The 576716-nt window shown below is 40.6% G+C and overlaps 9 protein-coding genes and 2 long non-coding RNA genes across 25 annotated transcripts; 7 read left to right on the top strand and 4 right to left on the bottom strand.

Moving 5' to 3' along the window:
• Positions 1–10393: 10393 nt before the first annotated feature.
• On the bottom strand, positions 10394–67398 carry cdin1 (CDAN1 interacting nuclease 1). 2 transcript variants are annotated; one of them, XM_042388854.1, is made up of 12 exons: positions 67307–67398; positions 66894–67023; positions 56973–57018; positions 55773–55837; positions 54882–54942; positions 49626–49698; positions 42654–42733; positions 41874–41923; positions 39993–40060; positions 38436–38501; positions 38094–38199; positions 10394–12083 (listed from the first exon to the last, which is right to left on the bottom strand). In XM_042388854.1, exons 2-12 carry the CDS (start codon positions 66992–66994, stop codon positions 11948–11950), a joined length of 852 nt encoding a protein of 283 aa, XP_042244788.1. In that variant the 5' UTR covers positions 66995–67023; positions 67307–67398; the 3' UTR covers positions 10394–11947. The 2 variants fall into 2 exon arrangements, with proteins under 2 accessions (XP_042244788.1, XP_042244789.1); XM_042388855.1 differs by having other exon boundaries at positions 67286–67363.
• A 68-nt stretch (positions 67399–67466) lies between these two features.
• LOC121881191 lies at positions 67467–124402 on the top strand. 3 transcript variants are annotated; one of them, XR_006091715.1, is made up of 5 exons: positions 67467–67529; positions 68325–68474; positions 68891–68919; positions 80021–80146; positions 123943–124402. It is a non-coding gene; the product is annotated as an uncharacterized LOC121881191 (long non-coding RNA). The 3 variants fall into 3 exon arrangements; XR_006091713.1 differs by having other exon boundaries at positions 67484–67561; XR_006091714.1 differs by lacking the exon at positions 123943–124402 and adding an exon at positions 85421–85826 and having other exon boundaries at positions 67484–67561.
• Positions 124403–165236: 40834 nt separating this feature from the next.
• On the top strand, positions 165237–225407 carry dph6 (diphthamine biosynthesis 6). The gene is made up of 15 exons (XM_042389009.1): positions 165237–165435; positions 165923–166014; positions 168142–168326; positions 182879–182952; positions 183897–184015; positions 191929–191990; positions 192327–192421; positions 192562–192655; positions 194581–194731; positions 195191–195316; positions 196910–197039; positions 197190–197364; positions 212896–213144; positions 218106–218496; positions 222479–225407. The coding sequence occupies exons 1-15, from the start codon at positions 165413–165415 to the stop codon at positions 222595–222597; spliced, it is 2085 nt and encodes a 694-aa protein (XP_042244943.1). The 5' UTR covers positions 165237–165412; the 3' UTR covers positions 222598–225407.
• Positions 225408–228638: 3231 nt separating this feature from the next.
• LOC121881523 (zinc finger protein 850-like) lies at positions 228639–234316 on the top strand. 3 transcript variants are annotated; one of them, XM_042389361.1, is made up of 3 exons: positions 228639–228766; positions 229096–232922; positions 232977–234316. In XM_042389361.1, exons 2-3 carry the CDS (start codon positions 229147–229149, stop codon positions 234100–234102), a joined length of 4902 nt encoding a protein of 1633 aa, XP_042245295.1. In that variant the 5' UTR covers positions 228639–228766; positions 229096–229146; the 3' UTR covers positions 234103–234316. The 3 variants fall into 3 exon arrangements, with proteins under 3 accessions (XP_042245295.1, XP_042245293.1, XP_042245294.1); XM_042389359.1 differs by having other exon boundaries at positions 229096–234316; XM_042389360.1 differs by having other exon boundaries at positions 228753–228844; positions 229096–234316.
• Positions 234317–234599: 283 nt separating this feature from the next.
• aqr (aquarius intron-binding spliceosomal factor) lies at positions 234600–286651 on the top strand. Of its 2 annotated transcripts, none has more exons than XM_042388324.1 (36): positions 234600–234703; positions 235145–235249; positions 236022–236078; positions 236288–236328; positions 236424–236459; positions 236566–236686; positions 236776–236916; positions 237959–238027; positions 238698–238798; positions 238923–238999; positions 239907–239971; positions 243008–243124; positions 243245–243358; positions 243635–243738; positions 246601–246703; positions 248709–248829; positions 250459–250600; positions 251066–251244; positions 252768–252935; positions 254944–255113; positions 256135–256376; positions 256561–256710; positions 257506–257575; positions 259185–259295; positions 259857–259966; positions 263444–263579; positions 265450–265659; positions 267650–267787; positions 267886–267957; positions 268880–269067; positions 269226–269397; positions 273596–273766; positions 280427–280512; positions 283899–284073; positions 285428–285538; positions 286183–286651. In XM_042388324.1, the coding sequence occupies exons 2-36, from the start codon at positions 235175–235177 to the stop codon at positions 286450–286452; spliced, it is 4413 nt and encodes a 1470-aa protein (XP_042244258.1). In that variant the 5' UTR covers positions 234600–234703; positions 235145–235174; the 3' UTR covers positions 286453–286651. The 2 variants fall into 2 exon arrangements, with proteins under 2 accessions (XP_042244258.1, XP_042244257.1); XM_042388323.1 differs by having other exon boundaries at positions 234622–234703; positions 235157–235249.
• Positions 286652–286918: 267 nt separating this feature from the next.
• On the top strand, positions 286919–290293 carry LOC121880799. 2 transcript variants are annotated; one of them, XR_006091642.1, is made up of 3 exons: positions 286919–287425; positions 287893–288039; positions 289631–290293. It is a non-coding gene; the product is annotated as an uncharacterized LOC121880799 (long non-coding RNA). The 2 variants fall into 2 exon arrangements; XR_006091643.1 differs by having other exon boundaries at positions 287850–288039.
• An 8026-nt stretch (positions 290294–298319) lies between these two features.
• Positions 298320–302113, top strand: LOC121880795 (actin, alpha cardiac muscle 1). Its single transcript, XM_042388325.1, has 7 exons — positions 298320–298500; positions 298822–298960; positions 299230–299554; positions 299644–299805; positions 300093–300284; positions 301512–301693; positions 301788–302113. The coding sequence occupies exons 2-7, from the start codon at positions 298832–298834 to the stop codon at positions 301929–301931; spliced, it is 1134 nt and encodes a 377-aa protein (XP_042244259.1). The 5' UTR covers positions 298320–298500; positions 298822–298831; the 3' UTR covers positions 301932–302113.
• Positions 300254–460138, bottom strand: stxbp6 (syntaxin binding protein 6 (amisyn)). Of its 4 annotated transcripts, XR_006091641.1 has the most exons (7): positions 459816–460137; positions 451268–451487; positions 409892–410022; positions 409594–409759; positions 399995–400152; positions 307607–307753; positions 300254–300309 (listed from the first exon to the last, which is right to left on the bottom strand). XR_006091641.1 is itself a non-coding variant. In XM_042388329.1 (6 exons), the coding sequence occupies exons 2-6, from the start codon at positions 451419–451421 to the stop codon at positions 307742–307744; spliced, it is 621 nt and encodes a 206-aa protein (XP_042244263.1). In that variant the 5' UTR covers positions 451422–451487; positions 459816–460137; the 3' UTR covers positions 306690–307741. The 4 variants fall into 4 exon arrangements, 3 of the variants coding, with proteins under 3 accessions (XP_042244263.1, XP_042244261.1, XP_042244262.1); XM_042388329.1 differs by lacking the exon at positions 300254–300309 and having other exon boundaries at positions 306690–307753; XM_042388327.1 differs by lacking the exons at positions 300254–300309; positions 307607–307753 and adding an exon at positions 395710–397617 and having other exon boundaries at positions 459816–460134.
• Positions 304121–305744, top strand: LOC121880797 (gap junction delta-2 protein). The gene is made up of 2 exons (XM_042388326.1): positions 304121–304191; positions 304901–305744. The coding sequence occupies exons 1-2, from the start codon at positions 304121–304123 to the stop codon at positions 305742–305744; spliced, it is 915 nt and encodes a 304-aa protein (XP_042244260.1).
• Positions 460139–472270: 12132 nt separating the features above from the next.
• fermt2 (FERM domain containing kindlin 2) lies at positions 472271–514761 on the bottom strand. 4 transcript variants are annotated; one of them, XM_042388175.1, is made up of 17 exons: positions 514521–514761; positions 512673–512830; positions 499076–499309; positions 492113–492241; positions 489596–489628; positions 487650–487875; positions 487388–487490; positions 486884–486991; positions 484097–484231; positions 483535–483584; positions 482816–482940; positions 482572–482678; positions 482255–482473; positions 479454–479474; positions 477940–478064; positions 475472–475613; positions 472271–474977 (listed from the first exon to the last, which is right to left on the bottom strand). In XM_042388175.1, exons 2-17 carry the CDS (start codon positions 512827–512829, stop codon positions 474804–474806), a joined length of 2088 nt encoding a protein of 695 aa, XP_042244109.1. In that variant the 5' UTR covers position 512830; positions 514521–514761; the 3' UTR covers positions 472271–474803. The 4 variants fall into 4 exon arrangements, with proteins under 4 accessions (XP_042244109.1, XP_042244112.1, XP_042244110.1 ...); XM_042388178.1 differs by lacking the exon at positions 489596–489628 and having other exon boundaries at positions 514521–514760; XM_042388176.1 differs by lacking the exon at positions 479454–479474 and having other exon boundaries at positions 514521–514759.
• A 3855-nt stretch (positions 514762–518616) lies between these two features.
• Positions 518617–542567, bottom strand: ddhd1a (DDHD domain containing 1a). Of its 2 annotated transcripts, XM_042388258.1 has the most exons (14): positions 541242–542567; positions 539467–539643; positions 533945–534046; positions 530408–530536; positions 528493–528640; positions 525605–525714; positions 525219–525325; positions 524846–525108; positions 523872–523947; positions 523441–523590; positions 523077–523141; positions 522802–522974; positions 522066–522263; positions 518617–521888 (listed from the first exon to the last, which is right to left on the bottom strand). In XM_042388258.1, the coding sequence occupies exons 1-14, from the start codon at positions 542032–542034 to the stop codon at positions 521701–521703; spliced, it is 2679 nt and encodes an 892-aa protein (XP_042244192.1). In that variant the 5' UTR covers positions 542035–542567; the 3' UTR covers positions 518617–521700. The 2 variants fall into 2 exon arrangements, with proteins under 2 accessions (XP_042244192.1, XP_042244193.1); XM_042388259.1 differs by lacking the exon at positions 533945–534046 and having other exon boundaries at positions 541242–542566.
• Between the last annotated feature and the right edge of the window lie 34149 nt (positions 542568–576716).

Here is a 576716-nt window from a genome sequence, read left to right as displayed (position 1 = left end):
TTTTCCCTTTTCCCCCCCCTCTCTCCCTCCTTCCCTCCCTCCTTCCCTCCCTCCCTCCACCTCCTCCTCCTCCTCCCCCCCTTTCCCGATGAGACAGAAGGTAGATTGCCTCTGCTGCTTTCCTTTTGCCGATTCGGTGTGACAGGGATGATGGATGATCCAGCCGAGCTAAACAACTCCTCCCCTTCATCTCCTCCCTGTCAAAGCCAGTCCGGGCTGCTGCTGCAGGAATAAAATAAGGAATATATTCCCTCTGCACTGCTGCACAATGCAGCCCGGGTCCTCTGGAAGACACTCACTTCGCCCGTGCAACAATATTAAAAGTCCACACAGTTTTTACCCGCCAGAAACACTATGCGTTACGTGTGTGTGCGCGCGCGCGCTACAGAGGCAACATGTTAATAATGCTTATGTTATTGGCTCTCTTTTCTCTGCAGAGCATCTGGTAAAGTGGGGCGTATGATCTGAGAGAGGGCTGCAAATATGTATTTTTAGATACACGAGTGCATCTGCTGGCTGCGAGGGAGAAACACATTTTAAAAAAAAAGTTTTTGCGTCTTTGTTTTTCTTTCAAAACGCTGATTTGGATAGTGGTCATAAAAAAAAAAAAAGGGACGCACACGCAGGGGCTGAGTGTCCTTCGCTTTGCAGCTGGCTCTCCCCAAAATGGCTTGCTATGGGGGACAGTTTTTAGTTTTTTGTGTGTGTGTTTGCGTGTGTGTGTGTGTGTGTGTGTGTGCTGCCCTCCTTTTTTTTAAACATTTCAGCAGTTTTCTCTCCTCTTGCCATAAGGTGTTTCTATGACTACGTTATGTAGGCCTGTGTGAGCGGGTCAGAGGCGGGGGTCCCTGGGAGAAAAGGGCCGCATTTGGCTGATCATTTATCAATGTCAACCGCATAATGATTCTCCCTGCAGTCCCCCTATTGATGAGGATAATTACATTAGCTCAGAGTGACTGATCAATAAAGCCCAGGGAAAATGGTTTATTATAGCACCACCAAAAAGGCTTTCTGGAAGAGGGGGACTGGCTGCTGTTTTTTTTTTTTTTTTTTTCAAAAATAAATAAAAGGCAGGGTTGATCTGCGCAATCCAAACTCCGGAAAGATAACCGAGTGAGAGGGAAAACTTCATCCTGACGCAGATTTTGTGTTGTGATTTTAGTGCAACCTTTAGTTTTTTCCCCCCTTCCCACGACTGTATAGTATTCTCATCTTTTCTTTCTTTTATAGCTGTTTAATGTCTAAAGTGAAGCTAGTTTATTTTTTCAACAGGCGCTGGAATCCAAAATACACTACAATACCCATCTTTATTACATGAGGAAACACTTGATCTTCTTGGGGCTGGAAATCGTTCAGTTTTAAACTCAGCTGGCAAAGTCAGATTGACTAATGCAACATATATTCATGTCTTCATGTGATTTTACCTGATGATCAAAAAAAAAAAAAATACTGGAGGTAACATAGCACCTAAAGGCACCATGTAGCTGGTTAAGGTGCTGATTTCAGAAAATATTGTCTTTATAATCTGCATCTTGATGGCAGTGACGTCTGATGCAGTGACTAACAGATCAAGCCGGCCTTCATGTGGAAAACCTTGAATTAAAAGTAAACAAAAAGTAGTCTTGTTTGGCTGGTCAAGTAGTAGAAATACTACACCGAAATAAACAAAATAATCCATAAAGACGACCAGTAAATTATTTACTGACCGCCCCCCCCCCCCCCCCCTCCCATATCCCCCCACCCCCCCAGTCTTCCTCTGCTCGTGCGTGTGTTCTTTAATTGTCAACAACTTATCCCCTGCAGGAATGTTGCAAACTCTTTCGCCTTAATTCTCCGTGGTGCTCCGCGCCAGCTCCCATTTACCGCTGATGAACGTGTCTGCAGGAGACAGCTCCATTATCTAGTTATCATTTATGATAGTATTTCCTCAGACAATAGAGGAAGAAACGTGCCTACACAGATAGTCCCCACTGATGGCTCTTCGCTGCCCTTTTACAAATAACGCGGAGACGCTTAAAGCCTATTTATTTGATGGCATTTTGATAAAGAGAAAATTATGATTTTATCTAGAAAATATAACCCTGACATATTGAAATAACATGCAATTAAGACCTGATGAGAATTTATTTTATTCTTTTTTTTTTATTTGCAAAAAAAAAAAAAAACCCAAAACAAAAACAAACAAACAAACAAAAAAACCCTCCAGTGTTCCTTTATCCGTTTGATATAAATTCAGCAAATAAAAATATGTGCATTAAACTACATTTCAGACGTCGTGGAGAAACTCTGGTTTTGGGAAGAAATGCTGAAAAAGAAGAAGTGGCTTCTCTGTGGTGGCTAATGGGTGATATTCAAGACTTTTTGCGCGCTTGGCCGCCTGCCTTCTTAAAAATGAGTGACAGTCACCCCCACAGCCCCCCTCCCCTCCTCCTCCTCCTCCTCCCCGACACGCGCACACCACTAAAATAAATCTTAATGATGTAAAAAATTATAATTAGTCAAGTAACATAGCTACAGGGGTTGAGAATGATCAGAAACTGGAAATTGCAGTGGCCAGTTGCGGAGCTGAGAAGCAGAAAAAGAGGGCGTGTGAGTGCAGAATAAATAAAGCGCAATAAAAAGGGAAATAGTCGGAGTTTAGTCAAGCCTTGAGGTACTCAAACCTTTATTTCAATCAGTTAAGATTTAATTAGGCAAGCCCCAGGCCCGAGCGTCTCCTTTTCTCTCTCATTATGTCGCCTTCTCCAGCGCTGTGTTACAATGGCCCCAAGGTTGTCAACATTTGACCGGTTTTTCCAGTGAAATAATCACGGTTTATGGCTTGAGAACCCATAAGATTCGCAAATAAATCTGGCATTATTCCATTATGAGAGGGAAGTCCTAACAGTGAGCGGCGAAAATATCGATTGCCTTAATTTATGGGTTGTTGTTGTTGTTGTCCTCAGTTGATTGTTTTTTTTTTTTTTATCCCAAATTTCCTTCAGTTATTTTGGGAGCTTAAAAAAAGGTTAGAAATATCTTGCGGGTAGCCGAGGGCAGCAAAGTGAGACATTTCACAAGAAGTGTAAATAACAGAGGGGGCTGAGAGAGAGAGAGAGAGGGAGGGAGAGAGACACGCACACAGAACATTTGCTAAAATATTATATTGCTCATGGTTATTGAATTATACGCGCTATCCTATTGGTACGGTTCAAATCAAATAATTGATCATATCCATATAACGTAGATGCTTTTTTACTGGGAGTGAGAAAGCAAGAGAGACCCCCCTCCCCACCACACCCTTGGGCGCACTGTTATTACATGATGGCGACCCCTTCTGGAGGCCAACGTAAATGTGTTTATAGAAAGAGAAGAAGAGGAAGCGGCCTGTCTATCTCTCTGTTGTGACACCGGCTCATGTGAAGCGTTCGTTCACTTTTCTTTTTTTTTTTTTTTTACAACCTCAAAAATTCATGCAAAAGGGCTCCCGCCAATTTTTTTTTATCCTATTCCATCCTCTAAGATGATAAGACCCTGACCTGCTACAGTGAATGTGACCTCCAAAGACGCTCATCTAATATTTACTTACAGGTACATAGCTTCTTATGCATGTATTAGGCGGCCACGTTGATGGTAAAATCAATAAAGATGGATTGTAGGGTCAATATTATGCTTTGCATGGGGACTTGTTGCCTGAGAGAGAGTGTGTGTGTGAGAGAGAGAGACAGAGAGAGAGAGAGAGAGAGAGAGAAATGAGCATTTCATAATAGTATGCGACCGCAACATCTCTGCAAGAGCTGTGCAAGACCGAGTCTGTGTGTGTGTGTATATATATATGTGTGTGTGTGTGTGTGTGTTTAAAGGAGAGAGACTTGAAGAGCAGGGCAGCAGGGCTGAAGTCATCCAGCCAGGGGCCTGAAGGACCCGGCTAACACTGACATCATTAATCACGGCCCACTTGAAGATTATGACTGAAAGTATAGAATCGGTAACCATTATCGTCTCGAATGGCAGTTAAAACCTCTCCTTATTTTTCAAAACAGTGTAATGGCATAGAGGTCTATACAAAAAAAAAAAAAAAAAAAAAAGAAAGAAAGAGAGGAAGAAACCGGTGTTGGGTGGTAGACTGGTGTCACTGGGATGAAGTTACCGACTAACGTTTCCTCTGGAGGAAATACCAAGGAGACACAGAGGTGGTCGACTTCATTATGTAGCAACACTGGTTTAATAATGATTATAATAACAATAATAAACTAATAATTCCATATGCAATCAAAAATAGAAAATAAGCTGCCATTGATTTAAATAACAGTAAAAAATAATGATAATAAAAATAACAACAATAAAAATAATAATAGGAACGCAATGTGTTATTATGATTTTATTATTGTGATTTTAAAAATAATAAAATAACGAAATACAATAAATTCCTTTTCGAAATTAAACTAAACGCGTTTTAAAATCGTCATTAAAGTGCAAAAGAAAAACGTTGTTTCTTACTTTATTTGTGTCTAAAAGTGGAAACGGCTTTCTTAATATTTTCGGAAAATTTTTTAGTCCGGGTGACAAATAATTGAGATCATTTCCATTACATAAAGCAACGTCGAGGAATTATCCATTTAAATTTACTGACTCTAAAGTTAATTCTTCTTTTCTTTTTTTTTTTTTTTCTGTAAGTCTGTCTTTTTTTCCGTGTCATTTTGTAGACATAATGTGTTATCATTATGTGGCAAAATAAATGTGGATGAAACGTTCCAGCTGCGTAACGACTGCAAATTGTGAAACTGTCTTCCTCTTCAGATCACGTTACAAAATATACTATATCAAAGAATGTAAACGCATCCACGCTGCTGTTTGAGGAAATACCTTCCCACAGCATCAACTGCAGCATCAGACTTTCTTTTTTGTTTAGTCTGTCCATTTAGGTTTGTCATCCCTGGTGTTTTATGCCAGTTAATCCAATGACTGATAAAGGACTGCTAAGAAAACGCATCCTCCATCTGACATCTTGTAACATCCCTGAGATCCCTTTGATGTGCATGCTCCTATTTTATATGTGAGAGTTTGGACCAGTGAACAGCATATGAGAGAGAGGCAGGAAAAAAAAAACTAGCAAGGTCCCTGTTAGCAGTCGGAAGCTGCAGTGATGAAAAGGAATAGCTGGTGTCAAGAACTTTTTTAGCACATCGCTACAGCTGGTGGGAATAAATAGTAGCCAACTGAGGAGGAGGAGGAGGAGGAGGAGGAGGGTGGGTGAAAGCTGGGACATAAGGCTATTTGTGTGTGACCACAGGGAACCTGGGTTTTCATATCTCCTCTACACAATAAAAACCCTGTGCAGACTGTCTCACAAGTCCAACTTTGTTTCTCAACAAGGAGTGTAAACTATTGTCAATATTCAGATAGCCTTCATCTGCCAATAATGACAGGCAGCCGGCTTCCTATCTTATCTGTTGGCCAGGTAGCTCCGTACCTGGGGGGAATAACTGCTGCGATAAAGGGTGTCTGGGCCAATAGAAAGACTCTTGTCTGTCTGTGAGGAGTTAATGGAGAACGCCACTGGAGACAGGAAGTCCTCAGAAAGTGAAAAGCACTTTATTGCGCACCTGAATGGTCTGGCATAGGGTTTCTCTCAAACCCAATGGGAAAACCACATTACAGGTCCTTACACAGGGTCATTACAACAGGGCAATGGAGTTCAAGTGATCCATTGCATTTGAATGACAACATCACATCGCTCCATTCATTCTTCCTTCTTGTGTGACCTAAGGAGGATCCCTGTGGGACTGGGATGTTGTCAGCGGAGTGACGGAGCTGAAGTTACAGTAGAGAGAGCGCAAAACTCGGTTCATTCAAGTTTTTCCTCAAAGTATGTGTGAAAATTCACTGCAGCACACGTGTTGCCTCATCTGCTTGTCAGCGACTCTGAGTCAAGACAGTTGTGGTGACTGTTGCTTTCTTGCAGCAACAGGTTCCTGGACCAATAACCCACAGTGCACTGCAACATGACATCATCAGGCCTCTAAAAATGAACTGCAACATCGATCCCTTGCAGGCTGACCTCCCATAAGTCAAATATAGGCTAGATGATGTGGGACATGTGTTTGGATGGAAGTGTATATTTACCTGTCACCAGGAACTCAAGGGCATGGCAGCAGTGATGTTGTATCCAGCCCCAGAGTGGAGTGTTTTGGGGGTGAAAATGAGTTGTAAAAGTGATAAATGGCCCACATTTCTCAGAGCTGAGGAGCACTGGAGCTGGCACCGTGCTTTCAGCCAAACAGTTAATTGCTCAGCACAGTGAAGGCCCAACAAAATACTCGTAAAGCATCACACACACACACACACACACACACACACACACACACACACAAAAAAGGTTGAGTCCAGTCAACCTCTTCTTCTCTTCTCCCTTTCTGCTACTCCTCCGGCTAAACGGCTGCTTCCATCTCTGCCCTTCACAATTTCCCAGCACAAAAATATTATGTTGCTAGTGGCAACAGCTCAAAAAAAAAAACAAAAAAAAAAATATAACCAATCACATCTGCTCTTTCAAATATTTCCAAAATTAAGCTGAGTCTGTACATAATGGAGGAGTCGTCTCATCTGTGCGATTTCAGGCCAGGATTTATTGTGCTGTGATAAATGATCATAAGGCTTGTTTTGACAAATGCAAGGGTACTTCTGAATGAACGTGGCGCTGGCACAGTGTGCAAGGCCAGACCCACTGTTATCAACTGGATTAGTGGCTCTGATTATGCCTGAATTCAAGCTTTGCTCTCAGCACCAAAGCCTGTGGTCGATGCATCCCGTAATAGCCGCAGTCGTCACCATGGCCACCGCCACCCATGTACAGTAGCCCCACCTCCTCCTAAGTGCACTTATTTCATAATAACAAGCTTGCGACAGTTCTCATCAGGCCATCGTGCTCACAAATAGAGGACAAGGGATATGGTGAGCCGGGGTTTGTTTTGACTGAATCAAATTCTGTCTCCAGCCTCTTGCAACTAACCTTTTCCCCCTGACTACCTCCACAGTCATATTTTCCTATCACACAGCTCTAATCTTTTAGAATGTCATTGGTGCTCTTACGTCTACTGCTACCTTTCCACTGTCTCTCCCTCCTCTTCCTCTCCTCCACCCTGCTGTTCTCCTCACCTCGCCCATCCCCACGCTGGCCTGTACCTGTACCTGTGGATGTAACCAGGCCTCCCCTGGACCCTCGCTGTGAACAGGAGATGACACACTTTCTGGGTCACTTCTGTCACAGTCCAAATGCCACTCAGGGGGGCTGACCTTTCCAGTGGCCGACGCTAGAGCGGGCAGCCCCCATGCAGGCTGTCACCCCTGTGGTTCCAACCACAAACGCACGCTCCCTCCATTTCACTGACAGACCTTTTTTTTCCCCTCCAAACTCACCATGCTCCTCTGCGGTATTCCCCTCCTCCTTTTTATCCATGACAATACATGTTAAAACAATGCGCACAAATCAAAGACGACAAGCAAAAATAGCCGCTGTAAAATATGGCTGATGTAAGACATCTTGACTAAACTCAGGACCATCACAGGCCTCAGCGATGGCGGCAGACACATGGTGTATCAGGTCTCACTGGAAGGAACTCCAAATATGCTTCCTGGATTCATTTGAAGGCGTGGGTTACACAGCGAGCGCCTCTGTTTTTACAAATGTGAGCTTGGCTCTAAATGGAATACCTCAATTAGCAAGGAGCCCAGTCAACACCTTTCACTTTAACATAGTCTACCATTTAAGATAGAGAGGTTTCCATTGCCAAGTTGTTCCTTTTAACAGAAAGGGATTCGAGGTTGCTCATTTAGGGCTGTCAAAAATGGGGATATTTCAATGGCCAAGCCCTGGGTGCATGTGATCTGATGTCACATCAGTGTCAGGAGTGATTCATAGCTCTGAATTTTTTGTTTTTCAAAGCTCTTGGCCGTGTCTCTGCTTGTCCTGCACTGCCAGTGACTCATACGCCACTAAACTAAACTAGCCCCCACATCTCCCCCCACCCCTCTGAGTGGATTAATGTGTCATAGTTGTTCAGTTTCCCTCAAACATACCATCTGCCTTCCATCCTGTCAATCAAACATCTACTGCTTTGCCATTTAAAATCCCCCAGACCATTTTTCTCATGATCCATTGTTGTTTTTAAATAACAACGTCTGATTAGCGGGCAGAGCTTCCTAAAAATAAAAATGAAATCTCTTAGTATCTGCTACAGCTCAGTACAGAGAGGCTGCTTTTTTCCCAGTGCTGTTATTCAAGCCCTCTAAAGATCCTTTTTTTTTTTAATTTCAAACTGGCTCCTCTGACTCTTCCAGGAGAACTTTTATTTATTTCCACCCTGTGATGTCTTCCTGAGGCTGAGAGGATCCCTACTAAAAGCACTATGCTGCCTGGGGCAGAAACAGGCCAGAGCTCTCTCCACATAAATAACACAGAAGCGTGGAGGAAGTCTGTTTGGTGGTCTGCTGGAGGGATAGAACCTACCCTTCAGTCTTTCACTGGTTCTGTCCTTCTTTCTCATTCTCTGTGTCTCAGTGGTCTATCTAGCAGCTTGGCTGAAGAGGCATAAAACAGCAGGATCTGGAAGAGATTGGGCCAAGATGTACATTTGAGTCGGTAGTGGACTTCCCATTGCTTGCGGGCCCAGGCCAGACAGAGCGGATGCTGTGAACAGGATCAAACTAATCTGACTCATGGGAGTCACAGATTTAAGAATTGCAACCAATATCACAATAGTGGATAAAATGTGTAACTAAATCGTTTTGCATGTAGTTTCTTGGCAATGTTGTGGCAGGAAAATATTAATATTACACCTTTTTCTTCTCCTTTACACAAAGTGTCAGTAATCCTCATAAATTACTATATGTCAAAAATGTTCTTTAAATGAAAAAATACTGTATCTCAAGTTCTCGCTGGATGCCTCTTGAGGATCAAATTTCTCCAGAACACTGGTGTTCCTGGCCCCAGGAAGTGACCTCTCCAAACTAGCCTTATATGGAGAGCACTTGAGTGCCCCATTGTTGTGACAAGAACAATGAATCTAAAAAGAGGTGGGAGACAAGGGCAAGGAAAACACAAAATAAAGACGTCTAGCTCTTAAAAATCATCAGATGGGAGCTATTTTTCTATATTTGCACTCGCATCATGGAAATCTTGTCAGCTGACACTGATGTCGGCCCTCGCCTTTGAAGTGGGTTTAAAAAAAGCTGTATTTAGTTTGCATTGTGTGCAGAACCTAATTTATAGGAGTTGACCCTGGCTCCTCTTTTGTGCGACAGCCATCTTGGAACACAATGGCAGGAAGGCTTGAAACTTGAGAGGAACTGAATCTGCTGTTTTCCATTTTTTTCTGTTCTTATTCAACAGAGAATTTTCCCTCCCTTAGTAAAATAGCTCTGTTTTTGTGTCCAACAGGAGCCATAAACTGATGTCTAAGCATTCCATGGCCAGGCAATAGGGCTGAGTTTAACTGGACACATGGGGACAGTTGTTTTGTACCACATGGAGCAGGGGGGCCTGATAGAGGAAGCCATGGCCGCCTGGCGACCCCACAGTGACCCAATGGCCTCCTCATGGCGGGATCAAGGCCTAGATGGGAGCCGGCTAAGGGTTAGAGGTTTAAGGGTAACAAATCAAGTAACACTTTAGTGGTATTTAACCCCCCACATACCATATCTTTCTAACTGCATACGTGGTGCATGACTGTGCAGAACAAACATAGAAATGCTTTTATTCTATACGGGGGAGTTCCCCTCCGTAATAGAAGTGGAATGGGTCAGGTTTGGGAGTGATTACACCATAACGAAGCAAGAACAGAACATCTCTTCATTCATATCTCACTGTACTTTTTAACCAAGGTAGATTCAGCTCTCTGCAGGACAACAGGTGAGTGCTGATGGTCAGTTATGAAGCCTCTGTACTGACAGATCTGTGATATTGGGAAACAAATAAAAAATCTCTTTTTTTCACTCAGTTTCAACACTGCCACAGTTAGAAGAAACAATACCTGTGTAAAATGATGCATTTTCTGAGATGGTGGCAGGTTCTTCACCCTTTCACTTTTTTTTCTTCTTATCGTTTTGTGTGTCATAAAGAAGAGGACAGGACAGGGACCCCCTATAGGCAGTGCATATCTGCTTCTAAAAGCATCACTCAACTTTATGTTCACCTCTGGTTCCCGAAGCCGGGCTGTGTTTCTTCCATTAGTATCTGCTCATAAAAGAAAGCTGGGTTGTAAAGATGTGCAACAGACAACTGCTGGATAGTCACACACCTTTACATGGAAATCAGGTGTTACTACGTACCTGTGGGCACAGACATGGCTGAAGTTAAAGAAGTGTATTAGAAGTATATCAAGTTTATGCTGTTGATAGTCATGACAAAAAATACTCTAAACCACTTGTCAGAATTTATTAATAATAAACACGTACAAAAATACACTGTGCAATATACAATACAAAAACGATTACAGCATGAATGTTGGATAGAACATAACAAGAACTGAATGATTTTTTTTATAGTCCCACTCTGCATTCATAGAGGTGACAATGACCTAATTTATTTGCATTTTATTTGACTGTGACCTCAGCTCTCTGGCTCAACAGACACCTCAGTCCCTTCTGTGGAGAACACTGAAACGTTAGCCTTTTTGCTTGTTGAAAATGTTCATATTAAATATTAAATACTGACTTTAGCCCTATAAATAACATTGTGAACTAGTGCTGAAACAATTAGTCACTTTATCAATTGGTCAAACAACAGTTTTTATAATCAATTAATTATTGAAGCATAATGCTAAACATTTATCAATTGCAGTTTTTTTTTTTAATTTTGAAGATTTGCTTCTTTTCTTTGTTTTATATAATTGTTAATTGAATATCTGTGGATTTTGGTATGTTGGTCATGCATAACCAACAATTTTAAGCTTCTGAGAAATTGTGATGGCCATTTTAAATGATTTTCTGACATTTTATAGACTAAATAATGATAATAATTGCTAGTTGCAGCCCAAACCATAAATATGATTTAAAATATGTATATTGTTTAACCATAATGAAAAGTAGCGGACAAGAAAAATCATTGATGGTACTGGATTTATTGTTAAATAATTACTTAATAGTTTCTTAATCATAGTTAAGTTAATTACAAAAATACATAAAGCAGACAGATTGTAGATAATAATTTTGTGATGAAATTTAGTTGAGTTGTGAACTGTACTGAACTGAACTGCGGTCAAATCAAAACAAAAAAAAAAAATCTTCAATACATTTGTGAAGTGAAAAAGGTCACTGTGAGGCCAGCCTTAATCAGAAATGATCCTGTTTACCCCCCTGGAGAGTGACTGAGAGGGCACCGAGTGACGCAGGTGAGAGACAGGCGTCCACCCAGCCCCCGGACCGCACCTCTCTTATCTGCCTATGGAACGGAGGAGGAAGGAGTGACAAAGGCCAGGGCTCTGGGTGTGATAAGGAAGGGCCTTATGTCCTGCTTTGGCCCTGGCTCTCACCCTGGCTGGCCATTACGAGAAGCCATCCAGGGGCCAGGAGTTGACCACAACCAGGAAAGCCTCCAAGATGGTGTTTTCACACACAGGTATGAATCTGACCCTTTGCTGTCAGATATACATAATGTGTTGGTGTGTATTTACATGTGGTAGCTTTGCGGCAGAAAGAGAGGGAGAAAGGTAGAGACAGACAGAGAAAGAGGGTCAGTTGGAGTTCAGGGCAGAGCTCTGCCAGTAGTCTCACACTGCAGGAAAGCCAAATTGCTTCCGGATCTAGGTATCCACCCCTGCACAGTTCAGTGTTACTGTTCCTACCCTTCCCGCCTCCTTGTACTCCTCTCGCTTTCCTCCCATTCATCCACCCATCTTTAGTTGTTTTTTTTTTTTTTCTTCACTCATTATTTCCTCACTCTTTGTCCCTCTTTTGGCTCTTGTGGCAGTCAGTCCTGCTGGGTGGCATGACACAGGGTGACAATGTCTGTAGGGAAGCAGTCTTTAAGTAGGATACCTCTGTCTCTCTGGCAGTCCAGCTCTCCAATGAAACCATACCAGTAGATGACAAGACCTGGACCAAATCTGCAGTGCAAAACAAAAGAAACAAAGCCGGTCTTTTGTTAGTACATCCTTGCTGTCATCTCAGACAGTTCTGCAGTAGCTTTCACTGAGTTATATTAGCTGCTTTAAAATTCAGATCTGTAAAATGCTCATGGCTGTTGATGTTGGATTTGGAAAGCATAACAAAAAAGCAGACAGTAAGTGAAGAGATACAAAGATGGGAGAGTAGCAGGATTGATCTATGGGAGATAAGGTCAATTAGGTATTTTCCTTTGATCACCATCCAGGAAACTTGTGCTGAATCAAACAAAAACGCCGCCAGGAAGATTAAGATCTCTCTGACAGGGTGATACACACTTGATCACATTACAATGGCAGTGAAATAACAATAATCTGTGAAATAACAAAGCACTACCAAGGCCTCCGGAACCTGTCATCGGAAGCCTTTGGTACATAGCAGAGCACACAGAGTTCAACACAAAGTCTGAGACTTAAACACTGCATCTGGTGGTTAATGTTAGCCAGTCCAACAGCGTCCAGCTGTTTCATTCACATTCGCTTTGAAAGCCAAAGCAACTTTGCCTTAGTTGGCGAGCACTGCAGTTCCCAAGAGCTATAAATAATGACTTTTCAAGCAACTGAGAAATCAAGTTCAGACTATTTAAATGTTAGGTGTTTTTATTTTTTTCCTTTGTTCTATCTTTTCTTCTCTCCCTCGCATATTTTTGCTGCTATTGTGTCTCATAGACACTGTAGCTACTGTACACCTGAAGGTCTGCTGAAAGGTGCAGAAACAATTAAAACGGAGGAGTTGTTCAGCGGGAATGTGCAATGTTATTTCACTACGTCTCCTCACAAAGACAATAAATCATCTTTCAAGCTATTTATTATGCCCCAAAGAGCCACCAGTGGCCTCTCTCTGCCTCATATAGATCATACCTTTTCTTTGAACATTAGCTGCCATACATAAAGACATGTCACAGTTGAACTCTGAACGGAGAGCATCTCAGCCCCCACATGCAAAACCAGATTCAGTTGGCTGACAGTGCTCCGGTCCCAGACACTCTATCCTCAGACAGTTAACAATGTTGTGGGGCCTCTGGAGACCTTGACAGGAAGCTAGCAAAGGGCCACGGAGGGCAGCAAAAGTTTAGCTCCAAGGTAAAGTGCATAAAACCTCAACTTGTGACCAATCATTTCATATTAAACTACTGACTCAAGCATCCTATGTGTTTTAACAATAATTATGGGAATATTTAGTCTTTTGTATGGTTATTATTTATGAGCTTATTATAAATACCTAGAAGGTCAACATTACTACTTCACCAAGGTATTTTAACCACATAAATGCTAGAGCAAGAATCAGCTGTTGCGACGTATGTATGTATGTATGTATATGTGTGTACTGTGCTGTGCTGTGTTGTGTTGACAAGGCCTTGAGGCAGTGCATGTTCTACATACAGTACTTGTATGGAGACAGACACATGCACAAAATAATATGTGACTATACACGCACACATCCCTCCCTCCAAGAGGCCCTTGCTGCAGTACATGCTCCTGCACCCCATCCCTGCATTCTACGTTTTACAGTGTGTGATTTACAGTGCTGTATCTATGAGCAAACAGGCCAAAGCTAACAGCCCTGGAGAAAGCCCACAGATGCACACTGCAAGTTCACCACAATGTCACACACATAGCTCAGCCTCTCAGCACTGTACAAAGCTCAAGCCCCCAAACTCTCACTGTTTCCATGGTTGATGGCTGTGCATGGCCGCCAACTCTTAATATGGAAATGTTATGGAAACAAAACCTAAACATTTACATTAGATGACTTTGGAAAAGGGGTTATGCTCTTCTTTTTTATTCTGCCGCCGCACTGTATGTATTTCCTGTGTTCTGGATGGGGAGGTGAGGCTGAAAAGGGGAGAAAAAGGGAGACCAGTCTGCGCAGAGTGGAGAGAGGCAACCTTCTGAAAAGGTTAAAACTGTACATCAACAGATAAGGCAGCGGTGTACGATACATCATGTCCCGGGTCTGTCAGGAGAGGCCGAGCACAAATTGAAACAAGCAAAATTATAAACACAGGGGAGCCATGTCACCAAGGCCTTTCCATACCATAAAGAAAATAAATGGACTTTGAATCCTACTCAGAATTAATACAAGTTAATACTACAGGGACCTTGAGGTAAGAATCAGAGACTGGGAATAGAAACAAAAACACTGAGGGGGAAGGGTGCAGTCAGGAGGCTTAGACTGAGCTTGATGGCTACAGTGTGAGATTCTCGATAAAAAGTTCCAAGCAGCATCAGATACTGTAAAGAGAAATTATAAATATATATACAGAATATGGTGCCTTACATACCGGTCCCTCTGAAGTTATGTGTGTTGTAACACGTGATTAAGTGAATGGAGGCTCGTGTTTAAATTTGTAGGCTAATTATGGTTGATTATATGGGCTGGCTCACCTTAACCTGGCGCGTGCTTATTATATACACCCCGTCAGAGTCAGCCATCTTCCAATAAACACCTAACTATGTAACGAGTTGGTGAAATTGTTTGTGAAATGTAGCTAATTTCAGCAAGGGGGCCACTTGACGAGCCCGGGTGTGGATTGCGGCTGCCAGCTACGCTTTCGTTAGTGTTAATGAGCGGGTGCTGGTCGCATTTAAAGCAGGTGCCAAGCAGCTTACTACGGCAGCTTAATGAGAGCAAGGCACTCAGGAACAAAAAACCCTCGAATGGAGAAGAGGAGAGCGTTATTAGTGCCTTCCTGCGCACACAGCGAGTCATGTAGACAAGCCTCACACAATGAGATCTCTCTGCCTCTGAAATGCACAACCCATACATACATAGAGCATGAGTCAAAAACACAAACTGCAAAAGCTAATAAAAACACAATAAAACACAAACTGTAACCTTCAAAGAATGTGCAAACTTGCTTTCTTGATTTTATTTCTGCCCCTCTCATTTTCTCAGAAGTCTGAGGTTGCTGTAGGTCAGACAGCGTGGCCCCCTGAAAAACTCACATTTAACATTTCTACCGAACACACAGATCAAGGTTAATTTGATCTGCCACGTTTGGTGAGAAAAAGCTTTTCTAAAACTGGAGGCCGAGCACTTCTGCCAAAACACATTATAAGAAATGATGAATTATCAATAAAATAAAGATGAATTTACACTCGACTTAAAAACACCCTCACTTCATTTTACAAACCACACAGACCCATTTTAAACAAACGCCCCGGCAATGATTTAGACAGCATAAGCCTCTACCTGAGGGTGAACTCTACGTCTCTGAGGTCTCCCCACAAAGGCCTCTTTGTTTTCGGCATCCATACATCAGGTCGCAAGGTACGGCCACTAAAGCGCTGCCAAACATTAGCTTTTCTCTGCTGTCTGAAATGCAGGTATGGAACCCGCTCAACTTCTTTTTAAAACAGAGAGCACTGAGAGTGATTGGGGTGATAGGTATAGAGGAATAAAAGTCTCTGCGTGGACAACAGAAGGTGTGTATACATAGCAAAAGACAGAGAGAAAGTGTGTGTATTAGTGACAAATGGCTTGTTCATTCGGGGTCAGTCCATGGCAAAGGCAGCTGCTTATAGGAGTTTATTTACAGGGTCAGATAACAGTTGTGTGATGTGTTTGTATGTGTGGAGTTTCAGAGGGGGGCAGTGACCCAAGGTCTGCATGCCAGGTTATATGGTTCTGCAGCTGATCACTGAACACCCAGCTTGTATATTTTAATTGCCTTGTAGTAGTTTGTTGTAGCAAGTCAGCCAGACTGATGATGAAGACACCCCTGATAACACAAGCTTCTGTGCACACAAATGGGCCGACTCTGCCCAGAGGGGCATCCTTAAACAGGGAGGTAAATAATCCCCTGCAACAAACTATACATCCTAGTGTCCATAAATAACAGGAGTTGAATGGAAGAGTTAACCTCCCACAGACAAGTTATTAACATGACTAGAGCTTAGAATAGAACACCTTCTTTTCTCCCCCGCCTCCCTCTTCCTCTTTATGGGCAAGGAAAATTTCGATTCTGCTCAGGTATGTAAAACACAAATACAAGGCAGCCGTAGCACACAATTGTACATTAAATGAGTCACCCAAACCTACACAAGCACTGTAATTAAGGTGGAATAGAAGGCAATAAAGAATAAAACATCTTCCGCCAGGTGTAACTCTCCTCGACGTTTTTATGTTTTCTGTTGCCGGGTTATGGAAATGGAACGTGACGCGGATGTAGTTCGTCTTTGTCACTGTTGGAGGTGGAGAGAGTGTTTTATGCGCAGGTATGTTTGTGTATTGTGGTGTTGGGTAGGTTAACATGAGGGAGTGGAGGTGTGATGTGTAAGTATGAAGGGAGTGGGAGGTCAGGTCGAGTCAGTGTGTTGTGAGGTCTGTGTTGCACTGGGAGCTAATTTACGCTCACTGATGCAAGATACCAATACCAGAACAGAGATGAGAGGATTACAATGCTTTATCTGGTAACCATAGCAACTACTGTAACCTATGGAGCAGGACTCAATGACCATTACAAAATTAGTCATTATCAACCTGATCTACCTTAATCTTGGAAACACTAAGATATGGTGTATTATCAAACACACCATGATATTTGCATGAGGATGTGGAGACCGTGCTGACTGTCACTTTGAAAATCTTATCATCCAAACTCACACATATTTATTTAAACAAAGATTGACCTGACAAATAGGCCTATGTGGTTTTGACAAAAGCAAATATCATTATATTTTTTGCTGAATACTTTGATATTGATAATATAAAAAATATTTGGGAGATGACTACTGGTGTTTTTAGAAGACATTTTAAGACAGAAAATTTTAAATAGGTATTCAATGTGACACTAACCTAGAATAGTCAAATCAGTTCAGAAGTCTTTATCATTTTACTGTAATGTGAAATAATTTGATGTATTATATTAATTTTAATTAACATGCATAAATAGAATGAGTATTTTTAATTTTTGGTACTCACTGCAATGCCCTACTTGTTTATTGAACATCTTAAAAAAATTTTAAAATTAAAAATTAATTAAATTTTTATGTTATATGTTATATTACCTTGTGCAAGTAAATACAATTTCATATAGATATGACACTTAAGTTATAACTTTTTTCTCAATGAAAAAAATACAACTCAAATATTTCTTTTTATTATTTTATTAATAACCGTTGACTTTACTCTGCATCCATGAGTAAAATCCTGCCCCAAAGCTGCTCTCGCACTCCCCCTACACCACTGTACTCAGGGACTCTCCAGTCTTTATCTTCCAATAACCACTTATCACTTTCTCTGACCTCAGTCCCCCTCACAGCCTCCTATTACCTCAGCCACCTTCTCACATTAACCTAAAATCTTATCACCTTACACACACACAATCTGACAGAGCCTATTTCAATCAGCTGATTGATAACCTGGCTAATACATCATTCTGTGAATGAGCACATGAGCTAATAAGTGTCACATAAAGAGCGGTTTTATTTTTGTTTTGACAATAGCAAGACACAGAGAGCCGTGCTTCGCAACGCCATTTGGTCCTAGTTAGGATCTGCAAACATCCTCCAGCCGAAGGGAGGAGTCTTAATCAGTGTTTGGAACTCGTTAAGTCCCTTAACTGAGCATGTCGCCTACCACATTAGCAACACATATCTGAGGGAACAAGTGTGCGTTGTGTGTGTAATGTGTGCTGGTCCCCTCTCAGATCTATGAAGTCACGGTCCAACGCGCTTTGACACACTCTGGTCTGCTTTGGATGTGGAGCGAAACCAAACAAGGTGTGGTCTGGCCTTGGCTTTGTCTGTTTAGTGTTCAGAAGTTGGTCCAAACAGCACTGAGGACAATGCATACGACAAAACAACCTACTGACGACAGCTCCGCCATGACACCAGAATGACCGACATTACAGTCGGGTTGGAGTTATGGAACAACTTACACTTCAACATCAGTGTTCTCTCCAGCAAAAACCAAACTTACATTTTAGACTTTCTGTGCGTCATTCCTTTGTCTTTTACATTTTGTCTTTGTAATATGATTGCACTGATTAGAATGGTCTGTCTCTGTGTTATTCTCTGACTGTATAAGGGTTAACATTCAGATGGTCAGAGCTCACCTGATCTTTTCTCAGATATCGACTCCCTTTCCTCTATAATGACCCTCTACATCATGAAAATGGCTTGATCGCTTCAGTTATGACACACTGAGTGGGTATTCATTAACACTTGATACTGATATTATTAAATTCTATTATGGCAATGGCTTCAAATGGTGTCTCCTATGCAAGTGCCATAGGTAATAATTGAGTCTTGATGTGTGTAAATGCATTTAAAAAAAATACACTGAACAGGATTGAGATACCCTTGATTATATATTATATGGGAAGTAAAAATAACAGTATAAAAAAATGTCTCTGAGGCTTTCACTGTTTTAAAATGAGGCTTATTAGTCTCCAAAGCCAAACACTGGCCACAGTGCTAATTTGAAGATCTGTCCAGAGAGTCCCTCTGGCCTTTGATGAGTCCCCATGTCTCTAAGTTCTGCATGGAGACAGGAAGTTCCCCGTGGTGGCAGGCAGGCAGGCTGGGGGCTGGGAGGCTACGCAGACACAGAAGACCACAGCGTCAGGGGGATACATGCTCCTTTAACCTGTTATTGTGAACTCCCAGCAGCCCTGGCCGATAATTGCCACCTGTCTCTGGGGAAACACAGTCAAAGGCAGGCAGAGGGTCGGCCATTTTGTCTCTGTTGCTGCTCCTCACCCCACACAGCCCTGGTCCTAATCCTGCCCTTAACCCTAGCGGCTAACGTGTTTTCAATTTAGGATGATCCCCCTCTACACCCACGGCCCTAATCAACAACAGTTTGTACTGTAACCCTATCTGCCCTTGCGAGGGCAGCATCAGCCTGACCGGGCGCCTGCAAACCTGATGGGTCCAGCAGAGGAACAGTGTTGTGTGTGTATATGTATGATATCATGTTTATATGTGAGGTTGTGAGGTCATAGCATGTGTGCCTGATACTTACCTGTTTGTCTTGCTTATCTTGTTAGGGTATGAAAATATACATATAAACATCCACACACACACACACACACGCGCGTTAGTCACACAGAATGCTGCATATAATCAGACACTTAATGATGAATGTATATGTAAAAAGTGAAAGTCAGTACTCTATTTTTAAACATATTTTGAGAACACCTTACTTTGCTGAAAGTAGATTATTTCTAGATTCTTTTTAAATATCCTGTTTCCTGTTTTCAACAACTGTGATAAGTTGTTATGGCTATGTTTACATTTTAGGTGACTTTTTACAAAGTGACAAATACACATTGTATATCCTTTTTTCACTCCTAATTGTTCTTCATTTCGGGTTCAGGAATAAGTCACATATTTGCTGCCACTTCAGTGAGGGCTGAATCAAAAGTTAGGCATGGAAAGGCAGGTGTGAATGTTTGTTGTGTAGGGCCTCCTGGCCTCTGCATCCACGAGTAAAACCCTGTCCCAAAATTAGAGTGTGGCCTCTAATGTCTCCCTAGGAGAAAAAGAGGCCTGGCTTTCATCCAAGTCAGCACCTTTGGAAGTGCAGTCGTGTTACCACCATTAAATCAACATGTCAGCGCCCGGCCCAGTGAACTTCTTCACCCAGACTCCACCGCTTACAGCTACCCCACACACCTAATGAATTGGTGTGAACGTCCATCTGTCTGCTAAAATGAAAAGGGGAAAGGAGATATGAGGAGAAAGAAGAAAACAAGACTCGGTCAAAACCTAGTATATGGCTGGACCGTGTGTGGTCAATGTGCAAAATTGTGGCCAATTTGTTACAGGGATAAGTAGTGGTATTGTGTATAATGTAAATTCCTGGATACTAAAAGTTCATCGGCAATTTTCTGTAGCGGTCCCAGTAATGTTTGTTGTTAAAGTGTACTGAAGTAGCATATCACATGACATGGTTAAGCAATGTTTGAGTCAAAAAAAGGACATAAATGTAGTTGCAAGAACAATACTTTCCACTCATATCTTGGGATGTTTGATTTGAGAGATAACTTATTTTAATTTTAATTATAACTATTCTAATGAACTTTTAACTCCCCCTGCTCTTTCATTTGTTTCTATCTGCCAATGTCTGTAAATTAGTAATACGTAGGATTAGCATGCTAGGCTACCAGTCCATCAGCTTTGTGACTTTATATCCATGCCGTGACATCTTTCAGAGCACACAAACACTGTAAACACACCTGTCACCTGCCCAGCACAGTGCTGTTAAACCAGAAACTACACATTATTTTTATACAGTCTATGGGCTACACACAGCATGGCACAGCTATGCTAATGATGATAGCCATGCTAACTAGCTAATAGCCATCGCGCAAGCTGGTAAAATAGATTTGTCCCATCTCTTTGTATCTGTGGGTTGGTGCTCCCGTCAGTGTTGGAGCCTCTATGTGAGAAGCTTCGGTTGGTAAATGTGTGTTTTTAAAACTTATTTTGGGACTGCACTTACTCTCAGTCCCGCTGAGAGTTCAGGGCACTCAGGGCTCCACTGTAAAAATCCCATGAGGACATAATACAAACTGTTTGCACAAATTCATTTTGAAAGAGCAATGGCCAGTGGGGAAACACTGGGCTGGCCGACCAATGGTGTAACTTCATCACTCAGTGAGTCAGTCAATCAGTCAGTGACGGACAGACATTCAGGGTTATAAGGCTAGTCTGTGGCCAGTCCAGACAAAAAGATATTCTTTTTTGAGCTGTTGCATAGACCATTTGCAGTCCACTCATATGATTATCATCACTAGACACAGAAACACTACTAGTCCTATTGAACGGAGATCTGCTGTGGCAAAACAACCAAAGCCAGGTTATGGTATCCCAGCCGTCAACCTTGGCCTCTGGTTCCAAAATGGAACTGTCCCAGTTTGGGGGGCGAGTTTGGAGACGGACACAGGCGAAGGGCCACAGAAAGCTGTGTGCTTACTCGGCAGTCTGTTTACATTCCTGAGGGTAATTTTAGCCCCCGGGGGGGAGCAGAGCAGGGGGGCCGACATGTCGTTGGGTCTTGTCAGTGGTCGACGGGCCAGCCGGCGCAGTGGCGGCACCTGGACATGTGGGTGGTACATAAAAACACACACACACACACATACACACACACACACACACACACACACACAGACCTCAGGCGGAACTTTTATCTTGTTTGCAACTCCATTATTTACTACTTTTAGTAAATTTAAAAAGAGCTAGCTAGCATCTTCTACATAATATCAATATCTACTTTGTCAGAAGCTGGACTGGACAACTAAATGGAGACACAAGCCGACGAGGAGGCAGAGTGGAAAATCACACAAGCGAGGGTGTAGTCTTGGTAGCAGGCCCACCACAGAGCACCATTAGCTTTGGACAACACAGGATATCCCCAGTGTTTTCACTGATGATCTGGGGTGCAAATCTAATTTCATTGTAGTTTTTAAAAATTTGCTATGCAAACAAAACAATAATCCTAGCTCAAGAATGGCTAACAGCTTCTGTGTGCGTGTTGGGATTTGTCTTTTTATTATTCCCAGCCCAGACTGTCCCTTCAAAGGGCAAGAAAGCAAAATGTCCATGTGTGTTCGCCGTGTTCGTGTGCGAGTGCGTGTGTAAAAGAGAAGGGGAAAGAGAGGGAGGGAGAGAGAGACTCAGAGCTTATCGAAACTAATTAGGCGAGGGATCAGGATGGAAGTTAAATACTGGGCTACATGTAATGAAAGAAGCAGAGTGGGGGACATCTAGGGGTCAGGCCCACACCAAACAGTGGTCCTCAGGCAATCTGGTATTGATTTTCACTCGTTTGGGGATGAAGGTAGACGGGGGGTGGGGGGGTGGGGGGGGCGGTGAGTCATGTAGCGAGAGAGAGAGAGTCAGAAAGAGGCAATAGGGCAGAGTCTAAGGGTCTCATGAGTTGTCAACTTGACAGTTTAACCCCTTTTGGAGTAGAACAAACAAACAGAGGGATCTCCTGGGCTGACAGCGTTGATCTGTCATAGCGATGACACTGCAAAGCCCACACAATGCCCACACAGGAGAGGAAAGTGGTGGTGGTGGGGAGGGGTGGCTTGATACAGATATGCAGAGGCACATTCCTTAAGCCTTAGAAGATAGGACTGTGCTCTGCTTAAGCTGTGGCAACACTGATCTATAAATATTTGCACCTTTGAAAATCTACATTTCCACTGACAGATAAATTTAAAAGCAAATATAGACTGAATAGGAAATCTGCGATATTTCTTGTTATTAGCGTTCTATAAAGACTAAAAGCACATATTTATGCAAAAGAGGGCTGTCCAAAGTGGAACTATCTGTTACATTTTGGTCTTTCCCCAAGTCAAGAACTTTGCGAGTCCCTGATAAAGCTGGATGGGTGACCGTCCACAACCGCACAGACACACAGATGTCAGTGCTCCTCTCCTGTCACTCAATCTGCGAAGGCCGTCACCCCGAGCACCTTCCCTCTCATGTTCTTAAACACTTGAAGGCCCCTTTCACTTTTCCCCTCAGACTGCCTCATCGCTTTGTCAGATTGCCAAGGGGGACTCCATTAGCCTGGCCAAGCACAGAGCCCCCAACTCTCTCCTATACTTAAAACACAAACACACACACACACAGAGGGAGGCTGATACACACAGCTAAGGCTGTCCACATCAAATTAGAGTGGCCCCTATTGTCCCTATTACGGCCTGGGAATGCTCCATCATGACGGATGCTACGGGGTCCCTCACTTGTCAGGAGTTGTCAGACAGATAGGGAGTCTGGGTACACACAGCTGACAGGTAATCTTAATGTCTTCAATTAGCCCAATTAGGCCTGTCATAAACAATTTGATAAGTGCTCGACCAACACAAACAGATAAACGCACGCACAAGCGCACACAGGCGCACACAATCACACACCGAGGTCTGCGGGGTATTAATGAGAAGGGTAATGGGTATATCAGTGGACGGTTGACTTGTCTTTTGTTTCAAGGAGGGGTGTGTTCCCATCCCTTGCTCTCAGCTGTGCACTGCTGGCTGCTACCTGGTCAGTTCAAATTGTACTATCTCCTTTCATTAGTGCATCGCTGGCTGAGAATCTGAAAGGCCGTGACAAAATTCATTTGAGACGAGTGGGAGCAGATTGCCTGAAGCAGGTGCTATAAGGGAGATAAAACAAAAGCAGCACCTTTGTGAAGCTCTCTGTGTGAGTGTATATGTGTGTTTTCAATCTGTGCGTGTGTGAGAGGCTTTTCCCTGGTCTTCACATTCTGTTCTTTTCCTTGCTATGGTAAATGGGTAATGACACAAAAGTGCTTTTGAAAAAAAAAAAAAAAAAAAAAGGAAGAACAGGGACCAGAGAGGAATTGGCCCAGCATACACTCAGAGCGAGCGTTTACAAAGCTGTGGTGAAATCTAAATATTGTTTCTAGCGTGACTAAACAGGCCAACACCTTTCTCTGCCGAGGATGTGCGATAGCTAACATTGTTTGATATGGTCTCTCCTTTATAATATCTTATCGCAGTGCAACGGTGACACCCACACTACATCCTCAGCTTTTGTCCTCTAACCGTTTCTTTAAATTCATCTATTTGCATTCACTATCAATTTCTTTTTGTCCAGGTAAGCAGGACACATTTCAGGAACTGTGAAGCACAAGCTAATGTTTAAAACACAGATTCCACAGTTTGCAAACACAAGACCCGAGCGAAGTTAGCATCAATATTTGAACAAGAACTCCACATCAACACTGCCTTGATCTTATGTACAGAGGCCCTGAAATGCCCCACATCAAGCAACAACACTGACACTTTCAATGCAGCGCTTATACACTTGTCTCTGGGCATTCGGGGCAATGTTGTAACAAAAGCGAGGAAAAAAAAAAAAATGAACAAAATACTATGAATACGGAAGAAGTCAGTTAAATCCAAGATAATGTGCTGAATGGTGAAATCCCAAGGCACATTTTAATTCAAGGAGTCAAACTGGGACGAGAAGACAAACCAACTGCTATCAGCAAGATCTGTGATGGACCTCTAACTCTACTTCTGATCTTTACCTCAAGTGACGGCTGGAATGCCATCTGACGAAAAAAAAAGAAAGACAGAAAGAAAGAGAAAAGCCGTCACCGGGAAGTTGTAATAGGAAATTGCTCTTGGCAACTATTTGTTCAAGCACAAGATTTTTTTTTCGTCTTTATGCCAACCCAGCGAGCCCCCATTGGAAAACAGGGCAGGTCCCCCTAATGAGTAATCTATTTCAAAGCAGTCGTGTCTGGGCATGACAGTTTACTGAGAGGCTTGAAGAACTGGTAATTACCAGTGTTACGGGGCAATTAATGCATATTACACTGCGGCACTCATGGCGGTGACTGTCAGCTCCCCAATAAAAATGAGCACTCTTCAGCTAAAGGGTGACATTAATTGGGCCCTTAATGACTATGCAGAGGAACCAAGCCAAATAGGAACAAAACAGGGGAATCGCTCTGACTCCAGCAGAGGGCTGGAAATTGGACTAAAAATGAGATTAATTGCTGTTTAGAAAAAAAAAGAAGAGAAAAAATGTGGTGAGGGAAAGGGGGAGAAAGAGGTTGGAATTATAGGGTGCAGAGAGCAAGGGCTGCTCATACAGATGACAATTCAATTAATTATTTTATACTGTATTTTCTATACCTTAAGGAGTGCAGACAAGCCTCAGGCCCATTTTGAAGGCTTTGTCTCCATATGTTTCTTATTGCATAAACAGCTATACATATAGTACATTTCCCAAAGCACCCGCATACGGTGTCATAGTGAAAATGTTCAATATTATGAATACTTTGAAAATCTTAATTTCAGAGAAAAGAAGCTTTCCCACACAACATGACAAAGGCAGTATATAGCTGTGATGATCAGGTAGCTGAGTCTTCCATAATTTGCAACAGAATAAAATCATTAAAATACAAGTATTTAGAGTTTCTGGGTTACACCCTTTTCTAAGATGGCCTTAAATACGCCTTTCCACTTAAAACAGTCTATAAAAACATTAAGCAGAACTTTAATTAAAAGTAAATCTGCCAAATTGCAGGCCTTCCACCCCCACAAATGTTTGTTTAGAAGGAGATCAAGGATGGGGTGAAGACGTGAAGTAATTCTGATTAATGTTGCTAAAGCTAGGCACGTACTGAACACCACCTGAATATGCAAGCTCCAAATCATAAAAATATCAGCATGCAAAACATGCCGTCATTTGCATACATTTTTGATTTTGGATTTCCTTGCTATTTAAATATGCAGTTAGAAATAGTCCAGCACTGCCTCTTGCGCTGTCACGCTGCACACTCACACTGTCATTGGTCCTGATAGAACTCTCGCGCTTCAAAGGGAGCTTTGCAATGGAGAAGAGAATGAGCAAATATTTGAATTGCAAAAACACATCATCTTCCGAGGGGAGGAAATTCAAGACAACTTTTTAGAGTTAAAGACACCCCCAACCCCCAGCAAGCTAACCCTCTGCACACAGCACAAAAAAAAGTCAACATATTCATAGCGTAAGCACTCTCCTCACTAATTTACCATATCCAAATTTGCGTAATGGGATATGACACATTTTAGAGGGGATTGGGGAAAAAAACTTTAATTTGAGGAGAGAACCATAAAATGTTTAAGCTGCCCTTGTATTTAACTGAAATCCACCACATAAATCCTGGTTCTCAGACAACCTGACATGGGTTTGATTACAGAATGAAGTGTAATTAGCTACTTAAGTTATCCTTTGCAAGGCTAGAGTGAGCAGCACCGCTATACTTGCTAGGTATTTCAGCATAACTAAAGAGATCTTTAGATTCAACAAGAATACCTTTCCCCTCAGGATTCAGCACAGCCAGTTAACAACCATTTACACGCAATCACTCCAGGAGAATCTCTGACAGCTTCCAACTTTTGCAAAAGTTCGAGAAAAAAGTGCAATAAATAATTTTTATGACAAATCAATATGACTCATAGCATATTTGAAACTATGAGCTCCACAAGTTGATGCCAGGATAAATAGAACATTTAAGCCAAAAGTTACAAGTCTAGCCATGAAGGCCATGAACAACATTAACAGCAATAAATACCCATCTTCAGACATCTGAAAAAATACCCCTGCAAAGGGGAAAACATTCATCTCCTGTGTTTATGATGTGTAAATTTATTTACCACAGGCTGAGACCTACCTTGAATTTTAAATAGGGGAAAATGTGAGCATCTCAAACACATACCAAGAAAATCTCTAGGACACATGGAGAATTAAGTGGTAAAATAAACTGTGGAAAGACAGGCAAATCAGCTACTGGTAAAAAAACAAAACAAAAAAAAAACAGGGCAAATGGTTACAGTTTTTTCAGAAGCATGTTAAACCTTTAAATGTAAGACCAATAGTTTGTGGATTACATACAGTAATTAAAGGATTGAGAAAAGTTTACACTGTTACTTTAATTGTAAATTATACCGCAACATCGTTCAAAAATATGAGTCAACCTGTAATCAGCCTTAAAATGCTTAATTCTAGTCATCTCTTTACAAACAGTTAGTACTACCCAGAGCTCCTAATTGCACCTCCCACCACTCCAACCCCCCCCCGCCCCCCCCCCCGTGGCCTCTACCTATGTGTAGACAACTTGGAGACAGGTCTGAGCAGAAATCAAACCTGAATGATGGATAGCTTTACTGCACAATGACCTCTGTCACTGGGTTCTTGCCCTAAATCAATGCTGGCGATAAGGGCCCTGCGCCAGCGCTTACCTTGGTATGTTCACCAACAGACCTTATCTATGGCAGGAGGAAGTATGAGTAATAACTAAAGACAAGCCACGACAAAACCACTAACCCCACCTTGTCAAACATAATTTACAATGTATATCCCTCTATCCCCCCATTGCTGCTGTTAAAATAGTAATTATGAGACCCAAAGAGATTTGGGACTGTGTGTTTGAAAGATTAACCTGTTATAGGTTGGTGGGAGATCGGTCCAAGTTGGGTTTGTATTTTAACAAGAAGACTGAAAGACGGATTGTAGACTGAGCACTGACATACCCCACTCTCCACACAATGACATGCACATTCATTCACAAAATTATGAATAACCTCCTTAAATTTCAGCACTGTCAGGTCTGTGTGGAGTGGCCCAAGTTTCAGTGATGCATACAAGAAGAGGTTGGAGGTTGAAGTTGAGAGAAGGGCTGACAGGGAGTAGAAGAAAGACATTATGAAGATTACAGCATTGAGAACTCCGAGACCTTTCAGTAGTTTTTCATTTGAGTGTGTGTGATAAACTGTGTGTGTGACATAGACAGAGACACAGAGAGCAGAGAGAGCGAGCGCGCTTCCAGGCAGTCGCGTCAAAATGGAGAGAAAGACCAAACATGACATCAAATGTTGCAATTAGCTGACCCCTTTCTCCTAGAGTCACAGTTTGAAAAACCCTGCCTTTAAAACCCTGATTAAAATGTGTTTGCTTTCTTATTCAAAATGATATTTGACAAGGTTAGCAATATTTCAACTAACTGCAAAAACATTCTTGTGGCCATAATCCTTTTTTTCCATCACTTTGCAGGGGCGCAGGTAACCTCAGAGTGAGTTTCCCATGAACTCAGCGCTACAATTTGAAAACAAAACCGCTGGGGGAGAAAAAAAAAGAAAACGCAGTTCAAAGTTTCACTAAGCGTGTTTTGTTTCACCCGGGCAGCTGAAGCTAAATGTTTTGCGATCATTATTCAGAGAATGTATCCCCATTCTAATTCAAACCACAACGAAGAGCCAGTAGTCTTTTCTTTAACCGCGAGCGCCATCCTAAGCAGAGACTCAGGGGGGCTGAGGACTGTCAGCAGCTCCGAGGATAGAGTTCCTCAAACCATTAAACCCCCTCATCACCAAATTAAGAGAGGTGTAGTCCAAGGGCCAATCCAAGAGAAATAAGATGTAATTTAATGGTGCACAACAATATACATATGTAAATGTATATGAATGTCAAAACTCAAACAACTTGGAATTGATGTTGAGCAAACTTTTTAAAAAAGGGCTACAAAGAGTCCGAAAACTTAAACAAAATGTAAATGGTGTCTGAGATAGTCTTTGTCAGTTTGCAGTTCTGACAAAACAAGATGAAGATAAGCAATGAATAAGGGGAAGAGATCCGAAATGGTCAGGCCAAAACTCTGTCTAAAGTTAATAGTTTTCACATCCATTCCAGCCGCAAGAGAAGAGAATGTGAAGTGTCGGGCTGGACAGTGAGCCAGGCCAGGCTTAGCTGCAGCTGTGCTCAAATTGAAGTGGCACTTTCTATCAGAGGCCTTTCGCCAGACAGCTCTATTCTGCCCTTTCACTTGTAACCTCCATGACACACAGACGGCCATTACAAAAAATAAGAGTGGTCATTTAAAACACACAGCCGTCATTGAAGAGACAGATTTCGGGTTTAACATGGGGGAAGATTCATGGTGTGAACGTGCCAGCTGATGGAGATATCACTCAAAATGAGAAATAGATTTCTCCGACATCTCTGTGGCGGCCATTCAAAGGGGCTGGCTCAAAGCCCCCTAACTCTGCGCAGAGTTTATATTTCACTTGTTCTGAAATGTATGCCTCTGTTATCTTGCATCAGTCCAAAAGGAAAGGATTGGGTATCGCCTGTTTCAACTTCCCGCGTATGATGAAACGTTACATCGACAGCGGACAGAGTTGGAATTTGGATATCATTACCCTGTGAACTCCTTAAGCCTAAATCACTACGGGTTTTGTTATGATGCACATTTAAAAGACATAACAGAGACAAAACATGTTAGCATATTTTACACAAGAGAGGAGAAAGAACTAATACGTTTTATTGGGTTCAGTGGCCAAGTGCATTTTTTAATCATTTATAGGCCTGACAGAGCTTGTGGAGACAAATCTGTTGACCTAATAGATCTTGTACATTAACCTCCAGAATTGATGAGCAAAATCAGAAGGTCAGCACTTGGACACAGGCTCCTCATGTGTCTTTGATTACACACTCCCACTAAGGGATAGGCAGGCAGAGATGTTTAAGCTATCAGGCAATCAGACCGCCGAGAGACGTGAAACTCAAACCAGAGATGGGAGAGGGAGAGGGCTGCCTGGGAACAATGATGGGGGAAGAGGGTCCTGACGAAGCTCTTTAACAAATGCCAGGCCAGTGAGGAAAGACTCAGATGTGCTTGTATCTCTTTCAGCGTTTCTGGCAACAACGCCCTGAAGTGAATTAATACTGAAATATCAAGCAAAGTTCACAAAAACAAATACCTCTTCATCTGGTATTTAAATTCAGTCACTTATGGTACATCAATCAAAATGACTGCCATGAGGTACAATCAGATATAGGTCTTACATACTGAAACAAACAATTCAAACCATATATCAACATTATTTTTCTTGAGTGATGAGGTCATATGATGAATGAAAAAAGTAAAAATCTTTTCTTAACTATAAATTAAGAATGATGGGTGCAAATTCAAAACAGCATCCCTGACGTCATTTATTGTTTTTTGACGTCATTTATTGTGGAGACGACGCTGACTGGTGTTTTGGTGATGCAGGTTTCTACAGCTTTGTTTCAAATTATTTTGTTATTTTTCTTATTGACTGCATTGTCTGAGAACCGTGCCAATAAAAAGGGGGGCAAAAGGAAAAAAGGGGGAGAACCTTGTCTTCTTGGTTCAGCTTTGTTCTAGGTATAAATCATCAAAAGCCTTTTATCAGGATCCTTCTGCGGTCAATACTCACAGGAGCTAACACTGAGCCAGGATTCCACTAAATAACAAAAACTAAAATACTACAAATTCAAGTGTATGCACAGTCACCGTATGTACGTGTCCATCTTTTGTATGAGATTCAATTTCTGCAAGTAACATATTTACTGTTTACATGGAAATTAATTCAGTAACTGCTTGGAAATTGAATGGAAAAAGTTGTGAACACAGTAAGAAGCCTTAACAAGAAGGTGAAATCACTGTAAAAGAAAGAAAATAAGCATGGGTGGGAAAAAAACAAGGTTATGTGAGGGACAGCGGGCCTATAAAAAGAAGCCTACTGTCTAGGTTATCTATAAGGAACCACTTATCACAAGCGGCCAGCTCCACACAGTGACTGATGGGCCTCCACAGACCATGAGTACCAGCACATTATCTGGTACACACAGAGCTGCTCTTTAAACACAAAGGCAGAAATATGAAGCATTGTTTCCTTGGCTGTCAGTTGGTAAAAATATTCTATTTGCTGTATGGTCTGAAATAGAAAGAGTGTTGGTTGTTTTTGTACCCAGGCATTGCTAAATAACATATAAATTAAAGCTAAGATAAATTGGCAACCCTAACTATTCATTTGTAGCATGTAAAACATCACTGATTAAATCCAAGTAGCTCTTAAAAGGTTCAATTAAATCTTGACATATACCATTAAAAATAAGAATAAGTAACCTACACCATACATAAAGCAAGGCTACTCCTCATAGTGAGAGTCAACCAAACAAAATCAATGAATAAAAAATCATGGCAATCACAATCATCCACAAAAAGCTGTTAAACACTTGCCATGTCATGAAGTCGCGCATTCAGAACTAAAATATGCATTCCTTGTCTATCCATCTGAATCATGGAAAAATAAAAGCCCTCTTTCTCTATACCTAATGCCATTCCTTGAAACAAAACGTCAGGACCATATTGGCTAACAGAGAAACAAAAGACATAATGGTTTCCATTGAAGTGGGAATTGTTTTGCAGTAAATCCATGCCATGGCAAAGAATATGTTTTGTTTTGTTTTGGTTTTTTTTTTTTTTTTTTTTACACACTTTTCTTGGTCTCATTCTTTTCCTGTGACAGGCCAAAGAACTCATGGTCCAGCACGCTCCTTAAACCTTGGGAAGACACAGAGAATCATCTGATGACTCCCGGTCTCCTCCATCCCCTCTACAGAGAGGTTAGGATGCAGTTAAGCCCTTAACTTGGGCAGCATTAAGATTCTTTTGAAGCAGCTGTGGAAGTGCATGAAAAGAAATACATAAAAGGCCTCATGAACCAAAGGTCCTCTAAAGCATAAATATTTCTGTTATAGCTTTAAGCCGTTTGAGCTTAAATGTGTGTATACATGAAGATAATGTCGTCTTAAATTTCCTTTAGCCTTTATGATAGATTCAGCAAAATATCCAGCAAGATACAAAAGCTCACCCATTGCACGATAACAAACGTCCCTATAATTATCTTCCTTTTTTCAGTTATCTCTTTTAAACTTTGTAGCAGTAGCAGTAATAACTGTGTGTACACACGGGCTTTTGTGTGATGTGCAACAAACATCTAGCACGCTTTATAAAATCTATTTGTCTCGGCTATCTTTGTGTCAGGAAAATATCACTACAAGTTTCACATCACATTGAGTATAATGTAGGCCTGAATGTCTTTTGGGGGTCAGGCAACCATCGAGATCCTCCTGTTAGACTGAGTTTTACAAAAAGCCATTCTAATCCTTGCCCACTACTTGCTGTGCTTTTGACAAATGTTGCTGACTTCTTCTGGGAATGAAACCCAGAAGGTCACTGTAGAGGAAAAAAGAAGGGGGAAAAGGCAGGGAGACTGAGAAAATAGGGGGAAAAAAAAGTGTGTCTCTGTAGGTCTGATGACATACATCGTGAAAGCTGACAAAAACATGTACGTTCATCTTTTAAAAAGTTCCATAGCAAAACAGGAATTCATGGAGCTGACATGCTTGCACCTCATTTTACTTGAGGCTTTCTTCTCCATCTCACAGTGTCGCAGGCAAGCAGAAAGACAGGAGGAGGGATATATATCGCTGGGGTGCCGCTTTCTGTCCCGCTCCTCGTTTATACACACAGCGGCCGTGTCAAAGCTGCTCTCAGACTCAATGGTAAATGACAAATTTGGATAATGCACACATACAACCCTACTCAAATAAATAGGAGACATGGAGGCTTAACCAAAGCTAAATCCTGAGGCTGCTGGAGACCTGAGAGTGCGGATTACACCCCAGACGCCTTAAACAATGCACCCAAATGTGCATCCTTAAAAGCATGAAATCCTTGAAGCATCAGAGCTGACTTGTCATTTGCCATTAATATTCCAAGTTACTTGTGCTTTGGGGGCCAGCATTGCACTTCTGTGTACTGAGGTGCCCTAAAACAAACACTTGCATGGCCCTAAAGGAACCACCATTGTGGGTAGCTATTTTTCTAGCTGTGGAATATTCTACAAGAGGATGTCATAACAAAGGAAACAATAAAAGAGGCCACGTTCCTGCACTACATGGGGTATCCATAACTATAAATAGGGGGAAGGCAATGTTCTAGGCACTACTGCACAAGCTTTACCAGGAAAACTCATATTTGAGCTTTCAAAAAACAGAGGAAATCAAGCTCTAACTCGATTTGTTTTTCTCGCATATATCAAATAAATAAAAACGTCAAGACATTAAAACCCATTAGAACCACTTGGAATGTGCAGTAATGCAGCTATTAATATACTAAACATTGCATCACTATGATTACAGTGAATATCAGTTATTTTTTAAAAAGGCCACAATCAAGATGGAGAATTGTTTTTGTTTTTTTTTGTTGTGCACACCTATGACAGGAAGGTGAGGTAAGGTATGGCAGGGCACAGGTCTTGGAGGTGTCACATTGTCACCCTACAAGCGCCAGTACCTGTCCTCGGGGACACCCTGTTATGTCCAGCCTCATTGGATTAGCAGCAGCCATGGCCTGTGGGCGCCCTCTCTCAGGTGACATCCCCTATCTGCTCTGGCTCTATGATGGCCCCGCTGCTGCTGAGGCTTGTATGCTACAATAGCATTAAATGGGAACACATAACCTGGCTATTTGCAACACAAAGGCATTCATTCCAATGTAAACAGTCATACACATGGAAGCAAAAACATAAGGATCTAGGAATAAAAGCTTTTTCAGACATAAAGGCCTAATCAGCTGAATAGTAAGTCAGTAAGGATTGTCTACAATATACTACGTCATTACACTCCATTAATTAAGCTTTCATATCACTGCTTTGGAAAAGTTCAACAAAAAATGATGGACATGTCCATTAAAAAAAAGGACCGCAGTATACAATATCTTGAATCAAAAAATTAATTTGATGTCGCAAATGGATTGACAGTTCTCAGACTTTAACAGAATTATCAAGCAATTTCAGCTGTAAAATCTACAGCATACAGTTCCAAGATATAATTGGAAAAAGTTCACAAAGAACTCAAGATGTCTAATTGCAGCTGTGTCAACTAATATAAAACATCACATAAATCAGATTTCTGTCTAGTCATTAGCCAATGTGTCAGCAAGCAGATTAGTAATGTTGTAGAAACAGTCTGGTGAGAGTCTTCAGAATTATGACTTCCTCATTAATTGTAGTTTTGCTTTCATTATGTACATCAAAAAAGCGTTACAACAAAGGACACGCACTAATCTCATTTGCACAAAACAGATTTGAGTGGAGATCGATATGCACTTTTGGAGCATGAGAATCTTCTGCTGGTAATTATGGGAGGACATAAATTATCCACATTACAAGAGCGCATGACTTTCAAAATTGCTAAAACAAAAGAGCCTGATGAAACATAATGCATGTGCATGCATTCAAGTTTCAACAAATTTCCAAGTGGTCAAGACAGATGATGTATAATGGCAAACCCAAAAGTCTTAACCCCCGTTTCATATGAGGGAGAAATGAGGCATACTGTCCCATTATATTGCTATAAATCATTTTTTGTGGACGGCTGACAGCTTTTTATCAGATCTAACCTTTTCAAGCCTCCATTAAGAGAGCTAACATTTTCAACTCTGACACATTTGCAGTTTACGAATCTCACAGCTGATTTACTTTGGGAGGGGGGAAGCTGGCGTCCGTGCTCATTTCCACACAGACTGTCCATTGTGCTGGGTTGGGTGGACTGGGGGAGGGAAAATGGGGAACAGCAAAGAGAAGAACAGGCTCAGAATATATTTATCTGACTCTTTAATCTGCTATACTACAGTGCAAAGTAGCTCTGTTGCCGAAAAGCTATTTTGTGGTAAATGGTACAGTATATTCTGATTTACTCTATTGATTCTTTCATGGTACACAACTGCTGCATGCAGGACAATTAAGTGGCACAAAGATCTCTTATAATCTGACAAATTCATAATGAGAAAAGAGAAAAGATGTCAGACTTTATAACAAGCAAAGCTAGTAAAACAGGATACAAAAGACAAGCATTATATCAATTTAAGAGGAGCCCTTTTAACCATTTTTGTCTCATTTTTTGCTTTATGAATGTACTTTGATATGATAGACTGTAGTGTTTTGACTGAATTCTTTTTTTTGTGCAAGCCATGATACGCTCTCTCCTAACAATGAGGACTTATCATTGATCTGTATACCCATCTATTTATCCATCCATCATGTACCGACACTTCATTTCTGTATTTTGTCCTCTGTTGCAGATACACAGCTTTTAAGAGACTCCACACACATATTCAGTGACTAAATCTCACAGTGACCACTGGCATGGATAACATTTGCCATGAACAATAGCAACAACCAAAATCACTACAACTCACTACATAATTTTGGCAAATGCATTACAATAATTCAAGTGCAAAAATAATAACGAAGTCAGCAAATAACAGTCATTATCTAAATAGATTCTGAATAAAGTAATTGGTAAGCTAAACTAATCAGACAAATACAAGGCCAGAACTTTAGCTGATGCTAGCAGAGTAATGGGGGAACTTTGCCAACCATAATTGATTTAAGTACACCATAATCAAGGAGGGGCAGTTAAGGTGGTACCACACCAGAGTCCATATTTCATTACATGCTGTGTTTAACCTTACCCACTTCTCCTAAAACACACAAGAGGCTCATTATGTGTTTAATATTCACCAGCAGGTGAATAATTTTTATGCAACTCTGATAGTTGGGCGAGATGGATAACTCAATTATCTGAACATCCGTCAGAGCAGAGGGCTCGCTGGCTCTGGAACGCCACCAGCTAAGATTGATGGCTGGAAGACACCAATAGCTGCTGCTTCGCCATCTCATCCAGGCACTGGCCCTGAACACGCCGTTTGATTCTGCAGAAGACCGTTTTTCTCTCCATTTTTTTCCTCTTTTCTCTTTTTTCTTAGGAGCATTGTAGGTGAAGCGCCATTACCCCTCACTCCACTGAAGAGGGGTTCATTATGGGGTTAGTGTTTTGGCAAGACTATTGTTTGGATGATAAATGCAGTTGGTGAGGGCTTTGGAGGGAAAATTAGTTATGTTTTTTCTTTCTGTCTGCAAAAACATGTCCCCATAGCTCACTCTGCAATGCTTGAGGGCAAACCAAGAACAATTAACACAAGCAATGGTTGAAGCAGCTCAGTTAAAGCAAAGAGGGAATTCATGAAAAATAAGCAAATCACTGGAAATGTCAATCAGGGGCAATGAAGTAATTACAAACACTGCTGTGTGATTCCAAGGGCAGTCTAAAAGAAACCCATAAGGTTCAGAGTCAAGCATTGAAATCTGAGTTTGAAGAATGAAGGAATGGACAAACACCCTAAACATCAGCCCTTCAGGGCTCGTCTCATAAACTAAAACCAACTAATGAGAAGTGACAGAAAGATGATGTCACCCCATCACTCTCTTGTCCCCTTGTTCTCTATTGGTTTATGCTTTTGTGACTACAAAGCACTGACCCTAAATTCACTGCTTTTACTTTACACACACACACACAAACATGCACGAACGCACACACACTTGTACCTCAGACAATGATGTATAAGGTCTAACAATAAGAGAAAGATGAGGCACATTTTCAAATGTCAACAGTAAATGTCAATTAAAAATTACAAGGGTGCTGGAAAAGGTAGGGTCTGAAGGGACTGACATTTTTTCATTTTTGACACGACAATGTTTATCTGACCGGGCTGCTGGCTGACATGATGGGATCTACTTTGTCAGTTCCTTAATACACTCGGACAAGGCCGCCCCAGTGAATATCAATGAAAGCCACCCCTGGGCAAATATGTAAGGCTCAGACTAACCCTAACCATCCGATCAGCCTATTAGTATTATGATATTTTGACTTACTGTAAACTAATGCCACTAGTACCAAAGAGACAGACCAAAGACAGATTCATTCCATTTTCTTCAATCCAAACCAAGAAAGCACATTGACAATGAGATATTTATGTAGACATCTGATCTCCCTGTCATGCTGCCTGTAATGGTAATCATATGAGCTCTCTTCACTGTTACGTTATTTTAGATTTGACCGACTGAGACAGCAATCATTTAAGTAAATTCTCATTAAACATGTTAAAAGAATGTTCTGGAGATTAAACAAAGCCTTTTTCAGTCTCCAACTTTCTTAGAGGCATTTAATGAGGCCCAACAAAGATGGTAACCATGAGAAATGGGGCTTTTTAAATTCACACCTCAGTGACTTTTAGTTCCTGACGTCAACAATAGTTAAAAAAAAAAAAAAAAGCTTTTCCTTCTGGAAGCAGGAAGCAGGCCATTTCCAAATAAAACTGAGAAAATTAAACACACCATTGATTATGACCTTGACATCATCTCCCACACTTCAATTGCTCAATGATATTGAATGAGTCATCTTCCCTGAAAATCAAATGACTGTTCTGCTGGCAGCTTCTGAGTGAAATCAGCAGGTCAGTCGTCCATAGACAGGGTAAGATTCGCTAAATGTGGTGCCTCTATTTATTTTTTTCAAATCAACTATAAATCTATTAATTACAACATATTTTGAAAATACCTTGGAAGTTATTGCTACTTAAAATATTGATCTGTTTTACATTGTTTGTGGGATATACAGGAGTGTCTTCAGAACTCATGAGTATGATGGGATTATCAATTTCAAAAGTGTGTGCTCCCACTTAGTTTTCATTGTATGCCAAAGTTGCAAGAGCACAAACATAACAAGCTATTTTGAATGGAAATGTTATCTACAGTATTTAACAAAAACCCTGATATAAATATAGTTTGCTATCTAATCTCTAATAGTCAGATGACGGTAGGATTGTTTCAGGTTTGGGAACTACACATAATAAACTACACATACATTTTAATTGATGGTAAACAGCTCCTCTCTATGCTTGGGTCTTGATAGACCACAACACTGGTACTATACATGAACAAAGAACCCAAAAACAAAGAGACAAAGAAAGAGAGAGCTGGCTGTGCCTAGTTTCTGGACACAGCATCGGGGGTTTGGAACCTCCTGGCGCTCCAGCACCATGTCACAACATGTCAGCTGGCCGTCACGGCTAAGGGGGGCCGAGGCCGTAACGAGGCCGATGGAGGCAGTAGGGGCGACTTTTCAACTTGGTGACTGGAACCCGTGCAAAAAGAAGCAGGGATGTGAAGACCATGTGTGAGTAACCCTGACTTTTCTCTGTATTTGCCCCAACGCGAAAAAAACTCTACCTGATTACTTAAGATTAAAGTTGGCTGAATTTTTGGATAATGGTGAATGTCAGATGCTCACTTTTTTTTTTGCTGGTATGTAATAGGTAAGGATCGACCTACCCAACTTATTCAATGGCAGGGACACTGTAAAATATATGCAGCTTTTAAAGTAAGAATTAACGCTTCAATAGCTAAAAAAAGGGACACAGAAGCATTCTACATACAACTATAAACCATATTTTCAATGCTGTATGATTAAAAAAACAAAACAAAACTTTGTGTTCTCCATGGGAAGACTTTGTAAATATCTAAAGATGCAGGAAAATTATGTTTTCTCAATAGACAATGAAGGTCTGTATGTTTTGCATCTTTTTCAATTCTACCATTGAGACACAAACCCCTAAGCATACACACACACAAACCTCTGTTCCCCAGGGTCCAAATGAAAACAGAATACAAACAATGCAATACAAAGATGTGAGATTATGAATGAAATAGAATACAAGAAGAGAAAACGAAGAGCAAAGAATATGAAGAGAAGATTAACCTGTTCCAGTAGCTCCAGAACTGTTCGTTGAGATAGGTGCGGTGGCTGTGGTCGTCTCCAAACGAGGCTTTGCTCTCAATCCAGTGTACAATGTGTCCCTCCACAGCTTTTCATAAACAGAAACACACAGCAACACTCAGACAACTGTTGACAAGAAAGCCGCACAAACAAGATCCAGAGGGGACAAGTAACATTTTCTTTGTTTTTTACTCCTGTCATTCAAAAAATGAAAGATACTGCATTAACATGACAACATTTTGACAACTACATAATCCTCTTTGAGAAATGGTACCAGGCAGTCATTTTAGATAAAATATTGACATTTGTAATGGGATTACTAACCAATTGGAACCTCCAGGATGATATCGGGTGTTTTGTCATAGCCCATAGCTCTCAGTTGGTTTTCATCTACAGGAGATAAAAGTGCAGAATTGTATAAGTTTTATTCTTAACTGAACAAGCTCTGTTAGTAATAAGCCTACTGTATGTAGGCTACATACTGTACAGCAATCACAGGCTTCTAACCTAACAGCATTCACCAAGGTGCTCGTAACAAAACTCCAAGCAGAGCAAAGCAGAAGAAATAATAATAGAGGACAGCAAGCACAGTAAAACCATTAACTACATCTGACACGTATTCGCTGTCTTTGCACAAAAGCCTGTAAAGCCGAGTTACAGAGCTGCTCTCCAGTTTGCAGTTTGGCAGAGCTTTATAAAATATACAGCAAGGGGACAAGGTTGGCATTATAGCCTCTGTAAGCCTGACCCCTGCCTGCACAGGCTGCAGCCATTGTCCTTGACTTCTGGCGCGCTTCGGCTATTATCCCTACAACACCTGATTTCTCCATTAAATCTCAGGCTGACCAGGTCATTCAGTTCCAAGGGCCTGCCTCTTTGTCTCCAGCCAAGCTCAACTAATGGGGCATGGAAGAGAATTGAGGAGAGATGGAGGGTGGCGGTGTCAGTGCTGGTGAGGAGGCAGCATCAGCCAAGGATGGAGAAAGAGAGCCGAGTGAGGTCAGAGAGGCTGCCAGAAGCCTCTGGTGCAGAGGGGCATCCTGGGTGTGGTAATGTGTGTGGGGTAGGATGGGGACCTCTATTCACACCTAGTGGGCTGTTGACATTGTCATGTGGCTCTGATCGCCTTTTTACATCACCTTTGATTAAAATTAATGGGCCATCCCTGCTGTTGGGTAGCTTATTTCCAATCCATTTATCAGATGGGGTGAGGCTGCCTCAGTGGCCCTTGTGCCCCCCGAACTCTGACAGTTTTAGGACAGTCCTCTGTACAGCCCTGAAGAAAGGTCAGCACTCCAGGTCCAAATAAATGATATGGTCTTAATGACAGAGGGAATGACTTTTATCCTTCATCACTCATCTGACCTAGGGGATGGTGATGAGATGGGGGTGGAAGAGGGAAAGGGGTTCAAAATTCAGTTTCGCAATTTCACACGTGGACACTCTACTTTGATTTACAAGAAATGGTGTTATAAAGGCATTATTATAACAAAAACATAATTGGTTGAAATTATTACCAAAGTGAAGTGTTTTTTCCTGAACATTAAATGATTAAAAAAATATTGCAGGCAAAATGGACATGTTCATGTGAATAGAAATGGGCCTATTTCATCAATTTTGAAGTAAAAAGAAAAGAAAAGAAAAGAAAAAACATTGAAAGGCAACTTGAGAGAGCCAAACCTTCAAGCCAATGACACATTAAGAGCTACCCTTCAAGCTTTCATTCTTTAAATATTCATTGTAGGCTGGTGCATAAACAGGATATTTGATAACAGCTCCTGGTTGTTAGCAAATCAATAAGAGATAGCATCCACTGCATCAGTCATGTCCAGGCCTTTGTGACTTTAGAGATCGTGATGAGAAGGTCAAGAGATGACTTACCTAGAAAGGAAAGGTTTCTCTCCTTCAGTTTGTCACGGAGCAGTACCTCATGTTCTTGGCCAATAGCACTGAGAATAGAGAGTCAAGGATTCCAACATACAGCAACAGCAGCATGTCTCTTTTAAATGTGAACTCATCATCAAATTGGCTCAAAATTCCTAATCAATATTTATGTAAAAAACAAAAAAACCCACTAAAATCCTGCAAGAAAATCTGACATTTTACCTGTAAAATTGGTTACTATGGAAACCACAAAAAACATCTGCTTTTGTAGTTTTCTGTGGTAAGACAGATGAGAGGTGATGTAAGCTTAACGGTGCATTTGTATGTTTGACATCAAGTAAAGAATCTGCTTTTGGTATAGACCTTTTTCACAGCAGACATTTTGACTTGTCATAGTAGGAAAAGAACAGGTGGAGCAAATAACGTTAAAGATGGCTCAGTTCCATTCAAGAGTCTAACAAAGCTATACTGGTGAACCATCATGAACTATACCAGGGTCAAGAATATGGAAAAACTAAATGGAATTCAGCCATTATTAATGTTATTAATCACCCCTCTGCTTTTCCTGCATCGACATTTCGAAATGTCTGTTGTGAAAAAGGTCTATTGGCTTACTATGCAAAGTGAAAGCCACTTCCCTTCATACCGATGTATAGCGAGAGCACAATCAGAGTTTTCAGGTCAAACTTAATCTGCTTTCACAACAAATCTCCAAAGTGCATTATCTAAATTAGGAAGACAGAACAAATGCCAATCTGGTAAAATGCGCCTGGCCTAGCTGCTCCACTCATGCTTCTAAAATCTTTAAAGAAAATGCTTTTAGAATAAATGCCATTTTGCATCAGGGTGCATGCTGCTTGATGTCTCAGAAGGCATCCTGCACTTATGAACTTCTTACAGCATAATACTACTCTCAACACACACTGATTACTCACTAACTGGATTCTAATTAATAGATGCATTGTATTAATTCTCTAGCTCCTAATGCACACATGAACTAAGAGCTATTACGCTCATGTGGTGATGGAGCTCTTCCAAAGCAAATAGTAGTGAGGCGGCTATCATGGACTCTCTGTGGTGGAGTAACTGACTCTAAGTTGACACTTCAGAGAGGACTGCCAAAGAAAGGTAAAAAGTGGGGATGTGGAACGAGGGCAGGATGGGACAGGGTTGACTGGCTATGAACAGATCGATCCAGCCCGACCACACAAGTGAAAGCTTGGACAGAAACAATAACATGCAGACCTACACGTATACACTCATTTAAATAAGTCCCCTCCCCCTGGAAATAGTTGCCCCAAAATAGCCTATAGTCTGTCCCTATAGTCAAGGCCAAGGAGGGGGAAGGAAAACACAAGGAGTCAAACTTAATAAGGATTACAAAAAATGTGCAATAAAATAATTAAATAAAACAGTTCAAGTTGCCCAGAACTCTCCATGGTGCTGAACTACATCAGATTTATCAGAGCTAAATGCAATCAAATTAAAATCACTTTTAAAATGATACTTGACAGTTTTTTTTTCTCAAATCACATAATTTACATAAATACCAAACAAGCTGGGTTGAATAAAATACCAAACAAAAGAACACATTAAACACCAGGCTTATGAATGCCATTTTCCCCCCCTTTGTAGCATAGAACATTGGGTCCGATCCACAGCGTGCACATGGAGATGCATTTAGATCAGCCTATCCTCTCCTCCTCCTCTCCCCTCCATCGCCTTCCAGACCCTGTATCGGTGATAGTGGGATGGCAGGCAGGATGAAACATTTCCTCTGTGAAGCAGAACTTTTATGTCAGGTGAAGCCAGACACATCTCATCCCCTTCAATAGCTTCTCGTCAATTTCAGGCTTAAAATTTTATGGGATAGGATACTGTTTGATGCAGTCTACCAGCGGTCCATAACAGCAGTCATTTATTGTGCACTGAAAAGAGGGGGAAGAAATATTATGGCGTGCAAAAAGGGTGGGTGGGAGGAGGTGAGGGAAGGAAGCCCATACAGTGCTGGGAAAGGAGAAAACACTGGAGATGCTGGCAGATTGGCAGGCATGACCGCCGGCTCTCACGTGACTTCATCAGCAAACATGAGCGGCTGATGCTGTCTGTCAGACAGGTGAATAAAGTAACATTTAAAAGCTCCCTACATGAGCAGTAGATTTGTTACATGGAAACAGGTAGCACAAAAAACTTTATATATAATAGAAAATTCAATAGAAGTAAATTTAGAAACCATTCCATGACACTAAATGATTTATATAATCTCCTAAAATATATAAATTGTGAAAGTTAAAGCTGGAGTGCAGGATTTTTTCATATAAATGAACGTCTGTTACATTTAAGCTCTTGCCTAACGAGTTCACACAATGCTGATAAAGCCTATCACCATCAGATAAATCTCTGTATTTCACAATATACAGAGTCTTTAAATCTGATGGCTATGGTGAGTTTCCCGTGCTGTTACACTGGTAGTGATGTGTTTTATGTCAACCAGCAATGATTGGTGTGCCAAAGCTGAAGGGAGCCCATAGAGGATGCGCACCAGAGACTTCCGCTGGCCGAGCCGGCTAACTTCCGATTTATTTCTCCGCTAACTTGACTATTTAACTATTTACTCTCACTGCCAGAAGGGACTGCACTGCAGTTTAAAACACTTACTTGGTAGACGTTATTGGCCAAAGTCTGGTCTGGAATTAACGATGGCTCCTTAAGCATGCTGTTGAGGACTGTTTTAGAGGCTGAGAACAAGAGAGAAAAGCAAGACACATAAACAGAAATCACATAAACATTCATATGCAAATGGAAACAAACATTGTAGTGTGTGTGTAACATACATATGCTAAAAAAAATTTAATTGCTGCATTGAATGGGAAGCGAACAGTGGAAAAAAATAGACAAGGCAAGCTTGACATACTGTAATTCACTATGCCACTGTTAGTGCAGTATTTCCACACTAGTCCATTAGATGGCTGCTTGGTGTCTATACAGATTTTCTATAGATAAATGTTTCAGTCCAGAGCACAGGAGCCCCATGTAGTTTATCTATGTTATGAACGCTGACTATTCTGCATCTCTCATCCCCATTCTTGCTCTACTAACATTATAAATCAGAAAGGAAAGCCTGCTGGATTGATTCCCTGGCACTGCAACAGCAAAAAATTCCTTAAATCATTTCTTAAAAAGATTTGGATTAAATGGATTGTATCATTGTGTGACGAAATGGTTGAGGCGCGCCATTTTAGTGATATATATACACATGGTCCTGACAGACTTGTAGCATTACAGACAATACAAGGAATGTTTCTATTCACATTTCAGGCATGAATGGTGCCTGTACCAACGCTGCACAGAGATTCCTTAGCTCATCTAAAAAACTGTGCAGTGTAAAACTGTTTAAAGACAAGACAGCTTATTTAGATTTAAGATTTATAAAAATATATTTATAAAAAAAAATCCACCAAAGAAAAAGATTAATTGAAAAAGATCTGGGTCTAGATTTACAAACGCTGACTGGATCATTAAGCGTGTGGTAAATGAATTTCATTAATAGAAAAATACATTTAGAAGAACATTTAAAACCCTTAAAATGCCAGTTTTCTGTCCTTTCATCCCGTCATTGTCGCTATTTCATAGGCATTACTCCTTGAGAAAACAATTACAGGAAGGACAAACAGTGCTGTGATCCCTCATCTACTCTACCCTATGATGAAATAAAGAGGGAGGAGGGTGGAAGAAGAACAAAGCCCATTCAGTACTCCCTCTTCTCCTTCAGTTTCTTCTTCTTTGTCTCCATCTTTCCTTTCTCTGCCACCTCTTTTTTTTTTTTTTTGCTACCTCTTCTCTGTTTCAGTCTCTCCTAGCCACAGTACTCCCCCAGCCCACCCCATAACCCCACACTCCCTCTTAGAGCTGCGAGGCACAGGGCTGTGCTTTATTTCTTTGCTCATTTTTCTCAGAGATTGGTACCTTCACACGCAGATCCATACCATGCTCTTGTGCAGTGCAGACGGCGGTGAAGAAAGAGTGTTATATTTTCCCCTTGAGTTAGGACACCTCATGACAAATGATAATGGATAATCAATAAAGCGGGAAATATGAGGCAGCAAACTTTATGAAGCCAGGAGACATATTACTCCCCAACAACACTGGTTTCCCTTAACAAAGTCACTACTCGACTGTGCCTAATAATCTGAAGGAAAATCAAAGGACCCGCAACCACATCAGCAATATTGGCAACTTATTCCACTTTAATGGCATTTTGATTGATTTTTTCCCTCTTCCTAATGGTCGTTTTATAGATTTGATGCTGCTTCTGCAAAACAGTAGTGTGTAATAAACCTCCCCGAAGGCAAACGGTAGCCATTAAAGCTCTTGTCTTACTAGCGCTCATAATTGGAGGTTGACCACCACCACATTTTGGTCTCTCACATAACACACAAACACACACTTCTAAGACTACATTTCTCTCCCTCTCCTTGCCTCTCAAGCCCTTGGATATTTTTGGTAAATGGTTATAATAAGTGATAGGATCCCTTTCTCCTGCTCTTTTGAGCGATGGGGTTAAAAATAGCCATAAAGACGTGACCTTGGCGCTGACATTGTGGAATTTCAGCCAAGCATTGACCTGATGAAAATGGAAGGCCAGTACGCTAATAAATCAGGATGCTTTTAAAATGAGTTTACCCTAATGCTCATTCATCATGGGCTGTAATGCCATTTGCAGGCCCAGGATTCGCTGCTGTGCACAAACACAGCAGTAAATAACAACAGGGCCCTTGCATCCCTCGCATCGTTGCAGCCTCCAACATCAGCATACATTTATTAAAGACGCCCCCGCCTTGCACGGCAGCACTCCTCTATGACACCCTGAGCTCCTCTCTGCCACACACACACACGCACACACACAATGCTCTTTAAATACACACACTAAAGGCACACAGAGACGCACACATAAAAACACGTGCAGGAAATAAAAAGCATAATCTGAAGAACACCAGACACAGAGAACAAAGCCCTGCAGCACGACTTTGCACCTTGTAAACATTCACCAAATTTACTGTAATTGTCCCATGTTGGTATAAATTCTGACTAAGGCACCGTATCACACCGTCAACATCTGAACAGAAAGAACAGAGAAGAAGAGAATAATAGATGTGAAACGCTACGCCTCCATTGGGATTTGCTAAAGAAAACAGCCAGTGTAAACAAATCACAAGCCTGTTTTCATATGAAACTCCAAAACAAGATACACTACGTAAAGAACAGCATTACCTTGGCTTGATTTCTCATTGCTTACTCATGTCATTTGTAACTACTCTTCCTTTCTCCACCAGGGTGAAAAAGTCATTATCTCAAACACAAAAAAATGTTGAGAAACCTCATTAGATAGCAACATTTGTTGAGGGAGGACCGTAATAAACAATAACGGATGACGATTGTTATTGCCCCTGACACTGATGAGCTCCTCTGCAAGTTTGTTTATTAATTAAAAAACCCACTTTTTTCCATGGGTGGGGGGGCACTTACCCATTTCCTCTATATGCCCACCCCCTACCCACACTCCCCATGCACAAGCCATTGAGCTGTGGAGGGGCACTCGTTCATCAAACTTCATGGAGCAAGGGAGAGACAGGTCCTGATAATGTGCGCCGCTAAAGCTGATTTTCCATGATGAATCTCGGAGCATATAAATTGGCTAATATCTGAAAACATTTACAGATACTAGAGGAATTGACTACTTGTGGGACATGATGGATGAGCCTCTCCGACGCTGGCCGACAGCTCTGCAAATCTCTGCGGCTGCCTAAAGCCCTCATTTGATTTTCCAATTTACTCCTTTTAAATTTATCCTCCCGTATTGAAAAAAAACAGAAGACGGGAAAGAGAGAGAGAGAGAGCGAGAGAGAGTGGGACACAAGAGGAAGGGAAAAAAAAAAAAGTGATTTTTTTTTTTTTGTTTTTTTTTTTTAAGCTATCTGTGGTGGTGTGTAGGTGCTAGTTGATGATATGAGGTGGTATCTCCTGTGCAGGAGGAGCCCAGTCCCTGAAGAGGTTACTGGGGCAGAACTGATCTGCTTCCACCTGATTCTCCCTCATAGCGGTGAGATGAGACTACAGTCTTGTGTGTGTGTGTGTGTGTGTGTGTGTGTGTGTGTGTGTGTGTGTGTTCACGTCTGTGTGTGTAGCAGTAGTAATAGTAGATCTGGGAAAGCTCTGCCATAGACAGAGGCTTCCTAGGTCAGGCCATTAGACTGTGGCAGAGGCTGACTGGAGCTTCTCTTCTGAAAAGGAGTAATTAGTATACTTGTCAACTGAAGTGCCACACTGCTGCTTACCTCCCTTGCACCCACCCCTCGCATGCATACACACACACGCGCGCACGCACGCACAGAAACACTCATCTTGCCTGCACCTCCTTACTCCCTCCCTTCTTGCTAATGAAGTGCCCTTGCTCTCATTATTTGAAAAGAGGCTGCATATACACACCAGCTCTGCCTTAGTAGAGAGGTGAGGGAGAGAAGAGAGGAGCACTTGAAGACAAGAGAGGAAGAACCATAACGATGATACTAGTGGATACTAACTTAAGATTTCACTGGATAGAACATAATACAATATTCAGCTATCAGCACGTCTGATCTGCAAAACACTGAAGCTATTATGAATTCTGTCAAGGAACCAAAGAATCATAGTAGACGCTAACATTCTCACAGTGTTAACATCAAACACAGGACATTTATAACCTTGCATACAAGGCTTCTGTAAAGGAATGTGACAATAAATCTTAAAGGCGGTCGAATCACATAGTTACAAAACATGGAGCAGCAATCTAATCTGGAGCTGGGCCTTGGGAAAATGGAAAAGGTCAAATAGCTAGCAAAATTGCCTCCTCAAAAAAGTATGTCTAAATCTAGAGGCACATCAACTCCTGTCAAAGGCGGAATAGAGAGAAAAGATGAAGAGATAGCAGGAGGAGGGGAAAGAAAGAGCAGGAGCTCCCCCAATGTGCCTGCAAGTGACTTCTTAGAGGTAATGTCTACTGACATAGAGTTGGAATGACAATACGGTTATATATAATGTAATAATTGTTTTCATGGTATTTACTGACATCTCTGTGTTGTTCGACTTTTATTAATCATGGAATTTGTTCTGATAATCACTTCAAGTAGGTCTATTCCCCCCCCTGTTTTTGGATAAATAAAATGATGAAAAAAAAAAAAATTGTAATTAAAATAAAAGTTTTTGCACCTCGAGCGTGTGTGTGCTCTAGTTTTAAAGTCCTATGTAGTACAGCTTCTAATGACCTGCAAATAGTTGATATAAACTGTGTAAAAGTGCTCATGTGACCTTTCCTCCCCTACTGCCTAGTCTGTTTTCATGAGACAAGGAACATTATGGATGTTGATATCATATTCAATACGTGATAAAACTGCTTTGAATGTATTGATTTATTTACAAGCGCCACCAGATAGTCTTTCATTCTGCTTGACTGATGCTCTCTCCAATACTTTTGCTGCAAGGAGAGGGGGAGGCAGCTTGTTGTCATCATGTTGAGGTGTAGTGGTGGTGTTGGTGGTGTATGTAGCTGGAGGAAGGAGGGGAGAGGAGGGGAGGGCAGGACAACAACAAGCGAGCAAAACAAAACAAGGAAGGGAGAGAAAACAATTTAAAACTCTGTATTGATCCAGCAGTAGTGATTGTACATATATTCCACAGTCCCAAAGGCCCCATTCCTATGTCTCTTAAATGCAAAGGGAAAGAGAAGGGGAATAAAAAAAAACGGTGCTAGGCAAAGGCAAGCCACTCACCCGGTTGGGGGTAATGTCCCTTATATAGAAGTCTATTGATCTTTGCAGGGCGCCTGCCCGCCCTCCCTCTGGAGTCTGACAAAAACACACAAAACACACACATGCACACAAGAGCGCAGTCTGGGGCTGGAGGGGGGCATGACGGATATCCCTGCCAATAGCACTGAACCAACCTGTTAGCTAATTGCCAGCAAAGACAATTATCCTTGCATTGTTTTATAATGGAAACACATTACTGGAGTCTAATATACACAGAGGGAGATTGGAAGATTTGACCGTGCGGCCCATGGGGGCAGCGATTCATTTGCAAAGGCCAAGCAGGTCATGGGGAGATAGCAGAGAAGCTCTGTCAAAACAGAAGTCACCCTCACTGCCACTACAGCTGGCAACAGTGGAAAGGTACAATATGATGACATTATCATTTGAAAATACTTCATATTCAAATAGCAGGTAACAGTCAAACAAATAAAATAGTGGATATAAAATAGTGGATATCATAGCTTTTTTTTGTCACAGCACTTATGTTTAGTTAAGAGGATTTGGATATAAGATTATCCTGTAAAAGTCTCTGTGAAATCACTTTCTACAAGAACCATGACCATGACATTACTAGCCCGCAAACACTGAGACGCCGCATGGTTACAACACTGTTTTGAAATTAAACAACGATCATCCAGGAAGTTTCATCTGCTACAAATCTATTCTGAGCAATAATAAAGCATGTTTTCACTGTATGGAGATGGAGGGATGTAGTGTGCTATTATCTGAGACGGAGTGCTTCTCCTGGATGAATGCCCTGTTCTACAAGCTGCTCAGACTAGTATTTTGACAGGCAGTGGATAACGGTGGGTCCAAAGCAATCACATCTTTGACTTTGACAAATGGCTGTGCTGTGGTGAAGTTGAAAATAACACACATCCACTTTAATCTCTTTCTTGATTAAATTGGAAGCACGTCTTTTTGACATCATGCGATTCACTCTCAAAGCACTGACTACTGCACAGACACACACACACACACACACACAGTCTTCGACATGGACCTATTAAAATAATATTGAATCATGTGTGCATGTAATATTGTGAGTTCCAGAGTGAAAGTAAGAGGTGAAGGGAAAGGGGTTTTTTTGTTTTGTTTTTATATAAATTAACAAATGTCACACGCAAAAACTGCAAATTATCCCAGGAATTGTGCCAAAACATTTAGCAGAAGATGATGTAAGTAATTTCAAGCCATAAGAAAGACAAAAAAAGACACTAACCAGAACGTACATGGACAATTATTCACACCATTTCTGGACAATCTCTGACATGTTCAACAAAAATATTTGCATCTGGAATTTAGTTCTCCTGCAGCGTGCCCGTCAGCACTACCTAGGAATGGTTTGCTTTTTCTGCCACACTTTTCTTCAACACAATTTCCTCAGTGGACCCCAGTAGGGTTGGAGTAAGAGACCGGGATGAGGGAAGAGGAGAGGGTATGGTAGATGGAGGCATTGGGGGATGAAGGAGGGTGAGGGAAGAAATCAGGGGTGTTATAAATAACACTGATGAGGTGAGCTAGCATTGATCCACACTGCAGTTGAGAGGTGGGTGGTCCTCCCAGTGCTTAATTGCCAGTCATGTGCCCTGGGATGCCGCTGCTACTAAATGTGGTCTGTCTCTCATTAGGCTTGGACAGGTTGGAAATACAGCAGCTAGCCGTGGCAATACAACTGGAATTGGGACTCAAACAGAAAAGGATTCAAAAGACAAAGTGCTACAATTAAGACTGATGGAGGGAATGATAGAAAGGACAGAGTGGGAAATGGAAAAGTGTTACTCACACATTCCACCCTCCAGGTCCTGAAGGAACCTGTCCAGGATGATACGAGCCATCAGTGCAGGAGACAGATCCACCTTAGCATAGATTGGACACAAAAAAAGAGAATTAGCCTTAATAAAAAACAGGCTAAGGCGTCAATGGGGAGTTAATGCTACTTCAATACATAGGGATAGTGGAATTGTTATTCCTCTCTGGAGAATTACTTCATTTACAAACCTTCAGACTAAATCCAACGTATTCAGTTGGAAGTGCGAACATATTTCAAAGCTGAAACGCTGAAATTACACAGCTAGTCTACCTTTGGCTGATGTCACATTGAAAATAATGATTGTAATGGCTCTAAATGATATTATTGCCTTTCCAAACCTTGACCCAACTTTCGACAATCTGCGCAAATTGGTCTTTGAAAGCCTTGCTTTGCAATAACCTTTCCCAAAGGAACAAGAGATCGACTATTACGCAGCCAGGCTACCCAGCTGAATTGCCTTTGCTTCTGTCAAACGGAAGATAGTGGTCTCTCATCTCATATGAAAAAGCTGCACATACTATGCCCAGCCTAGAGACAAAAGAGAGCTTTAATCATAGGATGATCACCAAGGCAAAAACTGCAGGAACCAACAGGACACACCAGAGGGACTATGGGAATGCAGTCCTTAATAGGAAGGATAGAACCTATGGCTGCAGCACTCTTTGAACACAAAGACACCTTGAGAGATGTGAGATGTTTTTGGTTTGAGTGCAGGCAGAAGCCCTGACAGGTAAGGGAGCACTAATGACTGGTACTGAAGGTGTCTACCAGATCACATTTCAGCACAATGCATTTCCACAAAATATAAATAAATAGAAAGTGTTACAATGGTATGCACTGGAAACCAGCAGCTATTTTCAAGGCCAGCACAATGTGACAATTATTCAGTTCAATTAACAGGCATCGAACATAAAATATCCAAAATGTAGAGGTGCATGTATATGCTCTAAAGGTAAACCAGGCATATGGAATGAAATTATTTTTGAAAATATTGTATTAGACCTTTGTTTAAACAAAATAGATGCTGCAAATAAGAAGACACACCAAGTCATTCATTACTAAATTTCACAGTCTCTTCAGTATAGAGGGAATTAAAACATTGCTTGAAGACTTTGCCATTCCTAGCCAGCTCATTATGAAACACAACGTACTTGCAGCCAAAGATCATTTTTTCTCTTGTTAGCATAATTGGGGACCAAAAGTGAATTTGCCCTCAGCCTGTAGTGAGAATGGTGCGTTTCATCTTTTCTCTGAAGCTTCCTGGTAACGCTGGGAGCAGAGAGGCTTCTGTCTAAACAATGTCTTTTTACCCGCAGTTGTATTTGTTAACATCTCCATAATACTGCATTAAGGAGGAAGCTTGTAAAAAAGGCCAAACATGTCTCTAATAATTAAGGGGTGAGCACAGAGTTTATATCTTCATTAAGACCTCTGATAGCATTTCAGACTTAGCATTTGTAGCCTGCAGCTACAGTAGCTTTCCTCTCCCTAACCCTCCTCATTTTCTCTCCCTTTCTTCACCCTTCTCAATCCTTTCCACCCTGTGCTTATTGGCCTTCTCTCCATTCACACCTTTGGATAACGAGAGAACATCAGATTTCTGGTAACCTGCATCAGGGTTGACACATGAAAAATGGCAACATTACTAACACTGGCTGAGCCTGAATAAGGACCACCTGATTAGTTCAGGTACTTGCATCTCCCTAATTTTCATATTAATCATGAGTCCATCTCGATTCTCAAGTCAGATCGCAGCACTTCATGAGCTTAAGATGTGACTGAGAGTCACAGGACCTTGAAATCCTGCTGAAAATAATCATTGTTCATTAAATTCTGGATCTGATTTTATTATCCCCCAAAGCTAACGAGTGTCACATACAGTACAGCATAACTGTGCCTGTTCTTAAGCCTGTATGTTTCACTGACCTTTAAATAAAAGTCTATATAAAGCATATAACTGCAACTGCTGAGTTTAGAACCAATATTCACAGAACACTTCTGGGGGTAAAAAAAGATTCGATGAGTAGTTTTCATCATTGTTAATCATTTCCCTCTGTTGGAGATATATTGTCTCATAAAGGGATGAAACTACATCAATTAGCGGTGTGGGAGACCATGAGTGCTTGGTTTAAATGTTAAGTAGCATATTAAAATGACAGTTAAATGGTTCATAGACAGTTATCTCTGAGCTGAATTTAATCCTTTAGAGAAAAAAAAAAATCACGTGTCAATTAAATGGAGAATGAATAATGGCAGTTAGCTTTGAGGTGCCACTGATGCATGTGAACTACTCTGATTTTAGATTAAGAAACCTTCAAATCTCATTGACTGCTGTAAGCACCAATAAAAAATAAAATGTGCAATTAAATATTTTAAAAGCTTATACAGCCCATTCTAACAATATATAATACATTTTAGAAGGCGCGGACCTATCAAGTTGCCTCTCCGTTAGCTCTGCTAAATTTACGAAAATTTATGTTGTTTACATTTATTTTTACAATATTATATTCACTTTTTGTGAATATTGGACAATGATAACATATAACTCCAAGTTACTCATCAGGATAAGGAAATGGTCAACTCACCAACTCAAACTCTCCCCCTGCCGACTCTGCCACCTGGCCGGTCCAGGTTTTCAAATGTAAACATCTGAGTAAACATCTTGGAAAAGTTAAAGGGGATGAACACCAGCTACGATCCCGACCACATAGACATCTAAGACCATATCCATCTCAACATTGGGGTAAACATGGAGGGATTAAACACCAGCTGCGATCCCAGCCACATGGATCTTCTCTGCCAAAGCATCCTGCTGGTCAATGTACAGGCGTTGGATAATAAACTGGACAACCTCCATGCCAGCATCAGTTTCCAACAGGATATCAGGGACTGTAATGTCTTTTGTTTAACCGAAACTTGGCTAAATCCTGGAATACCGGACAGCACCATTTAACCAGGTGACTCTTTTTCTGTATACCGTTCTGACAGAAGAGATCGGCAAGGAAAAAGGTGGATGCATGTGCTTTATGGTGAATAAGGACTGGTGTGACGGTGGGAATTAAAATGCTATCCCGTTCCTGCTCACCTGATCAGGAGTTATTGTCTATCAAATGCAGACTGCACTTTCTACCAAGGGTATTTACATCGGTCATTATCACAGCGGTCTAAATCCCACCACAGGTGAGTACTAAGGCTGCCCTGTTGAATCTTGGCAAAGACTTGAACTACTCACAGGCCAGTAATCCTGATGCTGTGCTCATTGTTGCTGGAGACTTCAATCAGGCTGACCTTAAGAAGGTTATACCTAACTTCGGGTCCCCAAACTAACCAACTACAAACTACTCAGCACACCGGACCCACTACCGTCTGTACAGAAGAAGCCATAGCACACATCCTCCACACCTCCCTATCTCACCTGGACAAGAAAGGGAGCTATGTGAGATTACTGTTCATTGACTATAGCTCAGTGTTTAACACCATAGTTCCTTCCAGGCTAATGTGTACCTGGGATTAAACACCTCACTGTGCATGTGGATCCTTGCCTTCCTGACAGGCAGACCCCAAGTGGTGAGGGTAAACGGACACACCTCTTCTACCATCATCCTTAACACCGGAGCACCCCAGGGCTGCGTTTTGAGCCCTCAGCTGTACTCCCTGTACACACAACTGTATAGCCACTTTGGACTCCAACACCATCATCAAGTTTGCTGATGACACGGATGTGGTGGGCCTGATAACAGATGACATTGAAAAAGCCTACCTGAAGAAAGTAAAGGACCTGACCCACTGGTGTTGGGACAACAACCTACTCCCGAATGTCAGCAAGACTAAGGAGCTGATAGTGGACTTTGGGAAGAAGCAGGGAAGGAAGTATGCCCTCCTTAATATCAACAGGTCTAGAGACTGTTTCACCTAGGATGCTTGTGGAAATTCCAGGTATCCCTCAAATACTGAGGAATTTCTACTCCTGCACCATTGAGTGCATCATGGCAGGGAATGCCAATGCCTGGTACGGAAACAGCACTGAACAGGACTTGCCTAAAGTATATTGTCACCAGGCACACCATTTACACCAAAATAAGGCTAGGAGAATCATTAAGGATCCCAACCACTCGGATAACAGCCATTTCTCCCTGCTGCGGTCAGGAGGAAGGTACCGGATACACCACGCCAGCACTGAGGGACTCAGGAAGAGCTTTTACCCTCAGGCCACTAGGATCCTAAATGAGGTCACTGCCTAAGACTACACTCCCCCACCCCTTCTACCTCCAATCATACACATATATTTATTACTATTCCTATTCTATTCAAACTCTTTTTAATGCACAAATTGAAGGAACTGATGGGATTACATTTCACTGTGATTGTACCTTATATTACGACATGTGACAAATAAACTTGATTGATTGATCGATATACAAAATAACTAACAATGTATACAATTGACAAAAGAATAAATGCAAGAATTTCAGTGTCTGGCTTCAATCCGTCTGGTATCAATTAACCATAATATCAATTTACATTTATAATATTTCAGCCACATTAGCTGTTTTTGCTGCATTTTATTCACTGAGTAGGAATTGCTGATTGATTATTTGGTGCTACTCTAATGGAAATGATAATTTACTGACTAGGTACAAAATGTCAGGAACACTAGTGGCCATTGGGAAGATTAATAGTTACTAATGTGAAATCCAGAAACTTGGTGATGTGCATATTTTAAGTGTTTAAATCATCAGTATATTTGATGACAAGCACACAAACACACACCATCCTATATTTGGATTTTGTACTATTGAATAGCTTGGATTTAAGTTAACATATAATTATAGGTATCCATACAACTGCTACTACATCAACCAAAGTACAAATACTACACTGACCTCCTAAAGTAAACAAGTGATGAAGAGAGGAATTAACAAATGACCCTGCCCTCACCTGTCCGCAGTTTGAGGCAACAGTGCCTAAACTGCAATTTGGAAAATTACATAATAAAACACAAAAAGTATTTTCACATCTGCTTAATGGAGGTGAGAGCTAATTACATCAAATAATTGATAATAGAGCAGACCATTTTACCAATTTTACTAATGACTAACAGACGACAGAAAATCAAAAACTGCTGCCAACTTCTATCTATCCAATCTATAGAAAATAGCAGGCATCGATTGATGAGATTTTTTAATGGTAAAAAAAAAAGACAGAAAAAAATAAAGGTTATGCCATTACCTCATTGGCCAACTCCAACAAGACGGGAGCAGTCGGATGTGCCTTGGCTTCACTCAGATACCTTCATTACAACAAAGAACAACAAAAGCAGTGAAAAAACATGGCCCACAAAGGCAGACAGAAGGGTAGAGGGGACTAGACCAGGCTAGCCAAGACATGCTAATGTCCCTGATGACTTTGCCCTGGGTGGCATATGGCAGGCTCTATGCGGTTAAAACAGCACTGCTTGGAGGGCTTCAAATTTCCTTGAAGCCAGACAAGCATATGATAGTTAGTTAACTCCTGCCGCCTAAAAAGCCTTTTTTCCCTCGCCAGCTAAAACTGCAGCCCCCTTCAGATCTTACCCAGATCATCTCTGAGGTTTGTTGTTTAAGTGGATTAGAAGTGCATTATCCAGCCTTGTTTTCCTCAGAACAATGGCTTAATAAGCTAGATAAAGGGTAATTGCAATATGCAAAGAAGATTTTCCCCTTATAGCCTGTGTTTTTTTTATCCATATTCATTGAATTATAGATAATCAGCCCATCATAAGCCAGTGTAAGGCAAATGTCCAATGGCTGGTTATTTCTTTATTTTTTTCTGCTTTCAGTTTGACACGGAGAACAGAGCTTTAACTTAGCAGGTGCAAGTGGAGGTCTGGAATGAATCCTGAGGGTGGTGATTTGTTTGGGGGAGATTATATCTGTCACGGTGGCCCACCTACTCTCATGTGACTTTGGCAAGTCTCTTCCTCAGTCAGAGAAATGGGAAGACAAAGAGAGCATACAAAAGTGGGAGACAGATAAAGAAAATAAAAAAAAAAAAAACAGTGATAGAGATGAGAGGAAGATAAACAGAGTGTGTGAGACAGGGTAGAGAAGAGCAATAAAGAAATACAGAGTAATACAGTACCTCTGGTAGTGGCTTTCAATGACATCTGGCGCATGGTGTCTTGAGATTGTTCTCTTGGTTCGTTTCTGTCGCAAAGAGAACACTGATGTAAGATAAACAACAACAACAACAACAACACTACTACTACTACCACTACTACTACTACTAATAATAACAATAACAACAAAATTATTATTATTATTGTTGTTGTTGTTGTTGTTGTTGTTGTTGTTGTTATTAGCATTATTATTGTTATTATCATTATTATTATTATTAGTAGTAGTACTAGTAGTAGTAGTAGTAGTAGTATAATAAATAATTTTTCATAAAATTCCATTTGTTAAGAAGTAAGGGATTTAAGTTTTAAGTTTACAGTCCACCTGAATAAAATGCAGACCCTTTCAGCCTTGGCTCATATTGTGTATGAATAAGCACCAGAGATCTTGGGTCAAAGTGATTTAATTTCAATAAGTTTGCTAAGGGTCAAAGTGTGCCCAGGCAAGCTTGTTTTACCCCCCATCCTCCTCACTCAAACCTTGTATTAATTTCCCCTTTTTCGATCAAACAATGACCCTATTCCACATTCCACACCCTGACATTTCCATGCAATTCAATTGCCGTCCTTGCCGAGAAGGAGGAGGACAGGGGATAAAAAAGGAAGAGCATTGGTTAAAAAACAACTTATTTAAAAACTACTACACACAAAAAAAATGTAATTCCACAGAGACAGGCAGTGTGACTGACACCTGTCAGGGGGATGATAAATGACTCCATTTTCTGCCTGTGCTGCCTTCTGCCACTGGCGGCAGCGGCCATTTATCATCATCCGCTGTCAGCCGTGGAAAGCAGCAGTGACAGTGCGAGTCAGCAAACATTTAGCACACGCAGCCGCACTACACGGGGAAATTATTATTGTCAGAATAATAATGGTTTAGCATAATTTATTACAGGTCCACCAAATAAGCAGGGGCTAGATGTTATTAGACAGATGGATGGGAAGGCTTGGCAGACATCCACTGAGGCTCAGGCAGGCAAGGGCCCTCAACGTGAACGTGAGGAGGAGGAGGAGAGGGTGGGGGGGCTTGAAATAAACGGGGGTATGGTGGGGGGGCATCCTCCAAACCAATCAGAGAGCTGGCAGTTCAATTACAAAGAAATAAAGGGACATTCATCATTCAATTAGGCACCTGTCAGGGCTCACAAAGGAAGAAAACTTCTAACCTGGTACTCCAGGGAGAAGATGCTCAGAAGAGTGGACTGCGAGTGACTGGAACAAATAAAAGAAGGACAAAGTTAATTACCAGAGTGCATTGCACAGAGACAAAGGGAGAGGGGGAGCTTCAAAGCTGGGGCCAGCTGCCCTGTAATCTAAAAGAACATGAAAACAAGTGTGGCAAAGTTGTTCCAGATGAACACCTCTGACAAAGGATTCCTGCCACGATGGCGTAGGGGTGGGAGAAAGGGGGAGGATGTGTGTGGTATGAGAGATGAGAAAAATATAGCCTGTTTTTTTTCTTTCACTCATTCATACATACCATATTCTTCTACCATATTTAAATTTAGGCTACTGTAGTTAAAGCATTTTTTTAAAAATTGAAGTGCAGTTTATACTGTTGTAAAATGACACAAAGCAAAACAGTAAGTAAGCAAACAGTACAAAATCAGAGGGAATTAAATTCAATTCATGCAAATAATTGGTAGAGTTCAAGTCCAATTACGCCTCTTGATTTGGTAGATGTCTCTTTGCAAAAGCAGTGACCGCTGTGAGTGTCTGTATTTGTTTGTGTGAATGGTGTAGCAATTCACAGATAGAGGAAAGTTTTCCTGCTTCACTGTCAGCGCTGGCATATGGGCCGTTCTGGAGCCCTCCCACTGCAACTGATGGGCTTTGAAAATGGAAACTTTCACTGCAGGAAGCTGGGACTCCCAGGAGTCGGTCAATTCCATGGGTTGCCATAAGCTACATTCATCTCCAGCTCCAGTCAATGTCAAACACCTGGCAGAGAGGCAAACCTGGAAAACAGGCAGCTCCGACAGCCCCTTCGATATATCCCTCCCCAACCCCCACTGCATCCTTTGAGTTGAAGATATTTAAAGCAGTGACAGATATTATTCTAATTGGATGGTACATACCTCCACCCCTCATATCAACAGAAAACATATGAATGCAGCGGAAGCATGCACACGCACATACAAACCGGTCTGTGATCGTCTCCAGTGGTTTTGTGTCTCCATATACTGCTCTCAGTATACTTGATTGTTAAATTTAATGGACTTTTCATTACAAGTTGCCTGAGAATGGTATGTAAATACTGACGAGAAGCTGAAGCTTCCAATCCACATTGAAATATTGAGTCCACATAGGCCTTCAACATCAATCACTATAAACCATGAAATAACCATGTGACTTATAAACAAAGCCAGAGGAATCTCAAACATTTGATTTCCGTCTGTAGTCTCAGTATGTGACCATATCTTAATAAAAGCATTTCACACACTGGAATGGTTTAGCAGTTTATAATGACTCACCCCACCAAAGGCATCATCTTGGAATCTCCAAATGCCAGTTTTAAACAGTTTTACTGCTCTGGCTGAAGAACAGCGAATTCTCAACAATTAGAAACTCTCTGGGGCTCAACCCATCACACAGATGATTCTCGTCAACCACCAAGTACAGTTGCAAAAGAGAATGACCGAATGTTTGAAGTAGGGGAAACTCTCAGAAAAAAACATTGCCACCTCAGCATTAATTTACAATGATGCTTGGGGACGAAGGGGCCACTGCAATTAAGTGGACCATTAAATGGTCAACTGTCAACATGAGGACACTTAAGGGAGGAAAAAAATTTCTTCCACACTTCAACCTTGCACCTGAGCATTTCAACAACATTACAGCCTTATTGCATGGGACCATCGCGATCCCCCTGTTGGAACAGACATCTGTTAGGTTTTAAATGGATTACTCTCTATAATGAGCATGATTACTGCCTAATTGCTAAATCTATACCCTGTTAACTTTAAAGGGACATAAACTGCTCTTAATATCTGGGAAAACATATCCGTTTCAAAAACACTAAGAACTTTGGGGACTTTTGTTTTTCTTTCTTACGTCAATCCATTTTTGCTGACATCAAAACTAGACAAAAGCACCACAACTGCTGAAAGTAAGTACATAAATATGATGTGTTTTTGAATGTGTTTTTGTTAGGTTTGAAGAGGAGAAAAAAAAATGAGAGCAATGTGAAGAGATGAGTGCATATATCTGGAACCAAACCAAGAGTTTGGGTTGGTTTTATAGTCTGTCAAGTTTTACACTGCACTCGTATTGTATAATGCCCCTTTTTCCATTTAAAAGACATTAGTAGTAAGTTATTGCAGGCTTTACATTAATGTATATCCAACCTGTGCTCTCCTGGGCACAGTATGCTCACATCATGCTAAAATATGGAGCCAAGTGCAGTCTTACAATAGGGATCTGATATGCCTGCTGAACAGTAGCATTACATTTTCACAGTAATTCATCCACCTTCTTGCCTCATAATGCCAGTATTTGTAGAATTCTATCTTATCTCAGGGGTTTTGAAAATAAATAAACTGATACAAAAAAATTCTGTTACTATTGCAAAACAAGATTCATTTATTCCTGCTTTTTAGCCTACAAAATGGCTAGTAATTAGAGTTTTATCCATATTTGTGCACATTATGAGTGCAGCAGCTAGATTAGTTAGGTAACAAGATTTTAAACCTTTTCTTATATTTCTACAATTTCCTGCTGATGATGAGGTTACAACTGAAAAATAAGCCACAAAAAAGAAAAAAAAAGGTTTATGTCAATGTCATTAAAATGATTCTAAGATTAGAGAAACTTCTCAGAGTAAATCGAAAACAACCCCTTGGCTATAACAGAGGCGGGGAGGTTGGAGCCCTAAAAACTCGATCTGTGTATAGACAGACCATTGGTAAGACGCCTAAGTAAACAACTGAGGTCATCAATCCCTGTCTTACTTACGTAGCCTACTTAAATGTATTTTATGAATTATGGTGAGGTTTGCCGGTATGGTTTCAAATCAGTGTTCAGTCACTGAAATTTATTAAAGTAAACAATGAACACATTTGAAAATACATTTCAAAAAGAGTCTGTGACACTACAGCGCATCCTCACATTGACCTTTATAAGAAGAAAAAAAAATCCCTCCCTCTTGGATGTAATTTAGAACATGGGGAAACAGAAGGTTGGGTAACAGAAGAGTGGTTAGGGACTCATTCACTCTCAACCTAATTACCCTTCCTTACAACATAAGACAGAGCATTAATATGCACTGGCACCCAAAATAGTAAAGCGGCAGATTAAATTAAAAACAATTAGGGACTTTCACTTTGTCACAGAGCTGGTATGCCTGTCTGGTCAGTGCTTTAGGCTCTATTAAGTTACGCCATCCACCGCTTATGAATCTGACAAATTCAAACTTGAATTTGTCAGATTCATAAGCGGTGTTTGAGTGTTGAATTGCCTGATCTGCTTATGCATTCGGAAAACAGCAGTGAAAAGACTAGAAATTCCCATCAACCTAATTAATAGGAGATGGGGGGAAATCATGCTATCAATTATATTCAGAATCTTCCTATTTACAAATAATTAATTATAAACAATAGCTGTAATTTAGGTAATGAAAGCCACCTGGCTAATGGCATTGGTATCATATGCTGCGACAGTACTTAGCATTTGGTGTATCTGCATGCAGTGAGTGTTGCATGGTGCGACTCTTCAGGGCATGGAACTGGCTAATTGAGGTATAGCACATATTTTTACTAATGGCAATGCAGCTATTTTAAGAGGGGGGTGACATGGATGAAATGATTCACTCTTAGAGAGTGTATGGAGATAATGCTTAGTTTGAACACGTCATTCTATTGCTACCCACACCTCTTTTATTTTTATTATTAGCTAATGCTTTCCTAGCATTGCCAGAATGTATCTTAAGATGTCACTCATGCAAAAGTGCCGACAATAATATATTAAGCATTTACTTTCCTATATATCAATATTTTCTAAAGTGAAAAACAGCTGAATGTGGGTTAAACACTCTGGATATGCAAATGCTGCTAATTACACATGCTGATAGGCAAAATGCTAACATCTGTTTCTCAGCTAAGCCTACCATCATCTGCAGTGAAACAAATGCGTAGAAAAAATGTTCATGCGTTAATGTATAAATGTGATATATTTTGACAAGGGATAGAAGCAAACACAAATCTCAGTGTCATGCAGCTTCAAACAAATACTTGCACAATGAGCACACGTGTTTACAGTTTAAATTAGTTTTACGTGTTTGTTTGCTTTTCTGTAAAACAACTGAATAGCCTTCTTTCAATTTCAATTGTTTAAGTTAGATGCAAAAATGTATTATAATGTTTATAATATGCATTAAAATGTATATTATTTGTATTATTAGGTTCAAGTGACAATGAAAGTTAGAATTTGAAGTAAAATTATATTTCTTTCAGTTTCATTATATTATCACTGTATTCTCAAGCTTGTTACTTACATTACTGTAGGAATATTTACCCAAAGCTTGACTCAAATACATTCCACTACATTTAAAAGATAGTGAACCCCCTCCTCAATGTCTCTCTGGGGAGGCCACAGAAAACCTACCAGCCTGTGGTGTACTGTGGACAGAAATTGCTTTAGCAGAAGCACAACAGGGCATCTCACTGCCTACTGCTGTCCTAATAGACGGAAAATATGACCCTTACCCGGCCCTCTTCACTTTATTACAATCTTTCAAAATTCCTGTCTACTGAGGTGCCCGAAGATGTCAGAACTGTTTTATAATGGTAGCAAAAAAAAAAAGCGGGAAAAGTCCCGCAATCACCATCCTAATTGTGATTCCTCTTGAAAGCTAAGGATCTTCATGACTCTGTCTGTGACAAAACATGTTATGGCTATTATAGTACGTTGCCATTGTTATAGTATAATTATTGTCACTGCTGCTTCTGCAAACTCTCGTGGAAAATTGAAAATGAGGTCCATGTTATCCGTCAAGTGGCGAGCGTCCACTGGTCTGGCAAGGAAACACATTACACTGACCAATTGCCTACTCCCCCAAGCGTGGCTGGGAAACTTGTACCATTCTGCGCAATTTGTTTCATTCTTCTTTTGCAATTGATCCCAGTATGCAAAGAGAACCTGGGGCAATAGACTCTACCATAGCTGCCCAGCAGAACTGTAGTACTCTGCTGTAGGTTTCCCTTTGTGTGTGTATGGCTTGGGGGTTGAGGGACAGCACTGATGCTACTGCCAAGTACAGCACACAATACTTGCTTTTACCATTATCATATTCCTAAGTTGAATATCTGTCTCTACAAATATTTACATCTTATTTTGTCTAGCAACCCAATAACTTTCAAGATAGGGTCCCTATAATTGCTATAAGCTACACCTTACTTGTGCAACGGGCTGCTTACTTCAGTGTTTTTAGCCCAATGAGCCGAAAAGGCAGGGCAATCTATAGAGTGTGCTTGGACAACATCCCTATGATATGAAGAGGAAGTAGTCATTCCTGTGCTTCCTAATCAAGTAATTGATTGCATCTATTATTCATGAACTCCTTAGCCTGACATGAAGTTGTAAACTCAGCACAGCTTCTCTTCTTTCTACATCTCTCCTCCTCTGCTTACACTTCATTCATCCCCTCACCCTTCCAATGCTCATCTAACCACATAAAGCTGTGGAATTAGTTTGCCAGTCTCTCAGCCTTCAAGGGTTGTACCCCTAAGCCCCAACTGCCAGTTTGTGTTTTGTTCAATATGGGCAGCCAGAAGTGTGAGGCCGTGCACTGGAGGCTGCCGGGGCTGCCCTCACAAGCTCTGCACTAGATCAGCCTCTGGGTAATGTCATTGCCACTTCCAGGCTACAAAATAGCTGGGGAATTCTACCTTCACAAGAGCTACAACAGAGCAACTCAGCTGATTCCGCAGAGACAATGATGGAAATCGCAGTTAAAGCTAGAAACAATCCAACTGGGACAATTTAAAATATTTAAAATGTTATTATTTCAGTATGTCATATGTCTTTAGATGCCCTCTCACCTTATATATTTTTTTAAAACATTCAGGTGAGCTTTACTAAAGCTTTTTGAAGTGAAAATAAGACTGTGACTTTTCTGGTGACTAAATCAGGAAATATAATACAGTTTGATGAAAAATACTGATTGAACTGACTATCTAATTAAGCTATGTAACAAGATTCATTAACTTGTGATTAGATCATCTTGCCCAAACAGTACCCTAATGTAATGTTGTGAATTTTTAGGTGTGAAAAAAAACTGTAAAAAGGCTCCTTAAGTCTTAATCAATGTTTGAATTAAACAGTGCCTACACTGCAAATAACACTAAGCTGGTACAGAGAAACAATACAAGGTATACAGATATATCCATTTTGCTAATGAGTCCACAAAAAAAAACAAAAAACTGATCAAGTCTTTTGTCAATTTCTTGAGCTATAAAGTTAAACTAAATGTATAAAGAGCTTGCCAGTTTAATGCATCATGCCCATTACCAAATCTGTGGATTTAACCAGCATGTAAAAAAAGAGATAAACACTACAGCCATAATAAATAATCAATGAGCAAGTCCCTAAGCTTCGTCCTCCTGAGCCTAGATATTACCATCAAAAACACAGTGTCTGGAGCCAAGAAATCACCATATCAATGGCACATGCCACAACAACCCTGCCCTGCGCTTTCCTTCCAAAGATCATGCTAGATAAACCCCAAATAACAGAGAAATTAACAAATGCTTGACATTTGCTCAACATCCATTATTCTGACACTTCTTCAGAATTTCAAAAGGCTGAACGCATGCTTAATCAACATTCATATTCCCAGAGCGAGCCCCAGCACCATATTGCAGCCCGCCTCAGTGCTGATGAAAACGGCACATTAGGGCCCGATTCGAAAAACGTTCAGGGACTCCTCACCAGGGAACTCTGTGTGTCTGTGTGTGTGTGTGAGAGAGAGAGAGAGAGAGAGAGAGAAAGAGAGGCACTGGCTGTGTTTTGATGGGAGGGATGCTTCACACTTTACTTTTAAAACATTTTCCAAAATAGAGGCATCTGCCCCTTTCTGCAAACCCTCCCACTTCTATAACTGTGAAAGCCATATGAGGAGTAAGCTGAATGGCATTTTAAAGAGGGGGGTAATCATTACATCCAAATTCATTCATAATATAGCACAGAAGGACACAGTGGACTCTCACATTCCCTCCCTCTTTTTCTCGCCCTCCTTGCACAGACTCTCTCGGGGGACAAAGGGTTGAAGGACTGGGGTCCCCTCTGGACCCAGGGGAAGCCAGGCCAGGCCTCAGAGAGCAGCCCATCATTTCCAATTCTAATATGTGGCAAGAGAAGGACCTGATGGGACTGATGTCACATTTTTCCCTGCACCAGCCTGCGATGAGCCCCCCCCCCCTCCCCACCACCCCTTACCCCCCTTGCTGCCTAGCCGCGGTCCAGATACTAGGCAGGACACCACGGCTGGCTAAGAGGAGGGCAAGGAAGAGAGGGCAAGAATGGGGGTTGATATTTGCATGTCCCTCCATTGTGAGTGGGGGTAAAAAGTGACAGCACCGTGTCCAATTCTTTTCCCCCCAGAGCAGCTCGGGCCCGGCAAGAGAGGCCAGGCTGACAGATGACTCCCAACATCTGTGTTATGCAGCCGTTACAGATGAGGGACTCCACATCGCAATCTCTCTCTTTCTATCTGTCTATGGGACCCTCCCTCTCTCCTCCCACTATACTCATAGTACAACAGAAAGAATGACAGACCTTCCGTGGAAATTACCTTGAAATTGTCTATAACTATCATATTGTTCAAAGTTTAAATTTTCCTCCCTTTGAGCCCGCAATCAAAAGCAATGATTACGAAATGGTTTTATACACAATACAGCATTCAGAGACTTGAGCATAATGGCTACTGCTATTGATCTACGTCATGACACTCAAATATAATGTTGTTTTCAAATTAATGTTTTAATTCCAAAAAAAACTGGACAATATTGTTTTTGGACAATATATTAAAGTTAATATCAGGATATTAATCAGAATATTTTCTCTGATATTAATATTTATCATGGTTTGGAAAATCACATGTAAAATGTGATGTGTACTACAATGATGTAATACATAAATATGTTCCACTGCTCTGCTTTACACTAGACAGGTCTTTGCACATGTGATACGTACACTTCAATAACTCCTTTTATTACTTTTTAATTACAATTTGCTCAGAAACATTCATTTAGTAATGAGAATTTTGTAAAATGGTAATACAGTACCATCCTATCATCACGATATGACTTCACTTAGTCAATAGCTGACAATATTGAATTATAGCCCGGCGATAATTGCAGCTAAATTTTATCAGCATGTATTTCCATGCATGACCCAGGCAACAATTCCATATATTGATTGGTTTATATGTTTGAATACAAAGGTTAGCGTAAAAATATTAAAAATTTGTATATATGATGAAATAATCACTTAATATAAAAATAAGCATGTCCTGCTCTACCAAAAATATAGCACACCCCCCTGAAAGAACTAGCACAGTTTCCAACATTACACTGGCAGACAATACATGAATCTACAATTCCCTCACCATTGCTTGCATCATTTAGAAATCATCCAGTGCGATGTGAAATGATTTGATATCCAGATACCTGTCTTTTCTATCTCTGACTATTATAACCCAAATAATATTCTGCCCACCCATTCAGTGCAGGCCAGTTCACAACAAACCCCTAACCCCCCTCCAACTCCCCCTGCCAGCCCCAGCCTAGCCAATATTTACGCAGTGGCAGGGCTCCCACACAGTCCGAGGGGACAGGAGGGGTGTGGGGTGGGGGTGGCTGACTGCCGTGCCTGAGCGCATGCTAAGAGATGATGGATGGCCTAGTCGATATGTTATGTCTTAAGAGCCTGATTTCCTGCCAGTCCAATCACTAACCCTCCAGAGCCCAGCTCAGCTGATTGGACAACCAGAATAATTTCGCAGGCTGTGAAAACACTGCTGCCGTGCCTGTCTGTCAGGCCCAGTGACGAGACTCAGGGATTTTAAAGAGCAAGGGCCTCCCCAAGATTGGTTATGGTGAACGAAATAATAACAATAACCAGCAAGACTAAACAAAAGAGCCAGCACCTCCAGGAGGGAGAGATCGTGCAGAATTATTGGAAGGAAAACGGTCCAATGTTTTCCTTTAATTATTACACCCACCAGTACAACTTTTCGAAAAAACTGGCATTTGAACAGTTTGGATTAGGAAACCAAAAGGAGAAAAGGAACTCAAAATAAACATGAGAAGGACCTCCTAGTGTTGGTGCCTAAACATACAGGATATTAGATGCACTTTATACGCATGACATATTCTGTAAAATGCGAACAGTGAGAACAAAGGCAAGCTCAAGCTCAGCTGCATCCCCTTTGGGGACCTGATACCTTCTTCTAGATTGGTGATTAGGTCACAATGGAAGTAGGAAGCTCCAAATACATGCGACTTTGTAAGTGACCTAGACGGGATCTGCCATGGTGTCCTGGTGGCCTTGGGGGATTACACATGTTACGTTCAATAAAGTGAGGGCCCTCAGTGTCAAGGAGAAAGGCAAACACAACCATTAACCTCTCTCTTCGATTTCTGGATGTGCAGGCGCTGCATGGCAAAACATTGGCTAATGCTATGGTGAAAGCCTATACAAGAAGCTGTGTGGAATTAATTAGTGATCATAACAAGTACATTAAATGGGATTATAAATATTTAATAATGGAAGATAAAACAAAGAGAGACAAGAATAAATAATGTTTCTAGGGGAATTGATAGACAGTAATCATTTAATTTAAAGTGTAATTAAGACCAGACATGCCTGCAGAACTACAGATTACTTTCCCATTATCTAAACACATCTTATTTCACACATTACTCGTTGATTCACAGTGCACAAAGTCTGGTTCATGTACAGCAGTTTGGTGTTTTCTCTCTCACACTAAAACACACACGCACCTACAGCAACTATACCATGTGAAAAAGCACACGTAAAAGAGAAAAGAGACTGACAAAATGAATAGAGTCCGGTGAGTAACCACTTACTTTGGAAATCTTTCCTTCAGCATCTTCATACACTGGCGGGTAGGTCTCAGCTGCTCAGTCCATTTCGCTATCTCTTTATATTCAGCTCGGGACAGTCTCATCTTTCTTTTTTATCAGCCACTGTATCTATCTGTACAGACAGGTGAGAGTTTAATTAACTAATGCTACTGTAGAAATCTGGTTTTGAGAAGTAAACAAACGTGTCAGGTGACTTAACAGCTGTCAAAAACAGCTGTACCTTCATTGCTAACCGAACTTAGCTTTATGTTATGGCTAACGCTCCGCACTAAAAGCATGTGGCGACATACAATTCAATGTATCATCTTGGAGGGATAACAACACAGCTAATGTATGTAAAACGTTGTCAAATATGGCCACAGAACAATAAATACCATTCAAATCGGCTTGTTTACCATTGACTCCTGCTGCCTGTGGACAGTTCTTCGATAGCAGCTTCCCGCTAGGAAGTTGAAGAGATGACTTTTATGTGAGCAGCGCGTTGATTGGTCGATACATCCACGAGAGCTGAGTATACTGGCAGATGATTGGTTATTTTGCAGCACGAGGGGCGGTATCTAGCAATGACATGCTGCTCACTCACTGCCGATCTGAAGCATCTCTCAATCCTCGTAAAATGTAAGCGATACTCACAAAGGACAGTTCTTGAAGTAAGTTGACGTTGGCTGTCCTGCGACACTCGTCAAATACTCCTAAAATCTGACAAGGCCAGAAAAAAAACTCTTCAAAAATACATAAACCGTGCAGGGAAGTCGTATTTGAGGGACAGAGTGAAAGAGAGATAGAGGCAACCGGAGAGGGAGAAAGGAGGGAGCGCGTTTCCTAGTGTAAAGGTGTTGCTGTGTCACTGATTTCACAGTTTAATATTGGTCCTGCGCCTGCTTGCATTTTTGATGAGAATGACTAAAACAATACAGGCTGCCTTTGTGCCTATAGTCTATTTAAAAAGATGCTGCTTCCTTCACTGATTCCATGCACGGATAATCTGCTTTGACCATGTTCTCATTTGTGACTTTTTATATTGTAGCCTACCGTCTGATGTAACATAAAACGTACTTTTGGGTATGACAAAGGCTAAATAAACAAACTAAATATTTAATGATTAAAAATTTGATATATTTTTCAGTGCTGAAGCTTGTGACACAGTTTCAGTGGCCTGACTCTTCTGTTTTTTTAAAATTGTAAATCCTAACAGAACAGCCCAGGTAAAACAAAGTGTTACTATTCATCTTCATTTACAGCTTCAAATTCTAGCATCTTAAACGGCTAACTCCACCAATTAAGACAAAGTTAGTTTCATTATGGAGTGAAGTGATTTAAAAAATGTACCAAAAAAGAAGTCAAGGAGTTCACCTAGTTGCACTGCAGTGAGACATCAGTGATGTTTATATACTGAATTCTTTCACCTTGCAGTGGTTGAATCAGGGGCATAGATACTAGGAGTTCTGCTTCCTGAGAGAATATTGGTCCGGGCTTTCCTTAATTAACTTGCAGAAATTTTCGTGGGCCATCTCCAACCGTGGGCCCCCAGAATCATCAACACCTTTCACCTCACCAGTGAAGGTACTGCTTTAAATGCCCCAGGCGCATATATGTAAATGAGACCAAGGATGATAATATGCCATAGAGTACTGCAGTAGAAAAAAACTCTGCAGATTTGTAAAACATACAGCTATAATGTTGACTTTAAAGTAAAGAGGAATTGCCACCTATGCAAACTGATGTTTTAAAAAATAGTCAATAGTTCATTCATGATTAATTCAGTTTCTTTATTTTCATTTGAACCATATGATTGTCTATATCTGGAGTGTTGACTTTAGACAACACTGAAATAGGACTACAATCTTTAAGGCCTAATTTGTCAAATAGAGATCAATATTATTTTACAATGGCATTATTGTGTAATTAGTCTCTGAACAGTGCTAAACCTCCGTCTACCCTAATAGATTTTCTCTGCAACCTTCTCTCTTTACATACAGATGCAGGGAAGTCCTAAAGTCATTTTATGGTGAGTTTTATTTATTTATTTTGTTGTTTGCACAACATAGATTGTCCCATCATTTTGCACAAAAATGGTCACAAATAATTAGCTTTAAAAATGTGAAAGAAGATATCAAACAAATTCTATAGTCATACATTCTTTTGACAACAACATTGCTGGTTTCTCTCATTGTGGGTGAACAATGCATGGATGAGCAGAAAGGATCTATCTGACCTGTGGTGCATCAGAAAATAGAGCTCATTGTTGTTGGGCAGTGTAGTATGATGACTGAGATGAGCTGAGGTCTCGGGCTGTGTGTTCACCGGCACAGTCCCCGCGTCTGAAAGGGCTCAGTGCTCTGTGGTGGCTACAAAAGGGAGCTGTGTAGTGGGATTGGTATGGCCAGATAAGATCAGGGCCTCTGAGGAAGTCTGGTCTGATTGCTACAAAGGGCTGAGGTCAGGGGCAGGAGGAGCAGTTTACTCATCTAGGTATCAGTGGATCAGGGGGTTTGGTGGGGAGCCGCGTGTGTAATAGGTATAAAAGGATCAGTGTAATGTGATGGTATAAAAAGATAAAAATCAGAGAAGGGGTTGGAAGGCAGTGTACTGTAATGGCTCCAAAAGCTGGGGGATCAGAGATTTTGTTATGTGTGTAGGTGTCTACTCGTGTGTGTGTGTGTGTGTGTGTGTGTGTGTATTCCTGTGTGCGCACACACCCTTGCATGAATCAGTTGGTGTCTATGTGCATCTTTGATGGCTATGAGAGCCACAGTGGGATGTGATGAGAGCTGAAGGAGAGAGTGAGGAGATGGAGGGGATACAGGGGAAGGATGCAGGGGGAAAGACGAGTGCTTTGGAGGCTGCGTGTAAACAGGGCAGTGGTACACACAGTGCCGTTAACCAGCTGTGAAGCCTGCTCACAGTGGGAGATGAATTTACAAAGGATGTCTCCCTCTGATATCCAGGAGACGCTGCACTGATCTTTGCTCCACTGCTCTCGGCACACCATTGTAGTGCTAAGCACTGTGCCACTAATGGCACTTATATATACCTTAATGCCTGGAAAACATTTACATTTTGCTTGCAGGAGAGGGAAAGTGTGTGGCTGTGTAGAGGAGAAAATGTGTGTGCTTGAGAATTTTTTTTTTTTTATCGACAGCATCTTCAGTGGATGCATCTTAAGATTTGCGAGGTGTAATTTCCTCATCACACAGTTTAAGGAAATTGCAAGTCCTCCCATGTCTTGCATATTAGTCCCTCCTTACCATATCCAGTGATATTACTCACCATACAAAGAGAGCATTTTGTTACACTAGATCATCAGCATTACTGTCATAATGTTTCGGGTTTTTTTCCATTTGTGAAGTCAGTGACTTCACTCCTCTGTACCACAGAATTGCTCTCCAATCTTCGGGGAGTCTGGGATCTCAGCTTTAAAAATCACAGTTTAAACATGAGGCAAGCCATAACCAGGAAATGCCTGTAGTATTAGCAAGGTATCGGATTCATGCATTCCCCCCTGAACAGCATGACTGGCCCTGAAAATCCCACATCCATATTTTACATCATGGGAGACAAGACACATGTGTTTCACCCTAGCTTTGAAACGTGTTCCTTCCATTTATTTTATTATCCTTTAATGAATTTAATTAGTGGACATGTAATTAAATGCAATTGTGATCAACCCCATAACATACACATACGCGCGCACGTTGTTGATGTCAATTGCTCAAAACAACATGTGCGATGTGAACAAATTTACTGGATTAATAGGGGATTGATAATATTTTGGGATTGTATTTCACTCTAAATGGCTGCACGCCGAAACAAAGGCTGCAGCCCAAGCTCATTAATCATAGTCAACGGGTTGCCCGGGTGCAATTTGCATGACCAAGGTGGCTGCACATGCTGCCGTTCGGCCTAGGTTGCTGGATCTGCCTCGATTTGGCCAGACCGTTAACGCTGCGTCAATCAAGGATAACCCAATAACAGTATGACAGAGTAAGAGAGGAAAAAAAAAAAAAACATTTTCTCCTCATTACCCAACACTCCTTCCCCTCCCTTCCCTTCTCTTGTCTGCCCAACTTCTTATTTTAGTTAGCACTAATTACACTGGCCTGATGAAAAATGAAACCATTCGCTTACGCTTATTACTGACAGTATAATTTAAATATTTTTCAAAATGTTGAAATGCTTGAACATTTAAAATATTTCATTTTCTAGTACATACACATTTAAGGTATATTAATATCATCTAAATGTAATAATATTTTAGCTTGAAGTCTAGCCTTTTTGCTTTTTTTTTTGAAAATTTAGGGAAAATAATCACTTTTATCTATTAAGAAAACTTTTTTGGTTCATCTGGATTTTTGTCAGTCACAGTTTGGAGCCTCAATAAGCCATTTTAACTGCAGATAATTGGGTTGAGGCGTGATGCAGTGAAGTTCAAAATGAAGCACAATTTCACAAAGCTGTAATCTCACTACTGGCTCCATACACTGAATTCTAATTATCTCGTCATGAACTTTAAAAAAGAAGCAATGTTTTAATGGCTTTTTAACTCCATAAGAGGTGAATGTGTGTGTGTGTGTGTGTGTGTGTGTGTGTGTGTCAGTGTGTGTACATACATGCATGTGCATATGTGCATGAGATAGAAGTTAATACGTGTGTGCGTGCATGTCTGGGTTTTTTTTGTGTGTCAGACGCTCACTCACACATACACACACACACACATAGACACACACAGACACCCACCATCACCACACACAGACATGTGAATGCAGCTTGTGTCTGGTCTGGCCTCTCTACCTAGCTCTGCCGCCGCGGCTCACGCTGTGCTCTCCCCCCATCCCCTAATATCCTGGAGGCATTTTTCTCATTATCACATATTGTTTGATGTCTTTGTTTCTTGATGATTAACCATGGTCACCAAACACTGGTCTGGATTGTTTAAAATTTAATTTTGGGGCTCTGAAGTACCTGCAGAGGGGATGACTGGTGGGGACACCCGTATTTTATGTATGCTATTTTTCACGCTGAAATGCAAGAGGACACACATTGAAAAACACAATAAATCCTCGAGGAGAATCATTAGTGGAATAGTAGTGGTTTTTATGACCATTGTTATTCAACGCTGTATTGAGATGCAGTAAATTATTCTGTTTATTATGGGTTTATGGATTCAGTCCCATTTTCAGAATAATTATGTTGTTCTTCATTCTGCATAAATAAAACTACTGTCTATATACTTTTCTGTGTTTAAACATAAATGTAAATGTTACATATGCAGTAAATATTTATTTTTCAACAGTAGCAATTTTTAGCTTTTCAAAATCATTTTTCTTTGTGCATCTTTTGCACATTATTTGTGTTTTGACTGCACTGACCATGTAGCCTATATATTTCCCTGGTAATTTTAACATCATAAAGACAAAAATCTTGCATTAGGAATACAAGATATATCACAGAATCAACACTGTAAGCAAACAAATAGGGAAACAACACTCTCTCCTAATGTCAGCATGTCAAAACTATATTGAATACTTGAAATATCTGTGTATCTAAGGCTGAATAGCAGCCATTGTATCGGTCTAATGATATTATCCTCTGAAATTTGGAGTGAAAGAAAAATGGCAGAAATGAGCAGTACCATTGTCTGCCCCATTTTATTTAAACAAATTGCGAGAGCAGAGAGACACAGACTGCGGGAAAGAACGAGCAAAGGGAGAGGGAGAGACAAAAAGAGAGAGAGTGCTCTGTAAATGAAAGGTTATGCGTCGTCCCATGTGTTTGTATTGTCAATAACTGGCGAAGGCTGTCAAGAAAGTGGGGAGATAAAGGTCAATAACTCAGGCAAATGTGTTTGTATTTGTACACTCCTGCTGATAGCATAGCAAACGTCAGGGCTTGTGTCTGACACCCCACAACAATAACACAAATAGTGGGGCTAGCACTAGAATAGTCATTATTATTGTTGGTGCTGGAAATGAGAGGGAACCTCAGCACATGGCTGTGACAGCCGGCGCAGTGTCACTCAAACGTCACTCCATAATGAAACACGCCGGAGATCAGAAAAGGCGATGATAAAGTGTAAACACAAAGAGATTATGCTGCCGGATGATTTTGATATTTGCCTTATTTTCTTGTCTCTGAATAAACATGATCGTCACTATGTTGTTTTGGAGGTACTTGAGACAAATGTAAATACCTATATTGGAATAATTAGGGCTGTTAGCTTTTTTTAACTTAAAAATAAAGTTCCTAAAATTTAGTTTTACAATTTATTAATCTATGATTTTTCACTCCTGCTCATTATACTAAAGTAAAGTATGGTAATTCGGAGTTTTGCTCTTTTTTTTTAATAAACTAAGTAGTTAAGATATTTACATTTTCCTCTAAAAGATGAAAACTTACATAAATAAAATTTGTAGGATTTATTTTTTGTCACACAAGGTTAAGCTGTAATCTAAAAGCTTAATTTATTTATCATGGTTCCTATATGCATTCAAGTCTTATTTTATTCTGGGGCCATTTAGTATATCTCTCTGTGGCCTTGAGTGTAATAAATGTGCAATTAACAGACTTAACTAATTCATGAGGACCATTGTGAAACTAACGAAGGGCATAACTACTGTACAGACGCCGCTGTCATTGGTGAATATTGTTATTGTTCTGCTTTTAATTGCTGGAGGAGGAGGAGGAGAAGGAGGAGGAGGAGGAGGCAGCATGTTTTGAATATACATACTCGGTTACCATAGCAAAAAAGAAACACTGGCTCCCTCTTGACAGTCATATCTAACGTCAGAGGTACATGGAGGTGTTAACTTCTCTGTTTTAACCAGTTACTAAACAAATGACCCTTTTTAACATACAACACAAAGAGAACAGATATAAATAGTAATGCCTCAAGTAACAGCATCAAATGCTCTGACCATTCATCTTGATCTGTGCCCTGTATTTTTATGTCTCATTAACACACAGGGTTCCTTTTCTATACCAGATATAATTTCTATTTTGTCAGTGTGGAATCAGCATTCTATTGTACGCTTTTTTTTCCTTCAGGAAAATGCAATAATTAAAGCTATAAATCATTTTAAAATACAGTTTATGCCTAAAATTGGTACCTTTCATGCTCTGCTTTAAGTATATTTTGATGTGTACCTGAGAAGCTTATTTTCTGTTGAATCATCAGAACAGAAGCTCACAAAATTTCTGTGGGCAGATGAAGCTAAACGTACTTTTCGTAAGTATATAAAGTCCATAGGGGAAAGTGGATCCCTCTCTCTCTCTCTGTCACCTTCTCCCCACTCAGTTTGTTTGTTGGCTGTGGTGCTTCGTAGTGGTTTACATTACATATGATTATGTAAATCTGGAGCTGTTCCTGTGCATTATGGGCCAATGCATTGTCAAGATCTTTTCTAAAGCAGTCAAGTAGCTATTTCTGAATTCTTTTATTATCTGAGAGTGCAACAAAGAAAGTCTTTTGTTCACTGTTTGCCGCACACACACTCACATGCTTACACAAACACACACACACACACACATACACGCGCACTGCTGCTGCCGTCCATGACTTACTACTGTCCCCTAGTGGTGCTTGACTCCACAGTCTCTCTCAACTCTCCGTTTCCATCAACTTTCCACACTTCCATTCACCTGACTTCCCCCTGTCTTTGTCCCGCACCCTCTCTGTGTGCCTCCTCTCTGCCTTATCATGCTCAAACATTTAAAGGGTTGATTTGTTGTATTGTATGACAGAGAGCTCCAATTATGCATTGCTGTGTCCACAGTGGCTTTGCCTTCAATGGAGGGCTCCAACAGTGTCAACAAAAACAGGAACCCTGATGTTTTGTGGCTATTGTGAGGCCAGAGCTCATGTCAATAAGGTATTGTTTAGTCAGAGTGCCACACCGAAACTGCAGTGAGAATGTTATCAGACCTGTGGAAATAGGGTGTGCGCATAATAGTGCGAAAATGTAAGTATGATTGTTTGGACGAGCCCAACGCAAAGGCACACAGGGAAAAGCCTCGGAGCTTTGTCACTTCTTCACACTCTTTTTTTTTTTTAGTTAAGATACACAGCATCCACTTTTAAAAGAACAAAAAAAAACATTTTGCATCTGTCACTTTTATCATCCGATTCTATAATTATTCCTTGATTATTTGTTCTTTCTAGTATATTTTTAGTGAGGTCAAAAGAGTATTCTCTTATGTTTGCCATGAGTGAGTTGATCCTCCATTCCCTCAGCTAATAGTATGCATTTTTATACTTTCAGTTTTTCCTTTCCTGATCACTGTTATTCCAGCCCTAATTGGTGCGATAACCTGGAACAGCGCTAATAAACAATAGGGTAAAAGGGTCAGCCTCCACTGGCGGTGCACGGACACACACAGTCAAGTCACTCATGTCAAATGACCAATTATACAGGTTATAGAGGATGGCACCTCCGTCTCCAGTGCCCCGTCCCTCCTGGGATAGCTCTCCAACAAGAGGGCTATCACTCAAACCCAAACCACATTCATTCATTAGCCTGTTAAGATGGGCATCAATTATTCATTAAGAAGGTGGCCAGTGGATTATTTCTGTCAGCACTAGGCTTATTGTATCAAAGGTTGATTATGGCTTAGTTGATTTAGTATACACTATTGTCTGTGTGATCAATCAAAAATGAAAAAGAAAACTTCTTTAAATAAATACAAAAGAATGTGAGTTTAATTTTGCATTGCGGGAAAGAACTTTTTATTCCAATTAATCTTGTTTAGAAGTTTAAAACTTCAACATTAGCATGATACATCTTTTATTATATTTATTAATACTGATATGCACAGCAACATTAACTTACTGATAGTGCATTGATCTGATTTGGAGCATAATTTTCTCATTGCTCAGCATGATTCGACCAACTTAAACTCAACTTACTGTATGATACGGTATGCTGTCATCTTGATTTATGAGTAAAATATGCTCATCACCTCCCCTTTATTCTTCCTGTCCCTCACTAACAATCTTGTGCTCACCTCCTTTTCTTTTTTTCAGTGGCATCATCTCCAAAATTCTCACTCACACCACTCTGTAAAATCTTTTTATTAGAATGTTAAAAAGTCCTGTGGGGATTTTTCTAGAGAAACTCTCCAAGAGGGGAACTAGTAAAATAGTCGTGCTAAACTGGAGGACTGACAAAGCCCTTGGCTGAGAATGCTAGTACAGACTAATGCAGTACATTTCTATTGTAAACTGTTAAGTATATTTTAATAATGATATGCATTCATGTGATTAACATTTTTAAAATAAGATAAATATATATATTTTTATTTCCTTTATTCACTTTTTACACTGACATCACGAAAAGGACATTTTGAAGAATAAAATAATGTTAGTCATTATGAGAGCTGTACTAAGTATTCCCATTATTATGTTGTCCCTAATAACACCTGATGGTCCAAATATGTGCAATTGCCTACCTTTTTCTTAACAGTAACCTCATAAAAACTGTTTTTATGCAACTTTTTTTAAAAACACATTGTAAAAGTTTGTGAAAATTGTTATTAGAATAAAGAGTATTATTATTACCGCATTGTGACTGCACATTAACCTACTTTTTTTTCCCTTCCTTTGACCGACAGGACACCTTTTGAAAACTTGACTCAGTAAAGTGCTATTTAAGCAAACAGGTTGTGTGTGAGGCAACGTTTTAGCAAATACAGATGGAGTGTTTAGGAGATTAGCATCCTGTTACAACACATAGCAGCACACTTCAGTTTCATGTTTGCAGGGCTTTCCAATGACAAATTTGACCTCAGACTTCAGAAAAGTTGTTCAAAGAAGCAGATAACATTCACTGGAGCAGATAGACCATGTAAATATACACCGTGTAAGCAATTTTCTCCTCTTTTTTTTATCATAGAACATTTTAGTACACATTTTAGTACATGTGATTAGTTTTACCTTACTTCACATTTTCATTGCATTACGTTTTATGTGAAAGTGTGCATGTGTGTCTGTACTATGTTTATGTCAGCCAGTTTTCTTATAATTAAGGCTTTTTATGTAGACATTTTACTTACATTGCCTTTCATCAAGTAAAAATTCTAGTGGATGTCTACATATCATCCTGCTATTTTTAGAGTGCAATGCTCTTCACAGGCTAGAATTGTGCAGTATGCGCACGTGGCTGCACACACACACACACACACATACACAGAGCTGTAAAAACTTAATATGTTCAGAACACTAGATCACTCCTGTTGGTATATTTTGCCCCCAAACCTTTCCTCCCTTCACCAACCCCTGCAAGTGTTAAAACAATATCCAAGTGTCATGTTGTCGCACAATGTCACCACTTCATAGGTTAGAAAAATTCATTGAGAAAAAAAAAAAAAAAATCATGGGTGTGTCACTGTTTTCAGAGTCGTAATGAAGGATAAACATTGTGACGAGGTGACAGAGCGCAGACCTTGGACTTGGCCCTCAGTTTTGAGCCACAGCAGGCACTTACCCGTGATGCAATGACAGCTCCTTGAGATGGTGGGGAAATTAATTCTTACTCAGTGTAAAGAACTATTCATAACAGCTTTGCTTGAGAAAACATTAACCATTTTTCATATGGATCAAAGTGGCCATCTGGTTAAATTCACGTAGGCTATACCTTATTCATACACCTCCTCTACTACTCTCAGTGGATTAGCTTAATTTTCTGTCTTCCTTTTTCCCTCAGGTTTGTGCAGCACTTGCAGAGTGAGTCTCTCTCAAGAATGTGTCTAATTTAGTGGCTAAGAGGCAGATTTATACCTGTGCTAGTTATGGAGAAGGTTGCTCCCTCGAGAAGCCCAATGACTGTTTACGGGCGGCCTGACAATGCCTTAGCAGATGATGAAGCACCTGCCAGAGTTCCCCCATGTCTGTTCCATCCCTTTCTGTCTGTCTGCTCACCTCCCTTCCTTTAGCTTTCTTTCTTCTTCTTTCACTCTTCCTTCCTCCTCTTTCTCTCTCTCAGCCCTCTCTCCGTCCTGTCTCCCGCCTTTTCTTTCACTTTTTTTTCTTTTCTCAGCAGAGCCACATCTCCTTCAGTTACCATGGAGTTGTGCATTTTACAGCCATTCCCACTGCTCTCCCCAGAGTGAGCCCATCTACTCACTCTGTCTACCGCTGAGAATAAGAGTTTTCGTCTCCATGTCCCTTTTACCATTCTTTCTCTCTCTATCCCCCCGCGCACACAAACTGGATAGACAAATCGACAGCAACACACACACACACACACACCGGCAAACAGAACTGTGGTCAGGTTTTGTTTATGACAGGGAAAGGCAATATCGAGATTGTTTCAGAGTGGTGTCATCACGTGAAATGTATCGCTGTCAGGAGTATGTTTTATATGTCTGGGTCCTTGGCTGAAGCCATTTTGGGAAACAGAAAATATCATATCGTATGACCTCCTCTGGTATAAAAGTAAACTATCAGCTGTAAATCCGATACACAAGTACAGTAGTGTGTGTGAAGACTGAGTTCTCTATAAAGCTCACCAGTAAAATAAATACCAGCTGTCCCTGCAGTAAATTCTAATGAAGTTGTTGGAAATTACATTTTCAGAAATAATTTTATTGATATATGTTGATATGAAACTAGTTATACATTTTCCCAGTATGAGGAAAATGTTTTAAAGAAAGTTAAAGGTCTGCTTCCAATATATACTTTTTTCTTTTTTCTTCTTTTTTTCCCTTTTTTTTTCAAATTTGCTGGCTGAATGAGAAAACGCAGCATTGTGTTTGCATCTGGGTTCAAGCTGAATAGCTGAGCAACTTGGAAGAATGCAGAAATAGTGACTGTGCTTTTCATTTTTATAAGTGTGATGTCAGCTCTTTTGCTGCTGTTATAAGAGTTTTACACAAAAGAAGATTTCATTTTACCTAGGCCACTGATTAAAAGCATGATGAAAAAAGATGCATTTACCATATTTCTGTTTTTTTTTTAAACAAGGAGTCACAAGAGAAACATCTTAATTTCCCTCAAAATAATGGAAATATTGAAAAAAAAAAGTAAATACAAATACTCTGCCAGTTCCTCCATTTCAACTTTCAAAGGTTTAATTTAATTTATTTTCCCAAAAGAAAACATTTCTAATTTCGGTTGACTCAAAATTTATATTTCCTGCTATAAAACACTTTTAAAGGTTTTTATAAATCACCAAACACATAATTTATGTGTCTTTTTTATAACATTTCAGTATTAAATCATCAAGCGTTGACCAATTCTTGTACACAGTGCTGTAATTCTAATGAAGGATCTTTCGCTTAAACATCCAGACTGCATTATACTCAGTGGGCCACAACTCGTTAATGTATGTGGTATGATACTGCACCTGTAATTAAGTGTCAGTTTATAAACACACAAACACTAATAATACCCAGAGCTTTTCTGGGCGAGCCCGGTGGTGGCAATAGCCCATCCATCAATGTCCCTAATGAGGCTCTATATAGACAAGTCAGTGGAGGCTTCCTGGGCCGTTCAGTCTTATTTTTCATGCCTACTATGATAACCACCCAGATCCCCGGTAAGATGATATCAGCCAAGATAGGGAAGATGTTAATATGCATGTTTGTGTGCAAGCCTGCATACTTACAGCATGTGCATTTGTGTGTACTAAAGGTCCTGTTCAAAGTTCCCATTAACCTCACTGTCATTTTAGTGATGGTGATGTTAATCAAAACCAACACCATTAAGTGCGAGGTGGTTAATATGGCTACTGTTTGCAATGTTGCCATTTATAATATGATGCAGAGAGGCCAACTTGAGGAGTTAATGAGGTGTCACAGGTCATTTAGACCAATCAGAAGCCACCACAGGACATTAGCCAAACAAAGGCCTTGGCTCCGCTACCGGGACAACACAGCAAGTACGGGAGGGGAACATAGTACGAGCAACAATAAGATACTTATTAAGTTGGGACAAGCTGACACCAGAACAAGGAGGTCCATCTCTTCTCTTTGTAGAAAACTTGTTTATTTATATTCACAGCAAAAACAACATTCTCTACTGAAGTTCTTCAGGAGCTTATGATTGATAATGCTCTTCCTGTTTATTTGAATTATAGATCTTTCTCCCACTCTCTTTCTCTCTCCCTCTCTCTTAGGCCGCAGAAGCAAACAGCGAAGAATGTTTAGCTGACAGACAGATCTACAGTTTCAGAGGCTGAGGACTTAGCGCTGCGGGACAAATTTCATGGTCTGGATTGTCACCGCATCGGGGTTGAGACAAGGTTTGGACTGGGCCTGGGGTCCTGCATAAACACAACATTTACAGTGCTGATGACACATTTGAGGGACTTACTGTCTGCAGAGGTATGTGCTCTTGCACTGCTTAAGTGCAGCATACTGTATATAGTGTGTCTGACACTTGGAACCAATGCACACGTGAGGGGAAGTCTATTATCTTTGCGTAAAACTTAATTTACCAATCTCTCCTGTGAATATCAATCTGAAAGGGACTATTGAATGAAAGGCACTACACTATTGAATGTGATAGTGTAAACCTCTCCCAAGATGCCAAATGCTTTACATCTGTTTATAGACTTTCCAAATGTTCCAATCTTCCTATTTATTAGTGTGCAATAATTTAAAAATCAGGAGAGACCACTTTTAAAATACTTTCAGACTGCTTATTTTTTCTGTGTTTCTGTGCTTGTCAGTATAAAAGCAGCAGCAATAAGAGTGTCAGTGGGTAATGACAGAGGAAGTGACGTCTGACAACTATGGCCTGCCGCTGTGGCTGGTTCTTTAAGAGCAGAGGAGGTGGCCACATCTCAGCGTTAAGGGAGGAGGAGAAAATGGCCGTGTCACTCCTGTCAACGTATTATGTTTTAAACTTAGACAGTTGTTGTCGCTCTTGCAGGCCCATAATTTTATGCCATTAAAAGTGCCAAGGGGAAAGAGTGAGGGAAGCAGGAAGGGAGGGAGGTGGGTTCTGAAGTGAAGCAGTTGTAGGGTTTTTCTGTCTCTTGTTCCCTTCATGCCTGATTCCCTGCCACTTTTGCGCTGGAAACTTTTGGCATTTCTTGAAAGCATAAAGACCAGTTGGGGCTTTAAAGTGATCATAAAGTCAATCATGTTGGCTTGAATTACCCAGCAATCTCTGTCAGTTAGGCCCCTCTACGCCATGAGATGTGTGTGGGAGTGGGGTGTAGACAAGTGTACTGTATGTGTGTGTGTGTGTGTGTTTTTGCGTGTGCATACATGAATGTGTCATGTGTATATGAATGTGTATACTGTAAATGTGTGTAAATGTGGGAGACAGGAGAAGTAGAAGTCAAATGAAGTCTCAAATGAAGAGTGAAGGCGGAGGAGGTATTGAACTAATTTTCAAGCCTGACTGCTATTTGATCGAAAGCCTAAAGTTCATTAGAATTGTTGACATGTTAGTCACTTGAAAGAAATTAGACAAAGAAAACAATCAAAAATATGAAAGAATAGATATTTTGTTTTTGGAGAAAATTAAATTACTTTTAAAAGCACAGACTTAAAAACAAACTGTGGGGCCAAATTATAATGCCCTGCAGGTCCGAGCAACTCTGACATTCTAAATTGCTACTAATCGAAAAATGTTGGCGGGAATTACTGTCACTTTTTCTGATTTGTATGCATGACAACCTTTTTCATCTCAAAGAATACTAGACCCCACAAGGTCTTTACATTATGGGCAAACATTTGCAATTATGATGAATTCCGCCAGCTTATCTCAAAAGGAACAGGTTCTTACTGATGGACAAGTAGACATTTTAATGAAATAAACTGCTTTAAGCTGATGAAATAAAGATTGCTCCACCTCAGGGCACACTCAAATTAAATTATCAAGATGACTGCATGCATGCCTCTCCCATTAACTCAGGTACGGTAACAGTGTAATCACTGCACTTGTTCTATATAGCATTTGTGAAGCAACTACCGTACATAGTTGCTTGACTGTTTTTTGTCCCCAGTCTGCTCTCTCCTGTGGCGGCTAAAGGCCTCACAGATACACTTTTACTCAATTCAGAGGGATGAACTAATGTTAAAACCATGTGTTGTCCCCAGAGGCTGAGTGAGTAGACACTGTGATGTATGCAGTTTTATGCATGCAGATAAACATGGGTCCGATGGCTTGTCAGAAGCCTTGGGAAGGAGCCCAGGGTGCTCTGTATTAAAACAATGTTGGTGTTGGGGCGAGGGAGACTGTGACTGGCAATGGGAAACACCTGTGCAGGGGTGAGCAGCCGGGCAGTATGTTGGAGGAGGCGTTGGGGGTTGGGGGTTAAAAGACTGTTAAAAGAGGAAGGGGAGGCAAGAGAGAGGTATAAAGCCACTACATCCTCGCCATTTGCTGCTGAGAAGTGGAGGTCTAAGGAAATTAGTTACAGTAATGTCTTGGTAGCCCCTTAAATTTCAACACACATGTGCTGGCAGTAAAGCCTTATGCCACAGGGTCACCCTGAAAGGCAGTATGTGTACAGGCATATACAGATACATTACATTATTGTAGTTGAGATCATCAGAATTATAGCTTTGCGACAGAGAGAGCGCAGTGGAAAACTGAATTCAGAAATATGAGTTCAATATTCAGCTATGTCTCCCAGCGGTATTTTTGTGCTGATACAATCTATCCTCCCAAATTTTTCTGATGTCAGAGATTTAAACAAAGGCATTCTTTTCCCATATCATAATATTTGAGTGAAGATTTGGCTCTGCACATTCATTTTTGGACTTAGCCTTTCTCTGTATGTACGGTATGGAGCTAACTACAGCCAAATAGAAAGGCTACAATGCTTTTGGCATCATCAAGCCTCTGGCAGTATTTCAGACAATCTTTTCTCTGAAGCTAAAATAGCCATTTTATCTTCTTCTTGATATGTATTTTAATTTCTTTGGTTGGCTTTCATTTCTTTAAGATATTTTGCTTAGAAACATTTTAACCCTATAGCAGTCCCCGTAGTTTGTAAAGCTGTTTTTATGTGAAACTGAATTTAAAACCATGCATGTCTTTCATAGCAAAGTTATCATTCATTTTAAGTGTGCTGAAGGCCTTTACTTTTCAGTGATGGTCTTTAGATGTTTACATATATACAGTACATTCAAAATCATCCATTTATTTATTTCTGTATCGTGACAAAAAAGGTAGAAATTCCCTTTTGCGCTGAGGGAATTCATGCAGGCACATCAGCTTTATTGGTTCTTAAATAAACCTGGCTATGAAAAAGTGTGCATACAGTATAAACATGCAAATCCCAAATGCAACAAAGAATACACAACACAGCAACATTTTTACAGCCAAACATCTTACCCCGCTATATATCCATCAGCCTCTCCTCAGCGGCCCAGCGCTCCACCCCCAAGTCAGGTTGATCATTCCATCTCCTGCTTCTCTATCCTGAGGTGCCTGCTGTCAATTTATCAGACTCTTCCTTTTAATTTCATACTTTCCACAGTGTAAGCATCCATCTCCGCTGTCTGCAGCACCGTTAGAGGGTCCAGAGCATAGCGGTGTGAAACAGACTGATGTGTAGCCCACAACTGACAGGCAGAAGCGGGTTGCAATGGAGTAATGATCTCTTGAAAAAAAGCGGTTTACTATACACACAGTTTGTAGTCCTTACTGTACACTTTCTATAGTAAAAAAAAAAACAATGCTTCCTAGTATTTGTGGTTATTAAATGTTGATAATATTTTTCCCTTTGAATCCAAATCCAAAAGAATGCCTTAGTTTAATTTCCATAATGTGTAACGAGCTGCAGTCATTTTCACAACTTGTGCTTTAGAGACTCAGCATATTATGCTGATAAAATGCCCTGATACGACATAATACGCTTTAGTTTAGATAGATACCATGCTACTTACAAGCCAGTTGCATAAAACCCGAAAACATGTGTAAGGGAGCATAATATACAATAATTTAGCGGATATTAGAGTATCTATGGTCTGAATTGACATTTATCAGGGGTTGAATCTGGCAGTCTTACAGTATGATAATCCTGTGCATTCATATTGATAAATGAGAAACGTATTTCAGGAATCATAAGCATGCAATCAGTGGATTATATTCCTGTTAAACTCAATTGGCCTTATTGCTCCTCCTTTGATTTGACACATCCAAAATTTGAAAATGCTCAACTTTTTTACTCGACGTGACACATACAATATCATAAATTCAATCTTAATTTAGAAACTCCCAAACCCTCTCTCCATAAACCTCTCCTCATCTCCTCACCACCCTCTCATCTATCCAACTCCTTCTCTCTCTGTCTCTCTCTCTCTGTCTCTCTCTCTCTCTCTCTCTCTCTCTCTCTCTCTGCGTCTAACAAAATTAATTACTGTATGTTTTATTTTATGAAGGTGTCAGGATGAAATGATGAATGGCTTGTAATATCAAAAGATTAAAGACACAAAGCAATGAAGGACGCGCCTGCTTACATTGTGGTAGCGCTTACATGCAGACACATGTACACACACACACACACACACACACACACCATGCACAAAGTCTCTGGGGCCATTGATATCTGGTTTCATATTTGATATTAACTTACTGGGGGAGCGATTATGGCCACAATGTCATTACCAGTGGTAGAGGGGCATAATAGATGTGAACTTTTCAAAAAGGTCCTTAAATTGCAGTCTGCGCCCTTCTTGATAAAATTCCATATTGATATGTACACTGGTCCCCTCATTATGGCCACAGATGAAAAAGAGCATTTCAGCATACTTTAATGAGCGCTGTACCAGTGAAGGTCATCTTAATGGGACTCAACTTGCTGTTGGGAGCCAGAGGTATATTCTAATGAGAAAGCCGCTAGACCACTCTAGTAATTCTGTAATTGCACCCATGGATGCCGTTTTTTTGTTGTCTGTGCAATTGTATTGAAGTCCTTTGTTGTCATTTGCAACATTGTTTGTCCTCTCTGGTCTGGTTTGGTGGTCCAACCTATGCTCAATACCCCATGCAGACACACGCACTCTCACTGCCATAATTCAAATCCACTTCACACACCATCCAGTGTTTATTGGAAGTTACAGTTTGTTCATTGCTTACTTATGGGTGGATGGACATCAGAAGCACCTAGCAAAAAGAATGAATCTTAACCCTGGTACACAGCAGCATGGCAGAGCAGGGACAGAAGGAATGTTTGTGTGCATTTGCGCATTTATTTGTCCGTGCGTGTGTTGATTTTGAGTTTGCCTCAGTGCATGTGTGTCCCGAAAAAAAAAAAAATGTTATGCCCAAAGGCTGTTTCTCCAACATGTAGTGAAGTCCTATCACTCTGTATGCCAGTTTTTCCGTAGCATAAAATAAACTTTGGTATATTGCTGCTATAACATGCATTGATTTTCTTAAATATTGTCATGGCTAGTCACAATTTGTTGCCCTAAAAATTGTAAATTGAGATTCATATTTATGATCTTAAGCAAATATATTAAACCATAGATATCACAAACAGTACAGAGAAGAAGAAGTGTATCCAATCCTGAATGTCATTTTCCTCTGGTGATGTGGGTTTTTTTTTTAGAGTCCAGTCCCTGAATAACCGTCCCACTAAACCATGCTGACAAGACGAATGAACAGACAGACGGCACGTGGCGACCATCTGCAGTTGCTAGGTGGCCTTTTCCTCCATAACAACCATCACATTTGCTCTAAAGTCAGATGAGAAACAGAGCAGTGTGTACTGTACCACTCATGTTTAGACTCATAGCAGTTTTAACTCCAACGGCTAATAGTCAAGTCTCAGTTTTGTAACTGATTAAGGGCTTGAAACAGTCATAATTTCTGAGTCATTGATCTCACAGGACAGTAAACAGGTTTATTTCAATGGTTTGTAATAGAATCTTTTTTTCTTTTTTTCCTGATCAGTATTGTAAGCAGGAAGCTCCAGATGATACATATGCTGATGGTGTTATTGGTTCAAAGTCAATTCTCTGATTTAATTTTAGAAAAAAAGCAGTGATAAAAGTTTAAACTAAAGCAGGCTTTGAGATTTCTCCCTCCCCCCTTCCTCCCTGCACTATTATTCCCTCTCTGAAGGTCATGTCAGTTTAAACAGGATCCTCAAATATTTTTACCATGACTTGTATGCACATGGGAGATGCACAACAGAACCAAAGTTTAAAGGTCGTGCAGCTTTTTTTCCGTTTTTGGACACAAAAATAATGTTGAAAGTCACGAATCATCAACATTCAACTTCCCATTCAAAACAGTTAGTTTCACTTCAAGACAATGATGAACAAGATGTAACCTAAACATATAGAGTGAGAGCTGAGGGGCATATACTCTTTGGGGAATTGAAATGAGCAATTTGTTCCAATTCCATTCAAAGCACTGTGATGTTTAAAAGTGTAGATGAATTTCAATCTGTCTCCTCTGTCTTTGACTGACTGAAATAGGAGAGTGTAGAAAAGTGAACCTGCTCCATACGTTTCAGGCGGCTGTGTAAAAGTATGAGGGAGTTTTAAAGGTGATAAAAAAAGCAAGGCGGTGAATATCATCTTGTAGATAAGACAGCCACCCCGCTTTCCACAGGCTACATCCATTTTATTGCATCTGGCAGCGAATTAAGGCACGTGTGGAAAAAAAAAAGGACGATTGAAAATGAAACCCCAGGCTAAGACCGCATTCAGCCTGACTGCTTTCTTCCCTCAACACTGACATTAGACTTTGATTCTCACATGAGATCCTCTGATGATGATGATGAACCATAAAAAATGATATAGCTCAATAAAAGTACAAAAAGGCGCAAGTTCATAAAGAGGACCTGAGGGCCATGTTAGGTTTGGTCCGTGCCAATGCATTTCTTCTCCCTCTGCTGGCTTTTAGAGATGATTACCTTGGATATTTATGGATGAAACATTTTTTGATTTGAGGGAGTTAGTGTGGCTTGGATGTTTGTGTCTGCTGGGTCCTGTGAGGCTGCGTATATATAACACAGTGGCTTTGCTCTTGCCATAACTAAAGATCTATGACTTATTATCTGTTAAAAACTGGGATAATATAGTATAGTTGTGACCAAAAATAACACGGCAATATATTATTGGTGACAGAATTGGAAAACTGACTGATATTGACACACCGATTGAAAGGACAAATGAGACAATTGTTGGAGTCTTGGTCACCTTGAAAGTCTACATTGGATTCAGTCACACAAATGGGTCACATGCTTCTATATATCATAATGAGACCATGCCAATACATTGAGTTTTGTGTCATACATTGTGGAAAATCAACTGCTACGTGCAGCCAGTATTGGACCTCTCTTCTCCTCCCTCTCCTCATTGATCCTTTTATCCTCTCCTCCCTATTGAAAGAGCGCAGACTGGAGAAGGCAGGTTCTAGTGAGCACCGGCTCCCTCCTTTTCAGGCAGCGTGTGATGTGACTTGAGCCGTGTGATCTCTATGAGAGAAAACCCTGATGCATACAGGAAATAATCAGGGCAACACAGGCAGGGTTCAGAGGAATGCAAATATTTTCAGAGTGCTTAAAAAACAATACCACACACATGCACACCGCCAAATACAGACCCCCCCCTCCCCACCTCCCACCACCACCACCACCACCACCACACACACACACACATCATACACACGTTTAACCACAATACATACTCACACATACATCACACAACGGAGGAACAAAAAACAACAACCAGCCCCCTGACAAAACTCTCCCCAAGTGCATTTGCATAAAACATTAAGCTTAACAAAATGATTACACCTGACAAGTTGAGTTGGAGGAAGAACATCGCCGGTGGCAGCCGGTTACTTGCAGATCCTGCAATCATTCTCTCGTCAAGCAACTGTTTCATGGCCGCCTTTGTAGGCACTGTCATGCCGCTGCATCGTGATTAATCCTTCCCTTTTGTTTTTCTTTTCTCCCTTCCACCCCTCTCAGTCCCTCCCACAAATCCAATAAGTTGCCCTTAAATCAGGTTACCCTGCACCTTGCAGATAGGAGTATTGTGATGGATATGCCAAAATGCATGCCAGCCAGCATGTTTTTGTGCAAAAGCACTGTGAAATTGTACTGCTGTGATTCTGCATTATGGTGCTAAGTGTTTGTCTTGTAATGCAATTAAATGTGCATGTAAGCCGCCCCCACACTCCCCAAACTATTGTGTGCTGCATTTAATAATTTTATATACGCTCTTTTGTGCCATTGCCATTTAACCCGAGGTAAAATAGAATAATTTAGAGAAGTATTAAAAGAATAACTTTAGAGTGTTTGCCATAGAGAACACAAGCTGGATCATTTTAGAAAAAAAAGATGACAATCAAAACATTAATATCCTTCTCACTCATATAAGCCCGCTGAAAATTCCTAGCGCTGAATTCTTTGCTGAAGGATAGCTCGCAGATAAAGAAAGAGAGAGATTATTGCCTCCTTTCATTTCTGCCCCCCTGGCAGCTGTAGGTATGGTAATATGGTTTTTGAATATTTGCAAGCATAAACTTAAGAAATGAGTGCTGATAAGGAGTGACAGCAACAGAGGCAGCAGAGATCTTCAGCATGACAGGCGATGTCAAAAACCCCGGTGACGCTGTCACTGTGACAAACTTTTCAAAAGAACAATGCACACACACACCGTTATTGAAGTGAGCTGCTGCAAGCCTCTCTGACAGTGTTGTCCCAGCAGTTAAAAAATGGAAACATCACCTAATTATGCACGCCATTTTTTTTTCTCTGAATACTTAAGCCTACAAACTTTCAACGTATGTCAATATACTTTGCAGAGTGCCCGGGTGCATAGGTAAAATAAAAAAAAATGTAGTCATGATTCATGCTGTGTAATAATAGATTAAATTTAGTTAAACAAAATAATTCAAATGCAATATTTAAAGTGTTAATTGAAAAGCATTTTTTAAGGGATGGACAAAAATCATTTTATTTTAACCTCAACCTACACTGTTTGTGCCCTGAAACTGACATTAACCTCCAGAAGAGCAGGTGTCTTTCTGACATGCAAGTTCTGTTACTGAGTTTTACTCTTCTTTTAATCTTAGCTGTACTTTTATTAGTAACTCAGCAGACCCTGTCACGTCTGTGAGAAGCCGTGAGGATCATTACTTTCAAAAAGAACCAGCTGGCCCATTGTTTAGGCTCTGCCAGCTGTGTCTATTTTCATAACCCATTTTCCTTTTGTTCTGCTACACCTCCCTATAAAAGTACAGAGACAGGAAGACAGAGTTGTATTTCACCATTTTCATGAACTCTTACCCTTATGATAGCCTAATGCTCAGTGCTTAGCCGTTGGTGTGTGTGCCTGCATGCATGCGTGAGTCTGCACGTGTGACAATGTGCATGTGTGAGTGACTGTGAGGAGGAAGGCAAGGTTTGTAATCACCTAATCCAAACATACACTCGGGGAATCTCATTACTGGACCTAACAGTTCCATTTGAACCTTATCTGGTTTCAATCAGCCGCCTCTCAGGCGCAGAAACTTGATTCCTTTTGTCTAGAAGTCTGTGCTATCAGGGGTCTCCTGTTTGTCTTGTCTATCACCGTCTTTTACAGCTAACGGTATTTTAAATTCTCCATCAGCAGTAAGGAGAGCGACTTCAGTGGCAGTAAAAGGCTGCTTCTCGTCAACCAGCTTGCAAGTAGCGCTAGGTGACATCAGCGGGTTTGTATGTGCAGAATGGACGGCTGCCATGGGGAACTCCCGCTAACCCCACACCCTTCCACACTAACCCCAGTTCTTCCCCAGCCACCCGCTCCCACAGCCCCCCATCCACATGCAAACGGACATTAAAACGAAACCTGACCCTGGCCCTGGAATCTGTAAGGTACTGTTTTTTTCTCCGTCATTTCTTTTTTTTTCTAAACAGGGAATCCTGCAGCTCATGTGTGTGTATGTGTGTGTGTGTGTATGTGTGTGTGTGTGTGTGTAGTGTTAGAGTAGTCAAGAGGGGGGTCAGACAAAGGTGAGCTGGTTGCGACGTCAGCGGCTACAAGTGAACTGTCTCAGGAATCCCCAGATTAAAAAACTCCAGAAGGTTGAGAGTCGGAGATAATCACAGGATCTGGAATTCACAATAACAAACTGGCCATATATCTACCTGTCTCCGGCCTTCCTCCCCGAGACGGCCACAGGGTCAACCAAATGGCTGCATTCCATCAACAGCTTTTTTTTTTTCCTGCTGCTGGGCTCCCAATGAAGTGTCTGGAAGGATCAAATATGGCCTCGGAAGCAAAACTTTTAACTCTTCTCTATCTGTCTCCTCCTTCCTACCCACCATTTTTTCATCATCGGGCACTGAGCGTAAAAGTTAAAATGACAGTGCCACTTTGTCAAACTGTACTTTCTATTTTGAGACGGGATCGAAGGGCTCCTTCTTGTACTCATGATTAATGTAGGATTTTGAGGTAGATGCTGTTAAGACCTCGACACTACAGCATCACAACTGTGACTTAGGCTCAAGCATAGGGCTTGGGGCTGTAGTGTAGGAGCTGAGGTTAGAGGTCTAGAGCTTTGCGGCTGGGGTTAGAGCGCTTCCTCTGAGATTTAGCTTGGAGCCACAGGCTCTGCGGCTGTAGCGATTTCTGGGTTGAATTAACAGTTGAGCAGGGGAGCTGTGACTAGTGTCTGGAGGGGGCTGTTGGGGTCTGGTGGAGGGTCTAGTAGGGCAGGTATGATTTACATAGCTGTGAGAGAGTCCAGGATCTAAGTCTGCCCAGACCCTTCCCCAGGGAACTGTGTTGAAGGTGGTGCTGCATTGTGATACTTGCGTGATTTATGTTCTCCACGTACTCTTCCTTACATTGCCTGACAACTTCATTAGTTATATCTGTTTGTTGTGATTATTTGCTTTAGCACAGTTACAGATACTGTATATTCCGTAGATTTTGTGTAAACCTTAGGTTGCAGCCTAGAGATTTGACTGTGTGCCTGTCTTTTCTTTAGATCTGCGCTCTGTAGAGGTTAGTCTTTGTTGTTGCCCATGTACCCGTCTAGACACTGAGGATAATTTGTCCCTTTGCTTCCTCCTCTGGTTGCTCAGTTCTCAGCAAGGGAAATTACCTTACAAAGAGGGCAAGGGTTGCTGATTGAAAGTAAGTTATTTCGTCAGTGTAAAGTGTAGTAAATAGCCTGAGGTTAGGAGAAAATAATGATATACAGTCCTGTCCAGAGGGAGATTACAGCATGAGACACAATCAGACCCTTGCAGAAAACTTTCTGAAATGCTTTCAGAGGATGTATTTCATCATGTTAGATTACTACTGTGGATAGCACCACTTCTGAATAGTTATATCATGTTCATATCTTGGTGCAGAGTCTCAGGCATTGTGCACCAACATTCCTAGAGTGTAGACTACAGGGTATATCTAAATTCAGCTATTGATTAACGCTGCAGCAAAAAAAAAAAAAAAAAACGAAAGCCCCTGTAAAGACATCCCCATCTACAGCAAACTGTTTAAAACCCCCCTCACTGCTGCATTCAAATTATTTGCTTTCACAGTCGAAAATCGAAGGGTTGTAAAAATTGACTTCCTGTACAGCCAGAGAGAAATAAATTTCAGCAGTATTGACAGCAGCCAAACAGAGAAGCTATTGCCCAGCATTTAATTATTGAAGACATTGATCAGCAAAGTGATTTATTTGCTGTGGTTCGGTTAAAAGGCCTAATTGAGTCACGGTATTCTGTAAAAGGCTTTTATTTGTTCATTTGGTCTGGATCAGATTGCATGATAACCTACAGTAATACCATGTGAAGCTGAAAGTATAAACACTGTTTAGTTTGAATGAATGCATTTAATGAAGTCTTTTGAGAGCAGAATTTGATTTAGGCACCATATAATAGAAGTTAAGAGACTGGAAGAGAGACAAAGTGAGTGTAAACTTCAGAAATATAATTGAGACAACTGTGGAGATGACAATCCCAATGCAAGCACATACAGTAGCTGTGCCTAAGATGAACATATATCAAGGTATATCCTCCTCTTCAATAGTCCAGAATGCATATACCTACAAGACCATGCAGAGTCAGATATTCCTCTGTCCACCAAAACCTCAGTGATGACAGTCCAGCAAATTTGGCAGTCCATTTCATACGGAGGGGGACCTCCAGGACTACCGCTATTGAGTTGCAGTTTTCCACCTCCCCCTTTAATCATTTGCTCTTCTCATGCTCTCCTCAATTAACAGGGAGTCTGATCAATCAGACATTTGTGCTACAATGTACTGTCCTTGGTCCTCCTGTGGGAGCTGAAGTAATCTGACTGTTTCAGGGTTTTGCTTCGTTCATCTGCACTCACTGTTTCCAACTCTTGTTTGACACAAACTATGGGAGACCATGCAAATTGTGTTGATTTGAACCCTTTTTTATTGATGTTGATGTTGTAATTCTTCTAGCAGTATGTGTGACTTTATGGTTGATCAATTGTGATGCACCAAACAGTGTAATTAATACACCCACAGGGAGTCTAAGACATCTGTATCTTTGCTAAAAGTATTCTTGCACTGCTCTCTTAGTATCCTTTTTCTATCCAATATGCCAACAAAGAAAATCTTAAGAAATGTGCACAGTGCCAAAAAAATACTTCTTTTCAGTTTTCCATTTGTAGTTGGAGCACCTTTTTCTGCAGATATTTGGGGACTAAAAAGAGTGGTGTTAGGCAAACTGCACCTTCTTTCTCCTGCTTCTCTGCCCATACTAAACCTTTGGCTCACATCAGCAGCATATATTGGAAGGAGAGAGGAGGAGCAGGCAGCAGGATGTTTTCATCAGAATATGTCTCTTAACTCCACAGCCAGTGAGCGGTCTAATGATCTCACTTTAGACGGAGATGGGAATGTCGGGATTAATGGCATTCCAAGAGGAAAGGCTGGGGCTCCAGGTTGTGTCCCCGGCACAGTTTGAGACTGGAGGGAAGAGTCAGACAGCAGGACTGGAAGAAATTATGAGATAAAGAGCGAGGGGAGTGAAAAAAAGGAGAGAGAATTGAAAGAGAGGGAGAGAGGTGAAAGAGGGGTGGTGTCAGAGAAAGACACCACGGGAAGAAAAACGAAAAGTGGGTTGTTCATTTTCTGGATAGATAGATCAGATGGAATGGAACCATGCGTCAGAATGAAGGCAGCTGTGCTTTTGGCAAGGACTTTCTTGGCACATGAGCACATGAGCGCACACATGTTCCTCATCCTTCTACACAATACACATGTGCAGTTACACACGCACCCTGCACACATGGAGGTAGGGATCCTCATGGACAGGTGAGGGTTAGCTTTAGTATTAGCCCAGTGCTGCAGGCCTGCATGAGCTCAGGCACTGATTTCTCCTTCATTCTTCCTCTCCGGGGCTTTAGCCAAGGGAGCAGTGTTTAGCAGGGCCTCAAGGCATGGAGCCATCTAAGCAGCACTAAGTCTTGGAACTGCTTCAGATTACCTGCTGTGTTCTTTGCCAGAGAGTGCTGTGTCTGTGTGAGGTTGTGTGCGATCATGTGTTAGTGCATCTGCTGTATGTTTACTGCAGGTTTGCTACAATTGATGTCATTATCAGATTACTTACAACTGCACATGGATGCTGCACATCATGTACTTTATGGGTTTCCATTACATTTAGTAGAGCTATATTTTAGTTTAGAGATGAAGCTTATATATTAGCATTAAGTGCAGGTTATATCATAAGTATATATCAAATATATGTTTATTAAACAGACAGTTCACCCAAATTACAATTAAAAAAAAACATTTTTTTCAATTGCCTCTAGTAGCATGCAGATGTTTCTGGAAAGACACTTTGCTTTTGCAATTTTAAATATATTTTTTCCAATGCTGTGAGCACTACAAACTAAATTTTCTTGACTGTATTGAGGTTTTGGAAAATAGATTGATATCTCAAAACCTGGGTGAATAAAAGCTAAATTATCTGCATGGCTGAACACCAGTAGAGTTTTTGTAATATGGCCCTTTAAATAAAAAGCGTATAAAGAATTGTCCTGAAATGGAAAATGATGCACAAGAACTGGCTTTGTGTTATCTTTTATAAAACACAGGGATTTGTGCATAGTGTTGCAGAGAGCAAAGCACAGTCAGCCAGTGCTGGAACAAAAATAAACTGTTATCCTTGGAAGTGTCTTTATTGTACTCAGTCACACACACATTTATCATGAGGTTATAAATCTTTGTGAGTGAAGGTTGTTAATGACTCTGAGAGACAGTGGTGGAAGTGCTCTGTCTCCTCCGTTAGACGGGTTGTGATTCTAGTTGCAGAAGACAGAACTGTGGCTGGGATAGTACTTTACCTGGCCCAGGACTCCCCTGGGCTCGCTATAGTGGAGCACTCTGCAGACTGGGGGCCCTGGCCTCATGCTGGGCCTGTCTGCATCCAGCAGTTTATGGAGACACAGCATATAAACTGACACTGACAGTTTGATGTAGCTGCTTCTTGTACCATCCTGTTTGAGAGTACGGCCATGTCTGTCTTTATTTGTTTGTCTAACTCTTTCTCTGTGCCTCTCACTCACTTTCTATTTCTGTGTCCAGTCTTTTTAAAAGAAGTTCTTTAGAGATTGGGGGAAGCTGGCTGTGCACCTTTAGGCTCTGTGGTGTGTTTCCTGGGTCTGCAGGATTTCAGTCAGGAAACACTCTAAACAGTGGTGGGCAGAAATATCAAGGCGTGGTGAAGTTGTTTAATATTTCCTTTCCTCTGTAGATATGGACATGAGGGAAATATCCATCTCATGGGATCCTGACCCCATAGGAACTATCTATATTCCACGCTGGAACTCAAACAATGACGTTTGGACAGGGGCAGGGGGGCTATTTGTAGTGTCAGGTCACTTCCAAGGCATCAGCCCCAACCTTTCAGGGCCTCAGACTTCAGTCCATTTTTAGTGGTGAGTGCAGTGAAAATAAGCATCACCAGCAGTTTGTCTTTTTACAGCCTTGCATCATTTCCTGCCTCCCCCTCGCTTTTGATCATACTCTCTCCCGTTCGGCCCAAACACACACTCATACGCAAACAAACTTGCACCATCCTCCGACTCCTCTGTCTTTCCTCTGTCCTTCCAGACCTAATGAGTCTTTCAGCTGAGCGATGATAGACTTGTATTTATTCTCCAGGCTGATAATTTTGGGGAGTGTAACTCCACGCTCAGTGCCTGGGGCCCATGCCAGGGACAGATCAGCCCCAGCCGCAGGCAGTGAGAGGAATGGTGAAATTGTTTTTAGGCATCCACCTCCTCTCTGCCCAATTTTTCTTTACAGTAAATATATACACTATACATAAATATTACTGTACTTCACTCTCCTGCAGGCATGTTCACTGCTTGAATTTTTTCCAAAACAATTTACCCTCAACGTGTAGTTAGCACATGTGCATGCACACACACACATACACACACACACACACACACACACACACACACACACACACACACACACACACACACACACACACACACACACACACACACGGCTAATCCTGTCAGCTTACAACCCACTGATGATGGACAAACTCCAAGCAAAAGCCAGAGGCTAGCACTTCCTACCTCCTAACTCAGTAAACAAAAACAAAAATGATAAGATCATATAAATGTTTCCGGCTGTCATGGAGTCAGGTTCAAGTGCCCGAGCAGTTGTTTGCTTTTGCATATAAACTTCAAAGTTATCAGCAAGTGGCTGTACAGTATGTTGTGGTGAGAGACCCACAGCATAATGGAAAGCGCCAGGCACAGGAGACGGAGCAGCACTGTGAGATAAATCTAACATGCCACACATGAGCTCATTAATTCAACATTTCAGTCCATGTGGATGAGACAGGGAGGGCCTATCCAAACACAGTCCCTCCGCAGCAGGGCTCTGAGCACTCTGAAGCACTCTCTATTTACTGTAGGCCTGTGTTTGGGCTTGTGCCATATAACACTTTGACCCAGTGAGAGGAGATTGTTGAGACTTGTATCCAAGAAGGGAAACAGTGAGCTATTGTAAGTCTCAGCACAGCAGGGTTTGTTTTTGGTGGGCTTTATCATTTTCTCAACTTACTGACACGTGTGATTGGTAGTCTCTCTAAATCTTTATGCTGTTTTCCTGTATGACCTTCCTCCATTATTTAACTTGATACATCATAAGTGAATACATACTTTTTTTTTGTCCATTGATAAAATTTGATATGTAATACAACACCAACAAAAATGTAAATCATCCATCTTTAGAGAAAAATTAAGATGAACTACACCAAGCTTTGTTTGTTAAACTTACAATATCCCATAGAGTACTTTGTTTATTTTTCAGCTGTAGCATCTGGCAGAAAACTTTTTTTTTTACTGCATGGAAAAATGTGTGAAGTACCTTTTCAGTAATTTCAAAGAAAACCTATCCCATCCCAGTGCACCCCCGAGCTGCCGTCTTTTGCACACACGCCCATACCTCTGACTCAATACTCTAGATTCCACCATAGCTCCCAAACATCCCCTTGGTGTTGACATTAGATCCACAGGATCAGTGTCTCCCCGGGGCAGATGGTCGTTGGGGAGGGGTAGCATGGCTCCCTGGATGCCTGGATTTGTGCTGGAACATGCAGGACGAATCAGAGCACCTGTGATTGTTTGGACATAGCTCTGCACATCACATGATCTGTCTGAGGCAGGACATGAAGTAGAGGGGGGGGCGCAGCAAGGGCACATAGATGTCCAGAACTCATCCTGGCAGATCAACACCTCCTCTGACTGTCCAACCCCTTGTCGACCCAGGAAAAGACTAATCTCTGGATGACATCATCTACCATATTTGATTTGTTAATTTCTTTCTCCTCTTTCATTAATTTATTGTATATAATTAATTCTACAGTGCTCAGAAAATCTCTTCTGTATGCATGTCCATCTTTTTATTATTTTACCACTGGAAAAAACATTTGTTTTGAATTGAGTTATTCATAAATTAAATTAATCATAAATTGTTTAGTTTTTTTCTCAAAGGAGACTGGGGCTTCAGTTCATAGAAGGTGAACAGGCGCAACGTCATAGCCCAGACATCTTTGTAATGGTTTCATACGTCCATAGGACAAGCTTCAGGTCACAAGGCTTGATGATATCAGCCTCGCTACTCTTCCATAAGAGTGATACCACATGCTGTAGCTGGTGTTTAGGTCTGGGAAATATTATTTTGAAGCGAGGGCTCGTGTATGCTCCAAAGTAGCACCATACTGTCTCAAAAAAGGAGCATAATGTGGAACAGAAGTGCAGCGTTGCGCTATTGTCCAGTGCATTAACCCCAATCAGCATATGGCCAGTATCCTGGAGAGAGTGAAAAGGATGAGAAAGAGAAGAGGAGAAAACAGTGAGGTGAACACATCTCTTTTTTTCCCCAAAATTTCTCACTTTAGAATAATAAGTACTTGAAGGAGTCAAACCTTTTGTCCAACTTACTTCTCTGACTCTACTTTTTTGTGTTTCCTGTACATTTCCTGACTTTTGTCACCACACTTAAATCATTACTTGTATTCAAGGCATCTGTTCTACTGGAGGGGATCTCACACAGGGGGTGTTTTCTGAGGTGTAAAAAATGTTTATAATAAGTAAAAATAATAATATAATAATAAGTCCTGTGTATGTGTGTGTGCTGCTGTTCTAAAAATCAAAATCTACCACAATAAAAAAAACACATAAAAATAATGTTTAAAAAAACATATAAAATGATTCATGTATGGTTCATTCATGTTAAGTTCAGAAATTCATTTGGAAAATTTTTAATTTTATTAGATCCCTGTAGCCACTCAAAGCCTTTAAAGTCATCCTGTCCAGTAGATGTAATGGGTAGTTGTCATCTGCATCGTTCATCCCAACTGTCACAGAGGATGACAAGGAAATGACCTCTGAAAGTGCAAATACTGTCACTCCACTGTCATAAATGCCCCTGTATAGCACGAAGCAGCATGCATATTTATGATATTGCATAAACACTGCCCTTACGTCACACCAGCAGGCATGTGTGTACCTCACCATGCCACTCATCTCCCACCCTCAAGAGCCCCGATGGCACAGAGCACCAAATGAAGAGACGTCAAAGAGAATGCCAGCCTTTGTCAAACTCTACATGTGAATTCCATCAAGGCACAAACCAGAAAGAATACTCATTAATCTGCCCATGGGGGAATTATTCCCAAACACTCGACGATAGGAGTGTGGCCATTTCATCCTGTTTTGATTTTAAGGCTTCTGATGGGATCTAAAGTGCATGTTGAGGCAGTGGGGCCTGCTGCTGTGAGGTATCAGTCATACTAACCTGTCAAAGGTGAGGAACTTTTGTAAACTCTGATGATTAGTGGATGATGAGTCCAGACATGTCACTGACTGACAGCTTCACCGCCTTGCCAAAGCCTTAATCCAGGAGGAATGGCGGGAGGCGAGGCTGGGGTATTAATCTTGTGAGCGTTAGTCTTATGGCAACACAAAACACCATTCAATGTCTTTGCAAAAGCATTTTAGGTAATTACATTTTTAATTTAAGCATAAGCTACAATAATAAACATCATTATAATATCCAGTGTGGGACTGTTGCTCTTTTACTTTCATATTCCTGCCAGTGAGGTGGAGTTCTTAATAATCAGGGATAGTCTAGGATAAGCCTAAACAATTGGCCACAACTGGTGTGAAATCCTTTTTGGTCCCCTGTGAGGTGCTCTGACCACTCCACCACACCTCAGCCCGTCTTTCCTCTCCGCGGGGTTCCCTTGCGACACCACCGGCTTCCCTTGGCAAAGCAGCCAGACTTCCTGTATTTCTCAGCCATGAGACATTGCGTACGTGCAGTTGTTGGCAGGGAAAATACCCAGTTAAAAAAAAAATCTGCCATAAATTTAAACAGACATCTAGCTGTTAATGGGTTTATTGGTCATTTTTGTTTCCCTCTTGGCTACTGTAGTCAGTCTGACTTTACATTCTGTCTATCAATTGGAAACGCTAAAGAAAAGTGCTTTTGAAGTAAACTGATTTAAGCACGTGCAGAAGAAAATGTACGTTTTTTATGGTGTCTTACACACTCATGCATGCACACACACACACGCACACACACCAGAGTTCAACAAAAGCATAAGTGGCACAGGAGTGATTAAAGCTAGTTTTATGAAAGCGAATGCTCTCTGACCTACGCCCTTCCTAAACGCTGCTATCCTACCTTGAACGCTGGGTGAAACTCATTCAACCCCTTCCCACAGGTCAGTTAATAACGGAGACATTTGTGAAAGATGCTTCCCGAAAATTAATGTATTGAAAAATGTGTTTCCTCTCTCCCTCGCATTTCACATAACCTCTGCTGCTCACTTGTTAAGGGCGCTCTCAGAGCAGACAAAGCTTGAACAACAGAACAGACTCGAATGAGGATCCACCTGTACTGTTGGTAATGAAAAGACAGTCTGGTCAGACAGTCTCGTGACGAGGAGACAGCCCTGCCAACATCCGATGCAGCTGGCTGAAGATTCTCAAGGTCCACACTGAGAAAGTGAAGCCCGGTGAGCAGATAGTGTCAGATATTTAATACTTTGTTCCCTCTCAAAATCTGTTAAAGTAAACCATAAACTCAATCCCTGTAGACAACTGTGTGGGTCAATTTGTCGGCCGGCTTTCGCACGCCACAGTGTCAGTTATGTTGCAAGAGCAGAAAACGCAGCCGATAATATATTTCAAAACATATTCCCGATGTAACTAACACAGCCACACAGAACTCATTGTACCAAATCCTTCAAAGAGATGTCATAGCAGATGGATATTTATCCTTGTAGGTGTGAGTTGATTGACAGGTGCTTTGGAATGTTGCGTGAAGCTGTTTCACAGTTCAGTGTCAAGGTTATGGTGCATCACACAAATCCGCGCTAATCGTAGCCCCTAGTAAGCTCCACCTGACAGTGAGAAACTCCACTGACGATGAATTGTTGACATGTTTTCCAAAACCAGCATGCCCAGCACATTATTTTCCCTTAAGCCTATTCACAGTAATGGGGAGTGCTGAAAGGATTTTGATTGTCTGCTAAAGTATTTAATGCACAGCAAATATTTTAGACACTGCTCATGGTGCAGAAACAATACATACAGTTTCCAGCATTCTTGGTTAATCAAGCAGAACAAAACAAACCAAGCCAGTGGGAAGAAAGGAGAAAAAAAAAATTGGCCTTTTGGTGTGTGTGGGTGACCTGATTCTGAGGGAATTGCTGCGATTATTTTACTTTCTCAGAATTTTCATTTAGAAAAGCACACTGTGACTGCTAAGTATATGAATATTCATCTTATTCCATCAGGATTGTAATAAGTGAATGATAAGATCACAATAGGAGTCTTTCTTCAATGAAATTTAACAGCATTACTCTGCAATGAACTGTATGCCTCTGCCCTGCGGTGTTTAAAAGGATTACTGGAAAAATACAATATCTTCTTTGTCAGCACTTAAGGTCTATATAGCCGTGCCTCAGGATATCCTTTTCCCGAAAGGAAGGATTGCCCAATTTTATTATTTTTTTCAACTCTCACGCTGCTCATCACATTAACACCTCAGCTACACTCCAAAGCAAAGACTCTCTCATAATGGGATTAGTCAGAGCAAAGTTGCTATTTTCTAATGTAGTGTAAAGTGCTAAAACCTCGCTTTCCTTGAAGACATGATAAACATTGACGTTTTGTCTTTTTTGAGCATGTGTAATTAGATTAAAAAGAATGTAAAAAGACACATTCTGCTTTTTTATTATTATACACTCTTCTCTGACACAGTTGTTTATTTCAGCAAGATTGTATGTGTTTCGCACTATGAGGACTGGCCTCCTGTATCGTCTGACACCCGAGGCCTTTATACACACCCATCCTCCCTGTCCCCTTCCAGATGTTCCCTTTTGACTTCCTCTCCATCTGCCATTCTCTCTTTCTCTGACAAAATCAATAGCAAGTCCATTTGCCATATCATACAGTAGCGTCTCCGCAAACTCCGGATGGTAATGATGCGATGATAACCCAGGGGTGTGGTGCACAAGGGAGAATTTTAGACTGATCAATACAGCTGGTGTACAGTATGACAAGGTTTCTATAAGGATGCGCCATCCTTTTGCTACTTGCTACCTACAATATTAGTGTGACAAAAGGCAAGTGTATGAATTGTAATAGTTTTGATTGTTCCACTAAAAGGAAATTTTATGGTGTTGGTATTGGTACTATAAGTAAGATATTTAGCTATTCTAATGATGATCTCTGTCCATCCTCATTAGCTGGTTATGGGTCATTTTATGGGTCACAGAGTTGAATTTTCTCTCTGTCCCTGGACAGCAGTAGTGATACAGGCCACCATGACATCATTCCATTAATGTGCTCCTCAGCCAAGGAGAGCCAGAAAGTGGCCCTTCCTTGGGGGAGATTTCAGTGAGGGTCTTTTGCATTATGAACTGCTCTGGCAAACCCCTCTTAAAGCCAGCCTTCTGCTTCCTAAACATGGATTTAATACCCTCATTAATGATATATGACAAGGGAGATCAATGCAGACTGCGAGTTAGAGCCCTGGATCAGTCTGTTTGTGTGTGTGTGCAAGCATCTGAATCCATCCTTGAGTATATACACGTGTGTTTTTGTGTATATGTGTGTGCATCACTCCATGCGCTGTCTTTAATGGGTACATGCTGTTGAACATCATAGAGAGTTGACTGCCTCTGGATACATTACACCTCATGATAGAGAGGCTGGGAATACCAGGCAGGGATGCCTTCAGAGGTCATAGCAGCTAATTCCACACAGAATCAAAGTTGGTTTATCATATAAGCTGAAACCCCTTGGCCCTGCTGCGCCAAGAGGCTGGGAACCTTATCAGCTCCTCTTGTGAATGATGTCTATTTTTTTTTCTTATTACTGGTATTTATAGAAAATTAGAGAGTGTTAGGACTGAGAAGATACCAGGCATCTCATGTTATCCTATCAGGAAGAGAATAAAGGGAGGTAAAATCAGCAATATAGCTTTGAGTGACAAGAGGATTTCATCACAAAATACTTTCTGATATGTCACAGCAAGAAATGCATAGCTGTAAATGATAAGATTAATAATAGCTGAATTCCATTTAGCTGCTTCGTTTTCAAGGTCCTGTAACTGTGCGCACTGTCACACTGGCATGGCATGATCATTCAATACTTTTACTATATTTACCCTGCCATTTTATTTGAGTGTCTGAATTCTGTGTAAAATTTAGGCACCACAGGGCCCTCAAAAATTCCTACAATGGAAAAAAGTAGTGTCCATGGCATGTATATTACTTTCTGCTAACAATCCCACAATGTAGTAACACCTTTTCTTTTCCCTGTAAGTCAAAATGCTGTTAAAAAAACAAAAAAGGCCTGTGGCGATATCATTTGTATCTCTAAAAGTGTTGAATTTTTGTGAGCAAAGAAAAACAGCTGTTTTGTTCGCTTTGTGACCAATTCACATTTAATCCAGTCCAATGGTTTTGATAAACAAGTACATATAACATTTCAGAGCAAAAATTAATATTTACTCCTAAATCACCAAATCTGGAGATACACTGTTTTCATAAGCAAGCCTCAGTAAAATGCCAATGTGGTCTCTGTTGGTGTCGCATTCTTAAATCTATATTTAGTGGAATATACTTAGCATAATACTGTATATCCAGTGTTTACATTGACATATGTGGTTTAGCGATATTGTTGGCACAGCTCCATACCAGTTAGATCTTTTATCCCAGCTCTGTATAGAATATACAGTTCACTGCAGAGGCACACTGCCAGAGACATCCAAATAATGCTCAACGCTGGGATTGAATTCCTGTTTACAGAGCATCAAGGTTAAAGCCCAAGTTTAAAAAGGTAAAACTGAAGTACCATCTACTTGACCCTGTGACACTCTATTTGAAGAGACCCATAGCTGAGGTGATAGTGTGTAATAAAGCCCCAAGATCAAAGTTTGGATTTGATTTCCAGCCAGCATGGCCCGGTGAACAGGGCCCAACAAGCACATCCAACAGCCATGGCAACCATTCAGCGCTTTATTTTCTTATTAGATTGCTCTCCCAGAATTCCATTTTTATCCACATAGATCTGGCCAGTGAATCACCATTAAAGGGCCCATCAAGCTGTCAGGCCATCCGGAGTGCAGTTGCAGGGGGCCCACTCCACTGTAAACAAGCAGCACAGACCCCTGAATAATGGAAGCCCAGACTGTTTTATGTTGTTCAAGGGGACTTAAAGAGATTCATCTCCTGCTGCTTTTCACCAAGTTTGCTTCACAACTCCAGGCTGAGCTGCTGAACGTTACAGTCTCATATGAGGAAAGAGGGAGGGCTGGTGAGAAAAAAGGTTGGATGTGTAGGGGAAAGGAGGGGGCTGAGAAGAAATGGAAATCTTTCCCTACATTCTCAGACAATCACTACCTGTGAGGCTGTGCCAGAAAGCTTTGTTTCTGGAAAAGGGTCTAAATGGAGCATTTTATGCCTGGCTGAGTACTGACACTAAAAAGCTGAGACTTCTTCATATCTGACAGATTTTCTTTCATTATCTTTTCTCCATAATTTCTTCAGTAGTTAGAGGGGCTGCAGTTCTTTGTAGAGCAGCGAAATTTCTGACTTAACTGTTTAAGACACCAGACAATTGCCCGCCGGTCCTTGTTCCCCCAAGGTCAGAGAGAAAGAATGGAAGTGCCGAAGAAAAACAAATGCAGACCATAGTGTAGTTGTCACACGCTCCACTAACACATGTGAAGGCTGGCTCCTCTTTTATTCTCAAATAAATTGCCCCGAAGAAGTGCTCACACATAAATGTGTCCCGCATAAACTGAAGTAAGAGGGGCGTTTTTCATGATTTGAGAAAATGGTCCTCAGAGTTTATCTTATGTCGTTGAGCTTGAGTGACATCACCCCTCCATTAGATTATTACACACCTAAGATGTGCAGTGTTTTCTGGGAATTGTCTGGAAGTTTTTTTTTCAAACCCCAACATGTAAAGTGGTTCATGTTTACTTATAGAAAAAATGGAATCCAAAGTTTTACACATATCCTAAAGTATTTTTTTTCCAAAGCAAGAATCTGATAGCAAAATCCTATAGCATGAGCTTTAACTGCTGTTTAACTGTTGTAAAATGATCTAAGAAAATCTGCCCATTATTCTCCAATTGGAAAATGTGATCTTGCAAATCTGCACTCGATATAGCTCTGTGGGGTAGTTAGCACCTTAGTGTCCTGTCTTTGAGGGTGTCTGGTTGTCATTAGGACTGATGGGCAACAGTACAGGCAGGTGGGGCTCAGTGCTTTAGGTTCGCTGACAGTTTTGCGAAACTGTAAAAGATATTATCCATTGGGAATGAAAACAGCACTCAGCGGGTCTGTCAGGGAAGACAGACAAGTTAAAACAGATGATGCACATCCCTGTGACTACCCCATCATTTTAGTGCCCTGCTACACATGCAGCTGCAAAGAACCCTGGGTCGCCACATCTGGCCGGGCTTACCTTGGGGCTGAAGGCTGGGGCCTGGGGGGACAGAGAGTTGAGACTAAAGGAGACCTGTCAGAACAGACCAAACAAAGGCTTGCTGGCTACCGACAAGCTAAACGCAGACAGGACCTAAGACATGGTTTCTGCTTCTGTTTTGTCCCTATCAGCCCTTTAAAATGACACCTCACAGGGAAGTGGATGGCTTTTATTTCAGTGTTTACAATATGTGGCTAGCTTCTGTTTACAGGAGCTGAGGGCGCTGATGTGATGATGCATCTGAGACACCCAAAGGGGAGCACACAGTATACAGCTTTCACAGTTAGAGATGATGTAATCATTTGAAATATGTACTGTAACAGTAACTTTCTTTCATTGAGATAAGATTTATTTAAATATATGTCAAATTAACATTGTCTGACATCGTCTTGAAATGGAACTGAAACAAACAGCCTACAACAAGATAATAATATATCAAAACATACTCAAAATCTTTTGCATTTCCTCAAGCTCTAATTGCCTGCAAAAACATACAATAAAACTGTGATACTGCAGGGCGTTACACACCATTGGGATTACATAAACAGCAAGTTTGTTAAAGGCTGATGTTTCTAGTCCATCAAACTGCTGGATTTTCCTCTTCACTCTATAGAGGTCCGGGATTGTGGCCTCTGGCGCTGAGGGCTTTAGAGGAGAAGAGGCCCAGGCCAGAGAGGGCGCAGGGCAACATGGGGTGACTGAAGGACACAGTGTGGGGTCACACTGGGGCTCTTCCTGCTCTACATGTTGCATGCCCTAGTGCTCTGGAGGCCAGAGCCTGATTACTGCGCTGGGATCCAGCCGCAGAGCGTTTTCATTAGGGAGAGGGCCAAGATCATCCAGGAAGGTTCCGGCCCATTAATACATTTGAAACGGCGAATGAAAGGGAGGGCTGTCGGGGGCTTTGAAAGGGGGGCTGTGGGTTATTTTGAAAGGGGAGAACCCTGTGGAACGACCATGAGAGCCTTAGTGAATAAATACCCTGTGGATCATCTTAACCTCATTCTATTTTTTTCCTGTCCTCTCTCTAAGATCTGCAGCCAATTTTCCTGCAATTTGGGATAAATTGTTTGTGAAATCCATGTCGATCCTTCCACTGGGAATCCATTCACAAAAGATAGAGAGGGGATGACTTGGCCGGGTGGATAACTACAGTGAGAATGGGAACAATGTATGGAGAATCTGGTTAATGACATCATCTGCTTCCTGTTTCAAACGTATGCTTTTCATACAGACAATCATAACATGCCATAGAAACAGATTTTGCATTCACACTTGAAGTAGCTCGCAGTGATCAAAGTAACTTCATTCATGTGATACCATACAGTATGACACTGACAGATGTTTGGACAAAGCCGTGATACTTTTGATGCGTGTTTCTTGGTCTGGGGCTCGGGGTCAATACAAGCTTACAAATACAGGACCTGAATTTCCCAGGGTTTGTATTACCTCACATGTTCTCTGTTCAGACACCTTCGTCTGCCTGTACTGTACTGACAGAACATACAAGGAAGCATGTTGGTCAAATTATACTGAAGGTTAACTGCTCATCTTCCCTCCCACTTTGGTAAATATGATATTTCCCCATCTAGCCGCACCACTGTAGGTGTTTATTACCAATAACTATATCAAGCCTTCACTGCTGGAGGAAAAGAAATCTCCCGCAGGTCAGTTTCCAAACTAGTTAATATTTTATCCTGTGTAGTGGTGTAATGACTACTATTGATTTTTCATCATCTCTTATTAATGCAGTCTGGTGCCACAGTAAAATGCTAATCATATACGCCTCTACATTTTTCATGTTAACTTCTTCAATTACTGTAACTAAAAGTATGTCTCAATTCAAGGTCTTTGAAACCCGACGGCTGTATTTCAGAAGTCTTCTGTGATGCTTTCCCCAGCTGGGTGTTTAATATGAGCTGGTTTAGCCTTAAGATAAAATGGGAACAGCTCTCACCAGCAAGGGAAATTAGTTAACTATGAGAGTTAACCATGTAATTCAGTCTTTGTATTCATCAGATTTCTGCATTGATTAGACATCTTGATTCACTCAGTATATTAAGAACAATGGAGAACAAATATGATCTTGTATGCTACATTGGCTACACTAGTACACCTCAGACAGTGAGCCTGCCAATAACACAAAAGCCGGACTGGTCCACCAAGCCAGTGCAAAGTGAGCTGTTAAAGCCTGACGTGTGTTTTGTCATTGAAGCACGACAGGGAAGAGGCTGACGGTAAGCACTGAGCAGTGCTCAGGGAGCAGCGGGGGTAAAAAGGCTCTGTGACTTGGCAGCAAGGATTGCAGTCTGTGCCAGCACAGCTGTCCGGCAGGCGTCTCATTCAGTGCTGCTTCCCAACGAGAAAGCGACGACCAATCTATCACTACAGCAGCCGGGCACACAAGGACACAAAGGTGTAAGCCCAGCCTGCAGAGGAGAAGGGCTCAGCAGTATGCTGACAGAGTGCAAGAGCTTTACACATCATAATCTGTCTCGTAAACTTACATGTGCTAAAGTGATTTAATTGGCTTGTCTATCTAGATAGGAAACTGACAGAATATTTTCACATCGTCATTATATTCATGGGTCAGCTTTGCAATTAAACTGTGATTTTTGGAAGGATTCCCAATAGCACACTTATTGTATCCCTTCCATACAAAGTGCTGCTTGTTTACTCAGCCCTTGTATGGACGTCTGAAGTCTACACATACTATCCTACAATGGAAAAGCTAGGGAAAAAACTCAAATCACTTAAAGTTTTGAAGTATGTAATTCAGTCAACTGTTAATAACTCGCAGGGCGCCAGGCCTGTGGAATCTCTTTTGTTAGGAAGACAATGGTGAGAGGGGAGATTTTATGAGCAGGCGCTGCTCTCTTGTGCCAGGTTTTTGTTTACACTTTCATTATATCTCTACTATATTATCTGATGCCTACATCCTGAGTCCAATCTCGCGGTTAGGTTTTAATCTCCTGACGCGCTCAGCTCACTCGCCTCGCTGTCCTGTGCCACACAGGGAATCGGAGAGGGGTTATATTACAGCACATGAATCAAGGCAAAATGAAATGCACTCCAGACGCTTTCAGATGGTTTTAATTTATGGCAGAGGCCTGCGGATACAAAAAAATGCATTAAATGTAATCTGATCACTTTATTTGATGCTGAATTTATGAGCAATCGGACTTTGTCTGGCTGAGTGACTGATTTTAAAAATAGTCCCTGTGATAGATTACAGATCTTTAACCCAAAATTATGTTGATAATAGTATTAGCAATAATAGGTATTATTCCTCTCATTACTCTCTCAAGTAAAAAGTTAAGTATTACAGTAACAACAATTTACATTTGAGTAAGAATAACCTTTACCCACTCGTTACAGTATTAGCGCTGATAAAGTGTTTTGGGATTTAAAGTAGACCAAGATTTATTTAATTTATTAAGCGGATCTGTAACGTCATAAAAATAAGATAAAAGCAGCATGGAGATGCTAGTAACCAGTCACTTGAGTAACATGTTTGATTTTTTCAGTGCCAATTTAGCAGGAATTGACTTTCTCCATCTCCTCTGTTGTGGTGTATGTTCCATTGATGTCTCAATTGTAAAAATCATCTCTCATCCTATGTCCTCAGAGATCAAATCAATTTTTGAGTGCTGGATATCTGTCATTGGACCAAATCCATTACGGTCAATCCAACCCAGCAGGGCATTTGGCTCGCGCATTAAGAGGTCCGCAGGCATTTACAGCAAAGTGAGGAGACGCATCAAGTTTTAATGCTCAAAGCCACAGAAACCAATGAGGGATTAGTCTGACTCATTACTTGACATTAATGCCTTGTGGCATTAAAAGAGAAGTGCAAAATGCTGTCGAACAAATATTTTTTTTCTTCAAAACACAAGTGATCGGAGGTTGTTTTTAATCTTTTGCTCTGTTGAGCAGATAATGCATGGCCACAAGCAAGAACATTAGCATACAATCATACCATTTGTTCCAGCTTGTGTGTGGATGCAAAGACTTAGGAAGTGCATCCATCAGCAGTTTCAGTCCCGTGCTGAAAAACAAAATTGCCTCTTCCTTCCTTCAACTTTGACCCTTGTGCAACCAGTGACACCTGATAAGCGAGGATGTTCCAGTGAATGCAGAGGGATGTGTCTCCTTCAAATGTACTGTATATTTGGAAAACTGCAAGATGTGTGCTATCATATCATGTTCTCAGGCTTGGACAGAGTGTCTTCGTTAAGAGGAGATGCTGATGTTCTTCTGACAGCAGCTTGTGAACATCTGTGAGAGGAAGCTTTTCTCACTTTCCTCCCACCACTGTGAAATGAAGATCAACATCAAACTCGGTGCCTCTACCCATCTGCCTGCTCTCTGACTTCCCTTCATGGAAACATTCCTCCCTCCTCTCATCATCAGTAGAGTTCGTAAAATACCCCTGTCACCAAATTTTTAAGTGCATTGCCGTCTTTTCTCTAAAATCCACTCAAGGTACAAAGTGGCATCACCTTCCTCTGCCCTGAGATCCAATTTGGTGTGAAACTCCATTCAATTCCCAGTCCTCAAGACCTAATCAATCTTATAATTTGTTAACTGACACATAGTTCCCATAGGTAGAATTTGAGTCAGTATGAGCTGCATACTGTAGTCTCTGTTAAGACTGCTGACATTGTCTCAAAGTTGTTGTTTTGTGGGTTGTGTTTATGATTACATCACCAATCAGTGACTATTTATTTCAACAATCTTTTAAAAAAAACCCAAAAAAAACAAAGACCCAGGAGCAAAATGAAAAAATGTAATATTTTTCTTCATCATATTGCATGAATGACACGGTTAACATTTAACAGCCTCCTTCATCTTCACCATAGATTGCAAACTGTCATATTTGGCAAAGCATACAAATAAAAAACATTTCAGTTTTTACAGTTTACATGTGAAACTACAATAGAAGTAGTGCATATCTGCAAATCTTTATTCAAAGATGATACACAAAGACTGAAAATAAAACACAAGAATGAGGCAATAATTGTAAAGGATGCTTGTGATAAATCTTTTCATTCTGTTGTTTCTCCAGCTGCACAGCACCTTTCTCAGAGTAATTGCTACAATTGTTCTCTCAAACTGGAATTATAAAAGGCCTGTCTGAATATAAACAAAATCTTTAGCAAACAGCAGAACCACAGCAGAGCAAAATCACAGGCAGCCATGTTTTGACAAGTGCATGATGAGTGTCCACACACTTGTGTGCTCATTTACAATTAGATAAGCTAACTCCTACCCACAATCCTTTTCAGAGCCTGCCACCCTGACTTTCTTTCTGCCTGACTGCTCACATAAGCTCTTCTTTTAATGTCAAGTTCTGAGCCCAGTTTTGCAAACTTTCTTCAGTTAAACAAAGAGAGACTACTACTGCATTCCATCTCTTTGCTTTCTCCACTGCAAGTGTTGAAATAGTTACAAGGACTTGGTGGTTAGTTCTGTAAAGATAGGGTAAAAAAAAAAGAAAAGAAAGACTTTTGGATCGTGAAGAAATTATTCACGGCTGTAGTTCAGAGGAGTCCTCATATGATGGGCTGTGACAAGTGTACCGCTCTAAGCACGTCCCTGCCAGCCTGGAACTCGGTGCTGCATGCCTTCCACAGACACCATTAGTGCTCTGAACTGGGAGAACGGCTCGTCATCACACTCTCACAGAGGAACAGAGGAACCGTGGTAACATTTCTGAGATTTGGCGGCAGTGAAGTTTGTTTTGAAGGCTCGCCAAAGTGTTACATATGATCTGAAATTTGAGTTTCGCTTTTAGTCTGGAATATCATGTCAAGATCTTCTCAATATTATTCTCCCATTTGTAGTGGAGGGCGCAAATAAACACTTTTCATGTTGGCTGTTTTGTACCAAGATTCAGTTTACCTAAATCCTACCTAAAAATCACAGTTTTGTTTTAATTCTATAGATTGGTAATAAACGTATAGCAATAATAACTGATATAGTGAAACACCCATCGATTCATTTATTCCATGAAGCCATGTAACTCATTTTTGAGACATCTTTTCAAAAGAAACTTAAAAAATGAACAAAAAATTCTTTCAAAACGACTTCAAGAAGCCCTGGTGTTTTGTCTGTAATTGCCCTGTCCTCTGTTTTGAGGTCCAGACAAGAAGGGTTTATGCATTCAGAGACGATAACAAAGGAGCTTCGCTTTAGGCCGAGCATGAGGACAATGACATGTCACCCTTGTACACACACATCAGAGACAGTGATGGGACTGGGGCCATCTCAGACTACCATAACGACCCTGCACTTTCCTCTCATGCATGTATTGAGATATGTGTGCCTTTGTACCTTTGGTCTATTATCTGTCTCCGACTAGGCCTCCAGCTATCCAGATGAGCCAGGGAGTTGAAGTTGTGCGTGGCCGCAGACCTAGTGCTGTCTGATGGGGAGAAAGAGGGTTCAAACAAACCGAGCCTGTGAATTATGGAGTAAAGCTTGCTCAGAGCATTGTGTAAATTAGCCTGGTTACATATGCACAGGCCTCATGCCCAGAGGTCATACACCAACCTAAAGACAATGGTGACATAAATCAGACATTCTGTGCTTTTGCTCGGACAACAGAATTAGCACAGAAATATAACCAAAGAAGACGTATTTTGATTTATTCATGTATTCCTTATCTTTTATTTTTATACCAATTTAATGGAAATTTTCCAACAACATCTGTGTCCAGTAAGTTTTTATTCCCCTCCGCTCCCATCCATCTGCTTGCAACTCGTCACTCAGACACAAACTCACCTTTATCACTAAATGAGAGGGAATGGCTGCCTTCTCTTGACAGGTTATTATTGATCCTTTTCAATGTGCTGTCAAAGTTAGATCCGCCAAATTGTGGGGATGGTCTTAGCATGTTGTCCATCTCGGAGCTGTGAGGCAGGTCACCAGCTGACCAGTCAAACAGTTGTCTTAAAGGGCATTTCAATTTTGACATTGACAGCATTAGAGGAGAGCAGTCAGGGTCAAAAGCAAACAAGTCTGTCTGTCAGAACTCTAACAAGAGTGTGGAATCTTGCCTGCCCCTGATTGCTCTCTCAACAACGCTGAAATTTTATCCCAGAAAAGAAAAAAAAAAATCTCTGAAAACATTTCTGAGAAAATGATTGACTGCACTTGTTTGTAATAGGTGTCAATCGTAAAATGTCAGCAGCGAGTACTGAAAGTTTGAATAGAGGTATCATTAGTGTGGTCTATGAAAAGAAGGACAGAGCCAGGCTAGCAGTTTCCCCCTGCTTCCTGTCTTTATCATGAGAGCGCTGGATACGGCACCACCACTCAGCCTTGCTGCCATTTTTTCCTAGAGGCCACTCGTGGTGTTACAGCAAAAAATATCCCCTGTGGCCCAAAAAGCTTTTTCCCCGTTTCTGCCATTATAATGAGATGTCTATAAAACTGTTTACAGGACACCTCAAACTGCAAATAAGGTCATTTATTACTCTTTGTATTATGAAATTTTGGTCCATGATGGTTTTATACTTGCAAAACTTTCCCAAAGCCCAGACAGACAATTTTAAAATTTGTCACTTCCATGTAAAGTATATGGGTAGAACTTATGCACCAAGTGAGCAATTTTAGTTCGAGTATATTTTCCAACTATTCCTTTAACATATTAGTTTCATAAAGAAGATTTTCTATTGGCCTGTGTCCATGTCATGTGACTGTTAAGTTTCTGTCTATGAAAACATAAAAAAAACAAAAAATAAATAGCTGACATTCCTTTTCTTCACAGTGGAAAATGCAATATTTTAAGATGGTTTCGGTATTAAAATTCACTTTGATAACATTTCTAGCGAGAGATGTGCATTTTATTTTCATAATCATCCTCCAGTTATTACTGAGATTCTTTCAGGCTTTCTATGGTGGCTGCTATGGACGCTGCTATAGCTGAAGCCACGTAGTTGCATATTGTTTGAATCATTGTCTTTGTGTTGTGTAGTTATCTGAGCTCTTATGTTATTTGTGTTATTTTATGTAACTGTTTTGATGATCTTTCAATAAAAAACATAGATTTTAGAACCCTCCAGGGATGAACTGATTTTGAAATCCAGAATTTGAAGCTTTGCGATTAGCTGACCGGAGGACCCACCGCCAAGGAAGTATTTTCCTTACTGTCACCATGTTAAGGTTTTCTTTTAATGATATCTTTAACATTTCTCAACACAAAAACACAAAAGTGTCCTTGATACCTCAACAATATGATAGGTTAATGTTAAGGCCATCAGTTTTAATTATTTCTCCTTGAATTCTGAGAAAGTTTTTTGTCAGTTTTTGATAGCGGTAGGCTATGGAAGAGCATCGTCTCTGAAAAGGTCTTTTATAGCCTGTGATTGTAAAATGTGAAGTTGCTCATTTTATATTGCCAAGAATATGTGGCTGAGGATATTTAATATGAAATCTTCTTTCTTAAAACATAGAGTCTTCCTCAATTAATATTGAGCCACGTCATCCAATAAAGCACTCCAATGTCTGTCTGTGTGTGTGTGTGTGTGTGTGTGTGTGTGTGTGTGTGTGTGTGTGTGTGTGTGTGTGTGTGTGTGTGCGCCTGCATCAAATCTTACCATGGCCATATAAACAGGATGAAGAAGGGGTTATCAATCTGGACTTTACATTTCACATCACATGACTCGTTTAATCCCTGCACTTGTCACTTTCATATATCTCATCAAACTCGACTTAAGGTTGTGCATTGCATTCAACCTCTACTGTTACATAATTCAATTATTAATGCACATGTCACATTTAATTTTTGCTCTTGTCACCTTCATATATTTCATACCTTTCATTTCTTTGTCCATAGTACAGTCCATATTTCCTTTGTACAGTCAATATTTTATTTCAAGTTTTATATCCCGTTTCAAAACTTTATCACTATTCTGTAAATGGACTTTAAAATTTCAATTTGATTTTAATATTACTTTGTTTATATTATTATTATTGTTGTTATTAATATTATTATTATTATTATTACCTTTTGTCTATTTTTATTCTTCTTTGTTGCATTTTTTGGGAGTAAATATCAAGACACATTCTTATATATATTATATTCTATATGCTTGCATTGGCTAATAAAACAGATTCTGATTGTGACTGAATGGGCTATGTCATGCGGATATAAAATCCCAAAACCAAGAATCATATAGATACAATAAATATCTCCAGGTTTGTGTAAATAGTAGCCTATGCATGTGCCGGTATTTGACGACCTGGGAATGAGAAAGGGTTGGTCTTTTCAGCCCTAACCCCAACTCTAACCCTAACCCTAACCCAAGCACTTCAGGTCTTCCTCCAAACCTGTACTAATGCGCTGGAGTGTCAGCAGTATTGTAATCTCTGAAGGTAACTCATTTTGGTCACTATTTTCACTAAAAAGAAGAAACAAAGAAAAAGCTTAATTTTATATATAGGGCCTTCAAAGTGCCCTCTGAAACTAGGCCTGAGATGGCTTTTGTCCATGAAATGAGAAAATTAAAAATTTGTTGTAGAGCTAAACCAAATACATCTTTGGAAAGATCTCGACCTGGAGAGTAACATATGAGAGTACATGGCCTGCTTTGAAATACTGACCTTTGAATCTTGACCTTGGTGCATGTTTGAAGGCTTATAATTCAGCAACAAAAGGGGCTTCAGACATGGGACCAACTGTTATATAGACCTCTTGACCTCTGCTATCATGTGAGTATAGTCAACAACTGGGGCACTGTCAACTATGGGTAAAATATGGTTGAAATTAATTTTCACCCATTTAACAATTAGATAATTAATAACTGATTACACAAATGTGTTAACAATCTCCTTAAACTCCCCAGCGTACTCTCAATTCAATATTTACAACTTCCAATTCTAGGAAAAACACTAAAAAATTTTAAAGCTATAATTTCCTAGAGCCGTGCCATGCAGCCTGATACATATCAGCACCAGTTGTCCATAGCAACCACCATAACAATGATAGTAAGCCTGAAAAAACCTTTGTAATAACTAACAAAATAAACATTATATACATTCAATGAACAGACATTATGAAAATAAAATGCACTTTTCTTGCTAGAAATGTTATCAAAACGCATTTTAATGCTTAAGATATTGCATTTTCCACTGACAATAAAAGGAATGGCAGCCATTTTTGTTAGTCACGTGACGTGGATGCAGACCAAGAAAAAAGAATATGCCAAAAAAACATCTCAAAATTTTAGGGCCGTTATAGTGAAACTAATACGTTTTGTGCTGTGGACAAACATCGCTATTACACATTTTGATGTGAGACTGGGTTAATGTATGACACATTAACAGTCATCAAATCTTCAAAGGGGCAGACTGATGAAGGTAAAAATTTTAACCACAACTCCAACCAACAGTCACTTTCATCTCATGCTGTTAGTTGATGCTCTTACTGTCCTTAAAGACACTCTGTTCTCCTCCCCTCCCTTTGCCTCTGGCTTACCACTCTTTTTGTACTTTTATTGCATCCCTCTGCATAGCCCAAAGCTTTTAAGACAGAGTATATATGAGCAATACTGTATATTTCTTTCAAAATGTGACTCTTAATACATACACTTTCATTATGTTTTATTACTGTTTTGAATATAACATCCATTAATTCCAATTTACTGTGTTTGCACAAGGTCTTGCAACAATACAGTCATCAATAAATGGTGCTGCATGTTCATGATTAATGGATTTAATTATACATTATTATCAATGACATAAAAACTTTAGATAGTATTACTACAACAACAGGATAGTATTGTCTGCAAAGGAAATAATGTAGACAGTGTATTATAAATAATAACCTCATAGCATAGTACTTTGCCTTAAAATAAGGTGACACTAATGTTCCTGAAATGTTACATGTTTTGGCTGCTGCTGTGCATGTATGTGTAACCTATTGTTTATGAGAAGGATTCACCAGAAGATGGGTTTGAGACGCGTTGCCTGTGTTGTCTGCCCAAGCAGAACCTGGTGAACCGGTGAACCTGCAAACCTTGAAATGCAGATCTGAGGCCTGCTGAGGAGTGATGACAGCTGTCATAGCTACGTGATAAAGTCAAACAAAAGAGAGGGAGAGAGAGAGCAGAGAGGGGTGGGGGTGGGGGTGGGGGGGGGGTGGGGGGATGAGGGGGGAGAAAAAGAGAAGAAGCAGCAACTTCAACACTTTTGTGCTGAAGACACAAGAGGATTTTTTTGGGGGGAATAGTGTGCTGTATTCTGCTACTCAGCATAAAATGTGTCGGATTGAGAAATAAATAAAGGCTCTGAGTGACCACTTGAAACACTGCTGCGCTGCGGGGGATTCTGCTTCCTTTGTTTAGATGCTAATATGCTGCTGTGATAGCAATATAGAATGAAGGGGTCCTCCTCTGCCTTTGATACACATTATCCCTCTGCATCTTTTTTACTAGCCTGGCACAACAAGAATAGTATCCCTTGGAGAGTAAATGAAGCCCTTTTGTTGCAGGCTGACCTGCAGGCGCTGAGCAGCCATTAACATAAGCATATGGGTAATATCTAACATTGCTGCCTTCTGCTTTTGTGTACAAGAAATAATGATGCCTCAATAATATGGCTTTGTTGTACATACAGCAGTGTGCACTTCTCCAGGGGATACAAGTATGGCCTTATAGGTGGTCAGAGAATGTTTCCAATTCATGTTTTAATCTCCTCATATATTCATATTTAATGTAATGCCAAGATTATTCTGAGAACTTTATCTGCTGCACTAGCTCCGACTATCTCTTAAGTGACTTGGTCATGTCCCTCAGTGTCCTCAGTCTCTGTGTAAGGTGAGCCTCGCTGCCACACACAGGGTCATTGCGCTGGATCACTTTGTGAGCCACTATGTTGAGGGTGTGTGGGCAAACTTAAGTGAGACCCCGAGGAGGAAATGGACAGGAGGGGATCAAAATGAGTGATGGAGAGACATAGTTCGACTGGGAAAAAAGGAAAACACCAAACTAAGAGCAAGGACCTTCTCAAGTTTCATTTTAATAGCACAGGGCCATTTTTCTCCCTTTACGCTAAGCACAGGCCTGGCCATTAGGGCCTCTCTGTAGAATGTGTAAACCTCCTGCTATTAAAACCACAATTTGCACTGTCAGCTCCTATGAGCCAAATCTATGACCATACTACAAACCATCCCCCCTCTGCACAACTCAGACCCTTTTTTTCCCCTTTTGTAACAACTTTCAGGCCACAATAACCATCATCAGTTAAAGGCGGCGGGTCCATTACACTTCCCCTGTTCACACAGCCCTGCATTAAGCTAATATTATCTATTCCCAGAGTGCCCCAGCCCTTCACACACCCCATCAATTATTAATCTCCCTACTCACAGCTAATGTTTGGTCTGAATTATTTAAACCTATCTTCATTTATCAATAAACATAAATGTTAAACAAAGAATGCTGATGAGCATGAATTACTCTGTAAAAAAGTTTATGAGATTATTTGGATGAGAGGTGATTTATGGAGGTGATATTCACCGGTAATGTTTCAAAGGAAGGACAGAGGATTGTGAAGGCGGGCAGAGAGAGAGAAGGAAAGCATTCTCACACAGAGGCCGGTCATTTTGTTTATGGTCAATACTGTCAGCACTTTAGCAGTCAAAGGGAAAGCACCATTTTCTTGTTTTTCATCTTATCCTTTTTTAATGAATGGATTTTTGCCACGACAAAAATGAATCCAAATCTGTGTCCCAGATATTTGCTGTTGTTGAAAGCTCTTACATATTAGTCCAGTCCTCCCCAGGGTGCCATTATTGGTCAATACCCCTGCAGTGAGAACAACATGAACCAGCGCCTCTGAGATGTCCAACCTGTTAAAAGGAGAAATGAGCAGACATGAACACAACCTCTCTGTTGGGTTTTGCTCTGAAAGAAAGACCTATCCCACCGCAGCCTTTTGACTAATGAGGGAAAACAGGCAAACGTCACAGTTCTCCCTAAGCAAACACATTTGGATATTATGGATGACCTATGGAGGCAGGAATAATATGAGCCCTGAAGGGTGTGAAGGAGCTTTGCTTGGGACTGGCTGCCTGGCAGACAGATGTCACCCAAAAAGGCCATGCCACCTTCACTATGGAATGCTGGGAATTCCTCACCCTTGTGCCCTGCAGCAGAGAGGATGGCTTGGACGATAAAAGAAGGCATAAATACAGATTATACATGTATATAGGTATAGAATTTATGTTAGACAAAGAAAGAAATGTCTGGGTGTACATGTGCTTGGGTAGGATGTCAGTAGAGTGGGTGGGATTGGTTCACCTCCAAAATACCCAAGACTCTCATATCCAATCCACCTGTTATTGTTCAGTCTAAATCGACAGATTATGTTTCACGGAGTACAAAGAATGGTAGTCTGCAATTGCAGAGATATGAAAAAGAGCAGCAACACATTTATAGTGACACCCAGGGGTATATTTCTTCATGTGATTTCAGATCACTCACTGACGTTTTTCCTTCCATACACACAGTCCAAATTTGATGCACCTCTCCACACCACCTAAATCCTCGCACCTCCCCACCTCCACGCCGCTGTCTCCTGTGTTGGGTAAACAAGGCGGAACCCTCGTCAGCATGGTTAAGCTGGCGGCTCGTGACAGAACGCTGAATGAGTGATTTAAGGTTTCAAGTGAGCAGCTTTCACAGTTAATTAACCTGCTGATGGCTGTGCATGTGTGGAGAGGAGCGAGGGATTCAAGGGAGGAAACCCTCTTCAGTTGCTTCGCCATTTCAAGTTAAGACAGCCACGCGCATTACTGTGACACAGGGGCTAAAGTCTTCCAGCGGAACGATCACTCATTTGCTTCTGTGGAAGCTGCTGGTTCTGCGGGTACAGCCTCGTCGTCTCTCTTCACCTTCAAACATAAGAAAAGAACATGGTTCTCAACTTAAGGGTATGGATGGGAGTCATATCAATGAGGGGGAAAACAAATCAAAAGAATTTTCACACCACTGAACATCTGCTGGAATGCTAAAGTTTGAAGATATTTTAAATGCCATGCTTCATGAGCATACAGTGGAGATTTTAGGTTATGGTCTCTATGTGAAGTCTCACAAGTTTTACATTTTAATTATGGGCACTCTTTGCCACTCAATCAGGAAGGCTGGCTGCCACTGGGATGGCTACCAGCGACTACTTCACTCCTGTGAAATTCTCAGGAAGTTGGCTGTTAAGTTGCATTTAAATATGAGCTAATAATTCCTGCTGTAAATTTCCAAAGCACTTGCCATTCACGCTGGGAGGTCAGGGACTTTGGGGGTAGATGTGTGCCTGATTTGTTCTAGGTCGTTGCAATTGCAGAAAAACACACTTGCACGCACACATCCATTTTGAATGTGGAACATTACCAGTCATCAATGCTTTTGCACCCTCCCCAGGTTTCTTCTGAAACTTAATCTCTGGCGTGCTGAAAGCTGGGTCTTCACCTGTTAGCAGAACACCCACCAGTCTCTGGGGTCACTGTGTATTTTTCTCTGGTTTGCCACCCAGGCAGGAATGCATGGCAATGGGAGGATAGTGTGTGTGATTCATGCCCTGATAATTACAGTGTGTGTCCTCTCATTTTTAGCAGCTGACTATTCAAACAGATGCTATGGAGATGTGCCCTGACAGGGATTTGTGTGTTTCTTTAGATGTACTATGCAATTCAGCTAAAGCATGCATTTTCTGGAAGATGAGTATGATATTTTAATTGCATTTTATGAAACAATACTTGTAAAGATAATCTTTATTCCCATCAACAATTCATTTCAAATGTTGCTATAACCAATTAATCTAAGTGTAAATGGGTACTGCACTGACAATGGAGTAATTGTCCTCTAAGATGGAGCTTTCACATATTCATCTGCACGGCAGTAATGTCAAATCTTGGCTAATTTACATCATCCTTGAGGCTGTGCAGCAAAACAATTTCCCAGACAGGGCAAAAGCACTGACAAAATCAAATAAGAACATGTAAGTCATTATTGACTCTTAGCCTTTTTTAACTACTCTCCTAAGGACACTATAATTGTCTATCCATGTATATGAGTAGCTCCAGGTTGTTTCAGATTGCTCTTTGATGTGCTCATGTATATAGTCTGTACAATCATAGTTTGTATTGATATGAACCAAGGGGTAATCAGGAGAGCATTTAATAACTGATTTCTCTTTTGTCTTTCCTTGTTTAAGGGTTTTATGAAGCCATTTAAATATTTTAAGTGATTAAACAAAGTGAAAGTAGAGAAGATACGTTGCTCATTAATAGGAGTATAAAAATATCAACTTGGTACATAAAACTATATCATACTTTATTATGGTTATGTATCCAAGCATGTAAGACTACTCTAAGTGTGCACTTAAAAAGTGTCATGTTTTTATTTCATTGTATAACTGGCTATAATACAAGTTCTTTTATTTGTTTATGATATAGATATAATATTGTAAGTACACTGGAGCCATACAAATACTTGTAAAATTCATTTCTAAACTCAGAATAACATACTTGTTAAAGTGCTGAAATGGTGAATGAATAGTACGTGTACTGTATGCATACGTGTCTTGCTCTTTTTTTTTTTAAAGGGAAATGGGAATGTAGAATAGAATGCTGCGCCACTGATCTATGGGACTCAATGATGCAGCCCTTTCCCAAGGCACTCTGGGATGCATTTAGGACATGCATGGAGAAAACAATGGCGGGTGTATTACCAGAAAAGATAAATCTATCTCATTAATCCCTTATTCTCCCAGGCTGGGAGGCACATCTAAGGGAACATGCAGAAGCAGTATTGTACGCTAGGATCTTTCACACAGATGGGCAGAGAAGAGGGAAGGAAGGGAGGATGGGCCACAGTGTCAATCTGTGCATCATTAGACAGTGCAGCGATGGCAAGAGGAAGAGAGGGATTACCAAGATGTGGCTTTCAGAACAAAATGATCAATGATGTCTTTGTGTTGTCTTATAAAAGATACCCTCTCCCTTTCTCCTTTTCAAGTCATGCATTAAAATATATTTTATTTTTTAGAACACATGGAATCAAAGACGCACAAACTATGCCTATGTTGTGGAATTAAAACTAAAATAACTATTCTTGCAGTTTTCTTCATATTCAATCTTAAGTTTAAACGTTGTATTTATTGACTAGAAATCTCCCTGACTGTAGTTTTTTAGCCTACAGTTCCTTTGTACCCTTATTGTGCTGCATGTTCAAATTACCACCAGTAAATTCGATTGATTTCAGTCAAAAAAAATGACATTGATTTTTGCCCATCTGAAATGGCCAGGGAGTCCATAAAACAGATAAAGAGGTCATAACCATTTTACCAGCCTGTAGAATCCCACAGAAAGATTTAAGGGGTCATGAAACTCTGATGGTTAAAAATGAGGCTTGTAGAGTATCCTGCAAAAGGCCGACGAAATGTACCAAGAATGCTGCATTATAGAAAGCTCCATCTTTAAATTAGTAAGTGTTGATAGCTGATGGTTTTAAAACCAGATGTTCAGGAAAAAAAAAAAATTTTTTTTGTAGAAAGGCTTTGAGTTTAAACAAATAAAGAATTTGGTCATGAAGTATTATTTTTAGATGATCACATCGTTTCATAGTGCCACAAAGAATATAAATGAAAGTAGACTTACCGAGCTGAAACCTTAGTTGATTGCAAATTCAATTAGGTAAATTCCTGAGCTCATTTCAGAGGTTTGTTGATATCTGATACATCTGAAGCTGGAAGATTTTCCTATGGATAAGGGCACTAAATTGTTTTGGGTTTAAATGGTAGTAGGTCTTTTGAATAGTGCACTGTGCAGCTAACTAATGCGTTCCATAGTTACCAGGACCACTGTTCTCTTTCAGATACCACTGCAATACCAGTAACTAAGTTTTGGCTTTGAGAAGTGTCCTGTTACAAAAACACACACACTTACACTTCTGCTAAGACATTTTCCAAAGCATACAGTAGTTTTGTAAATTATAGAATATTTTTTTGTCCCACTTTCCAGGCAGTGATTGGTTTCCATTCACTATGAAAATAAACTTGCAGTCTTGAAATGTGATTGAGGCTACGATTATGTTTTTTTTTTTTTTCATTCTTGTCAAATGGCCAATGACAGAATGACAAATGCTATTGATTGACTTCTAATCCAATTTAATTATTCCCTTCTGGGGATCAAACAATGATTTTGAATCCTTTTTTTAACTTTTAGTATAGGTGAATGTGTTTGAGTTGCATTCTGTGAACGCGCTAGTGGGTCGATAGCCAGGAGTACCTGTGTTGTTGACAGGTAAAGCACTATTACTAATTTATTTCTCACCTTTCCCTGGTCTGGACCAAGAGCTGAGGAGGCCATGTCTGGGGGGCCAAGCTAGATTTCAGTCCTGTCAACGTTTTATTTCACCTGTCAGAACGGTGACGGACGTACAAGTGCTTGTTTGCCCTTCCTGTCGTCTTCAGCCGCATTGGCCGTGACAGGCTGTAGGGAGGAAATAGGCGGAGTTCACATCTCAAGGACCCCCCATGTCTTCATGGTATAGCTGTGCTTCATGTGAGGTGGTGGGAATTCAGTAAGGAAGCGCCTCTTCCTTGTCTTCTTCCTCCTGAGACATCATTTACTTCTATAAAGAATAAGAAGAGAGAAGGTGTGGAGGTGGGTTTTGGGGGTCGGGGGTAGGCGATGTGAGTTTTAATGTCAGACCATGAAAACACCCGTCCATTGACAGAAAGATGAGATGTTCACCCCTAGCAAGCCAAAACAGAAAACCAAATCCAGAAACTGTAACATTATTTTCATCTTCTGAATCAGTAAACGTTTGGTTTTTGGTGAGAATGCTGAGAGCTTCTTGTCAAACCTCCAGATCACCCATATCCTTCAGAAAGTAGCTTTTGCTCTCCTGAAATGTGTGAAATCTAATCCTGTAAGAAAATTTGCGGAATACAAATACAAAAACTGAAATATATGATTATCAATTAAACTTTACAGACGCTCACGTATACATAGGCCTGTTAAAAATAAAATAAAAAATAAAAAAAAGAATATGCGTCTTATTCAGTGCTGATTTCAAAACTATAACCATTCCACTCAGATGTAGACATTTAGCTCAGCCAAATCCACATAATGACATCAGATTATACCTCTCAAAACCATAAAAATAAATATGTCTTTCTGCAGTCTTGGCTTTGAGGTTTGTGAGGTTGGGGGACCGCTGCTTTTTGGACATGCATGAAAGGGTTTTGTCTTTATTTCACTGATTTATCTGGAAGTTGTGAGACTTCCTCTCTGTAAACCACTAAAGTTTTAATGATAGATTTGTAGAACACAGAGAAGACAGCTCAGCTGGACTCACAGCAACAATGTTACATTCCCATGTGATGAGCTCCGAAACGGTTCTAAATTTAAGCTAAATGAATATTAGTAGCATCACCAGATCAGCTTCAAATAAAGACCTTTTCAGATTTATCCAGTCAGTGTCTTCCAGTGGCGAAGAGTACTCACGTACTATACAGTACTGAAGTGCAATTTGAGGTAGTTGTACTTGAGTATTTTTATTTTATGCTACTTCATACTTCTACTCCACAACATTTCAGACAAATATTGTGCTTTGTATTCTACTACATTTATTTGACAGTTTAGTTACAAATTACTCTGCAGGTTCACATTTTTACACACATATGACCAACAAATAAATATAATAATATATAATATAATAATATAGATATTAATAATATATAGAGAGGGATATTAATAATATCTAATATCAAATATAATGCATTTTTATAAATACAACTACCCATCAGTATATAAAGTAGTTAAAAGTAGCCTCATATCAACCAGCTACAACATTAAAATGATGTGTAGACTATATGTTAATACTATCAATTTTAATTTTATTATTGCTAACGATAAGTTATACTTTTGCTTTTGTAACCTAAGCACATTTTTCTGATAACACTTTTCCTTAAATTAAATTTTAAATACAATACTTTCACTTGTAACAGTATTTTTACACTGTGCATTACTGCATTCCCTTAATAAATAAGTAAATTAGCACTTCTTTCACCACTGGTGTCTTCTAAACTGCTGTAAGTGTAATGCAAAAGTTTATATTTTTCATGGAGAGAAGGCACCCAAAAAATACTTAATTAACCTACATTCCATATTTGACAATTACCTGACCTCACAGAACTATGAAATCATCCTCTAGGCACATGCATGCATACTTTGAACCAGATGTTGAATATTCCTTGCATGTAAAATATACAGATGAATTAAATAACAGGGGCTCATTTGTTGCCTGTGATGTGTCCACTGGCAGAAATGAGTGCTGGCTGAGGGGTGGAGTCCATGTCTCTCCCTCTCTATCAGCTGGTATAGAACCCTGCACAAGGGAACTTTAGAATGAGCCTTTTTTGTTGGCCGACTCTCCTCCTCTAGCTCTCCTGTCATCCTTTGATCATGTCAGGCTTCTCGCTCTCTTCCTCACTCTCTTCTCTACCCTCATGGGTCTGACGGCAGAGAAGACGCGCTCAGGACTGCAATGGAAGAGACGAAAGTATCCCATTCACCCTGTCCGCTTTTTCCCCGCAGGGCCATTCCAATACCTCACCTACCCACCTCAAGATCCTCAGTCAGGTGACAGGAGGTAAGAAAACACCCCTGGTCCTTCCCAGATATACCACGAATGACTTCTCCAACAGGAGCCCGTATTGGTTTATTACTCCATGCACTGTCAGTGCTGTTCCTCTAACCAAGACTGGGGTCAGCACCTGTGGATATCACACCATGCGGCTGTAGAAGGATGTCAAAACGTGCCAATCCCCCATCCAGGCTTAGCAATTTTAGGAATTTCTAGGGTGTTATTGTTGCATTAGAGGTCCTTAGCCCATTACTGCTGACAGCTAAACCACCCAGGTGCTTGTATTGTCTTTATTGTTGGAATTATTCACTCAAACAGTGACGAAAACATTGAGGTGAGAGCGAATTTTTAACCGTTGCATTATTGTTTGCAAAGTTGCCTTTTTCATCAAAGTAAATCACACATCCTTGTTTCATCTTTCTGTTTTATTCCTCTTTTTTTATTTTACAAGGTGCATTGATTTTTGTATTTACCCTGGTCATGCCCATACATCTCACCCACTCTCGTCTTTTCCCAGGCTCGCTGTAAAGCTTTGGTCCAAACACACAAGTGTCAGTCCTCTGCTATGCATTTGCTGCTGCTGTCCAGCTTTAAATGCCTCCAAACTCTGTCAATAATATTGATGTAATCCACAGGCATTTTTGAGTGATCCTGCTGTCACTGGGACATAATGACAGGCAGTGGAGGCCTGATTGGATCTGCACTACAGCGAGGTCGGCCGGCGCACAGCCAACACAGCCAGGCATTGATAAAGTGTCACAGACTTCAGTGCTTTGATTAGCCCTTCGACTAATGCCATGCTAAGCAGAAACATTACTCTGCCCCCGCTAGCTATACAGCTAGAAGAGGGGAGGGCCGGCTGAGGGAAAGGGAAAAAATATACTCTACAGGGAAATTAACCAATGCGGATGAAATGGTGTACCAAGGAAATTCTTGGATAAATTAACAACGCAATTACATTACATGACACACTGCAAGATGGATGAGGAAAACTTGGCTGGTATTATGTTCTGTTTTCCAAATTGCAATTTATTTGAGGGCTCTAATGGATGCCGTATTAAAACATCTTGGGCTGCGGTCAGATTTCATTGTGTGTCACCCAGACGTGATTGATGACCCTCTCTTCCACGCCCCTCGACCCCCCCCACCCACGTCCTCTCTTGCAACCCCTTACTTCACCCTCCTACGTTCCCCTCCATGCTGCATTCTCTGCACATTTACTGAGAATTTTAAGCATTAGCAACACTTATATGGATCCAGGAGTATGCGATTGATTTTCTTATCATTTAATTTCCTTGCTTGCTCCTGCAACAAGATGATAAATTCTGTACTGCTTGCATACCGAGAGCCGTAGTCCATCTCTTCCCCCGATCTTTCCCTTTCTCTCACCCCATATAAAATTCTATCAATAATGCCATTTTCTTGGAATCCCATCTTCTCATCATCTCCCTCTGATCTTCTTTTGCCTTTTCATGTGCTTTTGTTCCAGTTGCAATGATAGCTCCAGCTATTCTTGAAATGAAAATATAATCGAAAGTATTTTTATTGCTGTAGCAAATGCATTAGTGCGTAGGGACATCTGGAAATCATCCACAGTGCGCTTGCTCAGTTATGGCAATATCATAGTGACTTTATTTTACCATTCATAATTACTCACAGGACAGTGAAAAACCACATGCTATCTGCTTTGAACTTAGGGGAACAAGGTTTGCCCAGATTGACCCGAACAAACGTGAAGCAACCCAATCCTTGATACACTTTTACCCTTTCAACCCCCCCCCTACCTTTCTCTCTCACTCGGAGGTGAGTGGAGCCTTCCGGGGAGGGAAAGGTTAATAACATTCAGAATAAATCAGCCACAGCACATCCCCTGGATGACATCAGCGAGTGTTCCTCCAACCCATAGGGCCATAAACAGCTTTGTTTTTTTCAGGTTTGTTTCAGATGTGAGCAAACGGATAAATAATGAATGAGCCGCACTGACGGGACACATATTTCACTTAGCGGAAATGGCTTTAATGCAGTCGGCCTGTATTACACTCCCAATCACTGAGAAGCTGAGAAGCTGCATGGGGAAAAGGATGTTCAAACAAAATTCAAAGAGTGTTGAACTCAGGTGTATCTCCAATGTAAATGACCTAGTTTTCAACAAAACTCCTGAACCAGCTCATCTCCTGCTGTATGCTGTGAAAAAGGGTGGGAGGTTTGAAGGGTTAAATTTGAAAATTTAGAGAGATTGGTTGTATTAATGCAAGATAATATTTTAAAAAGAAAACAAAGACATGCAAATTAAACAGTTTTGTGAAATTGTCGACATAATGAGATAATTTAGGCAATTTTTTCATTGTTAAATTTCTCTCAGGCATTACACTTTCTGGCAAATAATTTCCCATACCACAAAATTGCATCGCTTATGTATTCCCAGCATGTAAATTAAATGATTATTTTTACTTTTTTGGAGGATATAATAGGAAACTACTTCATATGCAGCCCCATGAATTTCCACTTTATGGACATTGATTTCTGGTATGCAAAATGTCTGAGACGTAATTGCAGAATCGTATTCTAATTCACTATTTATTTATGTATTCCCAACAGAAGTATTCTCTTTGTGGTTTTGGGGAAATTCAGCGTGACTTTCCCTTTTCCCAGGTCTTGATGGTTAAAAACAAAAGTGAGCCTGAAGTTTTTTTTGGCCATCACATGGCTTTTACAGGGTTTGTCTAAACAAAGTTTGGGGTTTGTAAATAGCTAAGGTTATCTGGCCATCGAGGCCTCCAGATGGCGGCTGAGCCAGACCACCTGCTATGGAAATGCCTTTGCTGTGAGGGCTGGGTGGAAATATTCAGACCCCGATTCTCTCTTTCTCACTCTGCGTGTCTCTCTCCCATACATACACACTCATCTTTGTGGTTAACATGGTCTGAGCAAGGATGAGAAGAAGCCCTCTGCTCATTTTACCCTTTGAGCGTTGCTCTCGACTCCCCCCCTCGTCCCTCCTCTTTCCCCCCATATTGACCCCCCACTTCTCTCCTCAGACTTTAACCCTCAGAACAAAACAGCTGGACTGGGAGGGCTTTCCTGCAGGTCCAGACCTATCATGTAAAAAGATGACACATCTTTTGAAGAAAGTGGGCAAAAGGGAGAAGAGGCGGTTTCAGGAGAGAAAACATAAACAAAGGTGTTTTAATATGATGGTCGCCGGTGGCACACAAAGAAAAGTGGAAGAGGGCAAAAGAAAAATGCTTACAATACAAACCCTTTGAATGACAGCCTGGAGGCTTAGAGCATGAAACATAAACCTTGTTTTTAGAGCCTGAATGCATAAGAATGGATTTTGTGTTTGTGCAATAGTGTCTCTACTAGAGTCGACATCCAACTGAATATATCTGTTGTTTCTTCTATCAGGTCTTTTTTAATACTTCATAATTAAAGACTCATTGTTTCGTAACTGAAACACCTTGATGTGCAAAAAATATCCGTCCGTGAACCCCTTCTCCAGTGTTTTGAGGAAAAAACTCCTCTGATACCATATCACCCAATTGTCTGTTTTGACATTTGACTTTGATCGATAGAGGTTCAGCATTGTGGTTGAACATACGCCCCCTTCCCCACAACCCTTTAAGAGGTCATAAAAAGCACCACTGTACATCAAAACAACCAACACACTCCCTGCCACATCATCCAACATGACACATGTGAGACAACACTGACCACAACAATGGCTCAATCCCTTTGATGGTAAAATGCCTGAGTGTTTATTTACATCGGGCAGCCTCCCCGCCTGTCCATCAGTTGCACGCGGCGCAGCGGGGTCTTTGAAGTCGTCGGGGCGCAGCGGTGATGCAGCGTCCCGCCCGGGGAGCGTGAGGAGTGGCGGCCATATTGGCAGCACTTGTTCGAGACACATGGCCAGAATCAGACACAGAGTGTTTGATCAGGGAGATTTTTTGACCTTAACGGCAGAAGAGGATGAGCATGTGGTTTTTTTTTTTGATTGGTCTGACTGCAAAGTGCAGCGTTGAGATATTTGTGTTTTGGATCGGTGCCTTCCTTGCCTGTCATAAAGATGTGAGGTAATCCACAAACTTGTTGATCGCAAAATGCAAGAAATATGAAGCAAATGTCCCCAGATGCTTGCTTACTGACAACAACTTTCTATAATGAACACAAGAGCACAAAAATCCACTATAACACCCCCCCCCCCACCCAAAAAAAATCACATAAACACACACCTTTCCCATCACCGACACTACCACAGATCTGCATACAGGCGCCAGCACTCACCCTCAACCCAAGCCCCCGCTTTATCCCACAGTGTTAATTAAAGCTGAAAGGTTACAAAAGGTGGGAGTCAATAACAAGGCCACATATTACATTTAAGTTGCTTCTTTTCCTTACACCCTCTCAATAATTCATGCTATCAGAGTGTCTACAAGGAAGTGAGGCTTCTCTTCCTCCCAGGAAGCCTCAGACATGGATCATCTGTCCTCTGGACTCATTGTAAGTAAGTAAGGAAGTGTGGGCAACAATACATACCAGCCCCAGCCTCATAAATAAATATGGTGATTGGTAATGGGGTTTAAAATTACTCATCCTCTGCTCCCCAGCGGACTACTAGTGTGACCACTGTGGCATACAAGCGTATGGAGGCTACATGTCCCTCCAGATAGAATTTCTGGCACCGGTGATACCACAAAATGGCCACAATGCCTCCACTTCCTCGCCCTTGTCATCTCTCTTATCTTCAGGAGCATCGTCTTCCTCACCTTTTGCCTTGTTTCAAGGTGGAGGTTTTTTTCTTCACCTTTTCCTCCTCTTTCAAAGCAGCTGTTTTTCACCGGTGGATAACCACTGGAGGATTTTTTTTTAACCTCCTGTGTTTGTCTGTAGAGCTGCTTTTCATTTTTACGCTCCTGAGTGTTTACTGATTTCTATCAGTGTTTGAATGCCATTACACCTGCGGCCATCAGTGGCATCGTTCTTGAGGTGTATTTTGTTTATCTTCTTTCTGAATTGATTTCACTCTATTCAAGCAGACTGATAGCCCTACTTGACTCATGTAAGGAAATACCACTCAGGCATGTAAAGATATAGAATTATGCAGTGCGTTGACTCTGTGCTTTTTAAAAATACCCGGCTCTTGTACATGCTGTTATGACTTTTATAGAAATGTTTTTTTTATAATTGAAATATAATACAAGCACAGTCCTCCATTTCCACCCACATGTACTTGAAAATATATTTTTCTTCCAATACTGAGAGAGCCCAGAACATGCTCTCTAATAGAAATGTAAACCGTCTGTGGCCCATGTTTATACTAGCATTGATAAACATCATGAATCCAAGCAGCATCTGGTCTTAAGGACGGTGTTTATTTTTCTACTGTATAAGAGAGATGATATATTTTGCCAGATTCCTTTGGTTCTATTGCTATATTTCTGCTTGTTCATTTCCTTTTATAATAAATCATTTTAGACGTACTGTGTAAACTTACTTTAACAGGTCTGAATGGTTACGTTCGTAATTGTATTATTATTGTTATTAGTATTGATATTATCATTATTTACTTTTTGCAAGAGTCTTCACATGCTGTCTTTATTCCACTGAGGTGCACATCATGTCTTTGCTCTTTTTTCCACCATAATGTTGTGTAGTGTTTCTCAGTGCTCCAGCTCGATTGCATGCCTGTATCTCCCCCTCCAGGACAACTTGCATTATGGTTCTATTCTCCCTCAACGTCGAGGCTGGAGAAAGCAGTTGTTTTGGGAGCCTCGCTCAAGCAGCACCAACCACATTTCCATCTCCGTCCTTATATTCTGAAATCTGTCATTCAAATCACCAGAGGAAGAAAAAAAAAAAAAACATCCCAAAATAAAATATCCAACAGCCAAATGATGCTCTGTTCTGTGACAAAATAGTTCTAGGAGGGACCCGGGCAATTTGCCTGAATTCTGTTATTCCCAGCCCCATTCTCATCTCTGTTCCCTACTCCCCAGCACCAGCCTGAGCTGATAACAAGTGAGTGCACTCCCTAGAATGATGGATGGGCTTTAGCCATGGGCTTGTCAGGAGAGGGTGCAGGGCCATATGGAAGTGGCATATGGAAGCTCATAGTAGAAGATGGGGCAAAAGGAGGGGAGTGACAGAGATATACATTAAAGACACTGCTTTGCTCTTAAAAATGCAAGGTTCATCAGTTTAGTGGGGAATATCAGTCAGTGGCGCTTCCTTCTGTGGGACTGGAGGCAGACAAACACAGGCAGATGCAGGAGGGTTTGATTGCAGCGAGTTCCTTTTTGATTCCTTTTTAAGTTTGGCTATGGTTGTTGTTTGCAGTTGTAAGCAGAAAGCTGTGAGGGAAAACTGGCAAAGTTAGGAATTTATTCAACAAAAAGAAAAAAATCATATAGGGCTTCGGCACCGGATAACTAATACGAGACTTCTGTTTTATATTCTGAGCATTTTAGTATTGGTTCAGTGTTGTGTTGTTGTCAGTCACATTTAATTTCCACTTTAATTCAGAGGGATGCCTGCACACAAGTTCACCCATGCAGTCCTGCGAACAAGCATTAATTATGTCTTCAGATCAAGTCATGATCAGTCTATTTTTACCATTCAGTCTTTGTCTATGTGCATGCGTGCATGTGTGTGTGTGTGTGTGCCTGCATGTGTACTACCAGGCATGGATATGTGTCTGTCTGTCTTTCTTAGTGCCCTGTGGAGTGTCTGTGGGCCCTGAGGAACTCTGTTTGATTGTTTAAAGCCCTTCTTAATTGGCGCTTTGTCTGTGCACTCCTAAATGAGGCGGGACACCCACAGTGGGGGTTCCCGTGGAGACCGTGGGCCGTTTGACAGCCCCCACGGTGGGGCCTGTCCCACAACCCCTCAAACTGCCAGCCACATGACAGCGGCCCATGCTGCACCACCCTGGCCAATTAAAACTCAGCTGTCAGGACCAGACACTATACCAACACTGGGTGACTGAGTGTGACTGTGAGATAGCAGAGAGAGCGTGTGTGTATTTGTGTGTGTGTGTGTGTGTGTGTGTGTGTGCTGGGGTTGTTCATGTGCTCTTGCCATCATTAGCTGATGAATAGACCCCCTCTCCTCGGTCTCCTCTGCGTTTGTTTGTGTACCGTATGTATTCATTCCTGTGTCATAAGGTGTACGTGATCCTCATGCCCATGCATGCTTTAAAATATCCACCCGCGGTTAGGGTGTTCAAATTGTCAGTGTTTATGTGTGTGTGTTTAAAAATGTGGACAGTGTGTGTAAGTGTTCTTTGTGAATTGAAGTGCTCAGCAGACAGGCTGTATTGGGTTACATGCAGACAGATTTGTAATTCGGAGTAATCACTTAGGACAAGCCCTTACACCATTTTATCTGGTCATGACTCTAGGCCAAAGTCAATACTCATAGTATAGTAATGAGTAGGGGCTAACTGAGTTCATTTTATTAAAGCTCTGAGGAGTGAATCTGATGCCAACCTGCTTCCCCTTGAAAATATCTTATTCTCTTTCTTTCACACATTTTCTTCTCTCTCTGTTCCTCTATCTTGTTCTCTGTCTACCTGCAACATCTTCAGACCTTAGGCCTCCTGTTCATAGGTGGTAGCAGCACCTCATCCCTCGCTTTTGTTGTCTAACAAACGTAAACAAATCCCTTCCAAACAGGATAAGGGGAATTATCGGCACCAGGTAGGATCTCGCACAAGCCGAACGGTTCTCTCACAAATCCCAAAACATCGAGCAAGTCTCTGCAACGTGTCTGGTAAAAAAAAAAATCTCATGTTTATGTTTAAGACATAAAATCACTGCAAAACAGGTATTATGTGAGGAGATTATTCTGGAATTACAAAGATGAGTTAAACCCCCCTTTGGCAGGATCCAGATTTGTAATCCGAGATTCCAGCATTGGCATAGATTCAGTTTAATCCCCGCTGAAGGCAAAATACCGTTATTGGAAACTTCTCACCTCATCATAACCATGTTCGAGCATCACATAAAAGCTCACCTCAGCAATATAAAATCTTCAGCATTCTTTTCAACAAAGGGGATCGTCTTACCTTATGGTCTCCTTATTGAATCCTCTGCTTCTCTGTGCAAGATATGTTATATGTAGTGAACAATGTAACATTGTTGAGAAGGTGCACTAGCACTCTACCCTTGGGCTAGTCTGTGAAGGAGCATGATTTGATTGACAGACAGTTTCTATGGGGGTAAGTAATAAAGTCAGAACCAATGCTGCTGCATATCCACCTTTCACCTGCTGTGTGGCTGAATGCAATTCAAGATATTCTCTTTCAGTTTACTTGTAAGATAAAAATGCATCTTTCTTGACAAAAAAAAAGGTAGGTATGGTAGGTTGGTATTTAAATAGACAGAACACTTTACAAATTTGTCTCATTCAGCCAAAAGAAATAAAATATGAAGTGGTCAAAGCAAAGAGTAGAGTGGACCAATCATAATGTCCATCTGTAGAAAACCTCCCCTTTCGTACTGCCTTCATTAGAGGTATCGACATAGATTGTGCTTGACTACAAATGTGGTACAGTAATCACATACACATGCCAAACACACACACGCACGCACACACACACACACGCACACACACACACACACACACACACACACACACACACACACACACACAGACAAACACACACAGATGCACTCATCTCATCCTCTGTGTCCTGCATCTGGAAGTTGCTCCATGAAAAGTGGCTTCTTCCTGCTCTTGCTGGAAACATTTTCCAACCAGTGGAAGGCTTCTTCTGGGAGCTGGCCCACATCCAGGAACACTCAGGCCTCACAGCTGTCTTACAGCGTTTAAATGCAGCATATGGTACCCAAGTACCATTGTTTCACCACTAAAGACCCTGTTTTTTCATCAACGAAGAAAGGCCATTTAATGTCAGTTTCACTTGGAGAGAAGAGAGAAGTTTTGAAAATGAAAACTAGGCTTTGAGAAAGGGTGATGCAGTTTTTTTTTTAGTTTTTTTTTTTTTTTTAGGTTATTTTCTCAAACCATCACTAATTTTGGCAGTGATGACATTTTGATTCTCAGCCTGTGAGTTTGTGAAACAACACCATCTGTGTGCTTTCCTCTAATTAGGGTAATAGCCACAAATATTACTGCAACACTTCCTCATGACAAGCTGTTACATGCCAATGTGTGAAGACTTTTCTGCGTTTGATAGGCACAAGTTAGCAATTGCACTGATGTAACTGAAGAGCAATGCTGCATTTTAACAACAATCAGGAAACAATGTATTTATCTGATTTGGCATTCTTCCAGTGTAATAATTCACATCTGCGATGGTTTTTTTTACATGTATTTTTAAACATTATTGTGTATTTTTAATTGTATTTTCTGTGTGCAGTTTTATAAGGTCACATCTTGTGAAATGGAAAAGACAGTACATATTATCATGTTTTCTAAAGACAATAAGACCTTTGTGCTGCATGTGATGAGAGCACGACTGCAATTACCAAGCTTCACCTGCTGTGCAATGCGCTTCACATTACCTCAAAAACAATATCATATTCATCATCAAAACCTGACAAAACATTTCATTTTATGACACACGATGCATCACATTATCTTCTCAATCTCCTTACTTCATTTTCTTTGGTACCATTTGAACCCAAAATCTGACATTAACAAATGGAAGTTAATTTGCCTCCCTCAGAACACGTTATAATCAGTCTAAAGGTTAATGTTTCTGCTAATTTATAAATGCAGGATTGCTGTCAGCATGAGGGGGAAGTGGTTTTGAAAGGCCTGACATTGTAAATTAAGCCTGTCAGATCGTCTCTCTGTGCCGGCGGATCAGAAGATGCCGCAGTCTATGATGTCAGACAGGCAGGCAAACAGCCCTGGGGGACAGACCTTGCTCCCTCACTTCCAAACACCGGAACACCAGGAATTATGTGGCTTAGGAAAGGTAGCTGGGCACACAGGCAGGAGGGCGGGGGGTCTCACCTTTAGGGCCTGCACTCAATGGTCGAAACTCTGTGTGATGTTGATGGCTGATGAGATTTTAGTTGCCTGGGTCCAGACCCTTGAATCCGCCCACTCCACCGAGTTAACGAGTTGAAAATTCTGTCGGATATCAGGCAAAGATTTTAGCTAATTTAGGGAGACTCACAGGGGAGGAACACTGGAATGAAGATGTCATGCTTTGCCAATGCAGTGCATTGTGGGAGCATGGCAGCCAGATTCCCAGACCATGTGTCTGTGATTAAATTTGCACTGTATAGCTGTTTTTCCCTGTGTCCTTTTTACCACTCCAAGACAGAGAGGAAAATAAGCTCCATCTATTGGCATTCTTGATGAACAGATTAACTGTATAGTTAAAGTTCGTAATGAATAACATGTGTGGAGTAATTTAGATTTAAGCAAGTCTCTTTCTGTCTTCAGACATGGCCAATAATTCAGCATTACTTTCCTCCAGATATCCATAAATTCATCACCAAGTTAAAGTCCTTTGTAGGTTTTTAGTACTAGTGTCAAAGTTGTGATTTACTAAATTGGGCTGCACCAATAAAACTTAAGAAAAGTCTTAAATCATAAACACTTTAGTAATGTGTAAATTGGTAAACTGTGTGAATAGGACGTCACTCTGGCATCACAAACTGTCAGAATAGTTTTATGTCTGGAGCATTGGACCAAATGAATTTCTGTGTTTCCCCTGTGTGGAATAATAAAGTTGATCTTGGTCTGAATCTGAAGGTATTACTTTGTTTTATTTATGTATGCATACATGGAGATGTCTTTCAGAGTTTAGTACTCATGCAGTTGAGACTGAGGGGGAAATATGTGGTTAAGCATTTACTGTAGCCTGATGTTATTACCATAACTGTGTTATTCTTGCGGAAAGTAATTTACCCCACCCTCCCACCCCCCCCTTACATCATTACTAAACAGCACTTTTATCAAGCGTCAGGTGGGATATATGTTCTTTATTATTATATTATTACTATATTTCATATTAGGATACCTCTTTTACCCTTCAATCTAAGCTGGTCATATATTAGCAAGCTGATGTTATCTTTGTCAGCTAGCACAGTTACTGTATCTATGTGGCAGTTTACACCTGGCTAAGAAGTAGTTTGTGTGGTACAAATCTCCCCTTAGTAAACACTTACATTATAACAAGGCTAAGTTTGAATTCAGGTAGGTGTTAGGAAGATTAAGATAATCTACCTGATGCTATTACATCTGTAGTCTGACTTTATTACGATAAAGTTTTGGAAATTACCGTTATTCTTATGAAATTTAATTTAAAATCTCCCCCATTTACATCATTATTAATCCGTATTTTCCTCAAGTGTCTGGTAGAAAGTAATTTGTGTGGGGCAAATCTTTGTAAACACTTACATTATAACTAGATTCAAATTAAGTTTGAATTTAGGAACAGATGAGCCTTTCCTCTGTCCTTGCTCTCTTTTATATTGACATGGATGTTGGATAGACACATTTCATTTCAAGAACAAAACCCAGCAATCCCAACTTCAATTCATCTATCTTTTCCTCTGGAATTGCTCCATTCATGCTAAGTGTTACAGAGCCTTGTGGGATGGAAAGAATTACAGCCCTATAGTCGATCCTGTAAGCCAATCAGACATTGGGGGTTGTTAAAGAGGTACTGGCACCAATCTAGTCCCGCTGGTAAGATGATGAGGCCAAAAAGTAAGATAAAGATTATGTCAAACCTGTGGTAGAATCTCACCCCACAAAAAAAGAAATGATCTTCCTTAGTGGGAGGAAATAGCAACCGACAGATTAAACATCATCTTCCGTAATCTCTATAAAGCTTTGAAATATATGTTGGCTGTGGGCCAATTTTTTTTCTTTAGCTCTCTGTCATCCCATCATAACCGCACGCACACACACACACACACACACACACACACACACACATACACACACAAGTAAGATGACCAGAGGAGTTAGCATTGCTGTGGATAGAGAGAGGCCGAGAGAGAACTAACTGGACTCTTGTCTGTCAAGCATCTGTAGCAGTTCCAAAAGTGTGTGTATATGCGTGTGCATGGCTCTTGTGCAAAAAATGTTCGCCTGCTCCTCTATATTGCCCGTCATTACTGCAGCCTGTCAGGACCCAGTCTTCCAGCGTCTCACCTGACAGCCTCACAACCTTGCACCAAACAAGCAGCATAGGAATAGGAGGCAGAGGAGAAGAGTAGAGGAGAATATCAGGATACCTTGTTGGAAAATATGTCACTAGAGGAAAATACAATCAATAGCAAAGTATCAAATTTATTGGTGAGATGCTGCTTATAGAGAGAAATGTCTTCTGTAGCGTGTAGCCCTGTGCAATGTGCTATACAGACCATCCTTGCATATGCAGCAAGTGTGTCTTGAGGAATGGCAATTATGATAAGGAGGTCATTTTCCTGTCTGACTTTTGTAGCAATTTGTTTTATACATCTAGTTCTGCTGGTAGTGTTGTACTCCCTCAAGACTAAAAAGTAGGAGCGCAAGATTCTTTTGATGGGGGGCAAATAGGAATATTGCTCCACTGTGTGAATACGGTGCAATTCCCTGGGGTTTTCCATTGTCCCTGTACACCACTGTACTGTATCTGTCCAGTCTGTACATTCCCCACTTCTCTGCTCTTGTTCAGAGACAGATGAGTAGAAGAATGTGCAGGTGTGTTGGATTTTTTGCCTCATCATTCATTTTTCCACTTTCAGTCTAGAAAAAGGGACATGTTGAGAAATAAGAAATTTGTGTTGTTAGCAGATATATCTATAACAGTCATCAATGTATTCATTATATCACACTTTTTTGTTCTAACAAGGTTCATGTTACAGCAGAAAGATATGTTTCCTTCTTAGTCATCATTAGTGGAGGACAGGGTTTTTTTTTTTGTTTTTTTTCTTTTCTTTTCCTGGAGCCTGTACATGTCTGGTTATGTCTTTGAGTTGACATTCCAGTCTGTCTGTGCATCCCTGGGCTGTGATGACCTCATGCTGGGGCCCCAGGGCCCTGCCAAAAGGGCCTGAGGTGCTTCACCAGGGTGACTTACAGTTGCTCTGATGAGAGACACATTCATACATACACACACACACACACATGCAGATATACACACAAACACTTATTAACGTGAGTTCATCAGACTCATGTATGCAGTCACAATCCTAAATTCTTTCACTCTATCAAATGTTTTAACAGAGTGAAGTAGACTACTTTTAAAAAATGATGAATTAGTTTGTATTCTGTACTGTGAACTACTTTGTCACAGTAAGTCCCCATTTTCTTTCCAAATGAAAAAAGACTTAGATTTCAAAATGTAATCATCACCACCCGAAACAACAGGAGGGATGTAAAGTGGCAAGCTCAGGTACTAATGGCATACTCCCTTAATAAATCACTCTGCACACAATGAAAAGCATACACACGTGCGTACACACACCTGGCCAACCCTTTACTCACTCTATTCTTGCTGCTCCATAGCCCCACCCAGTGTAGAACAAGAAGTGCATGACGGTGCTCTCTTGGACATGAGGATTTAATAGGTGACCCTGGGCTGCATGCTGGGTCCCCCGCTGCCTGGGCTCATCCAGCCGTAAAATGAGGCACAGGCAGGACCCGGCTGGTAATGAGAACTGGCATTTTGCTCAGGATAACCTCGGGAAAATCGCTTCTATAAATACCTTCTATAAATAAAAGTGTACCTTGGCCCAAGACTGCATGAGGGGCTTTCTCTGAAAAGGTCATCTATTGCCCCGACTCCGCCACGACTCACCATGTTCTTGTTTTCCTCCTCTCCCATACCTCTCTGTCTGTGTCCTGGTCCTCTGCCTCTTTTATCTTTCTTCCTCTTATTTTATAAGGTCTTTGTGTTTTAACTGCAGAGAATACGGTGTGTTATCATTCATGTCATGTGACCCATGGAGGGCTCCTTCATCCCTCTAATATGTATCCTCTCTTCTAATGATTCTATGTATCCTTGACCTTGGTCAGGCGTCAGAACATCCATCCTAGAGTGAGATAAAAAGAGAAAGAGGGAGGGAGAGAGAGAAAGACGGATTCAGCATGTAAAAGAAAAAGTGAAATAGCAAAGTAATGGATAAACTCTGCAAATCTGCAAAAACATGTTGTCGATGGAACCGGTTTTGGGGTTAGGTACACTGGCCCTGTGTTAATTACCCGCCTAGAGGTTTGTGTGAGGTGTTTGTGCGTGTGTATGAGTGTGTTTGTGTTTGTGTCTGTGTCCACATGACGGCCATGTCTCCTTGCTCAGTGCTGTGTGTAATCTGTCAGATTTAACAGTAGCCACTGTGTTCTCTGGTACTTACATTAGTCGTACTATTAGAGTCACATCCTTCCATATACAAAGGTGTATGCTAAATAATGTGTATTTTCCAATTCCAAGCAATCTCTTTTGGTACAGGTGAGACTGAAAATGAAACTGCAGTGACAGTCTTGCCGACTGTTGCATAAATCCATTAAATGATCTAACATATTAAATAAAAGCTCCTGTTTTCATTCCTCGCCCCTCCCTCTCCCTCTGTGGGAGCTTTCATGACACAGAAGGAGCCAAAGACTCTCTCTCTGCAGGCCAGGTCACTACTTAAACTTCGCTTAGCCCCCATTTTACTGCCTGTGGGCAACTTAAACTGATTAGCCTCGACCCTACTATGGCTAGCTGACCTCCCAAAGCATCCAATACCACTTATTGATCAATATTCATATTGATTCAAGCCCCCCATGCTGGATCAAGGGCGAATGTTTCTATTGATTTGGCCAGATTAGAGAAGACAAAAGGTTGCCAAATAAGTTTAGATGCAACCTGCCAACGGGATATGACAGTGAGCTGCATGGGGATTTCCAGCCAGGATTAGATTTGATGAGTGTTAACTGTGGAATTGATATAGCTGTAGGACTGTACCGATCGGTAGCTAATCAAGTAACACAGAATGTTAATTCAGTCATGCTTGCCCTTTAAATGCATGAGGTTACACCAATCGATTTACCTGACTAAATCCAGCTTTAGATCAAATGCAGATAGAGTCATTTAAAAGTTATGGCTGTGGTTTGATGATGCATGAAAAGGAGATAACCAGTACATGAAAGATTTTTTTGACTGTCTTTGAAATACACAGATCTATACACGGCTTCATCAATAGCTCAGTAATTTCATTTTTAAAATAATTAAATTAGCAATTTGCCTTTAGCATAATTCCCATCAAAAAAGTTTCCTCTAAAATTTCTTAAAATGTTAAATGTTGGAGTGAAATTCTGACCAAAATATCATGACACTTCAGCAAACAAAAAGAGAAAACCCTAAATTCGACTTTGTGCCAGAAATCAACTGGCTTTTTGGAGAATGTGCCATTAATCTCAAGAGACATCAGTACTAATAATGTGTAAAAAGCTTCACTGAATTGCAGTTAAAATTACGAACATGATTAAAATTTGAATTACTTACAGTACATGTCCTGTCTGCTGACAGCAGGTCTGTTTGGTTCCTCACCACAGGACGAGACAGCAGAGAATACAAGCTGTTATACCACTGTAGACAACAAACTCACATATTCATTCGTGTGTGTGTGTGTGTGTGTGTGTCTGTGTGTGTAGTGCATGCACACCATATCCTTTATTAAGCCATGGGAAAACATACTTCCATCCCTATTAAATATTGATGTCCTGAGTGGGATAAAATGAGTGAATAAGTCATGAAACACTGACAACACAACACTCAAAGAAACAGAGAGCAGGCGGACATTTGCAATGTGTGATGTGTGAATGTTACCACAGAGAGTAGGAGTGCAAAGAAGAGAGAGATACAATGAAAACGAATGAGGGTTCGCATGGTGCCATCAGCGGTGGTCTTTACGAATCAAAAATGTATGTTGGAAGTGGAAAACCAGAAGATGTGGCCATTTCATTCTGGATTTTGAGAACGGTTGACACTGAATAGACCCCACTTTGTTCCTTTAAAGTGGTTCATGAGTAGCAAATGCTAATGGTAAGGCTATTTTACAGGAGTAGAGATGGTTTATCCATACCGTTGCCTTGGCTAGCCTTATGTATAAATTGGCAGCTTCAAGTTGGACACATAATCCCTAGTGGGCTCTTTTCTCTTTGAGAACTAAATGGCAGTAATTGAAAGATCGAGGATCATTGGCTGACATAGGCTCCAACAGCTGAAGAAATGGCTACCTCTCTTCCGCTGTCCCTGGTGGTCTCATTTTGCGGACATCACATTTTTGGGTCATCGAGTTAATCCCAAAAATATGTCCTGCCAGAACCTTGCCATTTATCTGTGTGTGTATTCTGTGTCAAGCTCAGCATGGCTAATTCTCTCCGGGACTCCCCTCTGCTACAGAAGACAGATCTGACTGGCAAACTCACACATTATCGCCACAGTCATCTGATCCACTTCTTCTCCTCTACCTCCGTCATTCTTCTACTGGAGAGGTTTCTCTGTGGAAAGTGCCAAAAACAATGGGTTAGGCATAAATGACAATGACGACTTCATGGGTTGAAAGACTGAAAGTATTATTCTATAAATCACTTTAATGTAAGTAGGAATACTATAAAACTAAAGTTATTGTTGCGTAGGGCCAGACATTTGACAATCAGCAACCTTTATACGGTATCACCACCAAAATCTTTCCAGTCTTCATCAGTTGGACTGATCATATAGTATCCCATAATGTTTTGGTAGCTTCTTACTCGCCCACCACCAGTTCCAATTTAACCTTTTGTTCATGTCTCTTTGACATCCAGAAGAGAACTTACCATCAAGCTGAAAACCATTTAAGTTGTTCATACAAAAGTCTAAACACACTTACAGAATGCTCTCCCACACCCCCTAACGCAATGTGTATTTCTTCACATCAGGCCTTTCAGGAGGAAGAATTCATAGGCTTGTCAAGTGCCATACAGGGTTGAATGTGGTCATTTATAAGGAGCCGACTGGAGCACAAAAAAAGCAAGAGAAGCCATTTTGGTGCTGTCAGAGGGTTTTGTGGCTGTAAAAGGCTGTGGTGATGTGCTCTGACACTCGGGGTCTTGTATGGTGCTTTTAAGAGCTCTGCATGGGCACTCTCTGCATCACACACTGCCAAGGAAGACAAAAACATACCTGTCACCAGCAAACACTACTGCTGCACTTAAAGAGATTCCTAGCTGATTTCATGCCAGCAGAGGTCTTGTGGTGACTTTGTGACATTTATGTTGTACAGTGAAGCTTTTTTATGCCGCTGGACATTAAAGCTGTAGCTGTTGATTTATCCAAAGAAAAACAAAGATATTAACATTGTATTGCATATTACTGCCCCTGGAAAATTAGCACCGAACATTTGATTTAATGTTTTTCACTTGTGTTTCACTCTTATCTGTCTTTCCTTTTACTCGGGTTTATTTGGCCACATTACCAAATTTTTAGTGGCGCTCACTCTCTTCTTGCTGTCCTTCATTTAAATCCATCGCCTTACAGGAAGGTCACAGTGTGCAAAACAAACAAGAGAGAGGACAAAGGAGAGACAATCCTCCATTATGCCCCCCTTACTTACTTCCCTCTGTCGCTTTCTTTTTCCCTTCATCCCCTGCTACCTTTATTTGCTGCCCTATTAACAACTGTTACTGCAGCTTTAATTACGCCCTTGTGATCTCCAAGAGTGGCGGGCACGTGTCATCTCCTTCCCAGGGGAGCCTGGGTAATTACCAGCATCCATCCGAGGGCCGGTGCTCCTGTTCCTCGGTCGCCTTGGCGATAATCGCACTGCCGACGCTAACATCTGTTCCTTGGGCGAGAAGTCCAAGTGGCCTAAGCCTGTCACACCATGCCTTCCTGTGTCAGGCTTGACCTCTGACCCCACCCATGGCTCCACTGGGCTAATTTGTTTACTCTCAGAGACAGGAAGGGACAAACTGAAATCCCACCAGAATGCAAAAGCTTCAAGGTTTGAATATGGCCATTCTGTACCTTTAAATATACTGTATGCGCTGTATGTCTGATCATTGTTTTCATCTCTCTGGGCCTATTTCTACTGAGGTATATAGACTTTTTGTCTGGAGATCACTGCAGGAATTTTTGTGATGTTATTATGCTCACTGTTTTTGCCACTATTTCCGAATGAACTTGAGATCTTGCAGTTCCTCGCTTCCAAACACCTACACCATATGTCATTATTTACAAATGCAGTCCAGTGAATACAGAGTAGAAGTTTTATGATCACCGTTTGTAGAATCACGCACAGAGCATTGGTTTACATCCCTTCACAAACCTTAGGAAAATTTATTTAGACAAAATTATAGCTAAGGACATTACCTGTTTTATATCAGATCATTGAGGTTTCTTTTGCAGCTGAGTCTGCTGAGTCTGGCAGGAAACTATTTCAAACTTTCCAAAATGCACCGTATAATCGGTAAGATCAGACACTTGACAAATAGAACAATATTCGGTTTTTGATTCAGATCTTCAAATTCCACAATTGTGACCACAGAAAAAGCAAAAATGAAAAATACAGTCTCCATCCTGAGCTTTTATGACATTTTCTCCTGTTTGCAGCAGTCTGCAGTCAGTCTACTGTCAATAAGATAAGTACAAACCACCAAACAGTCTGTAGTATTCTCAGCCAGTAAAAAAAACAGTTTAAGATCAAATGTAAACTACAGTATATTTAATCCAAGCCACTATATCCAATATGAAATTGTACTTAAACTCTAATGATTGTCTCTTGTAGGCCTTTGTTTAAGCCCCATAGTTACTGTATAAAGGCCTGACTTAAAGCAAATCAGTCTAATGGGAATCTTTGCCCAAACTAGGACTGCGACTTCACAGCAGAGTAGGAACTTGTCCAGTTCCATACACATCTCCTCAAAACTTTTCCTCTTATGTGCAGAAGTCTGCAATTCTTGGCCAAGTTTTCATGGGAATAGAAAGGCACAGTTATAGGGCGGGAGTCAGAATTAGGGAGTAATCAGCATACAAATCCTCAGAGACTATAAAGCCATTTCCCTCTTTCTCACTGATGAGACCCAGCAGCAAGTTTTGCCCCGATCACAAACTTTTCCCATAATGAGAGCACTTAGACGTCCCTGACCACACTTAGACTCAAGAAAATGAGGGGGGATTAAGTGTGGGTACGCAAGACGAAGGGATAGGTAGCTACTCTAAATAAAGATATATTGCATATTTGCAGCAGATGAGGTGGCAGAATATAAAGAAGCATTGAGGCTTAAATAATGAAAAGCTTTCTGATCAAAGGGACAGGAAAAGCGATGTATTTAAGCAGGTCAGAATCTTTAAAAGCTGTTTTATTTATGCACTTTTTAAAAGAAAGTCATAGTCAATATTTGGCAGCTGTGACATTAACGAGCAACGTATTATAAGGGAGGGGGATTCATAAATATGCATAAAGATATTAGTGGGGTGTTAACAGTAAGCACCTGTCTACTTAACCGTGACAGGAACTCTGTGAGTGACTTTACAGAGACCCCCCCTCCTCCTCCCAGAGCCACATGTGTCCTTCTTTACTTAACGTCGCCTCTCCCTGCCAGTGACAGTACCGCTGACAACCCACACTTGGAAAAAAAAGAACATGTTTTCAGAGATGTCAACCAGCGATGGTGAAAGCTCAAGGTTAGAGTTGCTCGTTCACTTGTTGGCTGGCACATCCGCCAGCCTGCCCGCCTGCCTGTTCTTCCTTTGCACTCTATGAATATTGGCTATCCACATTGTGAAATTAATAATGCATTTTTAGATGTGGGGAATAGCATAGCTGTCAAGCCAGCTACTAAATCCAAACTGTCGAAAGTCAAAGGGTTATGCATCTTTTTTTCTGTTTTGTCAACGAAAAGTGAGAAGCTGTCAGGGGTATTAACTTTGACAGGAGGTGCTTCTTTACAGTTAGCATGTGCATAATTACATTAGAAGTTTTATTAGAGAGGGTTAATCATCATTCTTTGTCCCCTATGAGATGAAATGTACAGGTTGTTAAATATCATTTCTCCCAGTCAGATAAATGCAGAAAAAAGAACAGCTTACATTCATGCACAGTAGTAGTTGTGAAAAACTGAAAAAATGTTTTTAAAGGTCCAAATGTGTAGGAGAACCTACAGTGGCTGCAAAACTCGTGAAAAACATGAAAGTCCATTGTCCGTTCTGGGCTACCGTAGACACATGGCAATGCAATGCAGACTCTGTGGAAGAGGACCCACACTCTATGTAGATATAAAGGGCTCATTCAGAGGTAATGAAAATGCAACACTTCTTATTTTCAGGTGATTATACACTAATGAAAACATGCTTATGAATATTATATTCCATTTCTGCCAAGTCCGTTCCACTAGATGCCACTGAATTCTACACACTGCACCTTTATTTACTGTATCTGTAACACAAAGATAAAGAAAAATTAAATTAAAAAAAGAAAAATATGAATCTCGCCTATTACATTCCATGTAAAGATTTATTGAATTCTTTATTAAGTAAATTGTCAACCCAATTTCATCACATTGCAATGCTGTTACTTATTATGCCTTCCCAACTCTTGTATACTGATTATCAATGTGCCTAAACGGATACAGATTTTAATCTGAACTCTCAATTACGTTATCATTACACTGTTGTGCTCATCATCATTACAACACAGGCCCATTTCATATCAAGAGGCGAAGTGTATAATTAGCTGACTGGATATGCATGCTGGCCACTGTGTAGTCAGCCCAAATTTTTCATTTCCATTCTTCAAAGTCACACCACAGTGGCTCTGTCCTTCAGCTGATGTGAGGTGGCGAAAGCAATGCACAGATAGAGACAGACAGAGTGAAAGAGAGACAGGGACGAGGAGAGGGGAGGAAAAAAAGTCATGGCCATCTGGGATGACTCAACATCTATGTCAGGGAAAGCTGAATGTACCACATGCATCTTTAACTGTCACCCACCGTAGGATGCCAGGCTCAGACAGATGCAGGACAAAAGGTGCTGTTGTTTACCGCTATGTTCCTTCTCTCCTGCCCTCCCTTCATCCTCCCATCCTCTGTTTGCCTCTACGGGAGACAGGCCCCCTCCTGCTTCAAGTCAGGCAGCGCTGTGTGGCTGATCTGAATGTGACGGCAGAGGAAAAAGAGGGCAAGTGGGTTTGTAGAGACTGAGGGCTGTGGTGGGTCAAAACCCAACAAGCTGTGCTGGGAGTCTGTGCTCTCTCTCTCCCTCTCTCTATCCCTCTTTCTCCCAGCACCAGGTGGTGTGTTGCCTGTTTCCACCTGCTCACCTGAAATGCCACTCTGCCTCTCCTGGACAATCACCATGTGCCATGCAGATTACTTACCAACACAAGGCAAAGAGGGAGACATGTGTGGAGGACAAGGAGGTTGGTAAACATGCATCTTAACTGACACCTTCCCCTATCACACCAGACTTCTGCTCCTTCTGTGCCTTTAGAATAACTTTGTGGATTTAAAAATGCAATTACTGACACTGCATATGATAAAAATTGATTTGGTTCTGATTTATTTAGTTTATTTCTTAAATTACTTTTGACCACTTGGTTCATCGAAACACACATCCTTACTGTGAGTACTGTTTTATACTTGTTCTTCCCTTCTGCTGTGTTTTTTCTTCCCTGTGTTTTGTGCTCTTAGAGACAGGGAGAGTTGGGCCTCTCAGCGCCACGTGGGACTGCTGAGAGCCAATCTTCTCAGACTTCTGGCTAACCTTCATGTTCGATCAATAACTCTCTATAGAGGCTTAGTCTTTGGAGTTTGTTTGTTTCTGTTCTCCTGCTTGCTGTGCTGCTTACATCACAGCTAAGATGATGAAATTGATCAAGCTAGATGCTTTTAACCCCTATATGAACTAGAGCATTTTAGATATTGCAGCAACAGAAGAGACTGTGTTGGTTTGAATAAAATAGAGTAAAATCTTACTGCTTTTCTTTAAAACTAGAAAACAGAGTTGACTGCTGACTGCCATTTAAGTGTTATTGTCACAACCGTTGACTCTTAACTGCAACCAATGCCATATTTTCCATCTCATAAAATTATAAATAATGTCTGTTCAGTTTTGCAGCCTGGAGTTCCAATTAACTCTTCCCTATGCAAGTATGTAGGAAGGTTTCCCCCTCTGTGCCAGCTATTTGATACCCAACAAAAACTACCTTTAGCCTGGAAGATGGATGGACTCTGGTTGGTCTGACAGAGGTCAATGATTTCCCTTCCCATGTCAGCTGAGATGTAAACACCAGGACACAGGCAGCTATTTCAGCTCAATGTCTGGACCCATGCGCTCTGCTGTGAAGCTCAAGATCCCTATCTCTGAGAAAAGAAAGAGCGCCAGCCCTCCTCCCACTCTCCTTGCCTCTTCCCCTCTCCTCCATCCCCGCCCCATACCACCCCGTCTTCTGTCCCCTTACCTTCATTACGCATTTTTTGTTTATGCTTGGGCGCAACTGTGGCTGCTCCTGATGGTTTGAGGTCAGGCGTGACTGGCCACGGGTTACTCTAAATAAATACACACGGACTAGCCAGGAAGGAGCGGGTAGGCTGCGCTTGCCGCCGAATCAACCTTGATTAATCAGCCAGCAGATTCAGGGTGACTTTTTGTGTACACTCCCCACCACCACCATTCCTTCCCCCAATCTACCCCCACTCCCACCACCCACAAAACCATGGAAGGTGATGGAATCGGGGCAGCACAGGCAGGGCAATCCAGGCAGCTTGGCAGATGGAGCATTGCCACGCAGTCCTGCCTCTGCAACAAACAAACCTATCTAACAAACACTCACATATACACGCAGAAAGACATGCACAAATGCACAAATATGATTGCAGACAGCATCTTCCCAGTTCCTCTGACCAACTACTCCAACTTGTGGTCTCTAACTAAAGTGACAGAAAGTCCTATTTTCCAGACTGCAGTGGAGGAAGAACACAAGGCCTGTTGTCACACAGTGTGGAGCCAGATAAGTGAATAAAAACAGCATTATTACTGTGTAGATTGTGAAAAGTGGCAGAATGTGAACTACTTGACTTTTCATACACAAGTTTTTGCCGTTCAAATGCATTTTGCTGAAGTTGAATTTGAGATGGATAATTATATGTTGGCTCTGCCACAGTATACTAGCTGCACGGCAAACATAGCTAGACTGAGGCCTCCAACTGAGCTCTGATTTGAAACATCAGTATAAACAAAAGCTTTACACACAGCAGGCTATAACGGTTGATTCCATCACTTTCCACAGCTCTGTGTCCATCTCTTGCTTCCTCTCCTTATACCTCACCTCTTTACTACCCCATCAAACTCACCTCACAGTGCAAGAGTACACACCAACCAGCACCAGCATCTTCCCCAACCCCTAGCTTGGCTGCCATCATTAGGGGTGGTGCAGTTCTCTCACCTGTCAGCTCCACTCGACCATGGATCAGTAGAGCCTCAGCTGGACCGTGCAGACCCCTGTCACTTCCCCTGACCCTTCCCTCTCTTCCTGGCTCCACATCTATGCCCCTCACCCCGCCCCTCCGCCAGCCTCGGCCTTCAGGCTCATGCAGCTGCTGTCCCAGCATCCAGCCCATTTCCCCCTGCTCCTGCTGCAGTTCAACCTCCCAGCTTCGACTCTAGACCTAGCCCCCGGCCTTAGCCCCCCGGCCCCTGTGCCTCTGTTGCCCCCAGCATGGATGGACCTATCCTCGGGCAAGGTGTGCCCCCATGTGGCACGCCTGTCCAGAATACAGGTTATCAGCTCTGATCGCTGCAATAGACTTCTACCTGAACCTGCTGCCCTGAGGGGACGGAGAGAGAGAAACAGAGAGAAGAAAAGAGTGAGTGAGAGTAGATTGAGCAAAATAGGGAGTTGATGAGTGTGGGGAGGAGGAGGGTAGAAAAAGAGAAAGAGAGAGGAGGTAGGGATAGGGATGGAGTTTTGCCTGGAGGCAGGGATGAGGCAATGAGTACCCCTCAAAAACAAGCAGGCAGTTGGAGACCACCACAGGCACTTCTACACAGGGAGAACATGGGGGCTTTCAGGTGTGTGTCAAACACTAAGCAGCATGCTCTCTGTTCTCTGGTTCCTCTCCACAGCAGCATGCTTTAGCCAGCCCATGGACATCCTCTGGAAAACTCAAACCAAACAGCTGAGTTTTTGTTTTGATGAGTGTTTGATTCTTTAAGCTCCTCTTTTCCTTCATTTTCCTATTTTTTCTTTTCATTTCCAAAACACTTTTGTTGTTGTTCATTTTTACTTGTTTTCTATTTGTTTATCCAGTTGCTCTAAATTAACTTGAATGGATATGTTTATGTGATGCCATATCATTCCCTATCCAACAGATTTCATATCTGTTGCTGGACACTGAGTGTAAAACCAAACCATATGCCACCAATTGCAGCAAATTACCCTAGATCTAGATTATCAGCACTAAAAAACCTGTCCGAGTTTGAAGCGTCATTAATTCTCCAGCCGTTTTGTTTTGCAGTGAGATTGCCAAGCACTCAGTGAGGGTTGGTTTGTTATCGTGGTCGCAGACATTGTAATCAGGCCTCAATAATCACACTTCCAGAAGCGGAATGCGCCTGGGGCCCACGCCAACAGGCTGTAATGTGGGGGCGCCGCGGGCCGCTAGCCTGCAGACACACAGGGCTGGCAGATGGAGGCTGCCATTAAATACGGACAATCAAAGAACACAATCACTGAGCAATACATTGTACACAGAGAGGAAGACAGTAGGAGATGTACTGGCTTTGTGTAGATTTAGTGTCATTATAGCAATCTGTTTGATCCTTGATTGTGGTTAATGGTGTATATAAGATCCAACACCTATAGCACCACCCTATAATGACTTGGATATATGGATATAATGTATCCCTTCCCTGTTTGATACACTGTGGGGCCCAGTCTCAGAAAGTTAGGCAGATAAAAAGGACTTTATATAACAAACAAACACTGTGAAATGTGTCTTTTTTCTCAGGCGTGACAAGGAGGAGATCAAAATTTTGCAACATTGTCTCTCTTTGTATGCTGTTGTCAAAATCTAATCTGGGACCAACAACAACAGCTGAAATTAATTTTGTTGCAAAACATTGCACACATTTATTTTAACATGAGCTCATACCATTGTAATACTGACTATATATCATACAAATATCACAATCTCACTGACAGATAAAGGGCGGCATCGTCTGCATAACAATGGAAGGCAGATGGGTTGGCCAGTTGACAGCATTTAGTGACAATTAGCATCTATAATAATCAGAGAGATTTGTTTGATGGAACAGCTCATCCACACTCTTTCTTTTTTTCGCTCTGTTTTCATTTTTCTTTGTCTCTCTATGTCTCCTCTAACTCAGTCCCTCTCTCTATCATGCAGTCTTACATCCTTTCTCTGTGTTACAAGACTTGAGGTTTGTGGAGTCTTGGAACATGACTACAAGTATTTCCTGTTTCCTCAGTGGAGAGACATGCAGAGGTGTGGGTGGGTCTGCTGTTGGGGGTAGTAATCTGAGATACTTTGTACTGAGCCAGCTCTGCCAACATGCCACATATCTAATTGTGACTTATTTATGACATCTGCCTATGTTAATGGCAGAAACATGACAGTGAACACACAAAAAGGAAATGTCAGTCACCACATAAGACCAGTAAGAGTGTGCTCACATGGACCAGGGGGGGATATAATGAGGCCAACAGTTAAGTGACATGACATTGTATGTGCCACATAGTCCTCTGGATACTGGATCAGACCATCAGCACTTTCTAATCAGACTTTCAATTTCAAAAATAGCACCTCTGTAAACTGTAAATCTTTCTCTGGAGAGGTCCAGGCTTTTGTGTTTCCCTTTCTCTAATTGTCCTGTGTCTCTGGATCATAAATCTCTCAGGGAAGAGCCATTAGCAAAAATGGCTGGCAGGGACTCTGCCACAGGGACATTGCTGGTCTATTCACAGTGAGAGGATGTCCAGATACTGAATCAAGACACTGGTGTATGTGGTTGCAGTCCATTCACCAGGGTCAGATGACAGCATGTCTGGCTTGGCAGCCCCGCTTTTCATGTCAGCAACCAGCTAGCCGGAATTTGGGATTTCTGTGATTAGAATGGTTTCCTTCCCAGATCTCAGAGGAATTGAATTGTCGCATAATGTGCGCCCTGAATGTCATTGCGTTTGTGTGCTGTATGCTAACTTCTCCAAATAGTTTACAATTACAATGTGATCTGTTTCCTGAGCTCATTTGCTTGATGCAATGTGTCTCAACACAGTAGGTAAAACACATGACTGATTCAATTCATTGTAGACCAAAACAATGGCATCAAACAAAGCCTGACTAAATTAGTGATGTGGAACACAGCAACCCCAGTCTCTAATGATTAGCAGGTCTTTATTTTTTACCATGTAAGCAGTGCTGTGTGTTTCATGTGTTTAGGGCTTAACCTAGGGTGACGGCCAGCTCTGGGAAAACAACATGGAAAAGACTTCTCACAATCACATATCCTGTCTTAAGTGTTTTGGGGGATTTTGTGTAAATAGGACTCAGTCATTGCAGCAGTAAAATGATTTCCTGTTACAAGCACAGTGGTTTGCTGATGAACATCAAGTGGGACGCGGCAGGAATTGACATCACGTAACACAGACATGGAAGCAACATGGAGGAAATTGCAGGGCATTTTTGCACACGCCACATGCGATAAAAATGCAATATTCCCATGTGGTGGCGATTATTTTTTCTGTGGTGCCTTTCAGTATTTGTCATTTAGCAGAGAGGAAAATGTTGTCCCCTTTTAAGAGATGTCTTTTTTCCAAATTTTCCCATGACTTTAAATAGATGTAAGTAATTCCCAACCATCTCTGAAGTGGACAGTAATATTATCTTTAATATGGTAATCATTGCAGAAAAAACATCTTTGTGTCTTGACTTTAAGACTGTAGAACAAGTGTGGGAAATTTATGACTAATCTATATAAGTGTACCTTATTATTTCTATAAATCATCTAAGAGCCCAGGAACAGAGGTATAAATGACCTTAACCATTTCATTAAATCTAATTAAATTGAATTGACATTAAAAGTCATAATTTCTGGCTCTTTTTTCATAAGTGCAAATTAGATACGAGCCATGCTGGATATCCTCAGTGTTAAACACATACTGCGTACAGTATTACAGAGTTAATGGGACAGATAATTGACAGTGAACCATAGGAGGTTAATAATAGATGCTTAATTGACTCCTATCAATTTGTCACACTGAACATCACTGTCTAAAGAGCTCATTCATACAGAGAGCAGGCATTCCCAGCAATGACCATATTTCCTTTTCAGTGTTCAGCACTTTTGGGATACATGCAAAGTGTAGGAACAAGTACAGAACAAGACCATAAAAAGACAAAACAACAAAAAAAAGACAAACAAAATAAAAACACACAAATACTGTACACACACACAGCTGATTATAGACACACACACACACACACACACATATATATATATATATGTGTGTGTGTGTGTGTGTGTGTGTGTAAATTTAGGAAGTATTTGGATATACAAAATTTCTGTATTTACAACTTTTTTCTAATACAATAATTGCCACTTTTATGAAACATTATACAACATTTTCATATTATATTTATTGCCTCATGTATTATGTGAATTGCAGGAAGTCTACATAATCATATGAGACAAAATGCAAAAAATACATTGTATGTTCACTGATAAAGCTGTAATTATGTCATATAGTAAATGGTTCTTACAGATTTTTTCTTTCACGTGGAACAGCAAAAACAGTGTCTCATATATAGCCATGATCTGAGAAATGGTGTGTGTGGATGCTACAAAACAAGTAGTCCTCTTCCCTGTATTTAAATGTTTTTTATATACCATAAATACGAAAGTACCAGAAGCTGTATTCATATACAAGCAATAATATGAACATCAATCGATTTGGTGAAGCAAAGTAATTTACTGTATACTTCACTGTTCTATTACTGTTTATGCACTCTGGACATCCTGAAAAGTGCTTCCCACTTGAGTATGAATTTGTCCATCAACATTGAGGAAGTGAGAGTTTATTTTTTCTGACGCCACAGGACAGAATATGGCAGACCTGACTCCTCAGTGTGAATGGTGAATATGACAGGTCAGCTACTGTCCCAGGCCCTCTAGGCCTCTCCCGATTCTCTGGGAGACCTCCGCTGTTTATACATATCTGTTTCACCTTTTTCCTCCTAAACAATTAGTGAGCAGGCCAAGAGGAAACCTGTACTGTGAGACCACAACTCACATTCCAGCCAATGCAGCCAGCTGTAGGACATTACCCAACATGGACAGGATAGATGTGGGTAAACACTTTTCTATTAACACAATTCACATGTATTTACTTAATAATTAATAGTGAAAACTGTTTGGAAAAGAAGACAAACACAAAGAGTTTTGATGTCATGATTTCAACTGACTAACAATGTTTATTCTCCTGTGTTGCACAATGAAGTTGGAACAATTAAATAGTAAATACCGGTCCTCTCCCTCTTTCTACCTCTTTAACTCATGGTTATTTTGTGCACTAGAGGCTCATCGACTCATAATTTGAATGAATGTAAATGGTGTGCATTGGAACACAGGGTTGGCAGTGTGCCATGCATCACTCGGAGGACTTAAACAGTTTGAGAGCAGACTGATAGATGAACCTTGGTGGAGATATGTGGCTGGATGGAGAAGGGAAGGTGTTGGAAGGTTGAGAATATTAATCTTAGCAATTATTGAAAGTGTTTTTCGCTGACATCATCGTGCGGACCCATATATCAGCCAGGAGCAGCATGCTTATGACTTAGTGACACATGCTGAGTGGAGGACATTGAGCAGTAAAAATTAGCAAGTTATGCAGAGTGAAAAATGAAGCCATCAGAGAGCCATAAGCAGCCGACATTTGTTATTCCAAAGAATCCATTTGAGGAAGTTGGCTTTTTGTGGATGTTATTGTTTGTGTCGTTGTCTTTGCTGTGAAATACATTCCTTAACAGATTCACATCTATTGTGTTGGTCCACCATGCAATCATAGTTGCTTAGGAAATAAGTGGGCTACAAGTAGAAACAGCAGCGGAATAGTATTTCATTTCAGCAGGAAACAAAAGAAGTACAGATATAAACTGATAATGGCAAGAGATTCACACGCAAGTAATCTAAAAATGTTATGTGTGCGTGGATGTTGGTGTTCTCTTTGTCCTGCTGCAGGAAGCAGCAAATACCAGGCTCTTGAATCAGTGTTCTCAGGGCCAGAACAGACTTTCCTTAAGTAGAAGCGAGCAGAGCATTCAAAGTGCTCTGTGCATTTAGCTCAGTACACAAATTCTAAAGTTATGCACCCTCATTTTGGTGTTTTCTGTACAAATACACCTTGTAATGTTAACTTTTTCTACTCTTTTCTTTATGCTGTCTCCATTTTTATCTCTTTTTCAACCATTTTTCCCCAACTGGCCAGTAGTCATAAAGAAAAGTAACTTCATCTCAGGGTGTTTATGTCCAGAGTAAGATCTTATGACTGGAATGATGACAATGCAATGAAAGTATGTGAACACTTTGTTTCAAATTTGCGGCTTGAGTCACTGCACTACATCAAAAAAAAAACTATGGTGAATGTCATTCTTCTATCTGTCTTCCTTTCAGCTGGTTGACACACAATGAAAGAATCACACACTTCTTTTTATGTGACACTTATTTATACACTGTACTGCTCTTTCGTCATGCTCTGTGTAAGCCTGTGCGTCGCTCCTTCCCTCCCTAAATTTAAGATGTTGTAAACACACTGCGGCCTCTCCCTCTTTGGAAACTCTTGGGAACATCAGAGGGGTCCTTGGGTCTCTTACGTCTCACCGGCTGCTGCTAACGGCTGCATCAGCTCTTCTTGGCAACTACCCAATTGGCTGGAAGTCTGCTGCCCTGACCCTGAACCTAAGTATGAGGGGTTAGCCAAGGGCCAGCTCAGAGGCTGAGGGTGGGTGTGGTGACGGAGGTCAGGATGGGAGAGGAGGAGGGGAGAGACAGCTATTAAATACAACAGAGGAAGACCCATCAGGATGTGTCTTTTATAGCTGGCTGGTACTTGAAGGCATCAAACCCCACTCCCACAGATGAGAGGCAGACAGGCCAGCTAGCAGATGAATCCTGTAAGGGTGGAAATGATGGGGTCAGAGTTTTTACAAGGTCAGGACGAGGTTAGTGGAGGGTCAGCAACTCAGTAATCCCTCCTTTTCAGTCTAGGGCACTTGAAGTCAGTTAACTGTCCCACCAATACAGTAGCGATTAATACGTGTTAAGAACTAGGTCCATACTGGTGGTTTTAGAAATTTTAGCCCATTAGCCCTTTAACATAAAAGTTTTGATTCCTTTGAGGCAGTCATTTGCTTCCCTTTATTTACATGCTATGAAATAGTTCCATATTTGTAATCTCTCAAAAGTGAAACTTTTTTCTTTTTGTTATATTTATTTTAATGGTAAAACAGTTGCAACAAAGGACCATTTTGAAAACCTTCCTTGGTGGTGCATTCCATGTTTGAGAGTTGGCTGTTTAAAAGCACTGCATTCTTGAACTGTGCTGTCAGAAAATCGAACCCAGAAGACAAGCAATAAGCGTACAAGGATGTTGTGAAAAGAAACATGTAATTTGGGTCATTTTTTTAAAAAACATTTCTGTTTTGAAGCTGATGTTGAAAGTTGAAGCTGTCATTGAACACACCATCTGGGAAAGTCTTCAAAACAGGCTACTCACAGTTGCAATCTCAAGGAAATGTTATGTTTGCTATGCCATGTTATGTACCAAAATGTTGGGGATGGATCTAAAACCAGATGGCATGTATTGGAAAATGGTTGGTGCTAATGTTAATTTTAATAATTTGTGGTTCTTTAAGTAAACCTAAATCCATAAACAGGCGTTCTCATGCAGCAGAAAATCTGAATCCATCATCATCATCATCATCATCACCCTCCAGATGACCCCACACCTCCTGCACCTTCGCAAACTTTCGACCCTCCAGCCCTCCAACCTCTCCTCCCTTAACACTGTCTCGTTCCTTGTTTCATTTTCATTACAACCCTCCTGCGGGGACTTGAACTTGTTGCCCCGCCTGAACTCGGGTGACAGCTCACTAAATCACTGCCTTTTAGTGGTGCTGCCCCCTTTTTTATACACTTTAATCACCAGACTCCAGTAACCAGGAATATTGGGCCCAGTGTATGGAATTCTCCCCATAAAAGAAAAGGCAGAGGCCACTGATGTGCTTCTCATGGCAGAATCGCTGCTAGAATTCATCTCGTTCTTGCTGAGACAGTGGTGGGGAATTGATGGAGGCGGGGGCTCTTTCTTATGGATGACAATCAATCGCTTAGGATCAACAGGTTTTAGGCCATAAACTTGAGGTCATCTCCTATCTAGCCGGCAGTTTCTCATCTGGCAATGCCGGTGTTAATGCTGGTGGGAGGCCTTGGATTTTGTTTGTTATTTATGGTTAGTCACAGGTTTAGAAATGGTTCTGAATGATCGGAGGCTATCTTTCACACAGTGCCTGTGACACCTTTAAAATGGTTAACCCACTGTGTGCACACTGTGGCTGTGGAGTGTAGAACAACAGTGGGGATATGATGTGTGTTAACAAACTTTTGTATGTAATATTACTTATATATGTATGAATCTATAAGCTGAGCGCTTATTGAATAGAATCTCCACAAATCCAATGCTGAATGCTTCTTTCTTCTCATTCTTCTCCTCCTCTGCTTCTCATCAGTGCCTGTCTTGATCAGTCCCTTTTCTCAATGCTCATCCTTCCTCTGTACTCCTTCCCGTCCTCCTCCTCTCCCTCCATTTCATCTCCAACCCAGTATTAATCCTTATCCTCCCTGAGGAAGCCCACTTCGTGCAGCAGTGAGGGTATTTAGAGCCAGTGTTGACATTGGACAGCACGTTAGACAAATATCCCCAACTCAAAACCACAAGACAAATGGCAGACCAGAGCTTGCTGTGCTCTGGCAGTCAGTTTGAAGGTCTGGCTTAGCTGTGGCCAGCTATTCAGCACAGGTGACGTCTTACTGCAAGAAAAAAACAGACCACTAAGGAGGGAAGGTGGAGAGATGAAAGAAAATGTGGGGGTATGGTAAAAAGGGGGAGGGATAGATGGATAGAAAATGGAAGGAAATAAAAAAGACATGTGCTTAGACATGTGTTTTAGTGTGGCATCATTAAGTAATAACTGAAAAAGTTATATGTATAGCACAAATTTTGTGGTGATGATGATGTTCAATCTTCAAATGCAAGAAAATAAATCTAAATCATCTCTCTTCAAAGACTATACATGGTGGGTTTTAGAAACCAAACAGCTTTCACAGACAACCTGGTGGTGGCTTATGGGTGCACATTACATCATTTCGAGGTGGAAATAAACACACATACCCACATGCAGACAGCACTCCCATGCAGACAGTGACCTGTGACAAGCTATCTATGCACACTCAACACATAACCACACACATAAATACAGCACACAGACAGCACCACACCACACACACTCTTCAGAGATATGGGGCCCATTTTGACAACCGCCAAGTTGACTTGGCATGGGTCGGACTGGAGTGATCCAAGAAAAGCAAAGCGGACCCACGAGAGGGCTGGGGCTTTTGTGTTTGTGGAGTGTCACACTTCATCACGGGGGAAACCCATAACAGGCCCAGGAAGACCTTTGAAGCTATGGGAGGGGTGTGTGGGAATCGCCTCTGTGGCTACCTCTGATGTCAACTCCAATATTCTGATTGCAGGCTATTTCCTGGATTAGGATTGTGTTTGTCGGCCGAGAGGGAAACTGTCCGAGGATTGTATATCAGAGAGCAGACAAGATAATTACAGCATACTACCAGACAATTTACAGATTAAAAAGTATTTCACCAACACTGGCTATTGTATTAAAAAATACTTACCATTTACTTTCAGCAAAGCAAGAATATATCCTTTTAAAGGTGCAGCGTGTAGAATTTAGTGACATCTAGTGGAACAGACTTGGCAGAAATAGAATATAATATTCATATGCATGTTTTAATTAGTGTATAATCACCTGAAAATAAGAATTGTTGTGTTTTCATTACCTTAGAATGAGCCCTTTATATCTACATAGGGAGTGGGTCCTCCTCCTGCCATGTTGCACTGCCATGTTTCTACAGTAGCCCAGAATGGACAAACCAAACACTGGCTCTAGAGAGGGCCTTTTGAGTTTTTTGCAAGTTTCGCAGCCACCGTAGGTTCTCCTACAGGCTTGGAAGGGGAGGGCGAGGGGAGGTGTATTCATCTGGTTGCAATCTGCAACCTCACCACTAGATGCCACTAAATCTTACACACTGGTCTTTTAAGTAAATAATCGTATATGCTTTATGCTTGTAATAAAGGAGTGAAGGTTTGACCATAAAAACAGGTATGTATGGTTTTCTTTTAAGTACAGTTTTTATGCCTCCATACCGGCGACAGCCGTTGCCAGAGCCATTATGTTTTCAGGTTGTCCGTCCATCCATCCGCTCCATTCTCCTGAATGTGATATCTCAGGAATGCCTTGAGGGAATTTCTTCAAATTTGGCACAAACATCCACTTGGACTCAAGGATGAACTGATTAGAATTTGGTGGTCAGAGGTCAATGTCACCATAACCTCACAAAACACATTTTTGGCCATAACACAAGAATTCATACGCTAATTATGACAAAGTGTCACATAAATGTCTAATAGGATAAAATGATGAAGTGATGACATTTTATATCCAAAAGGTCACAGGTCAACTTCACTGTGATGTCATAACATTGTGCAAAAATCTGGCCATTATTCAACACCATAACTCAGGAACAGAAGGGGAGATTGTGAACATATTTTACATTTGTTCGGATACTGAATTGGTGACACTAATCTTGGGTGCCCACCTTGAAACTGTGGTGATTGTATAGATCTTCTGTGCTGCCAGGTTGAAGATGTGTGTGAAGCCTCCATGTTTTGGAATTTATAGTTTCTTTGCAGCAACATCCATATCTGAAGCATTGTCTACTGTCTTGGCTACAACTTTGTGTTCTATCAGAATCAGCTTTTGTGGCCAAGCATGTGAACACATACAAGGAAAATACACTTAATACCTTTTATTAAATTCCTTCAAAGTATTCACCACAAATATTATATGAGTCTAGACAGACATGGATGTAAACTGCAACTTGACTGGTTGGAGGAGGCACCACTGCAAGCCGGTATTTCTAGTTATTTATAAGATTTGGATTGCACAGCTAAGCTAAATGTCCAGTGGTTTGGATTACTGAGAGGAGAGTGTCTCTGTAAACCATTAGACTAAGGATCTTGTATGTAGAACAGTGTTTGGCAGCATGGTCAGGTGATAGCAGTGCGTGCAGTTTGCTTTGGCAGCTTCATAATTAGTGGAATGGTGGCGTACTTTAATGGACCACATCCTTTTGGCTGGGGCTTCACAGGGCTTAACCACTGAAGCCATAATTTGATTCTAGGATGCTAGAAGCAGGGCAAGACAATTTCAAATCAAGGACAAAAATTCAGGAAATTACATTTGTACTTAGGGATGGTTGGCTGGTTTGTATGCTGGAAAGTTCTTTTTTTCTGCAGGGCTGGATGGCGATGGAAGTGATTTTTTTAAATTAATTTTGAAAATCCCACTTCATGAAAAATCCTCTTTGAAAATCACACTTAATGGAATAGTTAACATTTTGGGTAATATGTTTATTCACTTTCTTGAGGAGAGTGAAATGAGAAGATCGATACCACTCTCATGTGTGTCTGGTGAATATAAGGCAACAGCCAGCAGCTGGTTAGCTTAGCTTAGCACATGGACAGAAACAGCCTATGCTAGCTGGTTCTGTTGGAAGTAACAAAATCTGCACAACAGCACTTCTAAGGCTCACTAATTAACCCTATATATCTTTTTTGTTTAGTCCATGCAAGTGTAAAATGACAAGTTGCAGCTCTATGGGGGTTGTGATGATCAAGAAGTAGTACAGCCCATAACCCCTTTTAAAACAACAACTTGTCATTTTCACACTTTAGGTTTTGTAGGGATTAAAATATTGTTAATTAGTGACCTTAAGAGGCGCTAGTGGGCGGAATTTGTCACCTTGGACACAGCCATGCTAGCTGTTTATTTTGTGTATTTTCAACAGGACTAGGTCAAAACCTTGTATATGGCTGGACGGTGTATGGTCAATGTGTGAAATTGTGGCCAATTTGATACAAGGATAGTCAGTGGTAGTGTCTATGATGTGAATTCCTGGATACTAAATGTTCATCTGCAATTTTCTGTAGTGGTCTCAGTAATATTTGCTGGTTAAGCTATGTTTGAGCCAAAAAAAGGTTATGAATGCATTTGTAAGAACAATACTTTTCCTCTCATATCTTGGGATGTTTGATTTGAAAGAGAACTTATTTTAATTTTAATCATAACTATTCCAATTATCAGTTAACTCCCCCTGCTCTTTCATCTGTTTCACTCTGCAGATGACGCACTATGCATTGAGTGTTTTGTCAGAGTGATTGTTATTTGGGGTGCATGTGCCTTTTCTGCCTCTTTCCCAGTCGATGATGATAGAGGCTGTGGCAGAAAATGAAAGTTTTAACAGCATTTTGGGGTCAAATTCAGGAGGCTTATCTCTGTCTGGTTACCGCATTTACAGTCAAATCAAGTGCACCTACAGAGCTGCCTCCCCACAGTAAACTGATATAACAGCTACATGGGTCTCTCCTGCCGGCTGTTGACAGTGCTATCAGCCAATGAGTCAATCACACTGGACAGAGGAGGAGGAGACACAAAGACACTGGTATTTGTCTGTTTAAGCAGAAATTTAGCCAACTTCTCTGCATTTAATACCGCAGCTGAGAGCGTCAAAGCTTGGCGCAGGAAACACAGCCGCTATGCATTGCACTACTGTCCTCTGTTTCCATCATCTCGTGCCAATTCATTTTGAAAGAGCAATGGCCAATGGGGAAACTCCAACACTCGGCCAGCCAGCCAGTGGTGTAACTTCATCACTCACTCAGGGACAACAACAGTTATAGGGCTGGTCCATGGCTGGTCCAGCCAAAAATGTCTTACCATTGCTTTAAACATATTGTATATCTTTGAGACTGTCCTCCCAAGAAAAATGACTTAATCGGTCTTTTCAGCAAGCGCTCAAAAATCATGTACTGTATGTTTACAATTTACTGAGCTTTGATAATTTTAGATTATTCTCAAATTTGTGCCTAGTTTAGAACATTTTAAATGGTTTGGCCCCTCCTCTACTATGTGACATTGTTTACACTTCTATACAAGATTGTACCATACCATCTCGTCGCACTGCATTTGGGCAGTCAGCTTTCTCTGTGAAAGCCACAACTCAGTGGAATGCCCCTACCTGATGATATGAAGACCTGCAGTTCAATCAATACATTCAAGGCCAAATTAAAAAATCTACTAAAGACCAATCAGCTCTGTGACCACTGAGTCTAAATTTTGTCTATGGTCTTCTCATTAGCTTAGGTAGTCTGGCTTTTAATTTGACAAGTTTACATTATTAATTTCTAATTGACATTGTGGGTGTATGTGATGTGCTGTTGTATGTAGCTTTGTATTTTGTATTTTGTATGGTTCATTCTGTGGGTTTTTTGCTTTGTACTGTTTGTTGTTGTGCTGTTGTATGTTTTGATTGTGGGGGACTGCAGATGTAAATTAGCTTTAAGCTAACTCCAGTGCAGTGCATCTTTTATGTTAAAAACTGTACACTGTCCCAATAAATAAATACAATTTACACTCAAATGACATAGCCTTCTTATGGCCATGGTCATTAGGACTGGAGCAAGGAAGGAAAGCCAATCAAATCTTAACCATACCTTAACCATATTGTCACATCATAAATGTATTTATTTTTCTATACTGATTTGTAACTGTTTTGGAAGGCACAGACAAATTATGTTGTCCCGCCAATAAGGGCACTAAATCAGAAAAAGCTTCCACTGTACATATGTGTCATTCTGGAATCCATGGACCAACAATGCATTGCTGATTGAATATAGAGGTTTAACATTACAGCCAGTTCACAGTTTGGTATGACACAATCCAAGGTTTGACACACTTACAATATTTAGTTTCTGTGCAAACAAACTATGACTGTAGAAGATTCCTTCTTTATTACTTTTATTCCAGAAAATGCACAAAAACTGTGTTTTCAAGTTTCATCAGATCTCTGTTTTTCATAATAACAATAAGAAAATGCCTAATTAAAATCATTCACATATAAAGACCAAATGTCTGAACTTGGTTGGACTCAAAAGCCACAAAATCAAATTCAATGCTATTAATAACAACGCAGAGCCTTCAGAAACATAATTAATGGATTGATTTAGTTGATATTAAGATCCATTTTATAGTTTCATTAATTTTCATCAGTGCAAAGTATCACATATTTGAGATATGAAATATGGTAACACTCTTAATTAAATGGGTGCCAAATCAATTCAGGTTGGATCAAAATATGAATATAAATACAAGTAGCACTGACTCAGCACTGCTCTGGAATGGCTCTCAAAGGCTCTTTGTAAGCAAAGATATTTATTATTTTGAGGACCAAATAATAGTTATCAGCAAAATGATCTCGGAGCTTTCACAAAAGAGTAGCAGCTCATGAGGCAAAACATTTTTCATCCATTTTTATGCTTACATAGTTTAGAAGCCAAATGGAATGAGGGTAAAAGCCAGATTTTCATTGGGGGATTTAGAAAAAAAACAAAATTACTGTTTGCAGATTGGGGCCGTTGTTAAAGACGGTGCCATGATCAAACACAATTTGGATCACACCACAACTTTATTTCACATTCTCTCACATTTCCAATCAAGGACCGATTAGCCTCAGACATTAATGAGCCTACTAATCCATTTGGGCCCCTCGTGATAACAGTTAATTGTCTGTAAAAATGTGTAGAGATCCCCGTTTGGGTTGTTTACTAACTGATTTGGATGTGGTTAGGCCCTAAAGAGGTATCATTATGTTGATAGTTCTTTGGAAAATGAGCCCCTGATGGAGGCATCACCAGAGTGGAGTAGAGTTAAGAATACACAGGGCTGCTTTCAACCATCGCTCACTTGAGAGCAAATTTATCACAACTTTAAGATAACATTTGGCTGTCATCACCCCTCATTATACTTAATCTATAATTAGTATGACTTTTCTGTTTTGCTTACAACACTACAGGGGGAAGTTAACCATTTTTTACATAAGCCTCTAATATTTTGGATAGACTTTGATTCATACTGTAGGGTCCAGGAAAAAAGAGCAAGACTGGACTGGACTTCCAGATGTTCCATGCAAAATGGCTTAATTTGGCACTGCATCTTCTGTGTCCTCTGCTTCATGTTTGCGGCTTGGTTGAAATTTAAATCCAAATTACATTAAAATTCAAATCCAATTTGTGTTCTGTATAAAGTCAGAATAAGAATTGCACATTGGTTTGAGTTGTAGCAGAAGGCTCTCTTTGACAGCAGTTACTAATGTTTACTTAAATGAGAGGAAATTGGGATTACTATGAGACAGTTTGCTGCTCACGTTCCTCTTTTGAATATTATAGCTCGGTGACATGTTAGCTTTAACAGCTAATGTTCAGTATCTCTTTGATGAAAAATCTGTCCAATCATATACTCATACAGGATTGTTTTATTTTGAGAAAGTATGTGAGTGTGTGTTATCTATGATTTTGAAAACTTTAAAAGCTGATTAAAGATAATAAGGGAACCATTTAATCCACTGTACAATGTGAATTTTACATTTTCCATTGCATTTGTAACCATTTAAAAAGTTGCCTACATTTAATTATATTTTTATTTGCCATATTTTATAAAATTCATACAGACATGAACATGATTTACATTTTCAAGTGGACAATATTTATCTTAATACAATTGTATTGGAAAACAATGTTATACCATATCAATATGTAATGAATTTACAAAAAACTCCCAATTACAACAAACAGAAGGTACAACCTTGTATCTTTTCGAGTTTATTTCATCCCCTATTCTTTTGTGCAAATAATAATCATTTTAAAACAATATTGTTTTCTGCAGATGGTGTCCTCTCACTGTTGCATTATTGTTGAAACACTCACAATCCTCTACTCTTATTCACAAAGAAGTATGCATGTATCACATATAGCTGCTTTGTTATGTTGTTGAAGGGACTACAACTGTGTATGTGTGTTTGTATTCTGGCCACTCAGAGTGCAACCTTGGCTGGCCTGTTCTGACACTCAATTTATCGTCTTGTGATTTGAGGCCTTAGGTTCTCATTACACCCAAAGTTTTTGTGTCCTTGTGTGACAAAAATTAGTTTGTGTGTCTGTGTAAATCACCTGTCATATGCACATGCTCCTTTAAGAAAAGGCCAAGGGTGTCATTTGATTCCTGCTGCCTTGCTTTCATATTTATGCTTCTCATATTCACATCCATTGGCTCTGTCTCAGTTGGGCTATCCATCAACACTTTTTATCCCCATCGCACCAACAATACGGATATAAAATCCTATTTTACGTCAGCAAAATGCTACCACAAATAAAACCAGAACCACATGCCTCTTTATTTGTCTGGGTAATAAACTACATAAATTAAAAACTGATAAGTGACAAAATTTGCATTAGTCATATCCTATGGGTCCGGGCTTTAATGGAAATTACCAGAGGCAGTGAGGCTGTATTATAAAGTATAACCCACAAAATTGGACAACATAGGTGATATATTAATGAGTTTACAAAACTGAAGGACAACCAGACCCAAGGGGATGTGTCCTGCTCTCTCCAAGACAAAGCCGTTTTTCAAATAAGCATGTCAAAGAAACGAGTCATGACGACTATATCTCTCATCCTGTCAAATGAAATTTTCCACAATTTTTGAAATATCCATTTTGAAAATGTATTTGTATTTTTTGTTTGTCGTCATGGTCTCCATATTGTATTTCTATTCACCTGCCCAAGGACTGAAAATGAATATCACCTGTCTAGTAATACTGCATCTCTAATACATCAGACTTCTGGGAGGTTTATAGTTTTAGTGTAGCCACATGGTTCATGTTAAATAAATTAAATACTTAAATACTATAAATAAAGTAAGAAAGGAATGAGGTAAGAAAGAAAAGTTAATACATGTTTTATATTATCACATTGCATCACACATGTGCACAAATATAAACAGGAGCAGGCTTTTCCTTGTATTACTTGGATTTATTTTATACAGCAATTTTGTGAATACATATTCACTTATTAGGAAAAGTGATCCCTGTTCTCCATCTGTACTGTCTGCACCACAACACAAATGATGCTCATCTGCAGGATGTAGATTTTACCATACTGTATATTCAGAATGATAAAGCAAAAACAAAAACAAAAAAGGGAACCTAGTTAAAAGCAAAGGGATGAAGAGATGTCGCTCTCAATTTTGTACACTCAAAACAAAATCAGTTGCCTTTGGCCTGCTTAGGGGTAGAAGGTGAGGGAAGCACACAAAAGCAGTGCAATTATTCTGCTCTGGCACAACAACAGAGAGCAAAAAGAGCATCAAAGGCTTTCCTCTGAGCAAAATAGGGCTCCCTCAGAGGAAAACTGCAACCTGTGTGTGAATACCAGTGCACGGACTTTTGGTCCTCTCTCGAGAGACGAGAGGTAAAAGGATGTGTGTCAGTGTCAGTATTAGAGTTACAGTTCATAGCCACATTGACTACATTAGTGTATGCACTGGCAGTACTGTAACTGGCAGTTTTCCAAATTTGCTTTGAATATGGTAAGTTTATGAGAGCTATTTAGTTTTTACAACATGTCTTCATGTAGGTGTTTATGCATAGCAACACACAGCTGCTCTTGTATGCGTGTAAAAGAGAGATAAAGATTTGTATTTCCTATTTTTATTTTTTATTTTATTCCTGATTAAATTATTATAATTTCTATCATTATTATTTATATATTTATTTACTCAATTTACTTGCTTGATTTACTCTCTTTTTTCAATATTTGTTTTTCTATAAGTCAGTTATACTATATGGTGATGTACAAACAATTTGTCTTTTTTTCTTGAAAAAAATCTTAATTATTACACTTACATTGTAAACCTTGTACAATGTGCTTTATCGTGGTGATGCCAATTAAGATACATTTTGAGCTGATTTTGAATTTAAGCAGAGGGACAGATTTTCTATCAGGCATATTAACGGGCATCTTGGTATATAAATGGGGTCCTTTAGCAACCCGGAAGCGTAGCTCTCACGTGCTATTGTGTACATGCCATCCATGGTACATGCACCGGTTGCTATGCACAGTTGTTGCTTACCTCTACGAGCTGATATCACATTGTACAAAACTACAGCGAAAACCTTTGCAGTCAGTAGAGTTTTGAGCAAAATATAAGAAGATGAAAGTGGTGGCGTTGATAAGGTAACCGCATCTTCTTGCTTCAGCGGTCTCACAGCTCTGTCACTGATGTTTTATGCTAGCATGGCAGAAACTAAATCACAAACTCAAACTGTCACTTAACCAGATAACGTGTTTATATGAAATGAAAGGTGGTATAATTCATTGATAACTTAACAACTTAACTTAGCTGGTAGCAATAATATACCATGTCACAAAGGTGCTATATAAATAAAGTTTGATGGATTCATTCATTTAGAAGTGTAAGTAATCGACTATGGGGGTACTGGAAAGCAATGCAAAAGTAACATGCAGTGGCTAGTACGGTAAAGACTGATTAGAAAAGAGCATCGTCAGTCACAGGTAACGACGAGCAGCGAAAAACAGCTTCTTCATCACTGAATATTAATTCAGATCACCCCAGTACACCCCTGATAATGTATAAGTATGCATCTTAATGATTCAAAAACACAGCTGTACATGTGTGCCTATTTCCCATGCTGTGTTCCAGTGGGGGCAAAGACAGCTGCTACAACATGATGCAGTGTGTTGCTGCTGGGCACCGGATCGTAGCTCTGGCCAATCTCCGTCCTGCTCACAAAGGTGAGGAAGATGTGCTGCTGGTGTTTAGATATGCTCTACAGGGGCCAGTAGGGCTACATGGGTCAGACAGCTGCACTTCCACAGACCAAGAAACTAAGAACTGTACATAAATTAAGTGCTGCAGAACTTGATGTACTGTAAATCCCACAGGAGTGAAGGTCCTTGGTGTTTGTAGCATGATAGCAGATGTTTACTTTGGCTCAAAACATGACATATGTAAAAAATACAATAATATTGTAACTGCTGAGTTATATTTTTTCTCATGTTGTAATAGACACTGTTCTTGGTGCTGGGTATATGGAACTCCTTATGGGCCAAAAGTAAATAAATTATGAAAACACAATGAAATAAATGTATGAATAAATACAAAAAAAGTCTAAATTAAATAATAAACAGTGAAACCATTTATTTCACCTTTTTCCCCCCAGGGACGCTTTCATGTCTTTATGTTACTTTTCATGACTGTTTGTCGTCACCAATCACATACTCTCATACTCTGTTGGTCCAGTTTTATTTCATTTTTTTTAATTCAGATTTATTTTAGATCATGCTTATGTGTCTTTGTATATTCCCTTTTTTTATATCTTGTCTCAGTGCCTTGATCTTATGTAAAGCACTTTGAACTGCCTTGTTGTATAAAGGGAAATAAACTTGCCTTACCTTAACACAGTGGAAACTGCTTATAGTGATCACAGTGATCATCCACTTATATGGATTAAAAAGCTTGGGACAGAATCATTCCTATACAAATACTGTTTAAATAATTTGCTTTTAGTAATCAAATAGTCCGATTAAGGGGTCCATTTTTTTCATACATGACAACATATGGACAAAATTTTAAAACTATAGTAATTGTATTTTTTTTTTTTTTTTTACTTCCATGATACATGTATGATATGTACTTAGCGGCTGCGGCACCATTATTGCCATTCGATAACCCAAACTACCAGAAATGAGCCAACAAGATGCAGCAGCGAAACAACAAACATTTGAAACAGCTGTAATGTATTTTGAAACAGTCAATAAAGTTCAGTAAATAGCGAAGCTGTCCATTTCATTACTTTATATTCATGTAATAAAGAAAAAGAAAAAAAAATGGTTTTAATAATCATCCGCTTCTGGTAATCAATTTGACCCGCACAGATGTGATCACTATAAGTGGTTTCCACTGTACAATTTTTTATAATGACTTTAAAGGTGCAATATACGTCAATCAGCCCCACTCGATGTCAGCAAACAACTATTTGCTATGTATAGATACAGTGGAGTAATGGTGTCCTGAGCAGAGAATGAAGTCACACTTCCTCTGTGTGTGTTGTAATCCGAGCCTCTCTGTTCTTTGTTTTGGTTGCCAGTCGTTGTCTGCCAGCAGCCATTTTCAACATGGCAGCCGGGTCACAAAGTTTCTCATATTACAGCAAAATAGTATACTAAAATATGTTTCTGAAAAAATTTGAGGCAAGAAATAGGTAATGCAGTAACAGATTCTTGACCCATATTTGATCAGCACTGCCTGGTTTGATAGTTTGATCTGAGTTTCATGAGCTGTTGGTTCAGGAGCTGCTTACTTTTTAACAATGTGCACATTTGTCTTGGTCTGTCATGCTGGTGCTATATTGTGACATCTAGTGGGGCTGAATGTCGTGTATTGCACCTTTAAATGATTGATTGGCATTATATGTATTTATTCAAGTTATTATTTCATTGAGTCTCATATCTTAATTTTATAGTGAGCCACCTGTATCACCATACTCAAGTTACTATTTACTATTTAATTCTTGAACAACTGAGGAGCACCTTCAAAGGCAGTAGTTTAGTTTAAGCTGTTCGATGGGGTGTAACAGGACTAATTGAACAAAACACCTACAATGAGCTGTATCCCTCTGATAGTGGGGACATACCTACTCTCAAATACTGAATTCTCGACTGTAGTATTTATAATAAATGCATATTTAATGGTTTGAATTGCCCTTTGTGCAGTATTTTGTTTACATCTGAATTGCTTATGGATATTTTGTTTTTCTGGACTATGGTACAATTAATTGAACACCACATTCTGTCAGTAAGCTCATCATTAATGGTTTGTCATCAGACACTGGATTGATCATATTCTCCTCCATGCCACAGATGAGTTGGACAGTTACATGTACCAAACAGTGGGCCACCAGGCCATAGAGCTGTACTCTGAAGCCATGGATCTGCCTCTGTACAGACGCACCATCCAGGGCTCCAGCCTGGACACCAGCAGAGACTACAGTGAGACAGAGGGGGATGAGGTGGAGGACCTGTATCAGCTGCTGCACCTCGTCAAGGTAGGCCTCTCTGTCCCCGAGAGAAAGCAAGGATTTTTTTTTTGCCATAGCACAAAATCAGGGGTTGCTCAAGAGAATGGGAGCTGTTGAAAGACCTTAATACATGTAGAGCCCACCCCTCTTATCTTATTTTACTACTGTATTTTTTCATAATACATTGTATTTCTATCACTAATAGTTACTAATGTATTAAAAAACTAGAATATTCTATTGCTGTGTGTATCTATAGCATGATTCCAATTAGAAGTACATGCAGCTGAAGTTACTGTACAGAACAGTACACATCGATGTGACATTAATGCTAACCCTGCTGTGTTCTGTCAGATGGTTTAAAGTTGCATTAAGAAATTCTTGCTATAGTGCAGACAATGAAATCCAAAACTATATCCTTTCTTTACTGTGCTCGGCTGTGTTTTCCCACCTCATGTGGCTTTACAGTGCAAGCATTTTGCTGCATATGTGACTGAAAATTAGAATTAGTCGGGTGCACCGGTGTGAGTGACTCTGACATGAGATTGGTTTGACACTGCCAAATTTGTTTTTCTTATGAGCAAAGAGCAGCATTCAGATAAGCGTTGTAAGCTTGTCATTTTTAGCAGGCGTTTCGCCAGTTAAAGTGACAGATGTCACCAGTTCATATCAGCTGTTGCTAATTAATGATAATTCCATGAGTAACTTGATGACAGGACAAAATTAAACTTGTTGTCGGGTTTGTGTGTTATTTGCAGCCTGTAACTGTGCTCGACCAAAGATCATTTGTAATGGAAGAAACACCACTGTACGATTGCAGGAGGGTTGACTGTTTTTATAGTTTCCACAATACTAATGTGATGTAATGAGTGATACGTTTTCTCTAGTAAAACAATCTAGCAAACACGGTCACGTCAATATTCTCCCTGTTAAACTCTCATTCATTTAACATTTATAAGCTTATCTTGACTTTTCAAGTTTCTGTGGCTAACGCTGGCAAAGAGTTGACTAACACCCAGAAGAAACAATATCAATGATATAAATATATCCAATATTCACACATGCTTTAGCCTTTGCTTAGTCCGACGTCCCCTTTGGAAATTTTGGGGTCTCTCAGGCTAGCTTAATGTTCCAGCTACTTCAGACATTTTTTGTTTGCCATTTTGTGCTGGACAGGTACAGTACAAATAGCTAAAATGATTCCTCTTTAAATATGTGTTACAACAAATTCAGTTGCACAAAATCACAGATCAAACTAAATAGAGTACTTACTTAAGTGCTATTTGATTGCGACACCAATTAGAATACATAAGAATGCGTTTAAATGATAATACCCTAAAACTCTTCCAACAGTAATTGTACATCTTTCCTAAATTTTTAAATATTTCTCTGGCATCATTATGTTGTTGATTACATCTAAAGAGTAAATATGGATAGGTCTAGTTTTATATATTTTGTATAAATATGTATAATTTCTGATTTTACTTATGTACATGTTAAAAAATATAGCAATGTAAAACATAAAATATATGCACGCAGTATTTACCAAACATATACATCCACAAATATACATATACATATGTATACATGTACACATTTAGTTACAGGAAGACAGTTGATTGAAGACCCCCATGAAACCAGCAAAATGAACTAATTACATTAATTAATAAAGGATCTGACCATCAATCTGGAATTAATCATATAAATAATTGTATTTTCACACATGATGTAAGAGGCTTTAAACATTAATTAAATTGAGAGTGCGTCTCATTCAGAATAGTTTTATAATACACCATAATTATGTGAGCTCACTATTATAATGCTTCATTGAATATATACAAAACTAGTCATCGTTTTGACGCCACCACTGACATACGCTTGACTGCTTTTTAGGAACAAGCTCTCAGAGCACTACTAAATTTCTCATCTTGGCTAAGGTTCATGACATATGTCACACTGTTGAGATGTTTTACAAGTCACTCTCTGTGGATTCAGAGTCACTTAGTAGCCCATCAGCACTGTCTCAAAGAGAGCTTGCTTGTCTCGTTTCATCCGGCCTGCTGTACAGTAACAGTCCTTAGCACCTATTGTAAAGTGCACCCAAGCTGCACGAGAGATTAAAAAGCCATGTTTGTGCTTTTAGTCTGTTCTATTTAGTATGTCTTGATTTTACTTTCAAAGTGGAGTACATTTTCTTTTCATCTTACTTGGGGAAAATAGTGTGCCTGTTGTATCAGTTAATCAAAGTTTTATGTGTGAAGTTGAAGCGAGGTGCCCTTCAACAACTGGCTTCACAGGAAAAATTTCATTCTTTTTTTTATCTCACTTGACAGAAGATCAGATGCAAAAATTAATCACTGAATTAATATTTCATCAAATACCACTTTTGCCAGGACGTTGAGAAAATATTAATTTGATGTCAAATTATGTATGAGACCTTGTTGGTCTGATGTGGTGCAGGGTGTCTGACTGACAGGTTTGACACAGCTGCATGTGTGCTTGACACACTGCTGGCGATGCCGGTCCACCTGCCCGCCTGCAGCCATGAGGAAGCTACCTGGATTCACACTTCAACCGTAGCAACAGTTCTCCCTGCTGCGCAAAGAGGGTGTGGGATTGACCCAGTGAAGGACTTTTTCCCCTCTGCAACCCCACACAACCTTCCCATTTTAGCTGGCAGCATCAAAATTTAACAGCTTCTTATGGGATGGTGGATAAGAGTTTGTTGTTGAGATGGGAGTTGGTTTGACGTGGTGTAAATGAGAGAGAAAAGGTGCTGGGTTCTTCCTGTAGGTCTGTGTGGAGATATGTTCATCTGAAGCTGAGGGCTGCTCCAGGGCCCCTGCATGTCCACATACCGCCTGAGTGGCAAGGGCCAGTCAGCTCGCCTCGGGGCATTTTGCACCCTCTGCCTGACTTTCTTTGTCGTCTTCTGTATAAATCGGTGGCTTTACACATGCAGCTACATGTGATTTTTTTTAAAGCTTTTGTTTGTGTGTTCTCTTGTGTCTATGCACACATTCACACAGTCCAATTTCTGGGTTTTGGGTTTTGATGAGTATTCACAGTTAAATAGTGGACATCACTCTTGTACGTGATGAAATATACCATCTCTCCCTGTGGTCAGGGCTCTAATTGCAAAGGCCTGCTAATTTCCCATTTCCAAGCCTTCTCTGGTCTGACCTCACCAGTCAGACGGGCCATAGATCATGGCAGTTGGACTCCCATGGGGCCCTCGCGGGTCGAGCAGACCTCCAGTCGTCTCTCCGTTTACCCCTCTCACCGTCATCAACAGACCTGCACCATAAACAACAGGCTTCCTCTCTCTCTCTCTCTCTCACTGAGTGATGTCAACCATAAGAATACAACTTTCTTATCTCAAATTTCAAGTTACTGCTCTCTGAAGTTGCTTTTTTGGCATCTTCGCTAATCGTTAGGTTTACTAAGCCGCACCATTTGTTACGCATTGTAAAAAAGTAGGAAAACTCATGCAGATCATTCCATTCCCCTTATTTAGAAACTCACACGATCCTGTAATAGCATCTCAAATCTCCTTTTAAAAAGTCACGGCTCATAGTCACATTTGGTTATCTTCAACACATATGACTTGTTTTCTATTTCATATTTCTAAAAAAAAAAATGTTTTTCTTTCAACATAAAGTTTGTGCTGTTGTTGATTAGTGAAGGAAATGATAGAGAGGCTAGAATGAGAGGAAAAAAAAACAACACTTTTGATAATGAGCTGTTAAATCACCTTTACTGGAAAAGAACAGTTTTAGCAAGAAAAAAAAAGTGTTCTGTTTGGAAAGTGTGATATTTTGAAAGATTCTTTCTAGCAGTTTGAATTAATTAGAAGTTACAAGATTATATTTGGCAAATGACACTTGAGCATAGATGAAAGATTTTTTTTTTTCCCTCAGATCCGGAGTTGATGAGTTTAAGTGGATATTCTTCCCTCCTCTTTGCAGTGCTGGAAACACACTTTTAGCATGAGCCAACAGTGCCATCTATGGATCATTCCCGGAAGCTGACAAACCAGAGATAACTCTCTCCACTTTGGCCTCACGGAGAATGTTTGGAGTCATTCAAAAGATTAAAAGGAAGAGATCATATTCTTCAGAGCCATTGTTGACAGAGGAAAAAAAAATCCCAATTATAATAGAAAAAAAAAAAAAAAGAGCCGTCCATCCCCTGGCAGTAGTGATAATGGCACAAGGACAATGTGGCCCTATCCTCGGCCCCTTTGCTCTCATCGCTGGCTGTGTATGGTAGTGTGTCTTTGAAGTATGTAACCTGATAGACATGCAAGCCACAGCCTACCCCATCCCATCCAGCTAGGTGCTGATCTTTGAACCCACTCTTTGAGGGGAAGAAATAACAGTTTTGTCAGCAGCAGGGGGGACCTTTCACTTTTGGACATCTATGGCTGCAAGGGTATATTTTTGATAGAGTAGATGACATCCTTTTGTCCTCTGCCAGGCTTCAAACGCAAGTTAGAATATAATTATTATAAGGAATAACTCTGTGTAAGTATATTACATTTGATTTTTTTAGCTTCTTTGTGTGGATTTCAAAAAAAAAAAAAAATCTTCCTGCTGTGTACATACTGTAGGATGTGTGTCCATACTTCATGTGTGTGGTTGGTCTGCTCTCCTCTGCTGTGATCTGCTGTGATGTGTGATACAGATCAGCAGTGTCAGTCACCCCTGGCTGTAACGCCAGTCCCCCCGAAGGGCTGCAAAACCCCTCATATTAGTCATATCCCATCCCTCAAGTCCTTTATCCTTCTCTCTGTGCTCTGTGACCTGACACAGTGGCTCTTTATGCCCCGTGACCCTGCTCGTGTGTGTGTGTGTGTGCGCGCATGCACGCTCGTGTGTTCAAGGTCAGGTCAAAACAGGCCTCTGTTACATGATAACAGGTGTATCTCTCTTCTCCTTACCTGCTTCTCTTTTGGCCCCTGTTTGCCTTCTTTCAGCACGCTACAGTAGGAAAAAAGTGCTCGCTGCTCTCATCTGTGTACACTCTTTTTCTCTTTGACCAACCAAATGAATTGATGTAGCACGCATGTAACGGTTAGATATTGTTAGCAGTTTTCATTTTTACAAGATGTTCCTGTGATATTATTAATCGTCATTTCAATTTGGACACAATTTTTTAAGATGAATGTCTGCAGAGAGAACATTTTTTAAAAACTCAGATGCACAAATGGAAGTGAGTTTTGGGAAGATGCAGAGCCAACTGGAGCGTCAGTCACTCGATGTAGTAATAGATAATATATAACAAGATAGTGACTCTATTGCAGTAACTCTGCAACCGTTGAGTTGATGAATAAAGACAAAGACATTTAAGCTCATTAGAGTGATGAGGAACAATAGATGATATCTATGCACATGTTCCTTTCTGCCAGCTCTAATTAGCAGCACTGTGACATCTCTGTCGTACTGAGACCCAGCTTTGAGAACGATGGAAATGTTACTTTCAAATCTAATTTCCTATCCTGTAATGCGTTCGACTTTTTAGAAACATGGTGTTTTTTTAAAGTTCTTTTCATTTTTGGATAACTGATATCGCGGGTCAGTTAACACTCAGCTTCCTCCCTCCCTTTTTCTTATCAAGCCGGTATTTTTTTTTTCCTCTCAAGATGTCTGGGAAAATGTCTTGGAGAGGTGCGCTGAGACCTTTGGCCTTTGTAGATGAAACAATCCCCTCTGTTGGTGTGTGTTAAAACACCTTGTTTTTAGTGAGATAATCCTTTTCTTAAACTCACACACACTCTTCCCCCATTCCCTGATTCTCTTGACCTTTATTACATACACACACACACACGCACTCCCCTCCCCATCCTCAACCTCTAACGCCGCTCCATTATCGACATCAGCAGACAAGAGTGGGGCCCACTGAGATCGCAGAGACAGTCTGTCCACAAGTCCAAACATTCTTTTTCATTCTTCCCTCTCCCTCGTTCCTTCTTTCTTTCTTCTCCTGGCATCTTTGTCTCTGTTGTATTGTCGTTGCACTTTCATCCGGACCTTTCAGAAGCCTGGCACTGCATTGTTGGGAGCGCCCTTATGGAGGTGTATCCTGCTGCGAGGAAAGGAGGGAGAAGGGACCGAGGGAGAGGAGAAAGGAAGGAGCAGAGAAGAGAGGAGGAGTAGGGCAGGCTGGCTGCCTGGCTGGCTGGCTGGTAGGCAGGCAGGCGGAGGAATCTCCAGTTGAACCAGGAGCTCTGTGGTATTGATTAGGGAGCTGAGGTGTTGGAAGACAAGTCGTTTGGAGGGGTGTGAACTATGAAGTGGGGTGGGGGGGTGTGCAAAATCAAACACGCAGCCCTTCTCTGATTACCGGCATGGTGCCGCATTAGACGTACATTGGGGGCTCAACAGGAAAATGGATTTCTTTAAAAAGCAGCTTAATACATAAATCATGACCTCTGGGGTCACAGCGAGGGTTTAGGAGATCAGATCAATAACAAAGCTAATGCAAGCTTGTTTGTGGTGCAGAGAGACCTCCAAATGGTGTTATTGGAAATAGCTTACAAGCAGTCTAAAACTGATGGATAATCACTTTGTAGAAAGTTTTTTTTTGTTACATTTTCAGTGCAAGTTTTGAGTACCATACTCGAGGATACATTTCAGCGTAAGCTAGTACAGATTCCTTCAAACTGCTGTCTTTCTGTTTCGCCTTTTCTATGTGATAGCCATTGTTATCTTTTCCTTTGGTCTGAGACCGCTTGTATTTATGTTCGTCGGCACTGTGGCAGTGGGGTTGAGATTGCAGGCTTGTTTTGCACATGAGGAAGGATAGCATTAGCGCTGAGATAATGGCGCTGTGTATTGTTCGCTGGCCGTGTGGAAGTGGTGGGACAGGATCTATTAGATGCAGGCCCATTTCCCTCCAACTGACGCTAACAGTCCCCACAAACATTAGATAAAGAGCCTAGCCTCAAGCCTTTGTAATTTGTTTGTATTTTTCTGCTTAATGTACTTTGCTCAATCTTGTTTAGCGATGATGGAAGCTGATAGCCTTATCTCGCCTTGCCAAGGGCATGAGCCACTACCACTGCTTGGTTGAACATTGTTCCAATGAAGAACGTGTGTGTGTGTGTGTTTATGGTATTTTTTCAGATTTTATTTTGATAGTGGATGAATTGTCGATGTATCTAGAGGTTATTTGCATTTGGAACTGTTGGCTAATGGTCTATGATGCACTGATGTACACCATTAACTTTCATGGGGAGTGTATTGCTATAATTTCTCTCTTTTGTTTGACAGTTCATATTAAAAAATAAGGGAAATCTGTGATCATTTTCTAGTCTTGGCTGACCAAATTTGATTTCCTTTCTCATTTTTGTCTTTGTGTGTTGTGTCACTTTTTCTTCAAAATGCCTTTGGATGTCGTCCCTTTCAAAACATCTCCTACTTTTGATCATCAGAAATCTATTGTTACATCTTCATTGTCACCCTCAATGAAAATATATTTTTGCCACTGTCTGCTTTCTTCTGAAAGTCACATTTTTAAGCTCCTCTTAAAATATGAAGTTACGTTACTTTGCTTCCAAGTGTTCCGAGTGTAGATTCTAGCCAGTCGACTTTATTCTGCAGCCATCTAAAGTCATCCAAAGTGTAAAGGATAATCCAGCAATTGAAGAAAAATAGAAGTCAGATAAAGAGTTGGACTTGTAATAAAACGCACAGCTGAGGAATAGGACTAAGTCTTTAAACTCCCTGCCATTCATCTACTCCAAAATTAAGAGGGCTTTTATGTTATGTTTTGTGAGCCATTCCCCTCAAGAAATATTTGTGGCAGGCCCCATCACCTCCCGCAGCTAAAGTCATAACCAGCCGTAGAAAAACACCGTCTGGAGTCTGGAGAGTGGGTTAAACCAGCATCACTGCTATATTTTCCTCCAGTCTCTCTGGGGAAGGAAGGGGGGCAATCCATGATGTCTGTTGGAGCTATGGAGGATAGAGGACAGGAGAGCCAAGATGCCAAGAGCCTGGAACCTGACCTCACCAGAAAAACATTTACATTTTGGAGTGTGTGTGTGTGTTTGTAGGACAGCGCGTGACTGTGTGTGTATATACATGGATGTCAGTACATGTGCGTGCATACACCCTGTGGACTAGGTGGTTTGTTACGAACCATGAAAAGCAACTGACATAGTTTACCTCTCTGTGGCATGAGACTCTCACTTTGATTCTGTCCTATAGAGGCTTTCTGGAAGCAGCTTCCTGTCTCAGACACTCAAACATTCTTACCTTAGCCAAGTGGGAATGTTGCTGTGACAGAGCTGGGATTATGACTTTGTTTTATGCCCTACAGAAAAGTGTTTTGCTGATGCTTATTTATTGGAAACCCATATCCTTTTAACGGTGAGAGGCGAGACCTTGAATGTTTGGAGGAAGTTACATGATTTCCTGTCATCTAAAAACTCCCTAAACAGTTGATCGTGTGAGAGCAGAGGTTAATTGTGATAATTTGTTTAACGTAGAAACAACTATTAAAATATAGATTCTTTTAAGAGCCAGTAATAACTTGTTTGCTTGAATTGCAAGTATTCATGGACATACAGTACATCGATAAACAACCTTGTCTCCGCTGCTTCCCAACATTTAGTTTTCCAGGCGCGTTGATATGGAAAGCCTCCGTGTCCTTGGCCTGCTGAAACTAGGGCTTTGTGCTTGCTTTGGCCAAGGCCCTCTCCCTCCCTGCCTGACGACTGGCTGGGTCTGTGTTTACGTAACCATATATATCTGAGAGGAAACTCGTGAAACGTTAATCTCTCTACTTTTTAACCCTGATGAATTTCTACATTTTCCAGCTGTGCGGCATGGCATATTTATGCTCAGGCTCTATCGCTGAAAACAGCTCTGTCATTGTAAATGAATCACTATCCAAGACTAAAGTGTGTGTTTGTGTGTGTGTGTGTGTGTGTGTGTGTGTGTGTGTGTGTAAACTTCAGACTAGGAAACTGTACAAATACGAACTCAGGCATGAAAAGCTCCTTCCCCTGTACCTTCGCGGATTAAGTCCGCAGCTTTGTTCTTGTACCTCTCCTGCCCCAAATAAGTGTATGCTGGCCTGTCACTCGTCACATTTCTGTGGACTGATAAGCGTCACTCACTCATCATGCCAATGAGACAATGTCTCATGTCATATCCTCTGTTGCCTGGTCCACCTGCATAGTGACCTCAGTGGAGGATAATACTTTCCCCTATTCTGCTTCCTCTCTCCCCTTCTTGCAACTCTGACCTGCATCATCCCGGGAACCGGTCGGGGCATTTTAGTTTTATAAGCAGCAGGCTTTGTGAGCAGTTTGTTTTTCTTATTCCACCACTCTGTATGGTTGAGGACTGACACGTGGTGAGTCATCTCTCCAACCCATCCATGAGCACAAAGGAAGAGCCTGTCTTTCAACAGCTGCTTCAAACAGACAGCCCCACCAATTTACCAAAGGGAATGTCTCTGAAAGCTTTTTCAGAACAATGTTTTGGCCAATGTTTGTTTTACAAAGATATTTGCTAAGCCTGCATGTCCATTTGACCCTGTTTACACTTGTTTTAAAATGCGTCTTGGGCGATCGCGTCACAAGTGGACAGCGCTAAATACGAGTGTAAATGACCACCGAGACGCATTGTGATCCGATTACTGAAACCAATGCCGAGGTGGTCTCGGACGTATTTGACCACATATCTTTTGTAGCGTCAATGCTAAATGTGTCCTGATGTGTCCCCGACAAGGATGTAACAGGAAAATACGTCATCAATGCAGGATGTGGTGGTTGTTTTGGTGACAGCGTGCCAACGCCAAATGACTTTTTCCTGCCAGTCTCAACATTTGGAATATCCTGCACATGTTTATTAGTTCTTGAAACATTTTTGTTTTCTTAGCTAGCCTGTGCGAAACAAATCTGGCGCTTGTCAGGCGACAGACTCATGTGATAACTGTGCTGAGGGCCCTTTGACCTGCTAGCGGAAGTAGCATAGGCGTTAACGAAATCTGAACACAAGTGGTCAGCTGGACACCTTGGAGACGCGTGATTAACACAGATGTGAACGACAGTATATCTCGGCGGTCCACTTGTCTTCGGATCACCGAAACACATTTTAAAACCAAGTATAAAGCCTCATTGTTGCTTTATAGTGACGGATCAGACATAGACACATGTACATAGTGTTTTAGCCTCAGCGTATATGCGCAGTATATAATCTTGTAAGCATTGCGTGAAACATTATAATAGATTTAAACTATATCCCATACCTTGCCTACACCTCTCCTCATCCTATCACTCCTTTACCAATTCTGGGAGTGACCTTGGAGTCTAACTGGCTGCACTGAATGGTAATGAGGGAGCTGATGTAAAACAAATAAGTAGTGTCTCCTCCTACTAAGCTCACACTAAGCTTCCTGTCAGTTTGGCATGTCTGAGTTGTCAGGACAGCCCAACACGCCCCAGGACTATGTCCGCATTGCATTAAACACAATCGCTTGACCCTAGATGGCCCCATCCCGTGTACCACATCAACTTGAGCTGCTACAACAAGGTCCAACCCCCTTTCCGTGTTCCCACCATGTAGGGGAACAGGGGAGAACAATCCCATTACATTACAACAGGCCCAGAGCTGATCTAATGGAGAGAACATTAAAACCACGTCGCGTCCAGTCACTTACTTGATGGATCCAGGGAAAGAGGGATGAGGAGGAGGAGCGCTGGATAGAAGGGGGAAGGGACAGGAGGCCGTGGAGTTAGAAGTGGTGTCGATGTGATGATACAGAAAAAGGAGAGTGTGCGATTGTGCCCCGGTGCCCTTGAGCAAACTGTCATTCAAAACACTTTAATTAATTTCTCCACTTTGTCTTCTTTCCCGCCTCCCTGCCATCACACACGAGCATACTACATACAGGAAGCAATGATATAATAGAAAGTGTACGTCAACAACTTTGGACTCAATAAAAAGAGGATTTTGTATGGGCATATCTGGCCTCGTGTCTGTCAAGATAGTAGATAATAGTCAAGATCTGCCAGCTCTGGCTTCCTAGTTGTCAGAACAGGCTGAAGCAGGCATTTTAGAAACCCACCATTTTGCAAAATGGAACTTTGTATTGTTAGGGTGTATAATTAAGACCTCATTGTGACAGCCATTCAGATAGAGCTAATGAGGGTTCTGATGTATTCCATATGAAAATGAATATTGAATTTTTAATATTTTATGTCTTTCTAATTGCCTTGGTTGCTGTTAATGGCTTTGACTGTTGAATATTACCCAGACTGAATGTGTGGCATGCGGAATTACCTTTTAAGCTGAGAAATGATAAAATAGCTGCATTCTCAAGCTGAACTTGGTGCTTTACGATTGTCTTCTATGTATCTTTGGGGCAGATACATATCTTAACTGAAGGCATGTCTGTGACTGTGAATACATATGAACCACTCTTTTACTCCCTTACTAAGATGAATGTATATATAATTACAAAGTATATCACACACACTACCTTGATATAGAGTTTAATGGCCGTATCGTTTCTTTGTGGAGCATGTCTGCTGGCCTTAATCTTCCCCACAGCTGACATCTTAATAACTCAGCCCTCTCCATCCATTTCCATGGGAGACATCCGGATGTGGGGGAAGGATTAGTTTAATGAATTTGACAATTAGTAACAGAAGTTAATGACTGCATGGGGCTAAGTACCCTGATGGACATGGCTGGGGGACTGAGGGCTTCCATTGCTCTGGGCCATAGATCCTCATTAATAGCTTCTCTGCCTGCTGGAGAGGACAAGGGAAGCCAGGCCAGGCCTTTGTTTAGTCTGCCTCTTACGGGGCTGCTAGGGGGTTGCACTGTTGCACAACGCCACGCCAGAATTAGTCCCGCTCTGGGCGGGAGTTAATGCAGGGCCTTGGGTTCTGGATCAGGTGAAGCTTCCTTTAATGAACTAGGGTCATTAAATGTTGAAAAAAGAAAAAGCGACAGGGACTTAGGGCAGGGAGGGAACTCTTTCTTCGGATCTTGTGCCAACAGTCATGAAGAAAGAAAAGTGGATTGTGGGTCACAGGAGTCCTGATGACCTCTGTCTTGATTTATCGTTATGTTAGCTTCTTACCCGAATCCCACCTCTAATGCAGTCAAAACATCGTTTAGCCAGATAGCTCTCATAAAGATTTTATTATTATTTATTATTATACTGTGCTTCATGAGCTACCTTGTCGCTTTGTCAGGTATTTCCACCATAAACCATTTTGATAAATTTTTCAGCTAGCATAAAATCAAAGTTTGTATTTTTTATGGCATCATGAATACACATGGAACAATTCCCTTAATATCCATCGAATCAGATTTATACATACATATACCCTTTCTTTGTAATAATTTGTCCTACCTTTCCCACAGAGGATGAGAAAATATGTGTAGAATTCGAAAATCACGTCCAGAACAGCATTAGCTGCCCCTTCATTCCTGCCTGTCTCCTGGTGATAGCTATAATAGCGACAAAAACATGTCTGCATCCAAAAATAATCATTTTCCAAAACTGTTTGCCAAAAGGTCTAGTAGCTCGAGTCGCCATTGAAAACAAGGGAGATGTGTGAGAAATTTGTCTTGTTATCATTAGTGGTGAGTGGGCTTGGGTATTATAAGGCAGCATGATGTAATGTAATGAGAGCCAGTGAAAAGAGAAGCCTTTTAATTGGCTGAGGCTGAGTCAAGCCTCAAAGGCCCAAGTACCTACAACACGCTTCCTTCAGAGAGAAAGAGAGAGGCAACGAGAGACAGAGAAACGAGGCTGTTGTTTGCTGTTGCTCTCATTCTGTGTTATTCTGTCAGGCCAAGTCTGGTCCTGCCAAGTTTAAAGCCAAAGGACCAAATTGGTGTTGATGCAGCGCACCCCTTCAACGCTCTCATTCCTATCTCTCTTCCTCTTTCTCTCTCTGTCTGTCCTTATCCCACTCTTTACCTCCTAATTTGCCTCTTTAGGAAGTGACAGTTGTATTTAGGGAAAAGGTTATCATTGTATTAGAATAGAGTGCTGGCCCTGGGGCTTACCTAGAATTACATGACACTGCCTGCAGCCCCCTTCGCTCTGTGCTGGGCTGAAATGTTATCAGTCTGACTTAATTACTGTCACTGGGCAGTGGAATTGACTGTAATGTATATTCCAGCATCGGACACATTGGAGAGATATTACAACTTACTGAATCCCAAGTTCTTAAGATCTTTAACTTTAGGTCAAAGAGTTAAATTCTAGCTGTTTGTCTGTATGTGCTGAGCTTCCCCTTTATACCTCACATCCTATACTGCACCGAAAACACCACACACACACACACACATGCACGCAGCTACACACACAGAGAGCACATCCTTTATCTGATTAGCTGGCACGCCTATGTGGAGCTGTATGTGTGTGTGTATGTATGTGTGTGTGTGAGAGAGAGAGAGAGAGAGAGGCACAGAGCGTCGCAACACAGCGTCAGGCCCCAGGCAGGGCATGGATTTCATTTAGGAAAGTATCAAAGGTTTACACGCTGTTCGCTTTAATCAGCATGTTTATCAGGCAGAGAAAAATTGCAGGAAGGGACCACAGGGAGAAGGAGGGGTGGGGGGTTATCTTAAGGACCAGTAGCCAGGGAAATTGATAATGGCTACAAGGTAATTTACTGGGGACTTGTGCATCCCTCCACTGATTCTACCCTTGCCTCTCATTCTAATTACAGCCCATGTAATGTTCTAATGAATCTGCAGGTGTGTGTCTGTAGGGGAGGGGCAGTGAGGTGGCGAAGGGGGGGCTGTGCATGTATGACTTTGTATGTATTTGTGTGTACACATGCACCGTTTCCTCGCACGTCGCGTGTGTTTGTTTGTTTGTGTGTGTCACTCCGGATCAAGCTCGCGTTTGAGAGAGAGAGAGATTGAGCACATCTCAAGGCTGTGTCAGTATCTCTGGAGTGCATAGTTGTCTCACTGTTTCTGAAATATGAATATGATATGAAAAGCAATTAGATTAGCCCTCAGCAATATTAAAGATACATGCCACTCACAGACACAATGCTCCGCTGATGCTTCAAGTTGTCACCGCCGTTCCATCTTCCATCGTGGGTAAAGGATGGAAGCCTTGGCCAGACGAACTCATCTCCACGTTCACACAAGACTGCTGATAAGGTCCAGGAACTGCATTCAGCGGTGCCAGTGCCTCCAGTTACACACTCACATGTACGCATAAACACACATGTTCGCTCACAGAGCCGTGTACACAAACCTCCAGGGGATATGGGCTGGACCACAAAGGCCTTGATATGACCAGAGTGTAAACATCCCCACAGGATTGCGGTCCAATGAAAGGAAAGAGCCGTCAGGAATCTGTTTTCATTGTCTGTTTTGGTCTGTGTGTGTGTGTGTGTGTGTGTATGTACGCTTACATGTGTTTGTGTGGTTTTGTTCAGATAACACTTTGGAATAGCATTGTAGGTTGAGCAAGGAGTATTTGGCCCCATGGGACAGTGACATCATATTACCGTTATATACTGTATAACAGAAAAGGCAAAAAAGCTTTGTGGTTAAGTTTCCTCCATCTTTTCCTCCACACAGGAAAAGGAGGGTGTCGAGGCGGTGTCTGTGGGGGCCATTCTCTCCGATTACCAGAGGGTCCGGGTGGAAAATGTGTAAGTCAAACGCACACGCACGCTCCAGAACACATTTTCTAACTGAAGCGCGCATACACCCGCTGCATTTTAGGCCTCTGAGCTTGAATGACGCACACTCTGTGGTCCACTGAAGGAAAAGAGTACTCTGTAGTCTTTACCTCACTGTGTGTTCCAAACTTGGACCGAGTTTTGTTTAAACACATACACATACATATATACACACAAAGTTTTGTTTATGCCACTTTATTTAGACTAGCTTTGATTTTATGGTGTGGCTCAGTTTTTTTTTATATTTTTTATTTGAAGAAAAGGAATGAAACTGATTTTGTTAATATTATAAAATGCACTTTCCCATTAGAGGTGCAACACAACAGTCCTATTCACAGGAACATGAGATGGTTTACTTATGAGACAGATACCCATATGTCTTGTTCTTGTTTTATTCCTTCTCTCTTTGTTTTTTCTCTGTCTTCCGTACTCTTTCTTTGTTCTCTTTTTGTTCTAAACTTACACAGACTGGACACATTGCAACACAAAGGTTTCTCCTTATTAACAAATCCTTCTGTCAGTCAACTATTGTTTCCTCTTATACACACTAGGTAGTTACACGTAAACATTTTAGGCATTTCTTGAGCAATAGGCATTTATGTGCAGACGTTTTGACCTCAGTTACCTACTGTGGATGTGTGTTTTATGTGAGTTTATGCTACAGACAAGCCACAGCTTAGATGGTATTTTTGAGTTTGTTTTCCTCTTAAATAAAGCCTCTGGCAGCGGTGGCAGGTGGAAGCATGTGCTGTGGGCCTATCAGGGTGGCAGCCTTCCCGCAAATGGAGAGGTGCCCAGCCCAGTTGGCTTTGAAGTTGTTCTGAAGTTGGCAAATATTCAATATTAACCTCTTTGCATCTCCTTCCTTTTCTACAACATACTGTTCTCCCTCTTCTCTTTCACCTGTTCCCCAGATGTTTGCGGCTAGGTTTGCAGCCCCTGGCCTACCTGTGGCGCCGAGACCAGGAGTCCCTGCTCTCCAAGATGATATCATCTGACCTCCATGCTATTCTCATCAAAGTTGCCGCCTTCGGTGAGTTTGTGTCTCACTCTTTTGTGTCTCTGGCAGCTGGTGAGCAGTCTGATATCCCCTTCTTCTCTTTCCTTCTGGTCATTAATTTAGCCACCCTTTTTTTTTTACTTTATTTTTACTTTTTACTCTCTCTGGAGGTTGGTTAAGTAGTGTTTGGCATGGGAATCGAAGGGGCAGAATTTGGATAAGTGAGGGAAAGGAGGAGGAGAAAGGGAGGTGTAACCAGAGAGAAAAAGAGAGACAAGCAGAGTAATGCCCTAATCATTAATCTGTGGCTTAGCAGCAGTGTTGAGACTTGTGCCAGCGGCAAAGGTATTGAAGCAGAGAACAATATGAAAAGATAAGACGCACAGAGGGAGGAGGTGTGAGAAGTGTGCAGTGGTATTGGGAGGGTGGGTGGAGGAGGAGGAGGAGGAGGAGGAGGGGGGGGGGGGGGGGGTTGGCAGTTGAGAAATAATCACAGGTGATTGCCCCGCACATTAATGCAACCTGTCAATAAGTGACGCATGTCCCCATTGTGTCTGGGAAACACCGCATTCTCTGCTTATGCATAGCTCAGAACACATGGTCCGTGAAGCGAAGATGAAAATCAGGTATCTCTCATTTACGTTTCTCAACTGCAACAGCACTGAGGGAGGGGGGGTTAATGTGGTGTCACCTGCTCTCTACCTGCCTGTTTTGGAGCCCGAGGACAGGAAGATCAGATTACTGAATAACAGTGTAAAAAAAAAAAAAACTCTTCTTTTTCTTTTCTTGGGTACATGATGTTAAGATCCCTACCTGTATCTACTTGACAGTGCAGCCGGATCCCTTTTGACGGTCTCAGTGATAAATGATAATTACGGCTACAAATGGTTCTTTTTACTCTCAGACTACTCGCAGCGATAGATCATCAGGTAGACACTGTTTACGTGCTGTTAAGTGCCTGTTGTCACCTTTGGTAGCAATCAGTCGAAAAAGGGGTCCACAGCTGACTGATGACCCGCAGAGCTGAGCGGGGCGTTCAAGATATTTTGCATATCTTTCAACACTGCTCAAATAACCTCTCATGGAATGCATTTGTCAAGCCATTTATCTTTAGTACTTTATTTGCCGGACCCATTCCTCATTTTTAATGCTTTCATGATAAAGGACTTTTTTGTAATAAATAATATAACCTGTCAGATGCCCATCAGAGGAGAGATGATGTCAGAATCCATGTTTTCACAATTCTTTTTTTGTGTGGGATCGTCTGGGATTATAATTATTGTTTACAAGTCAAAATTCATTTTTTCCTCCTGTTACACTTGTAACAAGATAAGACCTAAGTCTGCATTTAATATTAATTGATCAATTATAATGCCAAATTACCCTCCTGGAATAATACACATGTCGAGAAAAGGCCACACCTTAAAGACCTCAGTCACCTTGTAACCCAGCTGCCTCCGCCAAGCTTTCTACCCTAAACACAACTTTGTCTAAAAGCAAATTCTCAACATTTCTTGGAAGATTGTAATTAGAAAGGAAAATCACCTCGGGTGTCTTTGAGTGTGTATCTTGGCCTCCCACTATATGTAGGTGTTTGTGTGAACATGTGCGCATGTGTGTTTTGGCTACAGGTAAAAAGGAAAGATCTTATCACCCCTGACTCCTCACCTGTCCCGAGGCAGTGGTAATTAGAAAGGAGAGAATTGAATAGGGGTGCAAGCGCCCAAGGCATTTTAGGCAGTACTTTTATAATTGCAGCTTTGGAGGGAGCAGGTCTGAGCAGTGAGGTGTGATGTTTAGGGGAGATTGGGTGACAGAAGGGCGTACCTGGTGGCCTTTGGTGTTTGCGTGTGTGTGTGTGTGTGTGTGTGTATGTGAGTAAGAGAAAGAGATTTGGAGGGATTTACTTGTGCAGACCTCATGAGGAGAAAAAAAAACAACTCTTACAGGGCAAAGGTTAAGTCTTCCTCTGAAATGACAGCCAAAACAGCTTATAATATTCTATGGTGGTATGAAATGGGTTCTGGTGGGCTCTTATTAGTGGGAAGTCATTCAAGATTAATATTCCTTCGTTAGCTACTCAGAAAGACAGGTGGAAATTAGCAGTGAATGGATAAAGAAAAAAAAAATTCTCTCTTAAGAGAGGATATTCCTTGATGACAAATCCCTGTAGTGAAAAGACAGCTGTCCAAATGCAGGATGATCCTCTAAGTGAATTTTCTAGAAGTGTTCATTTGCGTGCCGATGGCAGCCTAAAACCACAAAAGAGAGAAAGAAGATTTTAGTCTTTGAAGATGCCAGATTGCATGTAGTGAAATAAATTTAACTATCTGAATCTAAGCCTATGAATGTCAGAAGATGCTTCTAATTAGAAAAAAAAGTATTTCTCTCCAAAGGAAATGCACATTTTTGTTGGGAAACTGTCTCTTTATAATGCAATATCGCTTGAGCTAACCGTGGTAATTGGCAATTTCAAAAGCCAGTATTAAATATTCATGTAATTAGTTAATTGATTGATTAGTGCAGGTGTGTGTGAGGGCACAGGTTCAGCAGTTAATTGGTCCTCAGCTCCAGAGATAATTGGCATGTGTGAAATCAAGGTCTATCCACTGGAAAACCTTTTATCACCGCATGATCTTTTACCCTTCACACGAACGTAGCCTTTGTGCTTTGAAGAAGAGAATTTATGTCACAAATTTGCTTTCACTGATCACCGTACCCACTTAAGGACGTTGAATATAATTTAATGTATACTTAAAGTACAATTAATGTTCAAAGACATTAAAGAAAATTTACTGAACATTGTTTCAAAGTGGAAGGTGGTGGCTGAGCAGTTCAAATGGCTTTTTTTTTCCTTTCAATTTAAAAAGAATATAAAATTACAATATTATAAGTATTTTCAACTACAATCCTGTATTTGGGATTACAAGTGTTTGAGCTATAGTGCCCAGGCAATAAATGTGATAAATGTTCTTAAAGAAACAATACCAGGCAGGAGATATTTTTACACGATTGTAACATGATTATAGGTACAGATACAGGATTCAAACACTGTATAAGCAGTCTGCAAAAAGACAAGAGGCAATTTTCTCCTGGAATCAAGTGGGCTGTCTTCCCACCCATGCCAAATTAACTTTTAGTCATTGCAGTCAATCAATTCATGTTATCGGTTGTTGACATATTCTGTACCACAGTGAAGCACCGAGGCTCCACATACACGTTTAAGGAGGCTGTAAAGCAGTTAGAGTCATTATACAGTTCAGAAGATATGAGAAGCTTATAGAGGACAATTAAAATTAGCAGTTAGGTCAGTTTGGTTTGCCTTTATTAGATAACAGTAGAGAGGTAACAAGAAATGAGGTGACAGAGAGATGGATGTTGACATGCAACAAAGGTTGCCGTTAAACGGTCAACATCTTAAACTCCTTGGCCACGAGGTTGCCGCCCATTGCTCATACTCCAATTTTGGTGAAAATTAATAACATCCAGTTTACTCAAAAGTGACTAACCCACAATAAGAAAAAAGAATACAAAGTTATAACAGATTAACTGACCAGACAATCATTTTACCTGCCTGTCCTGTTGGGCACTGACCTTGGCCTTTTCTTGCCAGTTCAATTCGGTCACATTGATATCTTGGAACAGTTAGTATAGGGTTCAAGGTTCAGCTGAGGCCTTAACTGTTTAAGTATGATGGTCTTTTTTTAAACCACCTGAAAAAACTCATAATAAAGTACACATTAGACATTAGTCTGAAAAATTGATTTATTAATTTCTCTAGGTTAATTTTGTCCAGTTTAATGTGGTTGTAAGTACCTTCAGTTTCTCCTTTTTGATTTGTTGAACTGAAAAGATTTAATCTTGATGCGATTGCTACACAATTCATGCTGCCTATTATTCTGTTCACTGACATTGAATTTCAGATAAGAGCCTGACAAATTTCACATATAACCTTAATCTTATCATCCTTCGTGCGGTGCCGCTTCCCTCCTCTTCTTTTTTCCCTTCCGTTCTGTATTTCTCTCGCTCTCTCTTGCGAAGATTAGGTGATAGTGAACAGCTATTGTTTTGGCAGGGGTCTTTGAGAGTGTTGTTTAACGGCTGATGCAGCTCACTTACTAGGGAGGAGATGCTTATTTCATCCATTTAAAGGCTAAAATGTTACACATCATGAATCCAATTTTCTCTGCCTTTTCTCTCTGAAGGCAGGGATTAAAGCTGAGCTGTCAGCTGGCATGCCAGATCTTAAGACAACCCGCGGATGTCTGCGATACTGCGCTCAGCTCAGCTCAGACAGTATCTAGAATCTTCAGGCTTTTAATTTAGCATTAGGCTCAGTAAGCAAAATCACAAGCAGTTCCAATTAAATACGTAACTCACTGCTGTGGGTTTACATGAATCAACCTCTTCAAGGTGGGCAAAGGCCAATCATGATCGTTAAAAAGAATTAGTAGAAAAGTGTGCTCTGGAAATAATTGCCATTGACTACTCTAAGCGTTGAAGAGAGACCAGCATTTTCTGTAGAGTTCAGAAGGAGAACATGTTTTTTTAACTGAGAGCTGTGCCTTTCGGTCCAAGAATTGACTTTAAAAAGTGGATATTTATGCAGAAAGAGTTTTCCAGATTTCTCTTGTTATTGTAAGCTTTCTACTATATGGTTAACTTGTATTTTGTCTTGTAATATCCTGCATACTGTACTTTTTTTGTTGTTTTTTTACTGTTTTTTCACAAAAGAAAAAAACTCACTTGCTACTCTAAATGGCTCTCGGTTTCCCGGTAAACTTTTTATTCCTTGCTAATTTCAAACCTCCTAAATGTCGACAAGGTTTTTTAAAAATGCTCTCTCTCATTACTGGACTCCCTGGTTTTAAAGTTCACTGAATTTAATTGGAGTTTTATAGGATAATACGAGGTAAAAAGCCCTTTTAAAGGAGAGCCATTCCTCTCAGTCTCTCTCAGGGAAGCTCCTCTCTCTCCAAAGTGCGGTCTTGCTGTCTCTGGCGGCAGACTAATGGCAGCTTCTAGTGGGCTTATTTGGGTTTAATGTGGCATAATGAGGTTAGGTAATTGGGTTTAGGTCAAGTTGTAAAACAGGTTCAGAGGAGACAGAGATGTGAAGATCATGTAAATGAGTGGTGTTAGATCGCTGAAGGCTCACACTGGTGGCTACTCAAAGACTTATACTTAAAGCGCGTATTGTACAAGCGCAAGCCCATTCCACCCATCTTCATATCTAAACGGTTTCAGTAACCTTAAGTCAGTCAGGAACATCAATTAAGAAAACACTCATACAAGTGCTAAGTGGTCTTGGGAGAAATACCCTCACATTAATGCTATCTTTCTATCATTTTATCACTCACCCCTGTCTTCCTCAATTTCAGTCCTCCTCTTCCCTCCTTGTAAATATCAAATCATGTGTCATATATTATTTAAGAGAAGGGAAGTTAATGAACATATTAAAAAAGGCGGCATCCCCTCAGCAATTTGGAGCCAATTATTAAAATTTGTTAAAAGGCATGACTAATTAAAGAGGATATTTAAATGGGATTGAATTTTAATGCTTTTTTTCACTCTCCTTATTACCTTTGTGGCAGGGTTAAGATGAGAGGATGTTGAGATTAGATATTCTCACACTAATTAAGACCATAGATCCCCTGGGAAGAGAATAAGGGTCTGCTCATTCTCTCCCTCCACACTCTCTCTACTCTCATTCTCTCCCTCCCACCACTGTGGCCCTCCTTCTCTTCCCCCCGTAGTGCTGGACCACTGGGGCCCGGAGGAGAGAGAGACAGCTGGGATTAAGATGAACCCAGCGTAGAAGTATAATAAATCCACCTGGCACTCTGTTGAACTTCCGACTTCCTGTTTTGTGTGGGCGGAAGCGTAACCCCCCGTGAACCCCCCGTCGCTAAGCAACCATGACAACACATTCTACACCCAGGATGGGATGCGACGTCTTTCCCCCATGTCTCCTCTCCCCTCTTGTCTCTCATCCATTGCTCCCCATGGGGGCCACGGATGACACATTAACCTTTGAGGTTGTCAGGCCATGAGAGAAGAGAGATTCGCACATTATGATTAACTTTGTTCCTTTAATTAAACACATGAACGTGCCGATGAACAGTACCAAGTGATGCCTCAGATAGAGGATGAATATTAGGGTTTCTGACAAATTATTAGGGACAATTCAGCAATTTTTTTCATTGCGATGGCATCAGTTTCACAACTAGGCTAGTCATGATAATTACGTTATTGACTTATCTGATGATATATAGACATGATCTCGATCATTTTTGCTAACCTCGATATTGCCCAATGTGTTTGTTTACATAAGAATGTCACCAGAATTTTAGCCAACATGATGCCAGAGCAGCATAACTTATTCTGTGTGGTCTATCTGTTTGAGGTAAATAATCTGTCTACCTGTTTCAGCAGAATGTTTCCAGAAGGTTTCAGCATTTTGATAAATCCAATTTTCGCTCCTGCTGTTAAAATTGGAAAAAAAAAAGTTGGTGAGGCCTGCTCTTCCGCGGCCTCCACATCACAGGCAGATCTCCCATGCTCCGTATTAGCAGCCAATAGGCTATTCATGTCACAGTCACTGCTATTCCTTACTGCGCATGTCCCAAGAGGGGAATGCACAAGTGAGCAGCGCCACTCATATTGCATTAACCATAAATAACTCTGTCCCGGCCTGTGATAGACCCTCCGATTCCCCCCTATGTCGCCCCTCCCGAACCCACTGAAAGCCACCGCCATTACTGCCCGGCCGCTTCCATGTTTACATGTGATGTCAGCGGTGGGAGCCCTGTGCAGGAAATCCCGACTAGCCTTGTGGCTAAGGGGAGAGATTGGTGGAAGAGTAAAGCAAGCTACTACCAGTAGATGTGCTTGTTCAGTTCCAGGAATTTGCTCTCATATTTTTTAGATAAAACTCAGGTGTTTTATGATAAACATGGCAGCTTGAATATGTAACCACATGGTTCAGAATTTCTTAAAATTTAGCATTTTATATTCATGTCCTGTTATGTTTTTATCGTTGTATTCTTTGTAGAAAGCACCTGGTACTCAGGGCATTTGTTTTGGCAATGCACAGTAGGAAAACATAGGCTGCATGCCTGCACTTTCTTTGTTAAAGGAGTTGTTTACAGGGTGAGACAGAGTTCAGCATGGTGCCATCAGGAACAGGCGCCTGGAAGACAAAATCAGGATTTAGTGTCATAGGGAGTAAAACCCTTCAACGCTCAACAAGCTGAGCAAGGTGTTCACTATTTAAGTACACCCTTTACTTCCTGCTAATATGTACATAATCCCTAAATAAGTCTGATCAAAGTGCTAAGCTATGGTCTAAATTGGGATATCTTATTAAAAGGGCAGGAGGGTATGGCAAACGGCTGTTTTTATTTCTTTCTGGAAGTCTACTTGGTTGGTTGGTTTTAATTGTTTTTTTTCTGAGTGAGCTTGTATTTTAGGAGTGTGGCACCACTGGGTATGCATGCAAACTCTCCTCCACCCTTCTCTTCCCCTCCTTCTTTTCTCTCCCATGTCTGTGAGTCACTTCCATGCACCATTTCAGGGGAAGGGGAGGGAAAAGGCAAATAAACAAGATCTCTTTCCAGAGTTTATGTTCTCAAAGGGAACTAGATGAGGGGGTGGCGGGCAAGGGGGCGCGGGGGGTCTGCGGCCAGCAATTGAAAACTGTTGCCCTTACCCGGAGAGATCTGTGTACACTACTTGCAAAGTCAAACAAATAGATCCAGGGTGCAGGTTTACATGTGTGTTTGTGTGACTGCCTGTAAACCTCCCTGCCTGTCATCTTCAATCACTGTTCTCTGTTCCTGATCAGACCTCTCTCTCTCTCTCTCTCTCCGTACGTGTGTCTGTATGCAATGGTGTTTATGTGTGTATTTCTGTCTTTGTGTGTGTGTTTCCCACGTGGGTGCCAGGCCTGGATCCAGAGAAGCACTTAGGAAGACCTCTGGCTGACATGGAGCCCTATCTGAAACAGGTCATAGACTGGTAGATACTATGCTACCCCAATTAAACTCTTGCATGTATTCTTTGTCTACATCATCTGCTCACAGTCAGGTTACCTGATGTTCATGTCAAGTGCAAATACATTTACAGACAATTAGTGCTGTTTTGTCATTGGTTTTGATATTTTTCTCACGTAATACTCACATAATATAAAGCTCGTCTAATGTTCTAATGTTTAACTTTTGACTCACTTGTATTTTGTTTGTAGACTATAAATTGAAAGTTTAGGTAAAATTTTGTGAAATTTACACAATAAATTGTGTTTACAGAATTTTTAAAAAGTAGCTGTTTTGTTTTTGATGTTTAGCTCTCCCAGAAGTATGGCGTCCATATTTGTGGAGAAGGAGGTGAATACGAAACCTTTACCCTTGATTGCCCTCTCTTCAAAAAGAAGATTGTTATGTAAGTAAAGCATGACAAACACACAAATATTTGTCTTAGATCACAGTTATACTTTTTCAACATGTGGCTGCAATAAGTTTGGAAGGTGATGTTATTTTGCCCGCAATGAATGGAAGTTTTTTTTTTCGTGTGTGTTGCAGTGATGCGGCGGAGACAGTGATCCACTCAGCAGACGCCTTTGCTCCAGTTGGCTACCTGCGCTTCACCGAGATGCACGCCGAGAACAAAGACGGCGTGAGTCAAACTTCTGAAAGAATCCATGATTATATTATAACTTGTTTCACAAATAAGATCAATGCTGCTCAATGCTGAATCAGTCATTTTACAACAAAAGTTTGAGTCGCTTTGTGGTTGATTACTTTAAAACCACTCCAAGGGCAAAACAAATACAAGAACAAAACCCTTTGGTGTCTGATAACTTTGTCGAGGAGAAGAGAAACACGGCACTGTAGGGCAGGGTTCAGATCAACCTCCAGAGGGCCTCTCTCTCTCGCATACTCTTGCTCTCGGTCTCTCCCTTCATCCCTCGCTCTCTCTCCTCTAGCCCCACATGGCCTACTTTGACGTCTGCAATATTCACTGCAGCCTGAAACTAGGCCCAGCTTAATAAACATGTCCGCTCACATTAAGGCGCTTTGCATTCAGGTAGCTGGCTAAGCGGACACAGGCGGGGGTTGCGGGGAAGCAGTAGGGATTGGCTTTTGGTATATCAGAAGGAGCTCAATGGGGATTCACAGACTGGAAGGATGACACTTTGGAACATTTTACTTTCCCTGCGAAGACTGACAACTTAAGGATCCTTAAATAATTGTCAGAAAGCTGCGATGAAGACAATGACCTCATTTATGTGTGTTTTTAATTAATCTCATTCAAATTGTCAGGTTTAATAAGACACCTACTAGCTGACGAATGTGCCTGGCGACAGGAGGTGCTGCTTGAATGTCGTCGTGTTTGCGGCAGCGAATTAAGAGTAGAAGGGTTACACTGAGGGATGCTATTAGCCTGAAGCTGTGCAGGTCTCCGGGGTAAATCATGGGATTTGCACGTGTGTTTTCTTTGCACATCACACAATAATGTGTACATTTCAGTTTGTGTTTGTTTGTGTGCAAGAGAGCGTGTGTTCCTATTTGTAGCCTCGTGTATGTGTATCTTCATGTTGGGTGGGGGGCTGGGGTTGTTATGGACAGAAAACATACCCCCATCCCACAACCTCAGTGACCCTGCAGCCTCACTCCCTAAAGCTATATATTTTTTCACTACCCACATGGCTGCTCCCACCCCCATCACACAAACACACACACACACACACATGCTCCCACAGCCCCTTTAGCCCCCCCTAGGTTGCTGGGGGAAGAGCAGGGAGATCCAGGGCCTGCGATGGGAGGGGAGGGGAGTGGAGTGGAGGGGGGGGTGGGCAACCAGGGGAGAACCTGCCCTCGTTCAGCCTTCTGAAACTCTTCTCGTCAGGGTGACAGATCTGCGGTGACACCAGCACTAGAGGAAACTGCACCGGGCTCAGGGGGTGGGGATGGACCACCATCATTTGCCCTCCGTTAATGCTAGTCAAGCTATTTTTCATGCTGGCTAGGAGAGAGGGGCTGAAGTATAATTAATTTGATTATCATATGGCCTAATGCAGTTGACAGCAGATGAGGGGGGTGAATGAGTGTTGGGCAGGGTGAGGGGGGCGTTGAGGAAATATGAAATATGTATTTAAACGCGTGACGCCCCAGCAGGAACTGGCAGGTAATATATATGCCTTAGAGAATGGTAATGATTTGTTATTTAAAGAAGTAGTGTGTGTAGAGGCGAAGTATAAGTAAACAGAAGAAAAAAAAACCTGGTGAAATCCAAAACATGTCTCACACATCCAGTCACGAGTTTTGACTGACAGCCAGCATGATTGAATCTACAGTATCAGAACACACCACTCCCTACTCGCCTGAACCGCGAATATGTTAGCATGTTGTTTCATATTCATTCACCTTGAAGTTATGTGTGTCTGGGCCCTTGTCGTGAAAGACTGACACACACAGCCCACTCGGTGGGGCATTGAAAAGGTTGGCTAATTATACAGCGTTTTGTCTGTCTTTGCAAAAGGCTCTGCGCTCTTTGGTGGGCGTTTGGCCTGATGTATTCCCTGTGGTGCTTTATTGCAGGATGTGGTGGCGAGAGCTTTGCCCCATGGTAGTTGTCCTTGCCAGAGCGCCATTGACAAGATGACTGAGGAGGTGGAATATGCTGATCAAGCTGAAGACAACCACCAAGAATTTACATCAGATTGTGACCTTAGTTGTCAGCGGGGCCACGGTGAGATTCATTTATTGTGAGACATGCGTGCGCTGACATGCATGCACGAGTACGTATTTATGTCTGTGGTCTGTGTGTGTGTGTGTGTGTGCGCGCGCGCGTGCGTGCATGTGTGGGTGTGTCAGATGATATCTGTGTGTGGTGTGTGCTCCCTGAATCTGTGTCATGCGGCCAGCATCATGATGCTAGTATTTCTGAGTGATTGTTTGACAAGAGCTGTCATTTCAGCAGTGTATTTGTGACAGTCTCTGAATTCATTTCTTCTTTGACACAAACCATGTATACATGATGTTTTCAAGATTACCTCTTATACAGCATATGCCCTGATTATCAATTAAGAAAAAAACAAAAAAAAAATGACATCCTTCCAAAAGTCTAGATCAAGCAGTACAAATTAGTTGTTCAATTCCAAAGCTGTTAACCCTCTTCCTCTTCATGGTATTGTATCTCTTCCTGCAGATCTCCCTCCATCCTGCTCACTTAGAAGCACTAGAGGCTATCAGTGGATCTCTGGCATCAGCGGGCTTCAGAACCAAGAATCCGGGATCCAGGGCCAGACATCCGCAGCTTTCATACAGTTGCAAAGTAAGGGAAAGTGAAAGAAAGAGAGAACGAAAGTATTGAGCAAGAGAGTGAACATTTTTGAACATGGGGTATCAGAGCTGTGGACATGCTTTTAAATATCTCTGCGCTCAGTAAAAACACAAGGGTCTACTAGAAAATTCTTTTTTTTGCCTCTGAAATCGCAGAAGCAAAAGGCCCACAGAACGACACACACACACACACACACACACAAGTAAACTAACCTTTAATAAGTCATGTTCTCTTCGATCAAATAAAAATGTGATCTTTGATATGATCAAGGGGGGGATGATACATAATTCCTTTGTCCAGGAGTGATTTAAACAGCTCAGTAAAAGCATTTCTGTAGGGCTTGCTATGCTACACTCCTTACTTAAGCCGTAAAAAAAGAAAGAAGCATATGGGGAAAACTTCTTTGTCCCCTGGGTGTCTTTCTTTCTCCTTGCTGTGTTAGCTGAACACACGAGGCGGTGTGGCAAAGCTTAAGAAGTCGTTCCTTATTCAAAAGTGCTTGACAACCCAGCAGGAAAAGCCCTGTGTGTCAGAGACTCCGTCCATCACAAGAATGGAATAGCAAGCTGGCCACCAAACAAGGACAAGCACTTCAAATTAACCCAAACCGAGCCACTTTTTAAACACACCCACACAGAGTACAGTCATGTTGGGTGGGTTATCGTTTTTTTGCCCTGCAGAAGTTTAAAAGTGTACGCTTTTACAGTGTATCTCAGTCTCTTTTTTTTCTCTCTTTCTCTTTTTTGATGGAGAAAGAGGAGCGAAAGATGAAAAGCATATTTAATGTTTATCGTGGTGCTCGGCTGAACAGCCTTCACAGTGCAGAGACAATATTAAACAAGTTAATATTTAATGAAGAACCTCTTTGTATGAGGGCGAAGTAGTCTGAGACGCTAGTGTTGGCAAAGGAAAAACAAACTTGAAGCTCTTTCAAATGATTGTAGGGAGAAAGGCTGTGCTTTGAGCCCTTGTGCCTGCGTTTGCATCCAAAGCCTGCGATGTGCACGCATACTTTGTCATCAGACTGCATTTTACAGAAGGGGACAAACACCATTACCACTTTAAAGCAGTTTCAGTGGATTTCAATGTCAGGCAAAAACTTCCAAACTATCCACCTCTTAACTACAAGGGGGATAGTGTTCAAATGACTGTTTGAACAGATTGGCTATATTGGTAGATATAGCACAGCTCTAACCCTGACAGTTTAAACTTAACAGTTACTCTTGGAGTATTTGTTCGACGGTAACCCTGCCAGTTACATTAGATAAAACTTGAATACTGTATCTTCAAAATAAGAATTAAAAAAATGCCTAAACTATGATAAGTTTATAGATTACCCAATGAAACACTTCTTTTTGGTCTCAAACCTAACATTTTGTGTGTGAACATGCCAAATTTGGGTTGCATTTAGTATATTGTTTTCCTTACTCTGCAGGCTTAATTATATGTGGTAATTTGCATAACATCATTTGCCAAATATGCATAAGTTAGCTTAGCCAAGGTGAGGTGGTAGGTGATTTAATAGGTAATTTACAGGACAGCATGTTTCACTTGAGTGATTTATAAAGTGCTGTTTGTGTCCAGGTGAGTTGGACAGCAGAGGCTGGAAGATGAAGGACATTATCCTCGTCCACCTGTATGTGAAGAAGATGGAAGACTTTGGTGCACTCAACACAGTCTACAAAAAACATTTTGGCACAAACCCTCCAGCCAGGTAAAAGTGTAAACACACATACAAACCTCTCCCTCTTTCTTCTAAGGGAACATCTTCGTATTGTTTAAACTCTAAAGCGTTGGCTTTTCTGTATTAGTTCTATTCTCCATTCAAACATTCACTTCATATTTCCCCTTTTTTCCTTTATAGGGTGTGTGTCCAGGCTCCTCTACCTGCTGGTCAGCTGCTGCAGATGGACTGTCTGCTCCATGACTGGACTGAGCCCCTGGAGAATGGCTGCTTCCACCAGAGAGAGGCCCTGCATGTCCAGAGCCTGTCCCACTGGGCCCCAGCCAACATTGGACCCTACAGCCAGGCCTTCAGGGTAAGGCTCCAAGGCCCACAACAGGGAGAGGTTGTGCTGGTGGTGGGTGAGGTAGAATTTGGTGGTAACAATAAAGGATGTATTTGCTTAAGAAAGCCTAAATTTTCATGCGTAGGCAACTAACGATAAATTTCATTATCAATGAATCTATTGTTTAGAAAAAGGAAAATTATGAGTATCTTTACGATGGATCAATTTAATCAAAATAGTCTAATAATTTTGTGTTGATTTACTAATTATTCAAATACTCATTTGAGCTCTACTGTCCTGTCAAAGTATATCCTTAACAGCACATCCTGTTGTCTTTTCTGTTTTCCACATTACTGGTTTGGCAATTGAAATGATCACTTTAAGAAGGTAAGTATTGGATTAATGGAGGAATACCAAGGATTTATCTGATGAACGGTGAATGAATGAATGAATGAATGAATGATGAATCTCGCTGGTGATTCTTATGATGCTTTGTTGTACTTGACTCTTACAAAGCAATTGAAGTGTCTCAGATTATGTGCATTACTTCTTCTGTGTGGCTCTGTTGTATCTGTTTATTAATAGATGCATGCGTGATAGTTTGTTCTCATTACTACTTTTATGTATACATGTAAACATGCACCCCCATTATAGTGGGCAGTATGTATTAAGGTTGGGCGATGTCTACCAAATTGGCCTATGACAATGTCCACAGTGAAACATCGTGATGGACAATGATATTGTTGTTGAGTACATACATATACTCTTTATATGTATGTATGTTGGATATTAATTACTATTTCTATTTTTTGCAAATTTGAGCCCATTTACAGCCCATCCTCACCTACTCACGTTGTCTTTCCTTACTTTTCCTCCCTATAACCTATGCTTAAGCTACCTCATTAAGGAGGTATGATCATACATCATAGATCATATGATGTTAAAAAAGTATTTTAAATACTAGTCATAGTGATGCAACTACAGAATATACCAGTGAATTAAAAACAAACAAACAAACAAACAAACAAAAAATGGCTGTCATCCCAGCAAATGTGAGCAGATATTTGACAGTGGCAATCACCATGCATTATGGCAGCGACCAACTTGTTTGCTAAAAAAGGTACCACTTCGCTAATCTGGCTTTTTTTGTCTTTTTGTAATTCCAATGGGTGGGGGGTTTAAATCACCATGTTATGATAGAAGAAGGCTCAGAGGTGGATGACTGTTAGCCACTGGCGATGTCGATGGCATCGTCCATTGGCCCAAGCCTAGCATGTATTCATTTTTGCACTTGTTTGTAAAGCTACAAATCGAACTTCTTTCATATTGTTTAAAACCCAGCAAGAATGTTGAATTCAAAGGCAGAGCAGAGGAAGTGTGGGCCGTGGTTGCACGGTTGGCTTGGTGTTTTGTTTACCCAGTGTGTATTATATGGGATTACACTTGTCAAGGTACTGTCAACAAGGATAGTGTCCATCTCCTCCACACTGTCCTTGATCCTCAAGCCAAATCCGCCTATGAGTGAGAACATGTGTGGATTAGCCATTCGTTTAGAGCTTGACGGCATATCTCACCAGTGTGTCACCGAAGCTCACAGGATCTTGAGCAGTTTGGATTCCTGAGATGTAACCTACAGAGTCAGGTTTGCTTTTAACATGCCAGCAGTGTTTGATTTCCTCAATGGAGTCTCATTGAGACATGAAATTGAAGTCAGCTGTGGGCATGTGCTATTGCCTCTGGAAAACAGTCTAATCTCTCACTCCTCTAATGATCATTCATATCCAAAGCAATTTGAGAAAACAATGAGAGGAGTTTGCTTGCTCAAAGCTGCGTGCAGCGCTTCATACGACCCCTGCGTCGTCTCTCAGTGTGTCTGCTCCTCCTCCACGCTACAATGACTTAATTTGATCAAAAATGTATTAACAACTCTTCAGTACAGCTAGAGATTTTTACATATTGATACAATTACCCCCTCGCTGTGAGCAAGCACGCAGTGCCACCCCTCCTTTCACCAGCACCACGTTGACTCCATCTTAATGACAATTTTCCTTGGTGACTGTTGCTGTGTGACACCATGGCGACAGGGTTCTGGCAACAGCAGAGACAGAAAAGCTGCTCTCTGAGACCAAATAACCAGGAGGCCTCCACGTTTGCTGTCTGTGGAAAAGAATTAGAAATTAAAAGAAGGATCTGGTTATACAAAGGGGTTGAAATGGGGTGATGAACTTGAAATGATTAAAGGATGAATTTGTGATCTTAATTATGTCCAGAGTATGTAATCAGTTTTGTTCAGCTGAGGAGATTTGTGTGATTGGAGGAGATGGCAAATGAGAGTAGCCTTTGATGAATTATTCCGGTAAATTATTTACTTTATAATTTGTTACTCTGACAAAACCTAGTGACGCTAACCATTTAAATGTGTGGTTAAGTAGGGTTATAAACTGACCATTGTCCAGCTCTATTGGGAACAATGTATTCTTTTGACAAGTGACCAGTGTTTTGAGAGACAGCACATGGCTTCTGACAGGACATGGCACTCTGGCCCTGCAGGATTTGACTACAGTAGGTCTCCACAATGAGGGTTTGTACTGGTGGAGGTAGAGAGGGACGGTATCAGAGATTGGCAGGTGATGGATGCTGGACCTTCAAACTCCATCCATCTATTCATCTGTCTGCCTGGCTTGTCATGTCTCAGCTTCAGCTCTCGGGAATGGCAAGCTGACTGAATGTCGGCTTGGCCTAGCAAGCTGACAGATTCAGATCTAACTTGATTTGAAGAATTAGTTAACCTTTATGATGTCAAAGCTGGGGGCCTCTTGGTGTATTGTATGTTAATGTATGATATTGCAGCAGTATAAGTAAAAGCCGCAAGCTACAAAGACTAAATTGATTTAATTTATGCTTTGTTTTTACGTTATTGCATATTAGTCCCGCACCTGATTGACATGTGTTTGGAGGTTGCATTCCCCATATATCATTTGTGGGTGTGGTAGTATCAAACTTGTTGCCACTAATTGTTTTGTTTTTGCATCTTATTTATCAGATATCAAATGCAAATTTAGCTGTCATTTGTTTTAGACACAATTTGCATAATCTAATTAAGATATAAGAAGTTTTGCTGTTTTATTATCATTGAAACAAATAAAAGATGCTCTCAGACATCTTTTTTTTTTGTTGCAAAATATCAAAACAAATTCTCTCATTACAACAAAAGCCGAGTAATGGCATGCTTTTAAAAGAAATAAAAGTTATTACTGTGTTTTCTGTCAGTTGTTTCTTAGAAGGAGCTTTTAAACAATTCTATTGCATTAACATAATAGCAGCAAAAAAAAGATCATGTGTTCTTTAGCCAGCAATGATCCACATTTTTCTACAGAAATCCATTTGTACTAATAACAGACGATTAAGCTTATGAGTTGCCAGATGGAAAAAATTGACCTATCATTTACTGAAGTCAGAGTTAACAACAGGAGTCTAAAACTGCTGGATTTTTCCACATATATTTAAATTAATGCTGCCTGTTCTGTCACATTCCCTTTGGAGTCACATTTACAGAGGCAAACACAATAGCCAAACCAGGTCTGAATAGAGAGACTATCAGTTGAATGGTTGTTAAACATCTCCTCTTTCCTGTTAAGGTAAGTGGCTCACCCCTGGGATATTTGCTGGGAAATTATACTCACTGATCACATTCTGCGGGGCGTGTTTGGGGAGCTGACTATGCTAGCCTCAGGTTGCTTGTGAACACTAACCCCTTTCCCATTGCCCTAATTGTGAGTGACAGTCAATATTGTGGAAGACTGTCGTGCACAAGCCTGCGATAGGATTTGCATTGGATTTTGAAAATTGTCAAAGTGGACTGTGAGGCATCAGCAGGAAAGTGGATCTGACGTTGCCAATTAGTGTCAAAGGGAGGAGTGTACTGGGGCGCATGGTAGCATTTGAATAATCTTCCTACAGGAGTCTAAATGTCTAAAAACAATGATCTGAACTTTTTCTGACCCTCTTGATGAGGGGTTCAGAGGTCACGCTGAGTCATAGTGAGGTTGGGCCACCCATATAGAGCCAGAGCAAGGACACGAGAATGACTAAAAGAAGATCACAGGAAAAAGTTTTCTGTGCTTGTTTGAAGCCGCATTTTCATTTGGTTTATTCCAACCAACAAATTTTAGACAGTAAATTATCAAACAATATTTGTAATGTTTTTTTAAGATAATTAACAGTTGAGAGTGACAGGAAACATAAGATGAGAGAGACGGGGATGACATGTAATAAGGATCCCCAAACTAAATTGAAACATGGATGTTGTGGTTGCATGGTATGCATCTTAGACCACTGACTTACAAGAGTACCCCACATAAGATGCATGTTTTAAGGTATTTTCCATCTGTGTTTTAAAAAGTAACATACACATATATTACAGTGTTTTTTATTAGGAAATGTCATAGGAGAACAAATGGTATATGATGAGTTTATGAAGATAGCAGCCCCGCCAGTACAGCTCTTGATGGTGAATAATCAAAGGGTTGACGGCTAAATAGGAGTGAGTGTGGTGAGTGAGAAAGCAAAAAATTTTAGTGATGAATAGCAGAAATTAGGCTAAGTGCTTTAGTTTTATGGTTTGTTGTTCTCACCCAGAATGTTTCACTACTGTAAAAGAGCCAACATGCACAATTCAACAACCCCCCTCACCCCCCAGCTCATCAAACATCACCCCCACCTCCCCAAAAATCTTCCTCAGCCTACATCTAGAGACTACATCTACCTCAATTACCACAGAAGAGTAATTAGCCAAAAACAGTGTGTGCGTGCATCTGCGTTTGGGGAGGTATTCATGCAGCACGAACAGATTAATTAGGACGTTTAACTTCATTTCTAATACAACAAAATTAATCCCATAAAATATGAGGGATCTCGGAGGAGGTGCCTGTCAGCATCTGACGCCTTTCCCCTGTTTGCCATAATCTATTAAAACCTTGCTTTTATCTCACCTCTCCCCTGTCATACTTTATGGATTTTTTCATAAACACGGCCCATACTTCATAAATGTCTCAATTTTCTAGTCTATTAATATTACTTCAAAAGCGCTTGATAAAAGAGGAGGGCATGCGTGAAATAATGCACCAATAATACGAAACGCTGGAGGCTAGAACAGTAGGGGCGGCTCTCTGGCGTGCACACTCAGACAATGCAAGGGATGTTATCAACTTCAATAAAAGAACAAATGATCACCTCCAACCAAGGAGGAGGGGTGAGATGAGGCAGGGAGGAAGGGGTGGGGCCAGGAGGGGAACAGTTGTCGAGTAATTGAGTCGATGAAAAATTAGGTCTTGAAGGCTCAGTGGTTTGAGCAGTCGGGAGATTGAAAGCTACTTAAAAAACTATGTTGTTCCTCTGCACGTGTAGTTACTTGCTCCTTGTTGCAGCGGAAGATGTTAACACAGATTTGTTTTTTCTTTGCATTTCACTGAAAGCACAAGTAGAATAGGCTGGCTGTTTCCTTTTCTGAATGCCTGAATTGTGTGCAATGAGTTGAACCTTTTGTCTGGAGAGAGTCAGAGAGGTTTTGACTGACAGTCGGGCTTCACCTCAGAGCCTTTCCCCAGCGAGCATTGATTCAGTTCCTGTCTCTGTACATCACCTAAGTCTGTCTCTGTAGGTTTTACTCATCCTACCCAAACTCTGGGGTCAACTGTCTTCACTTGAACTGGACACACAAGAAACACACTGATCAAACCCAGTAAGACCTTACCACAATGGCATGTCGGCTGTATGCCCTGAGGCCAGGTATTACAAAGACACACAAATACACCTGTGTGCTCTTTGTGATAGGCCCTGGCTGTATGACAAGGTAAACTGGTTTGGTCATTAAAATGAGTCACGGGTGACACACTGTAGACATGACTGACAGGACAGGTATACGGCACTCAAACCACATTCAGTGACACGCAGATACATAAAGATTATGGAAAGACAAGCAAAATGGGCAATTGAGCATAAACACATTATCTCATAACATCATAATAGATCCATATCTATTGTTGACAAGTGTTTTCTAACACTGAGATGTATGCATGCGTGCAACCACAACATGCATGCATACTCTCAGTCTTGCATGCTATAATGTGAACAGGAATTTCTTCTCTCACTTCTAATACAGTTCCACACCCTAAGACATATATATGCGTTGACACACGGTCCTAGCTCCAGCCTGGAACAGTGCTCTAAATGTGTACAGCTATATGTGAGAGGTCAATTCAGACCACCTTTTTTAATCTGATGAGGGGGGGCAGTTTTATGGGAAGTGGTAGACGGCAGCAGGGATAATTATGTTACTCCCAATCCTATCTCCACCCACTCCACATCCCCCCTTTTCTCTCCCGCTGTGACCACGTGGAAGCTGACCTGTCATGGCAGTAGTCGTTTTCGGGAGTCAGAGCATCGCTTCGCTACATTATCCTGCGCTGCTGCTCCTGCAGCACCACGTGGGCACAGGCTGGTATCAGCTTGTACCAGGCGAGGACAGGGGAAGGACTGGATCTGTCTGAGTGCATCGGCTCTCAGGCAGTCGCGTACGCCGGCGCTGTGCCTCTGCCCCGGCCCCTGCCACACTCCCACTCATTAATGGGCCCTGCCCTGACAACTGATCCTAATTGCCTTTGAACAGCTCTTCATGTATTATTGGTGCCTGACTGCCTTGGTTCATATCAACAAGCCATAGGAAGCAAGGGCAGGATAGCCACTGCCATCATCCCTCTTTCACTGCACATACTGTACAGACAAACATACTGAATATTAGAGATATACATATGAATATATACATGTCTTGTGTGTATTTGTACAGTCAGACATGTACGTGCAGATAGACACGTACCACTGTTGTCACTAGTGAATGGACATCATCCTTCTTGTGCAAGTCTGTCACCTTTGCAGATTTGCAAATTATATAACTATACTCTGTGTAAAAAGCATTACAGTATGCAGTTGTATTTATGGTTATATGGGTAGAATGTACTAGAATATTTAATGAAATGTAGATTAATGTAATCAGTTATGATGTATGAATATGATTTTATTTGATAAATGGTAGGCTTTGCTTTTTAATTTGAGAAAACCACATGCCACATGAGTGTCTGTGTGTGTGTGTGTGTTTGTGTGTGTGTATGCGCGTGTGCATGCTTGTTTGCTTCTCACTTTGTCACTGCTGATGAGCAGCGAAGGGGTGAATGGTTCAGAGACATCAAGAAGGCATCTGAAAAGCGTCATGTAAAGATCCCACCACCGCAGATATCTGCCAAGACACTTGCGCTATTACAATTGCAATCACAAACACTCAGTCAAAACACATCAATTATTTGTAGTCCCATGTGTGAATTATTACCCCATATCCAACTATTTACTTCCCATTTCACCCCTCTATTTGAATACAGAAAAACGAGAGGTGGAGTGGCTTGGCTTTTTATTTGTGGAATGAAATAACTGAATACCAAATGCATAGATAAAAAGCATAGCGGCGTGTCCTGTCCACTCCCATCACTGTCTGAGAGAGGAGAGACGTATGACCATCCCATTACTATGGTAACTAGCCACTATATTCAGAGCTGCCCGGGTGTGTTTTTTCCCCCTGCAGTGACGAGAGGGCATAGCTGACTGGGCCTACACACACACACACACACACACACACACACACCACACACACACACACAAAATACACGCGGTTAGGGAGGGTCTTGAAGATGCTCCTTGTGAAATATACACATGTGTGGCAAATACAGACAGAACAATACAGGGGCCAGCGCTCACACATGCAATTGTGGTGACATACAGACACTAATAGGCAACAGCATTAGGAGAGAAAAGTACATTTCACTCTTTTCCCAAATCTTTTATTGAAACACAATAGACACAGGAATCAAGCAGTGAGAGAATTAAATTTAGCTAAGGCACAAAAAATAACTGCATTTTGCTTTTATATTTTTGATATATAGATATTTGCCTAACAGAATTTAATAACACTGTCTAGCATCTTATTTATAGAATGTATTCTTCACACAGGATGAATGTAGCAACAAAGAGGAACAACATGATTGACATGTTACCAACAAATACAGGGTTTGTAACACTAATTGTCACCAACTCAGACTGAGAAGCTGTTAGAGATGGCTTGTTACTGCAGCAGATGCACCTTCTGACTGTGTTATACAGCACTGCGCTTTAGTTTGTGTATTTTAGGAAACTGCTATTATAGATGATTTCTATGATTATTATGCTCCTATTCCTGCAGTTCTAAGTTGCACACATTAAAAGTGGCAGTCGCTGCCTCTGGTTAGAAATGATTATTACATTCACATGCAACAGTATGCCAGCATTGCCATTTTGTCTTCATTTAGTAAGGGGATTTTATTAGCAGTACAACAGATGACTCAGAAAAGATTAGCGTTTACATTCCATTTACTTTTGGCCACTCGCTTCATCATAAATTTCACATAGAGCAATTCTTCTGAGTAGTAACTTTTAACCTGGGTCATTCATTTTTCAAATGCCATTGTCATCAAAGCACGCTTTACTGAGGTAAAAACCGCTGGAGATGAATAATATACAGCGTCCGTTTTTTTTATGCGGACATATCAGCATGTTCACTTTTAATATATATTTATTATTGATATTATAGATTTATTATGTAAGGGGATGTCAGGCCCCATGGCTCTAAGTAATGTAATGAAGTTGAGATGTTCAGGGTAGGAGTTCAGTCAATATAATATAGAGTACACAATATTTTCCACATGGCAAAATTTATTGAGTTGAATTTGATGTACTGACAAAAAATGTTAATATTTGGTATATTTTTCAGTGGGAATACAGTACATTTTTCAGCACATTGTATTTTATCAGTTTGCTTTATAGAGTATTATTATCTCTGGTGCACATTTACAGTAAAATAAAAAAAACATTGTTATTAACACAAAAGTAAATATAAAAAAATCTTTCTTTTCTCAATCAGTTTTTACTATTAATCTTTGCATTTACACGTTCCAGCTAGATTTGATCTTTCAGTATTTATTGATTAAAAAACACTTGTAGATATTGCAATGAAACCCACAAACAATTTGTCACACTATTTTTTATAATTTTTCACTAATTTTCCCTCATCCATATTCCTGCATTTCAGTGGTGGAATTTGTGGCTTATTTATGCGAACATTTTGACTCCCCCCCCCCCCCCCCCCCAAAAAAAAAAGGAAAAGAAGAAAATCCAAGGAGACTTCAATGCTGTCTAGCCAGCCTGTCCATGGTTTGAGTAGACTTCACATGTGCAGCATTGCTGATACTCCAGCTGCCTTTTTAATGCAGCCATACTGCCATCTGTTGAGACGAGATGGGACTACATCTCTTTTTTTGCTCCCCTCTGCATTTTGTTGCACTGTCTTGTTCACTCAGCCTTTCATTCTTTGTTTGTCTGCTATTCACCCTTTAATTGTGAATACTGAACTATGTGTTTTATCCCTTACAAGTAATAGTGTAGCAACAGTGCAGTGAAGAGAGGGTTTGTGTGTGTTTTAAACTGGAAGTTTTGGATGTGAATGCAGAGGACTTCATGTCCCTTGATCACAGGCTGATTTTTCTTTGGCATTTATATTGACTGATACAGATTAGACATTTCACACTATGGTCCCGTCTTCATATTGCAAACACACAGACTTACTTTTCTTCACCACTACTGACAGTTACACTTTAATGGTTGTGCCACAGCACTTTTTTGACATAATTCCTTTATGTCCAGGTTAGGTTAGTGCTTCTATTACCAGCCAGACTAAGAGACGTAGTTTCAAAAAAAAAAAAAAAAGGAAAAATATGAAAAGACAGAAGAGACGAGGTGGTCACAGCTGGGAAGGAAGAGATAACGGGGGTTGAGGGTTGCAGTTTCAGCATCATTCAATCAGACAACATGCCCCTCAGCTGAAACAGCAAGACCCTCCCCGATTCTCTCGAATTAGGGAGATTAGCAGGAAAGCGCATAATGCAGGATGATGGAATTTGTCATAATTTGCATTGTCCTGGAAAGATTCGGTTTGATAGAGCGATGCATGGAGGGGCTTGTCATGTCCCACGGGCAGGTCATAGAGGAAGCTTGGCAGAAATGATTTTTGCGATATGTGCATCAGTCGTAAAAGCCTCACAACCAATTTGTCAAAAAATGTGAGGTCGGGACAGTTGAAGACAGCAGGGCATTTTGCCTAACGCAATGAAAAACCATGCCCCTCCATCACTCTTCATCCACAGCCCAGCTCTGGTGTGGCACAGTAATTCCATAGCAGCAGTATTTGTAATGTTTTATTTTATCATATTTATTAATTTTACAGTACATTACAGTACATTTACACAAGAAGAAAACACAAACATTTTGATCAAAACTGGTTGTATTTTATTGTAAAAATAACTTTTTTTCATGATGGATAAGTTATTTATTTATTTGTTTGTTCATGCCTGTTGGCATTCAGATGTGTCTTCTTGAGCATCCAGCAGTCAGGCTCCCCTGACCTTGGTTATAGTACTGAGCGGCAGCTCCTGACCAGCATAAAGTTGACCAGAGCTGACATGACAGTGTTACTCTTCCACACGGTTCAGTGTCTATGGAGTGGGCATGTCGAGGGCAGACATACAGGAAGAATTGAAAAATACACATACGCCTAGAAAACATGGGGGGTTGGGGAAAGGCCAGTGTCCCTGGCTCAGACTGACCACACGTTGCCTCAACAATGGCTCATTACAGTTGTATAATTTTGAGTATTCTTCTAAATTTGTCAGTGTAATAACTATGTGTTTGGGGCATATGCTTATGGTTTGTTTTCTGAGTAAATGTGCAGTTTTAGACCTGAGAGAGTGCATACAGAAATGCCCTATACTTGCCTTTCTTTGTGCACTTCATACAGCTATTTATGTCGCCGTTTAAGTAACACTGATTTTGTGTGACAGTTGAGCATACAGGGGTTAGGCTCAAACTGGAGCACAAACAGGAAGAAAAAAAATAGATAGTAGAAAAAAAGAGGAGGGAATAAAAAAGGCAAATATCTCCCTCCCCCTTCCCATGAAGCCTTAAATGAGAAGCCTAACATGGGGAGAGATTCTGTAGAGGGGAGAAAGGTTGTGGTTCTCCTGAAAGGTTTGTATTTGTAGAAATGAGGTGTCAGAAGAAGCAGGATTTCCTCAGGGCGCAGCACAACATGAGCCCATCTCTTATCATTTCCCACTCCCAGACGTGATCTGCTTTGAATGCACTAATGCTGAAAGAGCCCCACAGACTTGAAGCCAGTTCAAGATGAAATCACGGCACACATCCCTGACAAACTGCCATCCAGCACACAAGGATTAAACAGTCGTTGCATATCAAATCCCCGCCAAAAAGCAGAAATAATATATGCACTTAAATACATTCAACAAAACTTCAACCTCAGTTTTTTGATCCCTACATTTTGAACTATTTTGGGCTATTTGCCAACCCTAAAATATTCAGGAAAGAAAGGAAATTACTAAAGAGAAAAGTCAACACAGAAATTTGGAAATTTGACACATTAAGAATGTTCCATAAGGGATTAAAAAGTAAACCAAAGAGTGCTCTATTTAAAGTAAATTAGAGTTTATGTATCATATTAAAATTTAGTTGGCACATACTTTGTAAATGCAACATCCTGTGTTTGAATCTGATTTAGTGCTGGCACTAGTCATGCTCCTTTAACATTTTGTCTATATTCACTATAAACCATCAGATAAAGGCATACGACATTCAAAAATAATCTTTGAAAAGTTTAAGCCATGGGGTGGAACGCCTTGCCTGGAGCTCTGAAGATGCACTCTACCTTTACTCCATGGTGAGGCTGTAAACAATACTCAATGAAAAGATATTACAAATATTAATTTTATTTTGCGTTTAATTGGCCACCCTGTAGCTGTTTCATACTACCACTGCCCCTGTAGCTTGGTTACATGTGTCCTTGTATAAGGGAAAAGTTACACCATATTAATTTAACCTATTTTACACATTTTGTATTATCATTTTCCTGGTTAAATTATGCATGAGGTCTCAATGGGGAGAAATGTGACCATTAGCATATCTGATAGGAGCGGTGGAGCAGTTTTCCACCTCTCTCTGTCCTTGGAACCAGGCAGAAAAACCTGACTGTTCGTCAATACCAGGTCATTTTATCCAGGCCAGCCCAGTTCAACTATACCATTGCAAATCTCTGCTAATGACACTCAGAGACCTCTTCAACAAGATGGGGGCCCAGAGGGCTCCAACACCAATGTGAATATAGTCTAGCACTGTCTGGTCATCTCTGGAAGCTCTTTGACAAAAAACTGCAATTAGAAACACCTCAGACACACCATCCCGAAACGAGACACCGTTAATGCTTGACAGCGGATACAGCCTGGCGCTCCCTGAGTACATTTACATATATGTTACTGTCTGCAGCTCACAGAGATGGAGAGGGAGAATGTCTTTGGGGTTGGTGACCTTTTGACATGTCATGGGCTTTATTAGAAAAGGGACGGTGTTTTAGCCATGAAATAAAGGTCAATAAAGCATGAAGCAAAAATACAGCTTAATTAATACTTAGCATGTGTGTTATGATCACATCCGTTGTTGAGATAAGCTTGTTTGGTTTAGGGACTGTTGAAAAAAAATGTTTCAGTTGAGGTTTGTGTTGAAAAAAGTAGAATTTTACTATTAGAGCAGAGGAATACCTCAATATTACTGCTTATCGTCTCTCCATCTCCAAAAAACATTTTACTAATTGACTAAGTGGGGTAAAGAGTTTAACTAATATTTTACTTAATTTTGCAAAGGTCATCAAATATTGATAATGAGATACTACTTTGGTAATCATCATGATATTAATTTTGTCCAAATTGCCCATAAATAGGTATTGTATGCCTTCAGTGACACACTGATATAGTATATAATGATGATTATTAATTTTCACCTCACCATGCAGATACTAAAAACTACAATGTCTGGAAATATTTTAAATTATAGCAGCAAATATCATATATTATTAAGAAGCAGTTGAACAGAAATAAACCAACATCAGCATGTAGTATTGATTCACTGTGCACACTGTAATACAGCACATCCTCTCTTTCCTCTGTGGGCCATTTAGACTGCTAAGGCTAGCATTTGAAAAAATACTTATCTTGTTATAGAAAGTTTAATGTCATATGCAATTGTTTGACCCTTATGAATATTAAAGGATCCCATCTCTGGGCTATTAAAAATGCATGTGGCATTGTGGTTGTTGATCACGTTTAGAACGCCCATGCAAATTGGACTGTCTTCCCTGTCAAGGCCTAAGATGAATAATGTAGTTGTGTTGTATATTCAGGGACACACCACTGACAGTCAATTAACAAGTTTGATTGGTGTGTGAACTCATTCTTTTGAACTGTTAATTTTATGTAAATAGTATTCGCTCTCCCTTCTCCTCTGTCTCTCCCCCAACCAGGTTCACCACAGAAAGATGTGCCCCCACCACCACAAAACCCCCAAATCCCCAATTCCACCTCCCACTAAGAGTAACCAGAGCAGGATCCTTAATAATTGATCATCACACACCTGCTTGGTAGAAGCTATGGGAGTCTGCCTTTAACAGTCAAGGGGCCCTGTGCTAGCCCCTTTTGATATTGAAATCGACAAATGGTAGCCGGCCTTTATGAATTCAAAATGGAGTGAAATCTTTTCATGGGGACGAGCTTGTTAAAAGATTCTGGCCACCCGTCCAACCTGATGGAGCCCTTCTTTGTTGGAGTGGATATGATGGCATTTGATGGCTCATAAATGGAATGCCAATGACAATTTGTTGTTGATGTGTGGGAATCTGGCTTTTATGTTAGGCAGACATAGTAATGCAGGCGCTCTGGCAGATTGTGCTTGCAGGTAAATGATCCGGTGATTGATCCAACTGGTTGAAAGCAGCGAGGGCCTTATCTCCTCCCTTTCTTCCCCCTCACTCACTTGCACCCGTCTTCCTCGTCTTCCTTCCATCTCTTGTCTCCTCTGCTGTCCCAGTAATTCGGAGCAGCAGAGATGGAAGCAGAAGATTCATCAAAGTTGACAAGTGAACACAAGAGCTGGAGATCATGGCAAACCCATCTGATTATGGAAATAGCCACAGCCATGTCCGCTCTCTAGCTAAACAGATGTGTGGCTAACATCCTTTTCTGCTAGTATCCCATATAAGACACCTCTAATACACTCCAGGAAAGGGAAAATATTCAGTATTCTATTTTTCCTCCTTTGAACAAGTTGTGTCATGGCCTACCACCATCTGTGTAGGCTTTGGTGAGGCAATCAAACTGAACCAAGTACGAAAAGGAAGGGTTTGTTTGAAATGGGTGAGAGGAGTTTGGTTTAGGAGGTGCTAAATCTTAGGTAATACATCTGGTCCACTTTCACCCGGTAATCTCTGTGAAACACGATACCCCTGGCTGTGTCTTTGCTAATAAGTAAAGGACCTTGTCTCAGGCCGTGTATCAATTGATTCAGGACTTTTTGATCCTCCCCAGAGATCTGCATGAGCTCCAGGGTCCCTGAGTTGGCCAGCAATTATCAGCATGTCACAAGCAGCTATTTGCATTGACTAGGAGCTAGTGTCCAGTACTAATACCATCCAGCCTCAAACACTGCTGAGCTACAGGGTCTCTAAAGACCTGACCTCCTTAATGCCACTCCTCATCCCTACTCGTCTCTCTGCATTAAACAGATAGATTTTCTTCAGATTTCATTATGCAGGAAGCTTCATTGTAACAGAGGTATTTAACAAAGAATTGAGCTTATTATCACACGGTTAATTATGCTTATAAATAACACTGGTGTCACTGAGATACATTGACAGGCTTTTCACAGAACACCTGCTAGTTTTAGAACTGTTAAATGAGAATTGTTGGTGATAAGATGCTGAAAAACGGGAGAGGTGGACCTTGTTAATTAATGCACTGCTACTCAAACATACACTTATAATTAATGTTAATTTGATTATAGCACCTCTGATGAATATTGTACTTTTTTTTTTAACAAAACTCATTTTGGAGTTGGGAGACTTTTTTCTTTCATCTTTTATGGCTAATTAACAACTTAATGTTAAAGTTCATAATTGTCTAATTAAACATTCTTATACTTTTACTTACATGAGTTAATGCAAATCTGAGGGCAGACAGGAGTTTTGTTGTTTGTTCAAATGTAATCAATGTATTATCCAGTCTTGATAATGCACTGCACAAAATTTCTCAACCTCAAGAGTGGCAACTGTGGCAATCATCATCATCATCATCATCATCACAGCAGCAGAACAGTTCTCTGAAATGCTGTAATTGAATGAAAAGCAGTGGGTTAACTTAGTAGAGAGATTTAAGCATTTTGGTCTGTTTGTGTGTGTAACATAAATAAGTTTAAGCATTGGACTAGGGTGGCGACACCTCATTGTAACCCAAGTCCACACCTGTTTTTTAACCATACCAAAACCAACATTGATATTTATGCCGTGTTTTTCTTGTGTCTTCTCTTCTCCAGGTTGATGATTCGGTGTTCTGTGCTGGCCAGATTGCTTTGGTCCCCTGTACCATGCAGTTGGTGAAGGCTGGCACCAGGACGCAGGCTCACTTGTCTTTCAGCTATGTAAAGAAGGTTCTGGAGGCCGTGATCAGCAGCTTGACTCTACCTCATGTTGTCCAGGCCCACTGCTACACCACGAGACACCAACACATCCCCATCATCAGGGCCGTCTGGGAGAGCATGCTCAAGGCTGCAGAGGAAGAGAAGGTCAGTCACTGTGGGGTGAGATTTTTGTTTATGAAACATATGCTACTGGTTAAGGAATAGAGCTGTGTCTGGCTGTTTTATTATAGATGCAGAGGAAATATTGATCATACTCATAATACAATATTACACCCACATAGGATGAACACATGTTTAATGGATTAAAAGACAGTGGAATCCATGCGTCAATGAATAAGTAAAAGAAGAGAAACTTGATATGATATGCAAGTTTTTCAGAGGCCTTTCAGTATTGTGTTTTATAGTTGTGAAATAAGGGAAAGTTCCTCACCCCTCTCTGCCCCCCTGAGACCCAAGCCGCTGCGACTGATATTTACCAGTGAGTGCGCTCATGAAAAGTTGATGATGTGGGAAACGCTGGTGTCTTTGATAATGTGGAGCTTGGCACAGAAGCAGATGTCTTCCTCAGAGCCTCCCTAATCCTTTGCCCCCACACACCATTTTGGAGCTCCGTTCAACTCTCAGAGCAGCTTATCCCCCTCTCCACCCCTCTTTCCTGCCACCTCCCTCCATCCTTCCCTCCATTCCACCCACCCCGGCTTACAACCCTTGCTCCTAACGTCTAATAGGGGCACCAGTCTCCCCTGGCAGCCCTTCTCCTCCCACAGTAATCTTTCTAGCCATGGGAATAGGGCCTAAGGGACAGAGGCAGCAGAGCAGCCCACCTCCAACATGTGGATCTGTGCAGTGGTGAACAATGTTAAAGACTGGAGAGAGGATGTCAGCTTTGTGTCAGTTCCTTAAATGTCTAGCAAAATATAAAATCCAAGATGTGTTTCTTGCCAGTAATAGTATCCTCAAATACCACGTTTCAGCATATCTCAATCAAGAGCAAGAGGTGTGTATTTGTTAATTTATTTGACACATTTCACGTTATCATAACTTACAGTGAAATAGAAATCCGAAAAGAATCAATTTAGCATGCAGATTGGGTCGTTCAGATAACAGAGCTAACTCTGAGCAAAGCTTTGGGAGGTGACAAGACTTGGTTCATGTCAGAGGCCACTGAGGATGGACAACACCTCCATCTGTTGTGCGTCAATTTGGTGTGTCAGAACAATCAAAAATATTCATTTGGCTGACCCAGGATTGTCACCAGGAGACCATGTTTTATTTTCAAGTGATTGCCAAGTTAAGTACCTCTAATTGACAGCTCAGGGTGTGTTGGCTGTAAACAGATGAGAATAGAGCTGGCTTAGGTGGTGGGTTCCTAACCTGACCTCTTTGTCTGTGAGGCAGATCTTTTTAGTGTGACTTCCCAGCTTGGCCCTCACACTTTCACCCTCTCTTCTACTTCAAGTACAGATGTATAAAGTGCAGCTGAAGGAAGATAAGGAGAAGGCTCTGGTTGGGGGGGCTACTGTTTCATCCTAAACTAGGTGAAATGCTCTCTCCCTTGGGTGGGGATTATACAAAGCACCGGTGCTCATTTGAACTGACTGTAATTGGAATCTTTAACTCAGGTCAAACACCGATAACACAACTCCCACAGAGAGCAGAAATAACTTTTTTTTCTACCAGTTGGCACTTGCAAAAAGAGTCTTGCTTCAGTTATAGGCAGCTTTCTCAGGTGATGTCTTCCCACATACAGGCAATTCAAATAGTGGTGACCTTATAAGTAAGCAGTTTGGTAATCTTAAATTTATACAGCCCCTTTTTGAAATAGAAGTTAGAAGGTGTCTCCCAGAAAGGAGGAAATGTTATTAAATATGCCTTGTTACCGACTTAAATACATAAAATGCATTTTATTTAGACTCGAGGAGATTTAAGCAATATTTGCCATTTACACATAATCAGATTTTTCCGCTTTTTCCAAGAATGCTGACATCTGTTCCTTATAATGCATCTTAGTGAGATTTAAAAATTATCAGCACAACATGTAATATGTGTTTTTTTTTTCATGGATTGCTTTTATTTACAAAAATATAAATGGTATACTTTTCGGTGTATTTCCAGACACAATACCTGTGAAGTGCATTTTTTACGATGGAAAACACCAGTGCCTAGAACGTCTGTGAAGCCACAGGGCCATGTTGTTGTTGTGCGTTGATAATTTCTCTAATCAGGTGGATGAAGAAGCTTGCAGGGTTAATTGGGAGCATACTGGAGTCGCTACAAGTGTGAAATTGTATTTACGGTGCATTAAACCACAAAGAGCCTGTTTGTCTGTGTGCATGCAAGTGTGTGTGCAGACGGTTTGATGAATAGTGAGATGCTGATGTGATAAGTCAATACATGTTAAACAGACGTCCCTTTCTCTAGCAATAACAGGTCTTGAAAACATGTCAAAACGTAAAAAAAAATAATTAAGCAGGTTTAAGGTTGAAAATAGTTTTTTTTTTTACATGCACTTTTCATGCACGTCAGGTTATTTTAGAAATGTAGAAAATATTTAAAAAGAGATGATTAGTTTTAAATGGCAATAAACAGAATTTAATAGTAATGAATTTGCAATGTGGAGGGTTTCCTCCCTGTTTACCACAGTAAGCCCTTTTTACAAAACTTCTCTCCTGCTTGCTTGCCTGCTTTTTTAACTGGCATGCATTGGCTTCTGCCATAGTTTTGTAATGGCCTCATGCCCTTAAACTTTTCCTCACCCCACTGACATGGCCTTGTGTGTTTCATTTACACAAACAGTCTGATGAGATGGAAAGTGGATTTTTAAGAAAAGTGAGCGAATGAAGGGGTAAATGGGAAGGGATATTATAGCAGACTGACAGCACTACAGTAAGTGCTGAGACATAGAGCCACATGCTGAAGGCGTCCCGCTGGGCAGGAAATGTAGGGGAACTGGCTAAGCAGTGCAGTCCCATCAGCTCCCCGCTGTTCCCCGCCTTTACACCACTTCCTTATTACCGTGTTTACCGTTCGGCTTTCACGCCTCTCGGCCCTCCAACCCGCCACACACTCCAGGCGCATGGACGTGAGTTAGAGGGAGGAAAGTGGGGAGAAAGAAAACAAACATAAGGAGAGGCAGGTCACACCCCATCAGTGTGGAGAGCTGAGCGCAGCAGATCCAGACTTCATGGGTTTACCTGCTGCCTATGGAGTGAGAGAGCACTGGGGGAATGGCTGCATGCCCTGGAACTGAAGTGGGATGAAGTAATGAGATGGATTGTGTTAAGTGGCTGGTGTAGAGCGGAAAAGAGCCCTCACTCTGCCTCCCGCCTGCGCTCCCAACTTGCCACTCCAGCACTCAGCTCCACCATATATCAAAGTTTGTATTTTATTGGATTAATTTAATAAATGATCTCTGGTCAGGTTGGGATGTCAGCCAGTGTTCCCACTCTCGCTCCTCTAGTGGGGAAGCACACTGTAATGGAAGTCTGACTAGAGTCACGTCTGAGACATATACACACATACGACATGTGGACATATACACACACATAGTAATGCACCTTTTGCACATTTAGTTCCACAAAACTGCTGAACAAACTTCCCACCCAATGTAACATTTTGGTGGATACATTAATAAAGAAACAAAGGGACTGATGTAACCTTGTCCGACAGCTCTGACAAAAAGTCAGCAACTGTGCCGTGACAATAAAGTCCTGCCAGCGGCTGGAGCACAGCACTGAAGTCCCCTGATCTCCTCGTGGATGGTCGGTTGGGTATAGTAACTCAGCGTTCAAGGCCTGCAGGGTGGCCTTTAAGCCTGGCTGAGCAAGACCCCCTGTCCTGTCACTTCTCTCCTCAGTCCCCACTCTCTGTTCCATGTTCAATCACTATTGACAAGCAGGAGCAGTTCCCTCTAGGAGAATACCTAGCCTGTGCCAGAAGTGCTAATATAACATTTATCAAAGCATAGGACAAGTATGTGTGCTGTCACTTTGTCTGACATGCTAAGAGGTCCGTGCTGACACGGCTATTGTTCCCTGCTCTTATGATTGTTGTTTGTTGATAACTGCAAACTGGGCTCTCTACAAAAGTAAAGAAATATTAACCTAACCCCTGCACACATACTCATTCAGGACAGTAGATCTTTTGATTTTTTTTTTCATTCTCCAAGGCAAGAGGTCAGCTGTTGATACACAATTAAGTGTTTGCGAAAGTTTAATCTGAAGGTAAGTGCTGCTTCAGTGAATCTGGCGGATTGGGTCATGACGTCTTCGTCTGTTGAAGGGACAAAGAGGCCGTCGTCTGCTCTTGTCAATGATTTCTCTCTTCTTTTTTTTTTTTTTGCGAGTGAATATCAAAATAAAATGTAAGTAACCTGTTATTATTCTGCACTTACGAAGTGGGGTGTAAGTGGATGAAAATTGATCCAGCAAATTGAAAAGGGGGTTAAGTGTTTTTGCCCTATCGACTCTGACTGAAATGACGGTTATATAAAACACTCATTTCTCTCCCATTAGCAGATGAAGCCACAGCCAAGTATTATTAGAGGGCCACATTGTAGCACTGCTCCAAGACATTTTGTTACTGCTAATGGCCCTCGGTCTAGCGGAGAAAAAAAAAACAAAGAAATTTTGGCTCTGTGGATAAAATTGAGGCAGTTTTCCCACTAAATGTGTTTGTTGAAACCGCCATAGCATGTTGTGAATGATCTTCTTAGAAAGGTGAGAAGTCATCTTGGATAGGACCTGTCATGTTAGCGATGTAGCTTACAGTGAGTGCTTTTGTGCATTTTATTTAGGGTGGCTACAAGCACTATGGATTCTGTCTCAATTGTTTGTACACTATCATTACCAAGGGTCACCTCACAATCTCACGTTAATTGATAGCCTGTCAGTCTGTCAAGTAAAAAGCCTTTTCTTAGTGCTGTGTGGTAGAATTTTTATGATGTACTTTACAATAATATTTAATGTTGATGGCGTAGTGTTTGTGGTCAGAAAGCACAGCATGTATCTCAGCAGGAGGGCCATACATTTGATTGTAGTGTGTGGCGCAACACAGTGTATTATTTGCCAACCAGTTCATTTGAATACCATCTGTCTGCATTTCAGGACATGTTTTTGGAGCCTGAGATCAAACCTCCTCCATTACTGGTCGTTGTGGTACCTGCCTTACCCAGGGATGCTGCCGTTGAGCTCCATGTAACAGCTATCCAGGATGACCCCAGCCAAAGGACCTCCTGTTACATGACTACAAAGGTGGCGTGTGGATCCATAGAGTGCCACACCGTAATATCTGCTGACAGCTCTAGTGCTTCGCTCTCCCTTTGCCTGACTGTGCCCGGCCCTGCCTGCGAGGTCACCGATGATGCAAAGGATATTACAGAAGCAATTGGCACTACATTAAAAAAAGCCATGAAGAAGATGGATGCTGAGCTTGTGCCACTGTGTGCCAGGGTGTTCTACAAGTGCGACCATTCACTGACACAGCACATCGTTAAAGGTATGTCACAGTATCTCAGTTAAGACACTACACAAGGATTTGAATTTTAATATTTATACTCATTAAGAGGATTTATCCTAAATAACTTATTCTGTCGAAGGCAACACTTCTGAGATACACTGCTCTTGCAAGTTAAGCTCAACATCTCTACTTAATGGAAACAAAGTGACAGCCTGTCTCTCTCTGCACTGTCTTTTCAAAGAGAGTGTGAGCTGACATTAGTTAAATAATCTCCATAAAGTATTCTAGGAAGCAGTCTCTCCAGAGGATCTCCACTTCTTCCTGTGTTTAATTATTGTAAGTCATTTGTTGTGTCTGCACTGTGTACAGTAACCCAAGCAGCTGGCACAGTCTTTTGTCATCATTACACTTTTATATGCCACCATCTCCTGCTCCCAGGATTGTAGGTTCTCATCAAGGCAAATGTAGAACGGTATTTGTTTTATCCTGAGAGATGTTCTCTCACAGGGAAAAGGGCGAGGAGCACATCGATCACACAGGCTCAGTTGTCAAGTCGTCACTGCAGCAGTCAATTAACATTTTTGAATCTTTGCCAAACCAGCCATCTTACTGTCATTTTTAGCTTTGACATAACTCATCTTTTTGAGAACGAGAAATTACGGTTACCAGTGATGAATGGGAAAATGGTTGATCTGTTTAGAAAATGTGTTGATATACATGACAGACAAATGGCGCTGTTTGTTTTGTTACCTAATGATGTAATTGTTATTCAACATTGTTGCGTGATATATGATGCATGTAATTTATTTCTTTCATTATCCACAATAGTGGAGAAAGAGGATTTAGCAATCAGGAGGAATCTCCTTACAAAAGGCTCAAATGTAAATTTTATATTTAACGTAATAATCGAGGAGAATTAATAATGGATAGAATAGATATTTAGTACTGTAGATATGTCAAATAATTGCTAAATATATTTTTGGTGCAATGGAAAAAATTGCATTAAAAAAAACCCTGTTTTTTCTTTTTTTTATTTTATAGAAACCATTAAGTGTGTTACTGGGTCATTGGTTAACTGGAGCAAAATCAACCTAGATCTTCACCCTTGAAATGTGTGTTTCTTTGATTATGGACTGTACAGACTGCTTCCCTTAAACCATTTACTGACTCATCATTGAGTTGGAATCTGTTACCTTACCATGCACGCACAACCGAGCCCTGGAAGCTGACCCGTGGGCGTCTTTATGGGTCACAGCCTATGCTCATTGGGTGATGAATCCAAAAAGTCAAAGGAGGAAAAGTAACACCTCTGGCGCTAGCAGTCACAGCCTCACAACTGCTGCTGTCAGCGAACAGACAGACAACAACGCTGGAGCAAAATGTGACTGCACACCCCCTCCTTTGGTTACTTGCGTTGGGATTCACAGCTGATAGACATGACATATGCTCCAAATGAAACCTTTAAACATCTTGTCTCAACTCGTTACTTACGATAGAGAGCTTCTCTAGAAGATAGGCCCCCGCAACTCCCTCAACTTTTAGCAAAGGACATAAATAGGGTCATGTGACATTTTGATAGAAAAAAATGATGGTAAGTTAAGTCCATTATTTTACACTTTATGCATAAAAATGAAACAGGTTTGGATTTCTTTGCTTCCAAATACTCAAGACTTAAACAAACATAGACATAAGGTTGCTTCCAACACTTAGAGAAAGATAAGGAAGTCTTCCCTTTCTCTGTGGCGCCACTGAACACACCCAGCCCCTCAGCCTCTTTGTGCATTTTCCTTGGACTAAATGAACAATTTTCATGAGCCAACACTTGCTAATTACCACCTCGTTTACCGGTTAATTTGACCAGTTTGGAAGTCAGTGTAGCACAACTAAAAACCACTGGCTCTGGGCCTTGGCCACTGCTTAAAAGCCCCAAAAGCCCAGCAGGCATCAGCCATTCCTTGCAGGAACCCCCCCTCCTTTCTCTCCTTTTCACCACAGCCTTCACTGACACCCCACCTTCTATTCACTTAGGCTTACAATATTTAGATATTAATCAGTTCAAACAAAAATGGTGGATGTTTAGCATAAAAGGGTGGTGTGGGCATTAGTAATGGTTTGGTTTTGAAAACACAGAGATTTAACAGCAGCCTTTTCAGCTCCCTGTGTGTTCGCCGTGAAGCAGAATAATGGCTGGTCCTCTCGGGTAGATGGTTTAGTTCCATCCCATTGCTAATGTGATGGCTTTTTGAATCTTACTGCCCCTGTCCACTGGGCCTCTCAATGAGGCTCCCCGTGTAGCCCAAAGGGGGGGCTGAGAGACCAGGGGAAGAGATTGGGTGTGTGATGAGAAGTGTTCATAGGGTTTTGTGTGATTTTACAGAAGCATTTATACAGAACGTTGCAAAGAAGCCTGTGCCTTTACCACTTTTCACTCACAAAGATAAAAATCTCACAATTGCATGGTCATTCAAGTCACCTTTACCCCCCTCTTGTTTTGTTTTTATGCATAAGCTGGCAGGCACGTGCGTGTGTGTGTGCATGGACACTGAAAGAGACTCTCAAAGAGAGAGCGCAATTATTTCCTATCTGTTAGTACAAAGATTAAAACACCCTGACATAAAACAGGCTTAGTGTGCAAGGTGTGATGAAGGGTGTGTTTCTTCTCTTAATAAAACCATCCACTGTCTGTGATCTGCCTAGCTCATTCAGTTGTCAGCCAGCCATCTCCAGAGGATCCTGCTTCCCAGGGTGCACCACATGCTCTGATAACACATACGTATTTAGGCTTTTAATGCCCTCCAAAAAAAAAGGCCTGTGTTCAGTGGGGGCATTTTAAGCTGTAGCGCGTATTAGTTAATTAGCGTGTGTGGGCTCTTTGTAAGGATGTTTGGCATGCTGTGTGTGCTTCAAATGAAAGAGAATGAGGCTTATTAAATAGTGCAGAACTGCTCTTGTAACCTCTATGTTCGAAATTCACTCTCGACAAGTTCACATAGATGTCAGAGAGTAGTAAAGCAGTACTTGTAGATGTTATTAAAATGGCCATTAGTTTGTGTTTGTCCACTGAGACCAAGATAAGTGGTCAATAATTACATTTTGACATACATTATACTAGACAGATGCCATTGTGAATATAAAGAGAGAGATTTTTAAAAGTGATTTGCAATTGTGGCACAGCACACTTTTCCAGATGCTTAACTCCACTATGACCATGTTTCAGCCACACAGGGGCCACACCCGATCCCATTCAGCATGCTGGTAAATCAGAAGAAATAAGCCAGGACAGCCTGCCATGAGACAGGAACACTTGTGACCAATTAGTGCACAGAGCATAAGAGTGAAGGGGGCAACATCCCAGCGGGCTGCCGCTAAATAGACAGGCTGTCATCAAGACCAGGCTCTGAGACATTCAATGAATTCTCACATGTCCACTGTCCGTCTGTAGTCCGACCACACACACATACACACACACACACGCACGCACACACACACTAACAACATCTCTCAGCTCTGGTAAAGCTGAGCAGCAGTCCCAACACAGCTTCTTAACATCCCAACACAACAGGAGCAGAGGATCCATTCCACTAGATCCCCCCCAACAAGCTGCTCAATTGTCCAAAAGGGCATGGCAGGATCACACCCCCTCCCTCTGTGTGTGTGTGTGTGTGTGTGTGTGTGTGTGTGTGTGTGTGTGTGTGTGTGTGTTTGCTTGTATATGGCTCTGTGTGCAAGTTTTGGGAGGGGTAGCTTAGAGTTCAGTCCTTGCTAACCATATGTCTGCACTGCAGGGAGTTAAATGGGGGGGCTACAATCTGCCAAGGATTTAAGAATGTCAATAATTTGTAAATAGGCCCATGTTCCCTCGTCAAAGAGTTAAGTGCAGCCTCCTTCCTGGGATGGCCCCTGTGGGAGGGCTGCATGTGAACCTAATGTCCAACTTCAGGCAAAGTTCTCATGAAACTAACGCCACCATCTTCTTTTTTTCCCCTCACCCCTCTTCTCCCTCTCTACCTTTACCTGCCAGGACTTGAAGTATGTTTGAAAAGCTCTCTAGAGGAGTCCAGTCCATCCGTGGCCCTGGTTCCAGTCCTGAACTTGCCTGACTCCCAGATCCTCCACCTGTCCTGCTGGCTCAGTTTATAGAAACACAGCCAGAATCAACAACCGGACTCCAGTCATTCACGGCACTGGAATTCGGTGGGGCTTTTCTGGAGGCGCGGCTCCGACAACCCAACACCTAATGACTTACAACAAAACCGAATAGCTGCTCATTAATGTTGACTGTTTATCACTGTTGATGGATGAAATGCAAAGCTCTGTGTGTGTCCATGTTGATTTGATGATGTGCGATTCGGAGGATGTGTTTATTCCACTTCATACCTCAGAACTTAGGCCGATAATCCACTACAGTTGTATACTGATGCAGCTGTTACTCTGCCTCAGAGACAAGTCGTATGGAACTTCTATAACGTAAAACTGCATACCAGAAGACTGGAGACCATAGTCTACAAAAGGAGACACCAGCAGTGTCCCATTCCATGAAGCGATAAACTGTAACCCCTGATATCCCACTGTTTCTGGTGGAATTTCTCTTAGCACGCTAGCTAACACCCCTCATAAAGGCCTAGCTCCAGCGCTGACACCATCTGTTCAGTTGTAAAGCCATAGATTTACTGTGTGACTGGTTTGTGGCTGTTTTTAATGTGTGTGGATGAGGTGACTATGTCTCCCTCTTATGCTCCACGGGATTCAAGGTGTGTTATTATTGTGTAATAGGCAATCAGCACCAAGCACCTGAAAAGATTAAGCCTCTTTATGTTTTCTATTGATTCTAAGGCAGCCTGGTTAATAGGAGAGGGACGCTACCACACACAGCTGCAGGGTAGGAATGTAAGTGTGTGTGCGTGTTTGTGTGTGTGTGTGCTGGGGGTGTCAATGGACACAGTGTGATGATGTGGGAAGAAAATAACACTATTAACCATTGCTCCTGGAACATTTCTTTTCTCAAAGATCATGAACCGTATTGATGATCTGAGTTGGAATGCATCTTCACTCCAGCTATTCTCGTCATCACGCCTCCGATGGCGGGAGAGTGGAGTGGGCTATTGATCTTCACCCACTGCAGTGTTGTTTTGATTGTTGTTATCAAAAATTGAACAATAGAGGCAGCCAGTAGAGCCTGAAGATTTTTATTGAGAGTTGAAAAAACACAAACAAGCCATTATTTATGAGAGCGAGCAAGCCAATGCCCCATAAATATACACTGTGTGTTAATTTTCACCTGTTTGGCTTTAAAGGGTCCTACCAAGAGGAGATTTAGAATTTCTGAATGATTCAGGCATGATTGTTTTTTAATTAGGTACTTTTTATTATGTACAGAAACACCTCAGTCAAGTGAGCATCCATAAATTTCAGCTAAAATATTTGATCATATTTCAGTGTTTTCAATAAATGTAGCCATTTTGAAACAATACTTTCAGTAAAGGACATTCCTCTAAGAATGTTTTCTTGGTCATTTTTCTTGGTTTCTTAAATTTTTTAATGTGTTTACCAGTCTAAATGTGAAGCTGAGCAAGATTTTTGCTGAACAAACTTGCATGTTCAGAAGTCTTACTTGATAATGATTTGAAAATGTTTGGGGTTTTTTTTTCAAATTGAGCAATTAAGATTAAGAAACAACTCACAGCAGCCTATAGAAATTGTGTTTCAATTATATATAGGCACTAAAAAGCAGTCACCTTGCGAGGCAGCTGGATTCGCAAGATCGCGCGAAAATCCATCTTGTCAGGCTTCAAGTTATGCACTTGTGTCCCAACTACCGGTGGTTCGGAACAATCAGCGTCACGATCCAGCTGCCTAGCAAGGTAGGACAGTGATAGACAGATGGTTCATCCAATCACTTGCCAAGTATCTTTATTTGAAAGTGCCTTCCCTTTTCCAAACAGTTTCCAAGGACGACTTGTGTAACAAACTATCTGACGCGTCATGTTAAAAAAGCAGCAGATCCAATGACATTTAAAACATATGAGAGGCATTATTGCACTAACAAGCTTTCAGTTTAGCTGTCCTTTGGTAGTGACTCCACTTATATAAGTACGATTTATGTAACTTTATTATTAAAAGTCCAAGCCTGCAAAATGTTTCTTTGTTGAGATTTGAATCCATGTGCTTTTGTCCTTGTAACACAACAGTTAAATGACAAGGAATTCATGTGTAACAAAACCTAAAAATACAAGACTCAGCATTTCAGTAAACACAGAGGAGCTCAGCCACTAAAATTTACTGCATGGTGACCACTTGTCGATCACCGCAGTAAACATTACATCCTGTCTTTCAGCAGGCGTGTTTTCATACAGACACAGGCAAAGCCACAATTATATCATCACATCCTCGTCATAGCCAGTGAGATGTCCTATGGCAGACACATTTCTTTGTGCCCTTACCGCTATTTTTCCTCACAAAATGAATTAAGACAGGGTGACATTTAGTTTTTTTCATGTGTTTTGTCAAATGTACATTTTCTACCCTGCTGACCTGCAACCACTCTGCAAACAAACTGGCTGTTGTAGCCAACATTGTCCTTAGTGTGCCGTGTACCAGCCTGCGGCCCTTGTCATTGTGGCCTTGCACATGGACTTTAACTGTGTGTTTCTTCCTCCAGGCTAACCAGGCCAATGTGTATGACTCTCTTTCCCCATAGCAGTGGGCTACAGTAGGGGAGCCCAGTTCAGCAGCAGCCTCACTGCACGAGACGCCTCCTGACATTGTGGTCTGTTTGCCTCAGTGACTGTGGTTTTGTTTGTTTTCATGTTTGGATCCTTTTTGTTTCATAATATATAGTTTTGTTCCCCTGACGCATTGTGAAAGCCTGTCTTTATGGTCTCAGCACTGACTTAATGAAACGTTCTATCTACTGAACTGGGAGGCAATCACAGATCACACAATCACGATCGCAGCCATTGAGTGGTGTGTGCTTCCCTCTTGTGGCCAACATAAACAGTGCGATTTAAAACCAACTATTTCCACCCATATCCTCAGTCACACAATTTACACTTACTTTACTTTATAGGTGCATCATTTTCAGTCATCAGACAAAAAAAAATATTGAATTTATTTTTTAACATTTTTGAATATAGAATTTCTACCACTTTTATTTTTTCCAATATTTTGAATTAATTTTTGTGCAGAAAACAGTTTTCACAACAGTTCCAACAATTCAGCTTTATTTCTACTTTACATTAACAGTAGTCTGTTCTTAAATTTCTGAAATTTTGGGAAAAGGGCTTCTTAAACAAGATTTGATACTTTGCCAAGCACAATTTTTTTTCTGTGTGTAATGCAGTCAACATTGCTGTCATGAAAAAGCAAGCAGAATTTATATCAATTCTTAGTGCTTCAGCTCAGTCACATTTTCAGATGAGGCTAAAACATTTTCATTTCTCCTAGCAGGAGAACAACAGGTCTAACTAATAACATTAACAATGGCTCCACTCCATTTAGGTGTGCCATTGTACCAGAGCCCTGGTACTGACACACCTTAATGGAATGCAGCTGTTAACAAAGTTAGAAAATAGGGCTACAACTATTGGTTATTAGTTGGTTATGATTTTTGGTCATAATAATCTTTCAATATTTGACAATGTATTAACTAACTGTTTATAAAATGATGAAATTAAGAAAAATGCCAATCATTTTATCCTAGATCCCAAGGTAACATCTTCAAATTGCTTTTATAATTTGTTTTATCCAACCAACCAAAGATATTCCATTTACAATCTTCACTTTTGAGAAGCTGGAACCAGCAAATGTTTGCCATTTCCCTTGTCAAACAACTAAATCATCAAAAATGTTGGTGATCAATTTTTGTTTGTTGACTAATCAATTTCACTTCTACTTGAATATATTCAAATTATTCACAGCATGAAAGGCTTGTTGACTGCACAGTAGGCGATCCTTGAAAGAACAATGGGGCCAAAGAAGAACATCCAGCCACACAGATCAGTACTTCCTGTTTGATTCCATCAACTAGCTGTAGGAATATCAAATATCCAGAAAAGATCAACAAAGACTGAAACCACTAAAACCATAGAAAAAGAAATACATCTAACAGGGTTTGAAAACATGTGGTTACTCTGCCTCGGTAGCCTAAACTAGGTTCACAGACCGAACGCCAGACCAAAAACATAAATCAAGACACAACACAAACTAGTATCATATTCTCATCTTACTGTTCCCCCTGTAACCATACACAAAACATAACATTTTGGTATTTTGCGAACCTGAGGCAACGTTTCAGATGTAAAGATATGTACACTTGGAAAAACAAAACAACACAAACACACGCATAGAAGAGCAAACACATCAGCTAAGGACTAGAAGTGTATACATTTACAGAATAAGAAATCCAGAATTGAATATCAGAGAGACAAGATGGTTTAAATGAAGAGTGAACAACCATACATTTCAATCTAGAGAAACCTTCAATGAACAGGGACAATGTTGCCAATGTTGCTATAATATCACTGCCTTTCTTCATCACACCCAATGTTTCAGCTTGAGTAATTGTACATTCAGAAGGTACCTTACTTTTGGAGACTTCTGAACAGGTACAGGTGTATGTTGTATGTAAAAGCATGATATTTTTACACTATATAGTCTGTATATTTTGTGTAGAACAGTGGTGTGATGATGTAGAATATTATCTGTAAAGTCTCGTGATTAAATTGCTCTATAATCAATACTACTTTATGTGACTATAGCCATACCGTGACTGTGAGACAGGTCCAGTTGTGTTAATGTTTAAGACTGTAGTTTGCCAAGTTGTAATGTCATATTCCACTGTATTGTTTTGTGTGGTATTTTGGATGTTGTGGAGTCCAAAGTAACAGCATTAGGCATTACAATACACCACAGTGTTTAAAGTGTTTTGGCCACAGTAAAATATTCACATCCAGCTCTTGCTGCATGTCTACAGCATTGGATTGTTTTTGTGTATATCTCATGTGCAGAGCATGATTGCAATGGAGTCACTGATTTCTGTGTTGGGCAGGCAGTGGTACAAGATGTGAGATACCTTTTGATGATTATGAGAACAATTTATGACAATACAGACAGGTGACAAGTTAAAGGAAAAACCGGTACAGGCCTGAATGCTTGACCCCTACAGAGAGGGAATTCGGTGGCTCTGTCATGCTGTGGAGGGCATTTTGCTGGCATGGTTTGGGTCCACTTGTCCCCTTAGAGGGAAGGGTCACTTCAAATCAATACAAAGTTGTTCTGAGTCATCACCTTTATCCTATGATCTAAGATTTCTATCCTCATGGGAATGGTCTCTTCCAGGATGACAATGCCCGAATTCGCAGGGCATGAAGGGTCACTGAATGGTTTGATGAGTAGGAAAATGATGTGAATCATATGCAAATTCAATATACAGCCTTCACAGTCACCACATCTCAACCCAGTTGAACACCTATGGGAGATTTTGGACTGACGTGTTAGACAATGCTCTCCACCACCATCAAAACTCCAAATGAGGGAATATCTTTTTGGAGAATGGTGTTACTCAATGTGGCATTGATTCTACAAGTCTCTGGAACTCTTCTGGAGGGATGAACACCATTCTTCAAAAGGATTTTCCACTCCGATCAGGACCACTCCCATCAGGAGAGAAATGTTTCCTTAATAGGATAAAGGTGATGACTCAGAACAACTTTGTGATGATTTGCAATGACTCCTTCCCTCTAGGGGGACAAGTGGACCCAAACCATGCCAGCAAAATGCCCTCCACAGCATAGAGCCACCAAACCCTCACTGTAGGGGTCAAGCATTCAGACCTGTACCAGTTTTTTCTTTAATTTGTCACCTGTCTGTATATATCTGTGTTGCACAATGCTTTGGACCACATTAGACACAAATACAAAAAAAGAACATTCATTTTACTTATTCAACTTTTGTACTGAGTCTGTTTTGACCAAACTAGTTTTGTTCCATGTTCGAAGCAAGAAAGCAAGTTATTAAAATAACTTATGGATTAGAACCGTATAATGTCACATAGCTTTGGCGTCTTCACATTTATATTACGCAGGTCAACAGCCATGAGAGGTCTTTCCACATCCACAGGTTTATGGTGGCTAGGAACGTAAAATCTTTGTTTCCGGCCGAACATTCTGACGGACGTACACGATTGTTACCCAGTGTGATGTCATACATTGTCGCGTCCTTAGCACACGAGCTAAGTCGGCTAGCGTTGATTAATTGGCAATGAGATGGCGCACAAATTGTCAGCTCATAGTGAATACATAAGACTTATATTGTAAGTATTTTTTTTACATATAAGTTAGCGTCGTTAGCTAGTTCTGTGCCAGACCAAGTACCGACGTTTGCTGCCAGTGTAGGTTGTCATTGTCTTCATTTAATTCCTGTGTTATTATTGTATGTTAATGTTAGCTACCATGTTTTGTGTTTTGGAATAGATTATGCTGTTCTATTGCTGTAATTGACTGCAACATTATTATATGGGTTATAAATTATTTAAATGTTATAGCGAGGATAGTTGAATTATTTTGTTTCGTATGGTTGTCAATTGCATTAATTGAAATTTAAAGCTTGTTTCGAATTTTAATGCCATATGTTTTGCCCTAGGTTTAGTCAGAGGATCTCCAACTGGAGTAATCACAGAGAGGTGATCTGAAAATGTATCAGTGCCCCATTTGTCCAAAATCGTTCCCATCGCTGTATAAACTCCAGAGACATCATATCATCCATACTGGCCAGAAGCCCTTCATCTGTAAAATTTGTGGAAAAGCCTTCACAGAGTCAGAACATTTAAAAACACACTCGGAAAAAAATCACTATTCAAGGCTCCTAAGGGACAGTTTTCAGGATGGCATTTCAACTAATAACCAGATGGTCCTACAATTAAACCATGATAAACCAACTGCAGTGATGAACACACATGGCAGTGGTAATTGCACCATAATACCATCAACAGTGTCTTCTTCTGTGGCCTCCCAGCCAGAATGGAAAGGGGAAATTATGACTCACAAATGTTTTCTTCCCTCCGCTGAAAATGGAAATCCACCCAAAAATATGCCACATGTAAATGATGGCTCTGTGATGAGCAGTGACTCAGATGTTATGGATCCAAAACATCAGAAGCAAGTTGATTCTGCAAATGCTGACACATCTGTATGCAACCACCACAGCGGATACACCTGCAAAGTCTGCTTGAAGTCATTTACGTCATCTCTTCAGCTTTGGATTCACTCACCAACTCATAATAAACCAAAACAATCTGAGAGAGGCATGTCTGGGCAGACTTTTTGTAAAAATGCACATTCAAAGATGTCACAAGAACTGAGCTCCAGCAGAAGAAAAATTACTTTTAAACACCAGTGTCCTAAATGCCTCAAAACCTTCTGTTCACCATCCAAATTACAACGACATTTACTTATTCATACAGGGCAGAAACCCTACTCATGTATGATCTGCTGCAAAGCATTTAGACAGAAGGTACACTTGAAATCCCATTTAAGCACTTCAAATAAATGTTCACTTTCTGCAAACAATGCAGGGAAAAAACAGAGTCTTTGTAATGGCAGTCAGACTTCAGATCTGCAGCTTCAGTCGTCACTTCAGCAGCCCACCAGCCACCAGGCTCCTGTGAATTCAGCAGTGGAACTAGAGCTACAATGTAAAATAAGTGTAAATGCTATGCAGGCCCCGAGCAAGACTGAAATCAAGTCAGGTGCAGTTGGAGAACCAGAACAACTGTTAAATACAAGTAGTCAGAGTATGTGCCAGAAGTCAGGTGAACAAGAGCAGCAATACATGACCCATAAAGACTTGAAACCATTCCGATGTATGATCTGCAACAGATCTTTTAGGTTGGAAGTTAATTTAATACGTCATCACAAAATTCACAGGAAACAAAAAGAATTGGCAGCCCCTGCACAGGACATGGAGAATAATGTGAAAAGATCTCATTCTGAGGCAATAAAACATTCATCTGAAACCAATAATGCAGACCCCATTGACTTAAACGTCATTGTTAAACCAGAAACATGGAGTGAAAATCTCAGTGATCTCAATGAATCTCCTCAGGATGCTGAGTTAATTACATCAGCGGAACAGCAGAGTGAAACATGTCAAGCCGCCGGCAAAAAGCAGAGAACAAACACTTCACATCAGTGCCATGCATGTTCAAAATGTTTTCCATCTTCATCAAAACTTCAAAGGCACATAATGACTCATACTGGACAAAGGCCCTTTGGCTGTGAGATGTGTGGAAAGAGATTTCGTCAGAAAACACACTTGAGGGTACATTGTCGCACTCACCTGTGGTCCAGATATCACAAACAGCGATCACTGTATATCAACAGGCCGCCTTCTCGCATAGGTGGGTTTAATACAAGGACTGCAGGAGATATCCCAATCCAGGAAATGTTCACACATAAAAGGGACTTTGAGACACACAATGGCAGTGATTTAATCTCTGCAAAACAGCTGGATCAGACCCCTTCTATGGCAATTGTTCAGACTCATGACAACAGAGAATGGGAGGACAAAGTATTGCTGCATACCTCAAAGAAAAATGAGGTTGTGCACCTGAGTAAGGTTCCTAAGGTTCTTCCCTCTGCTGACAACGGAAATCCACCCAAAAATATGCTACATGTAAATGATGGCTCCTTGATGAGCAGTGAATCAGATGTTATGGACCCAAAATATCAGAGGCAAGTTGATTCTGCAAATGCTGACACATCTGTATGCAAAGCCCAAAACAGATACACCTGCAAAGTCTGCCTGAAGTCATTCACTTCATCTCTTCAGCTTTGGATTCATTCACCAACTCATAACAAACCAAAACAATCTGAGAGAGGCATATCTGGGCAGACTTTTTCTGAAAAGGCACAATTGAAGATGTCACAAGAGCTGAGCTCCAGCAGAAGAAAAATTACTTTAAAACACCAGTGTCCTAAATGTCTCAAAACCTTCTGTTCACCATCCAAATTACAACGACATTTACTTATTCATACAGGGCAGAAACCCTACTCATGTATGATCTGCTGCAAAGCATTTAGACAGAAGGTACACTTGAAATCTCATTTAAGCACTTCAAATAAATGTTCACTTTCTGCAAACAATGCAGGGAAAAAACAGAGTCTTTGTTATGGCAGTCAGACTTCAGATCTGCAGCTTCAGTCGTCACTTCAACAGCCCACCAGCCATCAGGCTCCTATGAATTCAGCAGTGGAACTAGAGCTACAATGTAAAATAAGTGTAAATGCTGTGCAGGCCCCTAGCAAGACTGAAATCAAGTCAGTTGCAGTTGGAGAACCAGAACAACTGTTAAATACAAGTAGTCAGAGTATGTGCCAGAAGTCAGGTGAACAAGAGCAGCAATACATGACCCATAAAGACTTGAAACCATTCCGATGTATGATCTGCAACAGATCTTTTAGGTTGGAAGTTAATTTAATACGTCATCACAGAATTCACAGGAACCAAAAAGAATTGGCAGCCCCTGCACAGGACATGGGGAATAATGTGAAAAGGTCTCATTCTGATGCAATAAAACACTCTTCTGAAGCCATTAACGCAGACCCCATTGACTTAAACATCATTGTTAAACCAGAAACATTTAGTGAAAATCTCAGTGATCTCAATGAATCTCCTCAGGATGCTGAGTTAATTACATCAGCAGAACGACAGAGTGAAACATGTCAAGCCACCAGCAAAAAGCAGAGAACAAACACTTCACATCAGTGCCATGCATGTTCAAAATGTTTTCCATCTTCATCAAAACTTCAAAGGCACATAATGACTCATACTGGACAAAGACCCTTTGGCTGTGAGATGTGTGGAAAGAGATTTCGTCAGAAAACACACTTGAGGGTACATTGTCGCACTCACCTGTGGTCCAGATATCACAAACAGCGATCACTGTATATCAACAGGCCGCCTTCTCGCATAGGTGGGTTTAATACAAGGACTGCAGGAGATATCCCAATCCAGGAAATGTTCACACATAAAAGGGACTTTGAGACACACAATGGCAGTGATTTAATCTCTGCAAAACAGCTGGATCAGACCCCTTCTATGGCAATTGTTCAGACTCATGAAAACAGAGAATGGGAGGACAAAGTATTGCTGCATACCTCAAAGAAAAATGAGGTTGTGCACCCAAGTAAGGTTCCTAAGGTGACTGTGAAAAATACACAGACTGCTAAATCGAAACAAAATACAGACAATGTAAAACACAAGTGCTTCCAGTGTTTCAAATGTTTTCCGAGTGCCTCTAAATTACAAAGGCATGAGATGGTACACACAGGCTTGAAACCATTTCAGTGTCATATGTGTGGGAAAGCATTCAGGCAAGCTTCACATCTGAAAACCCATGAAAGATTTCACTGTAAGAGTAAGCCATCCAAGCCAGTCAATCAACAGTGGAACATCAGAAAATTTAAAGCGAATAGTCAACAGGAGCTTTACCCAAGGATCAGTGTTGGTATTCCACCACAGAAAAAATCTGTGAACATAAATACTGCACATTCAATTGTTGATGGTGCTGTGAGTATTGGAGAAAGTGAGCTGGTCTCCACCAGGCGTGAAATATCCATCACAAAAGTGAACAGAATCATTAAGAAAAGAACTAAAAGTAATGTGATTTGTAAAAAAAGGAAACTTCACATGTGCCGAATATGTTTAAAGAACTTTGCTTCTCCATACAAGCTCTCAAGACACTTGCTCATTCACCCTGGGATAAGGCCATACAAATGCACTTTGTGCAGCAAAACCTTCACACATTGTAATAATTTGAAAGTTCATGAATGTAGATGTAGACATGGTAACAGGACCTCAGATTATTATCAAAGAGAAATGACAAATACTAATCATCTCCAAGATAAATGCATTGAAAACCTCACTGATTATACAGACTTTAATGTAGGTGCAGCAAGAGACCAACCAGAGTCACATTATACCAGTGTTGGTCATTTCACACTTACTGATAGAGAATTTTCTGATTGCATTGAAGCAATAGATTCTGAATGGTTGGCAGTGCCAGAGGTTAGTTTACAAGAGGCAAATAATGAATCAAATGAACAGCTGACAGAAAATTGTAATCAGGCTACAGACCATTATAGTTATTCATTTCCTTCTGAACTTGCCTTTGAAATAAATAAACTGGTCCAAAACGAAAATATGGGAGGTTCACCTTTGTCACATCAGTATGAGGGCAATAATGTAGAAATACCAGGTCAGTTTAGAGAAGCTTTGGCTATGTCAGATAGCAACAATCAGCTCAGTGATGGATGTGTGAGTTCTGTGGCTGCGAATCAAATCCAAGCAGATTTGCCAGATTATTACTGGTGTGAACCAGTAGGGGTGTTTGAAGATGACAATTGCACTGTAAGTTTTAAGAGCAAGAAAGATCTTCAGGAACATAACTGTACAACTAGTGTTCAACCTAAAATGACAGTTTCCACTCAAAAATATTGTTGTGATATTTGCTTCAAGTACTTTGTGTCTCCCTCTAAACTTAAAAGGCATTATCTTATCCACACAGGTCAGAGGCCATTCAGATGTGACATTTGTGGCAAAACTTTCACACAGTCAGCACATGTCAGAACACACCGACTAATTCACTAATTATTGGAATAATATTGTGTAATGTTTGTATATTTTGGTATAAAATCCCTGGTGTTATGATCATGATGTGTAATTAGTATGATGGTATTGTACAATACATAGCACATATATTGTCAACTTCATATCATATATTCAGTATATTTTCCAGATTTTATAAATTTGATCATAAAAAATGTTTCTTGTTTTATTGTATAGTGCATTTTGTTTAATTTGATTGGGCTGTTTTTATTGAAATTAAAACATGTAAATAAAATTCTCTAAAATAATAAATCAACAAATCAAGAATTGTGTTGTATTCTTCATTAATTATTGCATAGATGATATCACTTATTTATCTTAAAAGTTTTTATCATACTTGAGGGCACTGACTTGTGCGTTTTGCTTGTTTTGTTCATTCAAAATTTTCCCAAACAAGTTTCCTCACGCAACAGTTGAAATTACCAGCAACGGTAGGAACGGGAGACACGCTTTTTGTACCCGGGGACGATTTTTTTTGTACGTACCCATTCAGGAAGTCAGTCGCAAACAGCGCGTTTTGTTGTGTACATGCGTAACTAACCGTCCAACGGCACTCAACACTCATGCTGAAATAAAAATAAAGGTTAGTCATTTTATTTTATCATATGTTAACGTACACCTCAAGACTAACAGTAACGTTAATGTTAAAATAATTTGAGAGTCGATTGAATTTCATTGGTGCTACAAATTAGCTTAGCGTGAAAGCGCTGCTGTCTGAAATTGTAAAGTAGCTAAGTTAATGATAATTAAAGTAGCATTATTCGACTTCACGATCTTAGAAATATGTCGTAGGCCATATAACCTCGATAAAACGTTTAGCAAGCCCTTTAATTTACCATAATATTGCCTTTACATCCTATCCTGGTTCACTTTGGTAACCTTGCTAACTTACGTGATGGGCAAGTTAAGTTGCCCCCTGTTTTTAAATCCAGGAATAACGTTACCTTGCAAATGGTTAAGATAAAGACAGTTAGGGTTAACGAATAGTTAATTCAAGTAATATTTTGTTCTGTTTTTCTAATAGTTGTCATTGCAGCTGCTTAAGACGGCCACTATGGAGAAGGAAACCCCCGCTAAAAAGGCTGCAGCACCGTCTGTGTCTCAGATTAATGCTGAATATGTCACGCAGGTAAAACATTGTACATGTACACTACAAATGTGGTCCATCACTGTGCTGAAAGGGACAACATATAGTCAGGATTAGGTTTTCTCATGTTGTTTTGATGTTGAAGAAAGAAAGATGGTCTCCTCACCTGCAATCAATTATGCACATTTATTGTCGTGTTATGTGTGTTAAAAACTTTGCCATACACTATTATTCAGTAGACTGAGTAAAACACTGCATCCTGTGTCATTCCTATAGATATAGGAAATACTAATGTGTGGGTCGAGAGAAGGAGATAAATTAGAGAAGTGTACCTGCAACAGTTGTCCCACATTAGATTGTCAGTTTAATTTGTGTGAAAGATATTGACTCATTCAGTCTAGCCTAGAAGAAAGTTAATGCAAGTTGGAGAATTATACCTTCTCTAGAATGCAGGTATTTTTTTTTAACTTTTAGATTTTGCACCCATGAAAATACATTATGTGATTTGACTTTATTATCAGAATAAGTTTCTGTAGTTTGCCTTGTGCCCCAAGGCATAGACTGTTTTATATATAAAAAAGTCAACATTTAACGAAACAACAAATCACACACTACAAACATATATTACATCAGACATTATGAATAAGTAGCTGCGGTGCAATCAGTTGCTCACTTTCACATTCAGTGCTTAGTCTACATGGGTGCACTGATGCCTGCTTACAACCAAAACTCTGATTTAACAGTGTGACAGACTCAGTAACAAAAGAGTGTTTTTTTGATGCTTAATGAACTTCTGTTCTTCTTTCTGTTTCAGTTGGCTAATAAATATTGGGCTCCTCATGCAAAGAATAAACTACCGTTTGACCCTAAGGTGAGTTTCATGCATCACTGCCTCTAACTCTACAGGTGTCAATACATACATTTTTTTGATAGTGGGTGGTTTTCAAAGTTATATTCAAACTTGTACATTTCTTAATCAATTAGTTTGATACAATAAAATGATAAAGAGGCAGCAAGTAAAATAAACTTAACCTGTCATTGTTGCTTAATTGATTTGAATATTCTTTGCTGTTTGTTTAGGTGATGGAAGATGTTTACGAAAAAGAGATTCTCAAGTCTAAGTAAGTGAATATCTTTGACTTGAATTTCCTTGTTTAATCCAATGAACACTTTTCATTTATATTTATCTTATCTTATTGTATTATTTCCTTGTCAGATTTGCCATCAGAAAAATTATGCTGCTTGAGTTCAGGTGGGATATTTCACTTCTTTTTATTCTCTCTTTTTTATCAAGCAGACACTGATTTAAACCCCTTGGTGGATATATATATATATTATTTTATTTTCTCATCTTTCAGCCAATATCTTGAGAACTACCTTTGGGTGAACTACACTCCTGAGGTGTCCAGCAATGCCTACCTCATGTCTATTTGTTGCATCGTGAATGAGAAGTTCAGAGAGAATGTCCCAGCTTGGGAGGTAAGAAATGCACGGAGACCTCAGCTGCTGAAGATGCAAATTGATGGCTGTTTATAACATCATCTTCTCTTTTGTATGGTGTATATCAGGTGTTCAAAAAAGAGCCCAGCCATTTCCCATTCTTCTTTAAATGTGTGATGGATGCCGTATTGGCAGACGAGAACACTGGCCTGACTCTGAAGGAACAAACCGTGCTGCTGGTCTTCCTGGACCACTGCTTCAACAGTCTGGTGTGTACTGCCACTCTGACATTTAATGTATTGATTTACCCACTGGAGAAATTAGTACCTTTTCGAATGTTTAGGTGCTTTATGTTGCTGCTAGTAGGATCATTAAGCATATTTGCTTTCATGCCAATACCTAGATTACTGGGAGTAATCACTTTAAGCAATATTTTGATTGCAGTATTTACATGGTTTAAAATAAAGTGATTTCACTAATATCCCAGGTTATACAAATTAATTTAATAAATTCTGTATTGCTAATCACTGCATCATGAAAGCCAAGAGCAGCCGTGGTAATATGAACCACCCAATTGCATTTTCTGTCAATTTTTAAATCCTACATTCATCATATAAGAAAAATCTGGGTTGTTAGATGTGGCAAAAATGTCAATTAGTGTATCACTGGATAACAGGACTAAATTAAAGTAAGACGCTATCCTGAGATAACAGATACAGTCAAATATGAGGGCTCCGAACAGCTCTCCGATACATACTTCACTGTATTATATCACTTAGCTTTGGAGAACATCTGTGTCCAGTGACAGAGAGCAAGATTTTTGAAATAAACAAAAAGATGGAATCAGAATCTAGGTGTGCCACTCAGTCTGTGGTTACTCTAAATATGGCCTCAAGCCATTTGCTTGTCAATTTTAATCAGGGTTTTGCATTGACCAGGTCAAGAGCATTTTATTCCTAAATGGAAGCAGTGCTAAAATGCAAAGGTAAATGTTGAAATTATAGCAGTTATTTGTAATATCCACAAGGTGGCAGTAGTAGACTAGGCAGTACAACCTGGTGCAGCTCCCACCCATCTGTATTCTCCATAGCCGCATTAAACCACAGGGAAGCACTGCAGATGTCTCACTTTAAAATCTGCTGTGATAGCCTGCTGCCCTTTGATTGTATCCCATAAAGCCCTCTAAATATTTTAGTTGCAGACTTTTATTGTTGGCTGAAGTCTAATAAAAATCTGTCATACATGGTAAATTTTGATAACTCTCTCTCACTTTCTCTCTCTCTCTCTTTCTCTTGGTGTGCCTTCCTCCAGGAGGTAGATTTGATCAGAGAGCAAGTGCAGCAGCTCATCTCTCTGCCTATGTGGATGTGCCTCATACCAGTAAGATGTCAACTTATTACCCTAATTAAGTTTTTCAGTTGGTTATAGATGCACACACCAAGTAGTGACATTGTTTGATCATTTCATAAGAAAGAATTGCTACCCAATCTCGGAACCCATAGGCTATCTGTCTGATGACGTTTTAGCCTCTGGGGGCAACAGCCAATATTTCAGGACTTCCAGTGTAACCAGCGGATATCTGGATAACGGATATCTGGGCCAAGACTTCCTCCTCTGTGCCCCGGTCATTGTTTACAGTCTGACTAGCAACTTGAGACAGTCCAGACAACATTTCGGCTAATCTCTGTAAACAGATATATGCATATGAATGCAGATACATTTTTTAAAAAAGCTAAATCATCGTCAGATGATAACTGATGGGTTCTGAGATTGCATTTTGGCCAATGTGCTCCACCTCTTTTGCTCAACACACGGACCGTTTACCTGTATGCAACCAAAGCCTGCTCAAATGTGATTGGTCAATATTACTCGGACTACAAACAGACTACAAATGGAAACCATAACTTCTGGTACCAAAATCTCGGCCCGTTGCCTACAGATTCTGCATTCATATGCAGATATCTGTTTATAGAGTTAAATTGCTACCTTGTTGTGACACCTACTTAGATATTACTGACTCTTAACTGATTTGTTTCTCTGATGTTTGCAGTCCAGACTCCAACATGAGCTGAAGAAAGTCCCAAAGCTGCAGAAGTTCTGGAATCTAATCAAGAAGAAATTTGATAAGATGGATGCTGACTCAGCCGAGCAGTAATATTATTTTCTTTGCTTGCCTGTTTAGATCTATACAGACTAGGAAATTATGTTTTATACCCTGGGAGTTTTTAAGCTGTTTTTGATTTGTTTGCTCTTTGTTTGCTTTGTGTCTTCCTAGGGCTAAAAAAGAGAGAGTCTTTCTCTCAGTTCTCATTAAAAAGTTTCTTGGAGTTCTCGTGTCCATTCCACCATCAGGTAAACAAGTAAAACATACTTTTATTTTCCTGTGAATGCATTAAGATATATCAATGTGGTGTTGTGTACAGCTACTTAGCATGACATACTGTCAGACGGAGGAATAGCCATCAGATCATGGTCGTATTTTTATAAAAACTTGCATGGTGTTGATTTCTACCTAATTAATTATACCAGGACACTGTCCCTGTAACTTTGGTCCCAAAGCAATTATTTGCTTGTGCTCTCTACCTTTCCCAGCATGAGTAAAGTATCCAAGCTTCTATTTGTAGCATTTCCAGAGCTTGCACAGTGACCATATCTCAGTCCAGGGCCATATTGCCAGTATGACACACAATATTATTATTTTTATCACTACTTCAGTTGGACTATTCCCTCCTTTCTTTCTGAATCGCACAGCCGCCGAAGGAGCATGTGCCCCAGCTGCCATAGCGCCACTGGCACTGACTACCATGATGTTATAATGCAGAACGACACAGAGGCCCCCCACCTGAATGCTAAAAACAGAACACGTGTGTTTGTGTGTTTAGGTAGAATTCAAACCTGACAGAGTAGATTATGATCTAAAACCCAGCAGGATCCACATCACTCTAATGCCTGCTGCATGCCTTAGCTTGAAACACACACAACACACATCCTTAATGAGGGCTGAGGTCCCAGCATGATGCTGTGCTGCACATGCAGTATCTCATAGTGAGGCTCACACACTCAGCATGGCACCTTGGTGTTGTCTACATGCGTTTGCTGTCCTCGCTGTTACCTCTACTATTCCTTATACTTTTTGGTCTTTTATGTTCATATAGTCATGTGTTCTTGTCTGTCAGATTGAATTTTTCATTGACAACATGCATTCCCTTATCAAAAGTGAAGCAATAACCTCCTTGATTTCCTCCTTCCTTTTCCATAGGGACTGTATCCATGGAGAGGGTACATTACTGCGAGAGGTTCATTGAACTCATGATTGATTTGGAGGTAAGACACAACCTCCCATTTCACAGCCTTACTCAGTGAATATAAAAAATATTTTGCAATTTGATCTTTCTCTTGATAGAAATTATGAAGGATTATTTGAAATTCACAGTGAAAGATGATCTGTTCAATATTAAAACAGAAAAGTCAGACACTCATTTCCACTGTGGATGTACACTAGAAGAGGTCTATATTTGCTTAATCATGGTATTTTGATCAAGGAAATGGTGTAGACATCCTTTTCTGCAGAGCTCATTTGAGTTTCGTCCTTCACATTTATAGCTAAATCAAGTCAACTGACAGTGGATAAATGTCAAGTCTCAGCTCTACCCAGTGTGTCTCTGTCGTTGCTGTCTGCAAAGCTATGCAGTATTTGAAACAGTAGTCTTTGATGTATGAGTATGAGAGGTTATTTTCAGCCTGGTGGCTTTTGACTTTTGGTATAAGGTGTACAGGGCTTTCCACGAGGATGTGGAGTAGCCAGCAAATGGGCAAGCCCCCCTTAGAGACAAATTTTGGGTGTAAAAGCCCAAATTTGGTGGCCTCTGGCATATTCTAATGCCACTATTTCATCATATACACTGATTTTAATTATTGCATATTTTAATGAGTTTGCCTGCCCTATTGTAAACATGTAGTAAAGGAGAATTATGCTTCTTGTGCATTTTAGCTCACACAGTCTGCAAATAGCTATTAATATTTAAAACCATGCCTATTCCTGATGGATCAGAACTTTCTAAATTAAGAATCATTAGACCTAATTTATTATTTTTTAATTCATTTATTGACCTCTGTGTATTGTATATGGAAAATGCTGTGCTTTCAGTGGACTTTTTATAATACTTACTTTTAATACTTACTGCGCAATCGTCAAGTTGCTACTACCGGTGTTTTCCGAAGTAGCCCGTCTAATGAGGATGTCCTTTGTCTGTGCAATCAATGCAATTCTAATGTCTATTTTCATCAATTATTTTGCTAATATTTGTATTTACACCAAAGACGACCCTCACACACACATTCATATAGAGCGTTGTTTTGAAGAAGAGGCTAGTGGTCGTAAATGTACACGCATAGCGAATCACAACTTGTTAATCAAAACTATTTTATTAGAATTAAAAATTAATATAATAAAGTAGCGGGCTTGTCTTATAGAGTAAACGGCTGTTTGGCCGGCAGCCAGTGCTTATGGAAAGCTCTGGCTGTAGAGTAATGTGCAGTGTCTGTTTGACATAAGAGTTGGGACCTGAGTCCCATTTCCCTTATGTAATAATGCTGAGGTGTTTAAGGGAACAATTTGGTAAAAACATATTTGCTTTATTATTGCCCCTTTTGCTGTATCTTTATTTTTTAAAACTGCAGATTTATATAACACTCAATAATCTAATAATTTGGATGAAAATTATATTGCACTATTTGGTAATTTCACCTTTATTGTCTTCTCTGCAATTGTAACTTTTGAGAGACTGTGGCAGATGTTCAGCATAGTGAGCAGATCTTCTCTGATGTGGGAACAGTGTAGTCTTGCCCATTGAGATCAGCCACAAACATTTTATTCTGCGTCACTCTGTTGGTCTGAAAGGGGCTTTAGTTAAACAATATCTGCTCCTATACCACATGGAGTTGGACTGAATACAAAGCTTTAGTTGCAGGAGGCATGCAGGTGAGTATATTCTAAGTTGGGCCTCATGGTGCATTTTCATTCACCTCAGTTACTGAGTCAGACTTTGCATTTTCAGGGTGATGATGTAGCTCATAAAGATGAGGAGCCTTTATGAACTGTCATCATATTGGTTCATTTAAAAAAAAAAAAGAAAAACAGAATTTGACACTGCGTTTCAGAGAGCAAACCTTACTAGTGAGGTTGGCTCTCTGGCGTGAAGACACAATGTCACAGAAGATTGTCGCTCCTGCTGCCTGTGCAGATCTCCTGTTATTAGTAAGGGAGCTCAATAGATTTCATCTGGCTGTCTGCTGACAGGCCGGCCTTGCTGTTCCTGGCAGCGGCTAGTGGCCAGCCAGCTGACTGCCTCTAGAGACAACTCCTGTCCTTCAGCACTATCCTTTTACAAAGTCTCAGTAGCCTGAAATCCATACTTCCCCTCTCTGATGACGACCTGAAAATTAATGCAGGGAAAAGAGATCCCCCGTTTTCAAGCCTGTTTTATGCTGGCTGTCAGGACCGTGTTGAGATCAAAGATGGCTGTTGGATATAAAGGTATCCATTATCTCACTGTTTAGGTATCACTTGCTGCACCTGCAGCCTTTGAAGAGCAGTTTTCTTTTAATAAAAATAATAGATATCTCGCTTTGTTGGTGTTTTGCACTTAAATATTCCATTTCATATTCTGTTTCACAATGCTGTTTTTTTCCTGGGCAATTCTTCTCTATCAGCCATTATAATGTGATAGCTTGAACTCCTTTTTGTTCCGTGTGCACCAGTCACCCGTTCACTCAGACTGTCAGTTCATCAACATGTTCAGTTGATATATTCCTACCAAAGCAGCGTTGTTATCTCATTTTGACAGATTTTTTTCTGTTCTTGCCTTCATGTCATGTTCCTGTGTTACAACAAGCAAATAAATCATGGCTATAGAAGTGGCTGAGCCAGTTTTTTCCTGGTCTTCTTCACATCTCACTGTCAGTTTTCCCTTTTTTTGTTTGGCTCATGTTCCAAAACAACCTCAAGACCATGGATCAATAAGATGTATGGATAATCATAGTCCAGATGCTGGGAACTGTTGGTCTTGGATCAATTGGCTCTTTTGACCCCTGAGAGGTGTCAGTTCATACAATGAACTTTTTCTGTTATGGAGCGGCATCAGACTCATCATGTGTACATTTACATTTTTTCCTGCAGATCTAACAAATGTGGATTTTATTTGTTGTTATTTTGGTCCAGTCCCCTGAAAAAGCATTTTCTCCCTCCATGTTTTTACCAATGACATTACAGTTAAATACAGTTGTGATAACTTCAAGGACAGATGTCACAATTGTAAGCATGTATTCCAGTGCTGTAAACAGGGTGTCCTGTTTGTTTAGGCCCTTCTGCCCACCAGACGTTGGTTCAATACGGTGCTGGATGACTCTCACTTGGTGGTCAGCTGCCACCTGTCCAGTCTCGCCCACAGAGAGAAGGAGGGACACCTCTTCTGCCAGGTAGAATACACAAGGAAATGTGTGCACGTAGATTATATCCATGCCCACAAGGGACCAAAATTACCTCAGCTGCCATTTTCATGTTTAGAAGTGATTTACATTATTGTCTCATCTCTGTAGTTGCTCGACATGCTGAAGTTCTACACAGGTTTTGAGATCAATGACCAGACAGGAAACGCCCTGACACAGAAAGAGATGACCAACCTGCACTATGACAGAATCACATCCCTGCAGGTAAATGCTTTAAGATGCGACAGGCAGCTTCATATTTCAGCTGCCTGCACTGCCCTGCTTGCTTTGCTCCTTCTGTTGTTTTTCATTGAATGTTCCCTGGATGCACAGGATGGGTCTGCATTTTATAGTCTTGATAATAAACCTTAGTAGAAAGCAAAATACGCTTTATTATATACAGTTTATAGTATAATTCATGAGTCGCTTATGTAATATTTTTACAGTAATGTGTATTTGGACATCATCTGAATGTTTTGCTATGTGTTTTCTGTTTTGCAGAGGGCAGCCTTTGCTCATTTCCCAGAGTTGCATGACTTTGCTCTGTCCAACGTAGCAGCAGTAGACACTCGAGAGTCCTTGACCAAGCATTTCGGGCATCTCAGGTAAATCAAAACATCCGGAATGAGTCTTGAAATGAACAAGTGCACTTGCAGCTTGTCCATGCACAGATGGAGTATATGCATGATTGGACTGAGGAAAATTACAGTGACCTGTAAATACTGAGATGTTGTAGCAACACAGTGTTGTTTTAGCTAACAAGACTACTTCCTGATTTGTAAAAGTACTGCATATCTACCTTGAGCTGGTTTACCCTTTGTGCTTTATCCCACATGTAGAGTACAAGTACTCACTGTATTTACTTTAGAGAACCTACCATAATATCAAAAACACTATTTCTAGAGATGCACAGACACAAACCCTCCAGCAAGCGATACATCACAAGATACGTAGCTCTGACCTCCTATTAAAGGTCTTCTGAACATCAAAACATCCAAACCCCAGCCGAAGTACAAGCACACATCCACGTCCTATATTTCATTGTAGCATCAGCACCACCGTTACTGCCTGAGTTCCCTGCTAAATGGCAGCCAGTGAGCCCTTGAACAGGCAGCTGGTACCAGCCAGAGAGAGAGGCATGCCTCATTAATTTAATCGATTTGCAGTGGCTTGAGAATAAACTCTTTGAACAGCTGTGTTTGTCAGATCATATTAACTTGCCAAAGAGCCAAAAAACACCCTCGCTTTGATGAACTGGCCTGTGTGTGTGTTTTTTTTAACTCGTACACGTGCTAGAAGGGGAGTGAAAATACATTGATTTATTGCTAATTTGTAATTACTTGAGGGTTTCTAACCTTTCTTGACATTTGATATACTGAAATTTTTAAATTATTGACCCAAGGTTTTATAGGGCCTCAAAGCCATCATGTCTCTGCTCAAAAACACACTCCATGTGAGTGTGCTTATTTGTTTGTGCAGTAAGTGATATCTTTATGTATCATGATTGCTCTGAGGTGCCATGTTGGCATACCACAAATTTTCCTCTTTGCTGTCTATGTTTCTTTACCTCTTTTTAACTTCTGTAGTGGATTATAAATGCTTAAACCTCACACTAAGTTTCTTTGAGTCAGGCAGAGGGTTATGAGTCGAGCTGAGCTGAATCAGGTGAAGACTTATCTGAACCATTTCATGTATTTCAAGAGGCTCTGCTCCTTTTTCCAGAATTGGGGTTTTGAATATAGCAGGAACTGCATTGTTCCCCGCTCCACAACTGTCACCAAAGCAGCTCCTGGGTAACTCCAAATATGCCGATCATATTTAACGAGGCACTTTTCATCCAAACAACTCACACTAATGCCAGTTTATTCCAGCTGCGCTACCCAAGGGCTAAGCTCCCAGTCACCCGCCGCTCTGAATTTATCCGCTAAGTCCCCTAAACACACAAACGAAGCATTATTGCACATCTCCACACCCATTCTCTCCCATACACACATAGACACAGTTACAGAAAACATGTTAAGTGTCATTTCAGGCCAAAAAATGAATTGAATACATGATCAAAGAGTATGCATCAGTTTATAAAATGCAAGCAAAAATTTGAGTTACTATTATTGGAAATGTCAACATAATGAGTGTAATTATTTCTATTGATTCCATTTCTTTTCAAACCCTGGTTTCTTTTCCTGGGATATTGTCATGTGACTAAGACAAGAACGAGATATGGTGAAAGTTTATATCACATATGCAGATTAAGGCTGTTATGTAATCCATTTGTCATTTTTTAAAAAAAAGATATATATATATATATATATAGAATAGGTTTAAATAAAAGATGGCAACTTATAAGCTTGTCAGGCTTGTGATGTTGTGTTATACAACTGTCTAGCTAGCTGATGGAAAGTGTCTTTGACTAATCAGTAACATCTTTGATAATTTGTTATTGTTGTTAAGAGATTAAAGTGCATACAAAATGTAGCTTTATAGAGTTTCAGTTTGCTGGCTTACCCAAAATCTTAAGGGTCAAGAACCTTCAGGAATAGAATAAACTTACTGTAGACCAGTTTCAATTATGTCTCCATCCTTACCTTACCCTGCCAACGGCTCAGTTGTCAGTCATGACCTGGTCCAGTCATCTCCATTACTCAGAGTGAGTTGTTATGTTGCTGTTATTTTGTTGCTAAGGGAAAGAATGCCCACATGACCTATGCCAGGTCATCCACTGGGCCACCAAACTGCAACACTGGCAGATTTGCCACCCCACCGCCCAAGCGGGGCATCGCAAGTAGGAAAATGCATGCACATACACGGATACAGTCTGTCAGTGCCACGTGTGGCTGTCCAGGCCTGTCACAATGTGTCCAGTGCAGGCCCTGTCCTTCATGGTGTACCAGACCCTGCCTGTGTCACAGTGTGTCAGCCTGATTAAAAGATGTCTGTATGCAGAGAGCCACGCCTCAGCTTTCCGAGACGGAGATGGGCTTTGATTTTCATAATCCTGTCGCATCAATGCACCCCGGCCCCTTAACACACACATGCTGACAGAGCAGGAGTGCAGTGTCAAAGCAAACAGAAGAACTGCTTTGTGCCGCAGTGCTAACAAGCACAAAGAATTAGATAAGGATGTGTATCTTCACGCATATTGTGGTGTCACTATTTGAAAAATCCGTCTCAGTGTTGGTCCAATCTCTCCTAAAAAAGAGACCGGACCTACACTTTATTTCTTTTTGTAAATATGATGATGATTTTTTTTATTATCATTGTGATATGAGAAGACATCAGATTGTCCCTTTCCTACTCTTAATTGTGACCAGTTCAGGTGTTACTTAACCATTGTCTTTGGATGGACATTAGTTATTACCTGCTTGTTGTCGTCTGTCTTCTGGATAAGGGTGTTAGCTAAATATGTAGTTTGTAAATGCAAATTTTCTAGCTGACTAACCACTTGTTTATCTTATCTTTCTCTGTAGTCCCAATACGCTTCACCAGGTGGCCTCGTATCTGTGTCTATTGCCAGAGTTGCCTGAAGGGCAAGACACCACCCATGAGAAGGAGGTCCTCCTTGAGCTGCTGGTAAGTGCAGTCTTTGCTTTGATTAAATTGTCCATGCGCGCATTTGAGTTTTTAAGACTTGGTCACAGACATCCATTATTTTCTTCAGCCATAGCATAGTCTAAGGCTACACAATGGGATGTAATAGATGATAAAGAATAATATTTTACATCTGTTACAGTGTGATCTTGGATGGAAGTGCTGACCATTCTATAATAAGCCCAGATTTGTCGGCTAAAAAAAAAAAAAGACTAGGCCCATATTATGTGCTAAGAAATATTGTCCTATTGCTTTTCTGTACATCAAATATTTTTTTTTTTTATCCTAGACAATATTTAACACCTCAGACATTTGAATAGATTAAAGAGAGATGGTTTAGTTGTATGTGGGAATGAAACAATACCTCAGGTCCTGTGTGCTTGTCAGCTGGCAATATAAAAGATATACAATTGGTATCGATGCACCTCTACAAACAATGTTTGTGAACGGTTATTTTCCAGAACAATAACCGGCCAGTTAGTGCTATGGCATAATAGGTTTTGTGTTTCTCATTTTGAAGTAATTAATTTAAGCTCTTGACCTTGGAATACATATAGTATCCTCTCTCAGCTGCAAGTCCCTCTTGGATTTGCCTTCTAATCCAATTACTGTTTTATGTGGGCATTTGTAGGTTTCCGTAGGTTAAATTGAAGACAGTGCTGATGAGATTAAGAGCCTTTTTTTCCCCCTATTTTTAATGGTATCTCTTGAAAGGCTGGAGCTAGTTTGATTGTGCTCTCCTGCTTCCCTTTTCCCTTGCACTCCCAATTTTCTTTTTTAAAACCCCTCCAGGAATCTCCTGGACCCTTGTCCCACTAGTCTCCCCAACATACACTGGCACATGTGCTGTAGACCTCTTCATCAAAGTGGGTGTTTCAAGGCTGTCCTGTGGTTATTCATAATTACCCACTCAGACCCTCCCCAGGTCCTCTCTGAGAAGCGATAGAGAAGAGCTGTTTCATAATTATCTGATTAGATTGTTGCAGGAGAAAATGTCAGGGGACTCATTTGTGTGCGCCTGAGGTTGCCCCCAACAACCAACATCTCTGACCGGTTGAGTTTAATAGGAAGGGGCCACGGGACTAGAACTCTGCCACATGGTAGCAAAACAATCATGCGTATTGCAGGAAACAAGCTCATAAATATGCTCAGGGAAGAAGAACCTCTCATTTTGAGAGGCAGTACTGCTGTTACACCGGTGCTAATGTTAGGGTAGTTTAGGCTGTTTACTTCCTCTGGTGGAACAGATGAGCTGGTTTGTATTCTGCAGTAATCCTTTGCATAGTAAATAATTCATGCGATTTGTGTATTTTGTTTGGAAGGGTAAAGTTGGTTGTATGTGCACATCCACAAAACAGGTGCTTGGTTCAAAAATTCATGCAATAAAGTAGAGTGGTACCTGCAAACTGGAATTGAAGTTCCCTTATTAGATTTTACAGCTGATATTTGGACCAAACTGTTCCTCAAGCAAATGCCCACATAAAGGAAATGAGCAGTGTGTGTGTGCATATATATATAACAAAAAACTGTGATATTATAATTACTTAATCTTATCTACACAGTACCAATATAAAGTTTGGACATACTTTCTCAAGTGAATGGGACATTGTTTGTTTAAACATTGTTATAATTGAGTGTCCAATCCAATCCGCCAATCCTGGAGGTGTAGTAGAATATCTACATTGAGTGTGACAAGTGATAAAAGGCTTTAGTTAAACCAGACATTTAAGGTGGGTCTTATGTAACAGATTGGTTGAGTGACCTGATTTTGTGGAAATGTTTTTTTTTTCTTTATCTTGTCCCTTACTAGAAGACAGACCAGGAAATAAAGATCCTAGAGACTGAGCCAAAAGAGCAGAGGGGCATTTGCTCATTAACCCAATTTCTCTCTGTATGTCTCTTTGTCCTCTCTGTCACTCTTTCTCTTTCTCTCTTACTGTTTTACACACACACACACACACACACACACACACACACACACACACAGGTGTCCCGTCATGAGCGCAGGATCTCTCAGATTGAGCAACTTAACCAGATGCCCCTTTATCCAACAGAGAAGATAATCTGGGATGAGAACATCGTCCCAACGGAGTACTACTCAGGCGAAGGTGTGTGTTTGTGTAAATACATGTATGAATTGTGATTGTGTTTTTCATGTGTGAGTATCTGCATGTGAGAGTTGTCGTGCACCAGAGCGCACATGCTAATTTCAGTTTCTAGTAAGTATACATCCACATCTTGTGTTATCCTACCCTAAGGGCACTCATCTGGCACTGAATTGGCATCTCTCTCTTGGGGAATCCTCTTTAGTTGGCAAGGACACCTTCAACAGCTCACATACTACTGACCATTCAAGCAACAACCCTTAAGCACATTACTCACGTACACACAGTAGTCTGTATTGAAGACTTAACACAGTTAGTATTATAGAGGGAGCTACACATAATCTTGGCCATTCAATTTTTGTAACTGTATAGAGGAAAGAATCATGAACTTTAGTTGACTTACTGTAAGTGTAATTGCTCACATATTTAGTTTTCTCCCTTTCGTTACCTCGTTACATTAATCTGATGGCAGTTTAACATGTTGGTGCCATGTCTGAATAAGCACCTGAGTAACTTTTACTTAGAAGTGACTAAGGCAATCTTGCAAGGTCAGATCTAGTAACATTTCCGTAACACTATAAACATCGAAGTCTGAACTGAATACCATCAGATTAATGTAAAGGCTGCAGCAGCACAAGGGGAAATGTGCATAGAAAAAGATGAAGTGCACATCTTGTAGAAACACAGTAATAATCAGATAAGCTCTTCATCTCTGTATTTTCAATTTTCACTCATGCCAACCACATTCATGCCCACTGATGAATAAATGGATAACCACCGCATTGCTTTACATACAGCATGTGAGCCAGTAGCAATTAAATGAGTCTCAACTTAACGTCCTGTCATTCAATGCTTGTGCGTGTCGCACATTGTACAACAGGCAGCAGAATTTTGCTATCTAATAACTTAAAATAAATGATGAAATTGATTGGAAAAAAATGAATTATGGGATTCACTGTGAGAAGCAAAAGCTAGTGTTACTAGGACTCACGATGGTTATTTATTAAGGCTTCAATGGCAAAATAAGTTTTAAAATCCATTTGTGATGCAGCCACGAAAGAACAGAGCCTTTCGATTATAACATTTTTAACTCATTTGGGTTCCCTCTCTATTTCTCTGGTCCCGGCTTAATCTCACGCACCAGGGGCAAAGTATGGCACAAATACTTTGGCTGAATACAGACACTGGCTGTAGAGAGGACATTAACCAGAGAATAGCCAAACATTTTATTGTAGCCATTTTGTGAAATTCATGTTATTTTGCTACAACTGATCTTATCTAACGTCGATGATGTCAGTCATTTAAGCAATGGCCTGCTAAAAATGAGAAACCTGCTGCTTATATGTTTTCTATTGCTCTTTGCCAATTTAAAAAAAGGAGGTTATTGGTTTGATTCAGAGAGATTCATTGGCATCAGAGTGAAACCAGGTACTTTGCTGACCGAGACCTGGCTCCAAAATGGAACAGCTATCGGAAACTATACCTAGTCATGTCTAAATAAAGCAAGGAACATTAGCATAAAAAAAACCCCTATGTCTGAATGACCACTTTAATAGCTTGATGAACCCATCAAGGTATTCCATGTCTGACAAGGACTTCTGTCTGTGTCTCTTTATTTGTCTACCTTTTCAGGCTGCCTTGCACTACCTAAGCTGAATCTCCAGTTCCTGACCCTCCATGACTACCTGTTGAGGAACTTTAACCTCTTTCGTCTAGAGTCTACCTATGAGATCAGACAGGACATAGAAGATGTGGTGTGGCGTATGAAACCATGGTGAGAGGTCCTCAATTCTGTCAGAACAACAGGAAACTTGACTTAGAATCGTCTACTGTTTTCTTGATACAAAAACTGATAACATCATTGGAAATTTCACTGTATTTAAAACTGTTGTTTTTGGTAATTGGCACCATTAACTTAGCTACAGCACACTGTGTGTGTCTTTTTACTTTCATGAATGAAGATCCTTATCCTCTGTCTACCTCTCGCATGGTGGCATGGGTGTTGATAACATTTTATTAAAAGACTGTGACAATTTGGTACACCACATTTGGAAACCCATTGCTTAACATAATAAGTGCTCCCATTATGTCAAGTGATGTAGCAACTTGCTTGTTGTTCTTGCAAAAGTAAATAAGTAAGCAGTGGTGCTATGTGCTGCCCTAAATCCAACTGATTTTAATCTTGACAACAGCCCACAGCGCTTGTCTAACTTCTTGTTGTGCCTGTCCCTCCACACAGGCAATCAGAGTACGGCGGAGTGGTGTTTGGGGGTTGGGCCAGGATGGCTCAGACGATCACCTCTTTTTCCATAGTAGAGGTTGCCAAGCCTAACATTGGAGAGAGCTGGCCTGCTCGTGTCCGAGCTGATGTCACCATAAACCTCAACGTCCAAGATCATATCAAGCACGAGTGGGAAGGTAATAGCATATGCGTATCTAACCATTATCGGTAGATCTTTTCATTTTTGTCTACTATTTCATCTTGCTCATGCCAGTCTTGGCACCACACATTTTATTACAATCTTTTTTCTTTCTTTTTGTGTAGACAAGATAGTGAAGAAGATAAAATGGCTGTAGTATATAGACGTTTTTGTTGTGGAAATATTGGGGATAGTGGGAAGGGAAAATGAGCTGATGACAAAAACATACACCTTAACACTATAATGCCTTATTAATCTCCCTATCTATATTCCCTTGTGATACCTATACCTTTCATATGTCTTCTTTTTCTTATGTCTTCCAAATGCTTGTCTACACAGCATGCAGTTGCGTTTTTTATTTGTCCATCTCATGCGCATCTGACAGAACAGATAAACTTCTATTTTAGTCAATACAGCTGTCTACTCAGGCCGCTAACGGCTCGTGCGTTACGTGCATTGTCGCAACTTTAAGCATACCAGCACCACCACCCACCCACACACACACCAATTTATGCATGTAACTACTATTGTATTGGGTTCTGAGCACTACAGTCAGTATTGTGCCTGAACCATTCCTTTGTAGACACTGATGAAGGTCTGAAGCTGCTGCTGTGCTATTGACATGCTGCTTTCATTACACCACCTGTGTAGACACTATGTAATACGCATCCTAGTAAGTAGTTTATAACCTCCATAAAGTGTTCCCTTACCACACTATTCCATCCCAATGGGCCTTGACTCATGACCCTCGCCTACCTCACGTCTGTGTGAAGACATGCTATTTCTGTGTCGTCTCCACTCCACTGAGCCTCTTTGTTTTATTTCCTGATCGTTTTCTCTCTATCTCTCTGTTGTTGATAGGGGCACTGTGGATAATGTTAACAGAAGCTTGTCAGCCTTGAAAGACATTGATTCACTGTGAACATAGAAAGCACAATGAAGCCTCCAGTGGCCAGCTGCAATGCCCGCCAGAGAAAGATATAGGATGTGTTCACATGTCATTGTATGCCAATGGTGTATTGCACTAATTAATATAGAAAGTAAATGGGGTCTTTCAGTAAGCACATTACAGAAAGCTATAGACATAATGATGGGGTGCTCACTGGATTTTAAAAAGTAAGCATGATGTATCTCAAATTAATGTCCTCACTTAATATCCAATGTCTGTGCATACACACATTTTTCTCACTTTTTATGGTTTTACTTTCTTTCTTGTAATTCAGTGGAGGAATGAAGTATTACTTCCTTCCATCCAATAGCCCATTCCCCATTGTATAATTAGAGCTTCATGTTTTAAAGATCAGGCACATGCTGACAGGGCGGTTTCTCTTGCATCTCCAAACTCCCCCACACTACTACTCTGTCTCATCGAAATTCCCACTTCGCCTCTCTTTCTATCGTTGTCCTTTTCTCTCTCTGACTCTTTCCCTGTCTACCTTTTTTCCTCTCTCTGTTTCTAAAACCCTTTTCTTTCCTTTTTTCTCTCTCTCTAACCCTTCTCTCCATCCTCTTTCCCTCCAGGGCTGCGGAAACACGATGTTTGCTTTCTGATCACGGTGCGGCCCAACCTGCCCTATGGCACACGCTTCGACCGGCGCCAACCCTTTGTGGAGCAGACCGGCCTAGTGTACGTGAGAGGCTGCGAGGTGCAGGGTATGCTGGATGACAAGGGACGCGTCATTGAGGAAGGTACGCTCATATGTGCTCTTGCCTGCATACACACATACACCGGTGACACATTAGATCCTTCCTCCCATCAGACCTCCTATACCCAATCAACCCCACCAACTGATCCTTCAGAGAGGGTCACTCTGGTGTTGTCATGGTGACAGTCACAGTGAGACCTGACCTGTTCACATTAACATTCCATTAACCTGAGGTCGACAACAACACCTGAGAGCTATGGGCCCTGCCCCCTGCTTTATTTATTGGATTTATATCTGGATGTATGTGCCTCTGTAAGAGAACCCTGAATGTGCTTGTCGTGCAGAATACACTCATTGTGCCATAAGCAACACTCACCTCTATATCTGAAACAATGTATTGCCATCAACAATGCTTTCTGGCATTAGGAAAATGATCTGAGAACACCATTAAATTTTATCTGTGAGTTACCATATTTTTCCAATCAAAAAAATGTACTGTCATCAAATATAACACTCAGAGAGTCTTTTTTGTGTGTGTCCACACAGAAGGAATCCTCTCAGACAAAATCAAAATCTCTGCTTTTTCCTGGAAAGTAAAATATATATATACAGTAATATGATCTCTATTTAGTGTGTCATGTTCGTCCCCACAGCCTAAAGCAGTCCCTCTGAGTAGTTGGTCGGTTTGAGTAGCTGCAGCCCTGCTATTCTAAGTGTTTGCAGTTTCCCGGAACATGTGTCCACGCAAGGAAGCACCCATTACCCTATCCTCCCTCATCTGTTTGGTTTAAATATGCAGAGGGCAGGGCTTTCTAAATAGACATCCTGCCAGGGAACATGCCCAGCCAGCGTGAGCTTGGTTAAACTTTCAGATCCCCAACGGGGATAAGTGGTACTCTAGCTAACTGGGCGGTGGGGTGATTTCACATAAATCACTGGGTACTTGGTGACAGTTTGTGGAGACAAGAGCTGAGAGATGAATTTTGGGACATTAATAACTGACTTACATTATATATAGCTAAGGATAATCTTATCTGGTGCTCTCTAAAATGTTTGGTTCAAATGCAGAATGTGAATGCAGAGGTTACTGGACACATTCTGAGTGAGTTAAATGAACAAGTGCAATGCATCTCCTTTTAAATCGTGCATTGATTTACTCCTACCTTTTAATAACTGACAGTTTAATAGAATAGCACACACAGTGGAACCACTTATAGTGATCACGTCTGTCCGGGACTAGATCACTATAAGGGGATGATTATTAAAACTGATTTTTTTTCTTTATTTCTCATGCAGATTACAATCTAATTCACGCTAACCAGTATAGTGATCACTATGAGTGGTTTCCACCGTACTTGTTTTAACTCCACACACCTTGGCCCAGCTGTCCAAGTTGTTATCCTATGGTGTAGAGGGTGTAGCTTCCACTCCTAAGCTATCACCACATTCATTTTAGTAAGGGGGATTTGAGGATCCCCACATAGCTATACACACGTGCACGCAGGCACGTATACACACACATTCATGGGCACACACACATCAGAGGTCAATAGGATTGAGTTTCACTCTCCTCTTGCTCTGTGCCCCGCACCGCCATACAAGAATCTATTTAGATATCAATCTGTGAAAGCTGCACTCGCTGCACCACACAGCCTCCCTATGGGAGTAAGCTTAAAGTCCTCTATCTGTCAGTCATGCATCTTCATGTAATTCCTGTTCCTGAGGTGGAATAGCACTATAGCAAGACAAGCCAGGGTGAGCTCTTTTGAAAGGATTTTATTTTTAAAGAAATGCTAATGTTTTACTTCTGGGAATGAACTGATTTAGATTCAGTTTTAATAGTATTCCCTTAATGGTGACCCCTGTCCTTCTAAAGATTTGCCCTGCCATTATCTGTTACTTTTCTGTTATACTGTTGTACGGATGGGTAGTTTCTTTTGAGTGTAAAACACTTAGCTATGTTTAAAATGTTATACAATTTTAGATTTGTCACTCAAGGTTATTATCACTTCCTTCCTGTAACAAGTATTCTCCCCTCCACTCTGGTCTAGGACCTGAACCAAAGCCTAAGCTGCGAGGAGATGCAAGAACATTCCGTGTATGGCTGGACCCGAACCAGTATCAGCAGGACATGACCAGCAGTATTCAGAGTGGCACTGAAGACCCATATGAAACATTCAACATCATCATGAGACGCAAACCAAAGGAGAATAATTTCAAGGTTCGGATCCGCCCTCACCATACATAGTGTTTAAGTGCTTTATCCTCGGACCTTGAGCTCTGGTCCTACCAGCACCACCCCTGAGTGATCTATCGCATGTATTATACTCTCTTGGGTATTGTAGCTGTAAGGTTGGGGCCAGGGCAACTCCGAGATTACCACCCACTCAAGGCCCTCATAGTGATCCCAATGAGAGACACTTCTCACTGGATCTTTATGTGATACCCCTCTCTCACCTTTAAGAATCCCCTTGTGGCAGCAAGCCAACATTGTATGGTATACTCTTGGGGTACCTTCAGTAAGAAAGCATAAACATTTTATATTATATTGTCAGTATAACATACAAATGTCCTCAGCAGAACTAAGCTTTTCAAGAAGGTTAAGAAAAGGTAAATCTATGCTAATATTAGATTGATGAGTTTTTCTGCAGTTCATGGTAAGGTTAACCATGCAAGTGTGAAACTTTTGTTAAAAATCCCATCTGTCTCTCTGATGTTGTTTTGCTCCATTTTGTGCTGCATCTTTTTTAGAATGTTAACCATTCACAAATCACTTTGCTGTTTGCCACGTTCTTTTATTCGATAGCTTCTCATCACGGCTTTGTCAAATCCTCTGTTTCTAATTCTGAGCACCCATTTCTGTCTTTCACAGCGATAGGAATGACAGATGTTTTTGAAGTTTCTTTTTTTTTTCTTGTATTTGAAAGGCGCAGGAACTAATGGGTATTCAAGAAACATTCTTCTGCATCTTTGATGTTTGACACAGATAAAAGTAAACACGTTTCCTACCCAATGTTTGATGCACAGGGTATTAGACAGTTTGCAGCTCATTAAAACATAATTGACAGACATACAAATTTCCTGCTGTCCCATCAGCCCACCACACATTTATTCTTATCCGGCTAAACCACCTCTTGAGTCATGAAAGCTTCTGCAGTGCTGTCGTCTGACATGCCTCAATCTGCTTTTTGCTAACTTTTGGTTTGATATCTGTCACATTTTTCTCTGTTTCTCTGTTCCAGGCAGTGCTAGAGACCATCAGAAACCTGATGAACACAGAGTGTGTTGTCCCAGACTGGCTTCACGACATCATCCTGGGCTACGGAGACCAAGGCAGTGCCCACTATTCCAAAATGCCAAATCAGATCTCCACATTGGACTTCAATGACACCTTTCTGTCACTGGACCATTTACGTTCCTGTTTCCCTGGCTCCACTATAAAGGTCACAGAGGAGAATCGTGAACTGCAAGTCCCTCCTTTCAGGTGAATGTCAAGATCCTATTAAGAAATTATGAAGAAAAAGGAGGTTGATTTACCTTGAATAATATTTTAGATAAATGTTAAGACATTATTCCATTAGTTCTTTTGCTTTTGTGTTATTTGCATACTGGATACATGTTATTATGTAATATTTTCTAATCCCTCCTTTGGTCTTTTCCTTTACTAGAATCACCTTTCCCATCTCAAACAAAACAGACAAAGGAAAGAAGAGAAAGGCTGATGAAGAAGTGGAGGACAAAGTAGAGGACATGGCCTTGATCGTTGAGCCATATGTCACCCCCAACCGTGGGCCATATCCCTACAACCAGCCCAAACGGTGAGAGATTAGGCGTCCTGGCTCACTACTTAACGAGATCAGGTGTCGAAAAGCTGTGTAGTGTTTGGTTAAACTTTGACTTCTCTCAGTAGTCAGCATGCTGAACTCTTTAAAGATAGTTACACCTTAACTGACACTTACCACTGTGTTTCACCCATCCTTCAGTTCTTGGCCCATGTGTTGTTTTGTAGCATGCCTTAAGTCCTTAACCTTCATCCAAAGCATCTTTTCAGTGTCAAACAACACAGAAATGAAGCCAAATGCTTATTACAGCTATCCCAGTGCAGCTCTGTGCCCTGTTCCAACTACTTTATGCCTGACTGTTTTGGTTTGTTTGTCGCCATGGTATCTCTGACTTGTTTGCTATGTAATGTTGTGGTGCTATTTTGGTTGTTGTTATGCCTACATTTATAGATTTGAGTTTTTATGCAATTAAAAGTGAACAGATAAGACTTTATTGTTCCTTGGCTAATTATAACACCACAAAATAATTGCCCTTCATGAAAATTTAAGATTCATCTAATGGTGTTTTAGCATTTCCAGTTTGCACTTTGATATTTAAATCTTGATAGTAACCACATGTCCATGGGGAAGCCCATTACAGCCCTTAACAATTTTTAAAGATGGTCTCAAAAAACATAACAACAGAACTTGCATTAAGCACTTTTTTTTGTTTTTTTAAACTAATGAAAACATTTGAACACAAATGTGTTCATGCTATCAAGGCTATTCAGTATCTCTGACTAATTACTTGATTTATTAATGCCAGCAATGTAAATGTTGTATTTGTTGCAGGAATACAATTCAATTCACTCCCACTCAGATTGAAGCCATTCGAGCCGGGATGCAGCCAGGCCTCACCATGGTAAGGACTTTATCATTTCATTGTATGAGTTGCTCACACAAGTTTTAAGATTGAATTGAAGCCATCCAAAGAAAATCTGCAAAATAAAGATGATCTATTTGACAAAAGATTGCACACTCATCAAATAGTAATCATGGATATCTGACCTATGGAATACTGATTCAATTAGTCACTGTGTATCTGTTTATTTGTCCTTAGAAGATTAAGATGATTGCAGAGTTGATACAAAAAATGACATGGCAAACACAGTACCTCACACAAGCTAATGTTTCATTTTGTCTTTCTCTTTTAAATGTATTCTATAAGTAACAGAAAAAGAAAACATAATAAAGCATAGTGATTTAATAAGGAGAACAAGCTCATTTTTAAGCTCAGCCCTATCAAGTCATCATTGCATATCCTTGTGTGTGATATTGTCTGGGCAGAGCCTCAGTCCAGTGACTGCTGATACTGCAGGTGCATATTGTCCCAGCTTGCTGTTACATAGCCAAAGATTTTCAACCATTAATCTTAGTGGGGGAAGGAAATTCCCTCACCAGTAAATATGGTATTGTTTGGTGTCCTCACCTCCATCCGTTATGTTGAGTGATGACGAATTTCTCTGAATCCTCTCTGTAATTTTGGCATATCCAATGACGTAAACAACTACTCATAAAAATGACAGGATGACAGCGATGGATACAGCCAGTTCTTATGCACATCCACAGCCATGTCATTCCAACGTACCATTGTTATCTCCAGAGTGGTGCAACACATACCGTTTTAACAAAAGCGCTATTCCAATGTGATGATTGGAAGCTGGCAGTGGGTTCTGAGTTATTTATTGTGCAGCTAGCCGAGGTAAATATGGCAAGTAGGTGATCAGCAGAGTCATAAAACATCTCTGCATGCATGCCTTGCTCTGCTCCTCTCTTCTGACCTCCTCTAACCTTCCTTCTTGGCATATGTCACAGTCGTTAGCAACCATAATAAACACATACTACCTCCCAGTCTGCCTGGCTTGGCTTTCATGTAGGGTAACCAAGGAGCTGATTATGCACTGATTTATGCAAGAATATCTAATTGTGCATTACTATTTTTAGCAGAAATTACTCACCTGAGATACCCATACTAGGTCCAACCTGTCTCATAAATATTTATTTGGTAAATTAGATGTGCTATTCCCCTAAGATAAGTAAATACAAGGCTTATTATCATGGCAACATGCATGGAATGTTGAAGTGCTAGTAACATTCAGAAAACAAGAATAAAAAGGAGACTTGAAGGATGCTTATGCCTCCTTTTTCAGGAGCTTTCTGTGTTCTTGCCCATGTGTGCAGTCAGTGGGATTGACTTGGCATGCCAGGCAACACCACAGCCCTGTTGCATGGGGTCCGTCTGAGTATGGTAAACTATGGGGCACCAGCTTAGCCCGTTCTGACATGCTCATGACCTAGTTGTCAAAACTACTGGGATGTCTCCAAGGCAAATGCCTTTGCACTATAACCTAACTTCTAATTGTGCTTATCCTCTGTTCTGTTTCTGTTTTCTTACTTTTCTCATGTTCGCTAATTAAAAATGTTTATTTCCTTCTTTCCAACCCTGTCTTCACTTCCTGTTGTGTCTCCAGGTTGTAGGACCACCAGGTACTGGAAAGACAGATGTTGCTGTTCAGATCATCTCAAACCTCTATCACAACTTTCCTGAGCAGAGGACCCTCATAGTGACACACTCAAATCAGGTTAACCCACCACACACACACACACAGCACATCTACACACAAACCAGCACAATACATCTATGAGCTCTGAAAATGTTCCCTAACACCCTGCTCAAAAACCAGTGAAGCTGTCTAGAGAATTTACGGCTTGTGCTCAGAACTGTCCATTAATCAGGCAACAGCTCTACTCAAACCATGGAGGAAAAATTTAAATCCAAGCTCCCTTGTGCCCCAGTATCCCCTCTCAGTATTTAATCATAAAGTAATCTGCTGTTGTTTTACACCAGTGGAAGCTTGCCAGGAGGAAACTTAGCCACAAAAAGCAGAACTGGATTTAATAATGAAAACCTTTGTTCTACTGCAATCGTTTCACCTTCTATTTATATTCCTTTAGCATGCTACCTATTCTACTTACTAGATATTACACATTAACGGCGCCAATTCAGGACCAAATCACTAGAGATCAATGAGATCATTTTATGCACAAGTACTGTTGATGGTTGACAAAATAAACACAAATAAAAAGAGGGGATTTCCATGTCTGATCATGTTCACTTGTTACCATGGTTCATTCTACACCAGGCTCTGAACCAGCTGTTTGAAAAAATCATGGCACTAGACATCGACGAACGCCATCTCTTGCGTCTGGGTCACGGAGAAGAGGAGCTGGAGACTGAGAAGGACTTCAGCAGGTGAGGACAGCAGGAGACAGGTGGAGAGAGGATCCACACACAGATAGACGCACCTAAACAAACAGAAATGCACACGTGAAAATTGAGACCGGTTGATATCACACATGCACATATGAAAGTACTTTCGATACGTTTATAGACTTATGCATATCCACTGCAGAGGCAACCTTCACAGTTTGATCAAAGCCGACAACAAACACAAGCACACGCAGACATACATAAAAGCAGTCCAGCTGCCCACATACATATGAAATTAGTCTGAGCCAACACAGTGACAGGGCTACTCGATACTCCCATATGCCAGGCCATAGACCTGGTTTATCTTCATTAGGCAGCATTGGCCTCTCAGGCCTTTCCACCAGTGTAAGGGATCTCTCCCCACAGCTCTGCTCTCAGAGGCAATTCCTTACTGATGAACCCTCTCCTCACTACACCACAAGAAAAGAATTGACCTTGTACCCATTTGTACCGGCCACTCTGAGAATAATTTCCAAGAAGAAAACCTGAAAACATTATGATTTTGGAAGTTTTTTCAGGGCTGCCTAAAAGTCATGGATAGTTATGCATTGCCTAAACAATGTACAATCATATTGATAATCATTCTTTCAGTCAGTATTTCTTTGTGTCTCTTGTCAACTTGCCCCCTCTGGTAAAGAAAGCAAGTTAAGAGGCAACATTAGTCCAAATATCCCAGCTCTTAAGTATATGTCTTGATCAAAAAAATCTGTAGTTATACTTGTGGCTGACCAAATTTAAAGTAGTAGTAGTATAACACAGAAGAAAATTGATAGTAGTATGACAGTATGACAAATTCTAGCAAATACTTCATCCACAGTGTGCTATGTAATATACAAAAATGTATAGGAACAAACTCATGTAACAAAATATTTAGCAATCTGTGGTATAAATTATGAACAAATAAATAAATTACATGAATAAATACTTATCATTTCAGGTTTTAAGACAAGAATATTTATGTAGCTGAGGTTAAATCTCTGGTGTACGACATTACCTGACTGTAATTGAATTAAACCTAAATATTGTTTTAGAAGTAGTTGTTTAAGAACTTTTGTCTACACACTAAAAGACATGAAAAACACATAGTGTTGCTCTTCATCCAGCACTGGTGGCAGGGCACAGAACAAATAGCCTCAGACAAGAACCACTAGAGTCCTTTTAGGGAAGCCCCAGTAGTTCCCAACTCACTCACCCACGTCTTTGTGTAAGCTCCACTGTATTTGTGTGTGTGTGTATGTGTGTGTGTGTGTGTGTGTGTGTGTGTGTGATGCCTTGAAGGATAGTGACTCAGCCCTTACTACTGAGACATACTGAGATGGGAAAAGAGAAAGTGGGGGGCAGCACACTTAAGCACTCATGACAGACTTGAGAAAGAGAGATTATCTCAAGATACCCAAAACATTTACAGTTCTACATGACTGCTGCTATATTTTACACTATTATTAGGTGAATCATCCAGCACTCTTTTTTTTTTTTTGGGCTAGCATTTGAATAAAAATAGCTCTGTGTCATTGAATCTTAAGTTTTCATGCTGTTACTATTTGAAGTTTCCTTATAGCCTACATAGTTAATTACCACCTTTTCCATCTGTGGCACTGAGCAAATTGCACCCTATAGCTTTTAGCAGCACTTCCAGAAGAGGAAGGGAGGGGTTATACATGTCGCTCATTTACATACCCTGTGTATAGCTACTGCTCAGTATGACTGTAGTATGAATAGCAGTGTATGCGAACTAGGGTCCTAACATGGAAGCAGTCTGTTACATTCTTAAATTATGCAGCATCACAGACATAAAAGAAAGAGCTTTAGCTAGCAGCATTTAATATGTTCCCGCCTGCCTGGATGCCTCATAACAACATGCAGACTCCACACTCCTTCCACCCCACTGACACCACCAAGAGGAGAGAGCCGGAGAGTTTTAATTAACACTGTATACGAGATGAAAAATGGAAGGCAGTGCTCCTCCGAATGCCTAACAAAGGGGAAAGCTACAGCACTATCAATTAACACTGCCTCCCTGCATTTTATGATATATTTTGTGCTGCTTTAATGAGATTTTGAGAGTTGGTGTTGGTGGCAGGAATGGGGAAGACCACATTTAGACAGTTTATATTTAGCTCTAGGTTTTAGGTAAAAAATAATTAACAGTATGTCAAAATGTGTCATGATGCCTCTCTTGCTCATGGTGAAAATAAAATGCAGCATACTCAATCACTTTTATATTTATTGGATTTTAAGAAAAAAAATAATTGCAACCCTGGTGATAAATGTAGTCTGTCTGCTGTTCACATTTATGCATCAATTCTGGGGTTTTTTTTGTCTCTGGGAGTTGCTGAATGCATTACAGGTCTGACATCCTGGGAAGCAAGGTCACTCTCCATTTTTGTTTAATTTTATTCAGGCCAAACAGGCAGAGCAGTGTGATTGTCTTTGAGTCACCTGCTGACTGAGGATCTTTGCAGAGTGTCTAAAAATAGACTTCACCTCCAGTATTACCCTATGACCCCTCCCACTTCCTGTCTGTGTGTGTTGCTTGTCTTGTTGCCACCTGCTAATTGCTTTTAAGCAAAATTGTTCAGTGCACAATAGGATGCATGATGGAACCCTAAACAAACCTTGTGTGCAGTCAAGGACACCCGTTGCCGTCTTGGAACCTCTGTAGTCCAGTGGGTCATATTTACAAAATATTTTACCTTGTAAGATACTGTGTGTCCTCAGATAACCATGCATCTTGTCATCTGCTGACTCTCAGCCAAGGACAGAAACACAGTAATGGCAATTAAAACCAAAATTCCACGCAATCAACTTAACAATCAGATAACAACCATCAGATCGAGATTCACTCTGCTCTATTAATCAATTCAGGCAATAAGCAACCTAATGCCACACAGGGAAGTGATCGAGATCAGATCAGAGATGGCATCCACAATTAGAAGAGACTTTATCTCACCTGTTTGTTATATGTAATGGTTTGTCTGAGGTCTCTGTCTGGCTTGTAACACCAGCATGTAGGTCGATGAACGTGGGTCATCACCTTTTGTGGGGCAGTGAGGTTGATAGTCAAGCACATTCTGATCATTTGATGTACCGGATGTTTAGTAATAACATCAGAAAGTCACAACATGAACATATTCAGTGCCTTTGCAAACAAATGAAACTATAATCTGCAGTAATGGATGTGTCTGTGTTAAGTTGCATCCAAGAAATTCTTAAATTCTGTTTTCACAAATCAACAGATTCTACCAATGATGCTTTGTGTGTGTGTGTCCTTAATAATACCATTTATTTATAGAAACAGCATGTGAAACCTTAAACATCAATCTTCTTACATCATTGTATAATTCTAAACCTGTGATATGTGTGCAAATTACAGCAGATGATTGTAATTATTTATAATTTTTCAAAAAAAGGTAAGCTGTTAGGATTGTTGACTGACTATGCTGTGCTCTCCATCTCCAGATACGGCAGGGTAAACTATGTCCTCGCCAGAAGACTGGAGCTCCTCAGAGAGGTGGGAAGGTTACAGGAGAGCTTGGATGTTCCCGGTGATGTTTCTTACACCTGTGAGACCGCTGGACACTTCTACCTCTACCAGGTAAGGCTATCACAAGGCGTGCATGTGTTTCTATGATGTGTAGAGAAAGTCGCAAAAAAGTAATGTCAACTAGTGTTTATAAAAAAATATAATAAGTGTACAATTTTGCTACATGTTATGCATAATATCAAGCTAAATGTGAGAGTAATGTTCAAATAAAATTCCTAATATAATAAATGTTTATCAAAAATTAAACTTTCATAAGTCCTGATGTTTTTTGCAGTCAGCTGCTTCTCGCTGTCCTACTATCAAGACTCTAAACATCCTTGAAATTGTGTTTGGGTATTAATATTGATTTACAGAAACAGAGAGTTAAGGGGATACGGGACATATTTTGCAAAATTGATTAGAATAGATTTCTGCATTGTCTGCCCTGCTCCTCAGAGATATTCACGCCAATCAAATCCAGACATTATTGAAGCTTCCATTCCCCAGACTCATTGCTTTTTTTTTTTTTTGCCTAGACTGCAAATACCTAGATACAATCTCAACCCTCGCTGTTTATTCCCGTCACCTAATTATCACTGTCCTCTTGGGCTGCTGGAAAAGTTCCACTGCTGCAGACAATTATTTATCTGCATTCCCTTCATTAGAAGAGTTCTTAAATAGACATTATATATATTTGTAACATAAAGAAGGGTAGGGGTCATGATTAAGCTGTCATCTTCAGTTTCCTGGTAAGCATAAAAATACCAAACTTCCTTTTTTCCCCCCCTGCAAATAAGTAGCTGTCAGTGAAGTATCACATCACATCATGGCAGTAATATGAGACATATAGAAATAGTGCAAGGATGCCAGTGACATAGTTCTCTGCGGTAGTCATATCTCACACTATATCCTAATGCCGCTAGTTATCCGGTGAGTCGAAGCTATAGCAAATACTTGAATACCACGGCCGTTTCCAAGCTCTCATGTCAGAGATTGTTTGAGGATGCTCATGCTGACAGTTTTTGCACCTTGACATAACTTTGACAGTTGTCCCTCATAAAAACACACACACACACACACACACCACTGTGGTTTATGATTTATTTGATGCCACATAGAGACTGAATTCTCAGCATACAACTAATTTTCCTGAGGTTTCCTGTGTGTTTGTCATAGCTCTGAAAACTGACCAACAGTCTAGTTCTTATATATTTGAGGATGCAAATGTCCAGAAGTTGTTTGCGTAGTGAATCTGCAACCACAAGCACACTATTCTGTCAGTGATCAATGATTCAAATGCTTATAGATATACTTAAGGTATTGATGATGGTCTTAATAGTCCTCTCACACAGATATTTAACACACAATTAAGCTCAGTCCTCAAGCAGACTAGTTAATGTTATCCTTAAAGTTGTTTTTCACAGGGGTATTTATAGAACTAGGCTACCCTGCTGTGTTGTTGAGGCTGGTTTATTAGGTCCTCAGCAGGAGAGTGAGGCTATCTGTTCTCTTTTAGTCATTTTTTTGTAATGTGTTTTTAGTTTTGTACAAAAAAATTATAAGGAAATTACAGCATGCACCATTTAGGCTGGGCAGAGGAACGAAGGAACCCCCAGTGTGTGCCCATAGAGCATTTTGGTAGGCATCAAACAACTGGAGGCTAGTGTACTACGAATCTCCACACCAGAAAGCTTAGCGACTTTCTTAATAAAGGTGTGAATTTAAACATTTTTTAAGTGATTCTCTGAATATATTATATTTTCAAGACCACATGTAATGTATTCTAACCCATTCCACCTTTTGATCGCTTACCCAAATACATACAAGGCACATGGACGTGTGTGATTCTACATTATATACTTAACTCAGAATATCACTACTGGGACTCAGACTCGTTAACATCCCGAGGGTGCTGTACGTCTGCTCTCTCTCCCAACTACAGGTGATATCTCGCTGGGAAGAGTACATGAGCAAAGTCAAGCCTAAACAGGCCAAGAAAGTGGAGGTGGAGGCTGTGGCTGCACACTTTCCCTTCCACAAGTACTTCTCCAACGCCCCCCAGCCTGTGTTCAAGGGCCGGTCATTTGAGGAGGACATGGACATTGCGGAGGGCTGCTACCGCCACATCAAGAAAATATTTACCCAGCTGGAGGTAAGGAGGCCACTCACACACACACACACACACACACGAGTGTGCTAGTTCCCTCTCTGCTGAGCAACACCCAGTGGGATGTAAAGAGGTTACTTGAGTGCAATAGGGCAAGACAATTTTATTTATAGAACAAACTTTGTTGCAGTTCAAGTCAATGTACTTTACATTAAAATGCACACAGCAACAAATAACATGTACAGATGCACATATTACACACACTATCTCTAACTAATTAGCCCATGTAGCCCTTTCATTTTTTTACTCAAACACACACACACACACACACACACACACACACACACACACACATACACATAGCCAGTGGTATTTTTGGCCCAACTCTTCAGATATATTTGCAGATCTTTTTTACTTTTCAAACTCTTTCACACTCATCACACAGATGTTATCATTCCTCCTCAGCCCATCGAGTATTTCTGTAGGGATAACAATAACATTTCAGATTTATGGGAACACCAAGAAGGTCTCCGAAAAGCAATAAAGAAGTTATTGGCTGGAGGTAATATCCCAACACATGTGGTGACCTTGATTTATCTGGCTGGCCTCTGTATCACTGCATCACAGCACCTCTCCCTCCTCCCTCAGCCTCACCCATGCTGCAGTGAAATCTGTACACCCATTAAGAGGCATTGCTGTCTGCGGTGCAGGGAAGAGAAGGCGACATTCTGCTGAATTTGCTTATCTGTCTGCCTTTTCAAATGTAAAAGCAGTTTGGAATAAGCTGTCATAGGAATATGCTATGAATTTATCGCAGTACAGACAGACAGGGACACAAAGTGCCTCCTGTGTTTTTCTTCTATAGACATCTCCTCTTGCCTCTCTGCAGTCTCTCAACATCTTTACCACTGTTTACTTCTTTTTAGTATTTTTTCCCTCTCTTTAGTGTCTGTGAATCTTCACCATCTTGATTTCACCCTTCAACCGCTCTGGAGCCATGAGGGTTAAAAATAGAGCTCATCAATATTGCATGTTTTGATTGGTTTAATATTAATGCTAAAATAGTAACACATCAAATATTTATACCCCAGTGCTGTCCAAGTCTACGTCTCCCGTCCTCTCTCCCTGCTTCTCTCCCTTCCCTGCCCCTACACAGCTAGTGTGGTAACCTGAAAATAGCATGCCTGTTCACCCATATTCCCCATTTGGTGCCTCCCCCCTACAGCGTGGTTTCCAGAGTGCCATGATATCAGAACTCTGAACTAATTTTTTGTTTAAAAACCAGCCCTAAATCTTCCATTCCAGTATAAGCCATGTAAGAAAATCTGTGCTAAAGTGCTCCTCAAGCTGCAGATATTGAACAGCAAAACTACACCCAGTATACTCTCCGCAGAACAGCCCTGCGGCTCGCTGGCCTCTGTATCAGTGCATCATGGGAAAGAGGGGAGTGTTTGTTAATGAGAGTAGAAAGCAGAGGGATTATGTTAATGATATGTTTTGTTGAAAGGCAAGAGACGCTGCCACAGTCTTTTGTGACTGTCTTTTAGTTAGGAGTTATGAAGTGTCTCCACGGAATCAAAAGAAGAGGCATTTGGAGCTATTATGAGTTCTAGGTCTTAAGTTAATCTACTGAGTTTTTCAAATGTGGGTAGAGATAACAGTGTATTGGTTATGTTTCTGAATACTGAAGTGACTTTTTTCTACTAGAGTTGCTGTTACTTCACCTTAGATAATCATCTTATCCATCATCTTGCGCAGTAATCATTCATCATTTTGTCAGTATTGCCTTCAAAAATTAAAGTGAAACATAATTACATTCACAAATACTTTGATACATAATAGCTACCTAGATCCTAGCTTCCCAAGGTCTCTCCAGAGGTCTTTATTCAATTAGTTTTTAATTACTTATGGGAGATTATGGTTTCTCTTAATTTCTTTCTGCTATTTGTCTCCCGAATCACATCTGTTAATAAAATATTATTGTGTGCAGTGATTAAATCCTGACCCTCACTTTCTGTCTTGTCTACCCTTGAAGGAGTTTAGGGCCTTTGAGCTGCTGAGAAGTGGACTGGACCGCTCCAAGTATCTGCTAGTGAAGGAAGCCAAAATCATCGCTATGACCTGCACACACGCTGCACTCAAACGTCATGACCTGGTGGAGCTGGGATTTAAGGTAGACTCCTCTCAGTTATTTATTTTTAAACTACCACACAATGACTTGACTCAGTTATTTTAACTATTTTTTATTAAACTGTTGATTCTCCTTATTAGTATGACAACATCCTGATGGAAGAAGCTGCTCAGATTCTGGAGATCGAGACCTTCATCCCCCTGCTGTTGCAGGTAACTTAACAATGTGCTTTAGAGCTAAGACTGTTTAGCTGAAAACTCAACTATTATCAAAAACTACAGCTATGTCCTGCCTGACAACTCTATGCCAGGCCTAAGGACTATCATAAGTTCCGACATCAAGCCCAGTTTAATCCTTTAGGATTCAGTCTTCTACTACCTGACTTTCCCTGTTAAGTAAGGTCTGACTGATGGGCTCCAAACAGGGTAATGGTGCTTGTCTTTGGTAGTCGTGCCTAATTGTCCAAGATAGTGTTAATGTCTGTTTACAGATGAGACCATTAAGCACATCAGCCCATTCAACAGCCTCACTAGAGCTCCTCTCTTTATCTCCCTTTTCTCAGTGAGCCAAGTATACGTCACAGTGAAACTCTTATTCCTCCTGCTCTCCTTCCCTTTCATTATCCAGCTATTCAACCCTTATCAGTGATTTGAGTGATTAAATCAGCTCTTGACTTACAATGGTTGGTATATCAAATTTGTCTGAGGTCAAGCTCCAAATAAACCACATCTAATTAGCGAAATCTGGCAGCGTGACGTAGGCATGAGTAACATACTGCACTGGCCCTTCATGCTTAACTGCCCACCTGGACTTTAATGCTATTATCTGTTGATCTGATTTCACATACACAATATCATATTGTCAAGTCATTAGACAAAAACTAAATTGAATAAAGCTGGGCAGCGTGGGGTAGTTGTAGCGCACTGGGATTACACATCTGGACTTTACAGGTTAGAATGTTAATTTATACTGGTACCTTTAGGTAAGACATTTATTTTCATCACCATATTTAAAGGGAAACCATATACTGTGCCAAATGTAGAAGATTAAAATAATATTTTACTCAGGCTAGTTCTGACCTCTTAACTTCATTTAAGTATTCTCTGTATATCTTCCCCCTCTCTCTCTCTACAGAACCCAGAGGATGGCTACAGCAGGCTGAAGCGTTGGATCATGATTGGAGACCACCACCAGTTGCCCCCTGTCATCAAGAACATGGCCTTCCAGAAGTACTCAAACATGGAACAGTCCCTCTTCACCCGATTTGTGCGCCTGGGAGTGCCCACCATAGATCTGGACGCGCAGGGCCGTGCACGTGCGAGGTGGGTCATTCAGTAGATAACATAAGAGATAACATAGAATCAGTTTTGATAGACTTAATGTTAGGATTAAGGATGCAGTGTTTTAGGGGTTGGCGATGTTGCCTCACAAAAAGGACATAACAACAGTGTGACAATGTTTTTATCTCCCTGTGCCACAGTCTGTGTAACTTGTACAACTGGCGCTACAAACACCTGGGAAATCTGCCTCATGTCCAGCAAATGCCTGAGTTCCAGGTACCCAACCCTGGCCTGACCTTTGACTTCCAGCTTATTAATGTGGAGGACTTCAATGGTGTGGGAGAGTCTGAGCCCAACCCTTACTTCTATCAGGTCAGTAGTACACTCCAAAATACACAAATACACACACAGCACAGCAGTCATTTGTACTAATGATGCAGCACTTACAAAAAGTTACTCTGTGAGTCTACCTAATCATGATATCACACATTTGAACCTCTTTTTGATTCTCCTTAATAAATTAAAACTAAAACTTGGAAACTAACTAGAATCAGTCACTTCTAGAAAATGAACTGTTAATGTATTGTGAAAACTTACTAAAATCAAACTGGAATTAAATATGGTTAAACTGTAAGTAACCCAGTACCAACAGGATGAACCCACAAAGACATGTACACTGCCTGGCCAAAAAAAAAGTCACCACCTAAAAATAAAAGGTCACACACTCTAATAATTCGTTGGACCGCCTTTAGCTTTGATTATGGCACTCATCCACTGTGGCATTGTTTCGATAAGCTTCTGCAATGTCACAAGATTTATTTCCGTCCAGTGTTGCATTAATTTTTCACCATGATCTCGTATTGATGATGGGATAGTCGGACCACTGCTCAAAGCCTTCTCCAGCACATCCCAAAGATTCTCAATGGGGTTAAGGTCTGGACTCTGTGGTGGCCAATCCATGAGTGAAAATGATGTCACATTCTCCCTGAACCACTCTTTCACAATTTTAGCCCGATGAATCCTGGCATTGTCATCTTGGAATATGCCTGTGCCATCAGGGAAGATGATGGAATAATCTGGTCATTCAGTATATTCAGGTAGTCAGCTGACCTCATTCTTTGGGCACATAATGTTGCTGAACCTAGACGTGACCAACTGCAGCAACCTCAGATCATAGCACTGCCCCCACAGGCTTGTACAGTAGGCACTAGGCATGATGGGTGCATCACTTCATCTGCCTCTCTTCTTACCCTGATGCGCCCATCACTCTGGAACAGAGTAAATCTGGACTCATCAGACAACATGACTTTCTTCCATTGCCCCAGAGTCCAATCTTTATGCTCCCTAGCAAATTGAAGCCTTTTTTCTGATTAGCCTCACTGATTAGTGGTTTTCTTAGAGCTACACAGCTGTTCAGCTCCAATCCCTTGAGTGCCCTTTGCATTGTGCGTGTGGAAATGCTCTTACTTTCACTATTAAACATAGCCCTGAGTTCTACTGTTGTTTTTCTGCGATTTCATTTCACCAAATATTTAAGTGATCGCCGATCATAATCAGTTAGGATTTTTTTCCAACCACATTTCTTCCTCGAAGATGATGGTTCCCCACTATCCCTCCAGTTTTTAATAATGCGTTGGACAGTTCTTAACCCGATTTTAGTAGTTTCTGCAATCTCCTTAGATGTTTTCTCTGCTTGATGCATGCCAATGATTTGACCCTTCTCAAACATCTTTTCCATGACCACGGGATGTGTCTTTCGACATGGTCGTATAAGAAATGAGAAGCTACTCATTGCATTGGTTGGGGTTAAATAACTTGTTGCCAGCTGAAAGATAATCACCCATGCAGTGTATTACTTCAATTCAGAGAACAGTGGACATGCAGTATAACACCCAGTAGTCAATATCTACACCCAGTATTCAGTATATCTACAGCAGAGGTACATACACAAGGTAAGAAGGAGGTAAAAAGTTCATGTTATATATTTATGTGCAATTTCCAAGCACAATTTACACATATACACACTTACGCATACTTAGTTCCACCAGACCAGAGAGCCGTAGCCTCCATTTCCTCTGAATTGGTTGTTATACAGCACTTCATTCATTTTTAAATTTTAATGGTTTAGCTACAAGTCCATATGATATATTCATAACTCTGCTTAGAGTATGTCTAGCACTGGCTGCCCAGCACAGACCAGTGGGTTTGTCCTTCACATCAGGAGCCAGATTGTGTTTCATCATGACATTGCTGAGACACTCAAGATTGTGTGTGAGTGGAAGGCGGGGATTGATAGTGTGTGTAAAAAAAATATAAATAAATAAAAGTTACATTTTACTGGCCCAAATTTTACTGTTAAATCTAGTATGATAGTTATTGATTTTAATAAAAATATTTAAAGTTGTTAAAATTAAAGGTAGACATGAAACTAGTTACTTCATTGGAAAAACTGTATTCTTTTTAGAGGGGGTAGGATAGATTTTAACATAAACACATTTCTCAGGACTCAATACCGCTTGCAGTTGTCAATAAGCCAGCAACACTTGATTTCAGGTAAACAGAATTTCAAAATACTATGTTGTTAAGCTACATACAAAATAGAAAAAGTAACAGATGAGAAACCGATTTGTATGTAAGCTCTGTAGCCAATGGACATGCATCAGAGAGCTTCATGAATGTAAGTCCAGCCTTGAATCCTGTGCATGCTCATGTCCCTGAAGCTTCTTATTGTTCTTAAATCCAGACCATGTGCCCTCCTCGAGACATCAGGTCACATGAACCGCTACTCCATTTGCCTGTTGCCATTTTCAGGCTCCTCAAGGGAATTGCCAGTATCACTCACCATGCCTAAGGCACACATACACACACACACACACACTTTCCTAGGAACCAGACAGGATAAATTGGACACTAGAGAAGCAAATGTATCCAGTGTATGCTGAATGCCTGTCACAGCTGAACAAACACTGCCTCAACAACTGCTTTGCTTTGCACTCATACAGGAACTATACATCCATCACGCACACAAACGCATGCGCACAGATAAACAGAAGTCCAAAGGTCTGTCCTTGCTTCTTCGGCTCATTTGCTGAAGCACTTTCCACACGGAGTCGTAGCCCATTGATAATACTCCCAAAGTTGTCAAACGTCTCATAAAGAGTAAGATGCTTATCTAAATCCACATCCTTTGTTGATAGAAAAAGGCTTTTCAGCAGCCACTAGGAGGGCTGTTAACGTAGGCTGCTCTGCTTCACAAGCTATATTTTAATTTACATAAGAGCAGAAGACATGGTGGGAGTTACTCACAGGTAGACTAGATTTATAGTTCCTGTTCGACGGTGATGTGTTTGTATCTACGCTTCTCTGCTCCTTTTCCATCCTTCTATCTTCCCCAATTCTCATGTAGACTTGTGGGCAGATCAACAGTCTTGTCAGTCCAAATGCAGTTTACAGATTTACTTCCAAAGTAAAAGTTTGAAAACACCAACTAATTCACCATCTATCTCACTTACAAACCTCAACATACTGTAGCATGTGCAATGGTAGACACATAGTCTGATAGTGCACATTATTATGTGAATTTGTGCCATTTGGAAGACATGTAATTGGCATAGAGGAACAAAGGCTGTCACAGTTTTTGATGTGTTGACTCCAGTGCAGCTGGATCAGGAACTGTTGATGAGGCTGCATTAATTATTATCAAAGATGTGAGACTGCAGTCCAGGCTTAATTGAAACTGGATGAATAATGCATACTGCTTGGGCTTTTTTTTTTTCTTTTCTTTTTTCGGTCACATTTGAAGGGCAGAGTGTAGCCTTGGAGCCAGAATGCACATGCTGAGGAATTTGTTTATTGAATTTGATTGTTAAGTGGGTAAATGATTCCTGCGATGCCTTTCTGTTTAGTCACATTTCGAGGACATACTCTTGCGATGTAGTTGCAGGATCTGGAGATTTGAAATTAGAGACAGCTTAATAATTATAGCAAATAGGCATGTTTAGGACAGTGTTGTTGTTTTTTTTTGTTTAAAGTTGTTGTTTAAATAAGTGGGAGTATATTGGAAAACTTGCCTTATCTCGTTAAAATGTAAATATGGGTAATATATTTCGATAAGGCTCTGAGATCAGACTATGTAATGAAACTTTTGATGTTGTAGCCTTTGGTACACTTCTAAAAACACAATTAGCTATTCCTTGGTTAATCTTTGAAACACTTAAGGAATATCACACACACACAGTAAAAATATATAATTCATTCTCATGCTTCTTCGGATTGGGATCCTGCCAGCCGTGGTGTGCTGATAGGTAGAAAGACAGTGTGATTGGGTAATTCAGCTAAACCTCTCCTCAGTACTGTCAATAATGATTCAGTACAAAACCATATTGTAGATAATTCATTTTTTGAAGTCATGCTAGTAGGCATGAAATACAAACTTATGTATTATGTACACATACTGTCTCCCAAACATCAGTTCTGTCCTTGTCTCTGTACTCAAACAATACAGATTCTGTCTAGTCATAATATCAATATGTTATTCTTACCATCTTCTTTTCTCTCTTACTCTGTAAAGAACCTGGCGGAGGCTGAGTACTGTGTGGCTTTGTACATGTACATGCGTCTGTTGGGCTACCCTGCTGACCGCATCAGCATCCTTACCACTTACAATGGACAAAAACACCTTATCAGAGACGTCATCAACCAGCGCTGTGGTGGAAATCCATTCTTCGGACAGCCCAACAAGGTAAGGACACACATGCAGAGTTACATGCCATGTTTAATTGTTTTTATAAACACCCATCCCTCGAGGTATCTCTGTATGAAATGCAAATTAGGGAAGAGAAAACTTAGGGTAGAGAAAACTGATATAAAGGACGCATGGGTGCAAGTTTGCAAGGTGAAAGGTGAATTATCTTGTGTATAACAGATTTTGGAAAGTAACTGATGATTCAATGTTATGTAAGAGGGTTAAAAATCTAAAGTAACAGTAAGTGAATGTGATGTCAAACAAATGTTATACCAGCAAAGAGCTTTCTTAAGCACTATTACTGTATATGACAAGGACTGTGTTCACTTAGCAGTCTTAAGTGCACGTGTTCAATGCTGCTCCGTATTATCTATGTATCTATGTTTTTAACACACCTAAAAGCCCTCAAAGTGTAGCCTGCTTCTAGACTTCTGAATCACTGCCCACATCTCTATTTTCTTCAGCAATTAAAATAGAATGAATGAAATGAAACAAAACATCAGTCTGATTATCAAGTTACTCAAAGCATTGTAATGAAATGTTGACTTGTATACATTTCAATATTTCACATGCTACACATTTAGTGTTGCATTTGCAAAATGCAACACGTGAGACACGCCCGATTACACATGCATGAACTGTGCACACTCCTTATATCACTTGAGGGCGACACGTTTCTTCTCTCCTGTCAGGAAGGAATCGACGGTTCCAACAGACATGTTTTCACCTCATGTACAGTATGTGTAAGACTAGTTTAGTAGGAACATACATAACACACATGCACATGTGTACGGTTTCTTCACACCTCCAGTTGTCAGCTGCAGTCTTTCCACCGACCTCAAATCCTCTGTTGCACCAAGAGAAATTCACAGCTCCTTATTCTCACAAGACCTTTGCTGTAGCTGCCTCCCATTACTGCAAACACACACACTTTTGTCTCTCTCCCTGTGAAATTTAAATAGATTTGTATATTTTAACTACACATTTTCCAACTGTCTTTATCCTTGCAGTGTGACGTACATTATCTCCTTGAATTTAGTGGATCTGCATGATTCCTACAGGATGGAAAATTAGTGGCTCATGGAGATTCTTAATGCACTTTACACTGTTATAGCAAAGCAAAATAGTATTTTTTTCACCCTGGCCTTCATTGTACAGCCCCATAAAATCATGACAAGATTTTAAATGAGTGTGGAGTGAGCATATTTGGAGAGTGATGGGCATCCCTGAAGGATATTGTTGGGTTATCTTCATCCAGGCCACGTTATTCCCTCCAACTCCTCTCGTCTCTCCTCTTTCCTTCCTTTACACTGTGTTGAAGGGGACCTATTATGCTCATTTCCAACTCTATATTTTTATTCTGGGACTCCACCAGAGTAGATTTGCATGATTCATAGCTTAAAAAACTACTTATTTATCTTATACTGCTATTGATGCAGACCCTCAGTTCAGCCTCCGGCTCTAACAGGCAGTCTTAGCTCCTGCCTCTTTAAGGCCCTACTCCTGAGGAGCTCACTCTGTTCTGATTGGCCCAGCTTTCTGGAAGCCTGCCGAGGGGCAGCTGCATCAGCTCATCGTGTTAAGTTACCACGGATGAAAACTCAACATTTCCTGCTTTACTCCTTCATATTAAAAGCTTTTAAATGACTGAATAAAGGGAGACTTTAATTGTGAAGAATTTACAGGAAATGAAACGTGTTCCTCACCAAATTAGCAGAACTTGTCAGCGGTGCTAAAAACCGGTCAATACAACAAAATATGGACATATTTGGTGATCTTTGTTCTGCAGATCAGTTTGAAATAACTCAGGGAGGAATAGTACAAGCAGAAACAGCCACAGTGATGATGATGTTTGATGAAGAGCTGCAGACGACCATCACACCTCCAACAGGTCACGAGCTGATGTCGGCTCGGGCTGAAAGTAGAATAAAACAACAGAAACTGAGCATACAGAGCAGTCTGAAGCCAGTGCTTTTTCTTCACAGGGATTACTACCATATAAGTTTATATCGTTATTTGACACTTTGGCCATGTTTAATATGAACATCTGACATTGTAACATTATACTGAAAATAAGGAAAAGCATAATAGGTCTCCTTTAAGTCAGCAGGCCGCTGGCACAGCTTCCCATCCCTGTTCTGTTTGTACTGCTAAAAACTTTTACACACTTGCCTCAGGTTATGACTTTTCTCCCTCTTCATTCTTTCCCCTACCTACATTCTATCACCTTTCTTTGATCTCTGTTCTTTGGGCCTTTCACAAAAGACACAATATCACAGACTACTTTGGCAGCCCAGAATGTTGCAAGGTTGAGGTAAAAACGGCAGATCACCAGTCACTGGGAGAGTCACTCAGTAAGCCTCCAGTAATGTTGGTTGTGTCATGTGAGTGGTAGAGCGAGGTGGTTTTCTACACTGGCCATTTCCGCAGTACAAGTCAGAGAAGAACTCTAGCCCAATATAGCCCAAACATATATAACCCTAAATTCAGTTTCTTAATCTTCTTGCCTTTTTTTGTGAAAGGATTATGTTGGCATTATTATATTTTTTTTCTTATTGTCAACAATTCCCATTAAAAGACCAGAGCCAACAATGTTAGTTTGTCTCTCTGTACATTCAGACTTCCCCAGCCTTTCTGTGGCACTCAGTCCCAAGCCAATTCATTAATACTGAATGTGTAAATCTAAAAAATTGCGTCACAATTCACAAATATATACTTGATTTTTAGAAAAGGCTAAATCATTTTCTATAACAGCTTGACACTGTAGTTTTTAGAAAACATTACTCAAACAGGAGTAAAAAGTGTATTTTTGGGGAACTATATACATCCACATCTGGTGAAATAGTGAGTATTTATGTCAGAAGGACAGTGTATGTGTGATTGAATCAAAATAAAATACAGTACATATGTTCACAGTAATGAACAAAATAGAGGTGTATGGCACAGAGGAATAAGCTAAATAAGGATTTATTAGTAGGACCAATTCATTGTTGGTTTTGGGTCTATTATGGGATTGGTTGACAGTAAGCAAAATATAGAATGTCACCAGACTTATCCTTTAATGTATAAAGGTACAAACACAAATCACAGCTAGTTGCTGTTTATTAATTGTTTAACAAGCAGACAGGAAGTGGATCCTTTTTATGTCTTTGTTATAGCAGTTTGTTGTCAAAATGAACGGTGCATTCTACCACCTACAGGGTTTGAGTGTCTAACGGTCCTCTGTTGTGGCGTCTGTATTTTGCAATGTGTAACCCTACCTTGTTGTCTTGTCTTCAAGTATATTCCTTGTTCTGACAGCTAGCCAGAAATTGTGCTTGGTCATGTTAAATGTCCTGCAATGTTAAGAAAGCGTCATTCAGTGTGCTCATGGCCTTAGTCAGTATGCTTGCCCAGTTATAAAGTGACAGGGGTGACAGGCTGTTAGATTTGCTGAGAAGAAAGATAGCTAGAGAGGGAGATGGATGAAATAGAGAGAGGGGCTCTTGTGGGAAAATGCTGAGCATCTAAAAGGTCATGGCACCGAGCATTGGGTTCACAGTGTCTGACAATGTGTCACAGCGGCTAAAACCAAGCAAATGTCAGCAGCCAGCCCACTTTACTGGGTTGACTTTAATTAGACAGAAAAGGAGTGGTAGCCAGTTAGCACCAGTCACAGTCCCATACTCAAATAAGCACACTAGCCCAAGCTGTCTGCTGAATCTCAAACACAACAGTTGGCATACATATGCATGCAGTTATGCATCTTTAATGAATTTCGTTTGTTTAGTTTACTCTGGGAATTTTATAGACAAAGTCCATTTGAGTTCCCTTTCTGTTGGTGCTGTATATTTTGAATACCAAGATGTTTATTCATCCAGGTTGCTCACCAAGACTAAAAGACATAAATGTGAACTGGATTTGGAGTAATAACAGCTGTTCTTGTTACACAAATCTTGGCCAGAAAACACTGATGGAATTGTAACTGATTATGATAAAGTCAATCTGTCTCCTGTTAGAAGAAATGAATAAGAAAGGTGTGCCTGAGTCCATTTTTTGCATCCCTCCTAGTCCCTCTCCAGCACTCCCACACTCTTACACATGGCGACAATCCTCCCCATCCCTCCTGTAGACTTCTTTCAGTTTGTCAGATCTGGAACCTTAATAACAACAGAAAAAGCAAGTCCTGCTGTGTGACAGCAACCAGGATGTCCTCTAGACAGATATGTTGACTCAGATTGGAAACTTGTCCTCTTAGCATGGCTCAGCATGCCTTTTTAGACGGATATGAAATCCTAAGACACGTGGATACGAAGCCATAAGAAATGAGGCATTTCGCTGTTAACTCAAGTCTCCTGTGAAAAATGCAACAATCCGGCAGTCTGACATCTGCACATTCCAGAGCGTAATTGCTATGAATAAGATATAGCAGGATGGATAGAGAGAGTAACTAAGACAGAAAGAGAATAGAGATCCATGGTTGACCATCAGCTGAGAGACAGTGTGTCATTGTCTTTGTGAAAATGAGGAGAGGGAGGTCGAGATGGAAGAAAATGATTCTCTGTCAGATAGCTTCGATTCGCAACAACCCGCGTGTTTGTGTGTGCACGTGCCTGTGTGTGCGACTCACAGCACATTGTGTGCGTGTGTTTGTGTGCTTGTTTGTATCCACAGTCATGCATGTGCCACAATGACATGACCTTTGTAATTCACTCCCTGGAAGATTTCTCATAAATAACTAAACACCATGCAAAATGCTATGCCTTGGGGAGATTCTTTATCTGGGCTTCATTGTCACTGTCTGTGGGCTAAGAATAACTCCCTCTCTTAAGCACCTCTTCTCTGCAAAACAAGTTGCACTGTTATGTTGTATAGTCAACCTCTTCAGTCCACAGTTAGTGACCTAGTTTGATGGAGGTTGTATCGAAGTGTGTCTGTGTATGCAACATGTGTGTGGACATGTGCATGCATACCACGGCTGTTTTGACTCAGACATTAAACATTTGACTTGAACGTACATCCCACAACTCATGCTGTTGTAAAACCAACATATTGTTGCCTCTGGTGCTGCACCTGTTCTACATAGCAACAGGGAGACGTAAATAAATATTGGTCTACTACCTCATTAGCCCCATCTCTGTCTTTTACACGTTCAGTCACACTCTGCCCCCGCACTCCTTTCCCAAAAACAGGTTTTTGGAGGTTAGGCAAAGGGGCGTTCAAAATCGAGTTGCATTAGCCAATAGGAGGTAACCATGGCCGCAGGATGATTTATTTAGCATGGCTGGTTCATTGGTTGTAGTCCTGGGACAGTGTGGCTTCTCAAGAGTAGCTGATGTCCTATTGATCCACTTTAGAAAATGGATCCACAGAGGAAAGGCCTCTTTCTGCTGGGGTTTGGGTTTCTTAATATGTGGCCTATATAACCACACTGTAGTATTTTCTGTACAGTTGCATGTAAGGACACATTTTGTTTATGTAGTCTTATCCTAATCAAATAGCATAAAACTAACTCTTAAAAGGTTTAGGATAACAGTATTTCTTCCAGATAGGTTTCCATTACCGTTAAAGACGGACAGAAAGTAAATGGACTGTAATTGTATAGCGCCTTCCTAGTCTTCCGACCACTCAAAGCGCTTTTACACTACGAATCACATTCACCCATTCACACGCTGAATGGTACAGGGGCTACCATGCAAGGTCCCAACCTGCCCATCAGTGGAAATCTAATCATTCATACCCATCCACACACTGATGGCTGTTGGTCCTCACTGGTCCCAAGGACACATCGACATGTGGACTGAACGAGCCGGGAATCGAACCACCGATCTTCCGATTAGTGGGCGACCCGTTCTACCTCCTGAGCCACAGCCGCCCCTAGGCTATATCTATTTGAGAATGAGAAACTGGTGTTTTGACAGCAAAACAAGAGTCCCCTTGATACCACACTCCATCAATATACTCCACAGATGGTGATGACGTAGGCTTTGAGCAGCGCTATGCCACAAAGAGCGAGTACTGCGTGTGTTATGAGTTCCATTTTTATAGAATTGCATCTCATAATTTTTCCTGACTTTGTATCAGGTTTTAAATGCAAGTACAGTGTGCCGTCTTTATTATGTAAGGCGTAACAAACGTACAAACTCAAAACACAGCTCTGTTCTTCATGTACAAGAATAAGTACGCTTCTCAGCAAGACAGGATTACCAGGGTATAAAAGCAAATTGGCTGACATGAGTTTCCTTTTGCTTTGAAAAAAAATCTCACAGGGAGCCACTTCTCCTCCATTCTCTTTCTCCATGACTGATCCAGTCAAGTAGCGTGGCCCCAGTACCTTGGCCCTGAGTCTCAGGGGCCCAGGTAAGAGGCTAGTGGTGGCAAATGCCCTCTAAGCCGTATTAGCCCCACCGGCTGCCCATGTGGCCCACAGTGATAACCGCAATAACAAGAAAACACAGGCACCTTCGCTCATCGAATTTAAGAAGGAGAGCAGTCTCGCTCATGTTTCTAAACATTTCAGCTAAATCCCTCTACCTACCCAAAATGCACAAGCTCATTTACTTTGCTAAATATATCAGCTGCCACAGCTTATTTAGCATATCTTTGATATTTGTGTGTATATTTATATATTTGTGTGATTTTGTGCTCACTAATAAATGTGTCTGTATGTGTTTGCAGGTGACAACAGTCGATAGGTTCCAGGGTCAGCAGAATGACTACATTATCCTCTCATTGGTGCGCACCAAAGCCGTAGGACATCTCAGGTAATTACTTCAATTCATGCCAAGTAGAAAAACCCAAAATAGACACCCTCAGCAGCTATTCTACTACAAAAATACTTGTGTAATAGGAACTACACATAAGACACACATCCCCATGGGCGAAAATGTAGGCACTTAACTCTCTTGAGACAGCTGCTCTCAGGAGGCTTTCTCTTTTTGTCATGTGTAACTACTGTATGAAGTTTCCCAAAAGAAGGAGAGGACAAAAACACTGCGGCTGTCTTGAAGTATGCATGAGCTTAATTTCAGGCAGAAGGGAGGATAAAGGGTGCTTCAGGACAGCAGCATGTCTGTGCAGCTGACTGTACTTTTTGTCCTGGTTAAGAGAAGCCATTGTGCTCTGATGATTGGGTTGAGAATATTAAACAAAGAGCTTTGTTCTGATCAAAGGCCCACCATGTAACAGTTATTAAGAGGCGTGATGGTTAAACCAAACTCCAGCGGTTAGAATTTTATGTCTTTTCATTCCACGTCCCATTGCTCGCTCCTCATCTATACTCCCTTGCTGGCTGCTCCTCTTAGAAGACTAGTCTTCTGCTCTCTTTATCTTTCTGCTCCCTCTTCTCCTCCCTGCCGCCTCCTTCCTCATTTCACTGAATTGATTTGTGGTGAAATGGCTTTTCACTCCTCTGCTGCCATGAGATCCTGTTGTGCTCTTCACACTTAATACGCTGCGTGTTTTAATACCAGACAATTGGAGGCTGAACTCTTCCACAGTACTTAAGCTTGCCATGCTGGTCTCTGGCTGTGATGTACAGTAGCTACTATTGAAATTGCACCGCTTACAGCTTTATCACAGCTATACTGCCAGTGCTTTCACTCACCCTCACATTGGACAGTCTGCAAATTAGAACCCCAGTGCAAATAATAAGTCATTCATTTGTGGCTAAATACATACACCCCCCCCCTCTATACCCCACCCTTGGGCCTGGTCATTTTTAGCTGGCAGAGAAAAAAAAAACACTTAAAAACTCTATTTTGTTCTTTCCTCATCTCACAGATAAAGCCAATGACTTGATGTAGCTGGGAATGAGAAGTGCAGTGGGCCACAGAAAGTGGTAGTTTATCTTGCTGGCAGCGCCTGTTCTGCCCTCGGTATCATTCATTTGATCTTGTCTTACACATGGATATTACACCCTGCCTTGTACACATTCTTAGCCCACTCTATGTGGGATTGTTGGCAAGAGCACTCATACAATAATGTGCGCTACAGTTCCAGTTATTCAGGAAAGGAGCATAGAATAGTACAAGGGTTTCTACTCGGCTGGTAGGATTTAAAGTATAAAAAAAATAAGACAAGGGGTATTGAATTTATTTGTTTATGCTGCCACATCAAATCTGATCAAACCACAGATTAGTTGAGTTCATGAGTATTAACGCTTGACAAATAAAACTTATATATATATATTTTTACTTGAACTGCAATTGAGATTTAGAAATTAAGACTTTGTGATGTAACAGAGAAATACTTTTTCAAACTGTCAGGATCTTTAGGTCTAATGTTTAAATCAATAACAGAAAAATTGAAATAATAGAAAATGTCTGGTTAATCCCATTTTTCACTGTTTTGCTTTAACATTATATTCATTCATATCTTGGTGTCCCTGACAATTCTGAATGGATGTCTGACTGGTTGGAAAAGCAGTGATTCATGGGATTCTTGTGTTGTCCATTGTGTTTTTCCTATACTGGGATCACTCTGGTGCACCACTGAGCCCTACCTCACAGTCCTTCCCCCTCTTCCTGCATCTCTCCCCGTGGCAATCTGCTGCCGTGACAACCACAGGGGACGCAGCTGACCATATGACGAGCTGACCCTTGCTTTGACAGGAGAAGCATTCCTGCTGATACACACAGGCACGCTCACATGCAGGAACACACTCTTTGACAGGGATGCCCAGATCCAGACACGCTCTGACATGAACACACACATGTGGGAACACACACACACGCACACACACGGTATTCGTCCACTTCGCCCTGCCATGTCACAGCACAGCCCAGGTGGGCATCTCTCTCTAGTGCCATGTCCACAGGCTATCATGCTTCGTGATTGGCTCGTTTCTTCTAGGGCTCTGCGCTCATTGGTTGTAGGCTGTTGTAGTTTGTCTCTGTGGAAATGTTGCGCTTTCAAGTTTCATTTTGTACCATGCACCCTCTTTTCACTTGAAATGTGAAATAATTTTTACATAAATCTATAGGCTGCGCATGTTAACACACTCATAAATCCAACACAATGGTTCCTATAAGCATTTTTCCCCCCTTCCACACATTTATGGAGCTCATCATGCATATTGCAGGGATTAATCCTCTTAATCTCATGAAGTGCTCAGGTGGACATATTCCACATTTATTGGCTGCATTTCAGTGTGTGTACATGTTGATGTGTATTTTGTAAGTGCATGCATTCAAGCATGACTGTATGCCAAATTCTTCTACATCAAACCAAAGACTGTTTTCACTATCACCAGAGCGGCTTAAGTAAACCAAAGACTTCTTCCCCCTCAAATGCTCTTCTATCTTCCATGCTCTATGGATATCTACAAACCAAGATGTATTTGTCTGTATATTTATAGGAAATGGTCATAGTTTGCACAGCTCCATTAGGTTGCCTCTCCTAACACTTAAAACACAAAATGCAGAGATTTATTACATCCTAAAATAGGTAGGATCCTTCTATTTTTTTATTGGTTCCATTTGTTAAAGAGCACATACATTTTTGTGGCTTTTTGGCGCTGTTCCAAGAATCTTGTATTGTATATAACTTTAATAGTGTGAGAATAGTGTTTCATACACAACACATTGTATGTTACCATGTGTTCAAATGCAGCGTTTTACTGTTTAACTTTGGTATATAGGCTTTCAGCAACGTTGCTCCTCAGTGGGGCAGGTTAACAACCACTTTGGCAATTACAGCACGCCGAGTAGGATTCCTCCATTCTCAGGGAAATGACTCCTCTGTCTCTAATCCCTTAATTCTACTGGATGGCAAGAAAAAGTAACCCATCTGCCCTCTCCTGTAGTCTCTCATCTCTCCCTCTCGTTGTCTGCCATGTTTATCTCTGCCCTTTGCTTTTCATTCCTTTATTTCTCTCTTAGCTTCTATATTTGTCCTCCTCACCTTCTGCTGCTTATCCTTCACTAAACCTCTCTCCTCCTACACTGCCTTTTTTTTTTCTTCCTTTACAATCTTTGCTCGATCCTTTGATTTTGATCCATTTACTTATGTTTTTGCTCCTGCACACGATTTCTCCTCCTCTTACAATTTCACACTTTCCTCCCCCACCCACGCTATTTCTTTTTGATTTTCATCCCTTGTGTCAAATCAATTTTTTAACTTTTTTTTTTCTCCCTCTTTTACTCCACAGGGATGTGAGGCGTCTGGTGGTAGCCATGTCGAGAGCCAGACTGGGTCTGTACATCTTTGCCCGGGTGTCGCTGTTCCAGAACTGCTTTGAGTTGACTCCTGCCTTCAACCAGCTCACTGCCAGACCACTGCAGCTGCACATCCGACCACACGAGTACTACAGCCAGGAACAGCCTGTACGTACACACACACACACACATGCACACGCCTGCTTCTTGAAGCACAATAATCTTCTACTCCATTAAATTTGGCTGATAATGAAGCACTCAAGCTCCAGATTTACTGATAAGAACTGAGCTTACTACCCCCACACCAGTGCCCATTTCCAACACTGCTGCACCCTCCTACATCTCTTCACGTCATTGCTGCCACATCCCCCTTCACTCTTGTCTAATCCTGCCTCTATATTCTGAATGGAATCTTCATTCCTGTTGGTCCTCACTGGTCCCGAGTCTTACTGCAGCTTTACCCATAGGCACTGTTCTGTTAACAGCATTCTGCAGGGGCCATCTGCAAGCATGGGAAAACACACGACACAGGCCTGGCTATAATTAACCCCCGAAGGTCAGAAGGCAAAACTACTCTCCCAAATCCCGCCAGGCCAGCATGAGACGACTGTTGTCTGGTCACTGTGTCTCGTTGACTGGCGTGTGTGGCAACAGGGGTGTCTAAAATACCCCATAGCCCTCTGACACTTCCTTTGACTCTAGAGTGTTCATTCCCATGGGGGACAGCTCTTTTGGGCACACACATGCGGCCCCTGCTTAACCGCTCTATCTGGAGTCAGTAAACCCCTGCTGCTTACACGCATGGTGCAGATTAAAAGTCAGATTTTGTCTGGGAACACTGTCATAGGCAAACCGAACGGTGCTGATTCAGAAGCAGTTATAAAAAATAAAAGTATAACACTGCTACTTAATGCTCCATATGAATATATACATATTTAAAGCGCTACTGGAGAGTATAGGAGAGAGGATAAAACACGATGTGTAATCACAGTTACTCATTGGGAAGCACATTAAAGCGCTGATGTTTTTACTGATAGATTCACAGCAATAAAACCATGCACAGTTAAGTTTTACTACACCGAAGCCGTCAGTGTATTCACTTTGACATGATGCCCAAAGGGCCCCCTGTGAGCATCACCCCTGTATTTAGGAGGCAACAGCCTAGTAAAATGAATATTCTGCTCGCCTCACTCTTCAGTTTAGGCTGTAAGACTCTGTCTGCATACTAAATATATCAAATTACAGACTCTGCATTCTCAACTCCTTTTTAGTCAAGTGTTTGAATGTGTGTGAGCAGTGATCACTGGAGGCAGCAAGTGAAAGATTTGCTGTCAAATAACAAGCAGGTAGTGGTGGGAAGGTGAATTGTAATTTCCCTGCACATTTTGCTTCAGATCAATAGTTTACCAGGAGATGCCCCAAACAAGACAGATAAAAATCTTCATTATCATTCTTTTCACATCACATCTTGGATTCCAAACAATCTTTCTCTAACTATTATTTTTTGGTTTCTTCCCTTCAGAGAGATGCTTCTGGACAGCCAGACCAGATTGTTAAGAACATGCCAGAGATGGCCAACCTGGTGTATAATATGTACATGCACATGATCCAGACCTCCATGAAGTACAGACAGGTAAAACCTTTAATAAAAACAATAATGAATAGTGTCAAAGAGGAGATATACCACTGTATTTAACTGATTATTCAAAGCAAATATCAGTGCAGACACTATTGCTGTCTCACAGTTATATCAACTTCTCATCTATGATACACTTGAGACTATTTAAAACTGGTACTCTTATTATTTCACGTATACTAACACACACTGTCCTTAGCTTTCATAAAGTTGTTACATTAAGCAGCGTTACAGTCAACCTTTCTCTGTGGTTGCTATTTTGGTATTTTTAACCTTTAAACTTTAATGCAGCACAGTAAATGGGTCAGATGTAAAATAACTGTTGTGCATGTGGAGAATTAACAGGCCACAATCCTAGAATTTTAATAGTGGAGCTCAAATGATGTTTTAACCATCCATTTAGTGTTACATATTGTCTTGTGTTGACTGAAAAAGAGGATTATGACATAATAGGTGGAGAAAAATGTAAAAAAAAAAAAAAAAAAAGACTGAGAAGGAAGACCACTTTACTCTGATGCTATCTATATCTCAACACATAATATGTTCCAGTACAATAAACCTAGACTTGATATTTTGTACTATAAAGGTAGAAACATTCTTCTTCCACATTTTGAATACTGTCCTCTCCCCTGGCTTCTTAGCAACAACAGCAGAAACTGGCTCTGCCTCCGCAACAAACCAAGACAGATGCTGCAGTAGAGAAAGCGGCAGATAGCTCTGTGGAACCACAGGAAGAGACCCCCATGGAGCAGGACACCCCAGAAGGAGAGGCAAACTCAGAGCCAAATTCAGGCGACACTGGAGAGAGTGATGGAAATCAAGATATCGCGGCTCATGCTAAGATGCCAGAGCACCCTGGCAGAGACAGCGACAGTGACGGGGAGGACAGTGGAGAGGAGCAAGAGCCATAGAGCATTCTTATATGGGACTACTGTCTAATTAAAGGCCTCTGAGGGGACCAAGTGGATTGTCCCTTAAGAAAAGATTAGTGTGGAGTCAGTGTATTTGTTTTCTACTGCAGCTATGATAAAGGAGATCCTGATTTTTTTCCTAAACATTCAATTTTGTAACCATCAGTAATTTTTATTAAAAAAAAATGGAAATCCTTCATTGTCTGTGTTTTACTAAATACTATATATGTGCATCTATCACAGTTTATAATACTCTCTAAGAGGCTCTAATCTATATCTCTTTCACACGCACACTCTGACAGACAAATACAGTGTATAGTCAACATGTTTAAGCTTTTTTAAAATCTGTCTGTCATGATACTTCCATTCATCTGCTTCCCTCCTCTGCTTTAAGCACAGCTGAAATGTGATTGGCTCATCCTATACCAGCTACACAAGCTGCGACTAATCTGCATTTGTAGGTCAGTCACTTCACCCAAGGGCCAGTGTGCATGCGGGGGGAATTCGAATTGCCCTCTGGATGTACACAGTCACTCAACCAGCAAGCCTCAAATCCTCTGCCATTCATAATTTTGTGTGGAGGACTAACAGTGCAGTGATCTGTGGAATATTATCTAAAAGATCAGTGTTAGGGTTGCAGTTTGACCACTGAATTTGAGCAAATAATTTGAGGCTTAATTTTATGATGACACCAAGGCAAGCCATTTGAAAGCCAAGGGTCTTCGGGGGGGTTTTTGTTTACATTATGAAGAGGTTAACACAGTCCACAGTCCTGCAGGCAAAAAACACAGACTGGAAATACATTGATTATGCACCAGAGGTTGGTTGTTGTTACATCATACCTCAGGCAGGCTAAGAACAGGTCAGCTGCACAGCTGCTGGAGCCTGGGCCAGACTAAGGACCCGATGGAGAACCATGTGTCAATGGATGTGGAGAGACACATTTACTGCATCCAGTCGAGTGTGGAGTCATGTAATGTCTATTTTTCTATCTTCTGAAAGCAGGGCAGTTTGGGTCGAGGTTACATGAGTGTTTTGAATCGTGGGCTATGCTTTTCTGTCAGCTGAGGAAAGGATTAGAAAGCGAGATTAGATAAAAGAGATTATCTCTGTCGGCTGAGGCTGCAAACATGAATTACAAAAGTTTTGGCTCAGAGCCCACAAGACTATATACAACCAATATACTGTATGATATGATGCTGAAATATGTCATAATTTTTACCGTATGAATAGGCATTACCACAATGGAATTGTATATAGCCATGACACAAACACGCATGATGTTCCATCATATACAGTATATGGCCTACTTTTTCTTGAGTCACATGAATGTCTGTATTGTGTAATATCCTCCGTCTGTTAAGCCTTCCAGCCACTAACTTTCTGTTTTCTCCCAGCTGGCCTCTTGAGAATTCAATTGCCTGTGGTTCCTTGTTGTAGTAAATTAGAGCTAACTGGTGGGAAGTGGCTACTGCTCACACATGACATTTCTGAAAGTCTCGAAACAGGATCTAGGAGACTGAGAAGAATTGCTGCAAGCAAGAAGGAGAACAAGCGATCTTCCTCCAGAACCTTTCTCTGCTGAAGGTGAACATGTCTTTTATACTCACACGACAGGTATTCATTAGGTTAATAGCTACTTCGCAAAGCTCTCACCTCTAACCATTGCTATGGGCTGATATGCCACCAAGACTAACAGCATGCAGTGAAGCTGTTAATGCAAAGTTGTTTGTGAGCACAGTCGGTATGTTATGGTTTTCTGTAGGCTGTAAACGTAAATTGTCACACAAAAATTTCTCTACAATTAATACTGGTGACAAACTGTTAGTTTGTGAAAAATGTTTTGAATTTGCTTTATGAGGTTATCCTTTGCAACATTTTTAAATATTTTCAAATCTAAGAAGGAGGCATTTTTATAAAACTGAATTTGGGTGATTTAGAGGAACAATGTGATGCAATAATTTTAACACTAAAAACATGAAGGCAGAAGAGGTGCATGAGGAAGAAAAATAAAGGAAGTAAAGTGTACCATGTGAGGTTCAAATTTGCAACAGAAGTCAGAGTGCTGCTGTCTTGGCTGTGTAATAATTTTAAAATATTTCTAAATTGAATTTACTGTGCTTTAGTGGCTGATGTGTCTTTTTTTCTTTTCTCTCTCTCTCTTTTTATGCGAGGGCGTTCCCCAAAAGCACGGGATCCACCATGGGACACACTCGTGTTGAATGTGTAATTTATTTCCCAACCCTACGTGACAGTAATGTCACAACAGGAAATTACACATTATTTAGAGTCAAGACAGTAGTGCCTTGAGGGGAGAAGGATCTGACCATTGTGTCTTAGCTAAAACAGGCTCAGGGAATCAGTCTGACAGCACACAACACTTTCACACTCACAAAACCATCAGTTCTACAAGCTGAACTCCAAGGCTGGGCCTTAGGGCAGATTTTTCTCGTTGATTTTACCACATTTTTTAGGCTACAGTCTTACTCTTATCTCTTAATATTGCATGTTTTGGGAAAAATAAATTTTACTGTAGCAAAGTCTTCACATACAGTATGTTTGCCACTATTCTTTGCATAAATCATCAGGTAGGCAGGATTCACACATTGCACACCATTCCAATTAGCAGTTTTTCATCACTGATAATACAACATTCATTTTTATAGCTTAAAATAGCAGTGCATCATACTCCTGGCCGCTGTATGTTATCAGCACTGATAGATAAAGTAATGCTCATCACCAAAGTTATGCATGATCTGTGCTGATCTGCTATTAGCGGGTGACTAATGTGCCAGTGCCGGTCTTCAATGCTGTATTGACCTTAACGGGCACACAGACTGTGGTGGTTATTGCTTGGGTTTGCCAGCTTATCATGCTTTGTCAAGGCCACTGCCTAATCCTGACAAGTGCATCCAGATCATCAACAGGGTACATTTCAATCTGATAATCTCCCATCACCACTGAAGAGCCACAGCCACTCATGGGAACTCTCTGATGCTATTGTATTAGCCGTGTACAATAAAAAATGCTCTTCAACCACACTTTATCTCAAATTAATTTTGAGTATTAGTTGTATGTCTGCTTAACTCAAGTGGATGCATTTGGCTCTGCAAAGCATGCCGATGTTCACTTTGAGTAAAGAAGCAGCCACTCTAAACTTCCTCTCTCTTTCTCCCAGACTAGAATGGCCAGTTGTGGGTCGTGTTTCTGGTGCATCATCTGGCTGGTGATTCTGCTCTTCCTTGGCTGGCCCCTTGGCATCACCTTAGGCGGTCTCTATGGTCTCATCAGCCCTCTCACCACCTGTCTCGGCCTAGACCGACTGTCCGATCTACTCTTAGAGGGGGCCAACCTGGGACGAACCTGTGCCCAGAACATGAGGCACGGAAAGCCTTTGTGTTGAGATCTACCCATAGTGAGCAGGACCGGACAACACTGGGACCGAACACAAGATTGTTGCTTTTCTACAGAGAAAAAGCCTTCACTTTTAAGAAAAAAAAAAACTGTCAATGTCTGTTTTATGTGAAGACATCCTGAGATGATTGGCACTCAATACAGTTTGAAACTTTTCAGCAAGTTATGTAACAAAAAGGTCTGCAAGGTCTGGAAAATGGATTCCACTAGTTCTGTTAACATGTAATTAACCATGGATTTCAAATTTGTATGAGTTTGTCAGGAAGGAAATAGGCTTTGTGCTCATGGTCTGTGTTTGCTGTTTAATTCACGATGACACTGCATGGAGAAGATAAGAATGAAAATGGCAATTTAACAATGGCAATGCTTAGACTTGTAAATGACTGTATGGAAACTTATAATGCGATTAAAACTGCTTTGAACTTGCCCTCTGTTTTTGTTGACTGAATTATTGTATACAGCATTTTACAGAAAATCCATGCTGTGAAATTTTAAGGTGAAGGTAAATAGAGAGAGAGATAGGGAAGTGGAGATAAGAATAGGCTTCTAGTTTCTTGTAATCATTTTGTTTACCTTGTTTTTCTTATTTAAGGGGCACAGGGGGTTAGAGCTTATATGAAATGAGTTGCCAGTTCATTTCAGCCTAAATGTCAGTGGATAAACAATCACACATATGAACACAATGACAACTTAAAGCAGCATTAATTTTTTTTTGTGCCAGTGGGGGTCAGCAACAGAACACTGCCATATATCACCTTATGAAGTTGTCAAAGTGGCAAATAAATTAGAGTCAGTTTTACACATTCAACAGACAAGGAAAAACATAAGTATTAATTTAGAGTCATATTACTGGCCATCTGACAAAAATAAGTCCAATAGTCACTCTCCTTTCAGCTCTGTTTTGATCTGTACCAACTTTTGAGGAAATATCTCTTTATCAGCTAGATGCTCTGTTACATTCACTAGCTAGTCGCTAACTTTGTCTGTCTGCCATTTGGTGCTGGGTTTGTGGTGTACAGTGGGTTTATCAGAGCTTTTTCTTGGAAAACAGCTGGAAACAAGGTTGATGAGAGCTGTGGAAGTGAACCAAACTGCATGTCTTTAGACTGTGAAACGAGGCCCACACAGACAGGTGGACAATTACAAGGACTCAAAATCAGGGTAAACTATCCCAAGATTTCCTTCTACACACTGTTACTTGACTTAGTGAATTTATATGATCAATATCTAGTCAGAACTCAGAAGATGTTTTTAAGTCTCTTGGAGTACATGTACAGAAACAACTGCGCAAAGGAAACAATGTTTTCAGATGAGCAACATTAGGGTTTCAATCACTGAAAGACACTTGTAGGCAAAATTTCACTATGACTTTTTGAAATTATTCATTTTGTCGAACAACAAACTCAGAAACAAACTGACTATTCTAAGATAAATAGTTACACAAACTTACTAAGTGCCCCTGTCAGCAGTCAACAAAAGATTGAAAAGCACTCAGAAAATAAGTGTGAAAGGAATATGACTTAGTAGCTGAAAGTGCCAGAAAGCTGCTAAAAAAATATGAAACACCATCATCTTTTGCAGAGACTGATAAATTTAAAATGCGGTGTGACCCAGTGGCTCAAAGATCTCCAAAGCTATTTTTCATTCATTGTTACTAATAATGAATGTCCTATAACTTTGTATGAGACTGCAGTTGGCTATGTGCTAAACAAGTTAACTTGTTATGAACATTTGGATGTTCTGGATTCAAGGTTTAGGCCCTTTTTTTCTACTCTGGAACATTTGAAAGGAAACATCTGAAGTAAAAATTGAAACGCTCTGACAAGAAATGCTCTGAAGAAGTATGACCCAGTGGCTCAGAGTGCTGGATGGCTGCAGTTTTGACATTGTGGGCTCATGACTGAGTAAATTATTGAATTTTGAAAGCCAACCCCCAGAAGAAAGGGTGAAGAGTTCTCAGTGAAGAGCTTTGAATGTGAAGGGGAACTGGGTCTGTCTAAGTATAATTCATCTGAGATACAGTATTTCATATTGTATATTGGATAAAGTGCCTTTTTCGTTTTTTTTCCTGCACCAGTTTCACAATTATGGTATTTTTAATAAATAAAGACAAGAGCTATTTCATTGCACAGTAGCAGGTCCTAAGAACTCAGAAGATACATTATTATCTGAACAATATCAGATGAATTATACTCTGCATAGTGTGCTGAAAAGGTGATGTGATGACATATCAACACAGACTCCTGATACATCAGAAGATGAGGCCTGGTTCAAATCTCTACTTTTTGACAAAGGCTAAAACACTTACGCCTACTTACTTATTTGTGTTAATTAAATCAAGGAATAAATAAAGAAATAATAATTATTTTAGAGTTACTCTGTCCAAATTATGTCAAGAAGCAAAATTGATTTCAAATCAAAGTCTTTAAAGGAAGTGACATTTTGGAAAATACACTTATTACCTTTTGTTCCTAGTGTTAGATGAGAAAAAGGCTGGTACCACTTTCATGTCTGCAGGATAAATATGAAACTAGAGCGAACAGGCGGGTTGCTTAGCTTAACAAAAAGACTGGAGGCAGGTGGAAACAGCTAGCCTAGCTCTGTTAAAAGCACCTTTAAAACTCATATCAGTCATATTTTTTAATTTGTAGAAAAACCAAAGTGTAAAGATAACAAACTATTCTTAATTATAATAATTAAATGTTAGATGTATAAATGTAATTTTTACTTTATTCTTTGTTTTTACTAATTATGTGCTATTACTTAATTATGTCCTCCATGCTCTTTTTTTCTTGTCTTTGTTTAATGAACTGCCATGAAACTTTAACCCTGACCTTAAGTCAAGTTTGGTCCATGCTTTTATACCATGCAGTATCTCAGAGGGACATTAGGTTATGTTTAATTCCATTTCTTTAGGGCCAGTTGTTAGTTTCAACCCCTGTGACTCAACCCGTTGTGCCTTGAGCTATCATGACAAATAGGGGAGGGAATGCTTGTGCTTGACCAAACATTTTAGAGGAATATCATGGTAAATTACCATTTTTATCTGGCACATACTAATTTACTGACCTTAAGTCACCTTTCACTGCATTGCTGCTGTTGGGGTCAGTTCGGTTTGCTTCAGTAGAGCGTTGAGCTTTGGGGGCCAGCGGTAATGTTGCTGCTCTCAGCAGCTGATCCTTTTATGAAAAAAATATGTTGTCATGAAAGGTTTTATTTTCTGCTGTTGTTCATCTACTTCACTTGTTTTTTTGGTTGTTTTTTTTTAGCTAGCAGTAACTGGTGCAGTGGCAAGAAAAATGAACTTAAAGTCAAGGGCCAATATAGTGTCAGAAGTCAAGTGGAGTAGTACAGTTTAACCTCATTGAATAGGGAGACTACAGAGACTACTGAAATACTGAAATAATGTACTGAAATGAGAACAGGGATGTTTGTCTATAAGTTGAACTCTTTCAATGTGAAATCAGTCTGCAGTCTTTCAGATTATTTTTGAATCTTTCAAACTGCTGACCAAAGTTCACTCACTGAACTTCATGATAAGTCCACAGCAAAGGCCTCCTCCAGCTGAAAAGTCCAACTGAAGCACCTTTGCTACCTTTATCTTATACTTTTGAAGCTGGCGGTAACACATGAAACAGAATTACAGTTCAAAAGAAATCCTAAAGAAGGACAGGGGTCATATGGAGATGCAAAAAAGCAGCAAACGACTGGCACATTGGTGTGCAAATAATTTATTTCTTAGGGGCAAAAATGCAATCTTTTAAGCAACACTTTACTGATCCCCAAGGCAAAATTCTTTTTGGATGACACAGCAGATTTAGGTTAATTACAGCATCCCTGGAGCAGACAGGTTGGATACATATTTCTATAAAAGCAACATGTTTGAATTACGGATATGCTACTGCTGTATAAGCTCAATTAAAAAGCCTGAATATATGCAAGATTATCAGAGAGCAAAAGCATATTTAGCAGAACGTCTTCAGGGCGAGGTGTCTGGGTACTCAGAAGCTTTCCTATCAGTTTTGACTGGAACCATGCACCCTCAGCTACCACCAAAATAGCTGAGGACTCAATACTTTGGGATCCCTATAAAGACTTACCAAAATACTCTTGCTGAGCAGCCTACCTACAAATCTGGGTAGCTGTCTATGTTGTAGCTTATTCAAATTTGATTCATGAATATTTCATTTTCAATCCAAAGCGCTTTTTAACCTCATTTTCTACCCCTCACTGTTGACTGACAAAACCTCACTCACTCTTTTAAATGTGGGTTATAATCTGAGACAAATTCTTTCTCTAAAAATGAGGTGGTCAAAGCCCAAATGTGTATTGCAATATTTATGTGAGTGTCATATGAGACCTAGTTACACTGCTTTTTTGTCTGCCCAGCTCTGCTCCCAAATATCCTGAGGACAGTAGCCACTTGCCAAAAAAAAAAAAAAAATCACCAGATTTTCATTCAACTTTGTTTTTTCTCCCAGAAATCTTGGCAGTGGATACAGCAGGCGATAGGCCTAGAGGCCAAGCTGACAGTCCTTTACTGAGAGGCTACAAGAGTGAGGCTGGTGAATTTTTTATTCAGGTCTGAGACTGGTTATGGAAAAAGCCTGCTCCTACTGGCTGCAAGGAGACCTGGGAGGCAGAGAGAGGACATAAGTGTAGGCCTCCCCATTCAATTAACCACATACTGCTCTGTAATTTCACCCTCACATACACATGCGTGCACACATGCACAAGGTTGAAGTGGGTACACTGTTAAATGGCTATGTGAGGAAATGTCAGTTTGCCAGGCCCTCAAAGTGGGACACATCTCCAGTCCACAAGAGGAACAGCTTTGCCTGATTTCTTTATTCTTTATTCTCCTTATGAGGAATTTTAGGAATTCATTTAACAATTCATTTGTTCTCACTGAAGTTTGGAGGATTGAGGTTGGACAATGGAAAAGGTTTCAGTTATGTTCCATAATGCGATGTAATTGTTTTGAAGTCCATTGGGACTGATTGTGATTAAGTGGCAATACAAGTAAACTTGATGTGACCATTGATTAACTGTATACAAATAAATACAAAGCCATAAATACACACATGCACTGCATTCTTGGTAAAGATTTATAAAATATAATTCATGTCAGCATTTGTTTTAAAGCTGAAACAATTTGTCCATTAATTGATTAGTTGGTCAAATTTATCAGCAAAAATTGTGATATTCAATTAATCATTTACCTGATTAATTAAGAAATAAACGTCCTACATTTTATTGTTTCAGGCTCTGAAATGTGAAGTTTTGCTGTTTCCTCTTTCATATCATTATAAATTGAATATTTTGGGGTTTTAGAATGTTTATTTGGCAAAAAAACCCAAAACTTAAAGATGTTACTTTTGGGTCTGGGAACTTCTGATGGGCATGTGGTGCCGTTTTATAGACTAAACACATAATAAAAATAAAGAATAATCAACAGAATGATCAATAATAAAAATTACTGTCAGTTCCAGCCCTAATTTGTAACTAATTAGTTTGAGAAAAACGCTGTAATTTATAATCATGCATGTGGATGCTGTTACATTTTGTAGTAATTAATTTCATCATGTTGGAGTTAGAAAATATACATAAACAAACTTTTATGTTGACCTGCACCAGTTCATGAATCCATAAGTCTCTTTTCCAAAATCAGACCTTATTTTTCTTGTGTCTTTTTAGTGTAGCCCTAACACATGTTGCCTGTGAACCTGTTATATGTAACAAATGTTCATACAAAACTTAAAAGCGGTAAATTTTAGGAACATGCTACTTAGATACATTCTGTCCAAAGTATCAGTGATAATGAGAAAATGTTTGGGGTATTACTGCAGCCATAGTGACAGTGATCCCAGCTCTGTGCTCCTTTGAGGTACCCAGCAGAAGACTTTAACATAAGCCAGCAGCTTGTCACTCAGTGTTCGGTATACAGGCCAGAAACGAGGCCAATTTTCACTAACCAATATGTTTCATGTCTTCTTTCTGCTGTGACCTTTAAATGGCCCCTGACGCTCAGCACAGATAAATGCGCCATGTTGGACAGAACAAAGTGCTTTCAGACCATTTGTATTGACCGAGTTTATGATGAACGGCTCAAATGCTACAATCCAGCGTGGGGGACATTCCTATATATGTGCACATTATTGATTTAGGTACAAAACCTTGCCTACATCAGACAAATGACTTCCCCTCAGGGTTCTTTAAAAAGGTTTGTACTCTGTTTATGATGCGAAATTCTCATAGAGAATCAATATGGTTTTTGTTCTGGACAGTTTTGTCCTTATTATCTCATCTCAACTGCTGAGTAATGAGGCCGATCTCCTGAAGGGTCGTGAGTAGGAGGAGAATGATCGTGCCACAATAATTTAATCTCAGTAGTAACAGCTATAGTGAAAAGTCACACTACAGGACTATTTGAGCTGCCTCCAAGTATCTCTGTATCTAATCCAGGAACTGGCATGATTCTTTCACACTCGTAGGTGCTCCCAGAACAAACACTACAAATATTTTACAGTTTAACAACACCATTATAAAGGTATATATGTCCTAAACCCTTGGCCTAACAGAGCTCGTACCTGAACACACTATGAAGATGACATTTTATAACAACTTAATATATTATCACAAGGGCAAACCTATGATGAAAGTAGTCGTCAACCTTTCCCTTTGATCTTAACAGCGCTGCTCTCCATAGACAGACTTAACTAAGCTATGGTCATAAAATGTTAACATTATTTGAATACTGGGGCAAAAGGATGCTTAAAGCAGACCACAGCCTACCATTCATTACATAAGACCAAAACAAAGAGTCACACAGTGAAGGGTTATGGCTCGGGGTCGGGTGACAGCAGCATATGATTCATGGCTTGCTGTGCCCTTTTGTCTTGTCCTCCTTGTGGTAGGACCATCCACTGCTCTTAGCCAATGTTATTTTACAGCCTTCAGAGCTCGCTCTCTGTCTGTTTCAAGTAAACCGGCAATGTCATTTCATATGTCTTGTTGTTTCCTTAGTGGAGGAATAAAGAAAGAATATGGCATATGTCACAACACGAGATGTTCCTTTTTCCTCATTGTTTTGATGTCGCGAACAACAAATATTGTCAACATTGGTTCTGATTTATCTGCAAAGGTTTCTTGCACGGAGGACTACATTACCTCGATTTTTATTACATAAAAAGATAATTACTAGATCGGTGGTTGGTGTTTGGGGTACCAATGTGGTCTCAGAAAGAGGAAGAGAAATATGCCAAGTAGAATAAATTGTAAATATAGCAAAAGCACTGCAATAACCTTTGATATTATACATAGGCTGACATGTGTCTTCCTGTTTCAGACTAAATATTGAGTGTTCTAGTTTAATTTTTTCTGCAGTAGGCTGAAAATGTTGTTTTTTTTTTAATAATAAATGCAAAACCAAGAGAGCATGACTAAAACATGAATTTTAATAGTTTTCCATATGTGGGCACAGCATGCTGCATGGCTAGCACATCAATAACTTCCAAGCAGCTCATTATAATTATGGAAACTCATTGATTTTATGCAAATTCATCTATGAACATATCTGCCAAAATATCTTCTCATTTGCCTTATGGTGAGTCCAGCAGCATGCTGTTGTTTATGGAAATATGTACACTGTTCTAAATTGGGAGTGTTTGGTCTGAAACAGTGGCTCCCCCTCTTTGTTCAAACAAATCTAAAATGTGGGGATTGGAACTTCAAAAAGCGGGAAACAGCTGCTGACACCAGCTGTGTGGCGCAAGTGGTCGCTGCATTTGGTACTGTAATGCTACATGTGTCCTGCCAGTCTAAATTGATGTAGGAGACCTTCCCAAACATACAGACACAAAGCAAACGACTTATTAATTTGAATAACAATGAAGCTGCAAACATTTATTAATCTCAAAAGTAATCACAGCCTTGTTTGGATATTGAGATACAGTAGATGTGGCTTAGGTTTAAAACAACAATGCAAGGAGGTTTGTGACTCCAGAGGGTCCTTAAGACTGAAGTGACTAATTATAATGTTCAACTGGACATTTTATTAAATGTGCCTTCCTTAAAACACTAATATTATACTAACATTAGATATAGCTGTGTCATACTGTTGCTATTATTCACAAGAGTAGACCTACCACAGTCACAGTAGTGTTAGTGATAGTGATATCATAGTGATTTATTAGCTTGGAGAAGATGAAAAGGAAGGCTGACATTGTCTCTCTGCCCTCACCACTGCCCTCTGTATATGGGCAGCAGGCACAGATGTCTGTGTGGGACTTCCCTTTCCTTGTCTTGCCATTCATGGAGTGGCTGTTGTCAATGGAGCAATGGGCTACCAAATATGGAGAAGGGGTCGCACTGCTTGGTCATCTCACTGACATTTGACAGAGTATAAATTGGCCTGACGTGACATTTCGGCACCCCTGGTTTACACACTCAAGATCCGGTGCCTGGTGCTGATCTGGTGAGTACACAGGCTGACCCAAGGAGGACTGTTCAAGGCCAACCAGTGGATTTATCACAAGAGGATGGATACAGGATTTTAACACGAATGAGAGTGATTTTCATCCATGCTTCCACCTTTGACTAACCATGTCATCATCTAACTGGAGCATCCAGCTGGTATGAAACGCTAAAAAATATTAACTTTCATAGAGTATGAGTGCTATAATGATAATATTACAGTGCCAAATCTGAAATACTAACCCCTTTTTATAGCATATGGTGCAAAATTCACCACAAGCCATTATCAACGACCTTCAGGTTGTTGTTGCTGTTGTTGTTGTTGGTGTGTGTGTGTGTGTGTATGTGTGCGCGCGCGCGCGTGTGTTATGAAGAAGGCAAAATCTTCAATCACCCAATCCAAACAAACAAGGAATTTCATCATTGGACCTAACAATGCAATTGCGTGCGTGCCTGTGCACGCGCTCATGTGTGTTGCAGAGCCGACACCATGTGTGACGACGAAGAGACTACTGCTCTGGTGTGTGATAACGGCTCCGGCCTGGTGAAGGCTGGGTTCGCCGGGGATGACGCACCTCGCGCCGTCTTCCCTTCCATCGTTGGTCGCCCTCGTCATCAGGTAAATCAAGCTATTCATAAACTCCACGTGCCTGCTATCATGAGAGATTATCGCTTTCAGTTTTTTACATCACATAGCACAATCTATGACATGGGGTGAGAGCAAGATTCACCATGCGTAATTGCGCACCAGAATATCGGAACTTCTTATTACATGGAACTATTACAAATTCGTGTTTTCCCCATCATGGTAGTTATGATGCTCTCTGGTGATGATCAACTGTAGTTTTCCCACCACACCACTGATTCCTGGTCCTTGAATGTTATCAGGGCGTCATGGTTGGTATGGGCCAGAAGGACTCCTACGTCGGCGACGAGGCCCAGAGCAAAAGAGGCATCCTGACCCTGAAGTACCCCATCGAGCACGGCATCATCACCAACTGGGACGACATGGAGAAGATCTGGCACCACACCTTCTACAACGAGCTGCGTGTGGCCCCCGAAGAGCATCCCACCCTGCTGACAGAGGCCCCCCTCAACCCAAAAGCCAACAGAGAGAAGATGACACAGATCATGTTCGAGACGTTCAATGTACCCGCAATGTACGTCGCCATCCAGGCCGTGCTGTCCCTGTACGCTTCTGGGCGTACAACAGGTATGACAGAATCCGCAGGTGTATGTGAGATTGCCGTTCAGTGAAGGAGTGAATGAAGTAAATGTTCACGATTTTATTATTTCCCCTAGGTATCGTCCTGGACTCTGGTGACGGTGTGACCCACAATGTGCCAATCTATGAAGGTTACGCTCTTCCTCACGCTATCATGCGTCTGGATTTGGCCGGTCGTGACCTCACAGATTACCTCATGAAGATCCTGACTGAGCGTGGATACTCTTTTGTCACAACCGGTGAGTGTAGACTACTAATCAAGACTTCTGACAAACATAGGTTGGCTGTTAAGCACTATATTATATTTAGAAACATCTTTTAATCATCCAATCATCCTTTTGCACGACTAAATGGATAAAAACTGGAAATACTGTATTATATACCGTTTATTTAAGTACACTGTACACTTAAATAAATACAGAATACACTGTAAATCAGGGGAAAACGTTTCACATAGTAAATATTTTTTGACATGACACACAACATATTTGACTGGCTTAACAACATCCAAATCTGATCGCTCCAGCTGAGCGCGAGATCGTGCGTGACATCAAGGAGAAGCTGTGCTACGTGGCTCTGGACTTTGAGAATGAGATGGCCACTGCTGCATCCTCCTCTTCCCTGGAGAAGAGCTACGAGTTGCCAGACGGTCAGGTCATCACCATCGGCAACGAGCGTTTCCGCTGCCCAGAGACCCTCTTCCAGCCTTCGTTCATTGGTGCGTAAAGGCAACAATTTAGTTGCTGCAACACAGTCCCGTAAAAGCTTATTACAGCCACTTTACTATGGGTATTGACTCCAAGCAATTTAAAGTATTAGACTTAACCTTAAGGTGGTAAAAGTACATAAGTACATTCACTCCAGTACTGTACTTTGGTACTATTTTGAGGTACTTGAGTATTTATATTTTATGCTACTTTAAACTTCCACTTCACTACATTTCAGAGGGAAATATTGTACTTTTTTAATGGACTACATTTTTGGGCAATTGTAGTTGGCTACAAGTTACTTTAAATATTCAGATTTTACATGCGAAGCACATGATCTGAACTGCATTGGTAATAATAATCCAATAATCCAGAATCCAATGCAATTCTGTCACTCAATGAGTAGGTTACTTTTACTTTTGATACTTTAGTTAGGCTGCATTTTGTTAATAATAATTTTGTGCTTCTACTTAAAAATTTGGGTGCACGACTTTAATTTGAAATTGAGTATTTTTATAGTGTGATATACTACTTACTTACTACTTTTACATAAATAAACGCATTTAACACTTTTTCGACCTCTGGCCCAGAGTTTAGGATTATGACTTCTTTAAAACAAGTATAAAATCTCAGACAGTGGTAGAGCATTTCAATTCTTTTCAGTGCTAACCATTTAGAACATGGATGTGTTTAAATCCTAATGAAAACCAAGTGATCTTTTCTTGCTTAGTATGAAAAAAATCCAGATGAAAATATTTAGAAACAAACTAACAATGCCAGAATATTTTTGATTTAAATATTATATTATCCTAAAATATATGATATATGTTGATGTTAAGTTTTAACTTTACACATTACTTCAAAAAATAATTTGCACAGCATTTCACACTGACATAAATGTAATTTAAATTTGAATGATGTTGTTTTTTTATCAGAAGTTAATGGTTTTCTGAAAATAGAAGTGTTTATAGCTCGTATCAGTAGCTGGCTGACTAATAAAGATCACCAACTGGGGGTCACATTTTATCCATCCTCTGCTTGACCACTTCATAACCGATAAATAGACTCAAGTAATCTAAAGCAGGAGTTTATTGTTCACAGTTGCGCCGCAGAGCGCGCAGCTGTTGAGAGGAGCTGTCCGTTTCAGCACCTGTTACGACAGCTGACGGCGGTGTCAGATGTGTTCTGTGCTGCAGTGGGGGGTAAAACTCGCTAACTTGGCCGCTGTGCTTGCACAGGCATGGAATCTGCTGGCATTCACGAAACCACTTACAACAGCATCATGAAGTGCGACATCGACATCCGGAAGGACCTGTACGCAAACAACGTGATGTCCGGCGGCACCACCATGTACCCCGGCATTGCTGACCGCATGCAGAAAGAGATCACAGCTCTGGCCCCCAGCACCATGAAGATTAAGGTAACTTTGACTCACTGATGGCAACAATTTTTGGAAGATGGAGACACAAATAAATAAATAAATAAATAAATAAACTAATGCAACATGTGTTTAGATCATCGCCCCCCCTGAGAGGAAGTACTCCGTATGGATTGGCGGCTCCATCCTCGCCTCCCTGTCCACCTTCCAGCAGATGTGGATCAGCAAGGACGAGTACGATGAGGCTGGACCCTCCATCGTCCACAGGAAGTGTTTCTAAGCGCCAGACTGCCCCATTTCCTCCCTCTCTTTTCCCTTCTGTTGCTTCCTTTCTTCTGTGCCAACAACCCAGCCTTTGGCCCGCGGTTAAAAAGCAGACATTCATGTGTTGTCGTCAAATTTTTTGTTTACACTCAAGTGCAATTTATATGTGGATATGTACAGGTTTATAAATAAATGAGAACCGGGACTTCCAACACATGCCTCTTTCTTTCTTTCTTTCTTTCTTTCTTTTTTTCTTTGCAGTTCAAAGCAGAGAAATAACACAGGCTCATGCAAGGTGAGCTGTTTCCAGGATCTGATTTAGGATCTCTCTCTCTGTCTCTCTCTCTCTCTCTCTCTCTCTCTCTCTCTCTCTCTTTCTCTCTGTCACTCTCTCTCTCTCTGTCAGTCTCTCTCTCTCTCTCTCTCTCTCTCTCTCTCTCTCTCTCTCTCTCTCTCTCTCTCAGTCTCTCTCTCTCAGTCTGTCTCTGTCGGTCAGTCTGTCTGTCTGTCTCTCTCTCAAGCGGCGAGGTTCTGTCCTTTCGTCACGTGGTGGAGGTGACTAAAGGTTATTAAAGATTTGAATTAGAAAAGATTACAGTGAGCGGAGAGGATAAGCCACCTCATGAGAAATTAACCTCACAAAGTTTCATTGTGTGAAAACACCGTTGTCACGTGATCGGTAATCCCGGTTTCCCAGGTTGGACAAAGCTCATATTACCTAGACTTCATGGATAAACTTAATCTGCATTAATAGCATAACAACAACAACAACAACAACAATATTATTATTATTATTATTATTATTATTATTATTATTATTATTATTATTATTATTAATAATAATAATAATAATAATAATAATAATAATAATAATAATGATATACATGAATTTTAAAATACCACTTTTCAGAGTATGCCAAAGGCTGCATGCACTGTATTGTAAAGTTTAAAATAACAATCGCATGAATTATTACGATTTACAATAGTGTCGATAGCCTAATAGTAGTGTATGTATACAATGCAACGCGCTACATTGATAAAATCTCAGAGCAATATACAGGGCGGGGTCACATATTTTGCTTCTATTTTTAAACCTCCACACAGACAGACAGACAGGCAGGCAGGCAGGCTGCATTGTAAAGCGATTAGCAACTCGGATGGTACTTTCACTCTGTCACTGTATCCAGAGCATCATCTTTACCCGAGGTGAAAACAACAGCTCTACCAGCCGGGCCAGCAGTCTGCGACACGGGGAGGGATACCTCTAGGCATGCAAGGGTATCCGCTCTAAAAAAAGGGAGATTGTGTCCTTTTATAAAGCCATACAGTCCACAGAGCTCAGTTAGAGGCAAAGAACAATAGGTTTTCTAAATAAAATTATGCAACACGCAGCATTTATGCAAAATGTCTCTGTAAATGTCTGTATGTTGATAAGTTTAAAAAAAAACCCAACAAAACACTGGGATGTCACCTTGACCTTTGTGCCCAGGACATAATGCATCCACAAGTCCTGTGCCGGAAGGATGTTCTGTTATATGTGTGCACGTGTGAGCTGTGTATGTAGTCCGGGTTTGGAGTTTGGTTCCCATGTGAAGTCACCAATGCTAAAATGTACACACTCAATAAACTAGGTTGCAGCACTCTGGACACAATTGTCTGCAACAGCGTCCACTGAATGGCGCACGCTATATACAATACTGAAATATTGAAAATCAGGAGCCCTGGTACTCCTGGCTGCGCTCCACCGACCTGTCTGCGCGTACGTGACGCATGGGAGGGGGGAGACTACTTAAAGGCGGATTAACGCTGGCAAGACATTAAATCCAACCTCCCATCCAGGCGCAGCGCGCAGCCCATCAACCTGATCTGAAGATCGAAAATAGGAGGGCTTATAGTAATCAGCCCTTCAGACTCCCATGACAAGGAAAAGTGTGGCAACGTCGTGGGATCGCTCGGCACACACAGCAGGACGTTCACTGGCGCTGCGCGCTCAGCACATAACCAACCAGATAGCGCTCAGAGAGACGGAGAGAAGAGGGGACGGCAGCAGCATCCCGTGACGGATGCATTTTTTAGCTAAAATCGAACGATCTGGAGACTGACAACAACAAGAGGAAGAGAGAAGCAGGACGGGAAATAAAGCGCTTTTTTGGAGGGATTTGAACAGAGTGCCGTTGTGCTCTCGTCTTCTCCGGATGCTCAGAAATGGGGGAATGGACTATACTAGAGAGGCTCCTGGAGGCTGCTGTCCAGCAGCACTCTACTATGATAGGAAGGTAAGATCAACAACAAAAAACCAAGAAAAACCGAAGAAACGCAGCAGCCTCCAGGATCGTCTTTAGCATGGTTCCCAGTCCCCCGTTTCTGTCTTGTGCCTCAAGGATCTTCTGTAGCATGGTTCCCAGTCCGTCGTGTCTGTGTTGTGGATTTTTTCTGTCTTGTTCCCCAGATTTCCTTTTTTCCCCGAGACGGCTAAGTAATTCAGATGACAGCTGTCTTCTCAGAATCGGTTATAGCGCAGCAAAAGTCATAAAATTCATGTGTCATTTCACGTATTCATTCATCCACTTATCCATTTGATGTTTGTTGGTGAGTTTGAGCGGTGGTTGTGCACTCATGGGTGGCAGAAAGAGACTGAGAGAGAGAGTCGGCATTATCACATCTTTCCATTAAAAAAGCTCACACAGGTACAATCAAAGCAACGCCGATTGCTTACATGTCATTTCAGCCATTCAATCAGAAAAAACAACCCACACAAATACACATCAGAGCGTGTGATAAGAAGATACGGTAAGAAACACATATTATCCTCAAGAGCGTCCTGGTTCAGCACTGGACAGCTCCCTAAATCATCACACCAGAATTGGACTCTGAGCGCTTCAGCCACCAAGGCAGCGCACAACTCAACCTAACAGACACATCAGTAAACACATATATTTACACTTATTTTCACATTGTTTGTTTGTTTGTTTGCTTGCTTTTTAGGATCCTACTAACAGTGGTGGTCATCTTCCGGATTCTTATCGTAGCAATAGTTGGAGAGACTGTCTATGATGACGAGCAGACCATGTTTGTTTGTAACACCTTACAACCGGGCTGCAACCAGGCATGCTACGACAAGGCATTTCCCATTTCACACATTAGATATTGGGTTTTTCAAATCATCATGGTGTGCACCCCGAGTCTTTGCTTTATCACATACTCGGTGCATCAGTCGGCCAAGCAGAAGGAGCGGCGCTACTCAACAGTATATCTGACACTAGATAAGGATCAAGATTCACTGAAGCGAGACGAGAGCAAAAAGATAAAGAACACCATTGTTAATGGAGTACTTCAGAACACAGAGAACTCCACCAAAGAAGCTGAACCGGACTGTTTAGAAGTCAAAGAGATCCCTAATTCGGCCATGAGAACTACAAAGTCCAAAATGAGGCGACAAGAGGGCATCTCCAGGTTTTACATCATCCAGGTGGTTTTCAGAAACGCGCTGGAAATTGGCTTTTTGGTGGGTCAGTATTTCTTGTATGGATTCAACGTCCCGTCGGTGTATGAATGTGATCGCTACCCCTGCATAAAAGATGTCGAGTGCTACGTCTCCAGACCCACGGAGAAGACAGTGTTCCTGGTGTTCATGTTCGCGGTCAGTGGGTTTTGTGTGGTGTTGAACCTGGCAGAACTCAATCATTTGGGATGGAGGAAAATCAAAACGGCCGTGCGAGGTGTGCAGGCTCGGCGGAAGTCCATCTATGAAATCAGAAATAAGGACTTGCCAAGGATGAGTGTGCCAAATTTTGGCCGCACTCAATCCAGTGACTCTGCTTATGTGTAGCACACGGGGGAAGAGGAGGAGGATGAGGAGGAGGGGAGGGGGGTCAAAACATGTAAAAGATTGAAAAACCATGATGGACATGATGGACAGCTCCGCACGCCTAATTCGTGTCATGACTTTAAGAGTGGGCAGATTTTTTTGATTTGTTGGTCTTTTAAGGACTTCATGGCAAGCGTGGATTACACGTTTGTTTACTTATTTATTATTGCACTGATGCAACTTTTTAGTAACGTTTATACTCTGTAAGATGCTAAATGGAAACCATGTTAACGTGTTCACATATTTACTCTTTGTGGGCTGTTCTGCTGTACTTGAAGAGAGTAAATGCAAAAATTGCACTAAGAGGTGAACACCTGAGAGCCTGACCTTATCCAAAAATGTGCTACTGACCTGACGGTGTTTTTAAGACATTTTCTTTCCACCTATTTTTCGGCACCAACCTCATTTAATGGCACCATACACAGTGGTTAAAGGAAAAAAAATTCTATCATCCAGATTTATATACACATAGATATATAAATCCTTACTGACTATGGTTCAATCTAGTTCAAATACATCAGCGTAATTCATGTTTTTGTTGCCTGTGTTGCACCACTGACCTTAACATATGTAACCATTCCATTGCTTTATAGCTGACTTGCAAAACAATATCTGGTGAATTTGCTGCAAACGCTAACGTCTGTGACTTCCTTAATTTATGACACACCAAAGCGCCCACTGCTTTTATTTGTGAAGTGTTTTCTTGCTTTTTGTGTAATCAAGTGCCATACTTGTATATAAACATAATATATATGTATACATATAAATATATAAATATATAATAATCATCATGAAAGCTGATTCCCTGCTTGGATTATGCTAAATGCCGCCCAATTTTTTTATTTGCTTTAAATGTATTTGTTGTGATTTAAAGAAAAAAATATGAAGAATATACAGTTTTCTCTGTTTTATTTTGCAAATGACTGGAAAAAAAAGATAATGAAGTGCTAGTCTTTTTTATATATACAAGAAGGAAATGTCTTTCCCTAATCAAAGCTGATCAAAACTGGAAATAGCACAAATTGACATTTTTATCAAAGAATGGGCAATAGAAAATCTGCTCTGGTGCTACAGTTTTTCATAGAATGGTTTTAAATGTAACCGAAACAGACCAGAAAAAAAAGAACATCATTTTTTTCTGTGGAAAATAAAAGTGGGATTCATGTACACCAGAAACGTGTGAGGTGCAGTACTTTGTGTCTGCTACTCTAGCTTGTGTTGACTGAGCTATCACACATATACTTATTTATTTAGTTATATATTTATTCATTCAGTGGAAGTTTTGCCTTGGTGCAGTGATTTTAGCCACACCCACTCTGTATAAAACCCCTTACTGCAGGACACACCTTGTACAGGATCTCGTCACTCTGCAATGTTGTTGCAATACTGATGCTGCTTCCATGAGACACATCAATACTTATGCTCCATAACAGAGAGGCCAAAGGGAACTTTTAGTCTATATGGCATGCATCAAATCAAATACTGCCCTCAGCCCTTATGGTGAGAGGCACATTTGCAGGGTCTACACTGTGAACTTTAGTTTGCGACCGTCCTTGTACTCTGCAGGAATGACAAAAAGCTGATCATGATTCTGAGTACTTAGGGAGCTGCCCTTTTTCGTGCTCTGCTCAACCTTTCTTCTCTCATTTGAAAAGGGATGTAGGAACTGAGGGGAAGGTTGTGAGCTCCTCATGAAGGTCAAAATGGGGGCTGAGGGTGGGGGATAAAAAGAGAAAAGTACTCAACAATATGCCCACGCAAGGGAGAGAGAGAGCGAGAAAGAAATAAAGGCAGAGAGATAAAATGAGATATTTGCAGCTGACCATTGCAGGTGATTTGGGAAAGGCTGGTCTCTTCATGATTCCCCTGCCAGGATGACTCTGCAAAGCCGGGAGAAATCGAAGAGCTGGGGCACTGGCGCATCCATATCCAACTCAGAAGGGACCCACGATTTCTCCCTAAGTCATGAACTTGAAAAAACAGAAAAACAAAAGAAAGAAAGAACCGTTTGTCAACTTCAATCTGATGCAATGCAGCGACTGCCTTTGTGCATTTTCATCTCCTTCTCTTTTTTGTTCATTTTCCTCTTTTTCAGGCATTCACTTGGGGCCTCTACAAAACCTAAAAATATTAGAATTCAATATTCACTTCACAGCATCACAGAAATAAAGGAAATTATAAATCACCGTCTACCAATAGAAATAGAAAAAACAAATAAATACAACAATTTTAAGTGTCTACTGTACATTTACAGTACAGTGTTGAAACACAGTTGTGATCATTTTTGATGCTTTGGTAGTTTTATTTTGCTGCATCATTCAACCTGGTTTCAAACTCCAGCAAAATGGCAAAATTATTGGGGTATGTTAGAATGCAATTATGCATGCTGTCATGCATTTACATCATGTGAGTGTTGCAGGACTCAGCAGAGATTACTCTTTACCTGTGTGTCTGTCTTTGTGTAGTCACGAGAGCTAGCATACAGGCCACACAGAGAGTGTTTTGCTGGCAGACGGTATGAAAAATATACATAACAATTCACTTGCAGTAGGTTTACACATCTAAGACAACGCAGACGTACTATATATAGAGATCAAATAATCTCAAGGACCTATGCATTCATCTACTGGCCTTAGCCATCCTGACAACTGCAGCAGAACGCACCAAGGCTGCACGCAAGCTATTTTAAGACTACAAGGCAAAATACTGCAGGAACACCACCAATTTCATGTGATTGCAGGTGCTCAGGGTGAAGGCAGGGATTTTTAGAGCCATACCCCCACCCACCCACCCCTCTCACACACACACACACATACCTTATATTAAAGGAGAGGTCTTCTCCCTGGGCCTATAATGTGGGTGATGAAGGCTCTCAGCTCATAAACAAACAGCTTTTTTATGAGCAGCGTGGGCCACTTCATCATAACTCTGTCCACCTTGATTCAGAATTAAAAACCGTCTTTTAACAGAAATGATACACTACACTTGCACGTAAGTCAGAGCTGATACAGCCATACAGGTTCAAAGTGGCTAAATTTGTAGCATTAAAACTATGTTATATTGCAGTACAGGGGTTCCTACACATTTGTATATATCCTTAATGACACATATATATATGATACAAATCCTTAAGCCATTTGATCTGGTATGGATTTCATTGTTTGGCACTGAAATGTAAAATGTTCATGTTTGGTGTAGGTGAGGACAAAAGGACCATCAAAATAGGTTTTCATCAAAATAGGCATCATTATCCTCTCAGTGCCCTAACTTAAAAAAAACAACTAAACAGTTGTATCTAAATTACTGTTGAAATACAATATTGAAATGAATACAGTCAAAATTATGATTCCAGTGTGTGTGTGTGATGAAATGATGCTGGATTACTTGTGGGTCTGTGTTTGTTATTTAAAATATGTGTTCCACTTTTACATTAACCACTTAGATTTTATATCAAACATTAAGTAGCATTTACAGTAGCCAGTATAGCTATTATATATTTAGTTACATTATAGTTTAGCTCCAGGCCCAAAAGAGCTGAGGGAGACTGAGCAACTAGTTTGTGGTTTGAGGAGCTGATCTGCTTAAGAAGTGTTTCTTGGTAAATTATGTCCAAAAACCAACAGTTTGGAACAGCGGATGTAATGTAACCTGACCAGATTGTGTTTTTATTTGAGGGACAAGGCCAGACTGGCAGAAATGAGTGATGGGGCTGCAGTGCTGATATCTTTATTAACAATCATGGCCGCCACCTTACATCATACTGACAACTCCACTGGAATAGGGTGTTAGGTGAGGACAGTTGAAAAGAGTCTAAAATACAACCAAATCAATCATAAGAGGACAGCAAACGATTGAAATTCTTCATATTATCCAACGTCTGTTTGTCTACTAATTTGTGTTTGTGTATATGTGTATATGTTTGTGTACTATTTGTCTTTTGACACATTTATTATGTCAAAAGACAGATTTACTATGCATATATATAAACTATCAACCTGAATGTAATCATAGAAGTATGGTTCATTAAGATTTTGTAAAAATATTGAAGAGGGGAGGAAGTACCGAAATGTGACAGTTTATACCAGGACTTTTACCTGAGAGTGAATCCTGCAATCCCTCTGCCCCAAAAACAAGCATGTCCTCCCAATTTCTCCTCTTTTACCAATGTGAAAAGAGAAGGCTCGCTCCGGGGGAGCGCTGCTTTAATTCTGCTTTTTGCGCAGATTACTGCATGAAAGGGGGAGAGCAAACAGAAGAAAAACAGTGAATGCGGGTCTTTTTGATCCACTCAGCCAGAAGCAATGAAACTAGCCTGGTTACTGCAGTACATAAGCATGGCATAGCATGGCATAGGCAGATATGGCAGACATTGAAACAAAACACACTTGATGTTTGCATCCATGTGGGGGAGGAAGCAGTAACGCATTTACAGAGTGTGACCAAGTTTCTAACTTTCTGTCTGCCAGGGGAGAGGAACTGTTCACTTTTCTTTGGCTGTAAAGTAGTTTTTCTCTGTCTCCAGCCACAATAGTTTCCTTCCCTTTTCACCACACCGCTTTGTAGCAGTTCAAAGAAGTAGAGCACCAAACTTTTCCTTCTGTGATCCTCTGTTTTTTTTTTTTTGCCTATAAAAATTCTGCTTTAATGAAATCTTCACAGAACAAGGGCAAAAGAACAGAGAACATTTGACAGAGTCTGACAGAGGGATTTGGCTGGCTGGTTTGGTCGGTGGATGGGCTGTATTGGCCCATACAGAAGGATTTGGTTGAAAATAAGCACTGGCACTGACAAATTTTATACCTGACAGACCTGACAGCAGATTAATTTCTCATCCATTTTTTAATGTGACCGCAGGATTAAGAACATTAGCGGATTATACACAGATTTGTCAACCAGAGGTTCACAGTGGGACAGCCAGCACCTGTGTGAGGACACAATGCACCCGAAAACTGGTGTATTCCTCCCTTTTTATACAGGTAGGTCAAGGTAGGATAGAGTTAATGAGGGTGAAGGTATTAGAAGTTTGAGAAATAGACCAGACAACTTTCCCATTTTGCATTTTGATAATTATTTTGTCTATATTCAGCATTTTTCTGTTGAGCTCCAGCATTCATAAGCCACAACCTACAGCATTTTGCCATACTGCACCAACTTTGCCAGGTGAAGTGGTTTGTCATTAATGCAAAGCAGACAGGGCCAGATCTCATTGCAGCAGAAACAAACCCTAAACAATTTCCTGTTTGTGACATCTTTGATTTCCCTCTAGAAGTGACAGTTCATTCTGACACCTACTGCTTGTTCTAACTTTCTACACCCACTTGCCTCCTCCGCATTCCCTAATAGCTTGTAATACACACAGCCCATCGACCCTGATAAATGTTTAGGTTCTGCACCATTACACAGCCAATAAAAATCAGTGGCTGGCAAGTCTTAATCGGACAGAGAGGCGTTCACCAGCCAATAGGACTTGTACCGATTCATGAGATACAGAATAGCACAGTGCTTAGGAGGAGGAGGAGGAGACAGAGGTATAGTAATATTAATTTACAGCTACCCACACTAAAATGCAATCACACATAGCGAAGATTATGAATCACTACTACTGTATATATTACAGAGGTACACAGGAATGGAAGATAATACCCATCTTGTAAGATTTGTGACTGCAGAATAAAAGGACCACCTTTTAACTCATTTGCTTTGCAGCCAGATGAGCCAGGAAGCTACTGCTGGAAGAGAGAAGACAGGTAATGAAATGCAGACAAAGAGAGAGAGAAACAAAGAAATTATACAAATATCTCTACATCAATGGTGAATTCAGTTGCTTCTAGATCCCAAGGGAAGTGTAAGATTACACAATGTGGGTTGGGCTCACTGACTCCACCGCTGCTGCTGGTTTGTTCATCATCTAATCTACCTCACTGTGGTTTACCTTTGGACTCTGTATGAACCAGACACATTTCTGTCTGCTTCGTCTTCGCTGATGTTCTCTGTCTGTCTTTCCTTCCCTTCTTTATTTCCTCACTCTCCTACTTAAGAATCCACCTCTGTCTTTCTCAATTCGCTCCCCTGTTCAGTCCTACTAATCTCTTTCTTTTCCTTCAATGTGTTTCTTTTCTCGCTCTCCCTTCCAATACGTCTCCCACTCCTTCACCCATCCCCCACTCTCATTCTGATGTGATGCCACTTTGCCGTGAATCATGTGGTTGTCGTTTTACAAAGCCTCAAAGAGAGGTATGAAATCCCACTTTACAGTGCAGCTTTCAGGGTCTTTTATTGATGCAGCACTTTTAGAAGGAAGAGCTTTGAAACAAAATAGTTGGATTTTAAACCAAAAGGGAGGACTGAAAGTAAATGTGGGTACAGGTTTGCTGTTATAGCAAATGTGTTGAAATGCTACTCAAATGTTTCGAAAAAGGAAGGACACAGACCTATTTAGCAGAGATGATTACAGGTCAGACTACATCCACACTAACCTGGCTAAATCTGAAACAGCACTGTGTTGTTTTCATTAAGATTTTTGCCTAAATTGAAAAATCCAAACAATAGAAAAGCAACTAAATCTCACCTTTGTCTTCTGCCTCTGAGGGTCAACAAACAAAAAAAATTGCAAATCACAGCCCAAATCCGGTTAGGTGTGGGACAGACAAAGTATGGTTACTCTCACCTGGCTAAAGCTCTGTTCTGTCCCTTCATGCTCTACAATTTTGCATGTTGACTACATTCTTTGGTATAATCTAATACTGTACTTGCAGTATTGGAATGCAATGTATTAAAACGTGTGTGTAATACTTTGTTTACTCCACTTATACATATGTAGAAAAAACAAAATAAGAAGCACCTTACAATACAACACCAGCACAAAATACGTACTCAAGAATGACCTCTCTCAACAACAATTCAAAATCTGTTTCACAAAGATATTTATTACAGGACTTATTGTAGAAAGTACAAAAAGTATAGCACAGCAACATGATTCCCTCACTAAATTTTAATGTGCACATTTCCATTTTGTCTTTGTGCTTTCCATAAAATGACATACTTTCAGCATGCTAATGACAACAGTCATAATAATAAGTGCCAGACTGTTGTATTAGTGTGTGCAGAGGTTTCTATTTCTCTGGTCACACAGTGAAGTGCTTTGAAATAACACCTTTTTAAATGCGCTCTCTGGGGAATCATTTTGTGTTCTGCATGAAGATTTAAAAGCTGCAGAACAAACCTAATACTATTTTGTAAGAAAAGGTGAAAACGCTCAACTAAGATTTAGAAAAATGTGGCTTCTTCTGCATTTCCTGCATGCGTCCTTTTTGTATTTAAAACGCGTACAACTCACCCAGGATGTTACAGCAGATTATGCGTGTACTTGTCAATTTCAGACTTTTTTTTGGGAGAGTTTCTGTGCCTTTTCATCTGAAACTGCTTGTGCATGTGAGGAAAGATGAAAAAAAATGTTTAACCTATCACATATTCATCATCAGAACTTGTAGAGATACCAGCATCCTACATCTGTCTGTTTGGCTTAAAATTTTATATTGAAATCTCTGATCTTTGTGTCTTGGTGATATGATGCAGATGGTAGCACTAACCCCAAGCAGCCCGTCAGCTATGAACCACAAATACTCCCAATAGTGTGTCAGAATGCAGCATTTGCCCATGATGACCTATGATAGAACACACACACACACACACGCACGCACTGACACACACACACACACACTCTACCCCCATTTCAGATAACCCTTCGAGCATACATGCTGAGTTGCTCCCAGTGTCTCAAATGCAACGAGGGCTGCTGGGAAATTTGTGAAGAAACGTATGCTGTCGTTGTTGTTGCTGAGGCGTTAATTAGACTGAGAAATCTTGTCTTAGACCCTCCTTCCAAGCCGTCCAGTTACACACACACACATGCACACACACACACACACACACAGAAACAACTCCCCCCACACACCAGAAACCCAGCTCTGCGTGCCAGAATATGTCTTAGCTGTAAGCCACTTGAAATGTGTGCGTGAAATTCCAGATGATCGGGAGTGATCAATTGTAATCGGAGTGTCATTAATTTCTGTGACAGCACTGGTGTAAATCTGCAAGTTGGATGAAATCATAGCAGCCGGGCTTTGGCGTACAGCAAGTGTTGATTGTGCTAATGATTCTCTGCTTTCTCATGCCAGCTTGTCTTTACAGCCAAAGGTAACACCGGCAAGACTCCAAATCATAATAAAGCTGCATTTGGCTGCCATTTGCTGCGACAAAATAGATTAGATTCAAATGAAAAATTAGACATTAATAGTATATAATAAAGACAAAACCATTGTCAGTGGAAGTAAAAAAAAGGACACTTTTAAGTGACCAATATCAGGAGCTCACTATGGTCAAGACAATGAAACTGCACTGTTCATGCATTACAAGGGGAGTGGCAAGTTAAAGATCATTACAGAGGTGGTAGCGCCAATGAGGACCTACACAAGGCCAGCGAGGGCAGAGGAAGGTACTGTAGCTTCAGGCTGCTGATGCAGTGGAATCCTTAAAGAAATGGCTTAATGGTATTCTGGGATCAATACACCAGTAGCAAACAGATGGGCTCTACCTACCGAAGGTCTGTTTCTCCTGACTTCAGCGGATTTATGTTCTCCCACTACAAAAAATGTCCATATTTACAAGTAATTTAGTCTTAAAACCTTAGTTTCTCCCAGTGGGGTGAGAGAATTCCATTTCTCTCTACTACAGTGGAGACTCCACTGGAAAGTCATTTCAAATTTGGTAAATGGCCAGCTGTGTGATGGTTGACTTGACAGCAGCACATTGTTTCATCTATTGCAATCGCAGAGAATTGATCTTAACATAACAAGCTAGAAAATAGCATAGTGGGTTTAAACTATGACTAATACTAATATATCACTAAGCTACAAATGGATTCTTTTTCTCTTTATGTTTTTCAGAAAATGTTTAAATGTATTACGGATCATTCTGATATTAAAATGGTCAAAAAAAAAAATCATAGACCAAAAACAAAAATGTACAGTCCAGACTGTAAATATGTGGACAGTTACACTTTTTTTTCTTCACTCTCTGTGCTTTAGTACATTCAATTTGAAATAAAATAATGGCTTCTGCATTAAAGTGCTGGGTCTCAGCTTTAATTTGAGTAGGTTTACGTCGTAGGTTAATGGTTTTTATATTAAAAGAACTGTGATTGAGATATAACCTTTTTAACACATAGTTCCCAAATTGGTTTCCAAAGTAATTGGACGCTTTGCTACTAAATGCTTTTTAGGCAGTTGTGTGTCATTTCAGTTTTAGTTCATACACAAAACAGCTCACACGTGGCTTACAGTTGATAGTTGCAATTTATATTGAGGTGAAGTTGTCTCTCAGAAATGAAGAGGTACCCTTGCAAGTGAAGAAAATAATAATGAGGGTGGGAAAAAAAGAAAAAATCTATCAGAGACATATCAAAGGTAGTTGGTTTTCCAAAATCAACAGTTAGGTACATTCTAAAAAAGCAGATGCACACAGGAAAACTAGAAAATGGCAAACAAACTAGTAGACCAAGGAGCACAAATCTTGTGGATGAATGGAAAATCATTTACATGGTGAAGAAAAACCCCTTTGTGAGTGCACAGCAAGTCAAGAATGCTCCCCGGGACGTAGGCGTAAATGTTTCCTTGTCAACAATCATGAGAAGATTTCATGACCGTAACCTCAGAGGATTCACCACAAAAACAAAAACCTTGGTGATAATCAAACAAAAGATCTTTCGTGACGCAAACACTATGTTCTGTAGTTTAACTGTATCAGTTGTTTTGTTTTTTACTCACTTTTGGGGAATCTGGCATAGCAGCTCATTTTTTCCACACTTTTTAAACAACTTGTTTATTATGAACTGCAGTGATCAGTGTCTTCTTGCAGCAGAAAACACAATCTTCAAATTAAGAGCTCAAGAGGTTAACCTGAACAAACGGTATGTAAATTGTATGTAAATGTTTGTATGTATATTACATTCATACCGTAATTCCACACAAGTATGCATGATGTAAGGCTCTGTAAATATATTTAACTGTGGGTAACACTGTAATAAGGGTAAACAACTCATACTTAATAAGGTGGATTCTACCCACAGAGCTGCGTTTCACTGGATGTTTAGTTTGTTTATTTGCATTCTTTTCCTTGGCAGTCCAATTTTCTGCTCACTCATGAATTCTGTTGTCGGGCCTCCTTTATGCATTCAGGTATGGCTAGTTTGTAAGTATATATCTGAATGCATAAATAAAGGCCAATAGCAAAGAGTGTGGGTCATGTAGTAATAAACAGTTCATTAAAATTTGTTCAGTCGCCAGAGAATAGAGCTATAGGTGTTGCCGATGTCATTGTCTTTTGGAAATGCTGATTGAAAGCTGAGAAGTCTGAGAAGCTTTTGGCAAAGTAACTGGTTTATATTTACATTTTAATAAAGTACGATTTAACTGTGATACAATTGTGAAATGATGACCCATTAGGCTTTAAGTCATCACATGAACTAATGCTGACTTCATTTATCATTTATCAGTGCTGATGTTCATGATATATCATGTATTAATACATGCATTAGATCATCCTGAGTCATATTTTTTGTATAGCATTTTAAATTTGGCAACATACTGGCTCACTGCAGTCTTACCACAGTATTCGTCATGACCACCTAACAAAAAAGTTGAACCATATTTCTCCATTTCTTCCTATTTAACATTAGTGTTCTGGTATGTTAGCTCTTCCTTGTTTTCTTTCCACTGGCATGTAAAAGGAGCTTGGTGTCGTGCCTCTCCAGTGAGTGCTGCTCAGGCTCAGGCTGGTCTGGGAGCTCTCCCATGGCCTTAGGAGGCACAACTGGAGACAAGCTGGTCTCCCTCCAAACAGAGATTTGGGTTCACATGACCTGAGTGAGCAGCTGTCCCCCACAGTCCTCCCCTGCAGCAGCACCACACACTGCAGAATGGGAATGTCCTCTGTACAGACGCTCTGCTCATGTGCAAGGCATGATTTGAACAAAGCAGTGCCCAGAGTTACTCTCTCTCCCACACATACACGCAAATACACACACACACACACACACACACACACACACACACAATAAAACTGTGCCCAGCCATCGTGGACAGAACGCTGTGTACTCCCCATGTTGATGTACAGGACTATAGAATCTCCTCATGAATATCAAGAGCTGGTTTGCAGCTTGCCAAGTCATTACTGAGATTGTACTTTTTAAATAGCCAGAAGGCATAGAAACTAAAACCATCCATACTAAATAATATTTTATATACTAATCCATTTGCTCGGGTGCAAACACACATCACACAAAATTATAAGTAGATTTACGACTGATGCACTTGAAAACTTTTTATAGTATTTTCATATAACATGAAATATATGTGACCAAAAAAAAAGCCATCACATTTAAAGTTAGCTGTTCAATGCTCCAAATCACACTTAATCTGCTTTATCAGTAGTGTTGGGTGTGATTTCATCAGATTTGACTGATAGTTTTGTCCACTGTGCACCGGTATCCATGGCACATAAATATAAAGTTTTGATTGCTCCATGGAAACACATACATAGCATTACCTTTTTCCAACACAGTAAAAGCCATGAAGAAAAGTACAGACAGTGTGAAAATAATCAGTATTGTTCTGATTTTGGAGAATAATAGTTTGTTCATGCAACTAAGAAGCTGATTAAGAAGATTTACGGAGCCTTTAATGCCATTAAAAACTGAATAAGCCACATTTTCCGATAATGGTATAGGAGAGCAAATGAGACCCTGGTGAAGTTGCCACAGATGACCATTTCAAAAACTTGCAGTCACAGTTATTATTCATTGTCTTTGCCCTCCTCGTCTTCCTTTTCCTAACACTGAGGAAACATTTTGACCTTACTATGTACAGAATATTAACCACACACTTTATTTGAGCAAGCCTGTGCTCCATGAACGCCTCCAGCCACATGCCACATCGCTGAGTACAGCCTACTGTACTACTGGACCAACAAGTCCGTGGATGTCTACGCAACAAAATCATTGCCTTCCACTACCTCCGAATCCCACTGATTCATTTGACAATCAAAACTTCAGCTGCCATCCCGCCTCGTGTCGGTTGTAATGCCACGCAGGAGAAAATTGACACTGTCTGCATTTGAAAGACAGGAGCCATCAATTGTGCTCTCTGTGCTTATGTGCAGTATGTCATCTCTGCTAAAGGCATGTTGTGTGTGTGTGTGTGTGTCTGTGTTGTGTGTGTAAGGGTAGGGGGCAAGAATTGGTTATCCATCAAAGCTGTCTCCCCCCTCTCCCTCTCCTTCTCTCTCTGTTTGATTGCCTGGGCATGAGGGAAGGTTTTAATTCTGTTTTCTTTTATTCAAACGATTAATCCTGAAGCACAGTGCACCAGGGTTCCCCCTCGGGAGATGTCACACATCTGGCAAAGAGTGTGCTATTATCATCACTCTCTCTGGGTTACTGGAGCTCCCTTCTTTCTCTCTTTCTATCCAAAGGTGCACGTAAACACACGCATATTTATATGTGCAGTCTGTTGTTGCCGGTTGCCCATGTTTTTTGTCTGATTGGATTTTCTGTGATCTAAACAAAAGATGTTCAGAGTAAAGTATCCATCTGTATTCATTTAAAACTGTTGCTTATTCTCCTATTCAGTAACCTACTCAAGTTTATTTGATTGATACATTAATTAGCTGGTTATTTTTTCAGTGTGGTTTGTCTATAAAGTGTTAGTAAAATGAAATTCACAATTTCATGGAGCCCAAAGTAAAATCTTCACATTGACTGCTTTTGATCCAGCCCAAAGATATTAAATTCACATTAATATAAAACAGAGAAAAAGAGCAAATCCTCACATTTGAGGAGCAAGCGTTTGCCATTTTTTGCTTAAATAATTTATCAGTTATTAAAAGAGTTGCACACTGAAAGTCAAAGCACTGCATAGAACATGCACGATAAAAAAAATATAGATTTATTGCTGCCTCTTCATGTTTAATGTCTTCAAAATGTAGTAATTGCTCTGGAATTACATTCTATATATTGTATTTTGGCAGTTACATATCTAAGGTTGTTGAAATGTAGTTTCTCTTTGCGTGCCACCATATTTTCTCAGATTCACAACTTCTTTTAGAGGAATTTGGGTTTTCTTTCCTTCACTGGAGTGGAAGCACAGGACAAGACCAAATACACAAACACACATACACACACACACTTACTTTATGAAAATGCTCAGTCAATCCCTGCTATGCACTGGCCTCTCACATGATTGAAATAGAGTGTGAAATTTCTGCTCAAACATTCATGAGTGCAGACCTGCATTACATCACCACTGTACCTCATCATGGGCGCCATGAAAGGCCAGAACAAAGAGAATGCAAGGAATGGTGAAGGGAAATAAAACAAATTACACTTGAATTTGAGAAAGAAACAAGAGAGAGAAACAATGGTGGACGAAGTCGGGGGAGCAGTGGATGAGGCCACATGCGTGTTTCTCTTAGACTGCTGTCTCTTCCAGCTAGCGAGACATGACTTCACCACAGCTTCCTTGTTTGCAGATATGACCTCACTCATGCAGACAGAGCCCATGCCATCCAGCATTAGTTAGAAGCAGCCAAATACTTTTATGCAAGTGGCTCCCCTCCTCTGCGAAAACCTGCAGCAGCCATACAAGCTGTTTCTAGCCTTTGATAAATCATGCAGTGTTTACTACTACACAGGGTAGAGAGGATAAACCCAAATCCCCAAAAACGCTTGGGATGATCCTCAAATGCATAATTAATCAGAGCTGAGGTGCATCTGTGCTCCAGTATGAAGATGTCTGGTTGGAGATATCCATCTTTACGCTTTTAGAGAGGAGAATTTTAATCAGTTACATGTACAGCGTTGTGGTTTAAGGCTGTGTTTTACATAGTTTATAAGTGTTGTGCAAAGAAGCAGTCATCATTATATTATGACACATCCCACCTTCTTTGTATTTTCCCTTCCAAACTTAAAGGATAATTCTGGTTTATTACAACATGGGAATTATTAGTATGATTCTGGCTATAATTTTTATAAGTTAACAATGTACAGTGGTGACATTGCTAAGGTCCAATTTTCTCGCTTTTCAGATAGGTTGTAAACCCATCTAGATTTGATTTGGAGGTAAAACCAAAAGTAACCAATCAGGTAATACATTAAAACATTTCTGTGCATCTAAAGTCCAAACATTCAATATGGGCCTCATCACTGTGCTAAAAACTGCGTGGGTACCATCAACTCAGAAGCCTTTTTGGCCCTTTATAGTTTTGTTGGTGACACAGTTTTCATGACCTTGTTTGTTGTCCCCTCTCTGGCACATCTTTTGCCATTCTGGCCCTCTCCACTCCCCCACCTCTGGGTACCCATGTCTGCCAGCCAGGCATACACTCTCTGTCAGTCATTTTTCCTGTCAAAAGGCTAAGAGCGTTCCCTCAGGACTGACGTCTCCAATCAGTCAACCAGTTTCCCCTCTCTCCTGCCCGAGTCCCGGTATACATGTCCCATTTCAGCCTCTCAAGTGACAGGAAACAATGGAGGGGGAAGCAAGTTTGTGATATAAACTGAAGTTGTTTGGTGATCCTGACAGACAACTGGTGACGCAGGATGTCCTGATGTCCATCTCCAAGGAGATGGAGGCAAGAGGGGCCGAGTGATGAGTTATACAATACAAAAAACACACACACACACACACACAAACTTCAGCTGGGCCCATAAGTGATGATTCAGGACGTCTTCAATCAGGGACTCACGGGAGCCACTCCAGAGTCATTCCGTTGCTCACCTCTCCACAGCTAGTGACATATATTCTGTTCATTTCTTTCTCATTTTATATTGTAGCCTAAGGGAAAGTGACTTCGAAAAACAGACACTTTCCTACAATATTTCCAGGGCACAGGGGCATGAACTTTGTTTTTTTTTTTGTTTTTTTTTTTAGATTTAATTTGAATATTACTACTATAGGGGTCAAGCTTGACTGCAGCGCCCCTGGATAAGGAAGATTTAATGTGTCTGGCTCAAAGGGCAAAAGACTATTACAGGGATTAAACCTGTGACTTTTCATCTGCTACAGCATCTATCAAGTGAATTTTTTTTAATTTAATTTGTGCAGAAAGTTGCTTTTGTGAAGCATCAATATTGAATGAGATATACTGTATTAAGTCATTGCCTGTAATATCTCGCTGCATTTCTCCCAGACATCCTCACTTACATTGCACAGCCACTGTAAATAACCAGCACTGCTACTGGTCTATTTTTATGCATGTTGCATATCACATAGGTGATGGCATAAAACACACAGTCCACTGAAATGCCAACATGATTTTTTTACCTGACAGTCTAAAATGCACAGTGTAGATGGGTCTCAGCACCTGTCTGTACGTATAGACATCTACAGCTGATAGACTATAGAAATATGTGGAGCTCCTTAGCTCATTCCGGAGGCTTTTAACACCCACTGCATCATTCAGAGCCCAACACATCTGAGTGAGAGGGAGTAACACATATCACGTTTGCATGATGGACTCCAAACTGCACCAGCTCAGCTTGTTGTTTGTGTGAGGATGTTGCAGTGCCACACAGTGACCGGCCTTCCAGTTTACAGGACAGAAACGAGAGCTTGCTGGCCTGCTTTCTCACACTCCAGCTGACTCAAGTTGAAGAGTCTGAGATGTTCTTTGCTCTATTTTACTACCACGGTGACATAGGACTGTAGGAACACAAGCAGACACACACATCGATCCTGACAGCTGTGTAAGACATCATGCCTGTCCGCCACCACAGCCGACATCGCAAGTGGGATAGTCCGACCAGTGCAGTGCTGTGATAACACCAAAGACTACCCTCCTTCCATCCTTCGTTAGTTCCTTCCTATCACAAATCTGGAGCGTCTCCTCTTCTTCATGTCTCTTTGATTACTTGTTTGCTCATCAGTGCCAGAGCTCAGCTGCGGCCAGTGTGCTGTCCTTATGTCTCGTTCCCAACTCGGTTTCTGAGAACTGCCAGAGGCTATTCAGACTGCAAACATACTACAACAGACAAACATGCAAGCATTTAGCATACACACACGAACATACAAGTGTTGATATGGGCACTTACGGGTGACATACAGTGAGCAGACAATACTTGTCCAATCTTGTAGTCATTTGGTGAGCATCAAACGAACTAGTACAGTTCAATGCAATCAATTAACACTACAATCTGTATCATTAACAATAACCATAGAGGTGAAGCAACACATCTGAAACAGTCTCGATACAAATTAAACACTATAAGCTTCAAAAAGTCACTTAACTATTCATTCACGTTCAACCCACTGATGGTTAAATAGTGTTTTATTATTGATGTTTAATGTGTCATTTAGCTGAAAGAGTTTTTACTGATTTCAGGATTCAAACCCTCTCAAATGACAAAAGAGGCCAGACTTGTTAATTACAAATGCGGACAGGCTCAATTCAGAAATTATGATAAATGTAATGCTTGTCAAAAAGACAATGCCACTGTGCTCCGTGGATGAGGGGGCCCACATTGAGTCCCAGGTAAGAAAAGAAAATGAAAATCCTGAGTGACTAATGACAGAGTTATTATAAATGGCTCTCTTGAATCACATTGATAAAACTAAGCTGCTGCTCGTTAATGGGACTGTAGAGAGACTGAGTGGTTGCCGGTTTGGTAGTATTATGTAATAGGCAGTCACTTCATACCGGCAGCAAGTTGCTATGGTTCCCACTTAACCTTTGTTTTCCCCTTCCTCGTGTCTATTTTTTGTGTGTGCCTGTGTTTGTGCACCTGCTGAAGATTAAAGCGTGGTCGACGGTCCGGGGCTCTTTTGAATGTGGCAGGGCCGAGAAGCAGCCTGTTTCCATTAGCAAACATGGATTTGTGTGCTCAGGACTGTGTGTTTTCTGTCTTTCTCAGTTTTTCTACCCTCTTCCCAAACTGACCTCCCCTCTCCTCTACAGGTCCAACATTGAGCAGTGTAGGTGCACTGAAAAGCTGAATATCTTCGCGTACATGTATGTTGTTTTTTTTTCTTGAAGAATTTTTCCTTATGAGAAACATTTAGTTTTGATCTCTGTTCTGACGCATTCTGCAGTGTCCTGCTTTGTCCTTTTCTGCCCTCACATCCTAATACAGTAGTTGGTATTCTACACGGTGTGGTTTATATTCGGTGTAATACTGAAATGTCATTCAGCTTCACGTCTCTTTCTCAAATATTACCATACAAATAAAGGCAGGAGCACAAAGGAATCTGGATTTATGTTCTGCATAAATAACAGGGCAAGTGAGCTTCAACCATTACAACCCTGGTAATGATAAAAATATGAGTAATAAAAAGCTGTCCATTACTAACATGCAAGATATGGATTGGGCTAAATTGATCTAATAAATAATTCTCTTTCATTGGTAAGCACATTCGGAGGAGATTAAATATACTGTACTTACTGCAGAATGCTGCATATAGTATGTTTTTTCAGGCTGTTAACATTCCAGGTTCAAGAGTTCACAGGACTTTATTGCTGAATGAAACCTTTATACTTTTTACAAACACACACAATGGTATATTATGATTTGAATGAACAGTTCCTTAAAAATACTAAAGTGTTCATACTCACTATGGTCAAGGATATATTATATAGGTATATTATGAACTCCATCTGGATGTTGCTGCGTCTGCTCTGTCCAAGACCAAGAGGACATTGAGATGTCATATCAGTTCAGTTTTATTCATGTTGCTCAAAATCAATGATTTACCTAAACAGGCTTTACAATTTGCAGCATACAACACTCTCTATCCTCAATTTGGATGAGAAAAAAAAATCCTCCCACAAAAACATTGATGTGGAAAAAAGGAAGAAACTTCAATGAGAGCAACCTTTCTATGTTGGCAGGCTTTTCGTACTGTTTTCAAAACAGCTAACACTGTTGGCTTGAAACATGGTTGGATGACATTTTGGCACGACCTAGTTAGTATCAAGCAAACTGTGACCTTAACACTGCAATATGTGAGGTAAACACTAATACTAGTACCTCAGTTATCACTATAGTAATTACCCTAGTAATATTCCTAATAATAGAGATGTATAGTTTTGATTGTGGCTCCTGCTGAATTATCTGTTGTTCTTTATACTTGGCAGTTTTCAATGTTTTCTTACCAGAGATGATCAATGTGCAGATTAAGCAAAAAATACAGTGCCCAGCTGTTAAAAAAGAGCTTGCATTCTTTTTCCATTGATATTTGAGATCAGTACTTCATGAGGATTATTTTTGTCCAAAATGCTAAATTCCACCATCTCCAAAAGAAGTCAGCACAATAGACGGAGAATTTGCAGCTGTTGAGACTTTAAAGAGCTATAAAATTTTGGGATTCGACACAAAAACGTTTGATCCACACTATCTCCCTCTCCCTCATTTGGAGCATGGCTTAACTGAGCAGAATGAAAAACAACACTATCTCATTGTTTCAAAAGCAGATTATCTGTGACTTCAAAACCCCCACTTTAGGCAATGCAACACATTGCTGCGCTGTATCCGAGCCACTACTCCGTTTCACACCATAAAAGATTCTGAAAGCGGAGCAGTGTTAATCTCTTTCCCGATGCAAACCCACTGGAGGAAGGTGGAATCCGCCTGTTTTGTTTTGGAGAATGATCTGCAGTAATACAGACTCCCTCTATCTGTCTCAGTCCCTGCATACATTAAATGGTGTCTTTAGGTGAGTATGTGTTTACGTTGAATGTCTGAGTCTTAAGTGAATCTGCCAAATGATTCACACAATGACTGACTGCTACCTTGTCATTCACACAGTGTCAGGGGATGAGTGGGTGAAGCATATTGTCACGAGAGTGTGAACGCATGTTTGTGTGCTGCCATGCGTGACACACGGGATGCCCAATGGTACCTTGGACACACTTGTTTTCTGTGTCTCCCAGAGGGCCTCTATGGTACTTCATAATTACATCGAGGTCTTTCATCCTCATCTAAAGTCTCTCTCCTCTCGCCTGCCCTGCTCCCATTTTCCCTGTGCTCCTACATACATGAAACTGAGGGTGTTGAAAAGGTTGTTCTTTCCTTTAGAGCCTCTACTTTGCATGAAAGTAGTAGCATGAAAGACTTAAATACTTTGTTGCTAACCAAAACAAACCTAAGATTTCAGTGGACAGGGTAAGGTCATTATCACCACAACATTATTGCAAACAGATTTATTGTATGAAATATTAGCATTAAAGTCCCCCATTATCCTCACTGAATGAGTTAGTAAAACCTTGTGTATGAAAAAATCCATTCTCATTTTAGTAGGATTCAAACTGCATATACCAATGGGTGACAAAATAAAGGAAAAAACAACATAAAGTCTTAGTGTTGTGTCATGTTTCTCCACTCATTTATGTTTTTCCTCTGTCACCCATCTATAAATATGATTAATAATAGATTTATATTTATACAATCATAGTTAATCTCAATGCCAATACCCCAGGCAACATTTAATCTTACAAGATTAGCGTCTGGATCATAATCTTGCTATTCTGACACCAGTGTTGGCTGTTTTGTTGCTAGTAGCAACCCCTACTGGCACAATTCTGTAGAAATGTAACTGTTTAACTGACGTCCACTTTTTTTAAGATCAGCGTGGAAGCAATTAATAACTGTCATCTTTCATCTGCTTTCCATATGCCCTTGTCAGCAAATTTTCTCTGGGTACTCTATTATTACATCTATTTGGTGATAGTTATCAGTTTTAATGCTAACCAAGCAAGCCATTTTACTAGCTGCCTGAGCCTAATGAATTGTTAATATAATATAAAAAGTAACAAATTGTTAATTTACCATTGGGTACTTTACTCTTTTTACTTTTACACATGGGGACTTGTGTGTACATTTACTAATTACTTAATTACAGTATTTTCTTCATTTAGAATAGCTCTAACTTATGGTATTAGGATTGCAACAATTCGTTTCTAATATCTGCACCACTCTGTGTAGCATAATTACTTCATAATATGTTGCTGCTTGAACTAACATGTTTTGTAATAGTGACAGATCACACACTCTTTTCACATACTTCTCATAAAATGAAATGAATTTTGTCTTACATGATATATCTACCTGCTCTTTCACTTTGAATGGAGTGTATTGTATTCTGAACTAGCACCATCTACATCTTTGCCACGATGAAATGTTATCTGTCCTGAATTCCATCTTATATTATCTGATAAAATATTGCAGAATTTTGCTGTGTCACTCTGTCTCACTGCCTCAGGGCTGTAGCCTCCTCCCTGCCTTGGTAACAGATACTGTATATCTTCATTCAGAATTGGCTCTGCAAAGGGGCAGAACATCAATCCGCTTTGTGTCTGCAGCCCCTGCCTCGCTGTGCCTCGTTGCTCTGCTTCTCGCCTCTCTGGGTGGGGCCTGGTTATTGAATTGTCTGTGGCTTTGTTTTGGCTGTCAATCTCTCCTCTTTTTTCCTCTCTGCTCCAAAATCATGGCCCATTTATCCTAACCCAATTATTATTGAAGCCTGGCTGAGCAGAGTGATAGATGGTACTTTGTTACATTTCGGCTATTGCTGACACACAACTCGTAGAGGCAGTGATTAGGCACGCACACACATACACACACACAGTCCAGAAATTATCCTAATTTATGAGGGATGACAATTTTATTAATTAACACGGTGGTGTGAGGCAATAAAAAAGATGTGAACATGAATGGCTTGACTAATTGGACAGTGAGTGTGAGGAGGGGTTTGTGTTTTATTGTGTATACTTTGTTTCGAGACGGCTCATAAGTCACATCACAAAGGGGACAAAGGACAAACTCCTGTCTTCAGTCTGGTCACAAAAAAGACCAGTATGAGAGGGAAGACTCCTACATAACCTGTCAAAACTCGAAAAGGAACCTTCCATCAGCCCATTTCTCTGAACAGGTCATAATCACACTGCGCGTTTAAGAGATTGCTGTGCTGTACTAATCCCACTGGATGATCCTGGCTGCTTGTTAGACTCAAACAGACTGGAATCACACCGCAATGACCTTCTCTTCACCTGCTATGCTAACTTGCTCACTGTTGTGCTGTCGCTCCTAATGAGGACATCATCTGCTTGTATGTTTGGCATTGTCTCTTTGCACTCTATTTGAGATCCTTGTGCTGTGTGTCCTATGATAAATCAGTGTTGAACACCCCTAACCAGAACAAATTCTCCTATATTGTACTTGGTCACGTAAAGCATAAGGCTGGTCTTATTTTATGTCTTCATTATATGTCAGTAAATCCAAAGGAAATATGAAAACCAGGAATACAACAAATATTGCCTGTTTAGCCAAAGTCTGCTATATTGTAGCTTACACCTCTGTGCCATTAATCTCCATAATCGCCACGATGTCCAAAATACTATGAATAAGACATACAAGACCTATAACTTCACATTTGGGTGATTTTTTTCATTATAGTGAACATGACCACGCTGCAACTATATTTTCAATCTCTGGAGTGTAGATCCATGTCGCATTGATGTTAATGGCTGTTGCTGGAGACACACACCGCTTTGAGAGAAATAATGCCCGTCAAAGTGAAATAATATGAAACACATACAAGCAACAGTATGACTACTTGATATGTTTTTTTTGTTTTAGTTTTTAGACAATAAGGAGCTCTAGAACATGGAGACATATTCTTTGTATTGTCTATAATGAATGTGTTGTTGCTTTTGGTCCTTTCATGGAATTGATAATGTAATGACAACTATTTGATAGTAATAAAAAACTGAACAACAGCCTTAGCCTTTATGTGATTTACTGTATGTGATCTTTATGTGATCTAATAATGACTGCCAGGCTGAATGCTTGGATGTCTGAATGGATACATGGAGGAAGTTTGGAAAGGATAGCTGGACATGTAAGTGACTAGACAGATAATGTCTAGCTCAGAAGCTACTTGGCAGAAAGAATGGGTGATGTGGTTGGAAGTATGGTAGAATAACAGCATTGTTATTGGTTGGGGAGCAAAACAAATGTGCTTGTCTATGCATAAGCACAAGTATCTAAGCAAAAAACGAAGCAAGTGGCCTTTTACTTGGATATTATAGTCAAAACTTCTTGTTACTGTATGTCTCTGTATATACTGTCTCCACTATGAGATCTGTTATTCTTAACTGCTGTGTGTTAATTGTCAGCCTAAGATTATCCTCTCCAAGGGCAGAGAGGGGTGATAGGAATTCATGGTGTAATGAACATATGGCCATCATAGCTTGTGAGCTAACTGTCTCCCAGCTCGCTCCAGAGTAAAGCTTTACTCTCCTGGACTGGAAGAGAAGTGCTGCCTGCATGTCAATGAGCCCGATTCCCTGTTAACCAACTGAGTGCACAGGGTCTCTTGTCTCACACACACTGGCTGCCATCTGCACCCTGAATGGGCTGCTCTGAGTATGTGGTGTGTGTGGTGGTGGTGGTGGCGGTGGTGGGGGGGTGGAGGTGGTGGGGGTGGTGAGAAAGAGAGAGCTCTTCAGAGGATGGGCTGCAGTTAACCCCATGCACATGCTTGTCTTACAGCCTGCTTTGAGAAGCAGCGAGATCATTGAGAAAAAGATCTATTTTTAGACATGAAATAGGGAGGGGATAAGCAGTGTGCATGTGTGTGTGTATGTGTGTGTAAGGTTTGATTCTATGGGTGAGCATGATGTGTAGTGATAGTCTTTTCCAAAACAACGTCGCAGAAGAGGCACAAGCTATCTTACACTTTACACACAATTATATAAGCCACACATAAGACCTGGAGAAAAACACACACATACACAAATCTGGATATCGTCCTATTGTGCCTGCAGCTAGGCCTGACAGGGGTGTTGGACTTACATCACACACACACACACAAACCTCCCTAGCAACGGAACACGTGATGCTAGTATTGTATGCCCAACCTTTTCACGTTCTCTCTCTGTCTCTAATCCATGTCTCTCATCCTGACAGGTGCCAGCGGCTGGTGAACCAGGCTGCCGATTGATGATTAGAGTGGGCAGAATGGACACAAGGACTGGTAACAATCTGAGGTCATGTGAAAATCTGTCTGTCTGCTGCGGAGTAAGATTTTAGCGAATGCAACTTAGGCCAAAAGTTATCATTTTACTCAGAGTCTAGTAGGTATAATCATTACAGTACACACAGTCAATCTAATTTAGGGTTTTCAGATATTCCCACAGAAAAACAGTGATATCTGTTGTGAAAAGAACATTTTTACTTCATGGATGTTCCGGAGAATGTCCTCCAAAGAAAAACAACCGGATTAGTAGAGCAACACATAGAGAGAAGGTCTAGTTGGATATCACACTGTAACCTGGAGGATCACATGCATTTCTAACTGCAAGTCAACATAGTTTTTTCAAACGATGACCACAATCATCTCCTAACCTTAACCACATGCTTATTATTGTAACCATGATGATAAAGGTCCCTTAACTATAAGTAATAATTTTAACCAAGACCATGATCTTTCCCTTTCCCTTCAGCCTGATTTGATCCATGGTCATAGTTTTACCTTTTCTAAAAGTTATTCAAATAAAACATGGGGTGGGGGGTGGGGGGGGGACACACTAATTATTTAACTCTGTTGTAACCTATAGAAATGTATATAGTTCCGCTGCAGTACAAAATTCAGAAAAAAACACAAAATACTGTGTTAAATTGTAATGTTTTTAATTAGTGTATTAATTAAAAAGTTCTGAAGAATGGGTGTAAGGTATTAATATTCTCCTTTTTTCAGGAGAGTAAGTACAAATAGTTAGGCTGAGATTAAGTGAATTATTGGAGGTCTCTGCACCTGTACTGGAGTATAAGTCAACACCACATTTAAGTACTGTTGCTTCAATCTGCTACTTACAGAGACTAAAATGCATCAAAGCTAATACAGAGTTTAATCTCCTACAACACACTGGTTGTCACCAAAGCAACAACACTGGAAACACAAGTAATCACACATGCACACGCACACACATGAACATACTGAGTTTAAGTCACTCACATTACCATATTTTCATTTGCATGCATGCACAAAACACTCACCCACACAAATCCCCCTCCATCCCCCCCATCTGTACAGTTTCCTTTATGTTAAGAGGCATGTAAACATTAATTCACTCAAATTCACTCTCTGAGTCTGTAATCTGACACACAGATTGCAGTATATTTTCTCCAAGAGAGAACAAAGACAGAGTGGTGATGCTACAGCAGAAAACCCAGTCTTTTCAACCGCCTTCACAGTCATGATCGATTTCTCAGTCCAATCACCCAAACCAAGATATCCATCCTTTGTGTAATAACTCCAAAGACCCACCCGCCCTCCCTAAATCCGTTTCATCTCATCCTCAACCCTTGTCCAGTTTTCCACCCCTCCCCCTCCCCCTCCGTCACCCAATCTCAACACCACACCTCTCTTTCATCTGTGCACCACGGCACCAGCTTGTTTTCATTCCCTCCCTCCTTCAAAACAGTGTCCCCGGTCTCAACCTTTCCTACTCATTGTGCGCTGACCCTGCAAAAAAGCAAAGGCGTTCTTTCGGTTTTAATTATTCATGTGTGATGAGAGGCTCCGGCTTCTCTCCACTGCAAGCCAAGAAAAAAGTGCTACAGTAAATGTATGTGTGTGTGCATGTACCCACGGAACCTTTTTGTGTGAGTTGTGTCTGTTTTTTTATTGTAAGTAGATTCAGATTTTTACCCCTTAGGTCTGATTTTCATTGGATTCTTAATGGTAACCAAGTCAATTGCTGAGATCTGAGAATGTGGAAAGTTGGCAACATGGCTACTGTAAACAGAAGTCAAACAGGGCAAGAAACAGAAGCAGTCAGATGGTCATACAGGTTTTAAACAAACCTCATCTTAGCCAAACTTATTGGTAAGGGGAGACAAGGGAACCCAAACTGCACATTGTAAACATCCATCACAGTTTACAGACCAACTTCCACTCAGTTGTGCACAAACATGATTTCTGGGGAAATAAATGATTAATTATGACATCTCATGTGGCTCACTTTCAGTTTTATTTTTTATATAATCTAGCTAAACTGTTGCCTTGTATACAACCTGTCTGATTGTCTGACTACTCCTATTTCTCACCCTGTCAGACTCTGTTGTAGCTACGTGTTCCCAGATTTGAGCACTTACTGTGGTGATTACAATGTTCATAATCAATAGAAAAGAATGCCAGAACTACAAAAATAAGACCCACTTTTTAATGATCTGGAATTACAGAAATAACTATGGAAAAATTAACTTATATTATATTTTATAAATGCATTCTATGGCATTTGATTAATGTTAACTGTATCATTAATATGCAGTATATACTGAAACATACATAGCCTTACTGAATGCTATACCTCTATTAAGCAATTCTAACTTGTCTAAGTTTAAAGTGATTACTTTTCACACCGAGCAGCAAACTCGCTTCTTTCCCCAGTGACACTACCACTGACAACTCCACATGACACCTCCAGGAGAAGCATGAATTTAAACTCCTTACAAATTTCACCATTAGGCTGACAAATGAAATGCAGGCTTTAAGTCGGCAGAGCAAGCCTGAAAAGCTGGTATGGAGTGGATGGAAGGAGATTATAGGAGGCCTCATCTCACTGATACGAGGCAGAAATTGCTGACAGTCAAGGCAATGCAGAGCGTCACGCTTCTGATGCACAAAGTCTGGAAGTTCATTACCCCGCATATCATCACCGAGCACACTGAGGACCCCGGAGCTCTGCGCATTCCTCTCACTTCTGTCTCTCTCTCTTTTCTTACACCCTCTCATTCTCACTGTCTCTCTCTCTCTCTGTCGCTGGAGATGATGAAAGACTAGGGAGCAAACAGTCATCATTATACACCTCAAACCCCTAAATGTGTCGTGGTTGGGCCTGTCAGGCAGAATAATGGCCACTTACTCAGACTGCTAAAGCCACGGTATGGTACAGTAATATGCAGCAGAAAAGAAGCGCACCTTGCTGGAAATAAAATTAGCGACAAGTTTTAAGGCAATCCTTCACACCAATACATTACCATGTTAATAATGTAGCTTCACTGTATGTGTGTTGGTATGAATGTACGAATCGTGAAGAGAAATGAAGGTGTTTGATCCCCCTCCAAAAAAAAAAAAAAACACCTGCATGACACCATGAGTCAGAACCTCCGCCTCCACATCTCCATGGTGTCACCACTCCTCTCGCCAGGCGCCAGGGTCACCCACTCAGGCGAGCTCATTAGGGCTGTTGTCACATCGGCCGTGCTGCCCCTGGGTGCCTTTGAAGATGACACTGTGTGTGTGTCACTGTGTGCATATTGCATGTGTGCAATGTATGTCTGTGTGCCCTCTTATGTGCTTTACAGAAGGTGTTTTTTGTGTGTGTGTGTAAGGATGATCAGATATAGTGGGACAGCACTGTGTTCTTAGCAGTAGATTGTCACATCTTTATGTTCAATCCCACATCTTTCATAAACGAGCAGAGATATGGGAGTTGTAGAGGGCGAACTTCATCTCAGTACCACCCTCCTTTCCCCTTGCACACTCACACTCACACATGCACACACACACACACACAGCACCCAACCCCTCCCCACAGGCCACACAAAGAGAAGCTTCTGAGGAAAGTTAAGTGAGATTGATTGGTTCAGATGATTTCGGAGCAGCTCTGGCCAAAGGGCAGCACTGATAGCAGCGCTGAGATGCTGACAAATGAAACAAATGGCAACAAATGAGACAAATGAAAGCCAGAACTCACAAAAAGGAAAAGTTTTAGTTTGGAAGATTTAATTCTGTTTGTAATGAATTTATTTCTTTGTCATTTGCTCAGGGCTCGCCTCAACCTCTGGGGTCTTGTCTTGACTTATTAATCAGCTGCGACTTTGTCAGAGTGTGGCAGAAAACTCAATAATAGATTGGGAGAAAAGTCATGTGACTCAGACACATACACGCACATGCACACGCACACACACACACACACACACACACACACACACACACACACACACACACACACACATACACACACACAGACAAATGTACGTGCAACCATGCCAGCTGTTCAGAAAAGAAAATAAACAAATTGGAGATAACCATGCAGTATCTACGCTCACCAACATAGGGTGATATTATATAAAGGCTCCTGGGAGCTGCTCTTAATCTAACCTGTCCCCTGTCTCTGTCAGCTGAGGTAATCTAGCAATCTGCAGAGTGAGACTGAGTAAGCAATACCTCCCCCCACTTATCAATCATCCTCCTGTTTCTTTTAGTTCTTTGGTATTTTGACTAATAATGTCCGGTTTGGCTGTATTTTCACAATTAACAGTTCATTGCAATGCATATGCTTTTTGCAGATGATGTGGTTCTGTTGGCTGTCATACACTATGACCTCCAGCAGGCACTGGGACAGTTTGCAGCTGAATGTCAAGCGGTCGGGATGAGAGTAAGCACCTCCAAATCTGAAGCCATGGTGCTCTGCTCGAAAAAGGTGGACAGATCCCTCTAGGTTGGGAGTGGGTTGCTGCCCCAAGTGAAGGAATTCAAGTTTCTTGGTGTCTTGTTCACGAGTGAGATTCAGATGGAGCGTGAGGTTGACAGGCGGATCGGTGCAGCATCAGCAGTAATGCAGGCATTGTACCGGACCATTGTGGTGAAGAAAAAGCTGAGTCAGCACTGATCTGAACCTGTATCACATTATAAGCTTTGTGCTACTTTATATATTTATGTACATTAAGAAAATACGTAGGAAACACGTGTAAATCATGTGATATCTTGTCTGTTTTTGATGAGAACATAAATTTGTTGTCACAATAGAACAGTACTATAAATTTGAATTTCACTTTGTTGGTAAAATGACACATTTGATCCACTCCATGGCTAAAATGAGCACTTCTTTGTTTAGAGACATTATGTATATGCTAAATGTCTTTAAAGAAGCAGCCTTTTCACCACTCAGGGGTTTTTGTTTTTGAAAGCAAATTGTTTTATTGGCGTATAAAATTGCCCCCCACCCCTCGGATTTCATCAGGTGGGGGACAATGATATAGTTTGATGTGGTTTGTTGTAAGATTCCATATTGGTTTTCCTCCTGTCCTCCCCAATTTTTTGAGTCACCAGCCGCCACTGATATACATTATATATATATATATATATATATATATATATATATATATATATATATATATATATATATATATATATACACACACACACACACACATATATATGTATATATATATATATATATACACACATACATATGTATTACAGATGCACAAACTAGAACTCATATGGTTTGTTTCCTGTGTGTTCTCTGAACGGGGTTGACTGTGCTGGGCAGCCTCCAGAGTGGATTCGCTCTGACACTGTCTCTTCAAGGGCCTCATGAAGGGAGGCTAAGCTCCCCTCAGAATGGCCTGGGAGCTTGTCAGTGGGCCGCCTGTCAGCACACAGCCAGGCCAGGGACGTTTGATGTACCATATGAGGATAAGAGGACGGATGGGAGGAAGGGAATAGATAGATGGAGGGGAGCTAGAAAAGGAGGTAAGAACAGGTGAAAATAACACATGCACCAGGGGAGGGAAACTGTGAGTACAACATTACAGGGTTTATTTTCACCTTTGCACCCAAGATTTTTATGTATGACAGGTGGCAAAATCCAGTAAAGGCAGTGTTGAATTGTCAGAGGAATTGATTAATGTCGTGCCTTGTCTTCTCCGTATATGGCAAGACAGGCAGGCAGAAATGGGGTTGCTAATTAGGCAAGAATTGACTTGGATCAACATTTAAGCCATAACCTTGGGGTTAGAAAGCAGGAAAAGGAGAAGATTTTCCAATTCAGGCCTGAAAATGTCACAAACAGAAAACAATGTGGATTGAGACAATAATAAGGTCTTCTTCCAAGCCAGGCTTTGTGATCACAGTAGCCAGATCCCACTGGGTGCCAGAAAACTGTGAAACCCAACATATTCCACTATAATAGTATTATTATGTGTGCCTAAGTGTTGTGTAGTAAAATTACAACATGCTGAAATCCACACGAACCTTATTTCTCAAAGAATTTTTTGAAATGGAGAGAAGCTGCTTCTCTTTGCTGCTCTTGTCTCAACCCCTTTCAGAAAGGGTATTACTGTTTCAATTTCATAGAGGCAAGAGAAAAAGAATTGTCTTTTGGCACTTAAAAACGCCTGCATTCTTGGTGTCCTCATTAAATGTACATAAATAGTCAGACTCACACAGCCGTATCCCCCATTATCACTTACGGCACATGGAATATCACATCCACACCCTGCTGAGAGTCTCTTTATAATGGGTCTTCTTCTGTCCATCATAATACAATGATAAGCCAATCATACAGTACATGAGAACAAGGAGGATTGTTTCTGTTATTAAAAGCTGAATCTCCCTCCAGTTGTCAGACACATCAGCACATCCATGTAATGTATGTGTGATGCATGCAGAAGACACTTTAGCAATATCACAAAGTGAAATGATTATCCAGGTTTGCCGCAGTCTAGCACATAATCAGCTAACACGGGGAGTGTAGGTGAATGGCCTCCGATCTCTGGTGCTTTGGGAGCGCTCCAGCCACACTGGAGGCACTGCACCATTTGTTGCCCTAATTAAGAATTCATTGGCCGCTAACGATGAGTTCTGACCTCCATATCCTGCACCTTTGTCCCCCCCACGGCGCACTAAATCAGCCTAGAGTGATAGGCTTGACACACACGCAGACAGAATGATTGGTAAACCGTGGCATGCAGCAGAAAGAGGAGGAGCAAAGAAAGAAGGAGGAACAAGAAAAGGCAGGAGGAGGAAGGAGAAGGAGAGGAAGAAGGGGCAGAAGGGAGGAGTGAATAGGAGAGAAAGGTGATGACAAGGAGGGAAGGAAAAGGAAAAGACAAAGAAGGAAGAAGGCAGGAGAGATGACTTGGCCAGTCTCCAAATCCAGCCATATAAAGATGCAGAGTAAGCCTGGCATTAATATAGAGCATCGGGGAACGCCTCTGTTACCGATAAAAACATGGAACTGTCTGTCAGAGCCCAGTTATCTGTTCCACTGTGCTGTATACACCACTGTTATCCCTGTGGGAGACAGGAATCCCAGTAATCTCCTCCTGGGGTGACTATTGCACCTCAGCATTCCCCAGATGCTGGAATGCTGTTATTACTATACTGTCATTGGGGGAACTGATACAGCTACTGCAGCTGTGGTCTACTGAGCTGCCTAATACAGATACAAATTGTGATATTCCATTTTTGTTGTCCTTTTACTGACCACCATGAACTATCTGTTGCTTAAATATGCACTCTTGAGTCAGGTAAGTCAGTGGGTGGTACACTTTGATTAATGGATGGCCATTCTGATATCTAGAGGATGACAGTAAATTCATGAGCATTGTATTTTTCAACCTGGGTCTTATTATAATTCAGGGGGCTACTGTCTGTGTTGCTTTCTGAGATTTAAAGACAAGTATTTTAAATGTTTTATGTAAAACTGAAGTTTATTTGGAAAACTCTAGGAGGCTTGCGCTCACTGCCCCACCTATGTTGTTTTGCCACAGTTTGCATTTCCTGAATTTCTACAATGGAGGTGGTGAGTGCAAATTTAGCATGACCTGTAGTCAGAATGGCCACAATTATGAGAATAAGACCTGGGCTAAATAATACCATAATGTTCCTTTAAGTCAAATAAATTCAAAATAAGGCTTAAAGTGTGATTTTTTATTTAAAATATGAAATATCTGCTTAAATTGGCAATGTGTCCCTTTTCAAATCTGCCACACTCACTGGTGGACTCATGTTTATAAATTCATGTTGTTCAGCCAAATATTGTTCAATCGCATAGAAATTACTCTAGAGTTCTAATGAGCTCTCAAAGTTTCCAAAAATACCAAATATGTCATGCTGAATTTTGGAGAAATGTGTATGAAAAGATGCACAAACTATCAAAAATGTTACCATTTAATATACTACAGCCATGAAAATATGGTTTTCAATATTTCACTTAGTGTAAGCATCACAATACTTCACTGAAGTGTTGCAACAAGCAGACACATAACACAACTGTAGTATACTGTATAATCTGGAATTTAAGAGGCAAATGACAGGATGACAGGATGTTGGATGTCAAGATGGGTGATTAACTTAAACAATTTGAAAGCATTTTAATTGATCAAAGCTAGATATCAAAACTTTATCATGTAAGTGCACATTTCAGCCAGAAAGCTGTCACTTTTGATATGGTAATACTATATATAGATATAACAGTAAAACTATTAGAGGAGTTATCTCTGTATGTTGTAATAATGTTATTATTTCTTTCTCACTTTCTTGTCATTATTAGATGTGGTACTCTGATGTTCTGCTTGTTTCCACTTTCACCCAGCAGTTTGAACCTGGATTGAAGTCTGTCAGGGATAAAGCTGCTCTTATTGCTGCAGATGGCAGAAAAAAAAACAGATACATCCTCGACATAAGCACTTCCCACTGCCACAGCTTTCCTGTCACCACAGGCAGGGCTGGGGCGGGCCAGGGCTGGATATGCTTGGCTGAATATGAGCAGGACAGATTGCTCATTCACGCAACACAACGACAAAGACAGATCCTTCAAAGTCCCTCACTTTGCACGCGCACACCCAAATGCATAAACTGGCACGCAAACAAGCAACCTCCACCATTAAAACACACACACACACACACACACACACACACACACAAACACACACAAACACACACAAACACACACACACACACACACACACTGCTCAGCATGATAGATGGGAAAAGACACAAAGGTCAGCAGTCAGCAGGGCTTCACTTAGACAGGACTCGGGTTCTTTTACATCACCTTGACTTAGGAGATGGAGGTGACCCAAACCGATCTTTTCCACAGTCATTGCACTGTAATATACAGTGCAGGTCAGCAACTGTTTTAAAGGGCTAGAGCTCTAAAAGGCTTCCAGTCTCCCCAGCACTATTTAACCTGCGTTGTGCTGTCCACTGTCACGACCTGACCGTTTCTCATTTCCCTTCCTCTGGCATGTGAAGAAGGGATCCCATGTGGTTGTGAGTGACATGTGCATTTATCTTGTCCCCGTTTGCAGATCAGCACTCCCGTCAGTGTGATGGTATATCTCCCTGAAAAGCTACCCTCCAGGGGAAGTAATATACAGAACATATCATTCACACACACACACACACACACACACACACACACACACACACATACATACACAAGTACGATTACACAACTTGTCACAGCGATTGTGAGGTGACTGGTTGTCACACCCGTTGACCCTCTGTCTTTACTGCTGTAACCACACAACATGCACCAACAGAGATGTAAGCAAAGGCAGAGGGACCATATGAGAGCTACTGTTTATGTTTTTACCATATTGCAATTTACCCAGTTGTCACAATTGATAAAGATTCTGATTACAATTATAAAATCTTGTCCTCATCAGATATTTTCAGATTACTAAATTTGAGCAAATGTCATTAAAAGACCTTTAAAATTCAATGCGGATTCACATAAAGGAGTAATAGAACCTGTTGCAGGGCAGATTGTGGTTAAGCTCGTAACTTTGTTTCCTCAGACACAATCACACGCATGGAGCAGTGCCAGGATCCAATTAAAACTCCTTTAATTGGCCTGACCTTGGGTTAAAACATCAGGGGTCAGGGGTTGGAGAAAGGATACCAAGTCAACATGAGAACCAGAAAAAACTGATAACATTAGTGTGAGACATGTCAATAGACTTAGCTGATAAAATAAGAATGACCTGCTGTTGGTCCAACACGACCAGATCTTACATTATCTTCAATGGTTCTCCTGAGCCTGATGACAGGAAATGCTGTACCTGATATGTACAAATAAATGAGGATCATGCGGATTCAACCACCTAATTGTTATATTAAAGCTGCATTAATTAACATTATAGTTTATATAAAAGTGCTGCTTGTAGTGATGAACCCACTGAGAATTATCACCCAACTCTGCAGTTTGCCTCAGCTCAAGAAGCGTTTTAACCTTTTTTTAGCTGATTGTTTTGTCCTTACTGTTTGATTCACACTTTCAACGACTACCTGCCCAGCTCCAAACCAAAATCAGACAAAGTTAGCGACTAGCTGGTGAACATAGTGGAACATTTAGCAGCTAATGTTCAGAAGTTGGTAGACTAGACTAAAGCTTAAAGGAGAGTGAGTATTAGACTTACATCCCCCCAGAGGCCAGAAACATGACCTCAAATAACTGCTAGTGTTGCTCTGTGACAGCTGAATGAGGCAACTGTTTGCTAACAAGTTCACCATATCAACTTTATCAGGTGATAATATGTCAATGTTGTGTTTTTGGCTTGTTGTGTTGCCCCCAAATGACCAAAAGTCAATTATGCAGCTTTAGTCTGACTGTGCAATTTTATGCAAGCACATGCTCAATAACCCCATGATGAAAGCTTATATTTTACTGACATTGCTTCAGTAAACAAGAGTATCTTTTATGACTAAATGGGCCAAGGCACTCTTAATGTACTCACTGTGGGCTAGAATCTGGCATGTTTTTGTCTCCACAGGTTTGAATGTAGCTTAGCCCCTCTCCTTATGGTGGTAAGGAATGAACAAAAGAATGATCAAGCATATGATCAACATGGTAAAGCTATGAGTAACGACCACTTCTCAAAAGGTACGGTTCCTTCTCGGACACATGCGGGGACTAGATGTCCAACAGACAATAAGCTTGGCAACCTGGAGCTTGTGGTTGGAAAAGAAGGCTTAAAGTAACAGGATTTGGGGTGTTTAAAATCTGAAGAAGGGATAGTAAAGTGGATTACACTGTAAATGATTTAAGATCTTTCTACCAGCTCTGGTGCTACCCCGTGTCTCATCGGGCATCTGCAACTTGATGCTCATTTGGCAATGTTATGCATCATGGAAAACACACAGTGGGCACGGGGATTGTCTGCACAGCCACCAATGTGCTTGCTGGTTTTCAGCCTTGCATCACTCACAGTGTATTTACAAGACAAACTCAAATCATTTACTGTATCGACATGTACATACAGATGATAATAAGCATCTTAATACATGTCATTCTGTAGAATTATGTCAATTGATGCAACGGATGCTTTGTTATGGTCTAAGAATTTCCATCAGCTGTTGTATGCTGCTACATGTCAACTTCAACTCATCAGTTGGCGGGCAGTATTCACTGAAGTGTTGTTTCCCCAGCTGTGGATTAGCAAACAAGGGAGCCGAGATCTTCTTGGCCATGGCTGTCACAGTGGTGAGATAGACAGTGTAATTAGCGCTTAGTGCCAACAACCAGGGCAGATCCACTGACTGGTGGGAACCCACTGGGAGAGAGAGGAGGATGCTAGCATAAGGGCCAGAGGCTGAGTGACACTGGAGAGGACTGGAGAGGCAGGGAAAAACAGAGGGAGGAAGATAGAGGCCAACAATAATGAGTTGCAGTTTTGGGATTCTTAGTTTTTCTCCTCTTTCTTTCCTCCCTCCTTTCTCCCTGGCATTGCATCGAGGGCCATGAGCCTCCAGTGCTGCGATGTCCCTTTTAGTGCATATAAGTGTCTGTTTTGACTACATGGAGAGGCAGAGGGGACTGCCACTGAGAAACGCGCATTACAATAACACCCATTTTCTCATGTATTATGCATGTCCAGTCAGCATATTCATTCCAGATAATGGGAACGCAGCTAAAGCCTGCTCACATGGAAGGCCTGTTTTGCATGCGAAGTCAATGCAGTTTAAGAGATTACATTCAGCATGCATATAAGTAGCCTAACTACAAATGAATCTAATTCAACCAAAAGCATAACAGTTTTTCATCTTTTCATGACAGTGATTTAACATGTCAGGACAGGCAGCAAATTACAAACATGCACTCTGCACCAACAAAAATATGCATTTTGGAAAAATATGTGCGACTGTAAGAATAAAGATCAATATGAAAAAAAAAAACTAACAAAAAATTCCATCGAACAAAGTTCAAGCTTATTAAATATGCCTCCTCTAGCAATATAGCAACATTACAGACACTTAAAGGTACAGTATACATAACACCATAAGTGATCCCCTATGTTATATGTACTTCCCTCAGCAGAGTGGGCACTGACTGACATGCTAATTCAGCATAATGAAAAGTCAATGTGACAGAGACCCTCCCTCCCTCCTGGGAACAGTGTGACAAGCAGTGTAGGCTACTGCGTGCTGTGTGCTTGTGACATGATGTACTGTTGTGCCATTAGTTCAACACACATGCAGTGAAAATTGCAAGAGAGGTGTACCGTGTTTATGTGTGTGTGAATGCATGTGCCCATGACAAATGGGCAAGGTACGGTGTATGTGTGACAGAGGTGCGTGGGTGTTTTTAGGTGTGTTGCTGTTGGTGCTAGGCTGCTTAAACAGCACATTGTGATTAACCTACAGGTCAGTCTGGTGGTATTAAGGCCATCACTCCAATCCCCACATATCCATCACAGGCTTTGGACCTGGATTTACAATGCTAGCCCCAGCCTGACAGGTTAAGGCTGAGGTTCCGCTGTGCAAGAAGCCCCTGTTTTTGGCTAACTTATAGCTTGTGGTGCTGTTTGGCATAAGATTCATGGCCCTCCTCTCTGCAATACTTCAATACTTAAGACTGATGAAAATCTGTGATCAATAAGCAAATAGGAACTGAAAGTGCAGTCAGGATCTTAATTCATTGGCCACTGAGACTGGGCTGAGGCTTGGTGTGACAGGACTCTGGATCTAGGTGTTCCATCATCCTGCAGCTGGACACCAGCCGACCTGCTCCCATTTGAACTGAAAACCAGGACATGGAAGGTCTTCAGCACCCAATCACTACTTATTACATCCCACTTAGAGCATACCCTAGTTACTGTTAAACAAAGATGAAGACTAGAAGCCAAAGAAAGAATTTAACCAGTGTTAAGTATTCAAAACCACTACCATCAAAACATCTCTTTTGCAAGCATTTATAGTAGCCTATTAAAATTGTGCAACTGCAAGGCAATATAAAAAATGCAGAGAAACAAAAACATTTTATGCAAAAGAAAATGTCTTTACTAAGGAAATTACTAAGATTCTTATATTAGATATACTGAAACATATCGAGAGGGGCCCCTTTCTGTACAGGGATGCTGAATATCGAACAGCTCAAATCTATCAAATCTATGTTTGTCTATGAGGAGAAGATTTATAAAATCAACAAATCAGAGCTGTCAGAGGACTGCAGGAGTCATGGTTACTAAATCAACGCAGTCGAAGATTCATAACCAAGCAACAATCCAATCCTTCACTGGAAATCCCACGCTTCTCTGACAGACAGTTGAAACTGTGTCAGAGGTCTTAGGAAATGGGGCAGAAAAAAATAAGATAACATGTTGAGTACTATCTCAACATGTTTAATAAACATTTTATTCTACAAGCTATTTGTATAAGAAGTACAAGTATATATAAGGACATAGTAACTAGATATCATTAGATTTTCAGAGTCACTACAATGATCAGACTTAAAAACTAGACTTAAAGATACTAAACATACATAGTTCAATGAAGCAATCTAATCAGATGAGAAGTTCCTGCTTGAGGAGTCGTCTACAGTCATCTATTGCATACTACTCAATGAAACTGTGGGGTTTCCTTTGCAATTATTTATTTATTGCGTTTTAGCATGCATATATCCACTGGTAGATGCATAACAGTTCACTGGCATATACCACATAAGCATGCTGAAGGACTGTATTACATCATACTGTAACCACAGCTACAGATTCCCTGAACAACCCCAATGAGAAAAAAAAAATAAAAATAAATATAACATACAGTATTTATCCACAGACATGTTCACAACATTAAACAGGTCCAAATATGTGATTTGGAGCACTGATGAAAGCGGTAAGATTTAAGTGAACAAAGTCAATTCAATGACATAAGCAGGGATCCCCTCCCAATTTCCCATTTCTGTCTGAGTCTAGGGTCCCCTCTAGGCCTTCCTTAATTCAAATCCTACTCTGGTGTCAGACATATGTATGGATGCACCTGATCAGCGACCACATCACATTCACAATTAGAAAGCACTCACTGTTGCTGTGAAATGCTGTGGTGTTTTCAAATTTTTCAAAATAGAAATATTAAATCCGTCTCAAATATTCCAACATCATTACCTCTCTATATATCTTGGAGCAGCTTGACCTTGGCACAGATGTCAATCAGAGCACAGTAAATTACTCCAGAAAGGGGCTGATAAGGTGACATCTTTCTGTGTCCTCTGTGACATTTTGTACACCAGCTAACTTACATATTACTCAGAAGCAAAATAATGCAATGATGGATGAACATCTACAGATGTACTTAACAGAAGACAAGGCATTCGATGAAACATCAACCCATCTTTACTGTAACTATTCTGATGCAACATGTTTCATCCTCTCTATAGGTTTGATGTCCATAATCTCTGTCCTGGCTTGAGGCCCAACTTCTTCATCAAAGCAGAGGGTGGGAAGAGGACAAGGTGTTTTTGTGTTTACTCAGTTGTAGACTCACAATTCTTTAATCCATAGTTGTGAAATTTTGGCAAAGGATAAGAAAGAATGATTTGGACTTTGCACAGGAAATGTGACATAAAACCTTCTTTATGTGCACACAACCATTTTGGTGTGAAAACTAACAACTACATGTTGAAAAATAAAAAAATTCAGTGCACACCTGTAAGTGTTCATGCAGGATACTGTGCATGTTTGCAAACCTATTAAGCACTGCATATATTGAAAACACCCCAAAAGATGGTCTAAATACAGATTCCCAACAACCAGAAGCTCCATTTAGTCTTATTTGCACAGGGTGAGAATTTAATTACAGCCAAAACAAACAGTGACAAGATCAAATCCCTCAACACGTGACCAATGGCTACAGGGGGAATTTGTGCTCCCTCTCTCTCTTTCTCCACTCGTTAGGGCTATAATTAATTTGCTGCTTCTGGAGATCGTCACAAATACATTTCATGAAATTAATCTTTCTTTCTTTGTCTCTTTCCTCAAGGATAAAGCAGATCTCTCTCAGGTAATTCCCCTCATTTGACCTTTTATTGCTGCACCAAAAAAAAAAAAGAGAAAAGTTAATAAAAGTGCACTCAAGTTCACTTCAATAGCCACAGGACAATTTCTGCATCAGCTCTCAGTAACAATTCTGCTACTATCACATCCATCTGAAAGCTCAGGATTCTCTATTTTAATGTGGAGAGAAAGGCCTCAGAACGGCATTAAGCTCTTCACATCAAAGAAAAAGAGTAAATGGTTTTCTAAGGGTTTTTTCTCTGTAAAAAGGGAGGAGAAGAGGCTGATAAAGCATGGCAGAACTGCATCGCAGACAGTGAGATTGAGATATCGACCTAATAACGTACAAAGGGCCCCTTGATGTACAATCTCTCTCGCCTACCCCTATCTCATTCTTTTTTGTCTCACTTTCCACTTCCAACTCCTACTGTTTCTGTTCCGCTCCCTCCCTCTTTTCCATCTTATTTAAGGCCTGATTTTGCACCACCCAAGAGGCTGGAGAAACTTCTGAAAGTACACTTATTTATCCCAATGAGTGGCTTTCAAACTCACTATATCCTTCAGGGACCCGGCACTTTTCCAGAATCCAAGGAGGAGAAGGAAAGAGAGAGATAGATGGAGGGAGAGGAGAGTATGTAAAAAGGAAGAAAAGAGACGGATAGGGAAGCAGAGGTATGAAGGAAAGAGAGCAAAGATGAGGAGAGGAGAGGTAGAGAGTAGTACATGACTCAGCTCGCTCAGCAGGAGAGCAGAGGAAGGACGAGCAGGTGATAAATACAGCAGGATGTCATCGCAGTGCTCTGGAAAGCTTTCTTGCACACTTCCCCTCATTGCTGCAGAGCTCAACACACCATGGAAACAATAAACTGGCCCAGTAGAGCCACAGTAAATGCAAACTCACATCAAATCTTTACTTTTCCTACTGTGCATCATTGTGCTGAGTCATAAATTAAGGAAAAGGAGAGCTTTTTTACTTGTCTCGTCAAGTGTATTCTATAGGCCTGCTAAGCATTTGGCATCTGAATAGGCACTAACTAGCCAAATCCACTTAGTCAAGGATAGAATTTATGTTCACTGTTGTGGCAGAAAGAGATGGATGACAGAGGAAAGAGGTGGACGACAGAGGAATCAGATGGTCGTGACACAGGTGTCAGATGGGGAATCTCTTTTATTTCACAACGGCTCACCAACAACGTAGACAGACAATATTCCAACATTACAGAACGTGACATGCCTTTTTATACTGAAGACAGCCTATGTGTGTGTATGTGTCCGTGCTACGTGACAAGTCTCATCCTGTTTTTGCCAGACTCTTTGGCACCCTCAAATTCTAAAGAAGTATAGGACATTTCTCAATTTCACTTCTCTTGGACTTTAACCAAATTTGAGTGGGTGTCTCTGCACTATGTGTGTGAGGTGTTCCGCCTCTTTCCCAATATCTCCAGATGTCTCCTGTTTTGGTTTGGTGGACTGACATGTTTGGCATCGGTACAGGTCACTGCAACCTGGCACTCATTCCAGGTCACAGTTGCCTGACCCTCATTCCCCTACATATCCCCCCTAAAATCACTATAGTGATTTAGACTATATGTGTTCAATATGAGTGATGGATAACATTACATATTGCAGAACTGATACAGTAAAATGATATCATATTCAGGATATTCGCATGAGTATAACATTACTGTGATAATGAGTACATGAGACAGTTCACAACCTCAGAGATGTATGGGAATGAAAAACCTTTCAAAGCAACACACTCTCATAATAATTCAAACAGTGGTTAATGAAATTAAATGGATAAGATAAAAACAATTTATACTGTAATGATACAGTAATTCTTACAACTGATGCTTACACAAGAATATATGCTGTGACTGTATGTAGTTCCGTGTGTGCATATATATATGAATGTGTATAACGGTGTGTATGTCAGTAACAATCGATTACACCATGGGTCTCAATCTTGATATTTTGTGGCCCCCACCTTGATATGAAAGTTTAATGTTAGTGCGGCCCGCGAGTTTTATATGAATGGCACTTTTCTGTGTTGTGTGTGGAAAGTCCCTTTATTGCACAAGCTGGAGCTGAACGAGCTGGCGAGATGGCTGTTTCACAACAACTATGCTATTTATACAGGAAGAATGTGTGCTGGGAATGTGTGCACCTCACGCTAGATTGTGTCATTATTTTTGCTACACAGCTTTCAGTAAAATTCAAAGGTGAATTATTAAATCTTATTAAAGCATCATTCTGTTTATTTCAGCATCATCTCTCTGTTAACGATCACTTAATTTTGTTTTGAAGCACTTTGTAAAGTCTGTTTCAACACGAGCTCTATCAATAAATCATTTATCATTCTTCTGATGTTTAATAATGATGACTGACACTTTACAGTGGTGACGGTTTGCAGAAAAATGTGATGAATTAGGGGTAAAGTCATTTCAAATATCCACAGCAGCCGTGCGTAATGATCAGCTGTTGGAGAGCCTGTGCGTAATTCTCACTGAGGTCTGATGAGCGGAACAGACACAACTGTTGACGTACAAACGGAGGTTTAAAGACATTTACATCAATTTTTGGCTCACTGTCACGCAAATGAGGCTCGTGCATGTGATTCCACAGTGTGTGACATTAAAAAAACAGAACCAGGTGTATCTGTGTCTTTATAAGTCTGGCAGATAATAATGTATGTGCATATTTCTGTCACATAATGCCACGTTGTGAAGTGAATTAAAAGTTACTATATACGTTTTCATGAACACACTTATGTTTATCCGACAGAGATCATAAATACAGAGTGTAACAAAACACCATACAGCTGATGCTGCTGTGCCACACGTCATATTTGATTTGACAACGCTGCTAGCTTTGCAGCGCCCACTGCATCCATGGAGTTATTATAGAAAATAAAAGCCAATAGATAACGCCTCCATGGCTGCAAACCATGGGATAATGGTGTCCCACTGTCCCAGCTTCATGTTCTCCACGTTTGCTCAGCAATGATGTGACATTCACGGACAAATTATTCGAAAAAGTCTTTTGGGTGACTGGAATGTACTGAATCATTTGCGGAAAGAGATTTATTCCTCAAAACATTTTACTCCATAGTAAATGCCTTGCACAATAAACATTATAAAGATATTTCTTTATGATGGCATTTATTTCACTTGTTTCTATGTCGACGTTTACAACAACAAAAGCATTGCGGGTAATGAACAACCCGGTAGTAGTCGCCTTTTTTGCGCCTGCTATCCTAGCCTGCGCCTGCTAAGCTTTTTTTGTGGAATACCTGATGCGGCCCAGCCTCACCCAGACTCTGCCTCCAGCGGCCCCTAGGTAATTTGAGTTTGAGACCCCTGGATTACACCATTAGTTTCAGGATACTGGTGATAACACTGTGACTTAAAGGTACATAATTCAGTCCATTGAGTCCATCAACAGGTATCAAGTTCAAGTCGTTTCCATTCTGACACCTTTCCCTTTAATACCTGTGTCCATCTTCTCACCGTACTCAGAAATCCTTCTCAGAGTCATCCAAACACCTCCTCATTCTGAACAACTTGCTACTATAATTAACATAACTCTGTTGGTTGCAGTAAATGTAATTTATCCAGACCACATTCTTATTAATTGTAATCCAGGGCAATATGGACTCTAATCCTGCTCTCACCTCATTTTGTGCCTTAAATTCATCAGGAATCCCTGTTGGTAGTCCTATCGTGCCTAACTGTATTCCCTCGTTTGGGTCGAACTGTTGCTTTGACCTTCGAGGTTGATCTGACTCAATTTTACGGCTGACTATTTCATTCACTCCCTCATACATAACTACCATTGGAACTTGCAGTCTGATCAAGGCACACAGCCCTATCCACCTTGATGGGAGAACGTTACGCAACACATCATCCCCACACATCCAAAAACTATTGGCTACAGCGTTGGATTGCTCACTTAGCAGGTGCACGGGGTGGACGGGTCATATTTACAGTCTCGGTCCAGTGACACTGGATTTTCAAACCATACCGTCTGGGTGATAAATTGTGGTTTAACCTGTGACTCAGGAAACCACGATAATTCCCATGTGATATTACAATTAGCAGTTATGCCCCGAGAATCATTGAGGAAACCTCCACTGGCGAAACACTCATAGTCTAGTGTATAGTCGATTCTATAATCGGTTGGTGGCTCACTCTGTGATGTGAGCATGCTAAACTCTCCACACTGTTCTTCAAACCTACAATTTGGGCATTTATCCAAATAGTTATGGTTTCACCTAGACCCATACAAAAGTCTACACCGGATACCACATATTGGATTTCTAAACAGTGGGCCCAGACCGTCCTGTGGTTTAAACTTTCCTTCAGCACATTGCTGTTGTTGGTATCGTGCACAATTTTTAAATGTATGCTTTTCTGGAACCACCGTAGGAATTGTGCCAGGAGACTCTGAGCACACTAGGCACTCATTGCTCGCTTGCATTGTGAGATAGAAAAATGAATAGGAGGTGATTTCACACACAGCCATGGTCTTAATGCCATATTAAGCCACAGCCAATAGAAACTGGATTTCTTTGGACTAGGGGATGCTTTTTTGTCAAATTTTTGATGACCATGTTCACAGTGTTGCTTTGTTCTGAGCTGACTGGGACTGCATTGTCTTATGCTGCATTAGCATATTCATGTCAAGGTTTTTGTATGATCTGAGATGCGTTTGTGCATACTATTGCTGTTGACCATGCCTTCATTCTAAATGAAAATAGGGCTGTATTATTATCAGTTTTTAGTTAACGCTCAACCACTCTACATACTCTATATATGCATGTAAATGGAATTGTGGAAACATTTTTTAAATATCTCACCTACACAACAGAACATGATAATCATGTGTGACTTAATTAGTGATTGGTCATTCCTGTTGTCTACTACAGACAGGCAAGGAACAGCTAATGAGCTTCCCACCCTCACACCAGGAGTCATCCAAGGGAAAATCAAAGCTATCTCACACACAGCACACCATACCACCCCACACTTACACACACACCTATATATATATATATATATATATATATATATATATATATATATACAGTATATATACTGTATATACATGCACACGCACGCACACAGAACACAGGGATTCACACAGAGGGGATGTGCAGAATAGACAAGAAGATGAGTGAGAGGAGGGGTGGCAATTACAGTGTTGCCGACCGCCTGGTCAGAATCAATGTCAGGAGTAAGTCAGTAATATACTACAATTGAATGTGAAATTGGTGTGCTTTCAAAGAAGATATGGATTGTGACTAAAAGAACTGCACAGAGCTTGGAATTTGTTGAAAATTTCTTCTACCCAATGAGATTGTGAAACCAAGAATTTACTGGCATCTCAGAGAGAAATGCATGCTACAGTATGAGTAAGATGCCTGAATGCAATCTACCAATTCCTGCATTTAGCTAAAACATCTACCTTTAGATTTAAAATACAAAATACAGAGCAAAAGTCAAGCATTATAAGGATATTTCTCATGTGATGAAAGAACTGACAAGAAGTTAGTTATTTTATTCAATATTTTTAAACATGATGGGTGGATGAGAAAATAGTTTGCCCTAAAGGCACAGACCTGATCCAAAATAGATCCAGTCAAAAATGCAGTCAATCCATTCAGACCATAAAAGAGAGTAAACACCAATACTTGCAACATGATGCACCTCCAATTAACAAGCACCAGTGGTTGAGAGTAGCATACATAGTAGTTTACATCATATTTTCCTGCACTTCATTGTTCTTCTCCTGCAATGATTATGACGCACCACATGATCAGATATTGCAGAGCCACTTGGATATAAGACAAATATAAGACAGGCCAGAGACCTGCAGCAATACAATGGGACCCCACTGAAACCAGTAAACTGAATATAATTTGGACTCAGCCCAACTCCGGTCCCAGGTTGAGTCTCAGATAATAGGAAAGAAAATGGACCAAAGACCAAAATCAAACCACTTCTTTGATTTAGGAAGTGATCATTCTATAAAATCATGTTGCAGTAAAAATGGTGGCACAGCTGCATTTAAATCCTCTTTGTTCTGTATTAGTAGCTTGAACTTCACTATTGATATAAGATGACTGTGAAGATTGTCAGTCATCAAGGTCATGGTTATCCAAGGAGGGTTGAATCAAGGGCAGTTGGACTTGGGTGTAGATACTTGAAGACATTTCACCTCTCATACAAGGGGCTTCTTCAGTACTAACAGACTGGTGGGCAGTCCCAGGTATTTAAGTTCTGTGGGGTCGTTATCAAGGTCATTGATACCACTTGGTTCATTAGTGCTTCTGGCAGTTGTAACAACATTCATTAGAGTCGTTGGAGTCACCTGAGGTCAAATGTAAATGACAGTTGTTGGAGTTGTCACATGAGACCAAAATTAAATGGTTGTTAAATCTCCTGGGAAGGGATGAAAATACAGCATTGTAGGTGGTGGATAATTGGTTTCGTAGACCTCCTCGGTTGAGAGATGGTTTCTCTACTTTGACGTAGTTAGCCTCCGTCACTCCTCTTTCAAACCATTTGTCCTCCCTATCCAAAACATGTACGTTGTTGGCCTCAAAAGAGTGTCCCTTATCTTTCAGGTGTAGGGAAACTGCTAAGTCTTGACCTGAGGAATTGGCCCTCTTGTGTATGGAATGAGGATGTTGTTGTCTTTATTCTTCTTTTCTTCACCACTCCTAGGGTTGTTGTTCTTCCTGGATCTTGTGGCTGTTTTCACAAAGGTCCAGTTGGGGTATCCACAAGCTTTAAGCGGATCCTTCAGGTGTTTGTGCTCCTTCTCTTGGGCCTGGGCACTTGTTGGTACATAATCAGCTCAGTGATGCAGGGTTCTGATAACTCCTAGCTTATGCTACAGTGGGTGGTGAGAGTCAAAGAGTAAGGATTATTCTGTATGTGTGGGTTTCCTGTATACTCCAATGTGGACGCTCCTGTCCTCTTCAATGTGTATGGCACAGTCCAAAAAGGTCAAGCTGTTGTTCCTGATGTCTGGAGGTCAGGAGCTACCCATGTGGGATGACAGGTTACCCTGCTGATGTCGCCCTTTTTTAGAGGTTAGAGCACGACAGGACTAAAAAGTTCCTCTGCATCCGCCAGTTGACATGAAATATCTGTCGTGACACCCTGTTGAGAGGGGGGTATTCCATAAAAAATTCTGCTGACACCTGAAAGTGTCAACTTCTATTACGCAGCCGACATCAGCAAAGTCATTTTCATTGGATAGTCTTCCAGTGTCACCCTTTTTGTCCGCTCTACTTGGTTCCTCACTTTCCTTTTCCTTCCTCCATTTTTTCCCTCCTTAGCTCATCTGTTAAAAGGTATTCTCATACCTTTGCTTGTCATTCCTCAGTTTTTATTTCCATTCAGAGCTGCATGACTCTCTTCTCCTCTGTTTTGAAGATGAGGACATTGAATTTGGCTCTTTATCCTCATTGTTTTGGCTGACACTGGGTGGATATGGGTCACCAGCTACCATCAATAATACTGACATCTAGTGTTTAGACAGCAATGTCCAATAAACCACAGGGGATTCTTTTTCTAGCAATCGGAGCTACACAATCACTTTCCCTGGATAGTCTTCACTCAGTATCTGACAACCATTTGTCTGCCTTAACAGGTAAGTTAACAGTATATTATACCCAACAAATATACAGAACAACTTATGCTTTGAACATTATGTTACTTTCATAGCTCTAATACCATAAATGGATTGGTTCCTTTTAAATTATCTGTACCTTCTGTGGCCCTCAATGCCAAACATTGCCGCAGTGGCCCTATCCTATAGATTACTGCTGTGCAACACCAGGGGAATTCACCCCTTCATCTCAAGAGAGGTGATGCAGGTTCTCATCCAAACGCTTGTCATCTCCTGCAAGGACTACCACGTCCTTGTTAGGTTTTTGCACTTCACTACACTTCACAGTTCACGAGACTTGCATCCACTTTCGGTGCATCCACTCGGGTGCAAGCTTACAGGCCAGTAAAGGGAACCACTCTCTCTCACCTTCAAGCCATGGTCAAGCCCTACACTCCAACATGACCACTGAACTCATTTGCCTCTGGACAATTGGTCAACTCATCACTCTCTGGAGCCTGTGGTTGCTCGTCTCGGTTGAGGCTCCTCTCTGTCTTGACACCACAATGATGAAACTCCCACTAAGATCACAAGTCTAGAAATCTGCTGCAGGCTGAAATGCCACCTCTTCAGACTACACCCTGACACAACACATACTTATAATATGTCAGTTCCTTCAAATAAAAACCTCTATGGACTCTATGGACTGAAGGCACTCTTTGATTAAAAGGGATGCACTTAGCTAGGACATAGCTAGCTCTTGTTCCAATTGAGACTGAGCGCACTTCTTGTACATCACTTTGGACAAACCACTAAATGGATATATGTAATGTAAACATATAAGACCTGAAACTTATCATCTTCTGTATTGTAAATCTCCATGACGCATACAATAATTCATACATGACATGATACACACATACAGCATGTCTCTCTAGAATAAGAGAGCACACCATTTTATTAGGTCTGGTCAACATCACACATCTTACTCTGTATATTTTCTATTTATTTGTCAGCCTCTTGCTGACAAATAAATTTTCTTGGTCATTTATTTCATTCAAGTGCTGTAATATATTATTTTTTCCTTGGGCGTTAAAATGTCAAAATGATTTACATGTATACTATACAGTATGAGTTAAAGGCCATGAATCAATAATTAAATGACATTCATGACCTTTAAGACTAACAAACATTCCTTCAAGAACATCATATTTACTAAGATAATCAGTATGTTCCTTACTCACTTAAATGTCAAATAAAATGTTGATATAAATACAGAAATAATATGGTCTTGACACTTAAATAAAAAACATACATTAAAATGGCTCATGAGAAGGTTTCTTCCTCACCACTAATCTACAGTCAGTGGCGACTGTGCTGTTCTCAGCTACTGTTGAAGTGTGAGACTGATCCCTCACTCCACCAGCTTTACAAGGAATTACAGTTGCTGTATTTTTGTCACTTGGCTGCTGAGTCAATTCACATTCAAGAGTGAGAGCAAGGAACCAAGCTGAATACAGGAAACTGGATCCAGGGAATCTTATTAGTCCTCACTGGACTTGAAACAGTATAACCTGACCTTATGGATGAGATATATAGAAGAAAGACAAATGGATAGAAAAACAGATGATGGATATAAACAGCACATGGACAACATATGTGTTGTTTTGTATTTGTACATTAGCTATACTCTAGTTTTATGGTTTTATGTGTGAATGTCACATGGTTTTAGGTTTCATAACAAAATACAAAAAACATTGATTAATTCTACCTTAAGGGCCTTTCTTAAATCTAACACTCCACCATCTTTTGTCTTTTTAAATGCTGCCAACTTCATTCCAGAGGTCAGGATCTATCGAATCTTTTATCCTACAACATGAAAATGAGTCTCTGTTAAACCTCTGCCATGTGTGTTTGCTCCCTCTTTCTCTTTCTCGTTCTCCCCTTAAAGGAAAAGTTCAACATTTTGGGAAAAACACCTGTTCGCCTTCTTACCGAGAGTTAGATGAGAAGATTGATACCACTCTCCAAACAGAGAGTGAATAAGCATATTTCCCAAAATTCTTAATGATTGCTTTAAGATATGTCTAGTAGCAGATCAACTCCACATGCAGCAGCTGAAAAATAATTTACCCCGCTGCCACTCCACAAGCCAGTATAATTCATGTACAGCATTAAATGTGACTCATTTAGAGTCAACTCAGTTAGAATTTAATGCGAATGGTTAAAGTACCACTGACATGGTGGCGTTACCAGGCATCTGTTTCGATGCCTCTGCCCATACAGTGTCAGAAAATTAGAGGGTACAAAGGTTAGTCGGGGTGACAAATACTCCCTCGATAGACAGCTCAAGGCCTGCAGATGCCATTTCACTTGTCTTAGACACCATCTGCTATTTCCCTGGCCACTGATCCTTTCCTCTCTTGTTCTCTTCTCTTCTGACCATACAGTATGAGGGAGGAGAAAAATCGCACTCTTACATTTACTTGCTACTCAACACAGACACTCAACACAGACACAAATGTTTATAGGAAAATCCATCATCCTACTGTCTGTCTGTCCCTGGCAATAAGCACTATCATGCTTCAACTCCCAGTCTGCCATTGACGTTCTCTCAACTAAGCCTATGTTAAGTATTTTGGGTTTTTTTTATATCACAGTGCTTTCTTTTTTTCCTTTTTGCTCCCAGCTCCCATTTTAATCATGCTATGTTGAAAATATGAGGATTATAAGATTTACATTGTTTCCACATGAAGCAGACTGGGGGGCTATTTTTTAGATGTCAAAGTGATCGCTTTGTTGAAAACAAAACAACTTGCGTGTACGTGCAAATCCAGACATGCACACACACCATGCACACATACAGTAAATGTAGCTGTACAGAAATAGGGTTCTTAAATACAAGGCAAGGCGCACACTGGGATTTGAGAGGGGAAGATCCCAGCAGCAGCCTCTCGGCTTTGTCCAGCTCTGCTCTCTCAGCACACATCATTAATAACCTCAGAGAAGAGGCGAGAAGAACAACTGTTACTCCTTTTGATTTATGGCAGAGGCTCTGTATTTAAGAGTGGATCCAGAAGTTCACAACACAGGCCCCGACCAGCAATGAGTAAACCAGAGTCCCCGATGTGCAAAGGTCAAGGTTTGTTTTGAGAGAGGTCATCTTGTTCTGAATTAGGAGATGTAGAAAGACACAAACAGAGAGACAGAGAGTATGGGTGGGGTGTGGTTACTAGACTGACATAACATCCTGCTGTTTTCCATTCGGCTCCTGGAAGGTACTTGTCCCTCCTGCAACTCTCTGTGCCTCTGTCGGCGCTATTTCAAGAGCAGCATGCCCACGGCTAGATCAATACATACCCGGAGCAAACAGTGAGTACTGAGCATATACCCTTCCTACTGCAGTGCAGAGGGGGGGGGATGAAAGGTGTGCTAACTCCACAGTGTTCTGGGACATGCTGTTCAAAAGTGTTCTCCCTTGCAGAGCGGATTCCAGGTTTGGCGAGACGAAGAAGGCCGAGTCAGGTGGAGGCTTTAAAGTTAAATAAACACTATGAGAGTTGTGTTTGTTCCCTTCGTCCCTCCCTCCTAACTTTTTTCAATCTCAGAAATCGAAGGTGATGGATAAGTGACACTTTAAGATTACCACACTTAAGGGCAGGGTGTAAAAAAAAGTTCAGCAAGTTTCCTGAGGAAGGAGTGCAGATGATGGAGAGGTTTCTTTTTTTACAGAGCAGGCACAACGTGTTCTCAACAACACTGTCAGCTCAGCATCAGCATCGACATGCACACGGACGATAGAGGATGTCTGTCATGTTCTCGCTGAGAACCTAGCTGGGCCTGTCAGCTATCTTCCCCATATAGGCTTCTGAGGCTTAAAGTCAGAAAAAATAAGAGAGCAAGTGAGAGGGACAGAGAGGGCAAGAGAGGGAGAGATGGAAATAGCGAGACAAAGGCAAAGACAGTGACTGAAGGGTATGAGCAAAGGAAAAAAAGAGAATAAAATAATGCAAAAAGCTCTGAGTCACGCAAGAGCAGAGCGATAAAGCGGGTAAATGTACAAGCATCAGCACAAGTACAAAGTTAAAGAATTTCGTTGCAGCAGCAATATGTCTTTGGGCACGGGTAGGAGGAAAAGATAATTCCTGATCATGTCAAATTTTTGGTGGTTCTGGTGGATTTCAAAGCTCAAGAAAGGATCAGATTGAATCCCCTCATCACGTCTTATCATTTATTCACACATAGAACCAGAGTTTGCCGTATATTATCACTGCGCATATTGAAAGTGCACCAAATCTGGCTTCCTGTTCTCTGTCTCTAGCAGTTTCATATTTTTCATCACGTTTGGATCCTGGGGGGGTAGAAGCTTGTATTTAATTAGACTTTTTGGTATTATCCTGGCTCCGTGGGGCAGAACACCTGTGAGTTAGATACCAGTTAATAATGCAGCTGAAGAGATGCACGGATATAATGAGTTTTACAATTAAGAGGTATATAATTAGGCTTGCTGAAAATAACACCCCTCTGTCTCTATTAAGCTACTGGCACTTGCTGTAGCCGATAAAGGATATAACAGATCTTAGAGTGTTACACAGATTCACCCAAGACAATCCCATTTCCCCCTCTTATTCCTGTTGTTACTTTATTGTGTAGAATATTTTTTATCCATTTTGTCTGTTAGAGTTAAGGTTAGTTGTATTGATACTATGGATGTGAGTAAGATGAGTTATTTTTGGGCTGAACCCAGCTCTATTTTTCAGATATTAAGTCAGTGTTAATAGCTGTGCCCTTTATAAATAAACACATAAATGATAAACAAAATTAAAGACACACTATAAGAAAAAAATAAATTTTCCAAGTTCTGTGTTGTCTTCTGTGTCCCTGTATTGATTGTTCAATTATCCTTTGTTGTGTTGTTGTTATGTTGTTGCCAAATATATGTCAAAGCATTTTTTTTTTTTTTACACAGCAAAATGTGTTTCTTTCTTCTGCCTGTCAAACGTTAAACATTGTTGATGACTAATCTTGAACTCTGGCTTATATAAGCATTTATCCAAAATGTGATTTGGGGCAACTAGCTAACCCCGCCCATTACACCTAACTTCACCTGACCATTAGCTACTGGGCTATTGAAGCTGGCAAAGCAATATCACAGTAGGAGGTGTGTTTTTCGATCTCAATACGGACAAGCATTTACATTTACAAAAGAGCATGGTTGAGTCTAATTTAATTATATTTGAGTATAGGCCATCAGTCCTCTGCAGCTCCATATCGCTTGGATTCACGAAGTCACGCCCACTTTAGAGCAATCCAATCAAATCTGAAGGATTTGATTTAAATCCCTCCTGTAACAATACTGGACTGATATATTCAATTTGCTCATAAATATATCACATTACAGAAGATAAAGATGCCCCTATTTCAGTTTCACCAGGGTTTTAAGTAAGGGAGATCACATTCAGTTATAATATTCTAATAAGGGGACACCTATTGATAACCTTATGATCCATGAAATGGCTTGTTTGTTTAAAAAGGCATGCACAGAAGCAGGGCTTTAAATTGCACTAATGTGAACATCTCTAAAATCGTATGTAATCTTCATGACAGAGAAAAGAGCCTGTGGGGATTTTGAGTGGACCAACGGTGACCTTTTACCAGGTCACCTCAAAGGCAAGGCTGCTAAATACCTTTCTGTTTCAAAGAATATCCTTACCAGAACACACAATTCTCATATTCCCTGCTGTAAACAGAATGATAGATACTTTGTCAGCACTTTTATGACATTGTACTTTATTACAAGGTGAGCTGAAATGTCAGCTGCTCTCGCTGTTGTGGCATTCAGTTTTATGACAACATTGTAGCTTGCACAGAAAATGTCTCTTCCACAGAAAAGGGCTTAACTCAGTGTTTTATCTACATGCACTCAGGAGTGGTGAAATACCAACATAGATTCCTGTACCTATACCTGATAGGGCAAATGTGGAATAAATAAAGATTATAACTGAGATCGAAAAAAATAGGGTCAGATTCAGAGTAATAAATTGATCTAATTCATTTAAATGATTAAAATATTTGGCTGGGGTTAGCGTGAGCAGCAAAACCTGCTAAATTATGAAAGAGAACCTGCTCTACTGCTGTTTCTCCACTAAAATGACTATTGGAAGCCATAAAATCATTTAAGGTTTTTAATGAAAGCTCAAAAAAAGCTAGTGAGTGGACTTGAGTTGAGATTTCTTTGCCAAATTCAACATTTTATTCGTAAATGACATTCTGTCATGTTCTGTCCATTTAAAAAAAAATCACAATTACAGCATAATTGGTGGTTGATATATTGAGGTGTACTGTATGGCAGGCTTTAAGCACCATTAACCCTCTGTATGGATCCGCAATTCATTTATGGGTCTTGTTGGCAGGATGCTTTCTATGTGGATGATTTTTCAAGGGCCCTATCAATATCCAATGGCAGCATAAGCTCTGAGGGCAGAGTAGTGAGTGATGAGCGCAGCGCTGTTATCATGCAGGGAAGGCTAATGGGAAAACACTTCCAGTGCCTGCTCCTGCATTGCACATATGATTACCTATACGCGGTGGGAAGGAGGAGGTTGTGTTAAATGACAGTTGATGACAAGAATATGAATTCTTAAACTCCAAGACATGGCATCAGTACCATAAATACTGTAATCTGCAGCCTGGTAGATTTTCATCGAGCTGTAAAAGACGGGATTGAGTTACAGTGACCTGCCTGTTTCCCTGACATGGCCTATAGTGTGTGGGTGGATGTGGTGGTGGGTGGAAAAAGACGAGTGCACATAGGGTTGAAGGAGTCAAGGTTTCCCAGAGGGGGGGTTGGATGGTAATGTGGAAACAGGCGTAATTAATCTCCAGGTGGGTGAGGGGGTGCTGGGCAGCCGAGTGTCTGTGTCACGCCTCTCTGTGCTGGGGTGTTTCGTGATGGCCCCCACATCCTCCTCACCCCGGGCCCCTGGGGCCATCCTTCATTCTTATTTATGAGCTTCCACACAGCCACTCAGCTCTGCTGTACCACCTCTGCATCGATCCCTCAAGGTCGACAAGGAGCTAAGCTGCTGCCGGTGAGCTGTATGCACGAACAGCTAAAGGAGGAGGGGTTGGCGAGCGTGTGCGGAGGTTGTTGCGGCTTCCGACAGAATTTCCGTCTGTCCTGTTCAGGAGGGGGTATACCTTTGAGAAGCCATGCAGCAAAACCCCAGGGTGCCACACCCAGTCCTGCTGCAGAACTACATCAGGGCAAGGTTTTCTCACAGGAAACAGAGACACGCCCTGCAGAAAAGTAGGCACGACTCTTTAAAGCATTCTCCTGGAGAGGTATCACTGTTTGAAAACCTGGTACAACAGTGTGCTACAGCTCTGTGGCAAGTGACACATGGGAATCATGAAATAACAAGTAATTCTTATCAAAAGGGATAAAGATAAACATATCTGACAGTCTTATCGATAATCATTTTAGTGAAAGGTTATTTTTTTGTTACTACAATGCTGTAAGTGCAAATTCCAGAAAAGTGCAGCACACAGTACCCACTGGAATTGCAGATTAGATATTAAAATCATGAGTAAGATGTGTGCACTTAAGATATTAAAGTATTTCAACTCATGGACACATACTTTAATCAAACCATGTGCACAGGCTTGAAGACCTTTGGTCCTTTCAGAGCTACTGCAGCCCTGAGCCGGTTATATCCCTCCGTAACTCAAATGAGTGATTTTCCTAAATTTGGATGCTTCTCAGCATGTGCCGCACATGTCTGCCTGGTACATAGTGACTTAGACAGTAAACTTTTCAGTTGAGCTGTGAGAAAAAGTCTGCAGCGTCATCCCTCCTTGAGATGAACTTTGTGGCCTTTGTGCATAACTGAGCAACTCAATGTCAAAGGTTAGCAGTGAGGGCAGTAGGATTTGAGCTGCGGGACAATGTCATCGCTGTACCCAGGCAGAGAGATTCTACAGTAGCTTCGGGTAAGAAACTTCCTGCTCTCCCCTTAGGGGAGGACAGGCACTGGGTGGGTGAGTGATGTAGAGCTCATAAAACCCCCACGGACTGAGGCGCTATATTTCATGATCTTACTCATATTGCTCCTGAACATTTTCTGTGACTTTCAATCTATGAGTCACACCTGGCTTCCGCTTTCCGGTTATTTGTCTCTGGCTTTGACTTTCATGGAGAGAGATGATAATCTTTCTCATGGGGCAATTATTTAAATGGGGAAGCCTACAACTGGAATGAACACATCTTACAGGAAAATAATTGTTTTAGGGTCAAAAAAATGAAGATGATGCTCAGCTGTGAAAACAAGAAATACTGTATCTATAAAGACATTTAAATGCAATTATCAGCAGCACAAGGTACCAATATTCCTGACTTTTTTCACCAAATTAAAACATAATGTTATATTTTAATCTCACAAGTTTTTTTATATATATATATATCCTGCACAGTTTCTTCACTGAACACAGTGTGGCCATTTCCCCTATTTTCATTTTGTTGCCCACCCTTCTGATTTATGAGACATCACAACTGGTATTGATAGTTCAATAGAAAACCGTACATTTGGTCATTACTCTTCTGGCTTATATGAACTGTGTGGAACTGAATGATATTGTGTGTTGTACAACAGTTTCTCATATTTCACTGCCTTCCTATGCACTTGCCTGCTGGTTTAAGCATGTAGGCTCAAATGTTGAGAGCTTTATATCAGGCCAAGAAGAAAATAGGAGCCAGTTTTTATAATACTGACAGCAATACTAAGAACAAAAGGAAAAACCTGTTTGGAGAAAATAACAGGAGAAATAACAGATTATATCGTCAAGCTAGTGGGTGCTTTGCTTTCCTTCCATTCATTGTCTTAGGGCACTGTAGGTGACATTTAGTTTATAAAAGAATACAATAAGACAGAAAATAGAAGCTGTTTCTGCCTTTTAATCATTCATAATCTACTATGCATTTTTCCCCCAAACAAACAGCATCTGTCCCCTGATGTAAAAACATGACATGTCATAAAGGCTTTTAAAAAATGTTTGTGTTGCTCTGATATGGTTGTCATAGCGAGACTAATTAAACTCAGCTAATTTAAGTCATTCCACAAAATTGCATTATTGTCCTTGTTTCACAATATAAGAGGTAGATGAAAAATGCATAACAAAAACATGTGAGGGAAATCATCAGCCTTGATACCGTCTCCATTCTTTTCCCATACACCACACCACAGTGCCAATGGGCCATGAAGATGCCTCACCATCACTTATTAACGTCACTGGCATGCTAATGATGTGGCCATTGCTTTAATTCCATTTGCATCAGGAAAACTATCTAGCAGGCACACAAGCATGAATACCATTAGGGTGCAATTCTTGAGACGCAAGCATGAGGGACAATTCACTTCGGAATGAGTTTGGCAAGTGACGTGTGTGATGTGAAAGGATTGCGTGCTGTTTCCCGACGGAAAAACGCCACAGTAATGTATGCGCTCGATGTGACTCACATTTCAGTGTGCCTCATTTTGGTAACAGAATATTGGTATGACTGAAAACTGCAACCTAATTTAATCATTGCTGTTGCAGCACCTGTGAAAAAGATGGGAGCATGTGATTGGCTATAAGGCAACAGGGTGGGGACTGACAACATTCATGACAACAGCCATGAAAAGTGAGATTACAGAGTAGTAGTGAGTAATGAGATGTGTTTTAATAATTTATTGAATTATCTCACCATGTATTGGTTACTTTTTGTATCTTTGTATAAACATTTAAATCATAATTTGCCTCACAATTTCATATTAACACATGGAATTCCATTGAGAGAAAGTATCATCTCCCTGAACTCTCTCCTACATGATTCAGTGCTGCATGCATAAGCTGACCAATTGAGACCTTCAGATGACACACTGTGAAACACATGACTCCATCCTGTCCATTCATACATAATACTGTCCATGTACGCATGTATTCAGTTACACCAATATCTCCTCTCAGCACTATTTGACAGGATCACAATATGCCAGCAACCAAATTGGCTTATGGAACCAATATGGCCGGCACATTGCATAGCGAAAAGGCCGAGCTGAGCTTGAAAAGAGCTTTGTGGGGGAAATTGAAGAATGCTGAGAATAAATGTTTGCTCTATAGGATGTGCCGGCCACAGTGTGCTGTGTTGGTGAATAAATGATGAAGAGGAAGAAGGCCCTGTCCTGCTGAGCTTGTCAGCTTTGGACAGGGTTGTGTGTGTGTGTGTGTGTGTGTGTGTGTAGAGCTGACAAGACATTTGGCCCAGTTAGAATTGTATATGGGCAAGTTTCAATGTCAACATTTTATGGAAACTAAAATATTTATTCTACATATTTGCAAAGATCAAGACCAGATTTGCACACTGAGAGAAGATTCTTCTTTCCATTTAACAAGAACCAATTTTCTCTTCCATGAGCGTCTTATTGCATTTCTGTGTCTCTGGATTCCATACATACACCTCTGCATGAAAGCTTCATCTGTGAAATATTAATAATATAAAGATGATTTAAGCAAATTGAAAAAAACAAACCAAAACAAAAATAACTAAACTGTAGAAATTACTATTATTTAAAAAACAGAAAAAAAATTGAAATATCCACATTTCCTTGCTGCATTCCATTAGTAATACTATTGCAGCTATAAGAAGTCATCTTCCCCATGGGGATAATTGCATCTTAGCATGGTTCAGTAATGAGATCAAAACAGACCAGCCAGTTATGCATTCTCTGTGTTTAACTCTGTTTTATCTGAATTTGCCTTGCGTGAAGCGTGACAAAATATACTCAACTACTTTGAGGTTGGAACATTCTTATTCATATATCTTTGAAGTATGGCTCAGAAGAAATCAATTGTTCCAGGGCCAGAGTTGGAGAGGAATTGATGGCTGTAAATTTGAGGTCATTACAATAACGCCTCAATCTGTTATTCCCTTAATAATTGAAGCCTGCATTAGACCCTGTCCTGCTGAGTGTTTGTATGTGCACATACAAGTATAAGCAGTTAGATACACATGCTGCAGTTGCTAGTAGGCTACCAGCATCACTAATGCAGCATGGTAACAGAGGAACTTCTCAAGTGCCTGTCAAGACATTTAGGTGGTAGCCACTTAAGGCCCGCACTCTATACACTGAGACTCTGGAAGCTTGTTATTGTATGTTCCACACTTAAGCAACAATGCGTCAGAGACTTACAGCAGACACATGACGCTGTGTCACTCATCCGTCATGGATTTAGTCTGTTGCTCCCTCTGCAGCACGTAAGGCAAAGATGCCAGGAAGTCAAGGACAACATCGCTGTAGTCTCTAATCTAAGGGATGCTGATGTCATTTTTTAATGGCACCAGTTCGATGATGTCACAGATGCAAAGCTGACGTGCACCAACCCACAAAGAAGTTCTTAAGAAGCTCCTAGTGCACAAAAAAAGACAGAACTTCAAGGACATTCATGTGTTCTTTGTCACATGCAAGATGCAAATTGATTTTTGAAAACAGATACAACTATAAGGACATCCACATACACTCAAAACTTGTGGTGTGAGTGCGTGTGTGCTTGCATGCATGCAGTATTGTGATGAGCCATTGAGGTGTCACCTGCTACTGTTCGTGGCTGCGTTCCTCTGTGGTGTTGACAGGGAGAGGGGGGGGTTATGGGATAGGAGTGGCGACAGCGGTCTTTCAGATTATAGCAGGTGCTGTCAGCTAGTTGTGTTCCCCCTGTCTCCCCCTTCATCTTTCTCTCTTTCTTCCCCCAAGCTCCCGTTTCTTTTTCTCTATCCTCCACTGTGCATGCCTCACTGGCAGTCATATCCTCCCCACAAACATGCATCTCTAATTCACATGTGTGAATACAGGTGAAAGGAGCCCCATATGTAGGTTTGTAAATCATTTAGAGTGACTTGGGCAACATGCTTTTTGGCACTTTGTAGAGTAGAACTTTTTAAGAACTAAAAAGAAGTGAAATCACAGAAACAAGCACGCTTTCTCAACATACATACCAGTAAATACTTATATAAAAAAGGAAGAGACTAGCAAACAAAATACAGCAAAGTCATGGAGGTTTTAAAACAGCAGCTGTATAATGTTATTTCAAGTCTAGCTGGACATCTGGAAGATTTATGGGATCATGACTTCCAATCAACCACAGGCATTTTCCATGATGGCCCAACAGATGGAATGCCAGCCAGACCACATGTAACATGTTTAATATCATCAGATAAATGAACAAACATACATAAACCTGATTAATCTGCGGTGTCACGCATTTCAGCAAACACAACATAGATGATGCATAATCAGTTCTACAAAGTACTTATGTAAATACACACAATATACAACACAAACACATGCACACAAATAGAGTGTGATTAAAACAACTGCATGACAGTAAGCAGAAGATATTAAGTTGACAGCTGTCAGTCAGTGTTTTATGCTCCACAAAGGATTAGTCTGTGCATTAACAGACACCTAATTACCCTAAACTGCTTTTCATTCAGATTCTATGAATATTTAATGGAACACAGTAATGAAAGTGTGTAGAAGTGAATTTCACAGTACAGAGCTGAACAACTCTGCCTGGTAAAACTGCAATTATTAAACCATGCAGGCCATCGCAGCATGAGGCCTTTTAATGCAAGAGTAATTAAAACTTGGCAAAGCTATTGACAGCAATAACAACGCAATAACACTGACTCGTGGTTGAGGGATTTAAAATGTGATGAATATGCAGTTGTTATCATAAATTTGTTTAGTAATCATGGTGCCGTAAACACCAATAAAGACTGAAACATCAAAGTGTATGGTAAACACATCATTTATATGCTAAAACCCTGTGCTAGTCAGTAAAGGAGCTCTTGGTTAGCTAACCATGCTAACTCTTAAAGTTAATGTTACATCATTCCACTGAAAATAGTGAAGCAGATGACAATGCCCCTCAGTGTGAGCCACCAATTAGTGTCTTTTTCTTGAGAAACCCAGAAAAAAAAAAGACATCAAAGGGCTTGTTCCCTGATTTTCAGCTGCGTGTTCACATGCATTGTCCTGGACAGGTATTGATCCACTGAGAAATGAAGAGGAAGGAAATCAATAGCTTTTACATGAATGCACAACAAGCAGTTTTGGTACATGTGCTGTGTGTGTGTGTGGAATAAGGGCCGAAAGTCTAAAATGGACAATAACAATGAAAAAACACACATCCAAACACATACTGCACTATATATGCACACATTCGCATGACCCCAAGCCTGGATGCACCCCAATGAGTGTCCAATGTACATGAAATAATAACAATAGTGGTTGTTAGGGCCAGAACCTGTAACCTGCTCAAGAAGCCATTATCTCTGTGAGGGTGTAAAAGTTCGGCCAAGCTGGCTGCACTCCACTGGAGAGATTTAAGAGGTTTCTGGATCAAAGCCAGGGATTTCATTTCTCTGGAGAATCAGGGCTGACAGTGGCTCAGGTTCCTAGTGATACTCACATTAAAACCATCAAAATGCATCTCTCAGTTTCTGTCTTACACTGTCTCCCATCTTCCTTCCTGTCTATATCTCTTTCTCTCCTCTGAGTGAATTGAGAGACATGCAGAGCAGTCATATGCCTGTGACAGATTAGGTCTAAATGACCTGTCATTACAGTTGACCAATGGCCAATCAGACCAGATAGAGACACCGACAGACAGGCAGACGCCTGTTAAGATCTAAATCTACAAGCCAATGTGCCTCTATGGCAGAAAGAACAGATCACCCACACCACCCACTGTATCACCCATCAGCTGAAGGTCTTGATAGAGTTAGTATAGCAGATGTTCATCACAGGTTTTATTTCTTTCAGGGTCTGTGACCTAGCTTCTCCATGGCAATGGCTTTATTTTCAATCATATCTATTTTGAAGTGCTTTCTATCAATAACAAATATGATAGCATACATATACAGATAAAGGTTAGTTGAGCAAAAAGTTGTGATCAACATGTTACTGTACCTTTATGCTGGCCTCTCAACACTGTTTTCCTCTATACGTATAAAAGCTGTTATTGACTATCTAGCTGCTAGAAATTTCAAAAGGTTTTTTGTCAAATCACTGCCTAATTTAGAGCCAATTTCCAAGATGTAAATTTATGAGTCACCTCCTTTTGCAGAGGAAAGACTTGCTCAAACCACAACAACAACATCTTGCAGCAAAGTAATTTACTTATTATGTGCTCACAGGGGCAAAGTAAATCTGGATGTATTTGCTATGGAAGCAAATAAGGGTTGTTAATATTTTGAGCTTGTCAAATGGTTTGTGAATGTGTAATAAGGTTTTGTAGCTGTAGTAGTATTTTGTGCATGTGTGAAATGTGCACACATAAATTTGCACATATAAAAGTTTTTGTAGCTGCAGAAATGTTTTGTGTATGGTTAATTAAAATTTGAGTAGGAATCATTTTAACAGTGAGGTTTCACAAAGTCTGAGAGATGCACACACAAATGTCCTACCTTTGTGTGCTGTTTTTACAGCTGATTCTGATTGGTCAAACATAGTCAATCTGTCCAATCAAAGGGCACACTCAGGCACTCAATCACTCACCGTGGTTGTTAGTCAGTGACTGAGTGCCTTAGTGAGTGATGAAGTTACCTTGTGGCTGGTCCAGCCAGTCTCTCACTTTGTGAAACCTCACTGTTGAAAATATTCCTGCACAAATTTTAATTACACATACACAAAATATTTCTATGCTACAAAACATTTTTAAACATGTGCAAATTATATCTGTGTGCACAAAACCTTTTCCACACATGCACAAAAAATTTCTACATCTGCAAATCTTCATTACACATTCACAAACCATTTTGCAAGCTCAAAATATTAGTGACCCGTATTTGCCTCCATATTTTTACAGTCAAGTTCAATTTTGGTGAGCTTTGACCCACAAATGTCCACCATTGACCAATAGCATACTGTCTAAAAGGTGTTGACCTTCAAAGGTAACTGAGCCACAGGGAGTCCAAAATAGAGGAAGCTATTGTAGCTTATTAGCCGTGTTCCACCATCCACCTTTATTTGACCTAATTCTGTCGGAATATAAATTGCTCCACAAAAGAGGAGCAGTTTGCAGACAGTTATGAGACATGAGTCAATGTACAAATATGTCTTCTGAATATACCTTGTTCTGTATTACCATGAGTTGTGTGGAGCTGGGTAGCCCAAACTCACTTGTGGTACAACAGCATGTGCAGAGTCAATAAAGTGACACATCAAAAGCCTTGCTGAGTTGCAGTAATCAGGAGAGAGGTTCAAATCTGCCAGAGAGTGAGACCGTGAGTAATTAAGCCGTGCTAGCATAGCAAATGGTAGGACAATTTGATTTCACTAAATCCTTCTCTTTTTAGGTGTAAACTTGTCAAAGTGCTGTATGTGTGTGTACGTCTTTTCCTTCCTTGCATCAGTGCACGTTAAATAGCAAAAATGTAATCATTCTGTGTGCTTTTAAGTATGTTGGGTTAGTCATTCCAGTTATATTAAACACATGTACACACACTCTCACACACACACATAAACACAGCTGTCAGTGGTGGGTGTCTTGCAGCTGGAGCAGTGGCTGTCATAGGGACCCAATGTCAAAGCACAGCTGAAGTCACAGTTGAACCTGAAGGCAAAACCAAAGTCTGCATCAATCCTCCTTCCTCTCTGTTCTCCATCTCTTCATTCTCTCTTTTTCTTGTATGGTGAGAACATAAAGCTCGGCTCAGACTATCTGTTTTACATCATAAATCTTGATTGATTGGTGCCAGTGTCTTTCTACATGACTGTTTTAAGAAGCAGTTGGTCTTATAAGGGATGTGACAGTAAGGACCAGCGGTAAATGTTTGTAGGGGATTGGAGTCTTTTCCTTGTATGACACGTGTCTAGAAACCCATGACCCCCACAGCTCACTGCTTACAGGCACATTAGTCACTAAAGGCAGATAAAGCCTGTCTTTCCTCTGCTTTGTCAGCTTGGGGAGTTAAATTACATCATATCTGAATCAGATTATTCTTCTTGACCTTGTTAATCAAAATCAAATAAACAAGAAGAGCTCAAATAGGTATATCTCAAAGAAAGAGCCACTTAAAGGGATAGCTCACACTTTTTGAAGTGGGGTTGTATGAGCTACTTATCCATAGTAAGTGTATTACCTGCAGTACAGCAGATGGCAGTCCACACACCCAGTTTGGGGAAACAGGCAGAAGTACTGGCACAGAAGCTAACCAATGTACTGCTGTGGACGGGGCCAGAAGCAAAATTTTCAACACTTTACCTTGCTGTCAGACAGCCCTTTCCTTTGGCACGACATTGTCTCAACCACAGAACTTCATATTTCTATGCATGCCACGCTATGCAGTATGCTGCAGATCAGCTGTTTGGGCCAGAAAGTGCTGTCGTGCTGTGCCAAAGGAAAGAGCTGTTTGACAGCAAGGTAAAGCGGTGAAAGTATTCTAAATGTAGGTGGGCCTTTTTTTAGGTGGCTAAAATATGTTTTGCTGCTGGCCCCATACACAGCAGTACATTGCTTAGCTTCCATGCTGGTACCATCTACTGCAGGTAATGCACTGACTATGGATAAGTACATCATACAACCCCACTTCAAAAAATACAAAATATCCCTTTAATGACAAATACATTTGTGTGTATTTTTAATGTAATTTGCAGGATCACAACCCCCTTCTGAGATTAATATGCATGATGCATATTACTTAAAACTATTTTCATTCTTGTATGTTATTACCTGAAAAGAAAAAATAAACATATTAATTTGTTCACCTACAAAGCATTGTTAATAATCAATTGTAAGTCAAGTTATCTGCTGATTTTGCACAAAAAGGAGGATTATTTTCAAATATTATTTTATACATTTATGCAGTTGCAATACAAGGCAAGCAACTGGCAGCAAGGACTGTTTCTTTATGTCTATAGGGCAACTCTATTGGTTTCGCTCTAATAAATAGGTGTAACTCCCTCCAGCCCCCCACATACAGTATGTCTGAAAACAGCTTGTCTTGCTGCTGAGAAATGAAGAGAGCGAGGCTGAGAGAGAGGGGAAGAGAAAGAGAAAGAGAGAGAGAGAATGTTTGGACCACACTCATCCATTTCAGAGAGACAAGGAGAAAAAGAGATAATAGAGAGTCAGAGAGCTGAACAGAAAAAGAAAGACACGTTTTCTTGTGCAGTCATTGTAATGGACTGCTTTGGGGGTAAATAACTACATTCCCAAATCACTTAAATATTCCGTAACTAATTTTTCTCCACTTTGGAACGCTCCATGCAGTACTCTGTCTATAAGGGCTTTCTAATAATGTTAAACAGATGGGGACTGATCTCATAACATATATAGTGACTCCATGAATTAAGTAAGATACACTCGAAAAGTATAACCGAATAAAAGTCCATTCGCAAAAATGTTCTGGTTACATGTGTATTAAGCAACACAGCTCTGAATTTATTTATTTATGTATTTATTGGAACCATGTACAGTGTTAAACATAAATGTTACCATTTGATGTACTGTACTAGAGTTAGCTTATAACTAATTTTCATCTGCAGTCCCTTAGGCAAGTCACAATTAAAACATATAACAGCACAATAATAAACAGTACAAAGCAAAAAACACACAGGACACATAATACAAAATACAAAGCTACACGCAATAGCACATCACATACACATGATTAATGTTATATTAACTGAAGGGCGTGACAGTGCTTGTAGTTAAGGTGAGTTGGTCTGCTACTCTAACTGTACTTACTGTAAAACCTGCCGACTTCCTGTGTACTTGTTTCTATAACCTTGAGGCTGACAGAGAGATGTACATTAGAGCAGAGGAATAATTAGTGAAGATAATTATGCACCACTGAATTAGTGTTGCCTAATTGAGCTGTGACATCATCCCGCCCCCACACACGCACACATTCACATTCACACACATACACACACACAAACCCACAAACACATCAAAGCAGGTGTGAGAGGGTAGGGGCAGTGTATGGTCACAAAGGTGAGTGGACCCAGCAACTGTTGCCACACTAAATTTTAAAGTAGAAAGCTACAGGGGGAAGGTCAGAACGTCCTTGAGTAGGTTTTACAATCCTGGTCTAATCCACACGTCTAATGAGGAACAATCAGCTTATACTCTGAAGGCAAGCCCACCTGCACCTGTAGTAGGCATTGACACAACTAATAAAAAAATCACTCCTGTTTTATAACAGGATTTATAACAGATTTTGCTGTATCTATAGCTCTATAAAACACTTAAGTGCAACTGGCATTCAGGCATGTTACTACATATTGTTTTACATCGTCATGACCGCTGAGGGGACCTGCTCTGTTCTCCAAGTGAGAATGTAGATACTGTCCAGCATAAGCAATCATAATTTCCTTGGATGACTTCCATAATGACGTATTGGCCAGTAACACTGACACTAGATTACTCCCAGAGATGCTGCTTTCACCTGCTGGCCTTGCAATATAGAAGAAGAAGAGAGTAAGATAACCCCCTCTGCTCTCTGATTGCCTTATCTCTTGTGTTATGATTATCAGGACATGCATTCTTAAACTGCAAATTATGTTTAGTTAGTTTGCTGTTTGGGCAAAGGGTGTTTGTTGTTTTTCTTCCTAAGCTTTGCACTAGAATGCTTTGCTGCTAATTTGCTCACTGCTAATTCTTCTGTCTTTCATTTGAGTGTCTTTCACTTGGATCTTACTAAAAAAAAAAAAAAGAAGTAATTTCACACCCTCCCCTTTGGTCACGCTTTTTTTTCTTTGTCTCCGCTCTGCCGCTCTGCCTCCCTCCCTCTCTTCCTCCCTCCCCGCTATTGCTTTGTGCTCCCGGCCCCATCAAATCAATCTCGACTCCTTAGCTGCGGGAAGTTTCTCAATTCACGACACCTGCTGCTATGATTAAACGGACATGGGACGCTCTTGTGTGACTTATCCATCATCCGTGTCTTACACTGTATGTGTGTGGGTGGGCCAGTGCTGGATATACTGTATGAATGGATGGTGATCTGATGTGCGGTTCAGAATTAGCAAAATAAAACATTTGTTGAATGCGCAGTAGCATTTTACCTGCTATCAGGTAGCTTTTCTGCATGCTTTAAAGTGCATGTGTGCATATATTTATTCATTAAGTGTGAGTGTATTTGTAAGTCAGTGGGAGTGGGCATGTTTTTAATGCATACACACAACATGAACATGCCCTGGGGTCAAGTTTTAGTCACTTTAAGGCAGCAGGTCAGGCAGCTCAAGGTCTACAGACGTGACATATGGGCAGTTGTTTCCATCATTACATCTTATACATCACCTCTGTTGCTACATCTCACTGTGTATGTGTGAGTGTGCTTAAAAAAGCCAATATGCTGTGTTTCTGTCACTACACACGAATAAATCTTATATCTTAATTAGAAATGCAACATGGGTATCGTAGCATGGGGGTCCGGATGATTTGTGCATAAATGCGCTCTCAGCGAGGAAGTTTCTGCTGTGTTTTATCTGTGAATTGGACAGAAATAAATCTGCAATTCCCACTCCCTTCCCTGCTGTCTACCCCACTCTTCTTTATGTCTGCATCCTATCATTGCAGCTCCCCCCATCTCGCTTGCTGCCTCATTGTCATTCTTAACATCTCTTTTAATTTGGTTTTCTAGTCCCTTCTGTCTTGTTTTCTTTTTTTTATTTCCTCTCTTGAATCCCTTTGCCTTGTTCACCTCTCAAGGTGAACAAGGCTCTCTCTTCCACCCCTACTTCTTCCTGCGTGAGTGAGTATCTGTTTCAGAGCCAGGAACACATAGAAATGCAGCTACTGGACAGAACCGAAACATCACCACTCTCCCCCACCCTGCCTCTCCCTCAATCCCCCCTCCTCCTCTTCACAGGGATCCATGCTGTCTCGATAGATGTGAATGAAGGTCATCGTGTAGCTGACTATGAGCCAAACACATTGCTAGTCCTCCTCAGCAATTCAAATAGTAGAGCACGACTCTGTTTTTTCTGCTTAAACTATGTATACAGCTGTGTAGACAAACAGCGTTGACAGTTACTGCAGTAAATTGATACTACAGTGTGTGTATGTGCATGCATATATTTGCTTGTAACATGTATTCATCTGTGTTTGCCTGTGTGGTTTATATGTAAATTGCAGAGACCAGTGCTTGCAGGGGGCAATTATAATTGCAAGATGAATGGTTGATGCAGGCCAATCAAGAATGTGCTAGTAGCTACAGGATAGCACTTCCGTTATTGATCCTCAGCAGGTTACAACCACCAGGGCGTGCAAAGTGGCTTAAATGCCTGACATAGACTCCACAGACAAAAACTATAACTGCAGCACGTAGGGAACTTTGAGTGGAATGAATCTATACCAGTATCAGTGCTGCAAAGCTCTCATTTTCCCCTTCAAATTTGATCATATTACAACTGCAAAAAGTAAATCCCCAAGCCCTAGCACAGCGAATAATGCTTGCATTTCTATGCATTACATAGCTTACTGTAAGCCCATGCTCCCTCTCCACTGAGGCTGTTGGATATATCTGCCTTGCCTAATAGGAAAGAAAATTAACAGGGCAAATCGGTCTTAATGAGTCTAAATCCGCTAATAAAGAAAATGAGCCCTCAATCAGTCAACCAGGCAGTTTTTATTTCACCTTCTCCCTCCCAAACGCTCTGAAGTAATGTAAGAGAGGACCTCAGGGAGGACTTAGCAGATACAGTATATGTGTTCATTCACTTTCATAATCCCTCTCATATTTCATACATTTCCGCAGAGCATCAAATAGTACATGTGCTCTCTGCAGATGTATTGTAACTCTGTATTGTTCTGATACTAATTTTCTACAAGTTCCCCATCTTTTCCCAAAGGCCTGTGCAAGTACAGGTTTGCTATGGGAACCAGCACAAGATGAAAACTAGATATCAAAGATACTACACATTGCTCTTTTTTGCCTTCTTGGTTCATGAAATGAATATCTGGTGAGGATCATGTGAAAAGAAACTACTAAGTGTGTTCTGGCACAAAATGGAAACGACTTGTTTGCATCTTAAAACCTATTTTAAAAGATAAGATGTACCTGTTATAACCTGAACTCCAGTGTTTATATCTACTTTAGTCTACACTAGGACTCTACAGAAGTGTATTTCATGCTTGATTAAATCATTACATGATAATAACAAGGCTGTGTATTGATCTGCATTTTGGCAACAGGGTCATTTATTGATCTGCCTTTGATTATCATGAGGGTCATTTATTGACAACTTCCAACCTAGATCAATCTGTGCCCTTTAAACTGTTCAATAGCAGGCTGACTCTGCCTCAACCTCCTGCACCTCTTCATCTTAGTTACTGTACAAATAAGGTGGGTATTGGTCTGGGTGCTGAAAAAAGCAAGTGAGTATTGTTTAAAAATGTTTATACACCAGTACTAAAACCAGAGTTTTGGTACCAATACCTAAACAATATCTTTTTCAATGCCTTATAATAATTTGAGAAATGTTTCAACAAAACAGTTACTTCATTCATTCAAAATATGTCTCAATGCATCACTGTTTAATGGTGCATTAGAGCAGAATTTTACCTTATGAAAAAAAAAAAAAAAAGTTTGGATTTGGATCAGGAAATATCCAATCAAAGAATAAGTAAACAACATAGAGAATCTGACCGAGCAATTGATGCACATTTTGGTGGGTAGTCAAAAAGTATTGAGTTTCAATACCCATCCCCTCAAGAAGATAGGAGGGAGTTGTGGCACAAGTCAATACTGTACAGTGAATGTATAAAAATGAGCATAACTCTTCTACTACAGTCCAGTAGAAAATATCCATGCCTGTGTGTGTGTGTACTGTATGTCTACAGTGCAGCCTCAGCACCCAGATGAAGTGTCCCTAATAGGATCCTTGTGGGATTCCTCGGCAGCTTTTCACAGCGAACCTTCACACTGTCAGCAGTCAGCACTGACAGAGCCAGAGTCTAAAACTAAAGAATGGACATGCAGTACTACTCTCTTGCTCTCTCTCTCTACACACACACAAGCTTACATTCAATATACGCAAATACACAACCATTGGTCATCAAAATGCATCTGTCAGCTTCCACAATAGTGTTTTGGAGTGTTGAGAAGAATCAAGTAGTCATAATTATTGTAGCTCACCAAAATGTGTACACCCTCGTCTACCTTCCAAAATAATTGGATGTGTCCTCCTTCCTGTTTCCCCCAACTTTTGCTCCAGTGGTTGTCTTATTTTTGCTCTGACACAAACATGGAAATGGATAGCTATTTAACAAGTTCTCTAATACAGATCTGTTTGTGTGTGTGTGTTTCCTTGAAAGGTAAGACACTGTCAGAAGTTGTTAGACTTTCAAAGCCACTAATTGGTTTTCGTAGCACCAAATAAAAGAAGCCATGAGGAAAAGAGAAAGCACAAAGGTGGCTTATTCTACTTGACACAATGTTTATGTGTGTACAATGACACCATTCTTACATTTAACCAACTACTTTTAACTACCTGGTCTATGGACCATTTAAGTGTGTAATAGCAGTAGTGTAACAGTGACATTAAATAAAATAGGTCCAGAAAGAGCTGTTTTTGTGGGCTAGACAGGGGATGTAGAAACATTATCTGACAGAATAACGCTCCTGGTGCAACATAACGTATCTCAGAGCCTGAAGGACTGACTGGTGAACATTGTAAGAAGTAATTAACCAGCTCCTCTCTTTAGCTAATTGGAGATTGGAAGTCTGATAGTCATTAGCAGCTCCCATTTTCTTGTCATCGCTGCACAGCGCAAAAAAAAAAAGATAAAGAATATTGTGAAAGCATATGCAATTCAATTGGAAATTTTGGAAGCTAACAGAGGACATGAATATAAAAAGGCGTATTAAGAGGACATAATATGAATGCCGTTTTCCCATCAAGTCCTTCTTGCCAGAGATCGCTGTCTCTGCCAGCTGGCTTTCATCATTGTCGCCTGCCATTGTGCAACTGATGTAGGCAAGACATTCAGGATAAAAGAGCAATTTAGCAAATCGATGTTGTTCAATGGGCGATTGAATGAAAGATAAGGGGGAAATCATGTTAACACATCTTTGTGACCAGTGAGTAGCCCAAAGAAAGACATTCTTTCTTAAAGTAGGGTACATATCATCACATCTTACAAAGCAGAACAAATTGAGAGGCTGGTTCCTGGTGCATTGCCAACATGTCCCTACCTACAGTAACTTTTGTTAGAGCCACACTGATGGTCGTTTTTTTGGTTAGTTTTTGCTTTAGTAATGTATGAGAAGCTTAATATTATGGTTTTGCAAGCAAGGATGATCCCGGGGCAATCTGTCCCTCTGTATTTAACATGGTGAGTATTAAAAACATATTAAAAATTACTTGGAGATTTTAAAAAAAAGTTAAACCATACCTCTTGCTAAAATAATACATGTTTAAACATGCAGCACATTCAACACAGATGCACATGCATACACAGATATATCTTAAAAGGCTTGGAAAGTAAGAGGAACAGTCATGAGCTCTCTAAACTGTTACTTATTCGTGCATAAATTCAAGTGCAATCAAAAAATAAATAATAAGAAATGATTAGTAGGAATACACAAATATGCAGAAAACCATTTACTCACACACACACACACACACACCCCTGGGGGAATGATTACAGACCACCTTCTAGCTTGAAACATTATTATCCAAAAAATACAGGAATACAGTAGCTGTTTCCTCTGTCATCTGTGTGCTGTCACATTAACCATGTCCTTCTATATTCTTGGTTGAGTTAGGAATTTAAGCTTGTTATGTACTCATTACACAATGCTTTAGATAAGGGCAGCAGCTACATACAAAAAATGTTTAATGTTATGTGATCACCACCCTGCGCAGACTGACCAGCTGCATCCAGGAGCCTGACTGTCTGTCTCTGGCTGTTTATGTCAGATTCTTTCTTGATGACAGAATTACTCCCTAACACCTTCAATCTTTATTTGGTGACATCTTTCTCTGACTCTGTGTTTGTGTGTGTGTGTGTTCACAGCCCAAGGACATCCATGCGACAAATGCACTACTTGTCATATGCCTGAATGTATGTGCATGTGTGTGTGCACGTGTGAGTGTGAGAACATATGTGGTGTGTGCTCCTGTGTGTGTTTGTGACATCCTACTGCCCTTCCAGCATCAGACACATATCCTCAAGGTCACAAATCAGGCCAGGTGGCCATTTGGAAAGATTAAGGACACATTCCTAAAGAACAGACACCTTTGATTTATCATATCATGCCAGTAGCCATGGTGATCTCTGCTATTGAAGGGCAGCAGTGAGAGCTTATGTAGCAAGGCTCTCAGCAGACACCCAAGAGGTATCAGGCAAGACTCAAAATCTCTCCTAAACTCCTCTACATGTTACACCCCAAAGTGACTGTGGTGAAAGGGAAGTAGGGGATATGAGGAGGAAAAAGTGGGAGAGGGAAAGATAAGGGGGAAGAAGGAAGAAGGAAAGAGGCAGAGTGTAAGTGAGACACAGACATAAAACCCCCACTAGTCCCCTCTGACAGATGCTACCTAGGGCTGCATGCCAGGGAGGTGCAGTCTTAAGATGACAGGCTCTGCCATAGTGAACAAAATTGATAATGCCATATGGCTAGAGGAGAGCGGCTGTGGATTCCAGTCACAAAGGCATGAACGAAAAATAATCCTTTTGCTGCTGTTGTAGGACATGGTTTTACTGCCCTGTAAGACTATCTTCAGGGAGGAGGGGAGAGGAAAAGAAGAACAGGGGAAAAAAGGTGGAAGAGATGGAAGGAGGAGGGGCATGCTGCAGGAAAGGCCACACTGATGAAACCCCCACCCTTTCCTCCTCCTCTTGTTGTTAGGTGCATCCCTATCATTAAACAAACAGAAACATACTCCCTCCTATCTCATAACTCTAGCGGTTTCCTAGATAGTAACACAATAGCTGGCATAACTATTTCTGGTGCCTCTAAAATCAGATAAAAAGGTGCTTTTGTCTCACAAGAACAGAAGGCAGGTGGCACTAAGCCAGGATTTCTACTGTCTTAACATCCCTTTCACATACATACACACACTGCAGAGAAGGGATTGTGCACTGTCACGATTTAAACAGAAGGTTTATAGACATGGGAATTGTGTGAAATCCAAACTTACAGTTACCTTTTCCCCAGGTCCAAAGAGGGAACTAAGGAGACAAGGGAAGCTGGTGGGCCTTTTCTGTGGTGAGAAGCAATTAATTTGGAATGTGCAGCACCGGGACCTGGAAGGTTAGACTTAAATGGAGCACAGCCAGCTACAGAGACTAGGCTTAATTGTTTGATTGATTGGCCACAACTGCAAGGCATATTTCTGAAGCCCCTCTGCGCCGATCAATGAGTCAATGAGCACCTCGCCAAACCTCGCAGCTTCCCGGCCTCGCAATTCAATTAATGTGGAGGCCTTGGTGGCCCCTGCTTGCGATCGTGTTACAGCCCTGGAGACAAACCTCTACTGCTCCCCCTCTTTTTTTCTCATATAGGAGCTTACTGCGGCAGATACAGGCTAGGGGGCAGGGTGTGTGGCTGAGGGGAGGGGTTGAGAGGAAGAGGCAAAGGGAACGGAGAGGTTGGCTTTATTAGATTGGTAACAGACACTACATACTGTATCGGACACAAATCGAGTTACCCTCCTAATCTGTCATTTAAACAAATTATCTTGGGTGGTGATGCATCAGCAGTATCGCTCTACTCCAGGGGGTTGAGGTAAGGGGGAGGGATGGAGGAATGGAGAGAGGGAGGGGCAGTGATGGAGGGCTAAGGCTAATAGAGATACAGGAGAGACTGACACTTTGTCAGGAAAGCAATGGAGGGAGGAAGAGATGGTGAAGGGTGACTGGGGACAACACTTTAAAATTCAGGATACAAGCTAAGGTCTGTTGTTTATATTCACCTCAGTCCTGATCATGAATATTCCTGTAAACAGACAAAACATCCCAAATACTGTAGCTACTGGCAGCTTAAAATTGTAGTGTGCACTATTTGCATGCAAATTGTGCTAAACTGAATATTTGACAATAGTGTTAATATATTAGTATGGTCGAGCAAAGAGATGGAAAGGAAGTAAGATGAGTAGACTAGTGGAAAAATATGAAACTATGTAGGAAGTGTAAGAGAGTTGAACACTATTCCTTTATCTAAACCCGACTGAGTCCAAAGAAGGAGGGAGAGATTCAAGCTGGATGGAAGCAATGTGTGCTATCTTTTAAAATGGCAGACAGCTTTGACATGATGTTTGGTCCGGGTCAGGGTCAAGGCTGAACCCACCATTACTGAAGATTGACAGGTTCATTGAGGGAAGACATACAGATAAACAGACCAACGGAGACACCTGCGACTCAGGAGCTTCAGTGCAGTATGCTTAATGTGTCAACATGAATAGCATGTGTATTGTGTTGAGAAAAACTACAATAGAATATAATTGTTTAGCCAAAAATATTATTGTTGTGGAAAGAACCAGAGTGTCATATGTTAATCCCACACAGAGCTTAAAGAAGAAAAACAATATTTGTACTGCTTTACAGCAGAAAATGACAACATAATGTAACTGTAAGGGCTTTATAATGCCTTTGTGTTCAAATGTGCTATAGTATGTTTTGCCTTAATAAATACCAGTGATGTAACAATAACTTTAGAATGACCTGGCGCTGAATCTCCCATCCAGCTATTACACACTCATTCCTACACCATCACATTTTCAAGTATTCAGTGATGATTGATGGATGAGTGACTGGAGAAATCTCACCTACAAAGGATATGGAGCCCGGAGTGTTCAAGATTAAATAATAAAAGAAGGAAAGAAAAACATGACGTGATAAAAGATATGAATAAACCAATAAAATGTGAAATGATTTAAGAAATAATTAAAATTCCTCTCATGATATGAAATGTTATATCATCATTCTTATTTTCATAGTTGCAGTTTATTTTTGTTTCACTAGAGATATTTATTTCAAAATATCTATAAATATATTATAAATAGTCTTTTTACGTAATTATAATTATTATTTGATGACACTTTTCATGACTTCTTTTCAATTCCCACTTCCTCATCGTTCAGCCAATCATACGTCCCCAGCTGCCACAGCTGGAGACATATGATTGACAGAGATGAAGAGGAAGGGACAGTTAGTTAATATTTAAAGTATCACACTAAATGTATTAAATGTATTTATTATTTCACAATTTGTTGGGGCTTCATATTAAAAAGAATATTTGACTAACCAAAGAGCCAAAAAGTTACTGTATAGTCAAAGTGGGTTTTTTTGTATTTATTAATTGAATTATATTCCCTGTTTATCACATAATTACCTGATGGATCTCTGATCTAATCACCATACTTAATGGTTTTTGTTTCGAGCCCCCACAGCTCAAGGGAGCAGGCAGTGTGACAGTGCTGTGGGTGGAGATGAGCGAGGTGTAAATTAAAGTGAGTTGTATAACATTGCATCGTTTCCTACTGGTTGCCGATAGGGGTTATAAATGACTTGATGTTCCTTGATGCAGTGCCTTTACAGAATACAAACTTGAACATGCTTCATTTGTCATTATGAATGTCAGAATGAATGACATACTAATAATAAATGAAAATAGTGTTCGTGTTTCCACAGACATACACCAGTGCATTTAAGTATTAAAGAATAGTGCTGTTCTGGAAACAATCTATGCTGTAAGGTTTTCATATCTACATGCCTGTTTCTTTATAACTCCTGGCTCAATATACAAGATGACAAATACACCTCAGAACGGTTAATAGAGCTTGTCAAGATCAGAAGGAAATGTGTCCTAATTTGAATAATATTTCAGCAAGTACAAACAATTTGAAGGCTTAGTATGAATGATGTTTAATTTGATACCTGTGGTGAAGGTATCTAAGATGATTTATGCACCTGCCAACCTTTGAAATTCCCACATTTGATTATTGGTTACACTGGTTACAATATTGTTGATTTTAGAACATAATGTTTGTGTGTTCATGTGTGTGTGTGTGTGTGTGTGTGGTGTATTGACTTATATGTATGTGTATGCAATCAGTGAACAGTCCAAAGGAAATATGAGTCATATTGTCAATGGTATTAATCAGATACAATGTCCTGAATATGGCAGGTGAGCTACATTGTTCTAATGCTTGTTTGTTTTACAACAATCTATATTGTTTTCCCAGTCAATCCCTTTCACTAAAGCCACATCCCAGTGCATTGTGAAAAGGCTAACATGAGAAAAACTGCTGATCAGAGAAGCACACACACATTACATCACAAAGTGAAGCGGTGTGAGAGCATTGACTAGGAGATCAAGGCAGGTCTCAGAGGCCTACTGCCTCCCTTTGACCCTTCAACCTCTGGAGCTTCACTTAAGAGTCTCAACTCCTCCTCCACCTCCTACATCTTCTGCCCCTTCAGCTCCCTCTGTACTCAGCCATGGGATGCTGAGTGCACAGTATCCAACTCTGCAGACTCAGAGAAGCAAAAGGTCAAGGTGCAAAGGTCAGTTTTAAATCTACGACCCCTACGTCTCATGCGTGAGGCTAGTTTCCTCTGCAGAGCTTTGTTTCCAACTGTGTGCTGTGCTATCAAACAGCTCTGTGTACTGTATTTTTCTCAGCAAAGAGGATTTGCTGTAACCTTAACTAGAGCCTGTCCACATAACATACATTTATAAAGGTATGATACGTGCATACACTGACCATAGCTAATATACAAAAAACATCTACACCAATGACTAGTTCCCTCATACTTATTTTAAATTTACTGTAGCTTCTGCATATTTTCAGTATGTTTCTTATGTGTTTCATTAATGGCAACTTGTGTTAGACTAAGACAGGAATACCCATCATCTAGTAATGTACTAATTTGCTTGAAAGTAAATGAAAATTTTGTATATAAAGTAAGATTTTCATGTTCTGCTTTAAAATGGATTAACACCCATCTACTGTATACAATACATGTCAGTTTCTATATGATGAAGCAATGTGCTACAGTGTCCTTGTATAATAAGCAGCTGCACCTGGGAGAGCTGTCCTCATTAGGGCTCATCATACAGTACACATCTGCACACTCTCTCACACACACAAGCACACAAAGACAATTGGCTGCAAGACTTTTAGCTTTTAGCGTTTAGCCATATTTCTCAGGATCCTCTGAGTGAACTAGGAACTTGGAAAGCAGGCACACAGTACAGTACAGAAACACACATATTAATTCACTGGTACATTACCTCTCCCTAGAATTAGTTTCCCTGAACTGGTCAACAGGCAACACTGACCATGTATAATATTGACATCTTGTGTTAAGATTTGTTACTTAATCTAAGGTCAGTAACCTCAAGGTTAAATAAAAAAAACAGTATTCTACCCTCTTGGTAAGATTTTGATTTATTAACAGTATAATTATCATGATTGTAGAATAGTGTTATATATTAATAGGAAAAAAAGACAAATCCTTGATAAAGTGTACATTTGTCAGTCCTGTTTAAATGCTTCAGCTACATATATATACAGCAACCAAAGATGCCATATATAAATCAATCTTTCATAAATGACTAATTATGACTGTTAATACAGTTTCTATAATTTAATTTCAGTCTACCTTATAAGTTACCCTATATTACCTTTTAGTTACAGCTGAAAATAACTGACCCCTACTTTATTCAAACATACCTGTTTTCAAATAGATAAATATAAAAATACTGGCCTGTAAATAGCTGACCATTAATTTCTTTACAAGGAAACACATCAGTAATTCTTAGTAAATGGATACTATTTTTTTAAAAAAAGCTTATTTCCTTGTTTCATTAATGGTCCTTAATGTGAGGTTAGTGTACATTTTCAGGTAATGGGCCATAATGATGGAAAATTGGCATGACATGTGAATTGATAACATTACAAAAATAATTCCAGTTACTGCGGTAAGTTTAACAGACTTTCTTTTACAAATAGACAAACAATTTCTCTGTATGTAAAACAAATTCAGTTCCACAAAATGTATAGTATGAAGCTATTACTAACATAAACCTTCAGTGCCAGATTATTCCTTTAACTGATTAACAAAGGAGGTGTTCTTAGAAATCATTCTATTGAACTCCATCTACCACCCTGAACCAGACTACAAAGCAGTAGTAAGCTGATGAGTAATAGTAGGCACATGCATGCACAGTAGCATGTGTCACATCTATTCACTGTGAATTTTACTCACACTCATTTCCAGTAACACAGGGGGTGATTATTAATGAAAAGGCTGAACCTGTTACGTCAACTACAGTGATGTCAGTCTAGACTCAAGGTTTACTGTAGAAGACTCTGACTCTTACCAGAACCAGGTTTACCAAAGACACCCAACAGCACATTAACATCTCAGTTCACTGATTATAGAGTGAGCAAAACAGATTATTTTTCTGAGGATATGAGAAGCTTGGAACTTTTTTTCGGGCAGTAAGGGTGCCAGCACTCAAAAATAATCAGCTCCACAGCCAGAGCAATAAACATTAACTCTGCACATGAATACAGAGATTTCATTTTCTCCTAATTGCTTCTGTGCATTGAATAAGTGAGTAGTTTTTTAGGCATGCTGCGGCAGAGCACATCTAGACTACGAATATGACATTCAGTTTTTTTGTTATTCATCAAGTGGGTAAAAAAAAACAGCTGTGGTGAATAAAGTTCAGGCTCATTACAGCTCACAGAAATACACAGACTCTAGAGTGAAAATTTATGTGAGTATGATACAGCAGGACTTGTTGTCTTATTCCTATGGTTAGTATTTGTGTGTGTGCACATGTGCATGAGCGTGTGTACTCCTATCAAAGTCTGTCTCAGCCCAAGTGGCTGTTGAAATATGAATGCATGGTGTAACTGCCCTGCCATCCTACCTGCAGTGCCTCTGCAGTCACTGTCTTATGGCAATGAGCAGTGACAAGGGAATTCAGGGGGAATGGCTCTGCTTCAAAGGCCATTTCTACTGCCACTAATTGTCTGTCATGCCAAGCTGATAGGCAGCAGGACACTGACAGACAGCACTGATCACAGAGATGGGATACAATTGAATTCTGGAAAATGGATCCCGTCTAAATGCCTCAGCTCAGGGAAACTCAGGGTTGCTTTACGCAAGATTTTTATGTAAGAGTGCTACTACAGCAAGCTAGTTATCAGCCTAAACCACAAAATAGTGCTATAACGAAGTGTCCCATCTCCTAATATATCATGTGTAAATGAATTTTATGTGCCCCAAATTGAATTTTGGTGTGAATGTGGGCACTAGTCACTGGTTGAAGTGACTAACCTCAGAGGGAAACAGTGAAATACAAACATATCTTTAGCTTCATTTGCCTTTTTGATATATTTTGGAAAAAAACCAATCACAGAGCAGCAAGGTTAACATGAGGTGTACAATTCACAGACATCACATCTAGAGTTGAAACAACTAGTCAAATATTTTATTTGTTGATGACAGAAAATTAATCGGCAACTATTTTAATAATTGCTTAATTGTTTAAGTCTTTTTTTCAAGAAAATGTGCTGAACATTCTCTGGTACCAGCTTGTTACATGTGAAGATTTGTCAGTTGAATAAAACAAGCAATGTGAAGAAGTGGCCTTTGGTTTGGGGAATTTTCAAGGAATCTAATCTAATTTATTTGCTATTTTCTACCAGGAGAGACCAAGTGATTAACAAATTAATCAAGGAAATAACAAATTATTATTTATTTGATTAATTATAAACTGATACTGAAAATAATCAATAATATGGATTCTGAATATAATGGTTTAATTCATTCAACAATTTTTGGCATTTGGAGTCACCAACATGCTTTTGCCTGTAGCTGTTTTGTCCTGTTTTATCTACATTTTATTGCACCCTTTAAATGTATGAAGACAGATCACACTACCACCAACATATGTTCACACATGCTTTGTTGTCCTGTCATTCTCACTCCCTCCTTCCACCCTCTGTAGTGTATGTAATTCCGGCTATAGGAGACAGAATGCTCCCTATGGCACTTAAATTAACTCTAAAGCCCCAAAGTCAATGTTATATTTACCTCGCTGACGCATGGTGGGCATTGGATGACACAGATTCACCTGCTGTGCTAGCGTGGGGCCTAGCTGAGGTGTGAGAGCGATACTGAACAAAAGGATAATGCAGAATGGAAAACACCTGTCTAGCTTGCTTACACAAACCACAGGAGGCTGCATCGACACTGAGAGGCACTCAGGTCAGTGTACTGTACAGTGGCTGAAAATACCGCAAACATGCCTAATGATAGCAAGTTGATGGGATGATGTGTGGAGATTCCTGTGTGTGAAAAATGTAATGAAGGAATATCATGAATAATTCTCTTTGCAATTTTTTTTTTTTTTTAGCTTTTTTTGTTCTTTCTTTTTTTTATTTCTCAGTCTCTGTCTCTCTGTCTGTTTCTTTTCATCTCTTGTTTTATCTCTGTCTCTCTGTAGGAGTGTACTCACGCCGAGACACGAGCATTGCGTTTCTCTCTCCGTGTCTTTGAGGATCTGTTGGCCAGGCAGATCTGCCAGCTCAGCTGACCCAGTCCAATCCAGATCCTGAAAGCACAGGGGCTCTTTAAACTACCACAGGATGACAGGCCACCCTCCCTTTGTCTGGGAGTAGACCATTGCTGTTGTTTCAGCTGCATTGCAGTCATCCTGAACACATCCATATTTCACTGGGGAAAAGAAGATAGATCGAAGAAGAGAAGGCAGCTGAGGACAACGCCAGAGCTGAGAAAAAAAAAGAGATAGACAGGGAAGTACTGTAACAAGACAACAAAAAGTAAGAGAAGAGATGAAAAAGAAAACTGATAAATGAGCAAACTCAATTTAAGAGTCTTTGACAGGCCTCATCTATCCCTGACTCATTAGCCAGAAATAATAGTAGGGGCCACTGAAAGGTCGCACAACATGTTGCTCAACTCCAATCAGTCCAACAATTCAAGGACACAACTTACTCATTCACCCTCCTTTTCATTAAAAACAGCCTGCCTGGACCCCTCCCTCTTACTATTCATGACATTCAGGGTGCAGACTTGCACAAATTACATTTCTGTGGTCCATCAGCACAGCAGACAGCAGGCAGTAACTTACTGTATTTCTGAGAACTGAGCTGCAGCAGGTAACTCATTTTCCTGACACCCATTGGGAGGGAATTAAATAAGATGGACCTGAAATTGTCAGACAGTTGACCTATAAATCCACAAGTGGGCCACGGGTGGCGAGGGGAACGGACAGACAGAAACAGTTGAAGGAAGAGGGAGATAGAGAAATAGGATCAAAAAAGAGATCCAAAGAGAGGGAGGAAAAAATAGAAAGTGATAGAAGAGAAAAAAAAAACCAGACAGACAGACAGACGCATATAAGAATATTAGGTGCTTTTTTCCTTCAGCTGTCACGCAGGGCAAACACATCCAGACGGTGAGATATGACACATGGGTGTGTCCTGTTCGGCCCACTTTCCCCCCCCAGCAGTTCCCGTGAATGTCTGGTCAGCCTGGCCCTAATCCTCCCTCTGAGACTGACACCATTCCTGCCCCCTGTGCTGACTGGATCCTGTTTTTTTTTTTTTTTTTACCTCCTCTGTACTTGATGACATGTTAAAAGAAGGACAAGTAAAGCAGATAATTTTCCATGCGGATAAAAAGCTTTCATTCTTTTGACAATCACTGCAGAGATTTGCTGCAGCCAGGAGCCACAGATAGATGAGAGAAACTGAGTGAAAGACGCAAACCAAGTATGGATTGACAGCAGAAAAGCATGATGAAACAAGTGGCATTTGTGATGCTGTGAGCAAGTATTAAAACAGACTTCAAGATGCAAATAACACTGGGCTTATCTGTGAATGTGATTAAAAAGCGAATGTTGGGACACATAATGTTTAACCTACATACCCTATCTCCAGCGATTCCCACCGAGAAAGTCCCTCTTATCTGCTAATAGACCTTGGTAATCCCTCAAACACGCATGTACTGTACACTGGCAGCTTTTAATGAATACTGAATGAGAGATGAGTCCTGCTAGAAACCAACAGATAGCTCAAACTATATGGAACTACTGCATGTGTAGAGGGTCCAGCTGTCTGAATCGATGTGTTCAAGCTAAAACATACAGAGATTTCCCCTTTAAAACCTGCCACTGGTATTTGTTACATAATACTTTACCAACTCTCACAAAATAAAATTTGTGCCAATCAGTTACTTTTTACAAGTGATGTGGAGGAAAAGTGGGAAAGTGCAGCCTCCAGGGGATTTTTGGCAGAAAATTGGAATGCAGAGAGAGAAAGATTGTAGACGACCAGTAGTGGAGATCAGCAGTGTGACCATATCCAGAAAATTAGATTAACTGAATTAGAGGGATTAGATTGACTACAGCTGGATTGGACCTGATGCCTCAAAGAAAAAAGAAAGAGCAAGAGAGGGAGTGCAGCACACAAGAGGGGGGTACAAGGAAAGGAGGATAGCCGGAAGTGTAAGATATAAATAAGTTTCTTTGGGAGTTGGGTGGAAAAGTCATATTGCGGTAGAGAGAGGAGCAGAAGGAGAAGAGAGTAGACAGATCAGCAGATTTAGGTATCCTGGGTAACTTTTAGGGCCCGGCACTGAAGTGAGCAGTTGACCCTGTCGTGGCCATGCCTTGCTGCTAAAGGTTCAGCTGGGTTCTTCTGCTCTACAGGTCTCTGCTTGAGCTGCAGTGCCCCTCAGTGGTTGAATATGGGCATATAGGCTGAACCTTGTAGCATGTCTACAGAGGAGATGTGAGTGCATCAAAAGGACAAGAAAATTTAACAAATTACTTATATCCTCTCTTGGCTCAAAACCCCAAAGCTATGAAGTGATTATTTCATTCTGAAAAGATAAAACTTATTGTTTCACATGTATGGATTTAAATGAGGGTAATTTTTATGTTTTGGCAGTTGATTGCCTTTCTCTTGATAGTATTTCACCTGCTTAGTCCTCCTCCAGCGTGACAGAGACATGGTACCCTTCCTACTTGCTCTGGGACATGAAGAAGCCATTAACAGATCATTAACCTGGACAGAACTAGTATTATGTTTGAATAACAGGTTAGGTGTGTGTGTGTGTGTGTGTGTGTGTGTGTGTGTGTGTGCGTGTGTCTGTCTGTGAGTGTCTTGTTGTGTGAGAATATGCAGCAGAGAAAGACAGAGCTCTAACTAGCGGAGATGAAGCCTAAATCAATGTGATTAATTCATGTTAATTGCTGCCCCCTGGTGTCAGTGCCGCGGTTGTCGTTACTTTGCTGATACACACGGTTTTGGGCACGCCTCTTTGCCCAGAAGATAAATCTCCCAAGTCAATAGAGAGACAGATACAAATTCCTGCTGCTTCATAGCTTCACACTGCGGTTACCTCTGGCCCCGACGCAGCAAAAAACTAGTCTTACAATAACTCGCCCTGCTACCCCCCCCAATCCTCTGGTGGAATTTGAAGAATATTAACAAGGCTGTGGTGATGTATCATAGACAAACAGGAAGTGACAGATTTTGTTATGAATTCTCCCTCCTGCATATTCCACAGTGATTTAGAGGCTTCACACAGCATGCACTGCAAATCTGTAGGGTGTTGTCTGCATACTGATGTCCTGCTCACTCAGAGCAGGGACTTTTTTTTTTAACCTTTCTTTAACAAGGAGAGTCCCACTGAGATTAAGAATCTCTTTTTCAAGGGAGACCTGGCCAAGAAAGCGGCATAAATAAAAACACATAGTTACAGACAGAAATCACAAAAGGAGATAAATTTAAAAAGAAAATAATAAATAAGCATAGGGAAACTCACATTTCAAAAGAGAAATTTCTAGGAATCAATTGCATAACCAGGTAAATTAAAAACATCTAAGAAAGAATCTGCCTCTAATTCTTTCATTTTGGATTTAAACGCATTTGAGAGTTATTTGTTCAGTTTAAAGCTATTCTACAACATATTCCATGCCAAGGGTGCAGAATACACAAATAGCCTTTTTCCTATTTCCGTACAGGCATTTGGGACAGAAAGCATAAAAAAGCCCTGAGAACACAAAGACTACTGTCTGGCACTTTTCTGCATGATAAAAACACATCAGTAGTATGGAAGCAGACCAAGAATTACCTTGTACTTAAAGGTGTACCGGTGTAAAAACCTACAGGTGGCCAAAGCAGGCCATCCTACCTAAGAGTACAACTCACAGTGGTGAGTGAGAGCTTTACAATTAGTAATGAACCTCAAGGATGCATGGTAAGTTGTGTCAACCCTATGAAGACACCGAGTAGAGGTAGGCATTTATAAAAGATCACCAGAGTGCAAAATAGGTAAAAAAAAAAAAAAAAGTGGCGGCAACAAGACATTTTTTACATTAAAAGAAAAACACAGCTTATATCGAAAATAAAAACCCAGTTCTAGCCTCAGCTTTTTCACCAGGTACTGCACATGTGGCTTAAAAGTGAAGGAGTCATCGATCAAAATACCCAGATATTTATAAGAGTTATTTATAACAACCTCGATTTCACTTCCCTCAAAAGTGACCACCAAAAGGGATATTTTGTGGCCTATTTCTGGAGTTGGTAAACAACATAAGTTTGGTCTTATCTACATTAAGTATGAGTTTCAGCTTCAGTAGGGTATTTCGGACAACAATAAAAGCATTTTGCAAGTATTGAATGATCTGTGCAAGAGTTGACACACAGCATTATATAATAGTGTCATCAGCACACAAATGTAAATTAGCATCTGACACGTTTTGACTCAGATTATTTATATATATAATGAAGCCCTGTGGTGCATCCTCTCCAACAGATACAATATCAGAACATACATAGCATATCTAATAAACTGAGACCTATTACTAAGGTAGTTTGAGAACCAAGCGATTGCTTGCTCCAAGAGTCCTGAGTTAAGAAGTCTAAGTTTTACAGAATTTGACTTACAGGATCAGAGGACTCCTTCAATTTTTAGAGTTTAACAAGACTATTCTTCACACAACAGATATATTAAAGTCACTAAATATACCTAAAGTAAATAAACATCCATTCAAAGTATAGTATAAACTATCAAAAGGCACAATGTCTGAAGTGTACATACAACGAGTGAGGCAAGGACTCAGTCAATGATAAGATCAAGAATGACCATGTTTACACCATCTGTGGTGAAGCCCTCTCTTTTTGAAAACACACACACACCATGGGGTTCAGAATTTTGATCGGCCATCCTCTGCTCAGAGATCAATGTGAAGAGAGACGCACTGCAGCTGATACATAAGGATGATTAATGGCCTGTAATCAGTCAAGGGGAATGACATGAATTTGAGGTGCGTGCGTGTGCATGTGAATCCGATTACTCTGGCACATCATCATTCATGCATTTAGCTTAGCTTAAAAACAACTTCCACTTCTAAAGCAAATGTCTCATTTATCAAAGACTGAATTTTGTCCTCAATTTCTTATAATGTAGTCTACAAAAGTATGATTGTATGGCCAGTATGGACAAGTGGAATGATTACATCTACCATCACTCTTTCAATGTAGAATACATGTGGCCTGTAAGTGTTGTGTCAATATAGACTTCTATAAATCTGTACCTATCCTTTGACAGTTAAGTTGTTTATAAAGGGTGCCAACTCAAATTCAGTGAAACGCCATTCTGTCTCCAATTTATAGAGAAATAAAATTATTTCCAACTCAAAGTAAGGTTTTAGGGGAAAAAAAGGACTGCAAGAGTTTTTACTTCTGTTTTAACTTACAATGAAATTTGATCTCAAGATTATTTTATAAATGAGATCTTGGGCAGAGGTCTATCTGAATTTCTTACTGTTGTGATCAGACAGAAGGCATGTAAAGAAACATTAAAGTGCAATAGACATCTGCATCGTCCCATAACATGGCTAAGGTCTACACCTTTGAGTGTGAAACGTCTGTAAGTACCTGCACTGAGCTAGAGAAACACAATGATTGATATACTGTACATCTTCAAAAGGGGCTGACTGACTCACTTCATCCATGTGACCGGGCGAGAGCTTTGAGTGATCCCTGAAGAAGGAAAGATTGCATGCCACAGCTTGTTTGTAGCCAATCTGTTTCTTCAGTCAAGTCAATATTGTAACAGCTGGATACACTAGATGAGTGAGCTGCTGGATCAATAATGATGCCACATCATACCGTGAGACTCATGCAGGTTTGCTATACTGCATGTGTACAAAGACACACAAAGGTGCTCACATACAAAACATTTTCTTTTCTATACTGTATGTCTCAAGGCTTGAAGGTGGTAAAAACATCAAAAGACACCAAGCTCTGTCAAACAGCAGCCTTACAGTAATGCACTGTCAATTTCACAGAAACAGTAAGCATCCCTAATGTTTTGTACCTTGTACAACAACAATAGTCCTGTGCACACTGTATCGTGAACATAAATGATACAAAAGGTCCACAAGGAAGTGGGTCACTGCAGATCTTTTTCCCCCAACCCTGTTTGTCTTCTAATACTAGTCTCATTTCGAGAAGGACCTTACGGTGGTATTTATACTCTGTAAAAAGAGAAGATGCTTCTCTATGCTTTTTCTTTCACCTCAAGTATATCCCTTTGGGTTTATTAATAAAAACAACAAACTAAATTGGGTGTATTTTGCTAACCCAATGCAGAATTACACATTACACAAAACTAGGCATAAAACCACTCTGTGTACAAAGGGAGTAAAGTCAGATCATTTTTTAACCAACTTCCACAAGAAGAGGAGAAGAAAGAGAAGTAGAGAAGAGATTGTAAGAGAGAAGTATGTGAGGTAGATATACATTCCAGGATAATGAATGATGATTCCAGCATGGCTGACATTGCACTCCACAGGAACTCAAAGGTAGAGGGGAGAATGGGTAGGATGGGCAGCCCAATTTAGAGCAAGCAGCTGTTGTGCGCATCGCATCGCTACTCATCTGCCAAGTCACTGTAGGTAGGGCGCTGAGGTGACTTCCCAAGCTTCACCGGCCTCCGCATCTTCCTGACGTAGATTTGAAAATTCTCTTAGTAAACACACTTCATTCACACACACAAGCACACACTGGACAGTCCCTTCCATTAATTAACAGGCCTGAACCCTGTTTCCCAAAAGCATCTTACAGATAATGTGACCTTAGTCTCATTGTACGTCTGTGGGTAAAATCATCTTAGCCTTAAGATACTTTTGGAAAACGTGACCTGGACTGCAGTACTAATGGTACTAAGGTATGGACTCCTCCCTCCTCATTCACTTAGTTCAAGAAGCTGTGTCACATGTGCTGACTCAGTGCCTGTCTGTGATATGTAGCTTTTGCTTGTTGGTGCCATGTGACTAAACATAGCTCAGCTCAGTCAAGGTACTGCTTAACATTAGGCAGCGGTCTTGGCCATGCTGCTATTTAACCCACTGTCAGTTTCTAGCTCGGTTTTGCTAACCTGCTAGCATACACGATACATACATACACAGCACAGCAGAAATTGAGGGGTGATGGCACTAAAGTCACTTCTGGCAGAAAGCATCTCAAACACACTTGCAGCAGCAGCAAAGGAAAGTGTTAGCATCAGTGTTACAGGAGTTTGCGAATGAGCAAACTCATAAATAAATAGCATAAAAGCATAATATTGGTACCATAATGCACATGCCACACAACTTGAAAAATAAGGCCAGTCACTACAAGAAATTCACAATTAATGCCGATGCAAACACTTCACATACTATAGAGAAATGGCAGGCAGAAGTTGCCAGCAGACTCAATGTCATTGACAACAAGCAGATATGCAGGATATGCTTCTGTGAGCAGACATATTCGCTTACTGACATTGCCAAGTAGAAACACATGTTAACAGATTCAAGGTACTGACTCATTTGTGTTAGCCTGAACACTGGTAAACTGATAATATTTAAAGTAAAATATGACACATTTGAGGCTGATAGCTGAATAGCCGATAAAACGAGTCATGGATATTGGCAGCAGCAGTAGGAACAGTGGCTGCTGGCAGACTGTTGGCAGGTAAGCTTGCTTATGAAACATTATATGAGCAGTAGCAGCAGCAAGTGTTCGAAACAGTGATACAGCTGAGGTAGCAATTAAGTGGGGCAGTGTGGAAGTCAGATGTGGGAAAAAAAGTTCAGAGGATTCACATTTTATGTATCTTAAGTTTTCAAACATATAATGTTGGACACCTCTTTTTCAAAGTAAGATTAATGGAACACCAAGGCTATGTGGACATAAAGTTTAAGATTAATTTCACTCTTATAACAGCAGTGTATCACCCTGAAATGGCTGAGTTGCTCAGTTCTTAAAAGTGATGTATGCATTAGTGTTTGATCTATGGCTCTCATTTTTATTTCTTAAGACACTGATGAACATAAATATATTGTTAAATGTCGTTGGGGCATGATTAGCTCTGCTTTAATGTGGAACTCCATATCAAATCAACTGCAGCTTCAAATTAAGTTATAGTTAATAACCACACTCAGGTTGGGCTGCTCCTAACTACTGTATCTAAAGTTTTTTAGCACCTTCACTTGGTGGAAATAGTTTGTAGAACTTCTATCCAGATACATTTCTCTGGATCCCACTTTCCAGAATACCTCGGGGACACATGCAATTCCTGCTACAGTTATTAAACTTTGACTTTGGGGTAAAATCCTATCCTGACTAATAGGACTACTCAGGAATCATTGCAGAGATTTGTATACAATAATGAGAAATAGAGGTGCAGTTCCAACTCATTCGGTTTTCTCTCCTCTGGGTGTAGCACGTAATTACTCCCGTGGAGCTCTGGGGAGGTTGGCAGATTAAAAAGGAGTTGCCCCGGGGCAAGTTGGCCAGCCAGTTAGTCAGTCAGGCAGCCACCGAGCCTCTCCTGAAGTGACATCAACTCCCTGGCTAACAGGAATGTCAATGCACCTCTAAAGGTGACACCTGAGCAGACAAATTCACTGATCACCCAAGAAGTTCTTTTACTGGGTCCCCCACAACAGTGCTCCCTCTGCATGACATTATACTTAAGTTAATTTTGAGGTACTTGCAGTTTAAATAATATTAGTTTTTGGTACTCTATACTTCCACTGTACTACATTTGAGACAGATATTGTAATTTTTACATTTATTTAATATCTGTAGTAAATGCTTACTTTGCAGATTAAGATTGCACATAAAGATGCAGAGTTTAAAAAATATATGCAATGTTATTAAACTGCAAACTGCATATGAAATAGATTAAATTAGCTCCACTTCAACTGGCTTCAACATTAAAATAAAGCTTATGCATTAATGTATCAGTAATAATAGTCTGACTTTATGGTATATAATAAAACTGACAATTGTGACATTTCTCTGTATAATAAATACTTGCACTTTAATTAATTTATATTTGTACATTTTATTCATTTTATTGAATACTTCTGTGCCAATACTTAAGACTGCAATTTAAAAATCTGAACAACATCTTCTACATTTTAAACTTATTATTTTTATTCATTACAAAACTGATACACTAGCAATGTATCAGATGTTGTATCAAGACTCCGGCTGGTGTGTGTTGTTCTCCGTGTGCAGGTTGGGAAAACATTTCATTGCGTATCTGCCCACTTCCTCTGTCCCTCTGTAACTCAAGCCCCTGTCAAGACATTCACTGTAGCAATTACTGATATTGAACAGCTCTCAATCAGTCCTTAATTCAGACCTTCAACCTGCGATCAATGTATACATTACACCGAAATTACACACTAATAATCAGTTCTTCTAATCAATACAGTACTGGGCTATAAACCTGTAGCTGACAGAAATGATGAGTCTTTCTACAAGGCTAGTGCACCCTCCGGTGGTGTGCGAGGGTAGTTTAACTCTGCTGGGTGTACGTGTGAAATGTAAAATGTGCTAATTCTATTCTGAAGAACCAGATCACAATCTTACAGACAAATAATAATTTCCAGGTGTCAAGAAATAAACCAGGATGTGCGTGCAGAGTTTGAGGACAGGTGCTGGGAGAGAAAGAGGGAGGATAGATGAACGATTAGAGGTGAGTTATACAAAGGAGTGAGGGATGATTCACAGGAGTTGGCAGAGTGAGTAATGGTAGCAGAGTCCTGCACGGGAGCTTTTATGAGGTACTTACTCCCCCCCCCCCCCCCCCCTCTCTGGGACTAAAAGCTATAAATCATGTATTTCAGAACTGCTTCCGCACTTACTGCTCTTCTGCTTGTCAGTTTGGTCACTATCATTAATTAGAACATTAAAATACAATTAGGAGGAGGGAAGGAGGTGAGCATAACATAGATGTTTTGATAAGATTCATTCATGCTTACTTAACTCTGTTATACCTACAGTATGTAGGTCTTTATCAATGACCAGGCTCATCAGTTTATTCCCTCCTTTCCTAACAACGAGTGAATTCAAAGTTTAAGGTCTTCTGGTGACATGGTGATATGAATATGTTACAAAAATGTATTATCTATGCTACTCTGTGCTAAATGGATTTTTGGATCTATGGATATGGGTATTGTTATCAATTCAATCTTTGTTTGTTTTTAAGGGAAAATGATTTAAACTAACCCAGCTGCATGAACTTCATCTGGCTTGGAGCTTAATATGTTGTAAGCCTGTGTTACAAACTGGGAACATAGAGTTTGAAAGACATGAGTGTTTACTATGTATGGAGGGTCTTTACTATTGAGTTGCATTATAGCTTGAACTATAGACAATAAAAGTCAGGATATACTTTGACCATTCTTGTTTTATGACTTTTTTGAGTCCCCCAACTTTATGAAGTGCACAACCAAATAATCAGAAAACCCATTGAAGTCTTTTACAGACAAATACCTCAGTATTTCTATGAGACAAAGCTCTTGTGAGGATGTCAACAAGAGATAACACTGGTGTTGCTCCTCTGACAGCATAAAGGAATGTATTTGACAGTACTCAGGATATTTCTGTACATGGTCATGGACACTTTATCATATTTTTTCCAAGTGAAACAAAGCTTATTTGGTCATAAAGGCCTTGTTGTGTTACGAGCTCATGGGACGATGCATTAATTCTATTGCACAAACATTCTTAAGAAGTTTTACATGTTTCTCAATTGATCACAATTCAATACTTTTACTCTTGTGTTTTACAAGTTTTAAAAGCATCAGAAAATAAATACTTTAGATCTTGTTATTACTTAATTTGACTCCTTGTATTAAAAGACCTGTCAAACAATTTGAGAGTGACACCAGTTCCAATCATTTGTTATTTTTTTTCATTGTGGGGCTTTGGTTTATATTTGTATTACAGATTGTGTCTTCAAAGTATACCACATGAGGGCAGTCTTCACAGCAGCCTGGGCAGAGGACCACATGTGCATATTGAACAATGTACACACACAATCAAACAAAACTTTCAGTCATATCAGTAGCGTCATATCAAGCTGTTGTCTTATATTTTGCCAGCATTGCCCTCTGCAGGTCAAACAGGCCATTGTACACACCATAAATCTGACTGTAGTACAATTACTGTATATTCTTGGTCTAGATATTTTAGTCAGCATAATAAGCCAGATCAGTGAAACTTAAGTAGAAATTATGAATCCTGTTATTTACATTATTTACAAAAGAAACATCACCAGTATTGGGAAAACAGTTGAAGAACTATTTGGACTTGAAGTATAACGTTTATTACTTTTTCAGTGATATACACAGTTCTCGATGGGAAGTTGACAAACTGAAATATCAAAACTCCATTGTCCCTGCTGGTCAAGACTTTTCTTCATCCATAGTACAATAATCAGAATACACACACGAAGTACAACTGAATTTAAACCTGGTGAAACAAATGTGAGCATGCAGATAAAATTCAACTGTTTAAGTAACTAAATACCTTGTCATATTTAATTGTGTACTACTTGACCAAGAATGACTTTAATTCAACATATTGTGAATGTGATTCCTGCATAACGCTCTCCTGTATTCTAAACACACATAATTATATAATACCAAGTATTTCATTCGATCATAACCAAAAACCTGAAGACACTTTTTCTTTATCCTCTGATCCTCTTAGGCAGTGTTACTCTGGGCTGCTACATAAAGCAAGACAATATTAACACCAATTTACAGACTGAGGTGAGATGTTGACAGCAAAAGGCACTAATAAAGAACCACTTTATTTTGATTGTGGATTGGACTTTATTTTACATGTTACAGTGTTAAAGAGAGCTGAAATCAGTGTATAAGCATTGTTGAGGCATTGACTGAGAACATCAGATAGAAAGAATGACATAACGAACCTTGAGACACTGTTAGCTTTTTGGCAGCTTATTGTTTATGAGTAGGGAATATCTACAAGTAAAACACGCAAATACAATAACACCCAACAAAATAAATGTACAACTTCTGATACCATTCTTTGATGAGACTGTTAAAGCTGGTTATAAAAATGACACAATAATATAAATTCATTTTTCTATACTGTATATATATATTTTTATTAAAACAATGAACATCCAAAGTGTTAGAGAGGAATAAAAGCACACTAAGATTTAGGCAACTGGAACGTTTCATTAAGAACTCCACAGTGCTCTGCAAGATAAAGTTGTCAGTGCATTGTAACATCATGAATTATAAAATTAAAATGTATAAAAAAAAATTAAAAAAATCAAATACATCTCCATTGTGAGGGTGGTGTCTTGCCAGTGAGGAAGCCAAAGTCACAGTCAGTTAGAGAGCACTGACAACAGATAAAGTACGACACTGCGCTGTTGCTATTTGTGATATTTTGTCCATTAGCTACCAGTATATAGATCATTATAATGACCAACCCAATTATACTAAAAAGCACAAGATATGACTACTGAGTGATTTAATTTGAAATACAGCCAGGAGTAATTTAAAACATCCCACGTTCATGGGACACATTAGCTCTACAGACATTGATAATAGTACTAGAAGAATTACATGTTTTGCTTTTTACAATGCAGAAGCTGGTTTACTGAAATGCCCCCCCTTTAACATAAATTAATTTTCTGAAAGAAAAAAAAGCTTATTCTCAAAACAGAGTTCTTCAAGTACACTTACAAAAATGCTGGCAAACATTTTCCATTTAGTTTTGGTTGTTTTGAATGGTAGACAAGTCTAACAGAGGGTTAAAACTTTTCACTGTTCTCATTTACTGTGTTACCCAAACCAAGTCACTCGATTCTTTCTCACCTGCAGTTTACAAAATAAAATGTTGGACACACTTTTGACTAATACTGCTTTCATACATTTTGAAATGATGGACAAAACAACAGATCTAAAGAGTGACACGTCCAAACAGTCAAAAGAGAGATATTATTATTTATTAAACTGAAAATTAATACTTGGGGATTTATTGATGTTTAGGGGTAGAGTTGATGTTTTCTCTGTGTTAGTAGCACAGATGTGAGTATTAATTTCGTCTGACATCCCACAGGAACGTCTAGCCTGTCTTTAGGTATGTATCTGTTATTTGTGTGGTGCATTGCCACCCACTCTTAAGTCAACACCTGTGAAACCCATGAGAGGGCCTGTCACTCATTAATCAGACTGCATAATCACTGCAGTGCTCATAAATAACAGTAAACAATTAATAATCTGTGAGACAAGCCATTCCTTGTCTTGGAGTGATAGCTGATAATAACTTGTCAGCATGTGTACACTCACATTAGTGTCTGAGTGAAAAGGGAAAGGGTTTACGGTGACCATAGTTATCAAGTACAGTCATGGCTGTGGCTTGTAACTGTTTTGGCAAACAGAAGCGTGACACATTCTGTTGACAGTCTAAAGTACAGTAGCTATGTTTACCTCTCCTCCTCCCTTCTGCTAGCTGTGTCCCCATTGATAAGAACAAGATGCACCAGAATACAATAGCCAAAAAACATTAGAATGTTAACATTGTTAACAAATAGTACTCATTAAAATTTTTTTAAAAAGAATAAAATCTGGAATCCTTCTCCTGTACAGCGACTGGCGATTGGTGACCCCCCAGCCCAGTTGGTTTTGGCAGTGGTTTAACACTTGTGCTTCATGGCAAGCTGCAGAAAAAATGGGGTAGGGGTTGCAGGATAACACAGTGAGAGAAACCAAAAATAATGGTGGCCACCAGGGATTCTGGTCTTTTTATTCAGGCACTGACAGAGCATTCTGCAACTTCATTTATCTCATTAACAAGAGATCTAATTGGCCTGGCTGGAGGCTCGTTAGAGAGATGACCAGGGCTACCAATCCAATTTGTCGCTATAGGGTGTGGAGATGTCAGGATGGAAGACACACACATTTACACACACACACACACACACACACACACACACACACACACACACACACACACACACACACACACACACACACACGCTGCAGACTGAGTATGGAGTATATTGCTGTGGCATGCACAAAACTGAAATCTATGGAGCAACCAAGTGGGGGCAGTAGAGCAGCATACAAAAAGGAGTAGCCTTGATTAAAACTCAGCTGCCAATTTAGCTGCTGTCACAAAGTGAGGCGCATAAATGGGATTGCAGAAGTGATCTTAGAGAAAAAAGACAAGGTGACCCTCTGTAAGACAGTACTGCAGATGCTTAGCACTGTACTTGGCTGTAATTTAAAGATTCCTTGTGTGCAGAGGTCCACGTATAAAAAATGCAGATTACTTGAAAGGAAAACTCATAATATATCCAGTAAAACCATCCTGAAAGTCATTCCCAGACAGAATGGATACAATTCAGATGGTCTGGATAATTCTATCAGGAATGACTTCTTTATCAATCTATAAGGACACCGAATGTCTTAATACGGGGCCTCAGACAGTATGAGTCTTGGGAATAATGAGCAAGACAAATGATAAGTTATAAATCAAATCATATAAAAGCTAATGGCAGCCAGAGAGAAAAATGAGAAATGCTTGCAAATGAGTGATTCTTCATGGGGGATCCACAGTCATTCTCTCCTGAAACCATCAAAGCCAGAGCATTTTTCTCTGCTCATCACAGTTTTTGTAATTCATCCCAGTGGGGAAGCTCATCTGTGAGCAGTAAAAGGGCCATTCAAGGCTCTTCAAACATCTTTCAATTATACAGTATTACAATCACTAGTACCGTATGGCATTATGCAATGCTCAAAGTCATGTTATTAGATACTGTATGGCTTTACTATTAAAGTCACTGACACCCCACTTAAAATGGCACATGTCTATCAATAAAGGCTATTCTCTGACAGCAGCAGTGCAGCAGGGCTGGCTTATTTTACACAAGCAGCCAAGCTGCAAACCCATGGGTGTGTGATATACGGGGTGCTATTAAGCACAGACAGCTACAATATGATGATCATAATAAAGTGGACTCGTTACAAAGAAAATTTATTTTTTCTTTTGTTTTGCAGAAAAAGAATCATATTACGCTAATAGCCCCATTAAACAGCATGCAATTAGTTTTCCTGACATACAAGAGATGTGGGATGGATGGAGGACAAGGGAACACTCTAGAGAGCAGTGGTTCCCAACGTGGGGTCTGGGCCCCACAGCGGGTCACTGCATTAACCAAAGGGGTCACGGGATGACTGGACAGGATAGGATATACAGAAAAGAAACATATTTTGGACACACAAAATTGTAATTTTTTGTCAAGCTTTCTTCTAATGTTTGCGTTATTTCTTGTAGATTACTGCGTTTTACCTCCACAAGCCTCTAAAAGTTATTAAAAATAAAACAAATAAGTTCTCTTTCTAGAGCTGCAAGGTTAGTCGATCGACAGAAGATCAAGCAGCAATTATTTTGATATAATAAAATTGTTTTAGTCATTTTTAAGCAAAAATGCTGGTTTCAGCTTCTTAAATGTGATTTATTACTTTTCTTTGTCAAACATGATTATAAAATGAATATCTTTGGGTTTTGAGCTGTTAATCAGACAAAACTAGATATTTAAAGGTCAAACCTTGGAATGTGGGGACCTTTAATAGATATTTTTCACTATTTTCTGACATTTGTGGACAAAACGATTAACCAATGAATTGAGACAATAATTGATAACTCAAATGGTAGAGAATGCAACATGTGACGAGGGGTTGCAGGTAGACTTTGCTTTATTCTAAGGGGGTCATAGGCCAAAAAGGTTAGGAACCACTGCTATAGAGAACAAAAGAGAGTAAATGAGGAAAGAAGAAAAAACAATTATCTTCCCAGAGCACTACTGCTGAGAGACTGGAGTCACAATGAGGCAACTCTTACAAATATCCTCAGGTTTAGGTAAGAGGTTTGATCTTTTGGCTGAACTAATAAGGACTTTAAAATCAGTCATTAAAATTCTATAACACATGAGGTGGAACTCAAAGTCAGAATTTCAATGCACGCTATTAAAATTACATTAACCCCACTTGAGGTTATGCATTATAATGTATCTTGCTAACATATTGCCTCACCTTGTGTGCTGTGACAGCGAACTGTTCAGCACTGTTCATCATGTCTGCAGTCCTCTCCTCAGCCCGACCTAATCGCTCCCCACGTTCATTCAGAGCCTGGCTGGCCTTCTGTACAGCACTCGTCACACTGTCTGCAGCTGAATGTAGTATACTGTTACCTGCAGATAAGGATGGGAGTGAGGAAGGAAAACAGAGCAACAGAGCAAAGAGAGATGAAATAAAACACAGAAGAGAAGAGAAAAGACAAAAGGGAAAGAAATTGTTATTTCTTTGGTAAAGAGCAGAATTTAGGAGACCAGCTGTAACAAATGAACTTATGACATTCGATGAGTGTAGTTTAATCAGACCCTGAGCATTAGAGTTAATGGTGGACGACGAAAACATGTAAAGGCAAATGGCTTCAATCAGGTACAACGTAGGAAGGTGGCTAATGAGTTTTCTTCAAAGATGATTTTCTGCAAGGAAAGATCAAGTGAAATTAACCTTTTCAAACTTTGAAGTATGCAACCTCAACACATGCAACACCAGATTTAAAGCCCCCTTTTTAAGAAAGTATGTCATTCCTGGTGACATTATGCACTGCTTTTCCTCAAATTTGAACTTGTGGTGCCAGCTCCATGATTACTTGCCTCTTTTCTAAAGTGTAATAAAGAAAGAATATATGCTTGGCTGCAAGGGCAGCCCTGGAGACCCGAAAGTGGATATAAGACAGAGAACACATCTTCAGATAGCCATGGCAGCCCTGCGGATGTTTCCTCCGACAAGCCATTAATCTACCGCATGTCGGAACTGCTGCTACACTACACTAACAACTAGACTAGGATCATCTTGCTGCTTCTTTCTCTTTGTCGGCAATACAGTAACATCTTGTTCCAGTGGGGCATAATCTGTCTCTTTATGTAGATGTATCTGAGGGCAGCATGCCAGTTTGGGAAAACATCTGCATTAAAGGTGTTGTTTACTGCTGATGTGAACTGCTACCTTTGGTTTCCCAAAAAGAGCCCAAAAAGAACGCTTTCAGTTTGTGGTGGCAAGGCCCTGACAGGTTATTCTTAATTACACTAGAGCAGAACCAAAGGGTTCACAATGTGACAAAAAAACTACACTTTATACCCCTGTGCTCAAAAAAAGTCACCAAACACCCACCAAGAAGATAAGCTAGATTAACTTTTTCACGGTCTATATCATGAGATATACAGTAAATGAGATTGAAGAGAAAGAACAGACAGAGCAAATCCTGAAGGTACCGATTGTATTAAGACGAGACAAGCCAGATTCAATCTATTCCCACAGGAAACCGCAATATAGTGAGCATATGTCCCGTGGCATCAAGGCAGGTAGGCTGAGTGACAGATAATTGGGACAGCTCCACTGCAGCAGGTTATAACACAGCCCAAAAGCAGACGGTTGGGCCAGCTGGTATTCCTTCAAAAGAAGTTAACTTGATAAAGTCAAAGCAATTTCTGTAGAGACACGCCCGTACCGCAGACACACAGATGAATGTATAGAAGCTCACACCCACACCTACACACACACGAAAGGAAATGGAAACACATGCATACATACAAAGCCTTCCTGAAGTCAATTTTCCAGAGATTACAGTAAATGAAACACAGACTGCAGGTCACATTACACATGACAAAACGCATCCGGACCGATGATGAAATGAGCTGTTTGGATTCCTTTTTCATTTGGTCAAGTCAAATTATTAGACTAGGAGTACTCAGGACTCACAGTAACCACCTTTCTGAAGCAGCTAGAATGGGAATATAGTATTTACTTTTTTTTTTACTTATTTACTACATAGTTCCTAGTGTTTTGACTAGGAGCTACTTAGCCATTAGAAAAGCAAAGTTTGTGTGCAATGATTATACATCGCAAATGAGGATTCAAGTTAACAGAGGCTAAAAAAAAAAATAAAAAAATCCTGCTCCATTTTTCTCTGGGAAAAAAAACACTTTCTCTTAGAAGCTTTAGGTCTTCACTAGAAAGGATAAGACCTTTTCACCTTCAGACAGATTCCTCTTAATCCTCTCTTCCTCCATGGGAGCCTGGGGAGTAATACTCCTATCATCCCCACCTCAAAACCCCTCCACACCATGCACTCAGAAAACGTGTCCCTTTATTTTTCTGCACACCATTTCCTTTCTCTGGTGCTTTTCTTTTCCATTCTAAGAGATCAGTGGCAGGCTGCAGCGTGGGCTCCCCCAGTGGAGAATGTAATTACAGAGAAGGCAGGGTGGAGACATTCTGGAAAGCTTATGAAGGGGCTGCAGCATCGGGAGCTGAATGAAACATGTGTAGGAGTAGATTATGCTATTTTGTGCTGTGATCCAAACTCTGAGCATTAGTGTCTCTATAACTTAAAGTGGGAGCTGATCAGCCATCACTGTTATCTGTGGGGATAAGATTATTTCTTTTATATTACTTAGGATGCTCACTGGTATTAATACAGTCTGCATTTTAATGAGGCAGAGGTTGATTTTTTCCCCTTTTTGACACTGATAAGCTTTTTTGTGAAGGTTATATCAACTTAAATTGTTGATAGAGAATAATCTACAGTACAAGGCCGAACCTAGTACATCCATGACACACCTCTCTCAATAATGCAGAAGGAATTTTGTTGGGAGACTTGAGACTGAACAAAAAGGAAAGTTGTTTTTTGCAACAAAAAACACTCCAAAAGATAGGAACCATGAGCACAAACATAACAAGGAAGTGGAACCCCTCCTTTTCCAGTTTTTCTGTAGGAGTTAGATTACAGGCTGCACTGCTGTGGCCCTAAGAAAATAAGCTGATGGTTATCAACAGGAACATGTCAGATACACTTCACAAGATGCTGACAGCCAAGTCACATTTACTCTCAAAGCACATGGTATTGAACATATTGGATGGTTGACTTCAAGAACAAATACACCAACACAAAAACAACCATGCAAACAATACATGCTACAGTGCTTTTAATATTTTCACTCTGGCAGCGCACATGATCATATCATCACTGTGAAAGGATAATGCTAAGGGGAGTAATATGTGTGGGTGTTGGAAGGCAGAGTGTTTTTTTTTTTTTTTTTTTTTTTACAATAATTTCTTTTAAATATTAGTGAGCACATACTTATCTGCACTTCAACAAGTTCCATCAAAAAAATCTCCTTAATAGCCAGATATTGCCAGAGGTCTTTAAGCTGCTGAGAAATATATAAAGCATTCCATCAAGGATTTCTGTAAGTGATAAGTGATTCCTAATCATAGCTTTACGTAGTCAGGAGAGTTTCTCTGAGAGTGATGCTCTCTTTTTCAGGAAAGCCCTGATCACGTTCACACAGTTACAAATTCATGTCTGGAAGCTGCCCAGTACAACAACAGTCTAATCTGCCGGCCACTAAGTGGCTCCACTGGAGCAGCTGGGGTTAAGGGCCTTGCTCAAGGGCACCTCAGTGGTGGTAATGAGGGAGGGGCAAGCGCTGCTTCTTCACTTTCCCCATTAACGTTTAGACCACCACCCCTCTTGACTCTGAAGTATACAGCAATTGCTATTATTTTCAAGTAGGTCCATCTTTTCCCTGTTTCTGTTATTATAACTGGCAATGGTAAAAACTTCCAATTTATGTACTGTGCTTCCAGTTCACTGAGAGTTGCTCTACAATGAAACATGACTACATACTTTCTGAATATTTTTTGTCTGAATATTCCACATACAACATAATTTCATTAGAACTTTCTGGTATTAATTACAAAAGTAGAAAAGCATGTCAACACAAGTAGTAAACAGCAGAAAAACAAATGTAGGGTCAAGACTATCTGATGTATTCAGACTATAGTCAACTGTACTTAAACTGTGGATGAACACAAAATTATGTTGAAAGTGGGTGTTTAGATGTTCGAAATCTTTTCTAACTGAACCAACAACTGAACTGAACCAATGTATCCATTTACCCTCTTCTAGAAGTTATCACATAGCAGAGGAATGTAGCCAGAAAAGTAAACAAGGAAGTGTGTGAGAAATACTAAAACAGTGCCAAATATACATTGTATTGTAACTGCAACATTGTTATAACTGTTCTACTCAAACTACAGCAGTATTTACAGTTTGGATTCAACAACTGGAAGTTGTTTTTTGGCTCTTTTTGTACAGCAGCACTTTCTGAGAAGTTGAGGTCTAAAGCTCTACAGTAAAAAGGTGACATATAGGTGACATAATTTTGAATACTGTAATTCATCATGATGGTACGAAGTCCAAGCCTAAAAAACATTTTTCAGTCATGTATGTTTATACTGTAAGTATTGTTCCTTTCTATCCATCTGTGGAATGGTATTTTTTATGTAACGGGATTAAAAAATGAAAAATAAGAACCAAATTTCAAAAATCTAACATGAAATCCAACATGCTTTACATGCTTCTTTTTTTTATATATATATATAAAAAGTTCATACTTTGTTGTGGATATACATGTTGTTTGGGCAGGTTTGGTTTCCTATACATTTAAAGTAGAAGACAAGTTTCCAATTAACATAGCACTGAATCTTTAAGTAATAGTGCTGCTATTTTACATTTTCAAATGTATTATGCATGGAAGGATGATATATACAAGGGGAAAAAACTTGAATTGGATAATATAATAGACATCATAAAGGCCTAAAGGAATAGCTATACTGCTCCTGCTATAAGATAAACCCCTGCTGCAGTTTAATTAATGCAAATCTTGACATTACGAGCAGCAGCATAATGAAACTACGGTAGTGATTCAACCAGAAGAGCACCTCCCCCCAGCACTCCCAACATACTCCTATTATTTTTCTATAGCCTTTCATCCAATCACTTTTCTCCATATTCTTCCTGCGATCATTTCTTATACACAGTTAATTCATTTCTCTCTTTCAATGGACATTCCCAAACATCTAATATGTAGTATATGCCTGTCATTGTGTCATTGACTTTCAGGTGCTTCGATGCTCTTTCTCCTCCTCTACATTACCACCATCTAGGACTTTGACTTGCTCCGCATCAGGAGCCACAAGCTATTGTCAATTTGACCCACAAAAACACATTTGCGCTTTCACTCAATTGATAAATGTAAAATATGTTATCCAGTGCTAAGGCTAATGACAAATTATCCTATTGTAAATAGTTATTAAGCAATTGATCTGTATTATCTTGTTGGTCCATCCTTGAACTACATTAGATAAACTTTTAATGCACATATTTATGCATCTTACACACATTTATTTTGGAGTGAGGTGGGTGTGTAGCCTGAATAAATCCTTCAACTCTGTGGTTAACCACTTACCGAAAAGCAAGGAGATAACTCTGCCCCCGACATTTTTTCATGAGGGGAAAGGCTTGACCTTGCTTGCTCAGTTGGCTTTTAGTTTAGTCAACGACATGCTGGTTAAAAGGCTTCAACAAGACACTACGGACACTAATGGGGACAAATACAGAACATTCTGTCCTAAATTTACTACAGAGCCATGCCACCAGTGATAGAAAAATAGCTACTAGGTATTCATTAACAGTCTACTCTCAGTAGCTTTAATCAGCAGATAAATGTCAGCATCACAGAAGTGCATTAAGCAGCCATAATTTCTATCATTATAGTCTTGACTAAATTTAAATGTTAATTTGTGAAAAGTTATACAGTTGTACAAGACACTAAAGAAACCATTAGGAAAGAAGCACTCCATCATGTCACTGCCCTTGTATGTCAAAATGTAATTTACCTCTGCAGAGTATTAGTCAATGACTCTGCACACACAGTCTGACAGTGACGGGTGAGGCCAGTGAATATAAATCATACAACCTTTGGATGTAAACTTAAAATGCCTTTCAACATGTACTCCCACACAGTGACAACACATACCAGGGGATTTTTGACCTTGTGCTCACTGGGAGCATACGGCACAGAGGAAAAATCTCTGTGTATAAATCTTAACTACAGTATATCCCTAAAAATGACAACTCAGATCAACTAAGTCCCTGAAGCAAGGAGCAGAGCCCTCAATTCAGAAGACAGGATTCGTTTGAAACTTTTTTTGAATCCAACTTTGCAGAATGACCCAATTTACTATATTTTTAAAAGTATCTATAGCATTGCTTTATATCTGCTTGGGTCTTTTCACAAGATTACAGCTGAAAATCAACACTTGTTAGTAAATGATATATTCTTGTTTGTTTGTTTTTCACTTAAATCAAGAAATGATGTATGCTACTGTCTTAACTAGATTACACAAGGAACATTCAACATTTCTTAGTAGGGGATGTAACTTTTTAATTTAGTCCAGATACCTGTAGTTTTGTAAACCACTGGCTTACCTTGTCTTAGTAGATGCCCAAGGTGTGAAACCAATTCTTTCCTCATTCTGTTCAAAAAGACTTTGCAACGGACAATGACTGAATCTACCTCTTGGTCTTCTGTGATGAGAAAATATCATAAGTCATAGTCATTTTTGACGTTCAAAATATGATATAGTTTTGAAATTAGTCAAGAAGAGTTATAGTTTTTGGATTACTCAATCACGTGTTAAGCACTGAGGGTTGAGGATTTTATAAATGTCATGCATCTGTGAAACTGGTTATCGATTTATTATGTATCTATTAATTAAAATGAAGGTCACACAATGAATACTGTTAAAATGGGTCATTTATGTTATAGAAATGTTTGACACATTTGTGAAAACCTTTTGAAGCCTAGCCCACATTTATACAAGCTGCTTGTTTATACCTGACTGGAGGAATCTTAAGTCTAACACTCCCCAAGAATGAAAATTCACACAGAGCAAATCTATTATAAATTTGAGGGAGATGGTTTGCCTAATGGAGAGAAAAAAAAACATCCACTTAGCTCACAGACTTCAAATTTCATTTAGATTCAAGTCATGAAGACATGCCAGTGAGATAGAAAAGCTCAGGTGGGTATTGGGGTATAACAGGGTATAAAAGTGTAGGCAGCAAGCCAAGTCAGCACTGATAAGGCAAATTAGCTGCTTTTATTTCTAGACCAATTACATGCCCCATCAGGGATCAAAAACACGCGCCTGTGCATCTCCCCATACAGCTCTGGCAGAGGTCTAAAGCGCTGCAGCATCAGTTCACCTAGTCTATCACCGAGAAAAGACTTTTTAAACAGAATACATTAGCACAACGTACAAGCCAAATGAATATGAGACACTACAGAATTAATTTCAATTGAAATTTTAAATCAATCATTTGCATCATGTTGTGATATCAAATCTTCCAATAACTCCAATTAATGTAACAGGTGTCTTTATTGCTCCATCATGCATTTTTACTTTATGAGACTTAGGATTATACTGCCTAATGTATGATTAAATCTTAACAATATTACTTCATAAGTGCCATGCATGGATAAGCTGCCTATTGTCTTTAGTCTATTACCATTTTCAGCTCAAGATTGATAGGATCCCATGTAGTAACATCCAATCGGCAGGAGGAAAAGAACAAGATAAAGCCGAGGCACAGCAACAAAGCTCTTAGCATCTTACATATACACACGGGGAAATCAACAACAACCCCAGAGATTTGTTTATTACAGTAATATCATGTTCGTCCATCCCATTAAGGTTATCCAGAGTGTCAACACACACTGTACTCATCTTACTAAAATGGTGCTTATAGTATTGATTTACGCATGTCTTGAGTGCTCATTTTGTATATCAAATTTGATGGTGCATGACCAGATTTATGCGCATTAACCATTTGCCTTTTGTGTTTTCAGGGGGGCTGCCATCACAGAGGTTCTGCAGACAGAGTCTACCACAGTTATGGTCCCACACCTGAGCAGCGTCATGAGTTTTGTTTTGCACTGGTGTGAGACTTAAACTGGAGTGGACAGAATTGGCAGCAGGCTGGCATCCTCTCGGTTCCTCCTGACACAGTGTGCATGGTGCATTGCCAAACTTTTTGGTCTGTCAAACTGAGCATCATTTACACACCAAGAGCCAAGAGTTCATTATCAGATTGTTGGCTAGCTGGACTTGCAGCATGGTGTCAATAGCTGGATCAATAGCTAGTTCTACAAAATCACAGGTCTGGTTTTTAAATGTGCAAATATTTAATCTTCCAAGTATCTACCATAAGGGGTGGTAATGTTTCTCATACAGTAATGATCCACTAGTTTCTTACATTGTGTGCAGTTAAACAAAACAATGCTATAGGGCATCTGAGTCTGTTATAACTGTATAATTTTCACATCTACTGGAGTTGTGTGTTTGATATGCAGCATCTGCATTCCATAATCCATCCTACTCTAAAAAACCCCAGGCACAGCACCTTCCGGGACACCACTACCTACCCACCCACACATACAGAGACTATGGTATGCACCAGGGTCAGTTTAGTTAAATATGGACATGGTTTTCAGAGTAGGAGGAAGGTCGAGGCAATGGGCAGATTTAGCATCAATGAAAACAGAGAGAATTCCCACACACATACAGTAAGAAAAGAGGAACAAAGGGAAATCAATAACATTAACTTAAGTGTTTATACAGGTATTTTGTGTATTTTCACCTCTCTGTCCATAGCTGCAGCTTCACCCAAAAATCTCTCTCTCTTTGCATCATGTGGAAAGCTTTCACAAAATGAAAGAGACTCTGGCCTGTCATTATTCATTTTGTGACTTGCTCACAGTATTTTTTTTTTTTTTTGTAGCCCAACAGTTAAACATTTAAAATCCAGCAAACTACATTTTTTTGTTTTCAAATCCAGCAAATTTCCAGTACTTGATCTTTGCATATGTGGGGCAGATGGACACCCTGCAGGAGGCAGGTTGGGGATGTGTTTCCATAAATAATTACATGAATAATACAACAGGTTGAATGGTGCTCAAAGATGAAGCTTGGGGGTAAACAGATCAATATCTGATTTAACCACGCAGGATGCTGCACTCTCTACTGGTTTTTACTGAAGAGGAAATCATCAACCTGCACTAGAGCCCTCTACCTCCTGGGTAACAAACACCATTTGCAGCCAGGAAATGACTCATTATGTGCTTTTACATTTACATTTTACAAACATTTGGGATTTTGTTGGGCTTGGTTCGTCAGCTTGAGTTCACTTATTAGTCGGGCATGATATTAAGGTTATTTTCAAAGGGAAATGGAATTGTTTTTCCACAGCCTAACAGATGTAATAACCAGTGTCAAACAATGATTAAGGGACTGTTACAGCTCATACTGTGTAATGTTTAATGTTATTTTGAAGGGTGGCAACCAATTGAAAATAATGAGCCCCACACTTGAAATACGTCAACATCACATAAATTGGGGAGGATGAATAATTAGTGTTCTTTTGAGTATTTCATGTGCTGTAAAACTAGTTGATCTGTCAGATGCGTTGAGTCACAGCTGATACATTATGTTGGACATCCTCATTGACCTCACTTCAGCAGAGCGCTCAACAGATGTTGTGTACGAGGAATAAGCATGCATTTTCATACACACCAGGTGCTGGTTGTCATCATACATAATCAGATTCAGACTGGCTTACAGCACAGTATGACAGCAGCGAGTCTGGCATTGCAGACCCACTCTGTTCTAAACAGAGACAAAGGACAGTTAGCAGTGTGTTTTTTTAACTGTCTTACCCCCCAGCAGTTTGGACTGACAGTTGACGAACTCTGGTTTCCGGGCAGAGCTGTAGCGCTGACAGGTGTGGTGAAGAATCTGGACAAAGGTGCACTTCTCTCCTGCTGAACCAGCAACCCACTGGTCAAAAGCATTCTCGAACATCAGGTCAAACTCTGGACAGTCCTTGGAGAGAATCAAAGTGAGAGGGAAACATGAACAACTCAAGATTCTTGTCAGAAATACTCTTGTTAACCCTGAAATAGCAATATTAACTAAATAAATAGCAATGGTTGAAGGAGGTTAAATATGACATACTTTGTTAGGGTCAATGCCATTGACCTGTCGTAGCTGGTCGATTGTCCACTGTGACCTTTTTACAAAGGCAGAAGATCCTTGGAATTGCTTCACCTTTGTGATCGATACATGGGATGGTTTCTTATTTGTCACTGTGGAAACAGAAAAAAAACAGAAACTCCAGATAAGATTTTTTTCACTTATTATCAACACTAACATTAACTTTCAGATAGAGCTGCCCAAACATTAGTCAATGAGAGGAGTCTTAGTCAACCAAGTTTTCATTTGGATGGTTAGTCACAGGAAAAAACAAAACAAAACAGAAACCCTCAAACTCCATTCGTGAGCTCAAGTCAAAACCTAGTATATATAGAATGCATTTACTCTTAGACAACTCACAAGAGGAAAACGGACATAATAACATAATAAGATAACATAACTGTGGTAATATATTGTGCTTTCATTAAAAGGATTAGGTATTCAGAGTCTTATCTGATAGTCTTATCATAAACAATCATGATTACGTGTACAACAAAAAAGGCTCATAAGAGCTGTATAATCCTGAAATCAAAGGTGTCAGCCTGTTGCCTGACATATTCTTTGAAAGATTAGTAACATTTATGAATAACTAACTAGGACAGACTTGCTGTGAACCTATCCTTAAATTTTTCACCTCCTATCCAATGACATCATTTTGTCTTCAGCTTGCCCTGTCCTGTCCCAGCATTACATACACTTCTATTCCCATGGATATTGATGTTTGACTCTTCCCATACAGAGATCAACACCACCCTATGTGTACAGATCATCGAGGTTCACAGTACCATCATATCTCTTGACTGCTGGATGTGTGTGGCTGGATCCTGAAACCCTTTGTCGTTTTCAGGGGCAACATGCTCCTGTGTTTTTTGTTTTTATTATAACCCTATCTGTGAACCTCAGCTTCCGCACTCCCACATCTGCCATTGTGTCATTTCAATGAGGGAAGTGTTTAGGTCACTTTCTCTGTTGCTGCTCTTTACTCCACTTCTAATTTCTCCAAAAACCTCTACTATCCTGCTGGTTGTTATGTTCCATTTAGCCTTTTGTTCAGTCTTGCTTTGTGAAAGCGTCTCTGGGTATGATTTTAAAAATATAGGTAGGGCTGAATGTTACATCAGGTGATACATTCAGTTAGCAAGGTCCCCTGAGAGGAGGGATGTTTGGATTTGTTATGTGTATCCATTTAGACAGCTGCAGTTAATACTTGAGGTGCTGGCCTGTGGTCAGAAGGTGGAACAGAGGCAGACAGGCAACTGTTCCTTTCTAATCTTTTCTTTGTGAATTTGTTTTTATTCAAACAGGCAGCCGCAACCGTGACAAACAGATGAAGTGAGTGATCAGATCTGTCTTGGATCACACAGTAGGCTAATAGAAGCTCTAGGAAACCAGAAAATTTCATAAAGAGGATGACAGCTGGATGTAATGAACCAGTGTGTTGAAGGGCAGAAGTCTAGAAACTAAGGTCATCCAATTTGCAGGAAGAATAATTTGTCTGTGAGCTACAACCATAGTGGATGATAAACTATCGCACAGAACCATTATTCCCCCCAAACTTATTAAGTAGAAATGGGGTTTTATTGCTCTAACTTGATACGTGGAGGACTGGTAGTTTGAGGAATGAAAGGCACAAGAGCAGTCTGAATTCAACCAGAAACCATCTTTCTCCCCTGGCACAAGCCTCCCCTTAATCTTATACTGCCAGAAATATCCTATATTGGGATGTAACTAATGATTATTTTCATTATCAATTAATTTGACTATATATTTTTTTATAAATTAATAACTTGGCTAATAAATGGTAACAAAATGGTTCCCAGAGCCTGAGGTAATGTCTTTAAAATTCTTGTTTTGTTCAACCAACAGTCTAAAACTCAAAGATCTGAGTATTTGAGAAGCAAGCAGTTTTACAATATACTGTAGGGTCTATGTCATGGCTCAATGGTTGTAGATTTTTATGCGTACAGTACGTGTACAGCATACTGTACAACATAACAGCAACATCCTGATAATGAAGGAGTGCGACTCTCAAGCCTGAGAGGCTTTAACCAACACATTCTAGCATTAGCATATTCACTCATATCATGTCACAGGCTTTGTGGTGAACCCGCTTTCAAAACAATCACATTGACTCAAGGATTATAACACTGGAGAATTGACATGAAACACAAGAAACGCATTCTAAATTATCTGTTGCTCACAGGGAGGAGAATCTTCCGCATGTTCAGTCACTAACTGGTAGCACTGTTTTTTATGGGGTTTTTTTATAAAACAGTTACAGTACACTGAGACCTGACTACTGAAACGCATCAATGAATATGGGAATGACGCCTGTTGACTCAAGGCCATGGAGCTAAATCGTCAATACGTTGATGTCTTAGTCTGCCAGACACTTTTGAGGCTCTCAAATCAATTTCATATTCAGCTGTTGACTCCCACCTTGTCTCAGTTGCTCCCTTGCATACTAAACAATCACTAAAAGTTGGAGGAGGTGCTTTATTGAAATAAGAGAAGACTTACCCAAGCCCCTCTACTAAAATGAATCCAAGTTGCTTGATCATAATAAATTAAATCAGAGTGAAACTGAGATTCACATGTCGGTCAAAGTTCACTGAGCTTGAACTCTTGTACATGAATTGGAGTGGATGGAAAATGAAACTGTAATGTGACACACTTCCGTCACTTTACACCTTGAATAAAAAGTTAAATCATATAAACTTTATGGGAATGACCAGAGAACACTTGGCTACATAATAAATGCAGAAACAAGGAAAGTTCACAACAACTGAGAGGCTGCCAAAGCTATTGTTTCCATGTGGGCTGGCTGTCAGAGGAAGGCCATGCTGGGGTTCCTGTCCTGCTCCTTTCTCATGCTCTGATGGTGACATGCACTCATTTCCTCCAGTGGATCAGTCCCTTGTTGTACTTGGCTATGCACAAGTTCTGCGGCCTGAAGGAAAACTCGTACTGTACCATTCACAGACTGCGGACATCACAGAGGAAACGTTCTCAGGATCAGCTTTCCCCCATGGAAATAGTATCATAGTTGTGGTTGTTAAGAGAGAAATGTGAGCACCAGGAAGAGTTTTAGCAAAAGCAGTAATGACATTAATGGTCATGTGAGAAGTGTGCAGGTTCTCAATTATAAATTCATCCAAGATTTCTGTGGAAATGTTGAACTAAGTAAGATGAAAACAAATATGATCCAGTACAACCAACATCATAGAAAGTATGGCACAACTTTGGAATGCATGCAGAAATATTTGAGCTCGATAATGACACCATGAAAGCTAACAGAATATGGAGAAAGACCACCCACATGTGAATAACATTAATAACTTCCTTTCTCTTACATAATACAACTTAATCCTTGTGTCAACACTGATGTTCATCAAAAATCTCCATCCAAACGCCAGAAATGTGATAAGTATCAACATTTGTAGCCATCCCAGAGGATATGAGAATCCAAAACCACAGAATAACAAAAGATCACATCAGATATGGAAGCAAATGTATGACTGCAAGACAGGGAGGCACTGTGTTGCCCTTGGAGTGCTCGGTTGTTCCAAGACTCGCCCAACAAGCAGAAGTGAAGCAACTAATTAATAAGACATAAGCATGGAGAACTAGCGCACATGCACACCCACAATATCATGGCACGGTTTTGCAAAACTGACTTACTACTCTTCAAGCCAAGATTTGTTGACACTTTGGAAATGACAGATTTACATGTCTCATCAGTACCTAAGCATCTTTTTCCTCTGATCTTCACTTGATAAACTTTGAGTTTCTGAATGTGGTACTCCTTTTACTGTCTCTTCAGTCATTTTGATATCTTCAGCTAGTACTGATCATGTACAGATCATCATACAAAACAAGCCACTTTTGCTGCTTCTGCAAACGTAAAATTCACATATTTTGTGGCAAGAATTATCTTACTTCAGGTGTCTAGAACAGCAAATATAAAAACAAAAAAAAAACCCAGACCTTGTCATATTGTGATCTAATGTTTCCGATTACAGTTTAAGGACAAGGTGCTACTCAAGCTTAAAAGATGAAAGTGTTTTTAATTATTCAACTTCCGCCTGTCCTACTTCAAAGATTTTTCACAGCCTCTATATCAACGAGCTGGGCTAAGGATCTCTTGATAAATCAGACCCCTTCAGTCAGCAGTCAATTGCCTCTATGCTCCGACATTAAGTAGACACGGTTGCCATGGCAATCTCGTGTGCGTGACACCTGAGAAGCAGGGACTGGCACCTGGCCAGGTTCATACAGGGAAAGCAAACTAATGCTGTTCATATGCAATTTTGACTCTAGACTAGATCACAATTAACAGGAATTGAGTCACTTGGATATCATTAAGACAGTAGGAAATGCTAGTGGCTAAAGTGCTATTCTGCAAAGAACTGTTGTACCTTAGATTGCTTGGCCTTGCTGAAAGCTGTCCTAATTTGCAAAACAGGAATGTTCTCAAGGGACAGATCATGTCTGTATGGACAAACTAAACAGATGAAGCCAAATGAGTCATCATCAGACCAATGCAAAATATGTCTGTTTATTTCACACAAAGAAACAACCAAAAAAAAATGCAAAACCCAGTGTAAGTTTAGAAAAAGTTCAAATGAGGTCATGTGATTTAAGAAAAGCCTATGCACACAAAGTGTGGGGGCTCATTCTTGACCTTGGGCACACATATACTGTGATAAAATCTCAAAGACCCATTGCCAAAGCAGAGATACAGCCAGATGTTTTGTGAATAGCTATGTAAGAACCTTGTTTTGAGAATTTTTATCACAGTGTACTATGCGCAATGCTTTCAATTTAGGCTAAGAATTTGTTTCACACTTTGTGAATCCACTAAACTTAAGAGGTACTGTACAGTAGTATCAAATCAGTTAAATTTCCTATGACAACATATACTGTATACATCATTACCCCATCTTTTGATGTAACAACAACCTGAAATGATATCCTGCTATATTTATCGATTTCAGAATGGTTTAGTGTTTTAAACAGCTATCTTGGTAGCAAGAACACTATCTTGCAAGGTAAATATACAAACGATTTGCCTTACAGGTTAAATTTTGCAGCTTGTTATTAGAGCTGTCGTCTGAGGGCATGTCTACTTTTCTCCATCTGGGTCTATGATTACAGGTCTATTTTAAAGCTGCCCCCACTCTGCTTGAGCTGGAACACACTGTTATCTTCAAAAAGAGGCTGTCACTGGAAGGATCCACAGCACTGGCTAGACTAGCAACAACACCACGGTACAAAGGGCTCTACAGTCTATTCATTGGTTCGAAAACACAGTGCCTGCTGTGTACCAGGCCTCCTGAGGCAGGATGGTTCCCATGCAGTGGCACGGCACCAGTAGTAAAGGGGAGTGCATATACCATGGTGAATAATAGCTATAGAAGAGAGATGAGCTTCGTTCAACCCTTGAGAGGGACAAGTTACTCATGCAGCAGATACACCATTAGGTTACCACAACAACATAGTAACAATGGAGCATTGCACAGTTGTACCCCCTTGTACAACAATGAAACATTCATTATTAGACTGTGACAAAGCAGTTTATTGAGTGTTTGTTACTGTGGAACTTTTTAATGAAAATCCATAGAGTTTCTTGAATTATTGACCGATTTTAATCAAATTCCTATCAATCCTAAATGAAGGGGGCGTCTTTATTCCAAAGGATTTTTTAATCAGTGAGCAGTAGACAGTAACATTCTCTTACTTATTTTAATCAACACCAAATCACAATGACCCTTTAAATGATATGCTTTGCAAATTCCTTTGAGAAAAAATCTCTTTGAATATTCCAGTTGTCTGTCACAGCTGGCTGGCAGCTGAGCATCCCATTGAAAGCGAGTCATTACAAGGAAAGGTTTCTCATTTAAATTAAATGGATAGCTAAAAGGAGATTTTGTGTTATTCAATCTTGGGTGTTTGAACTATGATTTAGGCTAATGTATTTTGAATTTAGTGACTAATAACCCTTAAAAACAACAATCATGCACCACTGCTAATAGCTGTAAACCATCACAGCGGGAATATGCATGGGGTCGTGCTAATGGCTGTTAAAAATACACCAGGAGACTAGGATTTACTGTTGAAAAAGGAATATGATGTTCTGTTATTTTCACAATAAATAAAACTAAATTTGCAGGTACCTTAATTAACCTAACTATGACTGAAATGGCACTGATATAACCTTGCATTCGCATTACACTCAAGCCATGTGTTCAGAATAAAAACTAGTTTTTGTCTTTGCTGATCTCTTGAAATTCAAGTCATTACTTTCATCAAAGTTCCTTTAAAGAGTAATAACTCAAAACCCAAAATTGCTTTTTAAAACATAACTGCCTTTTGCCTACAGTCACATCTGTTATCCATCCAATTATAACACTCACCCAAGGACAACACATTAAAAGGATCCTGGAAGCTTGACAAATCATGTGCGTCAGCCATCCAAAACGAATACTCTCATTTGAGGCACCAGAGCTTCAAGTTCAGTTGAAGAAAAAAACTAACTATTTTCATTCAGAAATTATTAAGTGTTGCTCAACTGTCAAGTTGAACAAATTTCATTTTTGATTATACTTTAATTATTGAGTAAACAGATATGTAACACACAGTATATGATGTAGAATATATGTAAACAATAACATAACATGGTATTTCATTAGTTAAGCCTGTTAACTGTCTACAAAAGATATAGTAAATGAAATTTACAAATCATATGAGTGAGCCAAAAGATAAAATAATCACTTGATGTCATATCTTGTAAGCAGAATAAATTTCATTACAGTAAATGATAGATCTCAGATCACTTTGGTTTGGCTTTAATCGTAAACATTTATCAATGTAACTGTAACATGGTAAGAATGTCTCAGCAGCACTTTGGTTGTGGGGTGATGAAATGCTCTGTTGACAGCCTATGATACAGTGCAAACATGCTACTGATCACTGTGATGTTTCCCCCTGACACTGGAGGTGTGGAGTGCAACTTGAGGAGTTGATTGATGAAGTAACAAGAGTAAAGTTACCGGAGTAAAATAATCAGAGCAGCAGTTATTGAAGAGAAGATAAAAAAATAAGTGAAAATAAAGACCAGGTGGGTGATAAGGTTAAGAGGAAGATAAGCCTGTGAAAAAGCTGTGGCATGGTTTGTGGAGCATTTGTGGAATTATGTAATTTATAAATACACATGACATATATGCACAGAGTGAAACAAATTCATGTGCAAATAAATGCAGGAAGATGTTTGTCTTACTGCATGTGATAAATGATGTCAAACTGACAGAATGTCAGGTATAGATTACATTTAATCACAACAAAAGGACGAGCAATACGTTCTAGGATCCTATGAGGAGAAACCAAAGAAAAACATCATCATCAAATACAGAGGCAAAGAAACCAATCATGCTTTCCACAGAGGTAGGTCATTGTGTTTCTCTTTTTCATCTCGCTTGCTGCTCCTGTGCACATCTAGGGAGGAAACACAAGGTCTGTTGTGATGCTTATACTCCACATTGTGACCCTCTGAGCTCGTTCATCACACAGTGCTCCATGGACCACTTAATAACCCAGCTATTCAGGCTGGGCCCCAGCCCACATAGTAGACATTCCTCTAGAGCCAGAGCCCGTGGATACGAGGAAATATTTAATTACACTGAGGCACCAACCTGAGGCTTCTTTCCTACTGTGATGCTATGGGATGGATTTAATACCCATCTACCTATTGTGGCTTCCTGTTGGCCATGGAAAACTTAAAACCTGTATGCACATGATTTCTTTGGGCTCAAATCTTAAAATTAGATTTTTATGATAAAGTGCTTGTTATTTATTTGTTGCCATTTCTAAACTTCTATATAGATCTACAGTGGAAGTTTATGAATACAACATGTAGATTAAGGAGAGAATGAGGGAAAGAGAAAAAAAAAAGCAAAAAGGTGATGTGATGTTGTTACATACTGCAGTACAATCTGACAGCTTCATGCGGAAAAAGATCAAACGCATGCAAAATCCGTTCTATGTGCCAAAGCTCTGGTGAGTGTTTAATACACGAGGACCTCATAAAACAACCTGATCTGGATGTCATCACGATAGCATGCGCCGGTATTTCAAACAGTCAAAACAGGCACATTCCTCAACCCTTACCTCTTCAGCATGACCTAAACTGATGTGATTGGAACAGAAACCCTTACATCAAAAACAACCTGTGTCAAACCTGGGTCATAGTATTTGAAAGAAACTGTTAGTAATAACTGGTTTTCAAGCCGGTGAATCAATGGTGCTTTTAGATAAATGAGATGAAGTCAAATATGTTGTTGATCACAGAAGCATACACTCCCTGTGTCAGACTCTTTAGGATGTCTTTAGGAAATATTTTAGATTACTTCTTCATTATGTGATTGTTTTCCTGCTAAAATTTCATCTGAATAATAATCCTCCATCATACATGGTCACTTCAGAGATACAGGGCTATTTATCTTTTGTCTGGGTGGTCTGGCTTTTGAGTTTCTTTTGTTAGCAATCTAGGAAACCAACCACTCCATTATTTCACTAATTTATCCATTATCCCAGTATTTCATGACTCAAACATATGGTGCCGTTGGATTGGATACTTGTGAGTCATACCAGTGATTTTTTTTTTTACCTTAAACCCTATAAAGTGAAATGAAATGATGAATCAAGGCATTACATTTCAGGCTTGTTTCCAGATCTCATTTCCTTGCCCAGCTGTTCTCTTTTAAACATGGTTCAGTGAAGCACCATCTATATAATATGGAGGCAGAGAAAGCGAGATTAATATTGCTCAACTCTCCTAATATCCAAGAACACAGATGTTTCAGAACATCTTTAAGAAAACAGACACAAAGTTCACTGCCATGGTTGTGATAGGTAAATTCAAAGATAAAGATATTTTTGGGACTACAACAGCAGCAGACACAATTACAAGATGTAGTACTACTGTATGTTGTGGGGCACTTTGTTTTTCAGCTTTGATACACTAATTTTCATAAGATTAAGGGCTAAAAAAAATGCTGTTGTTTCTGTTTCAAAAGATGTACTATGGCTTTTATCGAAGAGGAAAACATATCTTATTACGAACTGAAAAGCACAATCATATCTTATAGTTGCGTGTGCATACGCACATGTTTGTGTGTGTTAATATATGTCACTGGTGGTAGGTGAAGGTTACATTCACTATTCCCATCACGTATACAGACAAGATTAGAGCCCCACCTTAAATGCTTTCACAGGATTATAGAGTGAGGTAAATATTTCATGTGGAGTAAATACATGTTTCACACTGTACAAAACCTAAATCTATATAGTATCTTTGAGTTTAATTAAATATTTTGCCATGGAAAGGGACAAACATTATGTATCTTTATTATTATTTGTATTTTGTGTCTAAATGTTAAAAAAACTGATCTGCAACTCATCCTCTGCGATATCACACCTCAGCTTCAAGCACTTGGTTGAACTTTCTTCAAGGAAAAAAATCACATAGCAGCAAAAACTGTTTAAACTGTTTCATGCAACCTTTTGGGGGAATATGATGTGGCGTGTCACCACAGAGGGATGGATGATGAATAGCATTCATCAGTCTTCCTCACCAGTGACAGGCTCCATGAAAACTCCTAGGATCCCAGAAATCCAGGCAACAGTGTGATCAAGGTCATAGAGACAGCCAACTGAGCCACAAGTGACATTTAACAAAAAATGTCTTTGCACAGAACAGAAGGCTCCATTATGTTTGCTCCTTATGGGACAACAACAAAGCCCAAGAGTTATTAAAATAGCATTTTTAATTCCAGCAACCCTGTTTGTTTCCTCTACATCAGCTTAAGCTTTACAGCTAGAAATTATGACTATGACAGGACCCCAAGGGATATAACTTTATGCGTCTCTTGGGTAGATTTTTCCCCTCACAGTTGCACCATATTTGCTGTCCACATTCACAACAGTTATCTTCAAGATAATACAGATGACATAACCTGATCTCAAAGATGACGCAATGGTGACAGATGTGTGCAATTACAGTAAGGGGTTTGTAAAACACATGTGAATCATATTACATTGGAAATTGTTGATTAACTATGGGGACGTTCCCCAAATGATTTGTTCAGTAGTAATGTCTAGTTAATAGTCAAAGGTTATCCCAAACATGAGGATCACAATATTCACTTAATTTAAAGTGTTAAAAGCGCTCTACATGACCAGGATGTCTCCTTTTGCCTTTACTTTTCGCTCTAAATCTAGAAATTAAGTCCTGTCCTGTTTGACCGTTTGGTCAAAGCAGGAATGGGAGGAGGATGATGAGTAATTCAGCATTCATTGCAAAGGGGTCATGGGAATGAACAAAAGGAGGATGATCTGGCCACATAAACATATGTAACTTTACATTGGGAACATATTTTTACAGTGATATATCAAACAATGGTTCAGTGTGATGGTTCAGATCTGTCTCATGAAGTTTATGATTATTGTCACAGCAGATGTTTCTAAAGAATAAATGCATCCTAAGACACATGGCTGGATGAGTCTAGTTTAGCTACACTTCATCGGTACATTGATTAATGTATGGTATGATGTGATCTTGTGTAATGTAGACAGGTATGGATTTGAGATATTAAAGAAATGATGAAAGGTAAGCAGCATCAATGTGTATGGTGGCTGCAAGTGCATTAAGGGAATATAAGCAATGGCCCTAAATGAGTGAAATATTGGTTAAGTTCACCAGTGTCAACAATAACCAATCTGAAAACCAGATCAATACTTTCTTTAAGTATCCAATTAAGAGGGGCACCCTAGTAGCTCGCCTGGTAGAGCGCTTATCACATATCAAGGCTGAGTCCTTACAACAGCAGCTTGGGTTCGAATCCAGCCCGGGCCCATTGCTGCATGTCATTCCTTCTCTCTCCCCTGCCCTTCCTGTCTCTCCATCATCACCATCAAATAAAGTGGAAATGCCAGAAAAAAATAATCTTTAAGTATCCAATTAAGCCTGCTTAATTGCTTAAGCCAAGCTTAGCTAAAGGCTGGAAGCTGGTTGATCTATCTCAGTTAAAAGTTGAAAAAAATGTGTCTTAAGAATTCTGAAACTATCTTGTTTACACATTTATCTTATTTGTGTTAAGGAAAAAAACAATAGAAACTGTGGTCAACAAAACACAGGTTACTATTGGTTGTATTTCTAGGTTTCTGGCTAAAAGGTTGTAACAATTTCTGTATACAAGACAGTTTTTGATTTGTTGGAGGACAGCGGTTTACCCCTGCTCACAGTCTTTGAGTTCCTATAAGCTATGCTTACCACGTCCTGGACCAATTTTGGTATGGCAAAGATGAAACTGATATTGATGCTCACATCTGACTGAGGATTTGAGGGCACATTTCCCCAAAAATCTGAGTTTTCTTGTTATGTGCCATATCTTGAGCTTAGGCCCATCTCTAATGGATCAGAAGGAATTACACTGTAATGTCTGTATAAGTCTGCGCTTCAGAGCATTAAGTGAGAAGAGACAGCAAATATGTCCCCTGTGGGCGTGCCACACACCCACACATACATAAAAACAGTGTCACAGATTGCTACTCTGCCAGGATGGATCACGAACATACCGGAAAAGTTTCATTTGTTCGCTATGACAGTGGGTTTCCATCTGGCCTCGTCAAGAATGATGCTCCATGCAGCAGGAAAACAGCTGGGAGCAGTGATAATGATATTAAGCTATGATATCACTCTTCCTTTTCTTCTGCCTTTAGCATAGTGTTAAGCACAAGTGAAAAAACATGAGAACCTCAAATATTTTGCCTTCAGCAAACAATCTCCAACAGCTAAACTAAAATGGAAAATGTTTCAAGAATACCCTCAGTTGTGACATCATCTTCCACTGTAGCATACATTAAAGTGGCATCCCACTAGTACAGTGTGTATCGATACACCACTGTCAGGGAGCCTTGCAGGGGAGCTAAGCCATGCCCTTAATGTGAAATACCAGAGCAGAGCCCACCCAGTGCCTGACCGAGGAAGTCTCAACAGTAGACCACTAGACTCCCTGCAGTTTGCTGTCACCAGGCCTCTCAGCCACGCAGCTGCCTGAAGAGATGGAGATGCCAAGGTGCCAGTCCCAATCCTGTCTACCCTTTAAATCCTGACTAACGGTAAACTTTAAGTTGCCCAACTGCCTGGTGTTGGCCTGAACACCTGCTAGGAAAAGGTGAACAGCACTACTGTTTTTTTATGTACAGATACAGTACAGTCCTGCAGTACATCAGCAAATGTTTGTTAAGATTAAGACATTACTATACCGGAGTTAGGCTATCAGTTATCAGTACAACTACACCACTCCCTGGAATGTCAGCTGTCTTTCTGCATTGAACAACACAGTGCCAGCCTGTTTGCCACAATAGCATTTGTTATTTGCACTTTATCTGATAACATATTCTATCAAATGCATTTTAACAAAATCACAACACCAGGCAAATGTGCATCACCAAGTACAAAGTGACAAAGCTACACTTATGTGACCTTGTAATAAACTAGGTGCAGGAAATTTGACAACTATCACAGACTGCTGTTGGTATTCAGTTAATAAAATGTACCCAATCACAACTGTAGAAACTTAAAGCCAATATTAACTGCAGTTTGAGAGAGTGCAAACTTGAAAATTATTCAACTGTGAGCATAATCATTAACAAGCTTGCAGAACACCTGTTAACAAAATGTACTAAATTCATGTACATGATTAACCAAATGCATGATTTCTCTTTGAATTCCATGACAGATACCCTGTATGATGCTCTAAATCACACCAATCCTTCCTCAGTTACAAAGCTGCCATGATGAAATTTTACTGAAAGTTTAGAAAATATTACTGTATGCATTGAAGGGCTTCCCACACACTGTTGCAGGGTGCTGCTGTTTGGTAAATCCATGCATCACAGAGTTTTATGATTGTTGCTTTTTAAGATAAATAGAAAGCTGAGAGGTCAAGAAAATTCTCCAAACTCTAAGGCATAAAACTGTTTCAAAATCCTTGGGATTATCTCAAAAATGCATTTTCACCTTGCTCAAAACAAGGTTGTTTTTCTTACTTTGTGAAAAATTGGCATTTTAGAGATAAATGGTTTTCACCAGACAGCAACAAGAGGCAACTAAGCAGCCTATAATGGATGTGTGCCACACATGGTTGCGCTCCCAGTTTTGTGGTTTGAGAGGATGAGCAGAATGACAGATGCATTGAAATGAGGTAGCACAAGGTGAAAACTGAGTCTTTGATGTTCATTAGGAATAGAAAAACATCCAGGGACATCCCGTGATCAAATGTGTTCTCAGTTCAGTGTGACTCATTGAAAAGTTGGGGATTCCATCTGCAACCACAAACATTGCATTTTCTTTGCTACTATGACCATCACAGCTTTGTACACAATACTTTGCACCAAATTAATGAGAACTTAAGCATTAATAGGCTCTGGGAGTGTGCACAAACAGTTTGCAGTTGGGCAGATGTGATGAAAACTACTAGAGTATTAACATATTGTAACATTCATCAGGTTTTCAACACTAGGTTGGCCTGTGTTTGCTGGATGTTTAAGTAGGTAATTAATTGTTTACATTAGCCATCAGCCACAGCTGCTCAATAACAGTTTGAGTTTCTCAGGGCTATGTTTCTTTGAGATTACTGTATAATATTTCTACCCCCTAATGGTCAAAAATCAGTTAATGGAACTTTAAATCGAGCGTTGCTTCTTGAGTTCATTTTAGTCCAGAAAGTTGTCTCACTTGATCCTAGATTGGACAGAGGACCTCATAGTATCTCACTAGTCTTGCAAGGCTCCAGGATCTGTGAATGAATTTCTCAGTGGCAACCCTAAGAAAGGTGTGAGGAAGTGGGTGGGGAGCATATGGTGTTTTTCGGTGTCCTGGTGAGGTTCGCGCCAGGCAGCAACTTCCCTACAGGGAGTGTTGTAGATACAGAGAAGGAATCCAGCTGCTCTTCTGGGTGACCTTCATTACCACAATTAAAATGCATGCCACTCACAGGCATACTAGGTAGGGTGAATACTGCACTGTAAGGATGGGCATAGTGGAGATGGGCAAAGGGCATGACATAGCTGGCTAATAAGTAAACACTGAGGAAAGAATGGCTAAGAAATGTATTCATCAAAACTAGACCTATATCATGTATTTGATCAATGTGGCATATGTAGAAATTATATTCAACTATTTGTCAATGCCAAATCAACTAAAACTATATTGTACTGCACTTCAGACAAATGAGACCACACATAATTCTAACTCAATGCGCTCAATATACTATTAATCATATCCCTTGTGTGGGTTTAATACAATAATGAGCTACAATGTAAATGGAAACTGAACAAAATATCAGGCTCCATTGTCATCTGTAAAACTATAAGACAGGCAGCTATATTTTGCACTTGAGCTCTCAGGGTGAGTGAGTCATTGGGGTTATCAAGTGGACACATCCGTCACTGGTGTTTTGTTGCATAAGACTCATGACACCCTGAGAGGGCTAAACAGCAGAACTATATTGTCTTTTTAATATTATTGTAATATGGATTTCTACAATAAACACACTGCAAAGGGCAATGATATAAATGTAGGAATTCATAAAGCTGGCAGCCCCTGGTCCCCCTCTGCCTGTGGTACCATAACTGTAATAAAGCCCAGCTCCCAATCCCAAAACTTAAATGCCAACAAAAAAAAGCACACAAGGATGTAATAACATAAGTACACCAAGCCTTACAACGCAGCAAACAAACTTTCCAGATTTCTAAAAAAAGTAAGGAATGAGTCAAGGATGTGCAACTAAAAGAATTTTGCTATTAAACAAGGGCAGGCATGTCACATACACAAAAGTAAGTCTGGAATGCTGACTTTAAAGGGCTACACAGAAAGCGTTTTTGAAGCATGTTTGACATCCATCACTCACCAAATTCATAAGATAAGATAATGTAAGACTTCAGTGATCCCCAGAGGGGAAATTCACATGTTAAAGCAGTGCAGGAACCAATGAAACGTATAACAATGCCTGGTATGATATTCAGTTGCACTTTGGATGCAGGATCTCAAACCTGACTCATTCATTCTAAAACGTGATGTGAATGGAGCAAAGTATTTCACCATGACATTCGACTATGTAACAAAAAATTATGAAGACCCACTGGGGAGAGACAGAGAAATTCGGAAGGGCACTATGTTTGACAAGCGAGGAAATCCCCTATGCCTGGTAGCATCTCTAGAAAAATTCCTTAGCAAAATTCCTCCTGGTGCAAAAGCCCTCAACCGCAGCCCAGGAGGGTAACAGCTGTGTCAGACAGCTTCTGGTATGCTGCCATTCCCCTGAGAGTAAACCAGCTGTCACAGATGTTACCCCGGATGTGCAAAGAGCCAGGGGCACACATATCTTACACCAACCAAAGCCTGAGAGTGACTGCCATATAGCTATGAACTGTCTGATGCGGGACTCGAGGCAAGAGAGATCATGGCAGTGTGTGGGTATAGGTGAAATGCTTTACATAAACATACATACATACAGACTACGATGTGAACTATGATTTATAATGATTTTTTATGAGACCATAAAAAATACGAACAAAAAAAACTTGTCTTGCAGGTCTGAAATCTCGCTAAAAAGTTACTGAAGACCATCCATGGAGAGCAGGAAACGATGGAGCAACACATTATCTGATCAAGCTGTTAACTCATCATAATCACATATGCCACCAAAGCGACTGTCAACAGACTCTTCTTTCACTGGTTGCACAATAAATGGAAACATACAGATAAATGTACATGATACAAAGTAGCTGGCCTGCAGTAATGTGTTGACCTACACAAAGTAGCAAGCTAGTGTGCAGGAAAATGTTTGTGTGTTGCTTGGCAACAGTCCCGTCATGGAACTATTTGTGTTGGCGGAGCCAAATAAATTATTAAATAAACAATTCATAATCTGTTGTCACTTATTACTGTAACTAATAAATGGTGCTTATAGAACTGTTGTATAAAAGCAGTATCACACTTGAAGTCACGCTGCTATACTGAATATCAGCACGGCTGTGATTGCAGTATCTTCGGCACTCGACCTGTGGCCTCATACCTATGACCAAATCACAGCCTTGCTGATATTCAGTATAACAGCACTCCCTCTGGTGTGATATTGCTTAATAAGGTAAACATTTGATTTTATCACACGAAAACAGTTCAATTTAGGGTCAATACTCGCAGCATGTACAATCAGACAGTTGACTGCATACTTTGTATTGTAAATCTTTAAATGATTTGTTTGATATTGTGATGGTATGAGTAAAAACTAACATTGTGTATATTCTCTGAATCATCTATCAGCAACAGCCCTTTAAAAAAAAACGTAGCCATATACTACAAGTTGGCATGTAGTGCCGCCAGAGTCTGTATGAGTGAAATAATGTTTGTCTCTTTGCCCTTCAAAGAAATTAGGTAAGCTATCTTTATACAGCTACTAAGCCATTACACAAACTGTATGCACAGACTTCAGTAACATCAGGCGTGAATGTCTCTTCACCACCATTCAACAGCCTGATGAGGCCCAGACTGAAGCACATACTGTAAGGTTGGGTTAGATCTTAAAAGGCCTACAATCTTTGTTACAAATACTCTTCTTTCTGTTTAAAAACCTCAACAATAAAAAATCAATAAGGAAAAATGATCAGCTTACTGCACAACAGCTAATGGGCACTTTATCGTGGAACTTCTGTTTATTATTCTAAAGCTAATCAATCAAAGAACACACAGGCCAAGTAAGGTGCTGCTTCACAACACAGACCCATTCATTTATATGCCTGATCAGGTTCCTAGGTACAGAGGCAGGGCAAACAAAAACAGTGCCTAATTGGTCAGTGAGAGGTTCTGATTTGTAATGACTGTAGAACAGAGCAGTATTAGACTGCTGTGTTGTTCAGACAGTAGGCCTCTCGCATTTGGTATTGATCAGCTAAAGGTTAGAGATTATAGAGGAAGCTAATGAAGCCAAATCTATCTGAGAAAGTGTGGTAACTAGACATTAAAGTAGTGCTGTTTAGATCTGGACATCTCATATTTGGGGGAGTCAAGGAGTGTACCTTTACAGAAAAAACTTGAACGTGTTGTCTAGAGCTAGACATCGGCTGATATTAGGTTATTAAACATATATTGTATGGGTGTATATGTCAGCCGATAAGTAACAAGAAATTGCAGTACAGAAATGCCAAACTAGGTTTGAGGTTATTGAGAAGCCATGTCACCACTACATAGTTTCTCCACCAGAGAGCACTGACAAGAAAAATGTGCTGCTCTGTGTGCATCTTGACCATAATAAAAAAATTAGAAATCTTAAAAGTCTAAGAGATCCATAGCAAGATTACTGAAGCTCAAAATTTCTGAAAAATTATTATTGGCCGATATAGCATTTTTTTTAAACTCCCAAACATCAATATTAGTAAAAATCAAGCATGAATTGGGCTATTATCTTGTCATACAAAAGTGTATGTGTAACAAATTATAAGATAATGAATTTTTTGTGACTCATTTTTCAGTAGCATATCACATGCAGGGCAAAAATTGAAACTGGACTAAAACAGTGAGAATACTTTATTTATATCATTTTACAATGTTGGATTGTTTGTTGCAAATGTGGGCTTGTGGGATGCAGACTACATTTATGCAAATTACGATTGATTTTTGGATAGAGCACATTATTCAAATAGTGACCCAAGGTCAGCTGACACACTCTTTGAAACATACTGCTCGTTCATATTCCACTGCCCTAAACCCATAGACTCTTATTGACATGCAATTGGCAGGCGAGCCAAAGTGAAACAGCAGTGTTATTCGCTGACATAAGCTTTGGCTTCCTGTCAAGTAGACCACTTTAAAGTCTAAAGGGCTTATTACCACCGTGGTTTCTACATAAAACTGTGTGTAACATGGACACTTTAACACCTCAGGTCAAACCGTTATTAAAGCATCAACCATAAATCCAGCAGTGAGCCAGTGAATGATGATGAAGAGTATGCTTATAAAACAAAAAAAAAGATATTCAGAATCAGTTAAAGACTTTGCTTCTCTATTCTTAAAGTATGAATGTATATTAAGTTTCCAAATAAGAATTTAACTGACAAACATAAAAACACATGTAAGCACAGACTCCAGTTCACAGATCCTCTTGCTGGGCCTCTAAGGAAGGCCAGTATTTGCCTTCCTCAGAAACAAATCGAAGACTCTCGTCATTACGACAGATAAGAACCAAAATACCTTATGAAGGAGAGGTGGGAGATGAAGACCAACAGATGTTGAATGTAACAAAGAGAAGTTCAAAGATAGTGTAGGAAGTGAGAGAGGATGGGGAAAAGAGTGAGGGAGAGAGGAGGAGATGAAGGGATAAAAGAGCCATCAGAGAAAAGGAACAGGAAAAGATGAACAGATAAAAGTTATGGGCAGGAATAGTTATATCTCCTTAGCTCCCAGTCTTTCAGTTAGATTTATGAGCTGTATGGGAGGAGAGAGTAACAGAGAGTCAAGTCCGTCTTAACTTTTATACATGTAGTGAAAGGTCACAGAGCAGGGAAAACTAAGTCAGAATAAAACGTCACAGAGACCACAGCTGGGTTTCTGGTGAAGCTGGGATAAACTCCATCTAAAGATTTGCTCTGGAAAAAGTGTTATCACAGTTCCTAGAAATTATGCGTCAACTGAGAATGAGGCATGTAAAAACAGAAAAAAAAAATAGATCAGCATGATGTCATTAACTTGCTCATTGCAAGTAATTTGTGCAGCAGTATTAATTTCAGGAGTAAATATACAGCCTTTTTGTTTGTTTTTTTCTGGGATTATATTCAACCAGCCTCGATTTAATCATCTTATCTATGTTATTTCACAATTCTGATGAGAAAAGGCCAACTTCAATTTCATGTTCTTTCTTTTGGCAAGCCACGTAGCCTGTTGGTTCATTTCATGACCATCATGAAATGTCTTGATTAGAGAACATTTTGTTCAAAAAAGAGAAGAGCATAACTTATCGTGTTAAACAGACACAGTGACACCTGCCAATTATGAGGAGGAGGGCAGATCATTTTTTATATTAAAAAAAAAAAAAAAACTGTGGAGGTTGGTGACTCAAGCTTCAAATGTCATTACAGTGACTTTTGAATATTTTACTTTCAAACTTTTATATTTGATTAAAAATACGATAAAATAAGCAGACTGTTCCATGTTCTCTACACCCAATAGCAACTTAAACTATTTGGTTTAAAGAAATAAGAAGAAGTCGAGTTGGAATTCAAGGACTCAATTGAAATTTCTAAACCGAGACTTGTGAGTAAACACATTCATCAAGAAACCTCAATGTCAAAGCAAAGTTACAGTATAAACAGATTTAACAGGGGGCTTGTCAAAACTTGTACCTTTATGTCAGTTCTTAAATCCTCTTTGCGTTTGACTTTGTCTCTGAATGACAAAGACAGACCCATAAAACATACAATACCAGTCAAAAGTTTGGACACACTTTCTCATTCAATGGAATGGGAGGTTGTGTCCAAACTTTTGACTGGTACTGTATACCATAGCGACTAATTAATAAAGATATCCATAAGTGTAGTTCTATTCCATAGATACGTCCAATTAAACTTAGATTAACATTTTGTCATTTGACAGATGCTTTTATCCAAAGCGACTAACACACGAAGCAATCAAGCGTTAGAGGACAGTGACTCAACTATGATCTATCAAACTTTTAATGTTGATGATGAGCAATATGTACCTCTGTTTCTAATTGATGTGTGTTGCTTCTTTTCTTAGGAGAGATGATTATTTTTTATGACAAATGCAACAAATACTTAGATGGAAAGAAAGAAATTTCAGTCACAGTAGACCAGCTAACATCTTTATGTCAAATATTTCACTGAGGTGACAGTTACCAGTAGAAACTTTTGGCCAGATGTTGTTTTCCCGCCTGTGACAATAAAGCACACACTAGTCTGACTGGCTTTTCCAAGCAATTTTTCTTTCTAATAACCTGATTGGAGTCTGACTTTACCCTGACACTGCTCAAGATTTTTTAACGGCAAAGAAAATCTTTGTCCAAAAAAGCCATTTATTCTAATCTCACAAAAGGCTGGCTTTTATTTCACAACTATAATAAGGAATGACATTATGAGGAATATGTGTATGAGTGTATGTATGTTTGCATGTGTATGCATGAGTTTGTGTATTTTCCAGAAGGGGGTCTGATGGTCCCCACAAGGTCCAATTAATCAAGCTCTGTAGATTCAGTGCTGTCTGTTTGCATCAAAACTGATTCACATATAATGGCCTGATGTAACCAAACACACAGGGCTGCACTCACAAACAAGCAAACAAACACACTCCCACCACCCAACAAAACAGCAATCAGTAGTTCACATGTGTGACCGGTGCACATCCAGCCTGCACCCTTGGGTGAACTAAGAGAGATTCTGGCATACCTCCCAGACATGAAACCAGCAGCACACTTGACACGTGTCCTGCATAGATGGCTCCCTAAACACTACACTGGATGACTCAAACAGCTCTATACTGTCATTCACTCTCTCCAGCTCTTACTTTCAGTAAAAGCTTTTTCACACAGTCGCTTGCTTGATTATGGCCTCTGAAGGGGGAAAGGATTAGAAAATGACTGTCTAAGTCAGGGATCTAGGAGACTGTTTTGGACCCTGTACCAATCGCTAGCAAAAGCACTGTGCACTGCTAAGCACTAAAGTTGGCTCATGTAGATTTGGCATTGAGCACATGTTGCTGAGGGACCACAAATTATTTACTGTGAGAACCTCCCTACCAAAGCAGGTGCAAAAATAAAGTTGTTACGGATCTGTTGATTAAAACAATTGTTCCTTACTCCTCATTTACAACATTTCAGCTCCTCTTTAGTAGTACAAATAGTGAATACAGTGTGGGATACTGTGCTGCGTCAAATCCAACTCTGCACCTTGCCTTGTAGAGCGCAGCTGGACTCAGATCTGATTGGAAGGCAGAATTCTTCTATGTTGGGGCTGTAGATAAATCCACTTTCCCTTTAAAGAGACTGATAGAGTTAAGTCCAGATGCACTGGCTCAGCAAATCCATGTGCCTCACTTCAAAATCAATACTAGCAGCTTTAAAATGATATAAGAATCATCAGGCTCAGCGAGCATATAACCGTAGAATCAAATACAGCTCTGAATTCATTAAATCTGATGGTATCAATCTGCTATGCCTTATTAGAACCCACGCAGAGAAGCTTTTCTTGCTACACTCCTTTTAAATCTTCCTTGTTCTTTCTCTTGGACAGGCGTAGTCTGACAGCATACTGGACAGAGGAAGAGAACATTTCTGCTGAGTCTAAGAAGTAAAAAACTCAGACTTGCTAAGGATAAATCACAGGATTACAAGAATAATGAATCAAGCCTCACACGAAAATCACCTGCCAGCATTGTGAAATCAAGTCTATTAAAGTCTAAACATCAGTGACTTCAATAACTCTGACAAGAGCAATATAGATATTTCATAACGGAGTTATTGCACATATTCATCTGTCTTCAGTATGTATAGCGAACTACTTTAATGAAAGACCTTGGGCTCTATGTGTTGCAGATGGGAAGGTCCTTTCATGTGTATTATCATGGATTCCTCCATTTGCAACCAGTGTAGAACAAATACATGACACTAACCTTTTACATGCACCCTGTTGAACTATCCAATTAGACAAAAGCTTTGCTCAAAGTCTGCAGGGTTAAAGGACGATGTATCATTAATTTATCATGTGCTGAGAAGATATAGTAGAAGCAACTGACGCATTAGTAAGGAGCACTGAGATGCTGCATGTTTGAGGAGCTTCACCTCAGAATAATACCAGTGCTCCCAAAGTCTTGTCAACTTAGCTACAGGCTGAGACGGCAGCCCCCCCTCCTCCCTCTACCAGTGGTACCTGCAGGCAGTGAATCTACATCAGCAGCAGAGGGAGGAGGACAGAGGACAGGATGAATGACTGATAGTGACTGACAGCGTCTATGTTCTTCCTTCTTTCTAAACTTCACTCAGTATTTTGATGTCAGGAATATTATTTATTTTACTGACATGTCATATTTGTTCCCATTGAGATATTATTGAGTTTATAATGTAACTTTGCTGTTGTAAACATCACTTTTGCTGCACTAGAAACAATATTTAGTTATATTTAAAATATAAATCAATTCTAGTCCTGCTCTGAGTTAGGACTACTTCAGGGCATAGTGCTTACTTCATTAGTGAACATAGCCTATTTGTTTCACTTTTCTTCTTGCTAATGAGTGTACTTTGAATAACTACATCCTGTGTTGTTGTTTTTTTATAAACATTATAATGATGATGGTCCAAAATTATGTGAAAGTGCTTAGATTTTAGTCAAATAACATCTAATTTTCTTGAAGGAGAGCCTCCAAACCCCCTGACTGTGTTGAGGTATTTAATTCTTTTACATTTATTACAACTACAGCTGTCTAGGACTCCAGAGCCCTTTTGCTGTCTAAAGTTCCTTGTAAATTAACATGCACATGACTATGAACATGAGTAAACCTATCTAAAACAATTTCAAACTACTTTTAAGTTATTCCACTGCTGATGTGCGCAAATACGGGTCCTGGCATCATGGGCTCTGCGCATGCACAACAGCACGCTGCTGAAAAAAGACTAGGTCAAAGACTATTTACATAGCACTTTCATACAGTAGTTTTAACTCAAGTTGCTGTACACATAAGAAAAACATTAAAAATACTTCAAATATATTGCACCAGATTTTGGGTGTAGACTGTATGGTGCTATTGTAAGAAGGCTTGAGTTAAGATTTAGGCTATTTTTTTATATGTTTTATATATTATTTCACTTACACACAACCGGAAAAATAGTTTTAATGCAGTTACTATCAAGTTAATCATTAATGCTGAGTGTAAATGATTCCCAATACAGTGTGTTTCATGTGTGTAAAGTTTGCATTCGTAAATGTATTTGTTATATTGCTTTTATTTTATTTATCATGAACATGGAAGTACTTTATTTTGAAAAGACACAAGACATGTAACATGCAGAGATTGACAGGAAGTTACACCGGCATCAGCGCACAGATCCTCTCTTCTCATGTAAATGTCACAGGACAGTCTCCTGCGGTCGTTAATTGTGGCACTATTCTTGTCTGAAAACATATTAAAACTTAATAAAGTGACATATTAACAGTCCTACAGCAAAAATTACAATAGCTTAATCTCTGCCATTGCTGTTTGCTGTCGGTTGGTGCGAAATGCATTCTGGGATACTTCGGCCGACCAATGATGTAACTTCGTAACACAGTCAGTCATTCAGGCAGTCAGTCAAACAGTGAGTGACTCAGTGATGGACAGAAGCGTGTTTAGGGCTGGCCCCATTGTTGCGGTCCAGCCAAAAAATTCCTAGGGGAAACACTGAATATTGTATTTAGCATAGTACATATGTGAGTGAACATCTGCATTCATCTGCCCAGTTTGCAAATAGGTTAAATGTTCAATAATAAAATGAAACTAGAATATAAATGATCTAGATACATCTTGTTAATGAGACATGCAAGCAAGAGGATTCTTTGAAACTGCAGAGGTATGAGTTTATGACGTGACTGATGAATTCAATGGATGGATCAGCACTTCCACTTAGTCTTTTTATGTATAGTAGAGAAGGAGGAAAAAAGGCAATGGTTTGCTTTTCCAAAGTATAATTCAGCATATATGCTGTCTGCATTGTTCTTTAACCTCAGGGCTGGTGGGAGAGAGCCAAAGAAGTATTTATTGTGAAAGCTGCAATAGCTTTTCTGCAAAAGAGCCTAATCGATAATTCTTAGTCCTTTCCTCAATCTCTTACAAGCAGTAACAAGTCAGTTCCTCTCTCTGAGCAACAGAAACATCCACTGTCATGTTTCCCACAAGAAAATTGTTTAGCAGAGGCGCTAAGCTACCAAGATACGAGCTACAGCTTATCCAATGCAATATGCCGATTAAATATTTGCAGTGCAGAGCAGCTCCCTTTTCCTAAATGATACTGTCTTATTTCATAAGTGAAAACATTTTTGGCACCTTTGTGTTAGAGGTTAAGATGCCGACCATAAAAAGCAAAGTGCTGATTCGAGTCCACCTGGGGAACTTTGTTGGATTTCTCTACCTCGTCTCCTGTCATGTCTCTACTAGTGCTATCTTTAGGTCTTCATTTCAGGTGATAACTAAACACTGTGACAAATCCTGCACTGTAAACACAAATAAAGTCATGTTAAATTAGGTTACATTCAGTGATTCAAAAATACTACTTTCACTTGTCATTACTTTAATACTAATGTGCCATGGATAAGCCATGTTCATTTATGTTCCCAAAATCTGGAACTCTCTTGCCACTATCTCTGCCAGAGGGATAGTAACATCATCACAATCATATTATAAAACACTCACACACCCCTTATACTAACTACCATACAGTAAAGATATTCAAACATGATAATTGGACAGCTAGAGAGAAAAAAATAGCAAGTTGCTCCTTGAGGTTTTTCCAAGCCAGGCAGATGAGCCCCCAAGGTTAATGTATGGAAATTTCAGTCTTCCAGCTTTTGTATATGTGTTTGTCTGTGGTGCTGGCTCAGATAGCAGATGTTTTCAGCCTGAGTCGCACTAATATGGAATTTCAGGGCGGACAACAATAACCAATAAATATCTGTTTGTTGTGGCCAATACTGATATGATAACCAATAATATTAATTTATTAGTGGTGTAACGGATTGTAGTTGATACATGATATGTACGGATCACCTCTCACGGTTCAGCATTTATGTGAATCACGCATTAATTGCAAAATTTAATGTCTCATTGGAGAAAAAGTAGACAAACTGCTTTAGCTACAAGTCATGGACAGATAGTGTGTCACTTTTGAAGATTAAGAACTAAACCAGCATCTAACCGGTCAGAGGTAACATTTGCAGGTATGTTTACATGTTGTTTAGCTATCTAGCCTGCTAACTGACGTTACCAGTGCACTTTTCCCTGGTAAATGTTTGTTTGGTTATATTTGTTTGGATCCGATCTGTGACTCAAAACCATGATACAATCCAAACCATTAGTTTTGTGATCCATTGCACCCCTATAATTTATTAATGCAAACTGCATTTGACGGCTTGAGTGATGTTTAAGTCACATGCTTCAAGTGCGTCAAGATTTATTTGCCTACACTGTATTTTTCCACCTCAGTATAGCATAAAAACTTTTTTTTGGAATTTTTCAATTTTTTTTCAAATTTTCTGTGTTCTCAAGATTTTTTAATGCACAAATTGAAAATGTGCATAAAAAATAGGTGATTTTGGACACCTAAAATCATGTTTTCACTCTTCTACTATCAGTCCCCTTCAGTTCAGACAGACGATCTGAGCTCATAAAAAAGTCCTCATTAAAATTGTGTTTTGAGTGGCATCTCTGGTCAGCAGCCAGGGCTCCACATTATCAGATGTAATTATTGGCTGAAATTCCATTATTTAAACAATAACTATTACTCAATTTTCTTATTATATCAATTATATCATTATATCAATGTTCTTACTTCTTATCGGCCAGTCATACATCGGAAACCAATACATAATGCGTCCTTTCAGCTTTATTAGCTCCATGACAGGTTTGTGGGGAGCTGACAAGAGATACAGACATATCCTCAACGCTGAGAGAGTACAAAAAAGAGGAATAAATAGAAAAACAGGGATTGAGAGATCATAATCTACTAAACTATAGTACATCTCACATCTTTTATGCTTCTTCCTCACTATCTCTGTCTCTGGAGAAAAATAAAGAAAAAGATGGAGATACTGAGCACTGAGAAACACGGATGTGAATCTATCTGTGATCTCAGACAAGGAGAAGCTGGCAGTTTATAAAAAGACATGCATAAATTGATCAGTTCCTTTGGCCCAGGCAGATATTTTATTTATGCAGCACTTGTGGTATTAGACACCTTTCTGGCCATCAAAGGAATTGTAAATCAAGGCAAGACATGTATCAACACCACAAAGGCTTAGAAGAAGGGTATCTCTTTACCTCAAGAAAAACTTGAGAGGAGACATACATTATAGAAAGAATGAAGTTTCACTGTGGTGCATATAAATGATATGGGCTTTTACTTCACCTTATATATGGTAACACTATATCATCTAAATGTTGAAAGAGGCATTAAATGAAACAATTAGACATACACTTCTGTTGTTATGTGAAATATTGTGAATCAGCAAACACATCTAATTATACTGCATCATAGTTCCACAATAGAAGGCTCATTGCTGTGTGGTAAGCAATACATAAATCCATGTACGTGTCTTTCCATTCTACTTTCTGTTCACAAGAAAAAAGCATTTCTGACTAATGGCACATTTGAAAAAACTTAAGCCCAGTAGATTAACAACAGTCATAGCTTTCCAACTTTTATTTTCCATTTCAAACCCTTTCCAGTAAAGACTATCAGAGGTTGGGACCCTTGAGATCTTTTCCTCCCTTTCTTCCCCCATATGTCAGTCTCTTTCACTATCCTCTGCTCCCCTCCCTGCCTCTTCCTATTCCACTCCCTGAAGCACAGCGGATATATACAGTACTGGATAGTCTTCCTTTCATTCTGGTAGATAGTTTCAGGTGTCTCAGATAGTCTCTAATAATCAGATATGTCTCTCATGACAAGCAGAGTCACAGAGGGACTCTGACTGAAGAGATTGTCACAGCGTCCCCCATCTGATAAGATTTCTGTAGATTAACACAAGGGAGATGCAGCCAAACTCCAATCTGTCAGTTTTATTGAATGAAACTAATCAGTCCTATTCATGGCAATATAGTAGACTTCAGGCTTTTGGCTACTGCCAAATAGGTCTTCCCTTTCAAGGGACTGACTGTTAATGGCTATTACCATGAATATATAGAAGATACAAAGAATTATTGAAATTAACGTTAAAGCTAGTATGGGCATGCCACCTGGCAGCATTTTAGCCATATCTTTTGTAGATATAACAAAGTTTTGTGAGCCAAAACAATGATAAATTGTACTGGAGGCATGAGGCCAGAATGATTGTTTAGTGTCAGTTTTCCAGCCAACAAACACATTAAGTACCTCCTTGCTGATTTTTGTCCAACAGAGAGCAGGTTGAACTGTGGAGTGAAAGTCGACACAAAATCAATTCACTTTTCAGTAACATTTTCAAGTTTGTAGCTACTGTTAGGTATAATCTGCTACTATTAATGTAACTCCCATTATCCCCCTACAAACCAAAGGCCTTTTCACCACTTGCTGCAATCTGATTCTTCCTTCTTAACCTTTATTTAAATAGGAAGTCTCTTGTGATACAAGTCTTAAATAAAAACACATTAATATCGTGATTGAGAGAAGGAGAGAAGCCCTCCACGTCATTGATTGAGATCATTGTATTAATCATCTACTTTCTCTTCTTTGCAGATAAATGACCCAATCAAGTACACTAAAAATCACGGCAGCCACACTGACACAGGTATATAAATGACTTGAATATCCAAACTCATTGGTTCTAAAGTGGAGTCCGGCGACTCCCAGGTGCCTTGAGGGGGTACCGGGGGTCCCCAGCAAAAAGAGGAATCATTTATTTTCACTACAATTATAAATAAGTGACACAATGACAGAATGTATGACTGTTTTGGTCTTGGGTTCCATACACTTTCTGAAATAAAACATCTAAAAAGCAAATATCTTATCAGATGGGGGACTCTGGGACAAATGGGGGTCCGTGGTCTAATTTGTGTCAGTTAAGGGGTCCTTGATGTGAAAAAGTTTAAGAACCACTGCTCTAACTATTCTGTTTGTGCCTTTGTAAAGGCTTTAAAGACAGATGGCACTGGCTGCTGGGAGGAACATTACCAAGCTCCCTTTTTGTGTGGATGTGCTGATGTGTTTTCATCAGGGAGTGCTGTGGCTTGTGAGACAAAATGTGTTCCTTCTGCAGCATATTCAAGAAATGCGTTGACACTGCAGATGCCATACACCTAACATTAAACAACTCAGTGTTTTTAAGCAAACAACTGCCAGTAAATGTTTTGCCTCATCTGAGCAGGTGGTCTAAATATTTCAGCAAAACCGCATGCTACAACAGTCTAAAACCTAAAAAGTCAGATACAGGAAAGTTACAAAATGCACAATGAAAGGGACATGGCTAAGCTGGAGAAGAATTTAGATCAAATATTTCAGGAAGCGTGCCCATTGTTGTTTTTCATTCATACTCTAATCCCACAAGTCCAAAGAAGTCATATAAGACAAACAGAATCCATGTGTGTTCCATTACTACTGGAAGAACAGACCATTGCATGGAAAGTCTGAGAAACAGTGGAGAAAATGTATGTTAGCTGAACAGGAGGCCATCTTGCAAACATCTTACAAGTTGACAGAAGAGAGTTAGTAGAGAGCAAGCAGTCCTGAACACAGACTTTGACTTCATTGTTGTAATGGCAACAGTTTGCCTCTCAAAGTCTATATCAAAGTCAGCTTCTGAAAGAGAGCCAAGTGCAGCAAAGAGGATCCAGACAAGATTGAGGACTTGAATTAATGGGCTAAAGGCACTCAGAGTGTTGAGGACACAATCTCTGAATAGTGTTTCACAGGCCAAGCCTTAACTTAAAAATAGGCAGTCACACTCAACAGTCCCTGACATCAAAAGAATAAAAAAAGTAATATATTTCTACAGGAGCACTTGCCCTTAGCCCAGACAGTAGCTGGCTACTTTTTCCATTTATCTGGCAACTCCTTGATCTAAAAGAGGACTCTTATTACCTCCAATTTTTTGTTACAGAGTGAGAAAAAGAAGCTTTGTAAAATGCCTGGAATTACAATGCTCTTTTTATAATAATAAACAAATGTCAGTACATTGTGAAATAAGAAATGAGCTCAGCTGAAATAAGCCTTATTTTTAAACCCAGACACAGGTCCAGGTTTCCCATACCTAAGATCTACTTGGGCAGCCTGTTCAGGTAGATTAAGACCTGCGCAGGTAAATAAAATCTGAATTAAAAAAATAGATTTGTCCTGTTGTTATTTATTCCAACTGCATTCGTTGGATGTAATGAATGAATGAAAAGGAGAAATGCAGAGGAGGAAAATTAAACTAAGTGTCTGCTTCCACAGCAAATCATCTTCGACGGTTATTTATTTCTGCTCTAGAGCATAACTGCCGTGAAACAATCAGAAAATAAAGTTTTATTTCTCTCATTTATCAACTTTGTTCTTGCTACTGCCACTCCCTCTGCTGGGTTCTCAATCCCTGGGGAAAGTTCCTGTGGTCAAAACACGGCTACAGAGGGATTATCTTACATGGCTGACCTGTCAGAACATCTAATCGGAGTGTCCAAGTCTCAAGGACTCAGCACTTACCACAAACCATTCAACACCTAAACTTCTCTGCTGGTACTCTAAAGAGCCCTGTAGAGGAAGACTGGAGTGGTGTATGACATCATTATGACATCACATGTGACAGCTGTGGGGAACACTACATCAGTGAAACAGCAAGGACAGGAAACAGACATCAGCTGTCTGAACAAACTCCATCCACTGATGAAGGCCAAAAGATGTGGGTGAAAGCTCTAAAAATGTTCCCAATAAAGGGACCTTGAGTGTTTTGGTTTTTTTGTATTTCCTTACAAGAAACTGTAATTTGTTACACGCCGCGCCATCCATCACCACAAGTAAATTCTCAACCTGTGGGAAACACTGCTGCAGGTCATAAAAATATTGTTTTTCATATGAGCTATTTGTACTTCCAATATAATCAGAGACAGTTTTAATACAGCCAAATGAAATGTGTTGGAAAGTCAATTGGATTGAGTAACTAAAGTTGGTCATTAAATGTTTAGTTGTGAAGGCTCTCAGTTTGACAAGAACAGAGCATTGGCTAATTATATGGATGGCTGACTTTTATAAGGCCAGGACTCTTCAGTCATTTATTACAGCTCTGTCTTCTTTCCTCCTCTCCTCCCTTTTTCCCCTTCATTTCACACACTACAGATGAGAAGAAGGATCTGGGGTACAAGCTTTGTTTGCTCAAAACAAAAGCTGAGAACACCATGAAGATGACTTTTGCCAGGTACACAGGGAATTTTATCGTCACGGTCTTTGCTTTATTGGTGAGCCAATACATATGGTCAGAGTACACATTATCAAAAACATGTGTGGTGTGGTCCTTTTCTCGAATAATTACCTCCTCTATGATCCCTAAGTGGCCACATCACCTCATTTCCCTGCTGTCGTGTGCCATCAATACTTCCACAATATACAAAAACAACACAGTTCACCCCAGCAAGGAGGCCAGAAACAAAACCTGTCGCTATAAACACTTCTGTCAAAACAGGACAGAATAGTCATGAGATTTCAGGTGAAGAAGGACCACACCTAGTTCTGTCGTAATAATGATCAGCTAGGACCATGAGCAACCCCCAGACGGGAATCAACTTTTCATGTATCTACTTCAAAGTCAGATCAAACACTTTTTGTTATTTCACATCTACAGTCTCATCCACATTTCCAGTATAAGCAGGAACCCTCCTGTTCTACGGAGTCCTAAAGAAGGAGTGGAACTGCACAATCAGCAGCCAAAGAGTGAGGGGTTAGAAAGAGCCGAGGGGAGTCTTCCAAAACAACAATAACAGCCTTGCGCTGTCTCCGCCACACCAATCATTAGATTCCTGTTGGAAAAAAACACCCTACTGTTTCTGCTGGAAAACAACACACAGACACACATGAAAGACAAAAGCAGTAGGCTGCTGAACAGCAACACAAAACTACAGTTTATTTATGTGGAGATTATGGTGCAAAATTGTAGGGGTGTTCTGTGATACAAAGTGCTGTTTGGATAGAAGGGAAGCAGACTGAGTTGGACAGTAAAGGACAGAGGAGGAGCTGATGGAGGACGATGATGGACAGTTTGGCTTTGGTATAGGAAAGCGCTGTGAAGGGAGGTGTCAGAACCACTGGGGCATGTACTGATTTCCCAACATGCACACACACACACAAACTCGAAACCTCTCAACCTTTGCGGACTGGATGAAACACACTGGCCGTCTCTACAGAGGGAGGCTTTTGTATGCACAACACCACACTCACACACACATCTCAGTCCACCTGCAGAGCACCTGGGCCTTTCATCTATACCACTCCACCTGTTGTGTGTGCGTGTGTGTGCTGTGTGAGTGAGCAAGTGAAAGACATAGAGACATGCATACCAGACTATGCAACTGCCTCCATGTGTTTAAAGTCGCTGTCCAAATGTTTGCACTTTTTCTGTCAGAAAGTTGAATAAACTGAACATAATAAGTCCTTCATCTGAAGAATCATACGCAAACCACTAATGTGTTCATACCTATGTCAAAATGTTGATCAATCCCATTTCATCCCACGACTGTAGCCAAAAAACTACAAATATTCTTATTCCTGTGCGTTTGAAACAAGGAACTAAAAGGTTGTTTGTCTGCTAGCAGGCCTACTGTGAGGGCCACAGGATAGGACATGTAGTTCCCAAATAACTGAAATGGGTGAGTGCATTGGATCCATAACTGGAGGCTGAAATGCCACTAGAGAGTGATAAGAATGGATAACAACATCTTTTGGCATTCAGGCATCAGGGTCAAGTGTGATGTAGCAATCCAAATAATTTCTGTAGTTTTCTGTGTGCTAAGTTTTTCTTTTGTGCTAAAATGATGGAGAAAATCTAATATTAAATAGATAACCTATTGGAGTGTGATTTCAAGGAGGCAAATTCCAATCAGCTACAGCTTTTCAGCCATTCAGTTACTTTATAAATAAAACTGTATTAAAATACACTTTAAATTATTCAAGTAGTGTTTTAAGTAACTCTATTGGAATATTTTTATACTTCATGGCACTTGCCCTTTTTTTATTATTTCATGGTCAATAAACTATCACAAAAATATCAATTATCCTAATCACAAGTTAAATGGTTCATAAATGATGTCCAATAACATCTTTTTAACACAGTTTCCATATGCGTATGTTTGTGTATGTTGTTGTACATGTTGTGTATGTGACAGTCTTTCTTGCCAACTATCCTAAGGTTTCAAAATAAAATTGATGTAATTCTATCAATTTAATCTTTCCACTTTGCCATCTGCCCCTCATGTCCTCATACCCATTACTTTCTGTCTTAGCCCTCCTCTCCTAGGCTAAGCTCAGGTCAATCGAGCACTGAAGCCTTTCCCAAGACTATAAGGACACTCATATCTTGTCCAAGAGGAGATTTGAGCGAGGGGAGGTTGTGATAATAGGAGAGGGAGAGAGTCGGAGGGGAAGACAATTTGTGTTTTAGAGAGCAGTCTGGCACAAAAATGAGCTCAACTGCTGCAAGAACCTAATTAGTCGAGATAAAGATGGCCACAGTGCACTGATACAAAGAAGTATACACGCATATACACACACATACATTAACAGGGAATGTGGTATTAGTGTCATGCTGATGTATCTGGTCCTGTGTGAGTGGGCTGTATGTATCTGCTCTCAGTAAATACTGGGAGGCCAGCATCAGTCACTGCTGCTACACCAGCCCTGCGAGAAACCCACAGAAGGCAACATTCTTCACAACAGAACACAGACCAGACCACCCACACACCCTTGCCTGGCCAAACCTCGTTAACAAACATTTGTCCAGACTCCCTGAGATATTAAAAAAAAGTTTTATCAGTTAGATGCAATGCAGAAGTTAAACCAAACAAGACTGCCATAAAAAATTAGCTAGTCCAGCCAGCCTGGCTCTGTCGAAAGGTAAAAATGACATGTTGCAGTTTAAAAGGGGGTTATGTGCCAAGCTAGCTGTTTCCACTCTTGTTGTCTTTATGCTAAGCTAACCTAACCGACTGCTGACTGTGGCCTTAAATTTAATGGACAGATATGAGAGTGGTATTAATCTTCTCATCTAACTCTCAGCAAGAAAGCGTAAACTATTCCTTTAAGTCAGTTCACCCACACCTAGAGCACAACTAACTATTTTAGGAAGACTCTTATGACTATTAATTTTCTATTAATTCAAACAACATGAAGTCATGTTGTTTGTTGGTATTTGGCTTAATGTCTGTCCTCAATTGTCTCAAAAGCCAAAGACAACTTTCGCATTTTAGTCAATAAAGTTCCTGACTAACTAACTAACTAACTAACGCAACTGGGATCCCACTATTAAAGTAAAACTTATTCTAGATGTAAAGCTTTAGTCCTGGTATTTTCTAACCTTGAACTTCAAACCTACTGTATATCCCTCCAAAACCACTAAATCCATTTTTTTGTTCAGTCTGTATCAACATCTCCTGTTTTGTTACAAATATGTATCTTTGGTCTCTCATTGTGTTTCCATCTGGAGCTGTAAGGTTGGGCTAACCTTGGCAAACGCACCCACAACCTAAAATTTATCAATACAGAAAGTCAGACTCACATGTTTTTGGAGTAGTAAGTAACAACGGTCATAACTGATCTGACTTTCTGATAGGCCTAAGCAGCTTAATCTACAAGTGAGCAACACGATCTGCTTGCCCATCCATCTTACAAGGTAATCAATAGTCACTCGGCCGCAGATGATGAATTGAGTGAAGTAGAAAGTGGTGTGGTAAATGTGAATTTTATATTCCACAGTGCCTTTGAGAAAACAGAGATACTTCAGCTCAGTCACTGAATGTGTTTCTTTACAGAAAGTAATACCACTTTCAGACAGCAGACGTGCGTAATATACGGGCTTACCCGATGCACGTTTGACCCACGTTTGACCTATTCATAGGAGACTGTCACCCTGCTTGTTAGCAGAGCATCCAGTCTGCAGTGTAGTTCACAACCTTAACTGATAAACCTGAGTATTAAATAAAATAATTACCAGATAACAGTTAAGTTTCAGTTTCACCTTTCTCTATGTCCATATACAAGATGATGTATTTATGTATATTAATGTTTCTCTCTCCTCTAGTTTATGTTGTTCATATTTCAACTGCTCATGAGCTTATCAGGTGTGATGGGGAAAGAAGCTCAAACATGCACAAAGATAGACACAAAATCAAACCAAACAAAGAGATACACATGAACAAAGAAACAAGCATGAGGCATTTCACATGTATAAGACACAGCCTACACATCAAAATTAAACATGTAAACCAACCCACAGAACACCATGCCTGCATAAACGCATAGTGCGTCAATACACCCACAAACATGGATGCCCACATGCTCCTCACATGGAAATTCATATATTAACATAAAGTATCAATGTATCCAAACACACGAGGCATGTGTTGGTGACAGATAACTGTAGGATGTTCGCTTACATCGATCAAGCAAAGTTCAGTGGAATTTCAAGGGGATGAAATTCCCTGAAACGATTTAGAAACCAACAGATGGTTTGCTCCTCATTTCCTTCACTAAACCCCCAAAGCTGCCAGCCTGTAGTACTTACACACACAAACACACACGTAAACAATAAGGAAAAAAATATGTTAAAAATCATAAGACCTGAGATTACTCCAAGGAGAAATGGCTTGGGAAAGGAATAAATATATGTCTTCCTCTTGGATAACAAAAGATGCACAGAAAACCACATAAACTAATAGTCTGCTCCAGTGAACCCTCACAATGTCTTATATAGTTCAACTGACTTCAAATCTCTCTTGCCAAACATTCTGTGGGCGGTCCAGTGTTTCAGCCCTGAGGTCCAGCCATCAAGGCACCGCATGAAGCCCCGTGATCAAAGAGAAAGCTCACTAACCGACTTAGACCATGTTGAGCTTCTGGCTTCGCTCCAGCACACCCCTATGTCATCAAGACCCCTGATGTTGTTGTTAAGGCGTTAAATACATTTCTGTGTGCGGTTGAGCAATTCTGTGTGAACATGTATGTGTATAAGATCAAAGACATCTTAGAGATCCCATCACAGCACAGGCTGGGAGCATCCACTGGTCACAGAGGTGAAGTGAAGAGTGAAACAGCAGAGTGTGTTTGATTTTGTACCATATTTGGGACAGTAAGTCAGACAGTAAATTGGATACAAACACAACTTTATGTGATATGCAAAGTATTAAAATCTTTTAGCCAGTTCAAACATGACTTTGCTTGAGGGCTTCCATGTTGTCTAACATTGTTTGATAACCAGCACTATTTCAGACTGCATCTGGGATTCGGCTGTAATAAATAACAATGGGCAGCTAGAAAAAAAAAGGAAGGGAATTCTGAATCCTGACTCCATACTGCGACATGATGTTGAAAATGGTTGCCCCAATCAGCAAAGGAATCAGAAAAATGATGTTAGTTTAGCTTTAAATTCACGTCACATATTGCATAATCTGTGCTCTGTTCTCACCAGAAATCATACAACAAGCAGATTTTCCTCGCAAGCAGACCAAGATCCACACCCAGACACTGACAACAAACTGCAAGGTGCAAAATGGACTAAAAATCCAAATCCAAATACACCTATTTAGAACACATTAGAGTATGAGCTTAATCATGCATCCACTCTAGCAGAAATGAATTTATTGCTACAGGAAATTTAAGAATATCATTGTTCTGTTTTGCACCATATGGCTGATTTCCAAGAGTGCACCCTGAGGCTAAACAACAGTTAGCTAAGTGAGCAGAACCAATCTTGTTGTCCTGGAGCCACACATAATTCTGAAACAAGAGACACTGCTCTCCAAGTGGCAGCTGCCCAGGCCTTTTTGTTCCACTGATAGATGTAGCTCGCTACCTAGGACAAATAGCCGTGTGTTCAACAAAAAGCCAATTCAAATCCCCAGACTCACCCGAACTGAAAACAACAGCTCAAACTGACTGCTGTAGTTACAAAGTCAATTGCATAACATGCACATAACGTCCCACTGATTTATTCCAAAGAGATAAGTAACTTCACAACAGTTATTACTTTGTAACTGCAAGTAAGGGCTATTTTCAATGCAAGGTATAATGCTCTATCTTTCTTCTTTTATGATCTTATGTCAGTATTACAACACATGATCCTTGAATTAGAGCAGCAATGATGGCCTGGTGTTTCATCCTGGCAGCCAGTTCAGTAGCCATGCCTGTGACTGTCTCTACAGTGCAGCTCCTCATACTGTAGGCTTCCTTTAGCCGTGACATACCACAGATTACATAACTCTGCCACTGTATGGCCCTCAGGCCTCAACTATCTGCTACTGTAGCCATGAGACTGTCAGTGACCCCCATCCCCCACCCTTATGTACATACACAGTGCTTTCACATACAGTAGTCACACACATACTTAACAGTCAAAGTCACACACACACACACACACACCAGCCTTGTATCTTAAATGCATAAGGAGGCGCAGGCTGGTTTAACACTCATCGTTTGGCTATACGGTTTTCGCACAGGGACACACACAGAACTCAGAACAATGCTTGGCTGGTTTAAAGAGATGCCACATGACTATGAGAACTACATAACAGTGCTTGCCTTCACTACTGCACTCCAACATGTGATAAACAGCAGATTAATCAGGAGACTGCTAGTATAGAGCAGACGGCAAAACACATTTAAGAGGAAAACTATAGCAAGATTGAGCAATTTTATTGACATGTATATGTAAAAGAATTAGAAGGATACAAAATGTTCATCTGTCAAAAATGATAAACATCAAATAAACAAAAGGTTTTTCAACACAAGAGGAAATGGTCTGATGTCTCGGTTAGTTCTCTCAATCCCTTGTAATAGACAGAGAGCCTTGACTCCCGCTTGCTTCCTCCGTAGACCAAAACAGAACATGCACCTATTCAGCTGGGTTATGTCAAAAGTAAATGAAGTAAGAATGCGACAGCCCACAGTCCCCTTAGACGGTCCAGCATAAGCCATCTCCATCCTTACAGCGAGGTTGGAGTCACTGACTGTAGGTAACTTATCTTGCTTCAACCAGATAATGCAGTGATCCGGGGTATAAATCCTTCGCTGATGGCAACTTTAAGGCAGTTTAAATTGGCTACCCTTCAACCCATCACATGGGATTTATGACAGAGAGACAGACTGACCAAGACAGGACACACACACACACACACTCTCACGGGCAGCACACTAGTGCCCAGTGCGGCAGCCTTGCAGTATAAAACCATGAGCAGCCCCACTGAGTTTGATCTTAATTGTGCAAATATCTAAATGAATGAAATAAATGCCAGCGTTGGGGGTCTGAACATTTCTGTGGCTTTTCAAAATTGACAATCCAACACCAACTTCATGCAGCAAATGTGCCAGGCATTGGGTGATGAGAAAGGAACTCCTCTGTCAAGCTTTTTTACTCAACTAATTCTTTCACTTTTTGTGTGTACAGGAGAGACTGTCTGAAAATGTGAACTTTCATCCCCATATTTAAACCATTATCACTTCTCTCCTCTTTCTGTGACAGCAGACTTTCCACCCCCAAAGCACTATAAACCCCCTACTGCCTTCAGACATGGCCAGACAACCAAGCATAACCCGGCACTCTATGCTCACACATGAAAGCTCTTGTAGAATGACAATCAACATCCTAATTACTGTGCTTCTCTCAGTCCTCAGGATGCCCTTTGCCCGCATTGACATGTACTCATGTGAGAAATGAGATTCTTTGCTACTGTACGTTGTCCTGTGTATTGCTGTTCCAGGTAAAACCAGTCAAGTAGACACAAAGACAATGTCAATACCAAGACTACACCTGAGACTAAAAATCTTTATGTGGGTGGAATTAAAAAATAGGGTAGGATAGAAAGCTCCTGCTGATTTCTCAATTTTCACAGGCACATTAGGGATTCAAACCAGCATCTTTCAACTCAAGACCAATCTTTAATCTATAATGTATTCTGTTGTAATCATTATTTAAAAAATTCAAGGAAGCTGCAAGATCAAATAATTTATGGATTTTAATTATGCCATGCAGATGAAGCAGCTAGGATATCCAGTGCCTTTAATAGATTTTAAAGCAGCAGCGCTCAAACAGGGTGTCGAGGTGATGACTGCTGTAGGGGACATGATGAGACTGGCATTACAACAAGTGGATATCAACCGACACTAATTTTCATATCAAAAGAAAATTGATGCATCATAACCCCTTTGAGCCCCTGTGGTTAATTTGTGACTTGCACTTGACACGGTTGGCTTTTATGTTTTCAGACCTATGAGTGTACACAAAGGTTCAGTGTTCACTATTGAGACTACTGGCGGCAACCTTGAATTTGAATCCAGCACAAAGACAGCTGTAAAGGCCTTTGTGCTGCACTGATAGACTTAGAAGTTCCACCTAGTCACCATTAAATAGTGTAACATTCATAATATGTATAATAATATATATATATAATAATGTAAAAAAAAAAAACTTTATTTGTCCCCAGAGGGGCAATTGGTTGTGCAGCAGTAAGAAACACCCAAGGCAATAACAACATATAATAAAAAGTAACAATATAGAGTACATGTAAAAACAGAGTACATAATATTTACTATGCGTGGTTGGGTTTCTATTGGAGTATAGCAGTGAAATGGCTGAGGGTATGAATAAATGTTTGTATTTGTTGGCTAGGCCTGGGACACACTGCCTGCGTGAGCAGTGTGTGTGCGTTGCAGAACCTCTTGCTTTTCATTTTGGCACCCATGTTAACAGATTAGAGAAGTCACACAGCCCACGTGAGATGCACAGCTGCACCAGCACAACATCTAAAGATTCAGCATCTCGCCTATTTTCTCCACGTGACGTGCACGGTTCTCAGCAAAAATAGACAGTGAAATGATCTATTGATAGTCATATTAACATCATAACAGCAACAATACACCTTTCACTATAGTTTCAATGTTTATATCTGTAGGATATGTCACAGACATCACAGCCATAAAAAAATATAGTGTCACCACTGTGGGCCAGGCTGCTCGGTGCATGCCGGAGCAGGGAGCCTCTCTGACAGGGAACTCCAGCGCACAGAGTCGGTGGCACACAGAGCTTCCTTTCTCGACTCCTGTTGGCTTTCTGTGATATTAGTTCAAACCGGGACTCCTGCCTCTTGTTTTACCCGCTTCCAGATGGAGATTTGGTATTGTTATTTTCTTTATTTGCTGTCAGTTTCCCTCCTGATGGTTAGTTTTAGAGGTTTGTTTGTCAGAGTGTGTTTGCCTCATTTGGGGAACTTGGTGTCGTTTGGAGGGATTTTCTTCACTTGGAGCAGTGATATTAGGGGTTTAATTGGCAGAATAATCAATATAATCAATAAAAAAAAAAACACCCATCCTGTGTGAGGAGTGTATGTGGCTGACAGAGAAGTGGCTCCAACCACACCCCACCATGCCCATCAGAAAGAAAGCCACTTTCACCTCACATATTGTTATTCATTTTTCACAACTGAACACACGCTTCTTAACCTTTTTCTGTCTAAACTAAATATAAATTAAATTTATAATGAAATGAAATATTCTATTATTGATGGCTCTTATCAAAGTCAAAATCAATGTAGAAAGATAGGGCTGGCAGTAGCAGTGCCGCAGCAGCAAGGCTGTCTGTGTGGATGCCGCACATGTGCGACGCAGCGATGCACACACACTGCTCAGGTAGAGGTAGGCAGTGTGTCCCTGGCCTTAAGGTGGCTATTTTTTGCAATGGAAACTATTGTAAATTGTAGATTGTATTCTAGATTACAATGTTTAAAAGTATTCACAACACTGTGTACAGAATAGGAAGAGACAGACTGACTAAATTTCAGTAGGTTGCGTTTTAAAACAGCAGTTTGAATCTTATCTTGAATAAAACATATTAAACACCTGAGCCAGATCTGATGAAAAGCCTTCTAAAGCCTCCATTTTCTTAACTTTGTCATTTAATCCAACTGTGGTAATTTCACACTTGATCTCTGTTTGTAAAACATTTAGCTCAGAGAAGTTACCTTGTTTAAATGCATGTTTTTTCTTGCATTTTAAAGTGTTTGCTCAACCACGGTTTACTGCTTGGATAGATCTTAACTACCCCTTCAGCGATAACAATGTCCTCGCAATGTGATACCCTTGAGCTGACCGCTTGAGTTTGTTCATGTCCCAAGATGATGCGATGAACTCCTCCAACGCTGTGCAGTCCAGATAGCCTTGCAGCATCAGCGTTGTCTCCACTGACCAGAGTTTCACCTTTCTGGTGAACACTTGTGATATGCTGGAATAAGTTGCACACAATTGCGGTCCCATGCCCAGTGGGGGCAGTAGGAAGCTCCTTTAATTGACCCTTAACACCAGTCCAGTATCTTGCGATTTCTGGTGGGGCAAGACACATATTTGTAAAAGCCAGTCCAGTGAGCAGTGGTTGAAGTGGCCCAGAATTAGATTAAGAGCATCGGGAGACAGCAAGTGTAGTTTCTGCACAGTCTGTAGGATCAGTTCTGAGACGATGCCCTTGTTTGCCTTCAGGTGAATATAGACCACAGTCACAAAAATCTGCGGAAATTCCTGAGGCAGGTAGAATGAACGCATGGAAACAGAAAGCAGTTCAACATCGTTGGTGCACACTCTCTCTTACTAGTTTTGCGCCAGCGTCCATTTATATAACCTTCAGCTAGGTGAGACGTCGACCACAGCACCACCAGTATAAATACAGCAGTCCACTCCATGTTACTGAACAATAACATGATTTTACAGCAGTGCAGGTCAACCAACGATGATAAACAATGGCAAAAAAGAAACAAGTTTAAAACACGATAAATAAATCAAAAAAACACGATGTAAACTGAACGTACAAACAGACACCACGCCACTGCTGCTGGTCGCTGTGTGCACGTGCGCCCACTGTGTTAAGAAATTTCATTGATCTTCATAAGCAGTTCTGCTGGACATGAAATGAATAGGCTCTAGCTATTCTCCTCATGAATAATACGCATGGCTAATTCAATTAACAAGCAATATTTAGATAACATTCCAAGAGGGAAAAAAAAACTAAATTATTTTAAACCTCAATTTCTGGTGAAACAATTATTCAGTTTCAGAGTAAATCTAATTTATTTAAAAAGGATTGACCTACAGCCCAGCAGCAAATTGATTTAGCGTGTCATTCTATGGCAGACGGGATGTAAACATGCTCATCAGTGTGAACATTAGTGGGAGAATTAAGGGAGACGTATTCGATGTGACTTTGGGCTGCCACTACACAACCCATAAACACAGACACACACAAAAAAGTATTAAACTATTAAGTCATTTAAACAGAAAGAAACAAACCAAAAGAGGAGAAGAGAAGAGAAGAGAAGAGAAGAGATATGAACAAAGAGCTTCTTGTTTGTCCTCTGACCTGAGAGGCAGATGAAGGTCATGTAGTCTCCCTGACCACCGGTGGCCAGGAAGGGGATCTTCTTCTTGGTCCTCCGCCTCACCTGCACAGCAGCAAGCATCTTCTCGTTGTGGGGTGTGAAGACCTCCTTGTTGATGGCTGATTTGGCACTCATCTCTGAAGTAGGCAGGAGTGAAGGGCTGGCACGCAGTTAAGTGGAGAGGACGAGACCCACTCTTCGCTGTATGGAGGGAGAAGAGAGAAAGTCAGAAAAAGTAGCAAATGAAATTATGCAGAAGAGAAGGCCCTGGCTAACACAGTTACCCCAAATTACAAAAAAAAAAACAAAAAAACTACAGTATACAGTATACAGTCTGAAAAATAAACATCATTTTGTGTGGCACATTTTTCTTGTTTTGCGACCACTTAGAATCATCTTGTGACCCTTTGAGGTGCCCTAGTATAGAGATGGGTTGTGAGGCTGAAGTGATACGTAGTGGGCAGGAGAAACAATTCTGTGATGGAACAGTTACCATTGTAAAAGCTTATGTCTTTTGTCTGTTCACAGCCTCAGCCTCAGGCCAAGTCTCTAAAAGTACACACACACACACACACACACACACACACAAAACCAATCTGGATTTGTATACTCTCTATTGCTCACATTGTATAGCACGTCAAAGTAATGACAGGGAGAGTAAAGGGTTCCAAAATGGAGCATGGTTGTTTCGCTCTTTGTTGCTGCCAGTCTCCACGCTCCATCTCTCTAAATGCTTTGCCAATGTTCCCCTTGGAAGCACTGCCACTCGCTGAGATAAAATGACTTTAACTCAAGCTGTTAAGAGTACTGGTACTTCTCACGGATACAGAACAGCAATCACGTTTCTATTATTACAGCCAACATCTACTAGTGAATTTATTTCTTAGCGACTGGGAATATACCTCTGGAGATACATCAGTATGTCTGATGGTGTCAGGAAAAAATGTGCTTATCTGGACTAACTGTGCTTAAGTGCAGGATAAAGTCAAGAATTGGGTCAATTAGGTCCAAATGCTCTCATGGAATATGAAGCTTAAACATTTTTTTTTCAGTGACACACACATTCACTTGAGACGCACAAGCACTCACAAACACATACCACAAAGGCCACTCTGCTGTTGATGAACCAATCTATATCTATCTGTCAGTCTCAACCAGTGAATGAATTACTCTACTGCGAAGCAACGCGAGCCAGACTGCTAAACAATGCCTTCATCAAACCGTTTTGCTAATAAACAACAGACCACAAACACAAAATCATTTTCTAATAATGCAGCAAGTTTTAAAATGAGTGCTCAGTGGCTGAATTCACTGATTATTATAAAAGCAAAATCTGTAGAAGAGCAAGGTTTACATGAACGGTAAAAAGTGCACAAGCCAACTTCTCCACCCCCAAAGTCAGCGACTGAAAAGCTGCCATTGTTGACTGGCGGTCATTGCTAAAATAGGATTACATCAGCCCAGGAGGAACTTTCAGTGGAACATAAAAATGTTTGGACCTACAGTAAGCAGTATTTCTGGAAAGCTGGATGTTTAATCTTTGCTCTATGGTAACTTCTGAGACAGTAGTTAGTGCTGGTTTCACACTGAATTAGCCTACATTAACAAGGAAAAGTAAAGTGTGTAATGTGTACACAGGGTCGACAAAATTTGTTGAGAATCATCACCTCTCTGACACAACGGCTCACAACAGGTTTCACTATGGTAGAATGTATTGCAGCGCATTATATAATAATGCATTATATTGCATAGATGTTCTGGTTAATGTCTATATTTCCTATAAAAGTGTGGAATTAGGAAAATTAGGAAAGCCTCAAAGAAATTTTAATTTTAAAAATGACAATGAAACTCATCAAGTAAACATGCATACATTATTGTTTTAGAAAATCTACTATTGTGAGATTATAAGGATTATTTTAAGTAGTAGTATTTGTGTTTGTAGTAGCTCCACATTTACAAAATTTCTTTCTATTCATCTCCTTTCCTCTCTGCTCTTTCAGCAATGCAAGACCTCACAGTAAACAAATACATGGGCCAAGATTTTGTGGAGTGTAATTAGAACAGCCAGTAAATATGCCTTTCATTGGAATTTTAATAATCTCATCCCAACACTCTGAGCAAGGAAACAGGAAACATCTTATTTTCCTATATAAAATATAACACCCTTAAACAAGAGCACAAAGTTGTTTTTCACTCAACCCTCTGTCAAAAGCAGGAAAGCTCATTCAGTCAGAGCCATTTAATCAAGCCAGACATTGGAAAAAAACAGTGTTTTTTTCGCTGTGTCTGCAAGTCATAGTGAGCTCTGATAAAGACCAAAAGACCTGTACTGTGCAAGTCCAACCTCAAAGTGGACAAACAGTACAGCACTCAAAGACTTGGAAATTATGTCCTCTGAATATAAGAATATACAAGAAAGTCTAAGAGATCATTCATTATTCACACATCAACCAACCTATACATTGATACATACTGTACACAAATGTATTCATCCTCATTTACATAAAGACACTAACTGTACCAAATGAGCTCACACTTTCCCCTCTTACCATCTATCCTTTTATATCTCATTCCCTTCTCACTTACTGGAAGGTACTCCGAGGAAAACAAAACTAAAAATCCAAGGTTAATTGTTGAAAAGTCACTGTTCCTGTTGCTCTCAAGTAGCAAATCAGCCCAGCGGGGTTCTCTGTGGAAGCCCTAATCTATCCCTCTTCTCCACCGTCCTCCAGCTGAGAAGGAAGGCTGCCTACATCTCCCCGCAAGCTGTCACCAGGCAAAAGGGGAGCACATATCCCCCCTCAGGTGGCCCACTGAAGCATGACGAGGAGGGAGGGATAAGGGGATGGGGGATGTGAGGAAGAACAGAATGAAGAAGAAGAAGCAGACAGGAGCCTCTAGTCAGTGAAATGTAGCCAGCTACAATGCATAGCTTATGGTTTGACTTTGAGCCGTCTTATGCAATGCACAGTGCAGGGCTGAGCAGTTGTATTGGAGTGAGCCATGGCAATTCTGTAGCAGTGAAAACAACGTGCATATATTTTACAGCTGTTTATCACCCCATTTCCAAGCATAGCCCCTTTCAAAACACTTCATTAACTGTGGCTGTGTATGGCCAAGCAGTCAAAGGCACTGTTCATGCTCATTTCCTTGCTCCACTCTTGCCCAGTGTGTTAATGTGAAATCTGTTCAGTCAGTACTCACAGCTCTCCTGAGACCTCATTGGAGTGTGGCCTTTGAGTAAAATGCACAGCCACTTCTTTTAGCATCAACACATCCTGCTCCTCAGAACCTGCCTCAGCAGCAGAACAGCAGCTGGTACTGTAGAGGAAAGGCGCCCAAAAGACATGGGGATGATATGGGCCCTGAATGTGTAGCCACCCATGTCACCATCTTTAATTTCCTTTGGAAACACATAGAGACTTGAAGCCAAACCAGCAGTTGGCACAGGCTTAAAAAAAAAAACATCTTGCAAGGAAATACCAAGTATGTTTACTTGACTGCTTGTGTAATTAAAATGCTGGCAGCTGGTTTGAGAGTTATTTAGATAGTCATTCATCAGAAACAGCTCACATAGTTATGAAGTAGTGAGCAGTACAGTACAGATGTGGATTTGTGAGCTAAGGCAGACTGAAGGGCAACTGAAAACAGTGACATGTAGGTTTTGTATGTTTGTGTGCTTGTACTTCTGTCTATTTGAGAACTAATTAGTTTTGCACCTAAAGTAGAAAGTGAGGACGTTTTGGCAAGATCTCACTATTATAAAGAGCTATTTGAGGGATATATCGGTAATAAATATATCCCCTAGTAGCAATTCATCTTCCTTATCTACGCCCAATAAGGTGACTCATGCAAGTCTCATGTTGACACATGGCTCTGATTTTAAAGAAGAACATCCCACAGCACACGTTTCTTCATAAATTACATCTTTAAAGAGTGATGTCATACAACAGTTTCACTTTGAGAGAGCAGTGTCCAACATCGCCACATGCACGGATGGTAAATGCAAGAAGCAACCTCTGGAGCTGAAAAATGAAGCCAATGTGTAAGTGCCAAAAACTGCATTTCCTCAAATGGCCACTTCAGGCTGGCTCCAAAAGGAAGTCAATCCCCATAGATCTTCATGTTAAAATGCCCAACTTTACAGCAGAAATAAACATGTTTACAGCCTGGTACAAAAAACAGTTTTGATCTCTATAGCTAATTTCCACATTCATGACAACTGTACAGGGGGTGAATGTTTAAATAACTTACCTGTTTAAATTTAATAAAGGCTTAAAATTATGCATAATTAAGGGCGTGGCCGCTTTGAGTGACAGGTGGGTTCCATCACAGTCAAGTCACTGCCACAGCCACAACGTTGGTTAGGTAACGTAACCATGGCGTAACCCCAGAGTAGCCATCACTATTTCAGTGTGTTTTCAGTTAATTGTAACATTTTGGTTGCCTGAAAAAGTCTTCTTCAGTATTTGGTTGTACTGAAACGCCTTCTAAGAAATTGGATGTTCAGTTTTTTCTGGTAATGACATTTTGTTTTAATGGTTTTAAGTGTGTTTTTAGCATTTGCATTATCACAATTAACCATAGACTGTAAATACACCTTGCTTACCGAGCTAGCAGATAGCAGCTAGCAATATGGTCAGCTCCAAATATGGTCACTTCTGGCTGTAAAAATCAAAAACGCCGACAGTCAAAATGAAAGCTCGAGACTTTAAAGCAGCAGTCCACAAACCAATGGGTGACTTCATGGTGGCTACATCCATTATTTTTTACAGTCTATGGGTAAATGTTACTTCACATAGTGTAATTGAGAGATTACATTTGTCGTATCAACACCAGTCTGTGATGTATTCAAATGTAAGTTTGTAAATTAGTGCTGCATCAAGCTACCAATAATAGACAACGCTCAAACAACACTAAAAACATTTCAGTCACAGATCACTTATACGTATGTTTGTTGATAAGGGCCAATAACATCAAGAATTAGGCTATTATTCTTCTACACATTCCAGTTCATGCTGAAGAGAAACTATGGTACTTAATAAGATGACACATAAAAACGAGTGAGTTAGTGAGTAGTATTTCAGCAACATACTTCTCCAAAACATCATTTGGGGAAATAAATCCCTTTCGCATCCCTCTGTGTGAGGTAGCACAACTTTGAGACTAGATTGTGAAACAGTAAGTCAAAGTTGCACCACAGAACAACAGTTCTAAAACAGGAAATTTTGTTAATGCTAAGCCAAAGCTGGGCATGACTTCAGGCCTGCTTTAGCTGTCCAAGTTTTGATATCCAACACCAAATACCTCCATCAGACCCAACTCAATGTAAATGCCAGTCAGCAAAGCTCGTTAACATTGTTTTTTCTACCATCTCAAATATGCTTGGTTTTGTCAAAACTGACATGCTGCTGTAGTGGAAATTATAATACAACACAATATCATTGGGCTTTATTAGTTATCTTAGTTATCTGTCCCAATAGAAATGACAACCAGTACTGCAACTCAACCGTTCTGTTCTCCAAATTCAGTATCGACCCTGTTATCTTAGTTGACACTCAGATATAGTGGGCTTTGAGTCTTTTTTGTTTGGTTTTCGAGAGAGCAGGGCATCTGGACTCCTCACAACCAAATCCAAATCTTTTCATGTGTGACGCCAAGCCTGAACCACACTGTTTTTACTGTGTGCATGACAACGTTGGCGAGACAAGAAATTACAGGAAAGGAGGTTGTTTAATTGAACAGTACAGAGATTCTAGGTTATTCACAATTGAAAAGTTAATGTTCAGCATTGGCTTTTTAGATAATGAATGGGGAACCCCATGTTAGCATCAACAATTGGCTAATCTGTGAGATGCTATTACTGTAATTTGTAAACTGTTTTGTTCTTGAGGGCACATTAGAGCAGTTTGCTGGAAATGCTCAAAGAGAGGAGAGCACTTCGAAGGGGAGAGTGGGAGAGTAAAGGATTTAAAACAGTTTTTGCCAAAAAGATCCTTTTTTCATAATTTCATTGATCTTTTTTTGGCCTGCCCCAGTAATTTGTATCTTCAGTGTACATTGTATACTGTTGGACAAAAGGTAAATGACAATTTACACAAGAACAGATACTGTACGTCCCACTGATGTCTATTTTATGGAATAAAATAATGGAGACCATTGATCAAAAAACAGAATAGCTCCATCAAAGCAGGGGGTTGAATAGGACCTTACTCTTTTCCCTCAAAAAGGAAATATATGGATGAACCCATTCATTTTCCTGGGTGACTCAGCTGCTAATGAAGGTTATATAGTGCCAGGAAGGCACGGACTAACCATGAATCAATGAATGACATGCCGGGTCCCCAAATAAGCTCATTCTTTATAGCCTTGAACCTTATGGCAATGAAACATTTGAGAGGGACTGAACAGAGGAGGGTAAACAGCATATACACTAACAGAGAGCACTTACCAATGGATGTCTCCAACACAACTGCAGAGATCATAACCACAATGACTCCATTATATACAGACGCAATAGCTTGATGCATTAACAAACAAAAGTGAATCTACGTTTAGTTTGCATAAGGATGAGCTAAAAGCAATGGCACTGTCTCAGCAAAAAAAAAAAAAAAACTAAGGTAAACAGACAAAAAAATATCAGCCGTCTGCCAAACTTTACTACTTAAAGTATGTATTGCAAAACTGAGGTGTTGTTTATGATCATAGCACAGAGCTCATTGTTTCTGTAATGCAGGGAAGGTGACCACAGCCTCAGTGATTGAGATTCCAGAGGGACTACAAATCTTTGTGTCATTTTCTCAGAAACACTCAAGAGGCTCTTTTCATTATATGATCCACTAAACAAACAAGGATCTTTATGTCTGCCTTCAAGGATATCTGTCCTCTTTGGCGGCAGAACAAGCTGAGGTGTTGGACACACAGGGAGGGAGCCAGCTTGACAGTTTACAGTATGCTGACTGTAATTAGACACTGAAGTACAGGGAATGGTATAGGCTTATCTTTTATGGTGTGTCAGAGCAAATTAAGCCCTCAACTCCTGCATAGGAGGAAGCAATATTTTTACGTAAGTGAGTTAGTGAACGCCATTGGGAGGCACAAGGGTAGGATTAGGAGCCTCCTGGCTAATCAGCACGAAACTGCCTGCCAGGTCCCAACCTGTCACAGAGATGCAGGGGGGGGAATGTGGTAATTGCTCTTCAGAGATACTTATATTAAAATACAACTAGCTTTTTCTTATCTCTGGACTTGGCAAAGAGCCAGCCCATGCATTTTTGGAAAGATATTAAAAATTTAATTAAAATAAAGTGCAGGACTTCACATTTCACTGTGGTCAATGTACAGATTCAAGCTGTGTATCCTGAATTTTGGTGAACGCTCGTAAAAACCTTTTTTCAGAATCCTTATGTCAAAAACACAGTCTCATCCATCCAAAGCAAGGATGTTTCCAAAATTAGCATGTTTTGGGGCCCATAGGTGGCCCCTAGGGGCCGTATGCAGCTGCTTAGTTTGCTTATGTTTTGGGCCCGCCCGACTTAAGCACACACAAGTACACACTTAACATTTATTTGGAAACGCAACACCAAAAACCTGTTTTCAGCCTGGTTATATGATTGCTAAATGCTGTTACACTTAGAGAAAAACAACCACCAATGATGACCCAAATGATCATCATTTAAGATGACACCTCATTCCATATGGTTCAATTACATAGGCACAAATCACCGACATCTGATTTCTTGCAGCCTCAAAATGTGACCATAATGCTTTGAGGCATTAAGCGAGGATTTTATGATCTCATAAGTTAATGTTGTAATCATATGAAAGAAGAGTAAACAGACTGATGATACAGTAGGGCAGCCAACAACCACAATACTCAGCTATTCAAGTTGGACAACACCCAAATTCACTTGCCTAGGCTGATTGGAATTTCACGGGAATATTTACATTCCCAGCTAACACTCTGATCAAATATTGAATGAGTTAAGGCTGTGCATAAGGATGTAAAGACATTAAGTTTTCCTTTCAATATCTACACCATGACCATAGCTTCATTTTATAACGACAGCTCCAACATAAGAAGGTGCGCCACACCTGCGTGAGCACAATAAAAATCATTTGTCGTGTAAAAAAAAAAAAAACTGACAATTTGTTTTAACTCCCAACTACAACTGCTTTTTTAACGCAAAAGAAAAATCACTTAATTACAAGGTTTGCTCCTGAACGCTCAATGGAAACGTTTAAAAATACAACATTTAGTTCATAAAACCTGAAAAGGACAGTTTTGTAGCGCAAAACCTGCACGTGCACAAACAGTTGGTGAACTACACGCCCGCGCACCGTGAAGTGGCTGAAAGGTTGTTGACGCAGTACAAGTGCCAGTTATTTATCGATACCGCGAAAAAAAAACGGCTCCTAGGCGGGGATGAAAACACCAATTAAACTTTTTCCATGCAGTAAACTACTAATACTAATATGTACACTGTTTTCTTTAAAACAGAGGGTACACCTGGCGTTAACGTTACTCACCAATGTGTTACAACGATGCTTTTCCCCCACGTGCGGTCCACAAATCCGTCGGTTAATTTCTCCAGCTGTCACAGTTCACCCACTTTTCAGCAGCCTCTTCCTTATTGTTAGCTGTCCACTCAGACTAAACGGTAGCATTTCGGGATTAACATCGCGTCGACTTCACTTCTGCGACAGTTGTTGCTTTCTGAGCCGCGGCGGGAGAAGAGTTTGTTTTTCCTGCTGCCGTTTCTGTGGAGCGACCGTCTGTGACTGTGAGTGAGTGTGTGTGGAGTGTGGATGGGGAAACCAGTAGCAGGTTCCCAGACACACAAACCCGCCCGCCAATCACGTACAGTGTGACACTACCACGTAACCTCCATTTACCACGTCTGCGCCTTTTTTGGAAGTCTCGTTATGAGTGTGAAGAAGAAAATACCAAAGCTAAAGCTTAGGAAAATGAAGTAATGAGTGGATTTTTGTGCTTAGAGAAATATTTTGTAAAATAATTTACCAATCTAAGGCGTTTTAAAAGCAGTTTTTAGACTCAAAACTCAAAAAATATATACTTAAAGCCCCCTTCCACTCAAAAATACGTCTTGTTCCTATAGTTGGATGTTTGAGCTTCATTATGCACAATGATATATGTGCAGAGTTTTCATCGTCTGAAAGTGGACAGTCTCTCTGTGCTCAGCCTGCAAGCATGATTTGTGACATCACGAATAGTTTGGAAGCCAATCCTGATCCAATATTTAACTGACACAACTGACACTTTAAATGACTATTGGACTAAAATGGTGGCAAAAGTATTATGTAATTATCTTTTATAACCTAGTTTCTGTGACTGAATATTTCTTTACAGCAGGCTTCCCACAGTATGAACAATTATTAGGACATTGTCCAAGGTCACTGTAAAAAGCACAAAAGTAGCTTAACTCGTTTGAATCGTTACAATTCAACAATAATTTATACATGCCTTGAACTTGACTTGAAGTCCCTACTGGGATTTTACAGATTATGGTTGGTACAATAATAATTAATGATGTTTATCATCCTGTCTCTGTGACTTCCTTATATGTATCTTATTATAGTGGGCTCCCAAAACAATAAATGAATGAAACCTAATTCCCAGAGGTCACTACTAGAAAAATAGATTTGCCTTTGCCTTCTTGTTTATAGACAAGCCTTCACAACCTAGGTTGCAGTATTCTTAAAAGTGACTTTTTATAGGATATTATAGGATAAGAATGGGGAAAAAACTATATTTTATGTCTCTGTGACTCAAACCTTAAAGGATAGGTGCACAACTATTCGGGTATGTCTTAAAACACTGAAAGAGGTTTTTCTCACTGTAATCATTCCTCCCATTCATACTGGCTATTAAAAGATCCCCTTCAAATGTGCTTTCAGTGTAAGTGATGGGGGCCAAAATCCACAGTGTATCCACACAGTCATTTTGTGCAAAAGTGCACAACAATTTATCCAAAGCTTATATGAGGCTTCAGCAGTCTGAGTTAGTCATATCAAGTGGATATCTGCCACATTTACTGTCTTTTTAACATCTGATTCCCTCTTTGTGTTTCCTCAGACAATGTTTCCCTGTTGAACTGCAGAGGAAGTATAGTAACAAAAAGAGGAACATTGGCACTAAAAAGTAAAGATATCTATTTGATTTGACTAAATTTGATGACTGAAGCCTCATATTAGCTTCAGATAAACTTTTAAATACACAGGATCTTCTAATGGTCAGTATGAACAGGAGAAATGATCATGGCAAGAAAAACCTGTTTCAATGTTCATTTGGGCACCTGACTATTGTTTTAAGACAGACCCGAATAATTGTAAATCCATCCTTTAGATACCTCAGATTAAAATAGGCATCCACCCCACAGTATGAATGAAGAGTGACTGGGACATTCCCTAAGGTCACCATAAAAAATGACGTAGCTCTTTTGAATTATATCTTTGGACAGGCCTAGACTATTTGAAGAGGTTACTGGATGTTTTTTATTACCTGGTCTCTGTAACTCAAACCTTAAATATCTCTGGCACACTAGTTTTCCCCCCACAAGAACTGAATGAGCAATTCCCCCGAGGTCATCATGAAAAAAAAAGTAGTTTAACTTTGCACACATACTTGTTTAGACACTACCTGAATATTTTCCAACAGCACACTGCTAGATGTGTAAGAGGTGTCAATGTTCATGACTGTCTTAAACAGCCAGCAGCTGTTGACCACCATCTTTTGTTTCTACAGCCATGCCAACAGAAATCTGTTCCATGGGAATTTACACACAGAGGCAGTGGAAAACTGTGCGTATGTCTGTGAGTGTGTGTATGATTGGGTCTGTCTAATGTTTTGCTTGGCTGGTTGTGAGTCAAAGTCCCTACAGAGTATTAATTCCTCTCCTGATAGATTTGGCTGCTTCTAAAAGCTCTGTCTTCATTTTGAACAGACTTGGACGCCACTGCCTCGTCTGAGATAGTTCAAGTCTAATGCGCTTCTGTTTTTTGCCTCTGGGTCTTCGCTGCTGATCATTAACATGCTGCAGTGGGAGATGATGAGCATTTAAGCAATCATTATTTGTCATGATAATCAGACGACCAGTTGTACCGTAGCAGATGTCCTCGGGTCAACTGGAAAAAGCCATGATAAAGGATAAACAAATTCACTTGTGTCTGACAAACAACAGTCAGGTAATTAAATATGAATGTTCCTGATTTCTCCAGCTTCCAAAATTCATTGAAAACACTTTGCAGAAGTTTTGCATGTCTACAGGAGTTTGCTGCAAGACTTTTAGCCTTCTTAAGGTGTCCTCGTAAGCATGTAAGACCAGCTGTATTAAAGGCAGATGTCTTTCAGTTTTTCACTTATAAATAAAATGTATTTACTATCACTTTGACAACAGCAAAATGCTCCCAGACAAATCATTCCCTAATCCATGCAGGGAAAAAAAACCCAAAAATGGACTTGGCAGTTGGCACACACCGATAATCAAAAATGAATGTTCCTTATTTCTGCAGCCCTTGAAGCTTCTTTGGGATCAGATTACAGTTTGTCTGGCTTCTCGATTCCACACTACAGCAAGCTGCTCAACCATCTGGTACAGCATGTGGAAATAGTTCATTGCAAGAATTTAGATTTGAAAAATGTTTCCTGAGTCTTCAGGGACAGTTTTTTTTTTTACGCTTACCTTCAGACAATCCACTTTGATTTACACAAGCTCTTCTGTTGAGTTTAAATTTGGATCTAGAGCATATGTTTTGCTGCTATAGCTGTGAGGCCACTTGGACAGCAATAAGAAGGTATTGGATACAGTGCTAGACTACAGAACTGTAGCTCTGGGCCCCCCTACATGAGCAAACACTTTTGGAGTAATGAGTCACTTTTTCCTGGTTGAGGAAAAAAAGAGACAGTGGCCAAAGGGGGAAAAATGATGCATACACATACACACACACGTGCAAACACACACGAGTAGAGTGGGTTAAAAGGGCATTAGCTGTTTCCTGCCGGTGAGTTTGGGAATTCAGGCTGCTGAGTCTCTTGGGGAATCGACCGGTGATTTGCTCTGATGAAAGAGGTGAAATGCTGAACCAAGTCAAAGTCTGTACGGTACTACCAGTCTCAGTAACAGACTGCAGAGTGATGGCCCAATAAATACGCTGAAAGCTTCACACTGCACTGCTTATTGCTCAGTTCATTGCTGCGGTTGGGTTTTGGATGCATGACACACCACAGACACCAAAACATCTTTCCAGGTTTTGCTAAAATTGCCTAAAGTTTCCGAGTTGTGTTATAGGACTGGAATCTTTGGGGATGGAGATGGAAAAGTAAGCAGCTATTTCGGTGAATTCTGTTTAGTATTCAAGTATGGACTCATTTAGACACAAGAATTAAAGAATACAAAGCAATAGTGGCAATACTACTTTCAGATTTATATTTTTTGGGATCATACCAAAGTTGCAGAATGGTTTAATGTTCATTAGAGCAATGTCACTTAGTTTTACATGAATAATTTTCTGAAGCATCTGTTTCCCTCAGAAAACTGATGCTCCTCATATTCTAATTATATTTTTCGTTAATTGGCTTTAAACTTTTTTTTTTTGTCATGCTGTTTGATCATCACGAAGATCACCTTCTGTATCTGCAGTGCTTAATCATTCTTACAGTAGGAGTAATAATACTCAAATCCAAGTCAATTGTTTTAGCCTGAACCATTACAGTAAATGGAAAAAATCTCATGAATCATTTTGTACACATTATTACACCAGTATGACATATTTCATACTTACAGTCAGTGAAATATTTATTCCCCAGACACCTCTTTTCTTTTATGATGGCCTCCCCTTTGCATTCAATACAAAATTGTGTGGGCTTGAAATTAGCTCATATACACAGCATGAGCCTGTAATGATGGACCCACCAAAGAATCCATGGGGTTGAGAGGTTAATCAGTGACTTTCCCTCTCCTTGTATACAATAAGTATGTCTTCCATCATTAAAGCACTCCCACAGGAGGCAAGAGCTGCTATCAGAGAGCTCTACCTAGCACTGCTTCTCCCTTGGCTCCATCCTTTCCCCCCTCTCTCCCCCCCCTGCACACCCTCCATTCCTCCCAGTAAAATCCTGGAAAACATAAACATCCTTCAGGCCGTGGTGTTACACCCGGTGCTGTGCTAGATTAGGGAGAACTAGGTGCCTCAGTCCCCGTGGTGAGCAGGGTAAACACGGAGATCTGACGATAGAGGAATGGAACGGTTGCCTCTCATCTCCCCACAAGACCAGATGGCTGCCATACACTCACACACTCCCCAATACACTCTCTGTCTCATTTTTTTTTCTTTCTCTGTCTCTCTGCTGCACTAATCAAACACTGAATTCATGTGGTGCGTTGTTTACTCTGCACAGTGTGAGGCATGAAAAACACACATCAGACACTGGTTACAGAACTGCATGAGAGCTCGCTAGAGAGAAAAACATGTCTTATTGTGGCCTAGCTGACATGCATAGATTACTTCAAAAAGTGTGTGTATGTGCGCGCTGTATGAGTTTCATTTGAGATTTTATGCGCGTCTTTGTGCCAAGCAGAGAATATCAAACAGTATAAGTTTGATTTTCTTTCATCAGAGTAGTTTTGTGGCTCTTTCATGTAACTCGCCACTCTCCATTAGGATTCAGGGAGGTGGACTGTGTGTTTATATGAAGAGGGGGGTGTCTGAAACTTCTTGTTTAATTTTCACTTGTCAAGTGAGGAACTAGCATGTGTGCGAGTGCTCCACGGCTCCTCGCTGCACCCTTCATGCACATTTCACATTATCGAACCAGGTCATGTGTAACAATGCACTTTAATAACCTTTAAGTAGTGTGAAATAAGAAAATATTTAGTCGTCGGATCTGGTATTGATTTTACCTGCAAGGGCCTGATAGAATATCTCTCACATGTGGCCCCTAACCAATCACATTAGACACACAAGAACCCAGCCTGTTTGATGAGGGAATAAACTGCGAACCTCTGTGTGGTTTTTAAGACATTGTTTTGCTTTACTGTATTGTCTTTCTGTATGAATCTTGCCAATTTCTCATGTTCAATTAGCTTTCTATGCCTGAGTGCATTGTACTTTAAATCCATTGGTAATCAGCGTCAATTTGAATACACCTGGAGTAATCAAGCTCTTTTGTTACATGCAGAATTGTGTTCAGCGTAGCATGAAAATACAAACAAGCTTTTGCAGAGAAGTCTCTTTTGAGCAGAACCACTTTTTTATGGCTATTACATACTTTCTAAGGCATATTCATTTTACAATGAGTCATTCTAGTACAATGGTTGTCAAAGGGATTATAGGAATTATCCATATGACCTTTCAGTCACTGCTGTCACTTCCTTAAAATGATCCCAGCAAAGTATTATTCACACTGCTTATGCTGACATCATTTCCGATGAGGATTTTACTTTACTTAAGTGTGAATTTTGAGAATTTTGAGAGTCATAGGAATACTCCTTTGCCAAAGACATCCACTTTAATTAGATTTAAAGCAGATATCGACCATCCATCATATTCCCAGACAGCAACAAGTAATGGTTGTCATACTTAGATCAATCATTGATGCTTAGTCGCTTTATAAAATATAGCAAAGAAATGTGCTCTGAGTGCCTGTTTTGAATTCTGCATTACCAATAAAAAGTTGGTTGTCCAATCAATGACGCATGTAGTTTTAATATGAAAAAAATCAATATTTAATTAAATTCAGACTGCTGGGTTCTGAGGGAAAGAAGGAGGTCTCGCTAATCTTACAATATTACTCTGTTTAGCTTCAACAGAACTTCACCTTTTAACCTACAGCGAGGTGTCTTGTCTTCATCCCGGACCAATTCATGCTTTCCCTCTCCTTTTCACTGTCAATTTCTAGCAACAATAGAAGGAGACATACTGTATCACTTCAACCATGAAGCTATTGAAGATCAGTGGACTTGAAAAGAAAGATAGATGAGAAAGAATGATAGTGCAAGATGTGCAAAAAGGTGCTAGAACACATGCCAGGAAATGCATGTCAGCTCAGCGTTGCAATATAAATGTTGTGGTGATGCAATTAACACTACATTAATAAATCCCTATAAATAAGAGTGTTCATTTTTTTGTGATTCATCAGGAAGAATCAGGATCACAGGACAGTTACGGTGGAAATAGTCAATAATCCTACAGCTGCTTCACTATAGTGTACAAAAGAAATACAACATGGAATGCAAAACACTTCAACTGTGAGATGTGTTTCAGTCTTCTCTTTTTTCCCCCTCTGCTTTTACAGTATCGTGCATCGTGCCAACACTGTAGAAACATTTTAATCTCACTTTCCCTACAGGCAGAAGCTTAACTCAGGAGTGAAAACAGGATTTTCTGAAGAAGAAGCCATCCTGAATCAAAGTTAATACTCTGGGGTGTGCTGAAGTCAGATTTCAGAGCAACTCGCTGGGCAAAAGACTCTGTAATGGAGCCACACGCCATTAACCTCCACAAACTACATCCATCTCCATCATGGCAGTCAGACAGTTGAATGATAGGTGTGTATGTGTGTGTGGCTGCTGTGGTTGTGCGTGGGATTTCTCAATGCATGAAGTAACCTCTGTCATTTTAAAGGATTAAGACACCCAAAAATTTAATTGAAGTCTCCCACTCTACATTATTGAAGAGGTCCTTTAATATGACCCTTTATGTCTCTTTTACACCCTGTATCCTCATTTATAAATACAGCATTGCAAATATTAGGATGGGTCTATATCTAGGTCTTTCCCCCTGCCTTCCAGTAACCCGCTCACTCTCTTCCCTTTATCTTTTGTTTGCCAGATAACAGTCAAAAGCAGCTAATTTAGCCAATCAATGAGCAGAGCCCTCTGGGTAACACAAAGAGCCAAGGATCCACTTATTTTGCAATCTCAGTTCGGTCTTTATTGTCAGCAGGACAAGTGGTGTCACACTGTCATACCCGTAACAAAAGGGAGATAAAATGGAGATACAGAGATGGACATGGGGAGTGCTGAGACTTTGGAATTGGCAGGGATTTATTTCTTATTATGTCTTGATGTGGGAACAATTGGAAGCAAATTCAGGTAATAAAAAGGAAGCTGGAACTGAGAGAGAAAGCACCAGTGAGGTCTTAAAAGGTGATGGCATTAGAGGCTCTTTTTGAGGTCATTGATCCAAAGGGATCGATTTATAAACACCTGAATTATCTTGCATCTTGCACTGAGGCATAGTTCATACTTAATAAAATGCCTTCATTGATCTGCCCCTAGTGTCCCATTTAAGCCTGACTATGCAGTGAGTTTGAATTGTTTTTCCGAAGCAGAATTCTTATTGATTCTGGCAGTGTTATGATTTTGACAAAATATCTCCCAGGACAAGTCAGCAGACTCAGATTCCCATCATGCCCCCAGGCAAAGACAGGTTCTTCCACCACCAAGAAAAGAAAGAAAAAAGGAATCCGACGCTTGTCTGTTTGTCCCAAATGTATTTGTTAACAGCGACAGCCCTTTAAATTGCGTTAACACGGCTGAAAAACAAGACTCGGGCAAACAAAACAGGTTTTTGTGAACGAGGCGATGCAAATTACACAATTTTGTGCAACTGTGCTTAAAGCCAAAAGGTCCCTGGGGGAGAAGTGGATTACTTTAGAAAAGACACCCACAGCAAATAGCCCGAAAGAAGATTCAACTTGAAATGTTACATGAGCTGGAATACACAACATCTGTAGCTTTAGACGTAATTCGTTACACACACAAAAGCATACTGCAATTTGTATATACTTGTTTATGTATGCATGAACATACAATTCTTGCGTGCCGTAGAAAGTGATGACGCAAACATCTTGGCTCACAACAGGCCCATGTCAGCTTTATAAACACCATTTGACATGACCTCATCAGCTGAGAAGATACCCCCCGGATCAGCTCTGAGACTTTAATGACATGTTTATAATTAATGTACACTGCATGCGTGATGTCCTGGACCATGATGCAAAGCTAACAAGGTGGATGACCTTAGGCTTCCAGTACTCATCCAACTGATGAGATGCATGCAACCATTTTCAAAAGAATAGGTGAAAGATACCTTAGAATGAAGGAAACTACTTCCAGTGTGTGAGTCAATGACAAAAACGATGATCAATACGTTGATTCCTCAAGAAATTCTTCCTTAATCTTTTAAAACAGTTTTTCCCCCCTAGTTATCTAAAAGCTCTCGTGCTGTCTGAACAACATCTCAACAAGTTAACTCTGTTTTTTCACTGTACGCTATCTGAAAAACTTTGTTTGGATTAACTGACAGCAAAAATGAACATGATTTGTAGGTTTACACTGTAGAATTGTTGTTTTAGCCTTTGAACCGCACAGAGCTTTGACCAGAACATATGTTTTCATAGAGCCTTTTAACTTAAACTGCAGCTCCAGATTGTAATTGATGACATCAAGATGAAAGTCCTGGCACGCTTCAGTGTTTAGCCCAGACCAAGCCTTTTCCATGGAAACGTATCTAGACTGAACTGTCCAAGATAATGGCAATAACATATGTGAGTTCTTTTTAGGGCGTATTTGTCCTTTTTTCTTTTTTTTTGCTCTAATACGTGAATCCAAGAGGTCAAGCCCATAAACTGTAGTGACGTTGCATGTTACGTTTAAGTTTATTTATTAATTTTTTTTAAATGGAAAGGGACTGGGAGAAGATGACCAAACTTTCCCCTTTAAGAGAGAATCGGATTTTTCCGCACCCTGAGTATTAAATTAATTTTTCCAGCAAAGATAAAAAAAATAGTCTGAGCAGTGCAGACTTCCAGAGATGATTTGGTTTTTGAAAAGCACATAAGGGAATTAAAGAGGCACACACACACACACACACACACTGGAAACACATCAGACTATTTAGTGAAGTTTATGCAATTTGTTGTTGATTTATAAATCAAAATATTTAAGGCTCTTAATCATGCTGAAAAACATTCACTTTGCAACATTAAGGTATGGCGTTGATTAAAAAATGCATGTAGATTGAGTCCTTTTATAATCAACTTAAAGGAAAAGTTTGACATTTTGTGTATATTCGCTTTCATGCAAAGAGTTAGTTAGCAAAGAGTTGCCTGGCAACCAGTGAAGACTCCAGGAGGTTAATGGTCCCGGACAAGAAATAGTATCCTCCATGTAAAATGTCAAATCTTCGTATTCACATGTTTTGGGTTTTTTTTGTACAAATTAAACAAAACATGAGCTGTAGAAGTGCTGGTAGGTGGAATTTGTTACTTTTGGACGAAATGTTAGTGGTATCAATCTTCTCATGTAGCTCAAGGCCATGAAGCTAATAAGCTTATCTCCCAAAATACGGAGGAGAAATGGCAGAGCACAGTATAAAAACCTGTAGGATCTCATCACTTTCCATCATCTTTTGCAGAAAGTATTATAACCTCCAGCCACCATGAAATGTGCTCTAACAATTACCTCTTGGCAGTTGGTGCCTGCAGTTAGAGGAGAATAAAAAACAATTGATCTAGACAAGGTCAAAACACTGGTCTGAAGGGAAAACAGAGACTTTTCTCCAGGAAATTTCAAGGCTCACCTGAAACCAGTTTATCAGCACATCTGCTGCCATGGTTGACATTACCTACGGCACTCCATTCACTGCAGGCGAAAGAGGTGAATGTCAGAAACACTTTCCTAAAGAGAGATCTCTGTGACATTAACAATGACTTTAACCCTCTGCGAACTTCAGGAATGAGGAAAGCATAGCAACACTTCCTTGAAACTGAACTATGCACTGGATTCAACCAGAAAGCTTTTATCTTGAATGGCAACAGGTGCTGCTTTGCTCCATGCATTGTGTTATTTCTTTCATGCCTTTACTTCCTGCATTTTAATTGTTTTGCGAGCAACACAATCTATAAATGTCATCTCCCACGTTCCCTTCTGTCGCATCAATATCGTCATCCACCCTGTCCTCCCAAGGGGGGTCTGTGGAATTCCACGTCACTAGGTGGAGCCAACGTTGAGATATCTTTACTTCCCATACACACTGTGAACACAATGGGCCGGATCCCACTGGAGTACGGGCTATATAGGGAACATCAGAGGCAAGAGAGGAGGTGACTTGGTGGGAGAAAGGCAGGAGAATAATAACAGAGGTGTAGGTCCACATCTAAATCCCATCTACAAGTGTGTCTTCATTTGATGAGTACTTCAAAGGGTTTCTCAGAAGTTACTGTGGTCAAACCCGCAGGTTAAAAGACAGGTTTTAGAATTTTTCAAGTCTGTCTTGAAACAATAGTAAGGTGGCCATATGAACATTGAAACAGGTTTTGCTTGCTGTAATCATTCCTGCTGTTCACACCGACCATTAGAAATACCCTCCAAACATGCTTAAAATGTCAGTGATGGGGGACAATATCCACTGTCCATGTTTGAAGTGGACAGTGGAAATGATTTAAAATTCCATCTAAAGCTTATATGAGACTTGAGTTAGTCAAATATAGAGAATATCTTGCACAGTTACACTATTTTTAGTATAACATTCCCTCTTTGTGTTTCTCCAGACAGGCTTGTGGATTTCGTCCCCCTTCACTTACATTGAAAGTGTATTATGGTGGGATCCTCTTAATGGTCAGTATGAACAGGAGGAATGATTACAGCAAGAAAAACATGTGTCAGTGTTCAGTTTGGCATCTTACTGTTTTAGGACCAACTTGAAAAATTGTGAACCTACCCTTTAAGTGTTGGATTGAGACCCATCTTTGACAAGAACAGGATGTTCTCACAGAATTCAATTCATTGTTCTCACTGCGATGATGCACACCTCATTGTGACCTCACAGCTCACTGAAGGGTGGATAAGTGTCAAGGCCAAAGTGTCTGCAGAGAAGATTGATTCACTGCCATAGTGTTCCTGACACTTCATGAAAAAAGTGAATGAACTGTGCTTGATCCAACCTTTTAACTGTCACCTGTGCTCACAATCATCATCCTTCGCATCTTTCTAAAACCTCCCTTTATTTAACCCATGCTGCCATTCTACATCATACTACTGTTGGTATCAGGTGGTGTGAGCAGCTCCCCAGTTATCACGGCTACTAACACCTCCATGTCTATCCCCAAGCTGCTCAGCAGGTGACAGACGGACGTGTGTAGTGCCACTGTAGGGGAATGGGCAAAAGCCTGCAAATAGACAGACTGTCTCCAGGTGCTCTCAGATCTAATCTCCTCCTCAATCTGGCACTTGGTATCTGCAGGTAAACATGTCAGATTTGGGGAAAGATACCTTTGAAAAAGTTTGGAAGGCACTGAGGGAGACTGCAGTGGAGAGAGGTGATGCGGCACTGCCCCCTGGTGGAGAATCATAACTAATACACGTGCTGTACGTGTACAGGTGATGCATCTGTAGATGTGCATGGTCAAGTAATTATGCCTTAGGAACAACCTTAGGTCTTCAATTTGACATTTCTATATATAATCTTGAGATAAACCTCTCAGGCTGATGTTTAACTATGCGATCCTTGTTCTCTATTACTGTGGGTTGTAGTTTATCTGCATCCCACAGCAACTACAATGTCTTAATCTTATTTTACAGCACAAAAAGTTTTATATCTGTAAGACAACAGTGTGAATTGACTTTGAAAGTTTATTCTATAACCTGGAAATCGCAGTTTTACAAAAAAAAAAAAAAAAATTAATAGGCTTCTACCCCACCTGATATCTGGCACCCATACGTGGACACCACTTTTATCTACTGCACTATTCCAGTATCAATAGTGTCATCCAACACATCAGTACTGTCAACCCACACATTAAGTTCAAGATAGCGTTCTTAGACACCTGTATTCATGTGAAGACTGACAGGAGCATAAAGACCACTCACACAGACCACTTTATCTTAATTAACTGAGACAACTTAACTGATACATTACATTCTGCTCTGTGGCAAATGATGAAAAATACAGAACACAATCAGTTTAAATAAAAATTACTTTTATTTTTTAAAATAAATGCATTTTTTACAGTCAGAAAACATAGCGGCAGGACATGCACTGCTGCTCCTGACACTGGAGGCAAACAAAAACATCAGAGAAAAAAAACACAGACTAGGCTTGGTTTTCTCTTGCCTCTGTTCATTTTTGCTGATTTGTCTCAAACTCCAGGGTCTAAACAATGTGGGGGGGTTTCCTTCATATGGACATTATTAAATGAAATACTTCAGCAAAATCAGACAATCAAGTGAAGTATTTTTTTTTTTTTAAAAAAGGCGCTGAGGAAATTCAATTTGCAGCAAAAATGCACAGAGTATCACTGTCAGTTCAAAGAATGACCTAAAAATGTGACTCGGGGCTGCAAACGGACATAATCAGCCACAAATGGTTGAATAGAAGGCAGAAAATAACTAAAACAAAGCTGACATGAAAGAAAAAAGCAGCACATTGAAAAGGCATATGTATCTGTATTTTTAGAAAAAAAAATTATAATATGTACTCGACAAACATCTTAATCAAACCTGGAGTTTGAGACTAGTGTTATCTTCATATATATTCATATTTATCTTCATCTGAAAACTCAGTAAGACAACATAAGCAGGCACGATTCTGAATACTACACATGTTGACAGATGGCTTCCCCCCCTCTTTTCTGAAAGAAAAAACAAAAACAAAAAAAACAAACAAAAATTCCGAACCCCCCAAAAAGCAGAAAAAAAACAAACAAAAAAACTGTACAATTCTATAAAACCTGTGTTTTTACATTAGTTACAAAAAATAATACTTCATTTACTGATCCTTCATACTGAGGTCAGAGGAAAAAAAAAGTTTGCATATTCATTCTTCAAACTCTGTGACCTTTTGCTGGTGTGTAATGATAAAAATGATAATAATATTAATAATAATAATAATAATAATACTATATGGTGTGAGAAACAGAATGGCAATAAAGTAAAGTACTAGTGTCCCCCCTGTTATGTAGTGTACATGCACTGAGCAAAGAGATGCGAGGGGTTTCAAATCCCTGGATGCAATTCCAAACATACTGTAGAGATCTGGCAACATAAAACTCGTGTTGACTGAATGTTTGAGAATATTAATGCACTTTGGCACATGATTTTTGAATGCACGCATTTCCAGATCCGAAGATGAAAATCCCTTCTCTAAGCAGTGGACCGTCTAAAATTTGGATATAATAAATGGACACGTCCATCTTGAAAAGCCATTTAGCTTGATGTTGAGTCTTAAAATAAGTTTTAAAAACAAGCGTAAAAATCTGCCAATGGGACGAAACATCTTAAATACGCAAACTTTCTCCAAAACTTGTCTTTGAGATATATTGTGGCATTAGTAATCTAAGTTCAACGTACCCACAAACAAAAGCTTTTCAGAAGAAAGACATCTTGTTTTCAGGAACACTAGACAGACTGAATACTAAACTAAATTTTTGTTGGGATGGACATGTATTTTTGCAGCAAGGACATTTAGGTCAGTTGGAAATCAGATTTTCAAACCCACAGGACACTCATACCAGAGCACTGAACTGTAGTGCGTGTTCTCAGCAAAGCAAAACTTAGACTCTCAATGTCCGACCTGTCAGTTAATGCAATTTCAAGAGAGAAGAGAGAATTCAAATGGAGAGGCTTGGACATGAGGAGACTCGACTAACAACTACTGTGAACAAGCTCTGATGAAACACAGCAAACAAGACAACGGACAACAAAAGCAAAAAGGAAATTCAACAACAGCTTATTTCATAAAGAGGACTGTATACTGTCGAAGTGCTTACATGTGACTTCAAAAAGATTAAACCCTTCATAGATTGGATAGGATGGACACACAGTGCTGCGATTAGCCGCCACAACTGTTTATATGAGATACCCTTTTGATTGGACTCTGATGATGTCCGCCTTTTCGGATAAATAATTCGATAAAACTGTAGGTATCTGTGGCACTATAATCACAAAATGTTTTAGCTGACAATTTAAATGCCAGTTCTTTAAGTCCAGTTCTAGAAGAGAGAGGAAAAGACAGTGATAGAGTGAGGAATAGAGAAGAAAAAAAAGATCTTTGGGTTAAATCTGGTGTTTTAAAGGGTTGTCATGGACGTTAAGTTGATGGCCATCAGTCCAGGAGGAGAGGAGGCAGGTGGTTTGCAGGAAAAGCAGACAAACTTCCTGTTTCAGGTTTGTGTAAGGCTTCTGCTCAACCACAGGAGTTTAGGTTCGAAGTTCATCTGGACTGCATTCACCAGAATATTAGTGTTTTAACAAATCACCTTGTCAGCGTTAATGCAAAAAAAAAAAAACCCCAAACAATAAAAACGGTGTCAGCCATGGCAACAGTGGTGCTGCTCTGAAGTCTTCAGCACAGCTCCAGACAATTAAAAAGACTGAGAAATAGTAGAATAAAATAAACCCATACATACAATCCACCCCCCCCTCCCCCTGCACCTCCCTGACACTCCCCTCCTGGCCCCTGGCCTGCAATCACTGACCCCTGCTGGTTTGAGGCAGCTCACACCCAGCCGCTGGTCAGCTTATAGAACATCTCCTCGTCTAGAGACTCGTTCTGGTCCTTGGCACGCGTGGACAGGAAGATGTAACCACCGATGAATTCATGGACCACTTTACAGTCCACCTCAGCACAGACGAAAGACAGACTGGGCTCGTCTGCGAATTCCACGGTCACCTAAGCACACAGAGTACACAGTCATGGCTCAATAGTAACTCTGGTAGACGTATTCAGTGTGAGACAAAAAAAAATCTATTAACTGTAAAACTTTTTGTAAGGCTGCTAGCTTCATTAAACAGTATTATTGTAAGTAAAGTTTGATCAATTGACTTCCACTCCAAGAGTTTGCTAGAACTGCAGATGTTAACAACCAACTCTGCATTGTTGGCTGGACCACAACAGCAGGGCCAGCCCTGTAAACGCAAATGTCTGCCCCTGACTGACTGGGCAATGAAGTTACATAATCGGTTGCCTCGGCCAAATGTCACCATTTCCTGTATCCGTTGTTTCAAATGAAAAGCCCTCTAGCGTTTCATGCACGGTTCAGTCATATACTAGGTTTTGACCTAGTCTTGTTTCTGTTCACATCAGGGCAGCAAATTAACTGTAAGAAATTATCAAAAAAATAGAAAGCTATGATATCAAACTGCTACATTCCATATGTTCCCTACCATCTTGATCTCCCAGTTCACGTTCCACTGCTTCATGTTGCTGAAACGCCAGGTCTTGATAGCGTCTCCAGTGCTGGCATCCATCCGGATCAAACGGTTGTAAGTGATACCAATCAGCTCCTCCCGCTTCCCTCCCTGGAATCTGCAGAGAACAGGAGAATCCACTGTGAGATGAAATGAAAAATGTGTGGATCGAATGATAAAATGACTCACTGTCAGCACATAAAACCGAGAGAGTGGGTGATGGAGATATACAGTGCATTCGGAAAGTGTTCAGACCCTTTCACTTTTTCACATTGTGTTATGTTGCAGCTTTATACTAAAATTGTTTAAGTTCATTTCGTTTAAATTATTTTTTTTCCCTCATCAATCTACTCTCGATACCCCATAATGACAAAGCAAAAAACAGGATTTTATAAATTTTTGCAAACTTATTAAAAAGGAAAAACTGAAATATTACATTGAGTAAGTAAGTATTCAGACCCTTTACTCAGTACTTAGTTGAAGCACCATTGGCAGCGATTACAGCCTTCAGTCTTCTTGGGTATGATGCGATAAGGTTGGATGGGTACCGTTGGTGGACAGCCATTTTCAGGTCTCTCTTGAGATGTTTGATTGGGTTTAAGTCAGGGCTCTGGCTGGGCCACTCAAGGACATTCACAGAGTTGTCCCTAAGCCACTCCAGCGTTGTCTTGGCTGTGTGCTTGGGGTCATTGTCCTGTCGGAAGGTGAATCTTTGGCCCATCCTGTGGTCCTGAGCACTCTGACCAGGTTTTCATTAAGGATATCTCTGTACTTTGCTCCATTCAGTTTTCCCTCAACCCTGACCAGTCTCCCAGTCCCTTCTGCTGAAAAACACCCCTACAGCATGCTGACACCACCATGCTTCACTGTTGGGATGGTATTGGGCAGGTGATGAGCGGTGCCTGGTTTTCTTCAGACATGACACTTAGAATTGAGGCCAAATATCTTGAAATCTCGGTTTCATCAGACCAGAGAACCTTGTTTCTCACAGTCTGAGAGTCCTTTAGGTGCTTTTTTGCAAACTCCAAGCGGGCTTCTTGGTCACCTCTGTTACCATGGCACTTCTCCCCCAATTGCTCAGTTTGGCTGGGCAGCCAGCTCTAGGAGGAGTCCTGGTTATTCCAAACTTCCTCCATTTAAGAATTGGGGAAGCCACTGTGCTCTTGGGAACCTTCAATGCAGCAGAAATGTTTTTGTAGCCTTCCCAAGATCTGTGCCTCAACACAATTCTGTCTCCAAACTCTGCAGGCAGTTCCTTCAACCTCATGGCTTGGTTTTTGCTCTCATATGTATTGTTAGCTGTGAGACCTTATATAGACAGGTGTGTGCTTCCAAATCATGTCCAATTGAATTTACCACAGGTGGTAAATCAAGGTCAATCAAAGTGTAGAAACATCTCAGAGATAATCAAGAGAAATGGTATACACCTGAGCTAAATTTCAAGTGTCATAGTCAAGGGTCTGACTACTTATTTTATGTGATATTTTAGTTTTTCCTTTTTCATGAATTTGTAAAAGTTTCTACAATTCCGTTTTTGCTTTGTCATTATGGGGTATTGAGTAGTGGTGGAATGTAGTTGATCCATGATCCGTACTGATCGTACCCCTATGGTTCAGCACACATGTGAGGCACAGATTAACTGCAAAATTTAATGTCTCATTGGAGACAAAGTAAACAAACTGCTATAAGTACAAGTCAGGGACAGACAGCATGTCGCTAACAGGGATTTTGAAGAGCAACGACCAAACCGGCATCTAATGGGTCTGAAGCGACATCTGCAGGTATGTTTATATGATGTTTAATGTGCAACAGCTGAGCAGCTACTTAGCTATGTAGCTGCTAACTGACGTTAGCGTTGCACTTTTCCCCGGTGAATGTTTGTTTTGTGGCTCGTTCAACAAGCTAAGCTGCAGGATAAGACTTGTGTTCATGTTTGTAAGTTATCTTCAAGTTTTGATGATGTGGATACAAGCTATTGTTTCATTCATTACCATGTTTATAGGAGGAATGTATCATTGCACTTCAATGTAACAATTAAGTATTGAATATTTTATGTTTTTTAAGATTTTTTTTAAACATTGGCAATCTTGAATATTGTTTTCATTTAAGACCATGGGCAAAAGTTCCTTGCTTTAAGTGCTTTACAGAACAAATGGAAAGCAAAGTTATATTTGTCTCCTTTCTTTTTTTTTGCTGATCCGAAAAATGATCCGATCCGTGACTCGAAACTGATACGATCCAAACCGTGAGTTTTGTGATCCATTTTATCCCTAGTATTGAGTGTAGATTGATGAGAGAAAAATGAATTTAAACGATTTTAGCAAAAGGCTGCAACATAACAAAATGTGAAAAAGTAGATGGGTCTGAATACTTTTTGGATGCACTGTAAGTATAAAGATGCATCAGAGATTTACTCAACTTCAGTCATCTGTGACAAAACTTACTTGGCGAGGAAATGGGTGATTCCAAACTCCGGCAGGGACTGCCACGCCTGGATGAAGCGCATCTTGGCCTCAATGAGACTCATCTGGGCCACATTCTGGTGGGCTTCAAGAATCCGGGCTGAAATCTGACACAAACACACACACACACACACACACACACACATACACACACACACATTAACACACATGACTTTTCAATATGCTCCCACCACTTAACACTAAATCCCCCACTGTAAACAAATGTATCCCATCACCACACTCAAACCACCCAGGTCCACACACACCCAATGTGTAAACAAGCTGTGGCCAGCTCCATAAAGCCCACAGGGCACGGTGTCAGCCAATAACCAGAGAGCTGTCAGTAAAAGTCTATTTCACAAAGCTACAAAACAGACAAACAAACAAATATAATCCTATGAGCAAATTGTGGAGCCAGACTAAGGTTAATGAGCAAAGGGAAGCTTCCAACCTGTGTGAGTGAGCATGTATGTGTGTATTTCCCTCCTGTACCAAAATCCACTTTTGGGCCACAAGAAAAGATTTTATTGACTAATTCAACTGGATGAGGAGAGCAACAGAGAGATCCACTGTCTAAGAAAAGGAGTCTGTCATCTCTGTCTGGATACTTACTTCCCGCTGTCCATTTTCTTAAGTGTTTCTTAGTTATGAATGCAGTTTTCCTCCAAGTTGTTCAGTTTATTTGGGTGCAGTATGAAAAATCACCTACTACCACAGCTACTTGGAACTTTCCTAAAAAAGTAATCCATCACAGTGACTTTCATGTTGCCTTTTATTTTGCCAACCCTCCAAATGAGCTTTTACATTGAAAAATTATAGGGGATCAGAAATTAATCCACGAAGTTGGTAATTTCATGCATGTTTAGTAAGACAATTCTTGAATGTCGCAGCTTTTCTCAAGCCATTAAAGAGCTTCAGCAGTTTACTCTCAATCCCTCGTATTACATATTACCGTATTATTATAATTACATCAATTTCACTGTGATGGATTACTTACCTTCAGTAAGTTTCTAGTCTATGCTTTTCATATATTCATACAGACATAAACTGAAATCAGTTGCTGTGAGAGAAGCAAAACATATTCAAAAACACATTAAAGCATTCACCAAACTCATGGTTTGCTTTGATAAAACTCAACAGTAAAGTTAAACGCACAGATTTGTGTTAAATGGGTTAAAACAAGCAAAAACACCTGCATGGCCCATTCACTTTACTGAATATCTCAATGTAATGTAATGGAATTATCTTAATAATGCACACAACAAAGATGCTCCATTTTTTTTGTGTCATTTGCTTGTCTTACGGTCCCCTGAAAGTATGTTAGAGCTACAAACTAAAACTATTTATTCTACTGTAACTATCAGACAACACTACATCATACAGCTACGTATGGTTATGTGAGGCAACCCAGACAAGAAGAGTGTTCAGAGTTTACACAATCATGCACATATCTAAAAAGGCATAAAGGCACCCAGTGGACACGCAGCTTAACTTACCAAATCCCTGATATAGCTTGGCTGAAGAGGGGGGGTAGGGAGGGAGATGGACACAGAGGAATGAACGAGATGCATACGAGGGGAGAGAAGAGAAAGGAAGATTGGACAAAGTGAACAAGCAATTAAGATCAATGTTGAGGGAGGAAAGATCCAAAACAATAAAGTAGGAGGTCATAACTGTAATAAAAGAGGCAAGATAGAGAGAGGGACTAGAGGGTCATGCAGGATTTGAATTTTTTCCATTTCTAGATGATGCTTAGACTGCTAAAGTATTTACAGTAATTGCAACACTTCTCTGCAACTCCTCTTTCATCCACAAGATGGTGATATATATCAAGCATCACACAGTGGCAGCACCAATATGTAGGAATGCCATGTCCCCAAGCCCCGGGAGTTTATTATCGTGCCTTTATCGTTTGTTTCCTCTTACATAAATGTATAGGTTTGGCCAGACGTCGCATTGCTCAAAGTAATCTAAAAATTCCTGTGTGTGTGTGTATCCGCTGGGAGCTACAGCACGGAAGTCTCCTCGGACCAGTCTGGCAACAGGAAGTCCAGTTTATGGGGGGGTGGGAGGATGGGGGGTGGGCCTGTATCTGACTGAGCAAACGGGCTTTTCCCAGACAGTTTTTCCCGCGCAGCATTCCCAAGCACGGCTCATTTCCTGACACCCAACGCCCACTACACGAGTACACATGTGTAGTGAGTGTGAGCACATACACATATACCGTACATATGCTGCTTCTCTTTCATGTTGTGCCTGGGGATACCCCCTATCGGGAGCGGGCTTGTGAGTATGACTGGAGCGAGGCCAGAAAGAACCACAGAACCAACAGACAGGCACACACCCCGCCAGGCTAATACTCCTTTAAATCCTAAATTCAAGCTGGACTCTTTTCCCATAGCCTCAGCCAGTTAACGAATTTTGCCACAAAGGGTTCCTTTCATCCGTCTTTCTTCAAAGACTGAAAGTTTTCTGTCCATATTCTAAGGGAAATGTGTCAGCGGACAGTGACATTTGAGCAGCTTATCATTTTAACCAAATATTTTGTGGCAGCTCCCATGCGGTTTTGATACTGGTTGGTGGGAGTTGTAGTTTTTCCATTTCTAGCAAAGTAATCACTGTTCCATGTTGGTTAAAATGATGAGCTGCGTAAGTCCAGTGCAGCAATCTTTTAGCATACTGCAGTATGCACAGAAAACCTCAGAATCATGTTAGTTTTCAGAAAAACTGATGAATGAAACTCTTGATGGCAAAATACAGTATAGAACCAAAGAGAACCAAAAGCTAGTGGAAGAGAACCTAACAAGAAATGGGCCAGGACTTTTTTTTGGTCTGTCAGATCGACACACTGACACAATGAGATGACTTAAAACTAATGGGTTGGTCCGTCTTGACCACAGGACCTGGCTTTCAACATGGATAGGTAAATCCTTGAGTTTAATGACCCCATTTATATTCAAGGGATTTTTTTCCTGACTGGTCATAAAAGAGAGAAAGTGAAACATACAGAGAGAGAGGGGAAACTTTAATTGAGTACTTTTGTAATTCTGGTAATTCATATTTTTAACAGTAAGTGTGTGGTGGTACAATTGTAGACTTGAGTTTCTGAGAAGTGGCAAAAGAACTGAGTCATACACATGTTTCCTGTATGAAAAGAGTACCAAAGAGACAAAATACTGTAGCCCAGCAATGTTGACAACCATTTACAGAACTTGAATCTTATTTTTCATGAGTCATGCCATTAACTTCTGTTCCAATAATAGCTGAAGTTCCATCTCATCAGTTAAATATGGCAGACATGCCTGTGGCTCTTTGTAGTTCATTTCTTCCATCATTTCCGGTTTCACATCCATTCTCACACCTCTAATTCTTCCTCTCTGTCCACCTCTTTCTCTCTAGATACCCAGTCTATTTCAGGCCATTTCTGAGTAATCACTTACTGTACCAACGCCCTCCCAACAACCCTCAAACCCTCAAACCCTCCAGCAACATTCCGCTTTTCTACTACAATAAACAAAACCAGATTGGGTGTGTAAGCTATGGGGTGGCAATCCCCCCCTCCCTCACATACCCATCCCCAACTAACACGGCTATGGCAGCCGTGTACTCAGCTGCTCCAGTGTACACACACCAGCCTATTGCCTACATGCAAATCCGCTGGGCACACTGTAGCATTTTCCTCATGTTTACAAGAAAGTTAATTCATTCTTAGTGCTTAAATATTACACCTGGTTATTAAGATGTCTGTTGATAGCTTGCTACTGTTGCTCAGTTGTGACCAGCCCATACTGTTATGTTTAGAACCGACAAGTCCAGTGGACAAGATCTGCCCTTCCAGTCTATTGTTTGCTAGGACAAAGACCGAGAGCTGAGGTTAAGTATCTATTACAGTCTGATATGAGCAACTTTACTGTAAGCATGTCGAGTGGTTTGGACGTCCACTGTCCTGGTTTCCCCTCGTACAGAAGGGGGGTAGGGAGAGGGAGCGGAGGGAGGAGGAGGAAAAGTAAAGGAGGGGGAGTAGAGGGAGGCTACATTCCTATGCAAGACAGTCCTGATGCCAGGAGGCGCCCATCTGGGAAGAATCAGACGCTGCTCCAATCTAACTCATCAAACAAGTAAACAAGCTCCCACAAAACACACATTAGAGCAGACAGTTGCGTTCTTTCTATCTCTTTGTAAGCTCACACTTTACCTTCCACGTTGCTGGGAATAGACCCTACAGTGCATTCAGAGGTTGTATGTTAAAGCTCCATAAAGGAACATGAGGAGCATGCCTCTATCCTGCACGGCTTACCTGTTTGTTCTTGTACTTCTTCAGATAGCGTGGGGACACCAGGCATTCTGGGTTGATATCGGTGGTGATGGGCTCAATGAACTGAGGGTCAGGGTTCATGTGCTGCATCTTGAGGAAGGACAGAATGTTCTGGACCTCCAGGTTGTACGAGCTGTCGGCCATGGTCTTCCCTTTAGAGGCCAAGCGGCACGCAGCCATCCAGTGGGCGTACTGTTTCTCCTGGAGCAGAAAAAGTCAGACACTGGTAATAAATACCTATAAAGATATTCTATATAGCCATTCCATTATTATGAATGGTGCACTAACTTTAATCTTACCGTGTCACACCGAAGCCAGATCTCATTCATGCCATCGGCCACAGGGATTAGCAACTTGATGTTGAATTTCTGGCCAGAGATGTTAACATCTGGAGTTACCTCACAACCTACACATGGAAGCCACAGAGGAGAGCGGAGGAAGAGGTCAAAGGTTAGACCCAGGCTTGACACACCCCACCAAGAAAAAAAAAAGAACGTAACAATCTTATATGGGCATGAAATGACATTTTTTGTGTGTCTGCACCTCTGAGATTCATTTGGTGAGCAGGTGTCCCATGTGACTCCTCTTTACTCTTGTAACAGGAAATTGTGATATCTTTGAATGTGCACCAGTACTGCTTATAGCCCTTCAGCGTCAGTTTCTTGGGTCTGGAAAATATATAACAGATCGAAGGAGACATGTCAGATGGAAAAATCACCCATTTTCTTTATTAGTGGTCAAGAGAGGAGGAGGGGTAGATCATAAGTGAGTATAAAGAAAATAGAGAAGGAGAGAGAGAGAGGGAGGAGAAAAAGAAGGGAGTGCAAAGTGCAAAGTCAGCGAGGTGAACAGGAGAGGAGCCAACATTGGATGTGAACATTAATGGAAAACCATTAAAGAGGAAATGCCTTTTGATATCATACCCCCACCCTTGCTCCCCCATGGTTTCATACATTTTATGAGACAACCACTCCGGGGGCCACCTGCCTGTCAGCAAAGGCTTAAAGCCAAAAATGAATATGGTTTAAAATATGCTTGGTCCAATTGTAATCAAAGCTAAACTGAAAGTTCAGCTTGCAGATGTCCTTTGGCAAACAACCCTCCCCATTACACTGATGCAAAACAGGCAGCAGCTTTCTCACTTAGCCAGAAAACGTTATTTCCTGGTTCTTTGATGGGATCTTTTCGGACAAATACAACCTTTGCACGCACACACATACAGCTGAATGAATATGTGAGGGCAGCTTTGGATGGGAACTTACTTGAAGACTTTGACATAGTCCGCTAGCTCAGGAATAGATGTGATGTCACCCTGCGAGAAAGGGCAAAATGCAAACACCGTTAGTATAAGCCTAGAATATTTTAATATTAAAAAAATTGGTTAAACATAACTAAAACAATGACCTCAGCCTCAACTTTGCACATTTCCAATGTCATCGCTCATTGACGCATGTGATATCACAAAGCTCAGTTTCCTCTGATAAGCTGTATAAACTTCACAACTTTTCAAGGCGGGGCTGATGTAACAATAGACGCATATATTTTCAGCCTATCCATTTAAAATGCAGCCTTTGTTGGGTTTGTGTCAAATATCTCCAGCTATCCCCAGCTCTTTGTCAGATACAGCTGGCCTCAAATAACTGTGTGAAATTTCTTTGTGGGTCAGTATACAGTGTCTACTGTATGTAGGTTACTGCTACTGTTTAATACAGCTGATGAAATAAGACTTCATCAGAATAGAGAAACAAAGGACCAAACCCAAGTCAACTGGGAAAATATATTCATTCAATGATGTGAGTAAGATATACTACAGTGTTGTCATACCAGTGTCTTGGATGTCTTCCCTCCCTCCAATGTAATCTCCAGGTCAGACAGGGCTGCATCCACCTCATCCACCTCCTTCTCACTATTATTCATGTGGTTGTCTGAAGACATGATTGACAGTTTGTTGATGTGGTACTGAGGAAGAGAAAGAGACGCCACAGTTAGGCTATTGTTGATTTAGCAATCTTTCAGTGCTTTATTTGCTGTATTACAACAGGGATTTGTACATATTTTCCATTTTGAGATTCCATGATATTTACAGACTTTTAATATCTGCACTGTATCTTTCCAAACCTGAAGATCTAGAAACATCACAGTGTGCCCTTCTGGTGAAAAACTACCAGTCCCTTGGATTGACTTGACAATGGTAACAATTGCTAGCTGTTCCAACAACCTGGTCAAGAGTTTTGCTGATTTCTATAAAGTTTCCTGCTATTTGTGCTACCAGTGCATAAACCTTACAAATTTGTCTTATAAAAGTGAATCAGTCTGTGATAATTGCCATATAAATACTTTAAGACTCGCTGGCGTTTATATAAGCAAGTGCTGCCAATGAGCAACGTTGAGTTCACCAGTGATGGAACAGTGACTTTATCATTGAAGCAGAGACACTAGTTTTGGGATGAGGACGGTGTGAAGTGATGGGTGATGATTCACTGGGAGAAATAAGTGGCATGGTCTAGACATAGCGTTCTCTGCCTCTTTGAACTGTAACATGCTATAAACTACTTTTTACAGAGAATATATGTGAGACTGAACCAATAGGATGGGATAAGAGACATTATTGTAACAATGGAAGCACCAATTCGTAAAGGACCATGGTTTCCGTTTAGCATGAGTCACAGACACTAAATACAACCTGTTGACAAATGGTATTTATAATGTCAATCCATCACCAACCCCCCCACCAATATATGAATGAACAGCTGTCGAGAGAGTGAGAGATACAGAGGCAGAGTTTGAGAGGGATATGCGAGGCTTTAGCCAGCTAAGGTTACAGAATGTGGGACAAAGGGCTCTCCATGACACTCCATTCCTCCGCCTCTTCCACTCTGACAGTCCTTTAACAATTGCAACACTGGGGGTTTTGTTTCCTGTGCCTGAGTGGGTGGGTGTATGTGTTTATCTGCTGCGGTACAAAGTACAACCTGTGCCCCAAGTCTATGGCTATTAGGTCAGTTACTATTTTTGACTCCTGATTGCCTCATTTCTGTGTACTGCCAAAGAGAAATGCCCAGGTGATAGCATGTTGACAGTAGCCAGCAGCATACTGGATGTGGACAATCATTGCTCTTTATTTAGACCCTGGTATCCACTCTCTTGAGCTAATTCCCCGCTGTCAAGCTCAACCCACCAGTGAAACCTTAGCCAAAATCCTGAGCTCATACTACTCTGCTGAAACATAGTAGTAGCTACCAAAGTGCTAACAGACAGGTAGCGACAGAGTAGCGGCCAGTCTGAACACCCAACATCTCTCTCAAGGAAGAGCAACAAGAAACCAGTGAAATGTAATTATAACCGGTCTGATGAAACAAACGTAACACCTCGGAGTGTAAGAGGGCTTTTACAGGAATGCGAGCAAGTCTATGAGACGGTGTCTTGCTGGGGTGGGTGGTCTGGGTTGAGGCACTGCGTCCTGTGGCCCGGGATGCTCTATAATTACCCCGGGGGTGAGGACAGGGTGGCGTCCTCAGGTCTTGGCGACCACAGTTTATGAGGATCAGAAATAGCAGGGGCACCACCCCAAGACTACTGGGGGGCAACCTGAAGGGGCTAAAGGGGCTCACATCTGTATATCACTTCCCCTGTTCACCTACTTCTCTTCCTCTTGCGACTGCTTTAAACTTGTCTCTAACGTAACATAACATAACACAACATTCGGAAATGTAATAAAACATAGGGTCACGTAAGGCCAAGTATTTTAATAATCGAATAATCGTTTTAATCATTTTTTAAAGGAAAAATTCCAAAAAATTAGTTGGGTTTCAGTTTTTTTTTGATTGTGAGGACTTTCTTTGTCATACAGCATGGTAAACATCTTTGGATTTTGGACTGTTGTTGGACAAAACAAGGCATTTGAAGATGTGACCTTTGATTCTGGGAAATAGATGGGAAATCGGTGGCAGTCCTAATAAAATCCTTTGGTATTACTAACAGAATGTAGTGTTGGAAGTATATAGTTGGGGAGGTGGGGTTAGAAAATTATATATTTATATCATATATATATTATCCAACTTTATCTATTATTTCACACTTCTTTATCATGATGACTCACTAGGTCATACTAGGTCAGTTGTTTTTTAAAGCTTTGTTTCCAGACTCTTTTTCACTAAGTGAGGTAATAGTATTAATGTCTTTAAAGTTAATTATAATTAATTATTCATTAGGGATTTTGTTCAAAAGCCTAATGACTCTTTTCTAATGACTATTTTTATATAGATTATGAGTCAGAAATAGTGAGTGAACTGATAAATATTGAAGCATACTGAGAAGCCCAGTGGGACTGTGATAATGCCCTAATAAACTCATTCTGCAACAATGTACAATAGCCAGGTTTTAGTATGCATGGCGCAGCAGAACTGGCAGCCATATGGCTCAGATCTGGGCTGGAAGCCCATCCAATTCATTAGCTTGCGGTTGAGAAGGCAATGTGCCCATACCCCAATGAAAAGAGGACTGCAGGTCTTCAAGTTTCAAACCCTGACAAAGCAATGCTGAAACAGGAAAATTAAGATCAGACACACACATACACACAAACACAAACACACACACACACAGTCTCCTGACCTGCAGGGCAGCAAACATCATCATTTCCTCCTCCGTGCACTCAATTTCCTCCAGCAGGATGGCCCACTTGGCCTGTTCATAGAGCTGGTTCACTCGGATGGCATCATACTGTGGAGAGGTTGGTCATAGCAGTTAACATACATACAAACAAACAGCGACTAAACATAGACTCATGCTCTCTCACTCATGTTGTGTGTAGTTAATGGCACCATGATTGTGTTGTAGTAAATTCACCTTCAAATACTTAAAACTGAAAACTGACCCTAACACTTAAAATACAAAAACGTATCAAACCTGAAACACATCTACTGTCTTGTCTGTTTCAGTATCTATGCTAGTTGTGCTAAGAAGGCACACTTGGTGAGGATCACCATTGCAAGCTCTGATACTGTCTTTTAGATAGGATGATGACAGAGACATCTGGCACAACATGTCCTCAACAAATGTCCCAATTGACTCTGGAAGGTAAACTTGTTGATGCACTGATTTATCTGCTGGACATACCTTAGGGTTGAGATCAAAGAAACTGTGGTATTTAAACCTCAGCAGCAGAACCTCATTCTCCTTTACATCCTGCTCCATCAGAGACCTGGAGGAGTCCAGCCACCTGCAGAGAGAGTGAAAATCATGTCTTCTGAAGCAATCTCTCTGTAGCCTCTTGCAACTGTTTTGATCAGCTCCACAACCCTAAAATATTCTGCAACCAACCACAGCATTTCTAACAGCGTAACCAAACCACCAAACCACTAAGCAAAGTTCATCTCACCCCTGGTTGATTTTGGCTTTGTCCAGCAGGGACTGGGGCTTGTAGAGTTTGACCAGGATATCTGGTGAAGAGATTGGCTGGCTGACAGCGAGGATGCTGGGATTGCCCTCAGAGAGGGGGCTGTCCCCAAACCAGGCAGAGGTGGGTGACAGTGGGCTGCCATCCCTGGAGTCATAGGTGGGGGTCATAGTCTTACTGTATAAGCCTGGACTGGAGTAGATGCTCCCTGTAAGCACAAAGTCACCAGTTAGGCTCTTGCAGTCAAACAAGAAAAATATACCTATTAAATAATAAATTAATTAAATGAACATTATTTACTTTCATTTTTATATTTGTGTTGCTTTATACTGACACTCAGAGAATGTAATGAAGTACACATTCATAAATACTTCATCAAAATAAAGCATCAAAAGGAAAAAGGGTGAACTCTTTTCATAAAGCACACACACTTGCAGCCTAGCCAGGCCAGCTAGCGGTCAACAACACCATGTGACTACCAGCCCGCACTTTTGCAGATGAGCGGCCTTAACAACGTCCTCCTGCTGATGGCGGGATTGATGTGGATCAGCATGCAGATGATGCACAACATGATCAGGGTCGCCCACTTACTCACAGTCAAAAAACCTGCAGGAATGCACTGCACACAGCAAACTACTGCACAACTCGCCACAGAGAGGAGACGGGGAGCACAACGATATGGGAGGATCATAACAAAAACATGGAAGGTTGGAAAAATAATTTAAAATTCAATAAATTAAGTCAAAATAATTTAAAAAACGTGGATACACAGTTTCTGTATATTTATGCTTTTGTTTTTCCACTCGTTTTTCAATTACGCTGGATTTTGGCTGCAAACATAAGCAAGCCACAAAAGTGATGCTGTTTGCATTTCCTGTTGGCTGGCCTTGTGGAGTATTTTTGGCCCCATACTCATCCATTCCCTCTCTCCCTCTGTAGGACCTAGGTCAAGAAGCAACACTGACTAAACCACTAAATCCCTTCTGAAATCAGGAAGTGGGCTTGATTTTTGTTTGTGAGTGTGCACGTGTAGTGTTTGTGTTTGCGAGCTGGGGTCATGAGAACGGGGTACACACTATGACCACCCATCCCTTGTGGAGGAGGGTGTTATTGAATGATTCCTTTAGCGTTTTCCCCTAATGCCGAGTTCATTGGGTCAGGGAGAGTACTCCCATCTCCCATTGGGTCTCTTGAGGAATCCAAAATATCTGGAGAGACCATGTATAAGGAAAGAGAAAGTTGGCAGCCCATTAAAAACACTACTAGGCCTCCTCCATCCTGTTTACTGAGTCTTCAATACAGGCAAAGAGGCACAAAGAATGTTAACATGCCACGACTCCCTCATGCTCCCACACTGGAGATTCATAGAGAGCTTAGATGGAGGGAGCTGGACCACCATGGGCTGTTGAGACTAGATGTAAACCATGAGAGGGTTGTCAATAAATGAAGGTGTCTCTCGTGGATTTTTTCACACACCTTCTGTGTGGGCTATTGGTTGAGGCATGTAGCAAGGATGATCTGATGTCTGAGCTACTACAACAATATAGCAAAAACAAAATCTGACCGTCTCTATAACCGCCTGCAGTTTTCTCAAGCAAAACTTTCAAGGGCTAAGAAGTGATAAGCTATCCTGCACAACAGTCAGCAGGCACAGTGAGCAGGCCTTGGGTAGCTGTAAGAAAGAGTGAGCTTTGAGCTACATTCTAATGGAGGGCAAAGCCTTTATCATGTGACCACCCGAATCAGCTGACTTCCCCTTGGAAGAGCAGTCAGGTGACTCAGCTGCTTGTCCCAAAGGTTACAGATGTCATGTGACCTCAACACTCTGTGGGGGGTGGAAGGGAGGGGAGGGTAGGGAGGAAGGGGGGGGGGGGGGCAGGGGGGAGGAAGCAGTGCTGAAGAGTAGAGGACAGAAGAGGAAAGCTTACCTTTGACAGGTCCGATGTATATTATCTCAGAGGCTAGGATGAAAAAAGAAAGAGTAAGGGGAAGAAAGGCAGGAAAAGAGTGGAGGAAAGCAGAGGAATGGGAACAAACATCAAGTGGACAGATTTAAGACACTGAAAACTCTACAAGGACTAGAGGAAACAGAAGAGAGAAAGAAAAAAAAAAGTAGGAGAATACAAGAATGAGGAGATCCGTGGCATTTCCACGGGCACTGCCAGCTACTAGCCTCAGACCGGATGACTCAATTCACCCTCCTTGCAGAGGGAGATCACCCTGGCATGACTAGCAAGGCTCTGTCGTTTCCATCCACCCATTCGTAGCCGTTCAACGCAGCATGACTGATTAAAAACCCAGGCAAAGGCGTTGGTCAACGTGACCCAGCCCTGCATAAATATAAAAGTACTGGCTGTCCAAGGTATGTCATTCTCCACGCCGACAGGAAAGATAATTAGATACAACAGTCAAGTCAAGATGTGGCAGGCCCAGTCTGACTCAACGGACTGGCCGAGATCGTGGCTTGCATCTGAGTCAACAGCTGAGGCTTAGTAACATGGCTTTTCTAGCAAAATGACCAATTCCGTGGGGCCCTTGACATGAGTGTGCAGACAGATAGGGGACACTGAGTTTCCTAAATGGTACATTTAAAGATGGAGGGTGAGGTTTTGGAAAAGGATTGCCAGTCTCTAAGTGGAAATAATTGGTCATGTACTCCTTATTACCTTAGAGTTCAACATCCGCCTACTGTTATTTTCTTCTGCAGTCAGGACAGTCCTCACTGTACATATATTGTATGTATTTGAGCCAATATATAAGACATTTATTTCTTTATTCAACATTTAACCTACATTGTTTATTGCAAATACTGCTTACAAAAATGGTAAGGAAAAGGGCGCTTTGAAGCTAATTAGTTGGGAGAGAAATTGGAAGAAAATATGTATGTAATTATGTAATATATTCTGTACATATAATTATAAAAGAACTTTCTTCCTGCAACAAAGTCAGACCATGGTGAGCTACAGTGAGCCTTCCTCCCGCTCTTCCTCTCTGGTGTGGAGTGTACAGGAGCAGTTGGTTGAGGTTCTGATTGCATCGCTGCCTCTCTGCAAAGCCTTGTGATTCCTATCAGGAGACCTGGGCTGAGGGGCCAGCCCTTCCCCACAAGGGACAGAATAATGCCTTACAACTTGGCCATGAAATAGACTCTCTGACTGTAGCATGTGATCTGATAGTGAGGATGTCAGGAAATACACACACACACATGAGACACACAGGGAGTGTGGTGATAGGAGTAAACAGATTCTGCACATTCCTGTTGAAATCCTGTTTTTTGCGCCACCTAATAGTGTGACTACAGTCACCCACTCGGAACAAAATGTATCTATACCAGAGGCGTCAACGTAGCGCGACCTTGGAGAAATGTGATGCAATTTTGGGTGTGATCATGTGCTGTGCTCATAAATATGAACAAGAAGTGAAATGCTGCTGCCTTTTTGTGTTTTCACTTTATTATATACAAACATAAAAACACACAAATATATAATCTGCTGCTAGCTTCACAGTGAGCAAATCTGCATGTCAGCAAAATCTCTTTTTCTTGACTGCAAGAATCATGGTGGCTCACCAAGTTCGTGATGATAGTTCAGCACTCTCTCCGCTCACATGAGAGTGTATATATGCACATTAAGCAAAGTCTTAAGAGGCAGCGGACAGACCAGAGGCCACGGAAGGAGAGACTCAAATCGCACAATGCGTCCCATTCACCCTGTCTCATAGTGTTAGCAGTTTTGGTTAAAGCTAACTCTGTGACAGCAGCGCAGCCTGTTTTGTTCTGCTCCTCCTTGCTCACATGGCTCTAACTCTCCCATCACTGGCGGAAGGAGGGAGGGAGGAGGGCTAGTATAACTGCAGTCGTGTAGCCTGGTTTGGGTTTAAAATGGCAGCGTGACCAACTATGTGTGGAATCTCAACCATTCTTCATCCTCCCTGCCAAGGAATTGGGAGCCAGGGCTGTAGATCCCATGCAGGCCTCAAACTCACATATTCATATTTGGTCACTAGAAGCAGGGTGCAGCAATCTGGAGTTGTCTTATTGGTTTTCACAACCACAAGCACAATCAGACACATAAAGAGAATGGAAGACGCTCCATGAGAGCCAGTGGAACCTGTTATTCAACCTGCTGCTTGAGGGAAGTGAGATTATTACTTTTCACAATGAAATACAAAAATAAAAGCCACTACTCCATAATTAGTTCAAATGAGGTCTAAACCTAAAAACTGAATTACAGACTTAAGTTTGTATAAACCCACTCTCTTTAAACTCATGATTTGCACTTTTAATTTCAAGAAAAATGACTCACTTAATTAGCTGTGAATGTTTTAATTCAGCTTTAATTCTTCAGGTAAACACCGTAACTAGTGCTTTGGAGCCATGAATGTTCATTAATACTTTTGGTATTGGTATTAGGTCTCCATATAGGAGTTGCTATCCATCAGCTCACCTGATCCAGGGGTTAACAGCGGACCCTCCAGCTCCAGATCGTCCTCCTCTGCCTCCTCCAGCTTTTTCTTCTTCTTCTTGGGATCGCGCGGCTTACGCAGCAGAGATAACTCCTCTGGGTGGCGGATATCTGGAGTGAGAGAGAGAGAAAGAAAGTTCATTTGATGTCATGTTAGCATTACTTTGGCTGGCAACACAGTGAAGCCAATCTGGACGACAAGGTGGGAAGAATTTGATGCAACAGTCACTAAAAACACAACAGAATTTGCACTGTTTCAACTACAAGCTTCATATAAACCACATAACTTCTCGCAAAACGCACAGACAATGTGTTGAACCTGTAATGTAGGTGAATAGAGGGATGCTAAGGCAACTTAAAGGCAGAAAGGGGAGAAGGACAAAGAAAAAGGCAAAAGGCACAGAAGAGATGGGTAAGAATTGTAGACAGCTGCGCACACGAGCGGTGGAAAATTGCAAATCCTTTTTCTCAGGGCCCCAACAAATCTTGCTTTAACTGTAATCCCCAACTGAGACGGCGCAGACACAATCTCCATCTCCCTCTTACCCTCCGACTATTCCTCACACACATATGACCGGTATTCCAGCACCAGTATAGCTTTCACAAAAACACGAAAAGTGAATCTTTGAAGAAGCTGAAACACAATAAATGAAGTAAACAACCATATCCTAACTCTGTGTATGTGTGTGAGTACATGGACGAGCTGAGTGCAAGATCCCAATCAGACAGTAAGACACCACACTGGATATAATGACTAAAACAGAGCAGCCTCTCTCTCCAGCTTCTCTCCCCTCTTCCCCCTCCCTCCCTCAGGCCTGGAGGCCAGGGAACCATCACTCAGCAGCAGCAGTGATGTTTTAAGATGGGCTTGGGATGGTTCTGATGGGGGGGGGGGGGGGAGGCGGCCAGAATGTGTCAGGACTAAAATAGATGGAGTTTGTCTAAAGACACATCTGGATCCTCAGCTGGAATTGGTTTTCTCAAGGATTCCATATAAATTAAAAGGTGCACGCTGATATTTAAGAGCTTTATTTAATTATTTTCACTCTGTCTTGTGCAGAACTGTGGTAAAAAAATGTTATATTCTCATATCTACTGAAAGATCTTTTTTTTTTAAGAAGCAGGATTGGAAAGGTGCTGCAGACTGATTGAGAAGGTTGCTGAGGGTGTTGAGGAAAGCGTGAGCAGAGGGGGGGGAGAGACAGAGAGAGAGAGAGAGAGAAAGAGAGAACGTCTTGGCTTGGTGAGAAAGCTTGTTTGGTTTGTGTAACTAAAGCAAAAGCATTCCAGGAGTTTTAAGAACTACCAGATGGGAGCTCACCCTCTCTTTCTCTGCCTCCCTCCTCCTTAATTCTCGCTCCGCTGTAGCAGTGAGGCACAATCCCTGTGCCCTTATACAGCCATGTGAGTTGCAGGCGTGCTGCCGAGCTTTAGCCCCACTGAGCTGTGTGAGGAGGCCAATACACACAGAAAAGTGTGTGTCGGACTTTGTGTACGTGGGCAGGACTGTATCTCTTGGTGAGGCATTGCAGAAGCATGAGGCCTTTTACTACGATGTCACTTTCAATGGTAATTCTTAACGTAATTGTCAATATTGGGAATTTATCCATAGGACAAATACTATTAATCTATTGAGCAGGACCAATCTGACACAGTTGCTTTATAACATAAATGATTATCATTATCTGGGGGGGTCTATAGATCAAATGCATTTTGGCTATAAAATCTTTAGAAAAGCATTACTCAAGGTTCAGTATGCATTATCTGGGGAGAAAATTAAAATATATACGTTCCAGTAAAAGCAATATTTTAGACCCCCTCTACTGAATCATGGTGCCTGAGAACCTAGAAGTGGGAGATGAGTGGATGGGGTAAATACAGATATGTTTTTTCATCAGTCCCATGAAGGACATAAAGGCATAGTATGGAAATTTTATATCTTCTAAAGTATAAATACCACCAAGAACGATATAATATAGAGATAAATTAAGCCAAACGGGCTAAGGGGAAAAAATAAAAAGCCCTCCGCAAGTCAGTTTCTGCTGACATACTCAGTCGACTGTTGAATTGTATGTTTATAATAATTTAAGAATCATGATCCGCTGGGGGGGAAAAAAAACTGCTCCTAAGAGGAGGAGGAAGGGGTGAGTGATGGGTACAGTACGCACAAAAGCGTGGTTCATTTCCATTAGCAGAAATGACACCTAGACAATAAAACCCAATCTTCCATCTTGCAGACTTGTGGCAGTAACCAGGCCTGGAGCCAGAGAGAGAGAGAGAGAGAGAGAAAGAGGGGTTGACATAGAGCCAGCTGCGCTTGCAAGATCTACTCCTTGGAACACATGATTCACTGCAGTGAGTAAGGCCAGCCGCAGAAGAATCACAAACACCGTCACATTCTAATTTTACAGTCCTTAAGTTTACCGTACAAACAGATAAAGACCCTACATGGACAAAAAAAAAATTAAAGAGGAGTGATGATTTCATCTTCTTTTTCCTGTTGCATATTTCAAGTGGAACAAGAGGTACTTATTGGACTGCAGGACAGACTGATCAATACTCCGGAGCAATAAATTAAGAACTTGTCCCAGGGAAGACTAAATAAAAGGAGGACTAAAAAATGACTGACATTCAGTTTCTGTCAGACAGTAAGAATGCACATGGTGTGGACATTTTATCCTTTAAGAATTTACCCAATAACAAGTACATATTTTGGAATTTAGAATTGATGCTATGACTCAACACGTCACTTGAGTCACAAAATTTATTATTTATTATTTTCTGCTCTAACTTTAAGGAAAAATGGCATTCATTGAAATTAATGGGTTGATTAGAGTGCCAGAGGTTCTATTTATCCATCTAGGAGGAGGCTTAAAGGTGCTAAAAGACCATTCAAAAAAGGATAATAATGCTGTTTAATTTAGGAGTTGGAGCTAAGGCCAAACCACACTCCTCCCATGTTATGACAACAGTGGCCAGCACACTCAAACAGGCCTCAGGATGATGGGCCATAAATCTGCTGGACCAAAACGATGAAGCAACGGTCCCACGTGAATCTAAAAAGCTTTCTGGAGGACGATCATCCAAGTCCTTTTTGCAGCCTTCAGTAGCCACGTATATCCTCTCAGAAACTTGCCTTTCACTGTCTGGTCATCCATTCCTTCAATCATGAATTCGATTCACTGTAACATTTCAGAGAAGCGCTGACAAACGCTACAGATTAAGATATTGTTGCTGCCTCTTTTATTTTCTAGAGAATGCTACTATGTCTTAGTTTTGCCACACGCGGTGGCAAAGGAGAGCTCACTTAAAAACACACACTGCTTAAGTGGAGCAGCCTGACTCTTGTTACCCTGAAGTGGTGCTTTGCTGAGAGAAGCAGCCTCATTTTGTTGCACCTCAGGCTCCCAGGTCCACAGTCATGTGTTAGTCAGTTGTGACGACCACATTTTGTGTGCGAGCTCACAGGAAGAGTTAAACAACCTCCTTTTTCAGAGGGAGGAGGAGTATGAGTGTGTTTAATGTGTTGGAAGAGTCCAGGTTGTCTAGACAGGACAAGCTCATGTCTGGCTATGACTTCACCAGACAAATGAACCTTTACAAAAGCCCGTTTCAAAATAGTGCCACTCATTTTTTTTCCATTAAAACAACAGACCTCACCTTTTGTATTTTCATGCAGCGTTTCCACAGTGTCAAACACCAAAGCTGTAGCATTCTTAGGACTTCAAAACGTTCACACACATACAGCACCAGTCAAAAGTTTGGATACATCTACTCATTCAAGGGTTTTTCTTTATGTTTTACTACATTGTAGAGCCTCAGAAATTGCCAATTAACACCGTCTCAGATTAGAGCCCACATCAATGTTTCAAGCAGCAGACACATCTCAACTGTATGGGGGAGACTACTGCGTGAATCAGGCCTTCGTGGTCAAATTGCTGCAATGAAACCACTACTGAAAGAGACCAATAAGAAGAAGAGAATTACTTGGGCCAAGAAACACAAGGGATGGACATTAGACCAATGGAAATCTGTACTTAGGTTTGATGAGTCCAAATTTGAGATTTTTGGTTCCAACCACCGTGTTTTTGTGAGTTGCAGAGAATGTGAATAGATGGTATCTGCATGTGTGCTTCCCTTCGCAGTTGACACTGTTGTGTTGGCGATTTATTCAGAATTCAAGGCACATTTAACCATCATGGCTACCCCAAACATTCTGCAGTGACACGCCATCCCATCCTGATTTGTGCCTAGTGGGACCAAAACACACCTCCGGGCTATGTAAGGGCTATTTGACCATGAAGGAGAGTCATGGAGTGCTGCGTCAGACGACCTGGCCTCCACAATCACCCGACCTAAACCCGACTGAGATGGTTTGGGATGAGTTGGACCGCAGAGTGAAAAGCAGCCAACACGTGCTCAGCATATGTGGGAACTCATTCAATACTGTTAGAAATGCATTCAGAGTTACTACCTCATGAAGCTAGTTGAGAGAACGCCAAGAGTGTGCAAAGCTGTCGTAAAGCAAAGGTACTTTGAGGAATCTAAAATATGAAAAATATTTCTGTTTAACATTTTTTTCTTTATTACATAATTCCATGTGTGTTATTTTAAAAATAAAGAAAAACACTTGAGAAGATATGTCCAAACTTTTGACTTGTTCTGCCCTTGGGTTCAGACAATTTTTCAGAATTGTTGAAAAATGTTATCTATCACTAAAAGTGGAAAATTCCTGCTGCCTTCCCTTCACTATCAAGTACAGTGCAGCACAGGATGTAAGAGCTGCCAAATGTAATCAGAGGTCAAAACAGGAGTGGAACTGAGTGATTTCATGTATTACAGTACGCTGATCTTTTGCTGAGTCTTCTTTGTTCCCAGCCTGCCCAGATGGACTGTGTCTGTGTCAGGACGTGGGGACTGTACACAGCTGCCATGGACATGGGAGAAGCACAGCGGTGATAATTGGTTTTATACGTTTAACTTGGAGTGTTATGTTGATTTTCTATGCTTTGCCCCTGAATGGGACTCTCACCGTCGAGAGTTTGAGTCGTGCTAAAAAGACTCAAAAGCAGACGAAATAAAAAAGTTTGAGGTTAAGACATGGTTTGTTTATATAACAGAATAATAGAATCATGACAGCATACTATCATTATAAAACTGTTGAGTGTGATGCAAAAAATAAAATACGGAGTGGGCGGAGATAAAAACAGTAAAATACTACACTGCAGAAATGAACTTGGTTTGAAACAGGAAATGGCTTCTGTGTGACCAACTAAGTGGACACACCAGACCAAAAAAAAAACCCTTCAAATAGATTATTATGAGAAAAGAAAACTGGAGCCAATGATAGGTCGCTCATAAGTGAAAGAAAAAATCCCCACACTCTTTCTCTCTCTGTATCGTCCAGTATGTCTGCCCCTCCCTTTCTGCTGTCTGGAGCGAAGGCCAGTTGGACAGGCCTTGTCCCTTCCTGTCCCCTCTGATTCTCTGTGCTGTGCAGCTCACAGGCAGTCAGCAGAAAATATGCACAGGAAATTGTAAAACTCAGAGCTGCCCAGATAACAAAAAATTTAAATGCTTCCAGGCCAGACCAGCTGTAAGTCAGCTGTCATACCCTAAGTTACAGTTAAGAACATTCCCATCATTCGTTCGTCGTTAAGTTCTGCTTTTTGCGAGCAATAATGCACGTTGATGTAAATTCAACAGTAGAAGCCTGTCACTGTGAAGGGCCCTCTACAGCCACCGTACAACATCTTGCAACATCCTGGCATGCGCCAAGTCAGCCAAAAGCAATTTGTCCTGAATTTCTGCAGGCGAAAATAGATTTATTACAGAAGCAGCAGACACATTCCTAACCAGGCCGGGCCCAGAGAAAGGCTACAGTCCTGTTTCCCCCCTATTGACATACCACTGCTTTCAAAAACAACCTCTTTGTATATTTACACTCAATAAAATATGACATTTGTTTGTTTCATTTCACAGAACTGCTCTACAGACCCTTTGACCATTTAAAAAAAAAAAAAAAAAAGCTCCACTCCTGTCGAATTAAAAACAAGACTACCTGTAGAGGCCAATAAAAACAGGAAAGCTGCCACTAGAACCCCTGATCCTGCCTGCTCAACACAGCCCAGTGACACAACAGGTGTGTTATGACCCTGCCTGATGGGAGGTTTTAAATGGGTGGGGGTTCAGCAACCCTGCAAACCCTACTGGAGACAGTGACTAGAGACAGGAGCAAGGGGCGAAGTCTGAGCCTAGGAAAAGTGGGCGTTAGCAGGTTAGAGGTCACTGGGGTCCAGCGTGACCTCTGACCCATCAGGACAGTGTGGTGTCAGTGATGGAAGATATCGACAGTGTGTGTGTGTGTGTGTGTGTGTGTGTGTGTGTGTGTGACCCTTGGGCACTACTTACACCATTGGGGATTGTCAGATTTGGACCTGAAAGAGGTGGCTGGTAAGCAAGCCAGTGAGCAAGTATGAGTTATTTATGTGTACATGAATTTGTACTTTGGTGTGTGCCCGTGTTTTAAGACTGAGACAGATTGATAATCTCTGTTTACTAAACATTACTATGAGACTGATGGAGCCTTGGATCCAAGGACATGACTCTAGAGCTAACAGTGGACTGACTACCAGTCCGGGGACATGACTCTGGCATGCAGAGCTCAGAGCATGTTTGATAAACACAACAAATTGCCAAGGGTAAAAACAAAGTGGAGGGAAGGACATGATTAGCTGAATTTGATGTAGAACATTTCCCGAACCTCTCCAAAAATAATATTATAGTAGAAGCTTTTGGTTGAGCAGAGTGGGCACAGAGTTTAATTCCCATAACTTTTTACCAATCAGTCACACAATCTTGCATTTGCTTCATAACCATTTCCCACATCTCAACTGAAAAAAAAATACTGCTGTCCAGTAAATGAACCCCTTCGTTTCCACTTACTGAAAGTCTTGCAGATGTCGGAGACCGCCTTAAAGACGCGGTCGGAGAAGTTGACCTTGACCTTCATGTGCTTCATGTTGGGCAGCTGGAGGCGCAGGAGCTTGTGCTGCGGTGTGAAGAGCAGCCTGGCGTCTGCTTGGATGCCGTACTTGTCCAGCGTCCAGTGGGTTTTCAACAGCCATGTCTTCTTCTTCTCCCACCACAGAGCGTGGTCTGACCAGTCCTTCTTCACATCTGAAGAAAGGGAAAAAAAAAAGAGCAGAGTGGGTGAGTTTAATTGTAAATGATGTGGAAAGGACTGAGCAGTTGTATTTCTTTTTTGACTACATACATTGCTTTTCTCTAAGGGGATATCTATAACTTGCCACTTTTATTTATTGACAGCAAGGTGGGAAAGTGTAAGTAGAGCGCTCAGTCTGTATCTTTCACACTGTACTGACCTGAGCTAACCAAATATGTCCCTCCAGGGCAGAGGATCACATTTGAGGTGAAAGGGGGGGTCCAGAAAAGGTTTGCAGAGGGGCGGTGAAGTCAAAGTGAGAAGGAGGAGAGCACCGAGTGTGTGAAAGACATGGCTGTTTGTGTGACACTGTGGGGATATCGGGTTCATACCTCCCTCTTTGTTGCAAAGACACCCTATGATCCCTCTAAAGCAGAGACAAGCCACCCAAAACCCCACATAGCTTCCAGGCTTTTGCTCCGCAGGGACTCAACACAATGGGGACGGACCCGTGGTCTCATGATGTGTTTGTCTGACTTCAAGGGGAAGGTGAAACCTGAAGGGATTTTTGAGGGAACTCAAAGCAGCTGTTTAGCAGATCACCTTGCTCTGGTTTCTATACAAGCAGTGCTGTGATGGGCTGAAGTTGTGTTTGAGACACCGGTTACTTCAAAGCCTAAAAGGTGAAAGTGAAAAATGTCCCCATTATCACAAGAGAGAGTGAGAGTTGCTTTACATCCATGTCATCTATTTATCTCCTTGATGGCATACATTCACAAAACAGGTATGGGTGTTAAGCTGTAGGTCAAATTTGTTTGATTGGTTGTTTTGGTTTCAGTTACTGTGTGTTCATGTGTAACATATAATTTCCTTGTTAGCTGAGTATAATAGATGGAGTGAATGGGCCTATTCGTTTTTAGCCCATTACATTTTCAGATGTCCCCCCCGAGTGGTGATGTCATTACTCCGGCATTAGTCCAGGAAGGCGCTTCCCAGAGCGGTGTCTCATTTCCTCCTCCCACATACCGCTTCATCGGCTCTCCAGCCTATGAGCCTCTGTCTCACTCTGGATCTCTATCTCTTCTCACTGAGTCACTGTCCAGTCACAGAGGTCGCTTTGCCCAGTCATCCTTTAAGCAAAGCATCCGATCTAAACTGTTTTACCTTATAAACTGCTGAGTTAGCAAGTGTGTTAAAAAATATCCAAAATATCATCTATTGTCATGGCCAGATGTTAGATAATGATAAATGAAGAAATGATATCTCAATTGGGCTTAAAGTCCCTCTCTTGCCAAAAATGTGTTTTTCTTATTGTGACCCAACTGTGATGTCAGAGCTTCACTGTGCAGAATGATGTATGTGCAGAGTTTGACACTAGAAAGCTGTTTTCAAATTTATCTGCCAAAGGAGGACAGTTTTTCTGTGCTCACAGAAAATTTAAGTTTAAGGCACGACTCTACGAGCATTATTTATGATATCAGAAACTAGTTTGGAAGCCAATCCTGGTCCAGTATGTAACTTACACAAGCGTGATGTGGAAACTCGAAGCCTCCAGTGCACATACACTAAGAATGGACTTGCAGTGAAGAAGGAGACATGTGTCCAGCAGTTAAACTTTTTAAATAAATTATACTTGCATATTCATAGATTTTGGAATTTTTAATGAGAATAAATGAGTACGTAATTCTGAGAATTTTTAACTAGTTAACTTAACTTTTTTGTGGACAAACCATATCAGACACAAATTATTATTCAAAACAGTATTTTCATACATCTTAAAACATGTGATCTTTAAATTTGATCACGTCAAGCGTGTTAACTACCTCTATACTTTACAGTGGCTCTGTGAGGCTGTATTTAGCCACAGCAGTACTTTGAGCTAAATTCTTATTCTCACAAAAACATTGCCAACAGCCTGATGTTTAGCAGGAGTGATGTTTACCATGTTCACCGTCTTAGTTAAGCATGTTAGCTTGCTAACATGTGCTAATTAGCTCTAAACACAAAGTATAACTGAGGCTGATGGGAATGTCATTTGTTTTGCAGACATTTGGTCATAAATCAAAGTACTGAACAAATTAAAAAAAAATGGACCTGATGATGGCGCTAGATGAAGTGACTGGACTGACCGACTGACCCATCCCTAGAGTCACACCACTAATGTGGCTAAAAATAAACTAAAGTAAGTTGAAGGTCTAAAAATCACTGCATTTGGTGCAAATTAATGCTGAACATCCCTGAGATGAGTCAAGAGCTGCATTATGACCCTCATGAAGTAAAAACATCTACTTTATACTCAAGGCTGATAGCACATTATGCGCAATGCACCATGGACTTTCTACATTTAATTTGCATATTAATAGTAATATCTTGCCTTAAAGTTTAAAATTTTATTTTTATCCTACTCATATTTTTATTTTGTACAGTACTAGTAACATACCACATACACAGCTTCTGATGGACAAACTAGAAACCCCTCTAGGCCATTATTAATTACATTCACTTCTGACACATGGCAACACCACACAGAGATCACATCAACATGGCGGTTCTGTTTTTTAAATTTTTTTATTTTATCATAATCCAACACTGAGTGGTGCTCATTGCTTCTGTTCACTCTGAAAGAATCATACGGTAACAATGTTACAGACGGGAAGGATCTTGAATGTTACCCTATGTTGATCTCCATCTGTCAATCAAACAGCTTGGTGCCATGGTAACCTAAACCTCAAGTGGCCTTCTGTTTCCATGTGCTGCTATAGTTCTCCCTGACCTTAACTTCACATAGGGGCACCCATATGCGTTGTTGACACTCTCCTGCTGATTCCATCTAAAAGCTGAATGAAAAGGATTAGCCGCTGAGCATGTGAAACAACAGATTGGCTGCTTAGAATCAGGAAACAAGACTGCCGTGATTACAAGTAAAGCGAGGAAGAGATTATACTGGTAGGTTGAGGAAGAAAGTTAAAGAAAAGAAATGGCCACCAGCATCTCATTTGCAGATGTCATTGTGAAGGCCTATGACTGTGTGAATTGAACTGGGGAGGGGTTGTTTGTCAAGCTGTTGGGGTTTTGTTTACTCCGGAGGCAAACACTTGGTACTAGAGTGAAAACATTCCAAGCTTTCTTTCGGTGTGCGTTACTCTAGCAGCATGGGGTCTAGCTGTCATCGCTCCATTCTGGTGCCTCAGCTGTGCAGAGCACAACTTCATTGCTGCCATCACAGAAAATGTTCACTTAAGTGTACTGGAGCTATTAAAGGCTGAAATAATGAGAGGCAGTAAGGAGGGGAAAATTGAAAATAGACCTGAATGTATTTTCATAACTCTGCTGACAGTTTTTCCTCTTACAACCTTGTAATTTCTGGTGTCTGGGAGCAATGCAGAACAGCTAGCATTAACATTTGGCACTCGGGTCTTCACCACAGACGATGTTCTATAGAAACGTCCTCATACTCAGCATGCATGACCACCGTGCAGTCTGTGGCAAGGCATGAATGCACGTCTTGGCTGGTCTCAGTTACCCTCAACGCGTTCCCAACGGCCCCTGTTCCACTCTTTCTCTATATGTCTACACCCACCACCGAAACCTAACTGGACATAGTGTTTCCGTCTGCTTGCTTGTGTCGTTACGCGGTGGTTCGATGTGTTGTGATTGGATGATGGTGGCCTGGGTAGGCGTTCATTGGGTTCTTTTCAGCAACAAGGTGGTAACTCAATCCATTGAGAGGGAGGGAGAGAGGGCCAATGGCATCTCCCAGCTAAAAATACAGCCTGCCAAGCCTGACGTAATGCAGCAGCCAGAGGAGCGGGGGCCTAAGTAATTGGGTGCATTAAATGTGGACCCACGGCCCCTCAATGGAGTGGTTGGTGTGTGTGTGTGTGTGTGTGTACGCACGAGGAAGGCTTGAAAGACAAGGGGAGGGGAAACAGAATGGGAAAACCATGTTTTATGACCTTTGCAGGACGTGAAAGATGATACAAAGATTGAATATGTGTGTGTGTGTGTGTGTGTGTGGGTTTGGGGATCTGTAGAGGAGAGGGTGTTCTTATCCATCCATTAACTACATTAGCTCGGCGTGTTTGTGCATGTGTGCGCTTTAACAAGCCAAATTAATCCATAAATTCTGTCAAACCAAGCTCTTTTCATTCGCCACCATCACTGCCGCAGCTCTCAACCCAAGACCGCTTCCTCTGCTTTGTACACCAGATACCACAACGAGAAATACTGCTTTAAGAAGACACAGATTAATAGTGCAATATTCTAAGAAGCATTTAAGAGAAAGAACAAACAGCAAACAGTAAGAATGTACTTGAAGTGGTGCATTGTGAGCACAGAAACGCCCAGTTTGAAGGGCTTTCCTTGGGATAATAGAGAAAACTAAAGTAAACTCAAGTGTCCCTCCTTTCTTGGCTCCATCTTCCTCTCCTCTACTCCTCTTTACTCCCTCCATCCCTCCCCGCCTACTCTAGGTATCTGTGGTGTTTACATTAAAGGGCAGCTATGTTTATGGAGGCCTGTCTGTGAGGGGGAGGGGACAGATGAGAGGATGAGAAAAAAGGGAATGAGAGAAAGGGCACAAAAAGGAGAGATGAGGAGGATGAGCAGAGGACAGGGGGGAAAGGGCTTACTGGGGAGTGAGCAAGTGTAAGGAGGAGGGAAGTCAAAATTAAAGTCTACAAGCAAAAAAAAAAAAAAACTTAACATATAAATAGAATTTCCAATTTCATCTCCTCCGTAAAAAGAAACCACCTCTACGCCTGGGACAAAAAACACAAAGTAGATTATTTCAGCAGCCAGCTGTTGCTCACTTTGAGTCATGAGTCGATTTTCTCATCATTCAAGATGCTAATAACACATGCTGAATGAGAAAACCATTTCAAATCTGCTACGTGAACACCCTGCAGTCATGCATAGATGTGACACTGAGCTTTTAGGCTGGAAGGAAAAAAAAAAAAAGCCCTGCTGTTCCATGTGCACTCAGTGATTCATATCTACTTTTTATTAGGCTTCGACCAGTAACGCTGTGATCGTCAGCTGATGCCTGAAGCGAAATCCGGGCTCATCTCTAGCACACCGTTGATGGAGATGATTTAAGAGATGACATACTTACAGGTCAGGACTTTTTCACTGTCTTTGCACATTCTTAATAATGTTTTTAATTAGCTGTCAGTGATAACCGCGGTCACGAAACGCACGGCTTTGTCGTTTTCAAGCCGTCAGCTGATAAAACCATTACAGGCGGGTGAGGCGGGTCCTGCCGTTTCCTTGGTGACTCCTGGCTGACACCGCGGGGGCAGCACAGCAAGACGACAACTTGTTTTCATACACAACAAAAGACGCAGATATGCAGGACTGTCAGTCTTATTCTCGCTCTCTCTTTCCCTCTCTCGAACACACGCACGGTTTATCCCCTTCTACGACGTGAAAGCTCTTCTCTTTCTAAATATATTCCACGTCTGAAGCGGGGTGAAGGTCGGTATTGACAAGCAAAAAATACAGGAAGCAACTGCTCTGTGCCGTCCTTAAATTAGATCTACTGTACATGGCCTTTAAGCACTCACTAGCTCGTGCAGTCATGCTAGATAGTATCAACATCAGATACCTAACATGTATACAACAGGTTTGTTAGAGACAGCTGATGACAATATCTGTATGGCAGACATGAGATAAAGAGGGGATTATAGAGGAAGATTGAAGTGATACAGTGTATGTAACAGCAACTGGGCTTGTGCTAAAGACACTGCATACAGCAGCGAGTAGTCATCATCGCGTTACGTTGGCTGCAGAACTGGTATCTAAACTGGTTTTTAGACAGATAATAAGCTCAATCCAAGATAACCTTTTTGCAAACGACTCGTCTCATACTTGCCATGCACATGTTCCATCTGTGACATCAGTGAAGATGAAATCTTTTGACTAATGTGCTGATCTATCCCGGCTATGTCCCCGAGGTGTTCGCCAACCAATACCATTAAAACTCAAGTGCTCACCATTGACAGCCTGAGTTGAACGAGGTTAGCTGAGCTTATTTCGGTCGTTTATTACACGAAAGCTACTCTTCCTGCCAATAGTCAATAAAACACCAAACAGACCATTTATCACAGGCATTAAATATGCAAAACACAGCACTTTTTAGACCCAGATTCTGCCTGAAACCTTTCAAGCTGTCAAACCTTACCTGACAAAGCATTTAGACAAAAGGGACACTTACAATAATGCTGCTATTTTAGGCAACAGAAACAAGACGCATACGTTGGTCAAGGTGGTGCCCTGTGTCAGTGATCACATAGGTGAAAAATCTTATAAGGTCACTGCTGGCCCTAAAGGAGTCAGGGGACGTTGCAATAGGTATTGATTCTATTGAATGTACTGCCACTATTACTTCCCCACATACTCACACCCCTGTCTAAATCTTTTAAATTTTCAGAGAGTAGGGTGCTGTCCGATTACACACAGAAACCCACCCAAGACATGCATCACATCACATCTTAGCTCACCTGAGAGCTCCAGAGGATAGGAAAACAGAACTAAAGTAGACAAGAGGAGAGTTGTGTCAATATGGAGGCGTACTGTGCAGGTGAGGTGAAGCAGGCTCTCAGTGAAAGGCAATAAGCACATTTCCTTTGAGTGAAGCGAATCTGAAAATCTTAAAAGAAGGAGCATCCAGCCTGTTAGACTAAGAAGAGAGTGCAACAGTGCTGGCTTTGATGCATTAGGAGAGGCCAGAGGGCTATTAGAGGAAACCTCCTTAGAGACAGATAGTTTGTATCCATTTGTGTCATATTCCAAACACAGCAAAACAGTGGTGGTGCTCCCCCTCCACCCCGACACAGCTTTATACAATTAAGCGTTCAGGGACCCGGTGGAATAATGACATTACAAAGAAACTCAGGGACTAAGATCAATGGAGCAGATAGACAATATTCATCGGTCCTTCTATCCATCTATGTATCCTGCCAGAAGGCACCCTTGGGGCTCCGATAAGCCATCCCACTGATGTCTTTGTGAACTGGACAACAGGAAGCGTCGATGCTCTTCAGCTTCTAGTTGCATCTCTCTGGAAAACCAGAAGAGAAACTACGCAATAAAGTGAGATTTCTAAATATTTGTGGCTGCTATGCAGGCCTGCAACAAAGCCAAATGATTAGTCAATAAATCAACTAGACTGATACTAGATTAATCCATTTCAAGTACTAAAAAATTCCTGGCTGCTTGTGTAAGGATTTGCTGCTTTTATTTGACACTAAACTGCATATTTTGAGTTTTGCTTGACTGTTCAGACCAAATAAGCGTTCACGACATCCCTTCAGACTTTGATGACTTGTGATAGCCATTTTCATTATTTTTAGACATTTTGAAACAAGTACACCGGTTGTGGAGCAAATAAGAAAATTAAATGAGTGTCAGAGCTGTAATTGAAATAATTTCCACAATTTATACTCATACTCAATGTCACATAAATTGCCGTAACAAAGCGCTGTTGTGAAAACAAACCCCTCTCCAGTTGCTCTGTGAAAGGGAGTGCACAGAGACAGGTTGTGAGGCGGAGACAGCTTGAAATTAATGAAATGTGGGCTGAAGACCTAAACAATAAACTCCAGATCAGTTTACCCCCATTGACACACAGGTGTGTGGTGTTACATTATGAGGTGTTCTAACATTTCCTTTCACTGGATCCACTGCGCTGCCACTACAGGAAGGTGAAAGGGACAAAAAACAACAGGCTCCGATTCCCAGAGGAGCCGTGGAAGTTTGCTCCACTGCATGTTTGAGATGCCACACATAACTAATTAAATCTTCCTTAACAAGCACAGGGGTTCTTCCATGAAGTTTAATTCAATTAGAACAAAAAACGTGTCCTTCTTTTACACCTTTTCCTTTAAATTGGCTATCACTGTGTCATGTCAATACAAAATTTTTAAAAAAACTGGGCTTACCCAATGGTATGTTATGGTATGGCATGGTATGGTATGGTATCACATGCTTCATTCTGGCTAACTTTTCATTCAGCTGCATTGCCAATCAGAATATTGAAAGGAAGAACTAAAAAAATAGACCCAGAACAGATCTATTTGTGTGAGCTGAACAATAAAATCTAGATATGGGGAAACGCTGATTAGGAATGTAAATATATAGGCCAAGGGTCGACGTGTGACCATATGAGGGAGTCTGAGTAAAGAACAGAGCACAATCACTGACTGCAGCATCTTGCAAGCGAAACAGGAAAGCTCTGGCCTGGGCAGGACCGCTACTTAGGCTAACTACTTCCTGTCAGAGAGATTAGAGAGCAGAATGATCACACAAGCTGCCAGGCCATTTCTCACTTCGTGATGCCAGGCCTTTAAGACGGCTTCATAGTCACAATCAATGAATCGCATTACACACAGTGATACACCTAAACTGTATGTCATGAGAGAATGATACACGGCGTAGGAATGTGCTCCTGATGTAGAATATTGAACGTAAAACTCTCACATCACCAGGAAAGATATCACTATCTCGGCTCTTGATCTCACTCTCTGCAGGGAATGAATACCCATCTTTTCCCTCAGCCCAACACAGTCATATCCTTAAAAAAAAAATGCCATAAACACAGAGGACAGGAAGGCGGGAAGGCAAGGAAGGCAGAAGGGAGAAGGCGCATAAAAAAAGCCCAGAGGAAGTTCAGCATCCTGTGTTAAATCACGTCAGTTTCCTTATGAAACCCGCGATCCATTGTCAAACCGAAGCCATCTACCTCTGTTACCATAACCTCCAGCAGGCACCATGAGTGAGCCTTCTTGGCATCGCTCAAAAAGCTCACACATTGTCTTAAAAAACAAAGTTGCTCACAGGAAACATTGAAGTCACATGTAAGACAATGCCAACTGAACGATATGAAAGCGTTTTCAGATCTGTGTTTAGTCCAGTTGGTTCAGACTTTCTCTGTTGGCTTCTATTGATGCATTTTGTGTCTATAATCTATTTTGTAACTATACGTTTGAAACAATGGCTGGTGTTTGCTTCCTGGTGTTTTGTTCAATGTGCCTCTTAATAGAGCTGTAAAAAAGTAAAAATAAAAGTTCAGTGTCACTACAAATAAATCGTTCGCTCAGACACAATTGAAATGAATGTGAGATGATGACATTCTCTGGATCAACTGCGATGTGAATATGTAGGTCATCGCAAATACAAAACACACATTTTCTCTGACATGCAGGGAAAGTTCTGTGTGGCTGGCCGGTGGTGCGAGCAGCCAAAAGAAACTGCAGGCCCCTCACTGGAAACAACCGCATGAACTATCAGACTCACACTAGACCAATTAGTTTGCTTGAGTTCTATTTATGGAACACCAAATAGCCTGCGTACATGAACCTGGGTCAGAAACCATAATGGATTTCTGCTATTAAGACCGTGAACAATCTGTCCTTTCGTGTTTCCTATTGATTACTAGACTTTGCTACGTGGCTGGAAAGTGTCAATTATATACACATGGCTGCCAAAACTTTTAAAAAAAAGTGAGTCAAAATAATAATAGTTTCCACTGAATGTATTTTTATTTAACAAGGGAATGAGAAAGATGGCTGAAAACGGAGAGAAAGAGGGAGAAATGAAAAGAGGCAGGGTTGACAAAAAAGAGGGGGAGGTGGATAAAGGAGGCAGCAGAGAATCCAGCAATGACGGCAGCGACCAGAGAACAACATGCCAAACCCTGGAAGTCATTTCCTGCTTCATCGAAGACTTTTATGGAATTCTAGCAGCGTGGCTAACGTCACAACGAGACGGAGAGACAGAGAGAGAGAAGGCTCACATCTCCCTCCCCTCTATGACTCCTCTCTCTTCCCCTCCCATTTTCTTCTCCGTCCAGTCCCTCTACCCTCAGCTGTCTTGTTGAGGCTAAGCAGAGCCAATACAACCAGGGCACCTCCAGTAGTGTAAGTGCTACAACATTGGCACACAAAACGTGCTTCTTCGGTGGTTTGCACAATTAGCTAAAATTTGTTATTCTTCTCCATAGACTTGATAGACTTGATAGTCTGAGGCCTTGACATACAGTATAGTCCAGGGGCATGGAGAATACCATTAACAAAAAAAGCTGGTCTTTTCTTCCACCTTTAGCGCATGCAAAGTAGCAATGTATTGATAGCACAAGTACTTACTGTAAGCCACAGTTTTCAGATTGTAAAAGCTATGTAATTTGGAAACAATCCCTTCAAATCCAATAAAACTCCCGCCGGCTAATGTTGTTTGTGCAATACTTGTTTTCCCCTTCTAAATGGCACGAAATTAGCTTTTAGAGATGCAGGCGGCACTTTTGGAAAACATCAACAAAGTCAGACAAGGCACCAATGATGGAGAGCGATGGAAGGATGAAAGGATTAGGAGAGCGGGGGAACCAGAGGGTGGTCAATCAGCCCGGCTTTAAATACGGTTCTCCTGAAGGGTTGCAGGGGAAATGGAAGCGGAGTTCTCCGCTGTGATCAATAGCTAAGTGCCTTCCTGGCATTTGTCTATTTAATCCATTATCGAAGGCCATCTGAGCCTGCGATGTGGGCGGTAGACCCGCAGCTCACAAGAAGATTTGAATGATGGAAGCAGGATACATGTGGAAAAAACACACACACACAACCATGCTCATATGGTCAACCATGAAACACATGCACAGGTACTACTAATGAGAACACTGTCCATCATACAGGAGACAGCTGATGTCAGCACATATACATATGGTTTGTTTGGTTTATCCACAGTAAAAAAAACAGCATACAGCAACAAAAGTTCATGTTTTAAAAGAAAAAAAAAAAAAGAGCACCGTCAGGCTTGTGGAAAGCAATTACTGAATCACAAGAGGTCCTTCATTTGGAGTGGAGGCTGAGAGAAAGAAAGGGGGGTAGAGGGGGGGGTCTGACAGAGACTTGTCATTGCACCAGGATGTCCTTTCAATGTGAGACAGACAGACTGTCTGCCAAAACTCTGTGGTATCTACGTGTCCCTTCTCACAGCGTTGCCTATGTGTGCATGTACATTTGCACATCAACAGTCTCTGTGTATAACCACCACATCCAAATGAGAGGTGTTCAGTGAGGACTGCGCAGCACTGTCAACAGTGAAATCTGGGAGGTACTGACGTAGGTTACTGACAACAGAAAGACCTGCAGATTTTTCCCACAGAGGGGTTACTCACATGAAAACAGCTTCCCTACCATTTCCTTTAACCTCAAGTAACTCAGTAACTCACACATAGAACTTACAAAAACATAAGTTTGGTCTTGTTTTTCCATGATGGACCAGGTGAATTAGTTGTCATTTCTTTTCACCAATTTCAATCAAGAGCTTGGTCTAAACTGTCAATAATAACAATCTTAAGTAAATATGTATTTTCTGGGCTACTGAAAACATAATCTTCACTTTCTGTTCCAAGCACACAATAATGTGCGTGACAAGAACAGTGTGCAGTCTCCTGCAATGTTAGGTCAAGTGGAAAAGTCTTGTTGTGGATGGGTTAATGATTACAATTAATGCAAAACGACCTGTTGACGGAGGTCAGAAGGGAGACGGCACTGAAATGAAATATCCCAAGTGCACTCTGTTAAACAGGTCGAGAGACACGTTTACACACAACCCTTCACAGTGGAGTTTAATGTCACTGCAAAAGTTCTGCCTCAGTCTAGTACTTTTACTACAGTATGCTAATTTGACGGCCATAATGGTAGTAGTAGTATGATAACGAGGAAGGGATTTCAATATGGCTAAGAATAGTAACTCAAGGCTGGAATTACAGTACTTTTTTGATAAACAAGCATGCACACCCATGTCCTGTTATTTTTCTTCAGCACACCAACAGCCAACAACCAATCATGGTCAACAAATCAAAATCATTGTCAAATGTGGATGTGAAAACCCCACGCCACCGGACTCCAGAGCAGATAAAAAAGGGCAATTCATCAGAAAAAAGCTACATCCATAAGAAAAGGAAACTCCCATCCTCAATCACACCCATAATACTATTTGATATATCTGGTGCAATTTTTAACACGTGGCGAATTTTACTTTCTATAAAAAAAAAAAAACTATTACAAAAGCACCATGCTGTTGTCCTTAATGTATTACAGTCTTATGACACAAAGAGGAACCACTGAAAGAAAGCCTTCCCCCACTCTACACCTTAGAGAAGGTGTTACATTAAGAAAAGTCATACCCTTCAACCAGACCTTAACAAAAAGCGTCAACACAACTCAAACACTGGATAAGGCCAGGCCATGAGGGGGGTCAGGGTGGGAGGACCGATGAATTAATGTCGTCCCACACGCGGCTGCAACACTGCACTCGCCCAGCGTAGATGCTGCACAGCTCAGACGACCACAGAGAACAAAGACCTCAATTATGTGGTGCTCAAACAGGAGAGCTAAAAACGGGACCATGGGCAGGGAATAAAACCTTGGAGCGCTGCAGGAATGTAGAGCTTTCAAGCACCATCGACACACACAACACACTGTCACTCCCAAATCTCACTGCCACCACCGCTGACCTTTCTCCAGCCTCCATGAAACAGGGCAGTGTTCAAGTGGCTGGAACAGAGGACTCTTATGCTTACTTGCACCCAGACTTGTCAAGTGCAAAACTGCAGTTACAGAACAGTGCATGATCTAGTAGGGGGGGTGGGGGGGGGGTGGGGGTGGGGGACTTGTGTATGGTTTCTTTATACCTTGGGTTACTGACCCATATACGCTGCAGGGTAAGAAAGAGGAATCTAAACCTCTGCAAGTCCACAGACCTGCCAGAAGAGCTTAACCTGGTTCCAAACAACAAAGACGGTTCACTTTCCGTACTCATTAAATAGTCTGTACACTAGGTTCCCTTTTTACCCACAGAAAATAGTGTTGCTTCACTTGTCCTTAAACAAACTAACGACTCCAGATTTCCTCTCAGAAAGCATACTCTAGAGTTCCAAGTTGAATTATGTCTGCTCTTGAATTTGGCCTGTATTCAGAAACAGTTTGTACTTTTGCATCAAAGACTGGTGTTAACTCGGTGGAATTTCACTTCCCAGAATGGAAACTATTTCAAGAAAAGAGGTATTTATTGCCTAACAAATATGAACAGATAACACAAGTCAGCCATTGACACACAAGGAAATTCTGCTATGGCAGGATGGTAAAGAGTCAAGAGAAAGGGTTTTCATTGCTTTTACCAGATCCATATCCAGTCTGTTACAAATGGAATGCATCCTAAATCTGCAGACTCATGATCTGCATTGGTATGCTGTTTTATTTTGCATCCAAATTAGTCTATTAAGACTCTGCTCAAGCCTGTTTATCGCACTTGAGATGAGCCGCTTTCAAAAGCCACCATGAATTGCTACGACTGCAGCATGACAGCAGCGTGCACACATACCTAGTTTCTCCACGAGTTTGAGCATGACTCCGCCTATGTGGATTTCCCCAGTGACCCTCAGCGACACGTCCCTGTGGAGGTCGGTAACATGCATCTTCAGTTCCCACGTCCCGTCGGCGTAGCAGCCATCGGGCATCCGGATCCCATCCAGCGCCATCCTGTCAAACAGAGCCACAGTTGAACTTCTGTCAAACTGGGGTGAAAAGAAACCTTTTGACCCTTTGGAGCCTCTCCTGTTTCTCATTGATTTGCAGTTTGGATTTTACATTCAAACTGAGATTAGTTAAAAAAAAATGATTAAACTACTCAACTTTATAATAAGGAATCAGAGTGAGCATCTTGCTTTTACAATAAAGGATCAATACTTTAAACACGATGAAAGTGTTGATGGATGATATACTGTGAGATGATTCAAACTTGTCTACCATCAAGATATTTTGCCATACCATTTACAGTAAACAGTGGCAGTCCAGCAATTTCACACATCAAATTCAGTTTACTAGTCATGGTTGGTACTACTCAGCTTGTGAAACTGTTGTTTTAAATCTTCTGTTGCTCTGGAGGAGCTTTCCAAAGTCTGAATAGAGTAAATGGTGTCATAATGGTGCCATCACAGTTATCTCAGCTTCGACTTGGAGACAGAAAGCCTGCGTTACACACTGGAGGTGCGGAGCATGAATGGTACACCCACATTTACTAGACACTGAGGGTTAAACAAAAAAATGCTATTGGGTGGGATTATGGGAAATGTAGGATCCGATGCTTTTGAATTCTTTTTCAAATTTGTCTCCTTCAAGTCCCCCAACTTTATGGAAGTACAAAACTAAATCTCTGGAGTGACCCTTTAATAGAAGATACTGGGTGTTTAGGACACTGTAGGAAAGGTTGCGAATGCACATTTAGTATGATTTTTGTATCAATGTGATGAGGTATCTCGATATGTCACGTATTCTATACACTGGATTGTTATTATTATCTTATCCATAAACAGCTTCTCGATTGATTTTCCACTGATATATTCATGTAGCCTATCAAGAGCATGAGATAAAATCACATATGCCATGAAAGGATTTCCTTGATAACAGGGTTTATCCTTCATTGTAAGTATTTTATTACGAAATATATTTCCTTGCTGATAAAGTAAAGTAACCTAAAGATAGTAAAGTAGATATGCTTCTTCCAACACTGGAACACAGTTATGGCAGTACTACAGTGGTAACATTAGGTGACTTAGCTAAGCTAATGAACAATTGACCCTAGAGGAAACCTAAAGAAGGGATGAAGGGGAATAAACCTATATATCTACTGCTGTAGTGTTCCTTAGGGGGGATAAGACGCGCCCTGTTGTGTGAAGTCGCTGCCAAGAAGTTACATTACAGCCTATCTGTCATTCTTTGATCTGAGGATGTCCAGAAGAGAGTGGCCTGCAGATCAAAACAGCCGTCTAATCAATAAACACGGCAGAACAAAGACTAGGCCCGCGGCTACAAGTTCAACAAGGACCTTTGGCAGCAATTATCTCCGTAAATGTGTCGATTCACCTGTTAAATATAACGGTAAAGGCACTCTTACAAATAGGCGGAGGGGGTTAATTATGTAAGCAGAGCCCGTACAACAGCTCCCCGGCTGCATGCACACTCAGTCAGTCGGTCGTTACAGCAGTAACTTCACTGGAAAGTGTGTCTAAAAGCGAATAAACCCGCTAAAAATTGCGGGGAAAGTTGTTAAACGAAGGTTACATGTAGCAGAAGCGGTTTAGCCACAACAAAAAAGCTACAACGTTTTCATATTTCATAGCGGCGACAGAGCAAAGCTTTAAAGGACGAACATTTAAATCTGTATACTCACCTTCACAAAGACAAAAAACACACTAAAACAGTCGACTACACGGTACAGAACAAGTCCCCCCCTCCTTAGATCATGTATAAAGTTTTTTCTGATAACAAAAACAGAGAAAAATCCCCGAAAAACTCGCTGTAGAAGTGAAGTATCCCAAACAGTTTTCCTGCGAGCTTCGGCTTAATGGAGACCAGCAGTCCCTCTTTCTCCCTCCCTCTTTCCAGCAGCGGATAACGTCACTGCTCCAATCCTACTTTTCCTTTCATACTGGGAGCTTTTTCTGGTCGCCTACTGGTCCCCCCTGTCACCTCACACTCACACACACACATACTCAAGGCTTTCACGGGGCATGTGTGTGTACGTGAATTGTGGGTTAAATCTCCCTTTTGACCTATTATGTCCATTTTGTAGAGATACATTAGTTGTTTTTATCATTATCAGATAAGTAAATTTGCTCTGATATTCAGCCTGAACACATTTAAAACTGTTTAGAATTGTCTGCCAATTTTTCCAACCTATGTAATTCAATAAAGATAAGAAAAAACAACCATGTGAGTTTTAGTGTCAGTAGTAAAAATGACTCACCAAAACATCATAAAAAATATAATACATCTCATACATGTAAATGCAGACAGAGTGAAGTAAACTTTTTAATGTCAAGGACCCCTAAACTGACACAAACGAGACCACCAACCCCCGTTTGATAAGATTTTGTCCCAGGGTCCCCCATCTGATAAGATTTTTGCTTCTAATTTTTTATTACAGAAAGGGCATGATACATGTATGATGTATGATATGTTACTCATTGATGCAATTATAGTGAAAATATATTATATCCCTTTTTGCTGGGGACCACCTGGAACCCCCTCCAAGATCCCTGGGGGGTCCCGAGACCCTTTGAGAACCACTGTTATAAGTAATAGTAAATATGTTTGTTGTATTTTGTCAGACTGCAGTATTTAATAGTAGAAAATCCGACCATTTGTGGCAGGAATAGTGGACATGCAGTTAAGATCTCAAGCTGCCTTTTATGGCAATAGTGTTGAGGCTTGCAGCAGCAGCAGCAGCAGCAGCATCCAGGGACCTCTGGGTCTTTAGCCCCAGGAGCAACAGCACACAATAACAAGACATTTAGTTTTAGTCACTATTACAATTTTAATGGTTGAAAGGGATCAACAAAATCCCCCCAGCTGTAAATAAGCTTTCCTCTTTTCAACTGAAAGACCCGGCAGAAGAATATGATGTGTAGAAAATAAGCCAGGGTGTACACAAATCCGCCTTCATTCCTCACACATCACGTATATCCGAGCAGCACCTTACTGTAATGTTGTAGCTGGTGTCTATGAACTGCTTAAGTGCTGTTGAGTGATTTAAACCACAGGTATACATAATATTTCATCACTTTATCTAATATCAAATCTTATTCTGCAGTGTAATAAGTGCATACAGCAGCAGACATGTGATAAAAAGTACAATATTTACCATTAATATAATGGAATACGAATATAACTTCTCAAAAAATGGAGATACCACAGTAAAGAACCAGTGTTTCCAATTGTACTTAAAGTCTCCCTCCACTCAAAAATGTGTTTTGCTCATTATTACTCAACTTGGACGTTTGAGCTTCACTGTGGAGAATGATGTATGAGCAGAGTCTGACACTAGAAGGCTGTTTTCACATTTATCTGCTAAAAAGTGGAAAGTTTCTCTGTGCTCAATGGAAATCTGAGTTTAAGGGGTGGACCTGAGCATGATTTGTGACATCACAACTAGTTTGGAAGCTAATACTGTCCAATATGCAACTTACACAAGTGTGATGTGGAAACTTGAAGCCTCTAGTGCACATACACTGAGAATGGAGTTTCCAGTGAATTAGGAGACATCTTGTGTCCAGTAGTTAAACTTCTGAAATGAACAATATTTGTATATTCATCGATTATGGATTTTTCAATGACAGAGATGGATGAGATGGACTTTTAAGGATTTTAATGAGGTAATTAGATGTTTTTTGTGTGGATAAACCATATTAGACAGATATTATTATTCCAAGCAGAGTATTCTTTATATACTGTATCTTGCAACATGCCTGGAGGGGATCTTGAGGTAAATCAATATACGTAGTTGCTTCATCTTTGTGGAACGTTCACATATAAATGTCACACATCCTTTTTCTACTGCGTTAAAAACTATACTTAACTCACACACAAGGTCAGTCATTATATCAGGATCTCATTACATTACAGAAACTCAATAACAGCTCACTTTGATTTTTTTTAATAGACTGTAGACATCTACACCAATCTATAACAGTCTCCTAATATAACCCTGTAACTATGAGAAAAGAATCTCGTGCAAATCAACATAACGCCCTTTCTTTCCCTATGCACCAATTTCAAAATGGTAATGGGACATTTAGTTATAAATGATCAGTGTCGGTGAAGAATGCATGCATGCAAGTCATCAGATTGTGAATTTCAAAGAATTTCTTCATCAGCCAAACTCTGATCGACTGAAGATAATATCGTCTGCAGGGTGTTGCTCACGTCTTCACTGCTGCAGATGAGTTATGGCATTTTACTGTATACATGCATTTAATGAAATCATCACACAAGTGACAAGTTTGGAGAAAAGGAAAGAGAAAGAGTGCTATCTCCTTTCTTTCCAGAGCTGCAGAACAATACACACTCCTACACACGCTCTCCAAGCAGTCTGCAGTAAAGACCCATGAATCATCAGCGTTTCTGGCTCAGACCCCCGGTGAACTCGCTCAGCTCCAAGTATCCAGCTCAAGAGCTCCAATCCTCAACTCAGGAATCTGGGCCTTTAGACTACGGTCTGCATCAAAGCGATTTATAACCTCTCTCCCCGCAGCTCTGACCCCCTCGTCAGTGTCTGGCGGGCGACCCATTGCCTTTTATAGGCTGTGTTTTAATTGCAGAGTAAACATTTGAGTCAGTCAGATGCAGAGCAGGAGAGTCAGATAGGGTGCTGGCTTGGCTGTTGATGTAAATGAGGAGGGAGAGAAGTGGACGATGTGAGGAAAGAAGTTTACACTGTCTGCATGAGTCGCCTTTGGAAAGAAAAATGACTCTTTTGGCATTTAGACTGTAGTTGGTATGATGTTTGAGTGGGTATTCAAGTGGAATGACATATAATCAAACTTTTCATGTATTTTATGACAATTTAACATCTTACTGACCTACAAACATAAATTATCAAGGTACAAAATTATAATTAAGAGCATTAACAACTGTCAAAATAGTTCAATTAGCTTAGGGCAATAAATGGGAACAAAGATTGAGAGAGGGCTCTGAACAACAGATGGTCAGTAGGAGTCTTTGTTCCAGTATTACCTATAGATGGCTGACCTCTCCTGGCCAAACACAGAACAGCAGGCCCTATTGCATTATTTATGAGAATCACCTCAGTCCTAACTGCTCCCATCTGTGAGCCCGGCCTTTGCAGATGTTGCTAAACTGTATTAAAGTGCTAGTGACTCCTATTGAAGCCACAACTGCTGGTGGATCACAATACGGCCTATTCATGATCTATAAGTCAGCTTTGTTATTCACATCAGGGGGTTGCCTCGGAAAGAATCTGATCTGTGTTTCAGATGAACAAATAGCTCCATTGTCCTCGGAAATCAGTCTGGAAATGAGCAATGACACCATTTTCCTCTGATGATTCCAGCCTCCTCCTACACGACAGCATAAACGGATTCCAAATACAACATTTTTCCTTGTTTTATCTGGTGCGATATGACAGAATAAGAAAAAGTAGTCATTTTAATCCAAAAAAGAAATGCTTTTAATAAAAGGAAATAAATACAGTGCTTTGGATGGCAGTTAGAATCCATTACAGGCATGGGTTATTGCACAGCTCTAGGGACAGACAAAGAACACTTTCCCGGACATCCATTCAAAGTTAGAGCAACAGTGGTGCCTGACATAAATTTAACATAGTTCATTCAATAAACCCACAGTAAATTGTAATGCATGTTCTCTTTTTCACCCAATGACAGATTACATATGGCTGCAGGTCCTTCCTTAATAACATCTAAACATTTTACTGTAAAGACTGACGGTACACTTGTGACATTACTTGATTTTTTTTTTTTTTTTTTTTTTACTGAATAATGGCTTCAAACTGGTGTCAACATCTACAAAACATGTTACAGTAGATGTTTCCCTGATGCTTGCGGTGCTTTGTAACAAGAAAAATATACTGTCATCATTCAAAATGCTATAGTCAAACTTACAACATGTCTACACAGATTTCTCTGTAATGCTCTCCAGTTTAGTTGCTAAATTTTTAGCAGGCAGAGTGAACACAGTTGCAAATCTGTGCTTTAATCAAGAATTGCTCTGATGGAAATTGTGCAAATTTCACATTATACATTTTGGAACCACATAGCCAAATCACAAACACTGGCAGAAACATTGTTGTTATTGTTAAGCTGGTCCGTCCATACTCCGTCAGTGTGTGTTCGCTGTGTCTGAACCCACACAGTGAGATTTAAAGATGCAGAGGCAACAATGGGACTGTCCTTGTATTCTGCATTATGTCTAAAGGTTTCAAAAGGTAAATTGCATGCATGCCGTCCAAGTAACAAAGTACATTAATATTGCTGACCACTTTTCTGCATCTATCACTGCATTGTAACACATGCTCACCAGAAATGAATAAATAAAATCAACAGGCTGTTTTTTAAACATTAATTTTGTGCAATTCATAGCCGACGAATGTGCAAGATCCACCAGATCAAATGTAGAAACACTTTCAAAACATTCTCCCTTATATGTCCATGCTTCTTTTACTACTTCCAGACTTTTCTGTCATCCGATCATTTGAAAGGCAGTCTGGTTTCAGTCAGTAGGCCTCTGCACACATAACACAGACTTTTGACACCAATAGCTGGTTTCCATTCACTGGTGGATAAGTCAACAACAGGCCTTGATTGTGTGGAACAGTAAAGCAGCAGCTTGCACCATAGCAAATTAGAATAAGCTCTTGATAACTACGATAATATTAACAAGTAGGACACAAAGTAAATTTGACAATGACAATAATCAAGTCTGTCACATTTAACTCCACAATGATTAATCTGAGGATAGTTCCACTTCTTCATCCATTGCAAATGTCTTATAAATGATTTCGCTTTCATCATTTGTGGTTTTCTAGTCATGACAAACACAAGGTTTTTAGATGTGTGTTGGCACTCTCTGCAATGTCTTCTTGCTCCAATACCAACAATATGACACCATGCAAAGCGAGTAAGCTTTCAAACTTCTTCATAATTATTACTGGGCGTGTTTGTAAAAGGACGACATTAGAAAAAATAATAACATACGCACCATCATTATTGGAGAAAAGTTCATATATATGCTCTGACAAACCTAAGGCAAAATTCATGATAACCAGCAAAGTATCTTTTGGAAAACTAAAATCATAATTTGCAGTCTTCAGTTGTCCACATTTTCTTAATTTTGGGGTAAATTTGCAAATAGTGTCAATTAGGAGATCACATGTCTAATGTCAGGGAAAACTCAAGTTTTAAGACTAAAAACCCTTCTTTCACATAAAAGTAAAAAGATCCATTTCTTTAAGGGGAAAGTGTGAATAGGTCACCGACTCACCAAAAAAGGCGAAGGAAAAACAATTAACTTTTGTTTGCCATGTATCACAAAAGCCTCAAAATAAAAAAAAAGAAGCTGCTTTTACCTCAGGCCAATTGCTGCTTCATGGAGTATGAACTAGACTTAGTATTACTGAAGTCAAGCAGCGTAACAAGCTAGACACATAAATTTTATTTGGCCACAAGTTTGAATCCCATTTCTCAAGATGAGATCCAGGTTTATATCCTCAACAGCCTGAAAATCGCTAGGAAAAATATTTTTAAGAAAAAATACATCTCGTTCCTCTGATTTCATCTAGATATCAATATAAAAGATATGAGCACTGAGAATTCCCTCGTAACTTATCCTTAATATAGAATGACTGAAATTAGTCTGAGTGAATGGGATTGTTCTGAGTGAGACATCTTGTCTATTAAATGACATCATCAAGAGAATTGTAGATTTGGATTCATAAACTCTGTTAGACAATAACTGTACATTGTCTATCCCTTGTTTAAGGGTGGCGATATACATGTTAGGTTACGAGCCTCATGTGGTTATTAAACCTCTGCTAATGTCACATGGAGACTGCAGTAATGTAAGGTGGTGAGCTGTGAGAAAATTCTGTTCTAGTGAACTGTACAGTATATCAAAATGTTTTAATTGGTGCATATCTATTTTAAGAGTCTGATGATGTAAAAAAAGAGGCGAACATTTAAAAAAAAAAATCATCAGAGGAAGAAAAAGAACCTAAAAGTAGCATATTTGTTATGTCTTTCCTCAGACTCCCAAAACATTATTAAAGGGATAATGCCCTAAGATTTTGTTCAGAAAAACTAAACAAATATTCTACATTGTTTGGCTAATTTTGAAAGGCATTGCACTTGCTTGTTAGCGTTAAGTTTTTCAGATGTAGTCGCTAAAGGTTCATTTTAAAGATAAAACCACTATTTCCTGACAATTCTATTTTTGCTTCCATCATGTCAAAGAAAAGGTGAAAAAGATCAGACACAGAACTGACAGCCTCAGTGACCAGGGATCAGGCAACTGTGTTACAAGGCTCCAGACTGAGTCTGTAGGAGAGAGGCTGGATTGAAGCACTGATGCTATGATTAATAGGAACCTCATTGACACGTAATCAACAGGCTGCAACTATTTGAGTTATAGTTAAAGTTTTAGGGATGAAGCTAGAACTTTCTGCAACTGGGTGCAATAAACCCATACGCGTCAAACTCTTTAGACTCGTATTCCACATTTATATGTAACTTGTGGTCATACTGGCAAAGGGTGCACCTCCTTAGGGGTTCCTGGTCCAATACTGTCACCCTTAGGGTGAGAGATTGTGTACAAACTACACAAAAATAAACAAAAAATGCACAAAAGTATGGGGTCAGTTTGTCAGAAATGATTCCCATGTGTTCAAAGAGCTGGAAAACAGGTAGGTATAGGAAAAAAAAAGATTAATAGTGTATTTGAACAGTTTGTCTGCATGAAAATAAATGAAGTCTAGTTTTGCATCTTGTCAAAAAGATGATGCCATTCAAGTGTGTATGTGTTGTAATTAATGTGCCGCCTCAGTCTGGTTCCAGGTTATCTTCTTCTGGGTCGGAGGGCATGTTCTTCTGCTTGTATATGAAGGTCAACAGGAAGAGTGCTATGTCATGTGAGCACCAGTAGCCTGTGTGTGAGGTCACTGCTGACCAATAGCGGCTCTCCACCAGACCTTCTCGGAGCTCAAAGTCGACGCGCTGCTCCAGCTCCACTGAAGTCAGAAACAGAGACATTATCATTGTTATTTCCACGAAATACATTTGTCAGTTAATAAATAATACTTTCCCAACATGCTTTAAATGTATAAATGAATTATCTACCAACAAAACAAAAGTGAGACTTTCTCTAGGATTGCTTGGTGCTGGGCAGGTACAATAAGTGAACTAACATGATGTGTCAGCAGTAGGTGAGGTCGGCCGAATCATACTGGAGAGGCCGTATGCAGACTGGCTTTCTGTCCGTTTCTGCTCCTCTTCTTCAGAGTTGACCCCTCCCTCGAGTCCTAATGACACTGAAGGCTGGCTGTTGGAGCGAGAGAAACGTGAGAAAAGGATGCCTCCGATGCCCTTCCCTATGCTCGCCGCTCCTACAGTGAGGGAGTACAGAAGGGAAAGAAAAAGAAAAAGAGGTCAGCTGGGTGGAATGTAGTTCAGAACAAAACAAAAGAGAGGTAAAAAAAACAAAAAAATATTTAAAAAGTACAAGGGACCACAGTGTATTTGCATCAATTCTCCATCTCTCCACATGATGGCCCTGTTGACACAGTACTGTAATCCAAGGGAACATCTTATTTAAAAACCTTAATATGTTATTGAGAATAGAATATCTTTTCTTCTCCACCCCAGACACATTTCACTACAGTATCCTATCCCCACACATTTATAATAGTTGAATAATTGGTTGTATTCGACAGTCTTCTGGACAAATATGCAGTTATGAACCACATAAAACCATCAGTTTCAGAACTGAAATTTTCAATAATATGTACTGATTCTGTGTAACCCTAAAACTATCAGATACTGATCAGATTCTTTCCAAGATTGTGACAGATGCTGATGATGAAATGACCCATCTAGTCATGTGCATTATCAGAGCTATGTATCAAAGTTATGAAAGTGTCTTACCCAGTATGCTGGCCTTGCCCAAGTTGGTGATAGACTCTCCATAGTGTCGTCGGGCGAGGACAGGAGAGGTGCTTGGGCTGGGGATGCTCTCTGTGTCAGATGCTGGGTCTTTGACTGGGTTCAGGAAGGTGGGCCGTATCTCATCATAGGGTGTGGGGTTAGTGGCACTACACCTGATGGAGAAAACCAACCCAAAATATTCATATATACATATATGTTTCTGTGTGTATTTGAGGGATAACACTAAGTGTTTTGATAGTGCACTAAGTTCTTACCAGTGTATTTGAACAGGTGCAATATTGCTATAATGTTTGAGGATTAGGGGCTCCAGTCTGTAGGCCTGAGGAGAGCAATAAAACTCGGTTAGCTAACAGATAGATGACTAAACTAAGTTAAGTATTTGAAGCTGTCAAATGGGTACAGTGCATATTTTCAATTTGCACGTCTGACTAAATTGTAAAAGGCTGGTTTCGATTAGCGGAGCACAGTGGAAAATGTCAAAGCACACCATAAATGTGTGTGTGGTCTAAGTCAAAAATAAAAAAAACAAGACAAGAAGAGAAAAATCTAGACTTGCTGGCATAACCATGAGTGAAAGAGAGCATCTGCATGGGCTGGGGCACTGAAAGGAAAACTGACCACAGGGTCTGTAGGATGGAAGACATTGAAGAGCCTGCTGCAGATGGAGGTGGGCAGGATATGGTCCTGGTGGCAGCTGGTACCGGGGCGGATCCCTCTCAGGGCCAAGAAGACAGCCAGAGGAGAACCCATGCAGAAGAAGTTCTCCACCTGAAAGACAAAAAGTACTAAGATGATATACATGTCCTAACGGGAGTCTTTGTTATTGACATAGATGGTACTGAGATATGATCCTTTTTTGACTAAAATAGAGCAACAATTCAATAAAACACCATTCATGTTTCATTCAATGTGATACAATGCGTCTGTGTTGTGAAGTCTTTCTAACAAATATCATTGCAGCAACACAGCAACCGCTAATATTTATCTATTTAGAGTATCACATTGTAATGGTATACATATTGTATTGTTTACATAGTTGGGTATTTTACCTTAAATTTGAGTGCTGGGGGTGCTGACGGTTTAGAGGCTTCCAGTGTTTCAAGTTGATTTTCCAGCTCTCGTAATCTGTTAGAAGCAGAAAGGGGCACAGTGTACAGGAACTTCTCTGAAGCCACAGTTTGACAATTAGGCTAATTCCAATATAATTCTCCATTAATAACGCTACATGTCCTTTTATAATCTGCTATTATCCCAAGCTACCTAGACGTACTACGCTCGCCGAAGCCAGTCATCAAACAGTCTTTGTACCACTCACATCAACAACCATTTTGCCAGTGGCTTCTCTTTCACCAAGGTAATGGCGCACACAGTAAATGATATTGTACAAACAGAGAGGTGGTGCAAGTGAGCTACATTCCCTTCACAATATTCTGCTGCCTCACGAAACTCAAACAAGAAAAACAACTTGCTACCTCACAGTACATACTGTACTATGCGTGCCAAAGTTAGAGACAAAGGTTTTATGTTGAATTTGGAGCAAAGAGTGGTTGGAAAGATATGAACATCATGTGTTATTTGTTCTTAAAGCTGAAGTTGAATTTGAAAATTGACATAATGAAGTCCAATCAAAACATCTAGCTAGTTCATTTTTTCCCCTCTTTGTTCATTTTTATACTGCTGCTCTGCAAACTCATTAGAATATAGTGTTGGTGAATTTTATGGAAATACCCACACTGCTGTGTCGGTAAGTTTTCACAGGATCTGTAGTTTTATGTACTGTGAGCTCACAAAGTATTGTTAAAAATCATTTAAAATGATGAAAGTTTCAATTTCTCATATAAGTGCTGTAGTGGGTGCCCAGTTGAATATATATATAAGTAAGTAAGTACACCAGGAACAAGCTTAATTTTTTCTTAAAGAAAAAAAATGCTGAATCAGAGATTACATTATATTACAGAAGATAGCCCCGACTTGACATCACGACTTCGGCTAGTAGTCACTGATCTAGACTAACCAGTCTTACCTTGTTCTAGTGTGCCGCAGCTGCTCTAAAAGATGTCTCTCTTCATAGGACATCCAGCGCAGGTCCAGCTCCTCTTCCACAGCGCGGTGCTCCTGCAGACAGAAGCGCACAGGATCCCAGCCGGTCATGATGTCATAGGTGATGACGCAGCCGAGGGAGTGAGACACAATGGACACCTTGCCTCCCCTCTCCTCAAACTCAGGGTTCCGGGTGCAGAAAAGTGTGTACAGTCTGTTTAGCTCCTGTGTTAGGCCCTTAGTAATCTAGAGAGAGAGAAAGAGAGTGGAGAGGTTTTAAGGAGAAACAGTGCGTCACAGAAAACATTTTTTTTGGGTTTTTTTTTTTTTTTTTTTTTTATGTGTGTGACTCTCACCTCATCCCGGTAAAGGGGGCTGTTGTAGTACATGATGTCCATGGCACTGCTGTTGAGAAGGTCTCTTAGTCCTCTCACTTTGTCTGGTGTGATTGAGTCTACCGTATCTACAGAAACATACCACCACAGTACAAAACAGAGGTTGTAATGCCACACATTGGTGAGCTTGTATCTCACCATGTTGCTTTATTATTGAATTAACTGCATTGCATACATTCGAATAAGTCAGACTGACGCAAGAGACAAATACATCCATTGTACACAGAGTACACAAAAACCACACTTCGAGTGCTCACACTTAAAAGCACAAAGCAAACACATTAATAGGAATAAATACATACATACAACCACACAAATGCACTCTCTCACAAATACAAATCACAAACCTCCATCCAGAGCCAGCTTGGAGCGCCACTCCACAGGCAGGAACTCCACATGTTCGTCATTGTGCTCTGAAAAGTGCTTCTCCTCCATCTTCCTCACACCCTCCCTTAGCCTGAATAGACACATAATATACGTTGTTTTTATCAGAGGCCATTATGATAGTTATGTTGGCTGACAGGACAACATGTTCTCGTACAAAAAAGTGCTTGATTTAGAAACAGCGTCATCAGCACATTGTCTGGGCAGCAGTGTTTTATAATGACAGGTTCTGAGTGGATGAGTAACATCCACTACGTATATCCAGCCCGCTACAGACTGACTAGGGAGTCTGTGTTTGCACTCTTACAGACTTTAATGACTGTCGGGAAGAGAAGAAGAGATGCCCATTTTACTGCTCATTGATGCAGCAGCTCCCCTCATGCAGTGCACACACACACACACACACACACACATACAGCACTGCTACTAATCCTATATGGGGCAGCATTAGCTCGCAGGATGCGCTAAATACACAAAGAGACAGAGGGTGAGGTAGGGTGTTGACATTGGTAAATGGAGGCTGAGAGGCTTTTAGATGACTGGGAACCTAATGCAGGTTTGACAGAACTATCTACAGGCGAGAGTATCTGCAGGGGAACTTAAACGCTCTGAGTGCTGAATTACAGAGCTTTCTGTGCTTCACAAGATTCCTCTTGCTTTTATGTTGGCATTAATTGGGCAGTGAGCTGCTTTGACACACTAGATTTCGCTAAAATTATTTTTAGAGAGACACTCCCTGATTTTGTTTGAGAGCATAATAATGTGCTAAAGTAATTTCCTCTTTTGCTGTGAATGCTGAAACTCAACTAAACTGTGTCAAGTTTCAAAACATCACACATATGGGAATGAAAGAGAAAACCTTAGATGAGAGAAAGAAAGAAACAGAACTAAAATTGATCTATTAATCTAAGTAAAAGGCAAAACAAGGAACTGGCTAGACATATCGGGTTGATCTTTCCTCTTGGCTGAGGAAGGCGTGTAACGCTGTAATCCACAGGGAGTTGGGAGTGAGGCTTAAAAGTGTTCTGTAGCTTGACTTGGTCTACTTTACCTGCTTAGCTGGCCTAAGCCGCAAGCAATGGGCTGACTCTAACTTTGTGACAGAGACACACATGGCACTGGTCCGCATGTTCTGTACTACTGCCTGAAATGTTCAGTGGTGCCGTTCACAGCCAGATATATCTTCACACAAAGACACAAACATAGAGAAGGACTGTGCCTGGCTTAAGTAACAATTCAGAACTGACTGATAGCCTATACATTGTTGAGCCCCAGTGAGATTTCATGGGTGTACCACTTTATAGACAGGCAGCGACTCTGTAATAATTTGCTTTATTAGCTTTCTGAGGACAGAAGTGAGTATTGTGTCACTGTAACTTCCCCATTAGAGTGACTTCTACACAAATATCTACTATTGAGAAGTTCCTCATTAAAACTTTAGGCCTTTGAAAGACAAAACGTAGTCAGGAGGTTAGTTAAAGGATCAACTAGCAGTGTCAGACCATGCGGATAGTCTCTTTTTTGTGTGCCAAGGTACTGAGATATCTATTTCAGAGAGTTGTGCCAACGCTCCACTAAAATGGAAGGACATTTTTTTGCTGTGCTGCTCAAACCACTGAGAAGTTATATTTGGCACAGCTGGAAGCACATGTTTAAAATCTGGATTGCTGATATTGGTGTAACTGGTTCACTTCAGTTTTAACACTGAGATATCACGAGTATCAGCTGATAGGATATAAATAAAATTTGTTTAGCTTTTTATGTTCCCTCAGTTTGATTGTGTTGCATGCATATTGCACTGTTTCTCTATTGCTTATGTTGCAGTCCCTCACTAAATGCAACGTATCTGGGAAATATATTTCTCTTTGCTCGTGGTTTCTTGAGTTTCAGTGCCTTGTGTTCTCTTGGCCACCAGACTGCAGGAACATTGACAATACAAAGAATAAAGTGAGTGAACAGTGAGAAAAGACAAAGAGAGTGAGGAAGATTGAGAGAGGAGGGGAGGAGAACAAAACACAAAAGCTGCAGGTGCATTGTTGTCCAGAGAAATGCCTTGCATAGCTATAACTATGGGTGTCTTTGGGTGAACCAAACAGAGGGAAAAACAGAAAAATATGCAGCCAAAGTATGAATGTATTTATATATTTTCATGACTCCACGTGACACTACTTATGAAGTTCTTATATAACAGTACCTGAATTCAAATACCTGAATAATTGCTGTGTATTTGTAATGAGCAATGTTGTCTTGCATTCCATAAATGCACTAATTAAATAGTTGGCAACTGTGTTGAACAAAAAAGTAATCTGGAATCAGAAGAACCTGCCAGACAGGTCGATATCTGAAACCCTTCATCAGTATAAAAACACAACATGTGATGTAAGAGCAGTTAGGAGGACGGGGAATAGACCACACAGAAAATGTCAACGTGTATTTCATAACTATTTAAAGGAACAAGATATTATCAGGCTTTTCTAGCATATCAGAGATACAAAGTAAATAGAAAGAAGAAATAGATGATCTTTATAAAAGCTAAAGATAAAACAGAACAACAGGATGAGAAGTGTGAGAGACAGATTGTCCCTGGAACAGAAGAGAATAGGAACAGAGAGCAAACAAACATATGGGAATTCAAACATCACATCATCCCAGAGAGATTTCTTCTCATTATGTGCTTGCACTTGAAACTGGTTTTGGTTCGTGTTCAAGTAAAAAAAAAAGAGTAGAAAGACAGAAGTTGTCCTTTATAAGCCTGTCTTAGGCCCTTTACAGATTCTAAAAGAATAAAAGTAAAAACTCGGTGGTCTAACTGACATCTTCAGTCAATTTATCTTATCTCAATTTAACTCACATTCCCGTGTTTTTAATAATGCGTCCCTGGTCCATCTTCTGTCCAATCCCATGGACCACAAAGACAACGTGTGTAGTCTGAGGGGGTCTGTCCTCTGGGGAGGCCTCCTCGACAAAACCTCGATGGAGCCGTGTTCCACTACTGGAGGCTGCAAGAGGAGAGATAGCACAGGTTGGATCATTGTTTTTAGTAGCTGGTTGTTTGTGTGTGATTTTTCCTTTAACTTTATTGTCCAGTAAACTTTTTATACAATATTTTCTGTACTGTATTGCTAAATAAGCACATCTCCACTTTGTCCACTAGAAGGCTATAAATATCCAAGTGTTTAAGTAACGTGCTGTTCTGAGTCCAAAGAGGCCAGTAGGTGAGACAAGGTCCTGCTGTGACTGTGGCCCGAGACTCAGTGGCAGCAATTGTAATGTGCCTAGAGGACCGAGTGAGTGTCCTTATTTAGAATCTACAGTCTAGTCCAGTCATGTGCCGTATGGCAAGGTGATAGGAGCCAATGGAATTTACTGCTGTCTGGATAGCACTAAGGAGATTTCCCCTCACTGGGCATTTGTGTGTCAGGGGGGATTGAGATAACCAATGCCTGCTTCGCCTCTTATAATCTGTGAGCAGGAGATGAAAATGTACCATAGAGCTAGGAGTTTGTAGATCAGATTAGACTCATCCATACAGATCAAACATCAGACCTGGGGTCAAACTGAAGTTGACATCTTTTCAGGTACACTTAGGCCATTTGATCAAACCTAGCCCTGAAAATACAGATGGAGACCGCATGATTTTCTGGGCTAATCCAGTTAAGGGACTGGACTATACCCAGCCACGTTTAAACAGCTGTTGGATAATGGCAAATAGCAGCACACTGTGGATGCAGTAATAAGTGTGTCATGTGTACATAAGATGGGCAGAAAAGTGGGAACAGGTGTGGACCTGGTCACATAGGGTATCAGCAAAATACCAGACAACCGGGCGGTTAGCCATGAAATTTTATTCAGGTCAAACTACTGGATGGATTGCCATGAACTTTGGTACAGATATTCATATTCATGCCCCCCTCAGGATGATTTGTAACAGCTTTGGTGATCCCTTAACCTTTCATCTAGGAACATAATTAGGTCAAAATTTTATTTCGTCCAGTACTTTTTTTATGACCAAATAGGCCTACCTACAAAAATAATAACATTTTATCAGACTCAAACACTGCGTTTAGTGCTAATGAACAAATGTTAGCATGCTAACATGCTAAAAGAAGACGGTGAACATAATTATTACCATAATTAACAGCAACATGTTACCATTATCACTGACTACGTTCACATGCACACTCATATTCCACTACTATTCCGAATATGACAATATTCCGAATTGGATACAGGCCATGTAAACAGCATATTCCATTTGGATATTCCGAATTAAGCCTTATTCCGAATGTCAGTGAGAATGTTAGCATGCTGTCATTAGCATTTAGCTCAAATCATCGATGTGTCCAAGTACAGGCTACCATGGCCGCTAACATGGCTGTAGACTAGTCTTGTTTGACTAAATGTTTGGCATCATAGCAACTATAGCCAGAAGCTACAGCAAAAGGGATAACAAACTCCTTATATTTTGAAAAGTGTGACATGAACTTGGTTCAATAATTATAAGACAGTACAGTCTTCAATGTACTATAAATTATGTCATTGCTAGTTTCATAATCTATATTTTTTGAGTAATATGTATAGTAATGCAATCCCTTGTGGCAGGAGTAAAAATTTGATAAAACCCTGATTAAATCAAATTATTTAGGCCACATGCTGGTCTAACAGTAGATTTCAAACTAAGAAACACAGACACAAATGCATATAGCATGATATAGTTTGCCCACTGTATTATTTGGAAAGATAATGACAGTGTGTACATTACATACCTTTGGAGAAGCCCAGTTTCTGGGTGACTGTGCGTGCAATTTTGGAAGTGGTGGCATCACTGTAGAGGTAGACCTCGTCCACACTGTGCCAATCCACATGGGTCCGACTCAGCTTCAGACTGTGGATGGCTGCGGGGAGGGGGCAGTGAGAGAGGAGTGAGTGAATGAATAGACAGAGGACAGAAAGAGGGGCATTGGCAGATGGTGTGGGAAGTTGGGCAAAGGAAAAGGGAAAACGATGAAGGAAAAAGGTTCACCAATACAAAGGGTTGTGATTACAAATTTTAAGGTGAGCAGAGGAAGAGAGATTGAAGACATAAGAATTACACCAAGTTGTGATCATCTTGAATGCAGTAAAAAAAATAGCCAAAGTCTAGGATTGATCTATTCAAACAGCTCAATCAAATGCAGTCTAGAGCATTGATCTGCGATTAGAAAGAAAAACAAATCCAACTACCACGCACCATGATTGTGTCTATCAGCTCTTGCTTGTCCGTCCTGCTTATGTATCATCATTCTGCGTAGACTGAATGTATTTATGTGCTTGTGCTGTAATAACATAAATCAATTTTCACTTTAAGTTCAGTTTTTCCCAGGTTGTTACTTCACAGTGTAATGCAGGGACTGGAGCAAGTAAGAGCAGAGGTATAGCTAGAGAGGAGACACCATTTGCCACAGAAGCTAAGAGTGATAAATGAAACTGGTTGACTTGAGAGAGCTAAGCTTTCTATCCCTGAAGCATGTCCTTTACATGTCCTGTGTAGTTAAGTTCATCTAGATGAGATTGGTAGAAGGCTTTGGCACTAGTCCAGTACACAGTCATGGCTCTTTGTACTGCTCTGGACCAATCTGGGGATTAAAACCCTTGAGAACGGGGTAAAGTACTTGGAGAAATTCAATGCTCCAGGTACTAATATAGTCTTTCAAGAAGCAAAATGTGATCCAAAGACCTTCTGAGTATATTTTCTATCTACTATACCTTTCATGGAGAGAGAGAAAAAAAATGACTTAATATGTGTGTGTGAGTCCTGTGCATTCTTCCATGGGTTTTTCTTCTCTTTCAGTATCTGGACATTCAGTATTTTAGACATTCCTGGGTAATACAGACATGTGACAATGTCTACAGGGCAAAGATGTGTCCAGAAATGTCCTTACACGTTTAGCTGTCTCTCTTGTAACTTCCCATGTAAATTAATAAAACAAGATACAGTATATATCAACAGAGCCAATGTGTTTGTGTGTCACATGGTGAAGATCAGCTGGGCCTGCGCAGCCCGATGGGCTAATTTCTTCATTGGAAACGCATGACTGGTGGGTAGAGCGAGGCCTAAAGCGGTGAAGATGCAGTTTGCATCTTCACTGTGCCCTGTTCACTCAGAGGGCAACCAGTGTGAAAACCAGGGTGTGGAAGTAGACAGACATGCAAGGTCTGGAAGAAGAGTTTGTCACAAGGAACAGAAGTTTTGGAGTGAAAGGCACTAAACAAATATGGGATAACAGAGGGCAAAGACATCTGAAATAATTTAGGACATCCATTCTCCCAGCTAGATAAAATAAAACTCATGTCCATTTTATTCAAATACAATAGAAAACCCGAGGGGAAAGACCCCGTGGGGATTCCTATGTCACATGTTTCCATTTATCTTTTCAGATCCTCAAATGAAACCACTCAGCAGCAAAAGAAACACATGCTTAATTTCTACCACACCACACATATCACTAAACCACTATGACAGCAGCAGCTAAGGGAAACAATCCACTCTTCTGAGAAGAGTACCTTTCACCATCCAGTTAGGCTACATCTCAACCTGTTTAAAGTGGCTTCATTTTCTCATTTACCTCATGCACTCACAAGTGAAGACAGGGGAGAGAAGAATTTGCCATTAGGTCTACACACTGTAATACAAGGGTGGATGAGGCCACTTTAGACTGTTGAGCTGTATTTGTAGCCAAGTCCACTGTAAAACAGGAGGAGGAGACCGACTAGAATAGAAATTATGTTAAACTTATCAATATCAAATGTTGGTTTTGATGGCATATACAAGTGAAGATGTAGCCAGTAAGATAGAGACATGCTAAGGGGTTGTACAAAGATACTTCCTGTTTTACAATGAAAGGCAATGCATTGTGAAAGAAAGGGTAAGGAAAGGGAGACCAAAGTGTGCTGAGGAGCTGGCAGTCAAGAGTTTACTAAGGGAGTTCTCTAACATGGCTATGGAGACTTACTGAGGGACATCGGGTGATGGAGAGGGTTAAAAAGTAAGGGGTGAGGGTTGAAGGATGTGACAAAGAGTAGGGAGGAACTGAGTAAGATGTGGAAGTAACAGATAACTGGTAAATAGTGTGTGGGAGAGTTTGGGAAAGGAGCAGGAAGCATGGAGCAGGGAGGAGAGGAGTTAAAGAGATGAAAAGGGAAGGGCTCCTTAAATTAACCATAAGTACAATGTGCTATGGTAGCGGTCTGGGGCTCTGACTTTTGTTTTCTAAGGAAGAGTAACAAGATACTAGTTACAATTATTGCTTGGCTAAAGCCTGACAAACATGCCAACTATGTCCCCTACATCAGGTTCCTCCGCCTCATATGGAGACAAGACAGATTATTAGTGCAATGTTAATGCAATGTCAGTAAGCGTACTTTTTGCAGTACTGTAATACTCTAATGCAGGGGTTGTGTTATGCAGGAAAATCAACTGTTTGATAATGCACAGGTTCTGTCAAGGTAGGCTATACTTTGGATACAAAGCTTTCTGTTAATGGCGACTGGGATTTACTGTAAAATGAGGACACTGACCCTAAGACCTCTCTGTTTAGCATTTTTGATGAGGGTCAATAGATCCAGAACTAGGACACTGATGGACTTCTAAGAGGCCGACTCTATACAACATGTTAGGGGGCTATAGTAAAGGGCCACAATGGCTCCTCTGTTCAGCTCATCACTTGTGCTTGGCTCTCAACAGAGAGCTTTGTTCATTGCCCTTAGAGCGGGAGCTGGTGACGGTGGTTCATTAATGATATGGTCGAAATGCCAGAGGGGATGAGAGAGAGAGCAAGAAAGCGATGAGAGAGAAAGGGGTGATGAGGTTGGACAAATAAAAAGGGGTAGAATCAGGTGGCTTTTTCGAGGACCAGCTTATTTCCACTGGTTTAAGGGGTCTTGTGCTAGTAGCTGAGTAAACCATGTTGTCTGCTCAGTATCCCAGCAGGAAGATGAGAGACAGATACACAGGTTTCCTCAAAAAGCAGTAACAGCAACAGCAGTAGTACCAAACTCCGGGTCACAGCACAAAGGGAGACGTTCTAGCAACTAGGCCCAGTTAAGGCTGCAATGGAGAACTGGGAGAGCAGCCTAAATCCATTTTTAGCACAACCATTTCTAACTGAGCCTAGGTCTAGCTCTAAATATTAGCTTTTAGAGGTCTGCACCACAAAGAAAGGAAAATGTAGTTCCACAGAGACCTACGATCTACAAGGAGAGAGGGTATAAACTAGCAGATATAATAAAGTAAAAAAAAAACAAAACGTTGTATTTTACAGTACCTTGGCAGCGTTTGCGCTTGTGACATGTAGTTCTAGCACTCGTCTGATATCCACTCCATTTGAACAGAAAAGGGAGGTAGAAAGGGGGCAGGTGGGAGAGAACTAACAACCAAGAGAGAGTGAGTAATGGCCATTACCCTGGTGTCAGTCACACAGGCTACCGCTGCCATCAGTCTTGAAAAGGCAAATCTATCAAGTAGCGCTGCTATCAGATAACCACCTCAAGGCCCTGGAGCCTGGTGGCTGCAGGCAGATACCTTAGAAATTAACTGAAACAATGCCTTCGTAGTAGACTTAGTAACTCAGCCTACAGTCCATTATGCAGCGCTGCTTGACACATGCCCAAGATGATTGAGGTAGCTCCTGAATTACACTGATTATAAAAAAATCTACTGTCTTTACTGTGAGGTAAAGACTAAACATGTTATTAAGTTAACCACCATTTCTTAACAGAACATTATGTTTGTCAGTACTTGACTATGGTAGGTAACAAAAGTGTCATTTGGGGGATACCAAAGGGTTTCCAACAAATACATGACTAAAATAAAAAGAAAATACAAAATAAAACCATGTCATATAATAAGAGGCATAGAGACCACAAGTTGGTCAACATTTTCAGACCCATTTGTGAAAAAAAATGAGACAAAAATAAGAGCATACACTCTTAAAACGCATGTTTTCATTTGGGTTAATGAATAATTAATAACAATTTTAGGAAATTGGTGTTGAATTCCACTAAAGGAGGAAGGAACATACTGACTACAAACATATAAAAGGATCAGCATGAGAAATGAAATGAGACTATGGTATGGTTTATTTTTAAATTCAAATTTTTAACTGATCCAAATAAATCTGTACCTGAAGCTGCTAAGAAAGAAATCTTCAAGGAGTGCTAGCTTAATATTGGCAGGTGAAACTGAATACTACTCATTGTGGATTAAAGAGTGAATGTAAAAATGCAATTTATGCACATGTTCCTATGACTGTGCTGCAATGTTAGCATTGGTGTAAGAGTAACACAATATTTTTTCTACCACTGTTATATAAAGATTAAATAGTATTTTCTGTTAAGTAATTTAAAGCCTATACTGGTAAGTGGGAGTGTTTTTACAGTGAGAATGGTATTTATATTATTATATGTGGTTTAATGTCAACAAAATATAATTTAATAGCTAAACAGGTTTGTGTGCTATGATCTAATCAGTTATTTATAATGTGTCATTGTTGGTAAACATTTACTATATTGAAATAATTGGTAAAATACATCCATCCATATATAATAACCAAACAATTACATACTAGTTAAAAATCAACATTAACTAACAGAAGCTCCATAAACATTAAATCTATGAATGAAGTGGATATCTTGATTTGACATTTTAAAAGGCCTCCTCAACATTTGTTAATCAAATCGGCAAAGTCCACGAATCGCAAATCTGACTAAATCATTCATTCCGTGACAACACAGACAACAGACTTGCAAATGTCAGCAGTGTCTCACTCAGCAGAGGTGAAAGGCTGAGGAGGAGAGACCTGCTGAGTGCACAGGAAGTTTGTTTTCTGTAAAAGCTATCAGTGAAGTCAATTTGGACATTAAGGCACTGATGGATCCATCCATAAAACATGTGCTCCCTAATGACTGTACATATGCACAATGCACAGCATCCTCATATGGATGTCACAAGGGACAAATAGCCTCAATTTGTGTGGTAGCTTGTAGTGTATGATGGTCCTTTGGGTTGAGGACACACTACATGGCTTATAGCTCACCTGAAGACACAAATGAACCAATATACCATTCATTTCCAGATCAGACCAAACAAGACTAGACTTTGTTTTTATACCCCCTGACGATTTCAAACATATATGATATTTTGAGCACAAGTGATGACCACATCCAACTTACTGCCGAATGATTGGCCATCTATGATACAAGACAATGAATGAATAAATAGATAAAACATTTAATAAAATCCCAAGAGCTAGTTGTTAGGTTTGTAATCTCTTATTTTAAGCGTGTGTCAATCATCAGTCTCTCTGTGTTCCCAGCCTCACGTGCTGCTTTAAATTACTATGTAAGCTGTACAAAAATACCAAACGTACTGTGCTGACAGATGACCTCGTGCCCAGCCCGCTGGGTTCTTGCTTGATTTTTCCTTGACGTCTGAGAGGCCTGGCGGACTGGGACACACCCTACAGTTTCCACAGCCCTACCGCTCTATACCCACACACACGTGGGTATTTCTCGTAGTTCTGAAACTAACTGAATGGGATCCTCTTCTAATTAAATATTTGTTCTCTTTTTTCTATTTCATATGTGCTCTGAAAAACATTTTCCACAGTCAGGCTTGGGGAAAAAAAAACAGTTGCTGCTGCTTTTTACAGATCAAAGTTGGGAAATACAAATAAAAACTTTAAAAGACAATTTATAAATCTATCAACTGTATCGACCTTGTGGCTATTTTCAGCTTCAATAACAAAAAAATAAGAGCTGCAAGTGCCTCTCAAGTGCCACAAGTTCACCTTCTGTGACCACTGTCAACTTTCCTCTGTGCTCAAACGGCAGCAGACACTCTTCAAAGAAAGTAATAAACAGTAAACACAGATAAGCCAGTAAGGGCTAATGAATCTGGGAGGGGGAGGAGAATTATGAAATATCTTTACAGGTTAAAACTAGTGTATAAATTTTGATCAGACATGGAAGCTCTCCATTCACGTAGGAAACCATCTATAAGGGTTAATTCATCTTTTCAAATACATAAAAGCCATCAAATCAATTCTTATTTCTTCTGATACTGTGAATTAACTAGTGTCAAAACTACTATTTGCATTTATGACCACAATAGTTTAATTAAAATATTGATCTTTCTTTAGTAGAGTACACTACATCATGTACAGGTGAATGTTGGGTTAAATAAATGATAAACTACTGGCTGCGCGACAGCAAAAAGATGAATTGCAATGAATTAGAAGGATGAAGGATGGATCAACAAACGACTCTCTCTCTGTACATTCCTAGAGATTATATCAATGGAGGGACCTCTTACCTTTATGGACTAGATAATGAAGAACAACAGTCATAGAAGGACATAACAGCACGTGTCGAGGACATTCCCATCTTATCTGGAATGTATATGATCACGTGTATTGTATATATATATACAGTGGGGTTGCAACTATCGATCAATCAGCCAATTATTTTCTCAATTAAAAAATGACAGGGATATTCATTTCAGTCACATAGGGAAAAGTGATACATCTTAGCAGTTGGGAGATTGGCACTGTAAAATATCTGGCATTTTGGCTCGATTTCTTCCCCTTGGTGGACTAATGGTGCTAATCATTTCAGCTTTAATATATAATTCTTTGTATTACAGTCTTTGTGTAATATGACTGCCTCACAACTCATTTCACTAACCTATTGGTTATGAACCTTCTATATCATCTTCATCTTTTATTTTGTTTTATCAGTTTATCTATTTTCCGATTTAAAAAAAAAAGATTTTTTTATATTCAGGGGGAGGAGGACAGTCTGTTGTCTTTAAACAATAAATACATTTTAATTGTCAAATTCAGATTCATGAAGAATCAGTAGACAACTATGTCTCAGAAAAGAACAGGACATCCATGCACTCTTTTGAAGTGTGAGTAATAGTCCTGCCTACATTGTCATGTTATGCTTGCATAGCATGCTGGTATGCCTTCCATATGTGTTCTGCTTCACTAACCTTTAGTCTCAGCTAGCTACTGAGGCACAAGGAGAGAGAAGGGTAGACGGGACAGAGAGATGATAGGGAGGAGGTGACAGTAAGAGATAGCAGGGGAAATGTATGTACTGCGGCACTGTCAGAGCTCAGCCCGCTCGCTTTATGATCCATTTATCAGTTGTAATGCGGTTCAAGGTAGTCTACTTATGGCTGTAAAAGCTCCAGCTTATTAGTTTCAAGATAAAATTCTGAGAAGGTTCCCTTTAACAAAGACAGAAACAAAGTGAATTAACAGGATCTATCAGCTAGACTAAAGAGTGTAAAACAATCTGTCAACAAAGGCAGTGGGAAGGTCCCAAACAGAAGTGGGCTGTTTCCATGTACATGAAATGAATTAAATTATAGGAACATGTAAAAATAAGACAAGCCTGGGGTTTCTCACTACGTGATGTGGTGAGCAGATTTATACGGCACTCTTGCTGTAATGCATCTCACCCACAGGACAAGCTAAGGTCATATGATTTGTGTGTTGTGCAATAGAAGGACCTCCTAGTGTAAAAAAAAAAAGAAGAAGCAATTTATGTGCCTTTGTACTATATTTGACACACCTTACAGATGATCTGATTATGATCAATTCTGTCTTCTGTGACTGTTTATGTGCCTGTGTACATATACAGATATTTAAGTGTCCATGTGTACATGTACACAAATGCTTGTGGAACACCAGTGACCTTTCAGTTTTGTCTTAACGAGTTCAGTCTGAGGAAGCTAGAAGAAGTGGTAGCACAAATGGTGGCGAAGCAAGCAAGACTGGCCAATGTATTGTAATCACTTTCCCCTGCTCTGTTGATGGCTTTATTTTTAGGCCTTAATTTATTCTGAGTAGGGGGGAGCGACAGTAATAGAGAGTCGGGGTAAGCAATGAAAAAACAGATAAATGGATAGATTTGTAATATAAATCTATAACTTATTCACTGACTAAGGCGTTGATTATGGCTATGATTTATCTGCCACTATATAATTTAGGCATCACAATGTAAGATTTTGCATGTTTCAGTTACTTTGGTGATGTTTTGATGCATGTTTCTGTCGCATTCATCCGCTCAGTTTTCATAATACAGACTAAATGTTTTCTCACTCTCTTCAACAGTTGCTGCATCTTTTTCTCTCTATTTATCGGCCACATTCACACACCCACGCATTAATCAGCAGTCAAGGTCCTGTAGATCTGGCAGCCTTAAGGAGAATGCTGAATCAAAGAACCTCTTTCTTATTGCCTTTCACAGCTAAAGCCTGCTACATCTTTCCCGAGCCAGCCCTGCGAGAGAGAGAGACGTGCCAGAATGTACGAGCTGCACCTGCTTTACATTGGGAGGATGACATGACAAAACCTACGCACACGTGAATGGAAGCACCTGTTCCTTTCGTTCCTGAGAGGTAGGGCTGTCACATAATTCACCATTTATGACTTACAATACTTTCCTTCTGCCTTTATTGTGAGGATGATGACTTCACTATTAATGGAATTTATAACTAATAACACCCATGGGAACATTTTAAGACCTTGCTGCTCTAACACAACACTGTGTAAGTATTATTTTACAAGATACTGCCTGCCTGGAATGAAAATACTGCTGGGTTGGCAAATCCACCGGTAAAAAGATGTACAATGTTTATGCTACTGGTAAGAAATCAGTCACAATCAAGTTATATCTACTTTTATTTATTTAAACCTTAGTTATAAGAATGGATGCTTCTGTGCTGTGTTGTTATCTCAACCTTATTGTTCTACCCATGCCCTTCCCCAGAGCTCACCATCTTTACTGTCGACGGTTCTGACGACCAAATCCGTTTCGAATGTGTCCTGCATCTGTTGCCCACGAAAATGGTTCAGGTGCTCCTGCTCGATAAGGTCACTCTCCTCTTCCTCTAAAGGGAGCCAGGTACCATCAATGAACCATTGGCCTCTCATCACTGGAATGTGGTCTTGTTCTGTATGACAGTAAAAATAGCATACATTTAGTCACAGCTGCAAAAGAATAACACTTTTGGATGTGGTGGAATGTATTACTGAATACAACTATGTTTCATTTTGTTTGGCTCTGTATATGTCATGTAGAAATTCTCCCAAGTAACGGTGCCACTACAGTCGCTTTCTAGGAACCGACTCCATTGTTCATCCTTTCAGAATGTGTTGGATGATAAAAGCTGATTTCCATTTAACCCAACAAGTCTGGCAAATCCACGAGGGCCAAGTCTCAGTGGCTTATGGAGCGAGGCCAGTTTTGATTACAGTCTTGACTGACACCATTAAATGATTCACTAGTGGTGAATAAGAGTGTAATAGCAAATCTGAATGTAGGCACACTTGGAAAGAAGACAGAGACCTTTAATTCACTTTCTGTACATTGTGAGATTGCTCTATTCTGGACAAATATAAAAACGCATTAGCATCTTCTTATTTACAGTGACTGCAAAAAAACAAGTCAGAGACAGGTCCACCACAACGCTAAGATAGACACACAAAAAAGACAAACTGAAAGAGGCTCACAGTAGATACTATTCGCTCATTTGTTGAGGTGGTTCATGTCTGGTCAGCAAAGATAAGTGCGTGTGCCTATATGTTTCAAGTTCCAATGTATGAGTAGAAATATGCAGCTATTACAAATAAATGCCTGGACACCTTACAAAACCTTATTTTTTAACTTCTTATACCAAAATATCTGGGGGTTTTGCTTCTTGGATTACTGTATATATATATATTTTTAAAAACCCTGCCTCTCCACTCCCCACCTTACATAAACAACCCTTTCTCTTCCCAAGTGGTGTCCGGTTGGTTTACTTTTTAAAAATAATCTCTTTTTGTATTAGTTTCCATCTCGAAATGTAGTGCCTTGAAAACTTAAACACTTACAAGACACTGTGTTTGGAGACATTGACCAAGCTGAAACAGCACAGCAAGGGCCTTTACAGAAAACAAAGGGCTTACATCTACAGCATGAACATCCAGAAAAATGACTGCTTCTCTAAATGTCACTTGGCGTTAACCTTCAGAAGAACCAGCTACCCATGAACCCTTTCGTCACAGTCAGGTTTTCTGGAGCTTCTATAGTGACTGCCTTCATTTATTCCCTGCCTTTTCCTGGAAATATCCATGAATTAGTAAGCACAGATTAGCTAAACCCAACAGACTGACTTCCTGGACTGTTTGGATGTTGCCAAAAGTAAGTAATTAGGTCTGCTTAGCCAGTGAAAAGTGTCACATAACCCAAACTGCAATATAATGCATAACTTAACTAAAATGAATAAATAAACAGCTGCGTGTATGTATCTCTTACAGTATAGGGGGTGGATGTTGCTTGTAATGACTCCCTGAAGAGATAAGGCTCACTAATCTGTATGCTGATAGCCATTATACTGCAGAATGTGCGGTAAAGTGTATGTAGCATATGTACACTGCAGGTATTAGTACTATGGACATGCATTCAGTTGGTGATGCTTCTGGGACCTGCCACCATGATTTGTGACTGATGCACACCAAAAATATGATTTTATAGACTTTGATTAGGTTTTTCTTTAGTGATACTTACGCTTCCAGTAAACAGGATTGCATTCCCTCTCTTTAACATCCACCTCATAGAGTCCTCCCCGGACACAGACTGGCTCTACGTTGATTTCAATGCTGTCAGGGTCTCTCTCATCCGAGGAGACGGTGGATGTGTCCTGAGACCCCCGGCCTCCGTGCACACTGCTGGTCCTCGTCTCCACCGGCACTGCGCCGTTGAGCCCTCTGCTCTCCACACTGTTATCACCGCACTCCTCCTCCCCGCCGCTGACCTGGGAGCCTGCTGCACCGGGGTTCAGCTCGCAATATTTACGAAACATGACCTCAATTTTAAGTGAGTCGTGCCCGACAAACGGCTTCCAGGTTTTCTTGTCCTCTTTGTAGAACCACCGTACCTCCTCCGGACCGAGTTCCGTGACCACCTCGTTGTAGCGGTGTCTGGAGCTGTTGGACCTCGACCTCTTCCTCCTCTCGAACAACGGACCAGCGTTGTTCCCATCGTTGTCGCTGTAATCCAGAGAGCTGCTATCGAGGTATGCTGTCGGGGAACTCAGGTCCAACAACAGCCCGCCTTGGGTGCTGTGGTGTCTGGAGTGCAGAAGCGGCAGGTGTCCTTCCAGTCCGGACTGGACGGAGGACATCCCTGACTGCAGCTTACCGTCCATAGGGCTCATCTCGTGACAACACGAAAACACATCGTTGCCCAAAGCCCACTCCTTGTTGTTGTTGGTAGCGTCAACGCTGACCGGTGAACCTTTACTGTCGGTGCTCAAAGAGCTAAACGTGGACGTTTTGGTTGTAATGTTGAAACTGCTCATAACTATTTGAGCAACCCAACCTCACTAACGTTACCTCCTCGTCCGTCACTTCACCTAAAGCAAATTCTGAATACTTCGCAACAGCTACCGCAAGATAACATGCTAATTTTTGCTAAAAAAAAATAAAAGACAGCAGAATTAAACACCTCCAGGTAAACTCCCTCCTCATTTGCTTGAATGCAGCAGAGCTGTCGCAGCATCAGCTTGTTAGCTTGCTAGCCAGCTACGGCTAATGAAGCCGGTTGGACAACTCCGTCCGTGGCTAGCTTATTAGCAACGTTACAACCGGAAAACCTGTTCGCCTTTTTTTATCCTACTCCTCTAACTAACACAAACCTGCGTCATATCACTTCCCTGTCATCGAGTCGCTTTACTCCAGCTTGATAGGAGTAGTTTTGCTGTCACCATACTTTGCGTGTTCCGAGTCTCTGTGGAATTTCAGATTTATTCGTTGTCCAAACAAATCTTGCATAGAGACAGTGCTGTAGTATGCGTGTGCGCGACTTGACAGCTGACGCATAGATCACAGGATTCGTTCGTGAACGCGCACGTAGAAACTGCGCGAACGCGACGACAGGTTTTTTTTTCTCCTCCGTTCATAAAACGCATTCTTGTCATTGTGCAGTAGATGGAGACAAATGCCCATTAATGGTTATTGGCGTGGACTTAAAGGACTGGTTCACATTTTTTTCTTAAAACAACAGTCAGGCGCCCATATGGACACTGAAAGAAGTTTTCCTTGCTGTAATTATTGTCCCTTCATAATGCATTTACAATGTAAGTGACGAGGGTCAAAGTCCACAAGCCTCCTTCTGTCTAAAAATGTATTTTAAAAGTTAATCTGAAACTATTGTAACTCATACTGCTGAAGCCTCATATAAGCTTCAGATAAATCTTTAAATGCGTTTTTGCACAAAATGACTGTGTGAACACACTGTGGGTTTTGGCCCCCATCACTGACATTGAAAGTGCATTTGAAGGGGATCTTTTTAATAGCCAGTATGAACAGGAGGAATGATTACAGTGAGGACAACCTCTTTCAGTGTTCATTTGGGCGGTTTGAGTTAGTCATATCAAGTAGATATCTGCCACATGTACGTTCTTTGTTGCATAAAATTCCCTCTTTGTGTTTCCTCAGACAGTGTTTCCCTGTTGAGCTGTGGTGCAAGTATAGTAACAAAAAGAACGACTTTGCACTAAAAAGACTGTAACATTAAAATATATCTTCTTGATTTGTCTCATTTGGATGGCTGAAGCTTCCTATTAGCTTCAGTTAAACTTTTAAATACATTTTTGCACAGGAGGAGGGCTGTGGATTTTATCTCCCATCACTTACATTGTAAGTGCATTATGAAGGGATCTTCTAATGGCCAGTATGAACAGGAGGAATGATAATTGCAAGGGAAAAAAAATCAATGTTCATTTGGGCACCTGACTATTGTTTTAAGACAGACTTGGAAAAATGTGAACCCATCCTTAATTGCACATGCAATGACCTGATCCTCCGCTGGAGAGCAGCAAAGACCTACACATAAGAAATTATATAGCAACGTCCCAGCTGGCCTGCTACTTTTGGAAGGAATGGAGTAAGTTGACTTTCTAAAATCACTACCAGAACTTTCAAGCTTTTCAATTTCCTTTTTTTCCCCTCATCTTTTTTTTTTTTTTTTTTTTTTTTAATTTTCATTGTGTATGTTTACAAAAAAGAGTGTTCTTACTATTATTCTTTGACAAACCTTTTCTCACTATATTTCTGACATACTGAACATATCAAAATGTCAGTGATCAACACTTTTGCATGTGAGAACAAATAATTCATTAATCAAAAACTTTTCTGTAACAGTCTAAATACACATCCCATTAAAATGCATGGTTGGTTCATGTCATCCCCAACAATGGAAATTAAAATGAAGCAAGTAACCACAGTGTAATTGCTTGCCGTTTAAGTTCAGCCCACAAATTATTGATGACATTGAACTCTGTTTTGTGATGTTTACATGAGTGTGTCTGTCTCTTGCATGTTCATAAGCATGTGCATGTATTGTTTTGCTTTTTTTTTTAAATTCAAGTGCATGTGTTTGCATAATGTATGTTTTGTGTAGTGCTATTTGTGTGTGTACTGCTGGTCCAGGTGATCCTGGGGCCATGGTGAGGTCTGTGGGGAAAGAGAGAGAGAGGGATAGCAGAGAGGCCCAGGCAGCTGTATTTGGAATAAACAGACATTACCCTGCTGTGTTCTAATTTACTGCAGAGTGGGAATTAAACTTTAAACTCGTCCCGCCCCTCTGCAGTACAATACTCCACGCTTCTGGCCATCAACAACCACTTGCACAATGTGCGTTATTAAAGTGTTACTCCACCCAAAATCTGTCTTTTTAGTATCACATTCTCACCCCCTGTAAGCTTATACAAAGACACAGCTTCCGGAGGAGCATTGGAATTTTTGAGGGCTATAGCACAATGTGGAATTAGTGTGGGTAGCTGTATTTTGGCAAAAATGGAACAAGCTGAACTTGCAGACTGCAGAGAAGTGTATAGGCTGCATGAGCAGTTAAAAGACATTTCTGTGGTTGTTTTGATGCTTTTTGTCCATCATGAAAAGTTTGTTCACCGTTTGAATCTATTACAAATGAAGGATGAATTCAGTTTGACCGCAGCCACTGATCAACACCAACAAAGAAACTACAAACTTTTTACTGCCACCATTCTAGCCTGCTGGGGGTGAGTGTTTGAAAGACAGATTCTGAGTGGAGTTACACTTTAAAGCAGGGCAAAATTAATCACACCAATAGTACTTTACAATCCAAAACGTTAAATGGTTTCATTATTCTTGATTAGTTATTAATTGCTGTATGGAGAATGTTCTGCAATCCCAGTCAACTCAACATGTAAGTTCTAATATTGGTATTTTCCAGATGATAGTCATTAAAGATTGCTCTAACATTGTGTAATTATCTGAGTGCAAGACTAATTCACATTGCAGTAATATTTAATGTGTATGACCAGAATAATTACTGGGTTAAATATGCAATGAGATCTCGCCAAGGGCTTTCTCTCACTGCACGTTTACACTAGAGGATGACATGTGGCTTTCATATAAGAATTAGTCAAATTCCTCATTTCTGGCAGTCAAACCCAAACAGGTTGGCCTCTCTCTTTCTTTCTCACTCTGTGCTCTGATGTTTTGCAACCACCGGGCCCACCACCTGGATGAGTGGATGACAAACAAACTGCAAATTTTCTTTCCAGTAACTGACCAAATAGATATTTATAACCAGCTGGTCACCTCCCCCACCCATTGGGCCCCCCTCTCCTCAGCCACGGCTGTGAGAGCTCCCTTTAAAGACCAGTTGTGTCACTTCTGGCTTTGTTCTTAAACAAAGAGAACTGCCCCTCATCTGCCCGTAATTGGGCCGACTCTTGGAATGTGCTTGATGTCTCCGCTCGGGCCATTGCCGCTCCAACAGACAGGCAAGAGCTGCCGGGACATGGGAGATGAATGAGTGAAAATCCATCCACCCATCTCTGTGCTTGTTCTTATTTGAGTATATTGCTTTACTTTCTCTTTTTCTTCCTCATCTTTCTTTTTTTTTTTTTTTTTTACCTCTGTTTAACTCTTTCTTAGCTAACCCATTTTCTCAGGATAGAGAATCCCCCCATCAAAATAAAGAAAATACACTCATAGTAAATGGAATAGTGCAGTTTGACTTCATTGGGTCGCTGAGCTGTACCACCTTGCTAAGGTGGAGTAGTTGGAATGTGCTACAAGGCCGATCTGCAGTACATGTCACTTGCACTTACCAAGGTGATGTTGACCATGGGCAGATGGTTGAGAGGGGATTGGAGGGTGTTTACTGCATTGTTACTAAAGAGAAGCAATCTGGAGAGTTCAAATTCCACTTGCAAGGAAGGAAAAATGTTGAAACAGTAGTTGGCAGGCTACCAAAAGCCTGAGCCCCTAACTGTTTTCATTAATAGCAAATAATCTCAAAGTGCTTACTCTGTATTCTGGGAAACATTATGGTGTTATGTTCAAGACATGTGCATCTGGGAAGTCTCTGAGGATTAGTTTGGAAATTTGTCTGTGGCAATCACACAAACCCCAGGTGAAACATTTTAGGACTTTTATTCTCCAACTACAGATATGTTAGTATCTCAGCGGAGGTGTTGTGTACCTTTTAGTGTTTAAGCAACCTTGTCCCCAAAATCCAACCCTTTGGCTTTGGTCATGACTCATTTACTCCTGAATCCTTCACCTTTCACCCCTAGCTCCACTCTCCATGTCACAAGCTAGCTACCCTGGATAAGTAAATACATGATGTAATGTGTGGTTTTTTCTTCCACCCCCAAAACCCCCACCCGCCTCCACCCACATCCAGAGGTGATTAAACTGGAGCACAGCAGTTTTAGGTGGGGATAGGTAGGTGTGGTCGACAGGGTTGTGAAGGGGAGGAGCTGGTAATAGATGAGGGCAAATGAAGGGGAATTTAACAAGGCTGGTTTTGGGCAAATATAATGGAAGGGAGGGGCACATGCAGGTCACCAACAGGGTGGGACCTAAAGCAGAGACATCACAGCCCTGGCTGATCTGTCTGGGCTGAGGTTCCTCTGTTCCTGCAGCCTGTAGCCGGGGTAAGGTCAGCGGCTCCACCTCCCCCCGTCTGTCTGGGCTCCAAGGTTCCAGGTGGGTGATTGGGGCTGTTGACTCCAGCACACGGCAGCCGCTGCCTGGTCCTGCTGCCCATAACGATCTCCTCCAGGGCTACCAGACCCATTGTCATTCAGACTCCCCTCTACAATTCACAAGTCTGATATCCCTCCATACTGGAGCCTGGCCTGGGATGGGCTGCCTGACCGTATTTGTTTGTGTGAGAGAATGTCAGCTTGTCAAGAATGCTAAGCTTTTATACATGGCAGTATTTTAATTACAATGTGTTCTTTCGGGAGAAACCTTTTTAATAATGAAGCCTGTTGTTTGCTCTTGTGTCTGTGTTGCTGTCTCTTTTGTTGTGCTGTTGCATACAAGCGAGGCACAGAGTACACTAGTACGCTTATTTGCTTTCTTGCAGAGATTTAGATGTGAAGATTGATACCACTCTCATGTCTGTGCGTTCAGTTTGAAACTGGGGCCAGGAGACAGATTAGCATTGTAGAAAGACTGGAAACATGGGGAAACAGCTAGCCTGGCACTTCCCAAAGGGGAAAAAACTACCTTGAAGCGTGTCTAAAGCTCAGGAATTAGCAGGTTATATCTAATTTGTTTAATCTGTTACAAAACCAAAGTGAATAAACAATGCGTGTTTACTGGTGGTTATGTGCTAGACTATTTCTTGGCCAGGAACAGTGGCTTTCCAGAGTCTGTGCTGGTCACCTGGGAACCTCATGGTGAGGACAAAACTCAAGGGAGTCAATGTGATCTGTTCATCTAACTCTGCAAGAAAGAGTATTAATTTCCAAAATGTCTAACTATTCCTTTAATACAAAACCAGACCACTGCTTCTTTGAAAAGTTTGTTTTTGTCAGCAAAAACAGAACAAATGGACACGCTGCATCTTTTTATAAGGTGGAAAAGTCTTCCTGCCTGGTTTGTGTCTGCAGACAGAACTCTTTCACTTGAGTAAAATAACTTGGTGTAAGTGAGTCAGAGCACTTCACGATGGCCATCTTTAGACAATGAAACTTATCAGGAAAACTGTAAGTAACTGTACATGTAAGTTTTGATGTGCTCTCTTCAGCACGTCATAATAGACTCGCCCCACTCCTTAACATGCCAGCCCGGAGAAGAAAGAGTATGTGTCCTAACATATATTCCATTTTAAGAAACAAGAGCAACGCAGAGGGCACGAAAGAGTTCAGAAAATAGGACGGCATGTAAATTGCAAACTGTGTAAATTATTACTTGTGGGTGACGTTGAACATTTTGCATTTCAAGGGGTATCAGTCACTTTCACCTCTACATAAAAGTAAACTTGCTGGTGAAACAGACAGCCGTGGAGTGGAAAGTGCCAGGAAGATTAATGAGGTGTGTCTTTCCTCTCTTTCACGCTTTATCCCTCTGTTAGTCTGTGCGGGCTGTGGGTCGATGTGTGTGGGGGTCCATGTGGGGTGGCCTGATGGGGTAACATGCTCAAGTAAACAAGTAGAGGAGACAGCAGGGTGATGTTCCTCTCACTCAGCTTTATACACATCAAACAGTGGGCTAGTGTTACCTTGTTTAGACAAACACCTTCTGCAGCTTATTTCCCCCCAATGCTAGCCTCTTCAATCTACACACTTAATTTTCCATCTTTTTTTCTCAGTAAAAAAAAAAACTTTTCTCGCCAAAAGTGACACAATAAAAATGAATAGTTTGACATTTTGTTAAATACACTTATTCCCTCTCTTGCCAAGAGTTAGATGAGCCAAGCAAGATCACTCATGTATGTATTTGTTAAATTTGAGGCCACAGCCAACAGTAAACAGAAACAGGAAGAAACAGATTGTGTTTTTCTGGGATGTGGGACTATTTCTTGTCGGAGCAGTGACTTCCAAGACTCTTGACATTATAGTGAGGTTGCCAGGCAAGACGTAATTCACTAACTCTCACCAAGGAAGTGAATAAGCGTATTTTCCAACTGTTCAAGATACACCTCAGTGTATGTCTGTGCAAGCATGCACACATTGTCTTTGTGTGTTGCTTCCTGTACCTGCTGAACTGCTTTCAGACCAACTGCCTTTTATCTTCCCTTACAGGAAGGATGACAATCCCATGTACAGCACGCGAAGGTGATAATACATTGTCCATGAGTAAATGTTCTCTTTTAGATCAGCCTGTCATTTAGAAGCTGAGTGTTCTGCCCTTAGGACCTCTGTGGCCCTGCATGGAGACCTACATGTGTTGGGCCGATCCTCAGTGTTTTCAGATGATGTTTCACACTGTCAGGGTTGACTTATCTGAGTGGGGAAAAGTTCCCAGGGAATAGACATATCCCACAGACAGCTTTGGAATGTTTTTACAGAATGGCCTGGGGACCCTCAAAGACGGGTATGCTCCAGACTGCTGCCGTGGTAACCGGAGCTTGAAACATTTCATTTTTTGTCAACTGGTTTGTTTCAGTGTTACTACTACTTGTCTGTCTATTTTGTTTACTTTCTATTTAATCACAATACCTGATATTATTAAGCAGAATAGGGCCTCCAAATGATAAATGGTTACATGGCAGGTTTCTTTTTCACTACCTTCACTGTCTTTGTCCAGTGTCCTGAAAAATTGGTTATGTGTAGCTGAATTGATTGAACTATGGTATCATGGTGTGGAATTCTCACTGGGAGTCAAACATGCTAAAAATATATGTACACACAGTAAAATAAGGTGCTTTTCACAGAAAACCAAATTGTATATGTTCTGTGATATGAGCTTGGTTAAACATTTATGCACATGTTGTGACTCTACCAAGATGTGGTTGGGTGCCCATCTAGAGGAGAAAAAGCATGCATTGTATCCTGAGTTTGGACCCATTTCTGGTCGTCAGAAATATCCCCTTCTTTCAATCTCTTTCGTCCTCCCCCTTCCCTTCCTTTCTTTTCTATGAGAGGAGCTGAGAGATGGGACCGCAAGTCCCCTCAGAGGCTTGGTCCTCCATCAGTTTCCTTAATGGATGTCAGATGTGTGTGAGAGGAGGCCGTAGCGTGAGTGTGTTTCATGTTAGTTCTCAGCGTGATGAGCAGGGAAGCAGCTGGAGATGAACAGAAACCGCCCCGGCCCCCCTTACAATACCTCCATTTTTTTATCCCCACTTCTGTCCTTCCAAGTAATTCTCTCCTGCTTTTTCCAGTGTAATATATTGGTATTAATAAAGGCAAACAAAGGCAAACATTCAGTAATGGGAGAGGAGAGGAGGATATTTTGGTTTCCTGGAGAACCAGACAGCAGCCTCTTTACTTCTTCTTACTATAAATCTTGTGGCAGTTTCAATGCTTGGATGGCCATGCTCTGTGTTAACGTTTTCCTGAGTTGATTACAAAGGAGTTCAAGACGAACTGCTCTGTTATTGCTTAGAGCCATGGTACCTAATAGTATGCTACAGTGGAGCACTTCAATCGCATGCGCTGTCATACAATATCAATTTGGACCTCTAATGGAATTTGTTATTCACCAAAGCAATTGCCGCATAGAGATGGTTCTTTACTGTAAGTGGCATCTGAGTGAACACAACTGAAGGTCGATCCCCTTCTGGCAATGCAAGTCACATCCCAATTGCTTAATAGGAATTCAAGTTTCCCACAAACGTCTTTGTTGGAACAGCATCCATTTACCACAAGCATTAAACACTGCAGCTCACATTTCTTCTGCCTTCTCAGTAACATTTTATTTGCATCACTCGAGGGTTTTTCTTAAAAATATTGCTCCATGGGGAAAGCTGGAGATGAGGACAGTGCTGGGTTGCTAAGCCTAATGAGTGAATAATACAGCATAATGTTGTACAGTACGATGTTGGCTACATTTTATAAGGTGACGGAAAATAAATAACTCCAGGTGTTTTGTGAAGGAGAACCAATCTAATGCATGAGTCAGAGTGAGTATTTCCCACTCGTCAACAAACAGAACTGCTTACAGTGAGTAAGACCGGGGGGGTGGGGGCTGATGTGTGGGCCAAGCCACCAAGTGGAGCATAGGGAGTTGAAAAGTGTATTTATGTGTGAGTGCGTGTGTGTGTTGTGTCCACATAAGGGTTTTCAGGTTGTTTTCATAAAAATCTTTCAATTCCCAAAACAAGACAACAGTAAAATCTCTTCTTTTTAATCTTCTTGTTTTTGGCAAACAACAAAACTGAGCATCATAGTCAATATCTGGTGCAGAGTGGAACAGAAAGCAATTATTTTCTCTTAGTCTGGTCTGGTTAAATCTATACTGTGATTAAATAAAGCAAAAGTCACAATTTAGTTGTTCTCCCTTACATATTTTTCGGGTTACAGATTCATCCACTCTTTTCCAAAAGCTCTGTTTTTGAATGTGAAAAAATTGAGAGAAAAGGATACGTTTATAAATTTAGTTTTCTCAGTGTAGACATAGAAATAAACAAGAGGCAGAGAAAACAGTATAGCATGAATCAAGAGGTTCATTTGCGAGGGAGCTGAGGGCAACTGGGGTTGTAGCAGGTTGGCTGATAGTTGGGGAATTTGAGCGGGCAGCCAGTTGGTAGGCTTCCCTTTGCCCTGCAGGATGGGGGCGGAGGGCCTCATTATATCTCTCTCCATGTCGGGCCCTTAAGTCCATCTCCTCAGCGCCCGTTCTGTTTGTTTAGAGAGCCAGAGCCTTTTTAAGCTACGTTTGGCCTAATGAGCCCATTATCTGCCAATGATCCACAAAGAGGCCCTCCTCTCTTTCGCTCCCTCTCCCTTCACCTCCCTGTGTAGTAGCTTGCCCTCGCCTCTCTTGCTCTCCCCTTCCCCTCCGCTCACCCTCTTTTTCTACCACTTTTCCCCCCTTTTTTCTTGTGCACAACTGTACCCTTTTTCTCCTTCCACCTTGTTTAACTCATTCTCTCCTCCCTGCTGCCCGCTCTTTTCCCAAACCTGTCACATACTGTGCTCATTTCTCTCCCTCAGGACAACAGTGTAACCTCCTTCCTTTTAAAAACACCCGCCTACATCTCCTTTGAGGCAGTGCATTTTATGTCGACGTTGGGAACTACTTTGGTCTGGTTTTAACTGCCTCACACCTGCAGACATTGTTGCCTCTCTTCATCACAGCTGACAGTATGAGTTAACAGTAGAAACAGAGAGCAGTCGTCTTCAGGAGAGTGCTGAGGAAGATTTATGAAGACCCCATCAGGAGTGTGATACCTACAGCATGCTGACCTTCACATTGGGAATAAAAAGTATGTGTCTGGCTGCGTTTTCATGAGGCCTAGCGTGTGTTCATCCATGTAGACTTGTGTGTCCATGAGTCTTATTACAGGTGTTACAGGTGTGCATTTAGGAGTAGATTCCCAAACGTCCTTGCCCTACTACACACAGTATGTAAACCCCCCACCCCTCCCAATTTCTAGCAGTAGCCACAGGAAGCTGATGTAGATCAGCTCTCTGCTCGAGACTGGTTGCCCCGTTAACACTGAAGACTTAATTATGGTGATCTGGTAATAGCGGAGAAAATGGAAGGAATGCTGTCCTCATGGCCATACTCACAGCAGGATTAGCTGCACGAGCTGCACTCTCCAACCTCCACAAGCTTGACGGCCCCCCTCACAGCTACTTTTGTCTTGCGCTCCAAAGAAGGAGGGTGTGAGGAGGAGGGAGGAGAGAAAGAAAAGAGAAGAAAAAAACAAAGAAAATTAATCTGCTGGGTGCAGGATCTTAATTCGATTTAATGAAGGGAGCTTGAAGTCTGAGAGGCTTTGCTCTCACACACCTCCGCAGATTCGTACACATGCACACACACTCAGCACTCACTCATGTAGGTCTTATTGATCTGTTGGAACAAACCCTATTATGGGCAATTATGTTATTCACCAGCCATGGCAAATCCATTTCTTTGCTTTCATTACTTACTAATACATGGAAAGGAAATCTATTAAGCTTGAACGTGATGCTTCCTGTTCGCATTGAGTGTGAGATCGGAAATCTTTGTTTCCGTCTTGCTTTAATGCTTTTGTCTCACATCACTTTGAACCTGATTCTTGAGAAGAAAAAAAAACACTTCAAAAGAAAATGGCTCAACATTTGTTCATGTTTTTCTCGAACCCATAATTGACCTTAAGAGGGTTTGACTCCAAATATGAATTTGTAAACTTCCACAACCAAAGTGTGATTTTAATTTGCTGACTTTTGTGGATGTATTTGTAGTAGCTACGGTTAAACTTGCAAAGTTGCAGTGCTGAAAATCATGCAGTGCACCAGACTTGCTGTAAAGCAAAACAATCACAAAAGAAGGCCTCTCTTTGCACCCCCTTATTGCCCCTTTTCCCTCCTTTAAAAAAAGAACAAGCAAAACCAGTCTCTCCATCTCTCCACCAATGCAAGAGAAGCCCATTACTATGTTCATCTTCTCAACGTTTGACAGGTGGAAGTAGAACTTTGGGGTTTATGTTTTAATTATAAAGAATTCCAGATGTGAAGGGGGGCTCATAAATTAGAAGCAGAGCTACTCAAATGTCTTTTTTCAAAGGGACCAAGCGGGTCAGCATCTGCTTCTCATTGTAGCCAATGTTATTAAGGGCCCTGACTACAGAAAGGCCCAAGTCCCCCGTCTGGCCCCACAATAATTGACACTATTAAATGTGCCTAAACAGATTTAGAGCGTCCAGAAAAGTTACATTTGTCTTGCAGAATGACTCTAATCATCTATTTTAGATTGAAGGGACCTAAAGGAGGAGGAACCAACCACCTAATCTGGTACATGATAGAGAGGGAGCGAGAAAAGACAGAAGGCAAAGCAGAAAGCAGGAAAAGCTGAAAAAATGCACAAATACAAACAAATTAGGCCAGAATGGCTCTGTGTAGGAATGTCAGGGAGGGCGGGAGGGAACGGCAGAGAGGAGGAGAGAGGTCTGAACTGTATTACCACACTCCAGACCATGCTGCTCAGGCTGGAGCGGGTTGAGCTGAATGCACATGGATGGCTTTACAAAAGCACCAGTCATGAAAGACCATCTGCTCCACTCCTCTGGTGATCTTTTAAACCCACATTAATGCAGTTTTTTTCTCTTCCTGGAATGATGTGATACATTGAGCGATTTTCTCTTTTCTCTGGGGCTCGATTCATTCTGTTGGCCAGTGTTTGTGAGTGGACATATTTAACAAGGTATGAGTTAGATTTCTGTTGCATTAATGTTATTTTTGACGGGCATGTTTGAAGCCCTTCTGCTGCTGCAGAATCAGGAGCAGAGACAGAGGGAGGTCCCGCAAGCTGATTGGCTGCAGAAGCTGTGTTTGTAGTTGGTTTTTGCCAGTGGGTGAAACTGGGGTGCAAAGGGGGGGCTGAGATGCATAGGGAGGGGTGTAGAGGGTCATAAGGTTGTGCTTGGGTTGGTGTGAGGGTGCAATGTTTCTCTACAGTGCCCCTACAAACCCCCCTACCCCCCAAAAAAGGAAAAAGGATAAAAAAAGAAACCCCCTTCATCCAAAAAGTGGAGCCAGATCGGCAGAAGTAAAGTGGGGCAGGAACTCTCAGGGGTGTGATTGAAAGGGTGAGAAGTTAATTTGGCAGCTTTTCCTCCTCGCTTTGCTAATGTTTCCTCTCAGGACTAAACACCCTCAGCACCCCCTCCGCCACCTCACCTCTCCAAACTCTCTAACCCCCAGACACCCCACTTCCCCACCACCCACTCACCCAGCTTCAACTTCCAGCCCCAACCAAACACACACACATACACACTCTTGCCACCCTACCTATGCCATGATTCGCTTCTTCAAACATGCAAACGCCTTGTTTCCATTTCTCACTACCCCTCCTTTTCTTAGTTTTTCCTCCATCCTCTCACCATAAGCTGACCGCCCCTCCCACACCCTCGTGAAAAAGCACCCTTCATCACAGCAGTGCACGCTGACCCGAGACGAAACCTTTTCTCCCCAGGAAACATCCTGCTCTGAAACACTTTGGCTCAAGTGTGTTTTCTCCTGGGACATGGAGGGGAGGGGGGCGTGGGGCAGGGGTGTCTGAGGTGATGGTGGTGTGGTACTTGAGCTAAATGGAGACCATGTTGGTGTATCTTCACGGCCTGTCAATCAGAAGCCCGCTGATGTGTAGGGGGGCTCTGCTACAGATCTGGAGAGGATGAAGGGTCATGTGGGGCAGTTGCGGAGGTGGTGGTGGTGGGTAATGGGGTTGGTGTGTACATAAATGTGTGTATGTGCATGCGGTGTGTGTATTACATGGGAGAGAACCACATGGTGTCCTTGCTCTCCTCACTCACCACATGCAGGATCACTCCCATCAACAGGAGAGTGTTGCTGTGAGGGGAGCATTGCTGGTTGTAGAGAGGAAGGGATGAGGGGGGTGAGTTGAGCCATGTTTGCTATTTGAAAATGCGTCTTTTTCTCTCCATTTTGGTCTTCAAACCATGTTAAGCATGTGTTTTCTGCCATTTAAAACAGAACTTCTTAAATGAATCCACACATTTCCTTCCATTAATCATAAATGTTAGGAAGCCCACATTCTGTCACCTACAACTCTCTCTGCAATTGTACTGTAGGTTATGTCAATATGACCAATTAGGCAATACATGCACTCAAGTACTCAAAACCTGAGTGGAAAATAAAAAAAAGTTCACATATCCCAAAGAAAAAACAGCTGACAGGAACAGAACCAAAGGATATGAAGAGCACAGGTGTCAGGAGTGTATGTAACTGCAATGTCCCTGGTTGATGTCAAGACAAGAACCATTGTTGCATGCGACCCCTATGTCTACCAGAGTGGCCGATACAAACACGGATCATAAGAGATAAATTCACAAGTTTTCATGGAAACAGACATATGTGTAAAGTGGTGATATTGAGGGCCTTTATGCACCAGCACACATGGTTGGTAACCTTGGTTATTAGGTAGCATATGACCTGTGTTCAAAAGCAAGTTAGTGAGGACATTTCTCTTGTGAATTTGGCTATAATGAAATGAAAACCAAATAAGTAATCACACAGAGTGCCAAATGGATGTTTTCCCCGCCTGACCAAGCACAGTATCAAGCTGTGTTTGTCAAAATGGAAAAAGATTGAAAATGCACTTGTGGAAAGAACTTTGCTTAAAATACAAATTTCTACAAATGCATAGATTTGAGAAAGAGAGAGAGAGACAAGAGAAAAGAGAGTCCTAAAGGGGTGCATCTCCTCATGGTTTGGCCCACACACAGCTCAGAACATGGAGCTAATTACCTTCAGCCTAAGCCTAACATCTTCAGTCATTAAACTGAGGGAAAGAGGACAGCTATTGAGCGGGAAGATAAACGACAATTTATTAAAGTAATAAATGTTCCATGTAATAAACATGTTCACAGCCTCCATGAGTCATACATAACATAAAACTTAGGAACACTTGGAGGTGAGGTATTAACCTACAGTAAATATCTCTGAAAACTTAATAAAGCCTCAGAAAGATAAGAGTCAAGGTCAAGAGTATGTATATCATCAGTTGGACAAAACAGAATTTGATGGACTTATTTGATGAATATCAGTAAACAACTGAGAGCACCAATTCAGTTTGTAGCATATTGACATAGTGGCCCCCTAGTATAAGGGCTTTAAGCCCATATCATGGAGGGTGGGGTTGTACCATTGGGTTCCAGTAGGACTGACATCACCTTGTAGCTGTAACTCATTTTGCTACAGAGGGCTCTGCTGCATGTACTAATCAAACATACTTGTTGGCTGAGGCTAGTCGCTTGCACATACACCCATGATCTCCTATAGGCACACGTGCACACTTACACACAATCTCACACAACACAAAATATGATCTCACACATACATATAGCTACACACACGGTCATAGGCAAATTCCCATAAATTTCTGGTCGCCTCCATGCCCATAAGTACCACTGGGGTCCCCATTGCGTGAGCAGTCCTTTTTAGCTGTGTTATTTCTCAACATTCCCAGACAATGTCTACGGAGGGAATCGCACGAATCTCACCATGATGTAATCAGATGTGACACGCTAACTGCAAGCGTGAAGAGTGTTGTTATCCTTGTCCGATGCTAAAGCTAGTATCAGACAGATAACATGAGATATTGCAGCTAACTGAGTTGAAATATAGTTTCACTGCTATTGAGAGTTGATAGTACATAAAACACTGTATACTTTCTCTATATACTCTATAACTGCACAAATGTACTTACAGTTTTATTATTTATTGCATGTATGTGTTAAAGTTGCAGAATATCACTTCTGACCATCTACGCTTCTAGGCTACCAGAGATGAGTGTGTGTGTGAGATTATTCAACGGCATGCTTGTCTACACTTCTGTCTATGTGTCTGCTTACTTTTGTGTGCGTACGTGTGCGTGTGCATGCATCCTCCCTTCCCGAGGCCAGCCGTGGGTGCCGGATAGGAGCACACGCGGCTAACACACTGCAGGTTGCAGTGTGAGACAGGCCAGGTCGGCTGGTGACAGTGTGCAGCCCCTCTCCTGCCTCATTTATCTGCTATGGCAGTGGACAGAATGCAATTTCCTGCGAGGGGGAGGCCGGGGGGTGGAGCAGTGAGGGGGCCGGGGGATGCAAAGAACATCAAAGGACCCTGAAAGCTATCAGGAACTTGAGTACTGCCAGCGCTGCGTGCCAACTCGCCAGCCCTCGCTCACCCTGTGGTGCACCCGGACGTCAGCTATGGCTATACACACCATTCACAGTGTTTGTTAATATGTGAGTGTGTGTGAGAGTGAGGAGGATAAAAATACCCCTCCATTTAGAGGCTTAAACACCTTGAGCTGGAGCACTCAGAGCAGCCATTAGGCATGTTGCAGTATGAGGAGAAGGTCACAGTTTATCACCCCTGCCACCCTACCTCTCCAACACAAACACCCGCTTACTCTCCTCTCCGTCCCTCCCTCCACCTCTCGCCCTCGGCCCAGCCTGCTGGCTGAGCGTCCTCCAGTTGCTATCAGTAGAGGTGAGCGGACAGGGCAGAGAAGGGAGGTTCGATTAGGACCATTTGGTGCTGTGCGTGTGTGAGTGCTCTGTAATGGAACTTCTAAATGAGAAGCAGGTTGGCCCAGTATGCTGTGGTTGTGTGTTTGTGTGTATTAGTGTACATGTGTTTAGCTTCTGTGCCCGTGCAGCTTCTCATCTCACTGTGTCTCAGTCTCCTCTGTATTCTCAGTGTTGACAAGCATTTGAAGATCTTGCTTTCAGCCCCTTATATTGTCTATTTGTATGTGGTTTATGACTGTGTGAGCACTTCAATTCATCTTAATGCACATTTGTGTGTATTTTTGAATGTGTTCCTGTCATATCATCTGTGAGGGAAGAGGGATGATAGGGTATATGACAGGAAGTAATAAAGCAGCCCTCGCTGGATTTCATTTCTGCCTTTCCTTCTTGGCCTCCTCCTTACTTCTTTTTTATGTGGCGTTAAACAGGCCCTCTACACAGAGTGGAGGAAACTGTCCTTCCATGTTGTCACACAGTCTGAGCTCACGTGATGGCACCTGCAGGATATATCTAGATTTTTAAGAAACATACATTTCTTGGGATTTTATTTGACAGACGAAAGTGCAGAGACAGGAAACATGGGTAGAGAGAGGAGTATGACATGCAACAAAAGTATGTGGCTGGAATTGAACCACAGGTGTCTACTGGTACGCATCAAAAACTTACATTTTTACCTTGTGTTTAACAATTGCAAATTTCAGTTGAAGAAATTTTACCAATCTCTGCATAATGCTCTTGCAATCCAACAAATGTTGCATTAGGACATCACTCATTTAAAAGAAATCACAAATGCATGAAAAACTTTTCTTTACTCTTTTATTGTTACCGTTCCTGTCGTATATACAGAATACAAAATGATTGCACAGAACGATAGCAGCTGGCAGCTGGTTAAACAGTCAACAGGACTGACCTCTGTACATCCAAAATGTTTGCATCTATATGACTGTGGCTGGGCCTCAGACAAACACAACATTCTCTGCATACACCAGCCAGCTGCATAGAGTAGAGTCCTATATAGACCCTATCTAGAGCCTATCACTAACAGGATGGCTGGCATTGCCTATGGAATGCTTTTGTCTTGGTCTGTGCATTACTGTGTGTGGGAGGTCATTTAAGTGACCTCCACTCGTTGCCTTCCGCTTTCACTCAGTCTGGTACATTTGTGCATTTCAGCGCAGGACCACCTTACTTTGTCTTTCAGTGCCAGCTCTTGGCGAGACGGTTAACCTGGTTACTTGAAAGGCTGGAGCTGGAGGTCTGGTCGGGGCTAGAGGGGTTAGACACCGGGGGTGGGTTATCTTATCACAGCCATCAGAAATGCCTTGTCGGCAACCATTCATTGGGCTTGGGGAAAATAAACCAAACTGCCCCCCCTCCCCTCCCACAAATGACTGAGTTAGACAGATAACAGCAGACCACGGGGGTCCCCTCTCCCCTTTCCCCACCCGTCTATCACTCTTGCTCCCCCGTCTCCCTCTCTCTCCCTCTCTCCGGCTGGTTTTATTGGAGAGGAAACAGAAAACAGAAAGCCTCAGTGTGGGAAGCCACTTGTTATCTGAGAGTCTTGGGAATCGAGGCCTCGGCAGAGGCTTCACTCAGCGCACTAATGAAAGCAGGACAATTTGGCCGCTTTCGTTCCCAACATAGTTAGACCCCCCATCCCCATCATAGCGCAGGTACTCCTGCTCCCATTTGACTCCCATCCCCAGCTTCCTTCATCCTTTTTGCTTCATCCACACCTTGACCTCCCATTCCCTTTTGGGGCAAAGTGACCCACTAATCCTGCAAATTGCTTTTGTTTGGCAGATCTTTTGGAAATACTCACCTGTTGCTCTAATGCCACTAAAAATTGTCCATAAGACATTTGCTGCTTCTATTAATTTGCATTTCATGATAAACAAAATGAACAGGGTCTTCTCTTCCAACCAGCAGCCTAGATGTTTATTATTTTTAAATGTGAACAATTTTCTTATTATAAATTCATGTGATAACAGGCCTAACAGTCTATAATCAGTATAGTTCTAGTGTAGTTACTGAAAATTCAATTTGACTGTCTCAGAACAGATCCTAGGATGTATTGTGCACAGCCTGTTTGTTCGGCCTGTCCCTATAGAAAGCATGATGGACAGGTTTTTAAAAGTCACACATAGCCCCCTGAATCATGGAAAATCCTCCCTATTCAACAGTTCATTAAGGCTTGAAGATTTAAGTTTCCACAACTAAACAATGCAGCAGAGATCCACTAAGTTCACCTTTGTTTGCCACATAGCTGAGGTTTACCATCCCCAGGTGAGCGACTGAGAGCTCCTCTCTGTTCTGATTCCCTCCATGCTGTGGCTCTCCCAGTGGAGCCAGGGCAGCGAGACAGCAAGGCCATTTGAATACCGTGTAGTAAGGTAAGACTTGGCCGCCGGGCATCCGGTGAGAAGGCTCAGCTACCTTTGTGGTGGATCCCTGACAGGTTGGGGCGATGCACAGACCAACCCCTCCCATCCACTTTCACCTGTGATATTGTCCCAGGTGGAGGGGTGGAGGAGAAGACAGAGGGATAGGTGGAGGGGTTGCAGAGGAGGCACTGAGATGTCCCCATAGGGCATGGCTTCTGTGTAGCTCGATATCCCAGCGGGCTTTGCCGGCCTCCAGAGAGAGGTTAAATGAAGCCAGGGCTGTCTGACGGACAAAGGCCGCAGGTCAGCACCCGGCCCTTTGATCCATTCCTGCCCTCTTCAGACCACAGAGCCAGACCTTTTTGTTTCACCTTGCTTTTCTATCCCTAGGGCTAGCCCCCTTTTTTCCTCTCAATCTGCCCCCGACAATGGAGTCACTTACAAAGCTCTGAGCGTTGTATGGTCTGCCAGTCACCAGAGGGGAGAGGTTTCAAAGGGAAGGCAGTGGGGCTCAGTGTCTCCCAGGTCCCCAGTGAGGAGATAGATACTGACTCTTTCAGTCCCCTGTACTGGGCCACAACCCCACAGCTGCACCCAGCACTTTAGAGGCCTTATCCAACAAAGACACAGCAAGGGAAGTCCATTTATAGGGGTAAACAGTGGAAAATGGAGCGGGGAAATTCGTTGACACATGCTTGACTCCACCTCAGCACCTTACTGTGAAAGGATCTGTAATTTTTTACTTTTTTAAAACTTTAGTTGGAAGTGTAAGATAATGACAAGCAGACCTAGGGCAAATACACAAAAGTATTTAGAGGGTTGTAACTTTGCAATTTCAGTGCCAAAAAAACAGCTTGCTGAAATATGACTTTCAGTTTTGTGTGTTTTTTTTCATTTCTCTCTAATGGTCAAAAAGGGGGTGAGGGGGTGGGGGGGGGTAGGATTTATCTTGGAGCCGCACATGCTCCTCAGCAGATGTAGAAAGACAGAGCAGAGCTAACATGTTTTGAGTTTGTCTCCAGCCTGTTCTTCGGCCAAAACACTCAGGTGGAGCCCTGCTCAGAGACCACAGTCGTATAAAAGCCCAGAAGTAGCTGACACTTCCCTCCTCTGCCTGTCCCACTGTGCCTAAAGACCTTGAAGTGTCAGGACATCACTGCCTCATCGAAATGGCTAACTTTCATGTTGGCCGAGTCCCACCGAAAGCAAAAAAGGGATTTCTTTCTAAAATGGTAGCTTTCACAGAACCAATATTAGTTGAGGAAATTTAAGTTACTGCATGACATATTTTGATTTTCCAAACTTTATTTTACTATATCCTGGTGGTAGCAGGTTGATTTTTTTTGTTAAATGATGAAGAGCTTGGCTAAGGGGAAATAAGATCAAGAAGTGTGGTGAAAGTATGTGATTTATGAAAGATAAAATCTGGAATCAAGGGTATTTCAATTGAAGCATATTGGCATCCAATATACCTTATTAGATTTCTCCCTTAAGGGAAATACTCAGTATATACAATTTTGCTATTCATGAAGCTTTTAGAGCAGTGTCTGACATGTTTGTGTTATTGCTCAGTCTGTGTTTGTGGCAGAACTGAAGTGTTTTTTAGTGTCCCCCATCAAAATAGGTATAGGCGTGTGTGTGTATGGGTTTGTGTGTGGCGGGGGCCTTGAGTGAGGGCCACAGGGGCAGGAATGTAAAGGCTGCACTGGGGGCCTCTGTGGTGCTAATGGATTAACAGGCCAGCTTGGCATGCTAATGGAGATTGTCTGTGATGTAATGAGCTTCTAATTAGGTCACCTCTGAGCTTGACCCTCTTGTAATGAGGGGGGCAGAAGGGAGAGGAGGGGCCGGGGCTGGTGATAGCACCCTGACCTGCAGGTGTGAACCGGCCCGGGCTGTAAACAGGGCTGGACATTCCTGGCATTCTCAGCTCAGCATCCCCTCCCGAAACTCCCCTCCTCCTGCCTGCCAATAACCCTTCTCTAGCGCTATGGGTGGATACACACACAGAGAAACAATTGGAGCCACATTTCATGCTCCAAGGTGCTTCCCGGTTTGGCTGAAAGAAAAAAAAGTTCCCTTGGGTTCAGCTATTCTTTGATTGTCGGACACTATTTTTCTTTATGATATCCCTTTCGCACTGGGGTGTCGCAGCATTATGCTGTGACCTGGATTCAAATGCTAAAGGGATCTGCAGGAGGGGAACTATCTAATTAAATGTGTAAGATTCTAATCAGACTGTCCAACCCGGTCTCACAATCTGCGTACAAATAATGTGACTTTACTCTTTTAAATTGCATGCAGTGCATATGCCAGAGTCCAATTTTGCATGCAGGTGATATGCCAATTTGACTCCGCATTTTTATCCTTTTCGCATCTCATTTAATGCTGTTGGTTAGATTTAGGCACAAATACCACTTGATTAAGGTTAGGGAAAGATCATGGTTTGGGTTAAAACAGTTAAATGCAGTAAAAATGTCCTGATGTGACGATAAAAAGCTTTGGTTAAAATGCCCAACGTGATGTTGCGGATGTCTGGTTGGTGGTCTCGAACAGTGCTCTCCTGCTGGTTTTGCAACTTTTTGCAATTATAATAGTTGGCAAAAAGTTGCAAAAACAACTTTTTGCCAACTAATTATCTAGCCATCCACCCAGACCGCCTCCTCCTAATAAGCCAAAAATCACCTTATAAAATAAAAGAAAGTCGCTACCCTGGGAAGGTTTGGCGTATCACCTGCACACAAAATTGGACTTTGGCGTATGCACTGCACGCAATTTGAAAGTGTAAAGTTGCGTTATTTGTACACAGATTGAAGAGACGGGGCTGTTATTGTAGTGTCTCATCCATGTCTGACTGTCATTTATCATTCACTTTGCTGTGGCTCATCAGTTTCTAAACCTCCGCTTTCTCAAATTTTCTTTTTCTCTGCCTTGGCACAAAGTGGCGCACTGATACCACCCCAAAGCCCTCTTTGACAGAACAAAATGGCTCTTTTTTCACAGGGGGAGAATAACACCTAGTGTGCCACAGAGCAAGTGAAGAGGTAGAAACCAGTCCATCCACAGTCATTAGAAGTGCCCTGTGAAAGGATTCCAGGACTACTGCCAGCACTTTTATTGCACTACTTATGGGCATTGGATTATTATAAGTATTGCATGATTAGTCTAACAGGGATTTTACAATGTGGTCTTGAGTATGGTGTTGGATAAAGTGTAAATGAGGAGGGTTTTCCGTTATTTTTCCCTCTTTTTCTATTTGTTGAATGAAGTCGAATTATTCTCAAAACATCTCACTAAGGAGCATTTGGTTCTAATTAAGATTATAGAGTGTGTGGTTTGTGAATGTGTGTTTGTGCATCTAAATGCACATGTGCACACATGAGGGTATGCGTGCATGTGTGTAGGGTGACTTAAAAAGTACTGGTGTCAAGATGTAGCGTTTGTTGTTCTCATAGGGACAGATAGGATCAGTATGGGTTATCAGTCTTGAAGGGCGGTGACCAGGATGCATGGAGCTTGAGGGGGAGTGCTATGATGAATGACCTATAAGAGCTTATTGCTCTGTTTGTACTGTAGGACTTATCAGATGCTGAGGGCCCATCCAGTCACTTGGTTGGAGTTCAGTTTGTGCCTCCGAGGCAAAAAAGTGTGAGTTGTTGTGTATGCTCAGTGGAGAATGATTCATTAATGAGTGATGACTTCAAGTGAGATGTAGAAATTGCAGAACCTGTTGCTCAATCAGTGGTTTGGATGTAAATTTGTGATCAGGGGCCGGTGTTACCCAAGTAGTATGTTTATCCCACGTCTTAATCGTATTAAAGGTCATGGAGGGGCTTGAGTACATTCCAACATACATGGGGTAAAAAAAGAAGCACTTTGGTTATCCTAACACTCATATTCACACTTGTGGAATGAGTCGACAATCCACATGATATTCACGGTTTTAGAATTAAGGAGGAACCCCACGGTATTTAAAGGATGAACAAACTCCACACAGAAGGGATTGTAAATAAAAACCTTATTATTCATCTTGTGAGGTAACAGTGCTAACTGAAAACCCTCCATGCTGTTCTCTAACGTTTTAGGACAAATAAGCTGACTTGATTTTTCACATTTTATCTCTAAAATCTGACTCTGTTCTGTTTGGTCTTCTTGGCTGTGTGTTATTTTCACCTGTGGAGGTGACTTGTGTTTTCTTCGGCTAGACCTCTGAGGGCAGGGAGGTGCGGAGACAGGAACCCCAAAGTAGTAAGTGGACACTCTCTTTATCAGTCCCTCGTTCCCTCTCTTCTTTTAGTGGCCTAGACTCATTAAGCCGTCTATAAATGGTCCGGTCTTAATGAGGAGGCTTTTATAGGGCTCTCCCTTGGGCCTCCAGGGAATAATCAGACTCCAGTAGGAAGTCGTCTGTCTTGATAGCCTGCCCCTTTTTTCAGTGGTGGTCCGGCCAGGCCTATAGCCCCAATCCAGCATACAGTCACACCACCCATCTACCTCCATCTACCTGTCTGTCCTTTTCTGTCTCTCTCTCTGTTTGCCACTGCCCCTGCATCTAGTTATTTCATGACACGATAAAAGTCAGCTGGTGCCCAGTGCTCAGGCCACTTGCGGGTCTTTTAATTGCCTCCTTCCTAGCCGGCTGCGGCTCTTTTATGAGGCCCAGGCCCCGGACCCACCGGCTGCTGCTCACCCTTTCAAGGGTCTTCCTTCTCTCCCGAGGCATGTCTCTCTGTCTCCTGAGGCACCAAGACTCCTCTCAATTTTCAGATGATACCAATGGAGCTGTACTAACATGTGAATCATATGCGGTGAGAGATCGAGGACAGATAGAGAGAGTGATAATTGCTGATGTGGTTAGAAGTGATGAAGAGCATGGTCCTTAAATAAATAAGGCTTGACACTCTTTCACCCAAATGATTAGATATTTAAGACTTAAGTTAAAAACTTTGTATAAACTTTTATGGATTAGAGACTTTAGAGCAAACCAATCACAAGCTTGAAACTTCCGTTTCATTTGTTTCAATAAAGCTTGCTTGTACAGCTTTACTTGTGGCTCTGGTACTCACAAGACAGCAGTGTTTACTTAGTTGCTTAAGTAGATAATGAAGATTCATTTTATGTGTTGCTTTTGGTGATTAAATGCGTATTCATCAATGTCATGTCAGGCGGTGTTTGAATGAGGGTGAAAGCCTATCCCTGAACAGATGTTTACCACAAAGGTCAGAGAGCATGCTGTGTTTACATCAGCGGGTTTAGGACGGACATGTTTAGAATTGGAAATGCTGCTGTAGGCAATGACTTTAATCAAATTACTTTTTTCCTTTCCTCCTCCTCTCTCCTTCACTCTATCTTTGCTCTTAAGAACCTTCTTTTTGTCTTACAAGATTCAAAACAACTGCTGCCCAGTGTCATTGAGTGTATGTCACTTCCTGCCTTAGGGTGAGTGTGGCCTCTCCACTTCCTCCGTTATTCATTCCAGAGGAGGGTTCTGAAATGCTGCTCCATCTGAGCAAGCAGAGGGCCTTGTTTCAGCCTTGGGGCTCTCTAAAAGGCATGCAGTTTGTGATTTGGAATAAGATATGTAAATCTGGAATGGTCTTTAGTATGTTTCTAAGAGGAAAGTTACTCAGCAGCTGCTTTTTGTAACTGTGTCTAAAGTCATGCCTTTTAATTCTTGGCAAGAGATACAAAGAGGGGCTGAGAGGAGAGAAGGGAGAGGCATGGCTTATGGGAAATGGAATGATAGCTCAGACCAAAACAAATTGTTTCTGGTTTCACTTGGGCCCGACCCTATTATCAGGCTGAGTGTCAGATCAGACAACTGCTGGAGCAGAGACAGTCCAGATGGAAGAAGAAAAAAAAAAATTACCAATTGGAGACAGTTTGCACTTGTGTAAGTGGTAATGCTGTTTTAAATTTCAAATTCAGAAATTTGTGGTCTGTGTGTGTTTGCGTGTGTGTACTGTGGAGGGCCAGTAGGTTGAAGGTCAGGTCTAAGGTCATGGGCCTTGCTGGGGGGGAGGTGGCCATTACCTCCAATTTGTGGACATGAGGGAAAAGTGAAATCTACTCTCAGATACTAATGATGTTTTCTTTTGGAGTGAAAAATCTAAACATGTCCATTGCTCAGTAATGCGACCCAATGTGGGGTTGGAGTCTGGTCACCGCAGGAAAAGGCTTGTGTTTCAATTACTGAAGCTTGAAACAACACATTTGTTGGGCAAAACTAAAAAGAGTGTACAGCATGTATGTGAAGGCAGAGAGACAAAGAGAGAAAGACACATATCTGAAAGATTTTTCTTTAAGATGTAGACTACATCAAAATAATTAGAGCAGAGGTCATGGGGGAACGGTATAAACAAAAGAAAGTATACTACTGCAAAGTTCAGTGTCTGACATGCAGTTCCAGTATGTCTGGTGCGGGTGAAAAGAGTAGCTGTGTTTACAGGGATGGGTGGGGCATACAAGCAATAAGTCATGTCAGACACCAGCCAATGATGATAATTTATAGCGTTTTCATTGGAGGGTGAGCGGGTGTGTGGGATCTTGCTCCCAAAAAACCCTGTGGTTGTTGTAATTAAGTGATACTTAAGCAAGAAAAGGAACCACTTGAGATTTTTTTTCTGCCTTACACTCTGTTCCTCCCCTCTCCTGTTTTACTCCTGTAATTGCATCATCACACCATGTCTTCACTTCCTTCTTCTTGGTTCTCAAGTGACACCTCTGGCTGACTCACAGTGATACCTACGTGGTGTTATTATGGCTACTGAGCAGAGCATTTGGGTGAGGCCCACTCTTTGTTGTTGACAGGATAGTGGTGATTAACGTGCCTTCTCCTGACCCCAGCTGCAGCCTGCTCCCTCAGCCCTCCCTCCTCGGTCCCTGCTGCTCCTGATGCCTGAACCTACGGCCCTAGAGACAGCCTTTCTCAGCCTCCACTGTGTGTGTTTGTGTGCACATGTGCACTGCTTTGTATGTTTGGAAGGCAATAATGATGTGTGAGAACGGTGGGGGGGTTGTTTAGGTTGCTTAATTATCAGCTAATCGCTTCCTATAACTTTATAGTGTTTCCACAGTTTTATAGAGAATAGCTTCGGCCGTTCCTTTTTTTCTTTCATATGGAATTTGCCTAAATGGTGTGATGTCACCCTTCCCCACCCCCATCCAACCTGCCTTGGGGCACCATAGACAAGGAAAATTAGAGGGGAACTTTCACATAAAAGACAAAGGCTTGGCTGGTTTCAAACTGAGTCAGGTAATGCAGAGGAAAACAGGTATGCGGGCAAGGTTCATTTATGCTGCTTGGTAGCGACAAATTCATTTTTAATTACAAAAAAAAACATCCTCGAAGTCATTTGATTTTCCAGCCAGGCAGTTTAATCAATTTCTCTTTAGCGTGGCCCGGTGGAATGGTAGTTGACCACAAAGCCTGCTAGTTAGTTAACCGCATTAAAGTTCCTCTGTTGAGAGATGTTGGATTAAAGCGGGGGGAGCTCCCCGTACTGGTCCTGAAACCACCCACTGTTACTTGTGTGGTTCAACTGTCTGTGGGTGGAGATGTGCATGCAAGGTGTGTGTGTGTATGTGTGGGACGTGTCTTGACATTAAACGTCTACGTCTATGTATGCACGCTTAAGCAAAACTGCCACTGCCCAGAATGAAACTCCAAACCCGCCACAACAAGCTGCTTTCCCCTCAACCCCTCTGCTCACTGTTTGCCCGAAACACAACCTGAGCTTTATTTCATGGCAGAAAACAAATATTAAGTGCACGGCTTTCTGCTTTACCTCTGCTTCTGTGTATCTGCCTGGCTCTCGCTTGCTTCTGTTCCTTCACGTCCCAGATATAATTATAGCTGTCCAAGGGATGATTATATGTTTACTCTGGAAGCTGGCCGACTGCCTGTCCCCAGTCCCTGAGGAGCTGCCTCTTAAAGGGGTTCCTCTTGAAAAGCACCACAAAAGTGGCTTCAGCAGCGCTCAAACACATAAGGGAGCAGATAGAACGACTCAAGACAGAGATGAAGATGCCGGGAGAGAGAGCGAGTGAGAGAGGGAGAGAGTGGCGGTGCCTTTAAGTTATAATATCTATTTTTACAGGTCTCTCCACCACACTAGCTTCTCTGCTTCTTCTCTTGAGCGCACTGGTTAGCCGAGTCTGGCCAACAAGCAGCAGACGAAGGGTGGAAGGGAGGTTTTAGGAGTCATGAAATGAATGCCTTTAGTAGACGACAATACATTTATATTTATACAGACATCAATCCATCTAACATGGCTTCTGCTTTGGAGATATAGGTTATTGTTAGCATGAGGCTAAGAGAGAGAACAATGAACAAAAGCTTTAACAATACAGTTCATTCCTCTTTTGCGCAGATAACCTCTGTTATCTTTGCATTGTTTAACATGTAGTTACTTTTTAGTCAGCAAATTGGTCACTAAAAAGCCACGAACAGCAAATATACAAGCAATCACTCATTGGAGCCTTGTTTTGGGTATTCTAGCATTTAAAAAGTTCCATTTATATGGGTTAAATCACAGCTTTACAGTCCTCATCTAAACACTAAGTGTAGTTTTGGTGTTGGCATGGCCAAATGAAGTGTTTTTAATGACTTGAGACAGAATTTGCAGACCACTTGTTCATGTTGCCTAGCAATACCTATTAATCTCTCCATGGCTGCTATGCATAAAGGTCCTGTTAGGCCAGGCAAAGGTCATCATTCCACACCTAATTAACACTCCCTTCACTCCTCACATACACACACATGCTGACACCTCATTTACACCATATGCATTTTGTTTAAATAAAATACAGCAGCTTATTTGAGGGTACAGTAGAATGCACGTTTGTGGCAAAGCCAGACCAAAACATATGCTTATGTCATGCTTTGACTTGTTTACAGTTTGGTATTTCTGAAGGCAGGCAGGGCTGACCTGTAACTGTTAGTTGACTGGTAATCCTTGGGAATTTGCTACAGATAATCACCCCAGCTCTCATACATGCTCAGAACTGTGGGCCAGTTTGACAGGAATGAGAGTAAAAGTTGCACACAAAGAAGCAAAAGCAGGAAATTCAGTGTCTTCTATCAAATCTTTTCCAACAGTGTATAAACAAATGGATAGTTTGTTGCTGGGCACTTGGAGGACGGAAGGACAAGCCAATAGCTGACTTTGCAACATTATTTTTGTTGAGCTGTGATCATCAACATAATGTTTGCCTGAGGGGGCCACAGAGTATATGTTGGCCCCAGTAAGGTTAAAAGTTGGATGTGCACAGCTTGTATATTTGTGGATGTTTGGTTGTAAACTGCTCTTGGTTTCCAGTTACCTAATTTCCTGAATGAGAACAAATAAATAAATACACACTTGCATAAAGAGACTTTAGACGGCTAAGCATACTCCGGTTTTATCGCCATAATTCTTCCTCCCCTACCTCTTTTTTTAGTGAGCACACATCAGTGCACGGACGAGCACACACACAAGCATACACACAGATACTTTTAGCTGCAGACATACCGAAGCCCACGCATCCAGGCTCGCCTCAGTGCTGTCCTTGTAATGGGTGGTATCAGTGCTCCCTGAGCCCGTGAAGGACGATAAAAGCCAGGATAGCTGGGTTTTATCTGCTCTGCTGAAAGTCAGCCATTGACACTATGCACTTTAGAGGAAGTATCACTCAGTAGGAGGACCCATCTATCCTCTCATCTCCTCACTGACAGTTCCCCTTTCTGGAGCAAGATCAGAATCGTATTTATTCTCCAGGCATATATAGACAAAAGAAGAGTCATATTAACAGCTACATCTATTAAATCCATTACTATCACAACAAAACTCAATATTAAGTGTCAAAGTGGATTAAGGACCCTTGGTATTGATCAGAAACTCTGCTTTCCTGTTTCTGTCCAACAGATGCTAAAGAGAAATTCTGGTTTCATACAACTGGGTCTTATTTTTGCAGTTCTGGATGTCATTCCTATTGGTAATAATATTATTGTGCTCATGAAGTTAAAAGTTGAGATCTAGGAGCTCAGTGACACTGCAGAAAAGATCCAGGCCTTGAATCACAAGTGTCAGGTGGTCATATAGGTGTCAAACAAACCTCCATCACAGAAAGAGAATATAAAGGAGACCAATAAAATAAGTAACCTATCTGTCCATTGACCAACTTTCTTTTACAGCTTTCCATACTTACCCTAAATGTACTCACTCTTGGTTTCAGATAATCTGGCTGCACTGGTGGCTTGTTTACAACCTGTCTGATTGTCTGACCATTGATGTTGGACTAGGTTCTAGCAATGTTGTCCTTTTCCCAGGCCTTAGCACTTACTTCTCTGAGTATCACAACTGATAAGAATGATGACCAAAACAACAAAAATAAGACTTATATTGTAATAAATTGGAATTCATTCAGCTCCATATAGCTGCTTTTAGCCAAGCAGCTGTAAATGACAGGCAACGTTGAATTCCTCGTTGACAGGAAAGTGTGTGAAATCAGAATGCCCAGTCTTATCTACGGTGTCCATCCTGACTCACTTGTAGCTGACAATGACTCAGTGTCTCCTATCTGGGCTCTTTATCCATCCAAACTGGTTGTTTTGTGTTAGCATTGTAGTGAATTTAATTCTTTCGCAATCACCCACTTCACCAACGGCAACCTCAACAAAAAAGTCAATCACGGTCAGCGCCTATTTTTACTGACAGACAAAAGGAACAAAACCGGAGTTGGTGGGTTTGTTCACCATAATTTGATTGCTGACAAGTGAGGGGAAAAAGGTCTGTCAGCTTAGCGACGATACCCAACAAAGGGCAATCTCATTGTAAACGTTGTAGCACTCAATTGCTGGATGATGGGGTGCTGGACAATGGAACAGCAGGCAGCGCTGGGCATGGCGAGGGCCCTCCTTGCGGCTCTCTACAGCAGTAATGACAGCCTAAGTGCCAACAGCAGGTGTCTTCCATTCAAGGCTGGGCAGGTTAATAAAGTTTCCCCCTGAAAGTCAATAAACAAGAGCTTGTTCACACACTGGCTAATTGTACTCGTTCTTGTCCTTGCTCCCTCTCTCTCTTTCTCTCCTGCTCTCCTGCACGCCTCTCAGTCTCTTTCTGCCTCACGTCCCCTTTCCGCACCTTTGCAGTTTGTGTGGAGAGGAAAGACATGATAAAAGATAGCAGCATAGAGAGCTAAAGTGAAGTCAGACCTTCCAGGTGGTGTCCCAAGATGAAGAAAACCTGATTCAAAATGACACTAACATAAAACTCCACCTTTACAACTTTAAACTTGGTCAACAGTATGTTGTGTGGTTCACTCGATTTGACTAGACAGGAATAGTAACTTTAGTAGAAAAAGATTTAATATATTTTTTATATGATACTTCTGTTTTTAGCAGGCTTTAACAAACACCATTTTCCCACAAGCTCAAGACTGTAAACTTTACCAGCCTCACAGTCACTGCTCTTTTCTATTTCTGTCATGTTCAGCATCATCTCTGCATCACATATGGTTTGTAAAAGGGAATATGAGTGTAGGGGTGTGTGTATGTGTGTGTGTGTGAGGACAGACAGTAGCCCGTTTTAAACAGAGATCCTGCAATACTGCCACAAAGAAGACCCCTCATTATACTGGCTTTGCTTTTTTACACTCAACCAAACAAAACCGGCATAATGCTGCCTCAGTGTGTGATTTTAGCTAGCATGCCGGCATTCTGGAATCAGAGGGGTGACGTGTAATGCAACAGCGTCTGCGTCTAGTGTAACATATAACATACATGTTGGGTCTGGTAAACCTGAGTGAGAAGGACGGTGGAAGGATGATGGTGGTGGATGAGTTTGAAAGAAGCAGCGGGAAGAAATCAGGGAGAAAAAAAGAAGAAAAGAGAAGAAATTTCATTTTACAGTGATGATAGTGAGAACAAAAGAGAAATCCACTTGGCTGCAATAAAATCGACTGGGAGCAAGGACAGATTTCGAGTTCTGTCGGACAAACATGAAGTTGCAAGTTTGGGTTAAAACTGACGTTAAAAGAAATGGATTGATCATTGTTGGATGTGTGTCACAGACACAACTGAAGAAGGCATTGGAAATATCTGAGATAGATGGTTACCAAGTGTCATGTTTCCCACTTCATAGAAGAGTTCCAGGAAAGGGTTTTGTTGATGGAGTACCGAATGTGGTCTATACAAGTAGATTTAAAGAATGTAACAGAGTTGTTGACAGTCATAGAATGATCAGGATGAGTGACAGAGAAATGTGTGAAACAAGATCGGTTATGTTGCATTTTTAATCAGGAATCCTGCCTGACAAAGTATTCTTAGATAATATCAGTTACCCAGTAAGACCTTTTGTTCCCAGACCAATTCATTTCACATTGTTGGAAATTTGGACATAGCGCGCCTGTGTGTAGACATGATTTGGGGATATGTGGTAAATGTGGAGATGAGAAGTACAGCGGCAGAAACTGTGAAAAAGAACCCAAGTATAATCAGTGTGGGGGGGAGTCATGAGGCATGGAAAGCAGACTTTCCAAAGAGAAAGAAAGAAATGGAAGTCTTGAGGCTCAGGTCCAAGAGAAGGCTAAGCCATGAGGAAGCAGCTAGGAATGAAAAGATTCAAGAAGTAAGGGAGAACAAATCAGGTAGGAAGCATGATGAATATTCTGGCCATGGTGATTAACTGTGCTGCTGAGGAAGAAAGGAAATATGAGAGAATACAGATAGTTGTTGATGCAACAAGAAAGTTTTTGGATATCGTGGAAATTACTGGAGAAGTGCAGGGGCTGGGTCCTCTCCGAGCCTAGATTGAGAAGTTATATCAGAGAATGGGATGAGGGGTGGGGAAGAACTTTATATATATATAGTTTTTGTTTGTTTTATTTTATATATAATTATTTAGATTAGATAAGAGAATTGAGTCTCATTTTCAATCCAGTAGAGGCAAAATTTAGGATGAAAACTGCCTCTAAAAATCAACAACTGTTGAGGTGGTTTTGCTAGCTGTGCACATTTATACCACTCTTCATACGCAAGCAAAGTTTTGAACAGGCTGTATAAAAGGGCTAGTGATGCAGATCAGTGATGTGTTCTTGAATTGAGGTTCAGTCAAAATCCTGTTGTGTCTGAAAACCAATCAGTTTGAGACCTGTAACTGCACCATGATTCTGCAAGTTTTTTAGACAGCAGAGAAATGTTGGTGAGATTACTTTAGAGGAGAGTGTGGGAGGCTATGCAGTAATGGATAGTAGTGAAACAGCTAAATTGACGTAGATTACATGCTCTGTTGCACTAGTAAATCTTCATGGGAGCTGTAGTTTTTTGAATGCTAACAAATGAATCAGTTTTTAAACTTGTGTGTTGGAGTAGACTTAGGTAGACCACTAGTGGTGTCAGACCTTCTTCATACCTGGTTTCTCTGAGTAATCTGGTGACTTTAGTTCAGTAAATGCACTGAACAATGGAGGCTGTGAGCCACAAGGAGCCTCCTGCATGTCCCTCCTAACCTGACCACTAGAGAAGAACATCAATATTAGATCCTATGACTAAAGCACTTTGTAAAGGTTACGGAACAACTGTTGTAACATTAATTGCAGGTGTTTGACGGGACATGAACTCTGGTCTGCTTCATGATTGTCAGACGAGTTACATGTCTGTCCACAACTCCTACCTCCACACCCTTACTTTCCACCATTGGCACCAAACCTTGGCATTGAACGTAAATTGTGAGGTGTGGAATTGCAACCCTGTCTCCTAGAAATTACATTTATATAGGCCTACAACTAAACTGCAACAGCCAAACCGTTTTGCTAGAAACGTAATGCTGGCTGAATTACATTTTCTCTCAATATAATGGGTAAATGTTAATTAATGTGTTTGGCAAGTTGCATAAATGTTGATACTGAACGTATGAGTGAAATGTTCACAGACAATGTACCTAGTTGGTTTTTTTTCCTACCAAAATATCCGATCTTGCAGTGCAATATCCGCTAGAAGAAACTACAGCAATTTTAAACTTTTTATGGTTGTGTTTAGGCATTAGCAGCACTTGGTTAAGGTTGGGCTGTAGTGACTTGAAGCTTAGCATGTTTATGACATTTAAGCCACATCACGATCCTCCGCTAACCTTAACCAAAGTGCTTTTGTTGCTTAAACCTAACCATACACAGGACTTGGGTTGCAAACTCGGGTGTACGGTGTCAGGATCTTGCGTTGTCCATAATGCAGGCAGCGATTACTTAATGCAATGCAATTGGGAAAATAGTTTAGTTGTATATGAACGTAGTTTCTAGGAGACAAGGTTGGGAATTGAAATGCAGATGTAACTTCTAGGGATGTTGGGTTGTTCCTTCATGGGTTTTTTGTTGTTGCAAAATCAGGTTATCTGTGCCAGGATGAAAAATTGTAAACAACAGTGAATTTAAAAATATGGTTTCTGAAAAACTCCAGATACTCCACTGCTGTGGAACCTGTCAAATCTTATTTTAATCCCTTTTGTGCGCACTGACCGTCCTCTGTGTTATGGATATCTGTCATGTACGTGTTGTATGTTGTTTCTGTTCTTTCTCTGCATAACTTAAACTAACTCAAGTCTCTGAGGCTAGTGTATTCCTCTTGATGGGGTTTTATGGAGGAAAAAAAAAGAATAGAGCTCCCTGGTTTATTTGATTTTAGAGGTTGTGGTTGGGGAGGAAAAAAGCTAGATAAATGCATGTTTCATCAGGGCTAAATATTTCCACCCTGTGAAAAAATGCCGGAAAGCAAACACAAGCCAGATTGTGGACTAGTGGTAGGACGGTTGTGGGTATTTGTTTACATGTTGCTCTGTGTGTGTGTGTGTGTGTGTGTGTGTGTGTGTGTGTGTGTGTGTGTGTGTGTGTGTGTGTGTGTGTCTGTATGCCTTCGCAAATAAATACCAAGCCTTACCGCTCTCCATGGCATAGCAGGTGCTTCTAAAACAATGGTAGCTGTTTACTGAAGCTGCTTCCCCTGCTTTAACTGTGAAGTGTTTAACAAACAAAAGCGAGGAGGGTAAGATTGATTAGAAGTGAAGAACTGGGGTGGATTGTTTGGTAGACCGCTTGAGCCTGAAGTGAACGCATTCATCGCTGACAGGTTTGCTAAAAGGCTTCCATCAAAGTGAAAGATTTCCTCATAATCTTCTCTGTCTCTTCACATGCCAAAAATCTGTAGCTCCCTCTGTTCTGTTTTTTTTCACGAGTAACTGCAGATCCTAAAAGTAATCTCAGACTTTTAGTGTTTCCTTTGTCTAAATCTTGTACTTTTTGTTTCTTTCACTTTCAGCGTCATCTTTGCATCAGATATGTTTCATAAAAGAAAATATATGAGTGTGTGTGTTTGCGTATGTGTGTGCGTGAGGTCAGACAGACACAATGATGCAGCTCAGTGGTGTGTTCACAGTTCCCGGTGTTAGGTTTAGTCAATTGCCTGCTGTATCCACAAAGCAAGCAGCTCCCTCGCATTTCTGGAATGACTCACATTTCTCCTCTCACTTACTGTCCTCTTTTTAATTATTGCTGATCTACTTACAGTTCCAAAAGCAGAGCCAAGATGTTACTCCCCCCTTCCCCTTCTTTTCCTCCCTCCCTGACTCGTCCTTTCTGCCGTGTCACTGTCGGAAACTGAGGTGAGATCAAGAGAAAGCAAATCCACTGAGCTGCGATGAAGGATACTCCCTTCTCGGTCATCTGGACTCCATTTTGTTTCCTTTAGATGTTATCTTTTTTTCATTCTGCTTTGCAATCAAACAATAAAGTGGCAAGATTAAGGAAAAGAAACCCTGTTATGTGAGTGGATTAAACTGTTTCAAATAAACAGGAGTTGTAAGATGAGAACTGTTAATTTTCTTAAGGCTACATCACCAGTGCCAAGTCCTTATTTCATAAACAAGATTAAATACCACTTGATGTCATCGTTGAAACATGTTTTTCCCATGCCCTCGGACAGCAGCGCTGGTATACAAAAACAGACTCCAGAAACTGGTGAGATGAGATTTTATCCCACTGCTTGTCTGAGAACAGAAGCAGTTAGTTAATTGAGATACATAGCTTTAGAAGAAAAGGGTGACCACAGGAGGAAATGTGGGTAAAATGCTCTTGAATGAGTTATTCAAGTTACCAATTAGGTTTATTATTTAGATTAGTTACACATTTAATTTTTTTGTGAAATAATGTCAGTTGGTTATGCATGTTGTAAAGTTGAAAAACTACAACTTGGAGGATGTTAATTAAAATATTTGAGGCCACAGAAATGACATACTATATTTAAAGAATACTTCTGGTTTATTATGGCTCCATTCTTATTTTTTTAGTGTTGGCCATCATTTCTATCTGAGATCTGGGGACACGGCAACACAACTAAAAAGTCCAACAAGGCAAAAAACAAAAAAATCTACTTTGATTTCTCTTCAGAATACATTTGGCTAACTTCAGGGGTTTAAACTAGTATGATTGTCTTACTGTGGACATTTTTGTAGTGATGTTTCTGTGATGATTACCAAAACTATGAAAATATAATGAGTTAGTATAAAATATTATATAATAACATTAATGGTAAAGTTGAGCTGAGTTTATTCTTGACTTTGGAATCAAAAATCTCAACTCAATCTCCAGAATAAGCGAGTAGGTGGACTTAAAACACCATTACTTCTGTCACTTTTTTGTGGCTTTA

Source organism: Thunnus maccoyii, chromosome 16 (genome assembly GCF_910596095.1).
Source record: "Thunnus maccoyii chromosome 16, fThuMac1.1, whole genome shotgun sequence".
Taxonomy (NCBI): domain Eukaryota; kingdom Metazoa; phylum Chordata; class Actinopteri; order Scombriformes; family Scombridae; genus Thunnus; species Thunnus maccoyii.
Note: the sequence above shows the minus strand (reverse complement) of the source record. Positions and strands in the feature narration are given on the sequence as shown.

Bases quoted from the DNA above. Each gene is read 5' to 3' on its own strand.
- LOC121881523 (XM_042389359.1), top strand. From the start codon at position 229,147: ATGTATCAGTGCCCCATTTGTCCAAAATCGTTCCCATCGCTGTATAAA.
- ddhd1a (XM_042388258.1), bottom strand. From the start codon at position 542,034: ATGAGCAGTTTCAACATTACAACCAAAACGTCCACGTTTAGCTCTTTG. The intron at 525,326-525,604 runs GTTTGTGATTTG...ATGTTTCTGTAG, and splicing joins CAAGCTGGCTCTGGATGGAG to ATACGGTAGACTCAATCACA. The intron at 523,142-523,440 runs GTCAGTTTTCCT...TGCTCTCCTCAG, and splicing joins TCCATCCTACAGACCCTGTG to GCCTACAGACTGGAGCCCCT.
- LOC121880797 (XM_042388326.1), top strand. From the start codon at position 304,121: ATGGGGGAATGGACTATACTAGAGAGGCTCCTGGAGGCTGCTGTCCAG. The intron at 304,192-304,900 runs GTAAGATCAACA...CTTGCTTTTTAG, and splicing joins CACTCTACTATGATAGGAAG to GATCCTACTAACAGTGGTGG.
- cdin1 (XM_042388854.1), bottom strand. From the start codon at position 66,994: ATGAGACTGTCCCGAGCTGAATATAAAGAGATAGCGAAATGGACTGAG. The intron at 49,699-54,881 runs GTAATGGCATAA...ATCTATGCTAAG, and splicing joins TGTTGGAGTTGGCCAATGAG to GTGGATCTGTCTCCTGCACT. The intron at 42,734-49,625 runs GTGAGTAACACT...TCTTGTTCTCAG, and splicing joins GGACCTGGAGGGTGGAATGT to CCTCTAAAACAGTCCTCAAC.
- LOC121880795 (XM_042388325.1), top strand. From the start codon at position 298,832: ATGTGTGACGACGAAGAGACTACTGCTCTGGTGTGTGATAACGGCTCC. The intron at 299,806-300,092 runs GTGAGTGTAGAC...TGATCGCTCCAG, and splicing joins ATACTCTTTTGTCACAACCG to CTGAGCGCGAGATCGTGCGT. The intron at 300,285-301,511 runs GTGCGTAAAGGC...GTGCTTGCACAG, and splicing joins CTTCCAGCCTTCGTTCATTG to GCATGGAATCTGCTGGCATT.
- stxbp6 (XM_042388328.1), bottom strand. From the start codon at position 451,421: ATGAGTGCCAAATCAGCCATCAACAAGGAGGTCTTCACACCCCACAAC. The intron at 410,023-451,267 runs GTCAGAGGACAA...CTGTTTCCACAG, and splicing joins GACCTTCATCTGCCTCTCAG to TGACAAATAAGAAACCATCC. The intron at 409,760-409,891 runs GTATGTCATATT...ATTCTCTCCAAG, and splicing joins ATGGCATTGACCCTAACAAA to GACTGTCCAGAGTTTGACCT.
- fermt2 (XM_042388175.1), bottom strand. From the start codon at position 512,829: ATGGCGCTGGATGGGATCCGGATGCCCGATGGCTGCTACGCCGACGGG. The intron at 499,310-512,672 runs GTATGTGTGCAC...CCCTTTCTTCAG, and splicing joins CAAACTCGTGGAGAAACTAG to ATGTGAAGAAGGACTGGTCA. The intron at 487,876-489,595 runs GTAAGCTTTCCT...TTGTGCTTACAG, and splicing joins ATACATCGGACCTGTCAAAG to GGAGCATCTACTCCAGTCCA.
- dph6 (XM_042389009.1), top strand. From the start codon at position 165,413: ATGAAAGTGGTGGCGTTGATAAG. The intron at 165,436-165,922 runs GTAACCGCATCT...GCTGTGTTCCAG, and splicing joins AAAGTGGTGGCGTTGATAAG to TGGGGGCAAAGACAGCTGCT. The intron at 168,327-182,878 runs GTAGGCCTCTCT...TCCTCCACACAG, and splicing joins AGCTGCTGCACCTCGTCAAG to GAAAAGGAGGGTGTCGAGGC.
- aqr (XM_042388324.1), top strand. From the start codon at position 235,175: ATGGAGAAGGAAACCCCCGCTAAAAAGGCTGCAGCACCGTCTGTGTCT. The intron at 236,079-236,287 runs GTGAGTTTCATG...CTGTTTGTTTAG, and splicing joins AACTACCGTTTGACCCTAAG to GTGATGGAAGATGTTTACGA. The intron at 239,972-243,007 runs GTAAGACACAAC...CTGTTTGTTTAG, and splicing joins AACTCATGATTGATTTGGAG to GCCCTTCTGCCCACCAGACG.